This window comes from Pagrus pagrus, assembly GCF_965226575.1.
Source record: "Pagrus pagrus genome assembly, chromosome: 9".
NCBI lineage: Eukaryota > Metazoa > Chordata > Actinopteri > Spariformes > Sparidae > Pagrus > Pagrus pagrus.
In genome coordinates, this window is record NC_140193.1 from 1,165,500 (window position 1) to 1,687,999 (window position 522,500).

A 522,500-nucleotide genomic window follows, 5' to 3' on the forward strand; every position below is an offset into this window, starting at 1 on the left:
CTCCATCTACAGTCTCATCTACAGTCTCCGTCTACAGTCTCACCTACAGTCTCCATCTACAGTCTCATCTACAGTCTCATCTACAGTCTCCATCTACAGTCTCCATCTACAGTCTCCATCTACAGTCTCATCTACAGTCTCCGTCTACAGTCTCATCTACAGTCTCATCTACAGTCTCCATCTACAGTCTCATCTACAGTCTCATCTACAGTCTCCACCTACAGTCTCCATCTACAGTCTCATCTACAGTCTCATCTACAGTCTCATCTACAGTCTCCACCTACAGTCTCACCTACAGTCTCCATCTACAGTCTCATCTACAGTCTCCGTCTACAGTCTCATCTACAGTCTCCGTCTACAGTCTCCATCTACAGTCTCACCTACAGTCTCCATCTACAGTCTCATCTACAGTCTCCGTCTACAGTCTCACCTACAGTCTCCATCTACAGTCTCATCTACAGTCTCATCTACAGTCTCCATCTACAGTCTCCATCTACAGTCTCCATCTACAGTCTCATCTACAGTCTCCGTCTACAGTCTCATCTACAGTCTCATCTACAGTCTCCATCTACAGTCTCATCTACAGTCTCATCTACAGTCTCCACCTACAGTCTCCATCTACAGTCTCATCTACAGTCTCATCTACAGTCTCATCTACAGTCTCCACCTACAGTCTCACCTACAGTCTCCATCTACAGTCTCATCTACAGTCTCCGTCTACAGTCTCATCTACAGTCTCCGTCTACAGTCTCCATCTACAGTCTCATCTACAGTCTCCATCTACAGTCTCCATCTACAGTCTCCATCTACAGTCTCATCTACAGTCTCCGTCTACAGTCTCATCTACAGTCTCCGTCTACAGTCTCATCTACAGTCTCCATCTACAGTCTCCACCTACAGTCTCATCTACAGTCTCCATCTACAGTCTCCACCTACAGCCTCATCTACAGTCTGATCTACAGTCTCCATCTACAGTCTCATCTACAGTCTCCGTCTACAGTCTCCATCTACAGTCTCATCTACAGTCTCCATCTACAGTCTCCATCTACAGTCTCCACCTACAGCCTCATCTACAGCCTCATCTACAGTCTCCATCTACAGTCTCATCTACAGTCTCCATCTACAGTCTCCATCTACAGTCTCATCTACAGTCTCCGTCTACAGTCTCACCTACAGTCTCCATCTACAGTCTCATCTACAGCCTCATCTACAGTCTCCATCTACAGTCTCATCTACAGTCTCCATCTACAGTCTCATCTACAGTCTCCGTCTACAGTCTCATCTACAGTCTCCGTCTACAGTCTCCATCTACAGTCTCATCTACAGTCTCCATCTACAGTCTCCATCTACAGTCTCCATCTACAGTCTCATCTACAGTCTCCGTCTACAGTCTCATCTACAGTCTCCATCTACAGTCTCATCTACAGTCTCCATCTACAGTCTCATCTACAGTCTCCGTCTACAGTCTCACCTACAGTCTCCATCTACAGTCTCATCTACAGTCTCATCTACAGTCTCCATCTACAGTCTCCATCTACAGTCTCCATCTACAGTCTCATCTACAGTCTCCGTCTACAGTCTCATCTACAGTCTCATCTACAGTCTCCATCTACAGTCTCATCTACAGTCTCATCTACAGTCTCCACCTACAGTCTCCATCTACAGTCTCATCTACAGTCTCATCTACAGTCTCCACCTACAGTCTCCATCTACAGTCTCATCTACAGTCTCCACCTACAGCCTCATCTACAGTCTAGTCTACAGTCTTCATCTACAGTCTCATCCACAGTCTCCGTCTACAGTCTCCACCTACAGTCTCCATCTACAGTCTCCATCTACAGCCTCCACCTACAGCCTCATCTACAGTGTCATCTACAGTCTCCATCTACAGCCTCCGCCTACAGCCTCATCTACAGTCTCATCTACAGTCTCATCTATAGTCTCCGTCTACAGTCTCCACCTACAGTCTCAATCTACAGTCTCCACCTACAGCCTCATCTACAGTCTCATCTACAGTCTCCATCTACAGTCTCCACCTACAGTCTCATCTACAGCCTCATCTACAGTCTCCATCTACAGTCTCATCTACAGTCTCCACCTACAGTCTCCACCTACAGTCTCATCTACAGTCTCCATCTACAGTCTCCACCTACAGCCTCATCTACAGTCTCATCTACAGTCTCCATCTACAGTCTCCACCTACAGTCTCATCTACAGCCTCATCTACAGTCTCCACCTACAGTCTCCACCTACAGTCTCCATCTACAGTCTCCATCTACAGCCTCATCTACAGTCTCCATCTACAGTCTCATCTACAGTCTCCGTCTACAGTCTCCACCTACAGTCTCCATCTACAGTCTCCATCTACAGTCTCAACCTACAGCCTCATCTACAGTGTCATCTACAGTCTCCATCTACAGCCTCCACCTACAGCCTCATCTACAGTCTCATCTACAGTCTCCATCTACAGTCTCATCTACAGTCTCATCTACAGTCTCCACCTACAGTCTCATCTACAGTCTCATCTACAGTCTCCACCTACAGTCTCATCTACAGTCTCATCTACAGTCTCCACCTACAGTCTCCATCTACAGTCTCATCTACAGTCTCCATCTACAGTCTCCATCTACAGTCTCATCTACAGTCTCCACCTACAGTCTCATCTACAGTCTCATCTACAGTCTCATCTACAGTCTCCACCTACAGTCTCCATCTACAGTCTCATCTACAGTCTCATCTACAGTCTCCACCTACAGTCTCCATCTACAGTCTCATCTACAGTCTCCATCTACAGTCTCCACCTACAGTCTCATCTACAGTCTCATCTACAGTCTCCACCTACAGTCTCCATCTACAGTCTCATCTACAGTCTCCATCTACAGTCTCCATCTACAGTCTCATCTACAGTCTCATCTACAGTCTCATCTACAGTCTCATCTACAGTCTCCACCTACAGTCTCATCTACAGTCTCATCTACAGTCTCCACCTACAGTCTCCATCTACAGTCTCATCTACAGTCTCATCTACAGTCTCCACCTACAGTCTCCATCTACAGTCTCATCTACAGTCTCCATCTACAGTCTCCATCTACAGTCTCATCTACAGTCTCCACCTACAGTCTCATCTACAGTCTCCATCTACAGTCTCATCTACAGTCTCATCTACAGTCTCCACCTACAGTCTCCATCTACAGTCTCATCTACAGTCTCCATCTACAGTCTCCATCTACAGTCTCATCTACAGTCTCCACCTACAGTCTCCATCTACAGTCTCATCTACAGTCTCCATCTACAGTCTCCATCTACAGTCTCCATCTACAGTCTCATCTACAGTCTCCACCTACAGTCTCATCTACAGTCTCATCTACAGTCTCCACCTACAGTCTCATCTACAGTCTCATCTACAGTCTCATCTACAGTCTCCACCTACAGTCTCCATCTACAGTCTCATCTACAGTCTCCATCTACAGTCTCCATCTACAGTCTCATCTACAGTCTCCACCTACAGTCTCATCTACAGTCTCATCTACAGTCTCCATCTACAGTCTCCATCTACAGTCTCATCTACAGTCTCCACCTACAGTCTCATCTACAGTCTCCATCTACAGTCTCATCTACAGTCTCCACCTACAGTCTCATCTACAGTCTCCATCTACAGTCTCATCTACAGTCTCCATCTACAGTCTCATCTACAGTCTCCATCTACAGTCTCCATCTACAGTCTCATCTACAGTCTCCACCTACAGTCTCCATCTACAGTCTCATCTACAGTCTCCATCTACAGTCTCCACCTACAGTATCCACCTCCACCTCCTCTGTATATAAGTCATGTGACCTCCACCTGTCAGTCACACAGTGAAGTGAGAACATATTTGTAGAGTATTTGAAGTCGTCTCCACAGGAAGCGGGTCAGCGTCACACTGATCCGATCAGTATGTGCATATTAGATTCATGTTAAAATTTGATTACACACGTCCAGTTTTTAACATGTGGGATGAAACTGAATATGTTCACTTTACTCTGTTACTGCCCCAGATTCATGCTGCAGCATCACAATGAAGACAGGGATGGAGACGGAGACTGAGACAGAGACGGAGTCGGAGACAGAGAGAGAGACAGAGTCCGACAGAGACAGTCAGAGACAGAGACGGAGACGGAGACAGAGACCCTGCAGCTATCTTAGCATTAGCATCACTACACCTGTACTAATCCACCTGTGATGGACTAAGAATATGAGGAAATAATGAAATCGTGACTTTAAAAAGGAAAATTAAATTGTGGAGTTGGAGCGAATAATAACTAAAGTGAGTAAATAATCCAGCAGTGAGATTTCAGAGCACAAAACAAGTTATTTCAGACCAGGAAAAACATTAAAGTAGTAATTCAAGAACACTTAAGTTTGATGACATAAATAAAGATCAGTCAACAGAAATTTCATTTTAACTTGGAGAGACAAAAGCTTTCTGTGGTCTCCAACCTTGTGAAACTTGTGAACTTTGAGAACATAAATGTTTTATTTTAGTGCAGGAATTTAAAGTTGATTAGTTTGTCATGAACGCTGGTATGTTGTGTAACTCGCCCCTCATAAACTCCCTCTCTCTTCATCAGAAGTGTATTTCTTTGTGTTTCTTGAGAAGTGCAGCTCCACCTCTCACCTTGTTGCAGTAAAAGGAGAACTGGGTAAAAAGGCTGGATGTTGGGTAACAGCTGTCTGACTCAGAGAGTGTGCTGGATGTCAGAGTGCAGACTCAGCAGCAGGTTTCATCACTCTGCAGTCTGTTGGCAGGTAAACGGTCGGCTCTGTCACAACAGCAGGCGACCTGACACACCAACACTTCCCCTCAGCCAGTTTCACTGCAGCGCAAACAGGAACCGCTTTAACTTTTACCTTCTGACCTGCGGTGACCTGAACGCACCACGCACACTGCTGCAGCTGTTAATCACCATCATCGTCATCATCATCATCATCATCATCATCATTATTCAAACACGTTATCAGAGCTTCACTCAGCAGCTCTGTTCCATTTGTTACTCAACAATTAAAAACGAAGATATAATCCGTCAGATTAAAACGTCTGAAACTGACCCGACCTTTGTTCTTCGTGTTGTTGAGTTGACGTTATCTCAAATGTTTCCTTGTTTCCTCAAGCTAACGGTGAGTTTCATCTGGTCGTCTGTCGCTGTAACTTCAGGAGAGAGTCAGAGAGGAAGGGAGTCGACGAGCGAGACGAAACGTAACGAGAAGAAAACTTTAAAACACCTCGTCAAGAAGAGAGGTCTTCATCGTCAATGCTGGTTGTTTAATGCAGGATCATTACAGCCAGATTACTTTACTGAACGTTAGCCGTAAATTAGCGAGCAACATCACTGAGTGTGTGTGTGTGTGTGTGTGCGTGTGTGTTTGAAATGAGGTGAAGCTCTGAGTGAAGTCAGCACTCAGCAGAGACTCTGGTTCTGGTTCTGGTCCATTTCCCCTCCAGCTCCAGTCAGCAGTCAACAGTACAGAACCTGGAGGTCACCTCCGGATCACTGCTGCAGTCAGTCTGATCAACAGCAGTGAAGATAAATCCACTTTTTAATCCCACAAGTTACAAAGTAATCTCTGAGCTCTCCTGCTGTCGGTAAACGGCTCTGGATCAGAACCTGATCAGACTCCAGGTGTTTATTCCTCCAGGAGGTCTGGATCTGCAGCGACTCTCTGATCACATGTTGTGTGTTGAATCTAAGACAGAACACTTTTAATTCTGATAATCTAAGAAGTGTAAATAATCCAAACTTCAAACCTTTCTGCTCACCTTCAGTTTCTGCAGTTCTTCACTTAACTGAAGTGATTTTCCACCCAAACTGTTTGACTGAGCGGTCAAAGGTGACGCATCAGCAGACATGAGTCATCTGCAGTGAAGCACGCTGAGGGCGAGTCAGGACGTTAAGAGTCGCAACAAACTGTGAGATTTTATGTTCTACAACTCCAAACAAACAACAGATATTTATATTTACTTGTATGTTTATTTACTTTAAAATAAAATATTAATTGATGGGAAGTAAGTAAAGTGTAACTTAATATAAAAATGTTAATGTTAATGTTATAAATGTATTTAATTTAGATGTGAATATATAAGTTGATATATTGAGTTTGTTTTTAGGGTGTTGTAGTTTAATTCGACGTGTTACTGAAGAAGTATTAAGTCTGAGGTGTGAACAGAGCGGCCTCCACCTGCCTGTAAATATATTAGGTCTCTGTTAGTTTTCAGTACATTTTATAACATCACTCAGCTCTTCATGTGTCTGTTCTTGGCCTTCGAGGGCCTCCGTACCCTGCGGCTCTTCCTCGGCGGTGTTGTTCCTGCTCTTGTTGCAGCTCTGCGGTGTTAACAGCAGCTGCTGGATGGGAAACGTCTGTTTGACACTCAGCAGCTGAAGTGAGCCATCAGGTCTGCGGCAGATTACCTTCCACCAACAGGCCCGGAGGGAGCCGCTGAGCTAACACCACCTGACACCTCCCTGGATGTATGATTCACAGGTCGGGTGGAGCCAGCAGCAGCGGGCTCTCCTCCTCTCTAACCGGCTCTGGCAGCCATGTTGGCCCGCTGTCATGTTGATCCACCCTGGAGCTGAGGTGACACTGTGGGAAACCTCGGAGGAGAGCTTTACATCATCCTCAGTGTGAGGAGAGTTCCCACCATAAATCTGCAGCCCTCAGTGACAGGTCTCCGCTCAGGCTGTGAAGGACGAGCTGACGACGAGCTGACGACGAGCCGGCCCTGTAACAGTTTCACAGCTCCAGAATCTGTGACTGAATCATTATTAATTCTTGCCTCAAGTTGGTTGTCTTGTTTCCCTTATTGCGTCATATTCTGTCTCTTATAAGCCCATAATGTCTCACATGGTGTCTCTTATGGTGCGTGACCAGCAAGTAGACGTAGACTGAATGAATCTGTCTTATCACATCGGTATGAACCCAAACAAAGAGATTTCTCAGTGATCTGACTCAATAAATGGATCAGAAGCTGAAATAACAACATCATAATGTCTCCTTGTAAAAAGCCTGAACTCATGCTGTGTCAGGTCTGTCGGCCAGACGACAAGCTAACACTTTTTATAATGTTTGTTCCCTGAATGGAGTTCAGATCGATCAGAGCTATGCTGTGCTGAGACGTATTTCCATGACTTACCAGGTAGTCTGACTTCCTCACTCACTTTCCTCCACAGCAGCTTCTTATTTGTCCTGTCTCAGTAGAGTAGCTGTGTTGTTGTACAGCTCTGTGTCTGCAAACAGCCACGATTACTGATTATTATCCTCCATTGTTGTTCATGAATGTCCGGACATCAGCGACGTTAACGTGATGATGTCAGTGTGAACGTCGACGCTGAGAGGCTCTCAATCACAGCGTCACGAGAAAATTAGCTTGACTTCAATATTTTCAACTCACGTGAACAACTCGAATTTTGGGTGTTCGCGTCATTCACGCCGTCTAGAGCGTCTTCTCACGTCTTTTCATTGACCCTGTATGTAATTTTGACCCACGTGAATAATGTCTCATGTCTCATTGTCTCATGTGGTCTCATTTTTTCTCATTTGTTTCTTATTGTGTCATGTTGTCTCATATTTTGTCCTTTTTTGCCACATAATGTGTCTCTTATGGTTTCTCTTGTCTCATATTGTCTCATATTGTCTTCTGCTGTGTGTCTTCTTGCCTCGTATTCTCTCTTATTGTCTCATGTCGTTAACTGTGTCATAATGTCCCTCATGTGTCTCGTCCTGCAGGTCACAGTGTGTTCATGTCCTCTGAAAGTCATGATAAAGTCCTCGTCCTGCTCATTGTGTGCTCACAGATCAGGACTCTGATCAGAGGACAGGGTGGATGTCTGATGTCTTCACGGTCCATTGACCTGATCAGTCTCAGTGTGTTTGATCAGGACGGTCTCATCATGAGATCTGCTGTTCAGAGGACGGAGCTGCTGACAGAGAAACCATGAAATCTGTCCCGATACACCGAGTTTATACAGACAACAGGTCACATGTTGTCCTGCAGAGACGCTGGGACATTATTGAGACGGACAGATCAGCAGGATCTGACAGCTGCTGGAGGTCAAAGGTCAGACCAGGTCCGGACTCAGACCAGGTCCATATACTCTACACCTTATTTTATGTCTTCTGCTGTCGGTTGACTGGATTCATTCCTGACCTGAAGAGAACGAATGTGATGTGAATTGTCTCGTTGGGATTAACAGATGATTTTATCTGAGGCCGTTCTGAGGAGACATCTTCTCAGACAGACTTTAATAAACTGAAGTTGAGGCTGAGCGGTGCCGTGTGAACTGGATGTCAGGATGTAAATGCAGCGACAGATGAAGAACAGAAGTTTCCTCCACATCTTCACCTTATTGCTGTTTGTTTGTGAAGTTTGAACAGACTTTGAGTTTCTTCATCAAACATGTCTCTGAGCCAAACAGCTGTTTGGAAATTTCTTGATTTCTTTCAACACTTGTGTGAACTTTCCTCCGGCAGTCTGACGGTCTGACCTTCGTCCTGTAAACTCAGATGGAGCTGCAGGCTGTAACCATTAAATCCTCAGTGTGCAGGAGGTTCACCTGCTGGACTGCTTAAAACTGTAGTTTCCTAAAGGAGGTTCTGCATTGGAATTTAGTTAAATCAAGAAAGCTTCTGACCACGGCCCGCATCACTGCTGGCTCAAGTGGGTGTAGAGTTAAGATCAACACGGGAGGTGAAGTTAGATCACACTGTATATAAACCAAAATATAATAAATGTTTTTAGGCTGGCGTCTAATAACGACATTTTTTTCGCAATAATGTAAAAATGTTGAACTTTAAATCTGCAGTGAAACTCAGCTCATACGGCTCAAACACACCTGGTTTTAGGACTAAAACATCTGTTTGTTTGTTTTTTGCAATTTGAAAATTCAGTTAATTATGACACAAATGTTTAACCTGCAATTATACAACAAATGTGTTTATGAAGGGAAAGATTACAAGACAGGATACACATAGAAAAACTAGGTAACAAACACTAAAAATAGGCAACAATTCAAAACCCATTAAGTTTCATTCTATAATAAATAAAGTAGAGAAAAGAAGAAATATACGTATAATTTCTCAAATATACTAAAAAGTATCAGTGAGCATGTTTCTCATTACATTACATGTGGCGTCCCACAAGGTTTCATACTCAGTCCTCTACTCTTTCTCTTTTTATTTCCTTTCTTGTGTGAGTGTCTTAACAGACTGCTGACACTCACCTCACAGTAATAACAGACTTTCTGCAAACCAGAGTTGAGTTTTTCTTTTAATGTAATATTGTGATACGATGTGTTGAGTTAGTCAGAAAAACATCATGTTCTGTCTTAAAATACTCTGATAATAGACTGAGTCTGATGATACACTGAGTCTGATGATAGACTGAGTCTGATAATAGACTGAGTCTGATGTAAACTGAGTCTGATGATACACTGAGTCTCATGTAAACTGAGTCTGATGTTGCCGGTTGCCGTGGCTCTGTGGCTCTATAACATGTTGCTGGCTGTGTTGCTGGTTGTGTTGCTGGTTGCTGGTTGCTGTGGTTCTGTAACATGTTGCTGGTTGCTGGTTGCTGTGGCTCTGTAACATGTTGCTGGTTGTGTTGCTGGTTGCTGTGGCTCTGTAACATGTTGCTGGTTGTGTTGCTGGTTGTGTTGCTGGTTGCTGGTTGCTGTGGTTCTGTAACATGTTGCTGGTTGCTGGTTGCTGTGGCTCTGTAACATGTTGCTGGTTGCTGTGGCTCTGTAACATGTTGCTGGTTGTGTTGCTGGTTGTGTTGCTGGTTGCTGTGGCTCTGTAACATGTTGCTGGTTGTGTTGCTGGTTGCTGTGGCTCTGTAACATGTTGCTGGTTGTGTTGCTGGTTGTGTTGCTGGTTGCCGGTTGCCGTGGCTCTGTAACATGTTGCTGGTTGTGTTGCTGGTTGTGTTACTGGTTGTGTTGCTGGTTGCTGTAGCTCTGTAACATGTTGCCGGTTGCGTTGCTGGTTGTGTTGCTGGTTGCCGGTTGCCGTGGCTCTGTGGCTCTGTGGCTCTGTAACATGTTGCTGGTTGTGTTGCTGGTTGTGTTGCTGGTTGTGTTGCTGGTTGCTGGTTGCCGTGGCTCTGTGGCTCTGTGGCTCTGTGCTGTGCGGTGGATCTGACATCAGGACACGCCTCGCAGCCTGACTCGTCCCCGGTGGGCGCTCAGAGGCAGCTGAGCGAGGAGACTGTGGTAGTTGGACTGGATTCAGGGATTAGGTGTTCCAGGGAGGGAGGAGGGTTTGTTGGCTCGCTGCATCCCCCAGAGGACGCTGGGAATGGAGAGAGAGTGCCCCGAAAACACCACCCACCCCCATAGTCTCTCTCTCTCTCCCTCTCTTTCTGTCGCTCGCCCATGTTGGTATGCAGAGAGAGACGGCGGCCAACCAAAGACTGCATGACATACCAGCAGCATGAGAGCGTATGGAAGACCAAGAGTGCCCGAAAACACAGAGCTGGTGAGAAGACACAGACCTGCAGTCTGAATCCTGCAGAGCGGATCATCATGGACGTGTTGATTTTCATTGTGATACTTTATGTACATGTTGACGAGGTGAGACACTCTGAGACTGACTGACTGATGGATTGATATATTTTATTCCCAACATGTAAAAAAAAAAAAAGTAAAATTTAAGCTTTCCAAAATAAAAGTCAAGAATAACAAAATAAATATAAATAAAAACAGTCAATAAAGAAATTCTCAAAATAAAAACAACACGGGCCTCTGCACAGATTTGTTCAAAAGATCATATACACACACACACACACACACACACACACACACACACACATACATATATTAGACACATATGCATGCATGAACACCCGAAGTACTCACGATCTCTTATACACATATTTAAATAATTATTTATATTGTATATAATATTTAGTTACAATAATTAACCAGTTTAGTAACTGCCTTTATGTGTTTTTTATGTGTTTTTATCCTGCAAACACATTAATTCATCAACTACATATTTATCTAATGTAATAATAATAAAATCAAAGGCTCAGGTTGTGTTTTAATTATGATATAAAGTCTCAATTATGATTTAAAAAGCATAAAAAAAAATTTTTTTATTATCACTGATGGTTCGTTTTAGCGTCAATGAGCTGCTGCACTGATGTGATGAGCAGAGAAACAAAGAGCTGCAGAGAGACGACAAGAAGAAGGAGAAGAAGAAGAAGGAGAAGAAGAAGAAGAGTCGTGTGATGGAGGACAGTGAGACAGTTCACAGTGTGAGCAGAGAGGAGGAGAAGAGCTCCACCTACAGGACAAACTGAACACAACACACTCTGCTGTATATTCATAAACTCATCTGCTGCTTCACTCCGGACACAAAATTCAACTTGACACATTTTGGAAACTTTGAACTCTCTGTTAAAATAAAGAATAATAAAAGTAATAAAACAATCTGTTGATATGAATCAAGTCTGAGTGCACAGCAGGAGTTTCATTGTGTTACACAGGAAACAAATCACATTATGTCTGGAGCATGTTAAATATCAACAATTAAATCTGCTTATATTTAAGGACATTAACTCTAATTTCTAAAATATTCCTGAACCTGCAGCAGAAAACATCTCGAGGCTGAAACACTGAAGACTTTCTAATGAAACCAAACACACAGATGATTTCTGACGAGTGCAGAGGTTTTATTGTCTCTCAAGTTAAAGAAATAGATTTTTAAAAATCTCCCAAAAGTTTCTTAAAGTACAGTAATGAAGAACAGAACGTTCGAAGTTTCTCTGCTTTACTTTTTAAATAAAACTGTTTTAAAAGTAGAGAATATGAAGTTTTGTTGTCCCGTGTTGTGTGACAGATCTCACAGTCAGTCCTAAAGTCTAACATCTTCATTTACTGTGTTTAATGTCCACAGCTGATTCACTGTGTATTTAAAGATGCTGGTGTGATTTATACTTCACTTCTGAAACTGCTCTCAGTATTTTGCAGTGAGTTAGATATCAGACGGGGATTTTTCTTCTCTAAACTCTCTTTAAACTTGACCTCACAGGAAGCCCCGCCCTTCTCGTGTTCGTCTCCACGACGACTCGCTAAGTGTTGCCATGTCAACACCATGTGACCCGAAAAACAAACAGAGGGAAACTTCTATGACGACCAGAGGACGAGCCGTTCGACTCCGACGAAGACAAAAACTGTAAAAACAGAGAATATGAAGAGGATCTGACGTCCTGCGTCGTCTGAGTCAGAACCAGAACCAGACTTTATGTTGTTTGTCGGCCATCTTTAATCAGAACACATGAACCAGATGAGTCGAGTGTGTCTGAACACTGGAAACATGTGAGACGGTAATTAATTATCACTTATCCTGTTCCTGTTGAACACACTGATACTGCTCAGCTAATTACCTCCACACACACACACACACACACACACACACACACACACGCACAGTTCAGATGGTGGTCCCTCGGGTCTGATGAGGACTAAAGGTCCGCCCCGAGGAACTCGGAGCAGAACTGGACCTAATGGGCTCCCCTGGTTATTCCACACAGAGGAAGTCTGAGAGACACAGAAACACTTCAAACACTCGACTTCACAACCGCTTCAACTAAACACACGAGTCCAGATTCTGACTCTCCGTCCGGATAACGAGATAAAAATGATAAAATACAAAGTCAACACAATAATTCAACGTTCTGGTGTCTTTTATCAACAATGTGAAGCTACAGTAAAATAATGATGTCAAAGCTACGAGACACAGTGAAGATCAGATCACTACAGAACATTTGTCAAACACACGAGGAACAAAGTTCTGACCCGGAGACGTCACGGTCGTGAGGATTATAAAAAACACAAGATAATTGTAAATCAGAATTATGAGATATAAATCAACCTGCTGCTCTCTTCTGAGAAATAAATGTTTTATTTGGTTTATATGAGATTATTTTATTAAAATTATTAAATTTCCCCAAAAGTCGTCTCCTCATGTCATTTTAAATAATTTCATAATAATTACAGAACATCAACTCATTTTATTTTATAACTGCTGTTTTCATTATGATGATTTTGATTTGTTCATCAGGCTTCAAAGAACAGTTTGTTTTTAGATCCAAACACAAAACTCTCAACTCAGGCAGGAAACAGAGTCCAGAGAGACGTCAACAGAACCAACACCAACAGAACCAACAGAGACATCAACAGAACCAACAGAGAGACATCAACAGAACCAACATCAACAGAACCAGAGAGAGAAATCAAACTAAACAAGCTACAAACCAAAGAACCATGGGGAATTTGAGCAGGAACACGGGGAACACGGTGAACACGAGGAACACGGGGAACACGGTGAACACGAGGAACCGGGGAACCAGGGGAACCAGGGAAGGGAATGATTGAAGTAACAAAGTAACAAACCAAAAAAACAAACGACGACAATAATGCCTCTCCACGGTCTGATTGGTTCTGACACTGAGCCGGTCTTTAACGTCTGCAGACGTCCTAGAACGGTTCCACCCATACTTCATCTGACACCAGGAACACCTCTGCAGTGAGACACATGGTTAACCTGAGACGCAGTTTGTTTTGTTTTGCTTCAGGAGATCGATGACTTTTGGTCACGCGGGACACAAACCCACAACTCAACCACGACCTCCGTCTGTCCGGACCCTGCTGTGTTTACTGCGTCAGCTGTGTGAGCGCCTCCTATCGCCAGAGACGGTTCAGTGCAGGTAGTGAAGGTGTCTGATGCAGAAGCTGAAGGTCGTCCCCTGTTTTTGTATGAGACGTCACAGGAGGTCACATGTGGTTTAACTCTCCCGTCTCCTGTGTCTGATCCTGACAGTGTTTGTGTCCTCATCATGTCTGTGACACTGTTACAGCTGTTGATGAAGCTTTGTGCAGAGCTGTGCGTGTTTTCAGTCTGAGCACCTGCGTGTTGAAGGGATTTAATGTTATCTTCTGTCCTGCGCTCTCAAATCCACGCTGATGCTCCCATGATGCCATTAACCTGGGGGAGGAAGGAGGCCGGCGCTCACGAAGAACCAGCCGCATGAGAGCAAATCTGTGTTAATCTGATAAAAGGGTGAGATTAGGTGGAATAAAAATATTTAGAGCCGATAACTGTTCAGATGGTCAGTATGGATGAGGACATTGTTGGTGCTGAGAGGCAGCGGGGGGGGGGGGCACTGCTCTTCTTCCTGACAGTCGGCCAATCAGAGCGTTGTAGGCGGGATTAATAATGTTAGCATCGAGGCTAGTTAGCTAAAGCCATGAAAACTGGCAGCACCGAAATGTACAGAGATACATCTTCAGGTTTGTTCACAGCAACTTTTTTACAAATTGTTAAATTTGTCTTTGTTCAAATTTAGTCTTAAAGGAGCAGTTCACCCACTTCACAGCAAAACAGAGTCGCAGTGTTCTGCTAAACACCTGAAGCAGCTTTAAAACGAAAAGACAACCAAAGAAACATCAGCAAGCTTCAGCTACGACAAACCAACACCTTTTACAAGGAAAAACACAACAAATTGTTTAATAGTTAATGCTGAATTTACAAGAAGGAACAAATAAGTCAGAATCAGTCAGAGACAGAGTTTCACACAGTTTATAAAGTGTCTCCAACTCAACAATTCACTAAACTGACACATTTGTTAAGGGAGTCTGGTGACAAAGAAGTCGCCTATACTGGTTACTGTTTAGTGTGTTTGTAAAATGTGACATGTTTAGATCAATAACATGTTTCTTCTTTCATAAATTGAGTGTAAATGGTGAAATCAGTGTAAACAGTGTGTTCAAACAGCTGCTAAATGTTGGCAGGTAAGACTTTAGCACTTTAGACACAGAAGCAGACAGGCTGGTACAGCCATGCTGCCACAAACTGACACTTTGTACAAGGAAACAAACAACTGACTGTTTTCATTTAATGCTGAATTTACAAGAAGGAGACAATGATTCAGAATCTGTCAGAGACAGAGTTTCACTACGTTACAAAGTTTGTTTTAACTCGACAACTCTTAAAGTCACCACATTTGTTAATGGAGTCTGGTGATGTTGTCCACTGCCTGTTGTTGTGGCTTCTTGGTGTCCATCACGTTCTGCATCGATGACACGTCACGACTTCACACTCATTCTTTAATTTCATGTAATCACTGGCTGTTGTTGCTGACAGTGGAGAGCCGCTCATGTATTAACTGAGAGAAGACTGAATTTTCCATTTTCATTAACGATCTTACAGCAGGATTAGCTGAAGTGTTGCGCTGACAGAATCCAGACTTACTGAATCCATTAGCTGCTGTATTTGTTGTGAAGCAGCTCAGAGAGCAGCGGCGTCTCTGTGTATAATTCATGTTTCCACTCTGAGGGTGGCCGTCAGCGCTGTAACCACCACATCAAGCCCTGCTGCGAGCCTCCTCCTCCTCACCTCCCCACACGTGTGACCGGGCTGCTTTTTAAACAGCTTCCAGGTTTGTGGAGTTAATTAAAGTGACGTGTCACACGTGGAGCCGCACTTCACTCGGGCCATCCTCGCTTTAATTGCTACCTGGCTCTGAGACGACTCTTTCATCTGAAGACGTCTTCCTCTGCCAGAGCTTTAAAAGTGGAAGTGTATTTACTGGAGTTTCACCGCTTCCTACCACATCATCTGCAGACGCCACGGTCCACAAACAGGAGGCTGTAACGAGGTAAAGGTAAAGAGCGGAGAAAAACTTTATTAAAAACAAAGTTCATTAACAGAGAACATGTTTCCTCTCAGTAAAACCCTCTGGTGTTATTTTCTTCAGCTGGTAACGGACACGTTTTGTGCTTTAACGACTCTCATGGCTGTAGATTAATGTCCCCGTCAGCGCTGACATCACAGACCTCTCTGTTACCGCGCTCATCTGTCCACAACCAGGCGAGACCTCCAGAGAAAATGAAGACTGGAGGTCCGGTCAGGACACCTCACCTCTGTCTTTATCCTCTGCTCAGCAGCGTCTTGTTCTTCACTGGATCGACTGAAATCTGTCCCGAACATCCAGAAACCCTGAGGATCATGAACAACACGTGTTGGCAGGTAAAACAAGACAAACCAACACTTCTTACAAGAAAGAAAACAACTCATTTTTAATATTTACAGGCGAATTTACAAGAAGGCCCAAATAACGAAGACTTCTGATGTCTTGTGAGTCAGCTGATGCAGGTCCACTGATGCAGTTACAGAGCTGAACGGCCGAGCTGTTTTAAAAAGTGCGACATGAACAGAGACTGAGATGAAACTTCATGAGTTGGTGAGTTGATGTCAGCAGCTCAGACTGTGAATCAATGAGCTGTTTGACATTTAAAGGCTTCAGACGGGAGGACGCAGAGTGTTTGTGTGCGACAGATAAACGTTGAGCAGCGAGGACTCTGGAGAGACGACGACTCGTCTGATCCTCATTGTTGACTTCAGCCTCACGCTGAGTCTCCTCCGGCAGCTCCGCTCGGACACATGAAGGATAATCTTCACACGGCAGCAGAGCTAAAGCCTCGTCTCCTGTGGACCGCTGTCCTGTCGGCCCGCTGATAAAACACAGACGTCAGCCTCGGCTTTGACTTTCTGTCTCTCACTGTCAGCTGAGAGTCGAACTCAAATACTTTCACTCAGATTTCAGATTCGACCGATATTCAAACTGACTTCTGTCTCAGGATCAGAGACACAGTCTGATCGTGAAGGTCGTGTTTCCAGGTCAGGATCTCAAACTAACGTCATGGTCCTGTCTGCTGTGTTGTCTGCTGTGTTGTCTCCTGTGTTGTCTCCTGTGTTGTCTCCTGTGTTGTCTCCTGTTCTTCAGCTCCTCACCACTCTGCTCTCCCTCCTTCTCCGCCTGCAGCTCGTCAGGTCAGTTTGTATTAAGTCCAGTCTTCAGTTCAGCCTCTGAGTCATCAGCTGTGTTCTGCAGAGCTTCATCCGCTTCACTTCCTCTTGACTTTTAGTTTTGTCCCCTTCAACACCGAGCACATCTTCTGCTCAGACTTCAGCTGTGTCTGATTGTTGAGCTTCACCTCCTCTCCTCAGTTTCTCAAGCTGCAGCAGGTCAGAGTCAGACTTACAGAAGCTTCATGTTTCTCTGGATGGTTCTGGTTTTGCAGATCGTAGCGGAGCTGACTTTTTGTGCCTGAGAGCTTCTGGAGGCTGTTCTTACTGTACAAAGTGCTCAGTACAGTAAGTGATGCTGTGGTGAAGAGGTGAAAGTTCAGTTCACGTCCGGGTGTTTCACTGTGAGACTTTATATGAAGTATTTAAAAGAATATTTCCAGTTTTCAGCTGCAGTTTGGTCGAGTTTAGGTCGTAAAATACTTTTAGAAACGATCACAGTCTGGATTTAACTGAATAACTCAGCGTTCACTTGTTTCACAGGACAGGAAGTTAATTTTTAATGTTTCAAAATAAAAATTGTACTTATTGCATCTTTAATTCTTTCACAATACGACTGTTTCTTAATTAATGTTGTACTTTGTGGTTATAATAACACACCTGTCAGCTGCGTCCTTCACTCAGGTGTAATTATATTTATCTTTAACTTTTCTTATATCTGTGAAAATATCCAGCAAACATCTTCTAAACTCTTCCGTCATGTTTTTATAACTTCGTCTTCGTCTGTTTTCTTCTTCTTTGTCTTTTCCCTCACTGAACACTCTTGTTGCAGACGGACGTCCCACTGAACTATTTTTGTCTTCGACTTCAGAAGTTTGTGAAGCTTGAGACAGACGGTTCATGTCTGTGTGACGATGACTGACAGCTCGGTCCTGCGCTGGACTGAACTGGACTCGTCCTCACTGTCAGCTTCTGTTCTGGAAACATTATATTTAAATCATAGACTCTGGTGATGTGTCTCTGTCTTCAGTCCATAAATCAATAAGCACCGTCCTAAAAACATGTCAGCCTCTAACAGCAGCTACAAAGCTAACAGAAAGCTAAATCATCGTCGGACTATTCAAGTTAAGAGCTTCTGTGCCCGCCCTAGAGCCTACAACAGCCAATGAGTGACGGTGTAGACCAGTGACCCTCCTGTCTCCTGAGCCAATCACATGCCAGGTTTGCAGCTCAAGTTACATTAGTCGACCCAAACCGTACGATGAAGCTCTGATACGTCTGTCGCTCGGTCGCTGCAACAGTCACGTTGTTGTTTGAGGCGCTGGTGACCGATCCAGTCGTTTAGTTCAAACGTAACACGAGCCTCTGCAACAACAGCTGCAGAGCTACTGAACGAGCCGATGAGCTCCGTGTTTGTCCCGCCTCTTTTACCGACTGTTAGCCTCCATGTTGCTTAAACGTGATTGGTCGATACCACAGTACTTCAGCATCTTGTCCCTCACCTTCAGGTTCTGCAGCCTTCATGAAGCCTACGATGACGAGTGCTGGAGCACCAGTCAGTTATAACTCATGGACCTCAAACAGACCTGATGAGTCCGAACATCATCTGGCTCTTCACGGTCGACTCGGGCCGAGGCTCATCGGACCAATCAGAGATCTGTATTCCACTGGAGTCCAGACAGCTGAGTGTTTCAGCTTCCCAGTAAACAGAGGCTGGTGTCAGGAGGTACATTACAGCCACAGGCCCTTTCATCCGTCTGAAGGTGTAATGAGCGGCTGTCAGAGTCCTGCAGGCGCCCCGCTGGGCAAAATCACCCACATCACACTCACGCGCTCTGGCAGCCTGTAATCGAGCGTCCATCAGGCCGGACGAGTGTTCGTGTCCATCAGCTCCGACTCTGTTTGTATTAATGTGCAGCTGAAGGACGACGGAGCGTCGACACGAGACACGTTTCCATTAACTCGCTCACACGGACCGGACCAGGAGACAGCAGCTCAGAGCTTCAGTCCTCCAGAACACAGAACTGTTTTTATCAGAACATCTGTGATCTGCAGTCCGAACACACGTGTGTGATGAGATCAAGACGCTTAAACACAACTGTACTTACAACAGGAGGAAGAAATGAGGTGTTCTGTGAGGACAGAAGAAGAGACGAAGTCTTCACAGCTGCAGAGGACCATCAGTGAGACGTCTCTCTGAATGTCTTCGAGGGGATATTAGTCAAACAGCGGGGGGGCGGGGCTAACACACTGGACGTAGCGTTCATATGTCACAGCGGGGGCGTCGCCTTAGAAACAGCTCGTCATATCCAGGAGGTCGTCCTCATCGACAGTCTGATACAGGACGGACATCGGTCCTCAACGTCTCAAACATAGGAGTGTATGAGGACGTGATGTCCACTGAGGACATCTGAACACGTCTCTTACAGTGAGACGTGTCCTCTCCCAGCTCTGATGTTCTGGTCGGGCTCAGACACAGAACACCTGGTTCTGTCTCCATGTCTCACTGAGACTGGACCTCGAGCAGCCGTCTCCTCCAGCCGTCATTAGACAGAGATGGAATGTAACTAAGTACAATTTTGAGGTACTTGTACTTTACTTGAGTATTTCTATTCCCTGCTACTTTATACTTCCACTCTACATGTTGGAGGCATATGCTGTACTTTTTACTCCACTACATTTATCTATTAACTTTAGTTACTAGTTACTTTACAGATTACATGCTGCATCATTTTTAAGTTAATGTATTTTATCATCAGTCAGATAACATCAGTGATCATTTGTAAACAGTTCACATACATGTACATGTATGGATCAGTTACTTTACTGATACTTTTGATACTTAAGTACATTTAACATCAGATACTTTTAGACTTTTACTCGAGTACTCTTCATATACGCGACTTTCACTTGTACCAAAGTAATATTTTCACACCATATCTTTACTTTTACTCAGATTCTGGGTACTGACGGTTCTGAGTATCACATGACAAGTCGTAAAGAGAAACTTCATGAGAAACATTTCAGAAGAACAGAACCAGAACCAGATGTGTTCTGGTTGTGTTGACGTCTGAAGCTGATCTCAGGCTGAGAAAAACAATCAAGACTTAAAAAAGTGTGAATGAAGAAGCGGCGCTGTCAAACTTCAGTCTGATGTGACTGGACCAGAGGCAGCTCGACGTAAATCTGAGTCTTTATCTTCCAGGAACATTTCCAAGTCCAGTCGATCACATTTCAGCCAGTAAACTGCAGCAACTTCCCGTCGGTCAGAGCAGCAGCGATCTGAACGTCGGTCCCGAGTCGACACGACTCCAGTTTCTCATAAAAGCTGATAAAAGCTGAGGAACAATGGAGCGTTATTGTTAAACTGCAGCAGCAGAAACAGCAGCGCTGCCAACACAAACCGACAGCAGCTTCAATACAATCACAGAGAAACACCAGGAAGCGTCGGCCCGGAGGAACAAACAGACAGCAGACAGTCAGGCAGCAGCAGCCTGTCATCATTCAACAGGCTGTTTGTTACCATAACCTGAGAGGACAATAATGAAGAAACAGAAACATGTGGTCAGCTGTGGAAGCACGCGGCTGCCGGGCCGGGCCGGGTCGTCTGTGTCATTAAAGATGATCAGTCAAGATCACGACAATCTACCAAATACTGACGTTCACCTTTTTATTTACGTGATTCTGACCTTTCGTGACAGAACTGAACCAGCTGAACTGTGATGTGTTCTTCACGCCAGGAACGACCTCCGCTGCGTTTCCCATCAGACACGTGTTCAGCAGATCAGCAGCAGGTGCGTCTCCTCCGTCATGTGACTGACAGTAACACAGGAAGCCGTCCGACCCCAGCCCTATCAAAATAAAACAACTGCTGTTTACAGACACAGTTTGTTTGAGAGACGTTGAACATCGGACTCTTCTCCTCAACAGCTGAAGTGGCTGCGGTCCAATAAACCATCAGGTGGCTCCGCACAGCTCGTCTGCTGCAGTTAAAGTCTGCAGGAGCTGAAGTGTCTGAAGTGTGAGCGACGACCGCACACCGAGCTGTTCAGAGCAGCTTTTATAAAACATTTTAATTATTACAACTCTCCAACACGACAGAAGAGTTTCAGGGTCTTTACTTCATTAGTGTTTCTCCTCGTTATTGCATGTTTTCCACAATTCTGCAGAAAAAGTTGGAACTGAATTTTTTTCACAGTGGTCCTCATCCTCTCCTGTACAGCACCTCCCAATGATGATTGATTGATGATTTAATGAGTTGGATGATATCTGTAAAGGTCAAATGTGGTGTCTTCTCGTGTCTTCGGAGCAGCAGAGTATGTGGACACATCCACTGGTTGTTCAGCTGAAGGTCTCAACATGTTCAGGACATGAACGTGGAGCTGAGACGTCGTCACGTGGAATAAAAACAGGTTTTCTGTCGGCTCAGGTTCTTCAGTGTTGATAAAATGTGTGATTGTGTGTGTGGTGACGAGTAGCTCGTCTCCCTGCGCTGGTCACTGAGTTAGCGTGAAGCCGTCAGCCTCCGACCTGCAGCCTTAGATTCAAACACGCCTTCAGATGCAGAAACATTTAGACTGGACTGGTTCAGTCAGTGAGCTCTGTTTTCTCTCACGTCGCACACTTTGTGTCCGTCTCTTCTCACAGGAGGTCAAAGTCTTTTCAGATGTGATTAATTAAAAGCACGAGTGCCAGTAAAGTATCAGAAAACTGAGCATTCTCCGATCAGAAATGAGCAAACGTCTATGAAATGATGTTGCTTGAAAAAACTGCAGAGCGTCGCCGATAAGAGCGAAGAGCGATTCACATTCAGTCGTGAAGGCGCTTTTTAAATGAATCCTTCACGATTCAGTCGACGGTCAGATAACATTTCTTCATTCAGCGTTTCTGTCGCTCTTCAGTGATTCGTCAGGCAGAAGAAACTTAATCAATTTACAGCAGCAGTTTGTTTCACAGAGCGGCGAGGACGAGCTCAGCGCCGCTCAGCGCCAGAACACCAGGCTGTTTGTGAGGCCGATGAGGAGGAAGGTCTGCTGTCTGTCCTGAGCTCACAGCCGACCTCAGGACAGGTTACAGTTACAGTTACAGTTACAGATTACAAGTCTTTGTGGATCCACATTGTTCCTGGTTTAGCATCTTAGCTAACTTCAAGTGACTGCTCTCCAGATCTCAGTGTGACAGCTGATGACTCCGCCTCAGACGTATCTTGTCTGCTGACTTTATGTCCTGGGGGCGTTTTCATGCAAATAATTCACACTTTTTCAGAGCGATGTTTGTATGTTGACTACTTGCACACAAAGTGAATGTTACATGCTGAAAGAGCAACTTTTCTTTTAGACGAGGTCGATTTTTCTGAGCTTTCACACCACGAACGGAGGCATCATGTTTGTGTTTGTCATCAGACTGTATTATGTGACCAAGGACACAAAATTATAACGACAGCGTGACAGTCGACCAACAGTTGAGGGTGTATTTCCGCAGGAAGTGATGAGAGTCCAGCTTCACCGCAGAGATCTTCTCTTTCATGAGGAGCAGCTGAAGGTGTTTCCTGATCACGTGAGCTTCGCACAGAAACACACAGAGCGGCTCATCGTTGGATTAATCATCAGGAACATCTCCGGTCTTTGCTCCAGAGCCTCGCCTCGTGTCTGAATAAATATTCAGGATCAGGTACGGCTGCAGGACCGTCTGCTGCACATTTGTAAATAATTAGAGCGAGCAGAGTTGAAAGCTTCCTGCTCACATGTTCGGTTGCTGCTCCGCGTCCCTCCGAGACGCGCTCACCTCTGAAGTTAATGATCTGTGAGGAGGAGTGTGATAATGCTCCTTTCATGGGAGCAAATGTAAGAAAATCCAGCTTCTCTTCTTCTAATCATGGCGTCCCGGGAGGGCGAGGACTTTCACACAGCATCTCGTCCGCTTTGATTTCCCTGAGCAGAGCCTCAGGACCGGCCCGCCTTTATGTAAGAATACATTATGTAATTACAGTGAAATCAAAAGAAATAAACTCACAGTCGTAATCTGGGTTCTGAGTGTTTAATGTGGGAACAATCACAGATTCACATCAGCCTGGAGCCCAGACTGGTACTGACCGCTCCATGAGTCCGTCCTCACACACACACAGTCTGTACCGGGTCAGATGTTCTGGTTATTAAAGACGGACCGAGCAGGTCAAAGGAGACATTCAGCACTTTTGTGTTGGATCTTATTTGTACGTCAAACATCATGTTTCTCTCCCGTCTGTGTGAACCTGAGTTTGGATCAGAACCACTCGGAGTTTCTCTGAGCAGTTGTTGTGTGACGTTACATGATGATGTCAGCTCATCCAGCCTGAGTCATGAGGCTCGACACCACCCTGACATCCGCCCACAGCCTGAGCTCAGCGCCGTCCACCATGTGAACACATCAGGGTTATTGATCGTGACAGCTGAGGTGAACCTCCTTTATCATTATTATCATTATTATTATGATTATTATTATTATATTTAACTTGTTGAACAAAAACAATGTAATAATCTGTTTCCTCAATATTTCAACCAGTTTCCAACAGAAACAAAGACACAACACATGAAAAGAGAAATAAGAATAATAATAAGAGTCATCATGTTTTTACAGGTGAAAAATGACTCAGAATGTCTATAAATATAAATATATATATATAATAAAATATATAGATACAATATATAATATATAACGTAAAATAATATAATAATGTTTTTACACACACATTATGTTAATGTTAATATTTTCCACACGAAGAATTAAAGACATTTAAACTGTTTTATATTCACATTATATTTTATCTGTGATGTTTTGTTTACATTGATTCATGTTTTTAAATCTATAAATGACGTTAAAATCGTGTCACTTTATTTAAAGGGTTCCTCAGTGTAAACAAAGGACCTTGTTGCCGTGGTAACATCCTGTAAATCTCTCCGATGGTGTTAAAGCGTCTGAATGTGACTCACTGACGGTGAGGAAACACCGATGACATCACCGAGGTCACGATGATGTCAGAGCGGCCTCGCACTTCATTCTCACAGACAGCAGCGACTCGCCCAACAGCGCCTCGCCCTCCGTCAGAGCGAGAGGCTGCGTCAGAGAGCGGCCGGTCCTGTGCGGAGGCCCGCGGAGGACAAAACTCTCAGATGAAACCAGGAGGAGAAATGTGCTCTGAATCCAAATACTCAACACGTGATAAAGTATCCAGACGACATTAAATACAAAACACAAGTATTAAAACATGAAAACACAAACTGAGAATTCATCAGCAGGAAGCAGATTTAGATTAAAGTTCATCATAATTTCAATATTTATTTAACATGCAGTCGAGTCGCAGAGATTAAAACTGAGGAAGTGTTTCAGTGTGTGAGGTCGAGTGTCCACAGAGCGTCTTCTCTGTTGTCATAGAGACGAGAGGCACGTGCAGCGTTTGTCCTCCAGAGACAAACACGGCGTGATCATCTGGCTTTTCTCTTCACGTGGACGTGATGTAACTGGTCTTCAGTCGCCTCAGCGCTCACAGGTTTCTGTCGCCTGTGTCTGATTGGCTGATGTGAACACTTTGAGCTGACTCTCCTCTCAGGCGCCGTGTTGTGACGCGTGTCGCTGTTGTTGACGTCTTTCCATCGTCTCAGTCGGCGCTGAGTGAAGTTAAAGATATTAAAACAGTCACGGTTGTTGGTGGCGCACTGAGCATGTGCAGCTCTCAACAGAGATCTGATAGAAGCGAGATGTCTCACTCCTCAGTAACTTTCTGATGTGTCTGATTCAGAACATTATTCCAGGTTTTCTGGATGTATCATGTGGAGGTATACGATCTGTTGATCCTGCACATTCATGATGACAGATGTGACACAAACAAACAGGAAACAGAAAGACAAACTCGTCTTTTTCACCAGTTTACACACGTTTTAAAAACCTGCGTATTCTCACTAATGCTGGTGTGAAAGTGGTGCTGGAGCAGCTTTCAGTACGAAACAGCACCAACAGACGAGCACGAACAAAAGTTCAAACAACAACATTCAGAAAAACGTGATCAGAATTAAAAAGTGGAGCAAAACTTTCCTACAAAGACTCTGAAGCGAATCATGTTCCAGTTTGTTGTTGGAGCGTCTGAACTGATTCATGACAACACTCAGCTGCGACTGACTGTCTGTAATTGGGCCTGTTCACAGTGACACACACACACACACACACACACACACACACACACACACACACACATTGCTTCCAGTCTTTGTGTCCTTCTTTGCGTCCTGTAGTCTCGTCTGCCGGCTCGTCCTGCTGGTCGCCGCTCGTTAATCCCTCTGCAGATTTAACGAGTGTGTTTTTATAATCTGGATGTTTCTGTGAAGTCGGCGTGGTGGTCACAAATAATGGTGCATCATGGGACATTTATCAGCCGTGCCAACAAGTCGTGTGCGGGGACTCGGCTCAGTCGAGCTCTTTGTCGATGAATCGAGTCGTCACATCAGAGCGCCTCGTCCCGCCGCTCGTCCTCTAATGAGTCTTATTCTGGAGCGTCGGCGTCGGACGCCACTTCAGCCGCTCGTGTAATTTCAATGTCAAACAAAAGGCGTGTTTGTTTGTTAGTGTGTGTGTGTGTGTGTGTGTGTGTGTGTGAGTGTGTGTGTGTGTGTGTGTGTGTGTGTGTGTGTGTGTGTGTGTGTGTGTGTGTGTGTGAGTGTGTGTGTGTGTGTGTGTGTGTGTGTGTGTGTGTGTGTGCGGCTGTGGGCAGGGTTTAACACCCTCAGCTCCTCTTTGATGTGTCGAGGCCTGCAGGGAGATCCTCTCTGCCCTTTATCACTCAGCCTCAGATGTGAGACGCTCTCAGCGCTGCAGCAGAGACGAGACGAGGCCCAGCAGGTGGAAACTGATCCAGGTCAGGACACCGGCGCCCCTGAGAGCACTCGAAGCTTTAACGACAACTCAATTTAATGACGTTTAAACTCTGGTGTGTCGCGTCTAACAATCATCTGCTCGTTCCTTTACGGTCGCAGCTCACGACTGTTCACTCGTCATCAGAGTCAGATCACAGTGTTTTTAAAGGAGCAGTTCACCCAAAATGTAAATCCAGTCGTTATCTCCTCCCTCCACGCTGAAGTCTCGTAGTCCACAAAACATTTCTGGAGCTTCACAGTAAAACTGAGGCAGAACTGAAAACGTCGGTACACGAGCTGCCGTCACGTGACAGAAGTAAGTTGGGTTTGTTGAACTGTTCTGAGCAGCTTCTCTCTGGTCTCCATGTTGTCCCACAGTTGGAAGAAAGAGACGAAGTGAGTCGATCACCAGGAGGACGTGAACGCAGCATTAATCCAAACTGTTGGACGTGTTTTCAGTCGAGGACACTTTAACTGCAGAATATCTCCTGATCTGAGAGCAGCCAGTCAGTCAGTCAGTCAGTCAGCCAGTCAGTCAGTCAGTCAGTCAGTCAGTCAGTCAGTCAGTCAGTCAGCCAGTCAGTCAGTCAGTCAGCCAGTCAGTCAGTCAGTCAGTCAGATCTACAGTTTAATGATGAACTGTAGAGAAACTTAAATCACCTCTTTGTCTGTAATCTGTCGCCTCCATTAGAGCTCAGATCAGCCTCTGATTGGACGAGACTACAATGACAACATAATGAGCTCATTCAGCAGTAATGAGAGTCAGATCACATCAGGAGGACGGACAGTGAGGAGGAGGAGGAGGAGGAGGAGGAGGTTGATGGAGGCTGATGGAGGCCGTCAGAGGTCAGGAGGTCATCGATAACGTCCGTCTGTGATTGCAGCTCATCAACACCTCCTCGCTGAGACAAAGCTCGACCTTCACACGTCTCCGTCCTCTCAGAGACAGTCACATACTTTGATTTCTTGATATTTCTTCGTCTCGTCACAAAAACACACCTGCTCGTCTTCTTTAGTTTAGACACTAACGGAGATTTAAAGGCTGCAAAGATTAGAAAACCCGCCCGGCTGAATTTTGTTGGACGTTTTGATGACGCTGACGATGCAGGTCAGTGTCACCGTCCCAACGTTTGGTACTTTAGACTCTCTGGTCTCTTTATCTGAGTTAAACTTCTTCATTCAGCCTTCATTTGTTTTCATGTCATTCATTTGGGAGGACGGTGGGAGGACGGTGGGAGGACGGTGGGAGGGCAGGTCGAGGAAGGACAGTAATTACCAATTAAAGCCAAGGTCGTAACTCTTAAATGGTTTTGATTTATTTTCCCAGAGGCTGAGAAATAAAAGGTTTCAGTGAACGTTCAGGTTTAAAAGGTGTTTTTAATGAGCGCTGGGGTCTTAATGGGTTAAACGAAGATCACAAGATGTTTTACAGGATCAGAGATTAAAGCTAAAAGCTCCAAACACGACAAACTGTGAGAAGTTAAAGCTCTGATCAGATTCATGAGCTCGAGTCTTCATTCCTCCACGTTCAGACTGCTGAGCGAGCGAGTTTTAATGAGAGTAAAATGAGTTTTCTTTCATGAACAGTTGAGTCTGGAGCTGGTTTTCAGCGCTGACACCTTCTTTATGTTCAGCGTTTTATGTGAGTGAACAAGTGAAAAACCAACAGAGCTCCCAGCGTCGGGGACCGGGACAGGGACATAAAAGCAGAAAGTCACAGTTTGTCATGTCGAGACAAAGAGCTGGAGGCAGATGGACGTTTAAACAGCCCGTTTGTGTCTCTCAGTGTGGACTCTTGGTTTACGCTCTTTGACTGGAGGCCTGGAAGTCGTCCTCTGAGGATAAAAACCCCACATGATGTCCGCCGGCTGCCAGCGCTGTTAAACAGACACCAGGTCAGTTTTCTTCCTCCTGACTCAGAGTCAACAAAGCTGACTCTGTGAGAGCAGGTCGACACGAGGAGGACAGTGTTCTCAGCTGAAAGCTGACTAAAGGTCCCCCTCGGTGTCTGGACGCAGGAGCAGGAAACGCCGCTCAGTGTTTGGAGAGCCCTCGGGTGCGTTTGGTTTTGGTGTTGGCTGCGGTGCCGGGCGGCCGGCGGGGAGGAGACGCTTCCAGAGCTGCAGCGCCGTCACTTAGCAACAGCACCTTTTAGCTGGATGAAAGCTCAGGAAGTCCCCTGAGGGCGGGACGGACGGGACACCAACAGGGACGAGACGCCGGTCCAACATTAATGTCCAGAGATATTATTAACTCTTTATGAGACACTGAAACAAAACGCTTAAATCATAAAACGCAGCGACTGATCCCCTCAAACTGTCGAGCTTCATGAGGCTGTGTGTGTTTCAGTTGTTCAGCCGTTAAAGGTGAGTCGTGTTCACTGACACGAGAAGTCAGATGTTCATCACGTGCAGCAGCTGTGACCTCATCCTGCAGAAACATCCACCTGTGAAAACTTCTCCAACATTTAAAGTTAAATTTATTCCAGAGCTCAGTGACTCCATGAAGACACGTGGATGAGCGCTTGATGCCTTTTTATCCTTTTTTAACTGGTGTAACTGAGAGGAGGGTGAACATGTTCATGCCTGTTATAAAATGGCTGCTCCAGAAACAACACGTCAGTCACGCGACTCAACGCGTTTTATTCTTCGTAACAGTGAAGAAATCTGCAGGTCAGTATGAAACTGTTGAAAATGAGTTTTATTTCTGACGGGGCTGGAGGGGAAATGGACTTTACTTCATGAACGTAACGTAACAGAGAACCAGAACCAGAACCAGAACCAGAGTCTCTGCTGCGTGCTGACTTCACTCAGAGGCTGATGTTGCTCATTATCTTTCGGTTGATTTGTTTGGGAGGAATAAACAACATCTAACATCCACCAGCTGATGAAGATCTGTCTGTGACTCAGACGAGCCGTGTTAAAGTTTTCTTCTCGTTACGTTTGGTCTCGTTCTCAGACTTCCTTCCTCTCTGACTCTCCTGGAGTTACAGCGACAGACGACCTGATGAAGCGTCACCTCGACGACACTGGAGGAGTTTTTGGTTGAACATTGCTGGAAACATTAGTGGTGATGTGAGAACACAACTCAACAACATGAAGATCAACAACATGAAGAACAACAACATGAAGAACAACAACATGAAGATCAACAACATGAAGAACAAAGGTCGACTGACAGAGTCTTTAAAGTTTACGCTGTGTGTGAAGAGATGATCGTTCTGATTGGTCCATAAAACCTCTGTGGATGTTCAGGAAGTGACGTCATGGTTCTGTTTTATAAAAATAAAAGCGTGGCTCTTACTCGTGTACATTTTGTCTGAACTGCAGTGTCTTTGCCTCCCTTTAACTCTCCAGCGCCCCCAGAGGAGACTTCTGTCTCTGTTCAGCTGGATGTCCTCCTCCTCTTCCTCCTCCTGTGATCTTCATCCTGTCTGAACAGAACTTCTGTTCCTGCTTCAGGTTCGGTCCAGATGTGATCCAGGTTCTTCATCATGTTTCCTCCTCATCTCGTCTCTACTGAAGCTGAGCTCGTTACGTTTAATGCTGCTTCATCAGTTATTGTTCACAGCATTATTTCAACTAATCTGGTGTATTTTTCCTGTTTATGAGGAACATTTTGTTAAAATGATGAAATTGTTCGTGTTAATCGACATTTTGATTCAGCTTATTGTCTGGTTATTGATTTATTCAGATATTGGATGATTATTGATCCTCCTGGAAACATGATCCAACATTTTCTGTACAAAGATTATTTAATTTATATGTTTATTTATTTTACAGCAGAAACATGAATCCAGTTCAGTCTTTTATTGTTTTGACTTCTGATGAAAAGTCAGAGTCACTTTCCTCTGATCGACTCTGTGAAGTTGTGTTTTCTTAAGTGAAGCGATTGGATTTAATTAATTGGTTGATTTTGGTTGATTCGCTCTTCGTCTCTGTCGCTGCTGAACTCTGTCTTGTCCTCTTGTTGTTGCTCTTCTCTCCTCGTTTGAAATAAAACTGAATGTGTTTCATCCGTCGGCGTCGACGTGGAGCTCAGAGTTCAGACGTTACCGGCTGATGAGTCGTGCAGGAGGTGTGATGTCATGGCGCCCTCTGGTGGAGTCGCTGAGAGTTGCTGTGCTCATAAATCTGGACGAGTTGCACATTTCCTTTAGTTTGAAAAGTAACATTAAAGGTTTATGACTGCGTGTTCGGCAACACTGAGCAGACTGAGGTGTTTCATGTGAACAGAAAAACAGCTGATGAGTGAAATCTGTCAGAAAGACTCAAAAAATAAACAAAAAACACAAGAAACGTTTAGTTCAGGTCAGTTTCCCTCCAGACAAACTCATCACTGCCGGACACATCAGGTGTGTGTGTGTGTGAACAATGTGCCGCAGGTGGTGTCCTCTGATTGGACAGTTTGAATACTTGCTGCATTCTGATTGGCCGGGTGATGACAGCACTGATTCATTTGAAGCGTCAGGTGAACGTCTGCGCTTCATGTTGAAGGACTGAACAGGTGACGTACGTCAGAGCTCCTTTATGAGGTTCTATTGGTCCTTGAGCAGAAGGTAGGGGACCTGTAGACGGTTCTGATGGCCCAATCGGTGGTTTTAGTGTATTATAGGTGCATCTTTTTATACTTAAGGATGTTTCGTTGGTCACTGAGGAAGTTCTGGGTCCTGTAGATGGATCTGGTGGCCCAGCATGTGTCTCTTGCTGTTTTGGGGGGTTCTAGGGTTCCTGTAGGTGCTTCTGATAGTGTGGTAGAAGTTCTAGTGGTTCTTTTTTCTTGTGGTATTGAGGAGATTCTGTGGATCCTGTAATTCTGGTGGTACTTCAGGAAGTTCTGTTGGTTATTAAGGAACTTCTATTGGTCCAGCAGTCCTTGTTTCTTCTTGGTGTTGAGGAGGTTCCAGAGGCCTGGTAGATGGTTCGAGTGGTCCAGTAGTTGGTTCTGTGGACTTGTATGTGGTTCTTAAGGCCCCATAGTACCATCTAGTGGCTTAGACGAGAACCTTCTGTTGGTTCTGTCTGTGAAATAACGGCCCTGTAGCTGTTGACAGACACCTCCGACACCTTCGGGTCTGCTGATGTGGCGACCGTCAACCTGATCACCAGCGATGAGGAGAAGATGTGCAGAGATCCGGTCAGAACCTGATGATAAAAAAAGAAACTTTATCTTGTAGTTACAAAAATCTGGCTGCAACATTTTGGATGTGGAGATAAAAATGAGCTTCATGATGAGAAAACAAGAAACAGGAAACAGAAACCTGAACAACCTGAAGTCTCAATGAAAGACAGAAGAAAACAAACCACAGACAGAAATCCAACTCAAGCTGTTTGGTCTCTGCCTGTCTCGTTATCAGCACACTGAACAAACCACCGTCACCTTTCTTCACTTATGTAACGGAGCTAAATTTAGTTCCCTGCTGTCGGAGGCCGATCACACGTCTTTTATCACATTTGTTTCTTCCAGACTTGGTTTTCTGCCATCTGCTGGAGAACAAGTCTTCAAACTGTTCAGATCGCTGCAGCGAGACTCAGAACGTCCAACAGAATTAAATGATCACGTCAGCTCAGACTTTCTGTCCCTCTGATGATGCTTCATGTCTGATCACATGTCACATCCTCTGCAGGACCTTTTCTTATCACGCCTCCTTCTTCTGGGATAATCAGTCCGACTCTGTTGAGGCCTTTGAATCTAAACTATCAGATGTGTTGGACGTTCACTGATTTGACTGAGACGGCTGCAGTTCAGCGATCTGTCCAGCAGAGGGAGCGAGTCGCCCACATGCAGCTTCAGAGCTGTGATATAATGAATGATGCAACTTTCTGCAACTCTGCTGAGGAAAACAAACTTTCATGTGTCGGCACATTTTACTCCTCACACCACAAGATCTAATTTGTTTAACACAAGCGAGCAGCTGTTTGTTTTACAGACTATATTTTATTCACAGTCACAGAAATGTGGAACAACTGCAGGAAAGTTTGGTTTCAGACTGATTATTCACAGGATGCAGTGGTGGAACATTAAAGGAACATTTAGGCTTTAATCCTCTTTAGGCTTTAGGTCCTCATGGTCCTTCAGAAGGTTACAGAAGTCCTATAGGAGGTTCTAATGGTCTCTGAGGAGGTTCTGGTTCATCAGAAGGTTTGAGTTGTCTTCAAGAAGGTTCTGCTGGTCCTTTAGGCAGTTACAGTAGTCCTTTAGGAGTTCTTTTAGGGATCCTTCAGGAGGGTCTAGTGGTCTTAGAGGAGGTTCTGCTGGTCCATTGGGAAATTCTAGTGTCTTTTACTGGTCCTTTAAGAGGTTCTGGTTCATCACAAAATTTGAGTGTTCTTCAAGGAGGTTCTCTTGGTCCTTTAGGAGGTTTCTGAGGTTTGTTAATGGCCTGTCAGGAGGTTCTAATGGACCTTTAAGAAGTTCTAGTGGTTCTTTAGACGGCTTTAGTCTTTTCAGAGAAATTTTGATCATAATTTCAGAGGCTGATGAGTTAATTTCTCCTGTCAGCTACGACAGCTATAGATGATGTTCTCGTGGTAAATGTTCTTTAAAATGGTCACAGGGAGGTTTGAAGATCACTGGGAGGATCTAGCAGTTCTTTAGTTGCTGTGAGATACTGATAAAGAAAAAAGCTGTTGGAGGTGGAGAACTGTTTTCATGTTGAACAGTATGAACAGAAATGTTTTACTGACTGAAATAAAAGAAACCCATCAAACTGTTAAACAACAGAAGTGAATTAAATGAAAATAAATTAATTAATTAATCATCATCATCCATGTTTTTCCTCCTGGCAGCAACGAGCCTCCATGTTGTCCTCTTCTATCTTTGTCCTCTCATTCTGCAGCTGAACTCAGGTCAGTGGATTAAACCGCCTTAAATTTGAGCTCATGTGTTGAACGAAGTTATTTTTAAAGTGAGAAAGCCTGTTCACCTGACAGAGGACATGTGTCAGGGGACAGTTGTGGCCCCACAAGGTCACGGGGCCCCGGGGCTGCAGCACAGCGAGCCATCTGTTCATCTACCTGCTGCTGCTGCTGCTGCTGCAACACAAGCAGCTGCTGATCCTGCATACATGCACACAGCAACACGCTTCTGTGTGACATGCAGGAGGAGATTAGACACGCAGCACCGCAGCAGAGACACCAGCAGACCTTCACCTGCCACACATGTTCAGCAAACGAATGGAGACTCAACAGATTCAACATGAACACATGATGACAGAAGATCTGACTGACGTGACAGAGTACATTTTAGATTTGTTTCTCCAGAATAATGTTCAAGACTTCAGGATGACACTTACAAGCGTGAAACCTCTGGATATTTGTAACAACAGACTACAGTTACAGGATCTGTGAGCGTGGAAACACTAGAGCCGGCTGTCAGGTGACAGACCTCTGTTCTATGCAGCATTTTGACATTTGTAAGTGTGAAAGTGTGACTGCTGTTTGAGACGTTAACGTCAAAGACAACGAAGCCAACAAACATTTCTGTCTGTAGAGAAGTCATCATTTGTTGAGACAACAACACAACAAGTGTTATCAGACATTATTTACTGAGTTTAAAGGTTCATTGGTGACATTGGAAATTAAATAGTTCATATTTTTGTCAACGATTTTCATGTGAGATTGTTCAAAGTAGAAGCGGACCACTTTAACTCGCCCGGCCTCGTGTTTCCTGCTGTTACTGTTGTTGCAAAGACAGCGTTAGCTATGCAGCTACCGCTAACAGTCTGGCTACTGTCCAAAGCAGAAAGCAACAGTAATAATCCCAGTTTGATCTAGTAACCCTGATCTCAGTGCTATAAAAAGACAGAGTTAAACAGACAGTGGTATTAATAAGTCGGCAGGTTCTGTAGAGAGACTGTCGGTTCTGAGCGGAGACACGTGTTAACAGGGGAACAGACTCTGACACGACACCGGAGCGTCTCCATCAGTGAACGTCCGTCTGCTCTCTCTTGTTTCACCTCAGAGTCCATCACTCTCCTCCTCATCAGTGAGTTAGCTGGGGACAGCGACCGGGGACGACGACTCCTCCTCCTGACATGAGTTGACCTTCATTTTCAGTTTGTAGTGAACTGGTCTGAGCGTGGATGGTGTCATGTTTCCACAGACATTACACTGAGACATCAGCGTTTAATGCAGAACGAGAAGTTGAAGAAAAAAGTTGTCTATCGAGTAACAAAGCACGACACACGAGCGTTTAATGGGCTGCGTGATGATCAGTTCATGTGCTGCTTCTGTGGTCGTTGCAGAACGTCCGCCATTTTATTTTGTCCTCCACAAACACAAGTAAAGAAAAATAGACCGAATGTAATTTATGAAGGTCCAGAGGTCACCTGCACAGTAGACCGTGAGTGCTGCGGGTTTTTATTTTTTATTTTATGCTGTTTTTACTTCAATAAAACATGTAAGTACTTCTGCTGCTGCTGCATGAAGGAGCTGAGTTTAGATATTCTCAAGTATTTACTCTTTTTTTGTCTTTCTGTCTGTAAAACACCGTCGATACTGTGCTGTACAATAAACTGTGTGTGTGTGTGTGTGTGTGTGCAGTAGTAGCAGCAGTATGTAGTGTGAGTGTGTGAGTGTGCGGGGGTGGGGGTTGGTCTCATTGGAGTAGCGTGACCGGCTGATGGAGGATGGATGCGGGGGGGAGAGGGGGGGAGGAGGGGGGAGGAGGTGTGCGCTCTCTCGTCCAATGAGCTGCACACACGCTCCCCCCCTCCCCCCTCGCCTCCTCATCCTCCTCCCCCCTGCAGGCCTGCAGACACGCAGAGGGTTTAATGTATCACGAGAGATCAGCAGCAGATCATCGACTGAACACACTGAACACACTGCAGCTGTCCACATGCACATATCACACGCTTTATTCTGAAAGCTCCGTCACCGACCATCAGAGCAAACTCTCGTATCTGCAGCGTTTTATTTTGGTAAGGAGAGCAGGTGTGCTGACGGTGGAGCATCATCACTGCAGGACGACGTCCTCCGTCCTCCAAAACGTTCGTGAGCCTCAACATGAAGCGCTCAGTCAGATTGTGTTTATCACGTCAGCATCAACAACACACGTGAGACCTGACCTCCACGTCAGCAGTGGAGGGGACGGTGGTGACGTGACAGCTGGGCGACACGGCTGCACAGCCAGAGACCGCTGTGTGAGACAGTGCTTCAACATTTCTAAGCACGGAGCCACTGGATACTCTTAACAAGAGCCCACTGTTTGAGATTTACAGATTAGTAAGCGTGAAACCACTGGAGAGGGCTGCCAAACCAGAGCCCACTGTTTGACTGTGTTTCAACATTAGTAAGTGTGTAACCACTGCATGTTTTTAACAGGAGACCACTGTTCAAGATGGCATTTGTTAAAGTGAAACCACTGGATGTCACACCATTTTCCAGCCGTGTTTGTGGAACCAGAACCGGATATTTTAAGCCAGAACATGATCTTTGTCTAAACCTAACCAAGTGGATTCTGTGCAACACAAAGAAACGTGAAGTTTCAACATATCTGTGCCCCGCGCCAACATTTATTCTGGTGACAGACAGATGTGTATTTAATCCTAATCCAGTGGACTGTTGTTGGACGTTTGGAAACAAATGATGAGTCTCGACTTCATGAACTTCACGTTTCCTCAAACAGCCCAGTCGTCCTGTAACCTGTCCTGCAGGTCGTTTGCTCTCAGGCCGGTAGAAAGACTCCAGTGGCTCCAGCAGAGCTCGAACACTGCAGGTTCGTGACAGAGCTCAAGTTACTCAACCGTGATAATGCTGCTATTTGAGTAACTCCTCCTCTCCGAGTCCTCCACCAGCTGCAGTGCCTCATCCATAAACCCACCTCCACCTCTGTACGTTCCCTCCGCTGCATTTATCTGACAGCTGCAAACAGCCGAGCATCAGCTCCATCCTTCACACATAAATAAAACACAGTCTGACCCGAAGAGTCGACTGCTGGAGGAACAGACGAGCTGAAGCGTCTCCCTCCTCCATCACATCCACATCTGCTCCTCTGAGAGTCAGGTGAAGGTGAAGCGCTGCCGCATTGAAGCTCCAAGAGAGGAAATAGTATCCTCAGTTACATCCAGTTACAAAAATATGCATTTTCAAAGCGCTTTAAAAAACAGATGGATCGTACAGAGTTGTCACACAACCTGCTACATCCAGGAGATCAACCACAGAGCTGAGCGTCCGCTAACCGTCACTGCATCACTCTCATGACTGATCGTGTTCTCAGTGGAGACAGAGGAGACAAAGTCCACACAGTCTGTCCTCCAGCAGAAGTTCAGATACTTGTACAAAGTCTCCCTCTGAAGGACATTTGTGGTCAAAGCTAACTGAAGCTCACGTCATATTAATATAATTCAAAGACTATTAAAGTTAAAGGTAGAGTCAGTAGGATTTGTCCCAGCTGTTCCTGAACGCACCACAAAGATAGTTGATAGTTGAGTCTGATTCCCAGGACGTCAAATAGCCACATGTTGGGTTGGTAAAGCGTCCCGAGCAGCAACAAAGAGAGAAAATAAGAAACTCTCTGCAGATACGAGACACTAACACGCCTTTTCTCCCCATTCAGCCTCCCTCTCTGTCTGTTCACGTCTTTTACGTCTTTGTTTCGTCTCGCTGCGTCTGCCGTGCGTGATGTGTTCTGATAGGTCGACATCAGTCTGGTGATGTTGGGAAGGCGGCGTGCGATGACGCCAAATAACAATAATCCATAATTCACCTCAAATGCGTAGAACATATATTTACATGGTGGCCATTTTCCTCTCAGGGTACTCCATTACTTCCCACCTCTGGTTGCAGTTGACTAACTGAGGAACTTCTCATCAGTGTTTAGCCTCAAATTCAAAGTTTTTTGTGATTGCTGATGAACAATTTAAAAACTCTCAGATGAAAGTTTCCCATCGTGCAGTCCTCCAGTGATCTCGAGGGGTTTCATCCTTGAACAAAATGTCAGACGCAGTGTGTCGTTCTGCAGAAGTGTGCTGCAGACTTGTGAACAAAGTGCTAGGCAGAAAATGTGTTTGTACTTCTGGTGAATTTGTCTGAAGCCTGGTTACAAAACATTCACATTCAGCATGTGAGCAGCCGGCAAAAACTGCAAAATCAAACCAAGACCCAGTCGTACCCTGATCGGAGGGTTTATATGGAAATCGGAGGATTTTGTCCAGATTTTAGGGCTGAACATGAATTTCCATGTTGAGTCTCACCTGAACGAGCTGCATGAAACATCCTGAGCTAAATGTTTCAGGATCAATAAATCTGTGCAGCAGCTTCAACATCTGCAGGACACAAACTGATGATGTTAAATGATCCGATCACATTCATGAAGCCCAGAGAACAATATGAGCTCTGCATGGAGTCAGAATATAATTCTCATTACTACATGAACCGAACAGAACTGAACAGAACTGAACAGAACTGAACGTCTCCACATTCTTCAGGACTGATGACTCATTTCTAGTTTCTCTCTCTCTCTGTTTTCACTCCACAAACTCAGTGTGCACGTCTGAATACATGAACTGAATTCACTGCTGCCCATCTGTCGCTCTGTGTGTGTGTGTGTGTGTGTGTGTGTGTGTGTGTGTGTGTGTGTGTGTCTGTGTGTGTGTGTGTGTGTGTTGGTAATACTCCAGTGTGTGGGTGTTCAGGCCGGTCTGCTGCTCTGGTGGCATTTCCACTAAACCAACAGCAGTGTGGGAGGTGGAGAATCAGACACATTCACACACAACTACTCTGTCTGTCTGACATTCACAGGAAACCACAGAGTCACTGGTCAGACTGGGACTCAGCACCGTGAACCTGAGCGGTCGCTCGGCTCTGCACAGGAGGAAACATTCATCATGTCACTAATAATCTGCTGCAGCTGAATCCTGCTCTGAAAAATCATTACTGTCATTTTACAGTACGTTGATCACAGTGAACTCACAGCATTATACTGTCACTATATCACAGTAATATAACGTGTTTCTACAGTAACATGACGTAATATTATAGTTATTATTTACAGGAATATTACAGCAGTGTACTGTGTTTTCATGTTAACCCAGCCATAATGCATGTTAGCATGTTTGTCTGTCAGCTGGTTAACATGTTAGCATGTGTACATTTTGGACCCTTGGAGGCCTGTTAGCCTGTTGTTAGCCTGTTAGCCTGTTGTTAGCCTGTTGTTAACCTGAGTTTAAAGCAAGTATTTTGTCGATTTCTCAGAATTCTTCTTACGTTTTTCTCTTTGAATTCTGAGTTTAAAGTTATAATTCTGACTGTTTTCTCAGGAACAAACATCAGTTTGAATGAAGTGTGTTACGATGAGTTAACGAGGCGATTAAACTCGTCTCAGTCGAAGAGAGACACTTGAGTTCAGAGGGTGTACGGTTGTATTTTTCTGTTTATAAGGAAAATAGATGTCAAAATATTTCCTTTCTTCACATTTAGTGAGTTGATTTTGTTGACTTGTTAGACTCAGGAGTGAACTGGCTGCTGTACATCTCCCAGCTGAAACTACGGGGCTGTCAGACTGTCACCTCTTGAGGTGTAAAGTGGTGATAGGAGCTATCTGGTTGGCATGCTAATTTCAGTAGGCATCTCTGCAACACAGTACATAGACGTCAAGTTCTGGACATATCTGATAAATAATTGTCCTTTTAAACAGTAGACAGATAGTGTGACACTGTTTTCTTGTATTTAGTCTCGGACGCTGAATGGCCTCCTCACCGGTGCTCAGGTGTGTGATCCTGACTGTAAACAATAAAGAAACCTTAAACCTTGAAATATCAGACAGGACAAAGATGTAGAAATTGCATGTTGAAAACCTGAGCTCGGCTCAGTGAGTATGATCGGCTCTGTGCTCTGATGTAAAGCTGATCACAGGCAGTTTTCATGCTACAGCGTCTCAAACTGAGTGCTGAGTGAAATAAAGTGGCTTTTTAATTACTGGAGAGAGGCCATTAGCAGCTCGCCCACTCTCCGCAGCGTTTGGCAGCTTCTCGGTGCAAAGACGAGCAGCAGGGAGCCCATCAGAAAATTCAATTAACAACCAGCTGAAAGAGACTCAGAGTGACTTCTGAATGGTTCAGACACGAAACCAGCAGAATCCTCTGCTGCCTCGGTCTTTATCTGCTGTGACAGCTGATAGTTTTCATGTTTCAGGTGGATGGTGCAGAGGAGCTTCACAATCAGGAGCAGAGAGCGTCTCAGTCCATCATTCAGACGGTTCTGTTGTTTCAGAGGAAGATTTTCTGTGGACTTTCACAAGAACATGACACATGAATACACGTCCATAAAACCACTTAGAAATCAGAGAAAAAACATCATTCAGAACTCCCCTGAGAATCTTCATGTTTTTAGGTTTTCTTCAGTATCAGAGTGATCCAGTGATGGATGTCTGTCCGTCCATGAGTGAGCTGTTAACAGGAGCTGCTAACAGCTAATTCAGCAGGTTTTTAATGGAGATTATTTGACACAATGTAAAGAAATATTGACCTTTTGGACCGCTTGTAGGCCTGTTAGCCTGTGGTTAGTCTGTTAGCCTGTGGTTAGCCTGTGGATAGCATTTGTACCTTTTGGATATTTTTTGACTTAATATAAAGAAATACTGGCTGCAGAAAGAGACAAATATACTTAAATTGGCCTCAACTGTGTGTATCTATGTAACTGAGCCTGTACAGTAAACTCTTGTTATTCCTGAAAATAAGGTTTTGCAAACTTAAAATTATGTGCTGGTACCAGTATTGACAATAGTCTGATAAAACACATAAAATGTCAGAAATCAGTAAAAAGAGTCATCCTCAGTTTGTCCAAAGCAGCGTCTTCAAATGTCTTGTTCTGTCCAAACCCCCAAACCTTCAGTTTACTATGAAACAGTATAAAACAGGGAGAATTACAGACAAATGGAAAGAGGCCAGTTGTCATCTCACTTCTGAACTACAGCACCTGACCCCTGCAGCTCGTCCAGATTCAGCAGGCCGGCTGGTCTTTAACAAGTTCTCCCACATTACACGACTCCTCCACACCCTGCACATGACACCGCCAGCTACTGTGTTGAGAATGGCTCCGGTCCATCCTACATCCAGGTCACGGTCAAACCAAACACCCAGCCTGTCCAACTCGCTCTGCTGCTGCCAATCAGCTTGATACTCCCGCACTTTGAAGGGGCCCGCTGCCGCCAACAAAATCCAGACTGTTTGCTGTCGTGGCTCCACAATGGTGGAACAACATCAGGACAGCAGAAACTCTACACACCTTCAGACTGAAAACTCACCTATAAAACTGTGATGAGGCTGATGAGGCTGTGATGAGGCTGTGATGAGGCTGATGAGACTGATGAGACTGTGGTGAGGCTGATGAGACTGTGATGAGACTGATGAGACTGATGAGGTTGTGATGAGACTGATGAGGCTGTGATGAGACTGTGATGAGACTGATGAGACTGATGAGACTGTGATGAGACTGATGAGACTGTGATGAGGCTGATGAGACTGTGATGAGACTGATGAGACTGATGAGGCTGTGATGAGACTGATGAGGCTGTGATGACACTGATGAGACTGTGATGAGACTGATGAGGCTGATGAGGCTGTGATGAGACTGATAAGACTATGATGAGGCTGTGATGAGACTGTGATGAGGCTGTGATGAGACTGTGATGAGACTGTGATGAGACTGATGAGACTGTGATGAGACTGTGATGAGACTTATGAGACTGATGAGGCTGTGATGAGACTGATGAGACTGTGATGAGGCTGTGATGAGACTGATGAGACTGATGAGACTGTGATGAGACTGTGATGAGGCTGATGAGACTGTGATGAGACTGATGAGACTGTGATGAGACTGATAAGACTATGATGAGGCTGTGATGAGACTGTAATGAGGCTGTGATGAGACTGTGATGAGACTGATGAGACTGTGATGAGACTGATGAGACTGTGATGAGACTGTGATGAGACTTATGAGACTGATGAGGCTGTGATGAGACTGTGATGAGACTGTGATGAGACTGATGAGACTGTGATGAGACTGTGATGAGACTGTGATGAGACTGATGAGACTGTGATGAGACTGTGATGAGACTGATGAGACTGTGATGAGACTGTGATGAGGCTGATGAGACTGATGAGGTTGTGATGAGGCTGTGATGAGACTGATGAGACTGTGATGAGGCTGTGATGAGGCTGTGATGAGGCTGATGAGACTGATGAGACTGATGAGGTTGTGATGAGACTGATGAGACTGATGAGACTGTGATGAGGCTGATGAGACTGATGAGACTGATGAGGTTGTGATGAGGCTGTGATGAGGCTGATGAGACTGATGAGGTTGTGATGAGACTGTGATGAGGCTGTGATGAGACTGTGATGAGGCTGATGAGACTGATGAGACTGATGAGACTGATGAGGTTGTGATGAGGCTGTGATGAGGCTGATGAGACTGATGAGGTTGTGATGAGACTGTGATGAGACTGATGAGGCTGATCCTTCCTCTCCGCTCAGAACCAGACAGGAAATGTGCTGCAAAACCAAAACTTAGAGCTAAAAGAGGCTGAAAAGCACCACTGTGTTCATCGTTGGTATATAACTACTGATGATGTAAGCTTGAAGTAATAATAAGCAGGACAGAGAGAAACAGCATACAGTAGTTACATAAAGAAGGCATTTCTGGCAGCAGCAGTACATTGTGTTCCCTGAGCGTTGATTTGAAAGTTGTTCCTGTAATCAGGCCTGAAGCGGCTGCTGGAGGAGAAGTCGTCCCTCAGGTCCTCTCGATACGTTTCTGTAGTTACATAACGTCCAACATCACACAGGCTAATCATAGACTCAGGCTGTCTTTAACATGGAGTTCATCCTGCAGAGAGGAGGCTTCATGTTCCTGATGTTCACACTCACACTGACTCAGGATCTGCACCAGCACCAGAAACAGCAGTCTGATCTTCATCCTGTATCCTTCATCTATTTACATCACTCTTCCTCACAGACTTCAGGAAACAGCCGACACATAAAGCCTCACAATCATTATTCATTATTAATGATCCCATAATATCATGAACATACAGCCGCTCATGATACACATCTTTTCTCACATCTCAATATAAAGATGACATGTATATAATAACTTTCTCCTCATAAAGTGTCATCTCAGGGAGATCAGATGCTCGTCAGCCTGTGCTCCTCTAAAGACTTCAGCTCATTTACACTTTTCTGGACTGTGAGAACTAAATACAAGTTTGTATAATTAAATTCTTCTTCTTTTGGGGCCAAAGCTGTTAAATCAAAGGTAAATCACGTGTCTCTGAATATCATTGTTTTAATGTGTGTTAATGGAGCCATTACTGCAGGAAAGAAGAGAAGCACCTATATAATGATCCTAAACTTGTTCATGCTCATTACAGACGTCCTGGATGTGCGTGTGGAGGCGAGGCAGGTTTAGTTGGACGTCCTGTGGGACCGCAGAGCTTCATGTATGTGGGCTGAAGGTCGGCGGTGTGGCGCTGCTGACATGTTGTGACAGATGCAGCTCGTGTTTGACAGCGGCAGGATAATCTCCACCTCTCTGTCACATTTAGATCTTTGATTAAAAGTTAATGAGCTGAGCTGCGGAGGAATGACGAGCAGCTGAAGTGTTTCCAGCCTGCAGGAACACAAAGGCTGCGTGCTCCACCGGCAGCACAATAATGAGCGTTCAGGAGGTCAGTCAGATAAGAGCTGCTTTAATCCTCCATTACTGAACAAACGCCCACTGAACACGGCACACAGATACCACCGGCTGCACCGCTAATGTTTCATTTCCAACAGCGTTCGTCCAAATCTTCAGTGAGAATCTCTCCGGCTTCTGAGCAGCAGTCAGAAAGTCCAGTGACACGTCCGTCACACATTTAAACACCACAGAGAGCAGATCACTTCCTGCTCCGAGGGCAGCAGGTAGAGTCTCAACTCTGCGTCTGTGGGTTAGGTTTAGACACTAAAACCACTTGGTTAGGAAAACATCCTGACATCATAACAGTATCCAGAGGTTTCATGCAAACTGCTGAAATGTCCTCTTGAACAGTGGTCTCTGTCCCTCCACCACCATCTCCTCCACCTCCCGACATGAAGTCAGCTCATGTAATGTAAGTGTGATATGACACATATGGTAGAAATGTTTATATGACACTTGTGACTGGTGCTAGCTGGAACGTATCTGTGGTTTGCACTGCCAACGTTTTATTCTGCCAACTGAGCTGGGAGATAGTGTCGGTGTGACCACTGTTAGAGAAGGTGTTTCAACATGTGTAAGTGTGAAACCACTGGATGTTTTCAGACTAAATTATATTTCAGTATAGACATTTTGCAGCTGTGTTTGTGGTGACAGATCCAGGCTTTATAAACCAAAATATCATGTTTTTCTACCCCTAACCCCAACCGGGTGGTTTTTATGCCTAAACGTAGCTATAATATAATATAATATAATATAATAATAATATCAGTATAAACCTTGTGACAACATAAAGAAACATATCTGTGGTTTGAAGAAACGTACATCACAGAGCACTTACTGTGGTGATTTGGTTGTGAAAGGTAGCAGACAGCAGCTGGACCGGAGCTGGGACCTATGACTGCTGTTTCTGTCTCAGTTTCTCTGTTTTCAGGATTTGGTCGGATTTATAATCTGCCCAACCTCAAAATATCTAGTTATGAGGTATTTTATGGCGTAATCAAGAGCTACAAACAGCCGTTACTGTAACTTACAGACTCCAGCTGCAGCTCTGACCTGATCACTTCATTATAAACAGACTGATACATATTGATAATCAACAGTTAAAAACAAAGTCAAACCTCATTAATACGAGCTGGAAAACAAGTTTATTTAATTGGTGTTTATTATCTTTAACCTAAAGCTGGATTCTGACGATGCAGCGCTTCAGTTGATTCACTTTTATTGGCTCTCAGCTGACGACATCATCACTTTACAATAATCACACAGGGAAACCGATAAAACTGCAGTCCAGACCTCACGGGCCTGAAGGCGGTCGAGCAGAGATCCAGGTTTCAAATCTTTATTCGTTCTTTGTTTAATTGAAATAAAGCACAAACTGTCCACGTCCTCTCTGTGGACAGTATAAATGTTTCTACAGCAGACGTGTCTCTGTATTATTTACATTTAAAACACATTTAAAGTTCATTTCTGCTCGATGTGGTCACAGACGTCTTCACTGGTTGTAGTGCCTGTACTCCGCACACTGTCTGATCTCTGTTTGTACCACAGCTTCTCTTGATGCTTCGGCTGAATTCCTGGAACAGCTCACCATCTTCTCAAATCTTCACACACAATTGTAAAAACTCACACCCAACGGTACAAACTTCTGACTCCTGGGTCCAATTCAAACTTCTCCCTCAGACAACACACAAGCTGTTGAAAACAGACAACACGACTGTTTACACACTGAGGGATTAACTCAACAACACGTTTCATTCCCCAGAAAAACATTCGCAAAGACAACTTTCTGAAAAGTTAACCAGCAGAGCTAACGAGTCATTCACATTATAGGTTTATTAAACACTCTCACTTCACATGCAGTTTCATTTTGTTTTGCTTATAGTCATGTGACAGCTGTGTAGTTACCTTCTCACTCAGTCTCACCTGCATTTCACAACATTTTCCTGTGCTGTCGTGTATTATTGTGATGAAACTCATTCTGAAACAGCTGCTTCAGTATAAAGACGTATCCAGAGTTTATAATGCAGTCAGACTCACACAGAAATATAAAGAAACTGCTTTAATGTTCATGTGCTGTTGGACAGATGAGTTACTGAGCAGCAGTGAACACAACATTACCACAGATTAGTGTGGATTATACAAGAGGGATTATATATGATGGGGGTCAGAATTGATCTGTAACTGGGACAGCCATCAGTGATCGAATCGAGGTCACTTTCATGTCGTGTGACGCTCCACAGGGTCTTTGTCTTCACACATATGACGAGTTTAAGGCCTTCTGGGTTATAAATATACTTTATAGCTGTAGTTTAGCTATGCTACATTGATCTGGTGTTGGTTTCTTTTCTTACGTTAGCCGATAAATGAATTTGCAGACGGTAAACTATCCAATTTACCTGCCAGAGCAGCCCCAGGGGTCTGGGTGAATCAGCTGGCCTTGTCCACTCAAGACAGTATTTTGTTATGTTAGCTAGCTAGCAATCCATCTGTGTTAGCAAGCCAGCTAATGTTAGCTTGCATCAGCCAGTTAAAACCAGAATATCACATTATATTTTAACATGCTTTGCTGTGATGTTATCTTTGACCTTGAACTTTGTGTTGGCATTAGCAGACTCCATTTCTATGCTAACGTTAGCTAATGTGGCCTCATGTTACACTGGAGAGGCTAGCTACTCAGGAACGTGTAAATGTCACCTCCTTTGGAGCCCTTAAGAAATCCATCCACAGGCTTTTAGGCTATCCACCTCATTCCTTCACCATGATACCTTGTGGGAATCATGGGCCTGACTTTCAGCTCGTCCTGTTACTTAACTGGAAACTGTGTTTTCTATAATAACAGTATGTTTTTTCTCTTTCTTTCTTGGCATGGTGTATCATTTATTCATGTAGATCTAGATCAGAGACTTTATTAACATTGTTATTGTTGATTAGCCCACTAAGCTAATGCTCCTGAGGCCTTGAAAGTGCCACGTGGTGCGTCAGTAATTAAACCTTAATTAGGCGCAGAGCACCTGAAGAATCAGCACATTTCTTTTACCTCAGAAGTTGGAAGTCGGAGTTGACATCAGATTTAATGTCAGAACATTATATCATATTGCTCTGCGGGGATAACTACTGAAATTAGCATGCTAACCAGCTAGCCCCAGACTGCCCTGTTCCAAAGCTCCCTTGCTAGCAGTGTAAACACCAACCCATGTCCTGAGTTCGCAGGTCAGACCCCTAGCTGCACCGCTAACTGAGCTAACCAGCTATTGGCAGCTACAGTGAGGAGCAGTTCCTCTGGTAACTTGCTGTCCCCTTTCTGTTTTGAGGATGAATTTGACGGCTGGCCAGTTCTTACATACTGCACCTTTAATGAGACAAATAAGACATAAGTGCTGATAAATCTTTCACAGCTGTTGATCCGTGAAGCGGCCATCTTGGACTTTCCGAGTCGGAAATCTGACTTCAGGAGGCGTTTCAGTTCTGGTACCAGCTGGGAACTCAGCATCTCTACCTTCACCACCTCACCATGGTCGCTGCCCATTGAACGCCCCTGTGACCTCCACAGGAGACTCATGGACGGCGACTGAACATCAGGGAAGGTCACTTTACATATTGTCAATTCAAAGCGATTAATACATTTAAACTTCCTCACATTTTAACATGATGCAGCTTTAACATGGTTGAATTGATGTAATCTCTGCCATGATGTTAATCCATGTGTGCTGCATGAAGCAGCGGCAGTTGAGCTCTGACGTCCCGCCACTCTCTCTCCTTTGACAGGGGGCGGTCCTTCTCCGTCATTCCAGCAGCCCTGCGTCAGGACGTCGCACGGGATTGGTGGAGGAATACGGGTTGAGCTCCTTCTACACATCCTATTGGCCAGCGGAGGTGTCAGTCGACCGATCCTCTCCGCTGTGGCAGATGCCTATGGAAGAAGGGAAAAAAACAAAACTCCAAAATAATCTGAGCGGGCGGCCATCTTGCCTCTTCTCGCTCAGGCAGGGAGAGAGTGGAAGTGAGGACGGAGAGGAACCCAGCGGGGAGGAACAAACCTCGGATGTTTGTTTTCATTCGGACCGAGAAAACTCACCCGACGGTTCACCTCCACGCTGAGGGGAGTCTGCTGGCTCGTGTTTGCGGTTTGTGGTTTTCCTCCTCGGTTTGGAAACCCGCTCCCATCAAACCAGTCGGGCTGCTAGCTGCGGAGCTAAGCTAACGGATAGCCGGGCCAGCTAGCTGTTCGCTGACCGAGCTGCGGTCGTCAGCGGCGGATTGAGGACTGCAGCGTCGCTCGGTAACATCTCGGCTGATGGTGGAGGGCTGTTTTCCAGGCATGGACTCTGATCCCGGGTCACACCACCAACACGTCGCTCGCAGCAGCATGTTATATGATTGTTTCACCTGCTGACATGTTGTGAACACACGGGTTCAACTCTTGCTTCTGTGTGACGGTTAGCTCGGAGAAAAAGTGGAAGGTTTTTGTAAATAAAAGCAGGAATCTGGAGCAGCTAGCTACAGTCGGAGCTCAAGCTAATCCCGCTTTGGAAATCAGTGCTAATCGATGGAAATGTCGTGTTTGACGCCTGAGAAGAAGACTGTTTATCTGCTCGACACTGTCAAATGCCAGCTGCATTCCTGCCAATGACATTTGCTTTTATTACACCGTGAATCAGCCCGTTCAGCTGCTTTGATCCCGATGAACAGAGCTGAAAGTCAGCTGATGTTAAATGCTGTAGCCTCCTGCTAACACAGCCACCTCTCTGACCGGGCCTGGCCTCACACACACCGGTTATATCTGCAGATTCACCTCATTTCACGGTGGATTCGTGTGTCACATTTTATCACGGTGAACCGTCAAAGGCAGGACTGAACCAAGTGTGGCCGGGACATGCTGCAGGTGCTCGGTGTCCACCATAAGAAGCAGCGCTAGTTTAAAGGGACGCTAATCCTGCTTGTCTTCGCTTTGGGATTAAAACTGAAATTAAGGATTTTAGTCTTTGGATCCACAATGGGATCAGCGACCAAACTGGCCTTCAGTGTTTTCCTCATCTCGTGCTCCTCAGGTGAGTGAGTACCTGGCAGTACATACTGTACATACAGTGGGAGGACTGTCCTCCTCCACACGTCTCAAGTTGTACTACAAATCAGAGTATTTGTACTGATCAGATATCAGGACCAGCTGTTCATCTGATGACTCTTCTCTCTGAACAACAGATTATTAGTTTAGTTGATCAGATTGTACAAATATAAATTATATGTCAGCAAGTAATGATTATTTTATTATCGTATAATCTGCAGGTTTGTCTCCAGGTTAATCATCTGGTCTGTGTGAGAAACAGTCAGGCTGAACTAATGATGATCTTCATTGTCATTTAATCTGTCATTATGTTTTGTGATGAATTGATTAGATGTCTTATTGACTGACACTCGGTCTTTGGGGCTGTGAGGAAGTGAAGAACCAATAATGATATCTTAGCACATGTTTCACTGTGATCCCTCAAAGACATGTAACAGTAAACATTTAGTCTGAAATGAACTCAGTGCAGTGAAACAGGAAACTTCACTGGGAGTTGAATACTAATGAAATAACCGAAGCATCTTTTTCTGCATTATATTATTATTATGTATCTCTAAAAATCTAGATTCTAATTTGTTTATGATCTGTATAAGATTTACACCGATACCGATCCACCTGTGTCAATATGGACTTGAGTATCGACCAACCAATATATTGTTCTGGCTTTTTGTAAAATGTCAGAAAATGGTTAAAGATGTCGATCAGTGTTTCATCCTCAAATGTTTTGTTTTGTCCACAACACAGAGACCTTCAGGTTACTGTCACAGAGGAGGACTCAAATATTCACATTTCACAAGTTTTGGTTTTAAAGAAATGACTCAAATCCACAAATTAATTATAATAATTAGAGCCTGACTGATCCTTGATTTATGAGGCTGATACCGATATTACAAAGTATTCCAATAATGATATATCAGCTGATACAAACACATTTCTTGCAGTGATCCATCATGTTGTTATCAGACACTAAGATGCTGAGGGCTGCAGGATACTTGACAGTTTCACACTAAACTTTATAGTCTAAAATGACATCAGTGAAACAGTAAACTTCAGAGGGAGTTTAATAATTAATTAACCCAAGTGTTTTGCATTGTAATCTCTGAAAACAAGAACTTTCATATTGGCACATATACCGATGTGTTAGGCTGATAATATCAGACAACCGATATGTTGGTCGAGCTCTTTGAAAAATTATGTAGTAATGTAATACATAATACATAAATACATAAAGTAATGTAGAAAAATGTCGATCAGTGTTTTGTCCTCTAATGTCTTCTTGTGTCCACAACCCCAAGATCTTCAGTTTACTCACATTTAACAAGCTGACATCAGAGAATTTAACAGTTAATCAATTATCAAAAGAGTTGGCTAATTCAATAATTGATAACTAATCGATCGTTGCAGCTCTAAAAAATGCCCAAGATGATATTCAAATGTGTTGATTTCCCCAAACCAGAAATATTCAGTTTTTTAAACTTAAGCTAAAACCAAATAATTTGTTTAGAAAAAATATCAATTATTAATTTTTTCATTATTCTTTTGTAGATGGACTTGTCGATTAATTAACATATGATTTATGCCAAAGTAAACAAGTGAAGATGAATCTTTCTCAGAGCTCAACATCAGTTTTACCTTTAAAAGTAAAACACAGTGAGATTAAAAACTGAAACCATCATTAATCGGATTTATTTTGAAAATCTGTTCATCATTTCAGCCATTTTTCTGTTGTTTGAACATGAACGATCATTTTCATTATTGATTCATCTGCCGACCATTTACACGATTAGTTTTTAGTCTAAAAAACTTCATTTACTGTCAGAAATGACAAAAAGCAGCAGATCCTCACATTTAACCAGCTGGAGCTAAACAACGTTTCAGATTTCTGCTGGAAAACGATGAATCAGCACCTTTATCACTGTCCTTTATAACTCACATGTTTTCAGGTGTGAAGCTACTGTTAATGTTAGCACTTCCTGCAGATTTTCATAATAAAAGTGCAGCCTAGGCTTTTAGTGTGACATAATGTGTGTGTACTGGGTGTGTGGCAACAAATCGGTGAGCTGCAGTTACAGTGAACATGTGGACACATGTTACTGTAACTGCACAGAAAACATCTGGATGAGAACCAGCAGCTTCCTGTCTGTGTGTGTGTGTGTGTGTGTGTGTGTGTTACAGTAGCACTTTTATTAAAACAAAGCAAATTGTCATCAGATGCAGAGGCAGGGTTTCCTTATCAGTTTAAAAAATATTCATGCGCACCATATATGAACATCTGACGCCCCACATCTCCTTCTGTGTTCCTGCTCGCCAAAACTTGACAGCTGCTTTAGTGAGAACCGCTGTTCGGTGTCATGATGCCAGATGGATCAGTCCAGTCTGTGGAGTGGACAGATTCAAAGGTTCTGATCCAGACGAGATTCTTTCAGTAACACTGACGGCTACTGCGAGTACGTTTTATGATTTGTGTAGAGCAGCACAGCCTCAGGTGACAAGTGAGCTCTGCAGCAGGGTTAGATTACGCCGACAGCTGGCAATTGATTTTTCTACTGTGGCGATATTTGAATTTAGCAAAATCGTTTATTTCTGTTGTCATTTTCAGTTTCAACATTAAACACAATGGTCAGATCTCTCTGACATTTCTGATGTTCCTATTTTATGTTCCGTGTTGCGGTGCTGGCGTCTACATGCTTTTACCATTGACGTCCGTATGGTGACAGTTCAGGACTAGTACATAAACCGTTGGACACCAAGTAGATGCACTGCAACTGCAACTTCTTTAGAAGTCTCTGTACGTGAACACAGTGAGAAATTGATTAGTCGTTGCAGTTTGTAATTTAAAAAACAAAGAAGACATTCTATGCAAACTGATATGAATACAGTTAGCTAGTAGCTTCAGTATGGGCTGGATTTGGTTGGACCAGCTGTTAAATAGCGACAGACGGAGCTCCACAATTAAAAGGAAGTCATTATTCTGTGTGATTTAGATCATCGTTCAGGTAACTATCTGTTTATTTCATCTGTTCTTTAACTCCTGACGGAGCCAACTCTGATTTTGCATCGAACATAAATCGAGTCAGTGATTGAAACAGTTTCCGAATGAAAGAACGTCCAGCGGCTTCACGTTATTAATGATTAATCGATTATCGATTGTTAAGAAAGCCGACTACAACTTAAGAATTTACTTATGATTTGCATCCCATCTGCCGCTCTGTGATGGTGTAGAGCCTCACCTGCTCACCTGCTGACCTCCCTGTTCTGAGCACGCTCAGATGTTTCCACAACAAACAGATCAGTTCTTCCTCGTGAGTTTATCTGCTCTGATCACTATCAGCCTGCAGCGCTTCAAGTATCACCGAAGTATCACATAATTATAGTGATGATACAGGTGAACCAGCTGATCAGACGTGCAGTCAATTTTTAATAATCATTCAGGAATGACATCATACCCAACATGCTAATGCTAATCCAGCGTTGCTAACTGGCAGGTAGTGTTAGCTGACCACACACCAGTACACAGACAGATCAGAGAGCAGGATCTGGTGTTTACAGACGACAGGATTCTGGTTTCTGACTCAACTGTTCGCTGTCCCCAGCAGCTTTACAGGTCAGTCACTTTGTCCGTCCACACAAACTTCCTCGCTCGTTTATGGTCGCACTTTAAATCCAAGGAGACTGAAATTTGGCATGGCGTTAGGATTGGGCAATAGAAGATACTGTTAATTATCCACATATGAATCCTCTTGACAGACAAACTATAGAGCCTGCACCAGAACAGGGGGCGCTAAAGCACCTTAGACACTAGTTGCCAGCGCCGTTTAACCGAAGAGGATTAGCCAACCGTTTTTCAGGAGTACAGATCTGCTTACACAGAGGCAATGATCCATTTTGTCTCCTAGAAGGTCCAAAGAACCAAAACAATGAGTCCACGTGTACACAGACACACACTGTTCACATTTTACAGGTGCCACTCTGTGACCGGCACAAACCTTTTGTTATTAAAGCAGAGCTGCACTGATTAATTGATTAGTTGTCAACTATTAAATTAATCCTCAACTATTTTGATGATCGATTTGAGTAATAAGACAAAACAGAGGTCACTAATCGATAAATCAAGGAAATAATCGACTCATCGATTAATCAGCAATGAAAATGATTGTTAGCTGAAGGTCTGAATTAAAGGCACTTATCAGTACGGCCGTGTCTCTGAAGCTATAATGTCTTAACACTGTGCAGAGCAAATAAACCTGTGACCTGCCTGTAAGACGACACTCAGGTAAAAGAATGATCCTCCCCACCGTCCAGTGTGGACTTTCCAACCTTCAGACCTTAACGAGGACGATACAGAGCCATGTTTTCACTTTGAATCAATAACATTGAATCATTGATCCGGATCGATGTGTTGTCAACGTGTCTTAATGTCTCCTCCTCAGGTGCGATCCTGGGTCGCTCAGACACCCAGAAGTGTGTCCACTACAACTACAACCCTTCATCCTCCTCCTCCTCGTCCTCCTCGGTGTTGGAGAGTCGGGGGAACCTCAGCGGGGTGGTCACCTGCTCCGGAGAGAAAGATAAGAGGCTTCACTGCTTCGCCACCTGGAAGAATGTGTCCGGAGTGGTCCAGGTGGTCAAACAGGGCTGCTGGTTGGACGACGTCAACTGTTACGACAGGTAACTGATGACTGTTACAACAGGTAACTGATGACTGTCAGACAGGTAACTGATGACTGTCAGACAGGTAACTGATGACTGTTACAACAGGTAACTGATGACTGTCAGACAGGTAACTGATGACTGTCAGACAGCAGGAGAGTCACAGTCCAACAACTTGTATCATTTATCTCAGACCTTCACACCAGAACAGGTTGAGTGACACAGTCTGAACCTGATGGTGAACTCTGTCAAATCTGAACATGTTTTATTGGTTTCACATCCAGTATTTTTGCACAGTGTGTCCCTTCCACTTCGAGCTTTCATAAAATCCAACATGTGCCTGAGATGTTCACTTTCAAAACACCTTACAGACTTACAGATACAGATGTATATATTTCCGTACATAAAGGGAGCAGAAACGAACCTTAATGACATTTAATGCAACTTTGCTGTAACTTTTTTGAAGATGGATATTTTCAGACTGGATTTGAAAATGTTAACGGAGCTCAGCTCTTGAATGTGTAGTGGTTGGTTATTCCAGAGAACTGGAGCTCTGTGGGCGACGACTCTACCACCATAAGAGATTTTATTGAATCAGGGAACAGTTAAATATCCGACATTAAGGGATGTGATGGAGTAAAAGGGCTGCTACTGAAAACAGGCTGTGTGCAGGTCCTTCAAAATAATTCAAATGTCTTAGTTGTATAAATGCAAGGCCTCAAAAGTCCTTAAACAGTCTTGCATTTTAATTTGTGAGGTCTGAATTTCCATCAACATTTTATCTAATTTCATTTAACCAGAATGAGTCGACCTGTTCTACGTGATGTTACAGATCTTTAACCGTAGCACTGACCCTGTATTTATACTTTATACCTTCACTTCGTGGAGCACGCTGTAGTTTTATAAAAGAAATTCAAACTCAGAATTTTAATATTTACAATATTAATGAGGTAATATCACAAACTGTTTCCATCAGTGAATAAACAAGCAGTTCTCAGAGGAGAATAAGGTCCCAGAACACTGTTTGAAGCTAGAAAGGTGGCAGGGTCCGCCACATATAAACAAAGTAAAACGGTATAAACAGTGTTGTCCTTTTAAGCTCAGTTTGTTTACTCAGTCATGAAAACAAAGAGAGTTTGTTGATTTAGTTTGTTTAGGCAGAAAAAAATCAGCCAATGAGGATCTTTCTCTGCTCATTAACATTTCTCCACCTGAACTACAGACTGCTCCTTTAACCTTTTTGAATGTGCACTAACTCCCTGATAAAGCTGCCGACCTTTAGGTTTGGTCTTAAGCGTCTGATGCAGGTCACCCTGGAGAACACAGGATTTAATAACTCAGCTGTGAGCAGGACGCAAACTGTTGATCAAACTTACATTTGTTTTAGTTCAGCTTCATCTTTAACATCTGCTCATGAAATGCTGAGAGATCCTGAGCGATCATGCTCGTGTCTTCTGGTCTTGTCCACCTATTCAGACATTTTAGGGAAGGAAGTGGTGTCAGTTATTTAAAAAATATTGGGTTTAAGTATCAGTATAACTTTCACATCCCTCTATCACAGACGTATCCCTGATGAGCTCAGTAAAGATGATGCTCATCTCTGAAACAGTTTCCTGGCAGGGATTGAAAAGCCCGTCACAAAATGCTGTCGGACGACTTTCTCCATACGACATGTAAAAGAATAAAGGGCTGTTTATCGAGCCAATCAGACAGAGTTCTCATAAATATTATACCACGAGTACATTTTTACTTTAAAATAGGCAAACTTCATTTAGTGATCGTCCCATGACCTTGTTAATAGTTTGTTTGTTCTTGTATCCCGTCTGTGTTAAACTGGATAATGTGTAAAATGTCAGTAAGTAAAAAGCTTCAAACCTCCAGTTATCTTGTTGAGCCTTTATCTCAGCAGGTCAGTCCCTCTGACAGCACAGAGCTCTGTAACAAGGTGAACAACAGTCATGTCCCAGGTATTAAACATTTCTCAGAGCTGACGTGTGACAGGAAGAAGAATGTTGTTTAAATCATCCTCACCTGAAGTCTTCAAGTTACCTGTTGGACTCAAGTCTTACCTGAGTTTGTTCTCTGAGTCAACATGTTTTGACCTGACTGCTCCTCTCTCTCTCTCTGTGTTGTAGTGTGACAGCAGCTTCCTGTCTTCCTGTCTTCCTGTCTTCTTCTCTTCCTGTCTTCCTGTCGTGTCTCTACATGTTGCTGAACTGGTTTCCCTTCAGCTCTGACGTGTTTGAGTGAAACGAGCTGTTTCTGCAGTCAACACGTTCAGCACAGAGAGCTCATAATCAATAAGTGAATTATCAGTTTATGAACTGCTGAAACAGGAAGTGTGATCAGATGTTCTTCTTCTCCTCCTGACAGGAGTGAATGTGTGGAGAAGAAAGATGCTCCTGAAGTCTTCTTCTGCTGCTGTGAAGGAAGTTTGTGTAACGACAAGTTCTTCTACAGTCCTGACAGCAACCAGCCGCCCATACCGAGTGAGACACGTTCACCTGTTCACCTGTTCACCTGTTCACCTGTTTGACAACCTGGATCTTTACACTATGAGAAACACCCATTTTCAGAATCTATTTACCGTTTCTCTCCTGATTCGTGCCACAATTCATCTCCCTCAAGTTTTTCTGTCATTCAGTTTCTTGTGGAGGGTAGTAGAGCTGGAGAAAACCATCCAGAGCAACATACAGTGAGCTCTTTGAACCCCGTATGAACAGTTTATTTATCGGTCACTGACCGTCGTCCTCTGATCAGCAGGAGGGATCCCGTCATGTGACAACAGACGTTTCACAAGAGAAGACGCTCACTTCCTGTGAGGATTAGGATGTGGTCTTATAATAATATTGTGATATTTCAAGGCTATAAAATGAAACACAATATAAGTCTCAATATTTTGAAATCTCATCAGAAAGTCTTCTTAAATGCTGACTGGGCGACACGGCCTTCGCCAACACCATATAATGATTTTCAAAATCTAAAAGGATATATAGTCTTGTATCATGAAAACTATATGATATCAATATACTGCCCAGCGCTACTATCTGTAGAGTTGTGTTAATTTACTGCTGAAGCAAACAGAACATTGCTGCAGCTTCACATTTAACAGACTCTACTCTATATTCATTATGAAGTAGTCACAGGAAGTACGGTGTTGGTCAGTGAGATTAAAATGTGTCTGCAGAGCAGAACAGCAGACACTTTCAGCAAATATGTCCGATAGTTTTGTCCAGTTGATAGAAGTACGAGCTGTTAGATGGAGAGCTGCAGGCGACAGGCTGAGCACCGGCAACTTCTCAGTGAGGTGACCGACTGTTTCTCCCTCGTTAACGTTATCAGGTTTCTTACTGTTAAAATTAGTATGATATTGTATAGTAGTATTTATATAGTGCAAAATCACTTCTTATTATGAGTATCATATAAAGTATAATGTTTAGTATCGGGTGCATTATTATGTTGATTGACAGGTGCTAAATGTTGGCTTTTTTTTTTTTTACTACTCTTCAATATCACTGCCCATATTACCGTCACTGTTACTGCCAATACTATTTTTTTCTATTTTAGTTCATTTCTAGTTTACTCTCGTACTTAACTTTCCTTACTTCTATTGTTATTGTATTTGACACCGCTTTTTGCATTATCTCCTTAAAAACTTTGATATATTTCACTAATATTTAATACTTAATTGTCTTTATTCTCATAAAAACTGGTCCCACTGGTTGTTACTGGTTGAATAATGTAATCTTATTTTCTTAAATCTTGTTTTTTAAGATATAACAACTTTGTTTTAACAGTTTTATAACTATTTCTTATCACTTTATACTGTCTGAGTATAAAGTCAGTAGAAGTCAGTTCTCCATGTTTCCTGTTGTTGTTGTTGTTGTTGTTGTTGTAACTTTATGAATCGACTTGAGTGTTTTGTGTCCCTCTCTGTTGCCATAGCGACAAACAAACCAGTGACGACACCTCCTCCGGTGCTGACGACTCTGATGTACTCACTGGTCCCCATCATGGCCATCACCGCCATCATCCTCTTCTCGTTCTGGATGTACCGACACCACAAACTGGCCTACCCACCTGTCCTGGTGCCCACACAGGTGAGGCGTACACACACACACACACTGTCCTTATCGATACTGAATATTGGAATTGGTTTCAGTACTCCTTTCTTGCAGTATAAATACTTCAGTACTAGCTGTGTTTCCTTGCTCCTGCCTCCTCCAGGAGTAAATTAATGTGGATGCTGTTGTGCTTAAGATAGGAGCCTCGGGACGACACTACATAATACACGACTTTATACTTTCCACAAACGATCTCAGGCCTGTCACCACGATTGTACTACAGCTGCATCAATTAGCTGATTTAATTGATAGGTCGATCTAAAGAGAATTAATTGACAACTTCTTTGATAATCGTTTCATTTTTCAAGCAGAAAAGTCAAACAGCGTCTGGTTCAGCTGGTTAAATGTGAAGATTTGCTGCTTTTCCTTGTCATTTCTGACGGTAAATGAAGAGTGTTCGTGTTTTGGACTGTTGGTCGGACAAAAGAAATTTAAACACTTCACTTTGGGCTCAGTTGTAATCAGCATTTTCCCAATTTTTTGTGATTTCATAGATTGGACAATCCTAAAAGTAGTCAGCAGATGAATTGATAATGAAAATGATCATTAGCTGCAGCCAACAGATAAATGACTGAAATGATGAAATGTGTTCAGCTCTTTTTGTTTTACTTTTAAAGATAAAATTGATGTTGTCACTTTGAGCTCTGAGAAAGATTCGTCTTCACTTTATCTGTCTTTGTATTGGCTGTAGTCACTAATCAATTAAATGACGAGTCGATCAACAGACTCTGGACTCTGGGAAATTGTGTTGATGAGCATTTTTTCATTTTTTTGACGTTCTATAGATTAAAAGATAAACGTGAAAATAATCAGCAGACTAATCAATAATGAAAATAATCGTTAGTTGCAGACGTGGTCTATATGATGCATTGATTAACGTCCGTGGATGATTCATCATTTTCAAGTCTTTAAACAAACGGAAGTGATCTGTGAGGAGTCTGGTCTCGTTTTGACTTCCTGTCTGTTGAAGCTAGAGATGAACTTGTGACGGTCGGTGGACGTCTTGATGACGACTTTAGTTTCCACAAACATGTAAACAGTGTTTTAAAATCGACTTCACAAACATCACAGAACTGAGAGGCTGCACATTAGAACCTGGAGAGACGAGTTCAGGCTTTTGTTAGCTTGACTCCTGTCATCTTGAGAAACCTGTGGAGCTGCAGACGGTTCAGAACGCTGCAGCCGTCACACAGTGAATAAAAACCTGTGTGAGGGTGAGTGTTGTCCAGGTAAACACTCACCTCAGGTGAGCTAGTCTCCATCACTTCTCTTTCTTTGTATTTCTGCTTCCTCTTGTTGTCTCTGACTCTGTCAACTGTTTCTGCCTCTCAGCACGCCTTTCATATAATGATCGAGGTAAGAAGATCAAACTTTCACTGGAGAATGCTTCATCACTGCCTTATTCTGATTCTTTCTCACATTTTTGAGTTTAATTTTGCATCTTTATCTTCCTCCGGCCTGCGTTTCTTTTGAAAACACACTCGTCTTTTTGTTTGTTTGTATTTATGCTCCGTGTTGGTGGTGGTGGTTGTGCACTGATGGTCAGATGTTGTCTCCATGTATTGATCAGGTGATGATGTGCATGATTGATATGAAAGCAGGTTGAACATGCAGTCAGTGAAGATTTATACTCAAGTGTTCAGAGTTCATGTTGCTCATATGGAGGCAGCATGTCGTCTCTGAGGCCGGTTTCTCCTCAGAGCTGTTCCTCCGGGCTGACTCGGCCTGATGTGGTTTATGACGTGATGACATGAAACGTATTTCTCAGGATCAGATCAGTCAGAGCTGCAGGAGGAGACTCGTCGCCGTCACTCATGTTGTTTCCTTGTTGTTTCCTTCAGGACCCCGGCCCCATGCCTCCCTCCCCCATCCTGGGCCAGAAGCCGCTGCAGTTACTGGAGATCAAAGCCAGGGGGCGCTTCGGCTGCGTGTGGAAGGCTCAGCTGCTCGGCGAATACGTCGCTGTCAAAATCTTCCCCATCCAGGTCTGTACTGTCCGAGCGTCCTCAAACACACCATCACACGCCACACAGCCGCCGTTAGCTGTTACACGACCACAACGAGCCTTCAAAGTAAACAGACGTACAGCTGAAGTGTTCACACACCGCTGTGGTTCAATCTGAATATCTGACCATCAGCGTCTTTATCTGCTGTTTCAGCTGCTCTTCTGTTTGTGAAATCAAAAGAAATCATTCAAATCTTAATAACATCCTTGTGTGACAGTGATTTTTAAAGTGATCAGCTGTTTAATCAGACACCAACATGATCTCATCATTCAGCTTTTATTTTGATGAGTCACATTACTTCCTGGCTGCCTGGTAGAAAACGTGCACATTGTGGCGACTAAGATCTGACTTGGTTTCAGGGAGAGCTGCACAGTGAACCCAAATATGATGGAAATCACAATAAGTGCAAATTAAATCACACAATTTGTACGTTTTTGACAAATGTGACCAACATCATAATAACGAGGTCCCGCAGAGGAAACAACTACTGTTGATAAATGTTTCTGCAGAACTGATCCACCTTTATTTGATCTGTACTGTGACTGATGAGTCCTGATTTATTACAAATCTCTCGTACGTACAAAACATAAAAACAACCCTCAGTTCATCCAATCAGCTGTTTCTGAACAGATCAACTAATCACACCAGAAAAATAGAAAACTCTGATTGTTGTCTTCACGGTAGTTTGTTTGATTTTATTACTTTTTCTCTAAAAATGATAATTTGATGGAAAAAAATTGTAGTTTATGTCTCAGAGGTGAAATCTGTCAGAATAACACATTATTTTATTCTGACTGCATCCTGCTTTAGTTTAAGTTACAGAAATACATTACAGCCAATGTGATGTCCTCTGAAGGGATGGAAACACGACTGTGTGTGTGTGCATGTGTTGTTGTGTGTGCGTGTGTTGTCATGTGTGTGTTGTCATGCGTGGGTGTGCGTGTGTGGGTGTGCCTGTTCAGCCTTAAAGTTCAGAGCTTTAATCCCCCTCAGGCTGGCCGGGTCCTCGGCCAATCAGCATCCAGTAAACTCCCACTGACCTCAATTGACCACACACACACACACACACACACACACACACAGTGCAGGCAGCTGAGTTGTCTTTTTGTTCAAACACTGAATTTAATCTGAAATGTAGTAAAGTGATTTTCAGTCTTTAATCATCTTTGATATCTTGTATTTTGTCGCTCAGCTCTTCACGTCCTTCAGTGTTTGTCTTCATGTTGTCTCTGTCTGTCGGCCTTCAGTGTTTGTCTTCATGTTGTCTCTGTCTGTCGTCCTTCAGTGTTTGTCTTCATGTTGTCTCTGTCTGTCGTCCTTCAGTGTTTGTCTTCATGTTGTCTCTGTCTGTCGGCCTTCAGTCAGCACACTGTGACAAATATCCAGCTGATGTCGTTCAGTGAAACATCAGCCAGTGGTCCATTTTAAAACCAGTTTCTGGGTCCTGTCTAATCTCTGGACCCTGACGCTGTGATCAGATGTGTGGTAGGTCACACAGTCATGACCTCTGACCTTTGACCTGTGTGTCTGTGTGTATTCAGGACAAGCAGTCGTGGCAGAACGAGTACGACATCTTCAACCTGAACGGGATGAGACATGAGAACCTGCTGCAGTTCCTCGGAGCCGAGAAGAGAGGAAGCAACATGGACATGGAGCTGTGGCTCATCACCGCCTACCATGAGAAGGTGCTGACACCTGCTGGACACCTGAAGAACTGCAACACACAACCAAACATGAACAAACCCCACTGATCAGATTAAACTTCAGCAAAACATCCAACTGTGGCAGGAAGTCAGGCTCAACTCAAAGGATTAAGTTACTGTTTATTTTTCATTTAACATTTTATCAGTCACAACATTTGAATTAATGCTGTAAAAGTACTGAAATATAACAAATAATGAAATTACTTAAAATGACTGAGAATGTAAATAATCAGTCTCAACCGTAATAATAAAAACACTCTTATAATTTAAAAAGGAAATTTTAAAAGCCATAAAAATAAAATAAAAAATTTAAATTACCTGATAATAATATTGGTGGCGGTTTGAATGTCAATAGCAGTTTTGTACTCAAAAGTCGTACTCGAATGAAAGTAAAGATATGTTGTTAAAATATTACTTTAGTAAAAGTTAAAGTCACCATGTGAAGAGTACTCGAGTAAAAGTCTTAAAATATCTGTATATTATATTATATATATTAAATGTACTTAAGTATCAAAATTACAGTAAAAGTAAATTACACATATATTTACATGTTGGTCTATACTGCATACCAGTGACAGGATGTAACTTTAATACTACTTTAAAGTACTTTACTTTAGTATTTCCATTTTCTGCGTCACCTCCATTGTACTGGTTTGATAAAGTGGAAACCAGTTTTGTAAAAAGTAGATAAGTCATATTTGAGTAAAAGTATCTTATATTGAATGTACTCAAGTATCAAAGGCAAGTTAAAGTAAATTATACATATATTTATATGTATGTGTGTACTTTATACTGTGGGTCAATACTAATAAATACATTTTAAAATGTCTGCAGTGAAGTGGACGTGTAAAGTTGCAGAAAATGTAAATACTCAAGTACAGGACAAGAGTAAATATACTTAGTTACATTCCATCACTGGTTTGCAGTATATACCAACATGTAAATATACGTATCAGTTACTTTTACTTGAACTTTTGATACTTAAGAACATTTAATATCAGATACTTTTACTTGAGTACTCTTCATAGGGGGGACTTTAACATAACACAAACGGGACCTCAGATATCAGATTAACACAGAGCGGCTGCAGAAGGTGCAGCTGTCCAACATCAGGTCATGTGACGTGTTGTGACACGAGGTCATGTGACGTGTTCTGTGTTCTCTCCTCAGGGTTCTCTGACAGACTACCTGAAGGCCAACGTCCTCTCCTGGTCCGAGCTGTGTCTCATCGCTCAGTCCATGTCTCGAGGTCTCGCCTACCTCCACGAAGACATACCTGGACACAAGGACGGACACAAGCCTGCTGTCGCACACAGGTACGCACATCACACACTCACACACAGGTACATAAACACACACAGGTACACACATCACACACTCACAGTCAGGTACATAAACACACACAGGTACGCACATCACACACTCACACACAGGTACATAAACACACACAGGTACACACATCACACACTCACACACAGGTACATAAACACACACAGGTACATAAACACACACAGGTACACACATCACACACAGGTACGCACATCACAGACTCACACACAGGTACATAAACACACACAGGTACACACATCACACACAGGTACGCACATCACAGACTCACACACAGGTACATAAACACACACAGGTACATAAACACACGCAGGTACATACATCACAGACTCACACACAGGTACATAAACACACACAGGTACACACATCACAGACTCACACACAGGTACATCAACACACACAGGTACATAAACACACACAGGTACACACATCACACACTCACACACAGGTACATAAACACACGCAGGTACACACATCACACACTCACACAAAGGTACATAAACACACACAGGTACGCACATCACACACTCACAGTCAGGTACATAAATAGATCAGAGATGTTCTGTCAGACATGAGGTGTCACTGTGTCTTTTCAGGGACTTGAAGAGTAAGAACGTCCTGCTGAAGTCCAACCTGACCGCCTGCATCGCTGACTTCGGCCTCGCTCTCAGGTTTGAGGCGGGAAAATCTCCTGGAGACACTCACGGACAGGTGAGTCCACCTCGGAGAGCACACCTGAGGAATCTGTCAGTCCTGTAACAGTGATGATGGAGGGATGAGGAGGGAAGAAGTTGCTCTTAAAGATGAATCTGTCCTTCAGTTCAGTGGTGTTAGAGCTCCACCTGCTGGCTGTTAGATGAGCTGCAGGTTGACGTCTTCAAGTAATTTCATATAACATAGATAACATTATAATATCTGGTATATACTCTAGAGCTGGGAACACAGTGACAGGTGACAGGTCAGGCACCACCAATACACTCTGTCTTACAGCATTCAGAGTCTTTTGACCCAGGTTTGAATGTGTCCCTGTTTGTGTGTCAGGTGGGGACCAGGAGGTACATGGCCCCGGAGGTCCTGGAGGGGGCCATTAACTTCCAGAGAGACGCCTTCCTGAGGATAGACATGTACGCTCTGGGCCTGGTGCTGTGGGAGCTCGCCTCACGCTGCAAAGCTGCTGACGGTAAGAGAACGTCAGGCAGGCAGGGAGGACAGATCAGTTGTTAGTGATGATGCTGGTCTAGTGTGATTGTCCTGGACTCTGATGGTCCCCCTTCTCTCTGATCCAGGTCCAGTGGACGAGTACATGCTGCCATTTGAGGAGGAGATCGGTCAACATCCATCTCTGGAGGACATGCAGGAGGTGGTAGTCCACAAGAAGCTGAGACCGACGCTCAGGGAGTGCTGGCAGAAACACGCTGTGAGTCACCACGTTACCCATAATTCACCAGTGACACCTGACCCATGATGCACCCCTCACACCTGACCCATGATGCACCCCTCACGCCTGACCCATGATGCACCCCTCACACCTTACCCTTTATGACCCCTCACACCTGACCCATGATGCACCCCTCACGCCTGACCCATGATGCACCCCTCACACCTTACCCTTTATGACCCCTCACACATTACCCATGATGCACCCCTCACGCCTGACCCATGATGCACCCCTCACGCCTGACCCATGATGCACCCCTCACACCTTACCCTTTATGACCCCTCACACCTGACCCATGATGCACCCCTCACGCCTGACCCATGATGCACCCCTCACACCTTACCCTTTATGACCCCTCACACATTACCCATGATGCACCCCTCACGCCTGACCCATGATGCACCCCTCACGCCTGACCCATGATGCACCCCTCACACCTTACCCTTTATGACCCCTCACGCCTGACCCATGATGCACCCCTCACACATTACCCATGATGCACCCCTTACACATTACCCATGATGCACCCTCACACCTTACCCATGATGCACCCCTCACACATTACCCATGATGCACCCCTCACACCTGACCCCTCACACATTACCCATGATGCACCCCTCACACCTTACACATGATGCACCCCTCACACATTACCCATGATGCACCCCTCACGCCTGACCCCTCACACCTGACCCATGATGCACCCCTCACACATTACCCATGATGCACCCCTCACACCTCACCCATGATGCACCCCTCACGCCTGACCCTGGTGTTGTGGTCCCTGCAGGGTCTGGTGCTGCTCTGTGAGACCATCGAGGAATGCTGGGACCACGAGGCTGAAGCTCGGCTGTCGGCCGGCTGCGTGGAGGAACGCGTCGTGCAGATGCAGCGGCAGGCGAGCGTCACGGCGCCCGAGGAGATCGTCACGGTTGTCACCATGGTGACCAACGTGGACTACCCACCTAAAGAGTCGAGCCTATGACCAGGCCACGGACCAATCAGGGCGGAGCAGGGACTCCCTCAGTGAGCGTTTTCTGTCTCTGATTCAGGTGAAGTCGAGCTGGTCAGGTGAGCCGGTCAGGTGAGCCGCTCAGCGGTCATGTGACCCGGTGGACAACATGGCAGAGAGTCTCTTCCTCTCTGCAGGGTGAGCAGCACTGACCTCCACCCTCTGACATCAGTTCCTCTTTTTTATTACAAAATAAAAGACTTCCTGACGGACTTTTTCTACGATAATGTGACGATAAAAGCGTTTGTTTGGTTTCAGTATAAAAAGGGCGACTGTAGTTTTTAGACACACTTGTTGTTTCTCTGAATGATGTGATGCCAATAAGAAACAGCTTCTGAATGTCTGTATCACCGCTGTATATATATACAGATCATCAATATATAGATATATATACAGATATATTTCCATTGTCACCTGAGAGTCAGAGAGAAGAGTTTATCAATCAGGTTATTGATCCAGACAGAAAGTCAAACATACGAGGAGAAACTTTAAACACTGACATATATGAAAGATTTAAAGGTTTAATTTAAATAACGTCACAGAAACGTGTTGAACTATAACACAGATTGTAGTGAAGCTGAGATTACTTTATTTTATACACTATAATGAGATCACATGTTGATTATCTCAGAGTTGTTTTTGTTATAACGGGTTCGTCATCCTGTAAACGAGCAAAAGCTTTACTTTATTACTGTAAAGCTACTTTATATTCATTATCCTTTACTGGGACGATAGTTTTCATACCAACGATTCAAAATTTGTTCAAACGTCAGAAAACGGTGAAAAACGTGTGAGTAGACGTCGTTCCGCCATTTTAGCGTTTTCTTTGCTCCCCAGCTGCGACGCTCATCTTTGCAACATGACTCACTGAGTTTGATTAATATTAAGAACGTTTGTTTAATGCGGCATTAATTTTCTAACATCCAGCAACAGTGATAACAAGTAAAAGTTTAGACAACTAAAGGACAGAAAACACAAGAACGAGAACTGATTCTGTCTGTGAAGCTGTTTTCTGATGGATATGCACTAAATTAAATATTGAAAATGGAGCATTAAATAATTTTTAAAAAGATTTTAAAAAAAATTAAAAAAAAGATATTAATCAATATTGAAAATAATAATAAAAATAATAATTAGTTTCTGTCCAACTAACCTCACTTTGTTTCTTGGACTGACCCGACACTTTTATATCTTCCACAGAATTCGCTCTAAATTCAGTTTGGATCTGAATCGATGAGACAATCAGAACACGATTCTACATTTTTATGAACCACATCGAGTTTTTTCAATCGTGACCGACTTCAGATGTTAATCAGTTTCTCCTCGCCACAAACCAAACGAGCAGAGTCAGCTGATCGACACCGCTGATGGACAGATCAGCTGATCTTCTGTGAGTAAGTTCAGATTAAACACGAGCATCAGGACGTGAGTTTTTAAAGCATGTCTTTATTTTAATGTTATTTCTAATATTCTCTGCTGGTTTCCTCTTTTTATTCTCTGTTTGTGGTTTCTTCTGATTCTGTGGAGCCTCAAAACTGACAAAATGTAGTTAAACATCAAAAAATCTAATTTAATAAATCAGTAAATTATTTTATTTCTATTTATTTATTGGCACAAGCAACAACATGGACTTAAAAAAACCTTTTAAACACTTTAGCACAAATAAAACGCTAGGAATTAAAACTGGAGTTTATAAAGAAATATTAATAATGAAACTATAAATCTGCTTTCTCCTCTTATCCTCCTCAGCTGACCCCAGGAGGCCTCCGCACGTTTGTGTCAGAGTCAAGAAAAATAGTCAAACTAAAGGTTGGAAAAATAAAACGAGAGAAGTTGAAGAGTAACACATAGTTTTATGTATATGATCAAATTATTTAAAAGATAAGTTGTGGATGTTATATTTTCTACTCATCTGATAATCTCGTCGGCTTCGTGGCTCCGTATGTTTGATGGATTTCAAAACGTCTCAGGAAAGATTTTGTATTTTGTTTTTAGGCCAAAAACTCTTCTTTTCTCCGACGCTCGCTGCTTCTGTTTTTCTGCTGAAATAACAAACGTCGCCCGTTACCCAGCAGGCAGTTCTCCCGCTGTTTAAAACCGTGACGCCGTTCAATTTTAGGGCGATTTGTAACAAAACAATCGGCTGATTTTAAACGGCGAAGTCTCAGCGTCGTCTGTCCCGCAAGAGTTTCACTGAAGGATGAGACGTTCTGATGTGACACGACGTTTGTTCAGTCGCCGTCTCGTACAGACGGGAAGCGAGATGTCGGGAGAACCCAGAATCAAAAACATCAAAACCAGAGAGGCGTTCAGGGACCTGGTTTTGTAAACGCTGAACGTCCTCAGACTGGTTCCGGTCCGCTGCCTCCTCTCTCAGTGTTTCAGTGGCAGCAGCTGTCGACACTCAGCCCGGTTTCTTTATTTGATATTTGAGTCTGATCGACGGTCAGATGAGTTTAAAGCTGCACACTTTGTAAATATGAATGTTGTTTCAGATTGTGATTTTAGCATGAGTTTGTTTTTTATGGACACAGAATCCTTTATAATGTTAATATGACAAATAGATTTACGTTGTTTATTTTATATGATGATGATGATGATGATGATGTACAAATGAAAAACAATCTGGGTTTATTAATTTATGTGCAAAACTCAGAACACTAACTTCCTATGGAGGAAGGTGTGTGTGTGCGAGTGTGTGCGTGTGTGTGTGTGCGTGTGTGTGTGTGTGCGTGTGTGTGCGTGTGTGTGTGTGTGTTAGATACCTCAGACATCCCTGCTGGTGCTCACCTCTCATCACGACATCATCACGACATCCTCCTCCTCTGTCGATCAGGGCGACGACACAAACCCTCGGCTCCTCCTCTCCTCTTTGTTTTATTTAAATATTTGATGTGAACGAGAGAAAAAAAACTGTTTTTCTCTTGTTTTTGTTTTTTTTGTCAGAAATCGACAGAAGCTCATTGAAGCAGAAACAATTGGAGGTTTTTATTTGTAAGACTTTCTGTCCTCCGGTCACTTTAACGCCCTTCTTTAAGAACACGTCGTCAGTTTGTGTGAATTAATCTCAAACATGAATGTTGAAGACTCGCAGCATCAGAACACTTTATTATTATTTGTATTATTATTATTATTATTCCTGAATCGACTCTAATGTGACGTTCTGAGCTCCGAGTCGAGCTTCAGGCCGAGAATCTGACGATGTTAAATTTATTCCTGAACTTATCCTCGACCGATGGATCGGCTCAGTTAATCCAGTTTGGATCAGAACAACAAGAGTCGAGTGTTTTTATGACTGATGTGAAAATAAACCAGATTAGCGATGAAACTGTTTCCTTTTAGAGACGTTAAAGTTCAAACTGGATTAAATTGTTCCTCCTGAACTCTGCTGAGTAATCAAACAATCAATCAATCAATCAACACATGATAGATCAGTAAACGCAGCAGATGTGTTTAAAGTTGGTTTTAATGGATTAGATGTTTTCCTCACTGGTCTTTATGTTTTATATTAAATATGAACACATTAATGTTTGAATTCTCTCCCTGAATATTTTCACCCTCAGACCAACGCGGCGGTGCGTTCACTGACTGTCGGCAGGTTAATTTCTGTGTATTTAAAAGGTTCGAGGGCTTCTGTTGGAGGTGATTGTTGAATATTGTACAGAAGAAAATGTTGTTTCCCCTGAAATAAAGTACAGTGACTGCTCTGCATCCCGTCCTCGCCTGCTCTTCTTCACGCATCAGAGTCAAACCTGACGTGTCTTTGTCCTGTGAACTCAGCAGACGTTCTCCATGAACTTCTTTCTTTGTGTCTGTTGGTCCCAGTGATGTGACGAGTGGTCACTCTTGTAACATCAGGTGTGAACTGAGGGCTTGAAGCTGTGCACCTGTGATGGTGACACCAGGTGTGAACAGCCTCCATGTAGAGTCTGTGGCAGAGACACCAAACTGCCACAAGAGGGAGACAAAAGCTCACAACTCAAGTTCAGATGCAGCTGGAGACTCAACTGAGGCGCACAACAGTTACACACACACACACACACACACACACACACACACAGTACTTCACTTTGTGTGTGTGTGTGTGTGTGTGTATACTTTTACTTTACTTGAGTATTTTTCATTTTCTTCCGCTTCATCACATTTATGTGATAACTTTAGTTTGTAGTTACTTTTTCACTAAGTTGAACATTTTTTAATTTATTTTAACAGAAATCTGAGTTAAAAAAACAAGAACAAACAAAACGAACACTGATTCATCAGAAAAATGCAGAATATCGGATCGATTAACTGACCAAGTTGATCAGCAGTCGACCTGTAAACAGTGTAAACAGGTAAATATATGTAAATATATGAATAATGTACTTTTACTGGTACTTTTGGTGCTTAAATACATTGAATATCAGATACTTTAAGACTTTTACTTGAGTAATATTCATATGAGTGACTTTAACTTTTACCAAAGTGATATTTTAACAGCATGTCTCGACTCTGACTCCAGTACGACACTGACAGTTTAATGAGAGCTGAGAGACGTGATGTATTGATCCAGTTTGAATCTCACACATGATGTTTGTCAGTTTGTCATCAGACTGTGACGTCATTATAAAGACGACACAGCCGACAGTCGTTAGTGACGTCGTCTCCTCACTGAAACACTGTAGAGCTGCTCCTGTATATCAGCAGCTCACAGAACTGAACCAGAACCAGAACTGAAGTTGTCAATGAGCAGATGTATTGTGATGTTCATCTTGTTTACGAGCTTTTCTGAGCCCAACACAAAACTACATGAGGTTTGACAACAAACTGACAACCATCATGTGATTCATGACCCAGTTCAACTGGATCAGTACATTAGTTCTCTCTTCTGTTGACTGGCATACAAAGGTCCGGTCCACCGGAGGGGGCGTGGCTTCGGGCGATTCTTCACATGAAGAAGAATCAATAAGACTTTTAATGAACTAGTTTTGTATGTATATTTTAATGAGCAGTGTAAATATTATATATTCTTTAGTTAGTGAACAAAATATCCTGTAATAAATATGTAGATTAAAAATGTTGAAAAAAAAAAAAAATGTCCGACGTTAGTGCGATGTGACGCATTTCCGGTCCGGGGTTGCACATGCGCAGGAGGTCGCGCGGCACCCCGACGGCAGCTGAACAGCAGGCGGCAGCAGAGAGCCGGTGACTCCTGTAGTTTGGACCTGAGCAGCCGGACGGGAACACAGAGGAAGACGGTACACTCGGTGTTTCTGAGCTGGATTAACGAGTAGTTCCAGCTAAATGTGTTATTTTACTCTCCCTGCCTCATTTTCCAGCCACCTGGATCAGAACCAGCCTGGATTCAGACAGGTAGGATTGATTTAAAGCATGTTTCCAGTCCTGGTTCGGTGTTGGACCTCCACAGCAGCACTGTGACCAGAACAAACGTTGGCAGCTAACGTCTCTGTACAGCAGATAGGCTGGGACTTCTTCATCTTTAGGTTTCATGTTGACGTTGGTTCTGGTGTAGATGTTCAGCTGTATCTTGTGACAGTGCCGGGCTCACGGTCCCGCTGGACCTTCACCAACAGTTGGACCGTTAAACTGTTTAATCAACATTGTGTGTTGGAGAGTTCTGGCGGGCCTGACATCAGGACCCTGACCTCCCTTACACTGTAGCACCACCAACACCAGAAGCATCGTTAGCATCGATCTCCAGTTAAACCACCGTCTCCTCCTCACGTCTCTCCGTTAGCGAGCTACGCCTTCAGAGCGGCTCCGTCACTTTATTTCAATGTAAACTGGAGGATGAGGAGTTGGAGAAGAGGTGGAGTGATGTCCTGAAGATCAGCACCAACACTCGCCTCTGCAGCGATCAGGTTTTATAAACTTCATCACAGACAGCTGGACTGAGCCGGTCCACTGTCTCCCTCCTGACCTTCATCCTCGTCCCGCCAACATCTGGAGCCTTTGTCTGCAGTCACCAGCCGACCAACGGCTGTAAGTTTCCCTGTCTGCTTCTGTTGTAGTAACAGGAGTTCACTGAGTCCACAGTTAATAAAACGTCACTAAATGTTGTACAATGTGCAGTAATCCCCTCATGTGATCTTACATTGTGTGGGTTAGCATCATTTCATGTAAGTTAGCTGATGGACAGTTCACACTGAGCAGAAACATCTCGACAGACTCAGTTCAACGTCTTTGACAACGCTGAAAAGACTTCGACTGGAGAGTCAGAATAAAAGTGACGTCCTTACAGGGTTCAAGGTTAAAGTTTGAAGATGTAATCTCAGACTTCTTTCAGCTTCAGCTACAGACGTTTAAAGTGGATCTCAAAGATTTCCAGAAGCAGCGATTGCAGGTGTATTTTTGGACCTCGCTGCTTCCCAGAGATCCAGTGTTGCCTGTGTGACGTCAGGCAGTTGGCAGCTTTGCCACGCGTCCATAACAACACATGAAAGTGATTTGCACCTTTTTTTTAATGTTTCATCGTCCGCTGCTATCGGTCTTTTCTTTGTTCGGCCTTGACCGTTAACAGTAACGTCAGCCGTTTACTCCCAACACCAGCAGAGATCAGGACAAACAACACTGTTACGTCACGTGTGAACCACCTCCTCTCTCTGGCCGACCAACCACAGCTGGGTGAACGTGTCACTAACTCAGCGCCACTTGTGATATTTTCTGGGAAAGTTGCCACTGACACCCAGTGTTCATCTTTGGTATTACAGCAATGCAAGAGCTTTCATCAGATGGCCACAGGCTCAATCCTCATGTGTTACCTCATTCAGTGATAGATGGTGACATCACAGATATTTATTTTTATTATACTTTAAAGAACTTTTTGTGGTTCAAAATAAAAGTGTTCATGATGCCGAATTTTACTCAATTCAGCAAAAACTACAGGGTGGATGTGAACCCAGAGCCTCACCCTCAGTCTGGCTGATATTCCTCTGTGGTGGACCCTGTAAAGACGTCACTTTGACGTCAGTAGTGAAAGTTTAAAGAAGACGTCTAAAACACTTTAATTCTGTCTCTACAGTGGAATCTTATCAGCGTTGTCAAAGACAAATTGGCATCTTTAAGATTTGTTTCTGCTCGGATGGTTCTGTGAATCCATAGAAATACTCTGCTAATCGATGGGTAATCTGTGTGCATTGATGTATCTCTGACAGGGAATTATGCAGTTGTAGCCCGGTCAGGATTTTACATGTGTGGGCGTTGGCGAACATGGACCGAGGCACTCATCACAATCCACCTAATCCCACTAATGTTTCGCTTTGGCACCTGGAATAACTGATCCAGCATTTTAACAAGGTTCCTTTAAAATAAAGACGAACCAGAGGAAGAGCTGCAAAGTCTGGAAAAATACTCCTTATCCACTAGGGGTGTTCCAACAAGGGTACCTCACGATTCGATTCGATTTCGATTATGGGAGCTTCGATTCGATTATTGGCCACGATTCTTCGATTATTGCAATTTTTAATGCTTTTTTCCATACAAGATAGTTTTTGTCTTCATCTGTGGCTATATTTGTAAATAAATAGCCTATCAATTAACTCAGTTCCTCTAAAACTACACTCATAAAGTAAATAGCAAGGTTTTTTGAACATTTGACTTGTATTTTTCAAAGACACAAAATATTTTATTTTATGACTATGTAAACATTTGCACTTTGACCTACTTAACTTTGACCAGGGAAAGCTCCACTTGCAGGAGAGCCCCCTCTATTGGCGGAAAACACTGAAAACAGTCAAGCCCTGGATTTAATGAGGCGTAAACATGTGACGTGGCGTGAAGCACGAAGTTGGGCAGTGATCAGTGACAACAAAGTTGTCTTCAAAATAAGAGCTTTACATTGCACCCCATTGGATTTTAGAACTGGGTTCTTAGCGGGGGGCTTTTAATTTGAAAGTAGCGACCGTTCGTAGCTTGCCGCTACACAACAGCTGACAGTCAGCAGCTACCAGCTGTTTGTGTCCGGTAGCTGTAAGCTACAGAGACGAGGAGACGGTAGCATCTCCCGGATCTCAGCGGCTTTCCAGTTGCTCATCTTGACATCCGCGGATGAAGTGATGAACTGACTGCTGTGATCAGCTGTTTCCTGGTTTTAAAACTCCCGGCTGCGGGTCGCACAACAGTGCACGTTATCGACACCTCCGCCCATGTCCCGCAGTTGCCGGCACATTGACACCTCGGATTTAGATAGCGAGGCGGCAGTAAGTGTACCCTCACAGGCTCACATTGGCGGACCAATTTGCCGCCTTCTGTCTAAATGCGCGGACCTAGCAAAGCATCGACGTTAATTAATCTATGCCGAATCGGCACGTGAAGCATCGCGATGCATCGCCACATCGATGAATTGCACCCACCTCTATTATCCACACTGTGCGCTGTTTCACATCTTTACTCCTGTAAACCGAGAGAAAGGAGGTGATTCATCTTTATCTTTGAGTTGTCATGTAATGTAATGTATGCAGTATACATGTTACAGCCATGTCAAAACTACTCCTCAGCTGCTTTATACCCCACAATAGAAAAGGGAGGCTGGTTACGTGTAATTGTAAAGTTTGTGGTCCACACTTTGGTATCCAGTTTTGTCACGGTGTTACTGTTTAGAAGGTCCAGTCTTTTACTCATATGCATCAGCATGTTTGACTCATCAGACAAGTAATTTCAACCTTCCACCACCAGAGACAGAGTGCCAGTGTGACGTGATGCAGAAGGTCACCAGAGAAGTTGGATGTCAGACAGACGGCTTTGTTGGGAGAAGGACTGTGGCCACACTGCTGTCTAACAGGACACTAAGCACCAGAAAGACTGCAGGTATGTTGAGCTATGAATGTGTGAATGTGTGTGATGTTAACAGTCAGATTGTAGGTATGTAAAATATAGTTGTTGAACAAAACTCCTGAAACTGGAAACTGTCAAATACAGGATGAATGTTAAGCTTGATTTATGCTTCTGCGTCGCGGCGACGGCGTAGCTACGTCGTCGACGCAGACCCTGCGCCGTAGCCTGACGTGCGCCTCCAAAAAATCCTGACTACGCGTCACGTCGACGCGTCGAGACGCGAACGGCAAGGACTGGGATTGGTCCGCTCAGACCGTCATTCCGGCAGTTGCTTTTCCGGTCAACAGTATAACAACACCGCCAGTTACTTCTGCTGCTTGCATGCTTGTCTCCTATTGCTTGTGAACTCCATGCTTTGTGAGATCCCAGCAGGGCAGGAGGAGTATTGGTGTTGTGCAGCATGTAGCTTGTAGCCCCACACTGTGACCAGAATGCTACACAGCATATCCGCTCTGACTGCAACTGCAGTGCAAGAGAGCAAGAACCCCCCGAAACCAACCCCCCCACCCCCCCTCGCGGCTTGGCGGTGAATTGCAGACCAACGCGTTCCCTCGACGCAGAACTGCGAATGCTCAATGACGGCGTAGGGTCGACGACGTAGCTCCGCCGTCGCCGCGACGCAGAAGCATAAACTAGGCTTTAGTGTGGCAGGTTCCACCATGGTTGATGGATTCTCTTATAGAAATTGTTGGAGCTATTTAATTATTTATTTGTTATTGATAATGTTTGATTAGTATAGTTTTATTTTGATTCAATTCATGATACTATTTTCTATTACTAGTAATTTATTGTTTTGTTTAGCTTATTTAGTTTTTGTTTTCTTTGTAAATTGGGTAGCACTGGGCACTGGAGATTATATAGGTATGAACGCAGGTGGAGGACCAGAATGCACCTGGGTGGGCTCATGTTGTTACGATTTGGGGAATATTAATGGAGGACCCGAGTGCAGACACACTGGCAAACACACACAGGAGGCAGTATACGGGGGAAACAAAAGGCGAGCCTTTAATAATCAAAGCTGAATTACCAAAAATGAGGAATACAGAAAAACTAAAATGAGACACAAAGACAAACACAAAGTAACAACTAAAGGCTAAGACAAAGTGCAAACAAAAGCGAAACCAGAAACCAAATCTAGGAACATACCAAACTGCAGACACGAGGTGACACTGGAGGAAACACTGGGGATGAAACTGGGAGGTAACACGGGGAAAGACAGACCAAGACGAAGGATGACGGACGAAGACGGACACAGGCTAACACGGGCTACGAGCTAACATGAAGAAGGTCGGGAACGGGACATCAAAGGATGGGACACGGAACGCAGAGGGAAACAAAATGATCTGACAAACACATGAGGGAGAACAAAGGCTATATACAGAGACACTTATGACGGGACGAGGTACAGGTGGAGTGAGGACGGACACAGACAGGTGAGGGGATTAATGGAAGAACACACAGGAGGAACTGACAATCATGATGCGACACACAAGGGTAAAACTTCAAAGTAAAACAGGAAACAGAAACAGGCACTGAACCATGACATGTTTTTTTACCAGTGCAAGAAAGGCATACAGGAAACAGGATTTGTTTGTTATTTTGTTTTGCTTGCTTGTTTTGGGACAAATAAATCAGCAGAAAGAAACTAAGAGCTTTGAATGGACATGATGACTTGTTGCCTGCGTACGATTCACCCCCATGGTGCCGAATAGGCCCTCTTTGATTTTGATACGTTTTAGTTAATTTGATTTTTGGACAAACAGTGTTACGCCTCGCGCCGTTATTCGTTAGTGTGTGTGTGTGTGTGGGGATTGGCTGCTCCAGGAAGCGGGGACTATAAGAGCCGGCAATGCCAGAGGGCGCTGTGGATCGCTATTGTGCCAGCATCTACCCAATTTAGAGAGCAGCCTTCGTACTGTGAAACTAGTGTTGAAATTCGTTAGAGTGTGTTTGTGAGAGTGCGTGTGCTCTGTGTAAAACCAGAGCAAGAGTGTTTGCGGTTAGGGAAGCAGTAGGGGCGAGCTGCCTTTTTCTTTACGTCAGTTTTCTCCTGTTTTTGATTAGGTTAGGGAGTTAAGTTCAGCACTTGTCTTTTTGTTTCTTTTCTTTTTTATAGGGCTTAGATTAGGGCTGGGCAAATGATTATTTTTGTAATCGATTAATCTAACGATTAATTTTTCAATTTGATTCTATTCTGATTCGATTCGATTAGCGATTATTTCCCCATAATTTGACCTATATAGCAATTTACATATGCTAATTTATGTATCTCAATGAAAAAACACAAATTTCTTCATTCCAATACATTTTTATTGCTCTTAATTACCAAATTCCAAAATAAGATTCAAGTAATGAATAGCAAGCGGCCTCATGTGTTTCAGCACTTTGAGGTGCTGGTGCATAGCCGTCGTGCTTTTATGATAGGCCATTTCCATTTTACAAAGCTGACAAACAACAGAGAGTTGCGTCGCCCCAGCCCTAGCTTAGATAGATTCGGACCCCGGAGTTTAGACCTGTGTTTTGTTTGTTGTGTTAGGCCTGAGCTCACCCTGAAGCCACGCTTCACACTTGTATAGAGAGCACCTATTTCACTGTACATAATTGCACTTATTACTCGTGTTATGAATAATTGTTTTGTGTCACTTAACTTGCACCGTGTTGGGTGTCGGTAATTTATGTTAGGCTCAGCTCCCTAGGTCGAGCGAAACAAACAGCCACTACAGAAATAAACCTTTTAAACACATTTCTTGTGTGAAGAGTTGTAAGGGATCGAGTTAACATGTGTTGAGTCCCGAGGGACCGGGGAATGGGCCTGATGGGTCGCTCCTGCTCCTGACTTATGCTAAAGGGTCTCCACATATTTCTGCCGCCCCTGAGGGTCAATTCTAATGGTGGATGTCGCCTGATTTGTCTATGGCCCTTCTCATTCCCTCACACCCAACGCCTGCCTCCATTAGCTTTGTAGCCAGTAGTATTTTTCCTAAAAAGTATAAAAGGTGTTAAAGCCTTGAACGTAGTTATTAGATATTGAACACAGGCAGTAAATTACACAGGTTAAGTGGTGTGACACGTATGAATGAGGAAACACTGGTCCTGTTGCCTGAATCCACCTGTTAGAAATAATTCTCACAGCTGCCACAAGAAAAGACAAATGCATCTGATTTATTGAACTTTTCCAGTAGTATGCAATGTTACGTTTTAGTAGCAGATTACAAGTGTGAAATACAATGAGCACATCATTATTACCTAATAGGTCATTTACTTCTCCTCTAAAATGCCCAAATATTTTAGTTTATGTTCTCTGTGACAAAATTACACCAGAAATGAAAGTCCCATTACTGAAAATGTTACTTCAGTAAAAGCGTGCAAGTATAATCAGGAAAATATAGTTAAAGAATGAAAAGTGTTCTGCAATAACTGACTGTTGCACTATTCTGATGTCATTAGGTTATTGTCACTCGTGCATTAATGTAAAAGCAGGATGTTACTGATGTAGTTGCTGAAGCTAAGCTTTAATCCACCTAATCAGACCTGAGCTGTAGAGATAAAACCCAGGTTATGATAAACTATCATTTTCCTTTGAACTCCATCCCTTTAAAACATGCAGGTGGATTCAGTTATAGCCTCCTGCTGATCATATTTTGTTGATGAAGTCGTCGCCAAAGTCGATCATTCGTCTCAGTGCGCTCAGAATCAGACTGTCGACATCATCTTTGATGTCGATTTCATCGCTGTAGTTCTTGACAGGAAAGATGCAGTTCACGGGGATCCCCACTGCTGCACTGAAGTCATTCATCTGATGTTAAAGAAACATTTCAGTTAATAAATCAACGTGAAGTTTGAACCTCAGCAGGTTTTTGTGCTCACGTAACCTTTGACAGTATTTGGACTATAAAGTGAAACCCCATGAGTTGTGTACAGACTGAAGGAAACACACTCACCTTCTTCTTCACGTGTTTGCTCTTGTACACATTCTTCAGGTCCTTCTCAGTTTCACCACAGGCTCTATCGATGTTGGTGATCATCGCCATTTGGGGAATCCCTTCAGACAGAAACACACTCAGTCGATCAGCTCATCTTTTTTATTGAGTTTCTGTTGATAAAATCCAACAAACGCAAACAACTAAACATCCTGGAGCTGTTCCAGAAAGAAGAGACAGAAAAGCTCCACTTCAAGTCAAAAGTCTGACTTCATACATACATACATTCTCTGAGTCTGACTTCTTACTTTGTTAATTTAACATAGTATAAAGCTGCCAGGAACCCAAAATAAAATAAAAATAGCACATACACCTATAAAAATCTACAACTCTTCTCTGACAATTGCTAAAAATATGAGGTGCAGGTGGAGTGAGGTGGAGAAAACACAGGTGAGGCTAATAAATGGATAAACACTAGAAATATGAAGGGGCTGATAGGCTGGAAAAACAGTGGAGAGAGGAGAAGGGCTAATAAAGGAGATGCAGTGCAGGTGTAGAGGAAAAATCAGGTTCATGAGGAGCACAAGAAAACAAGGAGGGTAACAGACACCAGAAAAACCTAGAAAACACGCAGAACATACATAAAATGAAACTGAAATGACATTCATGACAGAATGGGACTGAAAACTTAAAGAGTAACTAAACCCCCAAACCACTTTTTTCTGCCGAAAACAAATCTATTTGGGTATGAAGTAGTGTTGTTGATTGATTCTGGTCCAACTCTTGACATTTTATTCAAAGTATTTCAATTTGGTGTATTTTGTTGTAAAAATTTAAGAGTGACTGCCCTCTATGGGCTGAAACCCGGCTATTACAATCGAATTTTGCTATTGGCTGAGATGGAGGCCGATGACGTTTTGGAGGCAGCTTACATAACGAAAGTGTGGGACGGGGAGGGGGCAGGGCCTCTGTTGGAGGCTGCACAGAGTGACTGGGCTTGTCTTAACTGCTCCTGGAGCCCCGCCCACAATCAAGGCATTTTTTGAATTTCCAGCCCAGATGCACCTCAGCCAAAACCTGGGGGTTTAGTTACTCTTTAAAAAAATCTCATAATGCATCAAAGATGACAAAATGATAATATCTGAAAAGTGTTTCTGGCTTAAAGAATGAGCGAACAGAGAAATGAGTACTGAAATCAATTCAAATATTCAGTATCGATAAGGACAGTGTGTGTGTGTGTGTGTGTGTGTGCATTAGTTTGTAATTTGTGCTGGTCACTCGCATGTTGCTCTGGCAGTAAACTGATCAACACTGTTGGATCAGCGGGCTTCCAATCTGCCCGGTGGCCATTCACAGTATTGCAGTGCAAAATTCCCCACAGACCTTCATTATGAAAGAGACGTCTGTAAAACTGTTGAAAGGACACCAAGAACTGCAAACAAGGTGGATTATGACTCTTTCTAGGGCAGGAAGTTATGGGCGGGGCCAGCGGAGGAAACACTACTACACACATTCAATGGGGCTCATGACCAGGAAGTAAACGCAGAAGCCAGGAAACTTTTTGCCGTGTGTGCTGGGCCAGTAATTCTAAATGGCTTGAATGGACGGCATCTTTGCGTCAGGTATCTAGCTCTTCTATATAAATCTATGGCTGCCTCCAGTTTTACAGAGAGCATAAAACTATCTAGTGAAGCAAATAACGTCACTTGTCTTAACTTCTTCATTGGTCACATGTTCAACAACACACACATGAGTTTGAGACGTGAACCTCAACTAATATCTATATAAAATCAATTCTCCTGTCATGTTCTGTCAGATTCTGATGTGGATATTTTGTGTTTGGCGAAGCTTACCACTCGCCGGAGCTGCTGAAACACACTCACCTGCAGCAGGTTGGCAATCAGCACCTGCTGATAAAGCCCTGCTCTCCACACTACCTGCTGCCAGATGATTTCGTCAGTTAGATGCAGTACATGGTTCCTGCTAGATTGTCAATTAGTAAGACTTCTAGTGTTTCTCTCCTGGAGATCTAACGTTTTTCGTGTTTTTCGTCACCTGCACGCCTACTATCAGTGTTTCCAGCTCCAGCCATCCAGCTCTCTGGACCTCTTCAGCCAACAGCCTTGCCCTGTGCTCACCAGAGTCTCAACTCACCACGCTACCACCAGCACCACCGTGAGCTACCGCACCTCCACCTTCACACCCCAGATGGGGACTCTGTCTGGAACGCCTTCACCTGCAAATCCCTTGTGAAGTCAGTAAATTACCTTGTACCCTACTCATCTGCCTCACTGTCTGCTTTTGGGTCTACACTCTACTAACCAAGCGTAACATCTCCCAGTTTGTTTTGTTTTTTTTATTTATTTCCCTCTTGTCCAGCCATTTATACTTTGTACAACTATAACTATAGTTGTAAACTCTAACGACAACTTCTTTAAGCCAGAAGCTTCATTTAAACGTCAAAATGTTCCCCATCTTATACATCGGGAGTTTCAGACCGCTCATCAGTCCCTTTCACAGTAATTGACCCTTTTCAACGGTCACCCAAGTACTCAAGTTACACAATTCAGCTTCCATCCCATAGTATAGTCTGACTGTTATGACTCTTTAAACCCCGTTCAAATTTGACTTCAATAAATTTAAGTCAGCAATTTAGTTCAGCATCAGCTTTCCAATAGCCAGCATTCACAACTGTGGTTTTGTTTCAGGAATTTCCTTTTTAGTTTTGATTGCAACTCTATAACAATACAATGATAAAGCAGACAATCTTTTTTCCTGATACAAATGTGAACATTTATTTTATATGTCCTTCGTGTTGATTGTTGTATTATGGACTCTGTCCAACTATGACAAGTTATTCATAAAATGACTTGTGTAATGAAATGAAGCAGTGCTGGTGCCTGACGACTGACCCAGAGCTGACATGAAGTTCAGATACTGTGTATGGAAGGTGACCTCATGTGTTTGTTAAACTGTTGGTATCATAGTAAATAGTAAAAAAGTAAAAAGATTTTCCTCAATGTTGACTGAACAGATTTGACTAAATCCCTCAGATATTTATATAATCAGTCTTACCCAGGTCACTGGCTGCCTCTCTGATGGCTGCCATCTTCTGCAGAACTGACTCCTTAATTTCTGCTGAGTTAGCAGAAAGCACACAAACCAGAACATGAATTTTGTCATCTGCAGACGGTTCTGGGTTGTAGCCTGGATCACCACTGGACAGTGAAGATACAGGATTGAACTGGAAGACAATGTAAAACACAATTATGACACGTGAACACAAACGACTGCAGGATTCTTACTAATGTCTGTGGACATGTTCTTAGTTGTAGACACATTAGTGTAAAACAAGGACGACTTGCACCGTCCAAGACAGATCCTCTACACACAGATTTCAACAATCGAAGCCACAAACTTGGTCTTGGTGAATAAACTAAGTGGGTCACTGTCAAGAATGATCAGCTCTGATCAGTATGTTTTTATCTGCAGCCTCAGACTCGGGTTTTAAAACCTTTCTTCACCATCTGTGATGTAAAAACATCAGATTTACACAGTCAGAGGAAGTCAAAGTGTCCTGCCCATATTTCAGTTATAAAATCCCAGCATGCAACAGAACATCTCTCCTATCAGCTGCAGACAGCGCTGTTAGAGCAGGGCTGGTGCTACACATTTTGAGGCTCTGGGCCAAATGAGGATTAGCTGCCCCCCTATTGCAGCTTCTCTCATCAGTTAAACACCATCATATGTTGTCATGTTGATTTTTTTAACTAGTGCAGCAGCTAATATAAACAATATATTTATGGTTTCCTTTATATATAATTCCTCATTGAGATGTGACCCCTGAGTACTTTGAAAGCTTCTGTTTAATCCTGTTTTTGTGCTCTGACTGACAAAATCAGTCTCCGACTGACTGACTCATCAACTTTCAGGGGGCAGCTGAAGAAATGCCAGTGTTTGTTCTTAGATTTGGGATTTTATTCGTTTAATTTTCAGATACATTTTCATCAAGCATATAACCATGATTATAACCATATAACATCAAATGCCACAATTATTTCAGAAATCACACATTTTGTAAGGGGCCTAGTAAATTTACCTGAGACCCACTAAATTGACCACCTGTGGGTCCCGGGGAGTCACTATATGGAAAACATAACATCACTGGACCACCAGTCAAAATACTTCAATTTTAGTGAAGTTGAAACTTCCATGAACCTCAGAATATCTTAGTATTTGTTTTGTCCCCCTTTTGCTTTAATGACACTTAACTGGAGCTGCACAAACCCCACAAGTTAGTGTTAAACCTGCTGACTCGTGTTATCCCAGCATGCTCTGACAGTGTTCACAAAGCTTCTTGTGATGTCAGAGTCTTTGGCTTTGTCAGTCTTCATGTGTCCTCATAAATGTTGAATGGGTTGAGGTCAGGTGACTGTAGAGGACAGTCAGGACTATTTGGTCTTCACTGGTCTTCAGTAGTTGTGTCAAAGCTTTGAGGTGTGTTTGGGCTCATTATCCTGCTGCAGTATGAATCCTTCTCCACAAAGATCAAACCAGATACAGTCATGGTCAGAAGTTTACATACACGTATAAAAACATGTAAATCATGGCAGTCTTGAGTTCCAATGTTTTCTTCAGCTCTAATTTTTCTGTGATGGAGGAAAATGTGCACATTTTAAAGTTCAATGCATCAATCTGGTGCACTGGTGCCAACTTAAGAGGCTATCTCATAAATAACATGCACATGACCATAACTGAGAAATTGGGGAGAATATAAAATGTAGAAAATAATCAGATATAACACTGAGCTCTGGCTCTGCTGCCTGGTGATTAGTCTGCTACACAGCTCTGGATATACAGTGTTAACAAGCCTATAAGCTACAGTCAATATCTACTGCAGTTTAGTTCCACCCTTTTCGCTCAGTCAACTTCATGCTAACAATTACCATCACAATTGACAATTCAGATTTAAAAAAAAAAAATGTATTTAAATTTATTTTTTTTTACCCCTCCCTTCTTTAGACTTTCCCATTGTAGTGTTTGTGGCTGATGGTGCATCAGACAAGCCTATCAAAACATCACCAACTGTTCTCAATCAGGATCACTCAGAAGAAGTTAAGAGGCCCTGCTTCATGCTGTATGACACAACTTTCTACATCACCAACATTGATCATTCATATAGTTGTGTTTATATTTTTGACTCAGCAGATTTGGTCACATTTTCAGAAGACCTAAAAACATAAATTCATTATTGAACCAAACATCATGAATCTGTTATTAATGACCACATTGTTGAGTTGGTGCAGCAGTATAACTATCTTAGCATTGTGATTGTTGACAAGCTGATTATACTTTTATCATGAGATTCATAGTTTTAATGTTGACAGTACTTTTATAAAAAGGTTTTATTCTTGATTTACTGACCCAGTCCTCACATTCGCTTGTCTGTTGGTACAGGTCACACACCATCAGAAACAGGAACAGACTGCAGGATTTTGTGCAATTGTGCAGGAAAATTGTGCCTTGGCCTTTTTTTGCATTCTTGTTAATTGTTTGTCTGACTGTTACGTGGTACGTACAGTATACAGTCTGTTTTTAAACCAGTATTTTCTGTTGGTGAAGACTGATTGGTTCACTCAAAAGCTCCACCAGATTTCAGTTATGAAGCATTTAGAGTTGATTGATAGAAGTCACGCCCATTTGGACCTACAGAAGATTTTCAGCAATTTCGGGTTTTTTGGAAAAGCCTTTTTTTCCTGCCACTGGCACATATTTCATCAGATCTTATGCACTCTGGGTTTTTTTCAATGATCTTTTTATTGATTTTCACAAATAGAACATATAGAACAAACATAACACCAGATACACAAATAAAAAGCAAATCATTAAACATAAATGAAAAATAGAGGAAAAAGAAGAGAAAAAAAATACTGCATTTGTGGTCAACATATTACACATACAGTAGTTGAAATAAGTATATAATATAGAAATTGCTAGAGGTCCATAAGAGGTTTCCAAGTCTTCAGAAAAATATCCCCTTTATTTTTTAAGGAGTAAGTACGCTGTTCTACGGAGCCCTGGAGGTGACATGGATGGTTTTTTTTTTTACTTGCGCGTGCGACTTACTATCTCGCACGTGTGAGATAGTAAGTCGCACGCATGAGTTAAAAAAAAAAACATCCATGTCACCTCCAGGGCTCCGTACTGTTCCAATCGTAATGTCTCGTTGAGAATTCTTATGAACAAATCAAAGGTTGGAGGTTGTTGTTTGTTCCAGTTCAGCAGAATATATTTCTTTGCTATGTATGATATTATGCTAATCCGTTTGGCTGAAATAGGGTCTAGTGTCTTGTCCAGTTCTGTTCCAAAGAGGTACTGTACTGGAGAGATGTCCAGTGGCATTTGGAGGACCTTAACAGTCAGATCATGTACCTCTGTCCAGAAGCGTTTTATTTGTCTACACTCCCAGAAAACGTGAATGACAGATCCTATACATATTTTACAACAATGGCATTTAGAAGAAGAATTAGGATATATCTTGTGTAAACGAACTGGGGTAAGGTACATTCTGTACATAAACTTATAATTCTGGTCAATTATTTTATTACAGGACAGTTATGTTAATACATTTGACATATAGCATCCCATTGATCTCCACTTAGGTTGCATCCCAGGGCCCGTATTCCTAAAGATTGTGAGAATCCTCTCAGAGAGCTCCTAACTTAACCTAAAAATTCCTAGCAGGGAGTCTTAGCTTAGGAGTGATTCCAGAACATTCTCAGAACTCTGAGCAAGGAATAGACAGAAACTCCTATCTTAGTGAGGAGGTGTGGTTGACCCCGTTGCTAGGTATGAGTCATCATTTCAAAAGCTGCGATTGGTTGATCCTAAAAGCTAGATAAAAAACATACTTTTGGTGATAATGGGCAAAGGATGGACCCTCAAATCGATAAACTTAATCATAGAATCTAATCTTATGAAGACTGTGTAATTGTAAATAATAATTCAGATAAAAAAAAATATCTGTTAGATGAATAGTAAACTATACTTTAATTAAATTAACTTCATTATTTCACTGTCATCCAGTGTTTGGAGAATATCTCTCCTGTCTCTTCCGTCCGCCATTTTGTCCTCTGCTTAGGGAACTCCTAAGTCGCTTAAAAGTCCTCTTCCCTGCTCTTAACAGATCTCACCTGAGGAGCTCTCTTAAGAGCTAGGATTCTTTAGGAATAGCTTTTATCTTTACTAGGATCTACTCTTCACTTTTAGGGGAAATTCTAAGAAAACATCATGATTCTAAGAATTTGGCCACTAGGAGCAACTCTGCACTAAGAGTCTTTAGGAATACGGCCCCAGATCTTTTTGCCATATATTTCTAAGTGGAGTAAAGGAAGAACTATGATGGTCTAGTAGAGTATTGTAAATCAAAGAGAGTTGCCCTTTCAACGAAGTAACACTATTCAAAATTTCTTTCAGACTTGTCAGCCCCAAACACAACCGTCCAGGATCTTTCTAGAGTTGTAATTAAGTGATAAATTTGTAAATATTTATAAAAGTCTTGTTTAGGGATTTCCGACATTATAGGAATAGTTCACTCAGAACGAAATTCAGTCATTATCGACTCACCCTCATGCTGATGAGAAGTACGGTGTAGTTTCTTATTCCTCAAAGTGCAGCTGGAGACCCGTAGGGGTACCCTCCGGCAGCAAAAATCCATATAACAGGCGTTAATTGTGCCCAAGACGAAAAGGTCCATAAAACTACACAAAAACTTTGTAATGTTCCTCCATACTGCTCGTCCGCTGCAACCCAAGTGTCCTGAAGTGGCGACATCCAGAGTTTACTCGTAACAACGTCATTAAGTACATTTTTCTAGCCTACAGTCACTATACTATATTTGCCTGGAGGCACGCTCCCGCGTGCACGCGAGTCTCCCTCACAGCCGATTGCACTTCGGAAGCTGCGCCAGACAGATCAACGAGACTCGCGATAGATACACACCGGTATTTACATCCAGCTGTGAGTTTCAAAGTTTCAAATCACTAGTGCAGGCAGATCCCTCTTGTGTTTGTGTGTCGCTCGGTCTTTCACACAATTGACGCCCGTTATATGGATTTTTGCTGCCGGAGGGTACCCCCACGGGTCTCCAGCTGCACTCTGAGGAATAAGAAACTACATCGGACTTCTCATCAGCATGAGGGTGAGTCGATAATGTTTCTAGAGTGAACTATTCCTTTAAGATTTAAGGTGGCCTTCATTGAATATGTCTTTAAAATTGTGTAAACCATGATCTGTCCATTTTGTAAGCAAGGACTTTCCGATTGAGGATGACATGTCCGGGTTTGAGGATAAAGGAGCTAAAAAAGAAAATCTAGCAGAAGACCCACAGAACTTCTTAACATCTTACCAGGCCAGAGTGTTAAAGGATCACATATGTTTTGAGTATTGAATGAAGGGATTTTATGTTACTAACAAATGGTAGGGAGGTCAGAGAGATGGGTTGACTAATTTTTTCTTTTATGTTTGTCCAAAGGGTAGTTCTACGTTTATGCACCCTACTTATCACAACCTTTGTCTGGGCTGCCCAGTAATATTATTGAAAATCTGGAAGTCCAAGTCCACCCTTATCTTTGGATTTAGTTAGTCTTCAGGGATATTCTAGGTGGGTTGTTTTTCCAAATAAAGGAGCTTATCAATTTGTTTATAGATTTTAAAAAAGGATGCATGTAGGTAACATGGGAGTGACTGAAACAGATAACTGAAGCGTGGCAGTACGTTCATTTTTATAACATTAATTCTTCCGAGGAATGAAATGGGGAGTAGATTCCAATATTCCAATTCTTCTTTAAACTTTGGGAGTAATGGGACATAATTTAGATTAAATAAGTCTTTGAGTTTAGGTGATACAGTCACCCCCAGATATTTGAGTCCATTCTGTGCCCATGTGAAGGGGGAATGTTCTTGAGTTTGTCAGATATTGGTAAGAGGAAAGCATTGGATTTTGTTCAATTAATTTTGTAACCTGATATCCCTCCGAACTTGTCAATAAGATCTAATACTACTGGGACTGATCTCTCTGGATTGGTAAGGTACAGAATGATATCATCAGCATACAATGGTATTCTATTATCTGTTGTCCCAATCTGAATACCAGAAATTTATAATGATGATAATAATAATAATAATAATAAATGTTATTTGTTGGCGCCTTTCTAACACCCAAGTTCACCTTACATGTAAGAAACAGAAAACAAAAAACAAAACAGATATAAAATACAATAGCACATAATATAAATACATACAAAGAAAATACAATGTGGCTAGATAAATAGGTAAGGTGGATGAAACGGTTGGGGGACAGAGTATTATAGGGAGTAGGACAACTTAAAAAGGTGTGTTTTGAGGTGGGATTTAAAGGTGTCGATGGAGTCCAGAGTGCGTATGTGTAGTGGGAGTGAGTTCCAGAGTCTAGGTGCAGAACAGCTAAAAGCCTGAGCGCCCAGTAAGGTGAGTGAAAATGAAGGGGTGGAAAGCAGGGCCGCAGATGAGGAACGGAGTGAACGGGGTGGGATATAAGGGTGTAGCATATTAGAGAGATACACGGGGGGCCTGGTTATGGAGAGCTTTGAATGTTAGCAGAAGGAGCTTGTAATGAATACGTTGATGGACAGGGAGCCAGTGGAGTTGCATGAGGACTGGTGTAATATGATCCGAGGACTTCGTACGGGTGATGATTCTGGCGGCGATGTTCTGGATGGTTTGTAGACAGTGGATGAGTTTCTGTGGTAGACCGGTGAGGAGGAAGTTGCAATAATCGAGACGGGAAGTGACCAGGGCATTTATAAGGATTTCGATGGAGTGCTGGGTGACGGAGGGGCAGAGTCTGGAGATATTGCGGCGATGGAAAAAGGCTGTGCGTGAGATGTTATTGATCTGAGATGTGAATGAGAGGGTACTGTCCAAAATAAGAAGAAGAATTTCACTTTTATTGCCATTGAGTTTGAGCTTGTTGTTTGACATCCAGTTTGTGATGGTTTGCAGGCAGTCCATAAGGGCAGTAGGTGGTGATGTAGCGTCTGGTTTGGTGGTGATGTAGATTTGGGTGTCGTCAGCATAACAGTGAAAGTGGATACCAAAATGATGGAAGATATTGCCAAGAGGGAGGATATAGATGATAAAGAGTAGGGGACCGAGGACAGAACCTTGTGGAACACCGTGGGGGAGTGGTGAGGGTGATGATCTGGTATTTTCTCCTTGGATAAACTGTGAAAGGTCAGACAGGTAAGAATGGAACCACTGAAGAGGAATGCCAGAGACCCCAGTGCCGGCCAAATGACCTAAGAGTATGGTGTGAGATATTGTGTCGAAGGCGGCACTGAGGTCTAGGAGTATGAGGATGGTGAGTAGACCAGAATCCGCTGCTAAAAGAAGGTCATTTGTAATTTGAGTGAGAGCTGTTTCTGTGCTGTGATTGGGACGGAAACCAGACTGGAAAGGCTCAAAGAGGTTATTGTTTGATAGATGGTCTTGAAGTTGGCAAGCTACTGTATGTTCAATAACTTCTGAGATGAATGGGAGGTTTGAGATAGGGCGATAGGTATTGAATTCATTCGGGTCTAGGCCAGGTTTCTTTAATATGGGTGTGACTGAAGCAGTTTTGATTAGGGAGGGAACAATACCATTTGACAGGGAGGAGTGCACAATTTGTGTGATGAGTGAGGAGAGTGTGGGGAGACAAGCTTTGACCAACGTGGTAGGAAGTGGATCACGTAGACAGGTAGTAGACCTGGAAGACATGATCAGTTGAGATATCTGTTGATTCGAGGGAAGATGGAAGGCAGACAGGGTACTGGTGGGCCGGACAGTAGCATTGAGCCAAGGAGTGTTTGACTGAGAAGACAGGCAGGGGGTGAGATGGTGATGTATGGAGTAAACTTTGTGATTGATGAAGTCCAGGAATTGCTGACACTGAAGGGCTGATGTGAAGCGGGTGGCAGTTTCTTTGGGCTTGAGTAGTTTATTTACTGTGGAGAATAGAATCCTGGTATTGTTTCCATCCCGGTGGATGATGTTGGAGTAGAAGGCAGATTTGGCAGCATTCAGAGCAGTCTTGTAAGAGGTGATGTGGTCCGAGTACATTTGAGAGTGAACAGTGAGTCCAGTTTTCTTGGCAAGGCACTCAAGGCCGCGACCAATTGTTTTAAGTTGGCGGAGTTCTTAGGTGAACCATAGAGCAGTCCTAGAAAAAGTCACTGTGCGGGTTTTTGATGGAGCCAGGGTCTCCAGTGCAGTAAGTAGTGTGCTGTTGTAATGGTCGACAAGTTCAGTAACAGAGAAAAGATGTGGATGAGAAATTGACATAGAAATTAGACTGTTAAGTTCTGTGATGTTGATGTTCTTAATATTACGGAAGGACATGATACGGTCTTGGCGAGATTTGCAGACAGGAAGGTTGACATCAAAAGTTAAGAATTTGTGATCTGACAATGGAAGTTCTGTACCGGAAAGATTATATGGGACAACACCAGAGCAGCAGATCAGGTCTAAAATATGGCCCTTATTGTGTGTTGGAAATGTAACATACTGAGTGAGGTCAAAACTATCCAGTGTGGAGATAAAGTCTATGGAAAAGATGTCATTAGGATTGTCAACATGAATATAAAAATCCCCAGTTAAAATGATATTTGGAGTGATGGCACATAGATCTGCTAAAATAGTAGAGAGTTCAGTGATGAAGGTGGAAGAGGCCTTAGGTGGACAATAGACAGACACAATAATGGTGGGTACAGGTCCCTTTAACTGCACAGCCAGCACTTTATTTATGGTGAATCTTTCACAGGAATGAGGACTATTTTCAAACTCTCGCGATAGATCAGGGCGAGGCCACCGCCTTTACCGGAAGTGCGTGGTTTAGCAATGTAAACAAACCCATGCGGCAGAGACTGATTTAAATGAAAAAAGTCATTAGGCTGCTGCCAGGTTTCAGTAAGAAAAACAATGTCCAAGCTAGAGTCTGCAACAAATTTGGAAAGAAACGTTGCTTTGTTCGTGAGAGACCTGATATTGAAGAGGGAGAGCTTGAGAGTGACGTTTGAAAGTTTCTGAGTCCGCAACACAGGGATTAACACAGAGTGGTCAACCGACCTCCTAACTCGGTTTGGCTCACGTAATCTCAGCGTCCAAAAGGAGCGAATGGCGCAGCTGCTGTCATCACCAGAACGAGGAATGATTGTTTGGTGATTTGCTTTGAGTGTGGGAGAAAGAGAAAAGGAGAGAACGGATGGACAGGTGTGCACGTTGGCACAGCATGCCGGAGTTTGGCAGCGAGCATGCGGCATCCCAACATGCTCAGGTGTAGACCGTCTCGCCCAAAAAAGGAGGGACGCTCCCAGAACATGTCAAAGTTGTGGATAAAGCAGATGTTATGTGCTGCGCAAACGGCTTGGAGCCAGGTATGGAGATAGAGAATCCTGCTAAAACGAACATCACCACGGCCCATTGTGGGGAGTGGGCCAGAGATAAATGCAGACTTTCCAGAGTTATAAAGAAGATTAAAAAGTTGAGAAAAGTGAACTTTTGTCATCTCCGATGGCGTGTGGGTGGTGTCGTTCGTGCCGCAGTGAACGATTACTTTTGTAATTGTTAAGGGCGCTGACTCCAGGATACCAGGAAGTTTTTCCAGGATGTTGGCGGTGGTGGCACCGGGGAAGCAGTGAGTGACCGCATTCACAAAACGGATGTGCCGAACGATGGAGTCACCGACAATCAGGGCAGTGGGGGGGAAGAGAGGAGTGGGTTCCTGGTTCACAGCAGTGTGAGAGGGGACAGGAGTAGCAGCAGCAGTGGCGGCGGAGGAGGAGGATGGGAGATCCACAGTGGCTGCCAGAGCTCCAGATGTGGGGCTGCGATCCAGTTTTGGAGACAGCTCTTCCGGTAGCTGAGGGCGGGGAAGACCACCAGAGCGCCTGTTGACAGCCTCCCTCAGCAACCTGCGGTGGAAGGAGGAGGACTTCCCCAGCTGTTTGTTCTGCTGAGAGGAGGCCGAATGTTCGCCACGGACCACATCCGTCCAGAGCGGCAGGTGTGTGGACCGGTTTGGTGGAAAATTGGCAGAGTCCTTAGGTCTGGCTCCAGACCTGAACCACGTAGCGGCCGGAGATGAGAGCGCCGTTGCCGCAGCTGCCGCCGGAGGAGTCGACACGTCTGGTGGAGAAGCTTCCACCACTGCCGCCGCTGCTACTGCTGCCACAGCTGGGACAGAGTCCGGTTCCATATGAGGGGGAAGAGGAGCACCAGCCCCTGGGACAGCATTGGCCGTGGAGACATCAGCAGGGCTAACAGGGACATCAGGCGGTAGCATGGCAAAGCGGTTAGTGAGGTAGAGGGATGGAGGCGAGGCAGTGCGAGGACGCCCACTCCTATCTTTGCCCACTACCACTGACCAGGGGGCCTGTGAGCTGGGGGTTGAGCACGGGGAGGGCCGGTGACAGGGTGATAAAGAAGGGTCCCAGAGCATAGTGTCGCCGTTGGCTGAGTTCATGGAGGAGACGATTTTGGACTGTGTGGCTGTGGTGTCAATGAAGTCGGTGAGGAGAGAGTCTTTTTTCCGGAGTTCGTCTGAAAGTCGTCTGATGTTTTCGCTGAGGTGAGTGATGTGTGTTTCTGCTTTCCGGCAATCATCGCAGGGGGTGGTGGTGGATGGTGAAGTGGATGGTGCCATGGTTGGAGCAGATGGTGGCTGTGGAAAGAGAGAAAACAGCTCCGGCAGCAACGGTGTTTGTAGTAGCCTATGCTTGTTTGGCTAGTGGCTAGCTGGATCGCTATTGTAACGTTAACTTTAAGGGAGGCAGTGGAGACTTACACACGAGGACTCCAGTTGGAGTCCACGGCGTTGAAGAGGCACATATAGCAGACTGTTTAGATGGTGAGAGGAGGCGAGACTTACCCGGAACCAGTGGTGGACAGTAACGAAGTAAATTTACTTGAGTACTGTACTTAAGTACAGTTTTTGAGTATCTGTACTTTACTTGAGTATTATTTTTGGGGGACACTTTTACTTTCACTCCACTACATTTGAAGGACAAATATTGTACTTTTTACTCCACTACATTTCTATTGATGCTCTCGTTACTCGCTACTTTTGAGCTTACGTCAGCTGATGATTTTTTATTTTTTTGCAAAATTCAGAGAAAATAAACTGTTTCTGCTGATTTGCGTATGGTTTGTCTTAGTTGTATTGCCGTACCTGTACTGCGTCATGCCATACGAAGAAATGGAGGAAGAAACTGGAGAAACACTGGGGAAACTCCCACCGAGCACCCGTGGCCTTATCTCAAACCCACGTTTGATTCGTTTCAGTTTAAATGTTTGTTGTGCTTATCGCGAACAAATTATATCACGGCCGACAAATACTCGTCCTCCAACCTGAAAAAGCACGTCGCGGTATGTAAAGTTGTTACTAACGTTAGCTAGCACAATGTTGGTTAAATTGCAGATGCACATTTTAAACGTAATTGTATGTGCTTGTAGTATCACAGTTGCCATTTTAAACGTTTTAAAATTATGGCAACTGTTGCAGTGCAGTTGAATGATTGAGTTGACTTTCTGTTCATGTTTTTTATACAATTCATATCAAAGAGTCCAAGGTAGGGGTTAGGTGTGTGTGTGTGTGTTTGTGTGTGTGTGAGAGAGAGATAAAGTGGGGGTGTGTGTGTGTGTGTGAGAGAGAGATAAAGTGGGTGTGTGTGTGTGTGTGAGAGAGTGTGTGTGTGTGTGTGTGTGTGTGTGTGTGTGTGTGTGTGAGAGAGAGAGAGAGAGTGGGTGTGAGAGAGAGAGAGTGTGTGTGTGTGTGTGTGTGTGTGTGTGTGTGTGTGTTAGAGAGAGAGAGAGTGTGTGTGTGTGAGTGAGAGAGATAGAGTGTGTGTGTGTGTGTGTGTGTGTGAAAGGGAGAGAGAGTGTGTGTGAGTGTGAGAGAGAGAGAGAGAGTAGCATAGAGTGAGTATAGTATATATTTCACTTGTTGGTGAATGCAGCTGAGTCTGTGTTCTGAGGCTTCTTGTCTTTATTTGTTTATTTTTGAGCTATAAACATGTCTGTAGCAGAATCGCATCAGTGTATTGTATAATGACATTAAGCTACTTTCCTTTCCTGTATTTCCTGAGATATTTTTTTAATACTTTTACTTAAGTAATTTTTTAAGCAAATACTTTAGTACTTTTACTTAAGTAATATTTTGACTAAGCTACTTTTACTTGTATTGGAGTAATATTTGACAAGGAGTATCTGTACTTTTACTCAAGTAGTGAAGTTGTGTACTCTGTCCACCTCTGCCCGGAACAGGCCCAAATACTGGGCCCGGTGAGGTGGTTGGGTGTCCGGTAAGCTAGTTGGTTGTCAGCTTCTGGGGGATGATACTGCGTGGGATGACTTTCTTGGTGGAAAGATCTAGTTAAGCTTTAATTTGTGTTTACCTCCAGAATATAAATCCAACATTAGCAGCACAGTGACACAGATGGCGAGCCCTCGTAAGTAACTCCTGCAGCGAGCTCATGTGCTACCTCACTTGTCTTCACTTGTCCTTATGACTTCAGCATGGGTTTGATCGCTAAATTAAAAAAAACGGGGATAGGCGACATCCTTGTCGACAACCTCTGTGTAAGTTAAATCTTTCTAAGAGATTGCCATTAACACATATTTGAGCTTGTGGATTACTGTACATTGCTTTGATCCAACTGATACATCCATCGCCATAATTAAACCTCTCCAAAACCTGAAGTAAGTATGACCACTCGACCCTATCAAACGCTTTTTCTGCATCAAGGGATATTACCGTAGCTGGTTGGTTGTGAAGGGTCGAGTGGTCCACTATGTCTAATAGCCTTCGAATATTATCTGTTGCATATTGTGCCTTTACAAAACCTGCCTGGTTGGGGTTAATTAGCTGAGGAAGAATGTTTTCTAGTCTATGTGCAATTAATTTAGAAATAATCTTAAAATCAACTGGTAGTAACGAAATTGGACGAAATGATGTGCATTCTGCAATGTCTATCTTTTTTATGTACCAATGATATGATAGCTGTCTTCATTGATTCGGGAAGGGTCCCATTTTCAAAGAAATCTATAACCATGGGCATAAAGAGAGGTTCAATCTGTGGCCAAAAGGTCTTATAGAACTCTGCACAGTATCCATCTAATCCTGGAGTTCCACTTCTTTTGAGGTGAATGGAGAGTTCAGGTATTGTTTATCTTCTTTAGAGATGGAGGGGAGTGATACATTTTCTAAAAACATGTTAATGTCAATCAAATCAAATCAAATCAAATTTTATTTGTATAGCCCAAATTCACAAATCACAGTTTGCCTCAGAGGGCTTTACAATCTGTACAGAGACGACACCCTCTGTCCTTCGACCCTCGATTCGAGTGAGGAAAAACTTGCCCCAAAAAAAGCCCTTTTAACAGGGAAAAAAAAAATGTGGAAGACACCTCAGGAAGAGCCACAGAGGAGGGATCCCTCTCCCAGGACGGACAGACGTGCAATAGATGTCGCATGTACAGAGCAGATCAACGAGATCACAATGTATACAATTATAATTAGATACATAACATAACATAGAGAGGTTTTCAGATGAGTATAATTGCTTATAAATATCTATTAAGGAAGATTGTATTGACTCATTGTCATATTTTAGCTGACCCTTTGCATTGCGTATGCATTTTATTGTACGGTCAGCACATTCTTTTTTAAGCTGATACACTAAGAGCCTGCTGGGTTTATTTCCATAATCATGATATTGCTGTTTAGTAAAGTAAAAACCTGCATCGATAGAGGCCATCTTTAAGGCCTTGGATGCATTAGGATTTGACATAAGGTGCTAGGATTTATTTAGGTTACTGTCAATGCAACAATTAAAGTCTCCAGCAATAATTCCAAAGTCTGTATTATACTGGTTAAACAAGGAGACCATATCAGTCATAAATTTAGGACAATCCTCATTTGGTGCATAGATGTTAAGTAATGTAAGTTGCTGGCCATAGAGTACTCCCCGAATCAGTATATATCTGCCTTTGTTGTCACTATATTGTTCTTCAAGTATGAATGGTAGGTTTTTATGAACTATTATTGCCGTTCCTCATTTATTGCTTGTATAGCTTGAAAAATAGACCTGTCCTAGAACCCCTAACATGTCTGGCAGATGGTAAGTTTCCATCAACCATGCACACATCATAAAATAAAGTTAGGCTATCTACTATATTTTAAAGAAGAGGAAGGTATTGCTCAAATCCCTAGGATGGCATTAGCTCTACATAACAGCAGGCTGTGCAGGGGGGGAGACAGGGAAAGAAAAAGAGCAAAACACATAAAAAATAATTTCCCTCATTTTAGGAAATGATTGGAGAGTCGGAAAACAAATCATCTAATTATTCTTAGTAATATCTGCTCCTGTTCGAAACAAAACAACCAAAAGATGAGGGATTTAGACTTTAGGAGTGCATGCACGGATGTAAACGTACTCACCCCTCCTTGTGTAGCTTAGCTGTAAAGTCCAAACCCGAACAATATGCAATTTAACTGGTACTTATGCTGCAATGGAACTCCTCGGCTTCTTGCGGTGTAGAAAACAGTCGAATCTTCCCGCTGTAGAGCACTCTCAGCTTGCACGGATGGTGCTGGAATCCGAGAAAGCTCCCCATGTCAAGAAACAGCTTAACACCGTTGAACTCTCGCCTGTGTCGGATAGTTTCCGCTGAGAGATCTTGGACGAAAGTGAGTTTGGATCCGTCATGGGTGATGCTCCGTTGTCTGGTTGACTGCAGTACAGACTCCTTGTCTTGGCATTTGTTGAAGTGGACAAGCACAGCTCTGTTGTGGTTGGGACTTGGCGGAGTCAACGTACGATGGACTCTTTCCAGTATAAAGGACCTGTCCGCTACCAGATCCATACTTGCCAACCTTGAGACCTCAGAATTAGGGAGATATTCAAAAGGGCCGCGGGGGGGGGGGATTTATATATATATATATATATATTATACACACACAAAAAAGAAAAATGAAATACTTGAATTTCAGTGTTCATTTATTTGACAAACAAAATAACAGTCCACAGTAACAAAGTAAAGTGACAAATTAAATAGCTGTCCACAGTACCCGTGCAAAACAAAAAAGGCATACATTGCATAGATTAGCCATCAATCTATGCAATGTATGCTAGAAATAAAAGTAATCATCAAAAGGAAATTAAAACATAGCCTATACAACAACAGATACGGGTACATACATAGACAGAGAACTGGGGATACTCTTCCCTAACCATAACAATATCCATAACAACAACACTCCTCTACACATGGTTGTATTTGAAGGGGCAATGCTTCGCAGCCAGTAGCACAGCCCTTGAAGGAGCGTAGGTATGGGCAGCACCTGTCTCTTCTTCTGCTTCTTCTTCTTCTTCTGTTCTTACACCAGCCACTGTTGATGTATAAACAGATACCTCCACCTTTCGTTTTACCGGAAAGTTTTGTGTCGCGATCCGCTCTGAAGAGTTGGAAGCCTGCCAGCTGCAGCGCAGAGTCCGGTATCAAGCCGCGTTTGACTTCGAGGTGTAACCGTTATTATTGTTCGGCCGGAAACGGCGCCCAGTGAAGGATGGTGTAGCAATATAGTTGTCCAGGTGGAAATCGGGAGAAATTCGTGAGAATGGTGGCCCCGGGAGAATTTCGGGAGGGGCAAGAAATTCGGGACTCTCCCGGGAAAATCGGGAGGGTTGGCAAGTATGACCAGATCCAGCCATTTGGGCAGCATGTCATGCACAAAGTCCAGAAGCGGTCGGTTGCCTTCAGCGCCCTCTTTGAGACCGAAGATGTGGATGTTCTTTCTCCTACCGCGGTTCTCCAGGTCATCCGTTTTCGCCTCCAGGTATGTGATCTTCTTTGTAGCCACGGCTAGTGCTTCTTCAGTTTTGGCTAGCTTTTCCTCTGCCGTAGCTATGCGGCTCTCTGCTTCGTCAATGCGTCTCTCGTTGTCTCTTACATCTCGCTTGATGTCAGTCAGGCTGCTTTCTACTGTGGAAATAGTGGCTGCCATATCTCCCAGACAGTTGCCGATTCCATCCAGCTTCGTTCCAAACTCTGAGCGGAGTGCTTTTAATTCAGACAGCACCTCGGTTGCGGCCGCCATGCTCTTAGCTTCTGAATTCTCAGTCGACGAAATCGTCTTCTCCTGTTGTAGAGTTGTCTTGCGTGCCACTTTGGTAAAAATTTCACAGTCTTTTACCGACAAAGGTTTTGACATGTTCATTTTGATTTGTGAGAAGGGTTTGAGAAGGTTTCTAATGGTTTTGTGTGCGAAGTTGCAGGAGCCCCCACACTAAGCGACCATTCTCGTCAGAGTCCACGAGCACCCCTCTGCACTTGTTTTTTGATATCACTTACTGTGTGTCTGTGTTTGGTTATGAAACATTTGAGGGCATGGTCTGATGCACTTGACAGGCCCCAACTCATCAGTGTTTAATCTACTGAGGACCAAATCTGGGAATGTTGTACATCAAGCCACACAGCATGAGTGTGTAAGATCAGGTAAGTTCTACCCCCAGGGGTCACTACAGATACAACATAACATGATATTTATGCAAAACTGTTGCCTTTAAGAAGACTAAACTAGATGTACAAATTCACCTTGAGCATGTGCACGACATTTTAAAGCATGGTAACAACAGAGCCACCATGTGGCCAATAATAAGATGCATTCTGTGTTTCTGTTTCTCTTCAACAGATGATTCAATTGGCACCAATTTTGGGTGGTAACCTGAGACGGCTATCGTCAGCACTGCTGTGAAAAGTTGTATCAAATTTTCTGAAGGTTTTAGTTAATCAATAATACATTCATTATTATGTTGATAGTGAACATGATCTTGGTGACAGTATGTTTCCATCAAAATGTATGTGATGTGGTTGATAGTGTCAAAAGTGTATTAATGTGATGTTGTACCTTGTATTTCTCCTTCACATGTCCCTTCAAGACCAGTTTGATGTCTTCAGCACGAGCTCCAGAGCCAGACTCTTCCTCCAGACCCATGATGTCATTGAAGACGAAAGGATAAAATATCTTTGGGTTTTCTCTTCCTTTTCTGATTTTATGAGTTTCATACTGCAACAGACACACAAACACTTGATGAAATGCTTGTTTTAGTGACAGTGATGTCACTGACAGATGTGTGGTACTGTAGTGTGTTTCATGACGTGCCTGGATACATCGATATGAATCCTGGTTGTTTTTAATGTTCGTCTCAGATTCTGGTTCAGTTTGAGATAAATTCAATAAGTGTATCACAGATCATCTCTCTGATAAACATTAAAATCAGTCATACAGTGTCAGAAACCCTCTAACACCAAAACATCTACTCATATACATTTAAAGTTTGACTCACACACTGACTCTAACATGTACAATATGTATCTTCCATCTGTAAAGGATGTGGAAGATATATCCTGCACACTGTATATACTGTATATAGATGTCTTCATGTGTATATTGTACATAACCACCCACTTCATGTATGATAAACTAATCTATTACATTACCCATTTAATATTTATTCCATTGCACTATTGTATTTGTTAGAGAGGTTATTAAAAACCAGGGTCAGATTCCTCGTATGTGTTCACAAACTTGGACAGTAAAGAAGATCCTGATGTCTGTTTTGAGAACTTCATTCAACAAACTAACAGATAAATAATTCTGATGTGATGCAGATGAATACAAATGAACCAACTTACATTTGCTGACGATAATTAAAAGAAATATAAAGTTTTCTTACTTTTTTGGTGAAACTTTTGTCAGAGGTGGTGTTACTGGCCAAAGCAGGAATACTCATTCTGCCTCGTAGGATGTTGCTGACAGAGTTAATGAAGCTGGACTTTCCAGCGCCGACGGGTCCGTACAGAAGAATCCTGAGATGTTTGATGTCGTCACTTTCAGGCTGATACTCCTGCACATACTGAAGATCCACCCCTTTGTTTCTGTCAGAAGAGATTACATTTGATTTTAGATTACAATATATTTCTATTATTGAACAATACAAACATTAGACCCATTGGTTTGGTTTAATCTGTCATAAAACCACAGACACATAACTCACTTGTTAAAATAGAACAGTATACAATATAATAAACACAAAACACAGGTCCAAAAAGACTTTTCCTATAAGATGACATTGTGAAGGAAGCTGCTGTAAAACCCTGGATAATTATTTGAGTCACAACCTCCACAAGATGACTCGTTTCACTCTCAGTTTGATCCATTCAGTCTGATAACATTTGGAAAGCCCAGAAGCTGCAACATTAAATTATTTTATCTCTATTGAAGTAATCAGAGGCTGAACAGGAAGTTAGCCGCTCAGTCGGCAGAAGTCTCCAGTGTTTCCGCTCTTTGGGCTCCACAGTGCAGAAGATCCAGGTAACTTTGCAGACAGGAAGTCAAGCTTTTTTCTTCATGGCCTCTGTTACGGACCCTCTAATAGAAAAACTCCCCGAGAGGATGTAACACATTCAAAAGGATACTCAGACAAACAAATCAAGGAATAAACCACATTTTATTCATAAATCAAGAAAGTAAAAACTACATACCAAAAGAAAAGGTTGGAGTACCCAGCCGAAATAAACAAAAGGGGGAAATCGCTGGGCCAGCCACGCAGTGGGCCGTCGCACCCAGCTATCCCCTCTTAGTGCAAGAGCTTAGTTCAAAAATGTAAAGGAATCGTGCATTTTGTGGTAAAAGCATGAAATTTGGTACACTGACAGCCAAAGGCATTCTCAAAAGATTTGGATATGGAGCCATCCTTAATTTTCAACATGGCCGCCAGAAATAACTATTTTCTTATGAATCCTGGATATAATATGATATTTCAGACTTATTTAGCATACATGGTACTTGGTAAATGTCTTTTGGATAGTGGAACTTTTCAATTGAAAATTCAAAATGGCCGCCAACTTGTTAGATATGGATGATCTGTGTGAAATTATACATTTTTCCTGATGCAGAATTTTAATACGAACTTTAGAATTTCTAAAACTCTTCTTTCCATGTTCCATAACACTCATTTTAAGCAAGGCAAATAGGGTCTATCACACGGAAGACTATTCACACTCTCCTTCACAGAAGCAGAGGGCTGTGCACTGTAAGTGGGACTTTTTGCACTTGCACTGCCCAACACAACCCTTCTTGCATTTGCATGAGATAAGTTCATAGCTGGACTGGCCTGCATCTGGTAGACATGTCCAGAAGGGTTCATAGTCCCCCTCAGATGACTTTGACCAGCCCCATTCGCATGGTGAAGGTAGTTCTGGTGTTGACACCAGGACTGTACCCCACACATGCCCTCCTTGGTACACAGCTCTCTTTACATGCTCTTCTAGGGCAGCCTTGGTAGGGGGGATTGCTTGCACATTGTGCCTCTTTGCGAATAACTTCCTCCTTGCCGTATCGATTTCTGTACATGTGCTGGTTCCGTCATAGAGTAAGATCACAAACCTCTCAATTGTGGCCATTACTTCCTGTGGTATATCCTTTGGGGCTGTAGTATAGCCACTTCCCTTTTCTGCTCGCTTGGACTGCAAAGGACATCTCAATGCCTCTGCCGTGTGCTCTTGGCATATAATGCAGAGATTCCAGTCAGTCTTGGCTGTGCAAGAAGGTGATGGTCCTTGACCATCAAAATTCACAAGCTGGAATTTCTTCGACATTTTGTCAGACAAGAAAAACTATGTTTGCAGTAAAGGCCGAGGGGTTATCCTTATATACCACCTTTTACTACAGGGAAACACATTCGAGTATGGGATACAACTAGGTTCGGATAAGATTACCCTACACCTAGCCCGATCGTTCATCCAGTACCATTTAATTCCTGTGCGATCTGTACACATCCAGGTAACTATATGAAAATCATACAAAGCCCCGTTACCCTTGGCTCGGCTCTCCCGCGCTGGCACATCCTGTCCATTCAGGTGCGGCTATCTAACCATGTACATCTAACTATGTAAACTAAGTCGATGTGGGGCTAAAATTAGATAGCATTTAGGAAACTAAACTACACTACCACTTAGCTATGACCACAACTAGCACATTAAATACAGAAAATGGCATTATTAAGAGGAGTGTATTTAGCTGGCACTGAACCCCATGCTGAGTTTCACAGCAGTGGTATCACCAGTGTGCCCTGGTTGTGTTTCGACATCCACTCTTTTACTTTTCTTTTTTTTTTTTTTTTTTTAGATTATTGGGTTATTGGGATTAGATGATAATTTACTTGAAATTATAATTTTTATTTCGGAAATATGGCTGCCATTTTCAAATAAACAAGGGTCATAGGTCACCAGTAGTCACCAAGTGTGTGACTACTGTGGTCACCAGGAGGTAGAAGGAAGCTATGGGCAATTGCAAAGTTCAAAATTTGAATACAAAAAATATATATATATACTGGTTTGACACCGAGATCACCCATATCAGACAGCCATAAAAGTGATAGCCGCCATCTTGAAGGATGTCAGCCCTCTTGAATATTCAATGACAAATTTAAATTATCCAAAAGACATTTACCAAGTACTATGTATGGTAAATAAGTCTGAAATACCATATTATATACATCATTCATAAGAAAACAGTTGTTGCTGGCGGCCATTTTGAAAAATGGCTGCCATGGGCGCCATGTTGAAAATTCATGATGGCTCCATATCCAAATCTTTTGAGAATGCCTTTGACTATAAGTGTACCAAATTTCATGCTTTTACCACAAAATGCACGATCGTTCTGGTTACCAGCTGCACTATCTAACCTAAACAAGAAAGAAAAATAATCTAATCCTAGATTAACTAAAGAAAAACCGAAAAAGATATTGCTGGTGATCTCCAAAACTAAACTACAAACTAATTAACAAAAGCCCCAGCACTGAAAACATGTAGGGGGAAAAGGCAACAAAGGAGACGCAAGGTGAAAAATCTCTTCCTATCGGTGTCAGCTGGGCAGTGGCTTCAGAGAGAGTGAGGCTTCCACTCAATCCCCCTTAAATGTTGTCAGGAAATTGCAACACCTGGTCAGGTGTGTCTTTCTGAAAGAAACAGACAAAAAGGAAGAGAGGGCGCCAGAGAGCAGCAGAGAGAGAGAGAACACAACCAGTTGGGCAAGACAGGTATCCCTATAGGCCGGCCCAGCCTCTGAGCAGCTTTCATTGGAATGAACAGGGGTTCCATCCCCCTGTGACTGGTCAGTACTGAAGCTCACCTACACCTGTTGAGTCTGAGTTAATAAAGCATTCACACTGTTTTCACGTCACACTGAGCTGGACCCAGTTTACTCTGCTGAGGACACTCGTGTGTGTTTGTGTTGTTAAAGTGTCACCACACGTTTCAGTTAACTCACCCCCAGTTTATTTTCCTCCATGGTTCACTGAATGCTGAAGAGGAAATCGTGTCAGACATAAGTAAATATTTGAATAGAAAAATGAACATGTTTCATTTTGTATGAATAAATAATTAATGTCTGAAATCAACTTCATATCTTACTGGGAGAAGGCGGCGGCGCTGTAAAGAAAAATATTTAGAAAATATTTAAGTATAAGATGGAATACTTTACATATGTGGCCTAAAACAATATTTAAAAGATATGTTTTATATATTTAACATATTTTGTAAATATTAAATACAAAGTAATTGTGTGAAACAGAAATGGAAAGTGAAAGGAGACACCAGGTGATCTCAGGTTAGAATTGGTAAACTCCAGGTGCTCTTGAAGTTAAACTGATAAAGGAAGCACACAGACTTACTGAAGGCACACTCACCTGAGCCAACGATGTTGTTAAAGTCTTTTTTGTTTAGGGTGCATGAGAGTCAAAATCTCACCTGGTTTCAACCCGCACTAAGAAATGGTGTGTTATAGGGTAATCTAACGTGTTTTTATGGCATATTTATGTTCCATGATAAATAACAATTTACTGCTTTGTGCGAGTGTGTCCTTTATCGACAAAATAAGAAGCAGATTTATGATTTATTTTAATGATTTGTTTAAAAGAAACAGATTTGATTGAATTTATCAAATTGAATAGAAATTGCATGTATAACATTCAAAACATCAGCATCATTGTAAGTCTGCATTTTATATATACTAAACTAAGCTATGTTTTGATTTTGGATTTTTGGACCGTGTGCTGCAGTTAATTAAACATCTTACCAGGAGTAGAAGACTTTGACCCCATGAATGCAACTGTAGACAGAGAAGGACATGAAGAACATCATGTACAACAACCACACCTGTGACAGATGTTTAAATATCTTGATTAGTTCACTCAGTCACAGTGGAGGACTCTGAGGGACAGTGGTGAAAATGTAAAAGGGCCCTACAGAGCTCTTCATCGACGTTATCACTGGGTCTGTGTAGAGGGAACTTAACAACACTGTGATTAACAGGAATTTAAATTGGTTTATTCATACAACATCTTTCAACTCTGAGTTAATTCAAAGTGCTTCTCATAAAGCAGAAAGACATTGAGAAAAAAACCTCAAGACAATATTCAAAACCTTCCTGAAAAACTTCACTTTTAAACTCACATTAATTGCAAAGTTTACATTTTCAATGTATTGATACTTTGTTGAAACAACATCTAAAGTCTATAAATGACAAGCAATGGTTTTTAATCTAAAAGCAGAAACATCCTCACCAGTGTAGATATCGTCTGGAAAACTTGTAGATGTTGTAGATCTGTAGTAAACAAAAGGAAAAGACTCTTTATATACGCTTAGTTTAGGTTTATATTGAGGATCCTCCCTCTCTCATGAACCACATGATTTATAAGAAACCCACCAGCTTTTTATAAACTGTCATGGGCACACACACAGTGACAGCTTCTAAGTCATGTGGGTCATGAAAGAGGATCCCTTTATATAAATAGTCTCTTCCCGCTGTTGGCTGCAGATCTACAACAGCTAAACAATGGCTGAGCACTGTGGAGCTCCTGGTAAGGATCTTTCTCCTCAGATTATTCAGTAACAAACGTTGTTGATTCATAAATATTAGCGTGTTAGCATCATCTACATTATCTCATCACAAGGTTCTAGTTTATTTCAAGTTACTGTTATCAGGAAAGTTTTCATATATCGATCTGCTGTTTCTTCACTGAAACATGAAACAGGAAATGAAGTGAGATCTCAGTGACACTGATACTGTACATGTGTACGTTTATATTATTTAAGTGCATGATGTATTTAATCTGATGTATACTGAGCGGGACTGACTTCCAGTCTGATTCAGATTAAAACTTTTAAATCTTCAGTGTCATTGAATTCACTTAACAGTTTATGAATATGTATTAACTGGGGCTGTCAATCAATTCAAATATTTAATAGCATGATTGTCCATAATTAACTCATGATTAATTGCAAAATAATCACATTTTTTATCTTTTCTAAATGTACCTTTATCTTTATTTAATACTCTTTTCAACATGGGAGTGGACAAATATGCTTCATTCAAATGTATGTTTATTATTATTGCAACAATTAAAAAACAACAAATACTGTCCGGAATAACCTCAGAGGTCCTGCATGCTCAGATATGCTGAAACATGGCAACTCGGATAGAATAAAATAGACAAAATAAACTAAAAGATATTTACAGTATTTACATGAGACAATGTAGTGTCCAACTTTACACTGGTAAAGGTTCACTACACAATGTTCCTCTGCCTGCAAGCTGCAGCCGTCCATTTAATGATCACTGTTTAAACTTTGTCTCATGTAGAGTTGTTCAGGCGTCTCCGTTGTAAACTATACAGCCCGGTCTGCCTTTGGTGAGGAGGAGGAGGGCTCTGTGCATCAGCTGAGTGCTCAGCCAGCAAGTGGTATTTGAGACTGGACGTACTCCAGTGGTTCTTCAGTTCACAGCAACAGTGACGCCCTAATAATAACTGGTTAAAAACCAATGATCATCACCCTGAAACTAAAGTGAAAGGAAGAACATCTCAATCAGGAGCAACACATTCAGGATCAGCTTTAGATCCAGATGTTTCCATTAAAACTGTCTACACAGCACTGTGTGTACTAAAGTAGAGTAGCTGTGAAACACTGACACTGCTTCACTCATTAAACACAAACCTCTAATGTGCACTTTAACTTGTATAATGAAGAAAAAAGTAGCCAATAATAGATTCTGTTAAAATCACAGAATGATATGAAAAACACATGAGTTGTTGTTTTAATCATTTCCTGAATATGATTAAACATATTGTTAATCAACACTCCACAGGTAAAGGTAGCTCTGTTGATGACAATACCACACCTGTGTCTACACAGGAAGGGAGCTCTGTTGACGGTGAGCCAGGTAACTGGATAACAATTCATCATCAACACTCCATCTTCTTAAATAGAGTGTTGTTTTTTTAAACCCCTTTGTTTTAAAAATTGACAATAAATTCACCTTGTAACAGGTGGTCCAAGTAACCAGGCAGCATCGGACAATCAAATGGAAGTTGAAACAATCCAGCAGGTTAGTTAACATCCTGCATGAGTCTCAATCTTTATTTCTCAGCAATATCTTCATTCATAGTTTCAGATAACTTAAAACAACAACAAAAGTGTTGTTGGAGCTGAACATTTATCTGTCAGTGGCAGGTAGATGTTCACTTTTTAAATATTAATTTCTGACCCTGAGTATAAAACATATCAAAGGCCAACAGATTATTGTCAAACATTAAAACTATTAAAATGAACAAAATGTCTCCACTTTTGTTACAATCGTCTCATAACTTCATTATAATTGTTGACAAACTCAAAGACATAAAAAAAGCATCAAGATGAGTTCAGATAGTTAATATTACATTAATGTAAATTTGAACTGATTGATGTGTTTCTAACACACTTACAGACATTTACACAACACATACACAAACCTTGTATCTGCTGGAAGCTCTCTGTTTCTTTCTCCTTTCTCTCTCCACAGGCTGCAGCCTCAGGCCCAGTGAAGTGTCCAGAGAGTGGTTCCTCTGGTACAGACTCAGTAGACGAGGATGGGGAGGAGGCAGTGGAGATGGTCCAGCCTGAGCAGGTCAGACTGCAGGCAGGTAGACTTTGATGAAACTGTGGGAGAAAGGGTCCAAAATATCTGGAGCTTCTTCAACTTTGTCATACTGATCAACTACAGTTAAGAAGTTTCTTATAATATATTTATATGACATTGTTATGAGAATTTTGTGCTATATGTAGAAGAGTGTGAATTGATAGTTACACAGCCCTTTTTAGAGAGACTGTGAACTGTGAACTGTGACCTGTGGCTTGTGACTTCTTCTATGGCCTTACCTTGAGACTTGTTTATGACCTAAGTAAGGAAACGACAGATACTAAAGATAAACATTCTCCTTTCTGTAAATGGGCTTGAATAAGCATCTATTATAGTGATGACACACCCAGAGTGAGAGAGGGAGATAAATACCCTGATTTCCTCTGTAGAAATTGAGTCTTCACTTTGTAACTGACCTGCGTGTTGCTCTGTGAATGCTCCTCTTGTACAAGATTAAAACCCTTATTTAAACTTTGAGCTGAGTCCGATCTCCTTCCTCCAGTTCTAAATGAACGCAGAATTATTTTAACAAACTTTGGCGCCCAACGTGGGGCCCCAACATCTGTCTCTCTCTCCACACCAGAGGACCTGAAGACCTTGCAAGGCAGAGTTAAAAACTCTTGGAAAGACCTCCACCGCAGGGCTCTTAAAGCCTTGTTTGGTAAGGGAGGCCAGGTCCCCTGGAGAGTGGGACAGTGACGGGGCTAACCAGAGGGGAGACGGACCAGCCAGGCAAACATTGAGTCAGGGGCTCAATTCATCAAAAAGGGTAAGAATTAATTTCTTACTTTCTTGGGAGATCAGGGATCTTTTATAATTTGGAAAAATTAATAAATGAAAAATTTTAAGGAAATCTAGTCAGGGACTAGGGAGAGCTGGTATCTCTTAATTGGAAAAAGCAAGTCAGGGACTTGGGAGAACAAATTATCTCTTAGAAAACGGTCTTTGGAAGGACAAAGTTTAAATTAATCCCTTAGGCCTGAGTAACCAAAAAGACGTCAGGGTTAGAGTCCCTACAGGAAAAGAAATTAAAAGACCAGTAGAATAAAAATAACGTTAAAATAGAAATACAAATAAAATTAAAAACTACATTAAAAAAAAAAAAAGAGGAAAAAAAACGGATCAAAATGGGAAATTGTAAATGTTGTTGCGAACCTGACGAGGTTCAATATGAAGGAGATGTAAAACGAATGGGTCAAAAGGCACAGAATAATGTAAAATATATAAAAAGAGAAAAAGAGAAAAAGGAAAAGGGAAAAGATTTAGGAGGTAATGAACTTTATCCTGTTTTGTACTCCAACCGAGATAAAAAGGAAGGTGACGATTATGTGCCTCTGGGTCTCCTTCCCAATCCTCCGCCGAACCTCAACCCTCAATTACCACCACCTCCTGCTGCAGCCGCAGCTCCAATTCCTCCCCCTCCCACTCTCTCTGCACCTACTCTCTCTGCTCCTACATTGACAGAAAGGGCCTTAGGAAGTCCGAAAGCAACAAGGTCGGGTAAGTTGTATGATGTTTATGATCCTGTTCCCATGCCTATACTCTCTCCTCCAAAGGAGTCAGTGAGTTTGAATGATGACATAGAAGAAATGTGTCCGATGATAGAAATGCCTAACCCAAGAGCTGGGGATGGGCAAGATGCGACAATTAGAGTGTACAGAGCATGGACAGAGGGTGACGTGTCCACACCTCACCGGTGCTAAACCAACCATACGTTGCTATTACACCAAGCACGGTAACAGCAAGCACCCCGGCGTGGGCGACGAGATGCACCACCAGAGGCGTCGTCTCCTCAGGTACAGGACTTTGACAGCAGACCTGAGCAGCCGAGGCCAGAGTGGAGACATTACACCGAGCCCAAAATACCCCAGTATCAGATGGGGGAGGACATTGAGAACTATTTGCTACGTTTTGAGCGCATTGCCAAAACATGGAGATGGCTAGTAAGTGACTGGGCATGCAGACTCGTGCCACTGCTGTCTGGAAAGGCATTGGAGGCCTACAGCATGATGGACGGGGAGAAGGCCCACTGCTACAACGACCTGAAGGAGGCACTATTTACCAAGTTCGACATCTCACCAGAGACGTACCGGCAGCGGTTCCGATCCCCCATAGTACCACCAGACGAGACACCCACAGAGACCTACCACCGCCTTAAAGGTCTCTATCGACGCTGGATTCGGCCAGAGCAGCGCACCAAGGAGGAGGTCGGTGAAGCCATCATCCTGGAGCAGCTACTCAGGGTACTTTCCCCTGAGGTGAGGACCTGGGTTAAGGAGCATGATCCAGAGGAGGGACTCGACGCTGCCAAGCTGGCACTACAGTACCTCAATGCTCGGCGGGGAGGACCACCTGTACGTCCCAACCACATGGCACACAGACCTACGGTTCAGCCACTCCAGCCCTGGCCTACAAGGAGAGAGACCAGCCAGGAGCCGCCAGGTAACCCCAGCTTTGCCCCAAACCAACGTGGACCTGGTAAGGACCTTGTTTGTTTCTACTGTCAACAGACAGGCCACAAAGCTTCTGTGTGTCCCATACGCAAAGCAAAGCTGACCTGCGCTTGCTATGCACCCCGGCCTGAGGTGGGGGGTGGTGAAACGAGGTTACAGCGCTACAAAACTGTGACTGTTAGTGGCCAGCAGGTCACTGCTCTCTTGGACAGTGGTAGTTTCATGTCACTGGTTAGACAGGATCTGGTACCAGTAAGTAGTGTGGATTACAGCAGACAAGAGGACATTCTGTGTGTTCATGGCGATAGGCATCCTTACCCCACAGCTGAACTAACTGTGTTTATTGATGGACAGCCATACCTGATGACTGTTGGGGTGGTTGCAAAGTTGCCTGTTGCAGCCCTCTTAGGCTGGGACTTACCTGTCCTGCTGGACTTGTTGCTGGAGAACAGGCCAGCGAAAATAGACTCTGAGAGGAGTGGGGAAGAAAATGTCAATGTGTCTTGTACTGTGATCACTCGTGCTCAGGCGAAAGCTGGGGTCCCATTGCTCCCAGACTCCGACAATAGTCTGTGTGAGGGTGGCACTCAGGAGCTAATAAAAGAGGATCCGTGTGGTCAACCTCTCCCAGACTTTGACAATAGTCTGTTTGATGGTGGCACCAAGGGTCCAAGGAAGTCCCGTCGCCAACGCCGCTTTGAGAAGCAGCTGAGGTCAGCGGAGCCCAAAACCAAAAATCATCTGTCAAATCAAATGTGGGCTGTACCTGGTAATATTTCTGTACTGCAGAGGGAGGATGAAACATTGAAATGTCTGTTTGCTAAGGTGGTAGAGGCATCAACGGGTGATTGTGTGGGGAGGGACAGGTTTATTGTGGATAAGGATGTGTTGTACACCGTGAATAATGGGCACAAACGCCTGGTAGTCCCTGCTAACTGTAGGTCACTTGTCATGCACCTGGCACACACAATCCCATGGTCCGGACACCTTGGCCGCCACAAAACATATCTGCGCATCAGTTCATGTTTCTATTGGCCCTCCATGTACACTGACATTCAGACATATTGTGCCACATGCCCAACATGTCAGAAAACATGTGCTGCCCGCAAGTGTGATCAAGCTTTTCTGCAGACACTTCCTGTTATCTCCACTCCATTCCGCAGGATTGCCATGGATATTGTGGGCCCTCTGGTGAGAAGCAGTGGTGGACATGAGTACATATTGGTGGTGTGTGACTATGCTACCCGTTTCCCAGAGGCTTTTCCACTACGCACGATCACCACACCTGCAGTGCTGCGGGTTTTGGTGCAACTGTTTTCCAGAGTGGGAATACCGGATGAGATCCTGACCGATCAGGGGACCAATTTCACCTCCAGGTTGATGCAGCTCTTCCAGAAGCAACTAGGCATCTCGGCGATAAAGACTACGCCATACCACCCACAGACAGATGGTCTGGTGGAAAGATTCAACCAGACCTTGAAGAGGATGCTGCAGAAGTTTGTGGATGATACTGGCAAGGACTGGGACCGTTGGCTACCATTCCTGCTCTTCGCCTACCGGGAAGTTCCACAGGCATCAACGGGTTTCTCCCCCTTCGAACTGCTGTATGGCTGGGAAGTACAGGGACCCTTGGGTCTGCTCCGGAAGGGCTGGGAGGCACCGTCAACGACGCAAAGCGACAGGAGTGTGGTGCAATTTGTGCTGGAGATGAGGGATCGGCTGGCAAGGTACCAGGAGGAGGCCGCGGTTAACCTGCGGGAGGCCCAGATAAGCCAAAAGACCTGGTATGACCAACAGGCCCGGCGCCGTGAGTTCCTGCCTGGCCAAAAAGTCTTGCTGCTTCTCCCTTCATCAAACAACAAGCTCCTAACAAAATGGCAAGGGCCATACCTCGTCACCCGCAAAATGGGCCCAGTCACCTACGAGATCCATCACCCGGAGAAGAAAAAGCCCAAACAGACCTACCATGTAAACCTCCTGAAAGAGTGGAAGGATCGGCTGGTCCAGGCTCCAATGGAGGTTCTGCTGGTAAGGAAGGTCGACAGTGATGACGAGATAGAGACTGAACTAAAGACCCTGACTAGGCCAGCTGTTCCAGTGTTGGCACATCTTGAACCCGACCAAGCTGCACAGCTCCTCCAGGTCTTCAAGGAGGCTCCCTCCGTATTTGATGCCAGCCCAGGGAAGACGACATTTGTGGAGCATGTCATACGCCTTAAGGATGGAAGACCAAATCGCCAACGTCCCTACCGGGTTGCCCAGCAGCTGGTGGGAAAACTGCAGAGGGAGGTGGAGGAGATGTTGAAGCTGGGAGTGATCGAGCAGTCCAACTCCGAGTGGTGCAGTCCGGTGGTCATAGTCTTTAAAAAGGATGGCTCGCTCCGTATATGCATTGATTTCAGGAAGCTCAATGCCATATCGGAGTTTGACGCCTACCCCATGCCAAGAATTGAGGACTTGCTGGAAAAGATCGGAGCGGCCAAATACATCACCACCCTTGATCTCTGCAAGGGATACTGGCAGGTGCCACTAGAGGAGTCGAGCCGGCCCTACACGGCATTCCGAACTCCAGCTGGACTCTTCCAATTCACCGTCATGCCATTTGGGTTACATGGAGCCCCAGCCACCTTCCAGAGATTAATGAACCGAGTGCTCCAGGGGTGTGACAACTACAGCGCTGCGTATCTTGATGACGTGGTGATCTTCAGCAACACCTGGGCGGAGCACGTTCAACATCTGTCGTTGGTTCTGGGAAAGATCCAGAAGGCTGGACTGACACTCAACCCCTCCAAGTGCGAGTGGGCACAGCAAGAGACACGATACCTGGGTTACCAGTTGAGACGAGGAGAGATACGTCCGCAGGTGGATAAGGTGGAAGCTATCCAGAACTGCCCTCGGCCCCGCACCAAGAAGGAGGTACGGTCCTTCCTTGGATTGATTGGATGGTACCGGCGATTCGTGCCTCAGTTTGCAACCATTGCAGCCCCACTCATAGCTTTGACCTGCAAGGAACAAAAGAATCCAGTCACCTGGTCAGATGACTGTGAAACAGCCTTCAGGAGCCTGAAAACCCACCTGTGTTCGTCTCCCGTCTTCAAGAGTCCAGACTTCCAGAAAAGATTTTTGGTACAGGTGGATGCCTCGGCAGTTGGCCTTGGAGCAGTTCTGGCTCAGGGTGACCCTGGGGAGGAGCACCCAATCCTGTATCTGAGCCGCAAGCTACAGCCACGTGAGACCAGGTATTCCGCTGTGGAAAAAGAGGGCCTGGCCATCAAGTGGGCACTGGAGAACCTGCGCTACTACTTGCTGGGATGTGAGTTTGATCTGGAAACTGACCATCGGGCTCTCACCTGGATCAACAGCATGAAAGACCACAACAGTCGCCTAACTCGATGGTACCTCTCACTGCAGCCCTTCAAGTTCACCATCAGACATCGTTCAGGCAAGACCAATGTGGTGGCTGATTACCTCTCCAGATTGCCATACATCGCCAATCTCCGGGAGGAGGGGGATGATGTGACGGAGCAGCTCCGTCACTGACTGCGGGCAGCGCATACACACACATGTGCGCACACACACACACCCAAGGCACATTGCTTCGTGGTGTCGCTGGCTGAAGTCCGCACACACACAGACACACACCCACACACACACACACACACACACACGCCACACAGCTCTGCGACCCGTTTACGTCGGCATGAACGACATCGCATAATTATCCATTCCCTGAACTGTTCAGTAGCGTGATCAAGGGTGCACACTTGCTCGCGCTACTATTTCCACGCATACACACATACTCACACAATCAGTTCACACTCACCTTGTCCGCGCTTAACTGGCAAAATGGAAGTGAAACCACTTCCGCCCTTAAAAAGAGTGGGACACGCATTTCTAGGGTCAGGTGACCATTAATTCTGGGAAGCTGGAATACGCCCAGGGGAGGGTGTTTTTTTTCATTTAAGAGAGCGCCTTTTGGCTGGGGAAGGGCAGTCTTACCAGGATGCTCACAGAGAAGGTGGCATCTGAGACAGAGAGATGTAGCTGCTGGTCTCAACTTTTACTTTATTGCTGTGAAGTTTTGGGGGATTATTGAAGAATTCAACCTTCACTTTATTGTACAGTTTATTTGTTACTTTGTTATTTTGTTATTTTTCACTTTTGTAAATATTTGCACTGCTGCATTGTGGTGGTTGGTGAGAATAAAATATATTTCCACTTTATAATTTTCCGACTACGCCATCGTTTTTGTTTTGGAGGAGTTAAAATAGAACCCCGCAACATTCTCTATCTGCAGAACTAGCTGAAAATTCTGGTTTGATGATCCTCTGACAGAATGGTTCCAGAACATATTTGGAAAATGGACAGGTTTTATAAAAGTTGATGATGTTATCTGTAGCTGTAATGATTGCTATTCTAACCACTTGTGGATGTTGTTGTATTCCCTGTTTGAGAGGACTGTTACAGAGACTCATTGACACTGCTGTGACCAAAACGACAATGCTGTATGAAAGGGTCCCCACCATCGATGACAACCGAGGGAACTACGGGTGCACAGAACAAGAAAATGTTACATTTGATTTGACAGATGATGATTTATATGGTAACCTGTTTGATGAAGACAAGGACACAACAGTTTAAAGAATGATTGCTGTTTAAGTGTTTATTCTACTGAGTACATATTGAAAATAACCCCATTTATTTTATTTTTTACGTGCAAGGGATAGCTTAGTTAGGTAGGGACAGGTCCATATCCAAGTACGATGGGTTGACCAGCTTTGTGAGGATGCTTATGTTTTGTTTTAGGGGTAACATTTTCTAGAAGGAAAATGGTAAACTAGAAACGTTTTTGAACTGCCCGATAGGGTTTTCGCCTTCACATTCGACAAAAGTCATGTAATAATTATGCTTAAAATCAGCATAAACAGGAGGGATATGTTATGAGAATTTTGTGCTATATGTAGAAGAGTGTGAATTGATAGTTACACAGCCCTTTTTAGAGAGACTGTGAACTGTGAACTGTGACCTGTGACTTGTGACTTCTTCTATGGCCTTACCTTGAGACTTGTTTATGACCTAAGTAAGGAAACGACAGATACTAAAGATAAACATTCTCCTTTCTGTAAATGGGCTTGAATAAGCATCTATTATAGTGATGACACACCCAGAGTGAGAGAGGGAGATAAATACCCTGATTTCCTCTTTAGAAATTGAGTCTTCACTTTGTAACTGACCTGCGTGTTGCTCTGTGAATGCTCCTCTTGTACAAGATTAAAAAAATATTTTAACAGACATGACATATGATACAATGCTGATAAAAATACAACCATAAAAACAGATGGAAGAAAATCATGAGCAAAAATGGATCTTAAACGCACAAAATTAAAACACTAGACGGCACACACTGAAGGACGGAGCAGCAGTTTCAGACAAATAACACAGAATAAGTTCTGTCTGAAAGATAGAAGAACCGGTCCAGGAAGTTCCCAGACGGTTTTCATCACCGGCTCTAGAGCCTTCCTGTCCTGGACCGTGCAGGAACCGTGCCAGTTTGTGATGTTTCCAGTCAGGATGCTCGAATGCTGAGCTGGAATCAACAAACAGCAGCCTGATGTAGCTGTTCTCTCTCAGAAGTCTGTGCAGAGTTTGCATGTTCTCCCCGTGTCTGCGTTGGTTCTCTCCGGGTTCTCCTGCTTCCTCCCACAATCCAGAGACACACAAGTGAGGTTAATCAGTCGCTCTAGATTGTCTGTAGGCGTGAATGTCATCATGAATGGTTGTTTGTCCCTATGTGTCAGCCCTGTGATGAACTGGTGACTTGTCCAGGTTGTATCCTGCTGCTTGCCCAACGTCAGCTGGGATCAGCTCCAAAAAGTATAATATTTCCTCTGAATATGTGCAGAAAATGGAAAAACTCAAGTACAGTAAAAGTACCTCAATAATTAATTACTTTCCACCACTGAATGTAATGATGAGAGAATGTTATAATTTACTGAACTACTGTCTGTGTTTACTTGTTGCATGTTTTACTTCTAAAGGTTTTGTGTCTCTGATGCAGGTCGATGTGGACCCAGAGATCCTCAAGAAAGTGAGAGATGTGATGTCAAAGTCATATAAATGTAGGTACAATTATTTATTGTTTGAATAAATGTTTTTTACTTAAACTACTAAACTACAATACTACTGTGTATAAATACCAGGACTGTAACATTACATACCAAGGAACCAATGGAGTGATAGCTCAGTTTAATTATGTTATACAAAAACTAAATGCATAAAAAAACATTTATTTTAATTTATTTTGAACAAACAGAAAAAAATCCTCCTGCTGGGACTCAGACTTCTTTTTGCACACTGGAAACATCAGTACAACATTTTCATCATAAAAATAAAAAACGTTTCTGGATGAACGCTGAACACTTTCCCAAAAGGATGATAAAAATTAAAGGTTCATTTATTTGTCATTTCACAACACCAGGGTCGTAAAATGAGACTGAGTTTAAATTCAGTGCAGATGATGAATCCAGGAGTCTCGTGTCCTGAGGAGTGAAGCTGCTCTGTAGTCTGGTGGTTCAGCAGCAGATACTTGTGTATCTGTTGTCAGATGGCAGCAGGTGAACACACTGTGGCTGGGTGTCTGTTAGCATCCTTCAGGCGCTGTGCAGACATCTCACTTCCCTGATGTCACTGATGCTCTGTAGATACCTGATCTGTAGGTCCCTGTCTTGATGCAGGAGGGAACAGTCTCCTGTCAGAGTGAGATGTTTAACATGTCAGTGATGACATCAGCTGGCTGATCGGCAGGTTTTACTACGCAGCCAGGTATATCATCTGGACCAGCAGCCTTATTTATATTCACTCTCAGCAGGACTTCCCTCACATCTGCTGTGGTTACTGACAGTGTCTGGTCCTCTGGACTTCACAGCTGAGTCTTGTTGAGGAGGTCAGAGCGAGGTTAAACAGTGTTCAGCTCATCAGGCAGCGTGGCCTCACACCTGGTGGAGGCTCCTCTGCTCTTGTAGCCTGTCACATTGTGGATCTCCTGCCACATATCTTTGGTGCTGTTGGTGCTGAGGTCTCTCTCCAGCTGCTGATGTCTCCTCTTTGCCTCCTTGATACCAGCTCTCAGTCTGGCTCTGGTGTTGCTCTATGCTTCCTTGTCACCTGACCAACAGGCGGCTGTTTTAGCTCCTCGTCCCTCGTCTCTCCCTTCATCCAGGCCTTCTGGTTGGGGATGATCTCACCGTCTTTGTGATCACAACGTCATCAATACATTTGCTGATATATGATGTCACTGAAGATGTATGTTCCTCAAGACTGATGTTATCCTGAGTGGCAGCATCTCTCAACGTCTGCCAGTGCACTCAGGACAGTCCTGTAGGGCTGCTGTAGCTTCACCTGTCCACACTTAAACAGTTGTTACTGAGGGTTTGAGCCTCTTTATCAACTGGGAGTAAGTATGCAGAGAAACATGATGTGTAGGCTGAGATGAGGATGTGGGAGGGCTCTGTAGCTGCCAGGAATATTTGCCACTGGGGAAATGTTCATAACAACAATAAAACACTGGTGAACTCTCTGAGATACTATGGTCAACATATGTGGTACTTTGTCTCCCCCTTGTGGCAGTTAGGTGTCTCTGCCATAAGCGCTTCATAGTGGTTGTAGCCTACTCCTGAACAACGTTGCTCCTCTTCAGTGCTATAATTTAGATTTAGATGAACAATGCAGCTTCAGGTGAGACAGTGCAGGCTTCTCCACAGACACATCACTTAAAAACTTAACAAAGATTTATCTGGAGGCTTAATCAGTGATGTGTTAACTCATTTGACATCTGCTAAATACTGTCATCCACTTTGTCTGTGTTTGAGCAACAAGCATCATTTATACAGAGACACAGTTTGATCCAGGATGTCAGGAGTTAGTCTGGCTGAAGATGTGAGAACAGCAGTCTCTGATTTCCTGTTAATGAGCAACACTGAGTCACATTTGATCCAGTAGGAGATAATTATAATTAGCTCCACCTAGGCTTTATGTCAACATTCAAAGCATCCCATCAAATATGTATTTGTGAAGTTTTGCATGTTCAGGGCTTAATAAGTGCCAGATCCTGCCAGAACAGCATCCTGGACCTCCCAGACTGGGACCAGCACCTATTTGATTACCTCCATCACCTCCTTTGTCACTATCAGACACATTTTGTGTCCTTTTATTTTCTACTGAAGTTTCTCAGAAATCGCTTGTGTACTGATTTTGGAGTCATTTAAAATCTGATTTTAAAAAGAGACACAGGGAGCGGTCGTGTCACGCAACAACACCTGAAGTGTTTTGTGCAAGAAACATGAGCTGAGGGGGCATGTGGATTATTCTCTTTAGTGTCTAAATATTTTAGCATGTGATGACTGTAAACCCCACAAGTAGGTTGGTGTCTGTGCTGTGAAATGAGTGTGTGTAGGTGCGACACTGTCCACAGTACTGAAGTACTGAAGTACTAAAACGACAGTTTAAGTTTAGTTTGATTTGTTTGTTGTGGACTTTTGATGCGTTCAGTGACTGTTCTGCTCCACTTGACCCGCTGGAACAGCGTCCTGTCTGTGCTGCAGGACCGTTGGATTTACAAATGAAGCTCTGAGTGTGTTCAACGTGTTTCCTTTTACAAACCCAACACAGACACACTGTGCTTGTCTTATCAACAACTCTGCCTCTGTTGACTATGAACACAAGTCATTCCCAGACAGCTGACGTACTTAAAGGACGCAGGCAGGTCTTCCAGCTCCACTGTTTAATTCACGCTCACACACCAATCAGCTTGTTGTGACCTCAGCACATGTTGCTAACAGCGCACCGTATGTTAAAAGTTTGCAGGCAGAACTTGTGCTTAATGACTTTGACAATCAATCAATCTACCTGCATCAATCTACCTATCATGGACTCACTGAGTTCACACAAACCGTTATAGTCCTGATGAATACTAATAACATCAAACAATATATTACAGATATAGGAAGATGTGACTGTGATTAACAATATAACACTTTGTCTCTTCTCCAGATGCTATAGATGATGAAGTTTTGAAGGAGTGCATCACCGAGGCATCAATTGACCCGAAGAAGCTTCTAGACTTCTTTGAAATATTTCAAGCTCGACACAAAAAATCTGAGAAAGGTTATAATACACAGTTTACATATATATTTTCTACTTCTTTCTCGTCAAATAACTGACTCTCGTCTCTACTGTTACTGTGCAGGGAAACAGGAAGCTCTTTAATGCTGCTGCAGTCAGGGAGTTAACACAATCTGTCATCTAGATTTAAAGTCATTTTAGACTTTTCCTCCACGGTGGCAGAGGAAGTTGCTCTGAGCACCACCAGGTATTTTATCTTGCTGACGTGCTGAAAGGAAATAATCTGATAACCTGTTTCAGTCTCTGCTAAACCTCAACAAACTCTGATAACAAACTTTTGAACTGATTCTGAACTGGCTGATCTGACTGATGATGATGATGATGATGATGAGGAAGAAGAAGCAGCCTGATTGGAGCTGATCTGGAGACAGTGGTCCAATCAGTGAAGAGGATCCCACAGCAGAGTGACACAGATCTGTTTGAACAGACTGGACAGACAGAGATTAATACAACACACAGCACAGAGTAGAGTCCAACAGTCCTTTTACTTCATCAAGCCTGATCCAATATCACACACAACACATTTAAATCAACTGGATCCAGGTTTTTGTTTGGTCCTGCATCAAATTGTACTCACTCACAGATAACAGCCACCTAAATACACCTGACTGTTTCCATCATGATCCATGAGTTATTAACCAAAATGAGTAAAAACACATCTCAGTGTTCATGTCAGTGAGAAAAGACTCTGGATCTGTCTCTTTTATAAAACATGATGGTTAATAAAATCTGATGCTTTGTTAAAGGTTGAACCCACAACAGGAAGTGAAGTAGTCAGAGTCAGCTCCACCTCGACTGACTGCAACATTAATAATACTTCAATATTAAATATGTTCATGTTTATCAGTCAGAGGACATTTTACTACACAAGTACTAAACTGCTGATCATTTAAATTCACTTTGATAAAAACACATATTGTCTCTGTAACAGAGTATTTTCACAGTATTAGTACCTTTACTTGAATAAAAGATGTGAATACTTCACTTATTAATATTTGACACAAATAGTGTGAATCAAACTCACTCAGCCCTGAACAGTAACAGTTACACTGCAGATATCAGTCTGGATCTGACCCAGTTCTGCTTTACTGCTCATTAGGAAAGGAAAACTCATGGTGGTCTTGGTCCAAGCCAACAGGTGAGTGTCATGTTCCTGACAGGTTCTTTCAGTTTGTTTCTGAATAAATGTTCACAGTTTGTTCACCTTTCAAAATGTGATGATTTCACCAGCATACACAGTGAAGGTCCACTCAGTCCGTACTGGTCTGACCTGTGATGCTGATAAAGAAATACTGGAAAAAGTGAAGAATATGGGATGGTCAACAACACAGGTGAAGATCACAGACCGTCAGGAGTGTGACATCATCATCGTCTTCTGTCCAATCACATCTCGTGTTGGAGCAGATGTGCCGGCAGCCATGAGAAAAGCTCCAGGTAATGAAAGACTTGTTTTAACTCTCTTATTGTTCTCAGCCTGATCTGTACAGGGATTATGTTCAGATTATGTTCAGATTATGTTCTGATTCTAGTCTCCAACACTCAGAACCAGAGTTCATGTTCTGTCTGAGCCCGTAGTTCTGGTTCTCCAGCTGCACGTACAGTCGGTGAACATGTACACAGTCAGCTCAGATACGTTTCTCTTACACTTGTACATTTACAAACACTTCAGTGACAGCAGTGAAGAGCACTGCAGCAGATTAAAGTCTCCTCACAGCAGCTCTGTGTCCAGCTCCACAACAAACTACTGCACTTCAATATCTTTAACATACATTTTGTTTTTAAAAGTGTTTGAGGGGAAACATGAAGTCACTTTAAGGTACAAGTGTGGACAGATTACTGAGCAAACAGCCGCAAACGATGCAGCTTGTTGGTTACGTGGTCGTTCTGAGAGAAAGAAATAAGTGAATTAAACTCGGGGGGATGTATTAACTTGTTCCTGCCTGTGTGGTTCAATCCTGTAATGTTTGTGTTTAGGAACGACGTTCTCCTCTGCACGCTCTTCTCTACAGGAAGTCGATCTCTAAACTGTCTCATATTTGTCTTTTCAGATAATAAACCTGTCATTTTGGTGCTGATGCATCACACCAGAGATGTCGACTATTCAACTGATGTCAAAAAGTGGAGTGAAACCTATGAGAACGTCCTGTTGGATGTTCATGTTCTCTTCCATGAGACTCAGCCGGGATTACTGAAGTGTCCAAGAAATGATGAGGCAGTTCAACAAATACAAAAAGTGTTAAAAGATCACAGTAAATGGAGATTGACGAGGAGCAACAAGCAGCAGAACAGCTCTCATTAATTATTGAAGTCAAAGACATTTCTGTGACGTCCTCTGACGTCACTCAACAAACATCACACAAGTCGTGTTGATCGTTGGTGTCAAATACTGTAGTGATAAAGTTCTTAATCCTGCTGAAGTTCATGAATGTGTTCTGTGTAAACCTTCATCCTGTAAGCATCCTGTAACCATCAGTCAGTTTCTGAGGCTGTTTTGTTGCTTTCACACATTAAAAATAATAATCTGCTTTTATTGTGACGCTCCCTTTAAAGTTTCAGCATCATGAGAGTCCAGGTCCATAAAAGTTGTCCTGGCAGTTTGTCTCTAACTCTTCGTCTGCAGCCGCTTTGATTAAAGATTTGATTGACAAGTCAAAGTGTGAATCTTTGTACTGTGTGTGGATTCATCAGATTTCATGTTGACTGAAGAGATAAAAGCTTTTCAGATCTTCTCTGTGGACAGATTATTTCTTTTGATTTCATTTAAAGAGTCGTGATCCAGCTCTGTGGATCAGAACACTACTGGACTTTGTCCCACTTACAGATCAGCAGTGTGATTATTAGTGGTACAATAAATACAAACTCACATCAGACACTGTTCCACTTTACATTGCTTTAAATGACTAATATCACTTTAAACAACAAGATATTAACACTATATTTGTGTTATTGTTCTTTTATATAATTATATAGCCTGCTGGAACATAGTAGTGTCTTCTTTATTATGTGTACTTCATATCATTACTGTGTGTCTGTCACATAAACAACATATAGAGATTATATACCACATCATTTATCAGATATATTGTACTTATTTATCACACATGTACCTTTATACTTCTACTGCAGTTTCTCTACTGGACCCAAATATTTACACAATAATACAGTGTGAGGGATTTAAATATTTATATATGTCTTTATAATGTCATCTGTACTTTGTTTAATCTTTAATCTTTGTGTTTTCTTCATTCAAAGAGTTGTTTCTGTTCTCTGACCTCTCAGTCTGTGACGATCAATAAAGTCTGATCTGATCTTGAAATGAATCAGAGTGTCGGCGCTCTCTGGTGGACAAACTGTGACAGACTCTGTTTCTGAATGACCTCACACATCTGTGATGATGGTGATAAAAGGTTTGGTGATATATGTGATGTGCAGGTTCAGTAGATGTCTCAGTGTTGTGGTGTTGCTGCCATGTGTGACGTGTACACTGTGGGCAGACTGTGGGAGAGAGAGCAGGCTGGAGGTTTTTAGGTTATTTCCTCTCCTTCAGTGTTTTATATCGGTTCTTGTGCCGCTAAAAGATCCTGAAAGTTAAAAATGTTAAAGTCCGCACCAACAGAAGCTCCTTTTTCCCACAGAAATCACTGCTCCTGAAACGCCTCGTCAGTCTTTTCTGCCTTAATTATGAACATTATAGAAATATTTGTAATTATTCATTTTGATTTATTATTTAATTCATTAAAGCAATTATTTTGGGATCTTTTGTTTAGAGATTTATTTTTTAATCTGAGAACCTCTCATTGTTTTATGATCTATAAAACAATCTTGGTTATTTATTTTTTTTGTCCTTTATTGTACAAAGTTCAACATTATAACATTTATTCCGTGAAAGAAACATGTAGAAGAAAACAAAACAAAGCAAAAACAAATGGTTATTTGACTTTCAGAACATTTCTGTCCTTCATACAGAGATTTAAGACACTCATTCATTTCTTCATTTGTAGTTTAACCTTTAAATATTTACATGAATGAATTACATGTTGAGCTAATATAACTTATTTATTGATCACAGAATTGCAGCCGTGTGTTTCGACTAATGAACAGTATTTCTGTAAAACTGTGTTATGTCATGGTATAGTTGTATATCAATCAGGTTATTGTTGTGTAACTGATCACAATGTTACTGTTAAACACTTAATTGTTCTGTGTCACTGATCATTACAGGAAACAAACTGGTTTAAAACAGTGAATCTATCAGCATCTGTTAACTAATGTTGGAAGAGTTACTGGTGTCACACACAAAGAAACGGACTCAACAGAACTGTAATAAAGAATAAAGTAAATAAATAAAAATAAAACTTTAGTGTGTTTAAAACAGCTTCATGACTTTAACGTGTGTGTGTGTGTGTGTGTGTAAACCTCAGCTTGTTCTGTTTGTTTCATTTATAATATTCTGGTCATGAAACCCGTCAAACTCGGTTCTGAGTGGAGTTCAGAGGTCCAACACCTCGGTCCATGGACCGGTGAGGTTCTGTCTCGTGTCGTCTCTGATTGGCTACATTCTGAGAGTTCTAGAACCTCAGTCAGAGTGACGTCACAGTTCTACGGGGTTCTCAGAACTTTATCAGGTTCTTGATACGACGTCGCCTTCAGGAGCTGCGCGCGCACACTCACGTCTCGCGTGTGTTTTTTGGAGCTGCGCCGCGGTGGCTGATGGGATTGCTCCGCCACTGGTGTGGACATGTCCGCCATGTTTTCCACGGCGCAGGGAGCAGAACAGCCCGGCAAAACGGCCCCGACGTCCCGTTAAACCCGCACACAGATGAGTCCTACCGCCGGTTACCGGAGCAGCGGACACCGATGAGCGCTACTGCGGCGGACAAAGTCGCGTCCGGAGCGGATTTCCGTCGGTATCGGTGCGGGTTTTGGGCGAATTGTCGCTGATTTGGCGCAAACAATGAGTAAACTCTCGTTCCGGGCGCGAGCGCTAGACGCCGCCAAACCGCTCCCGGTTTACCGCAACAAGGACCTGCCGGACCTGACCGACTGCGTGTCCATTAACCGGGCCGTCCCGCAGATGCCGACCGGGATGGAGAAAGAAGAAGAGCTGGTACGGACGTGTTTTATTATAAAGTGTGTCTGTGGGGGATAATAGCGCTAGCTTTGTGCTACCGTGGGATTCATGACGTACTTACGCACAGTTTTGTCCGTAAGCTCTGCACGAAGACACTCAGTTACCCAAAGTACGTAGAGCGTGCGCTGCTAGCGTAGCGCCAAGGAGCTTTGGGCGCTTTTAGTGACTGTGACGTTTACGTTTTTACGTAGTTCTCAAGGCAACCGACGACGCAGAACGTCCCGTATCCTAGCCGGGCTAGCTGCTAGCCAGGCAGTGCTACTTTAGCTTCAGCCTGTCAGTTTGCTACAGTTAGCAGTTTAGCGGAAGCGTTTCTGCGTTAACTGTAAAGTTATCAGACTGGTCCTGTGTTCTGTCGCAGACTGATGACATCACTTTATCGATATTTAACCAAAGAAAGTCAAACATGTTCAGATTAATAGAGTAACGGTGACTGCAGCTGATGCTAACACATCTGTTCGTGCTGAAGTGGATCTAAAATACGTTACAGCAGCTTGTTGTTGTGGTTCCTGATGTTTCTGTCGCCATCCAGTTTGTGATGCAGCTCGTTGGGTTCAAAATGTGAAAATTACAAACTTTTAAAGTCTTAATAATTATTTTTGGGGCCTTCATGAAGGTAAAATAACTAAATTTTCCCATGTTCATTTATAAGTGGCTAATCAGATAAAGTGAGCAGATCTTTTACATGAAAACCGGTGACACTTCCTGTTCGACAGTCGGTCATCATTAAAATATCCAATATTTTTATATATGAAATGGAAAAAGACGGTTCTCGTGTATTTTCACCATGAAAACTGTTTATTATAATGAGAAGGCCAACTGATGAAATGTTTTATTTAACAGTAGACGTTTAAAGTTGAGCCATTTGAAATACTGTTCAGTCTAATTTAAACCAATGCATCATATTCTATAAGATTATATTTATCTGTAGCATGGCGGTCCTGTGAGAGCACGCTTCTCCTGAAAGTCAAATTTCATGGATGATGCATTTTAATCCAAAAGGGTATGAAGCATTGTAATCTGAAAAGTAACTACTAACTAAAATGATCAGATAATATATTGGAATGAAATCTGTAATATTTGCCTCAGAGGTTTAATGGAGAGGAAATATAAAGTCGGATAAAATTCAAATACTCAGTACCTTTAATTCATACGTAAGTACATTACATGAGTAAAAGTACTTAGTTACACCCCACCACTGACAAACAGGCACACCGTGATAGAGAAAGCAAATATATTACAGAAACACTAGCCTTTATTTTTACTTTCATAACTTTTCCCTCTCACTCTTCTCCCTCTCCAGTCTTTAATAATGAATAGTGGCCTAGACAGAAAGATAAAAATACTTTGGGAAACAGATTCTCATTGCTCATTTCTATATTTCAGCTCACACGTATTGGTGGAATAATAACTCTTCTTCCGTTTCAGTGTTCCTCCTCTTTTCAATTTCAGTCTTTTCAGGCTTAGACAGACGTGTGTGGCGACGTTGTGGATTCACTTGACACCTGCTAGTTTCTGGACGAGTTATCTGCAGCAGTTTTCTCTAAAACTAGCACTTAATGAATGTACACAGACTTTTTACTTTCACAGACATTTATTTAATTTTTTCAAACACTTGTTCAAAATATGACATGAAATAAATTTACCTTGTACCTTAGTCCATGAAACAAAGGGAACGTCTGGTCTCCCTGTAATCAGATCAAAGAGCAAAGCAAAAAACAAGTTTCATTTCTGTTACTGAGATTTTTATCAGATATAAAAACACCAGAAACACTTCTGACCTTTAGCAGTTTAGTTATAATAATGATAATAATAGTAATGTGCTACAGAAGAAATAGACCAGTTTAGCTGCTGTTATCACAGACTGGATGTTTCCACACAGTTACACTGTGAGAGGAGAAAAGATAACAGATGTGTCATTTAAACTGTTTAACATCTGGACAGAATGAGGTGGTTTCATCAGTCAGGTTTCAATCTGTCTTCAGTGTTTATACTCAGATCTGTTCAGAGACACAAGAAGTCACTGAGTGTAAACTTTATTTAACCAGGTTAGACCCGTTGAGATCACAGATCTCTTTTACAAGGTGGACCTGGCCAAGAAGGGCAGCAACCCGGAGTTAAAACAGCAAATTAATAGAAAAACCAAACTCAAATAATCAGCTAAAAAACACTTGCACACAGACAACCTGGACTCAGCTGATTACACCACAGTTTTAAAGCTGTCCAGTGGAAGTTAAGTTCAGTCTGTAGATCGATCCAAGCAGCAGGTGCTGAAAACCTCAAAGCTTTCTTTCCCAGTTCAGTTCAGATTTTGAAAGAGAAGAAGTAAATAGGAAGTTTGCACAGAATGTCTTCGTTAATAGAAACATCCCAGTGACCGAGGCAGCGAGCAACTGAAGCAGAACGATTTACTCTTGAGTATAACATACAATGATGAGTAAGAGCAGCACAGTTTGTAATGAAGCTTAGAGCTAATGAGCAGAGGCAGTCATATACAACATCTGTCCATAATCAATAACAGGCGTAAAGGTCGACTCCACCTTTTTCTGTTTCACACAAAAATAAAATCAAGACTTGTTTCTACAGTAAAATCCTGACAGTAGTTGCAACAGATGTAGTGGAGTGGAAGTATTAGGTCGCAGAAAATGTAAATACTCAAGTACAGTATTTGAGTGAATTGTTAGTTACTTTCCTTCACCGGTTATTCGCAACTTTTACACTAAGATTTTAATTTTTGCTGTAAATCTTTATTGGTTCCAGTTATGTTAGCGATCTCCTTGATTACTGTTAATTGGTATCAGTTCTGAAAAAAAACAATCTGTCGACCCCTGTTAGACACACATACAGACGCAGCCTTCTGTTCGTACTCTGCGTTCATTTCGTCTGTACTTCTGCACGTTTTCTGAAAGCTTATGGATACGTACCAACGGAGCGTAGCCAATAGCTCAAGCTAGACACGACCACAGGACAAGAGGAAGAAGTTTTAAGGATAAGAAAACTTTTTGACGAGAGGTTATGCAAGTTTCAAAAGTCTGTATGATGTCACGGAGGATGCATGGAAGAGTGTGGGCAGTTATATCGTTTGAAACGGACGGATCTATTTTCATACGTAAATGGAGCAGAAATGAGCCTTTACCTGTGTGTGTGTGTGTGTGTGTGTGTGTGTGTGTGTGTGTTTGTGTTTGTGTTTGTGTTTCAGGAGCACCACCTGCAGAGGGCAATCTCCGCCCAGCAGGTGTTCAGGGAGAAGAAGGAGAACATGGTGATCCCCGTCCCTGAGGCAGAGAGCAACACCACCTACTACGACCGTCTGTACAAAGGAGAGGTCAAAGTTCCCAAACAGCTCATCCACATTCAGCGTGAGTCCTCCTTCACACTGGTCTCCACCCGGACCTGGATCTGGATTATACGAGTCCAGTCTCTAGTTCTGACTAAATATTAGACTCATCACTGTGCAGAGGACGAAATCTCTAAAATGTCTGACGTTGCAGGAGATATTTGTCATGTTGCTTCCCGTGTTCGCTGATGAGTGTGTAGGACAACATTTGAACTGTTACGGTGTGTGTGATCAGTGTGTGTGTGTGTGTGTGTGCTGTTTGTGGTCCTGCAGCTCTGGGTCTGGACCTGGAGCAGCCCGACTACGACATGGACTCCGAGGACGAGACGCTGCTCAACAGACTGAACAGAAAGATGGAGATCAAACCTCTGCAGTTTGAGACCATGGTGGACCGACTGGAGAAGGCCAGCACACACCAGGTAACACACACACACGTACACCAGGTAACACACACGCACACACACACACACACACACACACACACACACACACACCAGGTACAAACTGTCTGAACTTGGCAGGTAATCAGGTTGAGAACCAGAATTTGCTTCCAGACTTGTGGTTGGACGTCACCGACCACATGTTCATCCGACTGTCTCAGCTGTTATCTCGCTCTCATCTGGGTTTGTGCTTCTGGTCCTGTCCTCAGCTGGTGTCGCTGTCCGAGGCGAAGCTGCTGCTGAACGAGGACGACTACTTGCTGAAGTCGGTGTATGATTACTGGGTGAGGAAGAGGAAGAACTGTCGAGGCCCGTCGCTGATTCCTCACATCAAACAGGAGAAAAGAGACGGATCCACCAACAGTGACGCCTACGTGGCCTTCAGACGGAGGACCGAGAAGATGCAGACCAGGAAGGTCAGTCAGTCCACAGCTGATTACGTTCTGTGTTAATGAATACATGGTTCTGTCTATAAGATGTCTGAAAACAATCTACTGGACAGATGGAGGTGTTGATGTCATGGCAGACAGCACTCGAAGTCTCAAATGTATTTTATTTATTCAGTTTGAAAGGGCGACACTTCTGGTTCAGCTGATTAATAACTGTGATGTTTGTCTGTCGTCAGAACCGTAAGAACGACGAGGCGTCGTACGAGAAGATGCTGAGACTGAGACGGGAGTTCAGTCGGACCGTCACCATCCTGGAGATGATCAAGAGGAGAGAGAAGTCCAAGAGAGAGCTGCTGCACCTCACGCTGGAGGTGGTGGAGAGGAGGTGAGGAGGCTGATCATCTCCACAGATACACATGAACACATAACAAACACCGAGCTCACTGACGTCTCCTCTAGTGGCGGCTGTATTTTAAACCGCTTGGGAATGTTGAGTTTGCATTTTGACCCCTTGGGCTTGCTGTAGCAGCCCAGTGTTGCTCTGCTACAGCAGCAGGTTGAGTTTCAGATCTTTGAAAACTCCTTACAAGATGAAGATATTCATGCAGACACACACATCAGTGTTTGTAGCGTCACTGACAGTGTTAGGATTTTGTAGTAGTTGAGTTTGTACAATGACAGAATGGATGTTATATTGTTAATATGCAGAAAGACACAAATGGACATTGATAACACAGTGATGAAAAAGAGACAAAACCAGCTTTAATGTTTTACTCACAAATTATCCAAGAAGATTCAGAGAGCGGTCGAGTTTCTCTGCTTCGTTTATGGTATTTTCTTTAAAAAAAAACACAACATATCTGATAGAAGAAAGTAAAGAGTAAGATTACAATAACAGTCTGAGATTCTCTGACAAAAAAAGTTCCTTTCATTTCTCTGGAGAACATCCAGAAGGTTCCTGTCTGAGAACCTGAGAACCTGAGAACCTCAGAGATGAAATGTGAAATATCTTAATTGTAAAAAAAACCAGCTGGTAGTTCTGTGTGTGGATATTAATATGGGAGGAAAATGAGTTGGATAATTATCATTTCTTATTAAGAGACATAACACGGCTGTTTGCATGAGTTTTATAACAAAGTGTTGTTAACTGTGTGTGTGTGTGTGTGTGTGTGTGTGTGTGTTCAGGTATCAGATGGGAGATTTCAGTGGAGATACACTCAGAGATGTTTCACTCCCTCTGGTGGAGAAGCCGGTGTACAGCGCTCCAGTGACTCTGAACAACAGACACAAAACCGACGTCAAGATCAAGGTACTGACTCACCTGTTCACCTGTCTGTGTTTCTGTGTTCACACACCTGACGACATACAAACTCAGACATCGTTTAACTTCCTGCTCCTTGACTGTTGAACAGAATAATTTCTCCAACGTGTTGATCATCATCCATCTGGAGCTCCAGGAAGTAGAGCAGCAGTGACTAATGGATTAGTGGTCAATGATTGAATTAATAACTGTTTTGATAATTTGAGTATTTTTTTTTAAGAATAAAATCTAAAGTCACTTGTTGGGTGTGAATATTTTCTTGTTTCTTTCCTCCTCTGTGACAGTAAACTGAATATCATTGGGTTGAGGACGAAACACGATGGACATTTCTCACAATTTCCTGACATGTTATAGATCAAATAGTTTATAGATTAGTCTCAAAATAATCGACAGTGAAAATAATCTTTAGCTGCAGCCCTCCCAGGGAGAGATTCAGCTTATGTCTTGACTTTTCTGCTCTATAAATGATAATTGTTGAATTAAGGATCCAAATGTAGCTCCAAACGGTGATTCCAGGTTCAACAGAAGAGCCAAACACTCCTACATGTCTCAGGATTTCATTATCAGCGTCTGTGTGTGTTTCAGATGCAGAAGAAGCCGGTGTCCGTCAGAGACGAGCTTCCCTTTGATCTGATGAGACCAAAGAAGAAGACCATCCGACGGGACAGATTGTATCCTCCGCAGAGACGTCCCGGTCGACCGCCCGGTCCCTTCACCGTCAACAAGGCCGACATCAAACAGTACGACTTCCACAGCTCCGGAGAGGACGACAGTCCGCCGCCGCCACTGGTCAGCGTCACATCTGTCTGAGCGCCATGTGATCGTCATGTGATCGTGCTGGAGAATATCTCTGATTCTGAATCTCTGTGTGTTTGTCTCTTCAGTCTCCTCCGTCTTCACCCGATGAAGAGAATAATCCTGATGGAGTTTTTGTCTTCAGGAGGAAAGCTGGATGTCAATACCTCTCTGTGAGTTTCTCCTGCTTCATTTCATCTGAATCATCCTGAAGATGAGTCTGCCGTATATAAAACATGTAATAATTAGGGATGTAACGATAAACGATTAAAGAATGAGGCGATACTACAAACCCATCACGTTGTTATTTTGCTCACAAAGCTCATGGATCCAACACATCGGTGTAAATGCGTTCGATCTGTCCATGTCATGGTATTGTTCTGGTTGAACAGCAGGGGGCGCAGTCATACTGCTCAGGAAGCTTTCTCATAAGACCCGCCCTACTCTGCCTGTGATTGGTTGACTTCGTTGGTTGTGTTCTCAATGCTGACTCAAACTGTTAACTCACAGACGCTCTGTTTCGGGGTGTTTGAGCTGTAATAACACTCCGAGCTCTTCAAGAGTGTCTCTGGGCCCGTGAGGTGGAGCGTGCAGCCGGATGTCTGCTGCGCTGCCGCAACTCGCAACCCGGCCTGTTTGCTTCACCCAACGAGCCCAGAGAAACTGCAGCTGTGACAGCCCAGTGGTGTGTTTACCAGCTGGGAAACGCCCCACAGTAACTATACACAGTATGACATTGCCAAAGAAAACTCATGGCTACTTTTTGCACATGCGTAGGTCAAAGCCGACTACTTCAATTTTACTATAAAGGAAAGCAGACGTACCTCATGTAAAGCAAGAATGAAAAGAAAGAAGGTCCTCTGCAGATTATTTCACAAGGTGATGGTCCTCTTCACGCGCTGCAGAAGAAGAGGCATCAACACTCTGATCCAGAAACACAAAAAAAAGCTTTACATTTTAATTTCCTCATGTAATTATAAAGATCAGCTCTATGTGTGATTATAGAACAGCAGATGAGCTTGTTGACCAGGTTTCTGCTCGCACAACGTATAGACACATCGCAGCACTTACTGGTACTTCACCTCCTGTGTCCCGTCGTTACTGAGAAGAAAACTGGATGTGTTGATGTTGTTGTAGCGTGTAGAAGCTTGTTGTCACCAGTAATGCTCAGGGCTTAATAAACAAACAGTTTCTCAATGTGTGTTTGATTCTTCAGCCTCGTACGGAGCAGATGGATGGAGTTGATCATTCAGAGCTCCTCCCTCAGTGTCACCGTCACTCTCTGACTGAACTGACGCTGCCTCCTTATTGGACGGGACTGAGTCGCCGCAGGATAGGACGAGGCGGCAGGTAAACAGCAGCTCCACTGACACGTCTTTATTTTAAAAGTTCAATAAAAGTTTCAGATAAAACTGATTCATTAATGTTTACATGGTGTAAAGCTGAAGCCTGTTCTCCGTCTCTCTATCAGGATCATCCTGGACCGAGCCTCCTCAGGTCTGGATCCAGTACTGAAGCAGATGGACTCGGTAACACAACCAGTCTGCAGGACCAGGACCAGTTCCTGCCTCCTCAGTGGCCCTGTAACACTGGAGCATAAACCCTCCCTCGCTAACATCCTGAACAACATCCAAGCCCTGCGGAGGTTCTGCTACAGACCCAGACCGGCTCAGGACCAGAGGGAGGGGGGCAGGAGGACCACAGGGTTCTCTGTGGAGGACAGCAGACTCACCTGCAGTCTGACACCTGACAGCAGCTGTGGATCAGGTGAGTTATCAGGCTGAGGTCTCTGATCCGTCAGGCTGCAGCGCTGATACATTTGTACTATATTATACTGTATGTGTGTGTTGACATGTGTTGTCTCTGTGTGCCAGCAGGGGGCATCACAGAGGAGCAGTACCACAGTCACCAGCAGCAGCTGGTCCAGATGCAGAAACAACAGCTGGAACAGCTGCAACTACAGAACAACACTGCTCCATACAGACACACAGCACTGCACCAAACACAGGTAACATGTACAGTATATATTAATGTACAGACACACAGCACTGCACCAAACACAGGTAACATGTACAGTATATATTAATGTACAGACACACAGACACAGACGGGTGGAAAATGAAACAGTTTACTGGGAATTTAATAATTAGAAATTGCTCCAAGGATCTTTTTCTGTATTATAATCTCTGGTCTCTGCTGGTCTGGTCCGGTCCACAGTCCACCCGGTCCGGAGAGTCCAGTTCGAAGACTCTGGACTCGGCCAGCGCTCAGTTTGCAGCCTCCGCTGTGGTCAGCGCTCCTCAACCTCACGGTCACGTCAACAGTGAGAACAAACCCTACAAGACCAGCGTCAACGGAGTCCACCACCCTTCAGGTGAGCCACCTCACCTGTCTGACTGGTTCTGATGAGGAGGAACCTCAACAGGACATATGGATATAAATGCTAAAACATATTGATATGTGGATTAAAACGTTCTTGTGTTGCATCTTTGTTGACGTTTGGCTCCTCCTCCTCCTCAGGTCCCTCCAGGCCTCCGTACTCTTCCTCCTCGTCTCTCAGCAGGTCAGGACTTTCAGCTCGGGGGTCACTCCCCCCTTCCTCCTCCTCATCCTCCTCGTCCTCCCCTCAGTCCCTCCCCCACCAGAGGAGCCACGTGGGAGCCGTCTCCCCCGCCCACCCTCACACCGCTCGACCCTCAGCGCCCCCAACGTCTGCCTTAAAGCTCGCCACCGTCGCCGCCAGCCTCGACCGAGTGCCCAAAGTCTCCACTGCCAGGTAAACGCCCCCCTCACCTCAGAGAGCCTGGTGACTTACACATTTGAATTTAGTCTTTGAAAATATAATGTAAGCATTTTTAATTTTCAATTTCTTAGAAAATTGTTGTTTTTTTGTCCCCATAAGTGACTTTTAGATTAATACCTGCACAAATGGATAATTAGGCTGCATTATTTATAAATCATTCAAAAATGTTCTTTTGTTTGTTTTTCCCCAAATTGTTGGAAAATTGCATTTTTATTTTGTCCACGAGTCTGAGGACATGGAAGTGTACATGCGTTACAGCTGGGGGCGCTGTTCTGCTTGTTCCACTTGAATATTTTCCTCTGAGGAGCCGTTTGAAGACTTTAAATGAAATGTCGAACTGCTTTTCCATCTTTATTTTAAGTATTCAAGTAAATGAAAATGAAAACGCAATTTATATTATTGCATTTTAATTTTTACTCAAATAACACATACAGATGTGGAAAATTAAATTAAATACATTTTTATTTTCAAGTTTACATCATATATTATATTTCATTTTGATAAAGTCCCCTGTAGGCTTCCATACACCACCTTCACACACCCGTCCAGGTAAACACCACCTCGTCCAACCAGGTGTCCTCTTCGACTTTAATCTGCTGCTTCACTCTTGGAGGAAGTGATGTAATGAGTGATGTCATCACTGACGGTTGACTTTTTCCCGACAGAGACGCTCATGAACCGGAGAGACTGCTGAACGGACTGTCAGAGACCACGCTGCCCATGGAGGTCACATAACATCGTCTCCCATCACGCCCTGCTCCTCCTCCCATCATGCCCCACCCCTCCTCCTCCCATCACGCCCCGCCCCTCCCCCCATCACGCCCCGCTCCTCCTCCCATCACGCCCCTCCTCCTCCCATCACTCCCCTCTCCTCCTCCTCCCATCACGCCCTGCTCCTCCTCCCATCACTCCCCTCTCCTCCTCCTCCCATCACGCCCCGCTCCTCCTCCCATCACTCCCCTCTCCTCCTCCTCCCATCACGCCCCGCTCCTCCTCCCATCACGCCCTGCTCCTCCTCCCATCACGCCCCGCTCCTCCTCCCATCACGCCCCACCCCTCCTCCTCCCATCACTCCCCTCTCCTCCTCCTCCCATCACGCCCCGCTCCTCCTCCCATCACACCCTGCTCCTCCTCCCATCACGCCCCGCTCCTCCTCCCATCACGCCCCGCCCCTCCTCCCATCACGCCCCGCCCCTCCCCCCATCACGCCCCGCCCCTCCTCCCATCACGCCCCGCCCCTCCTCCCATCATGCCCTCCTCCTCCTCCCATCACGCCCCGCCCCTCCTCCCATCATGCCCTCCTCCTCCTCCCATCACGCCCCGCTCCTCCTCCCATCACGCCCCGCCCCTCCTCCCATCACGCCCCGCTCCTCCTCCCATCACGCCCCGCTCCTCCTCCCATCATGCCCTGCTCCTCCTCAGTGTCTGACCGGTGAATGTGACACGCCGTGACCTCCAGAAGAAGAAAATGAGTGGGAATCAGAACATTTTACTGAGTGTGGATATTATTATAATTATTATTAATATTATTATGACTGTACAGTTTGTAAATGTCTTTGATGTAAAATAGCTTTCGTTTGTTTCATCAGTTTAGTTTCTGAAGCATCATGTGACTGCAGAATCAACTCTGATTGGTTCATATTAAGTCATGTATCCTCGTGCTAATTGGGCCATGATGAGCCTGTATCTTTGCTCTGATTGGCCCTTGGTGAGTCTGTATCCTCGCTCTGATTGGATATTTATTTCTCGCGTTTACATTTTGTATTTTTTTAAAATTCAGAACTTGAGTCTCGTTTTCTTTCCCAAAGATGGAAAACTGATTTCATTTGACAGATTTCGAGATGTTTCTGTGACGTCTGTGTGTTCATCAGGATTTAGTTTATTTTTTTTAAATGTCTGTTAAAGAATCTCTTCATGGCCTTCTGATCATTTAAAGCCACATGAAAATAAAAATATGCATCCTGTAAAAAGAGACGTGGATCTGCAGCTGCAACACAAAGTTTTTTATATTTTTAAACTTGTCAGACGGACGGACGCTGATCAGACGTGTGTGAACCGAAGCTCTGACAGGTTTCACTCGTTCTGTTGGATTTGTTTTGTCCTTCAGTGTGAGTCGTGTCGAGATGAAGTGTGTGTGTGTGTGTGTGTGTGTGTGTGTGTCGGCTGGTTCACACACTCTGTTCACTCTGTTTCAGATATAAAATACTGAGAAATAAAAATGCATCGACACAGACTGACGGCTGGTAAACTTTCTGTTGGTCTGTTTTTTGGTTTTGTTCTTTTTTAAACTGAAATTTCAGCCTTTAAAAAAAATACAAAAAAAAAAAAGTGATTCCCAACTGAACTGAAGTTGATTGAAGGCTCGTTTTTTGCCAACAAAACCAGGTCGACTGCTGGAGAGTAACAGTATATTCACACAAGTACAATAATGATCTGCTTGTACTCGAGTATTTCCATTTTCTGTTACCTCACATCTAACCTGAGTTGTACCTTAGAGGGGAAAAATGAACTCTTTAGACTTTAGACTTTTCATCCGTCAGTATGCCGAAGTCATCGTTGGCACCACAGCGGAGTTAATGAGTTCATCAGGTCCGCCGCCATGAAGCCATGAAACCATAAAAATGTAACTGGAGACCAGCAAACGTCACGTGACCGCCTGACAGCCTGTGTTAGCTTAACAAGATGGAGATAACACACTGTATAACTTTGATATGGAGATAACACACTTATGGAGATAATGACATGTACATTTGGATTTGATATATTTTCTATGTTCATGACATCACCAGGGTGCGTTCACAGGTTTTTGTAAATCTACTGGAGCATTTCCTAAAAGTTGTCCCACATTACCTGAATTAACTTTATAGTTTAAATCTATTAAAAAAATAAAATAAATAAGAATAAGAATATAGTAATAATAAACTTTATTTATATAGCACTTTTTAAAAACAGTTTACAAAGTGCTTTGACAAAACAAAGCAAAATTGCAGAGGACAAACGAAATAAAACTCATTTATAGTTGAACAGTTTGAAGCAAATAACTGAAGAACAGAAATAATTATAAAAATGAATAAAATAAGCAAAATAAAGAAATGGAATAAATCAAATAGGTAAAATAAACAATACAAATAAATGAATATAACATGTGTTTGATTTTTAAATGGATCTTAGCTGGTGGAAACAGGACTGGACCAGTGTGCTGACGTGAGGGATGAATGTGAGCTGAGTCTAACTGAACAATATTTCCTGCAGTGGGTTTCATGTTGACAGACAGTCGGACCAAGGGCCCACTGAAAGGGTCCGATATGGTTCTGGGGGCTGAAACCAATATGATGATACCGACAAGTTTATATAGTTTAAATCTTGAGATATTAAATTCAATATATCTTAAATGTGGACATAATGACACATTTTATACAGTTTAAATATCAAGATAACAATTTGTAGTTTACATATGGAGATAATAAGAATTGTTATATATTTAAAATGTGGACATAATGACACATGTTATAAAGCCTGAACATGGAGACAACATGCTGGTGTCTCTTTATTTTCAGCTGGACATTAAAAGTCTAGTTCATCCATAAAGTCTCAGAAACAAACCGGCTGAAGACTCAGCGTCAGATCAAGATGTCTCTGATGTTTGTCTTCTCTTGTGTCATATTAATTGTCCCCTGGATGGACTAATCGGTCAGGTCGTCTCTATAGCAACAGGACGGACTCCATGTCCCAGAGTTCCGTGCGGCTGGGCGGGTGGGGTGGACCTGTGAGGGGGGGCGTGTCCAGCATCAGTCAGCCTGCTGATGAGAGGCGGTGAGCGGCTCAGACCTGCGCCTCCATCCGAGCCTGTGGACGGCGGAGGACCAGTGTTTCCGGTGTGGACCGAAGCTGCCGGCTGTCTGACCCGGTTCTGTCTCCGCTCCCTGGGTCTTTGTCTTCGGTCTCGGTGTTTACCGGCGGACGGTGTGCGTGATGACGGACGCGGTGGAGTGCGGAGTGTGCGGGGTGAAGGTGATGTGTCGCTTCAGGCCGCTGAACAACGCGGAGCGAAGCCGCGGAGACAAATTCATCCCCAAATTCAACGGAGAGGACACGGTGGTGGTGGCGGTGAGTCCGGCCGGCGGGAGACACGGTGGTACCGGCACACCCTCCGTCCGTCTGTCCGTGCGTGTGCGTGTGTGCGTGTGTGTGTGTGTGTGTCTGCAACAAAAGAAACCTGAGTCAACGCACCGGAAGCTGCTCCAGTCATCCGGCTGATCAATACTTCTGATTTCACCTGTGAAACTCTGATAATGAATGAATCAGTTATATTAATAACTTAATTTAAAGTCTTCCCTGCAGCTCAGCCACAGACCAGCAGTTATATTCTCATCTTCTCTGTAAACTGTTCCGTGTTTCACGTGTTTATAATCTTATTCCATCGTCTCTGAGTCATTTGTAGGAGGAAATGATAAAAATACAGATTGAATTATTGATTAAACCCTTTAGAGGCGCCAGCGCTGTCTGCAGGTGTCCCTCCCTCAACACTCACATCTTGAGGTTGCCAGGTCTCGTGCTGCGTTCAGGGTCTCCTCAGATGGACCCAGTTCCAGAGTTGGGAGATGATCTTCTGACTGCGGTGTGTTCATGTGCGTCACGTCAGAGCATGCAACAACATGGACGCCAAAGAGGAGTTTGTGTTTTTAATTGCTCAGAGCGTTTGAACACCAGGTAGAGAGCAGGAGGAGAAAGCGATAAGCGGACGACACAACTCTTGACTGTGGTGAACGTTCGTCCGCCATGTTTCAGCTTCATACTCGTGAAACCAAAACGCTCTCAGATGTTCTGAGTCGTCGATCCGACCTGAGGGAGACTTCACGTGAACGAGGCTTCAGTTCAGTAGTTGAAACACCTAACTTGTGTTTCTTCAGACTTTGAGGGAATTACCCACAGTTCATAGTGTCGTTGCTTAACGTAACAAAAAGGTAAACGAACAGGGAGCAACGGTCACCGCCACCCGGTGGTCTGGAGAGGTATTTCCTCTTACGCGGGCGCAGAACATACGAGCTCGTTGACCGTCGGCTGTTGTCTTTTTTGGCCAAGTTGGCCTCGTCGTGTCTCGGCAGTTTACTCACTTACATTTTGACATCCGAGTCCCAACATGTGCACCGACGTCTCCTCATGTAAAGTACATTAATGTAAAGGTCACGTGACTCTGTCCCAGTTTCCGTCCTCGTCTGTCTCCAGGTCAAATATAATGAAGCAGCTCTGTGAGATCAACATAACGAGGAGAGTTCAGTCTGTTCGTCTTTGCTTCGTCTCTTTAACGAGACAGAAACAGACTCTGATTTGTTTCTTCAGGTTTCAGACTCGACTGTAAGAGTTCAGAAAAGCTTCAGGACAAAAAGACCAAACTGAAACCAACAAACGAGAACTGATGATCCTTCATTTACTCCGAATCAAGAGCTGTTTGATTTTGTAATCCGTCTTTAAAAACGTCTTCACGTCAAAGGTCTCAAGTTCTCCTTGAATCAGACATTCATGAGCTGCTGACACGAACACGTTTGTCTACACGTCAAATCTGGATCAGTTCAGGTTGTTTTGTACAGAATCTTTAAGTGAACACTGAAGCACTCGATTAAAGGACAAAAGCACTTTGAGGGTCAGATTAAGGACAACCAGAGAAAACATTAATAAAACATAAAGCATGTCCATTATTTATCTCCTCACCTCTGATATGAATCATATAAACGAGTCAGCTGATGTGGTCGTGGAATAAACAGTTGAGGGCTTCAGTTTCATATTTCCGTCTCAGATAATCCAGGAGAGTTCAGGTTTTATCTCCCGACTGAAGCTGCACATCACAGACCAGGTTTATTCATGGAGCTGCTGCAAAGTCTCATGGGAAATATCCGGTCTCCATGCAGTGAAGGCTGAAGGCCGTCAGAGATCATGTGACTGACAGCAGAGCAGAAATATGTTTACAGACCCAGCTGTGACCTCACACCTTCTTCTTCTTCTGCTTCTGCTTCTGTTTCTTCTTCTTCTTCTTCTTCTTCTTCTTCTTCTGCTTCTTCTTCTTCTGCTTCTTCTGCTTCTTCTTCGTCTGTTTCTTCTTCTTCTGCTTCTTCCTCTGCCTCTTCTATTTCTGCTTCTTCTCTACACTGCCTCTTCACGCTGTCCTCTATAATCCACCCAGACAGATTTCGATGTCCCGGTCGATGCAGTGATGGTAGATTTCAGATCGTGTCCCTAAAACAGGAATTTGTTGAACTCTTTGAACGTCAGCTTGTCAGGAACGCAGCGTTTAGTTGTCAGAGTAGATCACAGACAGGAAAGCAGTCTTTAACATTTCAACAGTATTAGTTTATTCTACAGTTAAACTGCCTGTTTGCTCAGACGATCACTTCTTCACTGTTTACGTTTCTTATCCGTCTGTTCATACTCTTCATTTATATGATTACATTTGTGTTTTGCGTCTGTTGTAAAAGCTATCGATCTATACATCTATACATCTATGCACAGTTCCTCAGATTATCATCTTGATAACAGATTTTGTGTGTGTGTGTGTGTGTGTGTGTGTGTGTGTGTGTGTGTGTGTGTGTGTGTGTGTGTGTGTGTGTGTGTGTGTGTGTGTGTGTGTGTGTGTGTGTGTGTGTGTGTGTGTGTGTGTGTGTGTGTGTGTGTGTGTGTGTGTGTGTGTGTGTGTGTGTGTCTGCATTACTAAGCAGCAATCATCTTTCTTTCCTCTGATTCGTTCAGTCCTCTCCCGGTGGGATGCAGTTACCATGACGACAGGCATCTTATCGAGTCACTGACCAGAATCAGACGAACGTTTAATAAAAACAACAAGTGTTAATGTTTCTGTGCCTGTTTCATGATGCAGATCAAACTGTTGGTGTCGATCAGTACTTTATATAAAAACAGAAAATGAGCCTGTTAGTTACTCTTCTAAATCAATCAATCACAAATCAATCAATCATCATAGTCGTTAGTCAGATGTTTTATTTTCTATCTCCGTGAACAATCGTTTCACCTTTTGGACTGTTGGTCAGACAGACAAACATTTAAAGACATCAGACTCGGAGAGATCGACATGTTTTACTTCATGAGGGCTGAAACTCTCCATTATTTTAGCTTTCGATTAATCCAACACTTTTATTCATGACTAATCAATAACAGACAAACAGGCTCCGCCTCTTCATTAACTACAAGTCCTGAAAAGTAAAATCACTTATTGTTTTAATTAATTGCAGATCAGAGTAAATATATTTTAAAGATCAGCGTTCCTGGTAACCGTCTGATGACCTGCTGTGGAGCTGCACCGATCAATAACAATGACAATAGAATCAATAATGAATAATCGGCTGTATTCAGTGTGACTTTATTGATCTGGTTTCAGCTCTGCAGATGTGCATCTTTGCTGCTTTTTCTTCGACAGATTCAAGAATAAACTGGGTTTTGTTGTTCTTGCACAGACTTGTGAAGGTGGTCTGTGTTCTGGACTCTGAGGAAATAAACTGAGCCATGATGAAAATCATAAAACTAAGCGGTTATTGATCCACTGACATTTGAATGTTCAGTGAGTGAATGTGATCGTCTGTGTGTGTGGACGCTGATAAAACCATCAAACCGTCCTCAGAGCAGTTAAATGTCAGCAGATCAGTGAGGAGAGAAGAAGCTGCTGAACAACATGAACGTTTAACTTCAGCTCAGACTCGACGAGTAGAGAAATGAAAACAGACACAAATCTTCAGTTCATGGATGAATGAATGTTTGACTGTTTCTCCACAAATACAACAGAAAAATGTAGGAAATGAAACTATAGTCTGGTCTTTACCTGTGAGAGGATTCGCTCTCTGTTCATTTGTTTAAACCACAGGAGGTTGAAGGCTTCAGTCTGCAGTCGGCCTCTCCTGAACATCGTTGTTTGGGGTTTTGAAGGATCAGATGTTTCTTCCTCATGTTTGGAGTCTGCAGCAGCAGGATGTCGGCCCCAGGTTTTATTTTGACGGTGCGTTTCCTGTGTTTCAGGGGAAGCCGTATGTGTTCGACCGAGTCCTCCCTCCGAACTCTGAGCAGGTTCAGGTGTACGACACCTGCGCCAGACAGATCGTTAAAGGTCAGTTCAGCTGATGATCAGCCGTCCATATCAACATGCGTCAGAACTGTGATGTTTATATTCACACGCTTAAAGTACACGTTAGTTATCAGCTGTGTTTATTGTTCATTTTATTGTTTACTCATCATATTTGTTGTTTATTTTATTGTTTACTCATCATGTTTGTTGTTTATTTTATTCTTTATTCATCATGTTTGTTGTTTATTTTATTCTTTATTCATCATGTTTGTTGTTTATTTTGTTCTTTATTCATCATGTTTGTTGTTTATTTTATTGTTTATTCATTGTGTTTGTTGTTTATTTTTTTCTTTATTCGTCATGTTTATTGTTTATGTTTATTGTTGACGAAGGTTCTCAGTCATTCAGGTCATGGTCATTCTTACTTTTATTGTTTAAGTTGTTTATTCATTGTGTTATATCTTTATCCAACATGTTTGTTTGTTTGTTTAACCACCACATTTGTTGTGTATATTTATTCATCATGTTTATGGTTTATGTTTATTGTTTATCCAGCATGTTTATTGTTTGTTTATTGTTTATCCAGTATGTTTGTTTATTAGTTTATTTTTTATGTTTATCCAGTATGTTGTTTTTTGTTGTTTATCTTTTATGTTTATTCATCATGGTTGTTGTTTTTCTTTATTGATTATCCATCATGTTTATTGTTTGTGTTTATTGTTTATCCAGCATGTTTATTGTGTCCAAGTCTGTAAGAAAATGATAGTTATGAAGAAATGTGTACACAAACAATGTGGAACTGTTTGTGTGCATGTTGTTTGTTGTGTGTGTGTGTTGTATGTGTTGTGTGTTGTGTGTTGTGTGTGTGTTGTGTGTGTTGTGTTGTGTGTGTGGTGTGTGTGTTGTGTGTGTGTGTGTGTGTGTGTTGTGTGTCTGCTGTATGTTGTGTGTGTGTTCCAGATGTGTTGGGAGGATACAACGGGACCATCTTTGCTTACGGTCAGACGTCGTCAGGAAAGACTCACACCATGGAGGTCGGTCTGGTTCTCTGCTCAGATCAGTTCAACTCGTCCGTCTCGTCTGCGTCTTAATGTTTCTTGTGACGTGTTCTCAGGGGAACCTGCACGACCCTCAGCTGATGGGAATCATCCCTCGTATCTCCAGAGACATCTTCGACCACATCTACTCCATGGACGAGAACCTGGAGTTTCACATCAAGGTGATGATGTCATCGTTAACACTGATGACATCATCAGGAGCCGCGTGGATCAAACTGAAACCAGAAAAGATTTATTTTATTCAAACACTGTTTTTGTTCATTTCTTTGTTTCACTTTGTCTTATTTTTATGTTTCTGCATTATTTATGAATGTTTAACATTTTTTTATTTTAATTTTTTTTATGTAAATTAATTTTCATTTTTATGACCTCATTGTTTTCTGCTGCCTTGTTTGTCCTTCAGCTGAAAGTCACTTTGAGCTTCAGTAACCTCCATGAAAGGTGCTACAGTGATAAAAAATAAGTTAATATGAACATAAATAACATATGACATATAAATAAACTCTGACTCAACACGACATCACGATAAAACATTTAAAAATCTAAATATCATATAAAATAATTAGATATAATGATTGTATGTGTTTGTTTTCATGTCATATGGCAGCTTTTTGGACCTCAGGGACACTGTAGCTTCCTTAAGTTGAGTCATCCTCAGTAAATAATATTAATACATTTTGTTTATATTTAACCTTTAATGGAACTAACGATATTAAACATCATTTAAAAGGAAAACGACACTATAAACAAACACTCGTTAAAATCTGCATCTGAAGAGTTAAATCTGTTCTGAGATCAGACGTCCTGCAGAGAAACCAGCGAGGCGTTCACTGACCCACCTGCTCTCCATATGTTCACTGTTCACCAGCACACACACACTTTGTATCAGCTGCGTCGTCTCTACTCACACAAACAAACAGCAAATATAAACACAACAACAAATACAAAAATAAATTATGTTTATTCACAGAAGCCTGAAAAACAAATCAGGTTAAAGTTCTGTTTGACCTGTGAGTTCGTCTCTTTACCGGTTTGTTTACATTTATGAACATTAACAACAAAAACAGACATTGTTGAGAATTTGTGTTTAATTGTTGTGTAAGATGTCAACTAGTGTTTCCAAAATAACATGAAGTTACATCAAAATATCTGTTGATAAAAAAATCACAAACATCACAGAGACAGAAATGAAATCATGAAATGATTTAATTAAAACATGTTCAGTGTTTCAGCGAGTGAATCATCACTTACACATGAAGTCTGGTTACTGGTCCTGTTCGTCTCCTCAGTCTGTAAAAACATTCATCTAATAAATATTTTGTCTCTGTAATATTACATACTACAGTGATATATTTTAGTAATATACAGTATTTAAATATCATCATCTTGTTTTACTGCATAATGAAACATGTTTTTCTCTGCAGGTCTCTTATTTTGAGATCTACCTGGATAAGATCCGAGACTTACTGGACGGTAAAGATTTATTTAATATCTGAACATGAACGAGCTGTTGATGAACCTGCTGACTGTGACTCATGTTTCAGTGTCAAAGACCAACCTGGCCGTTCACGAGGACAAAAACAGGGTTCCCTTTGTCAAGGTAACCACTACTACTAACTTTGATATGTAATACACTGACAAGTATCAGTACTGCAGTAACAATACTGTGAATGTGTACTTCCTGTTCCTCAGGGCTGCACGGAGCGTTTTGTTTCCAGTCCTGATGAAGTGATGGACGTCATCGACGAGGGGAAGGCCAACAGACACGTCGCCGTCACCAGTGAGTATATACTACTGTAATACTATCGCTGTAAAACTACTGCTACTGTAGTACTACTACTGTACTACTACTACTATAAATACTTTTACAATCTTTGAAACTACCTCTACTACTACAACAAATATGACTACAACTCTACTATTACAACTGTTGAAACTACCTTTAATACTTCTACTACTACTGCTACTACAAATATTACCACTACTATGTTGAAGCTGCCTTTACTGATACCACTTCTACTGCTACTACTGCTAAAAATACTACTACTTCAACTATTGAAACTACCTTTATTACTTCTGATGTGAGTACTACCTCTACAAACACTGCTACCACGTTGAAAGTGCCTCTACTGCGACCACTAACACTCCTGCTGCTGCTGCTGCTGCTGCTTCGTCCAGGACAGACTGTAACTTAGAGGATGACGTCTTCACATTTCACTGACTCCATGATGTTTCCTGCAGCGCCCCCCTCAGGACAAACTGTTCAGCCTGTTAAATCAGCAGCATGCTGTTTGTTCATGTTGCAGCTGTGATGAACTCTGCAGCCTGTTTTCTCTGACTCGAGTATTACGAGTGTTTCTCTCCTGTGGTCGTCCTGTATTTAGAGTTTAAGATGTATTTCTCCTGTTGTTTCCTGCAGACATGAACGAGCACAGCTCTCGCAGTCACAGCATCTTTCTGATCAACATCAAGCAGGAGAACGTGGAGACGGAGACGAAGCTGTCAGGGAAACTTTACCTGGTGGACCTGGCAGGCAGCGAGAAGGTCACACTGCTCCACCAGCTCATCGTCCAGCACATCATAACACAGCAGTCCCAGTGATGTTACTGATATCTTGATGATGATGATGATGATGATGATTTCTTTGTTCAGGTGAGTAAAACGGGAGCAGAAGGCGCCGTGTTGGACGAAGCCAAGAACATCAACAAGTCTCTGTCTGCTCTCGGCAACGTCATCGCTGCTCTGAGCGAAGGAACGGTGAGTCTGACCTTCATGTCTGCATGCTGATGACGTTAGCTAACACAGCGCCAGCTAACCTCATGCTAGCTAACGTGACATGTCTAATAAAAAGCTGAAATATTTAGAAATCGGTTTCATTCGTTCAAAATAAACTTGTTGCCTCTTTTAAAATAGATTCTTGTGAAACTTCATTGATAAAACTTTAATGTAGTGAAATCACTTGTTGTCGTTGTTTCTTATTTGTTGTGTGTTTGTAGAAAACCCACGTCCCGTACAGAGACAGTAAGATGACTCGGATCCTGCAGGACTCTCTGGGAGGAAACTGTCGAACCACCATCATCATCTGCTGCTCGCCGTCTGTTTACAACGAGGCTGAAACCAAGTCCACCCTCATGTTCGGACAGAGGTACTGTCTCCTGTGTTCAAATCAGTCCAGCCCACAACCAGAGCAGCTCCAGAGCAGTTCATTCATTCAGAGGATGATTCATAATAATGCTGAGCAGCCTCTGATGTCTCCTCTGGTGCCACCAACAGGACAAAATGTGCACTTATCTTCAGGATCAGACATTTGTTTACTGTCAGAGCGTCTCTGAGTGTTTGTGAAAACCACTTCCTGTGTCTGTTTTAGAGCTAAAACCATAAAGAACACAGTGTCGGTGAACCTGGAGCTGACGGCTGAGGAGTGGAAGAAGAAGTACGAGAAGGAGAAAGAGAAGAACCGGAGTCTGAACGTCGTGATACAGAAACTGGAGAACGAGCTGAAACGCTGGAGGAAAGGTAAACAAAGTACAAAACTTCAGTCTAATTACTGGAACACTGCAAAATCCTGAACTAAATGTCATTGTTTTAGTCATTGTGTTTCTCAGCCTCACCAACGGATTATTTTTTACTGGATTGGGTGAAAATTCATCCTGAACGTCCAAGAAAACCCTTCGGATCGTTTACAACATGTGTTCATTTAAATAGTCGTTGCTGAATGTTTACAGTCAAATGTTGATTCTGTGTTGTGTTAATGTAGTTTCATCACATCTACAAGTTATTTGGTCCATAGATCTTATTACATTTTAAGATATTAATTATATTTTGGTAACACTTAATTTTACAGGTCTGCACATTTCCTGGTAACTGGGTGGTAATTACCAGTTAACATATTTGAAATTACTCCCAAATTACCACAATAATTACCCAATGTTATCTGATAATAACATTCTTCTATTTTACATCAGGTAGTTAATAAATATCTGTTTGTTTCTGTGATACATTTCCAGGAAACTTCTAACTGGTTTCTGCTTAACTTCAGCTGAACATGCCGTTTTATTCGCCAGTTAGTTTCTGTCCGACTTCCCCTCAGCAGGCCACGAAATTGAAGAGTTGTTGTTGCTTCTTTTCCAACAATTTCTGCCTGATAGCAAATATTTTTCTTGGCAATCACCAGCTACTTGCAAAAAAGGTTTAACGCAGCGTGCACACCCATAACAGTTAAAACACTTGGCCCCTGACAGACAGTCTGCACAATAGATAATACTCACATGAACATATTTTAACTTCACTTCCGACGTTTCAGGCCCAAGTCCGTCTTCCCACATACACTGTTTTTCCATCACATCTGCAGGTCAGGCTCTACTCGGTTTGACTGGGCATGACAGGGATTTGCATTCACACCACAACCGGTGCTTGAAGGCACTCGTCCCGATCCCCGCAGTACTATTGAACAATAACCGCTAACAAAGTGGCTCCGCTAATTCAGTTACAGACAGGTGCTTGTTACTGCACCTGTTTGTAACTGGTCATCAAGAGTTTAGCTTAGCTCGCTTGGAGGCGCGCCGGCCTCTGCTCGGCTCAACTCGGTGCAGTAAAACTTGTCGTAGAAAAGCAAATCGGTGCATCTCAGTTTGACACAAAACGTGCTGGTGGAAAAATGGCCATAGCGCCCCAGCCCCTCCTCAGACACCATCACATGTGGAGGTAACACATGTTCAGGATTGTCGAAGTTGAAGTGTTCCCAACATGGAATAATTTAATTTCCTTAAAGCGTACTTACGTTCTTCTTTTTTTTAATATGGCTGAATTGTTGTGCTCATTCAGTTGTTTTAGTTCTTAGATATCTTTACTGTGTTTGACTTCAGGTTTTCTATCTTTGTGAGATACCGATTGAGCCTGTTTTCATTGGGTTCAGGAAATGAGCAAGTTACAGCTTGTAATGGTTTGATGTGTTGCAGACGAGATGATGTCCTCCTCCTCCCTGTGGACAGAATATTCTGCATGAAGTTGAGCCTTTTTTAACTCTTCCAGGTGAGTCTGTACCTGTGGAGGAGCAGCTGAGCGGCAGAAACAAGAAAGGCGGCGGCAGCAGCAGCAACGAGACGACGGTGGCGATTGACAGCTTGGCCCCGCCCCCTGTCCCTCTGTCAGATGGAGAGAAGACGCAGTACGAGACGCTCATCACCGACCTGTACCATCAGCTGGACGACAAGGTGAGTCTCACCTGCACCGGCCCAGACTGCTTGGTTCTGTATGAGGCAGTGAAACATTAAAAATCTGCTGACTCATGTTTCAGGATGAGGAGATCAATCATCACAGTCAGACGGCCGAGAAACTCAAACAGCAGCTGATCGATCAGGATGAGGTGAGTCTCACCTGAGTGCTACAACCTCCACCTTACTGCGTAACCTGACCGTGTATCAATGTAACGCTCATCCCTCCACCTCCTCATCCAGCTGCTGGTGTCGAGCCGTCAGGACTACGAGCGTGTACAGGACGAGCTGTCACGTCTGCAGAGGGACAGCGACTCTGCCAAAGAGGAGGTGAAGGAGGTGCTGCAGGCGCTGGAGGAGCTCGCCGTCAACTACGACCACAAGAGCCAAGAGGTGGAGAACAAGAACCGCTGCAACGACCAGCTGAACGAGGAGCTGGCACGCAAAACTGTGAGTCTTAAAGAAACCAGGGTTAAGATGGTAGTTTGTAGGATGGTAGTGTGTGGGATGATAGGGCATCAGGATGAAACGATGCTGTGATGTTAGGATTCTCTTTCTCTGTCTGCGCTGTGTCAGTTTTAGAGATCAGCTCTTCTTGTCTTTTGTTTCCAGGTGAGTCTGGAAACAGTTGAGAGGGAGTTTTCCACCCTGCAGGAGATCAGTTCTCATCATAAGAAGAGGTCAGCAGAGATCCTCAGTCTGCTGCTCAGAGACCTCAGTGAGATCGGAGGTGTCCTCGGCACCACCGACCTCAAAGCTGTAAGACTCGAACTCTTCAACAACTCCACTGTTTACATTCCTCCGACCGAAACGCCTGCTGTGATGTCACTATGCCTCACTTTCTCTCTTTAGATGATGGAGACGAGCGGAGTGATGGAGGAGGAGTTCACCACAGCTCGTCTCTACGTCAGTAAGATGAAGTCGGAGGTCAAAACTCTGGTGAACCGCAGCAAACAGCTGGAGATCAACCTGACGGAGAACCTCGGCAGGATGGAGGCCAGCGAGAAGGAGCTCAACACCTGTCAGCTGCTCGTCTCACAGGTATCTGATTAAAATGGAGAAATTCAGAGGTTAACTTTATGTAAAGTATAAATCAGTGGGTTGCAGGATTTATCTGCAGGTTAGATTGGGAGGTTTCATGGGGTTAGGAACTAAATATAAATATAAAGAAATATATAAAAATGGGACTCAAAGCTAACATCACTATACTTCCTGTTTACATTCCCCAGAGCATGATGGGAACTATTGTCCTTAAACTTACAGCGTGATTATCTAACAACTAGAAGTAAGATCCATTAATGTAAACCTTTGTGGTGATGTACTACTAATATTATTGTTATTAATATTATCAGTGTGTTTTGTTTGTTGTTGTTGTTATTATTATTATTATTATTGTTATTATTGTTATTGTCTATATTTTAATGCTAAATAACCGTCCTGTGCTTGATGTCGCAGCACCAGGCGAAGATTGTGTCTCTGACAGACGACCTGATGAAGGTGGAGCAGAAGAAGAGGAAGCTGGAGGAGAGTCAGGACTCTCTGATGGAGGAGGTCGCCAAACTCCACGCTCAAGGTCAGACTATGTCACCGTGGTTACAGGAAACACTGCTCTCTGATTGGCTGGTAGCTGTCGATATCAAACAGTTCAACAGATAAGAGGCAGAAACTGTCATTTTTTATGTCATTACATTTTGGGAAAAATTCTAAAAAGAAAATTCAATTAAAATTTTGTGTGTGTGTGTGTGTGTGTGTGTGTGTGTGTGTGTGTGTGTGTGTGTATGTTCAGGTCAAATGCAGGAGGTGAATGTGATGGACAAAGAGAAGGAGCACATGAGCCGACTGAAGGATGCGGTTGAGATGAAGGTAAAAATGATCCGATCACGTTGTCACATTGTGGAGTGAAACTGTCGAGTTCTTCTGAAAATAAAACGGTAAAAGTTTGATCACATGCTCAACCCTCTACAGACCCTCTGCAGCTCCCTAACATTATAAATGTTTATCTGTATTTGTCTTATCGTAAACAAATCCCATAAAAAGACTCAAATCAACAATGTGTTAAATGTGGTGTTCCTCAGGGGTCGAGTTTAGCGCCTCTGTTGTTTCATAAATTACATCAATGATCGATGATCAATGATCGACTTAATATTTGTAAACTAATATCTACATTTGAATTTTTCAGGGATGTTGGACTGTAAAGCTGCTAATTAATGAGAATTGAATTGAATATTTATCGAATATTTAGATATTTAATGGGTTCACTGGACTTTGGACAAATTAACGGAAACATTTATCGACTTATTATTATTATAAGTTATGAAAGACTTCACATATGTCGTATTATAATGGTTAAAAGTTTTGGTAAAAATTTAAATGTAGGTCTCCTCAAATGGTTTCTTAAAAGGACCCACATTTTTGAATTATTCCAAAATGCTTATCAAACTAATTTATGATTAAATGAATAGTTTTTATTGTGTTATGACATTTTAATAGATTATTTGCACAGTTAAACATTAATAACCTTTAAATTTACTGAATACTATCAGGAGCTGACCCCATTTTTTTCTTTAAATGTATTAATTAGAAGTTCATTATACTTTGTTGTCAGTTTCTCCAGTTTAAATTGACCTATTTAATAAACTAAGCTGTTCTTCATCTGTTTGCTTTGATGCTTCATGAATTTGTCTGCACAACAGATGTTACTGTCATTTAAATTAAATGTAATTAACTTGTTTAAAATGATGTCAAAGTCATTACCTGGCTAAACTTTGAAAAACATACAGAAGAAAAGTTTTATTTAATCATAAAAATATTCAAACAACTTAAAAAAATGTTTATTTACTCAAACATGATGTTAGAAGTTTCATATAGAAGATATTTAAATACAAACTTTGTGTTCCTGCTGTGTGTTCTGCAGAGAACTCTGGAGGAACAGATGGAGAACCACAGAGAGGTTCATCAAAAACAGCTGAGTCGCCTCCGAGACGAGATTGAACACAAGCAGAGAAACGTCGACCAACTCAAAGAGTAGGTTATTGATTATAATAACTGATCACTGAACTATGGCAGCTGTTCTGTGTGGTTTTCTTTTCTTTTTTTCATTAAACACAAGTGTGTGTGGTTGTGTTAATTTTGGCATGTTGTTATGAACTAGTGTTGGTCTGTCACACTAGTCAACAGAAAGTAAATATACTTTAGTTCAGTTTTTCTGAGGGCACAGCTGTGCACACCTGGTGGCAGTTCTGAGTAAGAGTGAATAAATGTTTTGTTGTTTCAGCGTGAATCAGGCTCTGCAGCTGGAGAACAGGAAGCTTCAGTCTGACTACGACAAACTGAGAGCTGAGGATCAGAACAAAGGCCATAAACTTCAGAAACTGATGTAAGTGTGTCCCTCAGTGCTCACTGTAGACTCAACAGGCATCTCTGCACATCAACATCCCGAGTGGAAATGATCATGTCATCAGCGTATTATTAAACTCAGACTCTGCTTGTGTGAATCAGGTTCCTGAATGAGAAGAGGGAACAAGCCAAAGAGGACCTGAAGGGTCTGGAGGAGACCGTGGTACGTAACTTTATTATTTTTTTCTAAATTTGCATTTCTTGATCTGCAGCAGTGACAGATCTGAGATCAGCTGAGTTTTTGTTTCATCCAACAGGCCAAAGAGCTTCAGACGCTGCACAATCTTCGTAAAGTCTTCATCGAGGACCTCAGCATTCGAGTCAAGAATGTAAGAAAACCATCAGCCAGTTAGTCTGATCAGTCCAGACAGAAGCTGATCGATTGATTATCCTCCTGAGCCCCGAAGTTCAAGTTCAAATTTATACACTAAAGGCTCATTCTGTGTCTTTGTGAGAGTGAGATGTTAAGTGTCGGCTTGTAGGTTTGGAGATGAATATCGTTGAAGTTGTCTTGTTTCTTCTTTAAACAGAGTTTTGAGAACGACTGTGACGAGGCTGGTGGCAGTTTGGCTCAGAGACAGAGGATCGTCTTCTTAGAAAACAACCTGGAGCAGCTCAGCAAGGTCCACAAACAGGTCGGTGATTACACCCCACCACAACCTTCCTTGCGGCTTCCTTTAAGTTCAGTCTTCATTGTGTTTACGCTGCTTTCTGGTAGAAGTGACCACACACAGGAAAGCCTCAGTGAATTTAACCCTTTGTGTCCTCCAGCTGGTGCGGGACAACGCTGACCTTCGCTGTGAGCTGCCCAAGCTGGAGAAGCGTCTGCGGGCCACAGCAGAGCGGGTGAAAGCTCTGGAATCTGCCCTCAGGGACGCCAAGTCATCGGCCGTGAAGGACCGCAAACGCTACCAACAGGAGGTGGACCGGATCAAAGAGGCTGTCCGGTCCAAGAACGTCTCCAGGAGAGTTCACTCTGCTCAGATAGGTGAGGAAATGTTTGTTACAGCTCGGGTAACTAGGGCACAAGGTTGGTCCTGAGGGGGGTGCAGTAGAAAAGATGATTTAAATGTAAGGATTAGTTCTTTGAGGAGCAGTGTTTGAACCAGGACTTTACAGGACAATTTGCTGAGCATAAGTTTTTGTCGTGATGCTGAAGTTCAGGAGGTCACCAGATGAGTTGTTGTGATACTTTAAGGATCTGGTGTTGAAAGAAGTCAACAGCTGACTCACCTGTCACATGTTTCCGTGTAGCCAAGCCAATCAGAGCTGGACATCAGCACCATCAGCACCCGTCCTCCTCTCCAACCGTCAGACCAACCATCCGAGGAGGCGGTGCGACGGCCAGTCCCCGTCATCACTCCCTCCGGCAGCAACCACATCAGCCACAGCAGCAACAACCCCATCAGAGCCTCAGCAAGTAAGCTGAAGGTGAGTGACAGCAACCTCAACACAACTACGACATCAACCAAACAAAAACATCCTTATGAACAACACAGCAACAAGACCACAGCCACATCGTTAACCATAACACCAACCACAGAAACAGCAACACAACAACCCTGTTAGAGCGACAGCAAGTCCACAACCACATCATTAACCACATCAGCAACAACACAACTTCTACGACATCAACAACAATTAAGTCAGCAACAACACAACCACTTCATCAACAATGGCACCCACAACCAAAAAGTCATCAACCACAACAAGAACAACTACAACAACACCAACCACATTATCAACCATGTAATCAACCACAACAACCATAACATCAATCACAACATCAACAACTGTGTCATCAACCACAACAACCATAATATCAGTCACAACATCAACAACTATGTCATCAACCACAACAACCATAACATCAGTCACAACAACCATAACATCAGTCACAACATCAACAACTGTCATCAACCACAACAACCGTGTCATCAACCACAACAACCATAACATCAATCACAACATCAACAACTGTGTCATCAACCACAACAACCATAACATCAGTCACAACAACCATAACATCAGTCACAACATCAACAACTGTCATCAACCACAACAACCGTGTCATCAACCACAACAACCGTTCATCAACCACAACATCAACAGCCGTGTCATCAACCAGAACACAGCAGCCACATCAGTAACCATTTGAATTAGGCTCTATTTCTTCCTGTCTTCGCAGGCAGCAGACGACTCCGGATCAGTTTCCTTTTCTGTGGATCTTTTGGATTTCTGAACTCTCCTTCTCTCACCACTCTGCCTTTACTGGAACCAGTCTCCTCGTTTCTACTACTTTCCACCTTAAAAGCCATCCCACCTTAACAGCCAACAAGTGCATTCTGTCCTCCTCTCAGTCTGTTACTGCCTGACTCTGTCTTTTCTTATCGGGACAGAAACTCAGTCAGCTCTGGTGCTCCGAATCTGTTCATTAGCCGGGATACATTCAGAGTGTAAAGTGTTAAATAATGAGTTCAATGTGTTAAACAAGGTTAAGAATGAGTTAAATAATTAACTTTGGGTTTCTATCTGAAGTTAACGGGAGTTGGATGATAATGACTTTAATGTAGACTAATGTCGTGTCTCTGTTATCTTGCTACCACGTTGATAAATGTGTTGTTATGGAAAACCAAAATGTTCAAAAAAAAAAATTTATCAGTATTAATTTATCATTAATTATTATTAAAATATGATAATTACTGTGACAGTAAAAATGTAGGAATGATACAAATAAGTAAGCAGGCTCCTGCAGGGAAATCAAAATTATGAGATACTGAGTCAACTTTACATTTAGATTTAGGTTTGTTTTTTCTTCTTGTTCCTGCAATTGAATGTTGAAATCAATCACCAGAATAATTGTTGGAAATGCACGTTTTTGCAAGCCACGGATGTTCTTATAGTCTTGTTAGGTTTAGGCACATAGACCACTTGCTTAGGGTTGTTTTGGCTTAAAATATCCGGTGGTTTCACATGAACAATGATGTACAAACTTAAAATCCCTGGTTGTGTCACCACAAACACAGCTGGAAAATGACCTGACCTCTGGTTTAAAATACCCAGTGGTTTCTTGCTAACTAATGTTGAAACACTGTCTGAACAGTGGTCTCTGGCTTGGCAGCCGTCTCGTCCAGCAGAAATACTTTTTTATGTTTTTGAGTTAAAATTTAAAGTCGGTGACTCACTTTTCACTTTGACATAATATCTCATAATTTTCACTAATGGTGAAATAGTTGCTTATAAGGATGAGTATTGTGCTCACAGCTGTATGTACAATTTTATTGTATATATATAGTATTTCATCCACAGTATTTATGTATCAGAACTATTCATGTATGACTGAGACACAGTTAGTCTGCATCATATGGGAACTCCATCTTTGTTCTGATGAATGTTTACGTCACTTTTTTTAGTATTATGTTTTTTAACATTTTACAGTTTACACTGTTAAAGATAAAAACACAAACACATGCAGGCCTACATCCCATCGATGTACAAAGTTCATCGTCTGGAAACTGTTTACCACCAAGAAAATAAATACATGAACAGTTAGGAATAATGCAATTAAAGTAATGTCATGAAGACCTAATGGGTGACATGGAAATGTCTTAGTAAGGAGGTGGGAATTACCAAGAGTAATCTTTTAAATTAACCCCTTCAGTATTATTTAACACTAATGTACTGCTATTTTCCAATAGTCAGTTAATAACTGCTAATTTCTTTAATAAGTTTCCTCGAAACTTTCAACTAGTTCCTGTCCAGCTTCCCCTCAGCAGGGTACTACAACGAAGTGAGTTGTTAAAGCTTTCCCCTAATTTTCCGACACTTCTTATACTTGATTAGCAACCAATGGCTAACTATAAAAAAATTAGGAATTCAGGAAATTTAGGAAAATAGTTTCAAAGCGGGAATGATCTGCTGAAACGTATAATAGCATGATGACCAGAAATATCAGCTATTTATTAAATGCTTATTGGAAAAGAGCAGGATATTATAATTTAATCATATCAGGGTAATTTTCAATAGATTTTAGGGTATTTATTTTAGTAATTTTGGGATAATATCAAAGAAATTGCCTAGACATGTGTTTGTTGGTAATTTTGACATTTGTGGAACGTTAAAATGAAGTTTTACAGAATGATGTCTAACTGTGTGTCCACTGATGGGAAATAAAATCCGTTATAAGAGAAAAATGTTGAGACTTTTAGTCAGAATTTATAAAACGTTACAGTATTAAGAGATGCAGATGTGATTTTGCAAGAAATAATAGTGATACTGACGCATAATACAAATGTTTTCATTTATTCATCGAAAAATACAATTAATCCTCAAACTTTCTTTCTTATGACTGAAAACAAAACCTGCTTAGAAATGTATGAATATATAAATATTATCATGATGATATAATAATAATTAAATGACGTCTTTTCTTCTCATAACATTTTGACTTTCCCGTCACAGTGGCCCTAAGAGTCATACAACAAGTCTGATGTCTTATTTTGACTTTATTAGTCCTAATTATGATAAAAATATATCAATAGAACAAATAAAACATTCCCGATACATTATTATATAAAAGCTACTGAGTCGTATCAGGATATAAAGAACTTGTATTATTCCTAACGTTTCATGATGTTTTCATTTTCCCGGACTGAATGTTTTATAACGCAGACATTGATTGTGTTTTTTTTATATTTGATATGTATTTCACGGGTGTTTCTATTGATTCAATTTCTGGATGTGTTCTTACTTTTTCTGGACAGTATTCATGAGCTCAGAGTGTTTCTCTCTGTAATATTTCTACACAGTGTAAATCGGTGTCGAGCTGCTGCTGTGTCTCGTTGTAAGTCGTAACTGGATTCATCTGAAAGCATCGTGAACATCACGTGTCTGAGAAGCACAGGGTCTCTGTCGAACCACAGTGTTTGTGTGTCTGTGGGCTTTAAGTATTATTAAACTGTGGTGTAGTTGTTGTGTATCATGCAGTATTGTTATTTTTACTATTGACGCATTTCAAAGCTTCAGCACAAATATATGACTGAGAAACAGGAAGTTAATGATGCTCCTCACTGACACGAGGCTGAAGAATACATCCAGTTATCTGCTGTATTTATGGCATCATACATTTTACCTTTATTAAGCATTTAAAACATCTACAAACTATCAATAAATGGTTTATCACACATTGTCAGTAGATAGGACATTTATATTAACAATCTTTTGTCTGTTGACTCGAACACAAACTCCTCACTAGTTACAAAACATTAACTGTTGACACGAGTGTGAGATCCTTATGCCACATTATAAAACATTTATTTAGTTACACATTCCTGGAAATGTAGTTATCCTGAAACACCTCTATAACTATATCACTGAAAATGTTTTGTTTTTCTGAGGAAATATCCAATTGTCTGGCAATAAAAGTCTCTTTTGTGACCCCAGAGTACCCCTGCTCGAGACTAACAGAACCACAAACACATTGTATTTCTTTATTTCCATATTTAAACTAACTTTCTGCATATAAAATAGTCAAAAACAAGTGCTGAGGTGGGAAAACAGCTTACAAAATGAGCACAATGCAAACAGGCCTTAGAAAACCAATATAAACTATATATAACTGTTTATGAACGACTCAAAGACGCTTCATTGGTGAGCTGCCAACCTTAATAAGCGATTATCTGTTTGTACCGTTGGTTGTTTGTCGACTGTACCTGCTGTTGGGTCGGCTGGGTTAGCTTTCAAATGGTGTATGAGCACCGCTGGAGGAACGTTAACGCCACATGAGGAAACATTAACTGTTGCCTGGTGAATGAATCTTACACATTATTTATGGACGTCTGCGAGGTAAAAGAGTCAGCGACGGTTAAACTCCTTCTTTGACGATTGATCAGTTTGTGTTAATTAAAAACAGAAATAATCTTAAAACTTTGTTCTGATCAGAAAACATTTATTTATTTTTTACATTTATTTATTTTTCTACAAAACAAGACACTGCTTCTGCTTCCTGTTTAAACGACAACGTTTCTGAAGGAACTTGGTTATTTTTAGCTTTGGTGTGTAAATATGAGTCCGTCAGATGATCGGGTCCGACTCAGAGCCGGGGCGCTTCACTTCCTGTCCAGGTTGAAGATTTGTCGGCTCTCGACGAGGATGAACTCGACGATCTGGTTCTGGTAGACCATGTTGACCGCCATGTTTCCTCCGTCCAGCTCGGGCCACATCAGCGTTGGGCCGAACACGATACCGATGCCCTGAGTGGACATCAGGTTCTTCCTGGAGAAGGCCAGAACTCTAGAAAGCAGCAGGACAACAAAAGTGAGTGGAAACATGGGAACGTGTTTAAAGGACCCACCGCAGCTGCCCTCCGACAACAACCAGGAGTGTTGTGTATAATCAGTACTTATGTTGTTGCCGGCTTCAGGCAGGACAAAGAGGCTCCTACTGAGTCCAACGAGATGTCAGACAAAAGGTCAACATGTTGATATTCACAATCTGCACTTTGTTCTTTGATTTAACATGATGAATAATAGATATCATATAAATACAACAACAAAGTGACAATGTGACATTAACACCTGTGTAACTGAGACCACTTCTGTATCTGTTATTGCAGTTTAAACCTGTGTGAAGTGACTTAAAGGACAATACCACCATTTTTTCTCAGTCATCACTCTTCTTTCTTTCACTGACTGTAACTTTGAACTCTGTCTGTCCATATGTTTGTAGACGTACCTGTGCAGGTGGCTGAAGAGCAGCTTCATGGTGTCGTGGTTTGGTTTGGGCAGATCCTGGATCAGTTTCTTCACAGTCTGAACTTTGTGACTGGCTTCTTTGATCCCTGTTCAGAGAAACGACAGCAGCAGGAGATTAATATATGCAACCTATTGTAGTTCACCTCTGTGAGTCCAGAAGTGCATAAAGAAATGTAAGTAAGGGAATAAATAGGTTTGTGGAAATGAACAGGAGTAAAATGCAAAGGGAACGAGTTATACATACTATAGTTTATAGTATATAGTTTTACATAATATGAACATTTTCTTTTTTGACGTCTTTCTCAGTGAAGCTCTTTGCAACTAAAAATGAAGTTATCACTTTTTAATCGAGCTGTGTTCCCAAATATGAAGTAACATCTAATAATGTGGAAACATTTTGTATTTTCTCAGGTTTGACTCACTGATGGCCTCCACAAACGGCTGGAAGGACCTGAAGGGGAACAGCGGCTCCGGCAGCTCGCGGAAAAACATTTTGAGTGCTCCGGTGACGACGTGGACGTCCTCCCACTGACTGTGGTCCAGGTCCAGGTCCTCCTCTGGGGGGGTCAGACCAGAACAGACACGGCATCAGGTCATAATGTGAGTTGATCACTTCACTTCCATACGATCACTGTTGTTTACTTTTGCTTTGGCTCCGTTTTCACGTAAAAATTGGATTTAAAAAAGAAAAAAAGGGCGTACAGGCTCTGACATGTACTCAGAGTATCAGAGTAAAAAGTCTCCCTCTGAAGGACATTTGTGGTCAAAGCTAACTGAAGCTCACGTCATATTAATATAATCCAAAGACTATTAAAGTTCAACGTAGAGTCAGTAGGATTTGTCCCAGCTGTTCCTGAACGCACCACAAAGATAGTTGATTGTTGAGTCTCATTCCCAGGACGTCAAATAGCCACATTTTGTGTTGGTAAAGCGTCCCGAGCAGCAACAAAGAGAGACAGAAGAGAACATAAAGTTTCTGTTGAACCGACCTTGATCGACGATGAAGCGAAGTTTCTGGATTGTGGCCAGATTTCCACTGACTCTGTAGATCCCGTCGACGTCCAGACCTGAAGACACAAACACACATTTAATGAAAAAATATTTATAAAAAAACATCAAAGACCTCAAACCAGAACAAATCCAGTTGACGGCAGCCTCACCACTGACGCCGAACACTTGGCACACTCTGTGTCCATGTTTTTGTGTCCAAGTGACTAATGTGGACTCACTCATGGGAATAGTAGTTGAGTAAAGTATCTGGTAAATCTGATATTGTGACGGCTCTAATTAATACAGAAGTTTGAATGTTTATAGTTAATTTCTTCTGATTTAAAGTTTTTAAAAAAGCACATTTAAAAATGGAAATTAACAAAACTTGCGTCACTGAGCTGAAACTCAGGTACAGTACTTGAGTAAATGTACTTAGTTACATTTTATTAATGCATACAGTATTGTTGCCCAAGTTTTGACATTCACTCTGCAGTGTTAGACTTTGTCCACCAGGTGGCAGATGTTGATATTTTTTTTTTTTTTTTCATGGTTTCATTTTATTTTATTGGGGGGATAATCTCAGCGAATAATTGTCAAACATCCAGAAGACGCTGTGTATTTCTGATTGTCAAATCAAAACGTCATTATTGTTGTTATGGAAATATTTTAAAGGCAGGTGCTCTGATGAAGAGCACAGTGTGTCTTCATGCAGTGAAAAACAGAACGTACCTCGTTTTTCAACAGCATCCAAACAGATCTGAACGAACCTCGGCACCGTGGTTCCTTCACGCTCGCACAGAGTCGACAGATGGCAGCCGAAGACTCGATCTGAGGCGTGACGACATAAATCCTTCATGTTACAGATTCATTACTGAATTAATATACACACAAGTTCAGTTTTATGTTTTTAAAAGTCTCTAAATTCCTTCAAAATAATGTCAGAGTCACAAACGTCGTCACACAGATCCTGTTGATCGTCTTTAAACCTCTCTGACCTGTTCGCGTCCAGAGAATATGGATATACTGAAACAACAAGCGTGAATATTTCACTGAGTGGAAACATCAGAGAGCTGCAACATCACGAGCCACAGAGTTTAAAGTACAGTCAGAAAGAGCAGAAGAAAAGGATTCAAACAACCGTAAAACAAATTTAAAGTCGTGTAAAGAAGAAGCAGAGACCTTTGATGAGTCCTTTCTCCTGCAGCGTCTTCATGGACGGACGTCTGGTGATGAACTTCTTCAGTCTGTTCTTCACTCCGTTCTTGTCGGCGCTGTCGGAGGTGCTGTGTTTCAGCTTGGAGCTGCCGAACATGTCTGCAGGAAAAACACATCAGCATTAAAGCTGAAGTTACTGAGCGTCTGTCTGTGAACTCAACATCCGACAGATGATCAACGGGCTGTGTTCAGAAGAAGTCCGGTGCAACGATGGAGCTCATTGTCTGTACGTTGCTTTCTAAGTTTCCGTACTTTTAAAAAAGAACAAGTTGCAGCGCCCAGCGTGTTTTATCTGTATGGCCGAGTTGAAACTCTCTCAACTCTTCAGAAAGGCTCTGGTGACGTCACCGTGGCTCTTTGTCTTTCTCCTGGCCAAGACGATAATATTCAACGTATCTTTGTCTCCTATGGATCATTTCATCACCCACATCCTCCTCGCTGTCAACATATTGTTGTCAGAGAGCTTCAACGCTTCATCTCAGTGTGACGTCGGTTTGTTTTCACGGATGAAACCTCCAAATATGTAAATGTGAGCAGCAGAGATGAGTTTCCAGCGTTGGATTAATGCCAGGAGAGAATTAGATATGAAGATATCACTGAGCAGTCTTCAACATTACAAATAAATGTTAGTGAACAGTGACAGATGGATTCAACAAATCAATCCTTAAAACAATCATTAACATCACTTCACTCATCATTCAGTGTGAAATTACTCTCACACACAACAGGTCATGTGACGCATCGCTAATATTAAAGTATCTTTCTTTAGACGGAGCTTCAGACAGCCCGAAGACTTTCACTTTCTGTTCAACGGTTTGAGCACGACCGCCTCCGTCAGAGAGAGATTGATCTGTTAGTTAGTTAGTTAGTCTTTTTTAAACACAGCTGTCTGTGGACGCAGGGTGATGAGTCCTGTATTTAGGTCTGCGATGGCACCGTTCACACAGCCGGGTCACGTGCAGCTGACAGACTGGGTAATGTTGGTAAGAAACCTGAATGTACCAAAGTTACTCACTGATGGAGCGTCTGTGGACCGGGTTGCGTTGCTTGGCGCTGGGGGAGGCGGAGCCGTGTCCAGGTAGGGAGCTGTGTCGGGGCAGGTACTCTGTGCTGTTTGACCTCCGCAGAGGAAAACCTCCGTCTGCTTTAGTCTGAGCAGAAAAAGTGACAGGAAGTGTTTTGTTTCGGTAACAATCTGAAGAACAGTGGACAGGCAGACAGAGATGTAATTCACAGATGTCTCAGACGTAAACAGTGAACAGAATATCTTTGAGTTCTGGACATTTTAAAAGATCAATCTAAGACACAGTTGATAATCAAAGTAACAGCCAGTTTCTCAGTCCTTACTGAAGAGTCGATGGTCTTTCTGATGGCATCGTGCCATTTACTGGCGGTGGAGTAACTGTCAGCCTGGAGGAGGTACTCGCTTCCTGCGTTCGTTGTGATCTGGAGCAGAAGAAAACGACGAGTGAGGGAAAAAAAAGTGTTTTTAATGGAAAAAATGTGTTAAATTCAGTCCAAGTGTACAAAACAAGTAATCAGAGGGGAAAATACATCTGAGACATGAAGAGAAAAAACTGAGATTAGGATGAAATGTTGAGTGTTGAAGCCTGTAAAGGAACAGTTCACCCAAAAAGTGAAATCCAGTCATTGTTTTAAAACTTAAAAAACAACCAGATGTCTTCAAACAGCTCGTCTGCTGTGATCACAGTCTGCTGAAGAGAAGAGATCACACACTGATCTGAAGAGACGTCATTTTAAATCATCTCCAGCTGCTTCAGGTGTTCAGCAGAACGCTGCAACTCTGTTTTACTGTGAAGCTCCAGAAATGTTCTGTGGACTACGAGACTTCAGCTGACTTTATATGATCAGGAGGAGACGATGACTGAGCCTGACTTTATATCATCAGGAGGAGACGATGACTGAGCCTGACTTTATTTCATCAGGAGGAGACGATGACTGAGCCTGACTTTATATCATCAGGAGGAGACGATGACTGAGCCTGACTTTATATCATCAGGAGGAGACGATGACTGAGCCTGACTTTACATCATCAGGAGGAGACGATGACTGAGCCTGACTTTATATCATCAGGAGGAGACGATGGCTGAGCCTGACTTTACATCATCAGGAGGAGATGATGACTGAGTTTACTGATGATGATAAAACAAATCAATCTCTGAATTGAGTTTGCATTTAAGATGTCGGTCTAAAGGCTGAAAGAGGTTTAATCAGAGTCACTTTAGATCGAGAAGACATGAAAAGATCAAAACAAGGAAAAGTGAGACTCATTTCTTTCCTGTGGTGCTGGAATAAGAACAGGACCGATCCATGATCCGTCCTGATCCACCAGCAGCAGCCTCAGTGTAAAAACATCAACACGTTGGTTTGTTTGTTACCTGGAAGACGTTTTTCCTGCTCGACTTCTCCGTCGTCCACTCGATTACAGCTCCGCACAGATGAACCACGTCCGTCTTACCTCCTGGTTTCTGAACACAAAGTAGTTGGACACGAGGTCAGAGGTCAAACATCAACTATCAAGTAGAGATAAAATGTATTTTTCACCAGACTTTCTTCTTGTTGTCTGAAGAGACGAAGAGCTTTCACACCTGACTCGTTTCTTGTTGTCTCTCTTTATAGAGCAGCAGCTGGTCTGAGGTCAGCACGCTCCACATCTGAGTCCAGTTCTTCCTCTGCTTCTTACCGCCGTCTGAGATTTTAGCCACGTTCAGGTGTTCACCTTTCACCTGGACACACACACACACACACACACACGCACACACACACACGCACACACATGCACGCACACACACATTATTATAAATAAATAAAACACAATGAAATTGTCTCCATTTTGCAAAAGAAACAGTTTCTAAACAGAAAAATATTCTCGATGTTTCCACAACATTTTAATGAAAAACATTTTGACTCCTCTGTCTGTAATTCATCTTTGTGGACTTTTAAAATATTTTATTTTACATGTTAAAGTTAAATTATAAAAAAAAAAAAGTAGATAAAGTTGAAACTGAGATGTTGTGACGGTGCAGATGGTGATAGTGACTGAAAATAAATGTAAAATGTGACTCCACAGTTTAATTTTCTTAATTAAAGCCTTCAGACAAAAGTAGATTTTTATTGGTAACAGGCAGGAAAGATGTCTGAGTCGGTTTTGAGATGATAATAATGTTTCAGGACTCGGGTGAGCTGACTGTGATGAACTGTCGAGTCTCACCAGAGGTTCAGAACCGTCAGCTCCTCCTGCGCCGAACACGTTGTGCTGAGACTGATTCCTGCGATGTCGAGAGATCTGAAAGCAGAACGAGTGAATGAAAATCTGAGCCGCGCCCACTGTGAGATGAAAGATGTGTGTTTTCTCACAGGTTTCGGAGGAAGGTCGGACTCCTGCAGCACCATGGACTTGGACTGACTGAGGCGGTCTCCGGGGCTCTGTGAGCTCTTGATGCGCAGCTGCACGCCGCCCTGCATCGCCTGGCTGCGCTGTGGAGGCGGAACCAGCGGCGGCTGCTTGGCGGCACTCTGGAGGTTCGTGATTCTGCGTGTTAGGGTTTGCAAACACTTCAGTCATTTGGATTTAAAGGAAAAGTCTGGTGGTTTGTGGTGGCAGGTTCAGTTCCACTCCACAGAGGACAGACTTCGTTTGTTGTGTGAGCGAACGAGCTTCATTTCTAGTTTTTTGTCCTGAAAAGCTCAACATGAAAAACTTGAGCTTCAGGAAGGGAACCGGTTTTGTTTAAGACCGAGCTGCAAAATAATTTGTAATTTTGTGAGGAACTGATCACTGCAACTCTACTTGTGGTGTCTTGTAAACCCACGAGGGTACTGATCCGATCAAATCATACAATTCTGACTTGACAACTTGAAACTGAACAAAGTTCAGCACAGCTTAACAAACCAGCAGAAATCAGCACATTGGGCCTCCCCGAGCTGCTCGGTGCAGAATATAAGATAAAAGTATTAAAAAGAAGATAAAATAGAACTGAAGAAGAAACCGAAAATCAAATTGTTATTCAGAATAAAATAGGCAAAAGGACGATCAGCACAGTTTCTAGAAAAAAGAATAAAAACATGAATAAACAGATAAAAAATAGTCGGGACTCATTCACACATGTTGATCTGTAATAGATTTATCTTCCTCTTGTGTGTGAAATCCATTTCACTGTGGAGGGTGAGGGTCACCCTCCTGAACAGGTGTCATATGACAACACACCATAAAAGGGCATGCTAATCATGTAGCAACATAGTCATGTAGCAACATAGTCATGCAGCGTACCCACGTAACAGGAAGAAGCTCAGCTAAAAGCACATCACAAACGTTTTACACAAACCAGACACGATTCAAACACAGAGAAAGCAGAGTGCACAGCCACAGCGCTGCTGTTAGCCATCACAGCACTTCATGCTAACCAGACAAACAATGTGCCAGATAACAGCTGAGACAGAGTCAAGGCCAAAAACAGTGATAGTGTACCGTGTTCAGACTTCCTTTTACTCCGACCAGTGAGATCCATACTGACGCTCACGCTGCTGCACAGATCTCACGAGTGTTTCCTCTGTTTTACTTTGGTGCCAACACTTTTCAGTTAGACCTTGTAGTTGCAGAGATCCACTTTTCAATTTGTGACAAGGGATTTTCAGATAATTCAGATTTTTGTAGGCTAGTTCTTGTAATGGAGCTGTCCTCACAACAACTGGAAAATGATATTGATTTGATGATGTGGATTTTACTCCAGACTTCATCAGCGAGGGTCAGTGACCGTACGAGCTGGAAACAGATGGATAGCCGCTGTCTGTGAACCGACTTCAGACCTGGAAGCTTGAAGTTTCTCCGTGTTTTACGTTGCTTTACTGTTAATTTTGTAGGTCAGCTGCTGAAGCAGGTGTTAGCATGTTGCTCAGCTAAAGTGGGGCGATGATGGCCATTAATTAAGAGACAGTCGGAAAAACTGTGTGAACGTTAAGCCTCATTTAATGTCAACTAAATGACCAGTTTGATAATAATAATAATAAACTTTATTTACATAGCACTTTTTAAAAACAGTTTACTAAGTGCTTTGACAAAACAAAGCAAAATTGCAGAGGACAAACGAAATAAAACTCATTTATAGTTAAACAATTTGAAACAAGTAACTGAAGAACAGAAGTAATGATAATTAATAAAATAAGCAAAATAACCAAATGGAAATAAATTAAAAAGTAAGTAAAATAAACAAAATGTTTAATTTTCTTTAATTAATTTATGTATTTAGACTTTTCTGTAGTTTCCAAGTTTGATCTCTAGAACGTTTAAATGGAGGACTGTCTGAAAGACTGGTGCTGTGCTGGTGGCTCCTCAATGATTCATGTTATGGACCCTGCAGAGATGATCCTGTGCTGTCTGTGAATATTTTTATTTTAGGTGAATTTTTGTGATTAAGTATTTCTTCCTTTATTAGCTCTGTTTCTGTTGAAATAATGTTGGTGAACGTTGGGTTAGCGTTGGATCCAGAGCAGTCTGAGGACTGTTTCTTGTTTGGGTTCCTGTTTGCAGCTCTGATTGCTTCACTGTGGTTACACAACATTTGTCCTTCTGACACCAACAAGGAAAAGCTCAGCTAAAAAAAAAAAAAGTGGAAACCAACAGTTTCACATGAAGCCTTCTTCTGACAAAAAAGTACTTTTTTATTACCAATACTTTAACTTTATTTTTCTATTACTATATTTGATCCTGTTTTCATGTTTTATCTCTCGCTGAGTCACTGTGTCTGTGACTCTTCAGCTGCTGTAACAAGAAACAATGAAGTCTTATCTTATCTGAGTTAAACCCGAAGTTACCTCAATAACCACAAATGCTGCCTCACAGCACCGGCTGGAGTCACTCTGTGTTTGTGGGGTTCAACATTCATTCATACAGTGTAAATGATGCTTGCAGGTGCTGGCTTTAACTTTCTCCGTCCAGACTTGTCCCTGACAGTCCAGAGGATTGAACCAACAACCTTCGGTTGCAGGGTTGCTTATATAACCTTTAAAGGAAGAGTTCACCCAAAATGTAAACTCAGTCATCATCTCCTCCTGATGATATAAAGTCAGGTGAAGTCTCGTAGTCCACAGAACATTTCTGGAGCTTCACAGTAAAACAGAGTTGCAGCGTTCTGCTGAACACCTGAAGCAGCTGGAGATGATTTAAACATCAGATGTCTCCATGCAGCTCGTCTGCTGTGATCTCAGAGATCACCACCTGATCTGAGGAGACCAGATTAAACCCTTTTTAAAGAAAAATCTTCTTCTGAAGTCACGAGCTCGACCATGCAGCGAGTGTAAATAAAGTCTATGCAAATAAATGTAGGATATCGTGGCTTCCGGAGAGCTGTCTGGGGCCATTTCATGTGTTTTTCCCAGCTAACTTCAGCAGACTTTCCACCAGAGGTGGGAAGTAACAAAGTACAAATATTTGTTACTGTACTTCAGTACATGTTTCAGGTATCTGTACTGTACCTGAGTATCTCTGAGACTTTCCCTCTCTACATCTGAACACAAACATCTGAACTTTCTCCTCCTCACAGCTTCAAAACAGCCTCGTTACTTTAGTTTGATGCATTTGAGGTGAATTATGGATTATTGTTGTTTGGCGTCATCGCAAAGACGTAAAAGACGTGAACAGACAGAGAGGGAGGCTGATGGGGAGAAAACGCGTGTTAGTGTCTCGTATCTGCAGAGAGTTTCTTATTTTCTCTCTTTGTTGCTGCTCGGACGCTTTACCAACCCAACATGTGGCTATTTGACGTCCTGGGAATGAGACTCAACAATCAACTATCTTTGTGGTGTCTATTACTTTCACTGGAGTAAACAAGTTGAATCAGGGGACAGACTGTGAGGACTTTTACCACCTCTGCCTCCCATCAGCATGGGAGTGAGGACATCATGGCTGTATTTTCGTTTTTATGTCGACTGTTCCTTCACGACACCGCTGCCTCGTCCGAATCACTATTTGTCAGCTGGTCCACAGAGGGAGAAATAAATAATGATGCCAATGAAGAAGAAGAGTGTTTTATAAAACAAAGTTCTTGCAGATACATTTTATCATCAATATCACCATTTATTGGAGGATTATAGAAGAGTGCAGCTGCTGTCAGCACGTATCTAAAACCCTCCTTAAATAACACATTCAGCAACAGGAAACAAACTGAAACCCTTCATACGGAAGCTGAAGCTTCAGTCATGCATGAGGTCTTATCACCTCACGATATGTGAGAGTAAACTGTGAAGTTGTTTCCACCCTCAGAGGATGAAGGCTCAACTTTGACTCACGACATCCGTCTGTTTAAAGAATACACAAGTGAAAACAGTCAGCTCATGTAAGTTCACCCTGTCCATCACACGTCGGTGAGTTCAGGCCTACAGATGAATAAATTAAACCAAGCAAGTGTCACAGCCGCTAATGATGAAGAAACCTGCAGACGGACGCCAACACGAACCAACCACCAAGACAACAACAGCGAACCTTTGAGTTATAAATCCTGACAACCTGACAGATCATTTAATGTGATCTTACCTCGTACCCGCCATCTCTGTGTGTCACTGATCACAAAAGACGAGATGCAGAGCGCCGAGGACTGGCTGTTAGAGGAAGTATGATTCATCACGTGGTTGCTTCAAACCAGCCGTCTCTCACTCTAAAACTGCCGCAACCTCCCCATTTCCTGAACAGAAAACGTCCAACCTCGCTCTCATGAGACGAGACGAGAGCAGTTTGTCACTTCTGTCAGTGTACGAACATCAACAGTGACAAACTTTCTTTATTTACACTTTATAAATCTGCCGCTGTGAGTGCTGGTTAATACGGATGCTGAGTGACTCACAGTGACATTTAATCAGAGAGCTTTGTGTCTATGTTAAGTGTCACTGGCAGTTGAACCCACAGAACAGAAAGAGTAACCAACTCTGCAGCTCTCCAGAGGTTTTCTCTTCTTTATGACACATTCAGTCTCCGGCAGCTGTTTACAACAAACAGTCTTAAATGATAAATGCTAAATCATTATTTTAAAACCTTTTCAACTGGTTGTGATCAAGACACACAGTGACAGTGTTGTAAAAAGTACCTCGAAGTAAAAGTAAGATATTAAAATATTACTTTGGTAAAAGTGAAAGTCACCCGTATGAAGAGTACTTGAGTTAAAGTCTGAAAGCAGATTTAATATGCTCATTAAATTTGAAAGGAGAAACACAAATGACTTTTTACACCATAATTTTGACTTTTTTTCTGATAGTTGTGATATTTTTAATCTAATAATTTAGATTTTTTTCCTCATTATTATGACTTCTCGGATATTTTCAACTTGTTACACCACAACACGACTTTTCATTTTATAATCTCAACTCTTCTCCTCATAATTATGACACTTATGATTTTGACTCCTTCACAAAATTATTACTTTTAATCTCATAAATTTTACCTTTTCACTCATAATTATTACTTTTTTATCATTTTATATTTATGGCTTTTAATGTCATCATTTCGACTGTTTATACGATAATTATTGCTTTTATCTCCTAATTTCGGTTTTGTATCTCATAAACTGACTTTTCATCGCCAAATTTCAACTTTTTATCTGATAATAATGGCAATTTATCTCATCCATGTGCAGTGGCGGATTTAAGAAATTTGGGGCCCAAGGCAAAGGCAGGCATGGGGCCCTCTGAACTGAGAAGACAACACACAAAACAACAGGTCAATTATACAGACACATACATTTTAACAGAATACACATGTATTATGTGTTTTACCTGTTGTCCCTCTCTTCCTGTCCCTTTTTCACGTTGTCTCTCTCCCTCATTCTGAAAACAAACACACAAACACAGTATCAGGCTCTGACCCAGTGGTGAAGTGTAAGTATATTTACTCAAGTGCTGACGTAGACATTTTAGGATTTCATGCAACTTCAATTTGTCTGCTCCGCTGTATCTCAGAGGCAAATACTGCACTTTCTACTCCACTACTGTACATCATTTACGTTGCTGGTTACATATTTCAAACCCTTCCTGCCCAGTGAAAACCATGTACCCTCAAAATGATGATTTAATGCTAATATTTGTGATAAACTGAAAGAGTCTTCCTTTGTGGGGCGACTTCTTCAGCCAAAACTCTTTAAAAAATCGTCTGGGGCCGGCTGGAAAATACATCATGACAAGACTTCAGTGAAGTTAGTTTTAAGTTGGATATTCGACATTCGCAGCCACTCCAACATTTCAAGTGCACCCGTATTACAGACTTTACAGTAAACACACGGAGAAGACGGCTACAGCGTGTACCGACTTCCTGTTTTCAAAATAAAAATGTGGGATATTTAAAGCAGAGATACTGTGTTTAAAGCTATTGAGAAGCTATTGAGCTAAGATGCTAATATTTACATATAGCCTAAAAATTATGTAATAAAAAATTATGAACAGATGTAAAATGTAAAAACAAGAGGTGTATCTCATGCAGCCAGTGTAGTTACATGATCCCAACATGATTTTGAGTCAATTGGTCACATGACCTGGACGCTATTGAGCTAAAATGCTAATATTTACATATAACAATTAATAAAAAATAATAAAAATTAATAAAAAATATGAACAGATGTAAAATGGCAAAACAAGAGGCGTATCTCATGCAGCCAGTGTAGTTACATGATCCCAACATGATTTTGAGTCAATTGGTCACACGGTTAAGGATACAGTGCAACATCCATGCAGGATACAATGATTGCATCCTGCATGGATTTCAGCTCGTCACACTAACGGAAACAGGAAGACACAGACAGTTATGTCAACACCTAGCAAGATAGAAAAAGTTTCCTCTCTGTTAGCTCTTACTACAAAACATGTCTTCAGGGACACGCATCAATTGATAACATTTTGAACTGACATTGGCACTGACACTGACAACGGTCATTTTTATAATCTATTTTACAAGTGAAGTCCCAGCAGCTAAGTCAGAGCTTTAAGGTCTGAACATTAAATGCAATTGTATAAATCACTGGCTTTACATCTTTGATCAAGAGTTTGACCCATATCATTTTAGAAATGTCATATTTTACCTTTTAGAATTATCTATTGAACAGTGTATCTCCATCTTGGGGGTAGTAGTTGTTAATAACTTCCTTAAGTTACATAGTTTCTGATGTTTTCTCAGCCTCTGTAGCAAATAGAAACGAAATTCAAAGCTTACTTCAAAATGACTCATACTCTTCCGCCTTCAAGGAATACTTATCAATATAAGGGGAAAAAAATCTCCCCTTGGACAGTTTTGATACTCACTAGTTCATCTGTACACGACGGACCCTCCCCAACAGGTGTCGACGTCGTCGTTGTTGTACCTGTCGGGTGTGGGTTGCTAGCCGCTGCCACTGCCACTGCCACTGCTACTGCTGCTGCTGCTGCTACTGCTGCTGCTGCCACTACTGCTGCTGCTGCCACTGCTGCTGCTGCTGCTGCTGCTACTGCTGCTGCTGCCACTACTGCTGCTGCTGCCACTGCTGCTGCTGCTGCTGCTGCTGCCACTGCCACTGCTACTGCTGCTGCTGCTGCCACTGCTGCTGCTGCTGCTACTGCTGCTGCTGCCACTACTGCTGCTGCTGCTGCTGCCGCTGCCGCCGCTGCTGCTGCTGCCAGTAGTCACTTTCTGTAACTTGGAGATCAGCTTTCTGTTTTCCTCCTTCTCTCTCCTCTTGTCAGCTCGGCTGGGGCAGCTTCTTTTCATCTGTCTCTTTTCTTTACTTTTCTCTTCTATACTCTCCTCTTCTTCTCTCGCCACTTGGCGCCGTTGTTTTCGTTTTGCTGCTGTCTTCCTGGATCCGTTCTGCACATGCGCAGTAAGATGGACTGATCCAATGTAGTGGAGACTGAAGGGGGGCCCGACACACACATAATACGATTAGCATTCTGCTGCATTTTAGCGAGAGGATTTTAATCTAAAACATAATTAATGTGCGCAAATAAGTAATAACTGTATTAACCACAAGTGTATGAGGATTTTTATGGGGCCCTCAGGAACGTGGGGCCCTAGGCAACCGCCTAGTTTTGCCTAATGGTAAGTCTGCCCCTGTCCATGTGATGAGATAAAGAGTGAAGGCTGAGTGAAGGCTGTTCATGTCCCCTCCTGTGAGATTATTGATCAATAATACTGGTCGATAGAGGGCGCTGCTGAACTTTTGAACTTGAGACAGGTCAGAGGTCAGAGGTCAGGTTAGGTGAATGATGGGCATCTGTGAGCAAAATGGAGCCCCACCGGACACTTGAGAGGCCAAACTAGAGCTAAGAAAAGAAAAGAAGCAAGAGGTCTTTGTGCCCTGAAGCCACTACTCCACCACCTGTTCACTGCTTGTACCTACCTGAAAACGGTTGGTTGTCCAGAGCGATACGCTCCATCAGTTTCTGAGTGATGCCTTTTGCCCTCAGGTGGTCGCGGTTGTAATTCTTGGCTTTATCCAAGGACTGTAGAAGAGGCAGCTGTTTTTCTCCCGCCGGTTACCTGTTGTCTCCCCGTGTCCTTGTTTGCTGTTAAAAAACTTTAGCACCGCCGACATTTTAAACTTCTCCCTCACTCCGCTGCAGGTTGACGTAGGTGACGTGTCACGTCGCACCAAGCACATAATCCTTGCGCCGTCGGACATTTCATCTGATTTAATCGAGTTATTGACTTATATCGGCGTGTTATCCAATAGCCGATAGTTAATTCTCAAGTTAATATTGGCTGATACCGATAGCTTGCTAAGATAAGATTATATCCCTAAGACATAAGTAATAAGATGTAATAAAACGTCCTTGAGAACGGACTGGGAGATACTTTATTGAATGAATAGTCCGTAAATACCTGTGAATAAACATTCAGACCACTTTTTTCACGAGTTGTTCCTGATTAACTATCAACCAGCTTACTGAATCATTATTGTTTTTGTGTTTCAGTTACCAAACAGACTCAGTAATTACGAGGTGTAAACAAGTCAGACCCTTAATATCAATTGTATACACTTTTAACTTATTGTGATCTTTCAATTAAAACAGAAGAATGATAAAGAAAGGGACACAAATAACCACCGCAGAGACATCCTATAGTGCTGATAATCATGCTTTATTAAATCAATAATTGGAGAAAAACTCAAGGAGGCTGCGAAAATAATCAACGCTAACAACTCTAACTTCAATCAAACCAAAGTGCTGAGCGACCCACAAGATCATGCTACTCCGTCCTCGTTGAACGCAGCGGTGGTTGGTTTTTGCTGCAGTACATCTGCTTGGGGTCGCACAGCTTGACAGACATGAACTTCTAAAAACTAACACACAAACACACCACAGACCTCCAAGAGACAGCTCTGCCTCTGCAAACAAGCACAGGATTGACTCTTATTTACTGTAATTGGCCAGGTTGATGGTATGACTGAAGAGTTCAGCAGGTGGTCGTTTGCCAGAAGCAGAGCACAAAACAAAAAATAAACACTTGTGCTCAGGGAGTGCAGGCCGCACGCACTGTGAGCATGTCATCGAAATGGCGGTATGACATAATCAGTCAGAGCGCGAGGTTCAGTCATCCTGCTTACATGAGGGTAGATGCAAACAGCACTCAGGATCTCACGCTCTTGTTACCATTCAAAAGCACCGCTCCCACTCTTCAGCAGTGCATTCATAGTTCTGTCTCTGATTGAGTTAACGTCAACAGGGAGCCTCTCCACCTGTTGAGGCAATCTTAAGACTTCAACTTATCGTTGAGGCACAGAGTTTAGTTTCTAAGTTTAACAGGGTATTCGTTCCTAGTGAAACTTTCTCCTGTTAAACCACATTAGTTTCATTTTGTTTCAGTTAATATTATTGTCATAAATAACAATGCATACATTTCCCATAACCGTTAAATTTCGGCTATATACATTATGTACATGTCACAGAAAAATGGATCAAAAATCCTAAGTCATAGTTATCCAATATGGCACATTTTATAACAACTTTAGACTTTAGTCTAGTTTGGCATAAATTAATGTCAAGATTGGTACAAAAATAGTTCATATTTACAAGAACAGAAATCCAGATCTTTATCAAGTAGATTATTTCGCTCAATTAATAAATAAAAAGGCATGGAATTAGGGAAAGGGGGAAGATTGGAAGAAATTTCTTTTTTTTTTTTTTACACTGATCGAATGCTAATGTGAACAGTCGCTGTGTCGGACCCGAGCTCATTGGATAGTTTGAGGGTGTATGTTCCAGCGTCTTCCTCCCTCACCCCGGTGATGATGAGCGTGGTCAGGTCCTCTGTGGTCTCGATGTGGAAGCGTCCACCAGCAGTCACCTCGATGGTTTTGCCACTGCGGGACCACTCAATGTGTTTGGCGTCGCCAGAGAAGGCGCATGCGACTGTCAAGATTTTGCCTGGCTCAATGCTGATGTCTTCTGGGAGAGCCTCAATTCTGGGAGCAGAACCTTGAAACCAATAGTACATGTATATCAGTGCACGTGTTTAGATACAATTTTGGTGACCACACTATTTAACAACAAAAAGTGGCAATTCTGTTGCACATGAATATTAGTGTGGAAGTGAGAAAGCTGAAGCAGAGCTTCACTTCAAATAACACGAAATGCAAAGACCCATTGTTAAACGGGCTTCATTACGAATAGTGTCTTACCAATTGCTCTGAATGAGGATCCCTCCATGTGGGACGCCATCTCCGTGAGACTGCTGGAGCTCATTGCATATGTCTCAGATGCCATGGAGGACATGCTGGACATGGACATGGTCTCAAACTTCATTTCAGCTGCCATGCTGCCGAAGGAGCTGGATTCCATCATGGACGACATCATCGCCTGCTGGGAGGAGGAAGAGAAGGACGACGACTCCTCCACAGTATGCATTTCTTTCTTCATCATCATGGATGAGCTTATGGATGATGCGGACTCCTTGTGACTCATCATTGATCCTAAGGGGAAGGGGTGGAAACAGTAAATACACAAATTTTAACAATGACCTTAGAATTAAAGCTATGTCAGTATTTCTTTAAATTAGTATGAAATTAGAATAAATCTACTGGGATATTTGAGCAATGTTTTCACCTTTAAGTGTCAGTTGCTGCTCACGGTAGGCTTTAATCTTCATGCGTATGGACTGGAACACCTGTCCGGTAAAGGAGAAGGAGGATTTGGATACTCCTCCTTCTGAGGTCATCTCACAAATGAACTCTCCCTGATCACTGTCTGCCAAGTCATGGATTAGAAGGCTGCAGGAACCCTCAGAGTAGTGCATCTCAAAGTGGCTGCTCTGTGAAAGCCTCTTCCCGTTGACATACCACACCACCTCCCTGACGCTGCTCTCACAGACACAAGACATCCTGACAGAGCCCTCACAGGCCTCAGCTGTTAGCTGACTCAGGACCTTGGGAGGTTTCGGGATTGGGGACTTGACAGTAGGTGGAGACATAACCCTCTTGGGGGACATGATGGGAGGAGGAGACTTCATCCTAGGAGGTGATTTGATTCCCTCAGGCTCGGGGGACTTCAAGGCCCTCGGTGATTTGATTCCTGAAGGTTCTGGGGACTTGAATCCTTTTGGTGTTCTGATTCCAGCAGGTTCTGGGGACTTGAATCCTTTTGGTGTTCTGATTCCTGCAGGTTCTGGAGATTTGACACCCCGAACTGATTTTACTTCCTCGGGTTCAGGAGACTTGATTCGTGGTGGTGACTTGAGTCTGGGTTCAGGAGATTTTAGACCTCTTGGTGATTTAACTCCCTCAGGTTCAGGAGATTTGACACTTGGAGTTGGTGATTTCCAGGAGGGAGCTGGAGAAGGTGCAGATGGCTCAGGAGACTTGACGCTCCTAGGAGATTTCATCCCTTCCGGTTCAGGAGACTTCACACTTGGTGTGGGTGACTTAACACTGGGCGTTGGTGACTTCACACTGGGTGTTGGTGACTTCACACTTGGAGCTGGTGATTTACTTGAAGGCTCAGGAGACTTGACACTAGGGACAGGGGAAGTTATGGAGGGAGCAGGTGACGTTACCGAAGGCTCTGGTGACTTAACACTAGGAGTGGGTGACTTTACAGATGGTTCAGGGGACTTGACAGTCTTGACCTCCTCTTTGGGAGCTGGTCTGCGGATGGTCAAGGTGAAGTGAGCCTCCTGTCTACCTGCTGAGTTCTCTACCACCACAGTGTAACTGCCCTCATTGGAGGTAGTCACAGAGGAGATCTCCAGGCTGGATTTGTACTGAGTGGTGGTGACCTGGACATGATGAGATGATACAATGGTTCTGCTCTCGTGTATCCATGTTACACTGGGAGCAGGCTCCCCATCAATATCACAGGAGAATCTGGCTGTCTCTCCCTCTGCAACGGTCACAGACTGGGGCTTTGTGAGGATTCTGGCAGGAAGAGATGGCTTCACCTTGTGGACAGCAACTTCCTCAGCAACAACAGCAGATGATGACTTCAGTTTAGCTTCAGATTTGGTATGTTTCCCAGTCAGGGAAAACTTGTCAGATGAGTACGAGGAATCAGATGACAAGTATTCAGTAGAGGCGTACTTGATAGATGAGTCAAACCTCTCAGCAGAAGAATACCTCTCAGCAGAAGAGTACCTCTCAGCAGAAGAGTACCTCTCAGAGGAGGCAGCATATCGTTCCCGTGTGACAACCTCATGTGTCTCGGTGAGCTTAGACTTGCTCTCTTCTACCTCAAGGTGGGTCTGGGAAGCATAGCCAGCTTTGAAGTGGGTGGTGTGGTAGTGGTCGATTCGAGTGACTTCAGGGACATATGCTTTGGGAGCATCCTCATCTCTGCGACGAGAGGAGAAGGTGGTGTAGCCGCCGCCTGACACATCAAGTGTGGCATAGTCAGAAGCCTCTCCCTTGGAGTTGGAGCACACACAGCGGTACGTGCCACTGTCCTCTTCCTGGCAGTCCAGAATAGCGATGGACAAAACACCGCTCATGTTCATGAAGACGTATTTCTCACTGCTCTCAGAGATTTCAGTTCCATTATGGAACCACTTCACCTCGGCCTCTGGCTTGGATTGAATATTCAGGGTGAATTTGGTCTCTTGGCCGATTGGTATGCGATGAGAGCGCATCCTGACAGTCACACGAGGAACATGGTCCAGGCTGAAAGGTGTCTGGCTAACCACCTGATATTTCCTCTCAGACTTCAGAGCAGCCTTTCTGGCCTCATAGCGGGACATTATGTCAAAGCGAGCAGTGCGCTCAAACCTGGAGGAGGAGCGGGATGACCTCTCAACAGACCTAATGGGACTGGGAGAACGTGGACGGGTCCTCTCAGGAGTGGGGGACCTCCTCCCCACAATCTCTCCCTCTCCTTCCATAGGAGGCCTTGCACGTGGTGGTCTGATCAGCTCTGACACTGGGCGCATCAGCTCGATGTATGTGGGAGACAGTGACCGTCTCCTTCTTGTAAACTCAGAAATGGTGCGTTTCTTCTTCGTCTCACTAACCTCGACAGCCTCTCGCCTGACCTCATGCCTTTTCTCTTCACGTTCCATGGCAAATCGGACAGGGCTGCCAGAAGGAGAGGCAGAAAAGCCGAGCTCCAGTTCATCCTCCAGCATAGATTTTTCCTCCTCTGTTCTCCTCATGGTGTGGTAGTCATCCACAGGCATCAGCTCCTCGTCACTAAGGTCTCCCAGAGATCTCCTCCTGGATCTGAAGGAGGCCTCCGATTCAGGAGAGGGTGAGCGGCGGGCCGGCCTGACAGTCTCTAGATCATCCAGAGTAAGTTTTGGAATACGCCATCTAGGCCTGTACTGGTCGGTGATTCTAGGCAGGGGCATGACGTAGAACTGCTCCCACCTGGACAGGCGAATACGTCTCTGCCTCTTCTGTACAATTCTCTCCATCCTCTCTGGAATCTCATACTGGTCTCTCAGCTTTCTGTACCACTTCATGTCAGAGAGAGGCACAAACTGTTTGATACCTTTGTCCTCATCCAGAACTCTGGGATCATGTACTATAGGTTCAGGTATCTCATATGGCATGAAGATCCTCCTCTCCTCCTCCAGCTTCTTGGTCTCAGACTTCTCCACAGTGATATCAAACTCTCCCTCAACGTTCTTGGTGCTGACTGCAGGCTTGTAAATATCTGCAGCAAATTTAAGAGCCTCTTGTGCTGTGGGGTTGAGAGCCACGAGCTCCTCAGTGGCAGCAATTTGCTGAGCCATCTTGTTAGTCTTTTCAATTTGTTTCTGTACATGTCTGTATTTCTCCTCTTCATTCTTGTATTCTCTCCTAGTGTAGGTGAGGCGGTCCACCTTCAGTGTAGCTTGGCAGCTTGCAGAGCCAGCAGAGTTGGTTGCAGTAACCTTGTACACACCAGAGTCCTCAAGCAGAGTCTGTCTGATGTGCAAGATATGGTAGTCAACGTCTTCCTGTATGACAACAACCTTGTAACCAAACTGAAGTGGTTTACCATCCTTCTCCCATTTCAGAGTAGGGGCTGGGATTCCAGAGACTCTGAGCTCGAAGCGGACGCTATGTCCTTCAACACAGTCAACATTAGCCAGCAGACGTTTGAACATGGGCCTCATAGTTTCCTCCATCACAGGATGAGGTGTCACAGTTAAACGGGCCTTACAGCTGTCTTCTCCAAACTTGTTGTGGGCCATGACGGTGTATTCAGCATCATCACTGATATCCAAGTTGTGGATCATCAGCTGGTACAGACCCTTATCACTGGTGAACGTATACTTGCTGTCATCATCACCTGCCTTGATTCTCTCTCCATTCTTAAGCCACGCTACATGCGGCTCTGGGTGCACTGTAATAGTGACACCAAAGCGGACATCTTCTCCTATGTAGGCGGAGCGATTGTAGAGAGGCAAAGTGAACTCTGGTGGTCTCTGCAGGAGTCTAGTCTTGTCGACTCTCCTCCTCAGTTTCTTAATGGAGCGGCTTATATAGTGCTCTCTGATGCTCCTTACTGTCTCAACAAAGAGCTCTCCATAAGCACTATCCTCTCCATCGTCACTGACCACCTTGCATTTGTACACTCCATCATCACTTTCTCCAATGTCCTTTACATAGATGCTGGCAAAACCATTACTATAAGTAATTTCATACTTGGGGCTTGGGTGCAGCTGACGGTTACCAAAGTACCATGACACCTGTGTACTCTTGTCATAGTTAACAATGCTACAAGTGAATCTGACATGGCCACCTTCCTCAGCTGAGCAATGCATGACTGGACCAGTGCGGAGACCATGGTACTCAGTTCCAATCTTCACTTTACCCACAGCCAATCCTCTCTGGTTCTTGAAAGCACCACCATACGCCACACGAGCTACTGATACAATAGTATCTGTCTTCTTAACCAGACACTGATAGTACCTTCTGTGTCTCAGTGTCTTAATGATCTTATTGCTGACATGTTCTATCTTCATCTTGAGCCATGGGTGCTCCAGAGCCTCATGGGCCGTCATACGGAGCCTCCTGTCCTTGACTAACAGTCTGTCCACAAAGTCCATAGCCTCCAGGCTGATGTCCTTAAATGCTTCACTGTCAAAGACATACTCACAGTTGGAGATGTTCTCAATCATCTTTGTAGTGGACTCTGCTGCAAATGGATTAAGGCCACTGAGCAGAACGTAGGCCATTACACCAACAGACCACATATCAGTGGCTGTTGTGACCAGGTCGTGACGGTGGATTTCAGGGGCACAGTACTCCGGAGCTGAGAACAGCATTCTGATGTTCTCTCCTGGCACCAACAGCCTGGCCTGGCCCATCTCGATAATCTTTATGTTGGTGCTTCTCCTTGTGGTGTAGATAATGTTGTCTGGGCGGATATCAAAGTGGCCAAAGTTATGGCTATGCAAGAACTTGAGGGAAGAGCAGACTTGTCTGAGGTAGCGGACTATCTCCTGCTCTGTAAGCTCAAAGTTGCTTGTGCCAAGGCGCTCAAAGATGTCAACTCCGGAAATGAATTCAAAGATCAGGATGATCTCCTCCATGCTTTCAAAGTATTCATGTAGGTAGATGATATTCTTGTGCCTTGCTACATTAAGGGCCTCAATTTCCCTGAGAACCAACTCACGATCAGTTCCTTTGACCTTGATAAACTTGGCCATGAAGGTCTTCTTTGTGGCAATCTCTGTGCAGCGGTGGACCACCCCGAACTGGCAGCGAGCAAGTTCCTCAGAGATGATATACTTGGAGGACAGCTCCTTCACCTTGTAGAACAGTGCCTCGTCCTTGGTGATTTCTCTGGTTTCATCCACTTCCTCATCATAGTTCCTAATCACAGACTTGTCTTCCTTTGTAGTGACGGGCTCAGTTGGCCCAGAAGGAAGGCTTAGGCCAAACTGATTTTCAGCAATGACGCGGAACTGATACTTGGTTTTTCCGAAAATATTGATAATGGTGATGCTGCAGTCAGTGGTCTGTCCAGCACGGATCCACCTGTCAGCAGTGGTGGGACACTTCTCCAAAATATAGTTAATGATGTCGCTTCCACCATCATTGGCAGGGGGCTCCCAGGTAAAGGTGATGGAATCCCGAGCAATGTCACTGACAACGAGTCCCTTTGGAGCGTCAGGTATGTCAGCCACGTTAACCTCAATGGTTTGCTTGTCCATTCCGAACCTGTTCTTTGCGGTAATAATGTAGTAGCCAGTATCCTTCCTCTGCATTCCCTTTTGGAAGACCAGGGAGGTGAAAGACCTGGTGGTGATAACTTGGTGATAAGGAGAATTGGAGAGGATTTCCTGACCCTTCTGCCAAGTGATTGCAGGCTCAGGTTTGCCAGAGATGGGGATCTTGATGGTGATGTGATCGCCACGGACAGCATGAACTGCTCCCATTCCCTGGAGCTCCTTGGGCAGGTGAATCTTAGCAGGAACTGGAAATGAAATTATTAAAAAAAAAACAGTTAGTTTGACATTCATTGGGGTTTTTATTTCAGGAATGACACTTCAAACATCATCAATAATTATCTTGCTTTACATAAATTATATCATTACCTTCCACTTCCAGGTTCGCAGTCATAGAGATGGATCCTGAGGGGTTGGTTGCTCTGACTTGGTAAACTGTGGCATCATTCTCATCAGCAGCAGTGATGACCAGCTGGTAGTAGCCTCCCTTGAACTCCTGTGCTTTGATCTTGGTTCCATCTGCCAGGATCTCCTTTCCACTGCGGTACCATTTTACCATAGGCTTGGGATGTCCCACCACCTTGTCATATAAAAAATAGCCAAGTTAGGTAATTCATGAAAAAGAGCTCAAAACATAGACTTGTGCTAAATTAAAAGTAATGTCCTACTTTCCCTGTATACTACTGTACCATCTACTGAGTCACAGGAGAACATCTATATATTTAATCTCTGAGCATCCAGTAAAGAGTTCAAACCTGTGTTTGGACTGAAACAGGGGGAAACTCCTTCCCCTTAATCAGATGAAACTGATGTCAGTCTTCTCAGTTTACTCTGGATGTCCCATCATAGTTTTAATATAGCAGCAGTTGATTGATTTCTTCAAACAAATGCAATGTAGTTAATATTGTAAAAGTACCTTAGTGACAAAAGTGGCATTGGCGTGGTATTTGACAGTCATGTCCCTTATCTCCTCTCTGAATCCAGGAGCACGAGGAGACTGGTCGGACTTGGGGATGATAGGCGCAGAGATCTCACTCCAGTCACTCTCACCACCGATGTTCGCACACTTGACACGGAACTCATATTCAAAGCCCTCAATCAAGCCTGTGACCTCGAAGTGGGTCTCCACAACCTTCTTAGTAGTTACTGACATCCACTTGTTCTGCTTCTTCTCACGTTTCTCCAGGTAGTAGTTGGTAATTTTAGCTCCACCGTCACTGCTTGGAGGCTTCCAGCAGACAGTACAGGAGTCCAGAGTAGAACTGACGATAAAAGGCTGCTGTGGGATGCCAGGTTTTTCTGCAAATTAAGGCAAAATGTTACTGTAGTACTCTACTTATCTGTTAGTCCTGCCTCTACATTGTAGCTAAAGAAACCAAAACTGGCAAACAAAGTATAAATGGACTTACCAAATGGACTCTTAATGATGACCACTGATGGGATCTCCAGAGACTCACTGACTCCATACTGATTCTGGGCAGAGACTCTGAAGTAGTACCCAGCATTCTCTGTCAGGTTGGGGACACGGCAGGTGGTGCCAGAAACGGAGGAGGACACCAGGTTCCACTGCTCGCCTTCTTTGGCCTCACGCTTCTCCACAATGTAGTTGGTGATCATGGAGCCTCCGTCGTCCAGGGGAACCTTCCAGCTGATGACAACTGAGCTCTTCAGCAGTTCATCAACAACAACAGGGCCCTCAGGGATGCATGGTTTATCTGGGAAAGAAAAAGTAAAAACAGCTCTTTTATATTATATATATATTTATCTAATAGTTATTTGTTGGCTGAAATAGGAAACAAATTCATAGGTGTAAAATTTGAATACACTCTTTACCAAGAATACTCATCTTAAAATATCCTGTCTTATCATATTTAAAATGCAGACGGCATGTTAAAGGGGTTTTCCATTGTCGACTTTCCTTTGAATTTTAAAAATAATATAATTGTTTTCATTGGGTTATTTATTATTTTACATTTGAATGTATTCCAACTTCTTTAAGGTTTAGTAATATTTTCCTCTGCTCAGCAGTCTGGTCATACCTTGGATTTCAACACGCAGCACAGTGTCAATGGTTCCATAGACATTGCTGAGCTGCACCTTGTAGCGGCCAGCATTGGTCTTCCTCTGGACGTTCCTCACCACCAGGTGGGTGTAGCTTTCAGTGTTTTCAATAACCACATTTTCTGATGAGTTCAGAGGCTTCTTGCCATAGAACCACATGATCTGGGGGATGGGACGCCCAATGTATACAACATGGAGGCGGAGGCTGGTGCCAGCTCCAGCGTAGTACCTCTCCTTCAGAGGGAAGCCTGGGTGGAACTGTGGCGCAGCCTGCAAACGCAGCTTGCCACTGGTCTCGATCTCTCCAGCCTCGTTGATAGCCCTACAGGTGTACAAGCCTTCATCTTCCTGCTCATCTGTCAGGATGCTGAGGGAGTGGTTGCGGCCATCTGAGCTCATCTTGTACTTGCGGCTTTGGATCAGTTCCTTGCCATAGCGGTACCACTTAATCTCAGGCAGAGGTCTGCCAATGATCCCACAGGTCAGAGTGCCGGACTCGCCAAGCTTGGTGGTTGCGTCTTGGATCTCTTCCTTCAAAGCTGGAACTTCACCAACTGCAGAAACATCAGTAGAGTTTAATTTAAATACCTTTTTCTTTTTCTTTCTTTTTTACGATTTTTACTTGCGAATATTTTTAAAAATCAAATTCACATGAAAAATTGGCTATGGGATTTATTTCACTGCTCTGAGCAAATCCACTGTTTCCAAGTTTTTGATTCAGCTAACAATCTAAATATATTTTAAAGAAATATTACACAAATGCTACTTTGGCTACTTTTTAGCTTTTGTTTGATGGGATCTGAATTCTGCAGCCGCTCACCGCTCAGTTTGGTCTTGATGCCCATGGGTGTGCGACGAGGTCGGCTGAGTCCTGTTTCATTCTCAGCAAAGATTCTGAACTCGTACTCGGTGGCCTCCATCAAGCCGCCCATGGTGAACTGACGATCCTTGGAGCGCTCCTTGTTGCATTTCTTCCAGGCGCTTTCTCCAGCCTGCCTGAACTCAATCCAGTAGCCCAGAATCTCTTTGCCACCATCATGCTCGGGCCTGAGCCAGTGGATGGTGATGCAGTCTTTGGTGACTGAGATGATGTCAATCTCTCCTGGTTGGCTGGGTTTGTCTATAAGATGACAGACAGGAGGAGATTAATACTCATGGACAAAGTTAAATTATTGTAAAACGGATCAAAATTAGTTTTACACAAATCGACTTAAATTAACATTTGGCTCAAGGCAAAAATGCCTCTCAAGGTTTTAAAATGTTCAATGATTGTCTACTTTTTCCACTTAGTTTTATCAATTTATTCATGTAGATATAATGATAACTCACCAAATGGATCTTTGCAAACCACAGGCTCTGAGGCAGTACCAGGCTCACTCTGCCCAATGTCGTTCTGAGCCACTACTCTGAACATATACTCGGCATCAGGGATGAGACCGGTGACATTGTACATGGTGGTGGTGATGTGTGTCTTGTTGTGGCGGACCCACTTCTCTGTTGAAATCTCCCTTCTTTCCACGTAGTATCCTGTCACACGGGAACCACCATCATCCCTTGGCCGGGCCCAGGACAGAGACACTGTAGTCTTGGTTACGTCCATGATCTCTGGTGGGTTGCTGGGAGGTTCTGGTGGGCCTGGAGGTAAAGCACATTGTTAGTGAAATCAATATTTACAACACTTGTTGACCTCAGAATCAAATATGTATATCATATTCAATGTACATTTATAATCAGAACATGACAGTGTGTTTAATTAGTTAATTATTTTGGATAATATGTACACATTGCAACTTTGTACAAGTAACAGTTGGTAGTGAGAACATTTGCAACAAGTATTAATACTCACAAAGCGGTGTCTTTGGCAAGACAGCCTGTTCAGACTTGAGAGATCTGCTGACGCCGAACTGGTTCTCGGCGGAAACCTTGAAGTGATATTGCACATTCTCCTTCAGGCCCTTCACCACCAGAGAGGTCTCAGTAACCCGAGCGTCCACTGTGCACCAGGCAGCCTTGGGTACTTCCCGCCTTTCCACAATGTATCCAAGGATGTCGGAGCCGCCATCATCTGATGGTGACCTCCAGCTGACCCGGACTGATCTGGCCTGAATGTCGTCAAACTCCAGAGGTCCCTCTGGAACATCAGGGCGACCTATCACCTTCACCTGGAGTGGTAACATAAAAAGAAAGTGGTGTTTCAACCATTTGAACCAAACATATTTTTAATTTAACTTTTGATACTGAAAAACACTTTAATTCAGGCATCCAAAAAGTCTGCCAAATGAGCTGCTCACCTTGATGTACACAGCCTTCCTGCCGCATTTGTTTTCCAGCACTAGGTCGTAAGTACCGGTGTCATCTTTGTGTGCCTCTTTAATGACCAGCTCAGTCAAGTCATCATGAGTGGCAATCATGGCCCGGTGAGAGATGTCATGACCGTCCTTGGTCCACTTGCATGTAGGGATTGGTTTACCCTTGATGGGCACAGACAGATGGATGACTCCGCCCTGCCGTACCACGTAGCCCTCCTCGTATTTATGATCAAGCTCATAGTCAGGATGATCTAAAGAAGACACAGTTGAGATTTTTGTCAGTTAAATTACATATTTCATGAAAGTATGATGCTTATTTGACTGTACAATCAAATTGTAAATGATGTAAATTTGCTCTATTACCAAGCATTTCCTGGACTTTAACCACTCCGGGGATCTCAGCGGGCTCTCCGGTACCACCAGCATTGCAGGCAATGACTCTGAATTTGTACTCAGCTCCCTGGGGCATGTGGGTGAGGGTGTACTCGCACATCTTGATGGGCGTAGTGTTGCACAGTGTCCATTCCACCTGGTCAACCTTCTGCATCTCGATAAAGTAACCGCTAATGACTGAACCGCCCTCTTCTTCAGGTGGCAGCCAAGCAAGAGAGACTGAAGTCCTTGTGGTGTCTGTGACTCTGGGATGAACTGGGAGACCTGGAGGCTCTGTTCAACAACACAAAGAAATGTTTTAGTATTCACACTGGTCAGATTAATCTAAAATGGGCGGTGATGGTTCCATGAATGAAGACACTTAAGTGTCATTACAGCAACACTGCAGTTACGCTGAGCTTTGCAACACGTACCAATGGGATCCATGGCAACGGTGATGGCAGAGCTCTCGCTGGGTTTGCCAGATCCTCTGGAGTTGATAGCAGTGATCCGGTATTCATACTCCAGGCCCTCTATCAGGCCAGAAGAGCGATACCTGGTCATGGTGACGGGATTCTTGTTTATCCTCATCCACCTGTCAGTATGGGCCTCTTTACGTTCAATGATGTAGCCAGCAATGGTGGAACCACCATTGTCCTCAGGTGGATGCCAGGTCAGCGTCATGCCCTCGTGGGTGACATCAAGCACCTCTGGTCTGCTTGGAGGTCCAGGAATGGCTACACAGAAACAAATTCATTGAATGACAGTAAGGCAGAAGATATTTTTTCCAGAAATGTATATATGAGATTCACAAAGCCTCTGAATTGTCTGAACTTGAGAACTTTGGGACGTGGACTAGGGGACAGATGTCTGCAAAAGTGAAATTCTAAGTGCTGTATCGTAGGCAACTGGACGTGTCTTAGTTTCTCGAGGACGTTTCACCTCTCATCCAAAAGGCTTCTTCAGTTCTAACTAACTGGATGGGAGTTGCAAGCTTTTAAACTCTTGTGTTGGGAATGTCCTTACAGAGTCATTATGAACACTTGTGAGCTCTGAGTTTCAGAGCTGTGAGGGCCACTTGTGAGTCATTGACCCAACTGGCCATCAGGTGGGTTTGCTAGGGCTAGGTGAGCCCAGGTGTGAATGGTTGTTAAGCTGGTGGTTGATAAGTAATGTCTTAGGCCACCTCCTCTGTTCAAAGATGGTCGTTCCAGTTTGACATAGATGGATTCTTTTACTCCTCTTGCAAACCATCTGTCTTCTCTGGACAAGATGTTTACATTGTTGTCCTCAAAGGAATGATTTTTCTCCTTAAGATGTAAGTGGACAGCAGATTGTTGACCTGAGGAGACCGCTTAACAACCATCAACACCTTGCCTACGATACAGCACTTAGAATTACCATGACCTGGATGACTGAGAACCTTCATCAATATGCTCCTCAGTGAAGTATCATATATGCATGGCACCAAACGAAGCTGGACTAATGAGACCAAAACAGTGGCAGTTTTTGTTACCACAGAATTACACAAATATGTAAAAGAACAGAAGCCTACACTTGTGATGGGAAAATAACTCACTCTTAGCGCTCTTGCACTCCACCACCTCGGACTGCAGGAAGCCACCAACACCAAAGCGATTCATGGCGGCAACGCGGAACACATATTCAGTTCCCTCAGAGAGTCTAGTAAACTTGAAGCAGGGTCGGGTCACTGACTCTGAGACGGTGGACCAGCCTGGCCGGTGGGCATCACGTTGCTCCACCACATAACCACTGACGTTGGCACCGCCGTCCTTCTCTGGAGGTTCCCAGCTGACTGTCACTGACACGCCATCGACTTCCTCGATCTTCACTGGTCCAACAGGGATGCCAGGTTTGTCTGCATGGACACAAGAAGGTAACTTGTTAGATTCTTAGAATGTTTTCACTGATCATTAGCATTTGACTTAATATAGTAAATGATTTGGATTGTATGCATTTAAAAATGTTAAGTGTCCTATATTGGTCATAACTTGTCATTGTGTAGCCTTCATTTGTGTGCAGAGAGTCTTACCGAGGATGATGACCTTGATGACTTCGGTTGCTATGCCAACAGCATTCTTCACCTCAAGGGTGTAGTCTCCTGTGTCATTGATGGTCGTCTCACGGATGACAAGGTGGGTGTATTTGCCGTTGCTGTCAATCTTGATGCGGTCCAAGCTGTCCTTCAGTTTGATGCCACCAAAGGACCAGGAGCAGACAGGTAGTGGTTTGGCCTTTATGGGGATGTTGAGGTCGATTGGTTTGCCGTGGTGCACATGGACAATCTTCTGAGGAATGTTGGTCATGTCGATCTTGGGCATCACTGGAATACACAAGAGGAATGTGTCAACTTGATTGTATGTCAATCATTATTATAAAATCAAAATTTAGAATCTGTACAGTTTAAGACACTCTGTCCTTCAATGTGGACAAGGTAAAACTCCAACAAAAAAAGCCTTAATAAGAAACCGACACAGGAAATAGATGTTGTGTGTACAGAACAGATCAACAAAAAACACAGTCTGTACTCATTTTGATGGAAAAAATAGATGTAAATTGTGAAACATAAGTGAAGTCTGTGCGATGTGTTCATTATATATTATTGCTTTTTCTAAGACTTTCAAGACGTTTCTGAGTTTTATTAAATGCAGAAGTAGTTGTGTGATGATTTTTTGGGTGTGTTACGATGTTGTCTCACCCTTGATGTCCTGGATTGTGACAGGAGTGACTGTATCCATGGGTTCGCTGGCTCCCCTGCTGTTGGTGGCTCGGATTCTGAACAGGTACTGGTCATTCTCCATCAGAGACTGGATAGTGTACTGGGACACTGAGGCCTTAACTGTCGCCACAGCACTCCACCTGTCTGAGCCCACCTTGCAGGCCTCGAGGAGGTAGCCCGTCAGCCTGCTGCCGCCATCATGCAGTGGCTTATTCCAGTGTAGTGTTGCGGTGGACTTGGTGACATCGACAACCTGGAAGTTCAGAGGCACAGAAGGCACCTCGCATACCAGCACGGCCTCAGCTGTCTCACAAGGCTCTCCAATGCCGTAGATGTTCTCTGGCAGGACTCTAAAGAAGTAGTGGGCTCCCTCCTCCAGACTAGTGATCCTAAACAGGGTTTTCCTACACTCAGTGGTCACAGTCTTGTATGACTTCATGTTGGCTTCTCGCTTCTCTACGATGTAGTTGCTGACGTGGGCGCCACCGTCAATGCTCGGGACGTCCCAGGTGATCACAACCGACTCCTTGGTGTAGTCCTTCACCTTCACAGAACCTGGAGGACCAGGTGTGTCTGCAGGAGAGATGAGTAGTGTCTGTTAACAAGTGTCTTCATGGATAACCCAAATAACAACATTGGTGATTCATAAAAGTGAAACTATTGTACTTTTTATTAAATGGCTTTTTTAATTCATGTTACCCCAAAATTGACTGTAATATTTGGTATCTCCAGAAACTTGGGATGACATACCGTAGACTTTAACCAGGATGGTGGCAGTCTTCTTCCCGGATGGGTTCTCTGCCTCCACAACATATTTTCCGGAGTCGTAGCGATTGACCTTCTCGACCATCAGCGAGGTGTAGCTATCTGTGGTCTCAATGTAGCCACGGGTCTGCAGCTCCACGCCAGTCTTCCTCCAGGCCACAACTGGTGCTGGCCGGCCAGTGACAAATACCATCAGACGCAGGGTTCCTCCAGCGCGCACACACACAGTTTTCTTCAGGTCATCAGCCAGCTCCAGGTCGGGCATTTCTAACATGTGGAGAGCATGATTAGGGGATAATGTTGTGATTGACATGTAACAAGCTGGAATATGACACTGATAAATGTCTATTACTGGGAGAAAAGCAAGTTGGAAAACACAATGTTCACAAGAACATGCTCATTATGCTCAACAAGCAATAAGCTCACTTCCCATTAAATTTAAAAACACAATTAACCTAAACATTTGAAGACAAAAAAATCTGAAACTTTACTCTGTAAACATTAAAGAGAGACATATACTATATGCTGCCTTGATTAAAGTTTAAGGTTTATTCATGTTTCAAGTCTTGCAGATGCAGCTTTAAATAAATTATTATGGCTTCCATACCTCACCTACCATTGTGTTTGTTGTTGGTTAGTGCAATAATGATGCTAACATAAAACTAAAAACACGGTGATAACTATTATTTTCTTAAAGAAATCTACACTGACTCACCGATTCTCTCCAGCGGCTCAATCTCAGCGCTAGGTTCACTGAACTCTCCGGTGCCGTTGCTGTTGATGGCAGCTACCCTGAATCTGTACTTCTTATTGGCTGCCAGGCCAGCAGCCACATACTCGTTGGTCTTGAGAGCCTTGGTGGTGGCACGGTACCACTGCTCAGAGTCTTCTTCAAGGATCTCCACCACGTAGCCGGTGACATCTGAGCCACCATCATACATGGGCCTGGTCCAGGTCATGCTGATGCTGTGCTTGGTTGTGTCAGTGATGCGAGGCAGTGATGGAGGAGCTGGGGTATCTGGTAAAAGACCATTCCATCAAATAACAATCAATCATAAATAATCCTGATGTCTGGTGGAAATTTTGGGAGCACCACAAGAACTAAAAGAAAAATCAGCTCCAAACATCTCTTACACCAGTTAGCGCTTTGAAAATAAACAAGTGAATAGCCAGTTCTCTTACATGTTGGGTCTTTGCAGAGGATGTATGGTGAGGCGTCGCTCGGATGACTGTCTCCAGCAGCGTTGACAGCAGTCACTCTGAACTGGTACTCGCTTCCTTCCAGCAGACCTGTGATCTTCAGACGGGTGTCATAGATGGTGTAAGTCCTATTCACCCTTGTCCACCTGGTCCATACAAGAAACAAATTAATATTGTGAGAGAGAGGCAATAAGAATCCACATTTCAGAAAGTATATAGAAAGTGAAAACTAAAATCTTTCCGTAAGTTTAAGTTGTTCCCACCTGGTGCTGCTCTTCTCTCGTTTATCCACTATGTAGTTTTTGATCTCGCTGCCTCCATCGCTCTCAGGCTTCAGCCATTCAATGATGACATGCTCCTTACCCACAGCTGTAACCTCCGGAGTGCCCGGCTGGGATGGAATGGCTGGGAAAGAGAGGTGGGACAAGTCAGACACTGAAACAAATCTAGCCGCCATCTAGTTTACACTTTCATAAAACAGAACCTTAACCATAACACCTACTATGCAGTAGTAGTAGTAGTAGTGTAGTAGAGTGTAGTAGTGTAGTGTAATTAGAAACGATTGTGTGTACATCACCTTTTTTGATCTAAAAATGTACAATAGAGAAAATATTCTGAACCATCATTGAACACAGGTCTTCATTATGCCCAATTAAATATACCCAATGAAGAAAGTTTTCTTAGATGATGAAAGAAAATCTTGTGTGCTGAAAAATAAATCTCCCCAGCAATCCTACATTCTACATTTTATAAAGCTGTACTGTTAATTAGAAAGGATTGTTTTTGTTAAATCCTACCTTACATGGTTGCTATAGTAAAACAATATGGAAAAAAGCATTTTGATGGAAAGTCAAATGCTGCAGCTTACTGTAGGCATTCCTGGCAATGATGGGGTCAGACTCCAGAGGAACTCCAGGCCCGAACTTGTTGACTCCTCTGACTCTGAAGATGTACTCATTGTTCTTGATTAGCCTGGAGCTGACACATGACAGTGACTTGCATTCAGTCTCCATCATGACCCAGTTGAGGCGGCTTGTCTCACGTCGCTCCACAATGTAATGGCTGATGCTGTCTCCACCATCCTCCAGAGGAATCTTCCAGGACACTGTACATTTCTCCTCTGTCACTCTGCTGATCACAATCTTATCAGCTGGAGCTCCAGGAGTATCTGAAGGAAATAAACAGAGAGTTTGATCACTGCTAGTCAACAGTGAACTTAGTCATACACTTTAACCTCAGTGTTTAAAGTGATATGATTACTGTTTAATTATTGAAGTTTCTTGACAACTCACCCAGAACTTTGACACTGACGGCGGCGGTCTTGATTCCACTGGCATTCTTGACCGTCAGAATGTATCTGCCGGTGTCGTATCTGTCACAGTTCTTGATCACGGCCATGGCTCTGGTTGCGGTGTAGGTCAGAGAGTATTTCTCTCCGAGCTCCAAAATCTTTTCGCCCTTTGACCAGTACACAGTAGGCTCTGGTTTGCCACCCACAGCACCGTCCAGGACGATGTCAGAGCCAGCGGTGACGGTGACAGTCTCTCCCACCAGCTTGCTGTCCAGTTCGGCTTTGGGAGGAGCTGTAGCAAAGACAAAGCAATTAGTTTTACCTCAATAAATGCCATTTATGCCATGGAGCATTTTGTAAGGATAAGGAAGGGAAGGAAAAACATTTGAGTATTATTACATTTAGCATCTGAGTATTATTTTCTATAAATTAATAGAAAATATTTCAGCTGTGGATTTATTTATATGCTAATATCAAAATATTAAAAACAAACATAAGAGGCAAGGAGAAGAGTAAATAATAAGTTATAAGATGGAATTTTGAAATTTAAGCAATTTCACAAGCTCTGATTTAAACTTAAAAAGAAATCCTACTTGTCATGATTTTGTAATTATCTAACTTACAGTATTCATCTTTGCATGTGACTGGTCCAGTGGTCTCAGAGGGTGCACTGTGGACACCGGCAGCATTCTTGGCAATGACACGGTACTCATATGTCTCCCCTTCTCCGAGGTTGCTGACAGTGAAGTAGTTCTCTGTGATAGTGGTGTAGTTGCACTTGAGCCAGCGGTTGTCGTCCCACTCATCCGTGCTGTACACTTTCCTCTCCACCACGTAACCAACAATCTTGCTACCGCCATCATTGAATGGCACGGTCCAGCATAACGACACGGAGGAGCGGGTGATGTCAGTGACCTCAGGTTTACCAGGAGCATCTGAGCAGGGAGAGGTTTATCAAAAACTGTAACGCAGCTTTAATCACACAGCTTTTTATTCTCTTTAAGGATTCAACTGTTTTAGCTGAGCAATGTGAACAATAAGTAGCACAACATGTTTTGAAATCAGATACACTGACTAATTGGTTGGTTATTCATGTTTGTAGTTATGATATTAATGTTCCCCTCACCAACAGGATTGAGCGCTATCACAGGTCTGGAGGCCTCGCTAGCCTTGCTGAGTCCGGCGATGTTCATGGCATACGCCCTGAACTGGTACTCCAGGCCCTCGATCAGGTTGGACACTCTGTAATGGCACTCGAGGCAGGGCAGCTTATTCTCCCTCACCCACAAGATCGTGTTCCTCTCCTTCTTCTCAATCCAGTAGCCTGTCACCTGGCTGCCACCATCAGCGTATGGCACATCCCATTTGATGCTGATGGCATTGGCAGACACTGATACCACATCTGGACGAGTTGGTGGACTTGGAGGAACTGTGAAAATAAAGTGGATGATAGATTAGGGATTAATTTGCATTAGACATGAATGTATTTTCAAGTTTATACATCCATATGTATAAAAAGAATCCGGGCTATCATTTACTTTTGTGTGACTGTTGAACTTACCAAATGGATGCTCGATGACAACAGGAGCAGACTCAGTGGACTTGCTGACTCCATACTTGTTCTCAGCGCACACTCTGAATGTGTATTCCATATACTTGGTAAGATGAGTCACTTTGATGGTGGTTCTTTTCACACTGGAGTTCACTACTTGCCAGGAGGCAGTGCCAGACTCTCGTTTCTCCACAATGTAGTTGCTGATGTCACTGCCACCATCATCAGCTGGTTCCGACCAGGACAGGTTGCAGGACTCTGAGGAGACTCCGGAAATTTCTACAGGGCCTGTGGGTTGGCACGGTCTGCCAACTACAACCACGGTCACTGTGAATGTCTTCACACCAGCAGAATTCTCAAGGACCAGGTAGTATTTGCCACTGTCACTTCTCTTGCTGTCTTTCACCACCAGAGTGGTTCTCTCTTTTGTGGTTTTGATGGAGACTCGGTCAGTCTCCTTCAGCTTCATCTCCTCCAGCTTCCAGGTGACTTTGGGTGCCGGCCTGCCGCTGATGGGAATGTCGATTATGAAGTTGTTAGAGACCTTGCAGGTGATAAGTTGGTTGGTGATGCTGCTGAGGTCAGCAGTTGGTTCAATGCGAGGCTCCTTAATGGCAACAGAGCTAAAGGTGCCCTGAGGCTCACTGATTCCAGCATCGTTCTTTGCCTTGACTCTGAAGTCATACTCTGTGTTCTCAATCAGACCCTCCACCAGCATCTTAAGGGACTTGGTCTCTCCACTAACAACCCAGCGGTCACTGCCTTTAGCTCTGAATTCAACAATGTAGCCTCTGATGTGGCTGCCTCCATCATGCTCAGGTTTCAGCCACACCAGGGAGGCTGTGGAGTTGGATGTGTCAGCAATATCCAGTCTCTTAGGTGGTGCAGGTTCTTCTGTGGCAATGATGGGTTCCGTCATCTCGTGAGCTTCTCCCTGGCCATACTGGTTAACAGCAATCACCCTGAACAGATATGGCACACCAATATCGAGCCCAGTAACTCTGATCATCTGGCGAGAGCATTTAGTACTGATTTCCTGCCAGGCCAGGCGACTGGCCTCACGTTTGTCCACAATGTAGTGGTGAATTCGGGATCCACCATCATTTGTAGGGGCATCCCACATCAATGTCAAGGCTCCGCGGGTAACATCTTTGAAAGTGATGGCTCCTGGAGGTCCGGGTGTGTCCAGCACTTTTACAGTGAATGTGATAGACTTACGCCCACTGTTGTTCTCCAGGGACAGGGTGTATTTGCCGGCCTCATACCTAGTGCAGCCCTCAATGGTCAAAGTAGAGGAGGAATCTGTGGTGTTGATGTCAGCCATGACAGGCAGTTCACCGCCTGCTTTAGACCAGGTGGCGAGAGGAGCTGGTTTGCCACGGAAGGCAATTTGGAGGGTTACAGTGCCGCCGTTCTTTACAATATGAGTCTGCTTGAAATGTGAATCAATGTCAATCTCAGGAGATGTAAGTCGGTCCAGAGCCTGAACAGGGTTGGCCATCACTGAGGCTTCACCCTCTCCAGATCCATTCACAGCACAAACCCTGAACTTGTAGAACTCTCCAGGCACCAGACCCTTGGCAGTGTACTTGGTGTGGAGGCAAATCTGGTGGTTGACTCTGTGCCACTCCTCCAGACTGGCCTTGCACATGTCGATATTGTAGCCAATGATTTCCAGGCCGCCATCAAAGACTGGCTTTGTCCATTCCAGGCTGACTGAGGACTTGGTGGAATCAGTTACCTGAACAACAGGAAAAGAGCACGGTTCATGTTCAGTGAGATTTCTAATGTAGGTTTTTCATTGTTCCGTAAGTTATTTTTTAGGTTTCTTGTGTACTAGAATAGCACCAAATTTATATTTTTAATTTAATATTGATTATCCTTGATAACTTTCTGAGAATCGCTAGAATTGACTATGTCTTTATAATCATATTATATCTTTGTTCATATTTGTTAATGTTTTCTTTGTAATTTAAAAATTGACAAACATTTTTACATGAATTATTCTTCTCTTACAATTCTAAGTTCCTGCAATCCTACCTTGATTACAGTGGGGGCACTGGGAGCACTTGTTGGTTCTCTGCATTTGAATAGCCTAGAGGTACTGCTGGCTGGTCCAACACCAGCACCATTTTCAGCCATGACACGGAACTCGTACTCGTTGCCCTCAGTGAGGTTGGTGACACGATGTCTTAGCTCAGTGATGGCCCTTTTAGAGGAAACCTTCACCCAGCGTAGACTCTTCTTCTCTCTCCTCTCCAGGATGTAATGTTTGATCTCGTTACCCCCATCTGACCTTGGCCTGGTCCAACAAGTGGTAATGCTATTTCCGGTCACATGGGTAGCATCTGGGGTACCAGGGGCATCAGGCACAGCTGAGGAGGACAGCATCAAAATAGTTGGGTTATAAAAGTCATATTTGACTTTGACGGTTTTTGTAACTTTTTTCCCTGTCAACGTTCAAGTGCAACAGATCAGGGTTATGTTTTTAAGGTATCGTCATCATACTGGACAGATAATAATTGTGAATGACTTTACTTACTGTATTGCATCCGTGCGATAACAGGATCAGAGTCCAATGGTTTGCCAACACCAAACTTGTTGACAGCAGAGATTCTGAACTGGTACTCGTTGCCTTTGATAAGGTTGGTGGCATTGTAAGAACAAGCTTCGCATTTGGAGGTAACCATTGCCCAGGATATCCGAGATGTCTCCCTCTTCTCCACCACATAGTGAGTGATGGCAGCACAGCCATCGTTCTCTGGTGGGTTCCACCACACGGTGCACTTCTCAGCTGTGATACCGGTGAAACGGATGGGACCCTCAACAGGTCCAGGGGTATCTGCAGGGAAACCCAAGAAGAGGAGTTGCTTATGTCATAAATGTCATAAATTGCAATATTGTCACTTCATGGAATTTTACATGAAGTGTTATGTCTTTAGGAGCTCAAACGTTAGTGGAAACAAGTTTAAAAATGTTTGTATCATATGTCTTTAACAGATACTGAAACACAATTGTATTTATAATTGTAATTTAATTAATTACTAACCTTGTACCCTGACGTTTACATCAGCTTTCTTGGTACCAGAGCTGTTCTTGGCCTCTACAGTGTAGATGCCGCGGTGGTTCCTATCAGCATCACGGATAAAAACACTGCTGGTGCCAATGCCTGTGGTAATCTCAATGTCAATCATGATCCTCTTGTCAATCTCTTTGCCATCCTTGTACCAAATAACCTGGGGAATGGGACGTCCAGAGATGCTACAGGCGAGCTTAACGTTCTCTCCTGCCCTAAGAGTGACCACTTGGTCTGGAGACCACTCAATCTCAGGAGAAACTGAAAATGCAAAGAGAATGAATGATGAAGGAATCAGCACAATCAAAGGGATGTGAGAATTTTTTAACATTTAAATATATGTATGTGTGTGTGTGTGTGTGTGTGTGTATCCATAAATATATATGTTTTTGATAAGTTAAAATTCCAGTTTGAAAATACTTACTGCTCTCATCCTTGGTCATAATGTATCCAGAGGAGTTAGATGGTGGACTGACTGTGCCCACAGCATTCCTGGCAATTACTCTGAATTCGAATCTGTCTCCAGCAGACAGGCCAGTCACGGTAAACTGGGTCTCGCTTATATCAGTGAAGTTGCACCGCAGCCATTTGCCTCTACCCTGGCGCCTCTCCACACTGTATGCCACAATTTTGCTGCCACCGTCCCGCTTGGGGATGTCCCACTTCAGGGTCACTGAGTCCCTGGTCACATCGATGCAGACAGGGTTACCAGGTGGATCTTAATGAGAAGAAAAAGAAGCAATTAATTCAAAGTGCTTTATTGTGAAATCCTGAACAAATACAGAAGAAACTGTCTTGATCAAATTGATCATACATTACAAAAACACAACATAGCTCCATTTAAAATCAAGTGTTTTCCTTATGGTAGACTAGCAGTTTCCCTTTGTTTCCAGTCTTTAACAGACTCAACAGGTCCTATTTCTGTACTGTATGAATAAAGATGAAACTGATGATCTATCTTCTTATTGGAAACAGTAAATAGAATTTGCCTAAAAGATGGACTGTTCCTATGAGTACAAAAATATTCCTTAACACAGATGTAGTATTTAGCGTGCACTTACCAACGGGGGAGATGGCGAGCGCATGTTTGCTCTGTTCGCTAACAGGACTGAGTCCGGCGTTGTTCTCAGCATAGACTCTAAAGGAGTACTCCAGACCCTCAATGAGACCAATGATCCTGTACTCTTTGTTGGAAATGATAGTGGAGTTCACCTTTTGCCACATGAGGCTGTTTCTGTCCTTTTTCTCAACATGATAGCCCAATATCGGGGATCCTCCATCAAAGCCAGGGGCCTCCCACCTGATGGTCATACCATCACTTGTGATGTTGTAAGCCACTGGCTTTCCTGGAGGCCCTGGGGGTTTATACTGGTGCTGGGCAACAATGTCTGAGGAGGTGAGCGGTTCACTGACTCCATACTTGTTCTCTGCACGGACTTTGAACTGGTACTGCGTTCCCTTGACCAGGTTGGGAATCTTGAAGGTGGTCCTGATGACGCTTGAGCAGACCATCTTCCAGTTGGCCTGGGAGGTCTCGCGTTTCTCCACGCTGTAGCAGGTGATCTCACCACCTCCATCTTCCTTTGGCACATCCCAAGAGATAATCATACTCTGGGCTTTAATCTCATCAAAGCGGATGGGACCAACAGGCACTGAGGGAGGTCCCAGAGTGATAACATTAATATCAAAGTAGTTTTTGATGACTCTGTTGTCCAGAACCAAGGTGTACTGGCCTGCATGTTCCTTCTTGGCTCCTCTGACTGTGACTGCAGTCTTGTTGTCAGTGGTCCGGAAGCGAATCTTCTCACTTTCCTTTAGAGGGAAGTTATCCTTTAACCAGCTGATTGCGGGTCTCGGTTTACCCCTGAAAGGCAACTCAATGTGGATGTTCTGACCAATATGAACAGCAAGCTCTCCATTGGGGAAGTCAATCAGGTTGGCCTCCGGTGGAATGATGAAGTCCACCACTGTGATGGGACCAATCTGGGAGAAATCACTTCTGCCCTTCTCATTCTTGGCAAACACTCTGAAATCCATGACAGTGTTTTCCTTGAGTCCTGTCACTTCGCAGCTGTAGCGCTTGCATGTCGCACCCAAAGTCCAGGTGGGATCTTCCTCGGTTCTCTTCTCAATTATGTATTCCGTAATGTGGCTGCCACCATCGTGGTCAGGTCTTGTCCACTGTAGGGTAACAGAATTCTTTGTGGAGTCAACCATCACCAGGTCTTTAACAGCTCCTGGAGTTTCAGTGGCTCTGACAGGCTCAGTGGTCTCACAAGTGTCACCCACACCATACTCGTTTTCAGCAGACACACGGAAGAAGTAAGCTATGTCCTCCTCAAGGCCTGAAACCTTGTAAGTTGAGTTGGCACACTCTGCACTGATTACCTGGTAAGCCTTCATAGTGGAGGCCTTCTTCTCAACAATGTAATTAGTGACAGGGGAACCACCATCAATGACAGGAGCCTCCCAACTGAGCGTCAGCTTTCCTCTTGTCACATTCTTGATGATTAGTTTCTGGCAGGTGGATGGACTGTCCAGAACCTTAAGGGAAACTGTGATTATCTTAGGTTCTCCTACGCCGTTCTCAATCTCCAGCAGGTACTTGCCGCAGTCATCACGAGTGACCTTAGGAATGAGGAGTGTTGTGGCTCGCTCACTGCTGGTGATGGTGTAGCGGTTGTCACCAGCCATGTTGCGATCGCCACGGCGCCAGGTGACGTTGGGGGCTGGGCGTCCCTTCAGGGGGATAAAGACTTCCACATCACGGCCGGCTTTGGCTGTGTACTGGGTTGTCATGGGAACGTCCAAGTCCAAATCAGCCTCCTCTGTTAGAGCAAGGTGGGAATTGCCCGAAATTAATAACACTATCAGTGACATAATAATACGCCATCTTAAGTCAATAGATTTAATTTAACAATGAATATCAATGTGTCAATTCCATGGAGAGGTCTATATGTATACAAACCCAAGATATCTTTGGCTTGAATAGGCTGGTACATTTTGATGTCTTCTCCTTTGCCTTTGCAGTTTACAGCAGAGACTCTGAAGTAGTAGTAGGTTCCAGGTTTCAGGTGGGACACCACGTACTCACAGGTCTTGACCTGTGGGTTGATGGTCACCCATTCTTTCTCCTCTGTGTTCATCTGCTCCAAAATGTAGTGTGTAATTTTACTACCGCCATCATAGACAGGCTTCTCCCAGCCAAGGGTGATGGAGGTCTTTGTAGAGTCGACCACACACAGCTTGGATGGCTCACCAGGCAGATCTGGAGAAGACAAAAGGGCATGGATGTTTTCAGTGGTTCCATGTGAAGACCTCAATACTGAAGACATCTTCAATAAAGTTGTTAAAATAGTAAATTCAAACTATATGCATACCAATGGGGTCATAGGCCTTGTAGAGGTCAGAAGACTCAGAATAGTTTCCAGCTCCAGCCTTGTTGACAGCACAAACTCTGTATTGGTACTCATTATTCTCCACCAGGTTGGTGACTTTCTGCCTGGTGTCTCTGATGGTGCCCTTCACCACCTGGACAAAAAAGGGATGCGATGATGCTTACAAATGCCAGTTATTAGTTTTCTTCTTTACTGCTTAAAAACACATTTTAAAATGTAAACACTGGTCAATAAACTAACCTTGAACCATTGCAGACTCTTCTTCTCCCTCTTCTCCAGGTAGTAACCGTTGATGTCGCTTCCTCCATCCAATGCTGGTCTTTCCCAGATCACTGTCATGGTGGACTTGGTGATCATGGTCACTTTAGGCTTGGATGGCTCGGTAGGAGGAACTGTGCAAAATCAAAATGATCATGAAAAAAGAGTTTTTCACTGAAAATTAAATATGTATGAAAAGTATAAAAATGTATTTAAAAACTTGCTATACTTTCTGTCACAAATGTTATACATTCAAATAATACATTGAAGTGTGGTTGTTTTTCAGAGCTAATAATCAACTCTGGGCTGAACAGCAGTTGTGGTAAAGATTATTCAGTTTGCTTACCAAATGCATTCTTGGCAATTATCGGCTCAGACTCCAATGGGTCTCCAATGCCGTACTTGTTCACTCCACGGACTCTGAAGATGTACTCATTGCCCTGGATGAGTCTCTGCACATTAACGATGCAGTCTACCAGTTTCTCTGAGACAATAGACCACATGACTCGGCTGGTCTCCCTCTTTTCCACAATGTAATGCGTTACCATAGCACCTCCCTCATCAGCAGGTGGAGACCACATGATGGTGATGTTGTCAGCTGTCACCTTCTTAAACTGAATCTCTCCATCAGGGGGGCCTGGCTTGTCTGATTAGGGGGAGAGACATGCATGTCAGGCTCTATACCTAATTAACTTCATGTAAGACAAAATCACTGTCATAAATATAGTAATTATATAGTATGTGAGCACCTTGAATGAGCAGCCTGACAAGGCCGCATGTAGATCCTAGGGAGTTCTTCACCTTGACCTCATAGGTTCCAGAGTTAAGACGAGTGGTTTCCCTCAAGAACAAACTGGTTGACTCAGATGTGTGTTTGAAAGAGAGTTGGGCGGTGGGCTTTAGCTCTCTGCCATCCTTAAACCACTCAATAGTGGGAGCAGGTTTGGCTGTGATATTAAACTTAAGCTCCACATTAGAGTCAGCCATGTACTTAACCTCATTCAGATACTCCTGAGGTATTTCAATCTCTGGGGCACCTAGACGATTAACACAAAAAAAGGCATGTAAGTTCCAATTCTAATTAATACATGCATCACGCATGGTAGAACATGATGTGACAATGACAAGAATCATCTCCCAAAGTGTAAAAGGACAAGTGTGATAACAGGTTTCACACATAACACTGGCAATACAGGAAAGGGCATAGAGTATGTTAAGTGTTCATTCAGTGAGGAGAATAACTGTACACCATCTTATAGAAATATGGCAGTTTGAATTCAAATGCTCAAACACACAAAAGACACTAACCGTAGGTATCCACACATGTGACTGGCCCAACAGTCATGGATGGGTTGCTAACTGAGCCAACAGCATTCCTAGCTATGACTCTGAACTCGTATGTCTCGTCCTGGGTAAGGCTAGTCACAGTGAAGCGGGTGTCTGTGACATTGGTAAGGTTAGTCTTGGACCATCTGGCACCAGTGGCCTCTCTCTTCTCAATGATGTAGCCAGTGATCGGGGATCCACCATCATAGTTGGGCTTTTGCCAGGCTAGGCTAATGGAGTTCTTGGTGATGTCACTGATGCGCAAGTTGATGGGTGGCTCTGCAGGAAAAGACAGTGAGAACTTGCCGTTAGTCAGCTGTTGCTTTAAAGTAAAATCAGATTTCCTTGACTTTAAAAGAATGTTTTGACACTAGACTTACCACAGGCATCAATAGCCAGCACTGCATCAGAAATCTTGCTGAAGGCACTAATTCCAGCAGCATTCTCAGCTGCCACCTTGAACTCATAAATAAGTCCAGCATTGATGCTGGTGACCTTGAAATGTGTAGCACGGATCACCATTTTGTTGACTCTCTGCCAAAGGATGCTGTTTCTGTCTTTCATCTGGAGATGGTAGCCAAACACATGGCTGCCACCATCTGACTTAGGCTCCTTCCAGGCAACAGTGATGGTCTCCCTGGTTACAGCAGTGATCTCTGGAGTCGATGGTGCTTCAGGAATAGCTGGCAGATGAGAATTCAAGGGTTTTAGCATGATAATTCTGAAAAATTCTGAAAATAATAAATATGAAGATAAGAGGTATTCAAAACAAAGACCACTTACTGTAAGGAAGGCTGACAGTGACTGTTGGTGAGTCGATGTGCTCACTGATTCCATATCTGTTCTCAGCTCTGATTCTGAACTGGTACTCCAGGCCAGTGGTCAGCTTCATGATCTTCATGGTGCAACGAGCCACAGCACAAGAGACATCCATCCAGTTGGCTGTTGTTGTCTCTCTCTTCTGGATGATGTAATTGGTGATGGGGCTGCCACCATCATATGTCGGTGGGAGCCACGTCAGGCTCACACTGTCTTCTGTGACATCAGACAGTTCCACGGGTCCGAGTGGGGCACTGGGGCGGTCCAGAACCACAATATTTACAAAAGACTTGGTGGTTCCACTGGAGTTGGATGCAGTGATATCATATCGTCCTGAGTCTCCAGCAATGCTCTCGCGCAAAGTGATCTTGATGCTGTCGGGAGTGACTTCAGAATTAAATCTCATTGTTGATTTGAGCAGCACATTATCCTTGGACAGGCTGACTTTAGGCAAAGGCCGGCCTGTCAGTGGGATCTCACACTTCAGGTTGGAGCCGGCTCTTACATACACAGTGTTGTGAGGGAAGTCCTTCATGATGATCTCAGGAGATTCTAGGGTAAAAAAGTAACAAGTTATAGCAGGGGAAATTAAGTGTATCACGGTGTCATTTGAATGCATTAATTGAAAGTAATGAATGTTGGCTTATTTTGTTGCTGTATTTCATCTTTGTCTTCACTGTCTGATCAATCAGTTCAGTCTGCAACTTACCAAGTTGGTCTTTCACCATTACAGGGTTGACCATTTCCTTAGTATCACTGAATCCAGCATGGTTCTCCGCTCTGACTCTGAAGAAGTACTCAGAATTCTCCCTTAGACCAGAAACTGTGAAGTGGATGGACTTGGTTACGCCACACTTAACCCATTTCTCCTGGCCTTTCTCCAGAGCTTCTATCAGGTAGCCAGTAATTCTGCTGCCTCCATCTTGTTCTGGTTTATCCCAGGCCAGGGTCACACTCTCCTTGGTCACCTCAGTTGCACCCAATTTTGGTGGTGGGCTTGGTTTTTCTAGAAGAAGACACATTTATTTTATATATTATTTATTTATTGAAATAAAAGTGTATTATATTTTTAACAATAAGAGTTCAGTACCTGTAATCTTGATTCCTTCTTTGGTCTCAGCAGAAACACCAACACCATACTCATTCTCTCCTGTCACTCTGAAGAAGTAGACTTCCCCCTCCTTCAGGTCTGTCAACTTGTATGTCAGTCTGTGGCATGTGTCAGTCAGCCTGGTCCAGCCTTTCTTGCTGGCCTCACGGATATCAACAAGGTAGTTCTTGACTGGTCCGCCTCCCTCATTCTCGGGAGTGTCCCAAGTTACAGTAGCAGAGGATCTGGTCACATCCTTGACTTCTACATGGGCAGGAGCTCCTGGTGAGTCCAGGACTCTGACATTGAGAGCCAAGGAGGAGGTTCCAGCTACATTGGACAAGGTGACAGTGTATTTGCCAGAGTCATCGCGAGTTGCTTTCTCTAAGGTGATGGAAGTGAAGGTGTCTGTGGTGTCAATTACAGCACGAACTCTAAGGTCAACATCAGGCTTAGTCCATGTAACTGTGGGGATTGGTTTCCCTCTGAAGGGCACTGTCATGGTGAATGAGCTGCCATCCTTCACTATAAGAGTCTTCCTCATCTCATTGCTGATGTCAAAGACTGGCTCCTCCTCTCTCTCTTTGGCGATCTGTTCATCTGACTCAGGACTGGGCTCACTGATTCCAATCTTGTTAATGGATTTGACAACAAACACATATTCAGCCCCAGGTGTCAGTTTTACCACTGTAAACTCTGTGTTCTTAGTGTTCTGGACCCCAACAATCCATTCATCATCTAGAGTCTTCCTGTATTCTATTCTGTAACCAGTCACAGGTGCTCCACCATCAAATAGTGGCTTGTTCCATGACAGGGTTACTGTAGTCTTTGTAGAGTCAATGATCTTAGGCTTAGCGGGAGGTGAGGGCAGGAACTGGGGGTCTTCAGCCTTGGTGAGTGGGCAAGGGATGCTGGGAGCACTGAGACCAGCAGAATTCTCTGCAAACACTCTGTACTCATACTCACTGCCCTCACGAAGGTGTGAGGCTTTGACTCTGAGGTCATAAACAGGTTTCTTGTTGACACGGCACCACCGAAGGCCAGTTTTCTCTCGCTTTTCAATGACATAGCCGGCGATACTGCTGCCACCATCAGAAACTGGTCTTTCCCAACATATGGTCATTGCCTCACTAGTAACTGAGGTGACCTGGACATTAGTGGGAGCTGCAGGCACAGTGAATGGATCCATGGCCTTTGTTGGCTCACTCTCCAGGGCCTCACCATCACCATATTTGTTGACTCCCCTGACTCTGAAGATGTATTCATTTCCTTTGAGCAGCTTGGTCACCTTACAGGTGGTTGCCTTCATGTCACCATAGACAAGAGTCCAGGCAAGGCGACTGGTCTCGCGTTTCTCCACAATGTAATGCATGATTTCAGCACCACCATTCTCCTGAGGGGGACCCCATGATATTGTGCATTTCTCTGCTGTGAGGCCAGCCACTGCCAAAGGACCTGAGGCAGGTCCAGGTCTGTCCAGAACCTTACAATTGATAGCCACAGACCTGGTTCCTGCCACATTGTGCAGGGTAAGGACATACTGGCCAGAGTCTCTCCTAATAGTGTCTCTGACAATCAGTGTGGTTGCAAAGTTGGTCGAGGTGATTTCACACCTGGCCTTGGCCTCGATCTCCTTTCCATCCTTAGACCATGAGACAACTGGGAGTGGACGGCCTGTGATTTCAGCATCAATTCTAATGATCTCTCCAGCCTTAATGACAACCAGCTGTCTCAACTTATCTTCCAAGATAATAGTGGGAGGGTCCACATCATCCTTGACTGTGACAGGACCAGTGTTCTCCGAGGGAGTACTCAACAACTCTGCAGAATTCTTAGCAATGACATGGAAGTCATATTGGACATCTTCTGTGAGGCCTGTGACATCGAAGTAGGTGTCTTGCAGGTTGGTGAAGTTACATTTCAGCCAGCGGCCATTTGGAAGCTCTTTACGCTCAACAATGTAGCCAGTAACCTTTGCGCTGCCATCATACTCTGGCTTATCCCAGAAAAGGGAAACTGATGTCCTGGTAATGTTGGTGACTCTAAGGTTACATGGAGGTTCACATGGATCCCTGGCAGCTACAGCGTCACTGGCCTTAGTGCATGGGCCAATACCAGCAATATTCTCAGCATAGACTCTGAACTGATACAGCAGGCCTTCTTCAATGCCTGTCATTTTGAACTGGTTCTCAGCTAGCAGAGCTCTGTTGACTTTGGTCCACAGGATGCTGCTTTGGTCTTTGCATTCAATGTGATAACCAATAACAGGGCTTCCACCATCACTGGCAGGTCGGCCCCATTCCACGAGCATGCCATACTTGGTGGCATGAGCAACATGTAGGTTGGTTGGAGGGCCGGGAGGCTCAAAGGGATACTGAGCAACAACAGGAGCAGAGTCAATGGCATGACTCTTGCCATAACGATTCTCAGCTGCAATACGGAACTGGTACTCTGTTCCTTGAGTGAGACGGGACACTTTGATTGATGTCCTGGCTACTGTTGCAGAAACAATCTGCCATGTGGTTGTGGTAGTGTCTCTCTTCTCCACCACATAGTTGTTGATCTGGCATCCACCCTCATAGGTTGGAGGATCCCAAGATAGAGAAATGAAGTCAGCGCTCACCTCATCCAGTTTAATGTTGCTTGGTGGGCCAGGTTTATCTAGGATTATAACAGAGATTTCAGCTGTCTTGGTGCCAACTGAGTTAGTCAGAGTAATCTCATACTTTCCTACATCATCCTTGGTTGAATCCTTGATAAGTATCTTGGATGAAGTCTTTGAAGAAAGAACATTGACCCTTGTCGTCTGCTTAAGCAACTTGCCGTCCTTTTTCCAGGACACCTCAGGCTGAGGTCTACCTCTGAAGGGAACATCAATCTTCAAGTCATCTCCTGCTTTTACACTGTATGTATCATACAACAGGTTGATGATGGGCTCCATTGTGATGTCCTTCACCACCACAGGGGTAGCCAGGGGCTTGACATCACTCTTGCCCTTGTCATTCACAGCAGTCACCCTGAAGGCATATTCCTCTCCAGTTGTGAGTCCGTCAATAGTAGCTTCCAGTGCTTTGACTTCACTGCATACAGTCCATTTGTCCTCTCCCTTGGGCTGCATCTCCACAATATAATTTGTAATTTTGCTGCCTCCATCATAGTCAGGTTTCTCCCAGGAAAGGGTAACAGTATGACGTGTTACATCAACCACGACAATCTTACCAGGAGGCAGAGGAGGCTCAGACACCTTGACTTGATCTGTGGATGCAGGCAGACCTACTCCCAGCTCATTCACTGCCAATACACGGAAATAATATCGGCCTCCTTCCTGCAGGTCAGAAATAATGTACGAGTTCCTCACACAGTTGGTGCAAACACTAGTGAAAGCCATCCTTTTCTGCTCTCTCTTTTCCACAATGTAGTGTGATATCTTAGCTCCACCATCAATTAGAGGAGGCTCCCAGGAGAGAGAGACAGAACTTCTCTTCACATCCTTAACCTCCAGGTTGGTAGGAGCGCTTGGGGAGTCCAGAACTCTCACATTGATGAAGGCTGATTTAGAGCCACTGAGATTTTCAAGAGTCAGTACATATTTGCCAGTGTCGAATCTGTCAACATTGTCAATCACCAGCATTGTATAAGAGCTTGTGACGTCGATCTGGGCACGCTCATTCAGAGTACCATCAGCCTTTGACCATTTGACCTCAGGCTCAGGCATTCCTCTGATTGTCACAAACAGACGCAAGGTCGAAGTGGCACGAATATTGACCATCTTCCTCAGGTCAGCATCTAGTTCAATCTCAGGAGCCTCCAGCTTCTCAGCAGCGATCACAGACACAGGTAGGTCCACAGGCTCTCCCACTCCCTCACAGTTTGCAGCACAGATGCGGAAATTGTACTCTGCATTCTCCTTCAGTTTCTTTACAGTGTAGCGTGTGTCCTGGACACCAGTATATGGTGTACAAATGATCCATTCATCATCTGCTGCCTCCTTCATTTCAACAACATAGCCACTTATCTGTGCTCCACCATCATAGATAGGTCTAGACCAGGACAAAGAGATGGTGGTGCTTGAATGGTTGGTGACTTTGGGGTTATTTGGAGGCCCTGGTGGATAAATGGCATCACAGGCCTTGATGTATTCAGATGGTGCGCTAGGCTTTCCCACTCCAGCAGCATTTTCTGCTGAGACCCTGAATTCATAGGAGTGGCCCTCTACAAGACCAGTGCATCTGAATCTCAGGTCATTCAGTCTCTTCTTGTTGCACTTCATCCATCTGATGCCATCCTTGTCACGCTTTTCAAGGATATATCCTTCAATCTCAGCTCCTCCATTATCCTCTGGTCTCTCCCAGGTAAGCACTATGGAGTCCCTAGTGACAGCGCTAGCCTCTGGAGTGGAGGGTGCACTGGGAGTGGTGAAGGGATTACGAGCAATAACAGGGTCGGATTCCAAAGGCTCACCAACACCGTATTTATTCACAGCAGTGACTCTGAAGATGTATTCATTGCCAGGCAGGAGTTTTGTGATTTTGTAGCTGATTGCCTGTATCTTAGGCTCAACCATTGTCCATGACAAACGACTGGTCTCTCTCTTCTCAATGATGTAGTGAGAGATACTTGCTCCACCATCATGTGAGGGATGGTTCCAGTGCAGATAACACTTCTCAGCTGTAACCCCTTTGACTTCTAGTGGGCCGTCTGGAGGACCAGGTCTATCCAGAACTTTAACATTAATTGGGATCATCTTGACTCCTCCCACATTGACAAGTTTGAGGACAAAGTGGCCACCATCCACCCTGATGCAGTCCTTGACTGTCAGGATGGTACGTGTGATTGTGGTCTTGATCTCCATTCTTGGTGTAGTTTTGTCAACCTCTTTTCCTTCCTTTAACCAAATGACCTCAGGCAGAGGCTTGCCAGTGTAGTCTGCATCAATGATGAATGTCTCACCAGCATTAACAACAGTCATATCCTTGAATTTAGAATCGAGGACTGCATCTGGAGCCTCAATTTCATCTTTGGCAGTAATTTCTCCTGTGCTTTCAGAGGGACGGCTGGAAATGCCAGCAGCATTCCTGGCAACGACTCTGAACTCATAAACACAGTCCTCAGTCAGGCCAGTGATGGTGAACTGGGTATCAATGATGTTGGTGAAGCTGGCCTTCATCCAGCGGGTATCTGGGTGCTTCCTTCTCTCAATCACATAGCCAGTGATTGCACTGCCTCCATCATACTGAGGCCTGGTCCATTGGAGTGTCACAATGTTTCTGGTGATTTCAATAGCCTCAGGAGTGCCTGGTGGGTCACAGGGGTCCCTGGCTACTGTACTCTCAGAGACCTTGCTAACTGGGCTGAGTCCAGCAATGTTCTCAGCATAAACTCTGAATTCATACTCAATACCTTCTTCCAACTCTGTAGTCTTGAAACGTGTCTCTGGGATTAGCAGCTTGTTGAGTTTAGTCCACAAGAGGCTGTTTTTCTCCTTCCTCTCAAGGTGATAGCCAAGGATGGGGCTTCCCCCATTGTTAGTGGGAGCTTTCCACTCAACAACCATGTTATCTTTTGTTGCAGCAGAAACAATTGGTGTTCCTGGTGCAGCAGGCTCACTGAATGGATACTGAGCAATAACAGCGGGAGATATAATGGCATGACTCTTTCCATATCTATTCTCAGCAGACACTCTAAATTGATATTCAACTCCAGTCTTCAACTTGGTGACTTTGATGGTTGTCCTGGCAATAGTAGCAGATACAATTTGCCATGCTGTTGTGGTGGTGTCTCTCTTCTCCACAATGTAGTTGTTGATCTGACAGCCTCCAGTATACTCTGGTGGCTCCCATGACAGACTGACATAATTTGAGCTCACCTCCTCAATCTTCACAGGGCCTGTGGGTGGGCCAGGCTTATCAAGAATAATAACTGTAATCTCCTCTGTAGCTGTTCCCACACTGCTTGTGGCTGTGACAGTGTATTTACCAGAATCTTCCTTATTTGCATCCTTGATGCACAGTTTAGTAGATGATGGTGTGCTGGTTACATTTAGTCTGGTTGTCTCCTTAAGAGCATGCCCATCCTTCTTCCATTCCACCTTGGGAACAGGGCGTCCAATCACTGGAATGTCAATCTTCAGATCCTCACCACTTGGTAAACTGTAAGTGTTGAACCTCATCTTGAATCCGGGTTCGATAGTTACATCTTTAGCAGTGACTGGTGCAGCTAGAGGCCTGGGGTCACTCTTGCCCTTCTCATTGAAAGCTGACACTCTAAGCAGGTACTCATGTCCTGTGCTGAGGCCTGTGACGGTGCCCTCACAGGTTTTCACTGTGGCTGCCACCACCCATTCCTCTGAGCCCACAGGCTGCATCTCAATGTAGTAGCCCATGATCCTGCTGCCTCCATCATGATCTGGCTTCTCCCAGGAAAGTGAGGCTGTGGTTTTGGTCACTGCCGTCAAAGTGATCTTACCCACAGACAGTGGAGGCTCGGAGGTCTTGACAGAGTCCTCTGTCTCAGCTGGCTGTCCCACGCCAAACTCGTTTTCTGCTAAAACTCTGAAATAGTAAATAGTTCCCTCAGTGAGGCCAGTGATACGGTAGCTTGTCTTTGTGCATTTGTTGTCCACGTTAGAGTAAACCTTCCTGGTGGCCTCGCGCTTTTCAACCAGGTAATTCTTGATTCTCGCACCACCATCAATAAGTGGAGGCTCCCAGGTCAGAGTGACACTTTGCCTCTTAATGTCTTTTACTGTAAGATTCAGTGGGGCCCCTGGAGTGTCCAGAACTTTAACAGAGACAAAGGCTGATTTTGTGCCAGCACTATTTTCCAAGTTGAGGATGTATTTTCCAGCATCATATTTATCACAGATGTCAATGGAGAGCTGGGTATAGTCTTCACCAGTCTCTATCTGAACTTTACTTGGCAGTTCTCCATCCTCCTTGGCCCAGCTGATCTCTGGAGTAGGACGTCCCTTGAATGGAATGCAGATTCTCATTGAGCCTCCTGCGCGAACAACTATTCCCTTTCTAAGCTGTGAATCCAGAATCATTTCTGGAGGATTAATCTTATCGATCGGTTTCACAACTCCTTGGATCTCAGTGGGCTCACCAACACCCAGCTTATTGATGGCACATATGCGCACCTTGTATTCCTGGTGCTCTATCAACTTGGTGATGGTAAACTTGGTAGCATTAACTCCAGAGGGTGGGGTGCATATAGTCCATTCCTCCTCATCAGCCTTGGTAATTTCTACAGCATATCCTTGAATCTCACAACCACCATCATAGATAGGCCGATGCCAGGCCAGACTGATGGAGTCTTTAGCTGTGTCGACCACATGAGCATTGGTGGGAGAACCTGGTTCAAAGGTGGGGTCACAGGCTTTGAGGTAGGGTGTAGATGGGCTTGGCTGACCCACTCCAGCTGCATTCTCAGCAGATACTCTAAATTCATATTCATGGTCCTCAGTCAGTCCTGTTACTCTGAAACGCAAGTCTGTCACTCTGCGTTTGTTGCACTTGGTCCATCTCACTCCAGCTCTGTCTCTCTTCTCAACAATGTATCCACTGATTTCACTGCCTCCAGTGGTCTCTGGGCGGTTCCAGCAGACAGTCATGGAGTCCCTGGTAATGTTGGTGATTTCAAGCTCCTGAGGTGAGCCAGGAGGAACAAATGGATTTCTCATGATAACTGGCACTGATTCAAGAGGCTCACCAACACCGTATTTGTTGACAGCCATGACTCTGAAAATGTACTCATTGCCCTTTAATAGTTTGGTAACCTTGAACATGGTAGCTCCACAGTCACCAGAGACGACAGTCCACGCCAGGCGGCTTGTTTCTCTCTTTTGAATAATGTAATGAGAAACGCTAGCTCCTCCATCATGCCTGGGTGGCAGCCATGACAGTGAGCACTTCTCCTCTGTGACGTTGCTGACAGTAAGAGGTCCCTCTGATGGGCCTGGTCTGTCCAGGACCTTCACACTGAATGGGACAGTTTTGGTTCCGGCCACGTTAGTCAGAACCAGTGCGTACTGTCCACCATCCACTCTGATGGCATCCTTCACAACAAGCAAAGCCTTAAAGTCTGTATTTTTTATCTCAGCTCTTGCTGAGTTTTCAACCTCAACATTTCCTTTGAACCACTGAGCTGTTGGAATGGGCTTTCCTTCCACACTGGCCTCCAGGCTGAAAGTCTCCCCAGCATTGATAACAATGGTCTGGTTGTACATAGGATCCGTTTCACACTTAGGTGGGTCGACTTCATCCTTTGCTGTGATGGAGCCTGTGCTCTCAGAAGGCTTGCTGACAGCACCAGCTGCATTCCTTGCAATTACTCTAAAGTCGTATTTACTGTCTTCTGTCAGGCCAGTAACTGTGAATTCGTAGTTAATGATGTTTGCAAAGCTAGCCTTCATCCACTTTCCTTCAGGAAGGTCACGTTTCTCCACTACATAGCCAGTGACTAAGCTTCCACCATCATACTGTGGAGGGGTCCATTTAAGCTTCACTGAGTGCCTGGTCACAATCAAAGCCACAGGGCAGCCAGGAGGATCACATGGGTCACGGGCTACATAAACTTCAGAGACTTTGCTGCATTTTCCAATGCCAACAATGTTCTCAGCATAAACCCTGTACTCATACTCAATGCCTTCCTCAAGAGGAGTAGATTTGAACCTGCAGTCTTGGATGAGCATTTTATTGATCTTTGTCCAGAGGATACTGTTCTTCTCTTTCCTCTCCAAATGGTAGCCCAAGATGGCACTGCCTCCATCAGATGGGGGTTTGTGCCACTCCACCACCATATAGTCTTTAGTGTATGAAGAAACAAATGGTGTTCCTGGTGGGCCAGGCTCCTGGAACGGATACTGTGCCAAAACAGGCTCTGAGTCGATTGCATAACTCTTTCCATATCTATTCTCAGCATAGATTCTGAACTGGTATTCAGCACCGGTTTTCAGATTGCTCACTTTAAGCGTGGTTCGTGCCACAGTGGCAGATACTACCACCCAGTTGGTTGTAGTTGTATCTCTCTTCTCCACTACATAGTTGGAGATTGGGCAGCCACCGGTATATGTAGGAGGTTCCCAGCTAAGAGTGATACTCTCAGCACTGATGTCCTCCAACTTGACAGGGCCTGTTGGTGGCCCTGGTTTGTCCAGGGTGATCACCTCAATAGTGGCATCTTTGGAACCCAGTGCATTGGCAATATTGATGCTGTACATGCCGCCATCCTCTTTGGTGGCATCCTTTATGGTGAGAGTGGTTTGGTGTGCTGAGTCAGTGACATTGACTCTAGTGGTCTGCTTAAGGGCAGCTCCATCCTTGGTCCAAGTGATGGTTGGCTTTGGATGACCAGCAATTGGGACCTCAATCTTGAGGTCATATCCCACCTGGACACTGTAGTTGCTCACTTTGGGTCTTACAGCAGGTTCAATCACTAGGTCCTTTGCTACAACTGATTGGACCAGTTGTCTGTGATCACTTTTGCCCTTGTCATTTACAGCAGCAACTCTGAACTGGTACTCCTCTCCCTTAAGTAGGTTTGTCACTACAGTCTCCAGTGCCTTCACACTAGCACACACAGACCAAGCTTCACTGTCCTTGGGTGCCAATTCGACTTCATAGTAACTGATCCTGCTGCCGCCATCATGTTCAGGCTTCTCCCAGGCAAGTGTTACTGTGCTACAAGTGACATCAACAACACTGACTTTTCCAGGTGGCTGAGGCTTCTCAGATATCTTAATTGGTTCTATAGTTTTAGCTGGGAGACCCACGCCATATTCATTCTCAGCCAAGACTCTAAAGAAGAAGATACCACCCTCTGGAAGAGGTTCAACTTTCCATGACATTCTGTTGCAGGTGGTGATGGGAGAGTAAACTTTTCTGGTGCTTTCACGCTTCTCAACAATATAATGCCTAATCTTTGAGCCACCATCCAGAAGTGGAGGCTCCCATGTAAGAGTGACAGAATTCTTGGTAATTTCTTTGACTATGAAGTTGTTTGGTGGACTAGGTGAATCAAGGACTCTCACACTGATGAATACTGACTTCACGCCACTGGCATTCTCTGCAGTCAGGGTGTACTTCCCACTGTCAAATCTGTCAACATTCTCAATGACAAGTGAAGCATAGCTGCCAGTATTGTCAATCTGTGCAGTCTCCTTAATCTCACCCTCAGCCTTGCCCCATTTCACCTCAGGTGCTGGACGACCTCTAACAGGGACAAACAGCCTGAGAGTGCTTGCTGATCTGATGTTGATCATTTTTCTCATATCGGCATCCAGTTCAAGATCAGGAGCCTCAAGCTTTTCCTCCAGAATAATTTTTCCTGGAACATCAGCATGCTCCCCAACACCAACTTTGTTGATGGCACACACTCTGAATTGGTACTCATGCTTTTCCAGAAGCTTTTTGACTGTAAACTTAGTGTCTGTAATTCCAGTGGCAGGAGTACACATAAACCACTCATCAGATGCCCCATTGCAAGCCTCAACAATGTAAGCCTGAATCTCACAGCCACCATCATAGATAGGTTTGCCCCATGTCAGGGAAACAGTGGACCTAGATGTGTCAACCACCTTGGGGTTGTTTGGTGGGCCTGCTTTGAAGATGGGATCCAATGCCTTGTAGTACACTGTTGGTACACTGGATGTGCCAACACCTGCAGCATTTTCAGCAGCGACTCTGAATTCATAGCTGTGGTTTTCTATGAGCCCTGTCACTCTGAAGCGCAGCTCACTCACTGTGCGCTTGTTGCACCTAGTCCATCTCACACCATCCTTGTCACGTTTTTCAACAATGTATCCCTGAATGGGGCTGCCACCATCATTAGTTGGTCTCTCCCATGTCACCACCATAGAGTCTTTGGTGATTGTGGAGACCTCTACCTCAGTTGGTGGGTTGGAAGTGACAAATGGATTTCTGGCAATCATCGGGTCAGATTCCAGAGGCTCACCAACTCCATATTTGTTGACTGGAATCACTCTGAAGATGTACTCATTTCCGGGAAGAAGTTTTGTGATCTTCAAGTTCAATGTCTGAACTTTTGGTTCAACGACAGTCCAAACCAGTCTGCTGGTTTCCCTCCTCTCAACAATGTAATGGGAAACATCGCTACCACCATCTTGCAAGGGAGGTTTCCAGGAAATGGAGCATTTCTCTTTGGTGACTCCATAGATTGAGATAGGGCCCTCAGGTGGACCTGGTCTGTCCAGGACCTTGACATTGATGTTAACAGACTTCTCTCCTCCAACATTCTTTACCAGCAAAGTGTACTGTCCTCCATCAACACGGATGGCTTCTTTAACAACTATACAAGCTGTAAAATCTGTGTTCTTAATCTCAAGGCGAGCGGCTTCAGTAATCTCGTGGCCCTCCTTCAGCCAGTATACTGTGGGCACAGGCTTTCCATAGATAGAAGCCTCAAGCCTGAACGTGTCACCAGCATTAACTATGACAGCCTGGGAGTACTTAGCTTCCAAGTCAATCTTGGGTGGATCAACCTCATCCTTGGCAGTGATGGCTCCAGTAGAGTCAGAGGGCTGGCTGAAAACACCTGCTGCGTTCCTGGCGATGACACGAAACTCATAAGTCTGATCTTCGGTAAGTCCTGTGACAACAAATTGAGTTTCAATAATGTTTGTGAAACTGGCCTTCATCCAGCGGCCAGATCCCTCCTTCTTCTCAACCAGATAGCCTGTGATCTTGACACCAGCATCATACTCAGGTTTGGTCCATCTGAGTGTCACTTTGTGTCTTGTCACAATAACAGCCTCTGGTTTTCCTGGTCTGTCACAAGGATCTCTGGCCACTTGCATTTCACTCAGTTTGCTGGCTTTGCTGAGGCCAACAATGTTCTCAGCATAGACTCTAAACTCATAATCAATACCTTCCTCAAGGCCAACAACCTTGAATCTGGTGTCTGGGATAAGTTGTTTGTTCTGTTTCACCCACAGTATACTGTTTCTCTCTTTGAGCTCCAAGTGGTAGCCCAGAATTTTGCTTCCTCCATCATTGCTGGGTTTCTCCCACACAACCACCATGCTTTCCTTGGTGGCTGACTGGACCACAACTGAACGTGGCTGGCTGGGCACTTCAAATGGATACTGAGCAACAATGGTATCAGAGAGCAGAACTGAGGACTTTCCATATCTATTCTCTGCAGCAATCCTAAACTGGTACTCGAATCCAGTCTTCAGACGGGCTGCTTTGATTGTGGTTCTGGCCACTGTTGCTGACACAATCTGCCAATTAGTGGTAGATGTGTCTCTCTTCTCGACAATGTAATTGTTGATAGTGCAACCACCATCATACTCTGGTGGATTCCAGGACAGGATCACACTGTCAGCAGTGACCTCATCCATCTTAATTGGGCCTGTTGGAGGACCAGGCTTATCTAGAACAACAACACTGATGTCTGTAGATGCCTCTCCAGCTGTGTTGGTCAGTTTGATAGTGTATGTACCCACATCATCTCTGCAAGCCTCCTTAATAACCAGGAGAAGGTTTTTGTCTGTGGCTTCAGCATTAACTCGGGTTGTCTCCTTTAGAACGACGCCTTCTTTGAGCCAAGTTGCTGTAGCCTTGGGACAAGCAGCGTAAGGCACATCTATCTTGAGGTCATCTCCTGCTAGTACACTGAATGTGCTAAAATGCAGTTTGAAGGTTGGTGAAATGACCAGGTCTTTAGCCACCACAGGCATACTGAGAGGACGCGGGTCACTCATTCCCTTTTCATTGGTGGCTGAGATGCGGAACATGTACTCCTCTCCTTGCGTAAGGCCAGTTACAAGAGCCCCATTGGTCTTTACCACCATAACCTGGGTCCACTTCTCACTGCCTTTACCCTGCATTTCAACAATATAGCCTGTGATTCTGCTGCCACCATCATGGTCAGGCTTTTCCCAGGTTAGTGTGACGCTAGTGCTGGTAACTTCGCCAAGGGACACTTTACCTGGCGGTAAAGGCTTCTCTGACACTTTAATGGGCTCAAGAGTCTCTACTGGGAGGCCAATACCATATTCGTTTTCAGCCAGGATTCTAAAGAAGTACATCTTTCCTTCATCCAGGTCTCCAACTTTCCAACTAGACTTATGGCAGCTGGCACAGACTGTTGAATAGGCCTTTCTGGTTGACTCACGCTTCTCCACAATGTAGTTGCGGACTCTGGAGCCACCATCAATCAGAGGTGCGTCCCAAACAAGGGAAACTGAATCTCTAGTGACTTCCTTGACAATCAGATTCTGAGGTGCTCCAGGAGTATCTAGCACTCTGACATTAACAAAAGCTGTCTTGCTTCCTGAGGCATTCTCTACAGTCACAATGTATTTACCTCCATCAAACCTGTCAACATTGTCTACCTGCAGAGTGGTAAATGATGAGGTGATTTCAATGTTAGCTCTGTCCAGGGATTCTCCATGCTCTCTTGACCATTTTACCTCGGGTGCTGGTCTGCCCTTAATAGGAACAAAGAGTCTGAGTGTGCTACAGGCTCTGATGCAGACAACCTTACGCAGCTCTGCTCCAAGTTCAATTTCTGGAGGAAGCAGTCTGTCTTCCGCTTTTGGAGCTCCAGGAACAGCGGCAGGCTCTCCCACTCCTTCACAATTAGTGGCACAGATGTTTATTTTGTACTCTTGGTTTTCCTTCAAATTGGTGATGGTGAAAGACATGGCTGTCCATCCCTTCTTGGGAGTGTGAATTGTCCACTCATCCTCCTCGGGGAGGCAGGTCTCCACAATGTAACCAGTGATTTCAGAACCACCATCATAGACAGGCTTGTTCCAGGCAAGGGTGATAGAGGACTTGGATGTGTCCAGCACTCTGGGGTTTCCTGGAGGTCCAGGCTGGAAGATGGTGTCTACGGCTTTGTAGAATGGGCTGGAAGGACTAGGCTGGCTTAGACCAGCATTGTTCTCAGCAAGAACTCTGAATTCATACTCGTGTCCTGGTGTGAGGCCTGAAACTTTGAATCGCAGGTCAGTTACAGTCCTCTTATTGCACTTGACCCAGCGCAAGCCAGTTTTATCCCTTCTCTCAATTATGTAGGTGTTTATTCTGCTGCCTCCATCATGTTCAGGGCGCTCCCAGCAGACAACCATGGAGTCCTTGGTAATGGTAGTGACTTCAGGCTGCTGTGGTGGGTCACTGGGGACATAGGGGTTGGCACAGATGACAGGTTCAGACTCAAAGGGCTCACCCACACCATACTTGTTAACAGCCATTACTCTGAAGATGTACTCATTGCCCTTCAGAAGCTTGGTGACCTTGAACCTGTTTGCCTGAAGGTCTGTGGCCACATTTGTCCATGCCAACCTACTGGTCTCACGCCTCTGAATGATAAAGTACTCAATCTTGGCACCACCATCATGTGTTGGATGCAACCAGTTAAGGACACATTTCTCAGCAGTGACGTCAGTAACAGTGAGGGAGTCTGGTGGTCCTGGTCTGTCGAGTACCTTGACATTGAATGTGAACTTGGCAAAGCCACCGGGATTGCTGGCAGTCAAAGTAAAAGCACCTCCGTCTCTCCTAAGAGATTCTTTGTTTATTAGAGCTGTGTGGAAGTCAGATGTCTTTATCTCTATCTTGGCTGTATCCTCAAGCTCCTTTCCTTCCTTGGTCCATACCAGAGATGGGAGTGGCCTGCCAGTCACACTGGCCTCCAGCTTGAACACCTCCCCTGCCATGACAACAACATTGCTGCTGTAAGATGCATCAACATCAAGTCTGGGCTCTTCAATGTCATCTCTGCATGTGATTGCCTCTGATGATTGCGATGGAGCACTAACAGCACCAGCTGAGTTTCTTGCAGTCACACGGAATTCATAAGTTGCATCTTCTGTCAGACCACTGACTGTGTAGATGGTTTCTAGGATGTTGTTGAAGTTGGCTTTAAGCCAGCGTCCATTGGGCATTTCTCTCCTCTCTACTGTGTATCCAGTGATGGAAAATCCACCATCTCCCTCTGGTTTTTTCCATGACACTGTCACTTCATGTCTGGTGATATTAAGTGCCACAGGCCTGCCTGGTTGGTCGACTGGGTCCAGAGCATACATAGGCTCAGATGGTTTGCTTGGTTTGCTGAGACCGGCCATGTTTTCAGCAGTAACACGGTGTTCATATTCGATTCCATCTACAAGGCCTGTTGATTTATAGATATTTCCAACAACAAGTGCTCTGCTGATTCTCTGCCATAGAATGCTGTTTTTCTCTTTTCTGTCCACATGATAGCCTAGGATGACACTACCTCCATCAGAGGAAGGCTCATTCCAGCTCAGAGTCATTGCATCCTTGTTGAAAGATGTGACCACAGGAGTGCCTGGCTGGCCTGGCACATCAAATGGATAGGCAGCCACCACTGATTCAGAGACAATGCATGGTCCAATGCCATATCTGTTCTGGGCCTTGACACGGAACTGATACTGGGTTCCAGTGTTGAGTCGGGCTGCCTTGAATGTGGTGCGAATCACCGTAGCTGCCAGCTCCATCCAGGAAGTACCAGTAGTCTCCCGCATCTCAACAATATAGTTATTGATGGGAACGCCCCCATCATTCTCTGGTCCCTCCCAGGACATGAGAACATAATCACATGAGACCTCTTCCAGTTTAATCGGACCTGTGGGAGGACCTGGAATATCGTGGACCAGGACTGTGATTGTCTCAGTCACTGTGCCCAGCATGTTCTTTCCAGTCATGGAATATTGGCCTCCATCAGTCCTCTTGATCTCACCAATGTTAAGGATAGTTGATGTAGGAGTGGTTTCAGTGTTGATTCTCTGTGTCTCCTTTAGTGTCATGTCTCCCTTCTTCCAGGAAACTACAGGTCTTGGTTTGCCAAGCACTGGAATCTCCACCTTGACACGGTCACCTGCCTTGGCGATGACTGTCTTTTGGTAGACTCCACGTAGGTCAAAGGAAGGAGCAGAAGTCTGCTCTTTGATAGTAGCAGGCCTACTCTCACGTGGGTCACTCCTGCCTGATGCATTGACAGCCATTATGCGGAAGGTATATTCTGCTCCCTCAATCAGATCTGTGACGGTGTAGTCCAGAGCCTTGATGGTGGCCATATGGACCCACTGGTCAGTATCTTTCTTCTGGGCCTCAATAACATATCCGGTGATCAAACTGCCACCATCATGAAGGGGCTTGACCCATGCCAGGCTGGCACTGTCAGCTGTCACATCAGTGACATACAAGTTTTCTGGTGCAGAGGGGGCCTGGGACACCCTGATTGGCTCAGGGGTTTCAGCTGGCTCACCTACGCCCAGGTCATTCTCAGCAGTGACACGGAAGTAATAGTAAGTTCCCTCCACAAGGTCTGGAATCTTGAAGGAACACTTCTGCCACGTGGTGCTAAGCACTGTGTAGGCCTTCTTGGTGGCCTCTCTCTTTTCAATAATGTAGTTGTGAATCTTAGAACCACCATCAATTATGGGGATTTCCCACTGGAGGGTGATGCTGTTCTTGGTGATCTCTCGAGGTTTGAGGTTGACTGGTGGTCCTGGTGTATCCAGAACTTTCACATTAACAAAGCCGGTCTTCTTTCCAGCAACATTCTCTAGACAGAGGTTGTACTTTCCAGCATCATATCTGGTGCAGTCAGGAATAACCAGCAGAGTGTAGGACTCTGTGGTGTCAATGTGTGCACGTTGTTTCAAGTTGGTATCATCTTTGCTCCAAGTTACTTCAGGAACAGGACGACCTCTGATGGGAACAAACATACGGATTGAAGCACGGCACCTGACCACCAGGGTTCTCCTGAGTTCAGCATCCAGCTCAAAGTCTGGTAGCGACTCCTGGTCCACCAGTTCAGTTACTTTCTCCACTTCTGCAGGCTCACCAACTCCCTCTGAGTTTACTGCACAGACTCTGAAGTGGTATTTGCCTCCTTTTTTAAGTTTACCAATTACATATTCAGTAGCTTTAAATGGGTACTGTGTTTCTGTCTCCCAGTCATCATGCCCCTCCTTTTTGTATTCAACAATATAACCCTCTACTTCAAGACCACCATCATAGTGGGGTCGGCCCCAGGAAAAGGTGGCTGTAGTTTTTGTAGTCTCTGTAACTCTGGGGTTGGATGGAGGACCAGGTGGATCTGATGAACAAGACAATAAGAGTTAAAATTATTTTTAGTTCTTTTAATTAGTTATTTGGGCTTTTTGAAAGCAATTCAGACAAAAGTAAGAAGTCCAGTTTTACTTACACACAATGTCCTTGGTCATTACAGGGTGTGAGGGCTCACTTGGCTCCCCAAATCCAGCTTTGTTCTCAGCAGTGACTCTAAACTCATACTCTATTCCCTCACTTAGGCCTTGCACCTTAAAGCGCAGGTCAGGGACTGTCCTCTTACAGGCTCGCACCCATCTCATTCCTCTCCTTTCTTTCCTCTCTACACAATATCCTCTAATGTCACTTCCCCCGTCCTGTGCTGGTCTCCTCCATGAAATGGTGACAGCATTCCTACTAACATTGTCAATCTCTGGTGCTGAGGGGGGACCTGGTGCGCCTGGATAATCAAAACAGACAAGAAAAGTTTGGTTAGTTATCCTTAGGTTCACATATTTTAGGAAATTAACCTGTAAATCTTCCACTTCAAATGTCTTTTAGAATCCTATGGTTAACTGGAAAAATTGTTTTTTAGTCAATTAATTTTATTTTTTAACATTTAACAAATTGTAGCCATATATAAACAACTTACGGAAACTGTCAACCATTTTGACTGGACCAGACTGGCTTGAGTCTCCAGTGCCATACTGGTTCACAGCAGACACTCTAAAGATGTACTCGTTGCCCTTGATCAATTTACTGGCTACATATCTGCAGTCCATAACATTTTCAGCTAGCTTGGTCCACTGCAGACGGCTGGTCTCTCTCTTCTCAAGGATATAGGACTTGATAGAGCAGCCTCCATCTTCGTCTGGTGGAAGCCAGGTCAGAGTACACTTCTCAGCTGAAATGTTACTAGCTTCGATGGGGCCTGGAGGCCCAGGTACGTCCAGCACCTTCACTTTAACGTGTTCTTCCTTAATACCGAAGGGGTTGCTGGCAGTGATGGTGTACTCTCCTGTGTTCTTCCGACTTGCATACTTGATAGAGAGAGTGGAGGAGGTGGGAGTGCTGGTGATGGTGACAATGTCAGAGGTCTTGAACTCACGGCCCCCCTTTGACCAGACAGAAGTGGGTGGTGGTTTGCCCACAATCTTGGAGGCTGAGATCACGATGGTGTCTCCGGCCCTGACTGATATACCATCCTTCATGTCTGGGTCAATAGTGATTGTTGGGGGCTCTGCAGAGAGGATGGAAGCAAGTGGTGTTACTACCGTCTACACAACTCATGTATTCAAAGTCATGACAGTATGTGTTTGAACACCTGATATTTGTACTACTAAAAAACATCAAGGATCTACATTCACACATATTTTTTTAAACACTAAACCACTCAAATTAGTTTGCTGCTCCGCTTACCATACTCATCCTTGCAGGTCAGAAGCTCAGTAGGCTCTGAAGGGACACTAATAGCCCCAGCAGCATTCTTGGCCCTGATCCTGAACTGATACTGAGCTCCCTCTGTCAGGTCAGTGACAGTGAAGGCACAACCCTGGATGTTTACATGATTGGCCTTCATCCAGGTCTTGCCCCCAGCCTCCAGCTTCTCCACCATGTAGCCAGTCAGCTTATGGCCACCGTCATATTTGGGTGCTGTCCAAATCAGAGTGACTGTGCTCCTGGTGACGTTTATCACTTCAGGCTTGCCAGGAGGATCTAGCAGCACACAAAGTAAATGTTAAAACACATACAGAAAACACAGAACACATTAGGTCTTCAAATTAGGGTAAAAAAAAATGTAAGATCAGTGAACTCACCAATAGGATCCAGGGCTACCACGGCCTCAGTGACCCTGCTTGCCTTGCCAAGGCCAGCCATGTTCATAGCCATCACCCTGAACTCGTACTCTAGTCCCTCTATCAGGCCAGTGACTCTGCACTCCTTCACTCTCAGAGGAGTCTTACTGGCTCGTTTCCACATCAGACTGTTCCTCTCCTTAAACTCCACATGATATCCTAGAGCGAAAACAAAATTAGTTGGTCATTGTGACTAAATTTGGCTATTTGCTCATGTTTAACTACAAACTGTTATCTATCACACGCTGTTACCAGTAATTGGGGAGCCACCAGTGTCTTTTGGATCAGTCCAAGTCAGGATGGCCGACTCGTGGCGGATGCTCACTATTTCTGGAGGAGCAGGCGCCTCTGGCACATCTAGAGGATGCAGAGAAACACAATGGTTGGAATAATTAGGAGAGAAGGTAAGAAATGAAAATACAAACTATAGCGAGCGTGAAAAGTCTTCACATGACCACAAGTGCCTGATCATTAAGGGTGTCACGATTTCGATTTAAAATCGAAATTGATCGAAATGAATTCACAATCTCGAACTTCGAATTAAAAAATAGAATCGTCGATGCTGCCACGCCCCCATGTCACGTCCGATCGGCTTGCCAAGGGGAAAACACACACGCACGTGTTGAAGTGCTGCGTGTCAACGTCCTCTAACTTAGCTACTAGCTAAGCCAGTAGCTATTAGCTACAGCCAGTCAAACGATAGCATGGTGTTCCTGTTCGGCTCCCGGACCGTGGTCGGGAAGCACAGGGGAGATGATTTCCTCCAGGGCCGAAGTTTCTGTTCACCTTCGGGGTGAACCCCCTTTCACGTGTTAAGCTGGTCGGGAAATAATACCAGGGAGCTCTGCTGTATCTGAGGAGCCGTCGCCTTTATTCAGCCAAACTGCAGCCTGTATTGAACACTTTATTGCTGTCGCAGCTGCTGCTACTCCTTTCGCTTCTCCTTCCTCTCCCATTCATTCACTGTCCGCACATACGCACGCTCCCTCACTCTCGCTCACCCACTCACACCTTACGCACCTGTATATGTCCAACTGTTCGGAAATAGTTTGTTAAGACACCTAATTGTTCAGAGAAGACTGTGGACATGACTGTTTTATTTTTTCGTTGTTTTGTTGTGAACTTGAATGTCATCTTCTGTGAAGAAGACTGCAGTTACAAAAGAGAAACTAGATGGCAGCTTATTTTGTTTCAGTTTCCAATTGACTGAAGATAGAAGTTATTGTAACATTAAGTTGGTAATAAATGTTTTAAATTTGACAATGTAGTGTGGTACATTGCGAACCAAGGTCAGATATTATATTGCATAAAAGTCTAGTCTAAAGATGGCATAGCAACCTGTGCTTTAAAAAAAATAAATGGAAAAATCAAGAATCGAATCGAACCGTGACCTTAGAATCGTAAAGTGAATCAAATCGAGGATTTGGAGAATCGTGACACCCCTACTGATCATGCTTTAATTGTTTTAATGAAGCATACTGTTCTTGCATATGTAACATTACTCATTTTGATTTTCATTAAAATATTGTCCCTCTTCCTAAAAACTGAATTTTGAAAAAGCTCATCTAACATACACTATGTATTTGAATCCGTTTCTATAAAAAAGAATGATAAACAATTAATAATAGTGGATAAAGATACATTCTCCATGCAGGCCCATTGGCATTTTTAAATTATGTGGCAATTAGGCAGGCAACAAACAAACAAAAAAAAAAAAAAACTTAACAAATCATCTGGCCTCACAACCATAACCCAATTTTCCTACAAGCAAGGAGGGTGAAGTAAAGTCACTCATTTAAGAAATTTTCTAGCAATCAGTGGCCATCTTGAAACAAGACTGAAAAAGGAAGATCACTAGAATCAAGAAAATGAAACAATATTTCCAAAAACAGTAGGTGCAAAAATGTAAACTAAGAAAAAATTAGGACGCAAGAGTTGACTAAATTACACTTTTAAAGTAAATATTATCGGAGCTTGGGCAAAACTTCTGACCACTTTAGTCATGTGACCATAATGTACTCTGAGTGTGACACTCACTGAATGGATGCTGTGCGATGACTGGGTCAGACCTCAGATACTCTCCAACCCCATACTTGTTCTCAGCAAACACTCTGAAGATGTACTCTACTCCATCATGGAGCCTGATCACCCTCATGGTGGTCTTCTGAATAGCTGAAGCTACTGTGGCCCATTTGTTGTCTGTGGTCCTCCTTTTTTCAACGATGTAGTTGGACACCTCAGCACCACCATCATCTTTAGGTGGTGCCCACTCCAGGGTGATGCCGTCAGCGGTGATCTCGTCAAACTTAATGGGCCCAGTGCAGATGCCAGGCTTGCCCACCACATTCAGCTGGAACTTGCAGTCCTTGGAGCCGGCACTGTTCTTGACGTTGATGTTGTAGGTCTCAGCATCTCCTCTCTGGCAGTCTCTGATCAGCAGAGTTGTGACACCTTGAGACGCCTCCACGCACATCCGGCCTGTGTCTCCAACCATCATGTCACCTTTCTTCCAGGTGGCAGCTGGGTAGGGCACTCCAATGAGGGGGATGTTGATACGTTTGGTGCTGCCCTCCTTCACCACGCAGCAACCGTCATGCAGACTACTCAAGTTGCAGTCAGGAAGCACTGAAATACAAAGGAATGAGCTCATCAGAAAATGTTATGCCCTAGCAAATCAAGGAACTATAACACTAGGTGGCATGAAGGCTGAGTCAGGCTGACTTCTTACCAAACTGGTCCTTGGCGACGACAGTGAGCTCAGTGGGTGGACCCTCTCCAGATTCGTTGAGTGCCTTGACTCTGAATGAGTACTCCTTGCCCTCAGTCAGCTCGCCGATGGTGTGTGAGGTGTTCTTGCCTTTCATGACTTGCTTCCACTTCTCCTCGCCTTCGCTCTGCTCTAGGATGTAAGCCGTCACGTGGCTTCCGCCGTCACTGATGGGCTTCTTCCAGCCCAGGGTGATCGAGTTATTTGTAGTCTTCTGGGCTTTGAAGTCCATCACTGGACCAGGTTGCTCTGAAGAGGCAGGACGGATGAGTTAAGACTGAGCATGTGTTTGTTCCCTCATCTCAGATTTGAATATAAAGGGAAGCTTTTTCTTATTTTTGTTATACTATATCTTGGTCTTGGCCATAAAACCATAAATATGAGTTTTATCTTAGTTGATGATCTAACTACTGGGGAAACAAATTCATGAAAATGAAGGATTCAGTATTTCTTAAACAGAATCTTACTCCTTGTTGTGTGGATAGGACTTTAATGTTGGGAATTAAAATGTACAAAATATACAGACAATATTTAAAAATAAAAGCTGTTTATATTTCTACAATCTTGGTTAAGGCTTTGGTTTAAGTTGGATCCTCTTATACTTACGTACAGAAAATAGTTGTATAATTTTGTTTACTGAATGATAAAATCGATTCTAATTTAGAAAACGGCAACAATGCCTTGTAGTTACCTGATGCTCTGACGCTGCCAGCTGTCTCACAGCCCTCTCCAATGCCATAGGTGTTTTCAGCCAGCACTCTGAAGCAGTAGGCCTGTCCCGCCTCCAGGTTGGTGATCCTAAAGGAAGTTTTGGGGCACTCTGCAGAGACGCAGGTCCAGGCTTTTCTCTCAGCCAGACGTTTCTCTACGACATAGCTCTTGACTGGGCTGCCACCATCGATCAGCGGGGCGTACCATGTGATGAAGGCGTGGTTTCTGGAGGTCTCCTTCACAGTCAGGTTCACAGGTGGTCCAGGAGTATCTGAAAGGGAGGAGAAACATCATATCTGGCTTAGAGCCTTTGCTACATGAACTGAGATACATATTAGGTTGTAGATGCACGTCATGTAAGTTAAAATGGTTTCTCATCAGTTGCGGAGTAAAAACAATATTTTGTATCTGTTTCTTCTCGGTGATACATTTGAAGATTCACAACTTCAGCAGATTATTTTCAACCTTACTGGTAATATTGATGATAATATTATTACATTATCTAATTCTGCTTTCCAGGAAGCATGGTTTGGGTGATTTGTGTGTAAGGTTCAATTTGGACTATGTCTTGTTAAAAACAGAACACTTTTAGGATGTATGTAATCTATTATATTTCCTCATTATGTTTCTTACCAAGGACCTTGACCACGATGGTGTAACTCTTGGAGCCGCTGCTGTTCTCTAGTGTCAGGATGTATTTGCCGGCATCGTATCTGTTAACGTCCTCAACCATCAGTAGGGTGTCCCACTCCGATGTATTGATCATCAGGCCCTGCCTGTCCTTCAGGTTGGCGTCCATCTTCGTCCAAGTCACCTTCGGTGCAGGGCGTCCTCTCAGTGGGACATAGAGTCTCATTGTGACGCCAGCACGAAGAACCAAAGCCTTTCTTAGGTCAGCATCCAGCTCAGCTTCAGGAGCAACTGGAAGATTGACAGAAGATCTCTTTAAATCATAGCTGTAACTTATTTTTGGTTAGTAGCAAAGTTGTATTAGCTAGAAAATACTTAGCATAAATTAATGTAGTTCAACAAGAATGTTGGTTATTATTGAGAACCTGTTATTTTATGCAAAAATAATTTGCAGGCTGAAATGAGTCATGATGCACATGGAAATATATTGGAAATGAATGACTGAGGCATTAACAAATATCCATGACGCTAGAATGTAGTGTGCAATGTAGAAGGCAATTGTTCGCTGAAGAAGATCAACTTTAGTGAGTTTTGATAGTTCGCTAAGTTAGCTAAATTAAATAATAGCTACCATACAGAACTGCCATATAATGAGTCTTCTATGTTTTCATGTATGTTCATTTTTACGATGAGTAGGCATTCTTTGTTTTTTGTTTTTTACTAATGTGATAATGCAAGGAAAATGTGTGGTTAGCAGGTTCTTAACAGTATCTTATATGAAAAACGGTCCTAATTAGCCTGTTTCTGCTATTGGAGTTCATCATTCATTGAAACATGTTGTATGAACAGTCAGAGCATACTCAGGATGTCCTTGGCCATGTGGTTTCCAGGAACCTCGCTGGGCTCACTGTAGCCAATCTTGTTGACAGCGGTTACTCTGAACTGGTACTCAGTGTTGTCCATCAGGCCAGTCATCAGAAATTTGGTGGCCTGGAGCTTCTTTGGGACGTTGCACTTGGTCCAGTCCTCAGCTTCAGCTCGCTTACACTCAACCAGGTAGCCGATGATCTCACAGCCACCGTCGTATGCCGGTTTGGTCCAGCTAAGGCTGATGGAGCTCTTGGTGGAGTCCACCACCTTGGGGAAGGCAGGTGGTCCGGGAGGATCTGGAGATTTACAGTGACACATTCGTAATTATTTTCAGATTTAGTGGAAAACAATGTACCAGCCGTGTCTGTTTGTAGCATTTTTTGCTTCATTTTTTTAGAAGTGATTTTTGAAACTGATACTTACAGACAGGGTCAACAGCCAGTGCAGCATTGGATGCGTCGCTAGGTTTGCCCAGACCGGCCTTGTTCATTGCAATGACTCTAAATTCATACTCAGAGCCCTCAGTCAGCTGAGTTGCTTTAATAGTTCTGTCGATGACTGGCCGACGGTTGACCTTAGCCCAGGTCAGCTCAGTGGCTTCACGTTTCTCTACCATGTAGCCCAGGATCGTGGCTTTGCCGTCGTTGGCTGGGGCCTTCCAGCTCACTGTCATGGAGTCTTTAGTAATGTTGGTGATGACAGGTGGGTCACATGGACCAGGAACATCTGAAGGAAGAGATCCATGATAATCTCATCAACATTCAATATCTCGTTGATCAAGTTACATGATTAAATACTGGGATGATAAATCATTGGCTGACTCACATAACATTTTAAATACTCAAACTAGAATGTTGGATCATTTTAAATACTAAGATTAAAAATCGATTTTTGTTCTTTAAATGATACACTTAAAATTTAAGAGCAGGTAGAACAATTTAAATGTATATCAACAGTTTTAATAATTAAAATGTTTCCAATCATGACAGACCTAAAGCATAATTTTTTGTGGCGATATTTATATTTTACTTTACTGTACTGTTCAAATAGACGTCCGTGTGGCAACAGTTTAAAAAGATTTTACCCAGTGGCAGCTAAAGGAACTGCAGCTCAGGGCGCTTCAGCTATAGAAGTCTGAACTTACCGTATGGGTTCTTGACCATGATGGCGTCAGTCATTTTGGGGTCTCCAACACCATACTGATTCTCAGCACTGACCCTGAACTGGTACTCATGACCTTCAATGAGTTTCTCCACTGAGCAGTCGGTGAGGTGTCCATGGATATTGGAGGTGACAAGTGCCCAGTTGGCCCTGCTGGTCTCACGCTTCTCTATGATGTAGTTGGTGATCTCAGAGCCACCATCTGCAAGTGGAGGCTCCCATCGCAGCTTAACGCGATCGGCAAAGACCTTAGCAGTTTTAACTGAGGCTGGAGGCCCTGGTTTATCTGCAGGGGGAAAGGTGGGCGGTTGGCATCTTTGTTTGATACACATACAATGCTTGCACAGACAAAATACTACAATTAAATGCTAGTAAATCTAACTTACCTAGAACCTTGACCTTGATAGTAGCGTACTTGCTTCCATTGATGTTCTCAGCTGTGATGGTGTAGTCTCCAGTCTCCTTCCTAGTGACTGAGTAGAGCTCCAGCAGATGGTTATGTTTCTTCTGGACCATCTTCATTCCCTCAGCAAGGACCAGAGGCACTCCATCTCTCTTCCAGCTCACCTTGGGCAGTGGCTTGCCGAACACCTCAGCATCCAGGACTACATTCTCTCCAGCTTTAATCACAATCAGGTTCTTCATGTTGACGCCCAGGTCCACACGAGGAGGAACTGCACAGGAGAAGAGAAGAGATAAAATGATCATTGCTTTGTCAATAATTTAATTTGTCAATCATATTTTTCTTTTCGGTGTGGAGCTGTACCATTCTCTGCAATGACAGGGATGGGATCGGACAGCTCGGACGGTATGCTGATGTTGATAGCGGTCTTAGCGATGACTCTGAACTGGTACTGTGCGCCCTCCTCCAGGCCGGTCACCACGTAACTCTCAGTCTGGATGTTCATGCAGTTGGCATTGCAGCGTGTCCACTTCTCCTCTGGAAGCTTTGTGTATTCCATGTAGTAGCCAATCAGCTTGCTGCCACCATCATGCTTGGGACGGTTCCAGACCAATGAGACAGAACTCTTGGTCACATCCATGGGCTCAGGTTTGCCTGGTTGGTCTGGATGGAAACAAAGGATTGTAAACTTAATTATGCTGTCTGAACAAGAGAGAAGGTTGAGGTTGAGCAATCCAGAGTTCGAACATGGTTGGTCTGAAAATTCAATTTCTCATGTAGCAATATAGGTTCAAACAGATCAGTCAATTAAAGCTCTATATAAAAAATAACTTTAATACCGAGGCTTCTGTTCAGTCACCTTAAGATTGTGACCTTATTTCATTATCCAAGGACAAGAAATTATGCTCATTCTTTTTTACTTTACATACTATTTCAATTTTAATAAAAAAAAAATAAAGTCAAATAATTTTGGGGGGTATTTGGTAAAGTACTCTAAAATTTTCAGAATGCCACAGAGGACTAGGGTTAAAGATGATTTACATTTTATGTTCTTTTGATATTGAAAACACATTCCCTTGATCTCACCAAAACATTTTTTTTTTGTAGTGATGCTCAGTTTGAAGTGTAATTTCCACTTCCAAAACAAAAATGTAGTTTTCCTGTTTTTCTTTAATCTAACTTTTTTTCAACATTACAACAGGATGTCATAATAAAGTTAAGGACATGTTCGTACCAATAGCATTCCTGGCGGTGATAAAGTCCGTCTGTTTGCAAGGTTTGCCCTGTCCAGCCATGTTGAGTGCAGACACCCTAAAGGTGTACTCCAGACCCTCAATTAGGCCGGTGCAGGTGTACTGTGTGGCTTTGACCATGGACTCATTGGCCTTGACCCACAGAAGGCTATTCCTTTCCTTCTTTTCAACGCAATATCCAGTGAGGGGGGAGCCTCCATCGCTGCTTGGACGCTCCCATGACAGGATGACAAAGTCCTTGCTGATCTTGTTGATCTGGAGGTTTCTGGGCTCGCTAGGAGGATCTTTAGGGAAAAACAGAAAAGTTAACAGAAAGTGACATATTGGTAATAATGGTTTCCAGTAATTGAGTTGAAAATGAAATGTTTTGGCTCAGACTCACCAAATGGATATCTGGCGATCATCTTCTCAGAGTAGATGGGCTCGGAGATGCCAAACCTGTTCTCAGCACGGACTCGGAAGCCATATTCTTTGCCAGGTGTCAGTTTGGTCATTCTAAAGCTGGTTTTGGTGCACGATGAGGACACGGTGATCCAGTCGCCCTGGCTGACATCACATTTTTCTACAATATAGTTGGTGATATTGCTGCCACCATCCTCTTGTGGGGAGTTCCAGAGCAGTGTACAGGCGTCAATGTCCTGTTCAGTGATCTCCAGAGGAGCTTCAGGTGGTCCAGGGATGTCTGTAGAGACACGGCAGATGACTCATTAACGATGGGAACGACACACTTAATCAATGATCTTTTATTTAACATTCATGTTTTAAGTATCAACTGTATCTTTTCAATTTAGAACCAGCATGTATTTTTGAAACTGACCCATGACAATGATTTTGAGGATCTGGTTGATCTTGCCGGTGCTGTTTTCTGCCGACAGGCTGAAGTAGCCACTGTCCTTTCTCGTCACGTTCTTAATGATAAGCGTGCAGGTCGTCAGCGTCTTTACGACAGACAGGCGATCAGAAGTGAGCACATCCTCACTTCCCTGCTTCCACTTGCAGAAGGGGGCAGGTTTACCTGCCACAATGGCCTCAACCACCATCTTGGTGCCAGCTCTGACTGTCACAGTGTCAGGCATGATGACTTTAGGAGACACTGGGGGAAAGAAGAAACACCAAAAGTTACTTCAGTGATTGAATAGATTATTTCAACCTTTTTAGTTAATTCATCAGGAATTATCAATAACTGTATTGTTCTAGCTTCAAAGTTAAATATTTGAGGTACTACCAATCGGTTACTATAAACTGAGGGCAGTCTACTTACTGAGTTGTTCCTTGACCTCAAACACTCCCTCTGCCTCTCGGGCCAGGCTAACTCCCACTGAGTTTCTGGCTGCCACTCTGAACTTGTACTTCTTTCCTTCCTTCAGACCAACCACCACAATGGTCAGGTCTTTGACCACAGAGTAAGGTGTCCACTTGTCCTCTGGCGCACCCTCCTCCTGGTAGTCCACCACATAACCGTTGATCTTGGCTCCTCCATCTCTTAGTGGCTTCAGCCAGCCCAGTGTGGCGCTGTTCTTGGTGATCTCCAACACGTCCATCTTCTTTGGAGGGTCTGGCTCACCTGAATGCAACAAACAGTAGGTGTTAGGAGGAATGAAAAACTAAAACGAAAAAGTTAGATGAACACACGGAATGCATGCTAAACTTTATTCACACAGTCTCTGGTGACACTCACTGATGGGATCAACAGCCAGGTATGACTTAGGCGAGTCCTGTGGAACTCCAATGCCGTACTTGTTGCAGGCCATGACTCTGAAGTAGTACTCAATGCCAGGCGTCATGTTGGACACCTTGAAGCTGGTCTTCTTCAGGTCCTCTGTGCACTTGGTCCAGGTCTTCCTATCTACCTCACGTTTCTCCACAATGTAGTTGAGGATGGGGCTGCCACCGTCATTCTCTGGTGGCAACCAGGACAGCTGAGCTGTTGTCTTGGTGATGTTGGTTGCCTCGAGGCCACCAACGGGACCGGGAGTATCTGTTAACAATGAATTTAAAAATCATTATGACTGTACAGTTTTATTACAACTGTTGCTGAATCCTGTCATAGATTTTCTGTTTCTTACCAAGGACTTTGACACGGACGTACACAGCTTTCTCTCCAGCTGAGTTGGACAGAGTCAGCGAGTATCTCCCAGAGTCCTCTCTGGTGCTCTCCGGGATGACCAGGAAGGACATGGTGTCAACCTGGTCCACATGGCCTCGGCGGATTACATTGTCCACACCCAGGCGCTTCCAAGTAACCTTTGGGGCGGGCCTTCCTCTGATCACAGCGAAAAGCCTGATCGGACAGCCGGCCCTGACAGCCAGACCTTTTCTCAGACTGGCATCCAGGTCAATCTCTGGAGCCTCTGTTGTCAAAGAAAAATTGATGTTAAGACTATTAGAACATTTTTAATATTTACTACTATTACCACCTTATGTAATACAATGGATTTATTAAGGTACGTTCTCTGTTGGCTTTAGTAGCTTTTCATTCTTACCCAGGATCTCCTTGGGGAACACAGCCTCCTTCAAGTAGGCATGGCGTCCCCAGCCCACCTGGTTTTGGGCAGACACCTTGAATTCATACTCCAGCTTCTCATCCAGCTGACTGATGGTAAACTCTGTGAGCACCAATGGGCCACGGGTGTCAATTCTCTTCCAGCCCACTGTGGGCTTTTCAGGGTCTGCCTCACTTTTCAGCCTCATGTCCAGGCTGTAGTTGATGATGGGAGCGCCACCATCGTATACAGGTTTAGACCAGGACAGGGTGATAGAGGTCTTGGTGCTGTCACCCACCTTCAGGCCGGCAGGGGGGCCAGGGGGTTCTGTGGGTAGAGACAGTAAAACACATTTAACAAATACTTAAACTTCCAAGACACAGGCACAAGGCTGTGAAAGTCCATCTTTGACATCTTTTTCTTTGCATGTTCTCTGGCCTGGGCACAAATCTGAAGAACATGTTTCAAGACATAAGCTAAACTCTGACAGTAACTTGGTACTTACCGATGGGATCTTTAGCTGCAACTGGTCTGCAGGGTTTGCTGGGCTCTCCCAGGCCAACCTCATTCTCAGCCTTCACTCTGAACTGGTATTCATGGTTGGGAATCAGGTTGGTGACTTTCATGCGTCTCTCAGAGATGGGGCTCTTGGTGCATGGCACCCAGCGCACCGCCCTCTTCTCTTTCCTCTCCAGGATGTAGCCAGTAATCGACTTTCCTCCATCATTCTCAGGAGGAGCCCAGACAACGGTCATCTCATCTTTACTCACCTGGATCACATCAATATTAACAGTGTGAGTAACAGAGAAACTTGTTTTTACAACTAGGTTCTATGCTTGGTACTTGGTAAGTCAGCTCATTGTAGAAAAACCTATGAGTATGGAAGTCGTTTACTTACCTTGGTGACCTCAGGGGCATCAGGAGGTCCAGGTTTGTTGAACTGAGTCTTGACTGTAACAGGCCTGCTCTCCATAGCAGGGCCTGTTCCCATCTTGTTTTCAGCCCTCACTCTGAAGATGTACTCGTTGCTCTCCACCAGACGAGTGACATTACAGTATGGTGTGACCACAGAGGCTGAATATGTAGACCAGACCATCCTCCTTGTCTCGCATTTCTCTAGGATGTAGCTGTCCACCTCGCAACCTCCATCATCCTCTGGAGCATCCCAGACCACCCTGCACTTGTCAGATCCAATGCCAGTAATCCTGAGGTTCCTCACCGGGCCAGGGACATCCAGGACATTAACGTTGGCATATGCCGTGAAGGTGCCAGCTGAGTTGGTGGCAGTAATGATATACTTTCCGGTGTCACTACGTCTGGACTTGGTCATAAGGAACTTGGAGTAGTCAGGGCCAGTCTCATAGCTGAGTCTGGGGTTGTCTCCAACAGCCTTGTCTTTCACCCATTTGACCTCAGGCTGGGGCTTTCCTCTCAGGGCGGCCTCCATTCTCACTGATTCTCCAACCTTCACCGTCAAAGTTCCTGCTAGCTTGAGGTCAATGACGGGCTTCTGGATCTCCTCCTTCACCAGAATATCTGCAAGCTTCACCCAACCACTCTCACCTCCCTCATTAACAGTCTGCACCCTGGATAACAAATGATAAACATAGTTATTTGAAAGTAATTTACATATTATTGAGCAATACTCAAAGAGCACAGCAACCTTTTAAAATAAGAATACAGTAACTTGCCTGAAGGTGTATGTCTGGTTCTCTACGCATTTGTCAGCCAGGAAGAAGGTGTCAGTGTGAGTGCCGGTGGTGAGCTTCTGCCACTCCTCAGCATCTTTGGCTTTGCACTCAAGGTTGTAGGACAGGTTGGGGCTGCCACCATCATAGTCAGGCCTCCTCCACGTCAGATGGACATGGTGCTTACCAATGTCAGTGACTCTGAAGTTCTCAGGCTCACCGGGCTTCTCGAGGGGGTCAATGGCCAGCAGAGGAGTCTTGGTCTCCACAGAGGGTCCCAGTCCAATCTTGTTTACAGCACAGACACGGAACAGATACTCATGCCCCTCCATCAGCTTGGCTTTGATCTTGCGATTAGTGCAGCTGGAGGAAACCATGGACCACATGCTAATGCTGGGCTCACGGCACTCCACAATGTAGTTAGTGATCTCGGATCCACCGTTGTCCTTTGGCGCCTCCCAGTTGATCATGCATGAGTCTTTGGTGGCATAAGTCAAATGCAGATTCTGGCAATGGCTGGGTCTGTCTAACACATTTACTGTGATGGTGCAAGAGGCCTCACCTCCCTCATTTGAAGCCTTCAAGGTGTATTTGCCATGGTCAGCTCTTGTGGCCTCCTTGATCCTCAGGTGGACAACAGGGAAGTTCTGAATGATGGTGACACGTTTGCTGTTCTCCAGAACGTTCTCCTCCTTAGACCAAAGCACTTCGGCGTCAGGACGGGCTTTGATGTAACCGATGATGTTGATGTTGTGTCCAGCACGCACAGTGACACGCTCACGGCAGGTGGCCTCCATCTCAATCTCTGGGGGGATGAGGATATCCTGAGCAGTGATGGACTTTGGAATTTCTCTGGGCTCTCCATCTCCAATCATGTTTGAGGCATAGACTCTAAATCTGTAGGTCATGCCTTCTTCCAGACCTTTCACCCTGTAGGCACACAGTTTGATGAAGTCATCTAGGTTCACTTTTTTCCATTCTTCAGTGTCCGCCTTCTTCATTTCCACGGTGTACCCCAGGATGGGGCTGCCTCCGTCTTTGTTGGGCTTGGTCCAAACCAGGTCAGCTGTGTTCTTGCTGTAATCCTTAACTTTGGGGTTGACAGGGGGGCTGGGAACAGTGATGGGCCTGCAGGGCTTGCAGGGGTCAGAGATTGGAGAGGGGCCACTGTAGCCAGCAATATTCTCAGCAAACACTCTGAACTCATACTCGCTGCCCTCGTACAGGCCAAGGACTCTGTACTTCATGTCCTTGTAGGGTTTCTTGTTGACACGGATCCATTTTCCTCCCAGGTGCCTGCGCTCAATGATGTAGCCACTGATCTGGCTGCCACCATCAGACAGGGGCATGGTCCAGCTGAGCGTAACTGCATCCTCTGCAATATCAGAGGCCTGTGGCTTACCAGGTGGGCTGGGTGGCATGAAGGTGTGCTCAGCCACAGTAGGCTTGCTCTCCAGAGGAGCTCCAGTACCCATCTTGTTCTCAGCACGGATGCGAACAACGTACTCTGCTCCCCTCTGCAGGCGGTTGATGTTGAGAGTAGTAGCGAGGCTGCCAGAGCTTACACCTCCCCAGGTCTCCTTGTTGGACTCTCTCTTCTCTACGATGTAGTTGGTAATAGGGCTGCCGCCGTCATCTTTGGGAGGACGCCATTCAATCACCATGGAGTCTGGAGTGACCTCCAGGATGTCAACAGGTCCAATAGGAGCAGCAGGCACATCCAGGACAGTTACGCTCAAGGCCACTGTCTTGGTTCCAGCTGGGTTGGACACAGTCAGCAGGTAGGTGCCTGTGTGGTTTCTGGTGCACTCATTGATGCTGAGCACAGTCGAGAAGTTGTCAGTGTCAATCTTAACATTGCCCTCGCTGGTAATTTCCTCTCCTTCGATGGACCACTTAGCAGTAGGAATGGGTATTCCTCTCATGATAGCTGGCAGCCTGATGGTGGTGCCGGCCTTAACAATGATGCCTTCAATGAGCTTCACATCAACCTCAACAATTGGAGGCACTGTGGACATGCAGACAGAGGACATTACAATGTGCTACCATAGTCATTATGTTCAAACACACCTAACCTCTGTTAACTGACCAACAGCCTACCAAATAGAGCTGCATCTATGGCATCTTTGCTCTGAGCACCAGCTTTGCTATATGTTATATGTCTTATATAACAAGAGCTACATCTGCACCAACGTTGATGCTACAGAAAAGATTGGTGAATTTAAATTGTGAATATAAACTGAAAAATGATGTATCCATCATAAGCAATGTACAGTATGTTTTTTTTTTCTTTCATGGATCTCACCCAGTTTCTCCTGGCAGAGGATAGGCACGGTGGTGTCGGGTCTGCTGAGGCCAATGGCGTTCTCAGCCCTCACTCTGAAGCGGTAAGTCTTTCCTTCCTCCAGGCCAGTCACATGACTCTCAGGGATGCTGACGGTTTTCCACTCGTCCCACTCCCTCTCTCCCTCTTCCTGATACTCCACCAGGAAGCCTGTGATCTCACTTCCTCCATCGCGGTCAGGCCAGTTCCAGACCAACCACACCTCAGTCTTGTCCACGTCGTCATGGTGCAGGTCTTTGGGAGGGCCAGGAGGGACTAAAAAAGAGACATTTAGATTAGATCTGGTGAGTTTGAGCATAAACAACATACACTGCACCTCCCTTGCTCCTGATTCACAATAGGTTTGCTTTTTGAGTAACAAATGATTTTAAGAAGGAAAATCCATTGAAAATGTTGGCACAAAAATCTACAATTTCGTGGAAATCTGAAAACCTTTACCAATTGGTGAAAATACCCAAATGTGTGACCTAAAATGTCTTTTTTGTTCTGCTGTTGCACTCCCCTGAAAATTATATACATCTCAAGAGGTTTATCTTGTGAGTAATAACTGAATATTTTCTTTGTATTTGTTTTCTATATGTTAAAACATACATCAGCTTAAAGTACTTACAGAGTGGGTTCATTGCCTTGATGGCCTTTGGGGTCTCAACGTATTCGCTGCGGCCATACTGGTTCTCAGCAGCAACTCTGAATGAGTAGGATGTGCCCTCCATCAGGTGCTTCAGCATCATACTGCGTTTCTTGGATGTGGAGCAGACAGGGACCCACTGAGTGGATGCTGTGTCTTTTTTCTCCACCACGAAGTTAGTGATGCGAGTACCGCCATTGTCCTCTGGGTCCTTCCAGGACAGGTAGGCGGAGTCACTTCTGACGTCAGACACCCGGAGGTGCTGGATGGGACCAGGTTTGTCTAAGGAGAACATTTGAGGATCATCACAACACTGTTGAGTTTGACTTTCTTTTGGAGCCAGATACAAAATGAAAAAATTAACTTAATATCACATCAAATCCAGTGAAGACTGACTATCCTCACTTAACTGTCCAGATACAAAAGTGTAGAATCACACTCATATATTCAAGCTTGAAACTTTTGTCCTTGGTGTTATTCTTACCAAGGACTAGAACGGTGCAGATGGCTGTCTTGGATCCAGCCGGGTTCTCCACAGTTAGGGTGTAGTCTCCACAGTCACCACGGTTACAGAACCTCATCTCCAGCTTGGTGCCTGCCTGGTTGGTTTCGATGTCAGCTCTGGTGGGCACCTCAGCATCATTCTTCTTCCAGGAGACAGTGGGGAATGGGACACCTTTGATGGTGGCCATCAGTGTGATGTGAGTGCCAGCCATGGCCTTCACCTCGCGGGTCATTCCGGCATCCAGAATCAGCTCTGGGGGCTCTGATGGTGACAATGGTGTAGGACACAAGAGACATTAACAGGTGAATTAGTGAGATTGACTGGTCATTAACACTGTAAATATCACATTTGACGAATGGAGCACTTCTTAAATTGGAGTAACAAGCTGGTTCAGATCATATTGAACTACCGATATGACGACTCACCAAGCCTGTCCTGCACTCTGATTGGTTCCATCAGGTTAGTGGGGTCAGACTCTCCGGCAGCGTTCACAGCCATGACTTTGAAGCGGTACAGACTATCTTCATCCAGGTTGATCACCTTAAACTTGGTCTCCTGGCAGGAGTCTGGAGTCTGGTTCACCTGAGGACAGCAGCAGGACAAGAGTCCCATATGACATTTCACTCAGATTCAGAATCTGTGGCATTACATTCAAAAGGATGAATCTCTTCCAGGCAGCAAATTTCATGGTAATCGGCCTGTTAGATTTCGTGGTCATTGGACAACCACCTCACCTTGGACCACTCCTCCTCTCCAGCTTTCTGGAACTCCAGCAGGTAACCGAAGATCTTTCCTCTGCCGGTGTCGGTAGGCGGCTTCCAGGACAGAGTCACTGACTCCTTGGTGAAGTCAATGGCCTGGAAGTTTACTGGTGGACTGGGTTTCACTGTGACAAAGGACAGGTGGGAATCGTTATAGTGGGTGGGAACACTAAAAGCAACAAAATGAAATGCTGTTGTAAGAGTTGAACCTTACCAATGGGATCTTTGGCGAAGACAGGTTTGGATGGTGGGCTTGGGTCTCCGGCTCCCACCACATTCTCAGCACTGACTCTGAATTCGTACTCACAACCTTGCAGCAGTTCCGTCACCCAGTACTCCACCTTTGGATGGATTCTCTCTGTGTTGCAGCGAACCCACCTGAAAGCAGAAGTTTTAACAACATTTGAGCCACTGACACACGTTTTGTAATTAATTTGCAGCCGTACTATTTCACGTTTGTAAGGGTGAAGGTGAAAGTCAGTTTTTTAGCTGTTATCTCAATGTATCAACTATATTAACTCATTATCTGGAAAGATAAAGCTCTGTTTTAAAAAGTCCTTATCCCAAGATACTAAGATTACATAGTTATGTGTGCATTAGAGACAAGTTGACATGGGAAAATAACCTCCTAACAATTTTAATAATCAACTAATAGTTAAGGTTATTAATGAAGCAAAAAAGCCAACCAATCTTCTTTGTGTGGACCTGCTGCTTTTCTCTGTTTTATATCAGCATTGCACAAAAGACATGCTTGAGTGAAGGTAAAGACATCATGTTAAAATATTACTTTGACAAGAGTGAAATTTCCCTATATAAATAGTACAGTAGTAGTACATAAATATCAATAGTAGTATCAAGTATCAAAAGTAAATCGCCAATCAATTCATTAAATCAATTCACCACTATGGTTCTCAGGAATCTGCAAAGTACCTAGTAACTTAAGTCATCAAATGCATGTTGTGGAGTAAAAAGTACAATATTTGCCTCCAAAATGTAGTGGAGTGGAAGTAGCAGAAATTGGAAATACTTAAGTGAACTACAAATACCCCAAATTTTTACTTAATTACAGTGCTTGAGTAAAAAATCTTCACCTTCCAAGCTACAGAACTACCGTTTGTGTTTGTGTTTGTGTACCTGTTGGCCTTGGTCTCCTTCCTCTCCACAATGTAGCCTGTGATTGGTTTTCCTCCATCGGCAGGTGGCTCCCAGCTGATGAGGGCAGAGTCATGGTAAACTTCCTTCACTGTGGGCTGTTTAGGAGCGTCAGGCACCTCTGCGATTAAAACAAACATAGTACCACTGATCAGATACTGTGGGATGTATCAACTTCTGTGTCGCTCTCTGTTTGAACATCTCTGAATTTTCCTGTTGCAGGTCTTCAGCATGTTTGTCAAGACTTACTGAAGACGTCTCTAGCCTTGGTCTCTGCAGACAGCAGCGGGTCACTGATGCCGTAGATGTTCTGAGCCATGATCCTGATGATGTATTCACGACCCTCGATCAGTTTGGGCACCTGAAAAAACAGACAGCAGGAATCAATCGTTAGTACTGAGAAGTTACAGCCAAGTTTTTGACTGTGTGTTTAAGACCTTGTGGGACTGAAATGTACTCTAAATTCTTCATCTTGTCAACTCTTTCTTTTATCTGATAAGCACTGTTTTCAGATCACTTCTAAATTAATACTGTAACATCATTAGTATCTATACAGTTTTAGGTAATAATTTGTAATATCACCTTGTCAGGTTAGGAGGAAGCATATTAGGACAAATTTAATGAGATAGCCCCAATTTTAAATTTAAACATATATAACCTAACATATATCAATATCTATATATATATATATATATATATATAAATGTGTGGAATTTTACAATGCATACAAAATTGATTTTTCTTTATTTAAGGAGTAATAAAAAAATAGATATGCAAAACCTGACTTCATCCAATGTTCAGATTTTCTGTTCTGGAAATACATTTTTAATCGTTTGCACCATTATGTTAAGAAAACTTCTAAATGTCATTGACAATAATGTAAGTAATCTCCATTTTTCTAAGTATTTTTTGGCCTCTTCATAGCTTTATTGACTTGACAGTTTTTAGAGATGACAGGAAATGGGATGAGAGAGAGGGGGGATGACATGCAGCAGATGGCCACAGGTCAGACTCGAACCCTGCGCCGCTGCAGCGAGGACAAGGCCTCTGTACACGGGTAACACACTACCAACTGAGCTTCTGGGACTCCAACAGAGATATCTCTTATAAAACAAATTCACCTGTACTGTTATCCTCTGCCCCTGTCTGTACTCTAGTTTAGTTAGTCTTATTCTGTTCATGTAAGAATACTGTGTATTATTATATAAAACTAAACAAGATTTTTTCCATTTTTATATCTTAAACGGCATCTGGAACATAATCTGTAAATACATTTATAGTTTATGAACCTGCTGGTCAGTTATTTCCGTTCCCCGGGTCTCTTTTCTTGTTGAAACCTTCAGAATTGTGTTACTAAATTGTCAATAGTCTCCATCTGCCAGACTTTCAACAAATCCTCTACATTTTCTCTAGTTAAACTGTCTTTTCCTGTGAGCATTTCTGCACTGATCTGCTCACCCTGCAGGAGGTTCTGGTGCAGGATGAGGTGACGGGCATCCACAGGTCTCTGTTGGTGTCTCTCTTCTCGATAATGTAGTTGGAGATGGCGCAGCCTCCGTCGTCCAGTGGAGGGTTCCAGGAGATCATCATGTAATTCCTGTAGACCTCGTTGAACACAACAGGGCCCTCTGGAGGCTGAGGACGGTCTGACAGGAGGAAGCATGCATACAGGTGACTCTCCAGATACATTTAATACCAAAAAAACCAACAAAAAACCAAAACCATGATTTTCATTTTGTTTTAGAAACTGGAAAATCTTTCAGTGTGGTACATAGAGTAGTGACAACATCTGTCCACCATTTAAGCTTTAAATATCACGTTATATGCAAACCAGCTTCTTCTTCCTCTTTTTTCTCTCTAGATTTTGTATTTCCCAACTATTATATCCCTCCAGTGTTTTCCCAAAAAGCTTGCTAAAGATGTACACTGAAGGTGATTTATTTTTCATGCTCTCCACATTGGTTTTACATTCATTCAGATTAGGTGGTGCCTAAAACCACCACCAAAGTCTTATTTTGGTAGGAAAACCCTGATTCATTGGATCCATTGTATGCTTCACACTTCGTGTCAGTTTTTTGTTTTCTACCAAAGCTGGAACTGATAATCCTGTACTTTTATCTCTACATCCTTCATCTTGCTTTATAATCTGTCCTGAGATGTGACAGAGATATTGCTGCAGATTTGTTTGAAGCGTCTGAGATCTCATTCTACAAATACAGAAAACTTTGGTGTTGATTTCTGAAACACTGAAACCTGTATGGGAATTATCTGCTGTGAGTTTTATTGGAGCAGCAACTCACCGACCACAGTGATGGTGCAGAGTCCTGTGCGAGACCCGGCGGCGTTCTCCAGGTTGACGCAGTAGCGGCCGCTGTGTTCTCTCTTAGCCTTGCTGATGTTGAGGCTGAGGTGGCGAGCAGTGCTGTGGAGGCCGATCTCTTCGTCCGCCTTCAGCTCCTCGTCGTTCTTTGTCCAGGTGATAGTCGGGGTCGGTTTGCCGCTGTAGCGTCCAGGCAGCGTGCAGCTGTCTCCCACCTTCACCATCATCTTGTCCCTGAAGTCCAGGTCCAGATTAGGTGGTTCTGAAGGGAGAGGTGAACGATGATTGGAAATTTTGGGAAAGGTTTCAACATCTTTTTTTATACCTTGGTCTGTTTTTATAATCTGTATGTGATGTTTTGATGCATGATATATTATGAGTTAATTAAGATATAAATAAGTAAATTAGTTACTGAGTGTACACACACAATTCAGGGTGTCTGCAGGTATAAGACAATTAATTGTAATGCTTTTTAAGATCTTCCAAAGATAATTTTGAACCAAATTTTCTTTTTCTTGTTCCAAGCATTGCAGGTAAGTATAAAGGTGAGTAGTATTTATGAGGTCCCGCGCAGAGGTAGAAGGTTTTGGTCATTCTTTATCCTCCTTTATTACAGTCGATCACTCACAGGTCGACTGCTCAGGTATAACACAGTCTGTTTAAATCACAGCATCACTGGTGCAAATGTTAAATATAAACCAGTGTGTTCCTGCTGTTGTTGATGACAAATCTGAGCTGTTTGTCAGTGCATGAGTTTTTTATAAAATAAAGGAGGGTGTTCGTGTTGCGTCACTCACCGAGCTCGTCCTTGCACTGGACAGGTTTGGTGGCGAAGGACGCTTTGCCCTGTCCTACGTGGTTGACTGCAGAGACTCTGAACTCGTGGCTCGAGCCATCCTTCAGCCCTGTCAGTGTGAACTTTTTGTCCATCAGCTTGTCCTGTGCACCTATCCGTATAAAGTTGTCCCGGCCAATCATGCGGGACTCAAGGACGTACTCGGTCACCTCAGCACCGCCATCGTACTTTGGTGGCCTCCAGGTGACGGAGATGGAGTCCTTGGTAACAGCAGTGATGATCAGGTCCTCTGGACGCTCCGGGACGGCTGGAGGAGACACAAACATGATGAGATGTATTAAAGTACACCTTTTTTTTAGCCATAGCCTGTATAAAGAAGTGGATGTAGCTCTTTACTGACTGTTCACTGATATAGTGATATATATTATGTCTGACTTACAGATGGGGTCCTTGATGAGAACCATCTTGTCGGTTTCGATGAAAGGTCCCATGCCGATGATGTTCTCGGCTGCGATCCTGAAGAAGTAGCCCTTGCCATCGATGAGTCCCTGCACTACGGCGTTGTTCCTGGTCACTGTGTAGGACACAGACGTCCAGCCCATGCGGTCCGACTCCCTCTTCTCGATGATGTAGTTGGTGATGGCTGAGCCACCGTCATCCTCAGGGGAGTACCACGTCAGCTTGCAGGAGTCGTTGGTCAGATTCTCGCCGGCGAAGGGGAGACCAACTGGTCCGGGGACATCTGATGGGAGGAGGGAAGGGACAGAAAGCCAGAAACTTCAGATCAAATGTAGCAACCGAACTCTCAAGGATTTAATATATTATTTCATTGTAAGGCCATATCACTCAGCCCTAGTCTTAGCTCTTAAGAATCCCTCGATTGTTCTGGTGAGGTTGACTCACCCAGGACCTCAACGATGACTGCCTTCTTCCTCTCTCCTCCCTCGTTCTTGGCGCTCAGTGTGTAGATGCCCTGGTGCTGGCGTCTGCAGTTCTTGATGACCAGCGAATTGGAGATGCCAGTTGTCTCCACCACGGCCTCTTTGGGTACCTCAGCGTCGTCACGGCACCAGTTTATCTGCGGTGCAGGTTTACCGGACACGTAGGCAATGATGCGGATTGTGGCACCGGCGTGGACCACGATCTTCTCTTTCACTGAGGCGTCCAGGTCCATCTCAGGAGGAACTGGAGAAGAAAGTTATGATTTGTGTTAAAAAATTAAAAAATGTTATCATCAGAAACAACACTTGACACATCCACACTTCCTGCTCTTAGGTGGACCAGATTCTTACTTGTTCTGTCTTTGGTCTCGATCAGCTCGGACACGAGTCCTGGTTCTCCGACTCCGGCGGCGTTCACAGCTGTGACTCTGAAGCGGTACAGACCGCCTTCCTTCAGACCGGCCACCACGAACTTGGTTCCTCTGATCTCTGTGTCCTTTGCCTGGAGAGAGACAAAAAGAAAATCAACAATTACATTCTGGAGCTTTGCTTGTGCTAAAAAAGTAAAATTAGTAATTGAGAAGTTTGAAGGATTGTTGTTGGTTGTCAAAGCAGTTAATGTCTGCAGCTTCATATTTTATGAAGTGGTTATGTTAATGTTCTGAGGAAACTCTCCAGCCAAAAGTTAAAAAGGATGATGTGGATGGATTACATGTTTGGAGCTGTACAGTTTTAAGTTCTTTGCTGATACATATACAATATTTTTTTTTTTACCTTCTCCCAGCTCTCCTCTGTCTCCGGCTCCTGCTCCTCCTCAGCGTCACTCAGCAGCAGTTTCCTCTGAGCTTTCTTCTCCTCCTCCTCCTTGTTCACCTCCTTGAACTCCACAATGTAGCCCGTGACCTTTGACCCTCCGTCCACCAGAGGAGGGATCCACTCCAGCTCCACCGTCGACTTTGTCCAGTCCGTCACCTTCGGCATCGGGGGCCCGGGAGGCGCTGATCACACACACACACACACAGATAATGTAAGTTCTCTCTCAACGTTTATTGAGCTTAAAGGCTCAATTCCACAATTTCTCTTCCTTACTGATGGGGTCTCTGCAGAGCATGGGGTCAGAGGGCACACTGGGCAGACCGCAGCCGGCGGCGTTGACAGCGATGACCCTGAACTGGTACATGGAGCCCTCCAGCAGGCCGGTGACGTCCCAGTTGTTGCCCAGTGGCAGAGCTCGGATCGGTTCGCGACTGACGCGGGTCCAGCGCTTGGAGGTGGTCTCCTTCTTCTCGATGAAGTAGCCGGTAATGGAGGAGCCGCCGTCATACTTGGGCTCATCCCAGTTGACAGTCATCGACTCCAGACAGACGTCAGTTACAGTCGGTTTCTCACACTGACCCGGGACGGCTGCAAGAGAAGAGGACAGTCATCAATAATCAATACATCAGCCGAGGAAATTAGATATAGGATGAGATTGAAGGGAAAATCAGGTAATCAGGTGAGAGATGGTCGTAAAGCGGACAGCATGTATCACAACATCGATTTTTGTCTAAAATGTATCTGTAGTTTTAGTGTTTAGGTGTTGAAACTAATGACGACAGGTAGAATAATCTGAACTTACTGAAGAGGTTTCTGGCCTTCTCTGGCTCGCTGACCAGTGGAGGTCCGACTCCAAACTTGTTCTGGGCCCTGACTCTGAACTCATACTCGTGGTTCTCAGTCAGTCGAGTCACCACGTAGGCACACTCCTTGGGGTCATTGGAGACGTGGACCCAGGACTTCCTGTTGTCCTCGCGCTTCTCAACCACGTAATTGGTGATCTTTGATCCACCGTCGTCTGTGGGGGGGTTCCAGGCCAGACCGATCCTCTCCGCAAACACTTCGGTGAACTTGATTGGTCCGACAGGGGGGCCAGGAGGTCCTGCAGGGGGAGGGAGGGCATGTGAGTCATTCATGTAGATATATGACTAATATATTTAGGTTCTTTACTGGATAAACTACTTTATCCACATTCAATTATCAAACCTGTCGCATCATGATTTGTAGATAATTCAATGTTAATGATTGTTTGTTCATTGACTGTTCACTCTCACATAGCACATACTGTATATAATTAACAGTGATAATGGTATCAGAATTACCATCAAATGCACAGTCAGATTTTAAAAAAATGGTTCCTTGACAGTAAACTTTACTGTCTAAATGACAGTGCATTAAAACCGTAAACTTAACCTGGAATAATTATAAATTATATCAAGCAGCTTTCTCTACATTATAATCTCTATAAATAGATTTAATATCAGCTCATATAGGACGACGTACCGCTAAACCAATATATCTGTGAAAGGCTACCAGTGGATTTTAGCTGCTGTAGCAAGCGAACGTTAGCTCCATCAGCTGGTTGAAAATGTTTTCTCTTTGTCATTTTCCACATATAACCCCACAAAGTTGTCGTAAACTAATTATATGCTAATTGTTGGCCTTACAAGTAACACTAGGTTATTCTGTAGCTAGTAAGCTAGTCACCCAGACATACTTACTATTGCACAGCAGATAAACTGTTTGATTCATTGCTTACACTTTTGAATCAGTGTAGATTAAGAAATACAAACACTGACGCTGCTGTGACTAGTTATTGTAGCTAAGCTTCTATTGGACAATCATTGTTTGTGGGAAGGATTTAGCAACAACTAATCATTTCAGTAATAAAACCATAATTTCTTTAGGTTAACCGGACGTGATGACATGTTAAGAGTTTCTCACCGAGCACGGAGAGCTTGATGTCCTTCGTGACGGTGCCCAGGCTGTTGCTTGCAGTCAGGCTGTAGAGGGCGCTGTCGTGCCTGCTGGCTTGCTGGATCAGCAATGTGCACTTGTTCTGGGTCACCAGTTTGTTCATGTGCTGGTCGTACTGGACGGCAGCCTTCTCCTCAGGTTTGGCCAGGCTGGCTTTCTGCCAGGTGAGTGTGGGAAACGGACAGCCGCTCACCTTTGCCACGATGCTGACATCACAGTCTTCCTCGCCCTCCATGGCCTCACGCAGCTCAATGGTTGGAGCACCTGCAGAAACAGATTAGATTCTTTATGAAAGTGTCCTGCAGCAACAAACAGAACTAACCTATGGGTCCAATGCAACATTCTGAAACCATTTGTCCACAGAAACTTAGTGCTTTCTTTGCTGAACAAGGTGAAATAGTTGTCTGAGCAGCCTGTTATTGGCTGAGCAGCCTGTCACTCACATGTCTGATCCTTGATGACCAGGGGTCCAGCGGTGGCGGAGGGTCGGCTGGGTCCGGCAGCGTTCACGGCTTTTACTCTGAACTCATATTCTCCTCCCTGCAGATCAACAACAAGACAGACAACTTTCTCATACAGGACGTCATCATGGGTAAAATAATTGTTACTTGTTTAATCATAAAATCTGTGTCAGCAGAGTGGAACAGTGGTTCTCCTCAGCTTGAATTGCTTTTTCTCAAGCAGGAAAATGTTGCAAAGAAACACTGGAGGGACAGACATTAGGGCAGGGAGTGGCACAGTGAGAGAAGTGGCATCCTTTGAAGGATATGGACTGACCTCCTTCAGGTCCTCCACCACGAAGGTGAGCTCCTCCACGTCTCTCTTGTTGCACTGCTTCCAGGTCTCCTTCTCCTTTCCGCTGGTGTCCCAGCTCAAACGTTCGATGATGTAATGCTTCACCGGAGAGCCACCGTTGTTTTTTGGAGGCTCCCAGCTCAAAGTGACGGTGTTCTTCGTCACCAGGTTCACCTTCACTTTGGTGGGGGGGTCAGGTGGGTCTGATGAAGAGAAAGATTAGCATTAGAGCAGTTCCAGTGAGGTTTTGGGAGTTTTTGCTGTATTTATGTTGTTGGATTAGTAGATGTGTGCTCACAGATGGGGTCTCTGGCCCGGGCAGGCTCGGTGGTGACAGTGAATGGACTGAATCCAAGTCTGTTCTCAGCTCGCACCCTGAACAGGTAGTCTTGACCTTCTAGCAGGCCGGGCACCACGTAGGCCTGGCTGGCACAGGCTGCATTCACCTGATAACAAACCATCAATCGATCAGTTAGTCAATCGCAAAAACTCGCGAACATTTCACTGACATTTTGTAAAATCATCATGTTTTCTCAGTTTTAAGCTTCATCAAAACTGAGAAAACATGATGATTTTAGCAGTTTTCCTAGCTTCCAGTCGTCCTGGCACAGGGGCCAACTTCTCTCAAAATTAAACTCCTCAGTGGAGTTGAGAGTTTTTAAAATGTTCTTAAACGTAGACGTAGAACTAAAACAACATCGGCTGAGCAATGTTTACCGTTGTCCAGGCCTTGTCAGTGACACATTTCTTCTCGATAAAGTAGCTCTTGATTCTCTCTCCTCCATCGTTGTCAGGGAGTTTCCAGATCAGCCTCATCGTTGAACGGCTGATGTCAGTAACCCTCAGGTCCTTTGGAGGTCCAGGAACGTCTGCACCCAGAAAAGAGATAAGTCAGAGATCCAAAAACGACAAAACAATGACCTAAACATTCAGACAGTCTCCTTCTCTGTGATCTATTTATAGACTCAGACTCAGATAAAGGGCAGTATGCAGGGTTGAGGTTTTTATACAAACAACACAGACAGACCGAGGACGTTGACTCTGCAGTTGACGTGTTTCTGTCCGGACTTGTTCTTGGCAGTGATGGTGTAGCGTCCAGAGTGGCTCCTCAGGCTGACTGGTATGACCACAACAGACGTGGTGTCGGTGGACTCGACCTGAAAACACGAGAACAGTTTGAAAATATGAACACACACACAGTCGTCCATATAGTTGATATTGTTCTATAGAACGTACAGTTAAGAAAAGTCAGCAACAATCTTGAGTAATAACAATTTTGCAAAGTTCTATCTTTTTATTTGTTGTTTTTCAGGGTTTCAGTAAATAAGAATATCTGAAATGCTTTGAAAGTTGCTTCAGAAATCAAGAGAAGATTTTACTGGAAAATGTGGTGATAAAATGATTGTGTTGCTGTGTTGGTTCTCACCTCGGAGTCCACAGGAAGTGTGTGCAGTTTGTTCTTCTTGTGCGACTTGGCTTTGCCATCAAAGTCCCAGGTCACTTTGGGAACGGGGCGTCCCTTGATGATGGCGGGGATCCTGATCGGATCTCCAGCACGAATGCACAGCAGGTCTTCCATTATTAAGTCAATGCTGATGGAAGGCCCAACTGTTGAGAAGAAACACGGCTTGAAACATCAGTGAAAGAGAGACATAAAACCTTTGGACAATGACAAAGGTTATTATCTATTTATTGGAGTGTGACTTAAAATGGGACATACGCTGGATGTCTTCAACCAGAACCTCGCCAGTGCGGGGGCTGGGGTCAGACTCGCCGATGTCATTGACAGCGATGATCCTGAAGCGATGGCGCTTAAGCGCGCGGAGATTTGGTACCGTGAACTCAGTGGTGGGGTGCAGGCTGTCCGCGTCATTCACGCTCACCCAATCTGACCTGCCCTCATCCTGGATCTGGATGATGTATCCCTTGATGGGGCTTCCTCCATCTCTCTCTGGTGGTTTCCAGGACAGCGTGACACTGTACTTTGTTTTGTCTACTATCTCAGGAGCAGCGGGCATGCTTGGAGGAGCTGGAGAGGAGGACAGCAGGTTTTATGAATAGTGTACAATTTGGGAAAATCTAATCAAAATATAGAAAACCTGGCCGTATTAGAATACTCATATGGTCAAAAAGGGACTTCAAGTTTATTTTGATAGGTTAGAAATATCTGACGCTGTAAAAAGAAGCTCTTTACTCACTGATAGGATCGACGGCAAAGGCAGAGTCGGACGGTACGCTGAATGGCCCAGTTCCTGCAGAATTGCAGGCAGCAACCCTGAACTCGTACTCTGTTCCTTCGAACAGACGATTCACCTGGGAGACACAGAAAGATGTGGGGATTCAACAGACTCCTGTAGTTAGCAGGCCCAACAGACTATCTTAAAGGACTGGAACCTTTATGTCTGTAGATATGAGGTTCGGTCCAGGTGTTGATGGACTATTCTAAAGGTCTAAATAAACTTTCAAATGTTGTGATTGACCTTCCTATTCTGCCCAGCAGAAGGACCCAGCCGCTCACCTGGTACTCCCAGCCTTTCATGCCCCTCTTGGTGATCGGCATCTTGTTGACTTTGGCCCAGTAGGCAGTGCCTCTCTCCCTCTTCTCCAGCCAGTAGCCGATAATCATAGAGCCGCCGTTGTCTCTGGGAGGCTCCCAGGTGAGGGTCATAGTGGTCTTGGTGTACTCTGCGATGGTCGGTTTCTCTGGTGGGCCAGGAAGGCCGAATGGGTCTGTGATCTGGACTTCATCTGTTCCACAGGGGTCAGATATGCCGTAACGATTCTCAGCTCTGATGCGGAACAGGTAGTTCTTGTTTGTCTCCAAGTTCCACACCTATAGGAGAGAGGCGGTGTTAGCACTGGAGTCAAGGAGGTCTTTAAAGGACTATAACAACCCAACCATCATTATAAGTACTGTTGTTATCAGGACATACCCCGTATTTCCTCTCAATGATGCTGTTGGTAACCTGCACCCACTGTGGCTCAGGAGGAGCTTCCTCTCCCTCTTCCAGCTCTGGCTCCTCTGTCCTTACGTCCATCTTTTCAACAACGTAGTTTGTCAGCTCGCTTCCACCATTATCCAGCGGTGCGTCCCACTGGAGGTAGCAAGACTCTGCCTTGATGTTGGACACTTTCACGTTCCTGGGTGGAAGTGGCCGATCTGAGAGGAGAGCAAAATACACTTAGTATTTAACTCTGTTTTACGTAAAAATAAAAACACATTTTCTGGGTTTGAAACTTTCATTGTCTGTGTCATGTGTCTAAACTCACCCAGCACCATGACAAAGGTGGTGTGTTTGGCTGAACCCATGTTGTTGGAAGCAGACACAGTGTAGCTGCCGCGGTCCCTCCTGTTGGCTGCTGGGATGGACAGCGTGGTCTTGCAGTTCAACCTGCCAGTCACTACAGTCTCCATCAGCAGAGTCTCTGTGGGCTCCGCGATCACCACATCATCCTTGGACCACTCAACCTTAGGGATAGGTAGGCCCAGGACATCAGCGGGGATCTCAATGGGTTCACCCCTCCTCACGGTAATGGTGTCTCCCTTGAAGATCTTCAGCATATGGACCTCAGGAGCCACTAAGAGGGACAGGACATAAACAAAACAAATCAAATCACAACAAAAACCACTAAATGGCACCATTTGCCTCCATCATGGTTTGATCAAATTCATTCTTTAATAGAGTTCTCTCGAGAAAGACTGCCTGGGTCCCATGGGTATAAACAAATAGCGTAATGGGTTTTTAAGACCTTTTCTAACATTCAGCCATACCTTCATCATCTTGGATGACCACAGTGAGTGGGATGGATGGCTCGCTCTCTCCAATCAGATTGGCGCACTTGATCCTGAACTCATACATCCAGTCCTCGTCCAGGCCCTCTACAGTCAGGATCATGTTAGGGCAGATCTCTGTGTTGCAGGGCACGAAGGCCTGCTGGTCCTGCCTCTTCTTCTCAACGAAGTAGCCAATGACAGGGCTGCCGCCGTCATTACGCGGTGGCTTCCAGGCCAGCGTGATGGAGTTCTTGGTGCGCTCGGTGTAGTGAAATTTCTCAGGGTATGATGGTGGGCCTGCAAAACCACCAAAGCAATGATTGGTTTTAAGTTCAAATCCATCATATGTCATAGCACACCTGAACACTGAAGATCTTACACAAGAAAGAACTTGAGCATTAATTTTTTAATCAAATTGATTTTAGGACTCACCCTGTGGGTCCACAGCCTTGATGGGTCCCAGCTCAACAGGTGGGCCCATGCCGTACTTGTTCTTTGCAATGACCCGGAACATGTACTCCTGTCCCTCCATGATGCCGACGCACTCACACTTGGACGAGGCGGTTTCAATGGGCTGCCTCCATGTGTGCATCTTGGCATCTCTGCGCTCAACGATGAAGCCGGTCAGGTCGCTGCCTCCGTCATCCTCAGGGTCATCCCAGTTCAGGAAGATCATCTTGCGCGTGACAACAACGGGTTTCAGATCCGTGACGGGTCCGGGGACATCTGAAGATAAAACAATCATATCCTTCTGTTTTCGTTTTTATTTTATAGCATCAATTAACTGCAAGTTAACTGTTTAATTCTATCATCAAGTTGCACACTGCTTTCCTCGACTTCCACTCACCCATGACATCCACTCTGATCGAAGCACTCCTGATGCCACTGGGGTTGCAAGCAGAGATGTGGTATTTGCCACAGTCCTTCCTCTGAGCGTTCGGGATTGAAACAATGCTGTCGTTTCCCTCAGTGAGGATCTCCACACGGTCTTTCTCAGGTTTGGCGTCATCCTTGGTCCAGGTGATGGAGGGGTAGGGTTTACCTGTGACTGTAGCAGGAACACGGAGGTGCTCTCCAGCTCTGATGACCACACCGGCCTTTACGGACAGGTCCAGCTCAATCAATGGCATCTCTGTGGAGGGAGAGCAAAAATTAAACAACAAAAAAAGCTATGAGATTTCCATCATCAACATTTAATCAGACCTGGTAAAATAACAATTCTTTATTTTGTGATTCATCTTATTTTTTTCAGCTGACCTGCAGGATTCCTGACAAACACAGACTCTGTGAATCCTGGTGTTCCCTCTCCAGCAGCATTGCAGGCGATGACTCTGACCAGATACTTGGCTCCTTCACGGACTCCATAGACTGTGAAGGCCCGGGTCTTCCACGGACGCTCAGTAGACCTGGACCAGTCCTTGGTACCAGCCATGGCCTGAAGAACACCACAGAACAAAGAAACATTAGTCGTAATTGAAATCAAGACAGTTGAAGGTCTTTAGCTACTATGTTCCTGCAGCTACCATGAGGCAGGAAGCCGAAGATAAAGCTGAGAAAGTATGAGAGATGTATTGATGATCGGACCTTATCCACATGGTATCCCAGGATCTCTCCTCCACCGTTGTCAGCAGGTGGGTCCCACTCCACATCGATGGAGTGGTCACTGGTCGCCACTACTCTGGCAACTGGAGGTCCAGGAGGTACTACAGTGTCACAAATAAACACACATGGGATATGTCAACTCTGAGACCGACTATATTTCCATGGACATCAGTGTCTCTGACTCTAATGATGCGTCTTCTTCTGTCTGTATCTGTTATTTCTAAATATGCAATTATTACGAAGAAAAGAAGACCACTCAGAGATGGTGATAAACATTCATATCAACCAAACATATATAAAAATATTAATAGAGAGTCTACGTACAGATCGGAGCCTGCGCTGTCTTGGGTTCAGAGGGGGGGCTGAACTTTCCGGGGCCGGCCTGGTTCTCAGCCGCCACCCTGAAGATGTAAGTCAGCCCCTCCAGTAGACCTTCAACATTCAGCTCAATGTCTTCAACAATGTTCCTGAAGACCAGGACATAAGGGAACTTTCAGAAAACTGGCAACAAGGTTGTTGGTAAAATAGTATCACTATGCTTTGAGATGTCCCCAAATATTACCCAGTTATAGGAGAGAAGAAAGGTTTTGTCGTTGGGATTCCTCACCTGTTGACACGTGTCCAGTGTGAACTATTGATCTCGCGGCGCTCCACCCAGTATCCCAAGATAGGGCTGCCGTTGTCGTTCGGCTCGTTCCAGGTGACCAGCATGCTGTTGGCCGTAATATCGTCAATCTGTGGTTTCTCAGGAGCCTCTGGAGGTTCTGAGGACGATGAAGGGACGAGACAGCAGAAAAAAAGATATCGATTTGTTATTTTGACCTCAAGTTGAATTATGCGTTACATTAAAAAATAAAAAAATCATCTTATTAGCACCTTTTGCATATTAAACACCAGATAAAACTATCATTTCTACATTCTGTGCGCTTATTAAGGTAAATATTTTGTTCACATTCCTCCCTTCTCGACTTGTTCAGAAAAGTGTAAAGTAGCCTTAGAGTCTCCAAATCATTAAAAGTTTAAGCTAACTTAAACTAAAGACTTAAAGACACGTACAAACACTTTAGGCTAACAAAAGCAACATTTCTCTTATAACTAATTCAAAAATAAGTAATAATAAATATACCGTACCGAAAGGATTCTTGGCAATGAGTGGTTTGGAGATGCAGTATGGACCAGAGCCAAACTTGTTCTCTGCCCTGACCCTGAAGATGTACTCCTTCTTCTCGATGAGTTTGGGCACCAGGTATCGGCATCCTCTCAGTGTGGAGGTGACGCAACTCCAGCCAATCTCCAGCTTTGAGTTGTCTTTCTTCTCCAGAGTGTAGTTGAGGATCTCACTGCCACCGTCATCCAGAGGAGGATCCCACTTGCAAATCACAGAGTTCTTCCTCACCTCCTCAAATCTGAATTTCACTGGAGGCCCAGGAGTATCTGCCGACAGACGAAATCATTGTTTTAACCTGTAAAATGTCTAAAAGCTGTGACAGCAAGTCCTCACGTCTTTTTAAAAAAATACATTAAATCTGACATTAAACACTACAGAAGTCACAATTGAAGAGAAGATTTCTCACCGAGCACGTTGACCTCGCAGGTCACTGAGGCCTTGCCATGGTCGTTCTCCACCTTCACCATGTAAACGCCGTGGTCGACCCTCATCGAGTCCGTGATGACGACAGAGGACACGCCCCTGCGGCTGTTGTTGATGGCCAGACGTTCATTTATTGTCGGGTAGTCGGTCTCTTCCACCTCCGGCTCTGCTGCCTCCTCTTCCTTCTTTTCCTCCTCCTTCTTCTCCTCTCCTTCCTTCTTCTCTTCTCCCTCCTTCACTTCTTTCTTCTCTGCCTCTCCCTCCTTAACTTCTTTCTTCTCTGCCTCTCCCTCCTTCACTTCTTTCTTTTCTGCCTCTCCCTCCTCCTTCTTCTCCTCTTCCTTCTTCTCCACCTTCTTCTTCAGAGGTTTATCGGGCCTCTTGCGGAGTGGCTCAGGCCGGATCACCTGGTTGTTCCAGTACCAGGTGATCTGAGGATACGGCGAGCCAGAAATGTTGGCATCCAGGCAGATCTCGCAGCCTCGCTTCACACTGAGACCAGATTGCAGGCTGCCACTCAGGAAAACTTTCGGAGGATCTGAGAGATAATGGAGGTATAATTAAGCTAACATGCACCAAACCAAACCCTGATATTTTCTCCTGCCTTGTTACATTGTTTTTATTGCCTTTATGTCTTTACTTTTATATTTACACTTTCTTTTATTCAAAGAATGTTTGCTTTTTTGCTGAGGGTGAGTTGTCTCATGTCTGTGTGCTAGATATGAAGCTACCATCAGCAGTTAGCTAACAAAGCTTAGCATAAAGACTTGAAACAAAGGGACAGTTAGCCCTGTTCTGTTCAAAGATAACAAAAAACACCTCCTGTGGACTATTTCTTGGTCAGGAACAGCGACTTGGCTGCCTGGCAACTACTAAGACACCTCTAATGTGAGACTGTGAGACTGTTCTGGTGTTGTCAGGAGCTGATGTCGTCCTTACCAACGGCATCCGACGCCTTGACGTAGGGCGTGTTGCGTGATGGCTCGCTGACCCCGGCAGCGTTTTCAGTTTTAACTCTGAAGGTGTAGTTCTTGCCCTCCTTCAGCCCTCTGACGGTGTAGGACAGGACGGGCACCAGGAAGTCGTTGCACCTCTCCCACTTGTCCTCGCCCTTCTGCTGCTTCTCCAGGATGTAGCCCATGATCTTGCAGCCACCGTCGTACATAGGTGGCTTCCAGGTCAGAGTGATGGTGCTTGATGTGGGGTTATGGGTCTCCACATCCACCGGGGGGTCGGGAGCATCTGGAGCGAGAGACAGATTTCGGTCAATTTTCTCATTGACCCAAACAGAATAGTTTTCAAGGGGAGACGTCCCATTTTAATGCACTGGTCAGTTTTGAGATTTGATTTCTTACGTTTCTGGTCCTCAGCAATGACGGGGTTGCGGAGCTCAATGAACTCCCCTCCTCCGATCTTGTTGACAGCTTGAACTCTGAAGTAGTACTCTCCATTGGGGATGAGGTCTTTAACGTTCCAGCTCACTTTGTTCTCTCCGGACATCATGTTTACGTACGTTCGCCTCCCAGCCTCACGCCGCTGTGCACGCACAAGAAACAAAAAAGCTCCATCAATTCAACCATTTTTTAAAATGCAGTGAAGTCTTTCAGGTCCTGATGTCAGATTTTAAACCACCATCCCAGACCTGCATGACGTAGTGAACAATTGGGCTGCCGCCATCATAGTCTGGAGGATCCCAGGACACTTTGCAGGAGCTCTTTGTGATTTCAGAGGCCACGATTTCCTTACAGGGACCAGGAAGACCTGAAGACAGACAGAGACGTGTTAATCTTATGCTCATATTAATGAGGACTTGATAATGTAAAATTTAAATAAAATTTGTGTACCGATGACTTTGACGTTGATGGTGGCGCTGGCAGCTCCGAGTTTGTTCTCCAGAGTCACTTTGTACTGTCCTGCATCAGCGTGAAGGCTGCTGTCAACCTCCAGGTGACAGGAAGTATACTCCTTCCTGTTGAACACAAACAATCCCATCAGCCACTGCTTCTCACACTGACAACAAAAACCCCACTAGAACACAAAAGACCCTGAAACAGACACAGGAGCGTGAAATTGAAGCTGAAATGGTTAATCGATTACTTGAACATCAGTCAAGTAAATCAGTCTAGGGCTGCTGCTAGTGATTCATTTCATGGTTGACTAATCGATTAGTTTGGTCTATAAAATGTCAGAGAGAAAGAAGCTGCCATCAGAGTATTTAGATTTTTATTTTCTTACATTACTTGAACTGATGACTTTGATAATTGATTAATTGTCAATAGTTAACAACTAATTGATTTTCTAAACAAAAATGATCTGGTTTTGGCATCTCCAGTATGAAGATACGTTTCAGACTGTTGGCCGGAAAAACAAGACCTTTGGAAAACGTTAGCTGGGACAAAACCGTGAGGAGCATTATTCAATACTGTCTACCTTTTTATAAATCAAACATTTTGCCGATAAACCATGAAAATAATGTGCAGACTAATCGATAATGTAAATCTCACTGTGCACTGTGCAATAAAATCTGTATACATATCTCATTTCTCATTTTGGTTTGCACTAACTGGGCAATTTTCATACTCATATTTATTATTTATTAATAACAATACACCGCCCACACTGTTTATTTATTTATTTGTACATATTATGTATAAACTATACTATTATTATTGTTTATTGTTATACTGAACTTTGGCTGCTGTGATGCACAAATTCCCTGATGATGATTAAACGTTTTTCACCAACAAGGACTTGAAACAGGGGTACAGCTCGCCTGGCTCTGTCCAATGGTAACGATCCTTACAATTTCTGTTCTATCACATCGTCATGGTGAATTACTTAAATCAGCAAAACCATCAGTGGATGATTTACTGAAACTGAGTCGTTGATGGCATTTTTGATATGTTGAATATTGGCAGAGAAAACGATTCGACTGGTGCATATTTCTCTTTAGTGTAAGGAATAAATTAGCACTGACCTGAAGCCGAGGCGCTCGTCGGCCTTCAGCTCCTTTCCGTCCTTGTGCCAGGTGATTCTGGGTGAGGGGATGGCTCTGAAGGGAACTGGGATGTGAAGCTTCTCTGTTTCCACGACAACCAGGTCCAGAGTCTGGAATTCAAGTGTTGGGTTACCTGGAAAAACAGAAAAAAACAAACCCGTTTACCTGTCGGTGTCTGTATGATGGTTTACAGAACGTTGCACAGGAGCAGGAGTTGATGTTCTTACAGTCACATTCTTTGGCGAAGACGTTCTCGGAGATGTCGGAGGGCTCGCTCACTCCGATGGAGTTGATGGCCCTCACTCTCAGGATGTACTCCTTCTCAGGGACCACACCCTCCTCCACGCGGTACTTCAGCTCCTTCACTGGACGAGAGTTGACCCTCATCCACTTCTCTGTGCCGGCCTCACACATCTCAATGTGGTAGCCGCTGATGCGGCAGCCGCCATCCCTCTGCGGAGGCTTCCAGGCGATGGACAGGAAGTCCCTGCTGGCTCCAGTCACGTGCAGCTCGATGGGTGGTGATGGCACACCTGGAGGGGACAGGACGGACAGATTTAGCACTTTTTCCACTTCTCAAAATTTTTTTAATGAGCCGTGACTCATTACTGGACTTACCTGTTGGGTCTTCGATGGTGAGGATCTCAGTGGGTTCGCTTGGATGACCGACACCGGCCTCATTCTCAGCGCTGACCTGGAACTGAACTTCTGTTCCCTCGATGACGTCGGTCACTCTGTACTTGCAGTCTGGACCTGAAGTCTTACCGCATTTCACCCAGCGAGTTCCAAGTTTCTCCTTCTTCTCAATAGAGTATCTGAAAGGTAAACAAGCTTCATACTGTTACACCACTGACAACAAATGCTGCAACATATGGATCAGGGGTTGGAAATGTATCTATATAATTTCTCTGATATTTGGTAAAATACTACAATGCCAATTCTCAAAAACATTTGGGGTTGTGGATAATAAAATTAAAAAACAAATAAACATTATAAAAGTGAAGTAAAAATGGTGACATTGGTGTGGAGCTGCAAATGAATTCATCTTCAGGCTGGCGTGAATTTATCTGATGTTGAACATTTCTTGCTAATAAAGATTTACGTGAAAAAAAACAACATGTACCTGAGGATGGGTCTTCCACCATCGTTTTTAGGGGCCTCCCATGACAGGTCCACATGTCTTTTGCTCACACCATCGACAGTGAGAGCGTACGGTGGCCCGGGAGAAGCTGCAACAAAAAGAAACCTTATCATCCTGTATCAAACAAGCGAACAATGAGGATTTTCTTCATCCTTCTGATTGAAATATTTCATATATACATGACTACTCTCTTACTAAAAGTGTCTTTGGCCAGCACAGAGTCGGGCAGCTCGCAGAACGGTCCGACGCCCACAGCGTTCTCTGCGGCAACACGGAACACGTAGAGCGACCCCTCATTGAGTGGAGTCACGGTGTACTTCAGCTCCTTCACTGTGGTGTCCACAGTCTGCCAGCCTTTACGCCTGACGTCACGCTTCTCCACCACGTAGTTGGTGACTGGTGAGCCTCCATCTCTCTCAGGAGCTGTCCACTTCATGTCGGCGCTGTTCCTGCTGATGCTGACGACGGTCAACCAGCGAGGAGCGGTAGGAGGGTCTGCGGAGGTCAAGACAAAGATTCCATGTCACTCTGTTTAGTTTTCTTCACAGGTGTTAATAAATAGCTGAGATGTTGGCCAACTGTTTTCTTACACCCCTTAAAATCAAGAAGGCCCTTTGCGACTCCCTGTGAAGCCTTGGTGACTGCATGTGGGGGTCTGGACCCCCAGGTTGGCAAATTTGTCCGTGTGGACTATGAGTTTGATATGTTGCGGCTGTTTTGTAACTCACTGAGTCTCTCTTTGCAGAGCACTGGGTCACTGGGCTCGCTCGGCTCGCTCTCTCCGGCCACGTTAACAGCTCGCACCCTGAACGAGTACTCCTGCTTCTCCATCAGGCCCTTCAGGAAGTGCTCCAGGATGTTGATGTCCTCTGCCACGTGAATCCAGTCCGTGGTTCCACTCTTCAGCATCTCAATGGTGTAGCCGTCGATCTTGGCTCCGCCGTCGTGCTCCGGTTTGGTCCACATCAAAAAGCAGGAAGTTTTCGCCACGTCCTTCACCGTGGGTTTACCAGGAGGCCATGGAGGATCTGGAGGAGTCAGAACATGATGTTACTAAATGATTTTTTTTTTTTTAAATGCCCATACTGACTTAAAGTGAGAAGGTAAACATACCAATAGGATCTTTGACAAGGATTGGGTCTGTCTCCTTGCTGGGTTTTCCAGTTCCAGACAGATTCTCAGCCAGGACTCTGAACTTGTACTTCTTCCTTGTGGGAAGACCTTTAACTCTGCAGAGGAAAACATATCACATCAGCACAAAGAAATCCAACAAAGAAGCTCAGTGTCAGACTCATTTCAGGAGGTAGACTCACCTGTAGTTGGTGTCTTTGATGGGCAGCTTGTTGCATCTGATCCACTTGTCGTGGTCAGGTTCGTATCTCTCCACCCAGTATCCGGTGATGGGGCTTCCTCCGTCCTCGTCAGGCTCGTACCAGGCCAGAGTCAGGGAGTCCTTGGCAATATCTGAAGCTTCCAGCTTGTAAGGAGCTCCAGGAGTGTCTGAGGACAAAACAAATGTCTTTCACATGTGCTGATAATCTCCAAGTACACATGCTAATGAATCTTTAGTGAGTTAGCTGGCTTTAGCTTCATATTTACTGTGAAGTTTGATGTTACGTTTGTGATAGTCTTTGGTCAGGTGACCTACCGAAGGGGTATCTGGCGATGATGGATGGGTGCTCAGCTGGTGGGCCGACACCAAACTGGTTCTCAGCAAAGACTCTGAAGACGTATTCCTTGAACTTGACAAGGTCCACAGCTTTGTATGTGGTCTGTTTAATGGTGGAGGACAGCCGGTGCCAGATCTCGCTGTCGACAGCTCGGCGCTCCACGATGTAGTTGGTGACTCTAGAGCCGCCGTCGTCACGTGGCGGGTTCCAGGCCAGGAAGGCAGACTCGTTGGTGATCTCGGAGATGTCGAAGGCAGCGGGAGGACCGGGCTTATCTGTGTGAGGAAAGAACATTTAGATTTAATTAACCAGAAGAAAGCCACCATGAAAAACGTTTAATTCCTCTTCTCCGTTGTGAACTGGTCTTACCAAGGATGTTGACATCGACGGTGGCAGTGGCGCGGCCGCTGCTATTGGTGGCCTCAATGATGTAGGTGGAGCTGTCGTCTCTCTTGGTCTTGGTGATGGTGACAGTGGAGTGTCCTGGCTTTGTGTCGATGGACACCCTGTCATCAGGTTTGAGGACCAGGTCGGCCTTGGTCCATTTCACACGAGGTTCGGGCTTACCCGTCACCTCGGCGGGGAGTTCAATCTTGCTGCCAGCCTTGGCGGTCAAACCAGCAAGTAGCTTGGCATCCAGCTGGATCTCTGGAGCCTCTGCATGGACAATAAGGACAAAGGGTCAGTCGGAAGTTTGCAGTTTAGATGATGATTAACACAAAGTTTAAGTAAACTAAAACTTTATCAAGAACTGCTGGGCAAACAGATGAACCTTTTTTATTCTATTCCATCTTTATAATTACTAACATGAATATTTACAGATTTTATTCTTTCATAGTTTAATTAATTGCAACAAATCCTCCTCACTCTACTGCACCTTTTGAACATGAGAGGATTAAAGTAATGTCTTGGTACCTTTGGGATCAACAGCCTGGATCTCGTCTGTGGCCTTGCAGGGCATGCTGGCTCCGAGTCGGTTCAGGGCTCGGACTCTGTAGGCGTACCACTGGCCCTCAATCAGACCCGTGACCTGGCATTTCAGCTCTGGCACCATGTCGCCACAGGGCTCCCATTTATCGGTTCCTCTCTGGCAGCGGTCAATGTTGTAGCCTCGGATGCCGGTGCCGCCATCGTACTTGGGTGGCTCCCAGGTCAGGAAAATGCCGCTGGCTGACTTGTCTCTCCATCTCAGGTTCTCTGGAGGGTCGGGGATGGCTGGAGGGCAATAAGACGGAGGGGTTAGAAAGTTCAATAGGACGTTAATCATGCTGTGCACTTCTTAAGACCTTAAATCTTATTTACTTTCTTTAAGTTCATTAATGAGACATTTTTGACTTACTGGCAGGAGAGGAGACATTGACGGGCTCGTCGATGTACGCTGGCTCTCCTGGTCCACACTTGTTGCAGGCAGTGACCCTGAACAGATACTCCTTCCCTTCAACCACATCAGTGACTGTGAACTCCAGATCCTGGATACCTGTGGCAACCTGAGAGAGAACAGAGAGAGAGACTTTGAGATTGCTGTCAAATGTACAGAACTCTGTACAGCACCACGATCTAAAAAAATCTAAAAAATTTGAAAAGATGTCTCGACTGTGCATTGAGGTTGTAAATAATGTCTTTTAGAATCAATTTGGGATCTCGGGGCTTCTGGAAAAGTACGCTGGACTTTAGTTGTTTAGCAGAATGATGCGAGGCTGTTTTGCTGTGAAACTCCAGAAATGTTTTGTGGACTACAAAACTTGGCCTGACTGGGAGGAGATAATGACTGGATTTTACTTCTTTTGGGGTGAACTGTTCCTTTAAAGTACACTTGAAGAACATGAATTGTAATCATCAGCTGAGTTGAACACAGATGTTGATGACGTACCTTGACCCAGGTCTTGCGGGACATGTCGCGTTTCTCCACCTGGTAGCCGGTCAGAGGGCTTCCTCCGTCATGCTCCGGAGCCTCCCAGCTCAGGTGGACATGCTGCCGGGTCACCTCCACGACCTTAAAGTCTTTTGGAGCACTGGGCGCCGCTGGAGGACACAAACACAAATGCAGTGAAATCTAAAGCTTAACAAAAAATAAAAAGTTTGGAACCAGAAAAATACAATCGTTTTTCATCATCGTACCGATGACGTTGACTTCGATATCTCCAGAGACGGATGTTACATCATTCTCCAGCTGCAGGGTGTAGGTGCCTTTGTCCGGGCGGACACTCGGTGTGACGATCAGTTCTGTGTATGTGGACTTGGTTGTCATGGTGACACGTTCGTCAGCAGTGGTCAGCTCCTTCTCTCCGAAGGTCCACTTGGCTACGGGAATTGGGTATCCGGTGATGGGCACTCTGATGGTGAGAGGGTGAGGGACGATCACCTCCAGGCCGTCTCTGAAACCGCTCAGGTCGAAGGTTGGGCCGACTGGGGAGGGGAGAGGGAGGCATGATGGGAACTCAAACGTTATATGTACTGTACACAGTCGGTATGAAATTATTTTCTATCAGTTTGCCTATTCAGACAGTTATGGGCCTCCACTGCAACGTGTGAACTGTCGTATAACTGCTACAATAAACATAAAGAATCACTGATGATGAAACTCTTACAGTGTGGGTCGTCAGCCAGCAGAGGTCCGATGGTGTTTGATGGGTCAGAGAGTCCAGCAGCGTTTTCAGCAAACACTCTGTAGTTGTACTTGGTTCCGTATTTCAGACCAGGCACCTGAAACAAAAAGTCAAGGTAAAACAAAATAAAATTTGAACAAGTGAGTGAGTGAATTTGTGAATAGACCCATATAAACCTCTCAAAGAAATGAGCCTTAATCAGGATGTTTTTGAATTGTTAACTGTACCTTGTAGAAGAGGTCGGGGCAGAGACGAGCGTTGCAGCGGAGCCACTTGTCGGTGCCATCCTCACAGCGCTCGATGATGTACCCGGTAATCATGCTGCCTCCGTTCCTCAGAGGAGTCTCCCAGGTGAGTTGAACTGAGTTCTTGTTCTGGTCCTGCGAGACCAGGTTCTGAGGAGGACTGGGAGGTTCTGCAGAAGACAGACAAAAGAGCAAATGTTACTGGAACTGAGGCAGAGACCAAGGCGACTCTTTTATTTCAGTTTGTGGTGGGTTTTCATCTGTTTTATTATATGCAATGTATCTCATGGTTAAGTCTGCGTATGTTAATGGAGGCAACAATAAAGGTGAGTTGAAGCTAAGCCACGAGAGGGCTTTCAATGTAAAGCAGTTCATGGAGGGCTTTTACTGGCAAGACCTGCAAGCCAGAAGGTTTTAATACATAAAAATGAATATAATAATACAAACATATTAGCCAAAGTAACAGAATTTATAATTTCATTGAACTATTAAGTCTGATGAACCTTCTCCAAACTAACTTACCGATTGGATCCATGATCTTGACGGGCTTTGAGGCGGCGCTGGGCTTGCCGACACCAGCTTTGTTCTCTGCTTTGACTCTGAAGATGTACTCTTTGTTCTCAATGACGTCATTAATAATGGCGCTGAGCTCATCAGCTTTGGTCAGCTGGACAGGCGACCACTTCACCGACGTCCTGTCACGCAGCTCGATGATGTAAGAGGTGATGGGTGAACCTCCATCCGACTCAGGAGGCTCCCAGGAGACAGTGCAGCCAAACTTGGTGACGTTTCCAACAATCACGTTCAGAGGAGCCTCAGGAACGTCTACAGGAAGGTAAATGGGACGGATCAGTAAACTGAGGGCGACATTCTGGTGTTCAGTGAATTTGTTCACACGGAATTATTTATTATTATTCGTGTCCAATTCGATCCACCAACCATTTACCATGAAAATATTATGAAAATAAAAGTAATTCTTACCAAACTTGTTCTTGGCTTGTACAGGTTTGTCGGTCTCTACGTTGGGTCCACTGCCCACCCGGTTTCGGGCGCAGACTCTGAACAGGTACATGGAGTCCTTATGGAGTCCTGTCACTGTGTACTCGGGACTCTCGGCGTGGTCTGTGGCCAGCGTCCAGGTCTTACGCTTCACGTCGCGTCTCTCCACCGCATAGCTGATGACCTTGCTGCCACCATCACTCTCGGGCTCCTCCCATGCCAGGCTGACCTCACCATCAGCTGTGTCGATCACCTGCAGGTTCTTCACGGGTCCCGGGACATCTACAAGGACATTTACGTTACATTAATGTATTGGAAACAGTGTAATACCAATTTTTACATTTTTTTAAATCCTCATCTGTGACACCACCTACAACACCACCCTTTCATCACTTCCCTGGAGATTTAACAACCACTCACATCCCAACGACTGTTGTTTATACTCGGCCTGAAGTGACTCTAAGGACGGCTGTCATAACAGCCAGGAGCATTAATGAGCCAGCTGGTGTCAATGGTCTTGATAACGACGCCACAGAGGTTTAATACCTGGGATTCCCACCAGTCAGTCAGAACTGAGAATTGATGAAAGCCGAAATGTTTTTGCCAAGGTTGAGAAAAAACTTGGTGATATATCGGTGCTATTATAAACCCATATAGTAAAATTTATGTCATTCTTACGAAGATATTTCTATAAGTGGTTACTTTTTGTGGCTCTATTTGATAGGACAGCTTGAGACATGACAGGAAATGGGATGAGATTGGGGGAGATGACATGCAGCAAAGGCCACAGAGGTCGGACTCGAGCCCTGGGCGGCTGCTGTACAGGGGGCGCTCTTCCAACTGAGCTGTGGCGCCCCTTAACACTGAAAACTACCAAACCCAATAAGCCTCATGCTGCATTAAAATTTGAGTTGAGTTGTTTATCTGACGGTTAAAATGCAAATATTTTGGCTTAATTACACTGAATGATGACTTCGGTAAAGCGTTTGGCTTCAGGCTCTTCCACATCATCTATTGTCATACACAACGTGGTCGTGTCTGAAACCAAGTATTTATTTATTATGAATTATGTAGAAAATTTTAAATTTCCCAGTTATAATAATGACGTAGACTTGATCTGATGTGGACTTGAGTCCTTTTTCGATGACTTGCAACTTGACTTGACAGAAAATAAATGATTCATGTACTGACTTGAACTTTAAAAGTGATGAGAGTGAATTTTTTTTGATTGAGAAGAAATTAAGAAATGAATCCACTAATGACTCGAGTCACCTGTCTGGAAACAGGTAATATAAGTTCTAACATCTAACATTAGTGTAACTTTAACATCTTGTTGACTGATTATGTATAAAAAGTTTCGGTATCCAGTATTTTTTGATTATGTTTGTGTTAACTTGCTTTAACTTTGTAGAAAACCTGCTGCAGTTGACCAACAGTTGGCCTATTTTTGGTCCGTCGTTAGCAAACACTTTTAGCTTTCGAGAACTCACCGATGACCTGCAGGTTGATGAAGGCCTCTCCTTCTCCGTGTTTGTTCTTGATGATGATCTTGTAGCGGCCCTCGTCGGTCTTCATGGGGTCCTTCAGCCGGTACTCTGTGCGGTCGGCAGATGTGTGGATGTTGTCTTTCGGCAGACTCAGGTTGTCGTACAGCCAGTCTGCCTTGGCCTGTGGGTAGGCGCTGTAGGGGACGGCCATGACGATGGGCTTCCTGGCGTCTGTGACGTAGTTCTGGTCTGTGGTCTTTATCTTAGGCACAGCTGGAGGAGGAGGGGAGAGTCGGTAAGTTATACTTCCATTAGTCTAACCAAACATGTCCTTACATTCACAACATGTGGTTATTATTATTCTTATTTCCTGAACTCTTACCTGCCAGCTCCAGCTTGGCCTTGGCATCTTTGTCCTTGGCAATGACTCTGTAATCTCCCTGATCTCGAGGTCTGATCTCACACACCTGCAGTCTGTGGACTTTACCCTCGCTCATCATCTGGTATTTGTCTCCCTGGACGACCGTCATGTTGTTCCTCAACCACTTGACCTCCACTCTGTCTTTGTTCAGCTCCACCTCGAACACAACATCCGAGCCTGGAGGTTCGAACACGTCCTGTGGTGGTCTGATGATCTCCACCGGGGTCTCTGTAGGATGGAAAGGGATTAATGAAGAGTTCATCCAGAGTAGGAACATAAAAATAGTTCATACAGAGTAAATTCTGACAAACTTTACCTTCAACAAAGAGCCTGGCTCTGGATCTCTTGTCGTCCACACCACAGGCGTATTCACACTCATCATCCGGTCTGCACTCTTTGATACGTAAGGTGCACATCTTTCCATCTTTTTCAAATATGTATCTGGGGAAAAAAGTATGTTATTTAAAAGTGAGCATGATACACTGCAAATCTCAAATACGAAGCCATGTGAGTTTCAGGGTGGTACCATGAAAACCATGAAAATAAAAGAAAATCTCTTCTGTGAAATGACGGATCAGTTGTAACTTTAGCAGAAAATAAGTGTTCATGTAGGACCTCATCATTCACATGAAGAGCTGATTGAGAAAATAACTTTCCATGGCTTTTAAAATAAACTTATATTGAGTTTATGAATGAGGTTCTGAGGGTTCTGTGGTGACGCACCTTGGTCCTTCTCTGATCTCACGTCCGTTTCTGTACCACTTAACCTCTGCTTTCTCTTTGGTCAGCTTGCATGTGAACTCTGCATCCTCGAACTCGGTGATGGTCTGGTCCTTCAGTTGTATGGAGAAGTCTGTCGGCGCCTCGCTGATGATCAGCTCTGCGGTGGACTTGCTGTCTGCAGCGGCGACTGCAGTGTACTCACCCTCGTCGGCCAGCTTGCAGTCTTTAATGGTCAGCGTGTGCTTGTCTTTGTCAACTCTGTAAACGATACGTTTGTTGAAGGTGATCTCCTCGCCGGCCTTCATCCACTTCAGGGTGGCATTGGGCCTGTTGACTTTACAGGAGAAGCTCACGGTCTTCTTCTCCTGAGTGTCGATGTCCTCCAGAGGAACCACGATCTTCAGACTCTCCTCTGAACAACACAAAACACCACGACAGACACATGATCAACACAAGAAACAGTGTTCAGTGTTGTAGAAAGAATCCCAACTCATGAGGGATCCGAAACAAAAGACTTAAATCTCATTTGTTTCTGATCTTATTCACATAAACAGCCTCTGAATTGTGAGACATCCAGTGTAGAACAGGAAGTGGGTGCTGCTTTACTTTTGTTTGCAAGTTATCAAACTCTAGTTTTACAAATAAAATTGAGCTCATCACAGAAAAACAGAGGAGATAATACGTATGTTCGACCCACGGCAGTTTAGGTCTTCTGTAATTTCTGCATTGTTATACATGACTATGTGTTATTAATATAATATGTAATATGTTATTAATAAAAAGATGAACCTGAAAATGAATATGTTAGGCTGGTAATCGCAGTATTTTATTCAATATGTCCCTCAGTTAGTGATGGCTTCTCTGTTTAAATACTATTAATACTTTAGATTCTGTCTCCAATGAAGTAATTAAAGTAGTAGTAACTAATGAAGTAAACCCCATCTCTGTGAACCACTGACCTTTGACAGAGAGGTTGCAGGAGCTCTTGGCGTGCTCTCCTCTCTGATTGGTCAGGTTGATGCTGAAGTTGCCATCATCTCCCTTCTTGGGGTCTCTGATCCTCAGGGAGAAGACGTTGTCTCTCTGGACCATCACGTACTTGCTGCTCTCGAACAATGTCTCCTCGTTCTTCAGCCACTTGGCCTTCGCTCCCTCTGTGTTCACCTCGCAGTTCAGGACGACTTCCTGTCCTTCTTTGGCCTCCGTGTCCTTCAGTGGAGTGATGATCTTCAGTTTCTCTGCAGGACAAAGAGACACCGGAGACGCTGATGAGCAAAACCTTCTGAGCCTCATTGTGTAGATTTACTCAGACCGCTGTTATTAGTGTTAATGAGATCAAGCTCAAGTCATTAAGTCTGTTGATTTCTTTATGTTGAGGGTGACGGTGAAGTTAAAAACACTCAGTAAACAGTTAAAAGTAGTTTTTGTTAAGGCTTGATTTGATTTAATTAGTTAACACAAAAGCTGGAACAAAATTAAACTAGAAGTTGAACTAACATAAAAAAGTAAAATTCAAAGAAAATAAAATTGTAGAGAAAATGTATTTATTTATTGATTTTTATCTTCATTAGATGTTTTTTTTTAAGCTGAAACTTAACTAATTAAACTTGAAGTGAAATGTATGATGAAAAATAGAAAAACACAAACACTGTATACGTTTGTTTACAACACCTCACACATCTTGAATCTATGGAAGCTCGGTTTGAATTTCCAACTCCAAATCATGATCGGAAGTTGACATTTTTATTTACTGCGGTCGATTCAATTTACTTAATGACTTAATTTAATTCATTAATTTCATTTTTTTCATTTTTTTCTTGACATGAGTATTTTTTCATGACGTTTCATTTATTCTTTTCTTCCTCTAGCAGGAATGTGCTTATATACATTTGTTCTCCGGTCTTCTGTGTAATAATTATTATTATCAAACAAGGAGAACATTTAAAACTTGAGTGAAAATGAGTGAATTAGCTCCAAAAAGGTCTAAAGCATTTACAGTGATACAAAAACAGCATTTCTGTTTCTATTAATTAAACTTATTTAAAACTAGCTGGTATTTTTAGTGATGCGGGTAAACTTAAAGTTTTCCCCTCTTGACTTTATATAAAATGAGTTTGTGGGCGGGGCTTACCGAGCACAGTGAGGTCAACGCTGGCTCTTGTCTCTCCGATCATCACCACGTATCCGCCCTCGTCTTTGAGCTCGCAGCTCTTGATGACCAGAGTTCGCCTCTTGCCATCACTCACCATCTGGTATTTCTCTCCTGCCTCTAGCTCTTTGCCGTCTTTCATCCATTTGACCTCAAAGGTTTCCTTGGAGACGGAGCAGGTGAACTCCGCCTTCTCGCTCTCAACCACTTCCTGGCTCTTAGGCCGAGAGATGAACTCAGCAGCCAGTTCTGAAACACAGGAGGCGCCGCCGGGGAGCGGAGGTTAGTTTGGTCTGAGATTGGTTGATTTCTATATTAAAGCAAGTTTTTATATTTATAAATGTAATGCTTTTTAAAACCTTTTCAAGATATTTTTGTAACAAATTTAAGCAGATTTTTGAAGAAATCATCTTTTGCATTCAAGTATTGCAGGAAACTGAAAGGTATATCGTATGTTCGTGGTCCGGTGCAGGTTTTATGTGGGAATATTGTTATTACAGTGAGTTTAGGTTCATCTACATTTTGCCAACAGGTAAAAACAAAGTAAAAAGATTTGTAATATCAGAAATGTGGAAGTTCGCTCAGAAGATTGTGACAAAAATAAATTCAAAGATAGATTAATGACATTTGATCAAATGTTTGAAGCAATTAAGACCTCACAAATTCAAATTGAAGACTATTTAAACGTCAGTAATGTATGTGTAAAACTTTTTGAGGACGTGCAGACAACCTGAATCTGTCTATTAACTTCATCTGGTACCAAAAAGAGAAAAATCAGAACCAATCAAAGTAAAAACATCTAAATCTTTGTTTTTGGAAAGTTCTGTAAAGATGAAGACGCTTGGAAATGATCAGAAAACATTTTCTTTTCATACCATTAATCTTGAGGTTTGCGGAGGTTTTGATGCTGGGACTCAGCCTGCAGTTGTACTCTCCAGCGTCAGCAATCTTCAGGTCCTGGATGAGGAGGATCCTCCTCTTCCCATCAACGATGTTGTCGTAGCGGCCGCCCTCAGGCAGTTCCTCATCTCCTTTGTACCAGGTGACATCAGCGCTGGGTTTGGAGACCTCACAGATCAGCTTCACGCTGTCAGTCTCAGTTCCCTCCACGTTGGACAAGTTCTTGATGAACCTCGCCTCCTCCTCTGCAATTAGAGAAACAGACGCAGGTCAGATATCAGCTGAACATCACAGCTGAATTCAGGAGTCTTACGTGATCGCAGTGGGTTTATTCTTACCGATGACGGTGAGCATGCCGGAGGATTTTGAGGTCTTGGCGTCACATTCGTATTCAGCCTCATCGTCAAACACAGACTTGTGGATGATGAGGGTGTGTTGGCGACCTTGAGCGACGATTTCATACTTCTTCCCCTTTCTAATTTCACTTCCATCCTTAAACCAGCGGACCTGCGAGGCAGCAAGCACGAGGAGGTTCAACACAAATATGATTTTAAATGTTGCTGTAATCATAGTTCATCTAAACAAACAGACGAGGCAGTGTGCTCACTTTGACGTCCTCTCTGGAGACTTCACATTCAAACCTGGCAGTTTCCTTCTCTTGGACCTCGACATCATGCAGCGGCTTCGAGAACTCGATATGTGGAGCTGTTGACACGCAGAACGAAGGATTAACAGGGTGAGTCACTCACTTCTTACAAATCCTCAGGTCTAATGAGAATCCCTTAACTCTGGTACGGAGAATCCTTATGTAATATAATGGATTATCTTTTTTAATACCTTAAAGTTTAAAGTCTTTTAGCATTTGTGAATTCCTTCCTGAGGGCTTCTTCACCTCTAATGTCTCTTTTTCCCTTAACTCTAATTAGAGTTTTCTTTATTTTAGTCTTATAAAAGGATCCGTAACATTTATGGTGTTTCTTGTAAAGAACAATTTATTGAATTCAGAAGTTTCCGTCACTTAAACAAGCGATTCTCCCCGTACCTCTGAGGGTTTCTTTAGTCTAATCTTTTGGCTTTTATGTGAGCTCCTTAACTTAACTGAGGTATTTCTAATCTTTTCTGGGGGGTTGCTTTACTCTAATTTCAGGTTTTAAGGGGGTAACAAGGGAGTCTTTAACTTTATGCAGGGTTGGTTACCACTTATGGGAGATCTTCTAGGGAGGGACTTTTTTGTTAGGGATCCCTAAACTCCGATAAGAAGTCCACTAACTTCTACAGACGGTTCCTTAACTCAAACAAGTGATTCTTTACTCCATTTGTTTGGGCAACCTCACTCTTTTGAGAGACTCCTTGGCTCTAGTGAAGGTACCTTTAACCTCACAGGTCCTTTCAGAGTGTCCTGTCATAGACGCTTTTATAGACGATCCCTTAACATTAGCCGAGGTCCCTCAACGCTTATGGAGGGTTCCTTGTCTCTAACAAGGGGTTCTTTTGCTTTTTCAGGAGGTCCCTCAATACCCTTATAAATGGTCCCTTAACTCTTATGAAGGGTCTCTTTTGGTGGATTTTTAACTCTAACAAGGGATTCCTTTGATTTTTAGAGGTTCACTAAGTCTTTTAAAGGGTTTCTTAACTTTTATAGAAGGTCATTAATCGTTTGTAGGAGTTCCTTGTTGTCAACTCCAACACACAAATGTAAACTTCCTTAACTTTTTAAGTGAATCTTTATTTTTATAGCGGTCCCTTAACCCAGAGGAGTAATTCTATATTCCTTAAATTAGATTTAAAATTTTTGGTGGGATTTTTAACTTTAATCTAAAGTTAACTTTAACTTTAATTAATCTCTTTACCCTCACAAGGGATTATGTTTTTTGAGGGGTTTCTTAACTCTACTTGGTCTTATAACATATTACTTAATTTTTATGGGGGATAAAATAGCTTTTATAAGGTTCACTTAAAACATTTTAATGATCTTTTACTCTAATGATTTGTCCCATTACTTCTGTGGAGGGGGTCTGAACTAGAACTTTAAAGCGGGTCCTTTAACAGAGATGTTCCTCAACTCTTAGAAAGGTTCCTTCAATAACATGTTGTATTTCACAGCTGTACTCACGTTCAACGTTGAGGAAGCAGGAGGTTTTGAAGTCTTTAGCGTCACAAGTGTATGTCCTTGAGTCGTCCAGAGTGCAGTCGTGAATGAGCAGCGCTCTCTTGCGGCCGTCGACGATCATCTCGTACTTCTTGGTCTTGCGGATATCCTGTCCGTCTCTGAACCATCGTACCTCTGCGTTCTCTCTGGAAACTTCACACTCGAGTGTGGCGGTGGTTTCCTCCTCCACCGTCTGGTCCTCCAGAGGCTTCGTGAACTCGACTGCCGGCTCTGAATACATGAAAAAAAAAAAGAAGCAGCGCAGACGTTTAGTTTCTACTCTGCTGAACTACAGCAGCATAAACACAGCTTCTTTTCCTTGTTTTTAAACCCAATGCAGAACTTTCATTGAACATCTGCTGTTTTTATAATGACTTCATACCAGGCTGGAAAGTGTTTTGCCGCCCTCTCTGGTTTAAAGTGTCAGATACATTTCTCCACTGTTCATAAGTGTGCTCTGTTGCACCTGTAACCACGCCCATTAGTGATGTCACAGTGTAGTAACACATCTACGATCACACCTCTGCAGTAAGGTGAGATTTCAACTGGACGTCAACAAAAGTAGGATTTTCAGAGACTAGTCTTACCTCTGACGATGAGGTTGGCGTCGGTCTGGAAGTCTTTGGCGGTGAGTTTGACTTGTCCAGCTTCATTCAGCTGGACGTCCCGCAGGGTCAGGCTGTGGACTTTATCTTCTGCCTTCACCACCACCTGTCAGATTCAACAGAGTCACTCAGCGAGGGCTTGACGTGCCCTGAACATTGTCTGAAGGTCCAACAGTTTCCACAAATGATTGGGTTTAACATGCCCTGAACATGGCCTGTAGTCCCAGCATATATAATATAAGTCACAGAGTTTAATATGCCCAGACCTTCGCCTGCAGGTCCAACAGAGCAGGTGTCTTGTCTCCCTCTCTACCCAAGCTGTTCCTTCACTCTTAGAGGGTCATTTCACTCTAACTGCTGGTTTCTTTAAGCGTTGTCTTGAAGTCACTTCTGATGAGTCGTACTGGCCATTTAACTTCTAATAACATCAAATGGATGTCCCCCTTGCAGCTATGCCCTGAGCAGCGCCTGATAGGATCAACAGAGTCAGTCAGATTGAGGATTTTACAGTCAGTGATCATTTAGGTGATTTGGGGGATTATTTCCCACAACTGTGTCTGTCAGGACTATATCATGGACTCAGGGCTAGCGAGATCATGGTTTGATCATCTAGTATTGTCTATGAGGTTCAAAGGACAGACTTTGTGTTGTATTGCCCTGGGTTGCACCTGTCAGGCTAACAGAGTAAGATAACAGTGAGCCTGTGTGTTTTATCATCATCCCGTAACATCGTCTACTACATTTACCCTGAGTTTTGTCTGTGAGGTTGAATTAAGAGTGAAGTTTTGGGCTGTCTTGTCTCCAGCACACACACAGTCAGTCAGCTGAGCCCTGACAGCTAAAACGAACGCAGGCAGCTGCTTTCCTTCCCCCGATTTAAACTACAGACCTTTGACACCTGACGGCTGATTTTACCACATCCAAGACTGTATATCACACCGAGCTGTCTGAGCCCACAGCGACATTCTCCGCTGAAGGAATTAAACATATGGTATTTCTATTACTGAAGTTGTCATTTTACCAATCTTTGTTTTTCTTAAAGTTTAACACAAGAAACATGGATACAGTCATCGCTATTTTTTGGTGTTGTAAGATAATAAAAACATCTTTACTATACAGTTAATCATCATGTACTTTTCTTTGTTTTTCTTGGATCATTTTGCAATTGATCTCTTTCCTTACCAAATAAACAGCTAAGAATACTACGAACATTTTATTTTTCAATGCCAATGAGTTAAAATTCAGTTTTAAAAATGTGTTTGTCGATGTTTTAAAGAGGATACACCAGCCAGGTAAGTGTGATCGTATTTGCTTCAAATGATTTTTTGTTTTGTATTCGGGGGTTAATTACGTTAAAACAGCACAGCAGCTAAACTTCTCAGTTCAAATTTCAGTGAAGATGAATCTAAAATCTCAGATTAGTTCTCGTGTTTTTCAGAAGGTTGTGTAGTTTTCTTATCTACAGACTGGAGCACTTTTATTTATCCAAATGTCGCTTTAACTGGTTTTTGTTAGTGTGGGCTTGTTTGGTGACAGTTTGGGCCATTTTATTGTTTTATTGGCCTCCTGTTGGTCTGTTACACCTCACTGAAACTACATATGTGGCCGGACAAACTGTTGTGTTTTATGGGATTTATTTACTACTTTTAAAGGCTTAATATCAGACTTTAGCCGCCTCTAAACCTGGATGTTTAGAGGCGGCTAAAGTCAGGGATGACTGTGGTTTTAAACTCTTTAATAAGACTCAGCTCAGTCATATTTTTCTTAATCTGCTTGCAAAATGTGTTTGTTTCCTTTCATTTCGTTTTTCAGATGTAACAACACGAACCAGTGTCATCGTTTGGACGGTAACAATCTATTTAATTTCCGTTAGTTACACTGATGTTTACAGGGAATAGTTCATGTATGCTGCATCCAAATAAATAACACTAAAACTACTTTTTTCATGTAATCACTTTATATTAACGCTTAAATGTGGTCTGCCAAACAGTCAGACAACAACGAGCAGCTTTATTTTGAGGTGTGATGAAACAGTTGATGGAGCGTGTGAATGTCCACCATATTGAACATGTAACATGCAGTCAATCACACTTGCACAACCCAGAGAGAGATCGTGTTTCTTAGCAAACCTCAGAGTTCTCAGGTTACATCCGATAATCGAACTAATCCTGCGTTATGACTGGATATCATTTCAGGGCCTCCACCACGCAAGCTCTTTTCAACTCTTATATCAGCGTGAAAGCAGCAACGATTTCAAAACATGCACAAACATTTACAGCACGTCCCGTGTTTTTAAAACTGAAGCTGTCAAATAGCTCCTGTTGCCACCTGCCCTGCGCCTCAACCTCCCGCAGCTGTTAAAAATAACCCTGGAGAAACGCTTGCAGGGCAGAAAAGCCTCCCTGCCTGCGTTATCACAAAACAAGGATCGAATGCTCAGCTGGAATCCTGAAGCTCCACCAGCAGGCCCTTATATGAAGACAGACTGAAGCTGGAGCAGCATGGTGCAAAGAAAACCGAACATTGTGTACAAATACAACGGGGAACAGCAGCTCTGGCTCTGGACCAGAACCACCACAAGGCCTGAAGTCTTTATAACTGAATGTCAACAGGTCTTGTGTGTGTCGGGGATGGTTAGAGGAAGTCAATCAATCTTGAGCCTGTCTGTTACAGAAAAAAGGTGAGGACTCGGTCAGGTGTGTTGGGACTTACTCTGTCGCTTGGTTCCAGCTTTGTACCCCCAAGGAACCACTCGACAGCGATGCCTTCGTATGACAGCTCGCACTCGAAGGTAGCCGTCTCTCCGGCGGTCACGGTGACATCCTTCAGAGGCCTCATCAGGCCGATCACTCGGGCTTTGGATTGGGGAGAAGACATGGTTAGTCCACCCCCTCCCGAATCAGGTCAATAGATCCAAAAAATCCCAGAGAGAAACGGCTAATCCTCAACAGCTAATCCTCATGGTGTGGTTGAGCTGAAGGCAGGCCGATGAGCCCTCAGGACAACTGAAGCCAGCTACCCTGGGACTTGGCATTCGGGGGGCAAGCGCATTAGCATACGACCTGCCGTCAGATGTATATGGCTGCCACAAACCAGTGAGAGACAGGGTCGCGTCCTCCCCCCTGCCAATCACTGCAAACCTGCTCTAGATAAGGCATGTGGCTTCTAAAATAACCGAGGGGCCTGATTGGCTGAGAGCCACCTTCTGCCAAACCCATCAGGAGAAGACAATCTGCTCCTGTCAATCACCAGCCTGCAATTTTCCTGGAAAAGGAGGATGTGGCACTCCCGGCAGGAGTTACCCAACGTCACACTGCAGAAAACGCCGACATCGTGCCTATGTTGTAACGCTGACATGTAACCGGTGTTGTGAAAGTTTTGGTTACGCGAGCCGGACTGAGATCCAGTATGTCAGTTTAGATTAACAAGCAGCATCAACTATTTACAACGGGCTTCTTCACATTCCTGAATTAAAGCCCCTTAACGGCCAGTTAAAGGCCGTGTGAAGTGTCAGTGACAGCCAGTTGAGAGCTGGACTGTCCGTTTAATCAGCAAGCTGTCAGTCTGAAGTGTTTACAGTCGTTATCTGCTCTGCCAGAGTCGTCTCTGCAGGCTAAGCGAGCTATCACATCGAGGTTTTTAAAACTATATCTGTTCACAAATTTAGAAACCAGGAAACCAGGTCTGGATCTCTAACAATACATTAATAAAATATCTCTCTCAACAAGTGATTTGAAGAGATCAGTTTTTAAAGACTGGAGAATCACTTTTAAACTTCCTTATGCAGAATATGCCTAAATTGCACTCATCGATCATCGTTTAATAACCTGCTCATCTCAGCTTTCTGTCTCTATTAATTAAATGTTGAATTTAAAAACTTAAAACATAACTTCAGATTGATCCTTCTGAATAAATTGTTTGAAGTCTTTGTACTTTCCAAAGCACATTTTGTATTTTATTCTAAAGCAAGAAACCTGTAAAATGATGTAATTACTACAGTTACATATAACTGAATATTTTTCTCTTATATTCAGTCAGTGGCTGCGATTAAATTATAACATACATATTGGCTGAATTTTGTTGTAGTTGCATTAAAAAACATCCTAAAATATGAGAATGAATGACTTGTTAAGATGCAGGTTTCTGCTGCAGTGTATAATTTAAGTGTCTGTCTTACTGGTGCGAATCTCAGCAAGGAATGAATCATACACAACCTCAAACTAGCTTTGATGGGTCCGAACAGAGAAATGATTTGCTGTTAACTTCTAAACAAACGCACCTCATCTGTGTTTCACGAGAGACTTTATCTCAGCCTGATAACTCTTCGTCCATGAGAAACATTTCTTTTTGTTGTTGGAGCAGCTCACGTCTGTAGTGTGACATTCACTTTTGAATGAATATAAATGCTGCTATTAATTGACAATTTGCATGAAATTAATCAACAGTTTCACATTTTTGGAAAGGTGCTCTCTGGCTTTCTTAGATGTTCAGATGGTACCACAGGAGGTTTTTTTTATTTATTTATCTTGCTCTCCCAATGGGACAGTTTTACCCAAATGGAAAGCATCGAGCAGCAACTGGTTTTGAAAAATCAATAAAGATTCGACCTTGTCAGCGAAGCACAAAGTAACACAAGTGTCGTAAACCAATCAGGATGAAGAAGATGTCTCACGACAGCATATAAATTCCTTCATGAAGCTAAAACCAAAATCTGGTTGATTAAGTAAAAGTGTGCAGGATCAGAGGCATCACTCCGATCCATTCATTTTTAGCTCACTACCACAGATGTTTAAACCAACTGTCTCTGATTTATGTTCATGTTATTTCTGTCACCTTTGACTCTGAGCTGAGCATTCGATTTGGCATTCGCTGCCGTGAAGTCGACGCCTCCGGCCATGTCCTTCTTGCAGTTGTAAAGGATCAATATGCGTCGGGCTCCCTCCTCCTTGATCTCCACCTCCTGAGAAGAAAAATTCAAAGTACAAACGAGAAGTTGAGGAAATTGATAAATAAAATTGAATTGATGTGATTGAGTATTAATGAAACATAAGGAAGTCTGCTCTCAGATGAAGTTGAATTATTTTCATTGGCTTTTTTCTGGTTTAAATAAAAAAGACTTCTCAGTCAGTGTTTAATCTTACAGCAGACGGGTGGAGTGTCTCTCCCTTCAGTTTCCAGGTGGCGTGAATGTCCTCCTCTGAAATCTCTGTCTCAAACTTGGCTGTCTCGGTCTCTGTGACCTCCACGCTGTACAGCGGGCGAACAACCTTGATTTCACGCTCTGCAGAGGTTCAAAAAGACGTTAGAGAAAACCAAACAGAAGGTGAAAACTCACTGAAATCTCTCAGAGAACCCAGAGAACAAGCGAGAACACTTTCATGATGTCGTTCACAGTGAAAAATACAGCTGTGTGTCTGATGATCGGTGGAGTGAATATAGTGGACATGAAGATGTGACAGTTTGGGCGAGAAGCTGACGCTCTCTTTCAGAGCGACTTACAATTTGTGCAAAAGCAGAAGACACGGAGGAACTCTTGACAATAACCCAACACTATAAACATCTCACACTATCAACTGACTCTATAAATGTCTTATAACTGAATTCTTCATGCTTATGAAGACATTTAGGAATCAGTTTAATCAGTTTAAATTTCCAAATGCATTTCTTGTCAGCTGTTAAAAACAAAAAACTAGAATTATTAAAATTGTATTATGAGTATTATTTCTATTATTATTTGTATTAATGGTATTAGTAGCAGTAGCACTGGTAATTAACATACAAGTATTTATTAACTAGCCACAAATCAACAGGTTACAAATGTCGTACAAATTTGTACGATTGGATTATAAACAAATAAATAAAGATGATAAATAGAGATAAAGCTGTAAGCTGTTGTAATTTGGTCGTAAAAATTAAAAAAGTTCTAATTCATAATTTTTTATAAAAAGTTTATGAAACTGAAATTTTGCAATTTTGTTAATTTCAAATTATGTAAAAGATGTTTTACAAGCGTTTACAGAAATGTTGGGCTTGGTTTTACGTTTTTGTCTGCCTGAATTTAGTTTTTAAAATGTTCATTAATGCTCAGAAGGTAATGTACAGATTATGCTGGGAAAGAACTTCTTTCGGGTTAAAATTACGACTTAAATGCAGACTTTTTTTGCAACCATCCAAAAATATTGTTAACTATAGTTGTAGCGGTAATACATAAGTAGACATCTGTTAATAACCAACTTTAAAAAGGTGTTAATATGATAAACACATTATAAACTAATAGTTTGTACATTTTTAGTTTAAGAGCGCTGATTTTAAATAAAAAATGTATAACCGACTATTTAAATATTATAACATGCATATGAACACTGATACGGACATCTGAGAAAAGAGACATTAACATGAACGTTACATTCACGTCTCCATTATTACTTCAGAGTTCATACAGTGTTTCTATATGTTGTTATAATGTTTACTGTAGATGTATAGGGTTGGATTTTCCTCAAGTGTTCTGATAAGAAACACTACAAACACTCAGAGTGGGAGTACAGGACACAGTAATGGAGGATGGGGGAGATGAGAGAGGCCGTGGGCGGGGCTTGATTCTGCAGTCTTGACCGCGGGCTGGGGGAAGAGGCCGGATCGCTGCAGATTTTACCTTCGATGTTCAGGTCGGCTGTGGTTTTGTCGGTGCCACAGTCGCAGGTGTACGCGCCCACGTCGCTCTTCGCCGCCTTCTTGATGACCAGCATGCGCTTCTTGCCGTCTGATTGGAAGAGAATGTTCTTGGAGGGATAGATTTCGCTACCATCTTTGAACCATTTCACCTCGCCGGCTGCCTTGCTCAGCTCGCAGGACAAAATCACCTCGTCCTTCTCGACAGCGGTGTAGCTCTGGAGCTTCACCGTGAAATACAGGTCGCCCTCTGCAAGAAGGCAACAACAAAACCAGTAATAACCAGGCATGAAAACAGTGGTATAGAAGTATGGAATCAATACTGAGGGTCGTCTTTCTGGAAATTTCTATCATGACCTCATCCTTTCTATAACTGTGCCTTTGACACGATTCAACCGCATCCTTCTAAAAAAAAATACTAACCAAGCACAGTGAGCATGGCCTCTGAGGTCTTGCCCATGGCCTCAACTTTGATCATTGAGGTGTCGTCGATGGTGACCTCCTTGAAGGCCAGTGTGTGGACCTTTCCGTCCTCTGACATGTGCACCACTTTGCTAGGGTGCAGACGGATGTCGTTTTTGTACCAGACCACTGGGATCTTTTCATGAGAGAGTTCAACACTGAACTCTGCTGTTTCACGTTCCTTCACAGTCACGTCTTTAATCGGCTTAATAAATTCAAGACGAATACCTGACAAACAGAAATTATGTACATAGAGGGGAATTACATTAGACACAGTTGGTAAGACACGAAAACATACAGACACAAATGGTGACAAAGTGCCTAAAAAGTGCTGCACACTCTTTGTGATGAAAATATAAGATCAGCATTTTTACTGGTTGCTTTTCCTCGATTGCTTGCCTCAAGTCTCTGTCAGCATTTACCTTTGATAATCAATTTTCCAGACGTCCTCTTATCTTCAGCCTCAAACATGTATTTGCCTTCGTCTTCATATATGGCAGATTTCACAACAAGAGCGTGTCTTTTTCCCTCCACCAGGAGTTCAAATTTATCATCATTTGACAACTCCTGAGATCCCTTCAGCCAACGGAAACTTTTGGGTTCTCTAGAAATTTCCAGCTCGAATCTCGCCTCATCCTTTTCGTACACATGCACATCAGCCAGCGGTGTAAGGAATGAGACTGGTAGCTCTGTTGGTTCAGACAGATTTACATCAATATCAAGGCGAAGATGGGGTGGTCACGAACAAAAGCTTCGGCTCAGTCGTGCTTTGTTTAAGATAACAAGAAAAACTTTAAATAAAAAGCAAGTTTTAAGTAAAAAGTGAAGCAGAAAGAAAAATCTTGTGCTCAAGACAACCATAATTGCTGTGCTTGGAAAATCTGTCATGACTTTGCAAAAGAAGGTAGAGTGAGGAAGTGAGAGCTCACCCTTCACTTTCAGGTTAGCAGAACACTTGGCGTTGGCGGCGGTAAACGCCACCTCGCCTGTTTGAGGCACTTTGCAGTTGTACAAGACCAGAGTGTGTTTGGCTCCATCCTCCACGATCTCAACGTCCTGCAGGAGGCCCGACAAACTTCAGCATTTCAGTAAAAACACAAGTAGAGCAGCGTTGTGGTACATCCACTTTCATTTGTTGGCTAACAATCTCATACTTCATATCTTAATCCTGTTCGGCTATGTATGTGAAATTTTTGAAACAAAACTTCAGGATTCTGAAATCTAAAAATCTATGTCTGGGTTGAGTCGAAATGAAAGTGAATCGGACCACCGGTAAGAGAATATCTACAGAGATGTATTTTAACGTGACATACAGCAGATGGACTGAGGACTTCGCCATTCAGTTTCCACTGGCCGTGGACATCGTCCTCACTGAGCTCGACCTCAAATCGAGCTGTCTCTCCGTCAAACACCTCAGCGCCGTACATTGGCCGAACCACCTTGATGTGGCGAGCTGACGATTAAGAGAGGGGACAAAATTCTTACTGAAGACATAAATACACAGACAGTACATTTATACACACACATACGTAGACAGGCATAGACAGAGTTGCCAAAATATGTTTGACTCATAATCTGAGGTAAAGCTTCTACTTTGGCAACTGATACTATACAGAAACCTCCCTTATTATGCTGTAAGCAACTTGTCCAAAGGACCATAAACAACCAAATGGCTTTCAATGTTGGCTCTTGCAGTGGTAGTAAAATACTGTGATGATCTATTTTGACTGTTTGTGGCCCAGCAGAGACTAAGTGAATTAACTTGGACACGTCATTGCCAAACAGGAACTAAAGAGGAGCCATTTGGTTCTAAATGGACCTTTGAGATCACTGAGGTGCCAATAAAGGGGTTTGTTTCTGTTACGGGAACCATTAGGACCCTCTTAAAAAAGTGTCTCCAAGAGCACACAAAGAAACAGACAATAAAACAGAACAAGAGACAAAAGCTGTGGTGGAAGAACACTACAAGACTGATTACCTCCTCAGATTAGGGTTGGATCATGGCTACGATGTGAGCCCTTTAACTCTTGTAGTGTTTTCTACCATTTTCGCAAGGGTGGTGACAAGAGACACAACATACAGGTGGTAATTAAGAAGTGATGGGAGTAAAAAGGTGCTTCAACTGCAAAAAAATGGGTGATTGGGCTTGAGGTGTTGTTAGGAGGCAGTGCAGGTGAAGGGTAAGCTGAAGAGGAGCATCAAGAAGTAGCCTCAAAGGAAGGTGAGTACCAAAAATCCAAAACAAATTCTGCATCTTTACCTTCAATGTGAAGCGCTGCAGTCGTTTTGTCTGTTCCACAATCACATAAGTACTGTCCTTTGTCTTTGTCCCCAACTTTCTTGATGATGAGGGTTCTGCGTTTGCCCTCGGCCTTTATGGCCACCATCTTAGAGGGCTTGATCTCGGCCTCATTGTGGTACCACATGACATCGACGTCTTTGCTGAGCTCGCAATCTAGAACGACCTCGTCTTTCTCCACTGCAGTATAGTCCTGCAGCTTAACTGTGAAGTACGCATCTCCCTCTGGAATGGGGACATTTTTGTGTGACTATCAATGGAACGTATACAACACATATAAATGGTACAAGGCAAACAATGGACAAGACAGTCAAAAAAGACAAGGAACACAAATGGACAACATAGAAAAATGATTTCTGATGACACAGAACACAGAGAAACAATGTCTTACACATACATGAGGTCATTTTGTGGACCTGGACAGACACAAACATGGACAAAATGTACAAACAGCTGTAGGGAATAAGAAGGACGACACTGGAAGAGGAAGACAGACAGATGGTTATTTGTGGTTTACCTATGACTGTCAGGTTGGCCATGGAAGGAATTCCTTTGGCCTCAGCCTTAATTTGGCAAGTATCATCTAGAGTCACTTCCTTTATTTCTAGGATGTGTTTCTTTCCATCCACATGAGTGACCACTGTCCTGCTCGGATGGATTTTAACATCGTTCTTGTACCAGACGACAGGGATGTCCTCGTGAGAGAGTTCCAGCTCGAACCGAGCAGTTTTGCCTTCCTTTACAGTTTGGTCCTTTATTGGCGTGATAAATTTGAGCCTGATACCTAAAATTTTATTAGTAAAGCATATTCAAATAACTTAGTTTGAAAGAGGAGGCAACCAACTCAACAAGAATGGTTCTGCTAGTTACAGTATGTCCGGTAATGGCAGCCCAGCACTTACCCTCCACTGTGAGTCTAGCTGTTGAGGTTTTGCCCAAAACCTCAATCGTATACTCGTCCTCGTCGTCAAACTCACAGCAGTTTATAATCAGCATATGCTTCTTTCCATCATCGATGATGTCATACTTTTGGTCTGGGGTGATGATGTCAGCCCCTCTATACCACATGACCTTAGAGACATCTTTCGTGATGGTGCATTCAAACTTGGCCTGTTTCTTTTCAGGCACAGACACGTCCTTCAGCGGGACTACAAAGTCCATTTCAATTTCTGGGTTAAAGAGTGACATAGGTACACAACGTCAACAACACAACCAAACGCAAAAACAACTACACCAAAGTCTACAGCAAGTGGCCAGTTTACCATGTACCCTTTTGCTGTGCGCCTTCATGGCTCCCGGACTTTGTGGAAGCCTACTTATGAGCTATCGGGGGTATCAACATGAAAACCTCATGCCATTTGTTGTTGCATTTGTTGTGGTTAATCGATGTTATATGCAGATGGTGCCATCTGATCCTACAGGACAAGTTTTCAGGTTGTGCACGTCCCAGACAAAGATGACGTCACTTTGGCATTCCCAGGATTGTTTAAAAACATGGTCTGCTTCAGAGCATGGCGATGAGGGATTCAATCTTGTCATCAAGGAGGCTGTCTTACTGGAAATGATGGGACAGGACCAGTCCAACATCTTCTTCGGCTGTCACAGTTTATAAGGATGCAGCAAGTCTCTTCATTCCTCAGACCATTCTTCTTCCTCCTCGCTTTTCATCAAGTACTCACTAATAAACTATCTGCTGCTACTCTAACATTTCATCAAACTGAGGCAATTTGATGTCATGTCTCACATCTTGAGTGAGCCAGTTATGGTGTTGGTGTAACTTGTAAACTGGCCACTGTACGTAGATTTAACATAAAACATTTAACCACAGACAATACAGATATCTCATATAGTGACATTACTACACACATTTTCACATGAAACTGACAGAACAGACATTTTCATTGAACAGACTTTACAACAAATAGAATAACAAACACAGGACACCATTGCAACCGTGGGAGGAAGTTGGGATCCAATATCCCATATCCAGAAATTGCTTCTCATCTTCTTGGACTGCATGAAGTCTCAAATAATGAATTTGACTCATCAACCCTATTAAATAAATGTCTAAGGTCCGCTCTCACATGCCACAAGGCTTTATTTTATTGCCTGCAGACCTTACACCTTTATTTTTACAGCTAATATCCTCAAACAATGGCATGTTGTAAATCCAATCTTGGATACCGGAAGCACTTCCTTACCTTTGACATTAAGCATTGCAGTGGTGATGGCGTTCAGGGCCTGGTAGGAAACTTCTCCGGCTTGATCCAACTGGCAATTTTTCAGTGTGAGCTTACGCACACCACCCTCCATTTGGATGTCGCACGTCTGATGGATACATTACAGTACGTTTATACATAATAAGTAGTGAAATGAACATTTAAATGTGGAAAGTCCAAAAGTCTCAGACAACTAGTCAACATACTTCTTTTTGACAAGACTTTTGCTGATTGGAGTCTTTTGTATCTGTGATAGAGTGGCTTTTTAGTGAGCTAAGCTTGATGTGTGTTGATCCACTGATGATGTGGTGACTTTTGGTTGCCAGATTGTGCTTTGGATACAACTGATCCAGTTTCTGTCAAGAGTTGTAGAGTTCGATGCACTGCCTCTTGGAAACCTGTAGTGTAGCCATGATTTGACACTGAGAAAGCGCCTTTTTGTTTAGAACTTTTAGATACTGTTGCTTGTTTATCACTATGACAATGTTATTTAGTAAGCAGTGATCTGCTGGAAACTTGAGGCGCAGCCATATTCATCTTAAGGCATGCTTCGATGGAGGATACAACTCAAGGAAATATTACCTCCTTTTGTATGACGGAGTTAAACTGGTCAAACCAAAAATTTGCTTAAATTTGTTGCTGTATGAAAAATAGTGCAGGATCTTAAACATATATTCATTTTACATGTCATAACATAACCATGTTTTTAAATGTTTCTAAATCCTAAAACTTTGTTTTCTTCTTTTTTTTTTTCCAAGTTTCTGTAAAAACATTACAGATTTTCTTTGGGGTCTTTCAGACCCTACTGTACATGTATCAAGACTTTAGACACTTGACGAGTCCATCCAGTCTTACCGGAGATCTGGTCAAAACCTCTCCTTTGAGCTTCCATTCTCCTGGAACATCGTCCTCAGAGATCTCCGTCTCAAATGTGGCATCTTGCTTCTCAATGACCTCAACGCTGGCCAGGGGCTTAAGGATCTCAGCCTCACGCTCTGAAAAATGGGTTGTATTAGAACTCATAAATATCAACCAATTGATTCAAAGATAAAGTTTTTGAGGGACTCAAGTTAAAAGAAAGGTAAGTAGGTAAACAGATAAACCTCCTAGTGTTAGCTTGGCAGTGTAGAGACGTCCTTCCACCTCCAACGCATATTCTGCTACGTCATCAGGCTGACAGTTCTTGATGGTGAGTGTCAGCTCTTTTCCTTCCTTCTTGATCTCAATCTTGTCAGAGGGCAAGACCTCATTCTCTCCCTTGAGCCACTTCCAGTTAGGAGTGTCCTTGAAGAGCTCACATTTAAATACAGCGGCAGCCTTCGGTTTCACATGCTGGTCTTTCAGCGGTTTCACGATCCAGTCTTTGATGATTTCTGTTGGAGTTAATTGTTACGCAATCAGTGTCCATCATATCCATTTAAACTCCCGACCCCCCCAACACTAACAGCTCTGCCATTGTTAGACTTAGTCTCATATGGATTTGAAAAATATCAACAAATCTTTGGTTTTTACGCCCTGATAACAGTCATTAACATTTTCTTATTCTTCTTAAAAAAGATAGGGATATTTAAAAACAACAGCTTGACTTTATCCTGGTGTCTTTTTTGCAGATTAAGGTTGGACACGTTTGAAGAAGAAGCAATAGAAAAAAGGTTTGTTACATAATTTGTTTTCTCAAATCTGTTTCGAGTCAACCTTCTTCCCAAACAAAATAATAAAAGATGAAAAAGAAAATAAATCCAACATCAAAGTTACCTTCGTGCACACAGGATAAGAGTCTGGAAGTGCAACTGCGTACTACTGGTAAGCTCGCTGTGCTGTCTTTGAGTGTCCTTTTTTCAATCAATTTTCAATTTAGTCCGGAGATATACCTGCTTTAAACCACACATTTGCATGGACAACTGGCTGTGTTCTGAACATTGTTGTTCGCATTTATGCCTATATACATGTGTTACTGGAGGACACCACAAGATGGCACATGTTTGGCACAGCTTGTTGTCCCATTGTTGTCCCTGCTGCTGCTGACGAGCTTACTGACTCCTGACCCACATCCCTATTCTGGCCCTACACACTTCCATGTGTAGGGCCAGAATGTCCATGTGCTCCATGTGCTCACTGCATCCTGCCAACGCGAAGCATTTATTGCTGAGGACGTGCACAACTGACACTCCAAACGGATGCAGGATACACGAGTCAGCCCTCATCTGAACATATTGTTAAAAGCAAGTGTATCTTTGGCCTTAAACTTGACACCCCCACTAAATATTACTAACATGTAGTATGAGCCAGGACGAATGTTTTCCAGAAATTTTGAATTCTTGCCCTGATCTTTTTCACTATACATTCCTTAGGAAGCACCAGTATTGATGTATGTTCCTGTGTACAATGTCCTCTTTTTCTTACCTATCACTTTGACATTTGTTATGGTCTTGACATCTTCCTGGCCATCGACTTCGCAGGAGTAGGAACCAGCATCTCCCTCAGCTGAGTTCTGGATGGTCACAGCGTGCTGCATACCAATGACATTGATCTGAACCTTGTTCGCCTTTTTCTTCAGGACCGTGCCGTCCTTCTTCCATACTACATCTCTCTCTTTGTTCAACTCACAGGTCATATACACTGGCTGACCCTTCAGAGCTGAAGTCTCCTCGTCCAGCTCTTTGATCCATTTTACAGGCAGCTCTGTGAGGAGATAAAGAGGATATGAGAAAATTGACATTGACGAATTCTTAAATAGGAGCATAGGAGAAACTTTTTCTGGTCCTCAGGTCGAAAAAATATAAATACCTTCAACAATGAGCTTGGCTGTGCATGATATTTCCTTGCCAGCATTCTTGGCAATACAGGTGTATTCACCGGTGTCAGACAGCTGGACATCAATAATGTTTAACTTGCGGTCTTTGCCATCAGAAGTGAACTTGTGCTTTGGGCTTTCGCGCAGGTTGCTGCCATCTTTCATCCATGAGGTGATGGCAGTGGAAGGAGAGACCTCACATTCAAACACAGCAGCAGAGCCGATCGACTCGGCCTCCTTCAGCACAATGTCCTGAAGCTTCTTGATGAACTTCAGAGGGACAGCTTTGAGCTTGAATCCTCCAAAGGGTTCATCTGGTGGTGTCGGACCTTTTCCACCAGGCTTCAGGCCGCGGCCCCTGCCTTCTCCAGGGGACGGCGTCTGCTTGGCTGTAATATAGATTTAAGACCATCAATTCACAGTTGAAGTTCAAGAAGGATTCTGTGGCATCACCAGATGCGATGAAGAACAGAATACTTGGTGAGAATTTAAAGGCAGAGTTCATGGGTTTATTAAAACAACAGACTTACGTTTCAGCCCTCTACCTCTACCTCTTCCTGCTTCTTCTGCTGGTTGTCCCTCTGTTCAGAAACAATGAAAATGAATTTTCTGCACACAATATGATCGTACGTCAATGACTTTATGACCTTCCATGTTTGATGTCCACTCGAATGGATAGGGGAATATGAGGTTATAGTAATGGTAAATATATGAAGCAATGGCACTGAAACGAAGCCTGACATAACACACAACGATGAATGATGTATAATTACAACTTTATGGGGATGTAGCTTTGACAACATGATCAGATGGAATAACAAACAGATATATAAAGATGGCACATGTTGGGAGAACAGATGTCGAATGGACGATGGGAATGGCATGATATTGAAATGACAGACACACAGATGACATTACAGAAATGAAAGAAAGCAATGAATATGACCAGACACAGAATGGTAATTAACATGAATGCAAGAATGAGATGGCATAAATCGCGTCACACGTAAGATATAATGAGGTCAAGACGATTTAGATGGAGGCATGATGGTGGAAATGGGTAGAGATTATTCTGGGCATGAAGGAAAGGTTTTCTTGAACCGCCACCATCTCACCTCTCCTGGTCACCCCTGGAACCTCCAGAGCACCTTCCTCCCCTTCACCTTCCCAGTCCTCGGAGCCGTAACTCTCCCGTGGAACCAGCTCCCAGCCCCAGGCCTCTTCCTCCTCTTGCTCTGCCTCTTCTTCAGCTTCATATTCCTCTTCAAACACCTCCTCCTCAGGCTGGGTGGCGACCTTCTTCATCTGCACGGCTCCAGGAGAAACCTCCTTCACCAGGGGAACCTTCCCTTTACCAGGCGTTGCTGGTTCTGCAGCCTTACCCTCCTCTGGTGACGGCTTCTTTGGGACCTTTTTGAGAATCACAGCTTCAAAAGAGTCTTTTGGTGTAACAGTTTTGGGAATCTTTTTGAGTTTATCAACACTTGGTCTCTTCTCAACAGGGACTGCCTCTGCTTCTTTAAGCTTCTCAACTTTAGGAGATGGTGTCTTTTTCAGCTCAACTTTCTTGAGCTGCTCCACAGGCTTCAGAGCCACTTCTTCCTTCTCTTCTTTGGCCTTGGGTATGACTCCCTTCTTTATTTGCAGAGGCTTGGGCTCCTCAGGAACCTTTTCAGGTTTCTTAACAGGAGCTGGCACCGGAGACACCGTCTTCTCTGCTGGAACCGCCTCTACTTCCTTCGGCTTCTCCGGCTTCTTCTCTGGAATTTCTGGGATCTCAGGTTTCTTCGGTTTAGCCTCTGGCTCTCGTTCTTTTGGTTTTTCATCTGGAGTTGTGCGACGAGGACGCAGGTCCTCTGTTGGCTTCCTCTCTTTCTCCTCTGCTGGTTTCTTCTCAGGCTCTGCAGCCTCTTTGGAAGGTCTGGCGAAGGGCTTCAGCTTGACGCTTTCAATCTCTTGCTCCTGTGTTGGGATTTTCTTCACCTTGGTGGGTGCTTTGACCTCTTCAGGCTCTTTCTCAAGACTTTTCTTTTTATCTACTGGTTTTGGCACCTTTGCTGGCGGCTCCTTTACCTCTGGAGGGGCTTTCTCAGGTTTCTTGGGAGGTTCTTTGGTTTCCATTTCTCTGGGGGTCCTCTCTCCCTTCTGGAAAGGCACTGTGTCCCTGTCTGGTCGCTCCTTCTTGTCTTTCTCTGGTTCTTCAGTTAGTTTAACTGGCTTTTCAAATGGTTTTAGTTTGACCACTTCTGGTTCCACTTCATCTGAGGGCAATTTTTTCACTTTTTTCAAGGCTGCACTAGGCTCGGCAGGTTCCTCTTCCTTTGGTGTCTTGGGAGTCTTCTTCAGTGAAATCTTATCATCTGGTTTTTCATCCTTTGGGGTGGGTTTCTGGCGGGTCCATGCATCTTTAGGAGCTTCCTTCTGTTCCTCTTCTTTAGGTTGCACAACTTCTGGCTTTTTCACCACATCTGCTTTGTCTCGAGGTTTCCTTTCCTCTGCAGGTCTCCTGGTGGCAACTGACATCTCAACAGTCTCTTCTCTATGCACCAACTCCTCAACCTGGAAGACTGTGGTCTTAGTGACCTTCTGAGGTTTTTGCTCTTCTTCAGCTTCTTTAGGTGGAACTGACGGGATCTTCTTCAGTTTGATGACCTCATGCTCCTCTTCCACTTCCTTAATGACTCTGGTGGCTTTTTTCAAGGTGGGAATCTCAAACCTTCCATCTTCTTCCAACTGAATTTTACCTTTTTTGTGCAGAACCGTTTCTGAGGCAGCAAAGGTTTGAAAATACTTATTTACACTTAACTGACAGCGTAGTTTGTACAAAGAATGCTTAAAACTAAAAAAAACAATATAAATATAAAATACAAAAAAAATAAAAATTAATTCCAAATGAATGAAGATCATTTTAAAAAGACTACACAAAAACAGACATAGAAGAAGAAACAAGACAGACACACAAAAACGTCCAGAGGATACTACAGAAAAACATATACTATGTGTTCTCTCAATATAAAATATTACATTTTAAGTGGTTTTTGAGAAAGTTTGCATTTGTTTGTAAATAATAAGCCAATCAGAGGTCATTATTGATCAACTCCCTCCCATTTTTTAATGCTCTTTAGTGTCCCAGCATCTCGACAAAAAACATTTTCAGATTTGGGGGCACTATCAGGCACTGTTTCAAAATCAGGAAGCATACCTTTATAGATGCTAATTAAATGCTGCGAGTCGCTGTGCATTCTGTGTACTGAGGTAAAATGAACGGTAATCAGTGCTCCTACCTTTCTTGACTCCTCCTGGTGCTTGGACAGGTCCCTTGGTTTCATCTAATAAGGAGGTATAGTTCAGAAAGTTGTTAATAAGCCAATTTAATTAGTCATGAACAGCAATTGAACTGATTTAAAAAGGTGGGGACCTACGAAAATGTGACAAGTTGTCATCAAACACATTCAGAGTGTATTAATTTCTAATACAGAATGTGGATGACATGATAGAGTTGTGACTGAGAAAAGTGGTCCAGTATCACATGGTTTAGTAAAAATACATGTAAGATAGTATCATAAGAAAACTGAAATTGAAGAAAGTAAAGGTGTGTCCAAGAACAAATGTGGCATGCTTGTGTGGGATTAAAGGTCAATTAATTAATGACCAAAAAATACATGTCACAAAACATGAGAAGACCAACAATGCAACATCACAGCGAGGGACTCCGCCGCCCCAGATAAGACTCACAAACCAATCAAACACACAAACAGGTTGTTATGTTGGTGGTCAACATTTGCAGTGATAAAATAAGATGTGAAGTAGATGTCCAACAAAGAGGATTATTCCATTGCAGTCCTTCAAATACCTCTACCTGTCACAGGAGATATCTTTTCTACGATTGTTTTTTCTTCTTCTGCAACCTTCTTTGTTGGTTCTTCAACCTTCTTGACAGGCTGTGGCTTGGTCACTTCAAGCATAAACAAAGAGGGAGTTGAATTGTACCACCAAAACACACTGCCTTTCTAAAAAAACACACAAATTATCATCTGGATACCTGGCTTTGTTTCTTCTTGTGGAGTAATTTTCTTCTCCAACTTTTTGTCAGTCACTTCAGGCTTTTTGGCAGCTTCTTGAATTTTTACAGCAGGCTTCGGTTTGCTCTCTTCGAGTACAAAGTATACAGGAAATTCAACATAAAGCTCTCCACATACACGACATGCTAACATTAAAGATCTGAGAGTTTGACACTAAAAAGAGCCATAGTTCATCTTGTTATTCTATGGCCACCTTGTTTCTTGTCTGGTTTCATCAGGATAAAGTTTGAAAGATTTATGTTTGCTCAAGAGTGACATTCTTTTACGAATGCCTGTAGACATAGAAATACAGACAAAAACAACACATTTAAAAGAGAAGTTGGATACCTTCTTGAGGAGCAGCTGGCTTTACCAGTGCTTCTTTGACTTGTGGCGGCGCCTCTTTCTCCTTCACAGGAACTTGGGAACGAAATCACATGACAGTCAAAACCTCATTAAGACTGATGGGGTGAGCACTAAACCATGCAAAGACAAATAACACAATGAGGACAAAGAAAATCCACAATGAAAACATAACAATTTGGAAGAGTGTAAAGACGAAAGAGGAAGAAATTTCCAAGAAATTTCAACAAAAGTATCTCACCTCACCTGTGTCTGTGCAAAACACTCAGTGAAACGTAACAGACAAACAGACATAAAATTAGAGAAAGGGATGAGAGAAACCCAACAAACAACACGACACCGTGGTGGTTTAGACATCAGGTGATAAGAAACCATAAGAGACTGTCTCAGTCGACAGCATGACGGTTCTTCATAAAGAAGTTTGTGCCCAAACAAAATGGGTGATGTGACATGGATATCCTCTTGAAATGATGACGACAAAGAGAATGAATCTCATGACTCCTGAACAGGATGATAACGAGGAGGTGCACGACAATGTTTGGTGCTCAGATCAAAAACACGTGCTCTGTGACATATAACACTTTTCCCTCTATACCTCTGGAAGATTCTGGAGGGGAGAGAAGTTCCTTCCCTTCTGGTTCGCAAGACAAAACCCTCGTTTCTACGACGGACTGAAGCCCTCGAGCTTCTCCTTCCTCTTTGCTTATGGTTTCAACTTCCTGATGAGGGACGGATTGGACATCTGCTTTCAGAAAAGACTGCTCGACTTCTGATTTTGATTTCCTGGTGGCAACTTCCCCATGTTCTGGAGCGTCCATTTTGTGGTCAGTGGTAGTAGACTTCTTCTTAGTCATCTTCGGTTTGGTTTTATCTGTTACTGAGGGTTCTTCAGCAGCAGGCTCATGCCAGTCAATATCAGCTTTTGGTTTGTATTTTTCTGAGATCTTTACTTTTTCATCAACTCTGCTGAGTGTTTCTTTAGGTGTCACCTCAGTTGGAGATGTTACTGCAGCTTTGCTTTCAACGGGTTCCAGCTTAATTTTTGTTTCTTCAATAGGTCTGACTGTAGCTTTTCTATCTTTAACCGGGACTTTAATCTTTGACTGAATTTCTTCTACTGTAGCAACAGATTTATCACTTTCATGGAAAGTATGTTTTGGAAACTCTTTTTCAGCTTCTCCAACAACTTCTCCAACTCTGGTGTATTTTTCCGAAGTATCTTGGCGCATTAATTCTTTAGCTTTGGACTCTGCTCTTGTATGTTCAACTGGAGTAACTTTGGTAGTTCTGTCCCCAAGTATTTCCACCTTCGACTTGCTCTGCTGCACTTTACTTTTTTCAGTTTGCTCTAACCTCTGTCTGTTATCGATTGTTGATTCGTCTATCTTCAATGTAATATCCTCTGACTTGTAAGTCCCCTTTTTTCTTGACTGAATGTCTTTTACTAGATCGTTAGGGGAAATGTACTGTTGCGGAGTATCTAATATACCATCTTTGTCTTTTGCAATCAATGATTTTTCATATGCAACATCCATTACCAGTGTCCTTGAAGCCTTCCTTTGTATTTCTTCCTCCTTTGTTTCAATAATCGGAGTAACACTAAGAAAAACGTCCTTTACTGTGTCTGTTTTAGGCTGAATGCCTTCATCTGTTTTCTGTCTGTCTGGTTTCTTTGGAGGTATAACTACGTCTGTTTTAGCATCTTCTCTGACCAATGTTTTTTGAGTCTTTTGCTGAGAAACACCTGTCTTTTCTGCCTTTTGTTGAGTTTGTTGTTGAACTGAAGCAATTTTGGCAGTCTTAAATTGACTTGTGGCTTCTTTTACTTGAGTAATTATATCTGTTGTCTCTTGTTTTTCTGTCAAAATTTCCACACTTTCCTTTGATTCTGGACTTTGTGATTGACTTATTAGAGAAACTTCACCGGCTTCATAAATGTCCTCTCTCCTTGATGTGATTTCTTTTACAAGCTTGTCAGGTGTAATAAATCTTTGGAGGGTGTCTGATTTAACATCTCCTTCTTTTACTATCAAATGTTTTTCAGATGCAACCTCCATCACAGGTGCAACCGAAACTGCTCTTTCCACTTGTTCCTGTTTTGTTTCTGTAACATCAAATGGAGTCAAGCTACCAAATTCATCTTTAATTAAAACTGTCTTGGACTGCACTTGAAGGGAAGTTTTTCCATGTTTGTCCAACTTCTGTCCTTTCTCTTTCAGGGATTTTGATTTCTTTGACTGAATCTCTGGATCATCCGTTAAAGGTTTTGTTTCAGTTTGCTTTTGTCTTGGTTTTATCTCTTCAGCTGAAAGAACTGTAGTGGTTTTGTCCATTACTGTAAATTTTTCTGGAGTTTCTGCCAAAGAGTGTTGATCTGTTATTTTTGTTGTGGATGCAACTGGGGCCCTCCCTTCAGTTTCTTCCTGTCTTTTAGGTAATGTCTCGCTGATAACAGTAACCTTCTCGGTTTTATCTTGAACTCTGTCTACTTTTGCCATAGCTTGTTCAATTTTAATGTCTTTCGTGTCCTTTAAGGACTCCACTGACTTTAGAGAAATGTCATCTGACTTACAAACAGTCTCTTTTCCTGATGCAATATCTTTTACTAGCTCATCAGGTGTGATATACCTTTGGAGAGAGTCTGATTTAACGTCTCTTTCTTTCACTATCAGATATGTTTCAGATGCAACCTCCATCACAGGTGCCACTGAAAACTTCCTCTCACTTTGTTCCTGTTTTGTTTCTCTTACTTTAATTGGAGCAACACTACCATATTCATCTTTAACTATAACTCTCTTGGACTGGATCTCTTCAGGTGTCTGTTTTTTAGATGGTTTGTCTCGCAGAGCTGTAACTGAATCCTTTCTTTCAATTTGTTCTTGACTTACTGGTTTTGTCTTTACAGTTGGAGGGACTTTGCCAGTTTCATCTTTAGTCGCTTCGACTGCAGTCTTGTGAGTTTTGATGAATTTCTGGGATTTGTCTTTTTCTTGAGAAAAATCATCTGGCTTGTTCTCCTTTACTTCCATCTTAGGTTCAACTTCTGTCTTCGTTTCAGTTTCTCCCTGTTTTGTTATTTTCTCTTTAAGATGAGCGTATTTGGCTGTTTTGTCTTTCTTTGTATCTCCTTTTGTCTTTGTCTTCTCTTCTCTCTTGGGAAGCAATGCTTCCTTCTCTAGGGGAATGGTTTCAAATTTACGGATGTCCCCCTTTTCTTTTTCTCTGTCTTTAAGATTAATTTCTGTTGTTTTTGGTGTCCCATCTTCAGTGTGAGTCACTTTCACAAATTCATCCTCAACTATGATGAATTTTGATGAAATCTGTTCTTCTGCAGCCTCTTTAGTTTTATCTGTTTTTTGTTGCGTCTCCTTCAGCGATATTGATCCTTTTGGAGGAACACCATCTGACACATGATATCCCTCATCTTCTACTGCAAATTCAAGTTTTTCTGGAGTAACCTCAAGTGAAGTTACCTCCATCGTTGGTGCAACTGAAACTTTTCTTTCAATTTGCTTCTGTTTCGATTTCGTATCTTTAAGAGGAGTAACTTTAAAAGTTTTATCTTTAACTGTGCTGACCTTCAGCTGGTCTTGATCGACTACAATCTTGTGAAGTTTTTGTTCTGGTTCTTGAGAAGATACTAATTCACTGTCTGTCATATCAACTTCCTCATCAAATGTTGCACGCTCTGTGACAAATTCTTTAGCTTTTGCTTGTTTTTCAGGTGTGCCAACTTTGACTGGAGTCACTTTTTCAGTTCTATCCTTGACAAACTTCTGTGGGATTTCTTTGTCTGCAGCCTCTTTAGTTTTGGCTAACTTTTGTCTTTTCTCCTGCATGGATATTGATTCCTTCTCACCCTCTGACACATGAATTACCTCATCTGCTGATGCAAATTTAATTTGTTTAATTTCTGCTTGTTCTGAAGGTGCTACTTTCAATTCTTCAGAAGCGTCATTGATTAAAGGTGTAACTGAAACCTTTCTTTCGGTCTGACCCTGTGTTGTTTTTGTTTCTTTCAGTGGAGTAACTTTAAAAGTTTTATCTTTAACTGTGCTAACCGTTAGCTGATCTTGTTCCACCATAAACTCTTGAGGTTTGGTAAGTTTTTGTTGTGGTTCTTGTGGCGATACAGACTTGCTCTCTGTCGTATCAATTTCAGCTGTTTTGCGCATCTTCTGTTTATCGGTGACAGTTTTATCTGCAACTTTGGCTGATTTACGTAAAATCTGGTGTCTTTCTTTTGCTGTTTCCTCCTTTTCTGACAGTATTTCATCAGATGTTGTTTCTGTCAAATCTGCAACTGATGTCTTTCTGTCAGGCTGCTCTTGTTCAGTTTTAGCAACTTTACGGAGTTTGTCCCCAGCTTCAACTTTCAGTGGAACTTCTTCTATCTGAGGTGTTTCTAACAAAAATGGTTCTTTTCCTTTTTCAGTTTTAGACGTTCGATTCTCTTCAGTTTTGGCTAATGCTGGTCCTTTTCCCTTTTTAGGTACTTTTTCCTTGGGGGTATCTTGCGCTGTCAGTGACTTTATGTACGTTTTCTCAGCATCATGAAGAGTTGATGCTTTTCTTTCAGTTTGCTCTTGTCTTGGTTTTGTCTTTTCTTGTAGAACTTGTTCATCTTTATAAATAGCTGCCTTGACTTCTTCCTCATCTTCAACGACTGTCTGCTGTCTCACTTTCTGAGCGACGTCTTTTAGAGTCCTGCCCTTTAATAAGTTTTCAGGTTTTTGAAGGTTATTATCAGTTATACTTTCACTGTCTGATAATGATTCTGGATGTTTGATTTCCACCTCAGGAGAAACTGAAGTTTTTCTGGAAGGTTTCACCTCAGTTGTTCCTTCCATAGGACTGACTTTGACCAGTTTGTCTTTAAGTGTAACTACTTGGGACAAAATGGATTCAGGCAGAAGCTCGCTGGTTGATTTTGGCAGTTTTCCCTGTTTTCCTTGTTTCACGTCTTTGTCTCCCTTAGATTCAACTCTTCTTGGTTTGCAAGATACCTTTCCTATTGGTTTAACATACTCTGAAGAATCAGTTTCTTGTGTCCTTGAGGTTGTTTCAATATTTTCAGTCTTTAAAGGTTTTTCTTGGTCAGTTTGCCTTAATTTCTTCTGGAGACTGGCTTTTTCTAAAGGCTCACTGTCTGTCACACTGGATAACTCCAGTTTTCTAACTGATAATTTGGGTTCAACTTGATCAGAAACAGTTTTGTCTGAAAGGTCTGGCTTTTCAGCTATTCTTTCAATGCTTTGATAAGCTTCCTGATGTTCTGTAGTGTCTTTTTTAACGTCTTTTATTGCTACGTTTGCTGTTGGAGAATCAGATTTTTGGACAGAAAATTCTTGTTCTTGAGATTTTTGTTTGGTGGGTACACCCTCAACTACAACACCTTTTTTCCTCTTAGCTTCACCTCCTGTCTTGATGACCTTTTCTTTAGTTTTTGGGGTGACTGTTGTTTTGAGACCCTCTGTTTTTAAACCATCAGTAACAGATACATTGCCACTTAATCTAGGCATTTCATCAGGTTCTTCCCTCTTACTAGAAATGTCTTCTCTCAGCAAAGATTTAATACTTTCGCCCACAAATTCTTCTTCATCCCTCCGATATATTTTAGGTTTCTCTTCAACCTGTCCTCTTTCCCCAACCTCCTCTAAACTGAAATCTTTCTCGATCTTCTGAGCTCCAGCCTTTAAACGGCCGGTGGTGGCCACTTGTGGTTGGAAGATATTAAGAAGTGAGAAGAGAAAGCACCATGTAGCGGTGCCAAGAGATTAGGGGGAAAAAATGACAAAACATAGACACAAACAATTGGAGTTAAACTAGACAAACAAAGATAATAACAAAGGAGTAGGAGCTGACAATTAAGGAAATGTGGTGTCGCTGTACCTCTCTCTGGTCTTTTCCCTTTAATCTCGACTTGTGTTTCAGGAGGCAAAGCTGCAGGAACAGTCGTGGGAATCATCTCCCCCTTGGCTTCTGTTTCTTTTTTGTTTAACGCAAGATGTTAATATTAAGAGAAGAAAAAAGAGGAAGAAAGATAGACTTAAATAACCACAAAGGGATAAAAAAGAACCCATTTGAAACGATCAAAAACAAACAGAAGAGTAATGTAATATGACGACCACAGGGAACACAATGAGCATGAAAATGTCGTAAGAAGAGATGAGGTGATGTTGATAGTGGACTGAAGCTGAAATGATGACCCCTGGTGGTTGCCCAAGATTTTGTATAAAAAAGAACAAAGTGCATGGAGTCGTATGAAAAGTTAAGGATGGAGATGGTCGTGATGTTAGATTTTCTTTGTGTACCTCTGGAAGGTGTTTGTGGGGAAATCCTTTTCTTCTCCTCTGGTCTTGAAGGGACTGATGTTTTTGTCTGAACCTCGATTAAAATGTCTTCTTTTTTCTTCTCAGTATCATCTCTCCGAGGAGGAACGTATCTGGTGTCCTCTTTTTTCTTCTGTACTGGTTCAGTTTTTTCAACAACTGACTCAAACTCAGTCTCCTTGAGCTCAACATCTGTTACTGACTCTTTTGGTTTTACTTTGGGGGTCACGTCTACTTTAGGTTTCGGTTTTTCAGCAACTTTCTCTTTCTTTGTCTCAACTACATCATCAGGTTTTGGCTTCTTGTCTTGTTTCTTTTCAGCTACCTCGTGTTTCTTTACTGACACCTTTTCTGGTGCAGTAGTTTCACTTTTTTTGGAGTCGATAATGACTGGTAGTGTAATTTGAGTTTCCTCTTTTCTACTTGTTTCCTCATCTACCATTTTCACTTGAACTTTTGTTTGTTTGTCTTTAACTGTGACTCTCCTCTGCTCGATCATAATTTCTGTAATTTCCTCAGTTCTACTGTATTTTTCTTCTGGAGGAGCTGATACGATCTCATCATCATGATCGATTGATTCCTCGTGGGTTACCTCTGTCAAAAATTGTCTTTCAAATTCCTGCTTTTCAGTTTGTTTTCTTGCTTCTGCTGTGATAATCATTGGAGAAGGTTTGGTTTTATCTGCATCTATTTCTTTGACTGTTTCCTCAGTTTTTCTGACCTCCTGTTCTCTCACTTGTCTCGTTTTGCTCTCTGTTTTAATGGTCATCTCTCTTCCCTTTCTGACTGTTTTGACACTTGTTTCTTGTTTAGAAATGTCTTGTGTGACTGATATACTATCCCTTCTCTCATCTGTAACTTCTTCTATTGGCGATTCGATCGTCCTGACAAAAAACTCCTCTTCAGTTTTTTCTTTTCTAGGTTTTTCCTCCGCAGTTGTGACCACCCTTTCTTTGTCAGATTCCTGGACTATAACGGTAGTTTCTTGTGTTTTGGGGACGACTTTGTGTTTAATAAACCTGGTTTCTTTCCTCTTTGAGGTGTCAGTAACAGATATCTCACCTCTCAGTTCAGACTTTTTATCACTTTGGCTTGGCTTTTCTGTTGTACTGAAGACATCCACCTCTGATAACAACACTACTGTCTTGCCCAGAGGAGCCACTTCTTCCTCGTACAACACTTCGGCATGTTCTTCCACCACCTCTTCGTGTTCCCACACCTCGTCCGTGGGCGACACTTTCTCCGTCACGTAATAAACTTCCTGTATCTTCTGAGCACCTTTTCTTTGCTCGACCTTGACAAGACTCGTAGTTACTGGGAGTTTTAAGAAGTGTTGAAGAAGAGGCGTCATGAGGCGGCGCCAAGAGGTGATGACAAAACACAAAGACAAGCATCAGTGTTAGAAAGAGACAACACAGAGATTAAATAAAGGGCTAAAGCCACCTGTTGTGTATTAGCATCAAGAGTGAAAGATGTGGTGAAAGTACTCCATCGTGTTTTCAGATGGTCGGTACCTTTTTCTGGAGGAGAGACTTTTTTCTCTTGTTTCACCTCAGTGGGCAGAATCTTCTCAATCTTCTTAGTTTCTATTTCTTTTGAAGAATTAATCAGTTTTTAATTCAAGATTGTGTGTGAGTAGAAGATAATTTAAAAGAAGAGAATGTAGACAATTAACAAATAAACATACAGAAATAACCAGCAAACATTAAATAACAAAAAATACAGCAAACAGTAAGACATCAAAGAGGTTACAAAACCATTTAAAAGAGTAGCGACAGTTCAGTTTGTATTCAGTGTTATGAATATTTCTCGCTGTCAACATAACATCTGCTGTAGACTCAAAAAATGAAATATTTCTGTTCATTTTTCAGTGTAATTGGCCTTTTGTTTTGTTGTTGGCTGATTTGTTTTTCTCTGTCTGAGAACTGCTGTCTGCCACATTATCTTTTTTGATACTTCCACTTGAAGGGGCTAATTTGGGATTTTAATTGAGTACAAAGTCTTTGCAGTAATATGTTGTTTAACTCTGTTATTGTTGAAGTTGCCACCCTAAACACAGCTTGTGGTTGTTCAGACACTTAACACTTGCTTAGTTAAAGTTTAGTTAAAGTGTTTTTTTTGTGTGTTAAAAGAACACACAAGCTTTTGCTTGAGCCCTTCTGTTTAAATGTGTAGTATTAAAATAACTGTAAAATAATGTTCAATAAAAAAATAAAATTCAACCCAGAAATCATCATTTGATGTATCAATTGCCTAACATATACGATTTTAGGCTGTTCCTAATAGTTAATCATCAAGTGTCATACTGATTGATGTCTGACCTGATTATTTTTAATGTTGACTGGATATCCCAACTGAATATTTTGGGATTACAGTCTGTTTTCAAATTATTCTGATTACCCAGGTTTGTTGAAAACTTGGCGCCAAAGTACAGAATTTAGTTTTCAGTTCATCTCCGTGGGACATAATCATTTTAAACATTGGTGAATTTGGTCTCCTTGTTGTGTGTTCACAAAGTTAAATCTGATAAATATAATAAATAAATATAATACAATGATAAATGTCCCTTTAATTGTGACCAATATTTCATTTTTATGAGTGTACATTAAGATGAATGCACCATATAGCAGATGACCAACTGTACTGTCGCGAATTATTCACATGCATGAAGAAGACACAAAGAAAGATATAAAGACTTGAGGTCTGCCTCTGCTGTACCTTTAGGAAGAGTTTCTTCTACCTCTGGTTTAGGTTTAGCTTCAGGCATCTTCTCAGGTATTTTATCTGTGGTCTTTATAGGAACTGTTTTATCTACAGAGATCCTCTCTGTCGGTTTTTTAGACACCCTCTCAGGTTTTACTTCCTCAATCTTTACAGGAGGTTCTGGAGGTGGCTTCTTCTCAGGAATCCTCTCTTCTTCTGCCACCTTCTGAGGAACTTTTACAGGCTTCCTCTCAGGAGGAGCCTTCTCGGGCACTTTTTCCTCAGGTATTTTTTCTGGAACTCTCTCAGGTACTTTTTCTGGCACCATCTTTGGAATGTCCTCCTTTTTTCTCCCAGGTGCCGGTACCTTCTCTGGCACCTTCTCAGGGGTCTTTTCCTTCACCTCAGCTTTCCCTGGAGGCCGTCTCTCAGGTACTGCTTCAGGTATTTTAACAGGCAGCCTCTCAGGTTCGGTCTCCAACACAACTACCTCATCAAACACCTTCTGGGGCACTTTTTCAGTCACCTCTTCAGGTAAGAGTTTAGGTTTGGGCTTCAAAGCTTTAAGAGGGTTTAACACAAAAACATTCACAAGACATGACTACAAAGACTTGAAAAATGTGCTGGCGCACAATAAGGAACATTAAACACAGTGGGGAATGGTTTACTCAGATTACCCTTTTTTCAAGTGCTTCTTATTGTCTTGAGGTCGGTGCAAGAGGAAAGATCATAGAGCTACAAAAATCAATGATAATCATCCTCTGGGGAAACCAATTTCTGCAACAAGTTTGTTGCTGAGAAATCAGACCTACTGCTACTAATAATTAATAATATAATTTAAACATATCATGGTAAGTTGAGTAAATTTAACCCCGTTTGACAACAAACAACAAAACAGAAGCTAACAAAGACTGGGCGTGTTACTGAAGAAAGATCCATCAGAAACATAAAAGTACCTTTCTCTTTCTTTGTCGGCTCTTCTTTGGGAGGAACAACAGCAGGTTCTGGTTTCTTGGCTGCTTTTGGAGGCTCTGGTATTTTCTCCTCCACAGGAACTTGAAAGAGTACCATTCAAATACGTTAGAAGCCTTTCAGTGAATTAAAGTTAAGAGTAGTTTGAGATGGACAAACTCCAACACTCTATCGAGTGTAAGACAACAAATAACTGACAAACATGACGTGCAGCCCCATCGTGATGCCACAGTAAGTAAGACGTTAGACAAAGGAAAAACACACCAGAAACTGAAGACAGTGTAAGATGACTGTGAGAGTTTAGTTTTCAGTATTAAAGGTTGGGTTTACTAGCATCCAAACTAAACACAACAAAGATCATTAATCACTCATGAAAAATCACTCCAGATGAGTTAAAGTTGGATGGTGGAGTTAAGAAGATTAAGAAAAACTCCAGAGCACCATCTCGATCAGAGATGTTGTATACCTTTCTTAGGCGGTTCCTTTGGTGCAGGGGTTGGTTCTGGTTTGGCCTTTGGAGGTTCTGGTTTGGCCTTTGGAGGTTCTGGTTTAGCCTTTGGAGGTTCTGGTTTGGCCTTTGGAGGTTCTGGTTTCGGCACTTTCACTTCAGCTTCAGCTTTCTTCACTGCCGGTTCAGGTTTGGGTACCGCCACAGGTTCTGGTTTTGGAACTGGAGCTTCTGGCTTGACGACAGCAGGCTCTGGCTTCGTTACAAGAGGCTCTGGTTTATGGACTTCTGGTTTTGGTTTTCCTTCTTCTGGTTTTGGTTTTGGGGCTTCAGGTTCAGGCTTTTTAACAGCAGGTTCAGGTTTGATCTTTGCTGGCTCTGGTTTTGCAGCCTCCTCAGGAACTTAAAGTAACATTTAAAGTGCTTTAGACATGGGCAGATACATTTAGGACATACAGAAAGTCAAAGATTCGCTTCCACGCTTGAAGCTATACACAGTTTAGACTTTTTAATACTCAAGACAGAGAAACATACACACATCCATACAAAGCAGGAAATACCTTTGGATGGTGGTGTCACTGGCTTCTGTAGCACTGCCGGTTTAGCTTGTGGCTCTGGCTCAACCTTCGCCGCAGGTTTGGCTTCAGGTTCTGCTTTGGGAGCCGGTGTGGGTTTAGGCTTTGGTTCAGGTTCTGCTTTCGGTTTGGGCTTGGGTTCAGGCTCCGGCTTAGCTGCAGGTGCCACTTTTTTGGGCTCAGCTGGTAACTGAGGCTTGAGCTCATCTTCAGGTAGGTAACACAGACATTAGCTAAGGTTAGCATGAAGTAATGTGTAGCATCTAAGAGTTATTAAGAGGTGTTCGAAAGAGTGAGGTGACACTCGACAGGGGGACACACTGGTGAAGAGTGAAACTAGCTACAGAATTACATGGAAAATCCACAGAACACCAATTAAACAGTACAAACATTAAGATTAACATCAGAATAGAATCAAGATGAGACAGACATTAAGAGGTGAGAGGCTATGTAGCGGTGAGCACAAGTAAGCTTCACTGAGGACACTTTTTAAGATGTCAAACAACAGGAAGTAAAGTACCTTTCTTTGGCACTCCTGGCTTCTCTTCAGGTGGTGAGGGAGCAGCAGCAGGCTTCTTAACCTTCTCTGCTTCTTTTAAGATACATTCAAACACATTTTAATTCATAAAATCAAAGAAAACAAGAGGTGGACAAGTACAGTGGTTGAACACATCAAAACAGAATAGTCAACATAAGGATAGTGTCATCGGCGTAGATGAAAGATGTTCAGTAAAGAGATGTTAGAAATCAGCCATCTCTACCTTTGGGAGCAGGAACTTCCTTCCTCTCTGGGACTGAAACTACAGGAACCTTTTCCTCCACTGGCTTTTTGGCCTCTGGTACTTCAAAATCAGTAAAATTAAGTGAAATTTCAGAACAGAAAACATCATGGGAGGTTACGGAGTGACAGACCACACAGACAGGATTGCATTAAATATACAGGAATTTTTGTTAAAAGAGTAGAAACATGGAAAATATATATGAATCTAATATTAAACAGGTACATGCCAACATCAGATGTATGTTGGTACCTTTTGGTGGGGATGGCTCCTTCACAGATGGTGTTGGCTTCTCTTCAGGCTTTTTCTCAGCTTTAGGAGCTTAAAAAGACACTGATTGTGTTAGCATCACAAGAAAAATGCTGTGCATTTGCAGGTGAAGCAAAGAAGCGCAGCAGAAGATAAGACAAGAAACACAACTACAGTCAATCATTTAAAAAATATAAATAATGGATTGAGTAAGAGGGGAAAATAACAAAAAAACCCAAAAAAACCCAGGACTGACAAAGTAAAAACAGGACAAAACAATTAAAGATTTTAGTAGTGGAGGAGGACAGACTAATAAGTTTGCATTGAGGGCGCTGAGCTGCAGCAGGAAGGTGTTAAGGTCGGCGTTACCTTTAGATGGGATTTCCTCTCTCATTTCAACTTTCTTGGTCTCCACTATCTCCTCAATGGGAACTCTGGCAGCTAAAAGAAAAACACACAAGGACACATCCAGAATCATCATCACCGTCAGAAAACATTAACTTTCCGATGTTCCATGTTACTGCAGTAACCATTTCTTGCTTCTAAAAGATACATTACTGCTCGTAACAAATGAATGAAGTCTCAAAATCTAGTGTGTCTCAACAATCGTACAATCATGTCTCGCAAAATAATAATTATCTTTAGCATTCCTGTGAAAAATGAGTGCTATAAAATGTGTTTTATGTTAAAGGTGCTTTATGTAAGTATTGACCGCCTGTCAAATTCACACTCTGAACAAATAGGTGCTTTAAGCTAATTAGCCCAGTAAGCAGTGCAGCTAGGTGTTGTTTACAACGCACACAGTATTGTCAAACCTGTTATTTCTTCACATTCTGTTGATCATTTTAATACATTTTTGAATGCTTTAACAACATTTCTTAGATATTGCACCCATAAAAACATCTAACATAAAATTATTAAAATTATTATATGAAAAGTTATATTAAAATTAAAAAACCCAAAACTTAAAATGTACATGGTAACCATTACAGCAATTACGAGTGAATCTACTGGAGATAAGGATAATGATACACATAATACACCCATGCATTTGCTGTAATAAATTAAAAGTTTTAGGAGCTGAGCACAACCAAACTGACCTCAGACTGCAGTTAAGGAAAGAGGTTATTATGGGCAATGTAAACACAGGAAAAGAATGATTATAAGACGAACAAATAAAATAAAAAATGGTGAAAGACGAGAGCAGAAAAAGAAAACTCAAACACAAATCTCAAAAATAGACAAACATTAAGAGTGAGCCATGGTTAAAGAGCGGCTCAAACAAACATGTATTAACAGGCAGGTAACCGACATCCATCCTGTTTGTTACTGTGATCTGATACCTTTGGCTGTGGACACCTGTTGTGTCACCGTCTCTTCTGTCCAGCTCTGATACTCGACTGAAGGTGTGATGAACACAAGAGTGACAAAAGACAAATGTGAGGCAAACAGTTTGTGCTCTGTGACAAAAACTCATGACCCCATTTCACAGTTTAACAAAGTCATTGCCTCTTCTCATAAATAAGGCTGCTGTGTCGAAGTTGTTTTGTGTGTGTACACAGTGACCTGTTGTCTCATAAAGTGTCCATGCCAATTCAGTTAGAGTTAAAAAAATGGCAAAATCTTATCCTAATATCATGGTTTTGAAAGTCAATCATATTTTGGTGCTTTAACAAAATCAGGCAACAAAATCTTCAAGGATAAACTAGACCCTAAACAGATATACATTTAGTCTATAGACCCCAAATTTTGACATGAACAGCTTTTAGCTATCATACTGAAATTGAATTTGAATGTCTAAATAAAGCTCTGCTGGCTTTATTTTCCAGATACAAGACAAAAGACTTTGACTGGGAAATGGCGCCACAACTGGTTTGTGAATGTGTGATGGAAGAGTTGGAAGATGGGATGAAAGTTAAGAGTGAAAAAAGAAAAGCACGTCCTCAAATGTCAGACAGACAAAGAAAAAGTACACATAAATTCAACAAACAAAGACTTTCCTATTAAATCTGCACACGTCTTCTTCTTGTCAATAAAAACAACCTTAACAAGAGGTCAGTCAGACGACACCATGATGATGTTATGATGAATGCAAGAGGCAGATTTGGGTAAATTCCCATTCTTCTTTGTCCATGTTTAGTTAGAGAATGGTTTCTTTTTTATTCTTACAGCCATTACCTGTCATTTTAAAATGTGTTAAAGTTCCTGTTTAAATACTGAACAAAAATTCCTGTCGATTTACAAGCAAATTTTCAGAAAACAAATCGTCTTCATTACAATTTTCTTAATTGTTATTATTTCATTTTTCTTTTTTGTTTGTAACAAAATAAAAAAAAACTACACATTTTGGACTAACAGGATTTTAATTTCAGGACTATTTTATCTCACGTTTTTCCCAGATCTGCTCTGACAGTTTGATGGGGATGAAAAGGATGAAGTTTGAGTAAAAAAGGGAAAAAAGAAATACAACATGTTGTACCTCTATGCTCCACCTCCACCTCCTCTTCATAGTGATAAGAATATTCAGCTGATTCTTGAGAAAACAAAAACGTTTTTTTGTTTCCGTTATTAACAATAAAGAGAGAAGAGTTCGGATTAGTTTGTCAGTGAGCGGAGGGTTTACAAAAATACATTTTAAAAAGTGGATTAATTGTGTTTTCACAATGTTAATGTTGATTCCAATGTATAATGTAGATCTATGACAAAGAAAATCTGTTTAATGTTAAACTATGAAGTTAGGGTTAATTTACTTTAGGGTAAATCTCGTTGGGATGGAGGATGTACGCTGAAGTACAAAAACACAGTAAATACCTCTATGTTCTTCTTCATACTGATAGAATTCAGCAGATTCTTTAAAAAAGACAAAAAACATTTTGGTTTCGTTATTTAAATTAGTTAAATTCAGGTCAAAATGTTAATTTGATCAGTACTTTAAATTCAAGAACTGGCAGCAATCCACTTTCAAATACGTGGATTTCAAAGTGAACAGAACCTGGTCCTGGTTCCGGTCTTACCTTGAATTGCCACTGAAGACGGCACTTCAGGCCTCTGAACTGAGGAGTCTGGGACATCTACAGAATACGGAATATGGTTCATACCAAGACTTTATTTAAAAGAAGCTATCATAACAGTTATTTCAGAACAAAATGAGCCAGTGTGTAAAGTAGTATTAAAGATTATATTAACTGTTCTGTGATTAAGGGAACAGTTAATATAATCATAAAAACATTTTGGAAAATCCTCCTGTTTTCCAGCATCTTTAAAAGATATGATGTCGCACAAATTTGGTAAAAACTGCTACCTTACAGTCAGCCAGCTACAAACAGCTAGCATTATGCTGTATATGCTAACTGTTGCTATGTGACTATGCTACTATGACATCGACTGCCCATGGCAAACATCAAGTGACTAGTTAGTCTCTATGGGACCTAACTTAGCGGTTTGTAGCTACATCTGCTAGTAGTCCCCCCAAGCAGCCACCATAACAATGGATAACAGTTTGAAGCTAAAGTAAAATCACTTAACAAACTGCTAATGTAATTTTGGTAATTTTAGAAAAGCTAACAGATTGTTGCTACCATCAAGGCAGCCGCAAACAGTTGGCATAATTATGTATATGTTAACTGTACCGCTTTTAATTTTAGCCAGTTATAAACAGCTAACATAATGTTTTATATATTATTATTTACAAAACAACATATTTTCACATATTAAAAAAACTAACAGACAGCAAACAAAAAAACAATAACACTAAACACAAAGGACAAACAAAGCGCACTGGATTGGCTGTGCGGCTGTTAGCTGTTAGGCTAAAGTTTATTATGCTAGCTGTTGCAGGTACACTGGCTAGCAGGTTCCCCAGCTTCCAGTCTCTGTGCTAAGTAAGGCTAACATGTCTACAGAGATGTAACTGATATCCATCTCCTATTTGGGGTCTGGTAAAGAGGGAGGACAAGAAGATTTCCAAAAATGTTATTAGTTAAAGTTGTAAGCGATCTAAAAAATAAAATACTTACCGAAGGGCACCATTGCTAATTCAATTTCTGTAAGAAGGGGAAGAGTGAACAACGAGTTACACATTAAAAGACACAAAAGCTGAACAGAAGCATAAAAGGTGGCGCCTGACTAGGAACTGTACCTTTGCCAGACAAATAAAGCTCAGCTGTGCTCTTAGCCTCTCCTCTGGGCTCCAACCTCACAATCACTGAGTACACGCCTACACGGGATTATTAAGGAAGACGTTTAACACTCAAGTCATCAAAACAATGAGAAAAAAAAAATCTTTAGGTCTTTGTGATGGGCCTTTGGGGCTCGATGGCGCTCTACACACCTTCGTCTTCGATGGTCACATTTCGTATGACCATGAAATGTCTTCGGCCCTCGCTTGTGAAGTTGTACTTAGTGCTCTCTTTCAGTTCCCAGGTGTCTTTGTACCATGAAACAATAGCATTGTCGAAGGACACCTCGCACTCAAAGGTGGCCGACTGCCGCTCGTTGACTTCGATGTTGTGGATGCGTTTGGTGAAATGAATTTGTTCAGCTAAAACAGATAAAGACGTGAATGGGTAAAAGGTGTTTGGCATTACATCTGGGAATGTATGACAATACTTGAATGGTAGTTTTAATCGACACAACATCCACAAGGTTAGAAATGATGATCAGAGGAGAGTTTATGGGGCGGTTATGATGACTGGATGTTGGGGGGAGGATGGATTTGAGTCGAGACGGACGTAAGAAGACAATGAATGAGATGACGGTGGACACTTTTGCAGGATAATCCAGGAGAGGAGAAACGTGAAGAATGTTAAGACAGAGGACGACAAATCCCAGAAGAAAGAGGAAAAAAGAGGGTGAAATCCAAATCTCCAACATTAGTCTCAGAGTTTGATGGGGGGAGTCGAAAGAGGTTAGTAAACGGGCAGAACATCCACCACGTCTAGAAGGTTGCAGGATTGTTTCCAGGTACAAACCTTCTACCCAGAGGTCAGCCGAAGACTCCAGGTGCTGGTACCGGCAGGCGTATCTGCCCTGGTCTTCAGGCTTCAGGTCACTGATCAGAAGCTTCTGAACCTTGTGTTTCACCTCGGACTTGTACCTGCCCTTCATCTCTAACTGCTTGCCGTTTTTATACCAATGAGCCTCTACATTAGGGATGGACAACTGACAAGACAGAGTGCACGACTGGCCTTCCTTACCCGATGTGTCCTGCAGGTGCTTCTCGACCTCCGCCTCTGAAAGACAGAACACATGAAGAAGAAAATTAAGCATCTGTCATAAAGGTTGAAGCTGCATTTGTGTGCACCTTTGATGGTTCTGCTTCCCGAGTGAGGAAGTCGTTTTTTATCTGACTTTTATCTGATGTGATCTGAAAGGAAAAAATCTCCCAAAAAACAATTTTAAATCAAAACAATTAGCTTCACACAGGGAGCGGGGGGATTCTTCAGATTTCTTTTGTTTTTTTACTTTGTTTCAAATCTCCTGAACATTTTTTTTTTCACACATTAAAACAACAAAAATCATTTCTCCTGAAATGTTTTCACAGATTGGAAAAAATGTAGAAAGATTATTCAGGCAAAACGTTTGTTTCTGAAGTCATAAACACAGGAGAAAAACTGATTTAGATCAGACATGGAAAATAGATCACCAGGAGAAATACTTTCCTCATTTAACCCTCAGGGCTTCCATATAATTACCATTTATCACCTGTTTTTGCTAAATCCTTAAAGATTCATGTTTGTTTTGCTGCAGGTGTACAGTCTAAGTACTGACCCATGACGGTGAGCTTGGCGCTGGAGATGTGCGGTCCACAGACCACCCGGTAGTTGCCCTGGTCGGACGCCTGGCACCTCTTGATCTTGAGCAGGTGACGGTCGCCAATGATGCTGATGTCGTACTTGTCACTGGTGTCCAGTTTCTGGGTGCCCTTGTACCAGGACAGGGTGATCTCTGGGTAGTTGATCTTGATCTCGCACTCGAACACTGCCACCTTGTTGGTGAAGATGGACTGATCGGCGATGTCTTTCACCACGGTGACAGGCTGCAGGAGCGACAAGGGAATTAACTCTCTGAAGTCCATGTTAGTGACAGAAACAGCAGTGTTTTTCTATTCGTTAAAGTTCCCATGTGACGTCTAATATAGTGCTATTTGCTTTGGCATAGTTACGTGTTTCCTGTAAAAACAAGCAGCAGTCCATTTACCATATAGAGCGAGACATATGTGAAAAAAATTAAACAGTGATTTTGACTTCATGGGAACTTGAAACTTCTGGTAACATTTTTTAACCCTTCACATAAATAGGGATGCAGCTATTAACCATTTCACTATTAACCACAGTTTAAAATATCAGTTTTGTGACCGTAAAGGCTCAGCTTACTGTTCTCACCCTCAAAAAAAGGAACATGGTACATTATTTTTAAAAGCAACAAAGCAGAACATTTAGCTGCTGTAGTCTCCAGAAACAGATCGATTATCTCTGGTGGTTCATTAAATATCGATGGGAACCATTAATACATTTTAATGGACAATAAATAAATCAGAAAAAAATAGAGCACCACATGTGGACTGAGAGATCAGTTTTCATATAAATTGTGAAGATGAATAGTTGAATGAATTTTCAGACGGTAAACGTGTCCTGACCTCTGTCCTCTCCATCCTCTTCTGCAGGTCCGCCACCAGTCGGGCCATGTCCTCATCAGACTCTCTGTCTCCACGTTCCACTTCCTGTCAACAGCAACAACACGATTCAAAACGACGTCTACAGACAGAAACACATCAAACGAGCTGACTGTGCAGAAAGTTACCGGTCTTCCACTTTCTTCAGCTTTCTCCTTCTTCAGCTGCTCGATGGCCTGCAGCAGGCCTCTGTAGTCGGTGATTCCGTACATTCGGGCGTATTTCTCATACTCTTTAGGGTCCACGTTCCTCAACAACTCAACAATGTCGATGTCCTTCTCCTCCTTTGGACTTTTCTGCTTCGATGGTGTCCTGAGAACAAGAGTTCAGAGGTTAGAAAAGGCCGTGAGGTAATAACTTGACAGAAACATCTGACACATTCACAGAGAGACTCACTTCTTCAGCTTGGCTCGCAGGTCTCCCTCGAGCATCGCAGAGTCTTTCTTTTCCTCCACGTGCATGTCGCTGCTGCACTCGATCTCTCCATGCTTGTTGGAGGCGACGCACCTGTACTGACCCGAGTCAGACTTGGTCACCTCTCTGATCTCCAGTTTGGACTCCTGGCCCTTCTGCTCGATGGAAATGCGGCCGCCGTGTGTGATCTGCCTCCACTTCCCCTTCATCCACTTCACGTTGGGGATGGGGTCGCCGCCCACTTTGGCGATGAAGGTGGCAGTGCCCTCTGTGGATTAACAGGAGGGGAGTTAGAGCAAAACCTCAAAGTCTGATTTTCCACAAGTAAGAAACCAAGCTGTCGTGTTAGATTCGATATAATGTTGACAGTTAATGTTTCTGCAAACCACAGATACGTCCATGATTGACATTTGTTCCAAACGTTTCACGTTCACATTACATGTTTATCAGCTGACTTTCACATCAGCAGGTGGACAGGAAGGTGGTGGTTTTATTACAGTTAACAAGCAGTTCAGTCACACCACTGGATGTTTTTAAGGACACCTGGAGACATTTCCAGTGGTGACCAAAAGCAGCTATTTTACACAGGAAGTCAGACCGTCTCCATCTGTGTTTGTGGTGAGCAAAACAGGTATTTTAAGACAAACCATGCTGTTTTCCCAACCCTGACCAGAGCATAACCACATTTATTGTGGAGATTGAAATCTCAAAATAATTCAATTAATAACAACTAAAGAAGAGGAAGACCCTTTTATAAAAAAAAGATTTAGATTTTGTCATGTTTATGTTGTGTGACTCACTCTCAGTGACGTGTGCAGTCTTGGGCTCCTCGATGAAGAACAGGTTGTCCAGTTTTTTGGTCGGAGCAGCTGCTGGAGCTTCAGCTGGAGCCGGAGCTGCTCCTGGTTTCTCTGCAACACAACAACATGGTGAGTAAAGTAAATTACATTTGTATTTTTCTATGAAAGAAATTGTTTTCAGTTGAAAGACGGTCGCACCTCAGTTCAACTGGAAAAGGTCTGTACATGTTGCAACACGTCAAGCTGCACCACACTTCTCAGATCATTATGTTTTGAATAGAAATATCCAAGAATACTACAATAACACAAAATCGAATACTAACATCCACAGGGAAAACAATCCTGTTTTTATTAACACCAGCGTGTAAAAACGGGGCCCATTGTTCAACTCCTGAATTGTCCACTAGATGGAGCTGTTTGATATCTGACAGTCAGGAGGGACCAGACCAGCTGCAAAACATGTACATGTTCAAATACTTAATTACTGTCCTTCAGTACATGTTTCAGGTATCTGTCCTGTACCTGAGTATCTCTGTGACTTTGCCTCTCTACATCTGAACACAAACATCTGAACTTTCTCCTCCTCACAGCTTCAAACAGCCTTGTTACTTTAGTTTGATGCATTTGAGGTGAATTATGGATTATTGTTATTTCCCAACATCACCAGACTGATGTCGACCTATCAGAGCACATCACGCACGGCAGACGCAGCGAGACGAGACAAAGACGTAAGAAGACGAAAACATCAAACTGACTTAAAACATCTTAAATCTACAGTAAAAAATCGTAGTAGTTACACTTACTTCAAGTTAAGTGTAAAGTTGGTTAATTTGTGCAGTTGTTGTTTGATATTTCAAATTTTTTGTGTCATCAGCAGCATCAGTCAACACCACATTTTTTGAAAAGCCTGAATTAATTTATTTTTAACTGTGATTCATTTAGTCATTTTTTACAGTGTGCGTGAACCACAGACTTAGAAACACTTAAAAACAGCAGCATGAAACCAGAACAGCTAAACATGTGAGAAACTGACAGAAAGCAGGGCTCTAATTAAAATCTAAGAATGAAAGTTGATGTGAACAGATTCAGTTTTTACCTTTGACGGTGACTTTGGCCTTGCAGAACTCGCTGCCGGCGTTGTTGGTGGCCTTGCAGAGGTAATCGCCAGCGTCGTGCCTGGAGGCCGCGCTGATCTCCAGACAGGCCGTCCCGTCAGAGAAGCTGATCCTGGTGCTGCCGCCAGACGTCAGGTCCTTCCTATCCTTCATCCACTGGATCTTCAGAGGAGGGGAGCCGCAGACGTGACACCTGAGACTCAGCTTCTCGCCCTCGTCGACAGTCACCGGTTTGAGAGGGACGTCAAACACCGGAGGCTTCTTAGCCTCTGCAGGAGAGAAAGCGGCAATTTTAAAATGGATTTGTTACGGTGAAAATATGTTAAAGATAAATTATAGCACTAAAAGTATCACAAGCAAATATCTAAACGAGTGATTTGGAGATAAAACTATCCAATATAATCATCCACAGCAAATACTGCAGGTCTGACACGGGGTTACAACTGACCGTTTGGGTAAAAAGTCAACTAATCTCAAGAAGAAAAAAATGTTCTTGCAAGGCATTTGAAAATGGTCATATGATTACAGGATCTATGTCTTACAATATCTTAGTGTCTTATGATTAGAAAAAGGTAAGACTTTACTGATCCCTCAGCAGGAAATTCACTTGTTACAGCAGCTCAAGAGTCAGAAGCAGAATGAAAAACAGTGATTTAGTGATAAACAAGATAAATGAACAAGATAAAATAAAATAACATAAAAATAATGTAATTTTTCCCCCAAGATGGCGCTGCACGAGTGGCAGCTAGTGACAGTATCTTATTACAAAAAACCTTCTACATATGTACACAATTTGATTTCATGATAACTACGCCATATCTAAAAGTTAAGACAAAGATCCTGTGACTATCGTCTTGCGTTTATAAGATCGATAACATGTAATTGCAAATGTTATCTTGCAAAAAAAGATTTACACCTCATTATATGGAGGGTGAGAACCAGAGGGGCCTAAGTGATATTTTGGGTAAAACTTAGTTACACGTATTGAGTAAAAGTTCTTGACTCGTCCAAAAAGACGTAACTCTAAAACATTTGTGCCAAAGGGTAAGTGCACTTACAAATCTTTTCTCTTCATTTAACCAAACTGTCATCCACGTGTTTTGAAGTCTTAAAGGAGCAGTCTGTAGTTTTGTTGAAGAAATGTTAATGAGCAGAGAAAGATTTTCATTGGCTGATTTTTTTCTGCCTAAACAAACTAAATAAACAAACTCTCTTTGTTTTCATGACCGAATAATCAAACTGACCTTAAAGGACAACGCAATTTATACTGTTTCACTTTGTTTATATGTGGCGGACCCTGCCACCTTTCTAGCTTTAAACAGTGTTCTGGGACCTTATTTTCCTCTGAGAACAGCTTGTTTATTCACTTGTGGAAAAAATACATATTTCTGAGTTTGTATTATTACCTCATTAATATTGTAAATAATAAAATTCTAAGTTTGAATTTCTTCTCCAAAACTACACAGTGCCCCTTTAATATTAAAGATCGACTTTCATAAAGTACGTCAGGACAGTATACTGCACATGAGGTACAGGATTAAGATCTTGTGATTATAAGATCCTTTTCATGTATGTCTTAACAAACATTACCTTACCTTATGTTTACTCTATGTTTATTGAAAAAAGGTGGAAGAAAAACACTTTAGAGCTGCATTTATATTTGTGTATAAAATGACATAAAGTAGTAAAGAAACATTTGTTCGACCGACAGTCTAAAACTCAAAGATATTCAGTTTACACTGAAAAAAACTGATTCAAAAATCGCAATAGATTTGTTTCACTGAAGTAAAAACATATTGCGTCAGACATGAAAGCTCTGTAAGACAAACCGACCTAAGATGCCCACAGTGACGTCGCAAGAGGCTTTTCCAGCTTCGTTAGAGGCCTGGCAGGAGTACCTGCCGCTGTCAGCCATCTGACTGCTCTTAATGCACAGCACGGCCACATTACTCTTAAAGCTGATGTCATATTTGTCAGAGCTGTAGATCTCTGAGCTGTCTTTGAACCAGCTGACAGACATGGGCTGCGAGCCAGAGACTCTGCCCTCGATCTTCACCAGTTTGCCTTCCATGTCCTCCATGTGCTCGGAGGGCTTTTTGGTGAACACTGGCGGATTTTTACGCTCTGAAAACAAGAGAGAACAAAGTGACGTGAGGAGAGGGTTTTTGCTTTTTCATACAAAGAATCGCCCTCAAACAGGCCTGAGTGTTAGAGAAGAGAGGGCCGAGATTACATGAGTGTGGCCCGGGTTAAAATACCTTTGACAGTGATGTCAGAGGAACAAGAGTCCTTCCCCATGTCATTAGAGGCATGGCAGAAGTATTTCCCCGTGTCGGCTTTATCTGCCTTCAGAATGGTCAGGTGGGGCGTGTTTTCCACACAGCTGATCTTATAATTCCCCCCAGTGCGAATATCTTTATGGTCTTTCGACCATGTGACTTTTATTGGGGCAGAGCCAGTCATGTGACACTCAAGCTCAATGCTGTCGCCCACTATCACCTCCTGTGGTGACAACTTCATGTCAAAGACTGGAGGGAATCTCGGTTCTGCAGAATCCGTGAAAGAGTGGGAAGAAGATAAGACAAGAAGCAATCTTTAGATGGAGATATTCAAACAGCCTCACACTGTCTGATCATTAACGTCTTATTAAAAACAAAAACAATGTTTTTATGGAACATCCCTTCTGGATTAAACCACAGCACACAATCTCACTGAACTTTAATTAAAACCGAGTAGAGAGTTTCTCAACCTCGGAACCAACATGAGTTAACTTCATATGAAGCTAATTTCTACAACTGACATTTAAAGCTGCCACAATGTGGTATTATCCTCTCAAAGTATCCGTTGATCTCATCCGTTTTACTGGACGTAATGTAAAGATCCTACAAGTTTATGTTAGGTTATTTTTTTCCCCAAGAGTGTTCCGCCTCCTGCCTCAGTAAAGTCAGGAAATTAAATTTAACAACCAGACAAGGTTGAGAAATTCTGCCTCAGTGTCTCAATCTAACATAAAGTCTGCTGTAAACCCAGACATCACGATGTTTATTTAAAGCATAACCATTAAATCAATAGATCTCTCCTAACTGTTCAGACCTTGTAGAGTGAGCTTGGCTCTGCAGGAGGCCGAGCCAACGCTGTTGGTCGCCACGCAGGTGTACTCTCCAGAGTGCCTCATCTCGCCGTGGCTGATCTGCAGCACTGCCGTGTTGTCGTCGTACTGCATGGAGAACTCGTCTCCCTGCCTCAGAGGCTCGCCGTCTCTCAGCCATGACACCTCGATGGGTGAAGAGCCGGCAACGCGGCACTCGAACCTGACAGCCTGACCCTCGGTCTGCTGCAGGCTGGTGATTTTCTTTGGGAAGGATGGCGGCGTTTTGGCCTCTGGAGATGGTAAAGACAAGACAGGGAAGGGGAGTTATTTACAGTAATCAGTTTTCGAATCTAAGTACATTTACACAAACACGTTGCGTTATGTGTGCTTGAGTAAAGTTAGCTTTTATTTAATAATGTTTGTAAATGCAGTAGTTTGGAGAGAAGGAAAATCAGGTGTTCACCGAGCACGTTGAGTCTGCAGGTGGAGGAGGCGGAGCCTATGCGGTTCTCCGCCTTGCAGGTGTACTCGCAGATGTCGGCCTTGGTGGCTTTGCTGAGCTTCAGACAGGCGACGCCCTTGGTGTACTCTAACTTACAGGTGGGGCTGGACCGTACTTTGCCGTCGGCCTTGAACCAGGATACCTTGATCTCAGGTGTTCCCGCCACCTGACACTTCAGACACACAGCGTCTCCTGCTGTCACCTCCATAGGCTCCAGAGACTCGACGAAGTACGGTGGCTCTGCAGTGACAAACACAAACTGTTAAAACACCTGAAAACATATGTTTGAAGCCTGACACCTGCTGGTCATTATAGGTACTGCACAGACGACCTGGAGAAGTCACAGTACGTGATCTTTCTTCTGACTGAGCATCTTACAAACTCATGAAAACTTTTTAAAATTCTATCGGCAAGTTTTGGTGAAGACAGATTTATTGAATGTGCTTTATTTGTATATGCACATCAGAAATAATTTATTTTAGTTGGAGGAAGGACTTTCCAGTTCTTTTGTTTAGTTTTTGTCTTTTCTGCACTCTCAAGGTACATTGATTAGATTTGAGGGAAAATGGACAAAAACATTTTTTTAATTACAATAGTTGTTTAATTGTCTGGTAATGATAAATGTTCTCTGTTTGAGTGCATTTAAAACTGCTGGAATGAATTCTTGAAAATGTACTAAAGCAGCACAACCGCTCCTGTGAAAAGCCATGAAAAGTTGAACTAACCGAGGATGGACACAGCTGCCTCGCATGTGTCCTTTCCAGCATCGTTGGACACTTCGCAGGAGTATTTCCCTGCGGCCTCCTTGTCGTCAGTGCTGAGACACTCCAGGAGGCAGGAGCTTTCAGTCGTGGTGATGTTATATTTGTAAGAGGCAAAGATCTGCTGGCCGTCTTTGTACCAGTTCACAGTGATCTTGGGAGTGCCAGTGTACGTACACTCCAGCGTTAATGGTTTGCCCTTCTCAACTGACACGTCCTTCAGCTTCTTAGAGAAGGCTGCTGGCTCTGTGTGACACAATCAGACAAAATGTTTGGTTTATATGAGAATGAGGACATTTTGATGATAATACCAATGCAACTTTAGTCAATTGCTAACTTTTCTAAGATCAAGTATCTAAATAGTTCTTCTATCAGTAACATTTATCACCCTTTTATCAAGTTGTGTGGATCTAACTTCTTGTACTTAAATATAATAAAAATATAAGTTCTAGTCAGACTGACCTTTGACAGTGAGATTAACTGGGCAGCTCTCCTTTCCTGCATCGTTAATAATCTGACAGGTGTACTCTCCAGAGTGAGACCTGTCCACGTTGAAAAGCTCGAAAATAACTTGGTTATCCTTCAGAGAGAAATTATAGCCCCGTCCAGACAGGATCTCCTTTGCTCCTCTGAACCACTTCAGTTTGAGGGGGGCGCTGCCTTTCACCATGGCTGAGAGTGTCACGTTAGAGCCTGGCATGGCCTCCAATGGCTGTGGTGGCACCACAAAAGATGGAGGTTCTGGATACAAACAGAGCGTAACAGATCAAACATGGTGGAATATAAGTATGTAATGATATAAAGGACTAGAAGTAGTTCACCTTGCGAGGCAGCTGGATTTGCAAGATCACGTGATCTCGCAAATCCATCATGCCAAGTTTCAAGCTATGCGCTTGTGACCAAACACACAGTGGTTGAACCAATCAGCATCCTAAGAGGAACTACTGGCAGCCACGGGCATTGTTTGCTTGTTTGAGCTCAAGGGGTTGACCTAGACTCCAAACTGCCTGGCTCCCAGTCCAGTCAAGCATCTGTGGGACATGCTGGAACAAGTCCAATCTATGATGGCCCCACCTTGCAACCTACAGAACTCAAAGGATCTGCCACCAACCCCTGGTTACCAGAAACCACAGGATGACCTCAGAGGTCCTGTGTCCATGCCTTGATGGGTCAGTGATCCACAATGGGACTGCATGGGACTTGTTCAGGGACGTCTCGAATGCTTGATCGGATTGGGATCTGGGGTTTGGAGGCCAGGTTGACACCTTGAACTCTTCGTAATGTTCCTTGGGCCATTCCTGAGTAGTTTTTGTGGTGTGGCCACTGCTGATGCCAGTGGTCCCCCCACTGGCATCAGCAGTGGCGGTCCCAGCTTGCATGACGCCCTGGGCAAACCTCACCTTACCTTCACCTTGTGTTTGTGTGCTGTCATAATCTAGCATACCTTCAGAATAAAAATGCATTTGTAGAATAACATTTACAGGCAAACCTAAAATCTACATAGATTTAGTCCATCATAAATATTCATCAACATCTAATGTTTCCTAATTTTCAAATAACCAAAAGAAAGAACAGATTTTCAGACATCAGGACTGTACGGGTTAATTAAACATTGATATGAGAAGCAAGTGCAACATGCATTCTTTCTCTGTCCATAGTTCCTGACCTTTAACATCCAAGGAGGCCAAGGTTTCATTGGATCCTGCCTTGTTGACGGCTTTACATTTATACATTCCAGAGTCGGACAACTTCAGAGTGGGCACTTTGAGCGTGCAGCTGTTGTCGCTGAATGAAATCTCATAATTTGGCCCGCTCTGTATCTCCTCCCCATCGTGGTACCATGAGATGGTAAAAGGTGGGGAGCCCGACACTTTACATTCCATCTCTCCAGCTGTTCCAACGACTGTGCTGCAATCCTTCAACTTCCTTGTGAATGTTGGAGGTATGATCTTATCTGTTTGGGATAGAAGCAAGGATTTAGTAGTGCATCACGGGTAACACAAGTGTAAATGCACTGTCATTATTTGGACTGGGTATAAAACCTTGATGCACACCAAAAAGTGTTGCACCAAGAATGAAAAACTGGCAGGTACTGTAACTTTTTCAACAAAAATTGTGCCAATTTCAGACTGGGTTTTATTTAGGCAAAGTTCATGTCCATCTGCTTATGTTTAGACAACATTTAACATGTAAGATTTGAGAATCTTTGCTTCTGTAATAAAATTAAAAAAGGTTTGGTAAAGAACAAATCGAGGTATGAAAACAAGAGATATCATAAATCATTTTGGTATTGGTACCAAATCTCAGGTATCATATTGGCACTAACTTGGACATTGTCAAAAAATACCTATCAAACTCCAAGTAGAAAGAAGTTACCTACCTAAGACAGTGAGATTAATTTTACTCAGGTCCTTCCCGACCTCGTTCATAACCTCAAATGTATATTCTCCAGAGTCCAATTTCTCAGCAGAGAGCACGTTCAGGCTGGAAATCATGCGCGAAAATGAGATCTTGTACTTCCTCCCAGAGGCCAGCTCAACACCATCCTTGAACCACTTGGGTTTGAGCTCTGGGGTTCCACACACTTTGACCTCTAGGGCGGCAATGTCGCCAGCTGTCACACTCAGAGCATCAGGTTTATCCACTATCTTAGCAGGTTCTGGAATCAAGAGAAGGAGCAGAACATGTTTTTTAATCAAACCTGTAGGGGAAGGGATGGACAAAAAACAAGAGAAAGAGAGAATTATATGATTACAAACCTAGAACAGTCAAGTTAGCGAAACACTCCACACTCCCAGCATCATTTCTGAGTTGGCAGGTGTATTTGCCTGCCGTGGTGGCATCGGCCTTAAACACTTTAAGAGCGATCTGGTTGTTCTCAAAGGTGATTTTCCTGTTGTCACCGTCCCTGAGAATGTGATCCTTGTCTTGAACCCAGGACACAGTAATGGGTTCAGACCCTTTAACAGTGGCCACAAGGGTCACCTCCTCTCCCAGTATCACTGTCATGTTTGACAGTTTCTTCACGAACGACGGTGGCTCTGAAGAGAGGAGAAAAACAGCGCAAAAGGGAAAGTCAGCAAGGTGACAAGGTAATTTAAATCTAATACTTATGATTTTAATTTGAGACTATCGCTGTTACTACTGACCTCTGAGTTTAACCGATGTCTGGCAGGTGTCACTTCCTACACTGTTTGACACTTTGCATTCGTATTCGCCAGCATCCGACGACTCTATCCCAATGACATGCAGTGTGGCTGAGCTGCCCTCGCTCACCATCTTATACTTCCTGCTCTCCATCAGAGGTTTCCTGTCTTTGAACCAGGTGATCTGGAACGGAGCTGTACCACTCATCTCGCAGTACAGACTCACGTCCTTACCTTTCAGCCCTTCAATGGGCTGAGGTACTTTGACAAATGATGGGGGGTCTACAAAAAGATCAGGAAACTGTTATAGAGGCATACAGGGGAAAAGGTAAACCATGACTAAATCTTAAAGCTGAAACCGTAACATTTCACATGTTGTGACGCTCTGCAGTGGCAAAAGGCACACAGCTAAGATAGCGGAGTTGATAAGAAAGTTTGTTGGAACTACAGCGATGGTGGTGAAATTTTTGTGCAAAGTGGGGATCGAACTCAAGTCAAGATGGCAGAGTTGAGGTTAATTTAAACTACAAATAAGAGGGCATAGTAATTATGGAAAGTTTATGGAATTACAGCCAAGAAAGCTATGGCTTTATGGTGGACTTTTGGAACTTTTTGGATACATTGAAGACTGGAAATTTGTATGGCTGTTACTTCAAGTTAAATGGCGGAATTGCAGGAATTCATTGGAACTACAGCTAAGATGGTGGAATTGATGTTGCATTGATTGGAACTACAACTGAGATTGCTGTTTTTTTCGTTTTCTTTATCAAAGTATGTTGGGACTTAAGTCCAGATGGGGGACTTGCAAATGTTCAGTGAAACTACAGCTTACATCATGGAAGTTGTTGTAGAAATGTGTTTGAACTACAGCTCGGGTGACAGAATTGATGTTGCATTGGATGGAACTAAATCTAAGATGGCAGATTTTTCAGTATGCTGGAACTGCAGTCCAGGTAGAGGACTTGTGAATGTTCGGTGGAACTACAGCTTACAGTTGTTGAAGGAAGGAATTTCTTGGAACTACAGTTAAACTGGTTGAGTTGTGTAACTGCACTGAGATGAGCTGAGATGGCAGAATTGATGTGGATTTGGTTTGAAATACAACTAAGATGACAGACTTTTAAGAAAGTAAGTTGGAACTTCAGTCCAAGTGGTAAAAATTTTAGGGAAAGGATGTTGGATGTTGGAGATACAACCCAGATATGGTCGTGGAAGTGCTAAGTTGTTGTGGAAGGTTGTTGAAACTACAGTAAAGTCTGCTGAATTGTGAATAATTGTTGAAACTACAGCTGAGATGGCAGAACTGATGTGGAATTGGTTGGAACTACATCTAAGATGATGGACGTTTAAAAAAGTGTGTTGGAACTTCAGTCCAAGTTGTGGAATTGTTGTGGGAATTTGTTGGAAGAACAACTACGATGGCAGTGTTGATACTGATGTAGAAATGGTTGGAATTTCAAATAAGATGGCTGTTTTTTTTATCACAGTATGTTGGAACAGTCCAGATGGAGGACTTGTGAATGTTCAATGGAACTACAGGTTAAATGGTGGAGTTTTTGGAATTTGTTGAAGCTAGTTAAGATGGCAGATTTGCATTACACTGCACTGCATTACAAGTACACTGACATGAGTTGGTTGTGTAACTATAATGGGACTACACCTAAAACATCAGTGTTGACTACAGGTAAAATGGCAGAATTTTGGGGAAAATATGTTGTATGTTGGAGCTACAATCCAGATAGGGTTGTGGAAGTGCACTGAATCTACAGCCGAGATGGCAAAGTTGTTGTGGATGGATAAAAGAAACTATGCCTAAACAAGTAGACTCTGTTAAATTTGTTGGAACTACAGTTAAGATTACAACAACAACTAGTACAGCTAAAATGTTTAAAGTGTTGTACAGGATTGTGTATCAAGCATGTTTTTTTATTTGACTGCCCTATAAAAGGGGCAACCCAACGACCTGATGAACATTTCTCAATTGCGAAAAAAAGGACAGCAACGCAAACCAACGTAAAGGTGCTAGCCTGACTATTTGACGATACCCCACCATCCCGGGCGGCATTTAAAGGACATGACAAAATGTTACGTATTCCAGCTTTAAGCAATACAACAAAACCTTGACTAAAACCTCAACAACACACTGAACAGTCAGTGCATTAGAAAGTCAGACCATTATTAATAAATGATGATTAGGAACTCAGTGAGAGGCTAACCTTTAACGGTAAGTGTGGTGCTGCAGCTGACACTGCCAGCATCATTCTGAGCTTCACAGGTGTAAACTCCCTCATCATCAAAGCTGGTGGACAGCAATTCGAGAACTGCTACCGAGTCAACAAATGATGTCCTGTAGTTGCCCCCATCTGTGACCTTGGTGTCATGTTTGTACCAGGTCACTTTCAGAGGAGCTGTGCCACTGACTTTGCACTCCAGTCGGAGTGACTCGCCCTGCTTCACAAACTTAGTGGCAGGGAGTTTCAGCATAAACTCAGGTGGTTCTGGAAAGCCAAAATACAGACAGATTAGCTGCTGAAAGCACGTAGGGACATTTCAGATAGAAGGTAATGACAAGCAGGAGATGAGCAGATGAAATAAGCTGAGGAGTTGAGCTGACAATGATAGGTTAGCAGCAGCGGCTTGACGGATATGGAAAATGCAGGTGCACCACAAAGGCAACATACAGTTCTTGATTGGAAGTTGCAGCAGTGAAAATGCTTCAAATGATCCTAATAAAAGTGCCTTGAAGCTGGTAAAATGAAACAGCGAATCACTAGTTTTAGTCAGCGATGCAGATGGGAGATGGACAAAGCCACGCAAGAGTTGATTTAAAAGAGGTGAATCCAACCTTTGACTGTCAAGTCTGCACTGCAGCGTACAGAGCCAGCATCGTTGCTGACTTGGCAAGAGTAAACTCCACTCTGGGTGACACCCACTGAATAGAGCTCTAAGAAGCAAGACAATCCATCCAGTCCAGTGAAACAAGTGGGCCCAGTCATGAGCTCTGTGTCGTCCTTGAACCATTTGACTGTGAAGGGAGGCGTTCCCTTAAATGTGCCTTTGAAGCGTACAGTGGCATTGGGCACAGCTGCCTGGGACTCAGGCAGTGTCACAAAGCTGGGAGGTTCTGAAGAGAACAAGATGAACCAGGTTAAAGAGGTACTTACCTTTGGTTTGGATTACATGGCCAATCATGTTGGAGAATACTGTCTAACCTTTAACCATGAGGGATCCACTGCATTGACAACTTCCTGCTGCGTTGGTCAGTTTGCAAGAGTAGGATCCTGCGTCAGATCTCTCTAGCTGTTCAATTTCAACGGACACAGAATTGTCCTGCTGAATGAGTTTGTGTTTCACACCACTAGAGATTTTGGTCCCGTCCTTCTGCCATTCCACAGAGATGGGCAGGGAACCTGATATTTTGCAACATATCTGAACAAAGGAGCCCAATATCTCTTGCATGTCTACCAGGGGCTTGATGAAGCTTGGAGCAATTACTTGTTCTGTTACCAAAAGAATAATAAGAAAGCAATTAGACTTTGTTCAACATGTCACCAAGAGTTGTTTATGAGATGTATTTTACACCAACCTAGTACAATCACTTTGACTTTGCAGGTGCAGCTACTGATGTGGTTTGCCACCTCGAAGACATACTCTCCTTCATCCTCTTTCTGAGCAGACTGAATCTTTAGGCTGCTGATGTTGTTCTCGAACATCAGCTTGTGCTGCCTGATAGACTGAAGCTCCCTGCCATTTTTCATCCATTTCACTTTGAGCTCAGGGGAGCCTTTTACTTTACAGTCCAGACTGACTGGATCTCCAACTGTAACCTTTATCACCTCAGGTTTCTCTATGATCTGAGGAGGTTCTACAATGCAAAACAAAGTCAATCATCCATTAATTTACCAACCAAGTTAAGAACATGGCAAGATTTGACATCAAAGCTTATAAGCACAGGTATACCTTGCACTGTGAGGGTGGCAAAGCACTTATCCTTCCCTGCCTCGTTTACCACCTGGCAGGTGTATTTTCCGTTGTGTGTTGTCTCACAGGTAGGAATCCTGAGAGTTGCCACATTGTTCTCAAATGTTCTCTCAATCTTTGGATCCTCCAAAATCCAGCTCTCATCTTTTTGCCATTGTACAGAGAGAGTGGGAGAACCCTTCACAATACACTGAAACTCTGCCAATTTACCCAGAACAGTGGCAGTGTTCTCAATCCTCTTGGTAAATATTGGTGGTTCTATTGGAGAAAACCAATGAAATGTTAAAGTAAATGATCATTAATTACCTCAAAATATACACGTTGATATGTAATTCTGATTAGACCAACCTTTGAGGTTAAGCGTAGTCTTACAAGTACAGCTTCCAACCTCGTTGGCAACGGTACACTGGTATTCACCAACGTCTACAGTGTCACATTTGTTCACTTCAAGACCAACAGTGCCATTCATCTGAGAGAAAACATGTTTAGCACTGGGTTTGATCTCCTTTGTATCTTTGTGCCATGTTATCTCAAACGGTGCAGTCCCAGCAACCTGACAGTCAAAACCAGCACTGGAGCCTTTCACAACATCAATTAGAGCAAGCTCTCTAATAAATGACGGCGGTTCTAAGATAAGAGAAAAACAAATTGTCACAAACCTTTTTTTTTAAGTGTTAATCCTTTAAGACAAGTAATCTATCAATCATTTTCTTAGAAGCAAAGTTTCCCAATGAAAGTTGCTAGTTTGAGACAGCATTTGAACTTTTTAAGGTTCATTAAACAATCTGCGAGGCCAAACATTAAAACTCCCAAATAAAATCAATGCCAATACAGTTCTTTATAGGTGTATGGCAGATAATCTAGGAAAGACGGCCTCTTCAGTGATTGGGAAAACTGTGCCTCCAATCCTATATTCTTAAAAATCCTGCACAATAAGCATCGTGTCTTCTGACACAACTAACCTTTGACCTTGAGCTCCATGCTGCAGCTCTCACTGCCAGCCTCATTGCGAGCCTCACAGTAGTAAAGCCCACTGTCTTTGGTATCAGCCCCACAGACTTCCAGAGTGGCCACAGAGTTAACAAAGGCCATCTTGTACCGATCACTGGGGCTGATTTCAGATCCTTCCCTGAACCAGTAGATGTCAATCTCAGGTGTGCCAGTTACCTGGCACTCAAACACTTTATTCTGACCAGGACGGATCACGGACACACGTGCTGGGGTCCGTGTAAACTTAGGTGGCTCTAAGAAATGAAATAAAACATTAGATGTAACTATCAGACAGATGGTGAGGGGATTCTGATCTTTATAAATGGGCAATATGTGTGTCTCCATCCAAATGTTACTCAAAATGTGGTGCAGTACAAGACTACGTAATCAAAACATGACAATGACAATATCACAACATTTTACTGCTGCTTCCCAAGCAGAGAAGACTCACAGCTCAGCAAAATGTAAAACCCAATTTAGATTTGCCTTTTAGGCAAAAGCCCAATTAGGCTTTATGGGGCACCTTCCAGAAGTCTTTCTTACATGGAGTTGTCCTAAGTATTGCAATATCTTGTGCCATAGACAAGACGTTTAGGCCCTTAATGGTGACTGCTGTGGGACAGAAGGAAAGGCTTTACGGTCACTTCATACCGCAAAACTTTCAATGAAAACGCTCTAAAGTTTGAAATGGAGATGAAATCGGAAATTTGAGTGTTGGTGTGAAGTCAAAAGAAAGAAACAAATTTAAATTCAAAATACAAATAAGAACAGATGGATGGAGACAGACTTTACAGTTGCCATACAGTTTCATATAAAGAATGATAACCTTTGACAAAGAGTGTTGCCTGGCATGATGTGGAGCCAACATCATTCTGTATTTCACAGATATAGTCTCCAGAATCTGCAGTTTTGGCAAAGAAGAGCTCCAGAGAGCTTGAGGTGTTGTCTTTGACGACATTGCAGTCTGCACTGGATAAAATCTCTTTGTTGTTTTTAAACCACTTTGTGGTCAGTGGTGGTGTACCAGAGACAAGTACGCTAAACTGAACCTTTGAGCCAGGCAAAACATTCATGGATTCAGGCTTTTCAAGAATGCATGGTGGTTCTGGAAAGGAGAAAGAAATATCCCTTTAGTTGTGTGACTATACTTTGATTGGACACATCAAGCTACTGATAAATACTACAAAAAATAAAACATATTCAAACCTTTTACAAACAAGATCCCAGAGCACTGGACAGTTCCCGCTTTGTTTTTAGCGATGCAGGTATAGCTGCCGCTATCTTTACTATCAAGATTAGAGATTTCCAGAAAAGCAACATTCTCAAAGAATGTGCATTTGTGTTTCTCACTAGTCTGGATCTCTTTTTCATCTTTGTACCATTGTATGGTTATGGGCAGGGAGCCAGATACAAGACACTCCAGATGAGCAAACGATCCTTTGATACCTTCCGTCTGCTTCAGTTTTCTTGTAAAAGACGGTGGAATTATTTGATCTAATGTTGGTAGAAGAGGAAAAGAGTGAGAAGCAATGTTCAATGTAATTTGTAATAAAATAAAACTCATTTTAGATTCTAGGAGACAAATTAACAAACTGACCCAGAATGGTGAGCGTCGCCTCACAAGAACTTTGGCCAACATCATTTGAAACCTCAAAGGTGTATTCACCACCGTCACTTTTGTCAGTTTTAATAATCTTGAGCACAGAGCTGGTGTCTGTGCCATGTACTTTATATCTCAGGCCTGAGGTCAACTCCTTGCCATCCTTTCGCCATCTGGCCTTCAGCGGTTTGGTGCCCAAGTACCTGGCCTCCAGCGTGGCTGGATCCCCCTGAGTCACACTGATAGACTTAGCCTCCTCTGTGACCTTAGCTGGCTCTGAGATGTCAAACAAAATAATCAGTAAAGAATCCCAAACCTGAAGTACTAAACAGTAAAGATGGACCAAGAACTCTTCTTGAGTATCTCAACCAACCTTTGACTGTCAACACAGCGGAGCACGTCTGGCTCCCAGCCTGATTCTGAGCCTGGCAAGAGTATTTGCCGCCATGTTTGCTCTGTAAGTTTGTGATGTGCAGCAGAGCAGTCTTGTTCTCATATGTAATCTGAATGTGTTCAGCCTCTTTGAGCTCATGGTTGTCTTTCATCCAGGACACAGTCATAGGTTCTGAGCCCTTCAGAGTACACTGCAGTGAAATCTCGCTTCCCACCAAGGGACTGAGGTTTCCCAGCTTTTGCACAAATGATGGTGGTTCTATAAGGAAAAGTCGTACATGAGTGTTATTGGCACCTCTACAAAATATCTACAAAATATTAGCCTCGCAAAGTTAGACTTCATCCCAAATGCTCAGTCTTTAGAACAAGCTATGTATTTTGGAAACCATTCACTGAGGATGTGCTGAGCCTGACGCATTTTGGGCTAATCAAACTGCTTGAGTAAGTTTTCCAAACTCCTGATCAAAGGGAGAAATTCAAATCATGTTGAGTGTAATTAATGAATCTTGGCTCAGCAGATGTATTTCCGAGGAAACTACCAACATTTCTGGCGCAGACACCCCTTTTTTTCAGCAGAAGCAAAAAACCAATGGCCACCCATACACTCAGTACATTTGTTCATTCAGCACTGTCTAGGGATAGATGATGCTGTGTGTTGTACAAATTGTACTTTTGAGCACTATAAAACATTACTTAATGTTGCTGTATTTGTGAGGTCCACTGGAAACAAAGCCAGAAGCAAGTGCCTAACGAGCATTGCCAGATCAGAATGAGCAAAGAGGGAACTGTGTGCTAGCTTTGCGAGGCTATCCAAATATAGATAGAGAAAATTCAAAATGGTAGCACAAAAGTTGATGGGTCCACAACATCTAAACCAACCTTTTAGTGTTACTTGACAATCACAGGAGGCCCTCCCGACTTCATTCTCAACAGTACACTGGTACAAACCAGCATCTCCTGCCTCTACTGACAGCACCTGCAGGGCTATCAGGTCATCTTTCACAGTGATCCTGTGTCTCTTGTCATTCCTAATCAGCTTTGTGTTCTTATGAAAAGACACAGTGAAAGGGGCAGAACCAGAGACTTGGCCCTCCAGTATCATCTCAGAACCTTTCACCACATCTTTGGGCTCCAAGCTACGCACAAACAATGGTGGCTCTAAAAGAAAACAACGAAAGTGTCAGCGCATTACACTGGACTACACAAGTATGACATATGATAATGCAAAGTCAAAATGAACGATTCCACTGGAGTTTTTATTGTGAGGTTGAAGACACTTTTTCTAAATTACTTCTTCAGCTCTAATGACAGAAAGGCCAAGAAAGTTTCACAAGGTGTTTTCAGCTATGCGGTTGATCACACCAAGACAAGTTGCTACAAACACATCACCAGCAAAACCATTGTTTTCCTAGAATATGGTGCACCTGGCGTGTGCTCCTCTCTTGCAACACTTTTGTAGCATGTTGTTTGAATATTTTCAACTTTTCACTGTTTTTTCCATTTATTGCTCTTAATTCGGGTGCACCCTGCCATTTTGTCCAACGTGCTTTCCAAGGCGTTTTTGAAGCCAGGCCTTTAGCTGCAAGTCTTGGTGTGATCAGCTGCCAAGTCCTCATCCACCTGGGGGCGGGGCATGTTGATGGGATAAATGCTGGTGATGTGTCATTTGAACTGAAGAAAAGATCTTCAAAGTCACAATAAGTCTTTACTTCAATAAAAATCTGAGTAAAATAAATCACTGAGAACTCAGATAATGTTTCAGTGCAAGAGAAGCACTCGTAAACCTAAACCAACCTTTGACTGTAACTGTACTGCTGCAGCGGTCGCTACCGGCCTCGCTGGATGCCACACAGACATAATCTCCACAGTCCTCTACCGTGCATTTGACTATTTCCAGAGATGCCACTAAGTCAGTCAAGGCGATTGTGTATTTAGGACTGGAACTAATTTCCATCTCATCCTTGAACCACTTAAAACTGATGACGGGGCTGCCTGTCACTTTGCACTCCAGCCTGGAGGAATCGCCGCTGGTGACGAGCTTAGTTGCCTCAAGCTTTCTCACAAACACGGGAGGTTCTGAGAGAAGAGGTTAACATTCATTATCAGATGATGATGTTAGTATAAAAAGAGAGATTGATGTCACAAGGAATGTCAAGAGATTTTCATGCAGCTGCACACAATACTGAAGACAGACACCTTTCACAAAGAGGACTGCAGTGCAATCCACTTTTCCAGCGTCATTGGAGACTTGGCATGTGTATTTAGCAGAGTCACTGGGTTTCACAGAGTGAAGCTCCAAAGAAGTTGAAGAGGCATCTTTCTTTATGAAACATGTGCCTCCAGTTATAATCTCGTTGTCCTCTCTGAACCACTTAACAGCTAAAGGAGCTGTTCCAGTGAAAGCTGCTTTGAAGGAGATAGTGGTTCCTGGTATAACATCCTGGTTGTCGGGTTTCACTGTGAACACTGGGGGCTCTGGAGGCCGTAAACAAAACAAAATTGCATTTCATGTTAGCATGAAATCATTAAAAGCTTGTACACAATAAATAGAACAACATAAGACAAGCATTCATAACCTTTGACATAAAGTGTGCCGCTTGTTTCTTTAAAGCCGGCTGAATTGGTGGCTCTGCATTTGTAAACTCCTGAGTCGGCCTTCTCCAGCCGAATAATCTGAAGTGAAGCAGAGCTGTCTTTGAATCCAGGCTGGAATTTGGACCCAGGCCTGATCTCCTGGTCATCTTTGAACCAAGCTATGGTCATGGGTTGGGACCCAGACACCTTGCAATCCATGGAGACGTCATTACCAATATTGCCATCAACTCTTTTCAGGGACTTGGTGAAAGTTGGAGGCATTATCCGATCTGGTTGTTGAAGAAAAAACATCTAATGCATTAAGACAGTTTCAACTGTTTCTGGAAAGAATCACTCAGCTGAAATCCAAAAGCAAATGGCCTCCTGCACACTGGCTTTAACTACGATTAAGATCCCAAATCGTCTTAATAAAGTGTCTAAGTTTGTTTCCTCGTTGTCATAAACATAAACAACAACTATAGAATTTAGAAGTAAGAAGTTATTAGTAACTAAGACTTTTCATAATTTCAAACAAGCAAAATCATCAGATGTTAAAAAAGCAGAAACCAGCAGCTAACCTAAGACAGTGACTGAGCATGTGCACTGGTCTTTCCCAACTTTATTCGAGACCTCCATCTTGTATTCTGAAGTGTCTCCTCTTTCTGCCGTAAGAATCTTCATGGTGGCAATATTGTCCTTCAGAGTCATCTTATATTTTCGGCCACTAATCATCTCCTTCCCATCTTTAAACCACTTCACTTTGAGTTCTGGGCTTCCAGAAAATGTGCACTCCAAAGTGGCTGAATCCCCTGCAGTCACACTAATGGACTCTGCAGGTTCCACGATTCTGGCAGGTTCTGGGATAAGACAGTTATTAAGAAAAAAGAATTTAGTCACAAGAAACTCTAATACGCTAAAATAAGTAACTCTGCATCAAAGATGTCATCTGACCTTGCACAGTCAAGGTAGCTTCACATTTTTGTTGACCCGCCTCGTTCTCAGCTTGGCATGAATACTTGCCGCCGTGGCTGATGGCCACTGTTGTTATCGATAAGCAAGCAACATTGTTCTCAAACACCATCTTGATATTTGGATCATCATCTCTCAGTATTTCAGAGTCTTTCATCCATTTAACAGTGATGGGAGCTGAGCCTTTAATGGTTCCCTGTAGTTTCACTGTATTTCCCAACACTGCTGTAGCACTTTCAACCCTCTTTGAGAAAGTTGGTGGCTCTACAAAAACACATTATGAGTTAAAAAAACTGAACTTGAAGCTCAAGATCAACCAGTCAATTACACAGTTTTATTAAACTCAGGTTTACTAACCTTTAAGTTTAGCTAGGGCCTTAGTGGTGACTTTTCCCACATCATTAAATATGACACACTGATAATCTCCAATATCAGCACTTTCAAAGGTCTTAATCTCCAGCCTTGACAAGGAATCTTGGGAGACTATTTTATACTTCTGATCACTGGTGATGGCTTTCTTATTTTTTAGCCAGCTGATTTCAAAAGGAGCTGTTCCAGTGATCTCGCACTCCAGCTGAGCTGCTGCTCCCTTCACAGCCTCTAGTGTCTGCAGGTCTTTTTTAATGGAAGGTGGCTCTGGGTGTCAGAAGGGTAAATAAAGTGTATGCAGTTAATACCAAAGGCTGTCTTTCTTGAACAGTGAATGTAAAGTAAATGCAAGATTTGACAAACCTTTAACAGCTACAAGGGTGTTGCAGCTCTCGCTGCCAGCATTATTTGACACCTCACAGGTGTAACTTCCACTGTCTGTGACCACAAGGTTTATTATCTCCAGGGTGGCAACCCCATTCTTGAAAGAAATTTTGTATTTATCTCCATCGCTAAGGTCTCTCTCATTCCAGAACCAGTGGATGCGAAGTTCAGGCGATCCTTTAATGCTGCACTGTAAGCGTGCAGCTATACCTTGTTTCCATGTAATCTTAGGTTCCATTTTCTTGACAAATGTAGGGGGCTCTGAAATGAGTTTTTAGTTCAAAGACACCAAGATTTTCAAACATGATCAAAGACAAACAGAAAAAAACTAAATACCCAAGACAGAAAAGAGCGAAAAAGAAATGCAAAAGAAGACAGCAGTGCAAAGTGTTAGCATCAGCTTGCAGTTGGCTGTGAACAGTTGTCAGCAGTAATCCCCAAGCTCATTTAAAGAGATATGTGTTTTTATTAAAACTAATGGAAAGATCATCTTTAAGATCTTACCTTGAACTGTTACCAGAGCCTCACAGGATGAGCTCCCAGCCTCATTTGTGGCTGTGCAAACATATTTCCCAGAGTCTTTCAGTTTGGACTTGGGTATCTCAACAACAGCGACCTTGTCCTCAAAGGACAGTTTACAATCCATGCTCTGGTGGACTTTTTTGCCATCCCTGGTCCAGGTGACCGTCACACCAGTGTCCTCATCCACCTGGCACTCCAGTCTCAGTGGGTCATTGACAGCAGCTGACACTGGCTCAATGGTCTTAACAAAGCTGGGCTTGTTGATAACCTTGAGCTCTGTAGTAAAGGTAGCAGTGCCGACACTGTTGGAGGCTTTGCACAGGTACACTCCCTGGTCAGTCAGTTCAAGACTTTTAATCTGAAGAGAATACTTGTTCTTTTCACATTTCATGACATAGTTCCCTCCAGAGGAGATGGCTATGTTGTCCTTGTGCCAGACAACCTCCATGGGTGAGGATCCAGTGAGTGCACACTGGAACAGAGCTTGTTTGCCCACATATAAAGTCATTGGGTCTGGTTTTGATACAAATACCGGAGGGTACATTTCTATGGAGAGCAGGTAGAACATACAAAAAAGTTGAACAAATTTTAAGAAGTGGAATGAGCAATCTCAACTTGGTGATTGATTCAGGTTTAAACATGAGAACATTTTGTCTTGCCAAATGTGACACCAGATCCAGTTTATGAACAAATCATCACTTCCACATTGCATCGTAACGATTCAGGGTAAAACACAGTGCAAATACTTATATAATTCTCTCTCTCTCAAACACAAACATAATAAAGCGATAATTTAAAAAGGATCCCACTTGGGTCTTACCAGTGACAATGAGCGAGGCAGTGCAGCTGACAGTGCCATGCTGGTTTGAAGCCTTGCAGGTGTATTCACTGCTGTCGGCTTTGAGTGGGTTCATGAGCTCCAGGGACGAACTGGTGTGGCGGCTGAGGATCCTATACTTCTCGCTCTGTTTGATCTCAATGCCAGACTTGTACCATTTGAAGGTCACATTTGGAGCATCCTCGGTTTCACATTCAAACTTGGCATGGCTGCCGACGTTGATCTCCAGAGGTGCGATTTTCTGCCTAAACACAGGTGGCACTGAGGCACACGCAGAGAAATTAAAAGATAAATTAGTAATGGAATCTATGAAACTCTTACAAAAAACTGACAGATCAGGAACAGAAATGGTGGAATGTACAAGAATGGTGGAAGGAGGTTCAGGAGTGACTGTAAAGGAAATAGCAAGAACATTAGCCCCATGGTTTCATGTGAAGTTGCCCAGAAAAAGATACATTCATTGAACATGATTCTCATGGGGCTAGGGTTCAGGCTAAAAGAAGGAAGAAACAAAGAATTTGTAAAAGATGAAGCAATGTCAAGTTGAAGCCCTGAAACATGCAGAGAGACATTGGAGATGTGGAGAGAATGAACCTAAAGGAATGAGACAAAATATGGATTTAAAAGAAAAGGAACCTGTTGCCACTGACATGCCAAAGTGACCATGGAAAGACCATGAAAGTTGCCTGAAGACCAGGATCATCACAACAATTATAGCAAGATGCTTATTGACTACATAGCCTTAAGCTAAACTTGCATGGTTGTGAAGGTTCTGGTCTTCAGGCAATTGTTGACCATACAATGATGTGGGACAAACAAGACGTGGTGAGTTAGTACCATCCAGTGCCCTGATAAGAGTGCTCATGCTGAGCTATGAAATGAATATAGACCAGAGTGACAAATGCATAATTTCATGTGAGGACAAAGGTCTTGAATGAACCCATTTATGTGAATGATTAGTCATTCAGAGATAATGGGTGAATGAATGAATGATACATTGATTTGTCCTATTTTCAAACCTCTTGGGACCACAGTGAGTCTTGAAGATGTTGTAGTCCTGCCGGCTTCATTCTCAGCCTCACACACATATTCTCCTTGATGCCTCTCCTTGACAACTTTGTTGATAACCAATGTGTATGTGTCGTGGTCTTTGGAACACTTGAACTCTTTGCCAGATTTTACCAATTGCCCATTGAAAAACCAGTTTACCTTTGTGACGTACTTAATGGTGGTGCTAAAGGTTACTTTACTATCTTCTTCGAAGGATACATCTTCGAGGGAGGTGACTATTACAGGGAATTCTCTCTGTTCTGGCCTGGATACTGTGACCTCCTCTTTGAAGATCTCCTCCCTGTGCTCCCTCTGGATGCTAACATCCATCACCTGTTCGGTGGGGACGGTGGTGGGAGGCAGGGCAGTGGTAACAATAGCCGCTCCTACGTCTCTCTCTCTGCTTTTCACCGTTACTGACCTCACCTCCTGTTTTGACACCTGGACTGACTGCTCGAAAGCCATGTGAGCCTCAGTGGAAATTGTGACCTTGGATGAGATGGTCTGCTCCATTTTTGCTGCCTTGGATTCCTGCACCACAACCTGTTGCTCAGCTGCAGCACATTCAACTGCTGTTTTAGACTCGGTCTTAAGTGCAGCAGCCTGAGATTTAAAAGCAGTGAAATCAACTGCACTCTCTGCGACACTCACTGTCTCTACCATGGATGATAGCATTTGCTTAGAGCGGGCTGATGTGACTTGTGCCCTTTGAGGTTTGTCTAGCTGCATAGTGCCTGGCTGTTCTGAAGTAAGAACATGGGCTTCCTGGTATACTATAGAGTGGAAAGCTGCCTGGAGTTCAGTCCTGAAGTCAGCTGACTGAGGATAGCTTCCCTCAAAAGCCAGTGTGATCTCCATGGGGGCACCTGCTGTTGTGATCAGGTATGTAAACATGGCCCGCTTGGGCTCTCTTTGAACATTGACTTCCTGTACTTCTACAGCCTGTAACCTTCCTACGACGTCAGCCAGTAACACTCGCTGGTCGCTGGCCACAGCAGATTGAAGAGCATCTCGGAGCTGATGGCGAATATTCAGACTGGATGGTTTGGGGACCTGAATCACAAACGTCATCTCTTTGGGAAGAGCTGTGTTGTCTTTTGATTCTGACGCCATAAGGGACAGTTTTGGTTGTCTGGTGACAACAACTTTAGTGGACTCAGACTTGGTGATCTCTTGAGAGAGCTCACCCGTCAGCACTCGTTTCTCATCCATCACTATCGACTGCCTGACTGACTGCCCCTCCTGGATCTGAACAGCAAAGTCCTGTTCTGCTGCCTCTAGGAGGACACTACTTTCAGTGGAGATCTCTTTCTCTTCGATCTGGATTGGCTCAGTGGGAACTTTTGGCTCTACAGCTGTCTCACAGGTGAATTTATCCACGGCTGTAAGACTCTCTGTGTGACCCTCCTCTAAGGCCTGACTGTCTGCCACAATGTTGACATGCATCACATTCCAGCGATCTTCCTTCTGCACCAAAGCTCGCTGCTGCTTGATGTCAGTAGAAAGTGGTGTCTCCTTTGGCAGCTGCATGGGCTGGAAGGAGAGCTGGAGGATGTTTTCAGGCCTGGGCTCGGTTCGAAGCTGAGACTGAATGCCAGTCACGGACAAATCCAGCTCTGTGTGATAATCTGCTGTGAGCTCCCTTCTCTCTTCCAAGATGGCTGCATGACTCCTTGTCTTTTCTTGTTTCTGTGCCGCCACCTGCTGGTCAGGCTTCTCAATTATAAGAATACCCTCTTTGGGTAGTGCCTCCACAGGTTGGGTTGACTGAAGATGCAGCAGAGTAGGGGCCACTTTCTGGGGCTGGATGGTTAAGGTGCTGGCCTTGGCCTCAAACTCTAATGTGTCCTCACAAACTACTGTCCTCTGCTCATCCTGACTAACAATGTGTAGCAAAGTGGGACTTTTCCTGCTTCCTGCCTGTTCTGGTGCTGGTTTCTCACAGGTGAAGCTCTTCTCAGATGGAAGGAGGTCCTGCTCTGTGATAACCTGCAGGTGCAATAACTGCTCTCCTTCTACCTTTGACTGGATGGACATGGCACTGTCCAGACTTGGCAGCTGCTGAGTGGGCTCAGCCTGCAGCATTCGTGTCTCTTCGGCAGTTAGAGCTGCCTTCATGATTTTATCCTTACAGAGATGGGCTGTCTCCTCTGTGGGCCTCTGCATGGAGAACTTAGTCTCCTTGGAAAGAGTCTGTTTGGACTCACTCACTGAGGCAAGGACAGGTTGGTGCTGTTCCTTCTCAACAGAAGATTTCACAGCAGAGTCTGCTGTTGCTAATTCAGTTGTGTGGCCCTCTGCAAGCACCCGTTTCTCTGCAGACTGGGCTGAGTATAAAATCTTAATACCTTCTTTAACCTTGTAACCCTTCTCCTCCGGAGGTTTGGGGATATCCTGAGACTGCTCTTTTAGGATGGACAGTTGTGACTCAACTTGATGCCCACTAACAAGATGTTTAGGTTCTGATGTTGGCCTGACAGTAGCAGGCTTCCTGTCAGCCAGGGGCTCTGTGCTAATAGTAGAAAGTGGGATGAGCTCTTCAGCAACAGCTGACATCACCTTGGACCTCTTTTCTCTAGCGGCCTGAAGCTCAATGACCTCAGGGCTTTGAATGCGATCACAGTGCTGCTCTGTAAGGTCCTGACTCTCCTCGACAGATGATGTAAACGCTGCCATGTGGAGCTGTTTTGCAGGAATAGCTGAAACCTGAGGTGGGTGGGTAGGAACAACAGACACCCTTTCCTCTATCTCATGAGACTGAAGAACTGCTGCCTGGTGGGTCAGCTGCTCACGATGAACAGTGGCAGCAGAGATGTCTAGTTCTCTAAGGGAGCCCACTTGCTCACTGGGAATTATTTGCCGGTCTTCAGTGCCAATGGTGTAAACCATCTGATCTGATCTAGCTCTGTCCTGGCCCGGCAGGCTGACTTGGTACAAGCGGGACTCAGTTGCCTGTTCTGTCATTGAAACCTTGTAGCCTTTCTTCTGAACCACTGTCATCTGTTCCTGTTTTCGAGAAACTGAGACAGATTCTCTGAACACAACAAGCTCAGCACTACAAGATGCCTCCCCAAACTGGTTGGATGCCTTACATGTGTACAGGCCACTATCTTCCTGTTTGGCGCTCTTAATATTGATGAAGCCAGATCCATCTGGGTTGGCCAGAACAATACAATTTCTACTAGGCTGGATCTGGAAAGCCCCCTTGAACCACTTCACATCAGGCATTGGGTCACCACTGGCTTTGTAATTAAAGGAAACCTCTCCACCTTCTGAGCACCTCACAGGTTGAATCTGAACAGTGAAAGTCGGAGGTTGACCTGTGACCTTGAACATCTTTTCAACCCATCTCTCTGCCTGGCTAACATCGGTCTTTTTCACTTCAAGATAAGTGGTGCACGTTGTCTGGCCAAACCTGTTGGCAGCAGTGCAAGAATACTCGCCCTCATACTCAGATGTGACCTTGGTGATTATTAACGTATAGTCCTCCTTCTCCTCTATCAGTTTGTATATAGAGGAGCTCTTTATCACTTTTCCATTGTGAGACCACTGAACAGTCGGCTTTGGAAAGCCGGACACTTTGACAGTAAATCTGGCTGTTTCCCCTGATGTTACAGCTGCTGGGGAGAGCTGGCTGAGGAAAACTGGCTTTTCTTTTTTCTTCTCTAAAGAGGAAGAGTAACGTTTGGACTCTGGCTTGAGTTCAAGTGTTTTTGTTTTCTGTGGTAACTGGACACCAGTGTAGTAGGTTTCCTCTTGCTCTTCCACAGTGGTGATGGTGGTGCTAACACGCTCTGTCAGGAAATATTGAGCAAGACTGATAACAATATCCACAACACAAAAGCTATCATATTAACAATGAATTCATGAAAGCAAATATTAGGGCTGTCCTTGACTACAGAAATTCTTAGTCAACTAATAGTGATAGGATTGTTTCCAATCAATTGGTTGGTTGACTAAATATGTTGACTAAAGTATTATTGTCCCTTCAAAATCTTGGGCAATCTGGTGCTTATTATTATAAAATAATATTTGTGAATATTGATTTAGACAGTTTACACTTTACAGCTGCTAGTAGCTCATTCCTAATACATATTATTGAAAAATGAAATTAATAATTAACATGTAATCTCAGTTTATAAAGACCCTACTTATCTATGAGTTGACTAAGTGATTAAGAGAGGACAACCCTAAAAAACGTGTTTTTTTGTTTTTTTTAACGATGACTCAGTTTCAGTAAGCACCCCACATTTGCTGACAATTAAGCAAATGACCCAAACAATGACCAAAAAAGTTCCCCCAAATGGATAGATGACTCTTTGACGTTTGGGGAGTTTTCCCGTATCAGAATCGAGGGTCTGTTGTACTGTCAAGAAAGCCCTTGAGAAAAATTGTGTGATTTGTGATTCTGGCTGTACAAAAAAGCTGGTCTGCTTCATTGGTAACTTTCCTCAATTACCTACTTAAATGTATTATTATTATTATTAAAGCTAAATAGCTCAAACATCATTTGAATCTCATTGCAAAGCAAACAAATAGTTTACATACCGATGACACATTGCATTTAACTCAATTAGACCTTCAACGTAACAAATAACCAAAAACTTTTTTCCTTATATTTATCTATTTATTTGTTTGTTTGTCATAACGGAGCTCAAGAATGGATCACTGTTTGGTGTTAGTCACAAATCAAATACATTTTGGCGCACTGGTATACAAAACATACTGTAAATAAATTTGACTTTTGAAGTTGTATTTTGACTGAAAATGTGATGATTGACAAACTGACCATGTGAACACTGGACACACAATATGCACCCATGTAAATTGTTTAAAAAAAGGAAAAAGCTCAGACGTTAACTTTACGTCATCAAATATTTTATTATATAAACTCTTCGACAAACCAATGTGACGTCTGTACAAATAAACCATAACTTTCTATCGCAATGCCAGATCTTTTAAAACTTGCTTCTTTTAATGGCAAATACTACTCATACACTCCTAAAATTACACATATTTACAAGACATCAACATTTATATTTTAAAATTTTTAAAAAATTTCACAGTATTATTCATTTTTAAAATGTGTTATCAATACTCTGCTATGAATTATCAGGTTGCTTTAAATCCTAAAAATATCATTCACACACAATGAAAGCTCTTCAAACACAAAAAAGTTTACGCCGACAAAATGCTAAATCACACAAGCAACAATATGAGTAAGCAATATGACAATATATTCTTTTGTTTCAAGTTTGATTTTGGATACGATGATCACTTAAAATGTAAATCTTAGAATGATTAGGGCTGAGATTTTTAATTTTATCTATAAGTGAAATAAAGTCCAATCCAAGCCCTGATAATTATACGTGAAACATGAATTTGATTGAATTATATTTAATTTTAAAGATGGATTACTTCAAAAGAAAATTCAGCTTCTCAGTGAGACCATTATTATGGCTTTGCAGCTCACAAAAAGCTTCACAAAAATGTACTACCACTTAAAATGTCAATGATATGTATTGCTGTGAATGTTTTGTGTATATGAGAAACTCGCTTCACGCGCATCCCTAATATTCCTAGCAGTAGTTGTTATTTTCTGTTGAGCTGATGTGAATAGCACAAAGTTGAAAACAGACTGGTACATTTTTCTTTGAGCTGTTCAAACTTTGAATAAAATAGATGCAGTTTGTGGTCAGTTGTAAAGACTTCATTACGGTGAATGAATTTCAAAGTAACAGCAGCTCACTTTTAAAGTGTTACCAGATAACAAAACCAAACATAAACCCAGATTTTTCTAACACAAATTTAAATAAAATATGTTTTACACAACTTAGAATAAATAAAGAAAAAAAGTGTCAGCAGACTGTCTGTGTCACTTTCTACACTATTCATCCTCTCATTTTTTTAAAAAGTTTACATTTTTCATCACTGACACACTATGACAAACATTAACACACAATGTTTTTACCCACATGACTACAGGCTGGTTGCCCAAAGATAATTTTACATTTTCTACTGTGTTCAGCCAGTCTTAGCTATGCTCTTAAACAAGTATGACACTGGTTATACAAAGATATAAACGGACTAATTTAAGCCAAAAGATAGAAACAGTTGTGGTTCAGTGTTAACAGTAAAGCACACCTTCTTCATACTGACAAAATGTGGAAATTTGTGGAAATTTTGTAAACAATGTTAAGCGAGCAATGAAAAAAGAAACCGTGTTTTGAGAGCTTATATGTGTGGAAACATTTCCTGTTCAATTTAGGCTGTTGCTTCACTCATTGTCTGTGTTTCCCAGAAAAGCAGTTTGAAGAGGTTGCTTGGTCAGCCATTTTTAAAATTTTCAAAGCTTAATCTTAGTACACCAAGAAAACAACCTGCTTAAATTAGAATTAGCGACACACAACTACAGGACTTGGACAGTTAGTTTTTCTTTGTGCAACCAGCCCCAAACCCTTCAACTTCTAAAACACCTTCAGCAGTGCAGTAGTTTCAATGCAACCGGCTGTGTTTTGGATTACGCACTTATACTCGCCAGCATCACTCTGGGTCACGTTTGTAATGAGCAGATTGAAATGGCCTGCAGTTTTCTCCTGGATTATACACCTGCTGTCTGATACACGGTCTCCATCTTTGTACCATTCGGCTGTGGGATTTGGTTTACCACTAACCAGACACTGGAGGATAACGGGTGTCCCTACCGCTGCTGTAACGTTAGTCAATGGGATGACACATTTAGGGGCCGTCTCAGTCACCTGGAATTGGAAGCTGCACATGTCAGAGGACTTCCCTTTGAATTCTATCTTGTCATCCTTCGCTGGCTCAGCAAATACATCAAAGTTAATGCTCACGTATTTGTCTCCTTGTTCGCTCATTTCGTTGTCAGTGTTGGCCACCAACCTGACTGCCCGCTGAGACTCATCTGCCTCTTGCTCAAACTCAAACTCGAGCTCAATTTCTGACACCTGCTCACCGTCGAATGATGTGTTGCCAACCATCAAGTCGAATTTCTGCGGCTGGACTTTGGCGCTTCCGAGAGACACAGCGGTCAACTCCCTGCCTCTGGTCTTCCCTGAGAAAGCTTTAGCATTTAACACCACTAAGGTGGCCCTACACAGAGTCTCCCCAACAACGTTAATAGCCCTGCAGGTATACACGCCGCTATCCTGTGTTGTGACTTTACAGATCTTCAAGAAGTGGTTGTCTCCATCAGATGAGTGCAAGAACTTTTTGTTATTGTGAGGAATCTTTTTGTCACCTTTGAACCAAGACACAATGGGAGATGGAATTCCCATGAGTGAGCACTCAAACATGACCGTGGTGCCTTCTGGGGTTTCCATGTCACAGATGGGATTGATGAACCTTGGAGGCATTTCAGTGACCTCAAAAGCTATTTTCAAGTCATCATGCTCCTGGGTGACAAAGTCCACAGTGCCTTCCTCGTAAATACTCGGTAATACATCCAAAGATATGATCATGCTCTTGTTGTCCGCTGTGTACTCGGGAATCGTGATGATCTTAACCTGTTTCTCAAATTCTTTCACCTCATTTTCATCCAATTCCACTTCGAGCAGAATCTCCTGAGGGGAAGGAGAGCGAGACGAGTCATCTTCCTCCACATCAAACTCCATCACATGCTGATGGGTGACAGCAGGTGGGGCAGGCATGAACCTCACTTCTTGTGACACAACAACAACTAAAGCAACACTTCTGGCTTCCCCGACGTAATTGACAGCCTCGCAGATATACTCTCCCTGATCGGCTTTAGTGACATTGTGAATTGTTAGTGAGATGCTATCACCATCTCTCTCCATTTTAACTCTGTCATCTGCCACTAGTTGGGTTTTGTTGCAGAACCACTTCACCTCAGGGGAAGGTAGCCCAAACACCTCGGCAAAAAATGTTAGAGAGTCATTTTCGAACACTCTTTTCTTTATGAGAGGTTTAAGGAAGGCGGGAGGGATTCCCTGCACTTTCTCCTGAAGGGTAGCCAGGGATAACGACCCTCTTCCTTTGGTCAGGAACCAGTTCTCATCCACGTTAATTCCAGGAGGTGTTGTTTCAATGCCCTCATCCGCAGGAGATGTCAGGAAATGAACTGGTGAGTAGAACATCTCACTAGAGTCTCCTGTTGAGGATCTTTTATGTTCTAAGGGGGAGAAGGGATATTCCTGAGGGGTCATAAACCCACCAGGCGTACCAGAACTGGGAGTATGGAAGGACATGGGAGACTTGGGATCATGGAAGGACTCTGCAATTGGCTGTGAGACCTCAGTAGATGAGCCTGGAGTGTAGAACCTCTCAGCTACCTCGGCTATCTCTTCACTCATAGTGCTGCCGATCTCTATAGACATCTCAGATTCAGGAGACAGTGGCCTTCCCCAATCCGTTGGAGGGTTGTAGTAGTCGTACACAGCGCCAAAAGTGACCTCCTCTTCCTCCATGGAGCCAGCTGTTGCACCTGCCTTGGCCAAACTACCTCTTTCCTGAATAGGTGCTACCTGGCTCTGAGGTCCCTCAGCAGCAGCATCCTCAGGCAGGCCAAGTTGTTTAACTCTGCTGTCCACTTTAGGCTTGACAATGAGTGGTTTTGGTTCTGGCTTCAAAGGAACATCAATCCTCTCATCTTCAGCCTTGATTTGTGTATGAACCTCAACTACATCACCAACCATTTCCTCTGCTACTTCTGTCACATCGCCCTGGGAGTCAGGCATACTTAAGAAGACACCACTGTCCAATGAGGGTTCTGGGATGGAAATCAGCTCCTCACATGGAAGTTCAGCCTCCTCCATGATAACATTACCCTCACTAATTCCTTCCAAGTCTTGTTTCATGTGTTTTTTCATTTCTGTCAACTCCTCATCAACACCTGCCCCCTCAGCATAATTTGGGAACTCCATACTGACAACTTCACCCTCACTGTCAAAAGTGGAAGACCCTTCAGCTGCACTTTGTCTCTTAGGTTTGAGAGGATCAGAAATTATTTTAGGCTTAACAGCTTCTTCAGCTGTTCTAACGGAGCGTTTTACTCCGGACACTTTTTCGCACTGGAAAGGAATGAAGCTGCTGGTTCTGTCAAATGTACGCATAGTCTCCTCCCCAACCATCTCCAATTCACCTGCCTCCATTTGCTGGGGAAAATAAGCAGGTTTCCGTGGCTTAGGCCTGACTAGCTCTGGAGACTCCTGCACTTCCTCTACAAACTGTTTCAGTGCACCACCACTTTCTGCTAAAACGGCTCCCTTTTCAACTTCACCAGATACCAAATAGATGTCTCGGCCTTCCTCAGCAGCAAGAGGTTGAGGGGAAACTGACTTTCCTGAAGCAGGAATAGCTTGGATGTAATCTGGTCCTGCTCCAGCTTTTGGCGAACCTAGATTTACTGTCATAGAGGTGGCAAGTACATCACCACCTTCTGAATGCATGGTGTCCACTGCTTGCTCCGGTTGGTCAAAAGAAACGGCCACGGCAGGTATAAACTCCTCAGGGAAAAACATTTCCTTTCTCTGCTCCTCAGCAGAGGGGAGCATTGCAACTGGAGAGTCTGATTCAAAAGCTTGTTTAATCTGAGAAACTTTTATGACAGCAGCAGAGGCTGACAGACCACAACCAGATATAGTTGGGGGCTCTCTAGAGACACCGGGTCTGGCTCTTGGGGCTTTTGCAGCCACCTCTGGTGGAGCTTGTAAGGGTTTCTTGACATCTTCAGTTAAGCTAACAGGAGACTTCCTCACTCTCCCAGATGAAGTATAACCACCATCCTCTACTGCACTACCACCGTCTGCAACTTTAAATGACACAGCAGAGATGCTTGTGACCTCTCCCAGCTTATTTCTAGCAACACATTTGTACACTCCTACATCAGTGAACATAAAACTGTTTATATACAGCCTATACACTTTATTGTCTTCTTCAACTCTGTATTTTCCAGCCGTGATTTCTAGGCAAACATTGTCATAATACCATGAGACTTCTGGAGCAGGCTCACCTGTGATTACACACTCTAACACAGCAGTGTTGCCTTCAGAACAAGTGACATTCTCCAATTCTCTGACCATGATAGGAGCTTCACCCACCACATCAAAGGAGAAAGTAAATTTGTGTTTGACAGTCTGAGAGGCCCCCTCATCACTTGGCACATCAGAAGTTTTCTCTGTAAATGCCTGAGGTTTGTCTTCAGCGCTTTCCTCTGACATCCCAGGGACAGGGGTGGCAGCAGTAATTCTGATTTCTACGGGTGAAGAGCTAAAAGATTCATCCGAGCAGCTGCGTCTTTGGATCACTGCCTGAGGCACCTGTAGTGTTTCCTTTCCTGTATCCATGTAGGTCTTAAGTTCAGCTTCTATCATGCCATCCCCCTCCTTTTCCTCATCCTTCTCTAGCGCCTCTGAAACTACCACCTCTTGTCTGGCTGCTGAAGTTTTTACCAACTTTTTGTCAGAGATCTCGAGAGTTCCACTGCAGATCGATTTGCCATATCTATTTGTTATGACACAGTCATATGTCCCCTCATGGTCTGTTGTCGGATAGTAGACAGTGAGCTGTGATTTGTTAGATTTGCTCACAATATCGTAGTCAGGGTTGTGGGCTAATGGGTGGCCATCTTTGAGCCAGGTGACTGTGGGCAGCGGGTCACCATTGAATTGGCATGTGAACTCCGACATCTCACCAACTTTTACTTTGACTGAAGATATGTCTTTCACAAATACTGGACGGGAGCCTCCGGCACTTGTATCTCCTTCTTTTACCATCTTTGACTGTTGAGATTGGAAAACTTCATCTTTCAAATTTGAATCCAGTTTTGACTTTATTGAATCTCCACTTCTTTCCTCTCTCTTTACACCTGCAACATCCTTCTGTTGTCTCCATTCGCTGCTCTCTCTGGTAGTTCCTGACTCCTCTCCAATTCCTCTCTCCTCTCTTACCTCTGACTGAAAGCGTTGGCTGCTGGATTTATCAACAGTGACAGCATAATCTTCCCTGCTCTGCCTGCTCTCTGCCTCTCTTCCCAGATCCTCCTGTGGACTGCGGCATGGGGAGCATCTCCTGACAGAGGTAAACTCTCTGGAAGGCTTATGGAGACCCTCACCCTGGGCAGATCCAAGTTCATAACTCTCCAAAGGCACACTCGTAATCTGGGTTGGAGAGTATCTTTGAACCGTTGAAGCTTCACGGCATGATCTCTCTTTTACAGGAGTAGATTTTAAATCGTAAGAACTTTCAATGGGCACACTTGCATGGTGCGGTAAGCCAGCATGTGTAGGAGAATGCCTCCTTAGAGAAGGCAACTCACAAGGAGGCGATGGATCGTACCCAGTGGCATGTTGATGAGTTGAAGGTTTTCTTGTTGGAAAGACTCCACCAACAAGAGTTGTATGTGGAGGTGGAAGTTCATGAGGTACGTCCCCACGATGGGGTTCACTATCGAATGGTGGAACATGGGACTCAAATGGCAACCCAGAGGCAGATTGTTTACCTTGATGGTCCAAAGCCCACTCAGACTCCAGTTCAGCCACTTCCTCTTGTTCGACAACATCTTCTTGCCATTTCCGGATGCGCTGAGCCATTGCTTCCTCCTCACTAACAAAGTACTCACTGTCCCTCTGCAACCTAGTCTCACGACCCTCTGTCGGCAGCTCAGGTGGCCACTGCAGGCTATCACCCTGCTGATCCTGGAAACCAGTAGGAACTGACTCGCTCAAAAGGAACTTCTCTTTGGCTGTTTTTCCTGGGGCTGGCTTCCTGCTGCGAACCACTTCAGGTTGTGGAGTTGAGTCTGAAGCAGAGGCCTCAGTAACATTTCTTCCAACCTCAGTGGTCCTCTCTGCCTGAGCCGCTGAGTAACCCTGCCAGTTGGACTCGGACTTAACATCATGTTCCATCTGAACATCTTGTTGCCATTTCATTATCCGCTGAGTCAAGGCCTCCTCTTCACTGACAAACTTCTCACTCTCATTCTTCAATTCAGAGAGGTTCTCCCTTGACAGCTGGAGCTCACGCTCTTCTCTGGTCTTCTCAAACAACATCTTCTCTGCTCGGGCTTTTGTTTTAGGTGATTCCTCAGCCTGTACTTCTGCTGCTCTAGCTTTAATTCTTGGTGATTTTTGTGCCAGCATGACTGGTGCTTCAGTTTCCAATTCTCCGGGTCTGGCTTTCGTTTTGGCTTTAAGCAAGGGAGCAGAGCTTTCCTGCTCTACCCTACCTTTAACTTTAGGTGATTTAGGTGTTGACATGGCAGCATGGTCAATTGTTTTCTCCAACACCTTCTGCTGTGTGTAAATGTGTCCCTCAGGCTCCATGTACTGTGTATCTGCCTGCATAGGCAGATCAGTTTCAGTGCCAGGTGTCTCCTCTTCTGACATGCGCATACCTTGCTGCCATTTCCTGATACGCAGGGCCAGGAGTTTTTCCTCACACTGCATCCTTTCAGCCTCCAGGCTCTTTTCATACTGAGTCCTCAAAGACTCCCCTGCACACTCCTCTTCATATGGCTCAACTGGTTGTGTTACTACGCGATTTGGTGTTTCAGCTTCACTGAGGAACCTCTCTTTGAAAGTTTCAACTTGCCTTGACCTGGGTGACTCTCTGAGTCTGGCCTCTGCCCTGGCTTTTGCTCTAGGCGACCAATGTGCTTCCACTTCTGCTGCTCTGGCTTTTAATCTGGGGGATTTTTGTGCTAGCATCAGTGGTGCCTCACTTTCCTGCTCTTCTAATCTGGCTTCCATTGTGGCAGACATTTCCACTTCTTCTCCTCTGGCTTTTACTTTTGGTGATTTGGGTGTCGACACAGTTGCAGCTTCAGGATCTGCCAACTTTGCTTTCATTCTTGGTGATTTATGGAAAGAGGAGGGCAATGCCTCAGTTTCTACAGTTACTCTTTTCTCCACCATGTCCTGCTGGGTGTAAATATTCCCGGCAGGGTCCATGTACTGTGTCTCTGCTGACATAGGCAGATCAGTGTCAGGGTGAAATGTCTCCTCTTCTGACATCCTACTCCCTTGCTGCCATTTCCTGATCCGCAGGGCTAGGAGTTTTTCCTCACACTCCATTCGATCAGCCTCCAGGCTCTTTTCATACTGAGCCTTCAAAGACTCCTCTGCACACTCCCCTTCAAATGGCTCACTTGTTTTTGTTCTTGCCGTGTCTTCTTGTGTGAGGGCTTCACTAAGGTACCTTTCCCTGATTGATGTCACTGGTTTAGGCCCGGGCGACTCCATGAGTAATACATCCCTTTGATCAGGCACAATTCTAACAGATTCCCTGCTCTCAGTGTACGTTGTTGTTTCTGGGTATGCTAATGTTTCAGAGTATGGGACCTTAACATTTGTACCCTCCACTGTTTGGTCATCAATTGCACCATGATGCTTACTTACCATCTGTTTGAATCCGACATCTGCCCGAGATTCAACAAAGCTCTCAACTGTTCTATCCACTAGTGTATCAACCAACTCACCTCTCATGATCTGAATGGCCCTGGTTCTGGACTGAGGCTCAAATGAATGCCTCACATGATGCTGAGAGGGAACGCTGCTTGAAGTTTTACCTTGAATCTCCTTATGACTCTCCCGCAAATCGAAGGGTCGATTGAAATGCTGGGCGTCAGGCAGAGAGGCAGGCTTGACCCTGAGTCTCTCCACATAATCTGCGTAGCTTGACTCACTGGCAACTGATTCTACCTCAAACTCAGAGGAGGACATGGTAGAGATAGAAAGCCTCTTCTTCTGTTTGACGGCTTTTTGAAGCGTGGTAAGTTTTGTTCTCACCTCGTTGTGAAGGCTCTCAGTGTCACTGAACCTCTCGCTGTATCTGTCACTGCACCGGTCACTAAATTTGTCACTGAACCTGGCACTGGTGCGCCTGTCACAGTAGATATCACTGAATCTGTCGTTAAAGCGCTCAGACCTGTCAAACATAGGGGGAGGGGATGGGGCGCGCTCAGAGGCAGTCTCCAAACGTTTGGACTCTTTCTCTGATGTTTTTTCTTTTGAATGAGTACCGGACCTAAAGTACACGCTACGCACCAGGGAGTCCGCAGATCGAGATCTTCCTTTATGGACTTTGGACATCTTGTCAAATGGAGACCCGACACACCTTAGGTCAACCCTAATCTTCCTCTCTTTCCTCTCCTCTGCCATGGCGTCCATGCTTTCATGGGCTTTGGCAGAGCGTTTAACAAAGCCCAGGTAGTTAGCAGACTGCTCTTCCCTCAGCGACACCAGAAGCGATGCTGTGGACTCGGCAGAACCCTCTGTGTTTAAAGCCATAACCTTATAACTGCCTGAGTCCTTCTCTTTGATACTATCGATAACCAGACTGGTAATGTGCATGTGCATCTTGCTGTCAGTACAGATCCTACGTCTACGCTCTTTAGGAATAGATTTGTTATTATAAAACCAAAGAATAGTTGGTGGAGGGAAGGCAACCAGTTTACACTTCAACTCCACTGGTTCCCCCTCCAGGACTGATTGAAACTTGAGTTTCTTGGTGAAAGACGGCTTTATGTTCTCCGTCCATGAGGTGATGGACGAAGTTCTACTGGAGCAGCGGTTGGCCGACACCAGGCCATGGTCTAGGAAGTCTTCGGTGTCTGAGAAGGCTCCTCTCAGCTGTTGAGTAGTGGTGAGTTCTGCGATGCTGTGCGGTGTTCCTTCTTTGCCTTCTTGATAAAATAGCTCTGAAAATAGAAACAGAGAACTGTCAGAACAACTCAGCCCCCAGGGGTAAAAAGAGAGAAAAGGATTTGAATGAATCATTAATGGAAATATTAAATGCATGCTGGGAGTCACAATGCCATAAGAAATAATTTCACTCACCATATTTGTTCGAATAAACGCAAGACTTGATTCTTTTTATTAGAAACCTGCAGGAGGTTTTGATCCTTCGTCTGTGGAAATTTCTTCAAAACATAAATTATTTTATTATTATTAAAAAGAAAGCATAATTCCAAGATGGGCTGCTAACATTCGCTTGTTTTGCTTTTTGATAATTGCTTTGGCTTTATGCTGGAATATTCCTTACCTGACTTGCAGACAGGAGAATAAACGCCCTTTCTAATCCTTAAACTTGGAAGGATACATGATGCACAAGTATCACTGAGAAGCAAAGCTCTCCAAAACATATTTCAGATTCCAAACTTAAACAAATGAAGCTGTAAAATTGGGTGAGAAGGCGTTTATTCGAACTAATATAGTTTACTGGTGTTATTTAGAAGGCAAACCACAGGAATGACATCCCACTATCTGCAAGCCAGGCTTAGAAATATTTTGCAGGAGGAAAGTATCAGTTCCAGATGCAGTAAACCTCCATATCTTTTAAAGGGCACTTCAAGTCCGGAAGCTTTAAAAGATACATATCCTGCGCCTTTTCTGGGAAAAGATCAGAGGAACCTTCATGCCAGCACGAAACGACTTTAGGATGCAAACCGCAAGTGTCAAAAACTGGTACAAGCAAGTTCTACCAGTGCTCGCTTGGGGGAAACCATGGATTATCATCAGAGTGAGAGCAGGTAGAGTAACACAGAAAATAGGATTTTTTTACCAAGACACATTGAGAAGACATGCAACTGTGGAAATTCAAAGATCACTTCAAGGGACAGTTCAACATAATGACATATTTAAAAACACTTAAAGCAGTCTGTGAATGCAGGCCAACTATAATCCGTAATACATGCACCCACACATCTGTTTTTATTCTCCACTTTCTCAACAGTTTCTTCTCTCAAAAACCATCTTCAATGAGCCAAAGCTTGGATCAAAGTTACCTGCTGACAGACTACTTTTGAAATGGAAAATCAATCAGGTAAAACAGAAATCTGGTTAAACTGTCCCTTTTCTGCTAAGCCTGCAATTCATATGTGACAATAATCGGGTGATTTTGATATGCGATGGATCAGCAATCTGCTGTGACCTTACCTTTGACTTCTTGCTCAATCTTGGCTTCAATCTGCTCTCTCACATGAGTCACTGTGATGGAAAGAAACAACAAGCATTTAGATTTCATCAGCACACTGTGAGCACACTGATCCACTGCAGGATGGATCCAGTGACCACCTTCAAACCTGGATCAAAGTGACAACATTCAAATTCATAAAGCGAATAGACTGGAGAAGTTTGTGCCTCACTGGTGAGAAATTAAACAATGCAAACCTTGTAAGCACAATAACATAACACAGAGGAGCAGAATGAATCAGACAAAGAAGGGTTTGAGTTTCCTGGAGGATGGACGTACAACAGAGAGGGTATACATGTGAGTTTCATGCATTTCCTGAGTTTTCCTATGCGGGAGAGGAAGAGGAAGGTGAGGACAGAGAGGATGAAGGGTGAAGAGATGTTCCTGTGGGGAAGGTGGAGCAGAAGGGAGAGGTGACAATCCCAGGGTTCAAACAAACTGGTGCATTCATGAAGGAAGTGGTTCGTCTTTGTGGAAGTGTGAGGTTAGTGAACTCCAGAGGAGGGCAGAGGGATGTCCCGATCATGTTTTGTTTAATCCAGGGTCACTTTACATTTAGAAATGACATCAGCTTGTTTGCCTCCACGTACGTCAAGTTGCTGTTCCTGAGCTGTGATGTGAATAATGGCCAGAACACTTTTTGCTGAACATTATGATGTCGCAGTGAAGTCGACCTTTGATCTTTCGGATATAAAATAAACTTGTATGTACTTGTTTACTTTTTCTAAAATATCTACAGTTATTCTGGTTATTATTGTTCTGTGTGCACAAAAATATAAGCAACCAACGATTATTGCCATTGTCAATTAATACGCCTATTAAGAAAGTGCAGCACACTTTAATTGAAATTGTGCAGATTGGTTCGGGACATCCCTTCAAGAGTTTTGCCTGGAGTCGATAAGGAGGTTTTCAAGGAGGGTGAATTAATCTTGCAGGAAGAGACAGGAGTTTGGTTTCAGAGGGAACCTGCTGCAGCCAAAGGATCCAGAAGTTACCTTCTTCTTCTTTGGTTATGGCGAGGGTGGCGGAGCATGCGGCCTCTCCGGCGCTATTGGCTGCCCTGCAGGTGTACTGGCCCGCGTGCTCAGAGAAAGCATCGACTATGATGAGCATGGCGGAGTTCGTCATCTCATCGAAGTGAAACACCACATTCTTGGTGGGCACAACTGGCTGCCGGTTGTGGAACCATCTTATCTCGGGCTTCGGCAGGCCGGACACACATGCGTGAAAGCGGGCCACCTCCCCGTGTGGCACGGTGCAGCTTGTGATTGGCTGGATAAAAACTGGCTTTTGGCCAATGGAGGGTTTCTTTACACTGGTGAGGCTGGTGGAGATATGCCACTGAGACTCAGCAGGACTGTCCACTGTTTGTTTTCGCCCTGAAAGGAAGCATGTTCATTGACTTTGTATGCTTTATTTGATTGACATTCATCCCAGTCAGCACGATTCTGGTCATTTTCAGCTTCAAACCATTCTGTGTGTGGTGGAAACCACCAGAAAACTGTTATTCTCTGGCGATGTGATTAATGACTGTAATTTTCTGCAAAACCTCTTACGGAGGAGCTTGGGGTCAGTGGTTTAAAGCATCTGACTTTAAAATGGAGACAAAACCACAGTCGAGAGGTAAAGTTAAACGTGAATGCACCTGGTGAAATCCTTCTGTCTCTATTGCTCTTTGCAAACTAAAGATGTAATTTATAACAATCACAATAATGTTTATTAAATGACTTTATCCAGAGTGTGGCAGAGTCATTTGTTTGTCATCATTTGTAACCAACCTAAACATTAACCGTAACAAAAAAGACATCAGAAAACAACAATGAACAAGAACGGGAAAGAGCCTTACTTTAACTCTTAGTAAAGTAACATGAAAACAAAAGATCACTGCTGCTGCAGCTTGAGACTTCATTGTTGATGAAGACAAAGAAGAAAGCGCTATTATTTCAACAACAGAATATCTGTGCTCATGATAAAAACCTTTTCCTTCATTTAAACCAGTAGCTCTGCTTGAATAACGTCACCAAACCTTAAAATCAGATGATGGCAGATAAAACAACTCTGGTTTGGGTTGTTAACAGGAGTGTAACAGGCTTTAAAAACAAAAGATGCGCACTGTTTGTTATCTCCAGGTAACAATTTAAATTTATAGTCATCAATAACAAAATTCGGTAACCATGGCTGCTGTTGGCTGCATTCTTGTGTTAACAAACTTACCGTCCAGTGTGAGAGTGGCGGAGCAGGACACCCTGCCAGCGTTGTTGGTGGCCACGCAGGTGTACTCGCCCTCGTCCTCGGGGTAAACCCTGGAGATCTCCAGCTGACAGCTGTCGTCAAACTGCGACATCCTGAAGAAGTCCGACTGCTTGATCTCCTTCTCCTTGTGGAACCAGCTAATCTTCACATCTGGACAGAGGACAAAGGACAAAAACGTTTGTGATGGTCGGCTGGATTTTATGATGAAGATATACTGCAGTCCTCGATGTTATGGACTGGTTACAACATAATTTTGCAATAAAATCAGTTAATTCTGATCGAATTGATGCGATCAGTTGATTCAATTGTGTAAATCAAAGTGAACCAGAACAGTAAAGTTGTGTCTGGACGGATAAACAAAGAGCTGAGACTCATTTTAACTCTCTGTAAAGCCGGTTCATCACTAATCTTTAAGTAAGACATAGTTTTCTTACCGTCTCCGCGGACTCTGCACTGGAAGCGAGCTGATTCTCCCTCGCGGGCCGAAGTGCTGGTAATGGGTGAGATGACGACGGGAGGAGCGACGGTAGCAGCAGAGTCTGGAGAAACCACTTCTGAGACTGCAACACACACACACGAACCTGTGGTAATTTGAAATTTCTCCCCTGTCCATATTTTTCTTCCATCCACAGGTAGAACACCCTCTCTTACCTTCCACGTTGAGCGAAGCAGTGCTCGTGGCGGTGCCATAGTCGTTCTTGGCCTCACAGTTGTAGACGGCAGCGTCCTCTGGGAATACTTCGATCAGCAGCAGCGAGTGCTCATTGCCATCGTGGAGGAACTTGCATTTGAAGCCCGGAGACAGAGCCTGGGAGTTTTTGTACCAGAAGACCTGAGGCTGAGGAACGCCGCTCACCTGCACTGAGAAGCGAGCGGGTTTACCAGCCTCCACTGACTGGGGCTCCATGTGGCGAAGGATCTGAGGCGGCTCCGGGACTGAAAAGAGTGAAGAAAGAGCTTCATTTAAGCCTTAAATATAATCCCTGTGGTAAATCTAATTTCATGTGATTACTTCCATCAGTCAATCTGCGTTAATAATCTTCCTGTTGGACTCACTGTTGACTCGGAGGTGCATGGTACTCCTGTTTTTGCCGGCAATGAAGGTGTACTCGCCGGCGTCGCTCCTGTAGGTCTCAGAGATTGTGAGGCGGTGCACCTTCCTGATGGTCACGTAGTTGAACCTCTCCTCCACCGAGAACTGGATCTCCACGCCGTTTCTCAACCAGCGGCCCTCCACGTCGTCCTCGTTCACCTCGAACTCGAAGGTGGCTCTGTGTTTCTCCAGAACCTGCAAGAGAGGACAGGCAGGATTTAGATTTAGAAACAGTGAATCAACTCTAAAACCTGCATATTGATGTCCGTCTCACCGTGATTTCCCGCTCGGCAGGTTCAGAGATCCTGATGTCTCGACCCTCCACGATCAGGTGGGCCTTGGAGACGCTGGATCCTGCCACCACAGAATACTCTCCAGCATCAGACATACGAACCGTCTGGATCATCAGACGGTGAACGTACTTCTCTGCTGTCACGGTGTACCTGTGAACACAACACCAGAAATGACCCTCAGTTCTTATTCAACTTGTTAAAATGCTGCTGCTCAGTTAGTCATTTGAAGATGAAGTAGTACCTCTCCTCAGACACGTCCAGCTCCTGACCGTCCTTCATCCACATCACCTGGATGTTTGGCTCAGAAACCTCACATTCAAAAATTGCCTTCTTCTTCTCTGTGATCTTTATGTCCTTGATTTTCTTGGTGAATTCAATCACACGAGCTGAATACAAAAGGAAAACAGTTGCAGTGATCATTTCAAATAATTTTCTAAATTTGAGAAATAATACATGAAAAAAACTGCTAATAAAAAGCACAAAGTATCTGACTTTCGCAGTGTGTCGAACAGGCTTCTTCACAGGTCGAATTTCAGATAACATATACATTTTGGGCCTCAATCGCTTGTCCATCAAATCTGCCTGTCTGTTATTCAAATAAACATCTTTTTTTTAGGCGTGTGTAGATGTCGTTCACAGTGAAATGTCACTTTACCTTCTACGAACAGGTTAGCGGTGGTGGCTGCAGAGCCGGTCACAAACTGGTACTCTCCTCCGTCTCCAAAGTGAACATTTCGAATGGTGAGCGAGTGCGTGAGCTGCCGGCTGCGGACTTGACATCTGTCAGACGACTTGACCTCCACGCCATTCTTCAGCCATTTGTAGGTGATGCCCTCGTGGTTGACGGTGACCTCGAAGGTGATGGTGTCTCTCTCCTGAGCGTTCAGGTCCTTCAGCATGGAGGTGATCAGGACGGCTGGAGGGAACGGAGAACAGGTGGGGATGAAAAACTAGAATACTATAAACACGTTTGGTAAAATGGAGGCGTGTTTCTTGATTGTTTTCAGAACAGAAACAAAGTTTTGTTCAAACGTTAACAGATTGTATGTTCAAGATCTTTCTTAACAATACAGAAGAAATACATTGCATTTTCAAATGTTTTACATTTTCTAACACATCTTCAGATTCTGGTTGGTTGTTCTTAATTGTGGCTAAATGAATAATTAATTGATTTATGATGGTTATTAATTAAAATGATTTGTTTTTATTACATTATACAAATAAAATTGATTTCACGGTTTGATATTATGATCATTGTACTAAAATATTATACTAAAACTTCTACTTCTACTACTACTACTACTAAAAGTAATGACTACAATAATAATATCATTTAATGTTTGTTTAATCACAATAATAATATCATTTAATGTTTAATCACATACAAATTAGAAAACACAAAACATCTCTCTAAAATTATATATAATATAATATATACAAATTAAACTTGATTTTTTTCTCAGCTTATCCTCTTTTTTATCTAATTTCTTCTCTTTAAAAGCAAATTTGGTTTCTTTTTTTTTTTTTTACCTGTATTTGTTTTCAAAGTAGAATTCACAACATTTCAAAAGACACATTTTTACAATTTGTACATAATTATAAATTTCACTTTATTTGTTTTTGGTAATCCTCTTTTAGTCAGATGTCTCATGTCGTAGAAAGTGTCAAATGTTTTTAATTTAAAGCTGTGTTTGTTTCTTCAGTGTTCATTAGAGTTAACCATGCGACACATCTATGAGACGCTTCTCTGTTTTAGTAAAATGCCATCAGAGTTTTTTTTATTATCATCACTTCAGTGTATTTGACTGGATATAACCTGGAGGTGTTCTTACGGTTAACAGTGAGTGTTGCAGACACTCGGTCATTCCCGCAGATGAAGGTGTACTCGGCAGAGTCGTTCCTGCTGGTGTTCATGATCTTCAGCTGGTGGAGTTTTCCCTGAACCACGATCCTGAACTTCTCACTCATCTCGATCTCCACGCCGTCTTTCAGCCAGGTGGACGGCACGTTGAAGTGAGAAACTTCACACTCAAACGTGGCCACCTGCGTCTCTGGGACGGCCACGCTCTTCATGGGTTTGGTGACTCGCAGAGCTGCAACAGAAAAATGCAAGAAACAGAAGAAATAAGGAGAATTAGACTAAATATTTGATATACATATACATTTTCCAGCTCTCCTATTCCAATGTGAATAATTGTTAAATTCCTATTAACTATAACTTATGTATCATTATTTATTATAGAGTACTGTACATTATTCACATACATTTACAAATTCAAGTTTCTACATGTAATTTATAAAATATGCATTACTTAAATGTATTACTTAAAATGGAAATTTTATCAATTCAATTATGTATATTCCTCTTTAAAGTTTAAATAAATGTATAATTTTAATTATGTAATAATTTTGAAAAACTACATCCATATTACATACATTACTTTTTGCTAAATGTTAGTTGAGAATTTCTTTTTGTTTTTTTTAATTAGAATCTGTTAAACTAATTAAAACATCTATATTTTTATTTAGAATAACATTAGAAAATGAGGTTTTCTGCTACTGCTTTTACTTACATTTATAAAAACCTGTGAAAATATGTTGAATTGAACATTAAAAAGAAATAACAGTTGTATTTGTTGTAACATTCTACTAAATGTTTGATTAAACAGTGAACTACAAATTTAAATTAATTCTTTTTCTGATCCTGTTTTTATTAATTTTAATTGTTTAGATTATTATTAATATCGTAAACACAACATACCCTCCACATTGAGTGTGGCGGTGCACTGCAGGTGTCCGACCACAGCGGTGTAGTCTCCTGCGTTGCTGCTGTCGACGTTCTGCAGGATCAGTTTGTGAGCTTTCCGCTCCGACAGGATCTTACACTTGTCGCTGGACTTCAGCTCCACACCTTTAAACATCCACCTGACGGGGATGTTGTCGTGTGACAGGCTCATCTCAAAGGAGGCAGTGCCGTCCAACAGCGAGGTCACGTCCTTAATCTTCTTGATGATTTTGATTGCTGCAAACAAAGAAGCAGATAAAAGCAAACACATTTTAAAATTGAAATGCAATGAAAAGGCCTTTGAATGAATTTAACCTTTACAATCAGTGATACTCACTCTCTACGTTGAGCCTGGCGTTGGCAGACAGTTTACCCAGTTTGAAAGAATAAACCGTCTCATCCATTGTGTTGCAGTTCTTGACCTTCAGTGTGTGGACCATGCCGTCGGTGGTGATCTCATGCTTGTCGCTGTTTTGCAGCTCCACGCCGTTCTTGATCCACTGGGATCCTTTCACATCGGAGTGGGTGAGCTCCAGGGAGAACACGGCCTCCTGGGTCTCCGTCACAGTCTGGTTCCTCAGAGTCTTCTTGATCTTTACGGCTGTAGATGGATAACAACATACTGATTATTTAGCCATTTTTAAACCAACGTAAATATCAAGGTGTCATGAATATTCACAGGAAATTGCCTGTAAATCTGACCAGTAACTGCCATATTGTAATCCTGCATACCATCTTTAAATACGTCTTCTTCATAACAACATGGAAACTCAGTCTGTGTGTTGTGCAGCTTACCCTCCACCCTGAGGTTAGCGGTGGTTTTGGAGTTGGCCACCTGGTAGCTGTACTCTCCGACATCCTGGGGTCTGGTGATGACGATGATGAGGCGTCTGACGGCTCCCTTCACCTCGCTCACCACGTTCTCACTGAAGTCCACAGTCTGTCCCTCCTTCAGCCACTTACCCTCAGCATTGGCGTTGGCGACTTCACACTCGAGCTCAGCTGTCTGAGACTCAGCCACCGTCACGTCCTGAAGGGGCCGTGTGATGGCTCCACCTGGTGGCAGCACAAGGAAACAGTGAGTGTTTAAATGGACTCATTTGACTCAACTCAATTTTCTCTCATGGAGTGTGGACATACCGGAGACAGTGAGCTTGGCGCTGGATGTCTTTTCACCAGCGTGGAACATGTACTGGCCCTCCTCATCCTTCATGGCATCAATGACTGTCAAAGAGTAATTCTTGCCCTTAGACTCCATCTTGTATTTGGGTCCAGATTTGAGCTGCTGGTTCCTGAATGTCCAGACGGGGTCAATACCGGGGTGGGAAACTTCAACGTTAAAGGTGACATTCTGGGACTCTGAGCACACTTTGTCCTCCATGTGCTTCACAATGTGCACCTCTGTAAAAACAACAACGTGGTTAGAACCATCACAGCAATTTGGATTTAAAAACAAGATCCTGGGAAAACAAAAATTCAAGTCTTACTTTCGATAGTCAGGCTGCAGCTGGTGTCGACCTTGCCGACCACCAGTTTGTAGTGTCCTTCGTCAGAGGCAAAGGTCCTGGCGAGGACCAGGCGCTGCTTGGCTCCCTTGGCCACCATCTGGACTCTGTCGCTGGCTGTCAGCAGTTTGTCATTGTGGTACCATTTGACTGAGCTGATGTCCTGAGCTGAGATCTTGGCCTCCAGAACAGCTTTGGTGCCTTCGATGGAGGAGATGTCCTTCAGTGGCACCACAATGCCAATAGCTGTGAGGAAACACAATAAAGTGGGTTCAGTGTGTTCTAGTGATGGTTAGAGGCGAGTATCATGTAAATCTGATACTAATACTGACTCTTACTTTGAACACTTAGTTTGCCCGAGGTGGAGATGTCTTGGGCAGGAACCACAAAAGAGTAAGAAGCAGCATCTTCTGTGCTGACATTCTCCAGCAGCAGCTTGTGAACCAGCTTGTCGATGACGATGTGGACGCGGTCCGAGGCAGAGATGGCCTGGCCGTTCTTCATCCAGGTTCCCTCAACGTTCTCCTGGGAGAACCTCACCTCCAGCTGAGCGATGTCACCCTCACACACAGTGAGGTCGGTCAAGGGCTGCATCAAGGTCACAGGGCGCACTGAAGGTAGAGAAATCACATTATTATCCGGGCGGGGTTTAAAAAACGAAAAAACAAATTCCAACTGAAATGGATCTTCTCTAGAAAGATTCATAAAATCCTCAGATCGATCTTTTAATTCACGTCTTTTCCTGTTGATGCGTGTCAGACCCTAAGTGCACTGGGATGCACCTCGTAGACTCAGAAATCTATACTGGAATGACCAGAAAGGTTGTTTAAGACTGGAAATACACTACAATACACAGGCCCACACCTGTCATTACTCTGACAGGTGTGGGCCTGTCATTACTCATCATTACCTTGATGTATTTGTGCCCATCTCTGAAGGTCACACACATTTTTAATCACCTAAATTCTTAATTATTAACATCCCTAATGGTAACTGAAATATCCTTAACTAAATCAATATTAGTAAATCAAAACGAAACAGGAACTTGTGAATCAACATCTAACTTATTCAGGAAATCAGTGGCGTTACCCAACTGTAATTATTACCAATTATTATCAGCAGAACTCAGAGTATCAATAAATTCACACGAGAACACTGCTAATAGTAAACTCACGGCTACAGTGGGCGAACCAGTGGCTTCACATCACTACTCTGTAAAGTTACTTACGTTTCATTTTCAGTGAGGCGCTGGTCCTCAGATCTCCACACACAAAGGAGTATTTCCCCTGGTCTTCTTTCCTGACATCCTTTACGGACAGGCTGTGTCTGCCACGGCGGGAGGACAGTATGTATTTACTGCTGGGAGAGAGCTCCTTATCTCCAAAGAACCAACTGCCCTCAGCATCCTCACGAGACAGCTCAACCTCAAACTCTCCAGCGTAGGTCTCTGGGACCTCAATGCTCTCCATGTGTTTGATGAGCTCCAGGGCAGCACCTGGATACAGAACGATATCAGAGACCCGTTATCTACAAATCCACCCAAAGAAAACAGTCGATGGAAAGATTCTGGGTGAAGATTACCTTCTACATAAAGCCTTGAGCTCGTCCTGATGCTCTCATCATCCACAACCACGCAAGTGTATTCAGCATCATCCTTCATTTCAATCATCAGCACAGACAGGAAGTGGACCTTTCTGTCTGAATGCATCCTGTATTTGTCCCCAGAGAAGATCTCCATATTGTTCTTGAGCCATTTGACTTTGACGAAGGGTTCGTTGGTTTCACACTCAAAGGTCACCATGGTGTCCTTCTCATTGGCACTGGTGTCCTCAAGGTGTTGGATAAAGTTAATTGCTGCCTTGGCTGCAATGAGAAAATACAAAGTGAGACTTTGAAATAAATTAGGACATAAAAAGGAGTAATTACTGGAGAGATTTTTTATAAAATGACTTTACCTTGCACAAGCAGGAAGGCGTGGCTTGAGGCCTCACCAGCCACATTCATGGCCTTGACCATGATGCTAGAGGAGTCCTCAACTGTGACGTCTCTGATCACCAGTTCACACACATGATCTTCAGGCCAATACCAGTAAATACGGTCAGACTTTTCCACTAGAATGCCGTTCTTGAACCATTGGCACTCAGGTTCTGGTCTGCCGATGACTCTGACATGGAAACGAACCTCATCCATTGGAGAGACTGTCTTGCTTGTGATGCGTTCGAGGATCTTGGGTGCTTCCATGCTGGGGGAGAGCTGGACTCTCTCCGGTTTGATTGTGGGGATTGTGAGTTTGCCCTGTTCCTCCAACCTCTTCCTCTCAGCTTCTTCTTTCTCCTTCAAATGATGAAGCAGCTCCTCCTTAGTCTTCTTCAGCAGACCTTCATATGATTCGTCCCTCTTGCGAGACTTGAATTCCACGGCAGAGATGGACTCGTAGAAACCTTCCTCTGTCCTACGCTTGAACTTGCTCTTCAGTTCATCTGTCTCCTCTGAGGTTTTCTCATGAACAATTCTCTGTGCCTTACGCAGCTTAACAACTTCCCTTTCCTCAGAGCCCTCACGAGGTCGGTCGGCCTTCACAACATCAAATCCGACTCTGCCAGTCTCATGTGCAGCCTCTGCAGGCTTTGATTCAGGGGCACGACGCAGTACTGATCTAAAGTCCTCCCTCTGTTGGATCTCCAGCTTCACAGTGTGCTCAGTTGTGCCTAGAGGGTTGTCTGCAACCACCCTGACCTCTCCTGAGTCATAGGACTTGATGTCTACAATCTCCAGGTAGTAAATACCATCATAACGAAGTCTGTATCTCTTGCTCTTGCGGATAAGTTGTCCGTTGAGGTACCAGTTAACCTTGGGTGCTGGATAACCGGTCACTCTGCAGCGGAATCGTGCAATGTCGCCTTCCAGAACTCGGGCTGGTTCGGGAACTAGGACAATGTCAGGTTTGGTCTTCTCAAACTCGTCGTCGGCGCTGACTCCTGCAGGTCCTCCCTCGTGAGCCATTCGCTCAATCTCATCCATTCTGTGTGGTGCCCTCCTGCCTTCAGGAAGCTGTGATTCCTCAATGAGGCCTTTCTCATCCTTGACAATCAGGGTGGCCGAAGTCTGGTCAACTCCAAACTTGTTCGAGGCTCTGCAGGTGATGACGCCACTGTCTCTGGCGTAAGCGGCTTCATAATCAAGACTGCAGTAGCCAAATTCATTGACCATGCGCAGCCTGTTAGCAGCTTCCAGAGGTTTGCCGTCATGCAGCCACTCCACTACCATGGTGGGGTCACCGATAGGAGTCAGTCTGCACTCAAAATGAGCCGGACCGAAGCGCTTCATTCTGATAGAGGTCAGCTTCTTCTTGAACTGTGGTTTCTGCTGCTTCTCTTTGTCGTAAAGATCACCCTCCTCCCACTGCTCCTGACCATATCGCATATGAAGGGGCTCGAGCTCAGGAGCTGCGATCTCCTTGGCCTTGTAGGTTCCTTTGGTAATGATGAGCTTCCTCTCAGCTTGAGGAGCGGTGAAGTCCACCTCCACATTGACTCTGCAGCGAGTGGTGTCTCTGCCGGCCTTATTGATGGCTGTAGCAGTGTACCAGGCGCTGTCTGAGCCAGCTGCTGAGGGAATCTGGAATTTGGCCTCTCCTCTGGTTCCATCAATCCTGAAATACATAACCATTCAGATATATTGATCAGGAAATTTGATAAATAACTCAAAATATTGGAAATTCTTTCATAGTCAAAAGTAAAGATACATACTTGATTTGTGGGTGCTTTTGTGGGGTGATAATGTCACTGTTTTTGAGCCAGACAATGTCAGGCAGGGGGTTTCCAATGGCTTTGACAGCCAACTCAACCAGAGTGCCCTGCTTTACAGTGATGTTCTTCAGCTTGTCAACAAACTGAGGACGTGCAAGGCTTTCTCTAGCTGTGGGTGGTGAAATACAACAGAACAGGCCAGCATTTAATAATAAGATCATTTTTGAAGCTGCAAGAGGTGCCTGGTGGATGCAATGATAGACAATACATTTAACAGAAGTCTGACACAAGCTTACCCTCAACAGTAAGATTCACAGAGACAGAGGTGCGTCCAGCTCTGTTCTGAGCGACAACAGTCCACTCTCCGGAGTCTTTTGGCATGGCTGGGACGATGATCAGGGACTGGATACCGTCCTCTTTAATCACTATCTTGTGGGTGTAGTCGTTGACCACTTGTTGTCCTTAAAAAAGGAGGATAAAATAGTTTAACAAGTGGCCGACACAACAGATAAAAGGTGCATCTCTAGGATTTGTCTTGTTTGTCTTACCATTGTGGAACCAGTATGTTTCCGGCATGGGTCTGCCGACAACCTTTAAGTCATATCTGGCGGTTTGCCCCTCAGAGCACTTTATTGAGGAAGGCTTCATGACAAACACGGGTTTGTAGAGTCTTTCCAGCTGAGCCTCGTCGGTCTCGTCAAGCCTGCGGGCAGGAGAGCGTCCAGGGGAACGGCTGGAAGAACGGGCAGGTGAGCGGCTCACGGAACGAGGAGATGTGGATCTGAAAGAGGAGCAAAGTCGTCAGTATCAAGGTGGTAAAGTAATTGAGGAGACCTACAGAAACCTAGAGAAACTCCATAAACAGTTAGTATTACAAATCCAGCAGTTGTAAAGCAGCAACAGCATTGTAATTGTTTTTCTGGCCACTTGGGAACTGCTTTTAGGTCTCGACCTACTCCTGTGGGAAATATCTGGCTCCATAGCTGCTAAAACGTCACTACATAACCAGCTAATGTCTGTCTGGTTATCTTTTTTTTAGCTTTCTTGCTCTCACACGAAAGTTAAGGGAACGTTAAGGGACATACAATCAAAACAATGAGCTGGACTTGTGGCCTACGTTGGAGAACTTCTGATGTTTTTGATCGAGCTAAAGTCAGTATTCCTCACGTCTGAGAACAATAAACCGTACCTGAGCCTCTGCATTGGTGGCTGTGGTGTGAATCTCTGAGGTGTCACAGCTCCGGACGGCTCGATGTAGAGCTTTCCAGAGCTTACAGCATTTCCCTTCATGTTAGATGCAAAGGCAGTATACACGCCCTCATCCTCTGGCAGCACCACGGGCAGACGAAGACTGGCTCGTCCATCCTGCAGAACCTCCATCTGGTAACGGCCACCAGCTCTAATGCGCTGGCCGTCTTTGTACCAAGAAATCTGGCAGAAGACAGAAGATAACATCACACACCAATTTAACATTTAGCTGACTTAAGTAAAGGTATCTTCTCTGATACAGAAAGACACTTCTGGACCAACTACTAAAAGCTTTTTTTTGTACCTTTGGCAGGGGCATTCCTCCCATCTTGCAGTGGAAAGTGACGCCCATTCCATCCACAATCCTGTAGTTTTTGACCGGTGTTTCGAAGACCGGCTGCACCGCGTCCTCCTCCGCTACAGTCACCATCAGCTCTCCATCCTCTGTCACCAGCTCTCTGTAGGTAATCCTCATGATACGGAGCTCAATCTCCTGGATGATCCTCTCTTCAAAGGCCGAAACAAGAAACTCCTGCAAGAAAGGTTTGTTGTGTTTAACATTAAAGAGCAGCTGGGGATTACTAACACTTCTGTATAATCTGAGTATCACAGAACTATGGCAGTACCGTTTCTGAGACAAAGCTCATGGGGGTTGTCATCCTCCTCTGTTCCATTTCATATTGACTCACAACCACAGAGGGCTCCTGAATCACTGTCGTCGTCACTTCGGTTTTATATGTCACGTCATGCTGCTTCATATAGGCTTCATATTCCTCTGTAAACACATAGCATGTATACTGTGAGCCACTGGACCAACAAAGTTTTCCTCAGAGCATTCAAATGATTTTCTAAACAAAAGTCGGATATGATCTCATAAAAATCGCTGGACAGAGAAACAAAAGGATGCTGATACCTTCCTCCAGCAGGTTGGCGGAGGCTGAGGCTTCTCCATGTGGATTCTTGATGAAGATGGCATATTCTCCAGCATCATCAGCAAAGGTCATAGAGATCTCCAGTTTGCATTCTCCAGTCTCCTTCTTGTAGGCAACTTTATATCTGATGGCAAAAACCAAAGCAATATTTGTGATCTGTACACACAGGGAAACGCTCTTGGGAAATTTGGGGACTGGAAGCAGAAAGAGGATGTTTGTACCTGTATCCAGTAGTGAGTGGAACACCACTCTTCTTCCAGATGATGTGAGGTTTAGGGTTTCCTCCAATCTGGCATTCAAAGACGACACTTCCTCCCTCCACCAGCTTCTGAGCGGTCGGTTTCTTGATGAAGAAGGGAGCAGCAGACTCTCCTGTAGTCACCTCTGCCACCATCTGTTCTTTTGTCTCGACGGAAACACTGAAAGGAACCAACAGCTTGATCAAACACTGCAGCTGTGGACACTGATTGGGGCTATTGGTAACCAATGAATGAGACCTTACTCACATTTTCTCTTGAGTGATTCCAATTTCAGTTACAGCTGTGGTTTCCTCTCTGCTCTCAATTTCTTCTGATACTGTAAGAGAGTAAGTTGAATGAGTGCTGTACAAAACTAAAACAACCTACCAATCATTCAGACAGGCATTAGTTTCTAATCATATGACTAATGTATAACTCATACACATTTTCATCAAAACAACTAAATATATCAACATTAAGTGCCACAATTAACCCTAAAAGATGGGTAAATGAATTGTTTATTTTATCTGTTTTTTCTTGATTCACATCTTTATTTCGGTTAATAAGACTCAAACAGCCTTTGTTCATCGACCTATGACTGTTACCTTTGACAAGCAGGTAGCAGGAGGTGCTGACGGTTCCAGCCTCGCTGGTTGCGGTGCAGCTGAAGCGGCCGCTGTCCTCAGCGAATGCCTCGCGGATCACCATCCGGGCAAATCCGCTCTTGTAGGTGATCTGGAAGTCGATGGAGCTCTCGATCTGGTAGTCCTCTCTGAACCACATGATGACGGGAGTGGGGTGGCCACTGATCTGACACTCCAGAGTCACTGACTCACCCTCCGTCACCGTCACGTTCTTCAGGCCCTAAACGCGAAATAAAAAGTGACACCTTCAGACAAAGTTTTCAGTTTTGAGTGTAACTCTTCACTGTAAAGTAACTGCTTTGAAACTGGATCCAATGGATACGTGTATATGTTTTAACCTCTTACTAGTTTTGAAGGGATGAAGTTTGGGCTGCAGCTAAGAATGATATTTTCTTGATAAACTGATTCATCGTTTGGTCTTTCAAGTATCATAAAATAGTGAAACATCACAATTTTCACGATAAACATTTCCAATAGCTCAATGTGGCGCCTTCAAATTTCTTGTTTAGTCCGACCAATGCACAGTTACTCAGTTTACAATAACAGGAGACAAAGAGAAGCTGTAAATATGCACCATTGACTAAATAAATGGTTATGGTGAGCGTAAAACAAGACGATGTCACTTACACCACATCTCATGTCTGATTCATGGCACAAATCAAACAGGTTTAAAAAATGATTCATCTCTTACTTTTAGTTACAGTACCTTTGTTTCCTAGGTCTCTATTAACAAACACAAAGGTGGACATGAGAAGTACTCACAGCAATAAGAGTTGGAGGAACAACCGGCTCTTGAGCTCTTGTGGGTACAGCAGCCGCCTCCTGAGGAAAAATAACGAGTTAAACCTCATCAAAGACAGAAAACGACAAGGTGTTTTCTCAGCTGTTTCTGTGAGGATGGAGGGGCGGAAGCCGGTTATAACAGATAAAACCCTGCAGAGAAGACAGAGGGATGAAGGCCAACAGGTGAAGACAGGAAGAAGAAGAAGAGGAGGAAGAGGATTCTTCATGAGGCGGATGAATGGTAGCGTGTGATTGGCTGAAGAGGGGGAGCGCAGGTGAGAGTCCACACAGGGTTAAAATGGGGGAAGTGAAGGGAAGACTACAGCGAAGGGTTCGGACCAACCTGAGGTTCCCAGTCCTCAAACTCCTCCTCACTCACTGCGTAAGCTCCGCCCGCCTGTAACTCAAACTGACTCTGATATCTGACGTCTTTGAACGGCGGGGGGAGGGGCTCGGGCGTCACTCGCACCTCCACCGCTCTGCGGGACGGACTTGGAGACTTGACGGGCTTGATGATCTTTCGGGCAGTGTGGGAGGAACCTAACTCTTTGTGCAGAGTAGCGATAGCAGAGCCAGCGATGGACACCTGACCGAGCCAATGAGAACAGCGTTAACCATCAGAAACAAACGTCCACGTTCATCTGAGGATTAGTGACCGGAAACAACGGGGAGAGGAATTCTTAGTGAAAGAAGCAATTAATTTTCCCATCACTGCGATGCTGTTGCTTATAGTTTAGGTTGGGTGATACGGTGAGCAGAAATTCAAAGTGAATCACACCACATAACAAACGAGTGGAGTGTGTGTTAAGATGTGCGTGTGTTAAAGATGAAATGGAGGATTTTGGGTGATGACGACGGGCCTGCAGCTCCTCTTCTTACCTCGTGGCTAGGTTCATGTTTAGGGACAGAAACTTTAGAAACTGTGAAATGTGGAACTGGGGACGGGGCGACACCAGTGTCCACGTGGGTGGAGAGTTCTGTTGTTCTTTGAATCTAGAGTAACCAACAGAGTTTATTGAGCGGTTAGGAAAACTGAGACTCTATTGCCAGATATCATATCGATTATGAATTCAGTAAACTCCTCCGACCTGTGAGACCTGGACTGTGCGCTGCTCTGAGCTCACAGTGACAGCAGCTGGCGGTTCAGCAGGAGGTGTTTTTGTCACAACAATATGCTTTGCAGCCATTTCTCTGCCTTGCTGCTTTATCTCCACCTCTAAAGCCTCCTCCTCTTCAGCTACACCGCCCTCCCCATGCACAGGCAGGCGGACACGAGCGAGGTCAACGGCGGCCAACACCGTTGACCTCGCCTCAGCTTTTTTCCCTCCCTCAGCCTGGAGACACAAGAAGTAGCACTTAGATCTAAGGACATCCATATCAGGAGTTCTGAAGGAAGAAACTCGACCAAAGGTTGGAAAAATACTTCTTTATATGTAGAAGAATAGAAGAACATTCAAACAGAAACAATCATCATCACTGATCTCTGAATCCATGCATCATGCAGTTTACTCTCGTTAGTGTGAAGCAAAGAAAAGATGGACTTCATCATAAAAAAAAAGATACAATGGAAGAAAAAAGGTGAAGCGGAGGAGATGTTCAGTGACGGCAGGTCCAACAGTCGCTCCACTAAAAGTAAAGAAATCAAACATCCAAATCTCCAAACTTGTCATATTTACACACAGGGAGGTTTGCTGAGTTTTATGAATCTAGCTTCTGGTGTTAAGTGTTGCACGGCCTGAAGTGATTGTTTTAGTAGCATTTTAAGAGTTTGATCATATTTTGATGATTATTGGCACAACATCATAAATCAAAATTATTTTGGCCATGAAAATCATGACATGAAATTTTCACATCGTCCCATGTGACGTCAAAGTCCAAACATAGAAACTTCGACACTTCAGGAAAGAAGAAAAACTTTTTGAAAAATCTGGACTTTTACTCAGTCGTACTTTACATTTCTGATGTTGGCATGTGGAAAGTGTATCATGTGCCAAACTGAAAATGTGAATTAAAACAGGTCCAAGTGTGATCGTATTCCTTATCAGCTCTTTCAAAATGTGGTGTCCCACAAGGCCCTTTACTTGGCCCATTTAATTAAGTTTAAATATGCTACAACTTGACAATATTTCCTTATTTCTACCATTGTTATGCCGATGACACCTAATTGTTTGCTTCATTTAATCCTGTCTGTAAATCTTGGCTTCCTTCACTGCTGCCTTGCTGCATGTTATAAAGCCTTGAAAAACCCAATTCTGTTAATTGTCATAACTTATTACCTCAAATGTAATATGTTGTTTTCTATGTATTTTGTGGCAAAATGTAAGCTAGGATAAGAGTTTAAAAGCTTGCCATCAGGGGCAGGTTGGCGCTGTTACAGTGAAAACGGTTCATCCTCTGGGGAGCAGGAATGTGCTCAGTCTAAGCAACATTAGGGAAGGGACTGAAGTGGGAAAAAAGAGTAAACAAAGATGAAAAAGTGAAAAAAGATGAATGAAGGGACAGTCTGAAGAGCAGGTGGGATGATGGAAGCAGACAGTTGGGGGTCTACCTGCTCTCTGGACTCAGGTGGCCCCCGGCTACGAGCCTGATCCACAGCCGCCATCACTGTAGCCACAGCCACGCTCTTATCGTCCTGGGAAACATGCTCTACCTGACGCATTCACAGCACATCAACACATCAGCACATGTTCAATCTGCATCCAACACATAGGCAGAGCTGGACCAAGGCACTGTGTCACTTCATAACATTCAGTTAGTTCAATTATAGCTTATTGTACGTGTGTACTGTTGACTTCAGTGTGCATTCACTGAAAGGTGCTGCTGTTGTATTTAGATTTCTCTTCAGTCTGTTGCCACATTCATGGTCACACTCCAGACTCGTCCACCCTGACTGTGGTTTTCTTACTTCCTTGAATGAGTCTGAATGATTTGCTGGTTAAAAAAACTTTGCATGCAGCTTCACACCATCTTTTCCATCCTCACCTCTCTGGTGGCGGTGACCTGCTGCTCCCAGTGCTTCTCCATATGTAGCTGGGTGGCGCTACTTACACTGGTCATGCTGCTCATAGTGCTGTAGCTGGCTTCAGTCACATAGTCTCCCTGCTTCCAGGGGGGCAGGACCTCTGCAGAGCCAGACACCTGCAAGAGGAGGGCAGCATGATGTTGGTGGTTACAATAATCTGACAGACCTGGAGCAGAAGTTCTTCATGAGATCTGAGGTCTATGGTGAGTGTGGCTTCTTAAACAGCTAGACTTCGTGTTCTCACCAGTTTCCTGGTCAGTGAAGGAGACTTGACTGGTCTGATGGGAGAGATAGACACTCTGGTGGTGGGAGAAACAGGTCTGCAGACAACAACGATGTCGATTACAATACGGTCACATCCATTTTTCATTTCTAAAATCAACACTTCTGTCACTTCTGTATCATCTGTATAATCTACCAGTGGCAGTGGGCATACCTGACAGGTTGGGGCGTCGGCCCTTTCACGTGTCTGACAGGTGAAGGCGACTGCTGGCGTCCTCCCGACACTTTGGAAACGAAGGACGGAGGGGACTTGGAGGTCGGCTTCGGGGGAACCCGTGGAGGGGTTTTGTGAGCCATATGCTGAGTCATCATTCCTCCTTCTACGCGCATCTCCATCATGGTGGCGGCTTGGAAACTGGCCTCCACCTTCTGGAGAGGAAAAATAAAATAAAATGACTTCACAAAATTCACCACCACAAGAACTCCACTCTGTATTTAACATTTGTTTTTACAATGCATGCAGAAAGTTCTCAGCCCCAAATATTAGAATGTGTAACATAAAACAGATCCAACAGGGGGAGGACAACGAAAAACATTTCTGTATTTTGATGTTGAATCAAGTTCACTGAGTAATCTGTAACCTTGTGGGAACGGTTCATCTTACATGAGTTTCAGATTTTGAGGGTTCTAGTTTTAACTTAACGTTGACAGATAACTCAGTAAAACCGCTTCTAGGACAGACCAGCTTGTTTTCAGTAAGTCTCACCCTCTGAACTCTGGTCTGGGAAGTCTCCATCTGTGATGTGGACACAATAGTCTTGGTTTTCTTCATAGGTACAGCTTCCTCACCTGCAGCAAAAATACACTTAGATTTATACACAGACACAAAAACAGCTACTAAATCTAGATTACTCATGTTTTCTGGTGCTGTTAAAGTTTTTTCTTATGACAACACATTTCTCATTTTACATTTCTTGATTATGTCAATATACAGAAGTTCTAATTAACATGATTCCAGAAGATTCAGTGACTGAGGTCCTCACCCTGAACCAGCAGTTCAGCGGTGGAGGTGGCCCGTCCGCTGCTGTTTGTTGCGGTCGCTGAATATGTCCCAGAATCCTCTGGGAAAGCCTCGGCGATCAGCAGACTGTACAGGTCTCCCTCCTGGAGGATCCTGAAGTCGGCTGAGCTCTGGATCTCAGCTCCTTCTCTGTAGAACTTCACCACAGGTGTTGGGATTCCTGTGACTTTGACGTCCAGCCTCACCTGGCTGCCCTGTCTCACTGTGGAGCTCTGCAGTCTCTGAAGGAAGTTTGGAGGCGCCGTCTCCGCTGCAGGGACGAAGAATATGTCTCGTTAGCCTGATTTTAACGATGACATGTTAACTTAGAAGAAGTCACACAGGCTTCAGGATTTTTTTATTTTTTTTTCAAGAGAGACCAGAGACCAGTTAATCAATCAACAAAACTGACAAGAGTAAAAAACAAAAAAACACTTTGATTCCTACATATCACACTGACAGACGGACAGCCTTTGATTCTATGAGTTAGATTTTATTTTCTGAATCTTGAATGACGAAAATTATGGGAAAATTATATAGTTGCAGCAGGAAAATCTCTGAGGAAATTTCAACAAAATAAAATTTCACACGAAGATGAGGATGAGGATGAGGATGAGGATGAGGCTTGAGTTGGAAAGATAGCAGCCAGAGTTAGAATCCAAGATTCAAATGTTCTTTTCATAGGATAGCGCAGGAATGACCTGCTCTACTCTGCCTCTGTGAAGTAAGCATTGCCTCCGTTGGCTGGGTTGGTTAGGCTCAGGCATGGGGAAAGATGGTTGGTTAGGGTAAGCCAATCCTTCACCATTGTAGAAAACAAAAATCCACGTCCAGGACAGAAAAATAGACCCAGCATGATGTTAAAATGAACACAGTAACAGATAAAGATCAATTTGACCCCTGAACTCTCTTTCACATGTTCAAGCTGATTTATTATCAACTAGTTGACATGTGCAGTTTTGTAACTGCGGACTCAGACATGAGATCTTTACTGGTTAAAGTTCAAGGTGTCCACTCAATAAACTTGAGATTCCTCTTAAGGAAAGCTATGCTGCAACAGCTGCATCTATATCTGTTTTATCACTGGATTAAGTAACAGGCCGCGCCCCTCAGCTGAGAGCAGGATAAATTTAGACTCCAACTGTGGCGCAGAAAGACAATCACTGATCTCAGAGACTGTTTAACTTATGTCAGGACAGCGTAGATGAAGATGGATTTTATATTTAAAAATGTGTTCATGTTATGATACTTTTGTCTCTTTGTAGCTGTTTGATACTTTCTAAAAAGAAGATACATTAGCCGACCCTTGAACCCTCAGGCCACTGGATTAGTACCTGGTAGACCCGTGCAGTGAGAGGTCTCACCTGTAACAAGGAGTTCAGCGGTGCTCGTGGCTTGTCCAGCACCATTGGTAGCTCTGACGGAAAATCTTCCGCTGTGTGCGGCGGTCACAGCGGGGATCCTCAGAACAGCGCGGCCGTCGCTGAACGAGATCTGAATGCCGGGCAAAGCGGCGGCGGAAAGAACCTGGCCATCACGGAACCAGCTCACCTCAGGAACTGGAGAACCTAGAGAGGAGAAAAGAACCGCACCGGTCAGAGAACCCACAGATCTTTAAATTCTGATGAGATATTCCAGCATCTGTCCAGAAATTCTCCTGCTTGCAATCATCCCGGGTCAAAGTCTGTCTCAGAATCAAATCCAGAACACATTTAGTCTAGCTTAGCACAAAGACTGGAGGCAGTGGGAAACTGCTAGCCTAGCTTCAGCGAAAAACAAACTACATTTAGCCTTTTCAAGGCGCAAACAACCCCTCAGTGATGTCCCAGTGAGCCTGTGAAGCATGATAGTCTCTGTTTAAAAAAAAGCCATGCTATCATTGACATTAGTGTAATTTACGCTAACATTAGCTTTCAGGAAATCCTAATTATGTTATCACCTATCCTTAAACGAGCTAACAGCAATTAGAGAAATGAAGCTAGCTAACCAGCTAGTCAGCAGTTCGTCTTGTAGTCAACACACGTCTCTTTTTCTTTTTTTTACATTTCTGTCTCTACATTTGCTTAATTAACAACATACATCATGTAAATCAGTGAGCTGAAATTGTTGGAAGGTGGATTTCTTTCTAGTTAGCTTGCTAGATACCTCTTTGATAGCTAGGTGAGCAGTTTCCCCCTGCTTGATATGCACCAGTTAGCTACCAAATGCTACCACTTCATCTAACCTGTAAGCTGACTGTTGCTACATTTAGCACTGATTATGCTGTTGTGCGGCTGCACACACCGGCAGTTTCCCCCTAAGTCCATTCTTTAGGCCAAGCTAAGATAAAACATGCCTTGAATGTCTTCACTGGTTGCACAGACATGAAATTGATATCACTCTTTTCATTTGATTCTGAGGAGGACAGACCAGGTAAGAGAAAAACATTTCTCTAAACATTTAATAACAATGACTTTGACACATTTAACTAGCCCTTTAATCCTAGCATCAGCATCAATCACACCAGCAAACTTTTGGTAATAATAACATGACATTTAAAAGCTAACAGGGTAAGAATTAAACAGTGTTATTATTGTATAAACATAATAGTGCATTAAAAGCAGGTTATGTAATTAAATTTGACATTTGAACTGTGTGTGAGTCAGAAAGCTTCCTTACCACTAACTTGAGCCTCGAACGTCGCGGCACTACCCTCAAGTGCCACGACGCTCTGCAGCGGCTGTGTGAATGTTGGCGCCTGTGTTGACATGTTGGTTGGCACCCTGCAGACGAGACGGAGACGATAAAATAAATGGTCAGAACAAAACACAAAAACCTGAGCACAAGAGCAGCAAAGACCTTTCTGAGCCAATTCAACTCGGAAGCAAAAATATACGTAGAGAAAAATGACTGTGCTGTCGTCAAATTACTGCAGCAATAAAATCAACTTCTCTAATTCCAGTGCTTTTCTTCAATGCAGTATATTTAAAGGATAACAGAGATAGGAAATCTATATGCTATATTCTATTACTTATATCATTTCATAGTAACAAAAGATTCTTTAGGACCGTCTTTTGCAGTAACCAGCAACAAACAGTGACGATCCACACCAAGACTAAACACTGTTGACTGGAAACAGGAGCATGCTGGGAACGACCTTTATCATGGAGGAAGCGATGGTTGTCAGCAGACACAACAGAAAACTTTACTTTCCCGACTTTTCCAATGTTTTTAATGCCGATTACAGGTCTATGAATTCAAACTGACAACTCCACAACACGTTTTATTTCTCAAGCTGCACCAAAGGAAACCACAAAATTTTTTGGACCACACTGCCAGTTTTTCACATTTCAAGTCCAGAAAACAATTCTGTTCTGACTAAAATCATCATATCACTACTGGTGAACCGCAATGTGTCTTTGGATCTGGAGCCAGTTTCATTTTCTTTACTTTATGGGTTGGGTATCCATTACAAAAAACGTTTTCATAGCAACAGAAATGTGTCTGTACCGGGTTCATCAAGAACAGAAAAATTGGCACCAAATGTCTGATCAGCTTCTCATCCTGTTGCCTTATCTCTGATCGGACAGGTCCAGATCTAAAAGAGTCCTCCACAGGTTTAACATCACACTCCTCTAACACGGATCAATGGACACATCAAACATGAGGATCAAACTCACTGCAGCAGAGCCAGAGTCAAAACCTGGTGCCTCCATTACCCACAATGCAACTCAACCACCAACAGCTGGCGTCATTTATCAGACTTCACACAGCTCCCTCTGGAGACACAGAAGGATTTACAGCCTTGTGTAGGCACCTACACACACACACACACACACACACACACACACACACACACACTGATGTTGAACACTGTGGAGTCACTTTTACACAGACCTGCTGACAACTTCAAACAGTTTGTTGCTGCTTGTGTTTCAACATTTAATAACTTCTTTTGTTAGATTTAAAAAAGAAAAGCTGTTTGTAATTCTCTAAGCGAGATGTTGGAAACTCAGGTATCACAGCAACACTAGTATCAAACATTTTCAACCAACAGCTGATCTTTCTCAGGTTCGATTGGCAACATTTTAATATATTAATAAAAATTCAACATGTCGGACTTTGTGAGAGATTGAATGAACGTGTCCAGGAATTATATCCACTGATGTCCAAACTGTAACCAGGAAGGACACACGAATTCAACATCTGCTATTAAAATATATTATAACACAACTGACTAAGAGCAACAAATCATATTCAAAATAATAACTGAAAGAACTGACCGATCAGTCTGACAACAAGACGATTCTCTCCTCTTTAAAGAGCTTGACAAGAAATATGAACATTTCCTGAGCCTCAATCAAGTAGTTTTATTTTCTTTAGTGTCACAAAAGCTTCACCACCACAGAACAGAAAGTTTAAAAGATGTGTTGTAAACTATGCTGGATAACTCGTCTAGACTCTGAGCCATGGAGAGTGTATTTTCTTGACTTGATTAGTCACAAACACAAACTGATTAGTCAGTTTGTGTTTGTGTCTAGCTCACACAGTCTTGTGTTGTATAATGTCATGTCAATAATAAATAATTTGGTACCGATGTGTTCACAGAAGAGAAACAAAAGCCGTCCTGTACTGAAAGCTGGCAATGATCCAAAGTCTTTAGAGTCTTATTTAGGTCACAATCTGCATTTTAGTCTATAATTTGTTTTGACTATATTTCAGAGCTTCTTTTGTTAAATTACAAAAAAGAGTTTTGTAGAAACTTAACAAGGAATTGATTAATTTTCTGTCAGTACCAAGTATTTTCTTGACATCATGGTCCAGCTGATTTGATCTCATCACTGATGCTGTGCACTGGTGTTGTGTATCTATTTTAAAAAATCTATGACAATTTTAAGAACAAACTTTTTAAAAGTCTAAAACGTGTAAAAACCATAAAACTGAAGGAGCTGCGATGTCCTGCTGTGTCTCATGTCGTCTCAGCTGACCTGCTGACAGCGAGACTCTGGGTGTGATGAAGCTGCAGCAGCTCAGGTCGTCGGTTTGATCCCTTCAGGTTTATTTTTAGGAGTCTGTCCCTGGACCTGGTCCAGGCTCCACGGGGTCTGGCTGATGAACCACCAGAGGATCCACCGCAGATTAAAACACCTGTTTAACCCCGCACTGGGAACTGGTTTTACATTTCAACTCCAGTTCAGTTTCAGGTCGTCTTCACGGAGCGCTCAGTTTAGTTCAAGTTTGTTTAGATTTTAAGAATATGTATGTTTAGTTGTTTGTTTGTTTGTTTTTCTACCAGTTTTAGTTCGAGTTTTTGTTTGCACTTTTTTTCAAATAATGAATATTACACAAACAAAACACAGACAATATAATTATTTTACTTCTGCACTTCAAAACCAGGCCTGAAAACGGAAAAAACGGGATTTTTTATGTGTTTGCATTTTGATTTGTTTGACAGGTGACAGTAGACACAGAAACAGTGTCAAACCAGGCTGAAATCTTAAACAAAAGTTGTAAAAGTCCGGCTGTGCCTGCATCAACAGGGATTGTGTTGCAGTTTCTCTGCTGATCATTTTCTTGATTGATTGATAATAAAATACAGACTTTGAGTGAATGGAACTAGTACATTTTAAACATTGTGCAGATGTTTAATAATTAACAATTTATTTAAATATTTGAAATCAGAATCTAAAATACGAGGAAAGGGCGGTCTGAACGAATGTTCACAAACCCTGCGATCCTTCGCAGTTTTGAATCAAATCCATCGTCACTTAATGGTTCAACTGGAGCCACTGATGGCTACCAGAGGAGCGGCGCTTCAGAGTGATGTCAGAGGCTAAACTTTACTGGCTCTGATTGGCCCTTGATGAACCTGTTTTGGCCCGGATGGCCCTGCTCTGACCTACTTGGATTCTTTTAACTGGACTGGGTTAGCTTTAATTCATCCAAGTTGGCCTTGAATGCCGTTTGGCTCCATTTGTCTCTGGTTGGCCCTGATGGTCCCGGTTTATATGGGTGGCCCTAGTAAGACTTAATTGGCCCCAGCTGTTCCCTGGTTGGCTTTGACCGGAGCCTTTCAGCAGAGACAGTTTATTCCAATGGACCATTAACTATGAACCGACAAACACCACATGTCTTTCTCTCTGTATTCACACAGTTAAACTGCCTGCTCAGAACTTCCTGGAGCTATCTGAGGTCTCCGTGAATCACTCGACCATCTGAACTCTGTTTGGCTGTGGTTTCCTGTTTGGATCTGACTGGCTGTGACTGGCTAACAGTGAAAGCTGCTGTTGTCTGACACCACAAAACTGCAAATTGTCAGCACACTCATTTTATCATATGGCCAAACCATCATGAACATCTTGGTCTCTGCTCTACTTCCTCAGTGTGGCCTCCAAAATTGAGTATTTTAACTGAAAATCACTGCAACATTTTAAAAATAACATTTAAAAATGATCAGAATTGTAATTGTATGACTTTGTTTTGTTGCACACTCTTGTGTTGTATAATGATAAACTGAATGTAAAATCTTGAATCCTGAATCTTAATGTACACAATAAAATCCATCTCTAGTTCCTATAGTTTTAATTATCTACCCACTAATAATAGTGTAATTAATCAATTTCAAAGAGAATGTAAAGGGGATTATTTATAAAAAAAATAAAAACAAAAAACACAATATATGTATTGTATGTAGGCAGTTTAAATGGATTATGTGAAAAGTTTAGGGGCTTTTAATGTGAAAAGTCAAGGCTTCACACTTAATTCAATTAAAGTTGGTTAAGCTTTTTAATAAAGTTTTGAAAATGAGGTTGTTGCAAGACTTTTTCAGCTTCAACCATTAAAATCCCTTTTCATTAATGTTGATTTGGATGGAGCTGTTCGGTGTTTTCAACTTTCAACTGAGGATTTATTAAACAGATTTTAACCACAAAGACAAACTTTCATCTTTTCAATATTTAAATAGATTATTTTTCCTGTTTTTACGTTATGTATCATTACCTTGTTTCAGTTCATTCATTTTGATTTCTCTCTATAACTTTAGGACCAATAAAACGAATAAAGCAGAGAAATGCTCAGATTGATGTTGGTTAGTTGTCACCGTGTGCGGAGACATAATCAGGTTCCTGCAGCAGTTTAAATCTGTTTCTGTGAGTCTGTGAACTCGACTTAGATCAGATCTGGTTTCAGCTAAACTTAATCTGATGACTCGACTGCATGTTAATGAAGTGAGTGTAACGCTGCCAGCTGGAGCCCGACACTCAACAGTCGTCTCTACTTATTAAAAGATTCATCAGCCAACGTGTTTCTAACAAGTTATGGAAAGTTTTTATTAAAGTACTTTATACTTCTCTTCATTTCATTTCTGTACTGCATTTATCCGACAGCCGGAGCTGCTTAGCAGGTTTGTTGATCTAAATCACATCATTAACTTCTTAAATATGATGAATTATTGTTGATTTACTTTGCTATCAGTATAAAAAGTAGCTAAAATTCTTAATAGTCTTAATAATCAAACATCCAGTAAAAGAGACAGTTCTGCATTGGGATACTTTTACTTTTCATACCTTAATTGTTTATTATTTTATTTTATGATTTGCGTTCTACCTAATTATAACACAAGACTGAAGCTCATAATGGAGGACTTCTACACTGTGATATAAAACTTTTACTTCAGCAAAAGATCTGGATTTTTCTGAGTTTTTTATGAGAAACACATTTCTTTTCATTCTTATTCAGCTGTTTTGTCCTGACAGTTTTTATTCCAGTTTCATCGACTATTTTCCTGTCAGATTATATTGGGAACAATACATAACATTTAATGTAACGATCTGCTATTTGTGCTGTGTGATTTTTGTTTCGTATTTCATTTAGATACAGAATGAAAAATGCACTTTTTGTCTCTTCCTTCATGTTCTACTCTACATCCTCGTCCCTTTCTTTACACATTTGATTTCTGAACAAGTCAATAAAAATGTTTTAAAAGACAGAAAAGAAATTTAATGTTTTAACAAAAACCCATTACACACCTTTTAATAGAAAAAACTAATGTTTGTGATCCCAAAAACATGCAACATTCACATTAACTGCCTGTTAAATGTCGAGGATTTGACTCTTCAGTTGCAGCGTTAAACCTCATGTAATCAGTCGCTCACAGAAAAAATTCACTTTCAATCAAAGCATCAGCTCAAACTAGCAGATCAGGTCATCGTATGTTCATGGTCATTATTCAGTATTCCTCACACAATGACCATTTATTCCTGGAGACGAATCAGCCTCTCAGACAGATTTTTTATATTCAGTCTGCTCTCTCAGCGCATTAAGATCAAATAAAAGCTGCAGGATAACCCCCGCGACACGTCACGTTTTCATTTTTAAACTTCTCAAACATGCTGAAGATCAGCCCCTCTTTTCTGTCCTTTTTAAAATAAAAACTAAAAATAATGTGCCCTGAGGACAGACCAGCAGCTGTTCACTCTCCTCCAAAATAAAAGCTTCTCTGATGTGTCCCTGCTGTCAGTCAAACACTTCCTCCCCACACAGCTCTGTGTAATGTAACGAGGGGGGTTTATCTAACACAGGACACCAACCACTAAAAATAACAGCACCCCCCGCAATACCCCCACCACCACACCTCTGTTTGATTGACAGCCACCATGTGGCACATAGCTGGAGGAGCAACTGATAGCCCTGCTGCTGATTCCCTTAAAAAGCCATCAGCCACCCAGCTGAGAGTCCAGTCTGATGCTATCAGGGCTATTCTGGGACGTCCCATTATAACCTTCAACATGAAAAAGCAGCAAAAAGCCTTCAATGTGTCAGTGTCACTTCCTGAAAAGTGACTAGAAAATGAATGGAGTCTGGTCTAGAAGACAAACGTATGGGTGTTAAAGTGTGAATCCAGCAGCCGTCAGTCAGCTGCTGCTCGTCAATCACAACACTCTGGAAAACTTTAAAGACACTTACTTGTGTGCACAAGGATGCCTGGGATGCCCAGAGGGCTGTCTTCAGGAAATCAAAAATCTCTTTATCCAGAAAATTTCGTTCGAAAATCCAAAAGGAGAACGAGCTGAGCCTCGAAGGAACCCCACAGAAAAAAACAAAACTACAGGCCGTCAGCGCCGTGTAGTTTTGTTTTTCAACCTGACAGCAGTCCCTCCAGCCGAGGCGTCCAGGCCGGGAACGCTGACTCTGCTCAGAGGAGCCAGCAGTACGGCGGGGGGCTTTATATCTCTGTGACATCACATAGGCCGGGGGGTGCCATTGGTCAGCCTCGTACCATCCTGCAAGGAATCATGGGAGGACAGGGAGCCATTTTATGCAACTCGTCACACCTGTCAGTCGTTTTACACAACAAAGAGACAGACTGAGAGAGAGTCTGGGAATAAAACGTCTAAACTGATCTGCGACTCACAGTTATTTTTATTATGGATTAAAATGTTAATTATTTTCTTGATCATCTCACTCATTTGTTGAATAAACTGTCAGAAAAAACAACAAAAGAAGAGAAAGAGACACTTTCAAAGTTTTTTTGACGATGATGGAATTTTAATCTGTGACATTTTTAACCTCCATCATGGTCCTTTAATTTAATCAAGCCTAATCCAATACCAAATAAAACATGTTTAAATCTGATAGATACTGATTTTTAAATGTTTTTATTAAGTTGTACTCACTCATAGATACCATAGATATTTCTTTCCATCAAGCTCCATGCTTCATTCCCGAGACATTAACCAACATGTGAGAAAAAACACCCTAATAAGGATGGGCTTATTCTTTCAGGCTCACCTTCCAGATTTCCACAGAGAAAACACATACAATTATTTTCATATTGGATAATTTGCTGATTTTTTCCTTAATTAATTGGTCAATAATAAACACTTCATAAAATGTCATAAAACAGAGAGAATGCAGGTAAAATTTTCCACAACATTTCCGAAAACCCAAAGATACTACCCAATAATACCCAGTAATACCCAAAGAAGCTTTGAACTGTGATTTTTGGCCGTTTGAACGTCAATAAAGGAGGTTATGTTTTCACACGTGTACATTTGTTGGTTGGTTGGTTGTTTTGTCAGCAGGATTATACAAAAACTACTGCTGTGGCCGAAAAAATCACAGATTTAACTTCTGATGTTAGCATGTATGAGTTTTAGTTACCGTACACAAAATTCAAATGTGGTGGAAATGTACGTATTTTATAGGTTTCAGCAATGGGCGAGGCAAAATGGCTTGCTAATTACTAAAGCTTCTCATGTTTGGATCAGTGAACCCAGAGTTAACTGATATCATGACAGCAGGTATCAGAATCACTGATGTTCACCTCACTGAGGACAGGTTACCTCTGACATCACACTGACTCACCTGCTAATGTTTCCCAGCCTGCATGTGGTGCCTGGGGCTGGTTCTCTGTCCTCTGTGCTTGTGTCATAAATCCACATCAGCCAATCAGATCACTGCTCTCAGTTTACAGAGCTGTCCCTGCCAATCAAAGGGACCCATCAGCAGCAACACAGACATGAAAACAAACAGTACTGTGATTCTTTATGTTTGGGTCATCTAACAGCTCATTATGTGTACACATACTGCTGATACTCTAACTGTGAAGCTGAGAATACAACTAATACCTCAACAACATGGAACTGTTAAAACTATTTTTTGTAAATGTACGTCAATGTCAGACTGAAATAATGATTTTTTTTTATTCAGTGAAAAAACTAAGTACATTTACTGAAGCACTGTACTTAAGTACAATTTTGAGGTACTCGTTTTTCCATGTTCTGCTACTTTTTACTTCCAATGCAATATATTTTTAAGGCAAATATTGAAAAAGAGCAACAACAACAACAAACAAAGACACTTTAGATTTGTTTTTGTAGGAGGAAAAAAAATCTGGAAAGAAATTTCAGATTTGTCAATTCGTATTTTCTTTTTTTATACATTTTCTTTTCATATGTGACACTGGTACTGAGTGGATTTTTCCCCAAAATTTTTCCTAAAAATTCTGATTGTTTAAATCTAAAATGCAGATTTTTTTCCACTAAATATTCAGATTTTTTTCCCTAAAAATTAGGATTTTTTTTTTTTTCAGGTGGAAGAAACATGGCAAAAAATTATGATTTTTAACATTTTTTATAGATTTTTTCTTTTCATGTGTGAAACTGGTACTGAGTGGGGGAAGAAGGCTAATAGGAGGAAAAAAATCTTCTAGAAGTAAAATTATTCAGGTTTATTCCCCCTAAAAATATTTAGAATTTTTTTCCCTCTAAAAAATGCTGATTTTTTTCCCCCCTAAAAATATTCAGATATTTTTTTTCCCCCCTAAAAATGCCGATTTTTTTAAAATCTAAAAAATGCAGATTTTTTTCCCCCTAAAAATATTCAGATTTTTTTTCCCCCTAAAAATGCAGATTTCTCCCCCCTAAAAAATGCAGATTTCCTCCCCCCTAAAAATGCAGATTTTTCCCCCCTAAAAAATGCAGATTTTTTTAAAATCTAAAATATTCAGATTTTTTCCCCCTAAAATTATTCAGAATTTCCTCCCCTAAAAATGCCGATTTTTTTCCCCGCTAAAAATATTCAGATAATTTTTCCCCCTAGAAATGCAGATTTTTCTTTTGATCTAAAATATTCCGATTTTTCCCCCCTAAAAATATTCAGATTTTTTTTCCCCCTAAAAATGCAGATTTTTCCCCCCTAAAAAAATGCAGATTTTCCCCCCCTAAAAAATGCGGATTTTTTTCCCCCCTAAAAACATTTAGATTTTTTTCCTCCCTAAAAATGCAGATTTTTTCCCCCTAAAAATATTCAGAATTTCCCCCCCTAAAAATGCAGATTTTTTTCCCCGCTAAAAATATTCAGATAATTTTCCCCCCTAAAAATATTCAGATTTTTTTTCCCCCTAAAAATGCAGAATTTCCCCCCCTAAAAATGCAGGTTTTTCCCCCCTAAAAACGCAATTTTTTCCCCCTAAAAAAATTGCAGATTTTTTCCCCTAAAAATGCAGATTTTTTTAAAATCTAAAATATTCAGATTTTTTCCCCCCTAAAAATGCAGTTTTTTTTTTAATCTAAAATATTCAGATTTTTTCCCCCCTAAAAATGCAGTTTTTTAAAAAAATCTAAAATATTCAGGTTTTTTTCCCCCTAAAAATATTCAGAATTTCCCCCCCTAAAAATGCAGATTTTCCCCCCCAAAGAAAATATTCAGATTTTTTTTCCCCCCTAAAAATGCCGATTTTTTCTTAAATCTAAAATATTCATATTTTTCCCCCTAAAAATGCAGATTTTTTCCCCCTAAAAGTATACAGATTTTTCCCCCCTAAAAATGCAGATTTTTTCCCCCTAAAAATATTCAGAATTTCCCCCCCTAAAAATGCAGATTTTTTTCCCCGCTAAAAATATTCAGATAATTTTTCCCCCTAAAAATATTCAGATTCTTTTCCCCCTAAAAATGCAGATTTTTTCTTAAATCTAAAATATTCAGATTTTTTTCCCCCCTAAAAATGCAGATTTTTCCCCCCTAAAAAATGCAGATTTTTTTAAAATCTAAAATATTCAGATTTTTTCCCCCTAAAATTATTCAGAATTTCCCCCCCTAAAAATGCCGATTTTTTTTCCCCGCTAAAAATATTCAGATAATTTTTCCCCCTAGAAATGCAGATTTTTCTTTTGATCTAAAATATTCCGATTTTTCCCCCCTAAAAATATTCAGATTTTTTTTCCCCCTAAAAATGCAGATTTTTCCCCCCTAAAAAAATGCAGATTTTCCCCCCCTAAAAAATGCGGATTTTTTTCCCCCCTAAAAACATTTAGATTTTTTTCCTCCCTAAAAATGCAGATTTTCCCCCCCAAAAAAAATATTCAGATTTTTTTCCCCCCCTAAAAATGCAGATTTTTTCTTAAATCTAAAATATTCATATTTTTCCCCCTAAAAATGCAGATTTTTCCCCCCTAAAAGTATACAGATTTTTCCCCCCTAAAAATGCAGATTTTTTCCCCCTAAAAATATTCAGAATTTCCCCCCCTAAAAATGCCGATTTTTTTCCCCGCTAAAAATATTCAGATAATTTTTCCCCCTAAAAATATTCAGATTCTTTTCCCCCTAAAAATGCCGATTTTTTCTTAAATCTAAAATATTCAGATATTTTTCCCCCCTAAAAACGCATTGTTTCTCCCCTAAAAAAAAATTGCAGATTTTTTCCCCTAAAAATGCCGATTTTTTTAAAATCTAAAATATTCAGGTTTTTTCCCCCTAAAAATATTCAGAATTTCCCCCCCTAAAAATGCAGATTTCCCCCCCCCAAAAAAATATTCAGATTTTTTTCCCCCCTAAAAATGCCGATTTTTTCTTAAATCTAAAATATTCAGATTTTTCCCCCCTAAAAAATTCAGATTTTTCCCCCCTAAAAATGCTGATTTTTTAAAATCTAAAATATTCATATTTTCCCCCTAAAAATGCAGATTTTTTCCCCCTAAAAGTATACAGATTTTTTCCCCCTAAAAAAAAAATGCAGATTTTTTCCCCCCTAAAAACGCAGATTTCCCCCCCCTGAAAATATTCAGATTTCCCCCCCCCTAAAAATGCAGATTTTTTTAAAATCTAAAATATTCAGATTTTTCCCCCCTAAAAATATTCAGATTTTCCCACCCTAAAAATGCAGATTTTTTTTTAAGCTAAAATATTCAGATTTCCCCCTAAAAATATTCAGAATTTCCCCCCCTAAAAATGCAGATTTTTTTAAAATCTAAAATATTCAGATTTTTCCCCGCTAAAAATATTCAGAATTTCCCCCCCTAAAAATGCAGATTTTTTTCCCCGCTAAAAATATTCAGATAATTTTTCCCCCTAAAAATATTCAGATTCTTTTCCCCCTAAAAATGCCGATTTTTTCTTAAATCTAAAATATTCAGATATTTTTCCCCCCTAAAAACGCATTGTTTCTCCCCTAAAAAAAAATTGCAGATTTTTTCCCCTAAAAATGCCGATTTTTTTAAAATCTAAAATATTCAGGTTTTTTCCCCCTAAAAATATTCAGAATTTCCCCCCCTAAAAATGCAGATTTTTTTAAAATCTAAAATATTCAGATTTTTCCCCGCTAAAAATATTCAGAATTTCCCCCCCTAAAAATGCAGATTTTTTTCCCCGCTAAAAATATTCAGATAATTTTTCCCCCTAAAAATATTCAGATTCTTTTCCCCCTAAAAATGCCGATTTTTTCTTAAATCTAAAATATTCAGATATTTTTCCCCCCTAAAAACGCATTGTTTCTCCCCTAAAAAAAAATTGCAGATTTTTTCCCCTAAAAATGCCGATTTTTTTAAAATCTAAAATATTCAGGTTTTTTCCCCCTAAAAATATTCAGAATTTCCCCCCCTAAAAATGCAGATTTCCCCCCCCCAAAAAAATATTCAGATTTTTTTTCCCCCCTAAAAATGCCGATTTTTTCTTAAATCTAAAATATTCAGATTTTTCCCCCCTAAAAAATTCAGATTTTTCCCCCCTAAAAATGCTGATTTTTTTAAAATCTAAAATATTCAGATTTTTCCCCCCTAAAAATATTCAGATTTTCCCACCCTAAAAATGCAGATTTTTTTTTAAGCTAAAATATTCAGATTTCCCCCTAAAAATATTCAGAATTTCCCCCCCTAAAAATGCAGATTTTTCCCCCCTAAAAATATTCAGATTTTTCCCCCCCTAAAAATGCAGATTTTTTCTTAAATCTAAAATATTCAGATTTTTCCCCCCTAAAAATATTCAGATTTTTTCCCCCCTAAAAATGCCGATTTTTTCTAAAATCTAAAATATTCAGATTTTTCCCCCCTAAAAATGCAGATTTTTTTAAAATCTCAAATATTCAGATTTTTTCCCCCCTAAAAATGCAGTTTTTTTTAAAATCTAAAATATTCAGATTTTTCCCCCCTAAAAATATTCAAATTTTTTTTCCCCCTAAAAATGCAGAATTTCCCCCCCTAAAAATGCTGATTTTTCCCCCCTAAAAATATTCAGATATTTTTCCCCCCTAAAAACGCAATTTTTTCCCCCTAAAAAAATTGCAGATTTTTTCCCCTAAAAATGCAGATTTTTTTAAAATCTAAAATATTCAGATTTTTTCCCCCCTAAAAATGCAGTTTTTTTTTTTATCTAAAATATTCAGATTTTTTCCGCCCTAAAAATGCAGTTTTTAAAAAAAATCTAAAATATTCAGGTTTTTTTCCCCCTAAAAATATTCAGAATTTCCCCCCCTAAAAATGCAGATTTTCCCCCCCAAAAAAAATATTCAGATTTTTTTCCCCCCCTAAAAATGCCGATTTTTTCTTAAATCTAAAATATTCATATTTTTCCCCCTAAAAATGCAGATTTTTTCCCCCTAAAAATATTCAGAATTTCCCCCCCTAAAAATGCCGATTTTTTTCCCCGCTAAAAATATTCAGATAATTTTTCCCCCTAAAAATATTCAGATTCTTTTCCCCCTAAAAATGGAGATTTTTTAAAATCTAAAATATTCATATTTTTCCCCCTAAAAATATACAGATTTTTTCCCCCTAAAAAAAAAATGCAGATTTTTTCCCCCCTAAAAACGCAGATTTCCCCCCCCTAAAAATATTCAGATTTTTTTCCCCCCCTAAAAATGCAGATTTTTTTAAAATCTAAAATATTCAGATTTTTTCCCCCCTAAAAATGCCGATATTTTCTTAAATCTAAAATATTCAGATTTTTCCCCCCTAAAAATATTCAGATTTTCCCACCCTAAAAATGCAGATTTTTTTAAAATCTAAAATATTCATATTTTCCCCCCTAAAAATGCTGATTTTTTTCCCCCTATAAATATTCAGATTTTTTCCCCCTAAAAAAAAATGCAGATTTTTTTTTCCCCCTAAAAACAGTTAGGAGGATTTCCCCCCCCTAAAAATATCCAGATTTTCCCACCCTAAAAATGCAGATTTTTTTTATGTAAAAAAAAAAATAAGAAAAAAAAAGATGATTTTTTTTAAAATCTAAAATATTCAGATTTTTCCCCCCTAAAAATATTCAGAATCCCCCACCCCCCCCCAAAAAAAATTTCAGATTTTTTCCCCTTAAAAAATTTGATTGTTTTTATATATTTCCTTTTCATGTGTGAAAGTACCAGTTACTGATATGGTGAAAAAGTCCAATAGGAAGAAACACATCTACTAGAAGTAAAATTATTCGGATTGTTTTCCCAAAAAATTTCAGAATCTTATTCTTCCAGGTGGAAGAAACCTGGCAAAAAGTTATGATTTTGAATTTTTGTTATAGATTTCCTTTTCAGGTGTGAAACTGGTACTGAGTGGGGGACGAAGTGTAATAGGATGAAAAACATTTTCTAGAAGTAAAATTATTCAGATTTTTCCCCCTAAAAATTCAAAAAAAAATTCTCCAAAAAATTCAGATTTTTTTCCACTTAAAGTTGATATTTTCTCCCCTAAAAATTCTGATTTTTTTCCCGTAAAAATTCTGATTTTTTTCCCAGGTGGAAGAAACCTGGCAAAAAAATATGATTTTTAAATTTTTTATAGATTTTCTTTTTATGTATGAAACTGGTACTGAGTCGGGGAAGAAGTGTACTAGGTTGAAAAACATTTTCTAGAAGTAAAATTATTCTGATTTTTACCCCTAAAAATTCAATTTTTTTCTCCAAATAATTCAGATTTTTTCCACTAAAATTTCAGATTTTTTTTCCCTAAAAATTCAGATATTATTTTTTCTAGCCGGAAGAAACCTGGCAAAAAAATTACAGATTTTTCTTTTTCTTCATAGATTTCCTGTTCATGTGTGAAACTGGTGCTGAGTGGGGAAACAATCCAATAGGAGGAAAATCATTCTCTAGAAGTAAAATTATTCAGATTTTTTTGTAGGAGGAAAAAACATCTTGGAAAAAGATAATTTGTTTTATTAAAAGTCAGACTTGTTTTTCTTCTACCCTGAATAGCACAATGTGTAGAGGCGCTGCATCCAAGATTTGAGGTTGTGGGATTGGTCCTTGAGTTTCTCCGGTTCAATGATCTGGATTGAATTTTGAAGGCTGATGTCCAGAAGAAAGAGTGAAAAGCTCTGAGACCAAGTTTGTCAGTCTGATCAGACAGCTCAGGCTGATAGACGACTGCTCTTCACTTCTGGCGTTGACAGTTTGATTCTTATGAGACTCAACTTTTTTTTTTTTTAAAAGTCCAATACCCAAAGTGAGAGTGAAAAGCGCCCAGAGACGATCTCCCAATGTGAAGAGGACTTGGTGGCATGGTGGGTATGTTCTTGGCTCGTAGTAACCAGAGGAACTTGTGCAGGTTCAAATCCTGCTGCCTGCCAGTACCCATAGCTTTTTTTAGAAAAATCTGATTTATCTTTTCTACGAGGAAAAAACATTCTTTTCCTAAAAATTCAAATGTCTTTTTTGGGGAGGAAAAAAATCTTTCAAAAAAAAAATTCTGATTTCCTTTTACATATTGAAAAATTCTGGACACCATTTTCACCTCATAGACAACTGCTTCTTATCTATGAGAAACCAAGTCGGCTGGACTTGAACTGTAGCAAGCTCCTCTGGTTACTACGAGCCGAGAACAAACCCACCATGCCACCAAGTCCTCATTACACTTGGAGGTCTTCTCTTAGAGCTTTTCACTCTTTCTTCTGGACATCAGCCTTCAAAATTAAATCTAGATCAGTAAACCAGAGCAACCCCTCGCACCAGCAGTCAGCTGGACTCAAACCGGCGTGACCTCCTCTGGTTACTACCAGCCAAGAACATACCCACCATGCCACCAAGTCCCTCTTCACACTGGGAGCTCTTCTCTGGGCGCTTTTCACTTTCCCTTTGGGTGTTGGACTTTAAAATTCATTGAGTCTCGTAAGAATAGAACCATCAACTTCAGAAGTTCAGAACAGCTGTCTATCAGCCTGAGCTGTCTGATCAGACGGATTAGCTTTTGTCTCTCAGAGCTTTTCACTCTCTCTTTTGGACTTCAGCCTTCAAAATTCAACCCAGATCAGTTTCCTGAAACTGAGCAACTCAAGGATCAAACCCACAACCTCATATCTTGGAGGCAGTGTCTCTACACACTGAGCTACTCAGTTGGAGACATCAGCTGGTTGCTTCTTGGAGGTTTTGACTCTCGAAAAAAAATCTGATATTTTTTTTCTAGGTGGAAGAAACCTGGTAAAAATTATGATTTTGAATTTTTTTTTTATATATTTCCTTTTCATGTGTGAACTGGTACTGAGTGGGGGAAGAAGTCTAATAGGAGGAAACACTTCTTCTAGAAGTAAGATTATTCAGATTTTGTTCCCTGAAAATTCAGATGTATTTCTCCTAATAGTTCAGATTTTTTCCCTCAAAATTCAGATTTTCCCAAAATTTATTATATTTTAGATTTTTTTAAAAATCTGCATTTGTAGGGGGAAAAAAATCTGCATTTTTAGGGGGGAAAAAAAACCTGAATATTTGTAGGGGGAAAAAATCTGCATTTTTTTTTTAGATAAAAAAAAAATCTTCATTTTTAGGGGGAATAAATCTTCAATTTTAGGGGGGAAAAAAATCAGCATTTTTTTAAGGGGGGGGAAAAAATCATTCATCATCATTTTTTTTTTTTAGATTAAAAAATCTGCATTTTAGGGGGGGGGGGGGGGGGGGGGGGGGGGGGGAATCTGCGTTTTCTGGGGGGGGGGGGATCTGAATATTTTTAGGGGAAAAGAAATCTGCATTTTTTTATTTTTTTTTTAGATTAAAAAATCTGCGTTTTCAGGGAGAAAAAAAAAAATCTGAATTTTTTTAGGGGAAAAAAACCTGAATATTTTTAGGGGGGGAAAAATCTGCATTTTTAGGGGAAGAAAAAATTCTGAATATTTTTACGGCATTTTTTTAGAGTAAAAGAAATCTGCATTATTTTATTTTTTTAGGGGAAAAAAAATCTGCATTTTTAGGGGGGGGGAAAAATCTGAATTTTTTAGGGGGAAAAAAACTGCATTTTTTTAGATTAAAAGAAATCTGCATTTTTATTTTTTTTTTTAGGGGAAAAATCTGCATTTTTTAGATAAAAAAAAAAATATATATCTGCATTTTTTTTAAGATAAAAAAAAAAATCTGCATTTTTAGGGGGAAAAAAACCTGAATATTTTTAGAGGGGAAAAAAATCTGCATTTTTAGGGCAGAAGAAAAAATTCTGAATATTTTTACGGCATTTTTTTAGAGTAAAAGAAATCTGCATTATTTTATTTTTTTAGGGGAAAAAAAAATCTGCATTTTTAGGGGGGGGGGAAAAATCTGAATTTTTTAGGGGAAAAAAACTGCATTTTTTTAGATTAAAGAAATCTGCATTTTATTTTTTTTTAGGGGAAAAAATCTGCATTTTTTTAAGATTAAAAAATCTGCATTTTTAGGGGGGGGGGGGGAAATCTGAATATTTTTAGGGGGGAAAAAACAGCGTTTTTTTTTTTTAGATTAAAAAATCTGCATTTTTAGGGGGAAAAAAAAATCTGCGTTTTTAGGGGGGGGGGGGAAAATCTGAATTTTTTAGGGGGAAAAAACCTGAATATTTTTAGGGGGGGGGGGGGGGAATCTGCATTTTTAGGGCAAGAAAAAAATTCTTAATATTTTTAGGGCAAGAAAAAATTCTGAATATTTTTAGGGCAAGAAAAAATTCTGAATATTTTTAGGGGGGAAAAAATATGCATTTTTTTAAGATTAAAAAATCTGCATTTTTAGGGGGGGGGGGAATCTGAATATTTTTAGGGGGGAAAAAAATCAGCATATTTTTTTTTTAGATTAAAAAATCTGCATTTTTAGGGAGAAAAAAAATCTGAATTTTTTAGGGGGAAAAAAACCTGGATATTTTTAGGGGGAAAAAAAATCTGCATTTTTTTAGATTAAAAGAAATCTGCATTATTTTATTTTTTTAGGGGAAAAAATCTGCATTTTTTAAGATTAAAAAATCTGCATTTTTAGGGGGGGGGGGGGGAAATCTGAATTTTTTAGGGGGAAAAAAAACCTGAATATTTTAAGGGGGAAAAAAAATCTGCATTTTTTTAGATAAAAAAAAAATATATATCTGCATTTTTTTTTAGATAAAAAAAAACAACTGCATTTTTAGGGGGAAAAAAACCTGAATATTTTTAGGAGGGGAAAAAATCTGCATTTTTAGGGCAAGAAAAAATTCTGAATATTTTTACGGCATTTTTTTAGAGTAAAAGAAATCTGCATTATTTTATTTTTTTAGGGAAAAAAATCTGCATTTTTAGGGGGGGGGAAAAAATCTGAATTTTTTAGGGGGAAAAAAACTGCATTTTTTTAAGATTAAAAAATCTGCATTTTTAGGGGGGGGGGGGAAATCTGAATATTTTTAGGTTTTTTTTTTAGATTAAAAATCTGCATTTTTAGGGGGGAAAAAAAATCTGCGTTTTTTTGGGGGGGGGGGGAAAAATCTGAATTTTTTAGGGGGAAAAAAACCTGAATATTTTTAGGGGGGGGGGGGGGAATCTGCATTTTTAGGGCAAAAAAAAAATCTGAATATTTTTACGGGGAAAAATCTGAATATTTTTAGGGGGGGAAAAAAAATCTGCATTTTTTTTAGATTAAAAAATCTGCATTTTTAGGGGGGGGGGGAAAATCTGAATTTTTAGGGGGGAAAAAACCTGAATATTTTTAGGAGGGGAAAAAAAATCTGCATTTTTTAAGATAAAAAAAAAATCTGCATTTTTTAGGGGGAAAAAATCTGAATATTTTAGATTTAAAAAATCTGCATTTTTAGGGGGAAAAAACCTGAATATATTTATTTCTGAAATTTTTGTCAAGGTGGAAGAAACCTGGCAAAAATTATTATTTTTCTTTTTTTATATATATATATTGCCTTTTCATGTATGAAACTGGTGCTGAGTGGGGAAACAATCCAATAGGAGGAAAAAAATTTCAGATTTTTCCCCCAAAACTTGAGAATCGTATTTTTCCAGGTGGAAGAATCCCGGCAAAAAAATATGATTTAGAATTTTTTTTATAGATTTCCTTTTTATGTATGAAACTGGTACTGAGTGGGGGAAGAAGTCTATTAGGAGGCAAAACATCTTATAGAAGTGAAATTATTCAGATTCTTTTCCCTAAAAATTCAGATTTTTTCCACTTAAAGTTAATATCCCCCCCCCCCCCCAAATTTCAGAATCTTAATTTTTTAGGTGGAGAAAACCTTGCAAAAAAATTTGACTTTTTAATTTTTTCATAGATTTCCTTTTCATGTGTGAAACTGGCACTGAGTGTTTTTTGTAGGAGGAAAAAACAGCTCGGAAAAGATAATTTGATTCATTAAAAGTCAGACTTGTTGTTCTTCTAACCTGAATAGCTCAATGTGTAGAGGCGCTCCCTCCAAGATTTGAGGTTGAGACTTGAGTTCCTCTGGTTCAATGATCTGGATTGAATTTTGAAGGCTGATGTCCAGAAGAAAGAGTGAAAAGCTCTGAGACCAAGTTTGTCAGTCTGATCAGACAGCTCAGGCTGATAGACGACTGCTCTGAACTTCTGGGGTTGACAGTTTGATTCTTATGAGACTCAACTTTCTTTTTAAAGTCCAATACCCAAAGTAAGAGTGAAAAGCGCCCCGACGATCTCCCAGTGTGAAGAGGACTTGGTGGCATGGTGGGTATGTTCTTGGCTGGTAGTAACCAGAGGAACGTGCACTGGTTCAAATCCTGCTGCCTGACAGTACCTGTGGCTGTTTTCAAAAAATTCAGATTTATCTTTTCTACGAGGAAAAAAAAATATTTTTTTCCTAAAAATTCCAATTTCTTTTTTGGGGAGGAAAAAAAGCTTTCAAAAAAAAAATTCTGATACCCTTTTACATATTGAAAAATTCAGGACACCATCTTTATCTCATAGACAACTGCTTCTATCTATGAGAAACCACAGGAGGGGACAAAGCCCGACAACTGAGGATCCTTGTACAGGCAGTCGGCTGGACTTGAACTGTAGCAAGCTCCTCTGGTTACTACCAGCCGAGAACAAACCCACCGTGCCACCAAGTCCTGATTACACCTGGAGGTCTTCTCTCAGAGCTTTTCACTCTTTCTTCTGGACATCAGCCTTCAAAATTAAATCTAGATCAGTGAATCGGAGCGACTCCTCGTACCAGAAGTCTAAAAAACATCTTCTAGACGTTAAATTATTCAGATTTTTCCCCCAAAATTCCAGATTTTTTTTCCTAGGTGGAAGAAACCTGGCAAAAAATCATGATTTTTAATTTTTTTTTTTATAGATTTCCTCTTCATGTGTGAAACTGGTGCTGAGTAATTTTTTTTAATTCATGTTGACAGCAGGTGAAAATAAAATGTCATATTTTTTTATTTCTGTGTGAAACTGACTGAAGAGAAAATTTCAGTGAAACTTTTTTCCATGTGTGAAACCATCTTTCACACAATTTTGCTTTTGCGGTTGAAGCTAACATTCCATTACAATGTGACTTTAACTACCAGCTGATGAAATTAAAGATGGCGCATCGTTTACAGTTAATTTAATGATGTTTTAATGATGCTTCTTATCCTATTCATGAAAACTGTTTTCACCAAGTTTTACTTTAATTGACATAAACGGACATTGTTTATGCGAACATTCATAATTATATTTCAATTTAACCACACAAATAAATGTAATGTTTAATGTTTAGAGTTAATGTAACGGTGTGAAAGTGAAGTCTGACTTCTTACCTTCCTGACCGTGTAAAGCTTTAATCATTTACTTTGGCTTTGTCCTGCTGGAGCTGTTAAAGGAGGATAAATCACCTGCAGTGACGCAGGTTGTTCCTGAGTCTGCCAGCGGCCATCACTGCTGTCAGAACATCCGGGTACCCTGACCCACTTCCGTCCTTCAAAATAAGATAACATTCACGGCGACTCAAAATGATGCAGTAAAGGCTCAATTCACCAAATTAATTCAGCATTACTCAAAGACATTTTATTTCAGCCATTGATCCATAACATAACTTTCTAACAAACTCTTAGATTTTGGGCTATTTTGCATCTGTAACATGTTTTCTTTCAGACTACTGTAGAGGAAATGTTTATTTTAGTTCAGATGTCTGTTCTGGACATGTATGAAATTATTGCATATTTCATTTAGATAGCCTCATTTGCACATTTACACAAAAAATGTAATTAATCAATGAGAAGTTTCATAGTGAAATCTATCAGTTAAAATTTTACCCTATTCACATATTTTTGTCTAAAAATGTAAGGAATCTTACAATGCATATTATTAAAGGCTATTTTCTAAAAATGAGTTTTTTCTCAGACTCTGAGTCAGAAATCTCCACTTCAGCAGCTCTCACATACACCGAACCTTACAGATGTCATCCTCTCTACATCCTGAGGGTTTTTACAGAGGGGCTCATATATTAGATTTATACATCCAGATTTATAGAGAATATTATTTCTCAAAACATGGAGAAAGTTGTTTTTTTTTTTCTCTTTTTAAATGACTGTTACAGTATTTTGCGATGTTTGGAGTGATAAAAATAGATGTCTAAATGTCCCTCTCTTTACATTTCAGAATATAAAAACAAAAAATAATAGATGTGAGTAATCAACCAGGAAAGTTTCATGGATATGTACAGTATATTCAAAAAATGTACCCTTTTCTCACCAGTACCGTCTTGCCTTGTATTAAATCAGAATTTCTGTTTTCTCAAACTAGTTGAGCTACTCTACAGTGTTACCCTGAAGTACCCATGGTGATTAATCACTGTTAGAGAAATAACCATATTAACCTGCTCCCAAACTGATACTCTAAAAGTGTCTTACTAACACAAAGTCAATTGTATGAATTTGTCAGAACTGGACAGTGGACACATGTTGGATTCCTTTATTTTAAAGAAACAGAGTGAGAGCCCAGATGAAAATCAAACAAATCAAAGCAGGATCTGAAACAAAATCCTCCATTTTACCAACAACACACGTTAAGTCTCTTAATTAAAGCAAGCTCCATTAAAATGAGGGATTTTGACATTATTCTTTAAACCACAAAAAAAAACAAAAAACTTTTGTCTGCTTACTTTTTCACGGTAGAATTGAAGGAGACTGAAATTTTCTATTGAAGCAGCATTAATGCTGAACTGCCCTTATTTCTCTGTTGAAGTTGAAGGCTTTATTGAAAACACCACCAAGGAAGAGCTGTAAATCTAAACATTCACACATAATAATCAATAATCCTGTTAACTGTGCACAAAAGTCGACAGAACTGAAGAATTCCTCTGAATTAAATCGAGACACTGAGACGATTAATGGGATAAAAACGTGTTTATTTGTGTTTTACATGTGATGATGAATTATACACAGCACAAACATCCAATATTATATTCTACTGAAGAAAGGTAGAGATAAATACAGATTTATATATTTGACACATGCTGACATGTTATCAGAACTCTGTAGACTGGCTTGATCTTGAACATGATTCAGTCAATAACTTCAGTTTTTACACAAGTTTAACTCTGACTAAATCATTTACCTTCTTCTGGTGCCAGACAGGGAGGATTTTCAGAATAAAAGCATTGATCCACTAAGGCTTATATGGAAGCTCATATCTACCAAGAAACAATTTAATTAAGTGTTTACTTAATTAGAAGTCAAAACTATGAGACATTAAATTTTTTTTTATTTCAAGTCAAAAATGACAGTTTGCCAATTCAACTTTTTTTTATAATTATAATTTAATTGATTTTCCATCATTATAAATTACATAATTTAGATGATCTGAAGATTGACTTAGACCAGATCTTTAACTCCTACTATGATTGTGATGGTGATTCTGTTTCCATCCAGGTAGAAATGAGCTTCCATTTGTGGACAAGTAGGAAATGTTAAAGCTTCATCTTCATCAGCTTCATCTTTAAATGCTACTCACATTATTTCAGCTGCTTTAACTGCAGGTTGGATGCAAAATCTATTTAGATTTAACTAAATGTAACACTCATCAGAAGATCATAAACAGGAAACACAGAGATTAAACTGAATACTTCAAACTCTTTCTAACCTCCTGTCCAGTTTTAAGTCCTGAAATTCTCCAAACGTTCACCGTTTAATTTGATTTAATGAAACAGACTTATTTTAAAATCATTATATGCAACATTTCTACCCTTATATCATTTATATTTTCAATACATATGTTTCAAACACATGTGAATATAACAACCCTACAAAACTCGTGTGCCCTCTGAATTGAACTGTGTGTGTGTGTGTGTGTGTGTGTGTGTGTGTGTGTTATAGGCCTTTTCCACTACAGGTAACGAATGACCCATAACTTCAGTTGAAGCCACCGACACTGGTTCTGCTCGTTTCCACTGTCCTCCGAGCAGTTTAGAGATGAACTGAAGTTTGGGTGTCAGTGAGGATGGAAAAACAACAGGTTGCATTTATTTTTAAAACTTTCCAGTAGTGAGATATTATGCTACATAACTACATGCAGTGTGACAACATTGTCATACTTTATTTTCTCTCAAAGGACCAGCGGCCGACCTGGACTCAGCTGGATCTGGAGAGCTGGTCAGTTGCTGGGACCTGGTTTGGAGTCACTTTCACTCTCCGATCCATTCTGTCAGACTGTGAGTATTTATTTAATGATAATGATGTTTAATCTCGGCACACTTTTTCCATTTTTTCTGTCCCACGACTGCTTTCGCCTACCAAACAGTGCACACAGATCACACATTTGTCTCGGCGTTGCCTCTTAAATACACACCTAAAATGTTCTGGTTGTAACACACAGTGGAAACACAAGACGAAACCATGAACCAAAGTCTGACAGGTTCTCCTAAGTTCTGGTAATAAAAAGCTCCAGGTTACAGGTTGTCAGGTTCCTGTAGTGGAAAAGGAGTAATCAGAGTACTATCAGGTAGAGCAGCCACAGCAGAACACACAGTGTACCAAACCAAGTCTGCCAGTCCTCACTGATGATGTCAAACACTTCGGCCACCAGCCACTTATCACCGCTGGAAACAACTGCGTCGTGATGGTTCTCAGCCCGGGCCTGGTACAACTCGCCGTCTGAGTCCGACGCCTCTGGGACAAACAGGAAGTGTTTCCTGTCCACGCAGGCCAGCTCTCGGCTCGGGCCGGTGGCTGACACCTCTCCATCTTTAAACCTAAAGCGACCATGATGAGAGCAGGTCAGACAGCACACAACCTCACTCTAGGCAAGGAACATACATGATGGGCCCCTGATACAATAAATATCTATGATGTTGCAGGATCCCTGACTGCGTCACCAGACAGCCAAACAAAAGAGTTGCAGGTTTTATGAACGATGTGGCAGTTAGATGCTGTGACGTGTAAAATTCAACCTTTACTTTGCCTTTTTCATGCAGCAGTTTGTATTTCAGTGTTATATGTTAGCATCACTGCCTTTCTTCTGTTAATGTGCGCTCAAAAACAAAAGAGCCTATAACAGGAATCACAGAACACACTGTTAACTAGCAAACTTATGTTAATTAGTTATTAATCATTAAACAAAATACATTTAAACCTGAAAACCAGTCACCTCTTGATGCGCCTGGATATGTCAACGATAAGCAGCTGTCTTTATACTTAATATTTTGAATCTGGATCAATCAATGAGCTTGTTTGACACGCAGGTTCTCTACAGTATGTTGATGAAATTGGGGGTTACATGCTGAAAACAATCAATCAAACCAATTAAGTACCACTGGATATAAGTATCCTGCTAGCTAATTACTGCAACTTCTTCTCAAAAGTGTGGCTATATAGCTTGTTAGCAAATATAATAATAACTATCCGTTTCTTTCCAATTATGCTTGTACTGGCTAGAAATATGGGGCTTTTCAAATATCGCTTTTGGTGACAGAGTCAATTTGCATTTCCATCACCAGTTTAATCGCACCGAGTTGAGCCAATCTGAGCTTTGGATGGACCTGCTCCGGAGAAGGTGCAGAGTGCGCCTGCTCCGCCCTTCAAGCAGGCTGTAATGACGTCTCCCCACCGTGGCCAACCTGGGACAGCCCACCAGTGTCTACATCTACTGTGTGTTTCTGTGTCATCACGTTCACTTTCAGCTTTTTCAGGAGTTGTGTACAGTTACTGCTGGTGAAAACCCAACATTTCCTAATTGTGCTGCTTCATAATAAAAAACTTTTCAATAACTAAATAATGGAGGAGTTTTACTGTGAAGACTTTATAGGAAATGAAGCAACTACTGAAGTTATGGAGCTTTGTCAGCGGCTGTTTTCAATAGTGCTGTGGGGAAGAAGAGCGTTTACAGTCCCTCCTCTGACCACTACACAAGCCAAGTACATCATCAGTCAAAGACACACCTTCAAGCAGGTAACCCCTGTTGTCATGGAAATGCAAATCCCTGCCACGCTGGTCTGACGTGCCGAGTTAAACAGAGTAAAGCCAGGCCGGCAGAAGTAATGGAAAAGGCATTATGTCTACCTGACACTTTACATTAGACTTACATGATGGTTGTGTGTTTATTAAAGTTCATTAAACTGAAGTGTTACTGTGTGGATGAGTGTTGCTGAAGGTTCTCAGTCATCCGGGTCATGGTAATTCTAAGTGCTGTATCGCAGACAACTGGACATGTTTCAGTTTGTTGAAGACGTTTCACCTCTCATCCAAGAGGTTTCTTCAGTTCTAACTAACTGGAGGGGAGCTGCAGGCTTTAACCCTGTGGGGTTGTGTCCTTTGAGAGACTCCAGTTAGTTAGAACTGAAGAAACCTCTTGGATGAGAGGTGAAACGTCTTCAACAAACTGAAACAAGTCCAGCTGCCTACGATACAGCACTTAGAGTATGTGGATGAATACAAGGCAGATGTCTCAATCCATTACACCTGCATTAGCATGGGCCTTAGTAAATTTGTCACTCGTAAGAAAGAGCTCAAGATGGAGTACAAAACATTGTGCAGGAGCAGTAAAATGTAGTCTTCAACAAAGAAAAGCAGCATATTTCTGGATATTTCATAGAATGCCTTAATCTTAATTTTTGTCCGTTACGGGGTTAGCTTCAAATAAGGGTCGAGGAAAATGTATTTTGATAGCAGCTGCAAGATTTCAGTAGCTCCTGATCTTGTAGATACGATGGAGACAAATTGGATAGTGGGACACAGCTATTGATCCAGCTGCAGGGCTCATGTTAATGCAGGTGTAACGGTTGTCTCAAAGTGAGTTGTGTAGTTATTATCTCATTCAGCTTGTGTGTTATTGTGGAGCTGGTTATAAGCTACCCACCAGGTGAGCGTGGGCTCTGGGTGTCCCGTCACCTCCACCTCTAGCGTCACTGGAGAGCCCTCCATGACGGTGGCTCTAGACAGGGGCCTGGTGATGCAGGGAGGGCCCGGTTTAGAGGCTTTTCCCTGGGGAAGAGACTCTGCCTGGGCCTGGGAAGGAGTAGGAGGTGCAGGAAGGGAGGGCCCTTGGATCTGAGGAGTAAGCCTGATCTCCTCTCGGATGGCCATGGGCTGACAAATGTTTGGGTCTTGGTCTGGAGTTAGTAGATGAGGTGGAGAGGAGAGGGGAGTGACATGCAGATTAGCCTGCTGAGCCAAAGCTTGGGTCTGAGGTTCTGGCTGAGGGGGAGCAGTGGGCTTGGCAGGGCTGCTGGGGATCATGCCAGGGTCATGCACACACTGCTGGGTACTGTCGGAGGTCAAGGACTCATGGAGGGAGTAGACTGTCTGGTGGCTCTGCTTGCTGCTGAATCTATTACTGCTGGTGATGGTACTGTTTGATATACTAACGTTGCTGAAGCTGTTTGGGTCTGGAAGAATGGGGGCGTGGGCCTCAGGTTGACCTTCACTACCCTGGGATAAGGGGCTTCCTTGCTGTGGCATGAGATTTCTGCGAGCCTGTGAAATACTGCAATGACTGTTTGGAGGGGAGGACTGACAGTTAATGGTTTGTTGGGTAACAACAGTGGCTGCGGTTTGGCCGCTGCTTTGGGGCATCGAGACTGATGGCATTTCTTTGCTGGTTTTCGAGGAAGTTACATCCTCATCAAGGCCACTCCTGGAACCCGGGTAAGCCTTTGGAAGATTGCTGTCTTGAGGGAAGTTTTGCAGGCATGTTGCAGAAGATTTGAGGGACCCAGTGTCTTGAATCCTGTCTTGGGCCTGGGCGACTGAATCCATCTTTGGCAGGGTCTCAGTCTGGGATAAGGAGCTTTCTTGGGTTGACCTGAGATTGCTTCTAGCCTGTGGCAAGGTGTGATGACTTTTTGGAGCAGAGGACTGACAGTACAGAGTTTGTAGGGTGACAGTAGAGGCTGTGGTTAGGCTGCTGTTTTGGGGCACAGAGATCAAGGATGTTTCTTGGCTGGTTTGTGAGGAGGGTACTTCCTGATTAAGACCACTTCTGGAATTACGGTAAGCCTTTGACAAATGACTGTCCTGAGGGATGATTTGTGGGCAAGTGGCACAGGATGGAACAGAGTCTGTGGCCTGGGGGAATGCAACAGATAAAGAGCTTTCTTGGGGTGTACTGAGGCTGCAACTAGCCTCTGTCAAGATGCGATGACTGCCTGAATGGGCGGACTGGAAGTAAATGGTCTGCTGAGTGATTGTACTGGTGTTAGTGTTGGTGAGACTGTTCTTTTGAGGTTTGGAGACTGGGAGTGTTCCCTCCCTACTTTGGGAGGATTTTAGGTCCTGATGGAGGCCACTCTCAGAGTCAGACAATGGCTGTGATAAAGTAGTGCTGCATTTGAGGGACCTTGTGTCTTGTGTATGGGTCTTGTCCCTGTGGAGATCCGGCTCTGGATCACTGAAGAGCTGAGGACAATTGTTGGACTGGGGAAGGGTGTGGCTTTGATTGTGCTCTGCAGTCTGTGGTAAGGTCTCACCTGTGGATACAACATTTTGGGTGATCTGAGCCTGGGCACCTGTCCTCCTCTGTGGCTGATTATACTGACTGTTGTTCTGCTTTAATAAGTGTTCAGTTTGTGAGAGGGTCTTCGTTTCAGGGGCATTGTTGTCCTTGGAACAACTTTCTGGAGTGTTGTTCTTGTGAACTAGGTGAGATCCAGAGGAGAGGCTCAGTTCAGGGCTGTCCAAGGAGAGGTCAGCGGTCTCGGGGGCGCCGGCTCTGCTGGTCTCATCAGTCCTTAGGATGGTGCACAGAGTGCTGGTGAGCAGGCCTGGAGCAGGAACTGTCATTGGACTCTGGCCAAACGAGCTGGACTCTGATCTGAACCTGAAACACACACAATAGGAACAAACTCTTATATTTGGATGGCCTTCTGAGGGAATAGTCAGCTACAGCCCATGACAATGAACTGCTGTCGCTTTCAGGGTTTAGATGAGGCCACTGACTTATTTATTTATTTTTTGCAATTTCTTGGCACTTTTGGCATTGAGGCTTTAAAGTGGTAGTTCCCAAACCAGTGGTTGACAAAATGGTGGGTTTTCTCTCGGGTTTTCACAATTTGATGTGGAAGATAAATGACGGGCTCACACAAAGTCCTGTCATCAACCCCATCCGACGCTTTTTGGGATAATCTAGGACACTAACAACAAATTAGGCCTTATCACCCAAGATCATAATAACCTACGAAGGAATGTTGTTTTGTTCTGATGGGACTGTAATACAGACCTGGTACTGCTGTGAAGGCTGGCTGGAGGAGTCGGACAATTCTCTGTTTGGCTGGACTCTCTCTGTTGTCGGACTGCACCAGGACCAGTCCCACTGTGCTCTGACTGGGCACGGCACTGGTGGCTGTACTGGCTGATGTGGACGCTGTGGGAACTGAAACAGAAGCCCTCCTCAATATCTGATGGAACCATGTTGGACTCTGGTGTCTCTGCCAGTGGTGGCAGGGAAATGTCGTCAGGTGATGCACAGTCGTATTCGTCATTGGAGAAATAATCCTCAGTCATTACTTCCTGTTGTTGTAGCTCCACCTCTGACAGGCCTCCTGCAGATGCATCCTGGGTAAAAAAGAATTGACTATTAGGCAAAATAATCACTGGTGTGTCTACGTACGGCTTACAGAAACAGGGACAAGGATGTTTGTACAGATAGTTACATTTCTTTTTCTTCTTTTTTCTTAAGATTTAACATTAGATAAAAGATGCATGATTTTAAAACCCTGGAATTTTAAATATTACTCGTTCAGACTCCTTAATATTGGATAATAAACAACCAGGTTGGGATTGCAAAAGATCTGTCGAAGATTAGACTCTGAATCATTTAGTTGCCATACAGCTCTTAACCTGATGTGGTTTACATATTAAAGTGTCATCAGATTTAACAGGATTATACAGTAGTGTATCTTCAGCATAGACATGAAAATTCCAGCAGTGTTTTTGAAATATGATGCCTGGAAGCAGCATGTGAATGGAAAACAAAAGAGGCTCTAAAATTGACCCTTGGAGGACACCATGTATGACAATAACTCTGTGGTACTCAACCTGAAGCAATGTTGATTCACTGGCAGCGAAGACCCTTTCCTGTCCTGTTCCCTGCGTCTCCTTCCTCTGAAACTCCCTCTGAATGTCAGAGAACAATGGACCAATCACAGTGGGAGGGGGTGTGGCCTGAGGATCAGTGGAGACATGCTGTAATTGGCTGTGTATGGCGTGGATCCGTCGATTGGCCTCCACTGGTGAGCAGGAGATGCTGAAGGTGTGAGTCGAGGTGAACCTCTCACCGTACATCTGCTGCCTGTGGCATAGAAATAAACAACATGTTGAATGTTATATTAAATTACTTCATTTGCTTTAATCCAAAGAAAAGTCCAGTAAGGGCATGCACCTTTTATGCTATTTCTTCTAACTCACTGTTCATTTTCTAGTCTGTATAAAGTGATTAATATCTCACAGTTTTTATTAACCATGTATTTTTCACAGAAATCCATCGGACCCAGTGGATTTACATTAAACATTCAATCTAACAAGTCAAATATTTCACTTATCTTTTGATATATTTCAGCGTCTACTAGATGAATTGGTACAGATGTTCCTTTTCCCCGGAGGATTAACTTTGGTGACCACCTGACTTTTTTTGAGCACCATCATCAGGTTCACATTTGTGACTTCCTTTAAATTTTTGCCATTTCCAGAAACTTAGATTATGGACTCAAATCAATGGGTTGATCCTCTGCGGAGCAGGAACATCAGCACCCATCTTCATTGTACCAGTGTACCTGCTCTCTGAGATGATGGTCTGTCTGTCCATCTGTCTGTCTGACTCCAGACTGCGGCTCTTCTTTAATGGAGGCTTCCTATTGGCTGCACTCTGCCTCTTCACAGGAACCTCCTTCCCATCATGCTCGGCGGTCAGTTCGGGGGTGTGGCCTGTCTCCTTCAGCTCGTACTGAAAGCAGATGAGATGAGTTAACATCTCTGATATCTAATGTTTTTTTATCAGGCTTCACATTATCAGTAGTCTGATGAAAATATGAATTAAACTTGTTTTTAGTTTTATATAGTTAATTTATATGTTTTTAAACCAAGAAGTTTGTGTGATTATCTTTTTTACCATGTCAGCCGCCTCCTGCGTGCTGCGGTTATCCCTCAGCTCCTTCTTTTTCATCTTTCTGTTTTCCTTCTTCTCTTTCTCTTCGTCTTTCTCTTCGGTCACATCCTCTCTCCTTCGCTCCGTCTCTTCTCCCTCTTTCTCTTTCTCTCCTTCATTCTGCTGTTTTTTGAGACTCTCTCGCTGAAAACACCACAGTGATACTAGTGTTGGTCAACAAGGTGAGGTCACTACAGTTTTCTTGTAAAAAAAATGTTTACATTCACTGTTACCAGCTCAAATGGATTGTGTGTATCCTTGATGAACTTCAAACATGTGTTGGAGTCCTGCTTGTTATGTTAAAGTTGTACCAGTGTGTGTTTGTTTATGTGTGTTTGTGTTGTGATACCTTTAGTTTGGCCTCCAGCTCCATCAGTCTGTCACTCAGCTCTCTGATGGACTCCACCATCTCTGAGTGTTTACTGACCGTCTTCTCAATGTACCGCTGCCCCTCCTCCACCCCTAAAACCCACACAGACACACACATGGGTACATACACACAGCTTGTCTATAATATTTTAGATCTTTATTGGTGTCTTTTTCTTCTGTCGCACAGCTGTGGCTTGTAGGAACAGCGTTTTGTTTTTTTATGTACGCGAGAACACAAGGAAATGACAATAAATTAAATCTTGAATCAGAAGGTAACGGATAACTGGTTAAAATAGTTAGCTAAAAGGGGTAAAAATCAAACAAACTATGGCAAATAGTATATCAACCTTTCTATAATCAGCAATGTTAATTTATATCCAGTGGAAGTGACAAATCTGGAACATGACTGAGAGGATACATCAGACAAAAATCAATCTGCTGTTGCTCACCGTGCAGTCTGACAGCGAGCTCAGCGATCTGACTGATCCTCTCCTCCTGCTGAGGAACCGTCGGCCAGACGAACTTCTCAAACTGCCGGTAGAGAACAGAGACGGCTTCTGTGCTGCGACACTCTGAGGAAAACTTCCCGACTCGAGCGATCGTTGCACTCGCCTCCTCGCACCAGAACTGATACTGCTCATACAAAACAACATGTGAAGGTAAAACAAATGATAAGTTTACACACTTTTATTATTATACTACTAACAAAAAAACCCCACGAAATAATAATACAAGTAAAAGAAAGTAATATAATCAGTTTTCGTCACCTCCTCCATGGCTTGCTGCAGTCTGCGGGTCATATCCAGCGTTTTTTGGTGCTCGCTGACATTTCGCTCAAAATCTCCCATCTGTCTCTGCAGCTCGTTGATGGCGTCCTCTGCCTCCCGGGCCACGCCCCCGTCTTTGACCTCTGACCCCAGCCGGGCCGTCACACCCTGCAGACGTTTCCTAAGTGCCTGGATCAGACAGAACATGACTGACCTCCCTCTGTCTCCTCAACTACTAAATTTGAGATGTTTATGTTCCATTTAATTTGTTAAAAAGACACGGACAGTCATATAAGAGTTGTAGGAGTCAGGTAGGTTTTCATCCACCTGGTTTTATGTAACCATATACTGTAATTGGTGCACAAAGAAACATGAGCTGAAACTCGTGAAACCCATTTGTTCTTCTACTGTGGACAAATCATTCACATCCAGCTGCCACTCACATTTACAGATCTCTAATCCAACAAGAGTTTACATAAAAACACCCCTAGTTCGAGTCCTGTTGCACTGATTCACATTTTATCATGACACAATTTCAGAAAATTGCTTGGAAGTGAGATAAATGACAAATGAAAAATATCTTGCTCCTGGTGTTTAATCAGAGGATCAGATCAGGAGTTGGACTCACCTGCAGCTTCTCCTCGTACAGCTCCACCTGCTGCAGCTGGTTCCTGACGGCCTTCATGTTCCTGGTCCTGTCGTTTCTCTTCAGGTAGTTAAACTTCAGGTTACTGAAGCGCTTCTTCAGCTCCTTAAAGGAGTCACGAAGCTGAAATATGAATCATCAGAAAATCAGTCCAACAGCTGATTTTACATAACGACGGTCCGTGTTTACACATCATGAATCCAACTGCAAAAAAGAGTCTTATGTTGACAGAAGGACTCCCACTGGCCGATCATATGGGGTCAACTAGCAAATAATTCAATGTTAATGAGTCAGATTATTTTTTAATTGATTCATCATTAAAATGTCAAAATATTGGCAAAGGTGACACTTATATTCCCCTCAGGATGAACTGTAATGACTGGGGGATATTACTACTTTGGTCTGTGATCGAATACTTGTAAAACTAAAGACATTACTATCCAAATAAAAACCAAAAACATCAACCTGCTGGTGGCGCTACAGGAAAAGTCATGGAATCACCAAATTCACCAGGATATATTCTCTGGGTTCATGAATGTCTACAGAAAATTTCATAGCAAACCATCAGATAGTTGGTGAGATATTTCAGACATTGCCAACCAGGGCTACTAGCAGGGCTAAAAAATATGTTTGTTACATTATTTCTTATTGTCTACATCATTTATCTCATCCTTGGCCAAAGCTTGTCCTGCTGCGTGTAGTTCAACTTGCCGTCGTTACGACTGCCTGCAGACGGAGCTTTGATACGTTTATTTTTAGAGCAGGAGGGTTTAAATCCAGAGGGACATTTCTGCCTCTAACAGGAGGTACAGCGGTATCAGATGGCTCATCTGTTAGCTGAGGACAGCTGAGAGAGAGAGTTAAGTAGAGAGAAACAACGCTGTCAATTCAATGAACGGATGAAGGAGTTAAAATCAGAGGCTGAGGAGGATGAACTGTTTTCTAACACTGAAGAGGAGGGAGGGGGAGGTTGTTGATCCAAGAGCCACCTGGGGAAACCCCAGATTGAGCAAGAGCGAGTGCTAAAAATAACACAGGTTAACTACATGGGAGATTACTCATAACTACCAGGAGGTAATACAATGAGTTCATCACTATAAAATAATGCTGAGTACCATGAGAGTACCTCAGAGAGATTACCATGAACTACCAGGAAGTACAACAATGTAACATAAACTATCCCAGACGTTCATCAAAGACCTCAGAGGATCCTGAAGCACCCCAAAAGATTACAAGTACTGGAAAATAACCCAAAGTATCAAGTAAATTGGGCTACCCCCAAGGACCAAGACCCTGTAAGAGAAGTCCATACTTTAACATCGAAGTGCACCAAAAAGTGCAATGAACTTACCCTAACAACTAAAAAGTACCTCACATAGTTGACCTCAGAGTTCAAGTATTATCAAGTACTCCTAAGATTGATAGATAAAGATTGGCACTAGGAAATACCACAAAGTATCTGACAGAGTACAATGAAGTAAGTAGGTACCCCAGAAGAACATGAAGTACAACATACTACCCCAGATTACCATTGAGTACACCAGAGCTATCCAACAGTACCACAAAGAACCTCCAGAAGGTTGTTGGTTAAATTTTCTGATGATACCCGGTTGAGCCAGCGTTTGCGGCACTAGAATAACAAAAAACCTACGCAGGTTGAACAATCCGAATGTACCAGGAAGTACCCCAAATGAACTATGAACTACCCCTGAGGGCCATTTGGACCCCAAAGAGATTATCATCAAGTCCATCAAGAGCTATCTCACAGCTTCATGAAGTACTCCATGGTATTGTGCTGAATGGTCCATGAAGGACCAGTGTATGTCATACAAAAAAAACAAGCTATCATGAATATGACCCACAACTTCAAGGATGTAGTAGGACATAACACAAAGAGATAACCCTGAGGTAGCCTACCCAAGGAGAGCGCAAAGCATTATATCCAAGAGATGATAAGAATGTACCATGAAATACCCCAACATGCCATGAGCTGCCAGGAAGATGACCATGAAGTAAAATAAAATGACCCACGTAGTACCACAGAATACATTATCAACCACACTGAACACTTTGCACACAAACTTAATTCAAATATCTTTTTTCTTTTTATATCTACAGCTGGCGGACTCTGTGATCAAGTACTGTGTCTTTAGGGATCCTTAATGAGAACCAAAAATACTCTGAATGTCTGTTGTGAGAATAAACAAACCACACGTGAACAAGAATAGAAGCACTCCTCAGCAACAAGTCAAATTAAAAAAAAAAAAAAAACAGCTCATCATCATCCAGCAACACACTGATGTATATTCCCTTCAGGTGACTCAGCAGTGTGGACACAAACAAGTCCAGAGAGTCTTAGTCATTCTGCATCTCACGTCTTCTTTTTACCCTCGAGCTCACCCCTCATCCCTCTGATTGAGTTTTCATCGTTGGCTTAGTGGTGGTGTCCAATTACGGACCTCCAGAACAGTGACAGTTAAGCCTTCCAAATGGAAATTTTTCACCACTGATCTCGTGGCTGGGGGCTTCCCTTAATCCCATAATACCTTGAGGAAAGTTTAATATAAAGATGCTGTCGTGCTGCCAGTGGACACCAAGTTTTAAAGGCAATCGGGGCACAAGGAGATAAAATGAGATGAAAATTGCGACCTGACTCCAATCACAAACTCCTGACCCTGAAAACTGAGTGTTTTCCTGAATGGTTCTCAGCAGGATTCTTACTGGCAATCTGTGTGCAACATCAACACAAACTATAAAAATAAACTTCCACATCGAAACTGGGTAATCTTATATTTTAATCTGAACATTGCCCAGTGAAGTGGACTTCATGGAAGTCCATTAAAATCTGCATAAAGCGTAGAGATGCTCCTCAGATGTGATTACAGTATGTCTGAAAGTCCCCCAGTGCAGGAATGTCTGGATAGGAAAGTGTGTCCATCAGAGCACTGGACGATGATCCTGCCTCTCCTTGTCCAAAAATGATACAGAAGGTCATGAATGATCCACATGCAAGATTTTGAGATATTGTAAACAACAAATGCCACAGAAGTTGGGTCCTCCAAAACGAGGCAAAGGAAAAGGCGCACTTCTCAAATCCTTTGGGACAGGATGATCTTGTTGACCTGTTAAGATGACGTTGGTCTTGACTGTTTGGTTCTTAAAGCGATGACGCAGCTTCAGTACCCGTTTCCCATTCTGCTGCTGAATGATCTGTACAAGTCACAAGCATTTTTCATTTTCAAGTGATGTTATCTCACCACAAACTGTCGCAGCTCTCTGACTGAAGGACCAATCCAAACCAAAGACGTACCGAAGAAGGCCAAACGTGACAAAATCTTATCCCGAGCCTGTTTTGTGAGTGCTGTTCAGCCAAGGTCCTGTGGCCCAGTATTTCCAAACTGACACTCTGGCGGCCGGCACAATATTGCCGAAATGATGTCATTGCAATAACATATTATTTCCAGTTGATTTATTTTAAATATTCTTAAAAATTGCATCATTTGCATTTACGTTAGTGTCATGACTGATGCATTGCCTCTCTTGTTGCATCAAGCGTCTCAAGTATCACCTTTGAAAAAGTTTAAGAGGACATTACGAGGACCATAATGAAACAGTTAGAACATCACGATATTAAACAAAGTTTAAAGTCCTCCTTTCGTGTCTATTTCTGATGGCACATCAATATATTTCTTGGTTTGGTATCGCCACCAACTGTGGACCAGTGGAGTAGCCTGAAATGTTGGCAGAAATGTGTAGCTTGACACCAGCATACTTCATGATACTCCAGTTCAAGTTTGGCCCTGTGGGTGAACTGGGGAAACACAAGATACAACCAAACGGTGACCTACTCATCTGAACGTCGTTCCATCACATCACTAGTTGTCAAACAACTCCACTAAAAACTTCCCCTGCCAGTTCTGTTGCGCTTTAAAGATCGTGGGAGATCGGCTAACTTCAAGATAACCCTGTCTAAAATCTGAACCTTTAAAAACAACACAATCTTCTATATCTGTGAGCAGCTGGTGGAACTGGAACAGTACAGATGAAAATAATAGGATATTGTTCCATTTTTCAGCTTCAAGAAGTGACACAACTTTGAGCTTCTGAAGAAAAAACCAGGCGCTCACAACTCATTGACAATGTTTGGCAGACTATTTGAAAAAACACTTTAGTTCCTGAATTTGAATACTTTGTCCTAAATGTTATCAGTAATGTGCAAGTTGGTAAATGATGTGAGACATTATCTGACTCAACATTTCACTGGATTTTGTCAGAGTGTATCTGTCACATAAAGTAACATTAGTGTGTACTGTGATGCTTTTATCCAAGAATCAAGTTTGTTTGTATGTAGGCATGAGTCTCTGATGTCCACCCCAGCTGCTCCTGGAGGTTTCAGTGTGCTGGTGACACACTGCACCAGGTGCATGATGGGAAATACCCGTTGGCTGACTCGGCCTGTATTTCTGATCCGTCCAGCTGACTCCAGCTCTCCCTCTCACCCTCTCTCTCTCTCTCTCTCTCTCTCTCTGTCATTCCTCTAACAGCTGCTGCTCTGCTGTCCAATGACACTGCAGATTGAACCTCACACCAGTGAAACCAGTAAAATGTCAAACTGGTAAAAGTTTTACATTTTACAATTTCACTTAATCACAATTTCAAAATGGGACCAACTTGTTTTAGTTTATCAGTCACCACTTTGTGGTTGTGGAGTTAGTGAATACTCACAGGGCTGGTTGGTAAAGCTAACTGCTACCTTGCTAGCCAGCTGGGCATCTCTTTAAGTAACCCTCTACTGTTCTGTATTCTTGTTTATGTTCTGTGACATAAAGAATAAAATTCAGTTCTATGTGCTAACGAACTTTTGCTAACAGGACAATGGAACACAGCAAGTAAGCTACGATAGCTTCCCACGTAGCAAAAATGGTTTGGCACAAAAATAGCCCAAATCTGGCAGAAGAAATAGCTCGACCCAACTTCAGTTGCCAGACTCTTTTCAAAACATGTTGGAATCACGGCCCAGAATCAGCCTCAAAACACTGGTCCAGATCTGGCTGCTAAACCTGAACCAAACTGCTGACCCAAGAAAAATGGAAGATCTAGCCTATACTGGTCTGAGTCTGGGCAAAACCTAACAAACACTACCAGCATCCTTCATTTTGGGCTCTCCTGCTCTCTCACTCTCCACTTAAAGGTCACCATTGTTGGTTTTAATGGTTACTCTTCCTGAATTTGTGGGTCAAAGATTACCAAAGTTGAACTTGACGTGAAAATTTTGCATGAATTTATTCCACCCCCATGAAAATTCCAGTAAAAATTAATTATAATAAAAATAAAAATTAATTTCATTTTCTGCCAAATGTCACCACTCTACATTCTGGTGTGACCCTGCTCACTACCTGCCTGTCTTTCAGCAATCGTCTTAACTGTTTTACACCGCTAATACACACAACAGTGTCGAAATCTACAAAATACTTAATTTTATCTCAACTTACATCTTCTGAGAAATGAACGTGAGAGATGAAAAAATGTATTAATTTTGTTCTCATAGAGAGAAGTTGGAGGCTTTCCCATTCACTTCAATTCAGTTTTCTTGGCGCAGCATCTAGTGGACATTATATGAACTGCAGCTGAACACACTTTGACTCAGCTGCTGATACAAAACACAAACATGTCAGAACCATTCTGTGTTTTCTAACCCAGCACAAGTCTGCCTTTTTTAATCTTCTCTCCGACATCGAGAAAAAAAGCTCTCTAAGAACCAGCAGCTCCAGTGGAGAAAGCGATTGCTGCAGTGAGCTGAGAGACTTTATGGACTCCCAATAAAATCTAAATGTGTCCTGTTGACCTCAGTTATATTTAGAGTCTGATAAAACTGAGCGAGTGGCCGCCTCAGATCACAGTTGTCCGTCCAAGTCAAGGCAAGCAGTACAGTTAAATTAAAAGACTATTAATCCGTTTAAAAAAATTAAAACTTTTTTATAAAAAATCATCTGTGTAGGTTTGATTTAGATAATTGATCTTGATCATTTCTCAGTTCCTCACCTGGATGAACTGTAATTTTGTACTCATTTGTGGGAAAACAGAGACAGTGTTTAACTGACGGACTTGAAGAATAATAGTATAATATATCTACTAACTGAGGTTAAAATGGAGTTTTTCCTTTCAAGAAAATTTCTGATTTATTTTTAGTAAACTTAAATCATTAAAAAGATATTTACAAATTGCAGACCTTTTAAAAAGAACAAAGTTTAATTAATCGGTAATAGAATAAAGATACATTTAATTGATCTGAGTGTGTACAGACTGTAATAAAGGGCTTGGCATCAGAGTCACACAGAGTGAAAACCTGCTGCCGGTTCTGTGTAGATCCTGTATATTTGTGGATTGAGACAGACAGACAGACAGACAGACAGACAGACAGACAGTGGCAGCAGCCCCCTCTACTGGTCGTACTGATGAATAACAGCATCCCAAACCAATCAGAGCTCTGTGTCAGTAGTTACCTGCCCAGATACCAGAAGCAGGTAAGCTGCTGTAGTTGCCCTCTGAAATGTCCATGTCATTAACCGTACTGCAGAAAATGTTGCACTGTATTTATTATTCTTTAAAATGTTCATGAAATCAAACCCCATTTTCTGTTTCATATACAGCTGCCATTTTGTCTGCAAACGTCATTCAGTTTATTGGTAATAATAATAATCTGTTGTGTAAGTTTTAAGAAGTTTTCATTGTTAGTGGCGGAGTCTGCCATTCCTGTCCTGGATTCAGATCGACTTTACATTTAAGAGGGATAGACAGGAAGTGATGCAGCATGTACGTATATATAGACAATTGTACTCTGAGAAACTATAATAACATCCCTCAACTAATGACTGTAGCAACCTCACCTGGTTGATATCATCATTGAGTCGACACGCCAGCAGCTCTCTGCGGAGTTTCTCCTCACGTCGAGCTGCTTCATTCAGCCACGACACACAGAGAGAGTCCAGAGAGAGAAGACGAGCCTCCAGCTGCTCCACTCTGAAACAAGTGCAACCCTGAGAGTGGTAGACAAAGTATTCACAGCCATTACTTAAGTACAAACAAAGTGAAAATACTCCATTACAAGAAAAATCCTGCATTTAAAATTCAAATAAAAGTACAAAAGTATTCTAAACAAAATATAGTTAGAGTATCAAAAGTAAAGGAAATGGTTGTACAGTCTGATTTTATGTGAGGTTTTATAAGATGAACAGGTACTTTTAATGAAAAGTATAAATAGGATAGTAATGGTCACTAGTGTGTGTGTGTGTGTGTGTGTGTGTGCTCTCATACACTGTGGTTGATGGCAGTGCAGATGTCTGTCTTCAGTGTTGAAGCCGTTTCAAACAGACTCTGGATCTGCTGTTGTTCCTCTCTTTTTCCACTCAGCTCAGCCTCAGCGGATCCACATAAACCAGTTAGAGGGCTCGCAGGGTCGGACTGAAGCAGCGCCTCCAGCTGGACACAAAGGAGACAACACTAAAAGTAATAATGATTCACTTTCAGTCAGGTGGTTTCCAGAACAGATGAGATCAGGAAGAGTCAGAAGATTTACTTAGTAAAAAGTCTGGTCATCACAGCTAAACCACACCCGTAGCTGCCAGAAGTTCCTCAAAGGACGCTGATCGGTTCAAACACTTTGTGTCTGGCCGAGAGCGCATAGCTTGAAGCCTGGCAAGATGTATTTGCAAAGTCACATGATCACGTGATTTTGCATGAAATCTAGCTGCCTCTCAAGGTAAAGTAAGAAGGAAATATTCAGGGTGGAGATTTGAAAGTAGTATGCAAGACCTGACGAGAACTTACAGTTGTTCTACCAGCTTGTTCTACAAGAACAGCTGTAAATAGAAGAACGTCCTCTCTGCTCCACTGACCTGTTGGGATGTGCGGTGGAAGCTGCTGGTCAGGTCCAGGATCGACTCGCTCTGATGGATCTTGTTCTTGACACTCTTCTGGAGCTTCAGGAGCTCTGACAGATCCTCCTCCTTCACTGCTTTTCCCTTCATCTCCAGCGTGCTCTGGACTCCTCTCAGAGTCTCCCAGCTCATCTCGATGTACTCCACCTCAGCATCTAGTTGCTGGAGAAAGGAAGAGAGTGCGTCTGGTTATGTCCTTCTGACAGTACATCAAGGAGTGAGCAAGATACCAACAGAGAACCGATTAGATGTGCTGTCACTGTCACATTCTCAGGAGTTACAGCTTCGCCCAAAAGTCTCACCTACAAGTAGTCAATGGAGTCCAGAAGACCAAATTTTCCCAGCCATCCCAAGAGTGGTTTTAGCAGCACCTATAACTAGTAGTCCCAACTGTCACAGTCCCAGGAGTTATATTTTTTTCCAAAAGTCCTCAATGGCTTTAGCAGTAACTACATTCCAACAATCACAGCCATCCTTGGAGTCCCAATGGTAGATGTTCTGGACCAGTGAGAATCCTTGGACACTACTGATTACACTACTAGTAGTCCTTCCAGTCCAAAAGTTCCCAAAGTCAAAACTGGCTAAAGGCCAACCAGTCATGACAGCCTATGTAGTCCAAAAGTCAGTCCCTATTTATCCAACAGAACAAAAGTCTTAAAAGTCCCAACTCTCCAAAACTCCAAGCGGTTCCAGTAGCCTCCACTGCGAAAGACCCTAATGGTCCCAGTCCCAGGGGTCCCAATTCAGACAAAAGTTCCAGTGGTTCTTGACCAATGGGACACCTGAGATAAATGTAATTACACTACCCAACCCTGGACTTTGGGTCGTTTTCGGCAGTAACCACACACCAACAATCACAGTCCCAAAGAGTCCCAATGGTCTCAGAACTTTTACCAGTCCTAACTGTCCCATGGTCCCAGTCCCAGAGTGTCAATAGATCTCCACTATTTCAGAGCTCCTTGGCTCCAACAGTCTCTACAGTCCAAACGTAACAATGCTCTTAACAGTCCTTGTTATCAAAGAGTTCTGATAGTGCTGTGTCCCTGCAGATCAAAGTCACAAGACTCACAGTAAAATGTGGTCCGGCCTGGTTGAAATGCTCCAGCAGCTTGGAGGTCTGCAGGTCCGAACCCAGATCCAGCTCAGTGCAGGAGTCCAACAGCTCGGAGACACAGTTCAAGTCCTTCAGGGTCTGAAAACAGACAGCACACCAGTGGTGGAAAGTAGTTGCGTACATTTATTTAATTACTGTACTTTGTTACGGTTTCTAGGTACTTGTACTTTATTTAAGCATTCCTATTTTACTATTCTAATCAAGTACATTTTAAAGTAACACATACTCCACTACAACTATTTGGCAACTATAGCTACTAGTTACTTTGTGGTATAAGATTTTTTGTACAACCAGTTACATCTTCACAGTGTAGTAAGTACCTTGAGCAGTCTCTCCTGGTATCTCCTGCAGTACTCCTGCTGCTGGATCTGGGTTTGCTGCTGACTCCACAGCTCATTCACTTCCTGTTTGGTTCTGCTGAGTCGCTCCACCATCTGCTGCACCACAGACATCACAGACTGCAGGTTAAACCCTGCTCCTGACACCTGACAACACACACACAGATACATATCACACAGCATATCACAGTTTTTCTTTCTACAACTACAGAGCAAAAAGTATTCTTGATGATTCAGAAATCCCAATTCCTGACAGTCTTGTTACCATGGGGACAGTATTGATGTAGTTGTTTCCCAGTTCTTGAACAGTGAGGAACCTCTGCAGTGTTTCCTGCCAACAGGCATCAACCTGTTTCTTCTCCTCTGGTGAGCTGGAGCTGCTGGTTGTGCTGATGTTACTGCTGTCAGCTTCCTCCGGTCTCCTCATGTAGATCTCCCTCTGTCCTTCCATCTCCTCCTCCACCTGGAGAACATGAGCACTGACAGCTAATGGAGGAATTACCTTCACCTTCATCATAGACTTCAATATGAAAAAAATGTCATGCTTTTATTCTGACAATTTGGTGCAGAACAAGAGAATGACCTGCCAGATTTTCCTGAGTCTTGTGGGTAAAAAACAATGAGGACACTGGCTTGTTTAATATTACTACAAACTAAAACAGAGTATAAATGAAAACTGTTTATACTGTATTTTATTTCAGATGGCTAGAGAGGTAGCGTGTCGTCTACAGCAGCTGCATGACAGCTGGATCCAGTAGAATTTGCCACCACACTTCCAGTTTTCCTCCCTAACAAGACACCAGAAGAGACTCTGACCTGCTTTGCTCTCCTGAGGAAAGCGACGTAGGGTTGCAGCAGCTGCAGGTTTGAGTCGATCTTGCTGTTCAGACTCTGCAGCTCCTTCAAGACCAGATCAACTTGGCCAGCAAGTTCAGGACTCAAGAAACCAGTTTGCTCAGCAGCGGGTGGACTGGGTTGAGCAGCAGTGGTTCTGGTTTGTCTGCCCGTGCTGCCTCTCTTCAGCTGCTCTGTCAGAGCCTTCAGAGGGGGAAGCTGTCTGCTGGGTTCACTGGTCCTGATGGTCGAATCTGTGTGTAGAGCTCTGATCTGATCCAGGATCTGCTTCATGTTCTCTGCATCACGACCTACAGACTGGAGTCAAAGACGTACAAAATTGATTCCCCCTACTGTAATCAGAGGAAATACATCTATACATGCACCTAAGACACACAATACTGTGAAAGTGTGATTCCAGACAGGAAAAATAAAAGAGCACCAAGCACCAGAAGCTTTTGTGTTTTACCCCTATTTCAGTTAGCTGTTGAAATAATTGATAACAGCAGAGGGCAGAAGAGACGTCTAACCATGTCTGAAGACTGGACTCAAGCTTGTTGAAAAGTTGAGGGTTTAGTAGGATAATAACCTTTTTTTTTTAAATGGAATCAAATGTCTCATTTTCAAGTGACACATTCTTTGCAAAAGTGCTTGTGAGGTTAAATCCTTTAGAAATACACTACAGTGTTATAGACAGGTTTACAAGTGCGGTGCCACCACGGTGACAGCAGCTCGTCTTTAACTCTGATTTGTTATATTTGAGAATGTATTGTTTGGAACACCTGCAAAAATTAACAGACTTTTTTCTTAAAGGACTTTTTGTACCGATAAATACTGTGTAAGTGTGGCGGTGTGTACCTCAGCCTGTGTTTGCAGCTGTAGGTGTGTCTTCAGGGTGTCTTCCACCTCAAAGAGCTGCTGTCCTGCGTCAGAGCAGTTAGACAACACCCTGCTGCCCTGCTGCACCCAGCTCCAGACCTGCAAAACAGATTTACTTTAAATTCACGTGAGGTACCAGCTTCTTTAGTAACACCCGCTTAAACAGTAAAATTCAGCTACTTTAAAAAAACAGAGAGAAAATGTCACCTTGTCCACGAGGTGTTCCCATGACGACAGCAGCTGTTGCCTCTGATTGGTCAGGAGGGCTTGGCGGGCCTGGTCCTCTCCACTTTGAGTCTCATTTCCCAGCATGCTCTCCTGCCCTGCCACCTGCCTGCTTCCAAAGAAGGTCCAAAGATGCCATGTTTGTTTTTATGACTGAATGGTGAGATTCTACAATTCTGAGTTTCTGGTGTTTATTTTCTTTTATTATAAACAAGGTCACATATCACCATCAACACACGCCTCATGTCCAGGGACACAAAATCAAATCATGTGCACATATCAAAACTTTTTTTCCTTCCTCTGCCTTTGGCTTGTGTTTACGCTTTGGAGAGTAGCCATGTTGCTAACGCCTTCTTTGTGACAGTAATACCACAGGTAAACACTAGCAGGGAGGAATTTGAAAAGTTGTCTAATTCTGCTTTAAGAAAGGTCAGGGCTTTGTGGGTAAAACAGTCAGAGCATCCAGAGTATTGAACGGTTTTGCAGTATTTTAACATTTTTCCTACCTGGTGGTATTGGTAGTAGCAGCTTTGTGCTGTTTGGTCTCTTCCTGTTTGTCTTCAGCCTGAGAAAACAGAGAGAAAGACAGAAAGCTGCAGGTGTCTTCAGATATCTCAAAATCTATTAACCAGATTTTCATGAAATGCCCTGATCTCTGAACTCTTCACATTTTATGTCATTTTCCTGCGTCACCACCCCCGGGACAGACCCAGGTGTATCAAGACACGGTTTCCATGCTTCACATTGGTCTAACTTTGGACATCTTGGACCAATAAAACAGTATCTGATTCTGTCTGCTGGTAGAAAAATTTACCTCTGATCCAGATCCTGACTGAGGGTCTCTGGTCTCCTCTGATCTGGTTCCATGCTTCAGATCTGATCCCAAAACTGGCTGCAGATCTGATCTGGATCCAGATCGCTGTTGTGGTCTAGATTCAGGCTGCAGATCTTTAATCTCCTCTAATCTGGATCCAGGCTTCTGATCCAATCGAAATTCTGATTTTTGATCTAATCTGGATCCTGATTTAAAGTTTTTGGTCTCCTCTGATGTGGATCCAGGGTGCGCACCTCTGGTTGGCTCTGATGTAGATTTAGGCTTCATATCTAATCCAGATCCTTGCTGCACGTATGATTTGGATCCGTCTAATCTGGATCCAGGCAGGAGATCCCTGCTCTCTTCAGATTTCGAGTCTGACTTGAGGTCTGATCTGGATCCAGCCTTCAGGTTGAATTTGAATCCAGACTGCTTTGGATCTAATCTGGATCCTGACTCAAAGTTTTTGGTCTCCTCTGATGTGGATTCAGGGGCCGCGTCTCTTGTTGGCTCTGATCTAGATTCAGGCTTCACATCTAATCCGGTTTCTGGCTGCACGTCTGATCTGGATCCAGGCTTCTGGTCTGATGTGGATCCTGGGGGAACATATCTGTTCTCCTCAGGTTTAGAATCTGTCTTGAGGTCCGATCTGGATCCAGTCTTCAGATTAAATTTGAATCCAGACTGCAGGTTTTGGTTCTCATTTAGTCTTGATCCAAGTTTAAAATCCAATTTGAATCCAGGCTGCAGATCTGATCTGGATTCAGGCTGTAAATCTTTACTCTCCTCTAATCTTGATCCAGGTTTTAGATCTGATTCAGGCTTCACATCTAATCTGGATTCTGGATGCATGTCTGATCTGGATCCAGGCTGAACATCTCTGGTCTCTTCTGATTGAGAATCTAATTTCAGGTCTGATCTAGATCCACCCTTCATGTTTAATTTGAATCCAGATTGCAGGTTTCTGGTCTCCTTTGTGCTAGATCCAGTTTTAAACTCTAATCTGGATTCAGATTGAAGGTCTGGTCCAGATTCAGGCTGCAGATCTTTAGTGTCTTCTAGTCTGGATCCAACTTTCAGATCTGATTCAGGCTTTGGATCTAATCTGGATCCTGACTCAAAGTTGTTTGTCTCCTCTGATGTGGATTCAGGGGTAACATCTCTGGTGAGCTCTGATCCATATTCAGGCTTAACATCTAATCTGCATTCAGGCTGCACGTCTGATCTGGATCCAGGCTTCTGTTCCGATGTGGATCCTGGGGGAACAGTTACGGTCTTCTCAGGTTTAGAATCTAACTTGAGGTCTGGAGGTCTGGATCTAGTCTTCAGGTTGAATTTGAATCCAGACTGCAGGTTTTGGATCTCCTCTAGTTTACATACAGGCTTAAACTGTAATCTGAAGCCAGGGTGCAGGTCTGGTCTAGATTCAGGCTGCAGATCTTTACTCTCCTCAACTCTGGATCCAACTTTCAGATCTGATTTGGATTTAGGCTCTAGATTTAATGTGGATCCTGAAAAGTTTTTAGTCTCCTCTAATCTGGATTCAGGGACTATGTCTGGGGTTAGCTCTGTTCTTAAACCAGGTGTTTGTTCTAATCTGTATCCAAGCAGAAGATCTCTGGTCTCTTCTGATGGAGAGTCTATTTTGAGGTTTGGATCTAATCTGGATCCTGACTCCAAGTCTTTGGTCTCTTCTGATGTGGATTCAGATTCAGTCTTCACATCTAAACTTGATCGTGGCTGCACTTCTGATCTGGATCCAGGCTGAAGATCTCTGGTCTCTTCAGATTTAGAACCCAACTTGAGGTTTGATCTGGATCCAGCCTTCAGGTTGAATTTGAATCCAGACTGCAAATCTTTAGTCTCATCTAATCTGGATCCTGACTCAAAGTTGTTTGTCTCCTCTGATGTGGATTCAGGGGTAACATCTCTGGTGAGCTCTGATCCAGATTCAGGTTTAACATCTAATCTGCATTCAGGCTGCACGTCTGATCTCGATTCAGGCTTCTGTTCTGATGTGGATCCTGGGGGAACAGTTACGGTCTTCTCAGGTTTAGAATCTAACTTGAGGTCTGGAGGTCTGGATCTAGTCTTTAGGTTGAATTTGAATCCAGACTGCAGGTTTTGGATCTCCTCTAGTTTACATACAGGCTTAAACTGTAATCTGAATCCAGGGTGCAGGTCTGGTCTAGATTCAGGCTGCAGATCTTTACTCTCCTCGAATCCAGATGCAACTTTCAGATCTGATTTGGATTTAGGCTCTAGATTTAATGTGGATCCTGAAAAGTTTTTAGTCTCCTCTGATCTGGATTCAGGGACTATGTCTGGGGTTAGCTCTGTTCTTAAACCAGGTGTTTGTTCTAATCTGGATCCAAGCAGAAGATCTCTGGTCTCTTCTGATGGAGAGTCTATTTTGAGGTTTGGATCTAATCTGGATCCTGACTCCAAGTCTTTGGTCTCTTCTGATGTGGATTCAGATTCAGTCTTCACATCTAAACTTGATCGTGGCTGCACTTCTGATCTGGATCCAGGCTGAAGATCTCTGGTCTCTTCAGATTTAGAACCTAACTTGAGGTCTGATCTGGATCCAGCCTTCAGGTTGAATTTGAATCCAGACGGTGGGTTTCTGGTCTCCTCTGCTCTACATCCTGGCTTCACATCTGATCTGGATCCAGACTGCAGGTCTCTGGTTTCTTTTGTTTTGGAATCTGACTCCAGGCCTGTGCTCTCTGTTAATGTGGATCCAGACGGCAGGGTTTGGTCCAGGATCTTGTCATCTGTGAGACTCCAGTCCTGAAGTGAAGACAGACGTGTTGTTATTAAGTGTCTTTCAGAACTTGTCAATAACTTGGTTTTGGGAAACAGCTCGTTATATAAAGAAAGTTCATGAGATCATCATTTCATCATCATCTTAACCTGCAGATGCTTTTGTTTCTTTCAGCTCAGCTGCCTGATTTCAGAGTTATCAGCTGACCAAAACTTTGAGCTGATATTTTTAAATAGAGACATCGGAGAGTCGAGAATGTAACTGCGGGCGGGATTTATATTTATAACCTGAACACAAGATGGATGCTGACAGAATAGACAGATGACTCTCACTGCTGCTGTGCTCTAATATCTATAATACTCTATTATACTGTATAATACACAGTGTTTTGCTTTAAGACATCTTGACAGGTATCCAGATTTAAACCTGTGGTGATAACCTGTGTGTATTCAGCACCTGATTTATGCAGGCAGCAGCTCATTACTCAGACTAAAAATATCCTGTTAATTCCCATCCAGCTACTTTGCTATAATTGTCTCTTACTTCAGAACCGGCCTGTCTGGACTCTTGCTCTTTCTTCCTGTTCTCCACCTGTTGGAACTGCAGCCGGAGAGCCTGGTCCGCTCTCCTCCTCCGATCCTGCAGCGTCTCCACCAGCTCCTCCAGCCTTAACGCTATCCCCCTGCTGCACTGGGAATTCTGGGAAGAGGACGCAGCATCAGCATCAATCCATACATTCAACAAGGAGTAAATCAAAAGCAGGCTGAAGAAGGATACAAATGAAAAGTGAACTCCGGCTGGTATATTCATCCATTTACAATGCTTTCCTAGCAAATATGACCCTGAGTTGTTAGATAATGTGCAGGTGAGATGCTTTCACCTCCTCCTCTTCCGCCTCCTCGTCCTGCAGTACTCCTCCTCTCCTCTGGAGGGCCTCAGTCCTCTGTAGCTGTCTGAGTTTCCGGAGAAGAACGTTGCTGCTGGTCAAAACCTGCAGGGATTTCTCCAGAAGATCTGGAATCAAAGCATAAAGACACAATGACTGCCGTACTGATGAAAGTCACAGAGAGATTGTATCTTTACATTTGCATGTCTATTTATTCTGTTTGAAGAAGTTTTTTCTGCACAGCTGCAGATAGAGACGAGGCTACTCCAGAGCGTTGGAAAGAGCAAAAGTCAAAATGTATTTAAAAATTCCTAAAATGTTATTATCTAATGAAAATATTCTGCTTCAGTCCTTATTTGCTGGTGTTTAACCTTTTCACAGAAGTATTAACGGGGCGCTGTTGAGCAATCTGACAGCACCATGAATTATATTTATATAACCCCAATAACAAAACATCTATTTCTGCTTAAACACTTTTTTAGTAAATAACTCTTTTTAGGGTGATGACGTCATAAAATGACAAAGCTACATTTGAAAAACCTCAATAGAAACTTTGAATGTTAAAAGAACAATGACATTTGGTGGAGTCGTAATAAATGTAGTCTTTTTTTAAGAGAGGTTATTCTGGGACTGGAATATATCCCAGCATGCCTCTGGTCCAGGACAGTAAACCAGAGTTGACACCAACAGAGAAAGTAAAATACATTGTACAGAAGAAATTAAAATCAAATGAGTGATGTTATATTTTACAGCTGTGTGTAACACCATAAATTATACTACCGTTTCTCATGAAACGAACACTGGTTACCTCTCCTCATGGCGTCGTACGTGAGCTGCACTTCAGTCAGTCTGTCGCTGTCGGCTTTGATTTTTAGATCCTCAACTTTTTCGATACCGACAGCAAACTGAAAATGGAAACAGACAAACAGATGTTGGTCACAGTCAATCTGAGGCTGATGTGAATGTTATTACTTCTGCAGGTATTTGGTTAAACTAAAGTAAACTAAAGCATTGAAACATTAAAATGTGCCAGATGAATTAGAATTACTGCATCTCAGTTGTTTGCCACTTCGCACCAGTCAGGTTGCTGTTCCTGAGCTGTGGTGTTGAACATTTTTTGCAGAATATTATGCCGTCACCGTGAAGCTGACCTTTGACCTTTTCGATATAAAATGTCTTCAGTTCATCATTTTATCCTGTTAGACATTTATGTGAATGTCTTTTGTCATACTTATCATGTAAATAGTTAAGTTATGGCCAAAAGTGTGTTTTGTGAGGTCACAGGGACCTGAGCTTTGACCTCTAATCAGTTCATCCTTGAGTCTTACTGGACATTTGTACCAAATTTGAAGAAATTCTTGAATTTCACTCAAAACCACGAATTGAACCTCATGGTGGCACTGGAGTTCAAGTGAGGAGGACCACCAAAGTCAGCAGGATTCCTCCTCGGGAGCATGAATGTCTCCGCCTAATTTAACGGCAATCCATCCATTAGCAGTTGAGTTATTTTAGCCTGGACCAAAGTGATGGATCAGCCTCACACTTGACATTGCCATACATCGTGTTGGAGCTATTTATTGACGTAGTGACTCTAAGCAACATCTCTTGGTCCTGAACTCATCGTGGGGGGGGGGGGTCAGGTTTCAGCTCCAAACTCTACAGTCGACTAAACTCAGCTGACTCTTGAGTCGAGTGGTGATTAAGCTAAAAATGTAAATATCCCACGTGTTTGATTAACACTTCCACCAGCGTTTGTGTTGGGAAAGTGTTTATCTCACTCAGCGTTACTGTGGTCGACGTTTATTAGCTGCTTTCAACTCATAAAAAAATAACTTAAAGCACGGAGGACTAAAATAGCCCCATAGAGCTGACTGTTGGACTGTTTTAGATAAAGGCTGCAGCAGGTGTTGCTAATAAAATGCCAGCCAATGAGCACGGCTTACCGCGGCACGCCAGTGATTCAGCAAATACACCGCACCGCCTGAGGAATGTGAGACTGAGAGCGGAAACAAATGTCCTTCATGGAGCCACGAGACGAGGATAAATCACGTCTACAGTCCTGGTTTATAAAACACAGAGGACATCACGCTTCATCTCCGAGAACTTTACTGCCTACAGGGAGGAGGTCAGAGGTCAGAGGTCACCGCCGTCTGACAATAGATGAACAGAGTGAGAGTCAGATTACAGTGAGCTGTGGTTACAATATCAACAGTCTCAATTAAAATGCTTTAAAACTAATGGACCTTTGTGATATATTCTGTTACTGTTACTGACATTATCCTAAAGGTTTCCAACTTTGTTCAAACCAGAGAAATCATTAAGTTTCCTCAAGGTAACGATGCGTTTCACTTGGTCGCCTGTCGCTATGAGTTCCAGGAGAGAGTCAGAGAGTGAGGAAGGAGGTCGGAGAACGAGACGAAACATAACTTGAAGAAAACTTTCGAACAATTCTGCTGCTGCGGCTAAATTAGCGAGAGTGGTGTTTAAAATGTGCTGCTTTATCATAACAACAGTTTGTAAATCTGCAGAGAGATATTTCTTCTCATGCAGCTGCAGAAGTCACAAGCTAGTTGGCGCCAGCTGTCAACAGTCAGCCTTCTTTGCAGCGAGTTCTTCGATGTCAGTTTGGTGTTTCACAGCCTTAATAATGAAAACAACAACTCCCATGATCCCACGCTACTTGTTCTTTTTGTTTTGCTTTGATTGAGACTGAATTTAAATGTCTTTCTGCAGGTTTGCGTCACATGGTTCAGAGTGATTTGCCCTGATCAGACCCTGATGTTTATTAAGGGCTTAAAGAGGTGAAGTATTTCAGTGAAGTAAAAGAAAGAAAGAAAGAGAAAAATCATCTTTTCACCCCCTTTATTAATTCTGTGAACCCTTGTTGAGGTCCTGACTCCCTGGTTGGAGCCGGTGAACTAAAGGAGATTTTCTTTGTGTCTGAAGAACTGGTGAGATAAGACAAATAAAAGATATATTGAGTTGTTTGAGACACAATTTCCTCAAAAACTGATTTGAAAAGTCTGGTTCAGTCAAATTCCCTCCTTAACTTTGCAGAAATATGCAGACTCTCAGGTACATTTTGGTACATTTAAGGTACATTTAAAGGGGTTACCCTCTGGAGAACAAGAACTGGAGCCAGGAAATTTAATGGCCAGAAGTTTTTGCTTCACAACAGCTTTAAAAAATCGGCTGAATTATTGTGGAGAAAATGATATGATTGCTGAAAGTGTAAATGAAGTTGTGCGTTAACATCGCTGATGTTCATACCTCGTGTGTTCGGCAGTAGAAGTCTGAAGTCAGCATCAGGACCTCCTGTCGTCTCTCCAGCAGGCGGAGGAGCAACAACCATCCCTCATTCAGAGATGCCCCCATGGCCTTGTACACTCCCTCCTCCTCCTCCTGTTTCTTGCTCCTCTTCTGCTCCATCATCCCTTCATCCCTCCTCCTCCTCTGCTTGGTCTGTCGGCTCTTCTCCACCACAGCCAGCACCTCCCTCTCATGTTTCTGGGATGACGACAACAGATTTTTAAAAAAAAGGGCATTCATGCTGGGATTACAGCACCAGCACCAGCTAGAAGACACAAGCTTCTCCGAAGGCCCTTTAATGTTAGCAAGAATCACAACGTTACTGTTTTAAAGCTAATCATCGTAGCCCGACCGTCTGTCACACTACTCCTGTGCTGCTTCACTGCTAAACTGTATGCCAGTTGTAGCCATTTCTTTGCAAAGGAATGATTTGTTTAATGTTGTTAGATGACAGGAACACACCTCGTTTTATCAGAACGATCGGTGAGAGAAATGTTGAGTGAAGTACTGCAGTGAGTTACAGACTCTAGTGGAGCAGAAGCTGGACAGGAAGCAGCGAGACGTCAGGACTTCGGCTCTATTTCTGTTCCGTCAGGTGACCTGACGCCACGTGTGTCTTTGTGTTTCTGTCTGTGTTTACCTTGAGTTTGTCCATCAGCTGCTGCTGTTCCTGGATCAGCGTCTGGTTTTCTTCCTGGTTCGATCCGATCTCACAGAGGCCTGGATGGACCTGGACCAGCTGGAGGTGGACCAGGGACCCACTCTGCACACACACACAAACATAAACACACACACTTTGTGAAAATGTTGTCACTTTAGATTGTTTTTAACTTTGTTTAGCTTTTTTCTCCACACAGTGACCTGCTGACCACTTTAGGTGAAGAGGAGCTGCATGTATCTGGCTACACGTGTGTGTGTGTGTGTGTGTGTGTGTGTGTGTGTGTGTGTGTGTGTGTGTGTGTGTGTGTGTGCGTTGCAGCATTCCTCAGGATGATACAGTATCTCTGGCATGTCGACTGAAAAGAGCATGTGACGCGTGACCACACACACACACACACACACACACACACACACACACACACTTTAAAAACAATAACCAGAGTGTTGAGAACTAAAATCCCACATACACGAACACATTTTTAAATACACACTCACCTTCAAAACACTGAGAGGCATCAGCTGTTAGCCTCACACACACATACACACACACACACTGCTCTCTTCCCTTTACAGCAGCAGCAGCATCAGTAAATAGTTTGGCTATAACAGGAAACAGCACATGGACAGAAGTGACTGACTTCAGATGAAGTGAGAGATCGTCTCTCCTGAAGCAGCTTCATGAAACTCACTGACTAACAGAAATGCAGCTAAATGAACTAATTTTAAAGAAGCTATTCTAACGTCAGACTGTTGGTTCGTTGGCTAATTCTGGAGCTGAAAGGTTGAAAAGGGCGAGTCTCAAGTTAGCAGCTCATTTAGTCTGATAGTCAGAGCAGCCTGAAACTGTACTCAAGTACAAGTAAGTTACTCGAGTAGAAGTAAAAGAAGTCGTCAAAATAACTACTTGAGTAACTAAAAAAGTTATTCACCCACAGACGTCTTCATCAGGTAAAGAAGTGAACACACACGATCACAGATCATCTCCTGATTGGATGATCCACCACATCCACACCAGGACATTATTCACATACAGCATTATAAATAAAGTATCTCGTTATGTTCTTCAGCTGTCGTCTCTTATTTCATCTTATGATTTGGCAAATAAATCATGGTAAGTAAAGAAAGCGTGTCCACATGTTACAGTGTCTTATAGATCCATCATGAGATCATTTTACTGTGTGAGTGATCGCACTAGTGTTAGGATTTTATTTCAGATGTGGCCTTTTTACTGAGTAGGAAACTGTATTAGTCAGAAATGACTGATCTGATCTGGTTGATGTGACTTTATTCTCCCACCTCATATCTTTCCTTTAAGTGAATCTGGAGACTGGTGTCAGTGAAGGTGGAGGCCTTGTTATCAGAGCTCAACAGGCTGAGTGCTTTGTGTCTCTTTACATACCTTCAGAACAGAGACGACAATCTGCGATTGGCCGGCCTGGATGGCGATAGTGCTGAGAGTGGTGAAAGACAGCTTCATGTTCCCACCTCCTCCTCCTCCTCCTCCTCCTCCTCCTGCCTTCTTTTGTCCTCCACATGTCACAGACTCTTCGATCTCTCCGATCGTCATGAGGAAAGACTAAATCCAGGAAACTGTTAGACCTTCTCCTTTCCTTCCTTCACTTCAAGCTCGTCTCATCAACAAGTGTCACACAATTCTCTGCCTCCAGGTTTTCAGGATATTCTTGTTCATTTAATTCCCTTTTCCTTGGTTTTCATTGTCGGCAGCTTCACATGCAGCAGTTCCCCAAACAGCTCCTGAAATCAGAGCTGCTCCAGTGCGTTGTGTCGGGAAGTGTCTGGTCTCCAGTTTGAATCGATCTGTGCTGGTTGTTTGTTGGTTTTTGTTCCCGACTGTCAAACCTCCCACTGAACAACAGAAAATATGAATTAAAGAAAAGGCTTCAATATAAATCGCTCCAGGGAAACAGTTAGATTCATTAACAGTTGAAGCCATTGCACTTCACGCTCCCTGCACCCAAACAGATCAAGAGCAGGATTAATGGTGTTAGCAGGTTTACATTCATAATGATTAAATCTCCTGTGTTGTATATGAGTGAAAAGAAGACTTCCTGTTCCTGACATTCAATTTTATTTGAAGGTTTTTTGTTGTTACGGTGAGAAAAACTTCAATATTTCACTGAGTAAGATGAGAAATGAAGATGAACTCTTTCCACTGATCAAACAGATGTTTTATATCACATGAGATTTGCTTGGGTTTGTTCGAAGCTTTTTAGTCTCGACAGAATAATTTCTAAATTTAAGAGTCAGATTTTATTCTCAAACAGGCACCAGATAAAAGACATGAAATATACAGGTACCTCTTCTGAACAATAAAGATTTCATAAAAGGTCTAAAAGTTAACAAATCATTTAGGAACGCTTCATAGATTAATCACCAATAATGAAAACAAATCTCTTTGGCCAGTGTTTATTCTTAAATAAATGTATAGACGTTAATCCATCAATAAATGAGATATTCATAAATCGAACCTGACAACCCAAACATTGGTCTAACGTGTAGTTATTAATATTACTTCAATCATTCACCTTTATGTATTCTGGAGGGATCACTGCGCCTCATTCACAACGACATCGAGTCCAACAAAACAACAAGGAGACATGCTGACAACGTAAAGACAGTCAGACAGCAGGTTCATCAAAAGCCACAGCAGCAAAATAAAAGAGAAATGTTGTGTGAAACAGTGAAATAACATTCAGAGACATAAAACCAGCGAAGCCCTGCAGCCAGAACAGAATAACTTAACAGATGAAATAAAATCATTGGAAATAAAACAGAAAGATAGATAATAAATGAAAGATAAGACAATCAATTAAAATGTGCATGTAATAAAATCAGTTATTTAAAACAATTACAACTGTTGGCTGGGAGGTTTATATTTCTGAAATGGCTAAAGGGTTTAAATGTATTGACTTAAAGACTTTAACAGAATTGTATAAAATGTTAACAATGAAGGAAAATACTTACAAACCGATACGAGTAATGATCATTTAAGGCGAGAGGCAGAGATCATTTTAAAAACAAAATAATAATGATAATCTGTCAGGAAACACCAAAAATGACCAAATGTGAGGATGAATGAGCAAAAAACTCAAGTGAGACATGATGAAAACTTTAATCCGATCAGTAGTTCACCTAGTTTATTGTTTTAAATTCATCATTTTAATTAATCAAGTTTAACTTTTCTTTCCTCACTGACAGAAAGTGAAGGATGAGGTTTGAGTTATCAAACACTTTTTAATTCACTTTTATCCCTTTTTAAAGTTTGTGATGACCTTCAGACACAAAATAACAAAGTAAATGTAAAACGAAAGACAAGAAAAGATTAGAAACAGTCGAGCAACGTACCTGAGCCTCGTCTCTGGAGATCATGCTGCTGCCGCTGAGACCAGAAACACTCTGAGAGGAAACACAGCTGAGAGAGAGAGAGAGGGAGGTGGTAAAAATAGACATGGTCCAGTTGGATTATCACGCTGCTGAATGACAGAGAGACATCTGCCTTCCATAAACAAACACTCGCTCTGTTTCAGTGACAGTGTAAATATATCTGCACGAACATAAAACATGATGAAGACACAAATCACAGAAGTCGTCACTGGTTCATCAGTTTAAAGCTGCTTCACCTCCATTTCTTCTACACCACATTCAAAAACACTCATGTTTTACTACGTGTCTGATAACTCAAATGAACTCTTACTTTGTCTTTGCAGAGTCCGTTAAATATCTTTTAAAACTTTCTGCCTCTTTAATTTTTGGGACTCTGATATAATCCTGCCAGTGTTTAAGTGATTGACTGAACCGATGACAAATGTTCCAGTTCAGAGAATATAATAAGATATAAACAATTTTCTGTAAATTGTATTTAAAAACATTTTTCATCACACTCTCAGTTCAGCGCAGTAAATATGACTTTTGTGAAAACCTTTAAAAACAACATTCAAAATCAGATTTCACAAATTATTTATTCAGCATGTTTTTAAAACAACATTGTAAATGAATATCCACGGTCACAATCAGCCGCAGAGTCAATAACGAACAGAAATAAAAAAGGCAGAGTGGTGACTAATAATAAGCTTAAAAACAATCCTCTGTAAACATGGTGGCACCCGTTCCTGTGCCAGGCTTGACCTTTGACCCGTCCTTTAAGAAGCTCCTCTGCTGTAAAGTAAAACACTGAGGTCACCAGGCAGTTTTAGGATTTGCTTTGTAGAGACCGTAGTCTTCTTTCTTGAAGAACGCCACCTCCGTCTCATTCGCTGAAACGACAAACACAAAATTGTTAGATAATTTAACACTTTATTTACTTTTAATGTACTTTGAATTATGTTTCAAATGTCGAGGTTAAACTCAATTTAAGCATCGGTTAGAAGACACAGAGCAACAGCAAGAACACACAACACAAATAATAGATACAACTGTGAAACAATGAGTAAACAAATTCTTGTCTAATTCTAAATTTTCGAGGAATAAAAAAAGACGACTTCTTTCAACAAATTCTTAAATTTACTAACAACTTACATATAAAAAACTATCCTCACTTAATTTGCCACCCAATTAAATAAATCAATAACAATCCCAGTTTATTCAGCAGACTCCAGATGATCACACTGTCGATCAAAAAGCTGAACATTTACCGCCTCAGTCTGGTGGTAACGATCGTTCTCACAGTCTTCCAACTCCAGCTCTAATAATGTTGGATTTGGGGCGACGTAAACAGGAAGTAGAGCATAATGCTGTTTTGTTCACCTGTATTTGTTTGGCCGGCTCCATTTAAACTATCCTGAATTAGCTGTTAGCAGCGTGCTCATGGATGTACAGACAACTCTCACTGGATTACTGTGAGACTGACGAAAACTTAAAACATGATGTTTCTCAGGCAAGTTCCTTACATGCAAGGAGTGTCTTTTTGAAAACATGTTTTACTTTTTATAATGTCACACTGACATTTAACCTCTGACCTTTTATCATTTTATCCTATTAGACGTTTTTATGTAAAACGTTATCGTAATTATTGGATGAATTCTTGAGTTATGGCCAAAAATGTGATATACATGATCATATACGCACCAAGTCTGTTTGTTCAGATCTAACAGGGAGTGTGATTTTTAATGTGAACTGCTGGAATCTGGCACAAAGGCGCTGTGAGCTGTGTGTTGTGGCCACTGCTGCTCCATCTGCTTCCTGTTTGGACGAGCAGGTCAAACAGCTAAACTACCTTCCTGTTGTTACACTGACGTGCACCTGCAGTATCTGCGCCTCACACCTGTCCCTCCTCATCCTCTCTGGAGGCGCCTCACAGTTTGATATCTCCTGGTCAGTCCTGGAGTAAATCCTCCCTTCATGTTCTGATGCTCAGTTCTGTTGAAACTGTTTCAGAGAGGTGTTGATCCAACTGTATAATTATTTAAAATATATAGTTTATGGTGCCGTTGAACTCTGTTATATTTAGAGGTGTTTCTCATATCTATCCACCTCATTTAACATCATAATATCCTTTATTACTGAGGTTTCATTTTAGGATCAAGTACACAGTTTTAACATCTACATTCACTGACAAGTGTAAACTAAGCGAGCGGTGTTTACTGTATATTATAGACATGTATATATGTATATATCCCACTTAATAAACAGCAGAGACAAACTTACTAACACCAGCAGCTCTGAGGGTTTGACCATTCTGCAGAATGAGCTTCTCATCGTCGTCTAAACTCATCACCAACTCGTTCGTCTGCAAGAAAAAAAAGTTTCAACTTTAATGGGAACTTCTGATTTCAAAGAGCCACAGAAGTCACAGACGACACGTATAAAACAATCTAATTCAGAAATGTTCAGCTCCTTTCATGGAGAAATCCTGAATCTTTTAGCTGATCGTTGGCTCAACCAATCACATCTCTTACGCTCCACCAGCTGCAGACCTGCCAACCTTGAAGAAATGTTATGCGTACTACATTTATTTTATGACTTTAGTTACTAGTTACTTTGCAGATTACACAAATTTATATTTCTGTTTATAAAACATTCTGATTATCAGAAAAATGCTGAATATCGGATCCGATCAGCGTCCAGGTGGGTAACTGGTTGACCCGGAGTACATAGTTTATATATACATACACAAATATATGAATTGTTTACCTTATTTTCATACTTAAGTTTACTTTAATATCAGATGTTTTAAGACTTTTACTCAGGTACTTCTCACATGGGTGTGTTTCACTTTTATCAAAGTAATATTGTAACGCCGTATCTTAAAAAAGTAAAGATATGGTGACTCAAGTATAACTTTTGGGTACTTCTATCAACACTGGCTGGAGGACGTTTGTCCTTCAGACAGCAGTGGGACTCTTGCTTTAGACTGATACCTTTGCTCCGTATGCTTGGTGGGTGATCTTCATGGTGTCTGAAAATACAGGAGACAGGAGTCAGATGGTGAACATGTGTTTTACCAGGTGTAAACATTTCAACATCCTCCGTTTTATCTGCGGAGATCAGAATAAATTAAAAACACGGGTTTTATCTTAAACTCTGGATTATATTGACACTACAAAACATGTATAATATGTTTAATCAATCTATCATCTTTTTTCACTACAATCAGACTTCATAGTTTTGAATATTATTATTTATCTCAGTTTTATCATGAATTTATGATGTGTTGTTTTTATCCTGATTGTTGCCGCCATTTTAGTTTTCTTGTTTTTATACTGATGGTGTGTGCTGGTTGTATTTTGACCTGCAGCAGCACTCTGTACCCATGTTCTGAAAAGTGCTGTACAAATAAAGTTTATTATTCAAATCAGAGCTGAAGCTTCAGTCTTCAAGAGCTGCTGTTAGTTTTAAAACCACCAGATGTCACTGTGCTGCCGAGTTCGACGCCTCAAAGCTTCATCACCAAACATCATCAGGAAAACTGATTCGTTACACCGACATCACAGGAGCACTCTGTAGCTTTGATGAAGAAAAGTTAATGAGAAGAGAAACATCTTCATTGGCTGATTTTTTCCCTTTTTACTGCTGAGCCTGAGCTCTGTGCAACAAATATGTGTACCTGAACTGTGTGTGCTTGTGTGTGTGTGTGTAAATGACAAATAAACCTCTTGAATCTTGAATCTCATACCGTTTTACTTTGTTTCTATGTGGCGGACCCTGCAAACTTTCTGGCTTTAAACAGTGGAACCTTATTTTCCTCGGAGAACAGCTTGTTTATTCACTTATGTGAAAAAAGAGTATTATTACCTCATTAATATTGTAAATACTAAAATTCTGAGTTTGATTTTTTTCTTTAAAATTACATAGAGCCCCTTTAAAGCAAACCATGTCAGATATACGTACCATAACCATATTTCTTGAAAGGAGGAGGAAGTCCTGCTCTTGTTGTGATATCTGGAAGAAATGTAAAGGTTTATCAAGATTTTAGCCTCAAGTTAGTGTCTATAGATAGTAACATGTCATACGTTATAATATACAAGCATTAGGAGGAGAGAATGTGAGATTTGTTAGAATAAAGTTACAACATTTGAGAAAAATTATAACAATAATAACAAAAATAAACAGACGCAAAAGTGTCTGTGAGTTAAGGCTGCAATTATCAATTATCTTCTCAATTACTTGATTAGTAGTTTGATCTATAGATATCTTTGGAGTGTTTATTACATATAAATACCGTTTATATTGTTCTTATGGCTTTTTCTAATTATTTATTATCACTGTTTTAAATTGATACTCTCCATTTTATCCCCTCTGCTGCTGTAATAATGCAAAGTTACTTGTTGTGGGACAAATAAAGGATTATTTTATCTTATAAAATGTCAGGAAATGGAAAATGTAAATCGAGACAAGTGTCAGTTTAATGTCACAGAGGAGAGAAACCAGAACACACTCACATTTAACAGCTGACAACAGAGAAGTTTTACTTTCTTTAAAGATACACAGATTAATCGATTATCAGAATAGTTGGTGGTTAATGTAATTGTTGACAACTAGTTAAGCAGCTAGGTGAGAATACCTGACTAACAGGCTGGCTGGAGGCTACAGGAGAGTCAGGAAATGCTAAAACATGCTAATGTCTCCAACCGCCCTGTAATGTGACCCAGACTCAAACTAATTTTGTCTCGTAACAAGAGGAAGCTGCGGCTCCAGTAGTCGCTCGTTAAGACATGATAAAGCCTGTCTTCCAACTGTCTCACCGTCCCTGACGAGCTGAATGAAGTCCTGCACGGTTTGGTCCAGATCGACTCGCTGAAACACGACCGGTCTGAAGTTTCTGTGCTCGAAGGACCTCACCAGCCGGACCGTGACCACAGGTTCCCCGGCCATGTCCCGCCGCTGACACTGAACTGCTCGACGGCTCTCGTCCTCAAACGCTGGCGCTTCCCTCAGGTGTGTCGCTCGGCAGGGTGTGTGCGGACCTGCGGCGTCGGTGTCATGGTGGGTGTGTTAGCATGTGTGTCGAGACAAGCCTGGGCTAGCAGCCTGAAGAGACCAGAGCAATCGAGGACGTTCAGCGATCGAGACCCGATGAGTCGATACCCGAGCGAGCGGTCTCTTTGTTCTTCGTGGGTTTTGGCGGGAATGTCTGTTTGTCGCCACCTGCCGTGTGGGAGTGTTTACAGCAGGGAGACACACGTGCTGCTGATTGACCCACAGATAACAACAACGTTTACTCTTTGTATGTGAAACGAGTACAATACGCGGTCCAGCCCACCATCAAATTATCTGAACACGTCGAACAATTTTACAGATAAATACAACCAATAAACGTCACTATGCTACATGTCACAGTGTTGTAACAAGTAACCAAACGTTATACTTGATTAAAACTAGCTTCACGTTCAAAGTGCAACATGTATTTGGCCAACTGTCAAATTCATTCTCAAAAAAACACGGAGCGTTTGAGTAATTGCTGCTGACTATAGCCGCCCCAAGCTAGTTAGCTTAGTTAGCCGTGCAGCTAGCCAGGGGCGGACTTACCATTAGGCAAAACTAGGCGGTTGCCTAGGGCCCCATAAAAATCCTCATACAATTATGGTTAATACAGTTATTACTTATTTGCGCATATTAATTATGTTTTTGATTAAAATCCTCTCGCTAAAATGCCAGCAGAATGCTAATCGTATTATGTGTGTGTCGGGCCCCCCTTCAGTCTCCACTACATTGGATCAGTCCATCTTACTGCGCATGTGCAGAACGGATCCAGGAAGACAGCAGCAAAACGAAAACAAACTGCGCGAAGTGGCGAGAGAAGAAGAGCAGAGTATAGAAGAGACAAGTAAAGAAAAGAGACAGATGAGAAGAAGCTGCCCCAGCCGAGCTGACAAGAGGAGAGAGAAGGAGGAAACAGAAAGCTGATCTCAAGTTACAGGAAGTGACGACTGTCTTCACTGCGGCAGCGGCAGCGGCAGCAACCCACACCTCTTGTTTTTACATTTTACGTCTGTTCATAATTTTTATTCATTTTTATACATTTTTATATGTAAATATTAGCATTTTAGCTCAATAGCTTCCAGGTCATGTGATCAATCGACTCAAAATCAGTGTGGGATCATGTAACTACACTGGCTGCATGAGATACACCTCTTGTTTTTACGTTTTACATCTCTAAATATTTTTTATTAATTTTTATATGTATATGGGTTTGAAATATGTAACCAGCAACGTAAATGATGTACAGTAGTGGAGTAGAAAGTGCAGTATTTGCCTCTGAGATACAGCGGAGCAGACAAAACTGAAGTTGCATGAAATCCTAATATGTCTAGTCAGCACTTGAGTAAATATACTGACACTTCACCACTGGGTCAGAGCCTGATACTGTGTTTGTGTGTTTGTTTTCAGAATGAGGGAGAGAGACAACGTGACAAAGGGACAGGAAGAGAGGGACAACAGGTAAAACACATAATACATGTGTATTCTGTTAAAACGTATGTGTCTGTATAATTGACCTGTTGTTTTGTGTGTTGTCTTCTCGTTTCAGAGGGCCCCATGCTGCCTTTGCCTTGGCCCCAAATTTCTTAAATCCGCCACTGCAGCTAGCTATCCCTTCTGAAGCCAAAACAACTCGACTTCCTGGCTGTGAATAATCTCTTCTTCTTCTCTCTTCCGTGTAGAGACTTCTGCCGACCGAGTCGGCTAACTTCCGGTTTAGCATCCGGCTAACTTGAATGAGGATAAAATGATTTAATCTTTTTTGCAGCTCTTCTAGACTTTCTAAAGTTTACACACACCAAGGACCAGAGAACAGCAAAAATAGAGAAAATAATTTATTAAAAGAGATAATTTCTTCAAACTTAACTTCATGTTGTAACTGAGGTGTTACAGGAGAGCAATATAAGACGACAGGGAAAATATACATATAGAAACACACCGATATATTTGTATAAACACTCACACACACACACACACACACACACACACACACACACACTCTGGCATACGTAATTACTTGTGTTTGTCCTCTAAAAAACGGACACATATTGAAATGAAATGTTTCTTAAATGTCGTAAACTGAAAAGTGTTAATGAAACATAAGGACTGAGGTCTTTATGATGAACAGATGTGCAGAATAAGATAAAACTATAAAGTGCTTACATGTGTTAATAATCATAATACAGAGCAGCTGTTATAATGTTGTCGGGTTTACCACCCTGTATAAATGTCTTGTAACGAACTGTTCTGATGGTGAAGGTAATGACATGAAGAAAAAGACAAACTGAGGTATTAATAAAGAATTATCACACTTGTTTTTTCATATAGACTTAAAGGAGTCTTTCACTCTGTCAACTGTTGAAGGCCTAAACTCAAAGTTTTCATTTGTGTTCAATGTTTCCAGGATAAACATTTCATTAAACAGAAGCTGAGAGCTCAAAATTGCAATCTGGTGCTGATTATAATGTTCAAGGAGGATATTTTATGCCATTATTGGATAATGACAATAGAGACATTACACGTAAAGAGGGAAGAGAGAAATTAACTTTTTCATATTACTTATTTTATTGGTTTCAAATCACGGGTCTAATAATTCTTTATTGGTCAACTGTTGGTCTTAAATATTATATTAATCCTACTTTCTTTACTTGTTTCCTTTCACATCTTATTTATTTTTATTGGTCGGTTGCTGATCTTAATTATTTTACTGTCTTAATGTTATTTTTAATTGTCTTAACGGAGTTCCCTCCAGTCTAATCTTTTATCTTATCTAGCAACTCACACTCTGCAGCACAAATCTAATATATTTATATAGATTTATATATAAAGTTTCGCCTGCTTGCTCTGTGCTGCCCCATTCGGTACTAATTATAGGTAAATTAGAGAATGATTATGATTACGTGATTCACTTAATATTCATTTCACTTCATGTTAAATTTCAAGCGCCGTACACAACAGCAGTCACACAAATATAATTCAACATGTTTTTGTTCTCTCAGGAAAAATTCTCCTTCTCTCTTCCTCCAGATCAATAATTAACTCAAAACAACCGATTAAATTAACTAAAGTAATTGTCGCAGATGCTGTCCTCTCTGTGATTAGTGCTAGTTTAAACAGTTCAATCCACGAAACGTTCTCAACATTATTCAGAAATATCAGACCTGTAAAATAAAATGTTAATCTCTCTTTTTTTTTTTGTCAACAGAAAATTGTGAAATGTGAATCTGGAACTGATATGAAACATGTCTACAATCCCTGAAATAACTCTTTTTATAACTATTATTATAAACTGATAAAAGATTTTATAAAAATGAACCAATCTTTAAAAGTGGTCAGAGTTAATGAAGGCCACAGCCGGATCAGCAGACCACAGCTCGTCTCTGTGTCTTGGTCTTGTTAGTGTAAACAGAGAAGTGTTAGTCGTGAAGGATTGTCCTGTTAAAGCTCGGAGGAGGTGACAGAGTTCAGACTCTCACAGAGAGAAAACACACCTCTGGATGGTCCGGATGAATTTCCCTTCTTATCTCTGGAACATTAAACATCACCAGGGTGTCGAGGAGGATCCTCTTCAGGTGGCTCCTGGTTGTTTGGGGGCCGGTGTCTCGGGCTCTCCCAGCCCCGGCGGATCTTTGTCAGTCTGAACATGAGGCACGGCAGAGCTAAGAAGGTCCGTCCGAGCAGGACGACGCAGGGCAGGATGAGGGCCAGCAGGTACACCGGGGGGAGGTAGTAAGGGTAGGCCCCGGGGAAGAAGGCAAAGTCCCAGCCGAAGAAGAGAGCGTGCATGATGGAGAGAGTCAAGGCGGCGTAACCGAGTCCGGACTGCAGACACACAAAGACAAGAGTTCATGTGACACAATAAAACAAAGAACTCTTCAGTCTTTACAATCACAAACAGATCCAAACTGGATCAGACTTAAAGATGCATTATTCATATTTGGGCCACTTCAGGACTCAACTTCACACCAAGCTGAACATCACACACTAGTTTGACACATTATAGTTCATTTACACATTCAACAGACTGTTGAAGTGAAGATGAGCTGAGCTGGAGGGCAAAGCTTTGGTCTGACCAGTTGATCCACATTCCTCTCTAACCTATAGCCACAAGCTTTAGGTAGTGACTGAAACAATGACCCCGATAAGAGTAAGAAAATGGTTGGAGTCATGTTTGTTTGTGTCTATGTTCTCTCTTCTTTTAGCTCTGCTTTTGGTCTCCACCACCTCTTTAGCTGCTAAACACTCCACTATGTTCAGCAGCTAGTCTCTAACTGTGACCAGCTGCCTGCTGATGACTGAAGAGTCCAGTCGAGCTCTGAGGGACAGTCTGTGATGATTCATGCAGTAAACAAACACCACAGGAAGGTTGTCAGAAGAGTTAGGGACAGCTTGGCTTAATTCAAAATCTGTATGAGAGTTGTAGAAACGTATGTGTCTGTATGTTAGAAGACCGGACAAATACTGAGACGACGACAGCTGCAGCAGATACGAACCAGAGACTTCATCTTTTCCTGCCACACCGCATGAGATAAACAAGTGATTCACAGCGTCGACTCTGCGTTTCTCTTCTCACACGAGGAATTTTCAGTTCAGTAAAACTAATAAACGATTCATCATTTCAATCTGCTGACCTGAACAAATGTGAACTCCCTCCAGTTGAGAGCGTTTCCCACAGAGGGCAGTGAGGTGATCGCCAGCAGAGTGAGGACTCCAAATCCCAGAATCCCACAGGAGAGGTAGAGATCTGACCTCCACACCATCTGCTCCGACCAAGAGTTCTCCACACCGGCCTTCACCTGAAAGTAAAGACACAGAAGTCAGAGCTGAGGGGGTCAGACTTCAGGTCGATGGTGTTCACCTGCTCCGACCTCACCTGGCGGTAGGCTGCGTTCAGCAGGTTGTATCCTGCAGCTCTCCTCAGTGTCAGACACATACTGTACACCGCATGAAGCACAGCACACAGGAAGCTCAGCAGGCCCAGCTCCTTCCTCCTGCACAGCCAGCGGTCCAGCCAATCAGGAAACCTCTTATATTTGGTTCCTCGGCCGAGCTGGAAGACCGCCGCCAGCAGACCTGAAGAGACGCAGAGAGTTAACACAGCTCAGCAGATATTCACATCCGACTGGGCCGAGATAAAGGAGCTGGATGAAAATCCTGCAGCTCATTCAGAAGTAGAAGAGACAGATCGACACCTGTCGCTGCCCTGCCCGCTGATAGACAGTAAGATAAGATACATCTTAATTCAGTGTACCGTCACACAGGACTCGTATTACCTGTGGACGTCTGGTCGTTTGTAATCATTTCGGAGGAAAAATATAAAAAGAAAAGAAAAAATATACCTACCATATTTTGGCAAACACAGAGGTCCTGTGATAATATAAGTCCCGTGTGAATCATGTTGATGATTTGGGGTTGTGTTTCTTTTTAAACTGCTGTTTCTTCCTGTCAGACAACTGAAAAATTGGGAAATTTGAGAAGCCGTCAGCAACTGTGCTGTGAAATCGGCTGTATTGATGTTCAAATGCTGTCAGAGACCAACGACGACACCAAAGTGCATCACCGAAGAGCAAAAATATTCAATTACATCATTCTTATGCAAAAAAAGAAAAGGAACATTCAAAAGTCCTCTTGTAAAACCAACAGACGGATGTGTGAAGTCATTTTGGGGAAAGTTAGTGAACGGTTTTGTTTTTCGGTGTTGCAGACTCGCCTGAAGCCGCTGCACACAGATCAGTGATCAGCTGACCAGCTCGTTCAGGTGAACATTAGGTTGTAGCTCGTCGTCTATCTTGGATGAATGAGCCGTCGTTTGTGTTTTGACATTTTGCTGATTTGTTATTAATCCTGGAAGTTCAAATCCACGAATATCATTCCAACTTTGTCATGATAATGATAAAGATCATATCATGATAATGCCAGAAAATATTCTGAGCTGCAATCAGAGAATTGTGAATTAATTTAATAGTTAACGACTAATCGATTAGTCGAATCATTAAATAATATGTAAATAATACCGTTCTGTTACCTGGCAGGTAGACCAGAGCCAGTGTCACCAGGGAGACGGCGGGCAGCGTCTCGTTGACCGTCACCAGTGGCAGTTCATAGAAGTTGTTCCTTCCTTCGTCGAGGTACGGCAGCAGGATGTTCCTCAGGAAGAGGTAACCATAGAAGAAGAGGAAGAGGAGGAAGGTGGTTAGGACGGGGCCTCCCCAGGAGGGGAAGAGGATGAGCGGGGCCTCCTCGATGTCTCTGGAGGCACACAGACCGCCCAGATCCACGGGGCTGAAGCCCAGACGACGGGCCAGCTGCAGCACCGTGGACTTGGAGTCGGAGCAGTCGCTGCAGATCAGCACCTGGAGGAGGATTCAAGGAACATTACCACTTTCCAGGTGTTGACGAGACACTTTTCACTGTTTTAATTAAGAATATATTTTATACTGACATCTCCTGCTCTTCAGCTCCACCTCACCTGTCTGCTTCCATCATGAGCTCCAGCCTGCAGCGCCCACGCAGACACCGAGTTGAAGCCCTTCACCACCCTGCTCTGTGGGAACAGCTCGGCCAGCCTCTCGGCGTTGGCCTGCCCTCCTCCGTTCAGCCCGGTGGCGTTGCTGACGTCCACCAGCACCTTGCCCTCCAGCTGCTCCCTCAGCCCCACCAGGGTGTGATAGTGCTCTGGGTAGACAGCAGTGAACACCACCCTCTCCGCCCTCTCCACCGCCTCCCTCTGTGTCAGCAGCTCCACCCCGGCAGGAAACAGACCCCTGGCTACACGGCGAGGGTCTCTGCTGCCCACCACCACCCTGAACCCACAGGCCACCAGCCGGCCGGAGAGGGAGCGGGAGAAGTCTCCAGAGCCGATGATGGAGATCACAGGGCCTCCGGGACCGCTGGGCTCTGACGGGTCAGGGGCAGAACTGGGCAACAAGGGGGTCTTCATGTCGGTCTGCATGATGAGCTGCAGGAGGAGACGATCACACCAGACAAGCGCTGTGACCTGATTAAATACATGATTAACTAAATATCATTTCATGTTATGTAGACGTGAACATGCTATAAGATCATTAATGAAGAACTTTCTCCGTCATTGTTCAGTTTTATTCATTTATTTTCTCTGTCAACAGTTTTCAGCTACGAAGTTTCTCAAGCTGCAGCGAATGTTTTACTGATTATTTAGATTCAGGTCTAATGACTGCTTTCATTATTATCTTTCTAATTAGTGTTGATTGATTTCTTGTTTTTCTGGTTTGTCGTTATTATTTTTGCTCTCTTACGTCATTGTTTGACATTATGATGTCATTGTTTGACATTATGATGTCACGACTTGTGTCGACCCCAGGGTGAGTCGCTGCTGCCTTGGTAAAGGCTGATGAGGATCCAAATGAACAAGTAAATAATCATCTTCAATCACATATAACCTCCTTTATGTATATAATATGTAACTTTGACCCATTCGATGGTTCGTCCTTCACATTGTCGATGTGTGTTACTGTTCACTGTCACTTTGAGACAGTATGTGTGTTACAGTTAAATGTCGATGCTGACCGTCGTTGTTCAGCTTGTTTTCCTTGTCTGAGCTGTTTGTCTTCAGTATGTGAACGCAGACAAGCTGCTTCTGACAGGCAGTGATACAACACAACAACACACCACACCACACCACACCACAACACAACACCACAACACAACACAACACAACACAACACAACACAACACAACACAACAACACAACAGTCTCTGCATGTTGACAATAATCAACAGTTGTGGGACGAGAATGCAAAAAAGAAAATCTACATCACACAAACAAACTGTGATTATTGTGCTGGGTTGTCTGTATTTTGTATTGTGGGTGTGGAAGCCTGTTTTTCTTGTGCAGCCTTTTAATGTAGTTGTATGTTGTGTAATGATAATAAACTCTCTAATCTAATCTGATCTAAGATAATTTACTTTTCTATCCAGCAGTAAAGAAACATTTCTCTTCAGCCAACACTTGTTCACAATCTCATTCATGTTTTGACACTTCAGAGGAAACTGATGCTCACACTGATTCTTTGATCACTTTAAATAAATCAAACATCTGACGGGAACATTCATGATGAGAGGAAGTGGAAGTGAAAACAGCTGAGAGACACAAAACTGAGAGGAAATCAAAAGTAAACATTATGAAACATTATGAAACACGTTACTGAGACTGTAACGCGTTACATTAAAACAACTCACCGAGTTGAGTCAGAGGATCCTCAGTGAGGCGGACAGGTGTGACTGAAGGTGAGCTCATGTAACGTCCGTGTGTCTCCTCTGTGTCTCCTGTCTGTCTGTGTGTCTCCTGTCTGTCTGTGTCTCTCCTGTGTGTCTCTCCTGTCTGTTGTCCTTCACTGCAAACGAAACTCTGCTCATCGTGCCGGTCACATGTTTCACATGCCCCGCCCACTGCTGCCTTCAGGTACTCACGGTGAGCTCGGACTTTTGGATTTTCGCGTTTCATAAAATGTAAGACTTTGAAACAATCAGCCTGTCAGTGGTGACAGTCATCACACTCACTGAGTGAAAACACGACACAGAAACTAGAAGCTGAAAAGAGACACGTCGTTGTCCTGTTGATTGTGACGTTTTTTAAGTTGACGTTGTAAAATAAAGTAGAATATAGTTTTTGTTTGTCTCTTTTTAATGTCAGCTGGAAACACTTCCTGTTGTCACCTCTGCTACACGTGTCGTCATGTCAGTGAAGCTGTTTTCTTACTTTCCTCCTTTTAGTCTGTTTGTATGTTTTCCCCTTCAGTCGCAGTGCATTGAACTGTCAGGGCCACCGTAGAGTATTCATACCTGCTGCTACCTCCACTTCTCACCTAGGGTCAAATATTAGCCACCTTTAGTTACAGTTAGTGCAGACTGAGGTTAATCTATAAATCATGTGACCTGAACACAGTACAATACATTTTCAAAGACTAACCAAGTGGCTCCAAACCTCTTTGTCTCGTGGTCATTAGGAAGCAGCAGTGTGTCAGACAGTTGTGTCTCCTCGTCATGCTTCAGATGTTAATGAGTAGCTCAGATCCACTGAATCCACATTTCCTCTCTGAACATCTCACATGGTTTCATTTAAAGACCTGATCAGGAGCCAAAGACGTCAAATATCAAATATTTTACAAGTAACAGCAAAAGATTAGAGAGAAGTTTGTGAAATGAGTCCAAATGTATGTCAGAATAACTTTCTACTTCTATATAATAATGTCACTTACAACTTAGATAGCCTTCACAAAGTTATGTGTGCTGATACGGCTGATACTGTTTGTATGGGATCCTAAACTTGCAATAGTTACTTCATCCTCATGAAAAATGACAACTCCAAAGTGGCGTTTAAGCGTAACTGTGATATTTCCGACAGCCCCTGAAGGCCTCACAGCTGACAGGGGAAGATAAGGCTGCACCCTGTTTCAATCTGCTGATATGACAGAAGTTTTGTAAGAGTCAAAGAGTGAAGGACATCGAGCTCACAGACACAGACACGTAACGATAAGGACAGATGATGTACAAAAGTACTGATGTGTGTGAAAATGCTCCATTACAAGTAAAAAAAAAATACTGCATTCAAAAATAACTTCAGTAAAAGTGTGTAAGTGTAATCAACATGCACTCATGTTGTCAGTGTTTTCTTTTATCTCTGATTGTTGCTCCTGCTGCATTAATGAGTCATTTTACTGCTGCTGATGTTTCAGGTTGAGCTCGTTTGAACTCTTTAATATCCGTCAGTCGGTTTAAACGTCCAAAATACACATTTAGATGTTTAGATGTTGATTTCAGATCAGATTTATGTTTAATCAGAAAGCAACATTTACATTATTTAAACATATCATTCATTTTCTCAGACTCTGAGCCGACATCTTCACTCCTACAGACACCAAACCTCCAGTCTGATTCCTCTCTATAGTCTGAAGGTTTGTACAGAGGGGTGAGCTCATTCTTCGTCCACAGCCTGATTCATACATTTTATTACTAAAACTTGGAGAAAACTGATTGGTTGTTTTTGTCTGTTTGGCAGTATTTTCTGATTAATGGAGTGATAAAAAAACAAAACAACAACCTTTGACTGTAAAATATCAACAAAGCAAGTCTAGTCTAGTCTGTAAGACCAGTAACTAAAGCTCAGACAGGAGTAGTGGAGTAAAAAGTACATTAAAGTACTTAAATTGCAGTGCACTGTGTCCACTGGGTGTCGCTCTCCTCCTGTCTGGTCTCCTGCTGATGCCTCCACAGATCCTCCACCCTGAGCTCTGAATGTGACTCATCCTGATCGGAGACGTCGGTTCGCTCCAGATGGCAGTCGGATCCTTCGGATCCTTCAGATTCTTCAGATGGACAAAACCTGATCGAGAGGGATTTTCTCACCAGCTGAAGGAGACTGAATCAGACTGCGCTGAAAACCCTGTGCCGAGAAATCACTCCGGCTGCTGCACGACAGAGAGACAAATAAAGTTTTTAGTGTTTTTATTTGGTGTTTTTCAGCTGTGGAGGAAGTATTCAGATCCTTTACTGAAGTAAAAGTACTAATACCACAACTGATTTGGAAGTATAATCATGAAAATGTGAGAAACTGATAATCAATATAAATATTCTGTAACTTTTATAAACTGTTTAGTTTAGTTTGGATTAATTTACAACATTTTATAAACTCTTCATATGTTTAGTGTAAAAATCTTCTATAAAGTAACTAGTAACTAATTTCCCTCTGAGATGTAGTGGAGTAGAAATAAGAAGTAAAATGCAGAGAACATCTTTGTTTTTTCAAGACAGCCCACTTATAGCTGCACTGTTAAAGGAACAGTTCACCCAAAAAGCAACAAAAAAACCCCATAAAACGTATATTTACACATATTTACACCCTCGCCAGTTGAGCTGTATGGAGCCGTGTTATTCTTATTTAATTTTTTTTGTTTTTTCACATTTTAAAACATAAAAAAGGTGAAATACTTCAAATAACATAAGAAAAATGTGCTTTTGCGTTTGTTGTGTTAGTCTCCTGCTGCAGTAGAGAATTAGCATGATGCTAACACTGTACTTTAATCATGTTTTTGGATCCGTTATTCACTTTTAAGACATTTCACTTCCATTATTTAAGTTTTATATTACACACCTCCAGCAGAAGTCAGGTCCTGCTTTGAATGTGAGCTTTATATTTCCTTTGTCACAGACCAGCTCAGGTCAACCTTTACAGTCCTGCACACTGTGCTAAAGGCAGGACGGAGTGAAAGAGGCCAACACTGGAGGAAGAAGACATTGTTGAAGCTCTTTGGTCGCAGACTTTACGAGAATAAAAGCAAAAGAAATAAAAAGAACATGAATGTTTTCAGGTCCTAAAAGGTCACAACAGGATTTTTCTGTCTAACCGACCCTCGACGTCCTCATTGTGAGCGGCGCCGCAGACCTGCAGGACGTCTGACAGATGAAGCTGCAGCTGAAGATAACTTTCTCACGAGGTTCATTAAAATCTCACCTGATCGATCATGTGGCAGCAGACTGAGCATCACATCAGTCAGAGTCACGGCGTGATTGTAAGATGAGATGAATCAAGCAGCTGTTACACAACCATCCATCCAATCAGGTCCAACTGCTGAACACAGAGACGCTTTAATCTGCAGGTGATGATGATGATGTTTGGACTCTGTGCTGTGTGTGTGTGTGTGTGTGTGTGTGTGAGTCACAGTCTGAACCTGAAATGTCAAACACCACCGACCGCAGGGAGGAGGAGCGGTTAAAGGTCACAACACGGAGGTTCACTTCAAATAAAGTTATTATTGGGTTTTACCTTTATTAATAACACTCAGAGCTGTTGACGCTCCTGTGACGGAGATCTTAAATATATGTTTCTAATATATATTAACACTACATGAACACATTAACCAGGTTTTTATTCTTTATTTGTGTGAATTAAACTACATTTTCACCTTGTTAATAATCACATATGACACATCACGTCATCTGCAGATGAAATGTATTGAAATATATATTTACAGGTGCGATATGTAAGAATTGGCCGTGCAGCTAGCGGTCTGGACTGGGAGTGTTGGTGTTAGCTGTTAGCACAGGAGCTATGGACCAGGACGGGCCGGGGCTAGCTGGTTAGCATGTTAGCTCTGCGACACAGAACATAAACGTCATAACGTAACATAACAAAACTGATTTCTTCACATCTTGACGATAATTTTAGTTAATTTTTTAATGTTTATAAAAATCCTACACTTGTTTGTTTTTAGCTACAGTCTCACGTATTGCACCTTTAAAATACACTTACAATGTGTTTTTTGAATATTTCAAATGATATATTCTCTCTTTAATAACAAATATACCGATTATTTTTTTACATATTGTACAAAATATTACTAAATATTTGAATACATTATCTGGTAATATTTAAGTGATACATTTTAAAAACACATCAGTATATATCAAAAACGTACATTTATCATATTTTGTAATATATTGTTGAAGCATCACCTCCTCAGTCACTGGATCAACTAACATGAAGTCTGCTTCAGGTGTTCATGCTCCTCAGAGGATGAACCCCTGACTCTGGCGATCCTCTGGTGATAAGTGACAACATGAGGCCGACAGATTATTAAAACCTTTTCTCAGCTTCTTCTTCACTGTCGCTGTAGAACGGATCCAGGATCGATCTCTGTAGCAGATTCTTGGTCACCAGAACTGAAGCGTTTATATAATTCTGACCTTTTCCCTTCATTTATTTATTTATTTGTTGGTTTGTCGTGTATGAAACACTTCTGGTGCCGGTGCGGTGAACTGGAACAGGACCTGCGGGCCGCGCTGTTCTCTCACTGATCTGCATAAAACATGAAGCCGGGGGGCAGAAAGTCTGGGTCAAGGTGAGCCGGACTCTGGTGCTGCTCCACTGACCCACTGCTGCTGCTCAGCACCAACACCTACAGTGAGGTACACTAAAACTGGACCGCTGGCAGCACAGGTACTCCTACTTCACCCGAGTACTACACTCACTGCATCTCAGAGGAAAACATTGTACTTTTTACTCCACTACTTTTATCTGACTGGTTTAGTTACAAGTTACTTTTCATCTATGCATCTATCATTTTCTGATGAACTGTGTTTTTTATTTAATCTAGTTGTTGATAAAATAATTAAAATGTTCTACTTTGGCTCTGATGCAGAATGTAATCTGTAAAGTAACTAGTAACTAAAGTTATCAAACAAATGTAGTCTCAGTCTGTTACTTCTTCACATTTGTTAATTAAGTTTACTTGAACATTTTGAACTAAAACTCTCGCGTGTTGCACCTTTAATCGTCAGCCCTGCGTCGTCCCGCTCCTACAGGCTGTTAGTTACTTTATGGAGGCAGTAATCCCCGTGAGCTTTGTTTAATTACACTGATGATGAGCGACAGTGACGTGAGGAGCATCTGTATCTCTGTGCTGTCCTCAGGGTCGTCCCCGAGGGAAACAGCTTCAGCCTCTTCATTAAAGCGCTGCGTGAGTTATTTTACTGCACGTTTGTTTTCTTCTTTATTTGCTGTTGTTTGTTTGTTTGTTGTGTAACCTGTTGATGTGTCTGTGTAGCTCTGCTGCAGACAGATGGTTGTTAACCGTCAGTTATATTTCATTATTAATAGTTTCATGAAGCTGTTTATATGACCTCATTAATCCAGCTGGATTCTTCTGTATTTCATGTTAAACTGTCGCATCAGGTCGTAAAATGTGTCACAGCAGCGTTTGTGTGATGTGACGAAGAATAAAACATGAAACACGACTTCTGCCTGAAAGATTAAGACTGAAGTGACACGAAGGACTAACGAGCTGTGATGTGAGAGCGAGCTGGTGTGTGAGGAGGTGTGTGTGTGTGTTATTGTGTCTTCTGCTGGTTTAAAGGTGCTATTTGTAAGAAAAGTTGATAGTTGAGTCTCATTCCCAGGACGTCAAATAGCCACATGTTGGGTTGGTAAAGCGTCCCGAGCAGCAACAAAGAGAGAAAATAAGAAACTCTCTGCAGATACGAGACACTAACACGCCTTTTCTCCCCATTCAGCCTCCCTCTCTGTCTGTTCACGTCTTTTACGTCTTTGCTTCGTCTCGCTGCGTCTGCCGTGCGTGATGTGCTCTGATAGGTCGACATCAGTCTCGTGATGTTGGGAAATAACAATAATCCATAATTCACCTCAAATGCATCAAACTAAGTAACGAGGCTGTTTGAAGCTGTGAGGAGGAGAAAGTTCAGATGTTTGTGTTCAGATGTAGAGGGAAAGTCTCAGAGATACTCAGGTACAGGACAGATACCTGAGACATGTACTGAAGTACAGTAACACAGTAATACAGTGTATTTTAGCTCCGTAATGTAGAAAAGTGAGGACTCAACTTAATTTACGTGCGTAGTTCTTATTAACTGAAGAGTTATTTAAACCCAAACTGAGTGTGATGAACCAGTAGGCCTGTTGGCCTGTTCAGTCGTGTTGCTCTCGTTGATAAAATCTCAGACTCCAGATCGAGACGTCTGCGACACATTTACCAGCAGAACACCATCAGCTCACTCTGAGTTGTCTGATTTGAACGCACCTCCACCTGTCGGCTGCTGTCCTCCGTCTGTGCACAGCGTGGCACCGAAACACAGCTTCAAGGTCAAGAAAACACCTGAGTGTCTTCAGTCTGTCGCCATAACGTCTCAACATCAGCGTGCTGACTGATTTATTTCCGACAGTCAGACTCCTTCTAACATGTTTTATGTTAATGACAGCAGCTCACACTGAGACATTAAGACTTTACTCTTCGTCACGCTGTGCAGCTGCATTTCTCTCTGTCGTTCAATGAGCAGATGCATTATGGGACATAACAGATGTTAACAGTCCTGTGACAGCATTGATCTGAGCTCGCTGGATCAAACTGAGCCTGGAGGGAAGCAGCCATCTTATAGAGAGCGATATGAATCCATCAGGAGACGTCATTCGGCTGCAGCTCTGTTCGTTTGTCGACTCCAGAGAGAAGAAGGAAATGTCATTTTACCCAAAAGTCAGAACAAAGACGCAAAAATTACAGAGTGAGCGTCTGTATGAGGCAGAGATCCAGTCTGTGATTCAGCTGAAGGGACCTCATGTAATCACACCCGTCTCCGTCTGTCTGTGTTGTCTCTGGGCAGACATAAAGACGCTGCTCTTAACTTTAGTCTTTATTGTTTTAAATGTATCTCCCTCCGTCCTCCGGGCCTCACTCGTCTCTCCAGATCCTCCAAAATGCATTTACGTGCACGTTCAGCGACTGAAGAGGAGCTTCAGCTGACGGAGGGGACTTTTTGTTTACGTCGCTCTGCAGCGACCTTCCTCCGGGTCACAACCAAAGTTAAAGTGCGCTGAAGGCGACGCCTCGCTGCAGCTGGTGACAACATGTTTTACTGCTGATGAACAAACGTCCTGGAAATTGAAAACCTCCATGTAACATCCAGACTGTTTATTAACCACGTAACATTTCTCGTAGCTCGTTTCAGCCAAACGTGAATTCTTCTTCCATCACTGAACAGTAGAAACTGGAACTGATCAGAACCACGGATCAGAACCACGTGTCGTCATGTGACAGACGTCAGCGTGTCGTCTCTGCTGTAAAGATCAGAGTTTATAGAAAACCGCGCTCTCGTTATTGGAGATAACAAAGCAGCATTAATGGCTCGCTGACCTTCACAGTGAGTCGACCGTTTCAAACTGTTTGTGTTTGTGTGACATCGGGCCGCCGGGCTGGACCACAGCTGAGCAGACAGCCAGCTGCAGGCCTCTCTGACCTCAGTCCACTTTCATTTACACCTTCCAACAATATGTCAGCCGCATGTGTGTGATCCTGCACGGCGGCTGGAGGCACAGAAACGTCCTCCCGCACTCATTTTGTGTTAAATTAAAAAGAAAATCTGATTATTTACGTGTTTGTTGTCGTCGGACGCTGCTGACTTTCACAAAGATCATCTTGTTTTTGCATCAAATTGGCTTTTTACTCACAACATGATGGTTATTCTTTATTCATACAAATGTTCTGCTCCTGCTTCCCTGTAAGAGCGCCGGGTGTGTGTCGCTGTCTGGGCGACACACTCGGCTGAGCCGGCCTCTGTGCTCGGTGTCTCGGTCGTGGCCCGCAGCAGCGCGTCGAGCTGCTTGGCCGAACGTGTCAAACTGACATTTACGCAGAAGTTGAGTGAGAGACAGTTTGTTAACATTTGGCTGCTGTGATGTTCAGCTCAGGGTGTCTGTGATTTCAGTGTCACCACACTGCCTGCGTGCCCCGAAGCAAACAACAGAAGAAGTCGACGGTTCACTGAACCTGAGATCTGACACACACAAGTCGTCCCGTCACTTCTGACAGTAAGCGAAGAGCGTTTGGGTTTTGGACTGTTGTTTGGACAGAAGAAGACGTTTGAAGACGTCACTTTGAGCTCCGGGAAACTGATGAGCAGCTTTCACAACTGTTTAGAGAATTTTTCTACTAAAGTTACTCAGAAATTAACAGCAGATTAATTGATAACAAAAATAAGTCTCAACCCTAAAAACACCCTCACCATCCTCTCTAATCGCTAACTGCTTATACTGAATCCATCATTGATCAAACTGAAAAGAAACTGCTGTTTACTCCGAGTCTGTTGTGTGTCGGACACAGTTTCTATAGAAGGTAACGTAAATGTCACCCGATGAGATGTGACAGGCTGATTATGTAAACTGCCACAGTACATGACGACAGCTCTGGTCCGCGAGGCGTTCAGGTTCGAGTTTCGAAGACAAATAACTCTAATGAAGAGTCCATCTGATAAACAAACTGCTGCCAGTGTGTCAGAACCTGACCCGAGGAACAACAGGCTTTATATAGATACATCACAAGCATCACACGCAGGAGGTGTAACGAGCTCTTACTGTGGAGGAGGAGGCGTTCAGATCCTTTACTTCAGTAAATGTATGGAAGTATAATCAGGGAAGTGTTGCAGCAAAGTGTCCCTGCAGGCTGAGACGGCTGCTCTATAAAACATGAAGTCATCAGAGGATTGTGCCTCAGCCACTCAGCCAGCTCCGTCTCCAGGATATCATGTCAGCAGTTAACATTTCTGTAAACCGCGGCTCCGTCCGAGGTCGACATTTGTGCCAAACGTGTCACATCACATTCACATTATTTGACTATTGGCTGACTGTCACATCAGGAGGCGGAGTTATAACAGCCAGCCAAACAGCCGACCGCGGTCGAGTCACCGCTGGATATTCGCGAGGACACTTGGAGACATTTCCAGATGTTTCGTGGCGTCAAAGTCTATTTTTCACACAGAATAAAAACACATTAATGATTCACTAATGGGACAGACGTGAGCGGGAAAACACACAAAGGCAGGAAGTGGAAAGAAAAACATTAGGATGAACCTTTCAAAATAAAGCAGGAAACAGAACTGAATCCCGACATCATGACCCAAAGCCATCATGCTTCAACAGGAGAGAAACAATTCAATGAAATCTGACCTTTTGTACGAAGAGTTCAATTTGGTAAATCACAAATTTGCTTAGACTGTGTTGATGTAGAAATATCTCTCTTCTTCATTTCACTTCAAGATACAACAGCTTATAAAAGTTACTGAATCCTCAAACCTTTGACCCTCTGGATGTTTTAATGAGACGTCAGGTCTTCTCCGACCAAACCAGGTAATTTAATCCACACCATGATGTTTTCTAACCCTGACCAGGATGTTTTTTTTGCCTGGACCAGAGTATAAACAGAGTTGTGATGAGAAAAGTTGGAACATAAACTCATCTGTGGTTTTGCAGAAACGTACTGCGCTGGCATTTATTCTGGCGGTTCGGTTGCCAAACAGGAAACGAAACTCCTCGACCTCAGTTTGATCGTCCCACCCACATTTTAAATGCTTCCTCCGCCCATGACGTCATTAATGTTTTACATGCCGTGCTGTCAATCAGAGTTGATGCAGCTTCCTGCTGGGCAGCGATACGGTGAGCAGGTGTAGTTCAGCAGAAGAAAAATAGTTCCTCCATCAAACTGCTCACAACACAGTCTGTGGATTATCTTGAGTAACTGAGTCAGGATTTCTGGAAAGAGACATTTCTGTTGAGTTGTTCAAATGTGCTTTTTGGCTCTGTGAGAGTGCCATCTTGTCCCATTACATCAGAGAGAAGGCAGACATCTTAACGGTCGGCGCCTCGCACCAAAATAATGTTTCCTCACTGGAAACAACCATGAAATGTTCTGCGACGTGACGCAACAGATATAAAGAGACAAAATGAAGTGATGGCAGCTTCTGATGAAAAACACAACTGAGTCAAAACCATCGTTCATGTTCCCTCAGCTCCCGTTTACACGAGGAATACTTCATCCACACACACACACACACACACACACACACACACACATGAACATGCATTATTCAGTTTGGATACAGATCAAGCTGCGTCTGAATCTGTTTTATTCCAACTTTTGACGAGGAGGCTAATCACCAACACAGAAAGATTTCATTTGTTCCCATCAGGAGTTCAGAGGCTCTGTGGGGGCGCCGCGACTTCCTGTCTGAGTGTCACTCGTTGGCATGGATCTGCTGTGTGTGTGTGTGTGTGTGTGTGTGTGTGTGTGTGTCTGTGACACATGCTCCTGGGAATCACTGTGTTAGCTGCTAGCTTAGCCTGCTGAGACGGGGGCTCTGAGGGGAGGTTAAATCCTGGATGTGCGGAGATGAGGATTATCTGATCCAGACAGCAGAAGGCAGGTCGAGCCTCTGGAACAGATTAGAAGACAAAATGAGCTCCAGCCAACTTTTTCACCATGGCTCCGACTGTAGAGGCTCGTTTTCAGCCAGGAGCTGGTGGTGGTGGTGGTGGTGGTGCTGGTGCTGGTGCTGGTGGTGGTGTGGGGCCTCCAGAGAGGGAAACCCGGAGCTCGGAATAATCTGACACCAGAGGCCAGATGATGTAAGATCTGTCAGAGTTTGACAAACACACAAACAGATCTCTCTGTTCAGCAGCTCCCAGCATGCATCTGACCACTGGTGAAGTATCGGAGCTGCAGGCATCACGTCAGCCTGAACATCAGCAAACTTTTCAGCCGCTTGTGTTCCTCGTCTGATCTGAAACTGGAGGTTTAACAGTACATGTACTCGTCTGGAGACCATCACGGTGCAGACATCACAGTTCAGTGTCTGACTGTCACACTTGTGTTCCTGCTTCACTGACCTCTGACCTCTACGTGTCACTACACCTGAAAACTGCTGAGTGAGCCATCACATGGTCACTGGAAACACCTGCTGTTAAAACTAGACCTCAACACAGGAGACAACATCCCGAAGACACTTAGAAAAAATATATGTTTTATCACTTTATTTATCGACTTCTTTGAGTTTCCTTTCGGTCTTTTCCGTTTATTTATGTGACTTGACCTCAATTTTCCACTGAAGTAGACGCATTACGCTCCCTCCGTCTCCGGACATGTGAACAACTTCAGTCCAAAGATTTGTTTAATGAGAGTATTATTTTAGCAGACTTGTTAATTAACTGTTCCACCTTCACACCAACATGTATCTTTATACTTTATTGCAGAGTGAGCAGAGGCTGTGGGATAAATGAACACCTAAATGCATTAATGCTGCAGGCAAAGATTCTCCAGAACCAGAACTTTAGTTGACACATAAAATATTAAAGATATAAAAGAAGAGCAGAGTAAAGTTCAGCTGCTTTAAATTGAAATGTTTCTTTATTTCCACGTGCTCCTGCAGAGTGTACATGTGAACATCTGAATTAATTATTCAGCTCCTCAAAGACAAAAGTGGCGTTAAGCAGATTTTCCCATAAAGGCGGAGATAAGAGAGGAAACTCAGTGTCAGTAATGCGCCCTGATCCTCTCTGGAGGCTGCGGAGGATTTATAATTCATACATAAAGATAACATGATTATTGTTGCGCTCTTAATCCAAATTGCAACAGGCTTTGCCCTGAACTCGTTACGTCAGCAGCTCGGGTTGGTTGCAGACGAACAAAAAGCGCTGGAAGCTTCTTCCCGCTCGGAGATCCGCCGCGTCCACTGCTGCCACAACCGATCTGCGCTCTGTCAGCTGCGTGAAGCCGAGTGACAGTGGCACCGCACTGAGCGCTGCGGGCTCTCCTCTCTCTCCTCCTCTCCTCCTCTCCTCTCCTCTCTGTCCGGGGTTCACTGTCTCCGTGTCGCTCCTCTCTCCTCCTGTCGTGACTTCTGTCGCTCTCTCCACCTTCACCATTACGTCCCAAAGCAAAACGGACTTTTTAGCGCTTGCCTCTCGGACTCTGCAGAGGAAGAGAATCGTCGCCGCGGTGGTTGGCATCGTCATGGTTCTGGCTCTCATCATCGCGATCCCCCTGCTGGTCCAAACTTCCAAGACCGACGCGCACTACGAGATGATGGGCACCTGCCGGATGATCTGTGACCCGTACAACCCAAAACCGAGCGCCACGGCTCTGGAGGTCATGCAGGACCTGAGCGCTATCCCCTCTCCGAGCTTTGTGCAAGGGACTAAAGGCGAGCCGGGTCGGCCGGGGAAACCCGGGCCGAGGGGGCCGCCTGGCGAGCCGGGACCACCTGGTCCGAGAGGACCGCCAGGAGACAGAGGGGATACTGGGAGGGCCGGGTATCCTGGTGTCGTGGGCACAGCACGGACTGAGACCGGAGCGGAGCTGGGCTCTGCTATCGGCGGGGCAAAGATCGCGTTTTATGTGGGTCTGAAAAACCCGCACGAGGGATACGAAGTGTTGAGGTTCGACGATGTCGTCACGAACCTCGGGAACCACTACGACCCGACTACCGGCAAGTTCACGTGCCAAGTGTCCGGGATTTACTACTTCACCTACCATGTGCTGATGCGCGGAGGAGACGGGACCAGCATGTGGGCCGACCTGTGCAAGAACGGACAGGTAAACACTCCTCCACCTGCTCTGTGCACGTGCTGATTAGACACGTTCATTAAGGTTTTTTCCTCGTGCGTAAATCAGCTCCCTGATGCGTAAAAGTGAAATTACGCACCAACATAATCCACAATCCGTGACTGTGAGGCGGATGTTGGTTCTTTATTTTGTTCAATAAATGTCTGACAAGCTGAACGCTCGCGACATAAACGTCACAGGTTGTTTAGTCTGAGTTATTTCAGGTGTCTGTTCCGTCGCTCCGGCTGTAAATTACGCACGGCTCTGCCTGCAGGAGGGAGGGGACGGAGGCTCATTTCAGCCAGTTAAAGAATAAAACATGATGAAAACTTAAGCTTGATAAGAAAAAAATCATGATAAGTCATATTTATCAGAAATTATGACTTGAATTATGATACAAATTTAAGAATTTTGACTTTTTAATCTCATTTTAATCTCAAAAATTCAACTTTTCATCCGACATTTCTGACTTTTCCTTTCATGATTATGACTCCCCATGGGAATATATTTGTTCCTTTAGCTGGATGATATGTGCTGCACAGTGAGGGTGCTGATGCTGCTGCCCGGTCAAACCTCTCTCCTCTCTCTCTTCATCCTCAGGTCCGAGCCAGCGCCATCGCGCAGGACGCAGACCAGAACTACGACTACGCCAGCAACAGCGTCGTCCTGCATCTGGACTCCGGGGACGAGATTTACGTCAAACTGGACGGCGGGAAAGCGCACGGCGGGAACAACAACAAGTACAGCACGTTTTCCGGTTTCCTTTTGTACCCGGACTAAACATGGATAACCCCACAACCTCACCAACACGACCAGAGGAAGATGTCATCATCATCATCATCATCATCACCACGAGTCTCATGTTCAGTCTCAAAGCTTCACTTCTCTGATAGAACATGGATTATTTGATATTTTGGGGGAGTAAAATAATTCCACTTGTTTCAGTAGTTTCACGTGTTTTGCTGATTTTCTTTCGCAATAAACAAAACGCACATTTCTCTGCACCGTGGTGCGTTCACGGACCCGCCTGCACGGTTTGGAAATCATTCTGATAACACATGAAATAATCCTTCAGAGTCATTTCCTCCTGATGAACTGCCTTCACGATGGATCGAGTCGATATTTGCAGATGTTGTTTCTCGTTGTGCGTTCTGTTCTGTAGCGGGGTGACCGACACGGAAACTGAACTCTCATGGCCTTGAAGATCACCCTGTACACACAGGACTCTGCTGTGATGCTATTTTATGCTTGAAAGTGTCTCACAAAGATATATATAATATATATACAAAGTCTATACATATGTATGCACTCCTGTACATATTTATTCAAAGAGAAGTGAGTGAACCCGTATAAGCTGTCGGCTAACTGTCCATCCAGTGTGCAAAAATGTTTCTATATGTCTTCGTATTGCAGTATCAACGTTGGTCAGTAATTTCAATAAATGATTATGTTTTCTACGTCGGTGTCGAGGACGAATGATTCCTGATCGGACTGCAGGATGCGAGACTCAGATCAGTCCGAGTCACAGCAGCTTTACTCCTTCTGATCAGCTGGTTTTAAGGTTTCAGTCGTGTTTGACAAACGGCAGAGTGTTTTCATTTCTTTCTGCTAACTTTACATTTCAGAGGGAGTTGTTGAACTTTCTCCTTCACTACATTTATCTGACAGGAACTGGAACCTGGAACTTGAGACTTGGCGACTCAAATGACTCGTCTGTGTTCAGTTTAATATTTTCAGTTCAGTCTTTCAGTGTCGTCGTGTTTCTCTGTTTAACAGTGATGAAGACAGAATATTTTCCTGATTATGAAGAAATTAAGAAACAAGTCAGCTTTTATAAAGTCATTTGTTTTTTGCTTGGTTATGTTTATTTCACTGAATATCAATAATTATTATACTGTTTGAACAGGAGACCTGCAGGAGACTGCAGCATGTCGGGTTCAAAAGTGTCCTGACCAAGAAAAAATGACTCGGACTCGGAACAAACGACTCGAGTCACATGTCTGTTAATTACTAATTAGGTTTCATATTAAGAGTTTAGGTAAATGACATCGATAAGCTCATAAAATACATTGTTCAGGATTAAACCAGAGGATCCCAACTTTCAGTCCGGGGACCTCTCACAGTCTCTGAGTCAGGACTGCAGCCTACGATCCTTTTCATTATCCTTTAATCTGTCGAGCTCTTCTGTGATTAATCGTTTAGTCTTTAAAGTGTAAAAAAAAACAAAAAAACATGAAAAATGTTCGAATTGAGTCAAAAACCCAAAGACTCTTCGTTCAGTTCGTACAGGTCAAACCTTACTTCACACATTTAACTGAAATTAATTTACGTCTGATTTCTACATGAGCCCTGAACAACAAAGAGTCAAACATGTTATTTCCTCCATTTTCTTGTGATAATTAATTAAATGTAATTTGTTTTCTTGGGATCAGAACTTATTTGACAGTGTTGACAAAATGTGAATCAAGCTCAACCAACAACAGGACGGTCATCCGGTTTGTATCTCCTGTGGTGACAACGGACATTATTGATTTCAGACATTTAACTGAAAACCAAATAAAAAAAACTCGGAAAACCAGAAGAGCAGAAGTGCTAACTGATTTGGGTTTTTTGGACTTCCACAGTTTATTTCTCAACTTTGAGGCCATACCATGAAAACACATCAAAATGTTTCTCACAACAGCAACGACGACAGAAAAAGTAGCCAAAACAAACTACAGATTTGTGAATCACATCTTTGTTTTCTCTCCTCTCTCATTAATCTTGTGACGACCCCTCAGATTTATCTGGTGACCTGTTGGAGGGGCCCGAGCCTTACATTGGGAACCACTGGACTCAACTATCTCACTGTATTTAAAGTAGATCAAAGAGTCTCTGCAGTAACGTGCTGCTGTGACAGAGGCTCATGGAGACGTTTTACTGCACAAAGCCGACAGTACTTGTGTACTTTTAGAGTATTCTTACATAATTGTACTTTTACTCTACTTAAGAATCTGAAGTCTTCTTTCATCAATGGAGACGTAAAGAAAGAGAGAAAGTGTGTGTGTGTGTGTGTGTGTGTGTGTGTGTGTGTGTGTGTGTGTGATGGCCCTGCACACAGCTCTGCATGCATATCTTGTGTTGGACAGTGATCCATTCCTGCTCTGATGGATGTTGATGACGTCGTGTCTCAGCTCTTTATGAGCGTCACATTAATTAAGTCAACAGCTCAGCACATCACACTCGTTCAGGACGAGCGTGTTGCGCTCGCTAAGATCCTGCAGACACGCGGCGTCACATCCTGTAGGTAAACATGCGTTGTTCCTCCGGCCGGCTGCACCTGGAGCTCCATGTTTGAACAAACCTGCAGCTTTAATCCTATTAAACATTTAATATGAGCCTCATCACAAACACAATGTCACCTTCACTTCTGATCATGCAGGTCCACTTCCTCCTGTCTGCCCAATGGCTTTCAATGTTTAAAGGAACAGTTCGCCCAAAAAAAGAAAACCCATTCATCATCTCCTCCTGATGATATAAAGTCAGGCTCAGTCATCGTCTCCTCCTGATGATATAAAGTCAGGCTCAGCCATCATCTCCTCCTGATGATATAAAGTCAGGCTCAGCCATCATCTCCTGATGATATAAAGTCAGGCTCAGCCATCGTCTCCTCCTGATGATATAAAGTCAGGCTCAGTCATCGTCTCCTCCTGATGATATAAAGTCAGGCTCAGCCATCGTCTCCTCCTGATGATATAAAGTCAGGCTCAGTCATCGTCTCCTCCTGATGATATAAAGTCAGGCTCAGCCATCGTCTCCTCCTGATGATATAAAGTCAGGCTCAGTCATCGTCTCCTCCTGATGATATAAAGTCAGGCTCAGCCATCGTCTCCTCCTGATGATATAAAGTCAGGCTCAGTCATCGTCTCCTCCTGACGATATAAAGTCAGGCTCAGGCATCGTCTCCTCCTGACGATATAAAGTCAGGCTCAGCCATCGTCTCCTCCTGATGATATAAAGTCAGGCTCAGTCATCATCTCCTCCTGATGATATAAAGTCAGGCTCAGTCATCGTCTCCTCCTGATGATATAAAGTCAGGCTCAGTCATCATCTCCTCCTGATGATATAAAGTCAGGTGAAGTCTCGTAGTCCACAGAACATTTCTGGAGCTTCACAGTAAAACAGAGCTGCAGCGTTCTGCTGAACACCTGAAGCAGCTGGAGATGATTTAAACATCAGATGTCTCCATACAGCTCGTCTGCTGTGATTGACAGCTAAACCACGCTTGCGACTCAGCTGGGCGGGATCTCGATGCCATCCTGCAGACACGTTGTCCATTTTAACATACAGCCAATTACTCTTGGACATAAGTCTCATCTCAACTGTCATCTTCTGTGCTGTTACGGGCGTCATTCTGTCCTACATGATTGTTGAGGTTCCCTGATGGACGTACAGACTCGTTATGTCTGCAGGTAATCACTTAATCTAAAGTCGTACTGTTTGAGTTTGTGTCTTTTTGGCCAAAGTATCTTAAACTATCAGCTCATTGTTGAATCTGTTGTGTTGACTGCAGGAGTCTGTTTCAGGACCATGGACAGAGGAGACTCCTGCTGCTTTCAAGGACTCCTCAGAGGATCAGACTTCTCAGCATCAGTCCACTCCTGTGTTTAAAGTGTTTTGTAAATAAAGCTCTGCACAAACCAACTCATCTGTCATTAACACGTTGTAATCAAAGAGGAACACTGTTGATAAATGATGCCGCCTGAGTCACTACGATCTGTTGACGTGCTCTTCATCTACTAGAATAACACACCTGAATCTCTCTGATGCATTGTGGGTAATGTAGGCAACATGTTTTCTCTGTTCTCTCTGGTTCTGTTGCATCGATTAGATCCTTCAGTACATCAGTGTTAAAGGAGCGCGATGCTAAAATGGTGGAATACTTAAATATAATTATGTAACAACAATAATCATGTTAAATACACCTGCAAATACATTTTTACCAAACTGCCCCTCAGAGGCACTCCACGTGAATATTTCAGAGCTGTCATTCTCACTCCCGCCAACAGGGGGCGCCGACATTTCACCCGGCTCAGAGAAATGAAGTTACATAACTGAGGTCAACGGACTGCGGTCAGGTTACGTTAGATCTGAAGCTTTTAAACTTGAATCACAATAATCCAGGAAACCTCCCCGAGGTCAAAGGTCAGATGCTGTCGCTGAATAAATCTTAATGTTGTAACAATTGGATCAAAATGTGGAATCAAAAAGGGGGAACAATCTTTCTTAACTGGAAACATACTGCTGCCATCAAACCATTCAATTATTAATGTTACTGTAGATATTCTCTGCCTCCGGTACAAAGAGGAAACGTACGTGTGAAATATTTGTATCTGCCAGAAAACATACGAGGAAGAAACTTCAATCCGTCATCAAGTTTTCTTTTACTTTTCCTGACGCTGCAGAGAAATGCTGGGAATCAGGAAGTTACTGGATTATTCGGAGAAGTTAGTTATTGAACTTCACATGGACAAATGTCTCAGATTGACCCGTCTTTGTCAGGAGACAGTAACTGTGCTTGAAGTAACAGTAGTTTTGATTATAGTGGTCGCATAGTAGTCGAATGACAACTACAGAGAGAGGCAACACGGCTACAAAGAGACACAAATCTACCACAGAAAGAAAGAAAATGACTACAGAGAAACACAAAACAGCTACAAAGACATGCTGAATGACAACAAAAACACAAATGACTACAGATGATGCTGTGCGGCCACAAAGAGACAAAAGCAGCCACAACGAGATTCAAAGCAACAACAAAGACACAAAATCAGATGCAAAACAGCTTCAAAGAAACAAAACGACTACAGGAGTGCAAAACTACTACAATGATACACAAGTCAACTACAAAGAGACAAGAAATGACCACAAAGGGACAAAACGTCAACAAAGAGTCACAACAACTACAAAGAGACACAAAACAGACACAAAAAGCTACAATGAGATGAAATTGGCTACAAAGAGACACAAAACAACTACAGAGACAAAATGGCTGCAAACTAAACTTGACCGACTACAAAAGTGCGTGACGGCTACAAAGAGTCGTTTAACAGCTACAGCTTCTGTTTTCTCTCTGCTCGTCTCACTGATTGGAAGATCGTAGTTATTTAAAGTTACTCTGATACTTCAGGTTTTCAGAAGCTTGAAGATTTGAGATTTTTTTACATACAATTTAATTATTTTGAAATTAGACAGAAAGATCATCAAAGAGTCACAAACCTGCTCTTTTCTCTATAAAAACTTCACAGCAGGGCCGACGCTGGACTCAACGTCGAGAGAACCAGACCAGGAAGAACAAATAAGAGCAGATTTAATATGATGAATGTTGCCCCTGTAAGAGGTTTCTCAGCCTGTGAGTGAAACGCCTTTAAAACAGGCGACAGTTCACAGAACATACAAATCAGAGCACTGAATCAAAGCTAAACCCTCTGAGAGCCGCTCGGGCAGAAATCTCAATCTCCGTCGGCAGCTGTCAGACTTCATCACACGGGCTCGTTTACTGTCAGACCCTCTCCGGCCCACAATCCTCTCTGCTAAATGAAAGGCAACAGGTTTTTATGGCGCTGCGATGGGACGCCGCGGCAGCCGGGATAAAACACTCTGTTCGTTGCTTTCCTGCCTCTCTCATTTAGCAGCTTCAGGAGGCCGCGGGCAGGCAGGTGCACGCTTTATGTGTCTGATTGACACCTGAGCCAGAGGTCTGACACAGATGCTACATTCCCTCTGCACCGGCACTAATAAAACAACAAGACGCTCTCTGTCACTTCCAGGAACAAACAGGAGGGCTGGACGGCGCTGCTGGCGAGCGTCGGGCATCGCACGCTAACTTTTTCTGACAAGAGGCAACGATTTAAAATAGGTTTGTCTCTCAGAGAGCAAACACAGGGACTCTGAGGCGAACATGGCACTTAGGGGAAACATTTCACTACAAGAACTCCGACATGCTCCGAGGGGAGGGCTCGCTCTGCTGCAGGAGTTTATATTTTTGTCTCTCTGAATCAACGAGCGGCGGCGGGAAAAGGAGGCCAAGTTAATCAGCAGCGGCACACAGACCTGGCCGCTGCGCTCAGTGTCACCGAGATGACTAAACAATGAGTTAGTGTCCAGGACTGACCCTCCTGCCCCTCTGCAGCCACACATATGTCTCCTCCCATCAGCCGGCTTCAGGAGGGGGGAGGGAGGGGGCGAGGAGACGAGAAGCTTCAGCCATCTGCAGCCCGATGAGCTGCTGCGATGTGAAACCATCGGGACCAGAGCCTGCAGGGAGGCTAATGGAGGTAATGGATGAGACAAAGGGGGTTTTATCCAGGATTTATACACCTCTCCCCTCAGCTGCTTCAGGGCTCCGACACACCGGAGTTCAAAACGACAATTTCATTTGAATCAGTGCCAACCACGTCCATTTTGGTGAACTTTGATGTGAATTTGAACCACTGACCAGTGTCTGAATGTCCAAAATGGAGAAGACTTTTAGATTATTAGCTGTGTTGCACCGTCCACTTTGAGTAAACCTCCTCTGCTGGAGTATAAACGAGGTTTGCTCCGGTATGACATGTATCTGACATGCCTCCGAGTACACGGGTCTGTGCACCTCTCTGATACCACGTGATTCATTATTAGAAATACGACCCTCCTTCTTTCCAGCAGCGTCCCTCAAGGTTCCTGAGGGCGCAGCGCTGAAACACTTCACTGAAACTGGGTAAACTCGGTACATCAAGCCTCGTTCTCCGATCGCTCGCTGGCTGTTGCAGACCACACGGCTGTCAAAGGAGCTCCTAACTGGTCAAATGAGTTGTCAATCAATAGGTCAGAGGTCAGTAGCCATTTTAGGAAACTCTGTGAGGCAGTTTAGCAGCATTTTAGTTTCTGACAGATAAAAGTATGAAAAAGTGTCCACGATCACAGTTTGTTGCTCTTTTGTCACATTTAATGATGTAATATGTGTTTTGGACTAAATATGTTACTGAAATGGATCCGCTGGACGTCTGTGAATAATTATTATATAATTATGTCTTTTATGGCTCATAATCTCTTTATCTGTTCTTAATTACTTTGATGTGACGTCTTCTAATCCTCCTTTATTGTTTTTATTCCTTCTATTTTTTAATCTATTTATCTTTCTTCTCTGTGATTTTGTCTGTTTCATCACTTTTATTCCTTAACGACTCATATTGTCTCTGTGTTTTAACATTTTCTGCTCTGCCGTCTTGTCTGAACCTTCAGACGAGACTTCCTCGTGTTTGACTCGACTCGTCTGTCAGAGCACTTTGTAAACTGTTTTTAAAAGGTGATATTTAAATAAAGTTTATTATTATAATTTTGAAAGACAACAGCTTTTAAGACACTATTTAAAACACCCAGTCGTCCATCTGTGAGTTGCCAAAACTTCGCCCACGCTTGTTTGTCGACTCGTTGGTTTGTTTGCTGATTTTTACCGAATCACAACAATCGAAGCTTTCCAACGATGACTGTACTCATAGCTGAGCTTTTAACAGGTTAAAACACCATGACTTGAAGATGTCCCGACGTCTCGGTATAAACACATCTGGTGGTTTCATGTTTACAAATGTCTCATGATGTCTCGAGCAGCTGTAACTCGACCACCCTTCCTCCCGACACGACGGTGGATGTGATGTGCTGCTGTAGAAACCTCGACCTCGTCTCTCTGAACGTGTTCGTTGTTTACAGAAACGTTAAACGGCAACATTTTACTCTGGCGACTGCGCCGGTCCACTTCCTGTTGGTGCTCCATTCTCATCCCAGCAGACAAACCAGTAAACAAACCTCTTTAAATCCGGGTGAGACGGGTTGTGTGTTGCCTCGTCTGACAACGTCTCGTTTCATTTGAGCATCATCTTAAAGACAACACAGAATCAGCTCCCGTCAAACAGCTGATAAATAATGGAAAGAGCGAGAATGGCCTCAGGGGAATTAAGACGAGTGTAAAGCTTTATCAGATCAGGTTTAAACGTGAACAACGTCTGCGGTGTGATTGAAAGTGCAGGTGTGTGTGTGACACGGAGGGATTTATGGAGGATTTGTGTATTTCTGTCTGTTGGATGAATTAGACGACAGCTCGCTCGTCCTGTTGGACTCCAACAGCTTCATGTGTCACATCAGCCTGTTTCCCTCTTCACAATGAGCCTGCTGTTGTGTGTGTGTGTGTGTGTGTGTGTGTGTGTGTGTGTGTGTGTGTGGTGGACTCATGGCGCACGGCGTGGGTCAGCGCTCCGACTGTATCAGGGGACTCCACATGGAGAGGTGTGCAGCGTCGTGTCATCGTGGAGTTTCCCCAGGCTCATCTGGAGGATCATTAAAATTCATGAGCACTGATTATCATGTCGAGCAGCATCTGACTGAAATGCCACCGCTCGTTACTTCAGGTGACGACGCCACGTTTTCATCACCTGCCACGTGTAGAAGGCAAACGCTGACGACTCAGGCCGGCGTGAGTCTGTGTGACTCGTGTCCGACACTCTGGCAGAATGAGCGGATGCTTCATGTGAGAGATGGCGACCGCCGTCGGTCTGTTGTTGTTCTGCTGCAGATAAAGGCACTTTGTCCCCACAGCGTCGCAGCTGAGCCCACGACGGCCGTCTGTAGGCCTCAGGACGGTTTATATATAAACACCTCAGATGATGATCATGTGCACCAACTGACACCACACCAGAGTCACCCTCACTCTTACCCTTCACTCATCTGAATCACAAAAAACCTAAAAGCTCATTTTCTTTATTTTCTGTGGTTGTTCTGGTTGTTCCAGGTGTATTTTGTTATGTTTTGACGCACACCTGTCGCTGTGTTTCCATCCAAATGTCAAGCGAAAATGAAGCGAACTTTTGAAATGTCGCAAAAAAAATAGAAATGCAAATTGGCTTCATTTCCATCAACTGGTTTAAAGTGCAGAAACTAGACTATGGCTGTAATAAACAGAGCAGAAGAAGAAGAGGCTGTGAAATAGAAACTGGTTGTTAAACCTCAAACAGGAAGAAAATGAAACAAAAAAAAGGTACAAAGCAAATTTATTGTTATTTTTTTAAACAAGGGTGTAAAAAAACTAAACTATGTTTGAGTCCTTTATCAAGTTATTATTATATTATTGTAATAAGATGCTTAAAGCCGCTATAATAAATATTATTTTTAATGTATGAAATGACAAAATGAAGACAGTTTGAAAAGTGTGTTGGTGCCTCTGCTCATGAATTATCTGCTGAATCAGCAGCTCTCCGCGGCTTCACGGAGCTTCATAGTGATTACAGCTCATTATTTATATTATGTTGACGCTCTCGTAGTGTTTTCAGAGGAAAAGCTGTGAGAAGCGGCTGCACACGACCTGCTGAGCAGCAAACAGCAGGCAGACACCGTAAGAGACTAGCTGGTGAACAACGTGGAGCGTTCAGCAGCTAAAGAGACGGATGTTTCCCTCCGGAGGTGGTGGAGACCAAAAACAGAGCTAACAAGAGAGAAGACTGGACGAACACGACTCCACATGAAGGATCACGTTGTCCGTAACAGCTGGATGTGGAACTAAGCAGCTGTGTATAAACATAAAAAGGGATAATTGTTCACTCAGTGGCCAAAAATATCAGCTATTGCAGTAAATAATCAGAAAACTGATCAAAATCAATAAATGTTGATGAGCCAGAAGACGAGCGTGTCGTTCAGCAGCTCCACCAGCAGCTTAAATGTCACAGTGAATCTGTATTTTGCGTCAGTGTCTACATGAAAGTTCACAGGCTGTGTGTGATTTATTTCATGTGTGTGATGTGATCGTATTTGACCTTTTCATCAGAAACACTGACGCTGGTTTACAGAACTGGGACAGACGCTCTCTAAGCTGCCCTGACACTCCTCTACGAATACCAGCGTCCTCTAAAAATAACACGGGCGATGTTTCCCTGCGTCTGCCTCCCTCTCTGCTTGCTGCTCACATTTGACCGATTAAACTCGGAGCTGCATGCCAACACATCCTGAGCTGGAGGTCAGCGCGCTGATGATCGCCTCGCCCGCATTCTTAAACAACAGCGCCATCAATTAGCGGCCTGATGAGTGCGGGGGCAAACCTGAGACTGACACCGGCGCTCGGTTCAACAGGTTCACGTCGTCCTGCTGCAGCTTTTAAAACGCTCTCTGTATCACAGCTCAGTCGTCTGTGTCACCGACAGTTTAACTGCTGCTGTCGCTCAGATCCCAGAGAGGAACTTCACACTCAGCCTGAGCTACATGCTAACAGCAGCATGCTAACATACTGATGTTTGGGAAATATAATGTTCACCAAGTTCATCGTCTTAGTTCAGAATGCTGTTTATATTTTATATACACCTGCTAATCAGCGCTGAATTCAGAGTACAGCTGAGGTTGAACCAAAGATCTGATGATGCAGAAGAAGAGAAGTCAGAGCGTCGACAGTCACAAGGATTCATCCCGGGAGGTTTTCATTCATGTGTTAGAAGAAGCTGCAGTGGATTCACCTGGGTTCGTTTTAAGGCTGTTTAGAAAAACTCAACTGTAGTAAATATGTAATATTTTTTCTTTTTCACATGAATACAAATGTATTTATTGTTCAAATATCACATCAGAATAATCTTGTAAGTTGACGCTGTAAACTGTCTACTACAGGAGAAGAGCTGGTTTAAAGGTGGAGAAGATGCTTATAGAAGATGCTGTTAAATGTTCCTTTGCGATATTCATCTTCCAGCGCTAAAGCGACCTGTTGGAGAGTCTGCTGTCCCTCTGCTCTCACTGCTAATATTTGTTCCAGAAAAGTAAGAGACGACTCTCACAGACAGCAGAAATGATTCAGACTGCAGTCTGGATTTTAAACGTCTGTCTCTGCAGTCCTGTAACATATGAGACAGTGAAAACAATGTGCCAAAGCAAATGTGTCACTTCCTCAGTGGATTCTGAGTCACTACTGTTTATGAGTTACTCTACAGGTGCACCGTGTAACATGTACTGTACATGCACATTTACATGCACGCAATATTCCAGTTTTTGACCTTAAGACAATATTCCTAATTAGCTGTTTACATACAAAATAATATTCTACAAATATTCCCGTTCACATGCAGCCGTGCATCCTCCGATGAAGTAACACAGCCTTCAGTTGTTGAACCACCTTTTAAAAAGGGTTTGTTGTTGAAGTCTTTCAGTGTTTAACAGGAGCTGCGTTTCCTTCCAAACAGAAAATACAGGTTTAAAAGAAAATCACAGGAAAACTCCACGGCACTCTCTTTTAAACAATCACGGTCATGTTGGCGCTCTGATGTGTTTCAATACATTTATGTTTTTGTGTGCGTGCGTCTCTGCAGCAGCCTCGCAAACTGTTTTCTAGGCTACAGATCAGAGCTGAGCACAAACAGGAAGAAGCCGCGCGTCGCTGTAAAAACCCCGGCCGAGGCGCGTATTGTGAACGCACTGTACACGTACACCACGTCTCAATCTGAAAATACTACATTTTGAACGAGGCCCAATGAGGAATATCTGTTCACATGATCTGTATCACATTGTGATGTATAGACGTAGCCACTGTTAGCCTGCACACTAGAAATAAGGCTAACAGGTACAGACAGACAATAAAATGAGCCACAGAGACACAGGTCATGTCTGAGTCTTCATTTAAGCAGCCCGGCTGTTTTAAAGGTAGAAGATATATCTGCAAATCACACTGCAGTCAGATTTGATCCACGTTTCGACCACACTACAGACGCCGACTCATGAAGCTTCCTAGCAGAGTTTTTACTTAGAAATTCAGACTAGATGCTTGTAAAGAAAAATGTCACTCACAAAGCATCTCAGCCCTTAAAGAGCTATTAAGGTGAAGGTCTGTCAGGAGAAGTGAGGAGGACTTTCTTACGCAGAGGAGAAATATGATCAAAATGCTGAATGAGTTCAGAAACACTGCAGATAAGATGGTGCAGGGACAATCTCGTCTTTGTTAGGTTAATGCAGATATCATCAGAAGGAGAAGTTAAACGATGGACGCTCCAGCAGATGAATAAAAAGGAGAGAAAACAGCTTTTCCTGCTTGATCTCCTCCTCCTCCTCCTCCTCCTCCTCCTCGACCTCCTCCTCCTCCTCCGCCCTGTGCTCCTCGTCTTCAGGAGAAAATCATTTATGAGACAACAAAATCTAAAAATAAACACTCCAAACAATCTCACTGTCAATATTTCCTCACAGTCATTTCACATGAAGAACGAGCTCGTCGTGTCTTTGTCTCAACAAACAGGACTTAAGCCTCTCAGCATGTTTGTCTCATTACCGCCTCATTAGATGACTCAGCTGATCACAACAACAATCCCAGTTTCTCCTGCAGTCCGTCCTTGTTCTTAATCTTCGTCCTCCGTCATCCCTCACGCCCGAGCTGCTTCCACATTCTCCGTTTGACTCCAGGGTCTCACACGCCGAGGTCAAAGGTCAGCTGACCTGTAGTTTCTTCTCCCTCTCATGCATGATAATGAGCCCCCTCTCAAAATGCATTAGCCTCTTTATCTCTCTGTTGCTCGGCTCTCTTACTGCAGAGGAATGAAAACTAAATGTTCCTGATAATTCAGTGCAAACCAGCGACGGACCGGTGGTATTTAAAGAGTATAAGTATTGCATAATAAAAGTCAGACTGGTACAGATTATATTAAAGTTTAGACGATGTCACGGGGGTAAAAAAAAAAGAGGAAGCAGAGGATCAGGAGGTGAATAACAGCAGATGAAGGTAACACTGTATCACAGATGAGCTGGAATACAAACAGCTAAAGAAATGTAAGTAAGCTTCGAGTCTTGTGATTCAGTTCATGCAAACCAGATGAGCCAGGTGCATCAACAAACAACAGACCAAACAGCCGACAAACAAGCGTGTACAAAGTTTTGGCAACTCACCGATGAAGCTTCTCTTATTCCCACATGTCCAGTGGATCCATTCAAGCAGCACGTTCAGACCAAAACACAGTATTCGTCATTAAATGGTGACAAAATGGCAAAAAACTGCAACTGCAGATTCGTCTTCATGCTTTTATCTTCCAATAAACTGCACTATTTGAAAACAAACACCGCTAAACTGCCACATGGAGTTTCTTAAGATGGCTGCCGACCTCTGAACTATTGATTGACAGCTCATTTGACCAGCTGAGAGCTTCTATGCCTGTCATGTGGCCTGCAACAGCCAACGAGTGATGTCACAGACAGGAGACCTACTCCTTGTTCCTCTCTTGAATCACTTACTGCCAACTTCTGGATGATTGACACATCATGTAGCCAATGAGATTTCAAATCTGTGAATATGTAATTTGATTGTGTTTACAGCTTGTTTATGTCATTTTATGCATTTTTCTCTTTGTATAAGTTGTTTTTCCACCTCAGCTCTTGTTCTTGAGTGTTTATCAGCACAGAGTTGGTGTAGATGAGGAAATAAAGAATCATAATGAGTTAAATGTTAAATTAAATGTTAAATAATAATGTTACTCTCAGGCAGAAGGATGATCAGGTCACAAAATTGCATTTTTTCCCAGGCGCCTGAATATTTCCTCAGAAAAACACGTGTTTATATTCAGTGATATTGTTATTACATTTGAACTTACACCATGTAAAACTATATGATGTGGACCCATTGTGTTTTCCGGCTAATAGGGGCAGTTATAGCTCATCTGCAGGTGCATTTTTACACCTTTAAGAGTCAGGCGAGAAGATTTTATAATTCCTATAGATCAATGACAGAGGCACTAACAGAGGCCCCAAACCAGGTCTGTGCTCCACACGGTTCAACAGCAGCTCTGAGTTTACTGGGCGACACTGAGACAGACGTTAGGATCCTTTAATATGAGTTTCCAGGTTCAAAACATTAAAGAAGGATAAATCAAACCTCCAAACCTCCCTGCAGCCTGTTTAGCAGTCAGTCAGGTCACAGTGGTCTGTTCGTCCTGCCGTATCCTCTCTGTCCTCTCCACACATCCCATAACGTCCCCTCAAGAGGTGAACTGTTGCTATGGCGACAAAATGCATATACCGTCTTCATCCGGTAATGGTTTGGTAATGTGATGATAGAAAATAGGCTCCACTCTGCAGAGTGAAACCAATATCAACTGACCGTTTGTCCTGTGAATCCTGCCAGAGGAAGTTAGACCCTGTCAGGAGCTCAGGGTCTAAATCTGGAAATACAAGAATAATATCAAAATATGTAATCTGATTATTTTAAAAATCTGGTTCTGGTTCAGTAAATTAGTGACAAAGAGGAACAGAAAACAAACCACAGATATCTCCTGGTAAAAGCAGAAACATTTGATTTGTACGGATCAAGTTCTGCAAAAAAAAAAAAAAAACACAGCAAAAAGAAAACTAGATCAGACCGGAGCTTATCTGCTATTTAAGTAATTTGATTTCACTTTAAAAACATCATGAGGAGCAGTCTGATTTTACATCTAGATCAAAATACAAACAACAGAAGGCAGAATAATCACAGCAGAGTACTGAGCAGGTTAACACGAGGACGCAGGCAAGACACAACGAAAAGACAAAAACACACAACACACAATCAGATGGACCAGGACAGAGTGAGGAGATGAACTAATGAATCACAGGTGTGCACAGGAACAGGCAGGAGACACGTTTGAACACATTAAGCCTGAAACTCTGATTGAAAGTCAATAAAAGTAAAGTGCAGCTGAGGTAGAAACCCTCATGCATAAAAACCATCTGCATCTGAAGAATCACGAGCTGCTCCGGAAATGTTTTATGGACCAGGAAACTTCACCAAACTGTTTCTTTACAGAAGCATTTTCTTAACTGTCTGTAAGAAACCTGAACCTGGCTCCATGTGAACCAGAGTGATGGGTGACGTCCTACAGCAGGAAGTTCAACCTGTGGAAATATAGCGACATAAAAATGCAGATGAAGGTTAAATGATCTCCTCCTTTCACAAGAGATGCTTATTTTCAATGTGAAAACATGCAGTAAAAACACTTTTCACCCCTCAGACCTCCGTCCGTCTGCAGAAAGTGTCTGAGCAGGAGACGGAGTGATCACAGGACATCTGGACGATGTGAGCAGCTTTTGTCCTGCTGACATTTATCTCTATTCAACGTCAGCTCATGTAACTTGTATGAAGTATTGTGTCCACTCGGTGTTCCCTGTCTACCTGAGCTTCTTTCAGCTGGAAGTCTCTCACAGCGAGCTGCAACAAAGAGACGAGTCGTCTCTGCTGGTTTCAGAGGAGACGTCCTGCAGCCGTCACTCTGTCTGTCCCGTCTGCCTGTCGATGTTCAGATAACGTTCCTGCTTTTGAGACTAATTTCAGAGCTGCAATCGTTAAAGAAGCAGTTCGTCCATGTGATTAAAGACAGACAGGTCGTCTTTGAGGAGCTGAGCTGTGTGAGGACATTAAATACTTGGTATATTTGGTTCATGAGCTCTGTTCCTCAGCCGCCGTCTGATGACTCTTTCCTGATGAATGTCTCTTATGAAACCCTGTTTTCTGACAGTGTGTTTCTGTGACACCAGGCTACATGTTGTGTACACACACAGTGTTTGCTGAGGCAGCGTTGGCCAACATTGCGTGTCCTAACAGCGGCATGCAGTCGGACTGTTGTGATCGGGTGTCGCCTCTGAGCAGCCCTGCTGGGAGAGATCGGCCCTCACGAGCAGAGAGGCTGCGAGGCTCGCAGAGGCTCTCCGACCTTTCAGCTGAGCCTGTGCGACAGTCACAGAGCGCGGCGATGACACGACGTCACACACAGACTCAGGCCTCTAATGCAGAGCAAAGATACGACCTGTGCAGCCTTCAGGCTGGAGGAGGCTGCAGCAGAGTCTGACCAGAGCAGGAGAAGATAAGGAAGACTTTTTAAAATAACCACGTGAAGACATACGAAGAAGACAATTTAATTTCATTGTCTCATTCATTCAACTCTTACAGCTGCTTTACTGTTTCCTGGAGGCAGTTTCATCAGACTGTGAGATAAAGGAGAGCTGCATGCAGCTGCTTCAGTCTGAGCGCTGAATGATCGATTGATATCATTTTCTATCTTTAAAGGGGCTCGATGTAGTTTCTAAAGAAGAAATTCAAACACAGAAATTTTTATATTGACGACCTTAAAGGACAACACAATTTATACTGTTTTACTTTGTTTATATGCGGCGGACCCTGCCACCTTTCTAGCCTCAGTGTTCTGGGGCCTTATTTTCCTCTGAGAACAGCTTGTTTATTCATTTATTATAAAGGTTTGTATAATTTTTTTGTTATTGATCAGTGACTCATTGATAGCAGCTCCAGAAGAGGTGACTCACAGTGTGCCTCTGCTCCACAAACACCGTCTCTGTTTTCAAAGCTCTTATTCTGATGATCCTGCCGCTCTCAGACTGTACGGCTGCAGAGTAAATAAGAATCCTGATTTAGCCGCCTATAAAGGAGACATTTCCACTGTGAGCTCCATCTACAATAGCTTCTCCTTTATCCTCTTCACCTCCCGATGGATGTCACATATGTAGGCGGAGGGAGACATTGCGGCTGAGTTATGTCCCCGTTTCCCGCTTCCTTCAGGTTGATTTAAACCTCCGGTCCTGTGAATCAGCCATAATGCACGGCCACTGTTTCTCAGATGTGTCACATCTCTATTCATGGCAGCGATCCGTAATGAGACTGAGCGGCGACCTGGGAATCTATCACGCGGTATGGCTGCCCCGAGGGGAGGAGATTGGAGTGGACGGAGGACAGTGAGCCGCTCGTATCAGGAGTTCACCATCCGTCTCCAGGAGTGGGTGGCTCCCGGCGAGCCGCTGCCACACGCTGACGGCGGCTAATCACTATGCTAAACGGCTGCTATAAGGTGCTGTCACCGCCTGACACAGAACTTTAATGTCAGCACAGACAAACCTCCTCCATCCGCTCAACATTTAGACAGACAGTCAGGTTCTGCAGGACCGGGCTGATGGATTCTGACACGGACGAGTGAAAGAGTCACAGAACGTTTTATTCTTTTACAAGTAATCCATCAAAGATCTGTGTGTTGTAGTGTTGTCAGTCGATCTCTGTCTGGTGTGATCTGAGAGGTTTTCAGTGGTCCAGCAGCGTCAGAGTGATGCTTTACTTTATTTGTTCATGTCTTCAGTGTTGTTGGAGACGTGTTGTTCTCCTCGTGGTTCCTTTTATTATCATTCTGAAACTGTTTTTGTCCTGAAGAGAGAAATAATGTACTGATCCTGTTGAACTGGGTCATGAATCACATGATGTTTGTCAGTTTGTTGTATTAAAGTCAAACCTCATGTAGTTTTGTGTTAAACTGCATCGTCTCATCAGCACCAGAACCAACACCAACATGGAGCCAACTGGGTTCAGAGAAGCTCGTAAACAAGATGAACATCACAATAAATCTGCTCGAGCAAACGTTGTCTCCTGATGATGAATCCCGCCGAAGTTTTTCTCTCGTCAGGTGAAATATCTCAACATCTTCTGGATGAATATTGTTCAGACGTTCATGTTTCCCAGAGAGATGACCCTCGATGATTTTTGGTGATCCTCTGACTTCTTCTGGCTAAAATGTTTAGACAACTGTTGGATTAACTGAGATATATTGCATTTAATTCGGGAATCCCGTCATCAGGCCACATTTTTAATTTGTCCTTTACCTGATGAATGAACAACATTCTCTGATCCTCTTGTTAATTAATGTTGCACCTGAAGGCGACACTGACTGAACACAGTCTATATTTTAAACAAACACATTCATCCAGTGTAACTTTCACCTTTCTAAGAGATTAATGGGAGCACTGAAGTCTCTGAAACGTCCGAGAACCAAACAGGAAGTTTGAGTGTTTAAACTTAAACGTCTGAGTCGAGTACGTTTGGAGGCTCATTGGCCCAGAGGGGGAAACACTTATGGATAATGACACCTCTTGTTCCTCACCCCCTCCCTCACCCCCTCGGCTCAGCGCCACCCGAGTGCTGTTTGGTTGCCCTTTAACACCATCATTGACATGCATTGTATACAAATGAGAGCGCGCCCCTCCCGCAGGGCCGCTCGCAAAGGTTAGCAGCTGCACACCGCATGGCAGATGAGGGCTTCTAATGAGCAACACGCACCGTGTGATTAGTGGGCTGAGTTTGGTCTGAGAGCAGAGACGACAGCAGTCACAGGTCAGCCGAGTTTGGGATAAAATTGGACACTTGTTAGAGTTCTTCTAATTGGTCGGAAAATATGAGTGCTGACACGACGTTTTGCTAACGGATACCAGTCCTGGAAATGAATGTAAAATTATCCTAAACGTCCGTCTCAGTGCTGCAGAGTAAACTCAGTACAGCCCTGAGGTTTGGGCTCCCACGTCTGCAGAAGCCACAAACTGAGTTTAAAGACGTTATTCACACCTTTTATTAAGATGAAATCTTTAATCTAGCTAAAGCTAATCTTGCTAAAAGCAACCGCACGCAGAAGGTGTAAATGACGTCTTTTCAAATCAATTTATATGTAATCTGAACTTGATGTGATTTGTATGAAACGTACACATTTTAACGCATCTGTGGTTTGCAGAAATTTAAAACATTCTGTCGATTGAGCTGATCTTAGTCTGAACATCAGCGGCTTCACGAGGGGCAGAGTCTAACCCAGACTTAGTTAGACCTGATGAACTCTGTATGTGTGACGATATCATTAATGTGTTGATCATCTAACACCTTCAGCTGAATGTAACACTGAGGTTGTCTGAGGGCAGAGAGGAGGAGGAAGAAGAAGAAGAAGAAGAGGAAGAAGAAGAAGAAGAAGAAGAGGAAGAGGAAGAAGAGGAGAGTCTCTACACACACACACACACACACACACTCCTACAGAACATATTTAATAAAACACACCACTGTCCGTGTCAACATTACATAACAGTCAATTAACACCATTACATTTCCCCCAAATGAAGTCTCTGTGGGTGACAGAGCCGCCAGCAGTGACCGTCCTATGTCACATAAATTAACCCCTCGGGGGAAAGAAAGCAGGCGTTCATCACGGCTCCTTTTAAGACATCCAGTGTTTTTATCTCCAGCCGACGTTCCCTCCACACAGAGCCGACACTTCACGGTCAAAATCAATTACTGTAATGAAGCTTCACGTTATTATTGTGAGGGAATCTAAAAGAAAAACACAAAGATGTCACGCTGAGTTGATGTTGACGCCTGTCACTGAGCGGCAGAGACCAGAAAACATGACAAATACATGTGCTGCTGTTGGAGGACAGTGTTTATTATAACTCACTGTATGTATGTTTTGTTTTTGTTGACGACGTGAGTATAAATGAATGAATGAAGCTACTGTAGGCTAACGTTAGCTGTGTTAATGTTTAGCTTCAGTTCGTTAGCTTCGAAGCACGTGGGTGAAACACAGAGGGTGGGACATCACGTCCATCTCTCTACATGGAGTTTGCCTCAGACAATGATCAATAAAGACGATGATGAAATACAGAAAAATCTTCCTGTCTCTGACATATTCTACAGGTTGTTACATCTCTGGATGAGGTCCAGGACATAGACAACACAAGACAGCACATATGACCGGGGTCATGACGAGATATAGACGTTAAAACTGGAGAGAGACGATGGTATGATGTCGATGTCGATGTGAACCGGCAGAAAAATAGGCGAGACTCCGAGTCTGCAGCTCTTCAACCTCGCCTGAGACGAGCGTCGTCCTGGTGCTCAAGTGAAATACGTGAGGAAAGACAGCGTTGGCTACGTTTAAAGAGTGAAAACATTTTGACTAAAAGTTGACGAACATGTAGGACTACTGGTCGACTGATGTATGTTGTCAGTTTATTCACTTCATAATGTTACGATGAAGCAGAAAACCTTCTATTACCAGTTTAAACCCGTCTCCTAACAACATTAGACCTCATCTAAACTAACTTGTCTCCTGAGTCAAACACTCAGCTACCGATGTGACTTGAATCTAAGTGTGAGCGTGTCGTTAGGATTCAGACACTGTTTGCATTTTAAAAACACTTGTGTGAATAAATTAAGTGGAGAGGATCTGTCAACACCGTCCTTGTTGGAACGTACCGGCAGAAACCGCAGGAAAACCTCAACACAGCATCTATCAACTGCTGCGGCTCGACAGATGCGTCTGTCGCTGTCTTTGTGATGGTCGATAAAGATGATGACGTGATTTACTTTTGTTGAAAGAGAAAGAGAGGGAGGGAAAGTGTGCATTCTCTTCATCTCTGTGACAGTCATTTTCAGGTCTATTAAAAAATAGGTGAGACTGAATCTCTCGATGTCGCACCGCTGCAGCCTCATCTTCAGATTCGACCACGTACAGTGGGGTTACGGCAATTTCTTGCTTCATGGCGACACATCAACCTTTGTTGCCATGGTCACGCTGTCAACAGAAACTCAAGCTTTTAATAACTTTTCATCACCACGGTGTTAAAATTGGCCTGTGAGAATGTAAAGTCGATCGGGTTAAAGCTGTAGGACGAGTTCATTAAAATACAAAATCTTTCTATCTTAAAGAGATTTGATTTGAATTTCCACAGAAAAACTCGTTGACCCGTCCTACAATCCCAAAGCGTCAGTATGTGACGAGCTGGGACTGAGACTCAAAAGTCAACTTTTCTTACAGGTAACACCTTTAATGTGTGCTGTTATAATGACTCAGCCACAACAATGAAGGCTTTCTGATGTTTCCTTCCCTTTCCAAGAACACCTGACACAGTTGTTCATTGTGTTGAACTGAGCCACCAGTCATCTTCTCTCTTTTTTCTTCAGTAACACCTGTTCAGTACTTGAAGCAGTCAAACAGAACAGGTGTCATCGTCATCCTCCTGAGGGGAGAAATCCCATCAGTGTCTCGTCTTTTACAAAGGAGGTGACCAACAAAGGAGGACGTCTACCCTTGATACTCCACCGGTCTCTCCTTTGGCATGCACGGCATGGTGGGTACTGTCAGCGTTTGATGGGTCTTGGCTAAGCCCGTCGCCGTGCGCGGGCCTGACCCTGTCTTCCAGTGGCGGGCCCTCAGCTGGAGATGGAGGATGATAGATGATTTGTCATTGGGGCGATGCTGCGGCGCGGCAGGACCATCCAGCTGGCCTCACTCCCACGGACACCGCTTTGTCACGGACGCACCGCTCAGCCGTTAGCTGTTTGACAGCCTTTTGTCCTGAAAGATGAGAAAAGATGCTGTTCTTCTTCTGACTGCTTCTTAAGTCAGTGAGAAGAAGAAGAAGAAGAAAATGAAAGGACATCTGCAGCTTCCAGCCTGAGGAGAACCTCGTGGAGAGCTGGTTTAATTACAGAGACTACTCAACGGTGAAAAGAAGGTTTCTGAGCACGGCTTACTGAAACAAAATATGCACAACACAGTCCGACGGGCATGAAACGAGCTGAAAACAGCTCCTCTAGAACGAGAGAACAACAAGGGGAAGGATGCCGCGGGATAATAGAGGATCACGCCAAACTGACTGATGATGAGGCCGCTTCAGGCAACAGCCAGGGACAAAATAATTATGATAGTGAATAAACAAAGCCAAGTGCTGTCACCGACGGTTACTTACGGCTGCAGCAGTGATCCTTCAGCTGTCTCAGGCACTCACTCAGTCAGACCAAGAAACCAGAGAGAAATAAAAATAGACGTGAAGAAGCCATTTTGTGTCTAACTGTACATGTTGTACTGTCCAACAAGAAAAGAAAGGTGCGTCTCATTTAACATTTACAGTATAACACAGATCCAACTGTACTCACCACTGAGGGTGACGCGGGCCAGCGAGGCCCTCAGGGAGCGACTACACCTCCTGTAATCAGACGCTTAATGGGGCAAATTAAATATGCTGTTCATCTTAATGCAGCTCAGGTTCACAGAATACAGATCAGCACAGGAGCTGCATCTGAACTGAGTTTTTAAGAAATGACACGAGAAGACACGGCAGGCGGGGACAGAGAGGACAGAGAGAGACAGAGAGACAGAGAGAGACAGAGAGTGGGACATCAGCAGCACGTAGAGCCGGAATATTTTCACATGTTACTCTGTGAACTGAGGATTTACACTCACACTATTCAGAAGTCTACTGCAAATAAACATTGCTAAATCAACTTAGAAATTATAGGAAGTAAATCGCTCCTCACAGCTGGAGAACGTTTTTAGTTTCTCTTCAGTATCACAGTATTTCTGTGATAGTTGTCTGAACATGCATGAGTACATTGCAAACAGGAGCTGCTGATAGCTAACTCAGCATACATTTAATTGTGCCAAAAGAAAATATAAGCTTAAAATAACAGGTTGCAGGTTGTCGCAGCACTTCCTGATTACATCCTCCAAATTAGTTACAAAACTTAGAGCATGATCATCTTTCAAACTGAAGTCAGACAAAGACGAATAATAGGACTCGCAACATCTATTATTATGAACTTATATTGATGTTTTCTGATTGGTGCAGATATTTGGCTTGTTGTAAACCTGTGGCATCGTGTGCTTCAACATTTAAAACTTTGCTAGTTCATGAGGGACAAAACATTCAGTCAGCCCTCCGTCCATCATTCCTCGACATAATTCAACACAGCACAGATTGGAGGCTGAGGCAGCGACACAGAGAAAGTCTCTGTGGTGACTCAGAGGACCTGGTAATGTGCAGTAACGGCTCATGAATATCTTCCTAAACGTCTCGGCTGCTCAGAGAGTCTGCTGCAGTACTGAGGTGGTTCACACAGGTGAGGAGGACAGCGAGGGCACCCTCATTACCCATTACCCATTCTGTCACCCGCTCCTCCTCCTCCTCCCGACCCCCTCCTCGCTCCTATCATTTATTTATCCACGTCAGCCCTCAATTACAGGCAGTGGTCTGGGGGCCAGGGAGCAGGCCTGGGTGACCTGGGGTTGGTCTGGCTAATGAACAACGGAGTGAGACCCCCCTCATGTTTATTTCCAGCATTCACCCAGAGCGGGGGCCCCAGGAGGACCGGAGGGACGAGGCTGCTGAATTATAATCAGCACTTTGTAGTTTTAATTCGCTTCGCCTGCTCCCATTCTCCGGCCGTCACTCTGCATACGGATGGAGAGACGAGTGGAAGAAAGAGAGGCGTGCCACTAAGAGGGGGACATGATGGCGCTGTGAGTCAGGCTGGCTTCCCCCCCGAAGGGAAACGCAGGCAGATGGATCGGCTGTGAATCAAGTCCCCCCTCGCTCGGCCGGGAAGTTCCAGTTGTGCCGTAACGACGCCTCGCTTTCTCATGGTGGTCGATCCATTTACAGCAGCCGCGTCCTGGAATTAAATGTCTCCCTCTGCATTTCAATTTATTCTTGCTCATCAGTCAGCTCAACTGCTGATGATTAAAACCAGCGTTTCATTTTTTATTGAAGAAATTTCTTATTAATCTTTGAACTCATCTGCCTCCTCTAGCAGCCAGATGGAAGTGCAACAACTCGGACAGGAAGTATCTTTAAAAAATGCCACAATAGATCTGATTTAACCAGCTAATTACAGCAGACATCGATATGAACTGTGTGATAAAGAGGTGATACATCAGCATGTAAAATACAGTCAGTAATAATGTCTCTATTCATACAGAGTTTCTACCAGAGCTTTGAAAGGAGAAGAAAACGCTGCCATTTTACTTTTCTGTAAACCATGGATACATTCATATGTACTTTTAAAGTGTATCATATCATATTTGTACAAAACATGACGTATTACATGTTCACATTATTACATTTAATATGAGCTGATGGTTGTGTTGTTAGAGCTCCGCAAGATGGCTGCCAAGCCAGAGACCACTGAACAAGATGGCATCTCAACATTTGTACGTGTGAAAGCACTGAATAGTTTTTATGAGACACTGGGACGTCTTCCCGCCTTGTTAGTGGCGACAGAACAAGGTAAAAACAAGATCATTTCACAACTCTAACCAAGTGGGGTTTTTTTTAAAAAGAAGGCTGTGAAGACAGAGACCACTGTTCATTTATGAGCATGAAACCACTGGATATTTTTATTGAGATATCGTAACATTTTCCTGCCACGTTTCTGATGACAAAAACAGGCATTTTCAGCCACAACATCTTTTCCTTACCATAACCATGCAGTTTTTGGCAAGGAGGCTGTTGAGCCAGAGACCACTGCTCTAGCTCTTGTTTAAACATTTGTCAGTGTGAAACCACTGGACAACAAGATGTCAGAACATGTTTTAGCTGTATTTTTAGCGACAGAGCCAGGTAAGACAAACATGATCTCTTCCTAGTTCTGTCCAGGTGGTTTTTGGCAAGTAGGCTGTCGAGCCAGAGACCGCTGTTGGAGATGGACTTTGTGTGAAACCACTGGTTAGTTTCAATGAGACCTCAGGACGTTTTCTGGTTGTTTTGTGGCAACAGTACCAGGTAAGCAAAAATGTTATCTTTTTCAAACCCTAACCAAGTGGCTTTTGGTGAGAAAGCTTTTGAAACAAGAGACCACTGTTCAAGATGGTGTTTTAACATTTAGAAGCATGAAACCACTGGATAGCTTTGAAGAGATTGAGGTTGGGACAATCTCCAGCCATCAGGACATTTTCCAGACATGTCTGTGGAGACAGAACCAGGTAAACAAAAATGTTAACTTTTTCTAACCCTAACCAAGTGGTTTTTGGCGAGAAAGCTGCCAAGCCAGAGACCACTGTTCAAGATGGCTTTTTAACATTTCTAAGCGTGAAACCACTGGATCATCTCAATGAGAAGTTGGGAAGTTTTCCAGCAATGTTTGTGGCAACACAGTCAGGTATGCAGAAAACATAATCTTTACCCAGAGACCACTGTTCGAGACAGAGTTTTAAATTTGTAAGCGTGACACTACCTGATGTCAGGAGTAGTTTCAGTCGTGTTTGTGGTGACAGAATCAGGTATTTTGGGTCAAACATGATCATTTTCTAACCCTAACCAAGTAGTTTTTTCACCTGAACCTTTCAGGAGCATAAACACAGCGTTGTCACAACACAACATTGAAAACTGAACCTGAAGAAACGTAGTTGCAACATATCTGTGGTTTGACGTTTGACATTCAGATAATTTCACCACAGACTGCAGCTGAAATGCTGGACGTCCTGCTCTGTGTCTCCCGCTCTCTAACGGTGGCACAGGACATTAAACCTTCACAATATAATTCTGACTTAATCCCCATGTTAGCGTTCAGTCACTGTGATCCCATTTGATGTGAGCTCGACATGTGCATCTACAGTTTGCTCCCAGAGGCATCAGGGAAAAAAGTGCCTGAGCCAGCTGTGTCAGAAATCATCCCTCAGCACGACTCCTGTCCTTGAACGTGACCTCTTCATCTTCGCTGACCTCTGCAGAATCTTCTGTGGTGATGTTGCCGTGGACTGAAGGTGACAGTAAACGTGATGCTGATGAGCAGCAGGGGAGGAGGATTGATGAGGACAGAGAGACAGACAATGATCGGAGGCTGACAGCTTCATATTAGTAACTAACAGAGCAGAGAAGTGATGTCTGAGGAGTTTTATTCCACAAAGTTTTATTCGCACGATTTTTGTTTACATTCATTTAAGCTAATGCGTTTGGTTACAAAGTGAAACTGAGCTGAATGCAATTTAAAATGCTGTGTTTTATGAATATGTAATAAGAACCAGCTGTGAACATCATTAGCAGCAGTGCAGCTCTGTGACTTATATCCCCCCTGAGACTGAGCCTGCCAGTCAACCCATCAACGGCTGAAACACCATTCTTCTTCGTTGGTGCCATTTCTAGACACACTGCACTGCGATGTCCTCGCCGTGTCCGCAGTTGTGGGTACCAAGTCCAGCATGTGGGCAGTCAAAGACACTCGACTCTGTTCCTGTGCATCGCAGCTCATCCAGCCAGATCTGACCGGACCCTGCAGAAGAACAGCAGTGTTAAGAGTCAGACGTGGGTCACTCCACGCCAACTCACCCAAAATCTTTTCCCAGTTCATGTCAGGGATTATCTTGAAACATTCATGTTGAAACTTCTATTAAATTCATGGGATCCTGCAGAATCCTGTAGCTGTACTCTGAATACTTCTTTTATTCTGAACCTCAGCAACGTCTTTTTTTCCACTGGATTGGGCTGAAATTTGTCCTGAACATCCAGGAGACCCTAAGCAAACTTGGATACATGTGTTCATTTAAATAATTGCTGCTGAATGTTTACAGTAATCAAATTAATAACAGGAAGTCATTTTTAAAAATTCATATCTCCATTAGTTTTCACTTTCTTGCAACCAAATTGTGGTTCTGTGTAGTATTAAAGTAGTTAGACATCACATCTATGAAGTTATTCAGTCCTGCATTAAGATTTGCCATTGCCATCTATTGCCATAGATTTTGTTAAATAGCTAACCCTTTGCTTATGATGATTTTAAATTATAAGCGGCTGTAATATCACATTCAGTATTTTTGTTTCATCTGTAGACATTTGTTCTGTGTTGTCTGATACCTACTGAGCCTAAACAATTTATCTGTCTGCTCAGTAGCTGAAAATTAACATAATAAGCTTTAAAGGCAGCAGACTTCTTACCTGCTTCGGCTTGGAAGACAGAAGAAGCTCTGGTGTAGCCCAGCATCCTACAGATCACCGTCCCGTCATTGGTGTCGAAGCTGTCGTCACAGACGGTGCCCCATTCTCCGTTGTGCTTCACCTCCACTCGCCCTCGGCGTCCGCTCGGCACCAGACGCACGATCACTGTGGGGACACAAAGGAGCAGCTACGAAACAAGTACAGAAACCAGTTCATTCAGCTGCAGTTCCCCTCAAACTCCCCAACGTTGCCACTGGTTTGAATGATTCAGAAAAACCTCAAATTTCTCTCTACACAAGCCTCGAGGTTGAAGCTTCCTTCTCTTTGACCACATCAGTCCTGTGCAGACTTACTGTCTGCATCTCCCTTGGCTCCTTTGAGTCCTTGAAGTCCTGGAAGAAATGTGGAGGGAAAACATTTAAAATATATCTTCAAACCAAACTCACACTTGACATGAATTTATATGACCGTAAACCATCAACTGAGAATAATACTGCAGATACTGTATTTGTTACCCACACATGTTTTAATGTTGCAGTTTTATCTATAGGTGCAACATTAAACAGATTTTTGATCTTGTTAAATAAACTCATCCGTCTTTCTTTCTGCCTCAAACACACACAGAGTGGAACACAGAGCTGCCGTCCATCAGAAAACATACAACTTGGAAAGTCCAAGTTTGAGTTCAGCTGTTCTCTGATGTTTTCTGCAACTTTAAATGCTTTGTACAGTTCATCACACGTGGAAGAAACGTGAGTCTAAATCAAGTTTCCTGTAACTTGAACACAGACTTACCTTGATCTCCTTTGGCACCAGGAGGTCCCGCTACACCTGGTGACAAGACAACAAAATGAGATCTGATGAAAGACACCGAGTGGAAACCAGCGAACAAACACGAGTGGGGTTGGCTGTTATAAACATCCGGGGTCAAACTAGCAGTAGCAGCTACAGGTAAACAAGCCGGCTGTCGCGGGTGTGCGCTCAGCTCAGAGACGACAACTTCCAGGTCAGAGGTAGTAGGTCAACCTACAGACCCCGGGTGTTGACAACAGACAAGCCCGGACTCAGAGGGGAATAGCACGAGCGTATCGTAACAAAATATTGGTGAAATGAACTAGTTTCGTGGCAGATAATGCTCATAGAGGCTGCGCTTCGGTGCCCGGATCACTCGCATTATATGGATATATGCGGCGCTCCACTGGATCTAATTTCGTCCGAGCGACGCCAAATGACACCAAAGTTATCTGGGTGAGTAAAGCATCGTATTGTATGCTAGAAATAAGGTCCAGGTTGTAAAAAACGGTAGTTATCCTTTAAACTGGACCTAACAACATATGAACACCAGCAACTTGCTCATCAGGGTAAACTTTATGAGAACAGTTACCAACCGCTCCAAATTTGAACACAGAAAACTGATTAATGCACAGCACAGATTTGTTTGAACTGTTTTTTTGCCTCTTTAGACTTTATACATCTCAGGATTCAACTTACATGAGTTTTTTTATACCAGTCATTTTACATTTGAACTATACAATTTGGGCCAACTCTTTTGGGGAATCGTTACTTAATTACATGAGAAAATGTGTAGATAAAGTTGTGGCTGGATTCACAGATTAGGCAGGAAGCATATTCATGGCATGTAAACTGACATGACATTTAATAAATACATATAATAGTGTGCAGCTGACCTGGAGGTCCCGGTGGACCAATGCTCCCAGGGTCTCCTTTTTGTCCATCAGATCCACCAACTCCAGGAACCCCAGGAGATCCTGGTGGTGAACAACAAATCAACAGAAATGCATTTAGTACCTCACACATGAGCACACACACATATATATACACAGCAAGAAAGATTCTTTAGGCACCTTTTTCTCCAGCGCTCCCCGTGTCACCCTTGTCTCCATGAGGGCCTGAAGGGACAAGATTCAGAAGTCAGACATTAAAGCCTGGCTGCTGTTCAACCACAGATAATTTGATCTCTGAAACAGCAGTAAGATGATTAAAGTCCTGAAACACTACAAGTTTTATTTAAGTGTTAGCAGCTCTGTATGGAAGGAGATCCACCACATCTATTCAAGAGCAGAAAAACTAATTATTGTAAGAAATTAAAGAATTATTTCAGGATGTTTTGACCTCCACTTTGGTGCCATGAACTCTTCAACCAATATCCAGACCCTTACCTTGGGCTCCAGTGTCTCCTTTCTCTCCCTTTGCACCTGGTCCCTGATCTCCTGGGGTTCCTTGGGGCCCAGGTGGACCGCTGGTACCTGCATTCACACAAACACACAATCAGAGTGATGATTTTGTTAATTTTCCGGTTCTCGCATCTTTATTTTAATAAATGCAAGCTGTGCAGATCGTCCTCATCCATCGGGTGGAATAGCAGTGTGTCAGCAGATTTTCTGAAGATAACTAGAAGTTAAAGGAGGAACAGAAACTGTTTCTTCACATCAATCTGCTGAGAAATGTTTCCACCCATGAATGGAGTTAACATGATATGAAACCAGTGATGGTCACGGTTCTGTTTACAGTCAGTCAGTGTGTGCGTCACACAGTATGAGGAACACATTTTCAGGATTTCTCCCCTTCAGCACCACCCTGTTACTTTTTGTAATGTATTTATCCTTTGCCGACATTTGACAGCTGCTCCTGTTGACCAGAAGTCGTTAACAAGCTGCTAAAATCAATATTTTTTTATGATCATGACATCCTCTGACAAAAATCAACAACATTACTGTACAGATAAATCCTCTGATCCCCACAACATGCTAGTGAGCTGGAAGACATGTTTTCATTATAAAATTACCAAAATTACACCATTTATCAACCAGAAACAGGAGAAATAATCATTGGATTTTCACATATCCAACAGCCCTTGAATGAATCACGTGTGATTAATGCCTTTGTCAGGAAAAATAACCAAATCTAAGCTTAAAATAGTGACACTTTATTTAAATCTGCATGTCTCAGCAAAGGTTTGCCAAAAATAAACAGTTTGCATGAACCAGATCCTGGAAAGATACTTGAATTAATCAATACAATATCTATAAAACCAGATAGATTCAGTTTTATTCTTTAACTCAAGCTAACTAACACAAGCAGTTTCTGGGCATTTTTACACACATCCATTAGTGTGTTTGTTGGTTTGTCAGCAGGATTACACAAAAAACTACTGAACACATTTCCATTAAACTTGGATGGAGGATGGGCCATGGCCCAAAATAGACCCCATTAACTTTGGTGTAAATCCAGGATTTTTTTTCTCACTTTCTTGAACACTGCCTGCTGGGTGTTTTTCAACATTTTTGGTAATTTCTCAGGCAATAATGCATGAACAAATCAGATGTATATAGTTGGCTCGTATCTGGATGTTTTCATGGGCGCTTGTCTTTTTTAGATGGTATACGGTAACAAATACGAATAGAAACCTGCAACTAAAATCCATGAGGATTCAGGTACCAACGGTTTAACACATCTTTCATAGTATTAGAAGTATATCCAGATGGTTATGGTGGATTTTGGTGCAGATCTGTGGGGAGATTAAACTATAGACTTGCAAATGCTTTAAATCAAAATCTGCTGAAAGAAGAGTTTCTAAGAAAACATGCTTCCAACTCACAATAAGAAGAACATTTTCCCCATAAATAATCGTAATTAAACTCATCTGACCATTAGCTCCTGGCTCTCCTCGTTCTCCTTTGAGTCCTGGGTCCCCTTTTGGTCCTTGAGGTCCAATGACACCACCGTCACCTGGAAAGAATAATATAGGTATGTAACCGCTGATCACTTTATGATGATTTATCACTGATTAACACAAACTAACAGTGATGATGCTGGCTGCAAATTTAAAACTCAAAAAAACAGAATGTCAGCAAAATGTACGGAAGTAGAGTAAAAAATACAATATTTGGAAATACTTAAGTAAAGTACCTTGAATTAAATACAGTACTTGAGTAAATGTAAAACGATGACTAATTAATATTCCCTAACCCCCCTAACCCTGTTTTGTCCTGTTTTGGGAAGGGTGTGTACAGTCAAGATCAGTTCTTCCCTGGAAGTACACTCAGCAAATTTAATGCAAGAAGGTGCAAAATAAATCTGCTGATTACAAGAAAACCGCAGGGCTACAGGACAGTCTGACCAGTGGCTGTCGAAAAATGGGCAAAACTTAATTATATTGAGTCAACATTAACTGGAATCAACTGTTAAACAGACAGATGTTTGTCTTTAGCCTGTTGTTTGTTCCTGTGTAATATCAAAGATAACCACACCTAAAGGTTGCCAAAGATCATTAACACAAACTGTAAGCTTCATTAAGGTCTCATAGTGGTGCTCTGGGGTCGTGTTCTGTGGTCGACCTATAGAAATATCTACCTCAGACTCTGTGTAGTGCTTCATGCAACATTAATAGTGAGTTTTGGGTTAGATTTGGCTATCAGTAATAATGAATGATCATCAGGGATCATTTTTAATCATGATAAATAATAAGATCCAATTTACATTATTACTTTAATGCAGGACTGGAATGCAGGGCAGTACCAGTCAGATGATTGTCTCTTAAATTTGACTCGGGCTGAAACATGTGGTAGTAAAAGCTAAAGTACAAAACTTCTGTTTCACAGGGCTGGTAGCACGCTGTGGCTCTATCTCTGGCAGGAAATTCAGGAAATTCAAATGCTGAACTGATATTCTCACAATTTCTACAGAGCACTTTTAACTTGAATCTCTAACAGCAACAGTAAATGGCAAGTGACAATTCATAATAATCAAATAGGTTATAAATTTGATCGATAAATCAATTCTCACCACACTGCAATTGTTTGTAAAGTACAAATCAATGTCTACTCCTGTAGTAACTAGTGGGGTTAGATGTAAAGACTTTAGGCTGAGGGGTTCAAGATGTGAATCTAAAATTTTAGCACTGGCCAAATAATGTTGAAATTAATATTGCACAATTATGAATGATTGCCAACGATACACTGCCTCACACGGGGCACCATATGTAGTGCTTCATGCAACGTTAATAGGGAGTTTTGGGTTAAGTTTGGCTTTCAATAATTATTAATGATTATCAGGGATAATTATTAGTTATGATAAATAATAAGATCCAATTTACGTCAGATCACCTCGGGGCACCACCCTTGAAGAAGGGAAAAGATAGCCAATTCACCAAATCAGTCTCAGAAAAAGGTACTAAACTGTTTGTAACTCTGATTAATAATTAACTCAGTAACTACAACCAAAATGACCATAAAAGGTAGTAATGGTTGAAGGATTTTGGAGTAGAGTAGAGGTTGGCAACATTCACTCTTGTACAATATTAAATGGACGGTATGAAGGTTCAAAAGTATTTTATTTAACACAAAGATGAAAACACAATCTATCTAACATGTAATATATACAGGTGTGTGTGTGTGTGTGTGTGTGTGTGTGTGTGTGTGTGTGTGTGTGTGTGTGTGTGTGGGTGGGTGTGTGTGTCTGGCAGAACAAAGAAACAATGGTGGTTCTTGCATCAGGTGCTAACTTATATCACATGTGGGTGTGATATGGTCCAGGCTGAAGGAATGTGTGTGCGTGTGATGTGATGCCACTTCATAGAAGATGGTTAGCTGCATGCAAAGACCCTGAGTCTGTGTGAAGCATAATTCAACTAACGTCAAATTAGCCGGGTAGCAAAGAAAACTACCAATAACCTGACCTGAGATCACAATAACACCAAAACAGTGATCATACACATAGATTGAACACATGTGCCTTACATTAACCAGAGTTAAAAGTCTTGTGCTTAGCTGTGCTATGCTATGCTATATGCTATCTAGGCCCAGTTCAACGTTACCAGTCTTTGAAGAAAAGGAGCTGGTGGTTCCTCGGCTGATGAGCCAAGCAGGTGAAGATTGTAATTCCAATTTTGAACAATGCTATTCTGGTCTGATGAAAGACAGCAGGTGGAGGAAACTGGTCACTCCTTTTCTTTACAAGGATAGCAGCGCGGTGCTAACTTGCTTCATGTTCCTTGGATTGTGTAGTTAGATGGTGAGCTTTGCGTTGCAGCTCCTTGTGCTAACTAAGCTGGAATACTAGCAGGACCTTGCATTGCTGCTGTGAGGAGAAGTTCTTTGGGCCTGCTGCAAATGCAGCTGGCAACTCTCAGCAGCTGTTAGGCCAAAAGAAGAGATCTTGAGGGCAGGCAGCCCCATGGGGAGAGAGGTGGAGAAGAGACAGAACAAATGAAGGAGCTGGAGTTGGAGCACCTAGGTGTGAAGACTGGAGAATTCTGGGAAACTGAGTTCAGTTCAGAGTCCATTTTGAAATCCACAAAGACTCCATCTGTGGGTCCCAACATCTGTAATGTGTCGGCTTCAGTAAAAGTCCAGCTCTGATAGAGATCACATTCAGGAAATGTCAGTGCTCTGACTAAGTTGCGAGGCTCTGTGAAATAATGGCTGCTGCTCATCCATCAGCTGGTTTTCATCATGCGGCCGTTTGACAAGAGATGACAGGTCATCATCGGCGGACCTGCAGCTGAAAGCTAATGCCTCCTGCTGCACATATGCACCTCTGCTAAATCTGTCCTGATGAAATTAACTTTTACACTCAGAAACTTTTATTCTGTTGTTGTTTTCTAGCTCAGAGTCTCTGACACTGCCAGAGTAACAGATTTATTAACAAAAATGTTATAGTTAAGATGCTTTTGACAGAATTGTAGCTTGTTGTAGTTGAGGAAATCTTTGGCTGTTAAACCTTCCACACTTTAATTAACTTCAACTTTATCTTAAATGCTTCAGGTTGACTCACCTTTGGGGCCTTTCACTCCTGGTGCACCTGATGGTCCATCTCTACCCGGAGGACCAGGAAGTCCTGAGGACACACACACATAAACCCTGCCTTTTAAATTCAGTCCAGGTTGTTGTCTTAAACTTAGCTGTGACTATCGGCCAAAATGTCTTCACTCAGGTTTGTCTTGCTTCACTTGTGAGGACCCTCATTACTAGCCCATTAACCCCAACCATCACTACTAATTGCCTAAACCCAATCCTTAGCCTAACCCTAACCTAAACCAGACACATTATAAGATAGGGGACAAACCACTTAAGCATTTTGAAAAGAAAAATATGCATTTTAATTCTCCTTTTGGGACAAAGTCACTGAACTTTTTAAGCAGTTTTTTTTTAAATCAGATTTGACTGGTGATTCTTTACATGAGCAGTTTCTATTTCTCGGTGACCACTGAAAGTGAAGTTCTGGTTCTCTTCCCATTCATTTAGATAGAAACAGGGTCTTGTTAGCTCAGAATAACTGCCAAGATGGCTGCCGAGTGGCAAGACTCGCCTTAAAAGGACTTTGACAATACCACATTTTAACCAAACCTTTTAAAACCAAGTCTCAACCTTCAAACAGCCCTCTGAAATTTTTAGTAAAACACACGCTCACTCACACACACACACGCACACACGCACAGGTGTGTGTCCCACCTGCTTTGCGGCTGATGTTTGTCAGTTTGCTGTCCATGTTGTGGGTGCTGGTGTTGAGCAGCTTCAGGTCCGATCTCAGTCGGTCCAGCTGACCCTCCTCTCCACACATGCTCTGGACCTGTTGTAATGGCAACCGACAGAAACATGACCGTCACATTAAAGCAATAAATCATGACTAGCTTTAAAGTTAGACTATGTTACTCTTGTTGCTGTTAATGAAGGAAGTGTGCATGCAGCCTGTTACATTTACTCCTGTGTACAGTCATGCTAGTGGCTTTGTGTGTTTTGTGGTTAAATGCTAATGCCTGTTTGCCACCATGCTTTTACAGTTTAGTGTGTTAGCATGCTTATATTTTCGGATTAGCATCAAATAGCTTCAATATAAAGCTGGTGCACCAAGCCCCCATGATGAGTGCCAGGCTTTGAAGTTTCGTAGTAGCCAAACTGTGTAATTACAGCGTCACGTGATGCACTGGTGCCCAAAAAGACTTTTTCCCATAAGCTAACATTGTGGAAGAAGTGTCTGTAAAACGGTGCATACATTTATTTTAGCTTCACAACCCCCAGGACATGACTTATGTGACCATCATATGTTGAGCCATTCAGTCCTTTAACATTTGGAAAGTGTAGAAGAGCTGTGCAATTCAATCACTTCATGTCAACAACACGGAAGATCTAGGTAATTTTATAGCTGGGAAGTTGAGCTTTTTAATGCACCACTGAGCAGCTTTCATAGGAACAAACGGGGCACCACCTCTGAAGCTGTACCAGGATTTTCATTGTTAGATCAATGTGTGGCCGAAAACTACAGCTTGGACAAATTAGAAGTTTGACCAGGAGAAAACCCAAACGATCACCAGAGTTATTAAGATGAATCTGTTGGGGAACATGAATATCTGTACCGACTGGTGTCTGTAAGAGTTAAATAAAGATTATGCTGAGACATTTTTTTTGTAGTTCAATCCAATCAAATCTTTCCTTTGACTTTGATTGCAGTCATTGGGTTAAATGTGAGGTATAAACATCAGGAGGACCTGGCTCTGCAGTGCCCACAGGTGGCTCCTCAGGGTCTTGGTTTCTTGACTGTTGTTTCGGAGCAGAGTTTGGAGGGCTTCGTCATCCTCTTCTCCACCCAGAGAAATGTGATTGGACGTCAGCCTCTGTGTTCTGGGGCCAGACAGTAAGGACTGCAACGTGAAAACTGAGACAGAGGAAAAATAACATTTTATCAGTAATTTCATTCACGTCCCTTCTCTTCAATATATTAAATCTAAAAAATAATATGCGGTTACCTTTATAAATGAGAAAGGCGTTGAGGGCGGTCTGCAGGATGAGATAAATAACGATAATGTAAAAACACCACGGTCTTCTGGGCCTCGCTGGCTTCAGATCTGAAACATTTAAAGCAACAGGATGTGATCAGCCTCCCTCAGAAAACACATCCAGGGAGGGAAAAAAAGTCATTTCAGGAGACAAAAAGTCGCTCGGTTCATCCAGCTGATACAAACGCTTTTATACATTTGCAAAGCTCCGAGCGTAAATGTCAGCTGTCAATCACGATAAAAAATTTAAAAAAAAACCTGGGAGGAAATGGAGATGGGTTTCTTTTTGTCGGCAGAAAAGTCAAGAAAGTGACACCAGAGCAAACTGGCTGTGACTGAGAGGATCGACTTTAAGGTTCTTTTATTAGTTTTCAAGTGTCTTAACGGCCTTGGCCCTTCTTATCTGTCTGACCTGCTTTTACCGTATCTGCCCTCCCGGACCCTGAGGTCCTCCGGTACTGGTCTTTTATCTGTTCCCAAGGTTAGAACCAAAACCTTTGGTGAAGCCTCATTTTATCATTACGGCCCTCGCTTGTGGAACAGCCTGCCGGAGGGCCTCAGGGCCGCGGAGTCTGTTGATGCTTTTAAACGTAGGCTCAAGACTCATCTTTTTAATCTAGCTTTTAACTGAGCTCCCTTTTATCATTGTTATTTTAGTTTAATTTAACTCATTTTACTCCATTTTATTTATTTTATTTATTTACTTTCAGTATTACTCATTTATTGTCTTTTATTTTCCTCTCAAAAGTTTTATTATTTATTTTTTATTTATGTATTTATTTATATTTTCATGTATCTATTTTAACACTGCATTTATGGGTTTAACATTCATTTATGTTGTTTTAGGACGCTCTTCCATCTCTTTTAATAGTTTATAGGTTCTTAGTTTCCAGCTCCATTGTTCTCCTCATGGGGGCCCTCCACTCCGGGAGCTCTGTCTGGCCTGCCTGCGGGGGTGCCATCCTGGGGATAGTCCGGGCCTGGATAGTCAGGGAGTCCTGCCCCAGGGCTTTATGGCCGTGGTAGGGGCCCCTGGCTGTCTGGGTCGGGATGGTCTCTGTGGCGGCGCCCCCCCTGTGGTCGTGGCCTTGGGGGGCTCTCGGTGGGGATGGCTCCAACAGGTTGGCGTTTCCTCACCTGGTCTATCGGTGCTCAGCCATACTACATTTTATTTTGTATATATGTGTGTGTGTGTGTGTGTGTGTGTGTGTGTGTGTGTGTACGTGTGCGTGAGTGTGTGCGCATGTGTGTGTGTGCGCATATGCGTGTGTATCTGTGTCACATGAATGGGGATGTTATGCGGGGTTTGTTTCATTTTTCTTTTCTTTTAATGTACAGCACTTTGGGCTGCATTTTAACATGTATGAAAGGTGCTATATAAATAAAGTTGATTTGATTTGATTTGATTTGAGAGGTGAACTACTGTCCTCTCTGAAGGGTTCAGAGGTGGATGAGAGTGCATGAGAGGCAGCAGGGTGAGAGGAAGATGATGATGATTGTTTTAGTTTGTTTGCATTTCATCTTAGAAAATTAAGTAGATTAGATAAGATATTTCCTTATTTTGAGCTGTTGCAACACCCCAGTCTCATAGAGGCTGTAGTAGAAGCAGTCGTGGCAGTAACAGTAGTAGCATCATTAGCTTTAGCTGCTGTATTGTTACAGTAACAGCAGAAATAGCAGCTGTGCAGTATTAATAGGTGGTAGCAGCAGATTTGTGCATCGGCCAAGTAGCAAAACTGAAAGTACCATCTCCTCTTGCCATGAAACACCACTGATGAGTGATTTAATGGCTACAGTGTTACGATGAGTAACAATGGGGTAAGATGAGCTTTAAAGTTATTTGTTTCAAATAAAAGTTACTGTATATGTACAGTCATGGGGTCGGGGTGAACTCTTTTAAAAAGCTTTAACATTTTGGCGCGGTCCCTTTAATCCTAGGAGACATTTACAGCAGGACCCTTGTGTTTCTCTCAGGAAGCCTCTCGAACAGGAAGGATGACACTTTGCTGCCACCTGCTGGTCCTGACTGTCACTTCAGTCACTCTCAGGTTTAACAGCAGCTGCTGATGTGTTGAAGCAACAGAGATTAACATGGATGTCACCAACAGATGATGCTGCTTTTAACAACCAATCTGAGAAATAATACAATCTCTTTGATAATAATTTAATGATATTAGTTTCTTGCACAATGCAAATAGTTTCCATGCAGTTCTTGTTTCTTCAGGGTGTGATGTGAGAACATTTCCTGTTTACATGCACACATTCTGTTTACACTACCTGTCCAGTACCTAACAGCTTTTAAAGTTAGCAACCATGCAGATTTAATCACATTAGTTCTCCAAGTTTAGACATCTGCTGTGAAAGAGGATCGTTGACTGCTGTTTTGCTCGCAGGTCAAACGGTCAAATCATCGTTTTCTAAGAAACACAACCAAACACTGTGAAGAAGGAAGGAACCAAACAAAGAAAGTCTGTCAAAGTGCAGTGACTGAAAAACAGAGTTCTTCTTTTTTGTCATTTACTATCTCCTTATTACTTCCTGTGTTTGGATGCAAACGCTCTTGAAAGTCATTTTAAACTTTTCTTATTCTGACAGTAAAATGATCTTTGAAGTAAAACTTCTTTGTGAACTATGATTTATAACAACACTGCTGATCCCATGAAGACAAAGGCTCACAGTTACTTAACGAGTGTATCCTGTTTTAAGCATGTCCCTTTCTGCCACTGCTAAACGTACACTTTATGCTTTTAACCACAAATATCAAGTTTCTGTCTTGTACGTTTGACTTCAGTTACATTTTGTGTGGCATCGAGGGGAGCTTGAAAAGGGAAATAGAAACTGTAAACTAAAAGTAGGTAAAAAAATGAATTACGAAATAGAAAATGGAGAAGCAGACAAGTGAGTAACTATGTTTGATTTTGTGGTTAAATATAAATAAAAACAGAGGCTGTTCCTCCTGTCCTTAAATTGCTTTTACTAACTCTGCTGGCTTCAATAAGTAATTAATGTAAGAAAAGTGCGTTGAAGTAAGTGATGACATGTCTGATTCTGATGTTTTGGACTGTGGAGTATCTCAAGGCTCTGACCTCGGCCCCAACTTGTTTCCTTGTATATGTTTCCATCTTTAATTCTTTGATTTAATAAAATCTCTTTACTGTTATGTGTTCAACATGAAGCTGTACTTTACAAACATGAAGATCTCAGTTATATAACTCATGTAGATAACAGTGGGACTGTATGACAGGCTGCAAGACACTAAAATGATTTAAATTTGGGTGTTAAATTGGATTAAAACTGATTAAGCTGCACAAACCAGATCCAGAAAATAAACATTACATTACATTTTAAACATTTTCTTAAAGTTTTCTCATATTGGTAACACATGTGGGCACAAAAATGTTAATTTCCATTTTATTTTTCAACTTTTGTAGAATAAATGATCAAAGTATGTTTTTTCTTTTTTGTGTTTTATGGCATGAAAACTGAACAATGTTTGAGCTCTCTGTACATCCTGACTGTGCTGTCTCCATTAAAGAGACAGCACAGCACATATATTAATCATTGCAAGACAAAAGCAACTAAACTGCCCAAAGGGTTAAAAGCGTTACATTTATTTTAAAAGTGCAATCATGTTTTTTTCTGTAAATATTTCCAAAATTAAAACAATTTCATCATTTGAAATTATTGACAAGTTAGTAATTTTTAGGCTAAATCCAATGTAATTCATTATTCTCGGGCCAAGAAGCTGTAGCTCGTCTGCAGATTGAAAGTTAAAGCCTGTCAGGTACGACACAGTGAGGTAAATGAAAACATTTCTGTCCTCATTCAAAAACAGAAATACATAAACTTAGAATTAAAATTCTGTAAATGTTGTTACTATATTACTCTCTTCTTTATGGAAACTCTTTTCCATTTGTTTATTTTTTTTATGCTTTTTTTAAACTTTCTATCATTTTACTCACCGTCAGGCTGGAAACTGTAGAGATCAGTCCGGCTCAGTGACATGTCAAACAGCGGGTTATTTTGGGTGTACGAGACACGATCGTTCAACACCGTCTCCATCGTCTCCAGAGTCCAGAGTCACCTTCACTTCCTGCTTCAGGGACTCTTGTACCACCCTGAGAGTGATGTTAGGAAAATGTGATTTCTCTCCAGATTGCAACAGAATCTTCTCTTGACACGGATCTAAGCAGAGGAAGGAACTGCATCTGATTTAAAGCTGAGGTGGACAAAAACCAGCCGCAACACACCCAAGAAAAGCCGCTCGATGGAAGAAAGAGGAAGCTGGTATTCTGAGCACAGATGTAAGAAGGCCTCACAAAGCACAAATACAGATTATTATTGTCATATTAAAGATAAAGTTTGAATCATCATGTCCGCTGAAGAAACCAGACAGGATCCTTTTTTTACCGTCCTTTACTGCTTTTATTTTTTTTACCTTTCATCTTTTTGGACACTGAGACACATTAGTCACAGACACAATGTTAAACTGCATCCACAGTCTCCATCTCCAGCAGCAGGTTGTCAACCTTTTCGAGTCATGACTCCACAGAAAAATCAGGATGGATTTGGTTGAACACCAACCTGACCCCCACCAGGAGAATAACAACAAAATACAGCAATTCAAACAGCACCTTTAAAAACACAGTTTACAAAGTGCTTTGACAAACAAGCAAAAGCAGAAAACTCAGGAAGATGATATAACAGAATAAACAGTCAACAGTCGAGAAGAACACGAGGAAGCCTCAAACAAGAAGGCAGAACAGAAAATGTAAAAACACAAAAGGAATAAAAGTGATCAAACTGGCAGAATCACAGAGAAAGAAAGAAAACAAGTAATGTACATGAAGAGATAAATAAAATATTCAAATCATTAAAGGACGATAAGAAGACGACATCACATCAGAGGAGTTTTAAGGTAAATACTGCTGCAACTCTCAATGAACTGAAGGGAAACAGTGAAAAGTCAAACAGACTACATTTTATTTTCACAAGTAAATAAGAAATGTATATTTGTGAGACTAATACCAGTGTGATATATTGGTTATTCTTGTATTTAAAGCCCAGGAGAACAGTATGAGAGATAGTTTTATCTCATGTCTTTGTGCTTATCACTCAGCTGTTGATTACATTGTTAACATGTGGGTGAAAGTGCAGTAAACAGTCTGATATCAGTGTTGTTACACTTCACTACAGACTGAAGTAGAAATGTGTTAAGGTCAAAAAACCTGACCGTCCCTGACTAAGTAAATGTTACAATGAGATGCAGCTGTGAACATCATTACCACAGATGTGAGTCTAGAGGGGTGAAATATTCAATATAATGTGTCCAGGAGCAGCTGCAGTGTGAACCAACAACCACCAGGGGGCACACATGAGCAGTGAAATTGTGATAATTGAAGCAAGTGTCTGTCAACACAGTTCAGAGTCAGACACACTTAACAATCATGGATCTCATCAGTCTAGACACTGTGATCTCAGGTCAGGTTATTGGTAGTTTATTGGCAATTGAGTCTGTTTGACTTTTCATTGTTTCCCTTCAGTTCATTGAGAGTTGCAGCAGTATTTACCTTAAAACTCCTCTGATGTGATGTCGTCTTCTTATCGTCCTTTAATGATTTGAATCTTTTATTTATCTCTTCATGTGCATTACTTGTTTTCTTTCTTTCTCTGTGATTCTGCCAGTTTGATCACTTTTATTCCTTTTGTGTTTTTACATTTTCTGTTCTGCCTTCTTGTTTGAGGCTTCCTCGTGTTCTTCTCGACTGTTGACTGTTTATTCTGTTATATCATCTTCCTGAGTTTTCTGCTTTTGCTTGTTTGTCAAAGCACTTTGTAAACTGTGTTTTTAAAGGTGCTGTATGGATAAAGTCTGTTGTTATCCTCCTGCTGGGGGTCAGGTTGGTGTTCAACCAAATCCATTCTCACCTTCAACATTTCATCCCGGTACGACTCCCTCACCACCAAACACAAAATAAAACTCTCCTGCACCATCCATCCATCCATCCCTCAGGTTGAACCTGATTTTTCTGTGGGGTCACGACTCGCAAAGGTTGACAACCACTGGGCTGAACAACCCCTCTTTGAATGATGATTCAAATTCTACTTTATATTTAATATGACAATAATAATAATGTGTATTTGTGCTTCGTGGGTGTGTTGCGGCTGAATTTTGTCCACCTCAGCTTTATATCAGATTCAGTTCCTTCCTCTGCTTCGATCGGTGTGGTACAAGAGTCCCTGAAGCAGAAAGTGAAGGTGACTCTGGACTCCGGAGACGATGGAGACAGCGTTAAACGATCGTGTCTCTTACAACCAGAATAAGCCGCTGTTTGAGATGCCACTGAACCGCACTGATATCTACAGTTTCCAGCCTGACGGTGAGTAAAATGATAGAAAGTATATAAAAAGGAGTTTCCATTAAGAAGATGGTGATATGATAAGTCATTCAGCCAACCTGAGAGACTTTAACTTTCTAGATTTCTGTTTTTGAATGAGGACAGAAATGTTTTCATTTACCTCACTGTGTCGTACCTGACAGGCTTTAACTTTCAATCTGCAGACGAGCTACAGCTTCTTGCATTGAGTATAATGAATAATGGATTTAGCCTAAAAATTACTAACTTGTCAATAATTTCAAATGATGACATTGTTTTAATTTTGGAAACGTTTACAGGTAAAAAGCAACCATGATTGCACTTTTAAAATAAATTTCAGACTTTTAACCCTTTGGGCAGTTTAGTTGCTTTTGTCATGCAACATATAATATGTAAGTCCTGCTCTTTAATGGAAACATCACAGTCAGGATGTACAGAGAGCTCAAAAATGTCTTTTGTTCAGTTTGAAACTGTTTCCATGCTGTAAAACACAAACAAAGAAAAAACATACTTTAATAATTTATTCTACAAAAGTTGAAAAATAAAATGGAAATCAACATTTTTGTGCCCACATGTGTTACCAATATGAGAAAACTTTAATAAAATGTTTAAAATGTAATGTAATGTTTATTTTCAGGATCTGGTTTGTGCAGCTTAATCAGTTTTAATCCAATTTAACCCAAATTTAAATCATTTTAGTGTCATGCAGCCTGTCATACAGTCCCACTATCATCTAACCCTAACCCAGAGTTATATTACTGAGATCTTCATGTTTGTAAAGTACAGCTTCATGTTGAACACATAACAGTAAAGAGATTTTATTAAATCAAAGAATTAAAAGACACCAGGTGGAAACATATAAAGGGAAAGAAGATGGAGCCTCCAGTGAATTAAAAGAAACTGAAAAAATATCATATAGAAGAAAAAAAAAGTTATATTTAATCACAGAATCAAACAGTTACTCATTTGTCTGCTTCTCATATTCTATTTCATAATTCATTTCTTTCCTGCTTTAAGTTTACAGTTTCTATTCTGGATATTTGTGGTTAAAAACATTAAGTGTACGTTTAGTAATGGCAGAAAGTGACATGCTTAAAACAGTATACACTCGTTAAGTAACTGTGAGCCTTTGTCTTCATGGGATCAGCAGTGTTTTTATAAATCATAATTCAGAAAGAAGTTTTTCTTCAAAGATCATTTTACTGTCAGAATAAGAAAAGTTTAAAATGACTTTCAAGATTGCTTGCATCCAAACACAGGAAGTAATAAGGAGATAGAGAATGACAAAAAAGAAGAACTCTGTTTTTCAGTCACTGCACGTTGGCAGAATTTCTTCCTTCTTCTCAGCGTTTGGTGGTGTTTCTTAGAAAACGATGATTTGACCAATTGAGCTGCGAGCAGAACAGCAGATGTCTTGACTTGTTAAACACAAGGAGAGCTAATGAGATTAAACTACATTAATTTGTTTGTTTGTTTTTGTTTGTTTTTTTATTGCAAACAAACAGCACACAGTTAGCTGGTCGCTAACTTTAAAAGCTGGTACTGGACAGATAGTGTGAACAGAATGTGTGCATGTAAACAGGAAATGTTCTCACATCACACCCTGAAGAATCAAGAACTGCATGGAAACTATTTGCATTGTGCAAGAAACTAATATCATTAAATTATTATCAAAGAGATTGTTTTATTTCTCAGATTCATCATCTGTTGGCAGAGGTGGGAATTGTGGAGTCATCAAGTCATCTCCATGCCATGTATTTGTTCTGCTCAGTCACTGAACCAGGTGCATTCACTAATCAGCTCACCTTCCTGGCTGAAGAGCTGTGCTGATTGGACTCAGCTGGTTTAGTGCATGAACAGAACAAATACATGGCATGGAGATGACTTGATGACTCCACAATTCCCACCTCTGTCTGTTGGTGACATTCATGTTAATCTCTGTTGCTTTACAACACATCAGCAGCTGCTGTTAAACCTGAGAGTGACTGAAGTGACAGTCAGGACCAGCAGGTGGCAGCAAAGTGTCATCCTTCCTGTTCGAGAGGCTTCCTGAGAGAAACACAAGGGTCCTGCTGTAAATGTCTCCTAGGATTAAAGCGACCGCGCCAACATTTTAAAGCTTTTTAAAAGAGTTTTTAACAAGTAGGAGAACAGAAAACACAGCTGTGCATAGGTGAGATAATAAATGAGTCTTTATAATAAATTAAAAGTCTCACAAAATAGGAATATAGCAAATAACTAGACGGTCGATGGAGGGCGACCCGTCCTGCCATCCCTGAGCAACTTTATCTGATGAGCTGGGAATGAGACTCAAAAATCTACTTTTTTCACAAAAAGCACCTTTGAATTGATGGTATTAATAAAGATTTAAACAAAATCAAAATTAACTCATAATTGTTGGATTTTGTGTCATTGTTATATCAGTATTTAACGGTGGCTGTTTACCCTGACCCACGCTTGTACATATGTATAGTGATATTTGATTCTGCAGTAAAATAATCAAATGTAAAAAGTAGCTCATCTTACCTCGTTGTCCGCAACTCATTGTAACACCGTTAAAATCATTCATCAGTGTTGCAAGAGGAGATGGTATTTTCAGTTTTGCTACTTGGCCGATGCATTTCCTGCACAAATCTGCTGCTACCACCTATTAATACTGCACAGCTGCTATTTCTGCTGTTACTGTAACAATACAGCAGCTAAAGCTAATGATGCTACTACTGTTACTGCCACGACTGCTTCTACTACAGCCTCTATGAGACTGGGGTGTTGCAACAGCTCAAAATAAGGAAATATCTTATCTAATCTACTTAATTTTCTAAGATGAAATGCAAACAAACTAAAACAATCATCATCGTCTTCCTCTCACCCTGCTGCCTCTCATGCACTCTCATCCACCTCTGAACCCTTCAGAGAGGACAGTAGTTCACCTCTCAGTCACAGTCAGTTTGCTCTGGTGTCACTTTCTTGACTTTTCTGCCGACAAAAAGAAACCCATCTCCATTTCCTCCCAGGTTTTTTTAAAAATTTTTATTGTGATTGACAGCTGACATTTACGCTCGGAGCTTTGCAAATGTATAAAAGCGTTTGTATCAGCTGGATGAACCGGGCGACTTTTTGTCTCCTGAAATGACTTTTTTTCCCTCCCTGGATGTGTTTTCTGAGGGAGGCTGATCACATCCTGTTGTTTTAAATGTTTCAGATCTGAAGCCAGCGAGGCCCAGAAGACCGTGGTGTTTTTACATTACCGTTATTTACCTCGTCCTGCAGACCGCCCTCAACGGCTTTCTCATTTATGAAGGTAACTGCATATTATCCTTTAGATGTAATATATTGAAAAGAAGGGACGTGAATGAAATTACTGATAAAATGTTATTTTTCCTCTGTCTCAGTTTTCACATCGCAGCCTTCACTGTCTGGCCCTGGAAAAAAGAGGCTGATGTCCAAACACATTTCTCTGGGTGGAGAAGAGGATGACGAAGCCCTCCAAACTCTGCTCCGAAACAACAGTCAAGAAACCAAGACCCTGAGGAGCCACCTGTGGACGCTGCAGAGCCAGGTCCTCCTGATGTTTATACCTTTAATCTTTATGTAACTCTTACAGACACAGGTTATGCTGCCGTTGCTAGTCGGTGCAGATATTCATGTTACTCACAAGATGAATCTTAATAACTAATAATAATAACTTGTGGTGCTGGCTTCTTTTTACTCAACTGAAACAGATAAAGATGTTGAAGATAAGTTATACATCAGGTTGTAGTTGTATTTGCTGTCAAAGATCAGAAACCACTTCCTGTTTTGGGCTGATAAATTCAGATGAAGTTATCAGAAAACGAACACTTCCTTCACTAATAGTAACAAAAGTCACATAGTCTAACTTTAAAGCTAGTCGTGATTAGTTGCTTTAATGTGACAGTCATGTTTCTGTTGGTTGCCATGACAACAGGTCCAGAGCATGTGTGGAGAGGAGGGTCAGCTGGACCGACTTAGATCGGACCTGAAGCTGCTCAACACCAGCACCCACAACATGGATGACAAACTGAGATCGGACCTGGAGCTGCTCAACACCAGCACCCACAACATGGAGGACAAACTGACAAACATCAGCCACAAAGCAGGTGGGATACACACCTGTGTGTATGTGTGTGTGTGTGTGTGTGTATGCAAGTCCCCTCTTGGCAATTCCTTTAAAATCATTAAAGAAACACATTTGAAGTAATATTATGGTAAAATACCTTTAAAGAAGATTTTCTATCCTATTTTTGTTTTTTCAAAATGACCAGAAACAGAGGTCCCCTCTTAGATAGTGAAGAAATGTAGTGTGATGTTGGCAATATTGACGTGTGTGTGTGTGTGTGTGTGAGCGTGAGCATGTGTTTTTCTTTTTACGACTCATTTCTGCTTTATGCAGACATTTTAGACAGTACTCAAAATTTCAGAGGGCTGTTTGAAGGTTGAGAATTGGTTTTAAAAGGTTTGGTTAAAATTTGGTCCTCTTGAAGGCAAGTGTTGCCACTCGGCAGCCATCTTGGCAGTTATTCTGGGCTAACAACACCAGGTTCCTATCTAAATGAATGGGAAGAGAACCAGAACGTCACTGAGACATAGAAACTGCTCATGTAAAGAATCAAGTTCAATGAATTGGCCGCAAAACTTAAAATGCTTTTTTTAAACAGATTTTTGCTTTAAGTGGTTTGTCCTCTATCTTAAAATGTGGGTTTAGGCATTTAGTCTCTGCCAGGCATCTCTGGCAGGAAATTCAGGAAATGTAAATGCTGAGCTAATATTCTCACAATTTCCACAGAGCACTTTCAACTTGAATCGCTAACAGCAATAGCAAATGGCAAGTGACAATTCATAATAATCAAATGGGTTATAAATTTGACCAATAAATCAATTCTCACCAGACTGCAATTGTTTGTAAGTACAAATCAATGTCTACTCCTGTAGTAGACTAGTGAGGTTAGATGTAAATACTTTAGGCTGAGGGTGAAAGATGTGAATCTCAAATTTTAGCACTGGCCAAATAATGTTGAAAGTAATATTGCACAATTATGAATGATTGCCAACGATACACTGCCTCACACGGGGCACCATATGTAGTGCTTCATGCAACGTTAATAGGGAGTTTTGGGTTAAGTTTGGCTTTCAATAATTATTAGTGATTATCAGGGATAATTATTAGTTATGATAAATAATAAGATCCAATTTACGTTAGATCACCTAGGGGCACCACCCTTGAAGAAGGGAAAAGATAGCCAATTCACCAAATCAGTCTCAGAAAAAGGTACCAAACTGTTTGTAACTCTGATTAATAATTAACTTAACTACAACCAAAATGACCATAAAAGGTAGTAATGGTTGAAGGATTTTGGAGTAGAGTAGAGGTTGGCAACATTCACTCTTGTACAATATTAAATGGACAGCATGAAGGTTCAAAAGTATTTAACACAAAGATGAAAACACACAATCTATCTAACATGTAATATATACAGGTGTGTGTGTGTGTGTGTGTGTGTGTGTGTGTGTGTGTGTGTGTGTGTGTGAGCATGAGCATGTGTTTTTCTTTTTTACGAGTCATTTCTGCTTTATGCAGACATTTTAGACGGTACTCAAAATTTCAGAGGGCTGTTTGAAGGTTGAGAATTGGTTTTAAAAGGTTTGGTTAAAATGTGGTCCTTTTGAAGGCGAGTGTTGCCACTCGGCAGTCATCTTGGCAGTTATTCTGGGCTAACAACACCAGGTTCCTGGTGTCACTGAGACATAGAAACTGCTCATGTAAAGAATCAAGTTCAGTGAATTAAATAAGATTTAAAATGTTTTTTTAAAACAGATTTCTGCTTTAAGTGGTTTGTCCTCTATCTTAAAATGTGGGTTTAGGCAATTAGTAGTGATGGTTGGGGTTAATGGGCTAGTAATGAGGGTCCTCACAAGTGAAGCAAGACAAACCTGAGTGAGGACATTTTGGCCAATAGTCACAACTAAATTTAAGACAACAACCTGGACTGAATTTAAAAGGCAGGCCGTTTATGTGTGTGTGTCCTCAGGACTTCCTGGTCCTCCGGGTAGAGATGGACCATCAGGTGCACCAGGAGTGAAAGGCCCCAAAGGTGAGTCAAGCTGAAGCACTTAAGATAAAGTTGAAGTTAAAGTGTGGAAGGTTTAACAACCAAAGATTTCCTCAACTACAACAAGCTTTCTGTCACAAGCATCCTAACTATTACAAAGTTGTAATTCAGGAAGTAGAGAGTCTTGTAAAGTTAGAATCAGAATTTTACACTTTCGCTGATTCTGTTCAGCTGGACTCACATGTGACTGAAATATATTAATTAGCCGTCAGTTTACATTGACTCAAGTACTGTATTTAATTCAAGGTACTTTACTGAAGTTTTTCCAAATATCTTACTTTTTACTTCTGTACATTCTGTTTCTTTAGTTTTAAATGTGCAGCCGGCATCATCACTGCTAGTTTGTATTAATCAGCAGTAAGTCATCATAAAGTGATCAGCGGTTACATACCTGTATTCTTCTTTCCAGGTGACAGTGGTGTCGTTGGACCTCAAGGACCAAAAGGGGACCAAGGACTCAAAGGAGAACGAGGAGAGCCAGGAGCTGCTGGTCAGATGAGTTTCATTATGATTATTAGTGGAAAAATATTCTTGTCATTGTGAGTTGGAGCATGTTTTCTTGAAAAAATCTCTTAAATGACACCATTTACTAGAAATAAAGGTCTGATTTTTACACATTTGTCAGGAAAAACAACCATAAACTCACAAAAGTGAAGCGTCTTCAAAAATATTTTTATCTACATGTATCATGTAAAATTTCACTAAAAATAAACCAGAGTTCACTTTTTTCTGTGTGTGTCCCCAGGACGTCCTGGTACTCTGGGTAGAGATGGACCATCAGGTGCACCAGGAGTGAAAGGCCCCAAAGGTGAGTCAACCTGAAGCATTTAAGATGACAACTATAACTATAACATTTTTGTTTATAAATCCGTTACTCTGGCAGTGTCAGAGACTCTGAGCCAGAAAACAACAACAGAATAAAAGTTTCTGAGTGTAAAAGTTAATTTCATCAGGACAGATTTAGCAGAGGTGCATGTGTGCAGCAGGAGGCATTAGCTTTCAGCTGCAGGTCCGGCAATGATGACCTGTCTTCATCTTTTGTATACTCCCTTGCCACCCATGTTACCGCTCTTGTCCCACTCTAGTGATGATTTGTGTAGCAAATTGTAGAGATGTGTTGTATAGCTTGTAACTTGAAAACTGCACCAACTGTTGTTAAACAATCCCCGGGTCTGCACCATCTGTTTCTGTGGACAGATCAGTGTCAGAGAGCATTTCAATGATTCAAAGACCATCTGACCTAACCTCCTGTCTTTGGTCACCCCGATAAGTGTAACACCTTTGTTGTCTACACTGATGCAAGTTTGACAGGTCTTGGAGCTGTCTTGGCACAAAGATCTGATACTTCCAGAGGTGGGAATTGTGGAGTCATCAAGTCATCTCCATGCCATGTATTTTTTCTGTTCATGCACTAAACCAGCCGAGTCCAATCAGCACAGCTCTTTAGCCAGGAAGGTGAGCTAATTAGTGAATGCACCTGGTTCAGTGACTGAGCAGAACAAATACATGGCATGGAGATGACTTGATGGCTCCACAATTCCCACCTCTGGATACTTCCTCCCAAGAGCAGGTCATTGCTTATGGAAGTCACTCTCTGTCTGGCACAGGGCAAAATTACTCTACCACAGAATGTGAGTGTAGAGAAGTGGTCTGAAGTTTAGAAAGGTGGAGAAATGATCTGGAAGTAAAATCTTTTGTGGTCGTCACTGACCGCTCTTCATTGCTGTGGGACTTTCACACCAGAAAGCTCCAGGCTTATTCGCTGGGTGCTGCATCTGCAGGAATTTTCTTTAACGATTGGGTATCGTAAGGGTAAGTAAAACAATGCACCCAATGCTCTATTGAGGAACATTATTCCGGCATCCCTGGCATTGTATTCACCTTCCCTAGCATGGGATGAAAAATGTGTGCCCTTTCCCCTGACCGATGAGGATATCTGGAAGGCTCAGAGGGACAATCCAGAATACCAGAAATTGTACGGGGCCCTGCTTACGGATGACTCATCATCTGGTAAAGCCGACTCTGTTTTTGTCATCTTGGGGGATAAGGTTTACCGGAAAACTTCACATCCAGACCGAGATGACCTATACCAGGTGTATGTACCAGAGTCACTTCGCTCTGTTGTCCTGCAGGCATACCACGATAATCCTTTGAGTGATCATTTCGGACGATATAAAACCCAGCAAAGGATTCGGGAAGTTGCCTACTGGCTGAAAATGTGGACTGATATTGGAAAGTATGTCAAGTCTTGTTCTGTTTGTCAGAAATACAAGCCTAAGTCCAGGAAAACTGCCGGCTTACTCCAACAGACCGTAGTAACAGAGCCATGGGAAATGCTAGATGTGGACCTTGTGGGTCCTCTGCCTCGTAGTTCAGTAGGAAACACACAATAACTTGTTGTGGTTGACTATTACACTCGGTGGGTTGAGTTGTTTCCATTGCATAATGCTCAGGCTTCCCCAGCCAGTAAGTATCTGTGGAAGGATGTCTTTACACGTTGGGGTATCCCAAAGTATTTCCTGTCCGACCGTGGACCTCAGTTTCCTTCTGAGGTTTTCAAAGAATTACGTGATAGTTGGGGAGTTGTCCATAGTTTCACATCTGCCTACCATCTAGACTAACATGACAGAGCGCATCAATCGCTCTCTAAAAAGCACAATAGCTTCCTATGTTGGGGAGAAGCATAAAAGTTAGGATCGTTTCATACCAGAGTTGCGTTTTGCCCTGAACTCTGCAGTCAGTGAAATCACTGGCTTTCCCCCAGCTGAGCTATTGCTTAGAGGGTCTTTGAAGAGACCTTTTTACGAGAGATCTAGAGCCCTCGTCCCAGGTCCCACATGCTCTGAAGGATGTTCAAGCTCTTGTTGAGTCAAATCTGGAATGGGCGAGAAGAAAACAGGCTCAAACTTACAATAAAAACAAGAAATATCAATTACAGAGCGAAAGACTGGGTCTGGCTGAGGGCCCATCCCTTGTCCAAGGCTTCCTAAAATTATACTGCTAAAATTGCCCCAGGGTGGATTGGCCCGTATGGCGTCATGGAGCAGGTAGGTCCCGTGAACTACCGGATTGTGCTCGAGGATACAGGTCAGGACCTGCGGGTGGTTAATGTGTGTAACTTGAAGGAATGTCACCCAAACGGTGCTGAGGTGGAGGCTCAGGAGCATGAAGCTCTCAGGCGTATCTTTATGGGCAGTGATAATAGTGATGAGGATGAATTTATGGGTTTTTTTGTGAACTGATAATGAGTATAACCTCTGTGTGTGTGTGTGTGTGTGTGTGTGTGTGTGTGTGTGTGTGTGTGTGTGTGTGTGTGTTAACACACCTAGTAGGTGGTGTTTTTATATGGGGGTTTTTATAAACTGTGTTTATTCTTGAACCTCTTGAAACCCAAGCCTCTATACACCACACGTCATTTCACTGGGGCTTGTAGGAGCACATTTCAGTTTGATTATCCCCGGAAGAGGCATTTGTTTATTGGTGTATTGTCCATGTAGCTGACATTGGGCATCCCTTCTAGATTTACATGTTTTTTGTTTATATTGTTATGTAGGTTGGGCTGGCCTGTAAGCAATTTACTGCCAGTACCGCCGCATACTTAAATCAAGGTACTTCAGCTAAGTTTTTCCATTTTATTCAGCTTTACACGTCTCAGAGGCAAATATCTTACTTTTTACTCTACTTCTGTACATCCTGTTTTTTTAGTTTTAAATGTGCAGCCAGCATCATCACTGTTAGTTTGTATTAATCAGCAGTAAGTCATCATAAAGTGATCAGCGGTTACATACCTGTATTATTCTTTCCAGGTGACAGTGGTGTTGTTGGACCTCAAGGACCAAAAGGGGACCCAGGACTCAAAGGAGAACGAGGAGAGCCAGGAGCTGCTGGTCAGATGAGTTTCATTATGATTATTAGTGGAAAAATGTTCTTGTCATTGTGAGTTGGAGCATGTTTTCTTGAAAAAATCTCCAAAATTACACCATTTATTGCAGCCGGAAGCTGTAAAATATCACTAAAAATAAACAAGATTCTGAAAAAAACACAAAATGATTTAAGCTCCATTTTAAACACTGAAAAGGAATTTTTCCAACATTGGTTTCACTTTGTGTGTGTGTGTCCTCAGGACGTCCTGGTACTCTGGGTAGAGATGGACTATCAGGTGCACCAGGAGTGAAAGGCCCCAAAGGTGAGTCAACCGGAAGCATTTAAGATGACTATAACTATAACATTTTTGTTAATAAATCTGTTAGTCTGGCAGTGTCAGAGACTCTGAGCTAGAAAACAACAACAGAGTAAAAGTTTTTGAGTGTAAAAGTTAATTTCATCAGGACAGATGCAGCAGAGGTGCATGTGTGCAGCAGGAGGCATTAGCTTTCAGCTGCAGGTCCGTCGATGATGACCTGTCATCTCTTGTCAAACGGCCGCATGATGAAAACCAGCTGATGGATGAGCTGCAGCCATTATTTCACAGAGCCTCGCAACTAAGTCAGAGCACTGACATTTCCTGAATGAGATCTCTATCAGAGCTGGACTTTTACTGAAGCCGACACATTACAGAGTCTGAGGCAGATGTTTTCTGTAGGTCGACCCCAGAACACGGCCCCAGAACAGAACCACGAGACCTTAATGAAGCTTACAGTTTGTGTTAATGATCTTTAGCAACCTTTGGGTGTGGTTACCTTAGATGTTTGTCTTTAGTCTGTTGTTTGTTCCTGTTTAATATCAGTCTGTTTAACACTGTTGTCTCCAAACAGGACAGTTTCTAACACTGAGGTCATGTCCTCTGATATTTTTAGGAGGTGAATCCAGTAAATGTTGACTCAGTATAATTAAGTTCTGCCCATTTTTTAACAGCCGCTGGTCGAACTGTCCTGCAGTTTTCTGTGTGTATTTTGGTGACACCATGACCTCTCCTTTAAGGCTGCTGTCAGGCCAAAATTTACACTGGTACAAAATCTAATCAGCAGATTAATTTTGCACTTTCTTACATTAATTTTGCTGAGTGTATTTCCAAAGGAAGAACTGGTCTCGACTGCACTGACTCTTCCTGAAACAGGTCAGAACAGGATGAACTTTGTCTTCGGCTCTCAGAACAACAGGAAGTAGAGAGTTTCGTAAAGTTAGAATCAGAATTTTACACTTCCGCTGATTCTGTTCAGCTGGACTCACACGTGACTGAAATATATGAATTAGTCATCAGTTTACATTTACTCAAGTACTGTATTTAATTCAAGGTACTTTACTTAAGTATTTCCAAATATTGTACTTTTTTACTTCTGTACATTCTGTCTTTTTAGTTTTAAATGTGCAGCCGGCATCATCACTGTTAGTTTGTATTAATCAGCAGTAAATCATCATAAAGTGATCAGCGGTTACATACCTGTATTATTCTTTCCAGGTGACAGTGGTGTCGTTGGACCTCAAGGACCAAAAGGGGACCGAGGATTCAAAGGAGAACGAGGAGAGCCAGGAGCTGCTGGTCAGATGAGTTTCATTATGATTATTAGTGGAAAAATGTTCTTGTCATTGTGAGTTGGAAACATGTTTTCTTGAAAAAAACTCTAAAATGACACCATTTACTGCAGCCGGAAGCTTTGAGATTAGAAACAATGGTCTGATTTTCACATATCTGACGGCCCTTGAATGAAACATATGTGACAAACATGTTTGTCAGGAAAAACAACCATAAACTCAAAATAGTGACACTTCTTCAAACATGTTTTTTTTCTACATGTATCATGTAAATTTTCACCAAAAATAAACCAGATTCTGGAAAAAACACAAAATTCATTAAGCTCCATTTTAAACACTGTACTGAATTTTTCCAACATCGGTTTCACTTTGTGTGTGTGTGTCCTCAGGACGTCCTGGTCCTCCGGGTAGAGATGGACCATCAGGTGCACCAGGACTGAAAGGCTCCAAAGGTGAGTCAAGCTGAAGCACTTAAGATAAAGTTGAAGTTAATTAAAGTGTGGAAGGTTTAACAACCAAAGACTTCCTCAACTACAACAAGCTACAATTCTGTCAAAAGCATCTTAACTATGAGGTCTTTGTTAATGAATCTGTTAGTCTGGCAGTGTCAGAGACTCTGAGGTAGAAAACAACAACAGAATAAAAGTTTCTGAGTGTAAAAGTTAATTTCATCAGGACGGATGCAGCAGAGGTGCATGTGTGTGCAGCAGGAGGCATTAGCTTTCAGCTGCAGGTCCGCCGATGATGACCTGTCATCTCTTGTCAAACGGCCGCATGATGAAAACCAGCTGATGGATGAGCTGCAGCCATTATTTCACAGAGCCTCGCAACTTAGTCAGAGCACTGACATTTCCTGAATGAGATCTCTATCAGAGCTGGACTTTTACTGAAGCCGACACATTACAGAGTCTGAGGCAGATGTTTTCTGTAGGTCGACCCCAGAACACGGCCCCAGAACCGAACCACGAGACCTTAATGAAGCTTACAGTTTGTGTTAATGATCTTTAGCAACCTTTGGGTGTGGTTACCTTAGATGTTTGTCTTTAGTCTGTTGTTTGTTCCTGTTTAATATCAGCCTGTTTAACACTGTTGCCTCCAAACAGGACAGTTTCTAACACTGAGGTCATGTCCTCTGATATTTTTAGGAGGTGAATCCAGTAAATGTTGACTCAGTATAATTAAGTTCTGCCCATTTTTTAACAGCCGCTGGTCGAACTGTCCTGCAGTTTTCTGTGTGTATTTTGGTGACACCATGACCTCTCCTTTAAGGCTGCTGTCAGGCCAAAATTTACACTGGTACAAAATCTAATCAGCAGATTAATTTTGCACTTTCTTACATTAAATTTGCTGAGTGTACTTCCAAAGGAAGAACTGGTCTCGACTGCACTGACTCTTCCTGAAACAGGTCAGAACAGGATGAACTTTGTCTTCGGCTCTCAGAACAACAGGAAGTAGAGAGTCTCGTAAAGTTAGAATCAGAATTTTACACTTTCGCTGATTTTGTTCAACTGGACTCACACGTGACTGAAATATATGAATTAGTCATCAGTTTACATTTACTCAAGTACTGTATTTAATTCAAGGTACTTTACTTAAGTATTTCCAAATATTGTACTTTTTACTTTTTACTTCTGTACATTCTGTCTTTTTAGTTTTAAATGTGCAGCCGGCATCATCACTGTTAGTTTGTATTAATCAGCAGTAAATCATCATAAAGTGATCAGCGGTTACATACCTGTATTATTCTTTCCAGGTGACAGTGGTGTCGTTGGACCTCAAGGACCAAAAGGGGACCGAGGACTCAAAGGAGAACGAGGGGAGCCAGGAGCTGCTGGTCAGATGAGTTTCATTATGATTATTAGTGGAAAAATGTTCTTGTCATTGTGAGTTGGAAACATGTTTTCTTGAAAAAATCTCCAAAATGACACCATTTACTGCAGCCGGAAGCTGTGAGATTAGAAATAATGGTCTGATTTTCACATATCTGACGGCCCTTGAATGAAACATATGTGACAAACATGTTTGTCAGGAAAAATAACCGGAAACCGCAAACTGCTCTGCAAAGGCCCAGTAGTCCCCTCCGTATTTGTTACCATAAAGCATCTATAAATGTGATATACATTATTCCCTGAGAAATTAACCAAACTGTTGAAAAACAGCCATCTCGCAATGTTCAAGAAAGTGAGAAAAAACTCCTGGATCAACACCAATTGTTCAACATTGGAATTACAACCTTCTCCTGCTCGGCTCATCAGCCGAGGAACCACAGCACCTTTTCTTCATAGACTGGTAACATTGACCTGGGCCTAGATAGCACATAGCATAGCATAGCACGGCTAAGCACAGGACTTAGCACATCTGTTCAATCTATGTGTGGTCACTGTTTTGGTGTTATTGTGATCTCAGGTCAGGTTATTGGTAGTTTGCTTAATATTGTACAAGAGTGAATGTTGCCAACCTCGACTCTGCAAGGACTCCAAAATCCTTCGACCATTACAGCTGTTATGGTAATTTTGGTTGTAGTTATCAAGTCAATTATTAATCAGTTTAGTACCTTTTTATGAGACGGATTTGATGAATTGGTTATCTTTTTCCTTTTTCAAGGGTGGTGCCCCGAGGTGATCTAATGTAAATTGGATCTTATTATTTCTCATAATTAATAATCATTAATTATTATTGACAGCCAAACTTAACCCAAAACTCCCTTTTAATGTTGTATGAAGCACTACAGATGAGACGATCTGCACAGCTTGCATTTATTAGAATAAAGATGTGAGCCCAAAAAAATAATGAAATCATCACTCTGTGTGTTTGTGTGAATGCAGGTACCAGCGGTCCACCCGGGCCCCGTGGAAACCCAGGAGCTCAGGGACTGGGTACAAAGGGAGCAAAGGGAGACACTGGAGCCCAAGGTAAGGCTCTGGATATTGGTTGAAGAGATCATGGCACCAAAGTGGAGGTCAAAACATCCTGAAATAATTCTTTAATCTCAGAGCTGCTGACACTTAAATAAAACTTGTAGTGTTTCAGGACTTTAATCATCTTAATGCTGTTTCAGAGATCAAATTATCTGTGGTTGAACAGCAGCCAGACTTTAATGTCTGACTTCTGAATCTTGTCCCTTCAGGCCCTCGTGGAGACAAAGGTGACAGGGGGAGCACTGGAGGAAAAGGTGCCTAAAGAATCTTTCTTGCTGTGTATATATATGTGTGTGCTCATGTGTGAGGTACTAAATGCATTTCTGTTGATTTGTTGTTCACCACCAGGATCTCCTGGGGTTCCTGGAGTTCGTGGCTCCGATGGACGAAAAGGAGACCCTGGGAGCATTGGTCCACGGGGACCTCCAGGTCAGCTGCACACTATTATATGTATTTATTAAATGTCATGTGGGTTTACATGCCATGAATACGCTTCAAGAGTATAAACTGACAGAATATAACAAACGACATGAAAACGAGTGTATTTTTTATGCGTGACCAAAATTACCACTATAATGTAGGTATACATACAACATACGATTTATAATACACTTACAACAAACTAACACTGAATATTGTTGAATTAGTTGCAGTAATTAGTATTTAGTTTTAGCACATTGAAGTTAAACTTAATGACTTAAAATAGATGTACATTTTAAATAAACTTTAAATTAAGCACAAAAAGGAAAAGTATACTTGCACTAAGGTTTCTTTACCTCAATTATATTTTTGATACAATTCAATATACTTTTTTCTTTATGAGGGATGTGTAAACGAAACACAGCACATGAAATCACATTAAATTAACTTCTTCACATGTGAATTCCACATTTTAACATGTGAGCAAAAGTTTTAACATGTGAAAATAAAACACTGTAATATGAATGAAAATGTCCACATAAGAAATTCACATTTTCACAGGTGAATTACAGACGTTGCTTTTACCTTTAATCCACTCGTGTTTGTTCGTTGGTTTCCACTCGGTGTCTTTCATCAGATCTCATTTTGTTGTCTTGTCACCAGGTGTAGCGGGACCTCCTGGTGCCAGAGGAGCTCAAGGTAAGTCTGTGTTCAAGTTACAGGAAACTTGATTTAGACTCACGTTTCTTCCACATGTGATGAGCTGTACAAAGCATTTAAAGTTGCAGAAAACATCAGAGAACAGCTGAACTCAAACTTGAACTTTCCAAGTTGTATGTTTCCTGATGGACGGCAGCTCTGTGTTCCACTCTGTGTGTGTTTGAGGCAGAAAGAAAGACGGATGAGTTTATTTAACAAGATTAAAAATCTGTTTAATGTTGCACCTATAGATAAAACTGCAGCATTAAAACATGTGTGGGTAACAAATACAGTATCTGCAGTATTATTCTCAGTTGATGGTTTACGGTCATATAAATTCATGTCAAGTGTCAGTTTGGTTTGAAGATATATTTGAAATGTTTTCCCTCCACATTTCTTCCAGGACTTCAAGGACTCAAAGGAGCCAAGGGAGATGCAGAAAGTAAGTCTGCACAGGACTGATGTGGTCAAAGAGAAGGAAGCTTCAACCTTGAGGCTCGTGTAGAGAGAAATTTGAGGTTTTTCTGAATCATTCAAACCAGTGGCAACGTAGGGGAGTTTGAGGGGAACTGCAGCTGAATGAACTGGTTTCTGTACTTGTTTCGTAGCTGCTCCTTTGTGTCTCCACAGTGGTCGTGCGTCTGGTGCCGAGCGGACGCCGAGGGCGAGTGGAGGTGAAGCACAACGGAGAATGGGGCACCATCTGTGACGACAGCTTCGACACCAATGACGGGACGGTGATCTGTAGGATGCTGGGCTACACCAGAGCTTCTTCTGTCTTCCAAGCCGAAGCAGGTAAGAAGTCTGCTGCCTTTAAAGCTTGTTGTGTTCATTTTTATTTCATCTGTAGACATTCATTCTTCTGGCGCCAAGCCTGAAGCCTCGCTCCAGGGTCAGTGCCAGGTGGGGAGTTTGACTGGGGGGGTAAACCTGCATGTTTGTGGAGAACCTGGTGCTAAATCACTTGCAGGCGACCTGATTCTGGGTCAAGGTTTCATACTTACAGTAGCAGAGCAGCTCCTTTGCTGCGATCTATTGAAAGTCAGCCCTTGAGTCAAGCGTTTGTCGGCCATTGGCGCCGCCAATGGGGCACGGTGCCAAAAACTTTCTCGAAACATGTCCACACCTCCGGGCAGGGAGGGGAGTGTGGGCGGACAGGCAGGACCGCCGAGCTCCCCTCCCACGGTGGTGGTCCGTCGGACTACCAGGAGGGCAGAGCAAAAAAAAGAATAAAAAATCCATAAAAAGTCCACACCGGAGTACCAGGGGCAGGAGACTTAAAAGGGACTACCAGGGGCGTGAAAGTGGAAACGGACAGGGGCCTGAAGTTCCAGCCGGTGCGGCTATAGGGGTGTAGCCCAGGGAGGGGTGCTTAAGAGTGGGTACGCAGGTCCGGCTGGTGGGCAAGGTTCCTGGAGGGTCTCCTCACCGAGGGTGAGGTCCCCGGGTGAGGGATTCAGGGTGACTTGGGTCAGGGTTAGGGGTGAGATGGCTGGGCCTCTGGAGGGACGTGCTTGGGGCTTGAGCCTGCCCGGTGCTCCCCTGGTTAGAGTTAGGTGCGACTGGCCGGAACTACATTTATACTACACCGAACTACATTTATACTACACCGAACTACATTTATACTACACCGAACTACATTTATACTACACAGAACTACGTTAATACTACACAGAACTACGTTAATACTACACCGAACCAAGAAAAGTTGGTTTTCTTAGGGTCTCCTGGATGTTCAGGACAAATTTCGACCCAATCCAGTGAAAAATAAGACGTTGCTGAGGTTCAGAATAAACACAGATAATCACAAAAATTAATTAAAGTGTATTCGGATTACAGCTACAGGATTCTGCAGGATCCCATGAATTTAATAGTTTCAACATGAATGTTTCAAGATAATCCCTGACATGAACTGGGAAAAGATTTTGGGTGAGTTGGCGTGGAGTGTCCCACGTCTGACTCTTAACACTGCTGTTCTTCTGCAGGGTCCGGTCGGATCTGGCTGGATGACCTGGGATGCACAGGAACAGAGTCGAGTGTCTTCAGCTGCCCACATGCTGGACTTGGTACCCACAACTGCGGACACGGCGAGGACGTAGCGGTGCAGTGTGTCTAGAAATGGCACCAACGAAGAAGAATGGTGTTTCAGCCATTGATGGGTTGACTGGCAGGCTCAGTCTCACGGGGGATATAAGTCACAGAGCTGCACTGCTGCTAATGATGTTCACAGCTGGTTCTTATTACATATTCATAAAACACAGCATTTTAAATTGCATTCAGCTCAGTTTCACTTTGTAACCAAACGCATTAGCTTAAATGAATGTAAACAAAAATCGTGCGAATAAAACTTTGTGGAATAAAACTCAGCCTCCGATCATTGCCTGTCTCTCTGTCCTCATCAATCCTCCTCCCCTGCTGCTCATCAGCGTCACATTTACTGTCACCTTCAGTCCACGGCAACATCACCACAGAAGATTCTGCAGAGGTCAGCGAAGATGAAGAGGTCACGTTCAAGGACAGGAGCTGTGCTGAGGGATGATTTCTGACACAGCTGGCTCAGGCACTTTTTTCCCTGATGCCTCTGGGAACAAACTGTAGATGCACATGTCGAGCTCACATCAAATGGGATCACAGTGACTGAACACTAACATGGGGATTAAGTCAGAATTATATTGTGAAGGTTTAATGTCCTGTGCCACCGATAGAGAGCGGGACACACAGAGCAGGACGTCCAGCTTTTCAGCTGCAGTCTGTGGTGAAATTATCTGAATGTCAAACATCAAACCACAGATATGTTGCAACTACGTTTCTTCAGGTTCAGTTTTCAGTGATGTGACAACGCTGTGTTTATGCTCCTGAAAGGTTCAGGTGCAAAAACTACTTGGTTAGAGTCAGAAAAAGATCATGTTTTGACCCAAAATACCTGATTCTGTCACGACAAATTGATAGGATGTGACTCCGGACACAGAAACAGACAAAGTGAGGGAGAAAGACAACAAGACCTGTGAAGTGAAATGTGAAATGTGAAGAATATAGAATGGTAAATGGTACATTGCGCATTTTTCGCACGTACACGTCATCCAGAACATCCAGATAGCAGTGTCAGACGTTCAGCAGGAAACCGTCAGCTGGTTTCACCTCTAATAACGTTTTCCTACGTAGAGTCACACACACACACACACACACACACACACACACACACTGATAAGAGGCTGTTTCTGGATGAACATTGTTCATCTCAGCTCCTCTCATGAAGGATTCACAGCCCCGCTCCTGATTCTGATCTTCAGCCTCTCGTTCACACTGAGGAGAGAAATAACTGTGAGACTGCAGGAAGAGAAGAAGAAGCTGCAAAACACAACAATACATTTAAACATGATGTCAATAAAAATATCAATAATTACATGAAGACGAGCCTGTTCACGTTTTTCGTTCTTGTCTGGTTTCATCTCAAACCTGGTAGACGTTTATTTGTGAGGACAGGTGCATTATGGGATTTCATTTTAAGACAGAAATTCAGATTTGACACGTTTTAAATCCACATTTTTAAAACAATCATTTCATTATTTTAAAAACTGTAAATGTTTCAGCTGTGACTGAAAGAAACAAATTAAACGAGCTCTGGATAAATCAAGACGAATCTTTACATGATCAATGATGATGATAATGATAATAATAATAATAATAATAATAATAATAATAATAATAGTAACACTCAGTTGGTCGCAGTTCTTCCATCACAAGGAGAATTTTTCGATTTTTCAAAATGCCAAATGATCAAACGCATCTAAAAACGAGCCGCTGTGTCCTGATGAGTCTGAAATGTAAAAGTTGACCCTGTGCAGCTTCACAGCGACTCAGTGAAACAGGCTGGAGAGTCTGAAGCCTCTGTGAGCAAACAGGAGAGAGAAGCGTTGATGAAATGAGCAGACAACTTTATAAAGTCTGAAGATGAACAAACATCAGCTGTGAACTGTGGATCTAAAACTGACCTCTGATCAGTGTCTGTCGTGTCAACTGACAGTAGAAGTAGAGACAAACTGTCTGTAGGTTTCTTGACAGCTGGTGAAATCTGCTCTTTCTGGTTTAGTCTGTTGCAGCTTTAATGCAAAAACGACTGAAAAGAAAGGAAAATGTGAACAGAAGAGAAAAAACTGATAAAAGCTGAATGTTTCAGGAATATTTCACAACGTTGATTCAGAATGATAAAATTAGAAAAGTAGAAAGAAGTAGAAGAAAGAAAGAGTTTAATTGTGTCTGCAGGAGGAAGAGAGACAGAGAGAAACCCTCTGTACATTTTAAATCACCTTTATTATCAGTGTTTCCTGTGTGTGTGTGTGTGTGTGTGTGTGTGTGTGTGTGTGTGTGTGTGTGTGTGTGTGTGTGTGTGTGTGTGTGTGTGTGTGTGTGTGTGTGTGTGCGCGCGCGCACGCGCAGAGACAAACTGATACCAGAGCGTCATCTAGTGGTCAAAGAGAGAAACACCTGTACTACTGCAGCGGTCAGTGTGATGAGGCAAACTGTTTTATCATCAGTACAATGACTTTTTATTTCACAGCTGGTGTCAGAGTGGATCCAGAACATGTGACAAAATGTACATTTCCATATTTTAAACCATCTAAAAGACAATAAGTGAGGAAATGTCAGCTTGTTTTCAGTTCACTGTCGAGGACGTTTGCAAACATTATTTTCCTTCGACAGCTTCACGCAGGATGTTGATCTGCTCCGGTCACTTTATTTGGTATTTCAGCTGGATGTCAGACTCCCTCTGGACTGACTGCAGTAGACTCAGATCACCTGTTGTGCAGGTGAGGAGACACCTTTCTGCGATGCTGATCTCAGTCCCGTGTAGACTCAAAGTTATGGGCCCCAACTTTCTCCTTTTGGACCTGGTTCTCCTGGAAAACCTGCGAGGGAATAACAGTCAAATACATCAAACCACACCGACAGTTTACATAGAGTAAGGTGGAAAAACAGCTTATACAAAGAGAAAACTGCATAAAATCATATGAATTTGCAGAATGTGTAACCTTTTAAATGATATATTCATGGATTTTAAATCTCATTGGCTACATGATGCGTCAATTCTCAAGAAGCTGGTGTGTAAGTGGCTCAGGAGAGAGGGGAGAGAACAAGGAGTTGGTCGCCACAGGGCGCAAATGAAGTGTCCGTCGAAAGCCGCGTCCACCGTTGTTAAATGGGACGCTTTAGCCTTCGGAGCATTTCCTGGTTGCGTCATCAGATGTCCCTGCCCCTTACCCTTACATCACGATTTCTGCCGCCCCGGCCCGCGAAAGTGACGATCTACACCACTTGATGTCGCCTCTTTCTTTCTTTCTTTCTTTCTTCCTTCTTTTTCGGGCGCACAAAGGATCTTGGGATATGGGAGGCCGGATAGTAGCGGTGCATCCTCCAAAAAGATGGAAAAGAAGGCCACATTTGTGGGCTGCATTTGAAGGGGCCTTCGAAATGGGACAGCCTTCACGCGGCGTTGTGACATAATTGGTCTTCAAATGCACCCTTCGAAGGATGCAGCCCCTGAATTGAGACACAGCCCCTGGCTTCTTCCTGCCAGTGCCACCACTAAAAATGGCCCTGATGGAGGTAACCTTGTCGCCGATGATTTTTTAATCACTCAACTTTAGTCACTCAACTCGGCTGTAGAACGTTCAAGACTTCCCTCAATCAGAAAAAAACTCCACCTCTCTAAAGCCTTCATGAGAAGGTGTTGATACACTCTGATTGGCTGTGAGAACGACCCAAGCTGCTCTGAATAATTCATCAGGAGCCAGTCTCCTCACCTGAACAACAGGTGATCTGAATCTACTGCAGTCAGTCCAGATCCAGAGAGACTCTGACATTTAGCTCCAATAAAAAGACAACAAGGACCAAATGTTGGGACTTTTTCTGCCTTGAACACACAAAGTTTTTTACGGATCCATTTTACTTTCAGCTGTTGATGTTTTCTGTAACTTGTGCTTTGAACAGTTCATCACGTGGAAGAAACATGATTCTGAATCAAGTTTCCTGTGATTTGAACACAGACTCACCTTGAGCTCCTTTGGCACCAGGAAGTCCGTCTACACCTGCAAGACAACAAAATGAGATCTGATGAAAGACATAAGTGAATTATGACAGTTGGCCTCACTGACTAAAATAAACAAGAAAAGATTTTCTAGTTAATATTAAGTTTATTCCATCAGAAAAACCACAATAAAAGTGGCTTATTATTACTCATATTAAAATGTATTGTTCGGTGGTGACGTCCAGCGACTGTATTAATTATTATAGCAGCTAAGAGGAAGTCAGGTGAAGTATGTAAAGAGGAGGAGTTAAAGGTGGACGGATGGGTCAAACAAACAAAAGACTTCACTCAGGAGACTGTTGTTCATGTCCAGCTGAAACCAAACATCAACTGCAAGTCAATTTAACTTAGTAACTGGCAATAGAGGGTACAGAGTTATCTGTGTCTGTACCTGTATCTGTATCTGTACCTGTACCTGTACCTGTATCTGTGTCTGTACCTGTATCTGTATCTGTACCTGTACCTGTATCTGTGTCTGTACCTGTATCTGTATCTGTACCTGTACCTGTATCTGTGTCTGTACCTGTATCTGTATCTGTACCTGTACCTGTATCTGTGTCTGTACCTGTATCTGTACCTGTATCTGTACCTGTATCTGTGTCTGTATCTGTACCTGTACCTGTATCTGTGTCTGTATCTGTACCTGTATCTGTACCTGTATCTGTGTCTGTATCTGTACCTGTATCTGTATCTGTGTCTGTACCTGTATCTGTATCTGTACCTGTATCTGTACCTGTATCTGTGTCTGTATCTGTACCTGTATGTGTACCTGTACCTGTACCCGTACCTGTATCTGTACCTGTATCTGTGTCTGTATCTGTACCTGTATCTCTACCTGTATCTGTGTCTGCATCTGTACCTGTATGTGTACCTGTATCTGTACCTGTACATGTACCTGTATCTGTATCTGTATCTATATCTGTATCTGTACCTGTATCTGTATCTGTATATGTACCTGTATCTGTATCTGTACCTGTATCTGTACCTGTATCTGTACCTGTATCTGTATCTGTATCTGTATATGTATATGTACCTGTATCTGTATCTGTACCTGTATCTGTATATGTACCTGTATCTGTACCTGTATCTGTATATGTACCTGTATCTGTATATGTACCTGTATCTGTATCTGTACCTGTATCTGTATCTGTATCTGTACCTGTACCTGTACCTGTATCTGTATCTGTATCTGTACCTGTATCTGTATCTGTATCTGTACCTGTACCTGTACCTGTATCTGTATCTGTACCTGTATCTGTATCTGTATCTGTATCTGTATCTATATCTGTACCAGGGCAGGACCAACCGGAAGTTCTGAAATTGGTCTTGATTGATCAGAAGTTTCAATATTTCTTAATGGTCACAAAACCTTTACAGGACAGAATTAGATCAATGTTTCTGATCATAAAAGTCACAGAAATATTTACAGAACAAGTTGTTCTTGAAGGCCTTTGAAAGTTGTGTTGTGTTTTTTTTTGTCAGAAATTTCTGCACATTTAAAAACAAAAAATACAACCTCATGTTGTCATGTTGTGTACTTATTCTAAGCAAAACCACACTGTTTCTCAGAACCTAACCAAAGTGTGACGATGAAGGTCCGGTCGCTGGTACGCCGCAGCGGTCGGGTTGTTTCGGGCGTCTCGCGATTGATCTCTTCAGTCGTTTATGTTTTGAGGATGTGTTGGTCGAACAGGGAGTCCACAGTCATATTTCATATTTTGCTGTTATTTGTGCTGAATGCAGATTTTCTATTTCATCTCATTTTTAAACAACATTTCTCCAAAATATTTGACGGTTCACCCAAAACCAGAATTGTTTCACCAACAGTTAGAAAACATATGTTCACTTGATAGATGTGACACAGTGTGCAGCTGACCTGGTGGACCGGGTGGACCATAACCTCCAGGTTCTCCTTTTAGTCCTTGGGGCCCAGGAATACCACGTAGTCCAGGAAATCCAGGAGGTCCAGTAGGTCCAGGAGGTCCAGGAGGTCCTGGTAGTAGACAAATCAACAGAAATCCATTTAGTATCTGACACAGGAGGACGCATTTATGTTGGGAGCACGTAAGATATTTAGTTACCCTGTAGGCCGGGGGTCCTCACATCTCCTTTGTATCCTGCAGTCAAAACACAGGGACACGAGTCAGAGGTCACACATTAAAGCCTGGCTGCTTCTCTGTCACAGATAATCAGAATTTAATCTCTGAAACAGAAGTAAGATGAAAAAAGTGCCGAAATAAGTGTTGTTTATTTCAGTGTCAGCAGCTCTTCATGGAAGGAGACCAACCACGTCTGTTCAACGGCAAAGAACCTCATTAAAGTAAGAAATTAAAAATGATTTTCAGGATTTCTATGAACTCTTCAGTCGATATCCAGACCCTCACCTCGGTCTCCTGGGTCTCCTTTCTCTCCCTTCTCTCCCTTTGCACCTGGTCCATGATATCCTGCAGTCACACAAACACAATCAGTGATTCAGGCACATTTTTTGCTATATTTCATAAATGCGAGCGGTGCAGATCGTCTCACTCATCAGGTGACACAGCAGCGTGTCAGCAGATTTACTGAAGATGACCAGAAGTTAAAGCAGGAAGAGAAACTGAATTATTTCATAATGGTAATTTATATTTTTCCATTAAGGAACTGAAGAATAACAACAGTATTTGGTATTACAGTGAGTCAGTAAGTGAGTCACACAGTATGACGAACATATCTTCAGGATTTCTCGCCTGAACACCAGCGACGGAACGTAACTTTAAGTAAATATATGATATGCATTGCTCACCTGGGTCTCCTTTCATTCCCACGTCTCCCTTTGGTCCTTGAGGGCCAGCAACACCTGGATAGAAGAATACAGGTATGTGACCACTGATCTGAGTCCAAGTATTCAGATCCATGTGTGAAAACACTCCACTACCAGTAAAAGTCCTACAATCAAAGCCTTATTTGAGTGAAACTTAGTGAGCTCAAGGGTCAGTGTGGGTCGACCTACAGAAAACATCTGCCTCAGACTCTGTAATGTGTCGGCTTCAGTAAAAGTCCAGCTCTGATAGAGATCTCATTCAGGAAATGTCAGTGCTCTGACTAAGTTGCGAGGCTCTGTGAAATAATGGCTGCAGCTCATCCATCAGCTGGTTTTCATCATGCGGCCGTTTGACAAGAGATGACAGGTCATCATCGGCGGACCTGCAGCTGAAAGCTAATGCCTCCTGCTGCACACATGCACCTCTGCTGCATCTGTCCTGATGAGATTAACTTTACACTCAGAACATTTTATTCTGCAGTTGTTTTCACACCGCAGGGTGACAGATTTAACTCAGAAATGTAGCTTGTCGTGCACAAGGAAACCGATGGTTTGGTCTTCTGACTTTATCTTGAGTGATTCAGGTTGACTCACCTTTGGTGCCTTTCACTCCTGGATCACCTTTGGATCCCGACAGTCCATCTTTACACGGAAGTCCAGGAATTCCTGAGGACACACATGCAAAAAAACAATTGCTGCGATTGATGAACTCTGCCCTTTAAAGTCTGTCCAGGTTTTTGGCAGGAAGGTGATAGCAGTGACACGCGTCTATCCATCGCTAACGAACTCTGACAAAACGTAGAAAACGAGACCTGTTTTCCTGATGATGTCTGTCAGTTTGTCCTCCATGTTGTGGGTGCTGGTGTTGAGTCGGATCAGGTCCGATATCATTTGGTCCAGCTGACCCTCCTCTCCACACAGGCTCTTTACCTGTTGTTATGGCAACCAACGGAAACATGATGTGATGTTAGAGCAGTGCTGTAAAACATGGCTGCTCTGATATTACAGGAGGAACTTCACTGCAGGACTTTAGTTACATTTCAGGAGTCATGTGTCGTTGAAGCACACGTCAGCAGTAGTAATGTAACGTTAGCTGGCTGGTTTGCTGCAGAGACATCAGCAAACCAGTCGTGGCTGTTTTATGCTTGTAATGAAGAAAAGGACCAGAATACATTGAAACAGCTGAGAGTTACTGTGACCGTCAGTCAGTCTGTTATCAGTATTTCAACATCGTATAAGAGGCGTAACCTTTTCTAGCAGCCTGTAGTATATTGAGTCACCTGTTGTATAAAATTTGCTAAGTGAATAAACCTGACTTGACCTGACTTGTGGTTCTTGAAGCTCTGGGGCAACTCGAGCAGGAGATTTCAAAATCAGATCTGTCTTCACTTTTCCAGCTTTCAACAAAGATGAGCTCTCTTGTAAACCACGGCTTGCGTCAGATTTTCTAACGTTATTTCTTGCACGTGTCTCTCAATTCCAACTGACATCCTCTTCATGCTCCACCTTCAGGTCATTGTTGAAGGAAACGGTTTGAGCTGTTAAGTTTAGTCTCCGGTTTTGTTTCTCAAAGAACTGTCAACTTTAAAATGTCCTGTTGAATGAAAACATACAGATGTTCAGTGAAATCTTAAATACAAACATCAGGAGGACCTGGTTCTGCAGCAGCCACAGGTGGTTCGCCAGGGTCTTGGTTGTTTGACTGTTGTTGTGGAGGAGAGTCTGGAGGACTTCATCACCCAGACAAATGTCATCACATGTCGGCTTCTGCGACTCCAACGTGACGACTGGGACAGAAAGAAAAAGTGTTTTACTCACGTCCAACAGGATACATGGTGAGAAATAATCTGGATTCTCTTCAGTAAAATAAATATGTTTACCTTTAGAGATGAGAAATATAATGAGGATGGTGAGCAGGACGAGGTAAGCAACCAGAACATAACAACACCACGGTCTTCTGGGCCTCTCCAGCTTCAGATCTGAAACAGTTAAAGCAGCACAATGTGATCAGTCTTCTGCAGCACGCACATCATGAGGAAAAGTCATTTCTGGAGACCGGTTCCTCCAGCTGATACAAACGCTTTTACACATTTACAAAGCTGCGAGCGAAAATGTCAGCTGTCAATCATGATGAGAGTAGCTGGGAGGAAATGGAGACGGGTTTCTTTTTGTTGGCAGAAAAGTCAAGAAAGTGACACCAGAGCAAACTGGCTGTGACTGAGAGGTGAACTACTGTCCTCTCCGAGGGTTCGGAGGTGGGCGAGAGGCAGCAGGGTGAGAGGAGGATGAGCTGAGCATTGAAGCGGTCAGTGATGAGGTGCAGATGTTTGTATTAGTTCATCAGTTGAACAGTAGAATCAACACTAGTAGCAGCAGTAGTGGAAATATTACTCTCATTATCACCAGCATCGTTCTTGCTACCCATCCCGAAGGGAAGCAGCTCGTCCGTCTCACTCTCACCGTCAGTCTGGAAGATGTTGAGATCACTCCTGCCGCACGACATGTTGCTTTGGGAGGATTGTTGATTGTCTGCTGAAGTCTCCATCCAGTCCAGAGTCACCTCCGCACCCTGCTGCAGGACCTCTTATACCACACAGCTGGGAAAACATGATTCACTCAGATTGCGTCACGATATTCTCACGGTACGCACTGAAGCAGCAGAGGGAACAACCACTGGTTTGATCAGATGAGGTTGTTGTTGCCAGCCGCAACATGCCCGCACAGAGCAGCCCGTTAGAAGAATGAAGAAGTCAGAGCTCTAACCACAGATTCAAGGAGGCCTTGCACAACAGACATTTACAAGTTGAGTACTGTCAAATAAAATATCAGGTTGAATGAATGAAATTATTATGTCAGTATTTTACGTTGTTGCTTCATCATCAAGTCCACCAGATCAACCTGTGCTGAGGTACTTTACAGTGTACAGTAAGAGAGAAGTGGGTGAGGTTGTGTCGCTCACAAACACTGTAGGTTATTTAAAGCAAGATGAGGAGGGTGAGCAGTTCCCCTTCTGAGCTAAATGCATCTCTCTCTACTCTGAACAACCGGCCATCCCTCTTCTATATCTCCTGTAGCAGAGAGTGAAAAGTGGCAAACATACACAGGAGGTGATTTGAGGCAGGATGATGGGGGATGCAGTCTGTCTTGATAGCAACGTGCATCCCCCTTTATAACCCGCCATCCCCCCTTTCCAAAGTGATTGTTACAGTTTGGCAAAAAGGCGAAGACCCAAATGCAGAAAACTCGGGAGGCATTCAGGAGCAGGCTTTATTTAACGATGGCTCGCTGAAATCCAAAAAAAAAGAAAAATCATATAATCCCAAAAACTTAGAAGAGCAAAAACACCCCAAACACAAAGTAGCAACACGAACGCTGAAACAAAGTATCAACCGAGAGGGGCAAACTACAACTCAGGAAAAACAAGAGGAATAAAGCAGGAACAACACACACTAACGAGGGGGTGAGGTCCAGGTGAGGTGAGGCAGGGAAAGGACAGGTGAGGGAAGGGAACGGAAAACACTGAAGGAGGGAAGAACTGAAAAGCAACACGAGGGCACAATTTCACAATAAAACAAGAAATAAGAGAACAACAAAAAACAGGATCATGACCTCGTCAGTCACATACACAGTGGGTGATTTGAGGGTGGATGATGGTTGGATGCCCCTAATAACCGGCTCTCCCCCCCTCTCCAAAGTTGAGACCGAGTCAGTCACATTCAGAGTTGATGACGGGAGATCGTTAGTAAAATGCATCCCCCTTAACGACCTGTCTTTCACGTCCCATCTCCTAGTAGCAGAGAGGTACAAGTTGAGTCATTCACATACACAGGAAGTTATTTGAGGCGGGATGAGGATGCAGAGGGACCCTCTTCTACATCTAGTTGCAGAGAGAGAGCAAAGTTGATGACAGTGCTCGGGATGGGTGAGGTACGTTATCAGTGGACTGACACTGTGACACAAACTGAATCACTTCCAAAATGAGCCATCAGACCATTTCATGTGAGGTGTGTTGATTTATCAATGAATTAAATATGGCACAGAACTGGTATTACTACACTGGAGAACCAGTTCACAACCACATCACAGTAGAAAACAATAATATTTACTGGCAATCACAAATCTTACAATTGCCTCCTCAATAATGAAACTTAATAGTATTTCTTCAATTAAAGGAATAGTTCACTCTGGAACGATATTCAGTCATTATCGACTCACCCTCATGCTGATGTGTAGTTTGCTGCAGTAGTACAGGTGTTTCTCTCTTTGACCACTAGGTGTCGCTCTGGTATCAGTTTATCTCTGCAGCATTGGGCCGTTACACACACACACACACACACACACACACACAGGAAACACTGTGATAATAAAGGTGATTTAAAATGTACAGAGGGTTTCTCTCTGTCTCTCTTCCTCCTGCAGACACAATTAAACTCTTTCTTTCTTCTACTTCTTTCTACTTTTCTAATTTTATCATTCTGAATCAACGTTGTGAAATATTCCTGAAACATTCAGCTTTTATCAGTTTTTTTCTCTTCTGTTCACATTTTCATTTCTTTTCAGTCGTTTTTGCATTAAAGCTGCAACAGACTAAACCACAAAGAGCAGATTTCACCAGCTGTCAAGAAACCTACAGACAGTTTGTCTCTACTTCTACTGTCAGTTGACACGACAGACACTGATCAGAGGTCAGTTTTAGATCCACAGTTCACAGCTGATGTTTGTTAATCTTCAGACTTTATAAAGTTGTCTGCTCATTTCATCAACGCTTCTCTCTCCTGTTTGCTCACAGAGGCTTCAGACTCTCCAGCCTGTTTCACTGAGTCGCTGTGAAGCTGCACAGGGTCAACTTTTACATTTCAGCCTCATCAGGACACAGCGGCTCGTTTTTAGATGCGTTTAATCATTTGGCATTTGAAAAAATTCTCCTTGTGATGGAAGAACTGCGACCAACTGAGTGTTACTATTATTATTATTATTATTATTATTATTATTATTATCATTATCATCATCATTGATCATATAAAGATTCGTCTTGATTTATCCAGAGCTCGTTTAATTCGTTTCTTTCAGTCACAGCTGAAACATTTACAGTTTTTAAAATAATGAAATGATTGTTTTAAAAATGTGGATTTAAAACGTGTAAAATCTGAATTTCTGTTTTAGATTTTTTTCTCGCTTAAAATCAAATCCCATAATGCACCTGTCCTCACAAATAAACGTCTACTAGGTTTGAGATGAAACCAAACACGAACGAGAAACGTGAACAGGCTCGTCTTCATGTAATTATTGATATTTTTATTGACATCATGTTTAAATGTATTGTTGTGTTTTGCAGCTTCTTCTTCTCTTCCTGCAGTCTCACAGTTATTTCTCTCCTCAGTGTGAACGAGAGGCTGAAGATCAGAATCAGGAGTGGGCTGTGAATCCTTCATGAGAGGAGCTGAGATGAACCAATGTTCATCCAGAAACAGCCTCTTATCAGTGTGTGTGTGTGTGTGTGTGTGTGTGTGTGTGTGTGTGTGTGACTCTACGTAGGAAAACGTTATTAGAGGTGAAACCAGCTGACGGTTTCCTGCTGAATGTTCATATTATCTGTATGATTGTTGTTATTACTGTATGTTGACAAACATCAGAGTGATTTACGACAAATTAATTGTGGAATATAATAAATGATTGAATCCTGCTCTCTGTGGACGGACACGTGTACGTGCGTAAAATGCGCGTAAATCATCCAAAACACATTTACACACATTTATCCAGCAGTTCTTTCTTCTTTCCTGTTTTCTTTATACCTTTTTATTGGTGTTTTAATATACTGCATTCACTCTACAGTACTGTCCTGTACCATTTACCATTTATCATTCTATATTCTTCACATTTCACTTCACAGGTCTTGTTGTCTTTCTCCCTCACTTTGTCTGTTTCTGTGTCCGGAGTCACATCCCTTGTTCGTGAACACAAACTTGGCCAATAAAGCTGATTCTGATTCTGCCTCTTTATAGTTATTTATATTTATATTTCTCACGTGTACGGTCGCACAAAAGAAAAGCACCACAAACAATAATGGATTTGTTGGGATTATTAAAGGAGAACAAGAGATGTGCAGTATTTAGACGCTTCTGAAGGCCAGGACGCCTAAACAATATAATTCCCTGCAGGATTCAGACAACAGTCCGCTGTGGGAGTCTTCAGGAAGAAAACAATGCGTATAAAATAAACAAAAACAAATAAAAATCCTGCTAAAACATCTGTAAAATAAATCAAAGATTTTGCAGGAATATTACAGTGAGACTGAAGCTCATTTTTGCCGGATTTGATCTTGAATTTCTCCCCACGTGTTGTCCGTTCTTGGAGTCAGAGGCCTCACATTAAATAAAACAAAAGCTTTAATAAGAATCGGAGCAATTAAGTTGTTCCTCTCTGTGTATTTCAGCCTGTTCTGCCTTGAAGACGCGCCTCAGCCTGTCTGTCTCTTCTGCTGCGTTTATTATTCCGCTGTGCGTAGCGTGATGAAGTGTTCGGCGCGCTGACGCTGACAGAAGCTTTGAGCCGCTTTTCTCTCCGCAGCCAGGTGATGAACGTCCGGCTGATCAGGCGGAATATGGAGTAATTAAAACCTATAAATTATCCGCGGGCAGCTCCTCGTGTTCTCCCTCACCGAGAGATAAGAGCGCGCGGCCTGGACGAGAATACCGGCTGACAAAAGGAGGAGGGGGAGGAGGAGGAGGAGGAGGAGGGGGTGCATGAAGATGTGATGTAGGAGGTGTAGAGTTTAGTTTGGATAAAATGTAAGAATAGTGTCTCCATCATCAAATACGCACAGAGTCACACATAAAAGCAGAATTGTGTGAGACATTTGGGGTTCAGTTGATGGAAAATTGGCCAATTCTGCGCGTAAATGTTGTTGTTTTACGCACACGGTCCACCTCAGAGTGAACGACCTGCAGAGGAGCCGCTGAATTCATCCAGCAAACTGCCGAGAGGACTGTGTGTGTGTGTGTGTGTGTGTGTGTGTGTGAGTCTCTCTCAGCTGTATAAGATGTAACAGATACACCGTCTCGGAGCAGTGA

General features: G+C 42.8%; 14 protein-coding genes across 33 annotated transcripts; 6 read left to right on the top strand and 8 right to left on the bottom strand.

Annotated features, from left to right (window-relative positions):
* The first annotated feature begins 45,869 nt into the window (after positions 1 to 45,869).
* Positions 45,870 to 67,460, top strand: acvr2aa (activin A receptor type 2Aa). Of its 2 annotated transcripts, XM_084362176.1 has the most exons (12): positions 45,870 to 47,455; positions 51,900 to 52,137; positions 54,493 to 54,608; positions 56,065 to 56,219; positions 57,576 to 57,599; positions 58,085 to 58,228; positions 59,791 to 59,934; positions 61,123 to 61,268; positions 61,896 to 62,010; positions 62,341 to 62,479; positions 62,586 to 62,716; positions 63,528 to 67,460. In XM_084362176.1, the coding sequence occupies exons 1-12, from the start codon at positions 47,401 to 47,403 to the stop codon at positions 63,720 to 63,722; spliced, it is 1,602 nt and encodes a 533-aa protein (XP_084218302.1). In that variant the 5' UTR covers positions 45,870 to 47,400; the 3' UTR covers positions 63,723 to 67,460. The 2 variants fall into 2 exon arrangements, with proteins under 2 accessions (XP_084218302.1, XP_084218303.1); XM_084362177.1 differs by lacking the exon at positions 57,576 to 57,599 and having other exon boundaries at positions 45,872 to 47,455.
* An 8,264-nt stretch (positions 67,461 to 75,724) lies between these two features.
* On the bottom strand, positions 75,725 to 102,292 carry LOC311262626 (interferon-induced protein 44-like). The gene is made up of 9 exons (XM_084362182.1): positions 102,205 to 102,292; positions 101,718 to 101,750; positions 101,054 to 101,071; positions 100,911 to 100,944; positions 97,315 to 97,516; positions 96,486 to 96,644; positions 79,577 to 79,745; positions 76,523 to 76,623; positions 75,725 to 76,377 (listed from the first exon to the last, which is right to left on the bottom strand). Exons 2-9 carry the CDS (start codon positions 101,740 to 101,742, stop codon positions 76,216 to 76,218), a joined length of 870 nt encoding a protein of 289 aa, XP_084218308.1. The 5' UTR covers positions 101,743 to 101,750; positions 102,205 to 102,292; the 3' UTR covers positions 75,725 to 76,215.
* A 160-nt stretch (positions 102,293 to 102,452) lies between these two features.
* LOC311262625 (uncharacterized protein) lies at positions 102,453 to 118,755 on the top strand. Its single transcript, XM_084362181.1, has 9 exons — positions 102,453 to 102,501; positions 103,788 to 103,862; positions 103,969 to 104,027; positions 104,481 to 104,585; positions 113,109 to 113,169; positions 116,099 to 116,212; positions 117,330 to 117,368; positions 117,461 to 117,664; positions 118,279 to 118,755. Exons 1-9 carry the CDS (start codon positions 102,477 to 102,479, stop codon positions 118,527 to 118,529), a joined length of 933 nt encoding a protein of 310 aa, XP_084218307.1. The 5' UTR covers positions 102,453 to 102,476; the 3' UTR covers positions 118,530 to 118,755.
* Positions 118,756 to 120,906: 2,151 nt separating this feature from the next.
* epc2 (enhancer of polycomb homolog 2) lies at positions 120,907 to 132,679 on the top strand. 2 transcript variants are annotated; one of them, XM_084362174.1, is made up of 14 exons: positions 120,907 to 121,337; positions 124,561 to 124,720; positions 124,972 to 125,117; positions 125,348 to 125,554; positions 125,764 to 125,912; positions 126,713 to 126,836; positions 127,434 to 127,637; positions 127,733 to 127,816; positions 128,860 to 128,993; positions 129,115 to 129,410; positions 129,518 to 129,651; positions 129,861 to 130,017; positions 130,164 to 130,419; positions 131,112 to 132,679. In XM_084362174.1, exons 1-14 carry the CDS (start codon positions 121,185 to 121,187, stop codon positions 131,179 to 131,181), a joined length of 2,274 nt encoding a protein of 757 aa, XP_084218300.1. In that variant the 5' UTR covers positions 120,907 to 121,184; the 3' UTR covers positions 131,182 to 132,679. The 2 variants fall into 2 exon arrangements, with proteins under 2 accessions (XP_084218300.1, XP_084218301.1); XM_084362175.1 differs by having other exon boundaries at positions 129,521 to 129,651.
* A 1,590-nt stretch (positions 132,680 to 134,269) lies between these two features.
* Positions 134,270 to 153,150, top strand: LOC311262620 (kinesin heavy chain-like). The gene is made up of 26 exons (XM_084362173.1): positions 134,270 to 134,553; positions 138,460 to 138,547; positions 139,466 to 139,539; positions 139,620 to 139,724; positions 140,988 to 141,036; positions 141,108 to 141,163; positions 141,256 to 141,343; positions 141,983 to 142,107; positions 142,216 to 142,320; positions 142,560 to 142,708; positions 142,931 to 143,079; positions 144,595 to 144,776; positions 144,860 to 144,928; positions 145,020 to 145,226; positions 145,389 to 145,535; positions 145,629 to 145,817; positions 146,232 to 146,349; positions 146,563 to 146,639; positions 147,691 to 147,800; positions 148,051 to 148,152; positions 148,275 to 148,335; positions 148,430 to 148,501; positions 148,703 to 148,807; positions 148,944 to 149,160; positions 149,427 to 149,603; positions 150,361 to 153,150. Exons 1-25 carry the CDS (start codon positions 134,419 to 134,421, stop codon positions 149,594 to 149,596), a joined length of 2,949 nt encoding a protein of 982 aa, XP_084218299.1. The 5' UTR covers positions 134,270 to 134,418; the 3' UTR covers positions 149,597 to 149,603; positions 150,361 to 153,150.
* An 89-nt stretch (positions 153,151 to 153,239) lies between these two features.
* arhgap15 (Rho GTPase activating protein 15) lies at positions 153,240 to 166,023 on the bottom strand. 2 transcript variants are annotated; one of them, XM_084362178.1, is made up of 13 exons: positions 165,911 to 166,023; positions 160,508 to 160,682; positions 160,362 to 160,436; positions 159,739 to 159,876; positions 159,529 to 159,618; positions 158,477 to 158,575; positions 158,145 to 158,280; positions 157,094 to 157,228; positions 156,644 to 156,742; positions 155,914 to 155,991; positions 155,347 to 155,481; positions 154,905 to 155,010; positions 153,240 to 154,463 (listed from the first exon to the last, which is right to left on the bottom strand). In XM_084362178.1, exons 1-13 carry the CDS (start codon positions 165,958 to 165,960, stop codon positions 154,280 to 154,282), a joined length of 1,500 nt encoding a protein of 499 aa, XP_084218304.1. In that variant the 5' UTR covers positions 165,961 to 166,023; the 3' UTR covers positions 153,240 to 154,279. The 2 variants fall into 2 exon arrangements, with proteins under 2 accessions (XP_084218304.1, XP_084218305.1); XM_084362179.1 differs by lacking the exon at positions 165,911 to 166,023 and adding an exon at positions 164,679 to 164,744.
* A 3,196-nt stretch (positions 166,024 to 169,219) lies between these two features.
* Positions 169,220 to 374,001, bottom strand: LOC311262617 (titin-like). 7 transcript variants are annotated; one of them, XM_084362157.1, is made up of 204 exons: positions 373,784 to 374,001; positions 367,499 to 367,602; positions 366,205 to 366,408; positions 364,824 to 365,111; positions 364,547 to 364,629; positions 363,995 to 364,209; positions 363,803 to 363,878; positions 363,519 to 363,674; positions 360,516 to 360,575; positions 359,715 to 359,973; positions 359,377 to 359,446; positions 359,092 to 359,289; positions 358,852 to 358,994; positions 358,565 to 358,713; positions 358,243 to 358,470; positions 357,880 to 358,121; positions 357,239 to 357,471; positions 356,987 to 357,151; positions 356,691 to 356,859; positions 354,897 to 356,593; positions 354,523 to 354,804; positions 354,170 to 354,436; positions 353,280 to 353,552; positions 352,924 to 353,187; positions 352,577 to 352,837; positions 352,232 to 352,492; positions 351,774 to 352,037; positions 351,413 to 351,673; positions 350,484 to 350,744; positions 349,307 to 349,567; positions 348,893 to 349,037; positions 348,633 to 348,801; positions 348,322 to 348,553; positions 347,917 to 348,201; positions 347,700 to 347,825; positions 347,227 to 347,415; positions 344,976 to 345,026; positions 327,994 to 328,272; positions 317,608 to 317,889; positions 315,395 to 315,673; positions 315,005 to 315,286; positions 314,626 to 314,904; positions 313,912 to 314,199; positions 312,708 to 312,986; positions 312,210 to 312,491; positions 311,446 to 311,724; positions 310,985 to 311,272; positions 307,873 to 308,160; positions 306,777 to 306,887; positions 305,959 to 306,244; positions 305,691 to 305,874; positions 305,527 to 305,610; positions 304,659 to 304,926; positions 304,085 to 304,120; positions 299,259 to 299,330; positions 298,893 to 298,961; positions 298,623 to 298,703; positions 298,382 to 298,450; positions 285,692 to 285,736; positions 282,938 to 282,988; positions 282,401 to 282,796; positions 282,017 to 282,295; positions 280,717 to 280,986; positions 280,469 to 280,608; positions 279,596 to 279,722; positions 274,617 to 274,883; positions 273,106 to 273,245; positions 272,798 to 272,924; positions 270,677 to 270,819; positions 267,947 to 268,070; positions 267,324 to 267,590; positions 265,818 to 265,915; positions 265,549 to 265,717; positions 265,186 to 265,455; positions 264,293 to 264,559; positions 263,121 to 263,399; positions 262,162 to 262,573; positions 261,755 to 261,879; positions 261,400 to 261,666; positions 261,021 to 261,290; positions 259,513 to 259,812; positions 259,054 to 259,356; positions 258,514 to 258,701; positions 258,269 to 258,383; positions 257,799 to 258,086; positions 257,551 to 257,702; positions 257,020 to 257,167; positions 256,596 to 256,895; positions 256,050 to 256,337; positions 255,659 to 255,955; positions 255,324 to 255,510; positions 255,124 to 255,239; positions 254,739 to 255,038; positions 254,206 to 254,505; positions 253,993 to 254,098; positions 253,488 to 253,684; positions 253,097 to 253,402; positions 252,849 to 253,002; positions 251,716 to 251,840; positions 251,514 to 251,632; positions 251,227 to 251,407; positions 250,811 to 251,113; positions 249,855 to 250,409; positions 249,412 to 249,714; positions 248,888 to 249,044; positions 248,605 to 248,747; positions 248,263 to 248,381; positions 247,936 to 248,113; positions 247,526 to 247,810; positions 247,111 to 247,404; positions 246,676 to 246,975; positions 246,174 to 246,482; positions 245,837 to 246,063; positions 245,422 to 245,736; positions 245,102 to 245,216; positions 244,624 to 244,932; positions 244,330 to 244,511; positions 243,931 to 244,060; positions 243,621 to 243,772; positions 243,202 to 243,349; positions 242,886 to 243,106; positions 242,552 to 242,648; positions 242,076 to 242,372; positions 240,934 to 241,233; positions 240,405 to 240,719; positions 240,090 to 240,313; positions 239,667 to 239,817; positions 239,278 to 239,559; positions 238,814 to 239,116; positions 238,376 to 238,681; positions 237,559 to 237,840; positions 236,717 to 236,904; positions 235,508 to 235,619; positions 235,241 to 235,379; positions 234,321 to 234,484; positions 234,080 to 234,231; positions 233,771 to 233,927; positions 233,325 to 233,606; positions 232,823 to 233,122; positions 232,174 to 232,467; positions 229,872 to 231,876; positions 229,079 to 229,766; positions 228,686 to 228,950; positions 228,181 to 228,507; positions 227,764 to 228,048; positions 227,376 to 227,675; positions 226,959 to 227,261; positions 226,515 to 226,790; positions 226,080 to 226,379; positions 225,679 to 225,981; positions 224,808 to 225,107; positions 224,428 to 224,715; positions 224,025 to 224,327; positions 223,304 to 223,606; positions 222,871 to 223,176; positions 222,014 to 222,301; positions 221,361 to 221,651; positions 220,631 to 220,918; positions 219,940 to 220,527; positions 218,155 to 218,259; positions 217,864 to 218,061; positions 217,466 to 217,762; positions 216,699 to 217,286; positions 216,204 to 216,506; positions 199,002 to 216,095; positions 198,621 to 198,917; positions 197,876 to 198,463; positions 197,473 to 197,775; positions 197,075 to 197,371; positions 196,516 to 196,803; positions 196,113 to 196,412; positions 195,749 to 195,900; positions 195,491 to 195,641; positions 195,079 to 195,378; positions 193,172 to 194,938; positions 192,535 to 192,828; positions 192,084 to 192,371; positions 191,577 to 191,876; positions 191,075 to 191,409; positions 189,044 to 190,775; positions 188,609 to 188,911; positions 188,106 to 188,417; positions 187,484 to 187,774; positions 187,060 to 187,359; positions 186,455 to 186,596; positions 186,174 to 186,337; positions 185,707 to 186,009; positions 184,977 to 185,258; positions 184,206 to 184,799; positions 183,540 to 183,830; positions 183,066 to 183,365; positions 181,921 to 182,223; positions 181,478 to 181,780; positions 181,097 to 181,365; positions 180,652 to 180,967; positions 180,135 to 180,440; positions 179,626 to 179,925; positions 178,784 to 179,359; positions 178,154 to 178,459; positions 177,661 to 178,043; positions 177,114 to 177,324; positions 171,203 to 176,992; positions 170,779 to 171,069; positions 169,220 to 170,575 (listed from the first exon to the last, which is right to left on the bottom strand). In XM_084362157.1, exons 2-204 carry the CDS (start codon positions 367,587 to 367,589, stop codon positions 170,283 to 170,285), a joined length of 77,949 nt encoding a protein of 25,982 aa, XP_084218283.1. In that variant the 5' UTR covers positions 367,590 to 367,602; positions 373,784 to 374,001; the 3' UTR covers positions 169,220 to 170,282. The 7 variants fall into 7 exon arrangements, with proteins under 7 accessions (XP_084218283.1, XP_084218282.1, XP_084218285.1 ...); XM_084362156.1 differs by having other exon boundaries at positions 298,382 to 298,453; XM_084362159.1 differs by lacking the exon at positions 274,617 to 274,883 and having other exon boundaries at positions 298,382 to 298,453.
* A 15,093-nt stretch (positions 374,002 to 389,094) lies between these two features.
* LOC311262499 (uncharacterized protein) lies at positions 389,095 to 428,311 on the bottom strand. 7 transcript variants are annotated; one of them, XM_084361922.1, is made up of 30 exons: positions 428,067 to 428,311; positions 422,246 to 422,312; positions 421,426 to 421,500; positions 420,279 to 420,745; positions 418,860 to 418,982; positions 418,181 to 418,417; positions 415,719 to 415,815; positions 414,905 to 415,038; positions 414,568 to 414,723; positions 411,258 to 414,050; positions 410,950 to 411,008; positions 410,426 to 410,555; positions 410,198 to 410,317; positions 409,322 to 409,657; positions 408,771 to 408,968; positions 408,488 to 408,652; positions 408,123 to 408,245; positions 407,012 to 407,215; positions 406,431 to 406,595; positions 406,004 to 406,153; positions 399,099 to 399,239; positions 398,471 to 398,659; positions 398,153 to 398,336; positions 397,684 to 397,796; positions 397,299 to 397,478; positions 396,964 to 397,133; positions 396,230 to 396,482; positions 395,412 to 395,746; positions 393,054 to 395,012; positions 389,095 to 390,951 (listed from the first exon to the last, which is right to left on the bottom strand). In XM_084361922.1, the coding sequence occupies exons 4-30, from the start codon at positions 420,444 to 420,446 to the stop codon at positions 390,687 to 390,689; spliced, it is 9,147 nt and encodes a 3,048-aa protein (XP_084218048.1). In that variant the 5' UTR covers positions 420,447 to 420,745; positions 421,426 to 421,500; positions 422,246 to 422,312; positions 428,067 to 428,311; the 3' UTR covers positions 389,095 to 390,686. The 7 variants fall into 7 exon arrangements, with proteins under 7 accessions (XP_084218048.1, XP_084218051.1, XP_084218050.1 ...); XM_084361925.1 differs by lacking the exon at positions 421,426 to 421,500; XM_084361924.1 differs by lacking the exon at positions 428,067 to 428,311 and having other exon boundaries at positions 421,426 to 421,448; positions 422,246 to 422,762.
* cUnh2orf76 (chromosome Un C2orf76 homolog) lies at positions 422,841 to 427,874 on the bottom strand. 4 transcript variants are annotated; one of them, XR_014623263.1, is made up of 6 exons: positions 427,081 to 427,874; positions 426,227 to 426,277; positions 425,257 to 425,294; positions 424,544 to 424,625; positions 424,161 to 424,264; positions 422,841 to 423,153 (listed from the first exon to the last, which is right to left on the bottom strand). XR_014623263.1 is itself a non-coding variant. In XM_084361930.1 (5 exons), exons 1-5 carry the CDS (start codon positions 427,208 to 427,210, stop codon positions 423,077 to 423,079), a joined length of 378 nt encoding a protein of 125 aa, XP_084218056.1. In that variant the 5' UTR covers positions 427,211 to 427,841; the 3' UTR covers positions 422,841 to 423,076. The 4 variants fall into 4 exon arrangements, 1 of the variants encoding a protein (XP_084218056.1); XR_014623264.1 differs by having other exon boundaries at positions 423,066 to 423,153; positions 424,139 to 424,264; XR_014623265.1 differs by having other exon boundaries at positions 423,066 to 423,153; positions 424,139 to 424,289; positions 427,081 to 427,873.
* Positions 428,312 to 429,137: 826 nt separating the features above from the next.
* On the bottom strand, positions 429,138 to 435,658 carry steap3 (STEAP family member 3, metalloreductase). 2 transcript variants are annotated; one of them, XM_084361928.1, is made up of 6 exons: positions 435,533 to 435,658; positions 433,785 to 434,273; positions 433,341 to 433,668; positions 432,189 to 432,388; positions 431,947 to 432,111; positions 429,138 to 431,137 (listed from the first exon to the last, which is right to left on the bottom strand). In XM_084361928.1, the coding sequence occupies exons 2-6, from the start codon at positions 434,265 to 434,267 to the stop codon at positions 430,850 to 430,852; spliced, it is 1,464 nt and encodes a 487-aa protein (XP_084218054.1). In that variant the 5' UTR covers positions 434,268 to 434,273; positions 435,533 to 435,658; the 3' UTR covers positions 429,138 to 430,849. The 2 variants fall into 2 exon arrangements, with proteins under 2 accessions (XP_084218054.1, XP_084218053.1); XM_084361927.1 differs by having other exon boundaries at positions 433,785 to 434,312.
* Positions 435,659 to 447,374: 11,716 nt separating this feature from the next.
* c1ql2 (complement component 1, q subcomponent-like 2) lies at positions 447,375 to 449,687 on the top strand. Its single transcript, XM_084362195.1, has 2 exons — positions 447,375 to 448,221; positions 448,831 to 449,687. Exons 1-2 carry the CDS (start codon positions 447,640 to 447,642, stop codon positions 449,008 to 449,010), a joined length of 762 nt encoding a protein of 253 aa, XP_084218321.1. The 5' UTR covers positions 447,375 to 447,639; the 3' UTR covers positions 449,011 to 449,687.
* A 24,997-nt stretch (positions 449,688 to 474,684) lies between these two features.
* Positions 474,685 to 488,678, bottom strand: LOC311262634 (uncharacterized protein). Its single transcript, XM_084362193.1, has 13 exons — positions 488,494 to 488,678; positions 484,502 to 484,600; positions 484,244 to 484,410; positions 483,210 to 483,327; positions 482,533 to 482,595; positions 479,407 to 479,487; positions 477,918 to 478,004; positions 477,603 to 477,647; positions 477,426 to 477,506; positions 476,533 to 476,568; positions 476,091 to 476,129; positions 475,738 to 475,902; positions 474,685 to 475,075 (listed from the first exon to the last, which is right to left on the bottom strand). The coding sequence occupies exons 1-13, from the start codon at positions 488,591 to 488,593 to the stop codon at positions 474,945 to 474,947; spliced, it is 1,212 nt and encodes a 403-aa protein (XP_084218319.1). The 5' UTR covers positions 488,594 to 488,678; the 3' UTR covers positions 474,685 to 474,944.
* Positions 488,679 to 494,298: 5,620 nt separating this feature from the next.
* On the top strand, positions 494,299 to 508,911 carry marco (macrophage receptor with collagenous structure). The gene is made up of 17 exons (XM_084362188.1): positions 494,299 to 494,467; positions 494,855 to 495,026; positions 496,956 to 497,018; positions 497,446 to 497,526; positions 497,782 to 497,844; positions 500,843 to 500,923; positions 501,160 to 501,222; positions 502,435 to 502,515; positions 502,898 to 502,960; positions 504,262 to 504,342; positions 505,334 to 505,420; positions 505,636 to 505,680; positions 505,775 to 505,855; positions 506,510 to 506,545; positions 506,949 to 506,987; positions 507,176 to 507,340; positions 508,531 to 508,911. The coding sequence occupies exons 1-17, from the start codon at positions 494,348 to 494,350 to the stop codon at positions 508,659 to 508,661; spliced, it is 1,452 nt and encodes a 483-aa protein (XP_084218314.1). The 5' UTR covers positions 494,299 to 494,347; the 3' UTR covers positions 508,662 to 508,911.
* A 2,155-nt stretch (positions 508,912 to 511,066) lies between these two features.
* LOC311262861 (uncharacterized protein) lies at positions 511,067 to 519,651 on the bottom strand (the record flags this gene model as incomplete). The annotated part of the gene is made up of 12 exons (XM_084362612.1): positions 511,067 to 511,452; positions 512,596 to 512,631; positions 514,507 to 514,623; positions 514,712 to 514,747; positions 515,015 to 515,074; positions 515,413 to 515,466; positions 516,025 to 516,096; positions 516,243 to 516,360; positions 517,084 to 517,217; positions 517,311 to 517,409; positions 517,891 to 518,011; positions 519,646 to 519,651. The coding sequence occupies 12 exons, from the start codon at positions 519,649 to 519,651 to the stop codon at positions 511,406 to 511,408; spliced, it is 900 nt and encodes a 299-aa protein (XP_084218738.1). The 3' UTR covers positions 511,067 to 511,405.
* Positions 519,652 to 522,500: the final 2,849 nt, after the last annotated feature.

What these genes read in the sequence shown, in the direction of transcription:
- acvr2aa (XM_084362176.1), top strand. Translation starts at nt 47,401, where the DNA reads ATGGGATCAGCGACCAAACTGGCCTTCAGTGTTTTCCTCATCTCGTGC. An exon ending in CCTCATCTCGTGCTCCTCAG is followed by an intron (nt 47,456 to 51,899) that starts GTGAGTGAGTAC and finishes TCTCCTCCTCAG; the next exon opens with GTGCGATCCTGGGTCGCTCA. An exon ending in AGTGCTGGCAGAAACACGCT is followed by an intron (nt 62,717 to 63,527) that starts GTGAGTCACCAC and finishes TGGTCCCTGCAG; the next exon opens with GGTCTGGTGCTGCTCTGTGA.
- LOC311262626 (XM_084362182.1), bottom strand. Translation starts at nt 101,742, where the DNA reads ATGGGGTCAAAGTCTTCTACTCCTG. An exon ending in ATGTGAAGGAGAAATACAAG is followed by an intron (nt 79,746 to 96,485) that starts GTACAACATCAC and finishes ATTGTCTTCCAG; the next exon opens with TTCAATCCTGTATCTTCACT. An exon ending in GCAAACACGTGAAGAAGAAG is followed by an intron (nt 76,378 to 76,522) that starts GTGAGTGTGTTT and finishes CTTTAACATCAG; the next exon opens with ATGAATGACTTCAGTGCAGC.
- LOC311262625 (XM_084362181.1), top strand. Translation starts at nt 102,477, where the DNA reads ATGGCTGAGCACTGTGGAGCTCCTG. An exon ending in TGAGCACTGTGGAGCTCCTG is followed by an intron (nt 102,502 to 103,787) that starts GTAAGGATCTTT and finishes AACACTCCACAG; the next exon opens with GTAAAGGTAGCTCTGTTGAT. An exon ending in AGATGGTCCAGCCTGAGCAG is followed by an intron (nt 104,586 to 113,108) that starts GTCAGACTGCAG and finishes TCTCTGATGCAG; the next exon opens with GTCGATGTGGACCCAGAGAT.
- epc2 (XM_084362174.1), top strand. Translation starts at nt 121,185, where the DNA reads ATGAGTAAACTCTCGTTCCGGGCGCGAGCGCTAGACGCCGCCAAACCG. An exon ending in ACAGTCCGCCGCCGCCACTG is followed by an intron (nt 127,638 to 127,732) that starts GTCAGCGTCACA and finishes TTGTCTCTTCAG; the next exon opens with TCTCCTCCGTCTTCACCCGA. An exon ending in CTGGATGTCAATACCTCTCT is followed by an intron (nt 127,817 to 128,859) that starts GTGAGTTTCTCC and finishes TTGATTCTTCAG; the next exon opens with CCTCGTACGGAGCAGATGGA.
- LOC311262620 (XM_084362173.1), top strand. Translation starts at nt 134,419, where the DNA reads ATGACGGACGCGGTGGAGTGCGGAGTGTGCGGGGTGAAGGTGATGTGT. An exon ending in AGGACACGGTGGTGGTGGCG is followed by an intron (nt 134,554 to 138,459) that starts GTGAGTCCGGCC and finishes CCTGTGTTTCAG; the next exon opens with GGGAAGCCGTATGTGTTCGA. An exon ending in CGCCAAACTCCACGCTCAAG is followed by an intron (nt 146,350 to 146,562) that starts GTCAGACTATGT and finishes GTGTATGTTCAG; the next exon opens with GTCAAATGCAGGAGGTGAAT.
- arhgap15 (XM_084362178.1), bottom strand. Translation starts at nt 165,960, where the DNA reads ATGAGGGAGAGAGACAACGTGAAAAAGGGACAGGAAGAGAGGGACAAC. An exon ending in CTGACGGTTCTGAACCTCTG is followed by an intron (nt 159,877 to 160,361) that starts GTGAGACTCGAC and finishes GTGTGTGTCCAG; the next exon opens with GTGAAAGGTGAACACCTGAA. An exon ending in GACAACAAGAAACGAGTCAG is followed by an intron (nt 159,619 to 159,738) that starts GTGTGAAAGCTC and finishes CTTTGTGTTCAG; the next exon opens with AAACCAGGAGGTAAGACGGA.
- LOC311262617 (XM_084362156.1), bottom strand. Translation starts at nt 367,589, where the DNA reads ATGTCAACACAGGCGCCAACATTCACACAGCCGCTGCAGAGCGTCGTG. An exon ending in CGCCTTCCTGCTTGTGCAAG is followed by an intron (nt 354,805 to 354,896) that starts GTAAAGTCATTT and finishes TTCTCATTGCAG; the next exon opens with CCAAGGCAGCAATTAACTTT. An exon ending in CCAGGCTGTTGATCCCAAAG is followed by an intron (nt 256,338 to 256,595) that starts GTACCAAGACAT and finishes TTGTCCATGCAG; the next exon opens with AGGCTCCAGAGATCCAGCTG.
- LOC311262499 (XM_084361925.1), bottom strand. Translation starts at nt 420,446, where the DNA reads ATGACGATCGGAGAGATCGAAGAGTCTGTGACATGTGGAGGACAAAAG. An exon ending in TCTACTGCCGAACACACGAG is followed by an intron (nt 415,816 to 418,180) that starts GTATGAACATCA and finishes TTCCATTTTCAG; the next exon opens with TTTGCTGTCGGTATCGAAAA. An exon ending in CGCAGGAGGCGGCTGACATG is followed by an intron (nt 397,134 to 397,298) that starts GTAAAAAAGATA and finishes ATCTGCTTTCAG; the next exon opens with TACGAGCTGAAGGAGACAGG.
- cUnh2orf76 (XM_084361930.1), bottom strand. Translation starts at nt 427,210, where the DNA reads ATGGCCGGGGAACCTGTGGTCACGGTCCGGCTGGTGAGGTCCTTCGAG. An exon ending in CATTCAGCTCGTCAGGGACG is followed by an intron (nt 426,278 to 427,080) that starts GTGAGACAGTTG and finishes CATTTCTTCCAG; the next exon opens with ATATCACAACAAGAGCAGGA. An exon ending in CCTCAGAGCTGCTGGTGTTA is followed by an intron (nt 423,154 to 424,543) that starts GTAAGTTTGTCT and finishes TTGTCGTTTCAG; the next exon opens with CGAATGAGACGGAGGTGGCG.
- steap3 (XM_084361928.1), bottom strand. Translation starts at nt 434,267, where the DNA reads ATGCAGACCGACATGAAGACCCCCTTGTTGCCCAGTTCTGCCCCTGAC. An exon ending in TGAACGCAGCCTACCGCCAG is followed by an intron (nt 432,112 to 432,188) that starts GTGAGGTCGGAG and finishes CTTTACTTTCAG; the next exon opens with GTGAAGGCCGGTGTGGAGAA. An exon ending in GGGAGTTCACATTTGTTCAG is followed by an intron (nt 431,138 to 431,946) that starts GTCAGCAGATTG and finishes GTGTGTCTGCAG; the next exon opens with TCCGGACTCGGTTACGCCGC.
- c1ql2 (XM_084362195.1), top strand. Translation starts at nt 447,640, where the DNA reads ATGGTTCTGGCTCTCATCATCGCGATCCCCCTGCTGGTCCAAACTTCC. An exon ending in ACCTGTGCAAGAACGGACAG is followed by an intron (nt 448,222 to 448,830) that starts GTAAACACTCCT and finishes CTTCATCCTCAG; the next exon opens with GTCCGAGCCAGCGCCATCGC.
- LOC311262634 (XM_084362193.1), bottom strand. Translation starts at nt 488,593, where the DNA reads ATGGAGACGGTGTTGAACGATCGTGTCTCGTACACCCAAAATAACCCG. An exon ending in AGGAGTGAAAGGCCCCAAAG is followed by an intron (nt 479,488 to 482,532) that starts GTGAGTCAACCT and finishes TATTCTTTCCAG; the next exon opens with GTGACGGTGGTGTCATTGGA. An exon ending in AGGAGACACTGGAGCCCAAG is followed by an intron (nt 477,648 to 477,917) that starts GTAAGGGTCTGG and finishes TTGTCCCTTCAG; the next exon opens with GCCCTCATGGAGACAAGGGT.
- marco (XM_084362188.1), top strand. Translation starts at nt 494,348, where the DNA reads ATGTCCAAACACATTTCTCTGGGTGGAGAAGAGGATGACGAAGCCCTC. An exon ending in TGTGGACGCTGCAGAGCCAG is followed by an intron (nt 494,468 to 494,854) that starts GTCCTCCTGATG and finishes CCATGACAACAG; the next exon opens with GTCCAGAGCATGTGTGGAGA. An exon ending in AGGACTGAAAGGCTCCAAAG is followed by an intron (nt 502,961 to 504,261) that starts GTGAGTCAAGCT and finishes TATTCTTTCCAG; the next exon opens with GTGACAGTGGTGTCGTTGGA.